Consider the following 576,716-nt stretch of genomic DNA (forward strand, 5'->3'; position numbering starts at 1 on the left):
TATGAAACACTATGCTCTGGGTAGATATGAACGGCTGGGTACCGCTTTCATACATGAAGTCTGGTCCCTCCCCTTTACGTATAGATGTACAAGGGACGGTACTGAGGTTTACCTGAAGGGTGAAGAATGTACAACGTCACCTGATCATTCTGTTGTGTGTAGGCACATTCAATTGCACGGTGCTTGTAATGTACACGCTCCGAACTTGGCCTGCGTCCTCAAAGGTATCCCGGTACCAGTGATTACGCCATCTTTCACGCTGCTTGCAAACGGTAGTTATTTAATTTTGAATAATGAAGCTTGCTGCGGGATGTTAGTAGGGATCCCGTATATAGTAACTGTAACACAGAGGGTTGTCTGCTGCAATAACGTCCTGTTTCCACCCCCGCATGGGAGGCTGGATGCTTCTATCTGGCCTTCAATTCCAACCTTGAAAGCAGAGTTCGACAAAATGAGCAGAATAAGAGCGCTATTGTCCCAAAAGGAGGTGCCATTGACTTCCTCCCGGGAAACATTTGTCCTTCACGTAGCAAATACGCGCACCGAGGTACAGGCGCTTTTGAATACTGACCTCCCCCTGCATTTTGGTGCTTTGATCCAAACAATTTTCAATGCCTCGTCTACGACTGGCCTGGCTCATTTTTTTAAACTTGTGGGCTCGGGCCTCGTGACCTCTTTCCAAACTATTTTTGGTGTGATTCCGGCATTTTTTCATTCTATTTTCTCCAGCGACTTTGGAGGTGTCCCGTTAATTCTGGCTCTAGTGGCAGGTGTGCTACTTTTACTTTTCATCTTGCGGAATGGCTGCTCTTTCTGTGCCACACGTCAGCCTGTCCCGTCTGCAGCTTCTTCGTGACAGGATGCTTGATTACTATGGTGTCCTGCCGTTGGCGACTTTGAGCCTGGCATATGGATTATCCTTCCGGTATTCCTACTTCACCTGCGTGCAACCTGTCTTCCACTGCCTAGATTGTCCCTTTGAATGGCCTATGGATTTGTGTTTAACCAACATGGTGTCTCCGGACCCGGATTTTGATCGACTGATGAGGCCCTTAGTGTCTCACGAGTCTGCCTGTTCTGGTGTTCGGATTATGGCCTGCGGTGCGGCACATGGTATCCTGGGTAATTGGGACATCGTGAGAGCGGCATATGACTTCTTGGATATGAGTTATTTGGAAGTACACGCTGGTTGCCCTCTGATGGTGCTAGAGGCTCCGCTGATAGAAGAACACGTATGTTCCTTTTCTTTACTTAACTGGATGGCTGAAACCTTCAGTGGCCGTGCCAATGATTTTCTGCTGGAAGCAGTGGCCACATATGCTGCATATACTTTTATGGATTAAGTGAACTTGGTCCACAGTGTTTTCCTCACTTGTCTTGGACTGGCCCTGTACGTCTGCACTTCTGCCCGGTGAGGCGTTTTTTCATTTTTTTCACCTCCCCGATTCCAGGTTGAATTTTTTTTTGTTTTTGTTTTTCCTCTCTATTTTTGAGGTTTTTTCCTGTTCGAACTTTGCCTGAACTGACCAGTTCCTTTTTCAATTGGATACGCCTTGTTCTGCTCTGTCGCGCTTGAACTCTGCGTTCTCTCTCTTTTCTTGCATACTAAGTAGTGCTTCGATCAAGGGGGCATGTAGTAAGGACTCCCTTAATACGTACATACATTGTTAAGTTAGCATAACCACGTTAGAAGTTGGAAAGCCATCTTGCTGCTTTTGCACACGACACTGCATTTACATGTTATTGCTTAAACGAACTGCTGACTCGAGTTTTGCCTCACACGAGAGCAATCTGTTGTTACCATCCCGAGCTCTGCGAAGCGACCTTGGTCTGCACACGATGTGACAAACAGTCTGAGTTGTTAGACAATGCATGTTTTCCACTCTAGGTTGATCGACCCACTATTTAGCCATAACACACGAGCAGCTGCACATACCTGAAAGTTGGTGCTTTTAATATCACGGACATCATGTTTATTATTCAGACCGAAGACGAGCCTTCCTGCGAGAAGTCTCCTGATGCTCCTGTGATGTGATTTCACTAAGCTGATCTTTGAGGTATGGGGTCCCCTATTCAAGCCTGAGAGACCTTCTGTTAGTCTAATAATAATATTAGCCTCTTAGTAAAGGGAAAGTGGTAGTATCCACTGTCATTATAACATGATCACCCCTTTTATATTCTATGGAATTGTAACTATGTTGATGGTTTTGATTTTAATCATTTGTCTGCTTGTATTAGCCAAAGTACTGCATATTAGGACACGTGGTCTATAAAAATAAACTCTTTTTATTTTCACCGTGTCTCTGTTGATTCTTGTTGTGGACTGATGTGAGAATAATATACGAACAGGTATTTCCGATTCCCACCATTCCTGAGTATGTACTGAGTCGCGTGTTCTGGGTTGTCTTTTCATTGGGACCGCCGAGCTAAATCTCGGATAACGAATGGGACACTTATGCTAGCCGGATACTGGGTTCTGGGTTCTGAGGTGAGTTTCTGGTACACCACAACTCACTGAGGTCCTGGGGTTCTACGCATAGTTCTGTGTATAAGCAGAATCCCTGCAACACTCCCATCACTGTAAACGGTGAGCAAGAGTTTGAAGTCAGACGCATTGTTGATTCTCGTAGACTTCAAGGAAAGTTACAATACCTAATAGATTGGGTGGGGTATGCTCCCGAAGATAGAACATGGGAACCCGCAGAGAATGTACATGCCCCAATTTTAGTTAGGAGATTTCACGTCTTGCATCCCGACAAACCCCGACCTGTGATTAGACCGTTAGGGGGGAGAACTGTTAGAGGTTGTGATTCCTGTACACTTTTTGTAGGTAAAATACAGGAAAACTCCAAGTCCCAGAATGCTTAGCCAGAGGGAGTACCTTGTATGCCTTCCCATGCTGCCTTGCACTAGATCATGTGACTACTGCCGGCATATAGGCTGCCTGCTCCTTACCAACAATGCTTGGCCTCACTTCCTGTATTGGGACCACGCCCCTGTTTCCCGTTTGGAGCTTCCCTGGACCAGATCCTTGTTTGCCGATTGTTCACCCGAGTTTGTGGAATCAATACCGGAGGACTTAGACAGCGCGAGACTGAAGAATCGTGAGTGCGCTGCATATTGAATTACATCCTGCTCCACTTCTGTTATTTACGAGCTTTCATAACGTGCTTGTGGGGAGCTTCTCGTCAACTGGCTCCGTGAAACACTGTTGGGACCTTTTTGTTGCCATTTACACTACCTATGCCGTCAGTGCTGGCTTCGCGCTGAATTGCCCATTGCCCTGTAGCGGGAAGAAGCGCTAGTGTGGAATCTTGCCTGTTTTGTTTATGCCGTGAGCGCTGGGTTCGCGCTAATCACAGTGCCCTTTGACCCCCAGCGCAGGGAAGTGCTGTTGCACTCTCGGGGATCTTCACAGCGGGTTGGCATTATTTGTGGAGAACAAACAACATTCTTTTTTGTTTACGAAGGGATTAAAAGGCTCGAAGCCTTTGGGAAGGACAGTCCTGTTTCTTTATCTTCCCAGAGATTCACAAAGAGAAAGGACTATAGTGTAATAGAGACTTCTCATGTTAATGGACTCGCAACACAGCGCATTGTAAGACGCTGTAGGTATTCTTTATTTTGTGAGCGTGATACAGCCAACGTCATCCATTCTGTTCTCCCCCTGCCCTCATTACCTTGGTGAACCCAAAAAAGGAGCAGGGGCTTCTTATTTTGAACCTTCCGTCATTATCCCAAGTCTAAGTGTGTGAGTATGAAGAGGCATACAATGTAATGAATACAGCTTGGAGGGAGGAGGGTCACACGGGGAGCCATCTTATACCTGTCTTGTTGTTTTTGTCTTTTTGTAGGAATCCTGACACCCTTACCTGACATCCCTGTAGAAGACCTGGTGGTCCTTTCCGGTCTCTTCGCCCTCTAGGGGGTCTAGGTCTTCCTGTAGTGTGTTTCATACCTATAGGAGACTGGACCCTGTGAGAGCGAAAAGACTCTCTCTTCGCTCCTGTGGATCTCGGACTCTCTGTCGTTGGACACAGAACCGGACAATATGATAGCTGCCTTGTTTAGTATCCTAAGCCTCTTCATTGTTTTATTTTGAGTCTCTGTTAAGCTGGCCCAAGGATGACGAGTGCTGCAGTGCACCACAATCCTAAAGTCATGTTCTCCACCTTCCTCCTCTTCACTGCAGTTGCCTAATATAATCTACTAAAAATCTTGCCTGCAAGTGGTGCCTGCTGATTTCAACTTTAAAGTACAAGCAGTATGAATTTCTCTGGCAGACACATTTTTTCATGCACTTTACGCGTGGAATAGGAGGGTCTGATTTAAAAACTATATGTGGGCCCTCGTGGATTGTTTTGGTTTCAGCCTCTTTCTCAACCCTTCTTGGTGTGCTTGGTGTTCTAGGCTGCCAGCAGAAAGATTCTTGTGCAGTCTTCAGCCAGTCTATTTAAGTGCAACTCGCCCATCTCATTGCTCATAAGGATGGCACACCATGCACCTTAGCTTCACAGTATAGGGTAGAGAGAGTATTTGTACTTTGTGCAATGTGTGCTGTTAAACGTCCCCAGGGTGACTGAACGATGAGCAACTGAGGTTAATAATGCGTAAAAGCATGTTGCATGTGTTTTGTGCTGGAGGTCACACTGCTTGCACTGATCATTGCACAGTCTTCCATCCAGGTTCTTTTGATGCACTATTTTGCCCAGACACTTTTGTATCGTAAATTCGCCTTCTGTGCTGGATCTGGGTGCTTACCCAAATTGGGATAATCACACAGATCTGTCCCTTCCTGCTTTGCAGTTATTGGTTTCCAATTCGTCCTTCAACATTTCGAAATTTAATAGTGAGGGATGGTTAATTTGGCAAAGCAGTTCTGATACCTGTCAACGTCGTTTTCTAGGACTGAAACCGGGTTATACTCAAGATCGAGTGGACCCCCGGTTTGAGTCGTCACATACAGTAACTACTTACTCTGTAGGCAAATTATGTCAGTCCTGGCTGCGACATTCCACCTTGGCATCTGTCAAAGTTCATTTATCAAAGTTACATGACAAAATAGATTTGAATGATTTTGTTAAAGGTCCTGTGGGTGGCAGATCCAAGAGATGGGCGTATGCTATTTACAACGAAGTATGGAAACTGTCGCAAATTGAGGCAGCTTCAAGATTGAAAGCTATTGATCAGGCTAATATGGAAAAAGTATTAGCAGTTATTGATAAAAGCATTAACACTCTTTCTTCTCGCATTTATACATTAGATAATATTGTGTCTTCAATTGTTGATATTGTGCAGGATGATATGTCTGTGTTGTATCATGGTCAAAATCAGTTGCGTTCTGTTATGCAGTTTGCTTGGACATTACAAACATTGAAGGCAGGGAAGGTCCCTTGGGACTATCTGAATACAACATCGTTATTTCTTCCTTTTAACCTTACTGACAAACAGCAGTTCATGTCCATGAAAGATGCTACATATTCCCTGCTCCATATTGAGAAATTGGAGCCGTTACCTTTTTCTGTTGCGGAAGTCGAATCCGCTGTGTGGCTCTTACACGGATTGATAAGTCTACCGTTTGCGCTTTTTAAGTTTACCTCTTGTATGAAACACTATGCTCTGGGTAGATATGAACGGCTGGGTACCGCTTTCATACATGAAGTCTGGTCCCTCCCCTTTACGTATAGATGTACAAGGGACGGTACTGAGGTTTACCTGAAGGGTGAAGAATGTACAACGTCACCTGATCATTCTGTTGTGTGTAGGCACATTCAATTGCACGGTGCTTGTAATGTACACGCTCCGAACTTGGCCTGCGTCCTCAAAGGTATCCCGGTACCAGTGATTACGCCATCTTTCACGCTGCTTGCAAACGGTAGTTATTTAATTTTGAATAATGAAGCTTGCTGCGGGATGTTAGTAGGGATCCCGTATATAGTAACTGTAACACAGAGGGTTGTCTGCTGCAATAACGTCCTGTTTCCACCCCCGCATGGGAGGCTGGATGCTTCTATCTGGCCTTCAATTCCAACCTTGAAAGCAGAGTTCGACAAAATGAGCAGAATAAGAGCGCTATTGTCCCAAAAGGAGGTGCCATTGACTTCCTCCCGGGAAACATTTGTCCTTCACGTAGCAAATACGCGCACCGAGGTACAGGCGCTTTTGAATACTGACCTCCCCCTGCATTTTGGTGCTTTGATCCAAACAATTTTCAATGCCTCGTCTACGACTGGCCTGGCTCATTTTTTTAAACTTGTGGGCTCGGGCCTCGTGACCTCTTTCCAAACTATTTTTGGTGTGATTCCGGCATTTTTTCATTCTATTTTCTCCAGCGACTTTGGAGGTGTCCCGTTAATTCTGGCTCTAGTGGCAGGTGTGCTACTTTTACTTTTCATCTTGCGGAATGGCTGCTCTTTCTGTGCCACACGTCAGCCTGTCCCGTCTGCAGCTTCTTCGTGACAGGATGCTTGATTACTATGGTGTCCTGCCGTTGGCGACTTTGAGCCTGGCATATGGATTATCCTTCCGGTATTCCTACTTCACCTGCGTGCAACCTGTCTTCCACTGCCTAGATTGTCCCTTTGAATGGCCTATGGATTTGTGTTTAACCAACATGGTGTCTCCGGACCCGGATTTTGATCGACTGATGAGGCCCTTAGTGTCTCACGAGTCTGCCTGTTCTGGTGTTCGGATTATGGCCTGCGGTGCGGCACATGGTATCCTGGGTAATTGGGACATCGTGAGAGCGGCATATGACTTCTTGGATATGAGTTATTTGGAAGTACACGCTGGTTGCCCTCTGATGGTGCTAGAGGCTCCGCTGATAGAAGAACACGTATGTTCCTTTTCTTTACTTAACTGGATGGCTGAAACCTTCAGTGGCCGTGCCAATGATTTTCTGCTGGAAGCAGTGGCCACATATGCTGCATATACTTTTATGGATTAAGTGAACTTGGTCCACAGTGTTTTCCTCACTTGTCTTGGACTGGCCCTGTACGTCTGCACTTCTGCCCGGTGAGGCGTTTTTTCATTTTTTTCACCTCCCCGATTCCAGGTTGAATTTTTTTTTGTTTTTGTTTTTCCTCTCTATTTTTGAGGTTTTTTCCTGTTCGAACTTTGCCTGAACTGACCAGTTCCTTTTTCAATTGGATACGCCTTGTTCTGCTCTGTCGCGCTTGAACTCTGCGTTCTCTCTCTTTTCTTGCATACTAAGTAGTGCTTCGATCAAGGGGGCATGTAGTAAGGACTCCCTTAATACGTACATACATTGTTAAGTTAGCATAACCACGTTAGAAGTTGGAAAGCCATCTTGCTGCTTTTGCACACGACACTGCATTTACATGTTATTGCTTAAACGAACTGCTGACTCGAGTTTTGCCTCACACGAGAGCAATCTGTTGTTACCATCCCGAGCTCTGCGAAGCGACCTTGGTCTGCACACGATGTGACAAACAGTCTGAGTTGTTAGACAATGCATGTTTTCCACTCTAGGTTGATCGACCCACTATTTAGCCATAACACACGAGCAGCTGCACATACCTGAAAGTTGGTGCTTTTAATATCACGGACATCATGTTTATTATTCAGACCGAAGACGAGCCTTCCTGCGAGAAGTCTCCTGATGCTCCTGTGATGTGATTTCACTAAGCTGATCTTTGAGGTATGGGGTCCCCTATTCAAGCCTGAGAGACCTTCTGTTAGTCTAATAATAATATTAGCCTCTTAGTAAAGGGAAAGTGGTAGTATCCACTGTCATTATAACATGATCACCCCTTTTATATTCTATGGAATTGTAACTATGTTGATGGTTTTGATTTTAATCATTTGTCTGCTTGTATTAGCCAAAGTACTGCATATTAGGACACGTGGTCTATAAAAATAAACTCTTTTTATTTTCACCGTGTCTCTGTTGATTCTTGTTGTGGACTGATGTGAGAATAATATACGAACAGGTATTTCCGATTCCCACCATTCCTGAGTATGTACTGAGTCGCGTGTTCTGGGTTGTCTTTTCATTGGGACCGCCGAGCTAAATCTCGGATAACGAATGGGACACTTATGCTAGCCGGATACTGGGTTCTGGGTTCTGAGGTGAGTTTCTGGTACACCACAACTCACTGAGGTCCTGGGGTTCTACGCATAGTTCTGTGTATAAGCAGAATCCCTGCAACACTCCCATCACTGTAAACGGTGAGCAAGAGTTTGAAGTCAGACGCATTGTTGATTCTCGTAGACTTCAAGGAAAGTTACAATACCTAATAGATTGGGTGGGGTATGCTCCCGAAGATAGAACATGGGAACCCGCAGAGAATGTACATGCCCCAATTTTAGTTAGGAGATTTCACGTCTTGCATCCCGACAAACCCCGACCTGTGATTAGACCGTTAGGGGGGAGAACTGTTAGAGGTTGTGATTCCTGTACACTTTTTGTAGGTAAAATACAGGAAAACTCCAAGTCCCAGAATGCTTAGCCAGAGGGAGTACCTTGTATGCCTTCCCATGCTGCCTTGCACTAGATCATGTGACTACTGCCGGCATATAGGCTGCCTGCTCCTTACCAACAATGCTTGGCCTCACTTCCTGTATTGGGACCACGCCCCTGTTTCCCGTTTGGAGCTTCCCTGGACCAGATCCTTGTTTGCCGATTGTTCACCCGAGTTTGTGGAATCAATACCGGAGGACTTAGACAGCGCGAGACTGAAGAATCGTGAGTGCGCTGCATATTGAATTACATCCTGCTCCACTTCTGTTATTTACGAGCTTTCATAACGTGCTTGTGGGGAGCTTCTCGTCAACTGGCTCCGTGAAACACTGTTGGGACCTTTTTGTTGCCATTTACACTACCTATGCCGTCAGTGCTGGCTTCGCGCTGAATTGCCCATTGCCCTGTAGCGGGAAGAAGCGCTAGTGTGGAATCTTGCCTGTTTTGTTTATGCCGTGAGCGCTGGGTTCGCGCTAATCACAGTGCCCTTTGACCCCCAGCGCAGGGAAGTGCTGTTGCACTCTCGGGGATCTTCACAGCGGGTTGGCATTATTTGTGGAGAACAAACAACATTCTTTTTTGTTTACGAAGGGATTAAAAGGCTCGAAGCCTTTGGGAAGGACAGTCCTGTTTCTTTATCTTCCCAGAGATTCACAAAGAGAAAGGACTATAGTGTAATAGAGACTTCTCATGTTAATGGACTCGCAACACAGCGCATTGTAAGACGCTGTAGGTATTCTTTATTTTGTGAGCGTGATACAGCCAACGTCATCCATTCTGTTCTCCCCCTGCCCTCATTACCTTGGTGAACCCAAAAAAGGAGCAGGGGCTTCTTATTTTGAACCTTCCGTCATTATCCCAAGTCTAAGTGTGTGAGTATGAAGAGGCATACAATGTAATGAATACAGCTTGGAGGGAGGAGGGTCACACGGGGAGCCATCTTATACCTGTCTTGTTGTTTTTGTCTTTTTGTAGGAATCCTGACACCCTTACCTGACATCCCTGTAGAAGACCTGGTGGTCCTTTCCGGTCTCTTCGCCCTCTAGGGGGTCTAGGTCTTCCTGTAGTGTGTTTCATACCTATAGGAGACTGGACCCTGTGAGAGCGAAAAGACTCTCTCTTCGCTCCTGTGGATCTCGGACTCTCTGTCGTTGGACACAGAACCGGACAATATGATAGCTGCCTTGTTTAGTATCCTAAGCCTCTTCATTGTTTTATTTTGAGTCTCTGTTAAGCTGGCCCAAGGATGACGAGTGCTGCAGTGCACCACAATCCTAAAGTCATGTTCTCCACCTTCCTCCTCTTCACTGCAGTTGCCTAATATAATCTACTAAAAATCTTGCCTGCAAGTGGTGCCTGCTGATTTCAACTTTAAAGTACAAGCAGTATGAATTTCTCTGGCAGACACATTTTTTCATGCACTTTACGCGTGGAATAGGAGGGTCTGATTTAAAAACTATATGTGGGCCCTCGTGGATTGTTTTGGTTTCAGCCTCTTTCTCAACCCTTCTTGGTGTGCTTGGTGTTCTAGGCTGCCAGCAGAAAGATTCTTGTGCAGTCTTCAGCCAGTCTATTTAAGTGCAACTCGCCCATCTCATTGCTCATAAGGATGGCACACCATGCACCTTAGCTTCACAGTATAGGGTAGAGAGAGTATTTGTACTTTGTGCAATGTGTGCTGTTAAACGTCCCCAGGGTGACTGAACGATGAGCAACTGAGGTTAATAATGCGTAAAAGCATGTTGCATGTGTTTTGTGCTGGAGGTCACACTGCTTGCACTGATCATTGCACAGTCTTCCATCCAGGTTCTTTTGATGCACTATTTTGCCCAGACACTTTTGTATCGTAAATAGTAGGTAGGTTTTTCCTGCGTCTGTAATGCATTACTTAATGAGTGCTGAATAAGACTAGGTCACCCGAGGATTCCTTCCGGAAACTGTGCCTAATGAAAGGCCTGCTTCCAGACGATACGGAGACTGAGCTCTTTTTGTACCTGTAGTAAGCTTAAGAGTATATTCTAGAGTGTCGTTTTGTTTAATTCGGTGTGATCCAGCCCCCTGTGTACAAAGCAACCATTATTCATGGGAAAAGTAGCACTGCATTCAACTTGGTCATCAAGAGAATTGGAAATGGCCCTTGATGGACATTCAAAACCACCACCTTGTCAGCGGGGAGATTAGGCACTTGAGCAGTGCAGTAAGTTGTGAGTGCCAAGCATTGTTGGCATGTGTGTTGTTGTTTTTCTTTCTCATCAGTCACAGCCATGCCATCCCATTCTATTACCCCTCTCAAAGAAATGTTGCAAGTGTATATAATGTATGTCTTGCACATCTATTTGATCTTTATGTTCCAGAAGGAGGAAAATCTCTTCTTTTCTTTAGTCTAATTTATAATGGACAAGCCAGAGTGTGTCAGAGTTAATGATGAATATTGACGACCGTACAAAAATATGTCCAGGATAGCGCTTAAGTAGTAAAAGTAAATAATTGATTGGGTAGCTATTGATGGCTTTTATGTCCTCTTTCCAGCTCCTGGGATACAGAGCACATGGACACATTATACACTCTGCCTTGAATTTCTCATTAAATATTTGCAGGAAGCGCTGGTCAAGTAAAGCAACAAGCATTTGCAATGCAATAGGTCTCACATTTACGTGAATTTGAGCTATTGACATTGCAAATGACAATGCCTTTTATTTTTGTTTCCGTTTTTAGAAAATAAATAAAAGGCATTGTTATTTACAATGCTAATAACTTACACTTGCGTAAATGCGAGACCTATTGCATCGCAGATGCTTGTTTCCTCTTGATCTGATCCTTCTGTACCAGGCCGTTCACCCTGCTCTGGCTCTACGTTCACTTCTGCAATCTCGTCTATGTCAGGTTCTGAACTCAACTCTGGAACGGCTTGATCTCTTTTTTCTTGCTCAGTTGGTTGTTCAGCCTCATCACCGATGCTTAAGACCTGACCAGTTTCTGCACTGTCTGTTGTGTTTTCAATAGCTCGTCTCGGAACAAGCGGAGTTGTTTCCTCCACAGGCTCTGGAACTCGACGAGTATGCGAAGCGTGAATCCAATTTGGTAGTCCTCCACACTTCACAGCCGTACTTGTGACCAGAATCACCTGGTAGGGTCCTTGCCAGCAAGCATCAAGGCAACTCTTCCTCACATGCTTTCGGACAAGCACCCAGTCACCAGGGTTGAGATCATGCAGCAGGTCTCTCGAGGTGGATGCAGTCGCAGCCTCGACCTGGTGGGACACAGAATTAACCACATCAGCCAGTCCCCTACAATAATCCAATACCAAATCATCTGTGATGTTTATCAATGCTGTAGCTGGCACCGTAGGCAATCGCATTGCTCTTCCCATCAGTATCTCGTGGGGAGAGAGCCCTGTCCTCCTATCAGGAGTACTACGCAAACTCATTAATACCAAAGGCAGCCCATCTGGCCATTTCAGTGAAGTTGACGAACAAACATTTGACACCCTCATCTTGATTGTGACGTTTATCTGCTCTACAAGACTAGAAGCCTCAGGCCTGTAACTGCAGTGCAATCTCTGACAAATATTCAAAGATGTACACAACAACTTCATGATTTCATTATGGAAGTGTGTTCCTCTATCTGTCTCCACCGAGGTCGGAAATCTGAAACGCGGTATCAGTTCTCTTAAAAGCAATTTTGCCACTGTGAGACTGTCACATCGTCTAGTTGGATATGCCTCAACCCAACGTGAAAAGACACACACCACCACCAAAACATATCTCAAACTATTGCACCTTGGCATCTCAACAAAGTCCAATTGTATCCTATTGAAAGGACCTCCTGATCTTCCAATGTGACTCATCGCAACCACAGTTCTCTTTCCAACATTCATCTGTTGACTCGTAACACATCTGTGACACACTGCTTCAGCACTCATGCAAAAATGTGGGTTAAACCACGTTTGCCTAAACACTCGCACCATAGCATCTCTCCCAAGATGAACTGCTCCATGAATTTGCCGTGCCATTGGGCTCAGTAAACAATTGGGTAGTACCGCTCTGTCATCTGTTGATACCCAAATGTCATCTTCTCTCTGTTCACAGCCTGCTCTAACCCATGATGCAGCTTCCTCCTTTGAGACCTCATCCTGCAGCGTCTTCACATCATCCCAAGTATCGGCTACAGCTAACATCATGCTGAGCTTGGTCTGTTCTGTGCTCTCTCCTACATATTCTCCATTGAAAACCCAAACATGTATAGCACAAAAACGAGCCACTTCGTCAGCGTAGTTATTCCCTTTTGTTACAAAGTCCTCTCCTCTCCCATGGGCTGCACATTTAACAACTGCAATCTCTTTAGGTTTCTGCAAAGCCAATAATAGTTGTCATACAAATTCTCCATTACGGATTGGGGATCCTGAGGACATCAAAAATCCCCTCTGTGACCACAATTGCCCAAAGTCATGAACTACTCCAAACCCATATTGGCTGTCCGTATAGAAAGTCACTCGGACACCATTCGAGTTTGTATAAGCACGTATCGGAGCAATAATTTCAGCCACCTGAGCAGAGTATACTCTTTTCAAACAAGCAGCTTCCACCACCCCCAGGATGGTGCACATAGCAAATGCTGAGCTCAAACACCCTTCATTGTCTCTTAAGCATGAACCATCGACAAAAAGGATCAAATCAGATTCAGGCAGAGGTTCATCAACAATGTCAGGTCTGGGTTGGGTAGATAGTTCAGTCACATCCAAGCAATCATGCTCTTCACAATCCTCGTCTTCCTCTTGCGGAACAGGTAACGATGTGGCAGGATTCAAGGTAGTACAGCGTCTCAATGTAACATTTTCAGAAGCCAATATAACCTGCTCATACTTTGTAAATCTGTTATTTGTTAGATACTGTGTTTTAGTTCTTGACATTAACAGTTCTACTGAATGTGGTACATAAACAATAAGCAAATGACCCATCACTATACTTTCACATCTCTCAATGCTGGCACCTGTTGCAGCAACGGATTTGAGACATCCGAGCAACGGAGAAGCTACTGCATCTAATGTAGCTGAAAAGTATGCCACTGGTCTACGGGCACCTCCATGTGTCTGTACAAGGACTGCTAAAGCACATCCCTCCTTCTCACAACAGAAGAGCAAAAACGCTTTGTTATAATCCGGCATTCTCGAGCTGGAGCGCAATATAGACTCTCCCTCAGCTCATGGAAGGCTCTCAAGCAATCGTTATCCCATGGTACCGGATCACTAATGTCCTTTCGAGTCAATCTCAATAGTGGCTTTGCTTTCAAGGAAAAATGTGGGATACACTGTCGACAATAGCCGACCATTCCCAAAAACATGCAGACTACTTTTGGTGTTTTCGGAGTTCCCATTTGCAGAATTGCCTCAATGCGATCTGGCGACACTCTTCGTTTTCCCTTCTCAATCCGGTGATCAAGATACTGAACTTCAGTCAAACAATACTGAAGTTTGTTTGGAGACACTTTGTGTCCATTCTCTGCCAGATGATTCAGCAAAGCCACAGTATCGATCCTGCAAGCATCTTCAGTCTCAGAGGCGACCTGAAGGTTGTCAATGTACTGCACTAGGACTGACCTCTGAGGCATCACCAGCCCTTCAAGATTCTTTTTCAGGCACTGATTAAAGATAGAGGGGCTTTCTGTATACCCTTGAGGGATATAACACCATGTTAACACACGATCGTCCATCCTAAATGAAAAAAGAAACTGGCTGTCTACATGCAATGGTATGGAGAAAAATGCCTGACATAAATCTATGACTGTAAAACATTCTGCCTCACATGCTATCTGAAATAATATAACAGCTGGATTTGGGTACCATAGGACAACATGGGATCACGAATTCATTGACCCTGCGCAAATCCTGCACTATTCTGTACTTGCCACTAGGCTTCTGCAGTCCCATACTAGGTGAGTTACAGGGACCTCCTCTTATCTCTTTAAGGATGCCTTGTGCAATCATAGACTCAATCACAGGTCTTATTAAAGCCACAGTTTCTGGAGACAATTTATACTGCGGAGTTCGTGGAAATTCAGCATTTGGTTTAATCTGTCTCTTGACAGGTTCAACCCCTTGGATCAATCCTATTTCCTCTCCTGTGAAATACCACACCTTCGGAGAGACCGAGTCTCTCAATTCATGTGGCAACTCCTCTGCCATGAGTACCATGAATATTTCTGCACTCAAGTTCATATTGGCCATTTTTAAATCTGCATCGTCATCACAGGTTTGCAACTCCACACCACTCGGAGTGCAAGATATAGTACAATTTAGCTTACACAAACGATCTCGCCCCAAGAGGCAGACTGGGCTTGAATTGCACACTTTGAATTGGTGTCTATCTTGGAATGGTCCTATTCTCACAGGTAACTTGTTTGTCAATGGGTTAGTCATTCTCTAGTTAGAAACTCCTACCACTTGGATCGATTCTCCTGAAAGAGATACATTTGGAACCACTTCTGTTCTTACTGTGGAGCGCCCAGCTCCAGTGTCTAATAAAAAGGTAACAGGATGTCCATTCATTTCTGCATCTATAAACGGTCCACTCTGATCTACTTCTAAGGCCGCCCCCAAAGTGCAATCTCCCTGCACCCCCCTCTGATACTTCTGAGGATCTTGAGTTCGATCAAATCTGTCTTGAATTTCAAAGTAGGGCAACTGATGATACACCTGATTAGTCGTAGGTACTCTTGGAGGCTGAGGTACTTGCATTTGTGGCTCAAATCCTCTCTCATACATGGACCTAGTTCTGGTCACAATGTTCAAAGTCTCGGGCATCTGTCCCTCTCCCTCATTCTGTATTTGATTTGCTGGATTCAATCAACAGTCGTGCTTCCAATGCCCGATTTTGTGACAAAAGTGGCAGGCAGTGACCCACTTTTGGTTTGCTACCCAATCACCTCCTGTACCTGCGTCCATTCCCCTTCCTCTTCCCTGTCCAGGTTGGGGTACCATCTGTTGACCCAAACCTCTATCACTTCTTCTACCTCGACCCTCGAATTTCATCAATCGTTTTTTTTTGCCAACAAATCAAGTGGGTGTGTATCATCAAGCTAATATCAGATTTCAATCCCAGCACAAACTTTGAGACGAACTGTCCCATGTCTTTCTGCTCAATTGCGTCCAATCCACTATGCTGTTTAAAAGCCACTTACAGTCACGTATAATAGTCATGCAGCGACCCTTTAGAATCTTGAGTAGTACGATCGATTTTTAAGCCAATCAACAGTTTGGGGAGCTACCTTGGATTGTAACCAGGTAATCACTTGCTCATATTTCTTCACTACCTCGGGTGAAGGACCATGATTCGCAGGATCTCTAGCTGGTTCTGCAGTAGGCCATTCAATGGCAACTTTACATGCCATCCGTAAATCACCTGGAACCACTATATCAAACAATGTATTCAAGTCAATCCATAACACTTTGGAAATCTTAACAAACCGATCCAATTGTTTGTACCAATCAGCAGGTTTTCCCCTCAGCCGAGAAAAATCATTAGTGAAAGCTGCCAAATCACCACTACTCCATGGCACGTGTACATATCCTCTATTTTGTACTTTTCTCAAAGGGAAATTCCCTGTCGTCCCCATCCCTCCACCCGGAGGTGGAGTATTCCCTATACCATTCCTGGCGCTCTTCTTTTTGGCCCACCTTTCTTCCAATCTGTTTAATTCTTTCCAAGCTCGCATCCCTAACCCCAGTTCCCTGATGTGTACCTTTAATCCTACCATTCGCTTTTCTTCCAAGTCCTTATCTGTGTAATTCAATCGGCAGGTTCCCTGCATCATTTTAGTCTTTGTCAAATCCACCTCATGCCTTCGTGCCAATTGTGATAAAGCATCATGAGCTCTCGTTGCCTTTCTGGTAATGTCCTTAGCTATGAATAGCAATTCGCTTGGGTCATAAGTATCAGTTCTTTCCAATGGCAGATTCCCTACAATCACCTTATCGATTTCTGCTTTTAATCTCACCACATCTAACAACGGTGCCTTCAATGCAACATGTATCATCTTCTGGTCTCTTTCACTTCCCAATTCCTCCCTGTCGTAACTTTGTGTTCTCTTTGGACCTTTCTCTCTCCCAGCTTCGGCTTCTCCAATGGTTCCCTGCACACACAACATGTGGACCCAACGGTGCTACTCTAGGTGCTTCTCGTCTCATCTCTCTTTCTTCACTCTATATCATAGACTCCCTCACTGGTGCAACCCACATTCTGATGTCTGATCTAGAATTTGCCAAAGCTCCTGTTCGCCTTTGTTCTGACCCACTATCCATCCTTGATGGATCCGCTGTAGCTGGCAGTGGGGTACTAGCTTCCACTGGTATCTAGGCCGTACCTATTCCACTCATCGTAAGGCTTCCCCCTGATATAGTTTCTTCCCCTGCTCTTGTTTGCTGTTGATGTCCACTTGTTCTCCCTCTAGGGTTATATATCAAAACCACAGGTCCAGTAGTAACTGGTACTGAAAGGGCCTCAGGTAACTGCATATTACACGCAGGTTCATTTGACTCATGATCTCCGTACCCTATCCCTCCGGACCCTCCTGGAATTCGTGTTCCCACTAAAAGCCTCCCTCTTATCCCGATGGTCTGATCCTCTGAACCCGTTCGTCCCACTACTGACACTTCCTCTATTTGTTGTGTTTGTGCCGGCTCTGACCTAGATTCACAAGGAGGAGGACATCCTGCTAACAGTCTATCAAGAAAACTGTCATCTCTATCACTGTCTTCTTCTGTCTTACTTTTTCCTCCAGACCCTCCTTCTAACAGCCTGAATGGATACAATCGTTCTCCCTCTATGGTGTCTACTCTCCATCTCTTTAACTGTGCATCCCATCTGGCATCATGATATGCCTTCATTGTCTTCGTCATTCTTCCCTGCGAAGCTTCTCTTTTTTTCGCTATTGATGCTCTCATCCATGCATCTAATGCTTGTGTTGGTCTAGGCGGAGGTTTCAGAAAAGACATCACTCCCCTTAGCTGATACAGCACCACCATTCGGAATGACCCATAGTGAGGGAAAGCCAATTCACACTCTTTCTCTGTAATTTTGTGCCAATTTTGCAACCACACTATAGTATGTAATCCTACATTTGTTGCCATACAATGTGCCGGAGCGTCCTCTGGCAGTGCTTCTTCTCCTACTCGAGTCACCACCCCTGTGTCACCTCTACACAAATCTCTCAACACCTTAAAACATCTCATCATGAAAATCAGTTTTTTGCAACCCAAATGTCAATATTCAACTTCGGACGAACTTCGACCAATCCCAGTGCGGCGTTACACCAACCGATCAATCCCAATGCGGCGAGCACTGACGTCACTGTTCACTCTTTGCAGCGGCTCACCCTCCTTTACAATTTCAGCTCGTACACTCGCTCGCACATTCACACTACCAGTAACTGTATATCCAACAGTTATTAAACCAAGTAACTGTTCCTACACAGCCACAATAACTTGCAGTTACATAAACAAACAATTGTCTGTCTACTAAAAGAGCAATAGAACACTCTTACAAGAACATTCGCCCATTGTGACCCTTGACCTGCGCTGTTCACTCAATCGCCATAGTCCACCCCGGGTACCTGAGGTTTTCTACCGCGACTTACTCCTGCATGCACACAAAGTTCCCTATCACAAATGGATCGTCGATAGCGCTTCACGACTCCCACACTTCTGATAAGACAATTACAAATACAAACCTATCCCGGGATCTTGAACTTCTCTTGAGTCCGCTAACCAAACTTACTGATCCGCACGTGTCCAGACCAGTAAACCAATAAACCCACAATCACTCAACTAGCATTCCATCTTTGCAAGACATCACACAATTAATTCATCACCGCAATCTAACACACCAAACAGATTCATATTCATGCTACCACTGTTTCCGCCGCACCGTCAATGTCCACCAACCTCCATCACCTTCGCTGTCTTCTGTTCGGTCCAAGCTCTATGTTCTTCCGATCCTTCTCCTAAATTCTCTTTTCTCCCCTCTCTTTTAGAATTAAACCATCCTCTGTTACCATTTGATTACGCCAAATTGTCTTCCCTAATTATTCTACTAAGTTACGACTGATGGTCTTTTATTTGCTTGCTAAAAGTGGTAGAGGGGAGTAAAAAAAGTCAAGGTTATACTTTCAAATGTAGTCATTCTCTAAAGGACCACAGACTCCGAATTCCAATTGTGTAGATTTATAATAAGGCCAAAAATAATTGAATATAAACACACCTCTGTATCAGCGTATATAGATACATGAAAACCAATCCAGAGTCAAGTTTACGAATATAGTTCATTCGGCACAAAAGGCATAGCATGATGAACTCCAAAATCAAAACACAGCAAAGAATGGAAGCTGAGTCGAGTTCTCTTTTCATCTGGAAGGAAAACAAAACAAAGAAAAATATATTTTCCTATACTGCTCTAAATGAGGGTCCTACCTATTTCTCTTATATCATTTCCTAAAGGTGTCAGCATGTGTTGACTTCCTAAGAAGAACTCACGTCAAATGGGTTTCCTAGCTTAAGACTATGGAGCTTTCTCTAAGATGCTCCTTCTCCTCGGAGAATCAGCAGAAGTCTCTAAACTCTGTCCCTGCGCATCATACCAAAAGGAGTGTTCAGCCCTCAATACGTCATGTATTAAAACTTTCCATTGCAGCATTTCTTCCATAGTAGCTTTAATTAATTTCTTCTTAGTTTTCCAATGGCCTTGGTTCACAGGCAGGCCAGACATGAAAGGCGTCCTCCCTTGTCACCTTCCAGTCTTCTTCAAAGACATTCCGGGTATCTCCTTAAATCTAAGAATAACTGGGCTGAATTCCTGCACCTGCAGTAGGATGAGAACACGCTACTTTCAAGTACAAAAGAGATTCATTTAATTAATATTGCTGAGCAGCCAAGGAGAAACGAAACTAACAACATTCTTACGGATTGGGCCTATAATTCAGGCAATTTAAACTAAACAGGGTTACATTGCATGAATATGATTTCATCCTGTTCATTACATATACAGGAATTATGAATGTTTCTAATACATGTAAAATCCTACTTGAATGTGCACACTACATTTCAATGTGGAGATAACGTTGGTTAAATGCATCTTAATACTCGTAAAACACTGCAAATGATGAAAACACATGTGAGTGTATTTGAACCATGAGTATAGTGCACCATATAATTTAGAGTGCTGTAAGCGCTCTATCACCACTCACTGGTATGAGTCAAATGTGTGGAGTGCCAACTCAAGATTAGGTTAGAGCTCCATCCATGCTACTTACATGGAAGTATAAGGTGCCAACTCGTGATTATATAAAGAGTAACCCTGGTCATGGTTTGCGTAGTCGTGCTACGAGAAGTTATGCGAAGATGTTAAAGCGCTACGCAAGCTACGTGTAGCTACGCGAGTGGGCGTAGTTGCTTGTCGCGCCCATCCGTGATGCGTTTTTCTTGTTCGGGAACGGGTTTTGCGTGTTCGGGACCGCTGTTTGCGTTTTCGGGGGATAGTATCTCGCGAACTTGCCCATGCGGTCGCCTATGGGCGCGGCCATCTTGTTTTTCAATTGTCCCGCCCATTCCTTATTTCCTGTCCCAGGTCACGTATGGTGTGTTCGCGATGCGCATTTCATGTTCGGGAATGCGTTTTACTTGTTCGCGATGCTTTTTGCGTGCTTGGGGGAAAATATCGTGCTAACTTACCCACGCGGTCGCGATGGGCGCGGCCATCTTGTTTTTCACTCTTTGCTATGGTTCTGGGCCTGCATTTCTATCCTCCCTCAATCTTTGCAATCCTTAGTTTTTTACACTGTTTTTCAGATTTTTTTTATTTATTATCTATCTCTCTCTGTCCCTAAGTCCTATTTTTACTGTGTTTTTCTTACTTTTCTACTGTTTAAATATTACTTCCTTCCTTAAGCTCCTACTTCTTCACCTAACTTTATTTTTTCCTTCTAACTTTTCTTTTCCGCCTCCCACACACCCCATAACCATGGCGAAGGGTAGCACTACCGGCTCCAATGGCAAGGCGCCTGCGCCCAAGAGACGCCTGCATTGCGGGAGACTGCGCCCTGCAGGGGTGCAGGCCCAGCAGCTTTTTTGCGAGGCAGAGGTGACCGCCCTTGTTTTTTTGTGCAGCGCCACCCCCCCTTGACCTTGGCAGCAGGCGGCAGGCCAGGCTCCGGGTACCCTACCCAGGAGCGTCACCGCCGGTGGGTGAAGGTGCACCGGGCAGTGTTTCGCCGCTCATGGGTCCGGCGCACCCATAACCAGCCGGCCCACCAGTGGTCAGACATCCTGGAATGGGAGCAGATCCTGTTGGACCTGCTAGGTGTCGAGGTCATGGGGCTTGGTGAGTAGCTAATATATAGTAGTATAAGTATTGTGTATATTTTTTTTTATGAATAACAAGAATACTGCTGCTTACATTGCAGGTAAATTACGTTTCAAAATCTTCTGTGATTGTAGGACACAGGTGCTCGGCGCTACTCTTACTTGTTTGCAACTTTGCGCTCGCTTGGGGTGATTATTATGTAAGAGTTTACTTTAGAGAACTTAAGTTAGGTAATGCTATTACTAGAGAGACTCTAGTTCTTCCTTTGTCCTCCTGTCAAATAGTGGTGGATGGATTGATACTAGGTTTAGTTAGTATTAGTTGATAATTTTTTTGCGGTCTGCGTGACACATCCTCTGTCACTGAGTGCTGCTTACCCCAGTCCTTAGTAGAACCTTTTGTAGTTTATTTAGTGAGTGGTAGGCTTAGCAGTGTCAGCCAGTAGCAGAACATCAGACGCAACCAACCAACAATTTGGTGTATGCACAAATTTATGCATGTGTCCTCCATCTCCTCTATGCAGTTATGAGGGCTAAAAAAAATGGAAATGCAGACTTAGTGAACATTTGGCCTGTCTGGAATAGGTGGGCTAGGTCAGGTGGTTCTTAGGCTTAGTTAGTATTCTGGAATCAGTGTTCATAAATAAGTTGACAGTCCGTGAATCCCGCAAGCCAGTAGTCGATCTGATTAGATAGGTCAATTTTATTGCAATTGTTGTGCCCTAAAATGTTTTTTGAGCGTTTTTTAAATAATTTATTTGTTTCACAAAAGAGATTCATTTAATTAATATTGCTGAGCAGCCAAGGAGAAACGAAACTAACAACATTCTTACGGATTGGGCCTATAATTCAGGCAATTTAAACTAAACAGGGTTACATTGCATGAATATGATTTCATCCTGTTCATTACATATACAGGAATTATGAATGTTTCTAATACATGTAAAATCCTACTTGAATGTGCACACTACATTTCAATGTGGAGATAACGTTGGTTAAATGCATCTTAATACTCGTAAAACACTGCAAATGATGAAAACACATGTGAGTGTATTTGAACCATGAGTATAGTGCACCATATAATTTAGAGTGCTGTAAGCGCTCTATCACCACTCACTGGTATGAGTCAAATGTGTGGAGTGCCAACTCAAGATTAGGTTAGAGCTCCATCCATGCTACTTACATGGAAGTATAAGGTGCCAACTCGTGATTATATAAAGAGTAACCCTGGTCATGGTTTGCGTAGTCGTGCTACGAGAAGTTATGCGAAGATGTTAAAGCGCTACGCAAGCTACGTGTAGCTACGCGAGTGGGCGTAGTTGCTTGTCGCGCCCATCCGTGATGCGTTTTTCTTGTTCGGGAACGGGTTTTGCGTGTTCGGGACCGCTGTTTGCGTTTTCGGGGGATAGTATCTCGCGAACTTGCCCATGCGGTCGCCTATGGGCGCGGCCATCTTGTTTTTCAATTGTCCCGCCCATTCCTTATTTCCTGTCCCAGGTCACGTATGGCGTGTTCGCGATGCGCATTTCATGTTCGGGAATGCGTTTTACTTGTTCGCGATGCTTTTTGCGTGCTTGGGGGAAAATATCGTGCTAACTTACCCACGCGGTCGCGATGGGCGCGGCCATCTTGTTTTTCACTCTTTGCTATGGTTCTGGGCCTGCATTTCTATCCTCCCTCAATCTTTGCAATCCTTAGTTTTTTACACTGTTTTTCAGATTTTTTTAATTTATTATCTATCTCTCTCTGTCCCTAAGTCCTATTTTTACTGTGTTTTTCTTACTTTTCTACTGTTTAAATATTACTTCCTTCCTTAAGCTCCTACTTCTTCACCTAACTTTATTTTTTCCTTCTAACTTTTCTTTTCCGCCTCCCACACACCCCATAACCATGGCGAAGGGTAGCACTACCGGCTCCAATGGCAAGGCGCCTGCGCCCAAGAGACGCCTGCATTGCGGGAGACTGCGCCCTGCAGGGGTGCAGGCCCAGCAGCTTTTTTGCGAGGCAGAGGTGACCGCCCTTGTTTTTTTGTGCAGCGCCACCCCCCCTTGACCTTGGCAGCAGGCGGCAGGCCAGGCTCCGGGTACCCTACCCAGGAGCGTCACCGCCGGTGGGTGAAGGTGCACCGGGCAGTGTTTCGCCGCTCATGGGTCCGGCGCACCCATAACCAGCCGGCCCACCAGTGGTCAGACATCCTGGAATGGGAGCAGATCCTGTTGGACCTGCTAGGTGTCGAGGTCATGGGGCTTGGTGAGTAGCTAATATATAGTAGTATAAGTATTGTGTATATTTTTTTTTATGAATAACAAGAATACTGCTGCTTACATTGCAGGTAAATTACGTTTCAAAATCTTCTGTGATTGTAGGACACAGGTGCTCGGCGCTACTCTTACTTGTTTGCAACTTTGCGCTCGCTTGGGGTGATTATTATGTAAGAGTTTACTTTAGAGAACTTAAGTTAGGTAATGCTATTACTAGAGAGACTCTAGTTCTTCCTTTGTCCTCCTGTCAAATAGTGGTGGATGGATTGATACTAGGTTTAGTTAGTATTAGTTGATAATTTTTTTGCGGTCTGCGTGACACATCCTCTGTCACTGAGTGCTGCTTACCCCAGTCCTTAGTAGAACCTTTTGTAGTTTATTTAGTGAGTGGTAGGCTTAGCAGTGTCAGCCAGTAGCAGAACATCAGACGCAACCAACCAACAATTTGGTGTATGCACAAATTTATGCATGTGTCCTCCATCTCCTCTATGCAGTTATGAGGGCTAAAAAAAATGGAAATGCAGACTTAGTGAACATTTGGCCTGTCTGGAATAGGTGGGCTAGGTCAGGTGGTTCTTAGGCTTAGTTAGTATTCTGGAATCAGTGTTCATAAATAAGTTGACAGTCCGTGAATCCCGCAAGCCAGTAGTCGATCTGATTAGATAGGTCAATTTTATTGCAATTGTTGTGCCCTAAAATGTTTTTTGAGCGTTTTTTAAATAATTTATTTGTTTCACAATCACAGCAATCATTAATGTTTGTCTCTTTCTTTATTATATCTTACATGAGCAGCACCCAGGGGCAAGAAGACGGGGTCCGAGTCGGTGGGACAACCAGAGTACCGCTCCTCTACCGAGGGCCCTGCTGCTGGCTCCAGTAAGTCCTCCAGTGGTTAATATTAACAATTATATTTCCCTAACTTTTACTGCACCTTATTTTTTTCAAACTATTAATTCTGGTTCCACTTCCTAATAATATTTTTTACAAAAGCTTCTTTGATCTTGACTATCTGTTTCTAAATTCTGGTTATCCCTGCCTCTAAGTTCTAACTGCCTCTGCTATGCCTCTGTACTACTACTATTAGTCTGTCTGTAGCTAATCTTGCCAAGTTGGCCACTCTTTATTTAAGGTTTTGAATAAAACTCAGATTGACCAATAGCTCTAGCCACTGAGTCCAGTCCTTTGGGTTGTCCTCTTCTAGTCTTCTTAAGCTTGAGGCTTTGACAATTCTCACCAACAAAATGCCCAACCAGATATTTGACTATTTTTGATAGGATATAGTACATACTACTACTGTTGTGGGGATTCTGCACAGCCACATACAGAACTATGCACAAGAAAATAGGATGTTGGTGATGGGAGACTGGACCTTCCGCACACCTCAGTCAGAACCCACAATCCCCTGACCGACTAGCTATAGTGTCTCTTTAGGTCCCCGAGCCCCCACCGAAGATACCCAATGATTACACAACCCAGATCATAACACCCTTTCGCTCACTCACTCGTGTAAGTCCACCACTACACCAAATACCACAGAGTCTATTTGTAAGTTCAAAAGGTTTATTTTCAACTATCAAGCTCTGTACGTTGTTCTATAAAATTCAGTGTACTACAGCCAGCTCCAACAGCAAAATGCATAAGATTAAAACAATAAACATTGTTACAAGTGCATGATAGAAGACAAAAGATCTGTGCGAATTCTGGGAGACCCCTCACCGTAGAACGTAGAAGTACTGGTTACATGCATCATAAGCTCTGCAAATCTCTGGTTCGTAGAAGGGAATCTTCTGCCTGTTATGAGAAAAATGGTGTGCGTTAGATAGTATAATGCAAGCGTTTCTCAGTCATGCCAAAAAGTGTAACATGTTATGGCTAAGCAATACGGACTAACCGAACTCCATAACAAAGTGGCTTGTTTTTTTTACCTCTGGTACGCAACGCTTAGACAGTAGCTGTATGAGCTCATGTGGGCTCAAAGGTGTCTACTGCACAACACGTTGCAAGGTAACATGCGCAAAACATGAAGCTAAAATGGTTGCATGGCCCAGCCTCAGAGTAGAGTAGACTATAATGACCCTAGGGACCATAACACTACTAGTGTCTACTGACTCTACTCTAGTACCCGATTTGGACTAGTGATGTATGTTGAATATGTATGTATTAACTTTTTTTTCAATCTTGCTAGTGAAAACGTATAAATAGGGGGAGGTGTACAGGCATCTAAAAATGTGTCATGTTGTTTCTAGGCTTACTACCGACCACCAGTGCCGGTGGGGCCATCGGCGATGGCGATGTGGCCATTCCGGAGGGGGCAGGAGATGCAGCACCTGCATGAGCTACAGAGGGTGAGCCAGCAGCAGTGGCAGGCGGTGGTAAGTTATATTCATTACTTATTGACATTACACTAGCTGGAAGGGTGTTCACTTCACTCACTGTACTGTTGAGACTTATTAAGTATGAAGTTGTAGTAAACATTATACAACGGTTGAAGAAGACACCTTTTACTTAGCATTAGCAATGCAATAGCAATAGCATTAGCAGCGTGAGTTGAGTAACCAATGGCCTCTTCTATCTGACTCCAACTCAGCTGTGAAAGTTTTATGGAGAAGACTAAAAGTCAGATCAGATGACCTTGATGGATGTGTTGAACAAAAAGGGAAAGAAGGGTGGAAGGAGGAAGGACGGGCGAAATGTAATATGACTGGCAGAGAAGGATACGTTGGAAGCATGCATAGGTGGCTGATAGGAATCAGATGCATGGGTTGTTGAAGGATGGGTGGAAGGTGAAAGAAGATGCCTGCCTGGGTGGGCGACACATTATGGGTGGATACTGGATAGCAAGAATCATCAGCGGTGTTTGGGTCAAACTCATAGCCAAGGCAAGCAAGGAAGGAGTGGACGCATTGGTGGTTGTTGGTGAAACAAACTAAGGTTTGTTGAGAGATTAAGAAGAATGATAGACATTTACTTTGAATGGATGGATGCCTGAATGTATTAATCATAGACATCATAGGTGGAGACTGTCACTGGAAGCAGAGTCTTAGTTTGAAGAGAATGTAAAAGAAACCGCGCCAGTGTAGCAAAGCCGAGGGGATTTTCAGAATACTGTTGACTCACAGTAGTTTGCAAGCACATCGTATATATATATATATATATATATATATATATTGTGTATAGTTGTCAAGCGCCTTCCTCCGACTCCGAGGACTACTCCCTACCTATGTTAATTTATTTTCAACAATGTCAGCCAGCCTGTAAAGGGTGGCCAATCTGTCGGTTACACAATCAATCAAAATAAAGTACCTTATGCAGTAGCGGTCGGTGGTGGGAGTGCTGCCGGGCGGTGATGTGGGGAGGGGGAGGGGCAGGGTGGGGGGTAGTAAACTATGGATTACGGCCAAATACAGGTAAGTAAACAGAAAAATAAATAAAACGAATTTCATTGTGCGCACTGCACCACCAAATGCGATGCAGTGCGCGCAACAAAATTCGTTTTATTCATTTATATGTTTACTTACCTGTAATCAGCCGTAATCCATAGTTTACTACCCCTCACCCTGCCCCTCCCCCTCCCCACTTCACTGCCCGGCAGCACTCCCACCACCGACCGCTACTGACCTTATGTCGTCATCCCATATATAAGCAATGATCATTGGATCAGATATATAATCTGCCTTTTTGTAGTAGCTAGGGCAAGGTGAAAGTGAAATTGAGCAATTGCCCTTCCTGTAACAGAAAGAGTATGGCCAGTGCCACCCGTAATAGAAAGATATAAGCTTCCCCACCTGCAGACAGTAGTAAATAAAACTATCGTGAGTCTGCGTCATGACTCGTATGTTTGTCTTGGGTGCAAGCTTAGCTGACTGAGCTGGCATGCTGGCTACAACAAGGTTATGTAATTTCGCTAAACTTGAGATAAGAAGAAGACTGGTGTACTGTAGTCCATAGTGCTAGTATAATGTCTGAAACTCCCACAAATGTTAGAGGCCGAGGAAGTGGGAGGATAGATACTTACCACAAATGTTATGTACTGTGCTTGTTAGTGATACTGTGCCACTATGTGCTGAATTCATTTTGTCTTACTAATTTGCTAAGAGTATTGGTTACAATATTATTTTTCTTTCTTGATATAGATCCTCCTTCCCAAGAAAGACCAACACGGAAGGAGTTGGCAGCCAGGGCCTGGCGCCGGAAACTGGAGGCCATTTGCAAAGAGTACCCGTGGCTGGTGGCTCAGGCGGAGGAGGAGGAGGCGGCAGCAGCCTCCTCCAATGCCCTGGGCCCCAGCCAGGCCCCGCCTCCAGTGGTACAGCCCCGAGGAAAGGCAGCCGCCCGCCGCCGCACTTCTTTAACATCCAGCACTGCTGCCCCCCACCCTGGATGCAATTGCAGGGCATTTCGCCGTCAGATGCTCCTCCGGATGGCACGCCTAGAGGAGTGGGTCAAGATCCTCGTGGACAAACACTTTAAAGCCCGCCGAACCTTAGAACTATCTAGGACCCCGTTGGATTGCCCCTTTTTTATTCCTTTTGTTGGTGGGTGGGAATTGGGATTTGGGGTTTATGGACATTGTTTGGACTTTTTCGTTTTGGATATTGGTTGGGGTTAGGGAGAGGGGTGGGTCAGGTGTCTGATACTTTATTTTTGATAGGGTAATAAATTATATTTATACTTAAACATACAACGTTAATGTTTTGTGGGGGGTTACTGTTTTACGAATTTACGTCACATGGTTTCCTTGCTGCTGCAGGGCCGCAGCCAGTGTTTGATTTAAATAATCTGCCGATTTTGTAACACACATACAGCTGGATGCGGTACCCCTCACTGAGTTATTTGTCCTACTAGTACTGTCAGTCTCTCCTCCTAGTCCATTATACCTCCCACCAAACTTATCTTACCTGTGATTGATGATGATTAAGTTCAGCACAGAGATGGCTGCATGGTTTCCCAAGAGAATGGAGAAGATGCCATGGTTGTGGTGGTAGTAGTAGACACTGGCAGTAGGGGAACAACCTTTACAACGCAACTATTACAACGCACTACACTTACAACGCAATTTTTACAACGCAACATCCACTACAACGCATTCCATTACATCGCATGACACTACAACGCATTTTTAAAAACTACCTTCACAACGCATTCCATTACATGGCATACTACCTTTACAACGCATACCATTACAACGCATAATATTACATTAAAACCCCTACACTATCCAACACTTACCCTACTGTTGCACCCCCTGGAGTTAGAATAGTAATTTTTACCCCCATACTATCCAACACTTACCCTACTGTTGCACCCCCTGGAGTTAGAATAGTAATTTTTACCCCTATACTATCCAACACTTACCCTACTGTTGCATCCCCTGGAGTTAGAATAGTAATTTTTACCCCTATACTATCCAACACTTACCCTACTGTTGCACCCCCTGGAGTTAGAATAGTAATTTTTACCCCTATACTATCCAACACTTACCCGACTGTTGCACCCCCTGGAGTAAGAATAGTAATTTTTACCCCTATACTATCCAATACTTACCTTAAATGCAATGTAATATTATGCATTGTAATGGTATGCGTTGTAAAGGTAGTATGCGATGTAATGGAATGCGTTGTAAAGGTAGTTTTTAAAAATGCGTCGAAGTGTCATGCGATGTAATGGAATGCGTTGTAGTGGATGTTGCGTTGTAAAAAATGCGTTGTAAGTGCATGCGTTGTAAAAGTATTCGTTGTAACGACATACATCCCTGGCAGTAGCATTTGCAAAGAAAAAAAGAGACAGTCACTTGCCTGAGAGAGACCATGGGAGGAGTAGTAGACTGAAGTAAAGTACAGTACAGAAGAAGACTGCCAAACAAACAATATTGCAACTGCTAAAGTAAAATAAAACATAATGGTGGCGGTGACAGCCTAGTACAAGAAATTACAAACTGTAGTTGTGTCGCGTGAGTCACTTAATACAATCGTAATTTGTAACCTTTACTGCTGTGTGGTAGGATGTTGATGATGAATACAATCAATGCCGGCAATTAATTATGATGTAATGGGTCCCTTTGGAAAAAATATTGGCTTGCACATAGACTGAGCATGGGTGGGCAAGCAGAAGAAGATCCTCGCCCTGCCTTGAAATTGAATTAGTTTTGCTTTCACCACATCTGCCCCAGCAAGCGTGTGATCAATTGTTGGTGTACATTTAATGTAGTCACATCACACCTCAATGTAAATCACACACCCGGGGGAAGAGGGTTAGGGTTTGATGAATGGATCGGAAGGGGGGTTTTGGGAAAGGTTTGACAAAGAAAAACAGTACGCATGGACACAACAAAAGCAAAAAACAATCTTGGCAGACGACCATGATCTTATCCAATAAATCTATAAAGAGAGAAAAAGGAAATGCATGCATGATGATGAAGATAACTTGATGGTTAATGAGTAGTACTTACTAACTACTACTAGACAATTAGACAGTACAGGGCAGCAGTATATTAATATGCAATTTGCCTTGCCTGTGTGCCCTCAGAGAGACCCAAATTACATGTTGTACCTGGCTTACTTTTAAGGATAGCAAAGAAAATTAAAAAATAATTGTAGGGATCAATTAGCAAACAAACAACAACACAACACACAGTTGTAATGATTGAGGAGAAAAAAGGAATCAAATTACTTAAAAGATGAATGAAGAATGATACTAAAGTTACTGTATTGTCCTGGTCAAATTGTGGTGTTGCATCTCGTCATTCCTCTTGGTCGTCCCTTCCATGGACGCTCCACACATCAATCTTGGGTGCCACTGCCTGCCTGATGCAGATTGGTAAGGTAAGTGTGAGTTGTTTCTCCAAGTATAGCACAGGGTAAAGGCCAGCCTGTAAGTGTAGATGGAAAAACAAAAGGGGTATTGAAAAATCAATGAATAAAAAAAGCATCAATTATGGTGGAGTGCAAGAAGAGAAGAGAGAGAACACTTTCAGACCTTCGGCGGCTTGGATACATCGATCGTGTCTACTCTGTTTACAGCATTAAGCTACAACAACAACAGGAGTCAGGAAAGAACAGGTCCACGGCACCGGGCGTGACCCAACCTCCATTTACCTTAAATTTTGACAGAGCCAGACAAAAGGCATATACAGCAACCTAGCATTTTCAAAATTAAGTGACTAAATCAATGTGCCGCTGTCAGTGATACCACTACACTCGACTCCACCACTACACGTACATGTAGGTCTGCTGTGGTTCTTGTTGAATTGTTGTGTTTACCTTTTATGCCACTTCATGAAACGCAGTTATTCCCTCAATCATCTCCGATCCAACTGACCGATGGTCATCATCATGGTGTGGTACGTGTTGTCACACTCCAACTCAGTCTGTAGTGACTCCGATTAAGTCCATATTCCATATTAAAAAATTGCAACGGATATTGGCCTGCACCTGCAGTAGTAGGAGTACAATTGGTTATTAAACAACAAGTAGGGAAACATTGACTGTCACTTGAGTCACTTTTACTTTGTAGATTAACTAGTAGAGTTCGACTTCATGCACAACATCAACACAACAAACAACAGCAATCGCTCAGAGTCAGCAAGCATCCAATGCATGCCATCATTACCTGTCTTGCTCTTCTCTTTGGCTGTCAGATCAGATGCCTAGTTCTGACAAGTATTTGTCTTTTTTTGAACGAGGCAGTGGCCTCATTATAACTCCACAGTTATTTTGAGTGTTGTTAGTCGCTGTTTCGGTTTACTTCTTATTCATCTGTGGCACTTTGTCACAGTTGAAGTTGGTTCACATGGTCAGCGCTGTGATGGGCCTGCGGCCTGGGTGGCAGTCATTGGTCAATTGAGTTTGCAGAAATGTCAGCAAGTTTGTTTCTTCGAAGAGTCTCGTCTTTCTCTGCCAAGTACCTTCTGCCCTGACAGTGATGAGCTTTGGATGCGGGCCAAGGCTGTAGCCTTCTGACAGTGATGAGTTTACTTATGTATGCCGGCCCAAGTTCTGACAGTGAAGAGTTGTGGATAGCTATAATCACGTTTCACTTCTTATGGAGGGACTGTTAGAGGCAACATTTCTTGTACTATTCTCCAACCAATGTCTGGCTTGATGGAAATGTATTCAGGGCGAGTCAGGAAGATGGAGCAGGACTCTGAGGAGTGGACAGTTAAATGCACAGACGTGCAACTCCAAATAAAAAGAGAAGACGTGGTGATGGTGTTGTTGTGATTTGATTTGAACCAGAAAGACAGATACACACACAAATAAAGGAAGGTAGAAAGTAACAATTTGAAAGCCTAGTTGTCAGGGAAGAGGCGCTCGTCCTCAAACTCTGGTGGTTCAGGTCATGTAACCCACTACTTACATCTTCGAAGTCACTCTCCTCTTCCTGCTGTAATTCACGTATTTTGTACTCTGGTGGTATAAAGTGCTGATTCATTTTGATCATGGTTAACCTCTTCACGCAATTGGGTGAGAGACTGGTCCTTTTCAAAGTTACAATGACACCAGCAGCACTGAAAACATGCTCAGAATAGACACTTGCAACAGGGGAAGCTAGATACTTTATCGCCAGCCTGCTGAGCACTGTCCATTCGCTTCTTTTCCCATACCAATACACCAATGGGTTTCGATCCATGAAGACCTCTGATGGGTCATCCAGATAGGTCTGGACCATCCGCTCAATGCTCAGGGGTGCTCCGATGAGCTCGGCCTCCTTTGCCTTTGCATCAGCACTGGACTTACTATACCCCTGCCGTAGAAACCAATCAGTTGCCGATTGTACTGTGGATTATCCTGTTCTTCCTGCTGTTGATGTTATTGGTAGTGTTGGTGTCAGTGACTGCTGGGAGTCAAACGCACTGCCCTCAGGCTCTGAAGTAGAACTTGACTCTGGATGCCCTGTAGTACTTGTTCTGGCCTGGGGCGGGGGCCTCTAATTACCAGCCGTTCGTTTTCAAAGTCAATGGCTTGCTCAGCTATCAAAGTTTTGTACTTGGCAACATCCACTTCTGAAAAAGAAATTACAGCCTTACTGTTCAGAAATACTTTGTACCGTGGATCCAACATTGTGGCAGTAATGTAATGTGGATGTGACACAATGTTATTTTGAATCCTTGCATTTTCAGATAAGCGAACGGCTAAGGAGTCCGCCAAATAATATGCGTCTTGTTTGTCAACCAAACCTGCGTACGTTTCAGAAACCTCCCTCATTCTGTTGCTCTAGCATGTGGAATAATGGGATAGCTTGGCCCATAGTACAGTCCTCCCTGCTGACTTCACGTGTGAAAACCTCAAAATGAAGTAGCATCTCTGTCAGGCATTTAACGAGGTCCCATTGGCCCATCTCAATGGTCATGGCTCTCACAGTAAGATCCCCTAATCTTTGCATGACATAAGCATTGAGTGGTATGTACTGCTCAAACAGACGATCAAGCATGTAATAAGTTGAATTCCAACGTGTTGGCACCTCCTGGATGAGTGCTTTGACTGGCATATTATGCTCACGTTGAATGACCCTCAGCTGCTTCCGGGCTTTAAAAGAATGGCTGAAATGTGTGCATATTCTTCTGCAGGTGGCCAATAAATTGCTGACTTTATATTCATTTTTCAGAAAGTCTTGAACAACAATGTTAATGCAGTGTGCCAAACACGGGACCCTGAAATAGCCACCATCTTTCATGGCCCTAACTACATTACTGCCATTGTCCATGGCAACAAAACCAATGTTAAGCCCTCTTGGTCGCAGCCACTCAAAAAGACCTTGCTGTTAATCTCATCCAAAATGTTTGCAACAGTATGAGATTTCTCCATGGCAAACATGGCTACAGTTGCATGTTTGTGAGTGGCATGAAAAATCTCAGCAGCGTCAACACCACCAGATATCTGTTCTCTAACCCCCACAAAAGAGATCCAGTGTGCAGTGATGCACATTGAATCAGTGGCTTGGCAACTGGTCCACATGTCTCTTCTCAGGTGGATACTCTGAACAGCACTCTGCTTCAAGGCTTTTCAAAGAATTCCAGCACGTCGTGATGTAGTGCTGGAACAGCAACTCTGGCAAAATAGTAGCGGCTGGGAACCTGCCATTTTGGGCAGATGGCTGTCACAAATTCCAGAAAACCCACCCCTTCAACAAAAGAAAAAGGGAGAAGGTCCAGTGCTAACATTTTTAGCCAGCTTCGCATTGTACAAACGTGCTATTGGGTGGTTGCGTTCGTACTGCCCCTCCCCCCTAAACATGCTGATAAAGGTAGGCTGCATGCTTTTCCTTTCTCTTAGGTTCAACGACGCACCTTTTTTCATTGCGGTACTCCTTGCTGTCTCAGACTGACTATTACTCTTGTGCCACTGAGATGTTGCTGAAGATGTGGGCGACGATAACTCTGCACTGCTGGGGACAGGGCTCCATTGTGTACCACTACCCGAGAGAATGTCTCCCTGTCCTTCTTCTTCCACCGTGATCGGATCTTCTGCTCGTTTATCCCCACCAACACCAATGGTTGCAGTTTTTATGCCGCGAAGGTGGTCCTCCCAGTCGATCAAGTGATGTTTTCCAGATGGGTTATTGGCCTCCAGTACCATAGTTTGTACCCAGCTTACCCCGACTAACAGAGGTATTACAAATGGAGCATATAGCAATGTTCTCCTTTTTGCTAACCGTAAAGAAATCCCAAACTGGGGAGCTTAACTTTTGCCTCCTGCTGGTGGTGCCACTTCCAATGACGGATGAACTGGAGGGTGTGTGTTGAATTTGACTCTGTGTTGTACCATTACCTACTTCTACTGAGGTGGTGGTTGTGCTAGATGTAGGTCGCTGCCAGGCCTTTGCTAATGCAAATATGGAAGCTGTAGGTCGTGTTGGTGTTACCTTTGTTGGAGGTGTGTGTGCTACATCCTTCGCAGCGATTTTGGATAGGGTAATAATGTTGGTCTTCATCTCCTCGGGACCAGGAGTGATGTTCGTGATGACTGGCTCATCATCATCATCCTGCTGTTCTACATCGACCTCCATAGTGTAAGGCTTTCTGGAACCTTCCTTTTCCCTAACCTGGTCTTGGGACGTGTCTCACTCTCAGACTCAGTTTATGGCTTCCAAGTGGCATCTAGATCATCAGAAGGGGTGCTTGGCGAAGAACTTGATGTGGACTAACCCTCCTTTTCCTTGCTGGGGATTTGGAAGACAATGGATCTTCTCAATGAGTGGCTTCCTCTGCATGAGGCCCAATTTCCTGAACTGCCCCTACTTCGGGAGGAACAACAACTACTATTGCGGACAGTGGTTGTGGCTGTTGTTGTTGACCACTTATTTGCTGTGCTTCCTCCTGCGTTGATTGGGTACTACTTTGAGTTAGCGATAAGTTTATCTCAGGCTCAGCATCACTGGTTTTCACCATTAGGCTGGTTACCTCTTCCACAGTCATGTGCTTGAGCCTGGGTTGGTGGGTTGGGCCCACTGATGCAGAGGTGCTGCCCCCAGCTGGCTCCCCAGACACCGCTGCTGCAGGCGTCATTTTTGGTTTCCCAAAAAAGGTTTTGAACGGCACACCAGACTTAAGTGTCACTTCCTTCTTCTGTTCCTTCTTCTCAATAGCAACTTTCTTGGTACCGGAGGACCTGGTACCTGCTTTCTTTGGGGGCATCTTCTTCAGATGGCAGCAGCACTCAGTTGCACAAGTTGCAGAGATGTCTGGTCAGGTCACTCACACGTCACGTCGTGCACAGCAGCAGGACGTCTGTCTGGCAGCACAATGGGCGATGATGATACACCTCCTCCTCAGTCTTTTGTGCACCTAAAAGCAAAAAAGCCAGAAGAACATCAGTCAAACGATAGTACAATCAAACTAATATAATATATAACTTAGTGTGTGGTGCTCACGATTATTACATTTTAGTAACTCAGTGAACAACAACAGTGTAGCCATTTATGAGACTTTGACAAAAATGCCAGGGCTTTCCTGGTGTACTATGTACACTCAGAAAGAATAAGAATAGCAAAGAATAAAAAAAAAATGTAGTGGAGCCTGTTTGGCCTAAATTTGTGCATCACGTGGGATGGATGCAGCATCAGGGAGCTGCAGCTGGCAATGGGGATGGATTTGGAAGCAGTAAGACAAGAGGAACAATGGAAAGACACGCAGGCCTATGTGGCAAAAACAGCACACTACTAACTTTTTAATTTTATTTTATTTATTTATTTTATTTGAAAAGTTTTATATAGCGCTTCAAGACCCGGGGGTAGCAGAGCGCTTTACATGAGTATTAAGATTCCTGTCGGCACAGTAGATTCAGCTGGATCGAAGAAAGTATACAGACATTGCACATTTAACAAAAACACTTCTTAAATAAGTTAAATAAACTAACAGATATGGCCATGAGTAGAACGAAAATGTCACTGCAGACAATGAACACAGAAACAATAAAAAAGGCAAGGGAGCTAAAGGATGGTAGTTTACCCGGGACAAGGCTTTCGTTTATGCAGTTAAATGGCATAGGGATGGTCAGATGTACAATTAGGAAATGGGGAGAGGGAGAGATCGGGTCCGTTAAGTGAGGAAGAGAAGAAGAAACAAGTGAAATAGGGTTGGAAGGAGCAAAAGAGAGGGGAAGGGAGCAACGAGTTTGGGGGTGAATTGAGGAGGAGCTCGAGGTAAGTGTTAAATGGAGTGAGGGTAGCATTAGAGTGGAGAAAAAAAAAGTCAAGGAGGGAGAGAGAGGGGAGAGGAGTCAGACAGAAAATGACTATCAGGGAGGAATGAATACCGGGGGATGAATAAAGGGTAGAATGCAGCGATTACGGACCCCAGTATTTGCAAAGAAGGTGGGATTTAACTACCACCACAAAATGGCCCCCAGCCACATGGTCACTCACAGGCACAAGGCAAGGCAAACAATGAACTCAAGTAAGCCTATATGGCCAGACAAAGGATGCCTGATAAACAACACAGCTTTAATGCAAAAACAAAGATCCACATGGCTAAAAACAGATTGGAAAGTTACACAACAACCACAACAACAACACATACACATGCAAAAAAGGCATTTATTTAACACACCCCAAAAGTGAAATACACCACACAAAAAAACACATTTTGCAATTCAATCCAATGCCATCCATGCCCTAAATGAAATGCAACAGACACCACAGAAACAGTTGTTTCATGCACCCATGAGCACCTCTGGCCCTACTGGCTGAAAAGGCCTAACACACACCCAAAAAGTGAACCCCCCCAAAAAACCACGTTTTACAATTCAATCCAATGCCATCCATGCCCTAAATGATGTTTAAATTCAACAGACAACACAAACACAGTTGTTTCAATCACCCATGATGATTGATGAGTACCTCTGGGCCTACTGGCAGACTAGGCCACAAACTTGGAGGCCTATGACAAAAGCACAGTGGCTGGTCCCACATAATGGCCGCCACCACATGGCCAGGCCACCTACAACAACAAGAAAAGGAAGACAAGACAGACAATGCAGGCCTATGGCAAAAGCACAATGCCTGGCTTCATAATATGGCCACCACCCACATGGGCAGGCCACCCACAATAACAAGAAAGTGAAGAGAAAGGACAGGACAAGGAAGTTGGAGACTCTGGGGAACTTCCTTCCGCTTTAAAAAAATTGTAAAAAATGAAAAATTACTCCTTGCTCAAAAAACTATAGTCAAATGACAACGTGAGGAGTTTTTTGAGCAAAATGAACAAAATCATCATTTTCGGGAAGGTTTGATGCTGCTCGAAAGATATTCTTCGCCAGGTTGCAAATTCTGCGTGTTCAGCATCGCGATCTTCACAAAAAGTCATTATCGCGTAGAAAAAAAGTGTAAGTCCGCGTTGTCGTGCAGTGCGGAGTTGCCAAAACTACGCGAGCTGAACGCCCAGGGTTACCTACTGGCTGAAAAGGCCTATTTATTTAACACACACCAAAAAACTGAAATTCCACCCCAAAACAACATTTTGCGATTCAATCCAATGCCATCCATGCCATAAATGATGTTAAAATTCAACAGACAACACAGAAATAGTTTTTCTGCACCCATGAGGACTACCTCTGGGCCTACTAGCAGACTAGGCCACAAGCTTGGAAGCCTATGGCAAAAGCAAGCATACAGCCTTACTCCACAAAATGGCCGCCACCCACATGGCCAGGCCACCCACAATAACAAGAAAGTGATGACAGACAATGAATGCAGGCCTATGGCAAAAGCAGTGCACACCGCCTGGATGGCTCCACAAAATGGCCGCTAGCCACCCACAACAAAAAGAAATGGAAGACAGACAATGCAAGCCTATGGCAAAAGCATACTACCTTACTCTACAAAATGGCCGCCACCCACATGGCCAGGCCACCCACAATAACAAGAAAGTGAAGACAGACAATGACTGCAGGCTTATGACACTGCCTGCCTTCACAAAATGGCCGCCACCCACATGGCAAGGCCACAACAACAACAAGCATAAGCCAAGGGGAACAAAGAAAGGACATGCAGGCCTATATGGCAAAAGCAGCACACTACTAAACTACCACCACAAAATGGCCCCAAGCCACATGGTCACTCACACAGTCACAACAGGCCATGGAAAACAATGAACTCAAGCAGGCTTATATATGACCAGACATAGGAGGCCTGCTCAACAACACAGCTTTAATACAAAAATGCAAAAACGAAAATCAACAGGGCTACGAAAGGTTGGAAAGTTACACAGCAAGCACACACACACATTCAACAAAAGTCTTTATTTATTAACACACACCCAAAAAGTGAAATACACCCCAAAAACCACATTTAGCAATTCAATCCAATGCCATCCATGCCCTACATGATATTTTTAATTCAACAGACACCACAGAAACATGCACCCATGGTTACCTCTGGGCCTACTGGCTGAAATTTCAAAGAAAAACAACTAGGCCCCTACTGAAACTACAGGCCACCCACAACAATAAATGTTAAAAATGATGAAAATCCCCCAAAAATGAAGGTACAAACAAGCCCCAATCAAATAAAAAAGTACACCAATTCTCTAACTTGTAAAATCTCCAATCCAAATTCCAAAAGTCCTCAAATCCAATCCAATGATATGATGCAGCAGACAGACACAAAAAGTGATCCTTCCAGCTCCAAATCCAAATGAAAGTGAACAGCACATGGACAAAGCACTGAGAGGAGCCTGCTGGACAGGAACAGGAAGTTGGAGACTCTGGGGCACTTCCTTCCTCCTGAAATAAAAAGTAAAAAAGGAAAAAGGACTCCTTGCACAAAAAGTAAAATAAGAAAAAGGACTCCTTGCACAAAAAACTACAGCCAAATCATAATCTGAGGAGTTTTTTTTTTTTAGCAAAATGATCATTTTAGAGAAGGTTTTATGATGCTCGAGAGATGTTCTTCGCCAGATTGTAGTTTCTGCGTGTTCGGGATCACGATCTTACCAACACTGCCGCCGGAAGTCAGATCGCTCCGAATGACGTGTTCGCGTTCGCACACTCTCATGGGATCGTGCGGCCGGATTCCAAATCTCGTGGCTCACGTGAAACGGATAGGTAATGTCGTCGGGGAACGCAGAATCACGGTAAGTCATAACCGCGCGCGCAAAAACGTATATTGAGCGTGCGAAGAAGAAAAACAGCTACGCTACATTGCAGATTGCGTAGTATTCAGTAACTACGCGTTCTACGCGAACTGCGAAGTTACCGAAACGGCGCAAACTCCGCGAGCATAGTGTAGATCACCGCCCAGGGTTAACTCCAACACATATACTGCATAGTCAGTTTTACATGTTAAGAATTTTTGGATGTTTGTTGGTTGATCTTTAAAGGTGTTGAAAAGGATGTTTTATTTATACCAAATCTACATGCGGAACATGTGGTGCATTTTACAAAACCATTCCTTTGTGTCAGCCAATTAGACTTTGTTTTAGTTTGTTTGCTTTGCTCATAGAAGTTGCTTTTCTGAAGGTAAGAGCTGGTCTTTTAGGTAGTGTGTCCCCTATTACTGAATCACGTAGAACAATTGGCCAATTCTTCGTGATTATATTACATAAACAATTATTTTGTTTGTTATAAGTTAGAATTAGCCTTGTACTTTGTTCTTCCTGTGCTTTTTGATTTGTTATTGAGGGACCTACCTCACTGTCTGATGTTTTAAACAGCAAATCTGACCAACCTAACGCTAGGGTTTTTCTGATTGCTGTGTCAATGGTGTTCTCTGAGTATCCTCTTGCTAAAAAACTGTTTTTGCTGTCTCTTTGGGCTATAATCAAATCGATGTTACTACTACAAAGTCTTCTAATTCTAAGCATTTCTCCACATGGAATGCTATGTATTGTGGTGTTTCCAGCTGTTTGTTTGCTGTGTAATTTTGTTTAAATTTTCTTATTTAAAATAAACACCTCTATATCCAAAAAACAAACTGATTCCCGACAAATTGATATAGTTAACATTAATCTAAGATAGAAAGTTCATTGCACTCTCTTTAGCGCCACGCCAAATTATAAATAAATCATCAATATATCTTAGTTATATAACGACATGCTTATCAAGTACTTCCTTATAGACTGTCCTGAGGATCAGCTTTTCCCATCATCCCATGTGTAGACAGGCATAGCTCTGGGAGAAACTGGCCACCATTGCGACACCTTTGATCTGCTGAAAAATTTGGTTCTGGTACATACAGAAATTGTTTTCTAGGCAAACTGTAGTCATATTCACCAGCATCTTATTGTGTTGGCATAAGCAGATTGATCTGGTGCCTAACAAATGTTACAGGGCTCTTATGCCATTCTTGTGGTGAATGCTTGTATGTAGCCTGGTGACATCCAAAGTCATTATAAAATAGTCCTCTTCTCATGGACAATTATGAATGTGTCTGAGAAAGTCACTGGTATCCTGTATGTAGGATGGCAAAGAACACACATGTTCCTGTAGGAAGAAATCAATGTAATGTGATGTGTTCTCAAAGAGACTTTTTTGCACTGAGATAATTGGTCTCCTCGGTGGTGTGGCCGCATTCTTATGTATTTTTGGGATTAAATAAATTACAAGCATCGCTGGATGATCATTTTTCAAATACTTATATTCTGGAATGAGGAGTCCTGCACTTTTCCAGGCAAGTAACTTAGAATAAAATTCATTCCCAGTAGCATGAGTTATTTGGCTGGTACTTCTTTTGTGACAGTCACAATCATTCAGTTGTTTCATTACCTCCTCCATGTAATCTGCTTTAGGCAAAATTACTATATTTCCCCCTTTGTTGGAGTTTCTGATGACAATTTGATCATTGCCTTGTAATTTCTTCATTAGTTGGCAATACTTGTGATTTTGTGGGCTCGCGTTCTTTGTATATGATGGTTCAGTTTTGTTACTTGAGCTGTTCTTTGTTCCTTAAAAATATCAATTGCGTCTCGTGGCATGATAGGCTGGAATGTAGATTTTGGTTTAAATCCTGTGCACACAGTACCACAGGTGTTCAGTTGTTGTTGCTCCTCAACAATTGGTTGGTTGGGTATACATAAATATTACCTACTGGTGGTCACCAGTAGGAAGTTATAGATAGAGGACCTTGTTACTATTCAAAAAGCCTTTTTTCTTTTGCCAATATCTTTGGCCCCATTTGACATGTCCGTGAAATTTTCAAAATGAATGGCCCACTCACTTTAGCTGCTGTCTTGAAAAGTTCGGGGTGATCCTTCAAGCAGGGGCCGAGAAAAGGGGTGGCCCCAAAACACTTTTTCTCCATGTTGATTTCCATAGAAAAGTGTTGGCGCAGCTACAGCCCGACCTGCTGAACGGAATTACACCAAATTTGGCAGTAAGGTAGCTCTTGGTCCAGAGTGCACTCTTTTTGTTAATTGGTGTAAATCCATTCAGTAGTTCCAGAGAAATTAAAACATTTCTCAGACATGCAAATATGGCCGCAGAGGTTCCGCGAACCCTCCCGATCTTGTTCCTGAGATCTGATTGGCTGTTAACACTTCAAACCAGGAAATATTGGCAGCCATCTTGTGACTCGGTTGAACCGAGTCACAAGAAAAAAAGGTCACAAAAGGGTAAAAATCAAGAAAAGGAGGCAGCCTGACCCCCTAGGCCTGTTCAGTGTCAAAAAAGCATTTATTTTTACTTAAATCAGCAGGATTCGCTTAATTAGGCCCCAGGTGGGACAAGTCCCTGGGTCTATATTAAAAGATTAAGGGCCATATGTAGGTAAATTACATTTACCGATTCTTAAATACCGAATTTTACCGATTCGGTATTTATGAATCGGTAAATGAAATGTAGGTAAAAAAATACCGATTCGGTAAGTGTCGGTATTTTAGAATCGGTATTTACCGATTCGGTAATGGCAACTGGATTCCCATTCATTCCTATGGGCCTGGAGGCCCATAGGAATGAATGGGAAGCCAGTTGCCATTACCGAATCGGTAAATACCGAATCGGTAATGGGGGAGGCAGTATCATGGGTGGCAGGGTGTCACATTGACACCCTGTTGCACCCCTGAATAGTCCATGTGTGCACATGTGGCGCACATACATGCCCTAAGGGCATGTATGTCTGCCACATTGCACACTTCAAAGTGCACAAAAATGCATTTTTACACCTATTCGTCATTTACCACCAACTTTTAGTTGGTGGTAAATAACGAATCCCCACACCCACGACACACTCCCCCTACATCTCATTTCTGGATTCGGTATTTACCGAATCGGTAAAATTACAGAATAGGTAATTTTACCGATTCGGTAAATTACCGAATCCAGAAATGATCCCCCTACATAGCAAAAGCCTAAATACCGGTCGGTAACGGTATATTTACCAAAAAATCGGCCGTTACCGACCGGTATTGGGCTTCCTACATATGGCCCCAAGTGTGGGGAATGTATTTAGATTCCAACTGCCTCAGACTATGTGTGCGGTTGTCCCCTCAAACAGAAATTGGCACCTTATCAATGGCAAATAATCTCAGCAGGTCAATTTTTCCATTGTGTCAACATTTGTGTATGTCTTATAAGAACTTCCCACTCTCTATTAAAAGTAAATAGAAGCTAATTAGGTCTGGTACCATGTTTACGACAATCGGTGGATTGTGGGTTTAGATGAACTAATTTTGAGTCATGTATTATACTAAAAGCATTGAAATAATATTTCTTCTAAAATATCATGTGAAAATCACATATGAACATATTTGAATTACACATCATAAAAAAACATTTTAATACAATGTTGCATTCTTTATGAAAACATTTTAGAGGGGTATGAACAAATTTATAAAAGCATGACATAAAATATGCATGTTGATAAAAAGCAAACCCAGCCATATATTTGATTTCAAATTAATGAGGCAAGGTACAAAAGATAAACCTATGGTAAGATCAAACTGTTCATTCCATGATCTAATCACATTCCCCCATTTTCATTGGTACTCCTTGTCATCCATACCCCTACATTTCATCTGTGTCCGTTACCTGTGATGTTTTGGCAGTTACTTTGAAGCCAGCATCTGCATAAGATGTGTAAGGGGCTTGTTGGAATAAAATCACTTAATGTCACTACTCCAAGGAGTTGATCTTGCCCCCTGCGACATCGATAAGAATCTCAAGAAGAATTTTGGGGTGAAATACAGAAAATGTTGGTCGGCTGAATCGATGTCCTGACAGCTTCATCTGGAGAATATCCTTTGTGTGTGGTTAACCTCAGACATCATCTTTTGCAGTGAGATATTTGCAATCGCACTGTTTTTGGAAGCCACTGCTGCGCGGAGCGTATGTGACCTGCGAGATCAAGGGAGATGTTTGCATGGCGAAAGCTTGAGAGAAAGGATGACGTGAAGGGCACATCATCAACGGAAGTTTGAGCACACATCCTCTAGCAGTGTGTGCCCTTCGCCTGTGGAATCATCACATTAAACGATGTCAGCGGCCATTTTGATTCACTCATTGTGTACGTAGCACCCGCGGAGTTTGCATCTCGCCTGAGGGAAAAAAACTCTTTATTAAGTCGGTGAGCTATGGAATCTTAAAGCATCCTTAATTCAATTTATTTTTCATCTAGTCGAGGAAACATTTCTTTCTCAACATTATACTGCGATCAATCCTGAAGCAGTGTCAACAAAGTGATTTCAGTAAAAAATTTGGATAATAGTTAAGGCAGCTCACTACCTGAACCTTTAATCTCATGCCATTTAAAAGAATTTAAGGGATACTTTTATTTTGCGGGATACCTAGAGGATATTCAAACTATGTTCTCAGACATCTTGTTTGTTTGCAAGGATTTTACATTTAGCAGTGCACAATTGATACATATAGATTTTATCTCAATAGTTGTGTAATTTCTGGTTTTTAGTTTGTGCTTCCACGGATTTAAAACATTTAAAGGGTGAACCTTTCATGCCATGGAAGGAATGGAAAGAATACTTTTGCAATTATATAGAAACCTTTGATGAGGAGGATTTCACCCACTGAAAATAAGAAAAAAGTTAAACTGTATTGCTTAGGTCCCGTTGGTTTAAAAACTTACAACCAAATTGAGAAAAAAGAACGTGAAGGAGATGATGTATTTAACCATGCGATGGAGGATCTAGATGCACATTTTTCACCAATTGTTATTGTAGCTGTAGACAGATTTACATTTTTTCAACGCAAACAAGGTATAATAGAAAATATTGATGAATATGTGTCTGTCTAAAGTACTTTGGAGCTAACTTGCAGATTTGGTAGTCTACAGTAAGAATTTATTTGTGATCAAATCATTATGCACATTAGCAATCCTAACATTCAGGATAAACCATGGTTCAACGGTGAGTCTCTGCTCAAAGAGGTTGTTGCTTTGGTCAAGAAGGCGGTGTTCACAGGGAGATGTGCTACAGCTGTGCTAGATGATTCAAACGAAAGTAAACTTATTAACAAGTCTTACACTACCAAATACAATAGGCACAGCAACAAGAACAATTGTAGTTCTGAAGTAAAACATAAAAAAAATCCAAATGATGAAAAGAAGAGTACGGGAAAACCAGTTGGTGACTATAAATCAAATTTTAAATGCTATTGTTGTGGTTCTAGTAAACATTTGGCCAATTTTAAAAATGTACAGCCAAATACCAGAAATGTGCATCATGTAGTATATTGGGACATTTTGCCAAGGTTTGCAGATAGAAAAATACAAAACGGAGGAGATTAGTTCAGCATGTTCATGACAATGATCCTGTAAACTGAGATGAATCAGAGGACTCCGATTCCTCAGATGTCAAGTGTGTATTTTGCATAGACTTTGATATTTTGGATGTAAATCTTAAAAAAGCTAAGAAACCTACGTGTGAGGTTAACATGGGTGGTGTAATGATGAATGTTGTTGCCGATTCAGGGTCACCCTTCAGCATTGTTAATGAGGAAATATGGATTCAACATTTTGCTGAAAAACTAGGCACAGTTTTCGACAAATCCAATGTTATCACAAAAAGCTACACTGGTGACAGCATTGACTTCATTGGAACGCGGACTCTCAAATTCAAATCCAAAAACAGGACGGTAATGTGTAAACTATTTGTGGCAAAGAAAGGACCTTCTCTCATTGGTTGGAGTGATCAGGCTGAACAAGTTATTCTTGACCCTAATTGTGCTGACCCAGTTCTTTCAAATAATGATCTAGACAAGAATAACTCGAACATCCATGAGGAATACTCTGAGGTATTTTCTAGCACAGTGGGTTTATTAAACAATTTTGAACACCGATTAGAAATTAAACTCAAGGCTACACCTTGCATACACCAATTTCAATTAGAGAAGAAGTACATAATTAACTTAAAAAAGTAGCCACTGATGGCATCATTGAGAAGGTGGAGTCTAGTGAATGGGTGTCGCCATTGGTGGTTGTTAAGCACCCTAAAGGTAAATTTAGACTCTGTGTTGACCTCAGTGATCTCAATAGAAATATACTCGATCACTTTCCCCTACCTTGCATTACCAAGATTTTTAGTGTCACCAAAGGCATGAGTTGATTCTCTACCATCAATTTAAGATTGGCATACAGCCAAGTACCTTTGCATGAGGATAGCAAGAAATATACCACTTGTAGGAAAGTAGTGTCTGCTTCTTATGGTTACCCCAACCTTTTGCATGATGTCTCACTGTTTTTAACTAGTCTGACTGTGATCCTGCTAATCAGGACCCCAGTCTATCTTCTTTCTCCCTTAAATTGACATACATGTACAGATTGGATACTGGGGTACCCTTATCAGCCCCTAGTATATGGTACACATGTATCCAGGGCATACGTACCCCAGAGGTCTCTCATGGGCTGAAGCATGTATTATGCCACCCACTACAGGTTGAAGCGGTGGATCCTACTGAACACACTTAAACTCTGATATAGTATATGCCACCTTCTTCTTTTTTCTTTTTTACTTTCACTTGTTGCAATAGCTGTTATTTCTTTGGATCCTGACGAAGGCCTAGATACTTTTAGAGTTCACCAATGGCCGAAACATGTTGATCACTTTGATGTAGCTGTCTTGAATCTTGACATTCTCATCATTCAGCTCATTGTTGTTTTTAATCCTGTCTTAGGGTAGCTAAATAAACAACCTTCCATTGAGAACGACAAGGGTTTCCGACGCCACTTCCGACCTATGCACCCGGCTCCGCAAAGATAGGTAACTCTGGTATCACGGTATCCATGGGTGGGGTGGCTCTTCAAACTCTTAAGTTCTAAAGGGTTCTCTCGAAGTCCTCCTAGAAGGGTCCTTAAACCTTAAAAGTGTAACCGCGACTTTCCCATAGAATTGTACAGAGCCCGCAGTCGCGTTACCACACTGCACCTGGCCTCAATGGGGTCCCTGTCTAGTCACCTTGGGTGGTTCCTTGGGGTCCTAGTGATTCTAGGTGCTCTAGACCTTGTCTTGATCCCAGTTGTGACTGTTATACCACTATTTTAGTATATGGTTCCGTCTCTCCCTGGAGCCCGCTGTGTATTGTGCTACTTGCAACTGTTCTATTGATCCAGTATTGTGTGCTTTGTGTTCTATCCTCGTGTAGAGGATAGTAGAGAGTGTTATATTAATAAATACATATTATTATAACTACTGTGTGGTTCTCCTTTAGTCATTCAGGAGGTGATGTTCTGGTAAAACAAGCTGCTTTACATTCCTTCAAGATTAAGCCTGAAAGTTGCTCTCCATAGCTACCACTAGGATAGCTTTCATAAAGGTTATCTTTGACCTCATACATCATAAGGGTCGTGTGGACTGGTACAGGGTGCCCACTTTAATTAGTGGACAGCATATACCGGGCCACCTTCTCACACCACTTTCATAACACCCTTTGGTTGTTACCACCACACCGAGTACTATTTGGCTTGGTGTCTGCCGCTGCTCTCTTTCAAAGAGTAATGTCCAATATTTTTTAAGGTGTGGTCAGCGTAAACATTTTCCAAGATGATATTTTGGTCATGGGTATTAAGAAAGCGGAACATGATGCATGATTAAGAAAGGTTTTTGATATCCTAAAATCAAATAGGTTAACAGTTGAACTAAATAAATGTAAATTTGCTCAAAATAGGTTGTGTATCTGGGTCACAGCATCAGTAGAGATGGTGTTAAACCCAAACAAGGCTTAGTTGAAGCAATTGCTAATGCACCCTGTCCAACCAGCAGATGATGTGAGAACGTTTTTTGGTTTAACTGAATACTATTCAATGCTTATTCGTAATTTTTCAGAGAAACATACCACATAAGGCAGCTTCTTAAAAACAGGGTAAAATTCCAATGGTCCTTCACCCCTTCGCCTGCGGTGCGGGGGGGGCGGCGGCGCTGTGCTCGTGACAAGCCCAGCTCGTCATGAGGCACAGTGGAGCTGTGCTCATGACGAGCTGAGCTCGTCACGACCCCGCCCACTGATTGATTCTCCCGCACAGGCGGGGAATCAATCGCGCGTGGGCGGGCCTCGACCGTTATGACGAGCCCAGCTCGTCATGAGCACAGCTCCACTGTGCCTCATGATGAGCTGGGCTCGTCAGGAGCACCAAAGCGGTTAACATGCCAGATTGCTTTTTAAAAATATCAAAAATAACATATCCAATGCACCCTCCCTTAAAGGTTTTGATCCATCAGCACACATAATTATTACCACTGATGCTAGTAATAAAGGATTAGGGGCAGTCTTATCGCAGAGAGACGATGAAAATAGATTCATGATCTCTCACAACAGCAGAAAAGTATTCTGTTATTGAGCACGAAGCGCTACTATGTGTGTGGGCACTCAACCATTTTCGTTTGTACATTTGGGGTTACCATGAACCATAAACCGCCTATCAAAATTATATCCACAACAGGTCTTCAGAATGCATCTCCTAAATTAAGTAAAATGTCTGTTAAACTACTAAATTACACATATGAAGTAGAATACTGGCCTGGTATTAAGAACAGAGTCGCAGATATTATGAGCAAATTGCCGTTGCCCTATGTTGACAGAGAAAACCATCTGAATGATGAAGAGGAAGTATCTTTACTCTTCTGTGAAGGGTTGGGTGAAATTCATTTATCTGAATGGAAAGAGCATATGTACAGAGATAGTACTTTACAGGGCATTTGTGAATTCATTAACAGCAAATGGCCAGAGAAAAAAAATCTTAATTTGAATGAAAGAGTCCATTGGGAACTCAGGACTGAGTTCAGTGTTCTATTTCAGAAGGGAAAAGTGGTTCCCCCAGTCAGTTTAAGGAAAAGGTTACTCAAACTCTGCCATGAAGGTCATCTCCATACTTCCAAAACTAAACAGAGGATAAAAAGTAATTACTAGTGGCCTGGCCTTGACAAACACATTGAAATCTTTGTCAGAGAATGCATAGCTTGCTGTGACTCTGACAAGTCTTAAAACATTTAAAGTTCCTTTAAACACTATCGAATATCCAAGCATGTCCTGGGAAAGGGTTGGTCTTGACATTTTGGGATCTGTAGAAGGTCATGATGGCACAATTAAATATATTTTGGTTCTGATGGATCATTTCTCTAAATGGCCAGAAATTAAAATAGTTCCCAATGCTGATAGTGCCAGTATAATCAAGTTCCTTGACAAACTCTTTAAGAGTGAAGGATTACCGAAATGCATTTTAATTGAAAGCAGACCACAATTCATGTCCACATCTTTCAAAGGTTTTCTGGAGAGAAATTGTTTCAAGCACACCACCACTTCATTGTGTCACCCGGAAGCAAATGGTCTTGTCGATCATTTCAACCGAGTACTTAAAAGGTGCATACAATTGTCTAGGAACAGTAATTTGAGTCGGGAAGATGAGATCTTCCAGTTAATGTAGGCTTACAGAATAATACCTAGTGTCATCACAAGCAAAATTCCATTCGTTTTGGTGAGAAGTAGACAGGCTGTAAGCAAAGATCTTGGTTGGATGCCTGTTTTGAAACAAGTGAAATGATCACCAGAATCAGTGAGGAAAAAATAGCTCTAGCTCAAACGTATTACAAAGAAGGGTATGATAAAAAACATAGTGTCAAATGTAATTCATTAAAATCTGGGGATTTGGTAAGAGTACGTTTAGAAAAAAAGAACAGGAAAGGTGAGAGTAGGTTCACTTGTCCCCTATGGATTTGCAAGCTTTTTCGCAATTCTGCTGAAATCAGTGATGGCAAGGTCTGGCACACGAGCAGGCTTGCTAAATATATAGCAAGCCTGCTCATGTGCCAAATATAAAATATAATTCCCGGGCAAATGAAATTGTAAAAGTGATTTGTGGTTGGATTTTGAAGATTCTGTCGCCAAGTCTCAATTTTAACATAACAATGAAATTGTAAATATTAGAAGTACTGTTGTTAATGAATTTCCATCATCTACTGAACCTTCCTGCAGTCTTGTGCCACACCATGGAGATGAGCATGTCTCACCTTCGCAATTAGATGACATTACAGCCTACAAAGGCGCCACAGGAAGATTTGGCAGAGCTATTATCAAACCCTATAAGTTTAATGATTATGTAATTTTGCGATAGCTACAATTTCATCCTAAGATTTAACCTATTTACTTTCTTGTTGTTTTGTTTTACGAGAGGAAGATGTGTTGTAATGAGGTACGTCAGCACATGGCACAAAGTGGCACGCGACATACCCTTTCCTGTAGCGCGTGGCACTAGGTGGCACGAGACAACTCTATGATGTAATCGCATTCCCCCATTTTCCATTGGTACTCCCTGTCACCCCATACCCCTACATTCCATCTGTGTCTTTTACCTGTGATGTGTTGGCAGTTACTTTGAAGTGAGCATCTGCATAAGACGTGTAAGGGTCTTGTTGGAATAAACTCACTTAATTTCACCATTCCACACATCTCTTCATCTTTCCTACACAGGTGTGTATATATCATTCCTGGGGTCTTGGCAGTTAGTTGGAGGACCATGTTTTGGAAAGATATTGATTGATGCAACGCACATATCTGTATTAATAGGGCTAAATTCTCAGGATGTAATTTATTTAAGCTATATGTACAATTTTAAATCTCATCATTTAATTCAGCATCTGTGATATTTTCTTTCTTCTAGCAATTTTTCAATTGAGTCGAATTAAGTTTTGGAATAGAGGATGTTTTTACATCCCTTGTGGAATCTAATCCCAGACAAGTGGTCTGCTGAATTCTTTTTTCAGGTAAATGATTTTTCTGGGTATGAAGCATACTCTGTATAGGGCCGCTGTACCTTGCCTTTGCCAAAACTTTGCTCCCCAAATACATTTTTCATCCACATTTTCATTCAAATACTCATAGTCTTGTATAGCAAGATTTCTAATTAAGTCACAGGAGTAAATTCATTTGTAATTGGTAGCAAGGTACCTTTGATACAGCTGAAGGATCTGTCCTGTCAGCAATGCTGAAATAAGGGAATTTCTTCAAGAAATTCGGGTGACTATTTAAAAGTGGTGCCTGGCAGTGCATAATATATATCCCTTTGGGATAACTAGTTCTGTGTATGTAGTAATGGCCAAAATGATGGTGGCAATACCTTTCTTTATAATTATCAGCATTTAAATAAGCATCCTCATTATCGAAGGCTGTGTGGGCCTGAGGTTTAACATCATACGTTAAACTATTTTAATGCCCCATTCACCTGAAAAGGAACCAGGTCTTATCATAACATCTATTCAAATGTTTAAAATGTAGGGGATCTGTGACATCTCAGTGGGCCCTTTTGTTTGATTAGGAACAATTTCCCAAAACATGCCCTCTGGTACAGGATACGTGGTGATATTCACAGCATGATGATCTTGTCGTACTCTATTTGAAGAAGAAAGTGGTTGTAGTTCTTGAACCACAGGTAAAGGCACAATTTTAGCAGGAACGTAATGTGCATTTAGTAACAGTAAAACAATGATCAGCATAATGAGCTACATTAGAAATAGGAACCCTCCAGTAGCAATCCAGAAGTAGGACCATAGTGGTAATAGATTGCTTTCACATAAACAATAGTAAGCAGAAAACAATTGGTGTTGTTGGGTGACTGTGGAGTGAATCAGCAAATTATCTATTTCAAATTTGGAGTAATCTTCATAAAGAGTTATATCTTGCAAAGGCATCGTTACAATTGATGTTGGCTCAATCGGCGTTCATAATAAACCAATGCAGCAGTTGCAACTGTTGGAATTGTCAAAATTGCAGCATCAGGTTTTTCCATGGAATCTGTCTATTGCTGGAGACATAGCAGTCTTGATGGTACCTGATTTGAGACTTAATTTATCAGCATTGCTGTACTCTTCTTTGGGTAGCTATTTCAGAGTAGGGAAAGGTTGTGAAGTTCTATTCCGGATGCTGCTTGGTGTCAGAGGTGGTCTGCTGAACAGAATTGGCCACATAATACTTGCTGTTTTTCTTTGAACCAGTTAACGGTAACAAAATTACAATTTGTGTGCCTACTAGCGCAAGACCTAGTCTGGTGGTCAGTAGGATGGCCCAAACACTTGTTTATCAGTCATCTTTTCTTGAACTAGATCACTTACTTTTGGGATCCACCCATCAGAAGCTTCAAAGGCCTTCTCTTTGCCAGTGGCGTAGCCAAAGGATTTCACACTAGACAGCTTGCACTGAGCTCTTGGACATTTGGGGGTTCAATCACAAAGAGAAGCTTACACTTTTTTTTTTTTTTTTTTTTTTTTTTTGAAACCGTTTATTGCAGTTTATAGAAGTTACAGGTATGGGCCTACAACCACCCGGCCGGCCGCTAGAGCATCAACAACATATTACATACATACAGCAAAAAAAAATTTCTCAGCGGTGCACAGTAGGAAAACAGGAGTGATCAATGGTGCAGGTCTCCAAGCTCCATGCCCACAGTACGGTTCCATTTTCGTAATACAAAACAACATATACAAACCACAACCGCAAGGCAACCCTCGATCCAAAGTGACAACACGTGCTCCATAAGTGGGGGATCCACACCAGCAGCAAAATTCTGAAGAGGGGGATGGGAGTAGATCAGGGATTGGGGGACCGCGCGCCCGCGGCCAAGGGAGGGGCGCCATCTAGGGAGACGGAGCCGGTGAGGCCGCCGGTAGCAGCGGCGGCTCACAAATACCCCCGCGGTAAGCGTTCCAGGGGCCCCAGAGTTTCATCCACGCCCCAGGCTTACCCCTCGCCACATACACCACCTTTTCACGAAACATACACCAATCCATATGTTCTTTCCAGGCCGACACCGCAGGGGGCCTCTGGGATCCCCACAATTGGGCAATATCCCGCTTGGCTATCATGTATCCCAGAGTCACCCACCGCGCCTGCGGGACCGAGTAGTCATTTGGTTCCCAGACATTCAGCAAGCATCTCCTCGCTTCAGGCAGCAGCGTGACACGCGTAACCATTCGTAGAACCTCATGCACACCACGCCAGAATCGCTCCACCTTCGGGCACTCCCACAGTATATGCATGAAAGTCGCCAACGCACCACAGCCACGCTTACACAGTCCATCACCGGCGAAACCCATACGTAAAAGCCTTGGCCCCGTCACGTAGACCCGGTGAAGGATCTTGAGCTGGACGAAACGAAGGCGAGCCGGGATGGCCACCTCTTTCGGAGAGGCCACCGCGGAAATCCAATCCTCGTCGTCCAGCTCCAGCCCATCGGCAACCCAAGCCTCGCGGAGACTAGTCAGCAGACACGATCTATCGTTAATCAATTTTTTGTATATGAGGGAGATCGTGCTGTCCGGGACATGGCCGTCTAGCACTCTGTCCTCCAGGGGGGAAGACTCCGGAATGGATGCAACATCCGGGAAGACGGAGCCCAGCGCATGGCGGACCTGTAGGTACCGAAAGTACTCACTGCCCTGCAGCTGAAACTCCGCCTGCAGCGTCTCAAAAGTTTTGAATCCCCCCCTCGTCCAGAGATCTCCCACCGTGCTGATTCCGATCGTGTCCCACTTTTCGAAGCCCTTAGACGTCCACAGGGAGCCCAACCTCTCAGATGCATACAGCGGAGACGCTCGGGTCAAACGGTCCTTCCACCCCATAGCTGCATTAGCCGCGTGCCAGACACGCACCATGACACGCGTCGGTCCCGTCAAACGGGAGTCGGGCGCGCCAGAGTAGAGCGCTCGATTATAATCGCCACCGGGCAGAAGCGTCCTGTCCATCTCGAATGCCGGGTTCAAGGCGGGCCCGTAAAGGCCATGATTAATTGCAGCTAGTTGGGAGGCCCAGTAATACCGTTTGATGTCCGGGAGGGCGACCCCTCCGTCGTACCACGGGAGCGTCAATTTAGCCAGAGCAATACGCGGCCTCCCGTCCCAGAACAGGCGCCGCTGGAGGCCCTCCACCTCGCGAAAGTAGCGTGCCGGGACCAAGTCCATGGTATTCTGGAGGGCGTAGAGGAAGCGCGGCAGGGACATCATTTTAAATAAGGCCGCTCGGCCGAGCGGCGAGAGCGGCAGACGCCGCCAGCGCACCACGTCCTCCCTCAGACGCTGGAGGGGGGGCAGCAAGTTCCGCTCATAGCGGGCCTCCGGGTCAAGAGTGATATATATACCCAGGTACCGGAAACCCTGGGAGGCAATCTGGATCGGACAGTCCCGTGGCAGGACCGGGGCCTCCCCGGAGAGCACATAGACACAGGATTTCGCCCAGTTGATGACCAGGCCTGAGTTGCGACCGAAGGAGCGCAAAACATCAACCAGGACGATCAGCGACTTGCGCGGGGAGGCGAGATACAAAAGGATATCGTCAGCATAGAGAGACACGCGGTCCTCATGCTCGGGGGTCCAACGGAGACCACGGATAGAAGGGTGCCACCGCAGCCACTCCGCCAGGGGCTCCATGGCCAGGGCGAACAGGAGAGGCGACAGGGGACAACCCTGTCGCGTGCCCCGCCCCAGCGCGAACGGGGCAGATACTCGCCCATTCACCACCACCTGCGCCAACGGGCCCGAATATAGCAATTTGACCCAGCTGACGAAACCCGGGCCGAACCCAAACTTCGCCAGCATCGCCCAAATATATGGCCATTCGAGCGTATCAAACGCCATGGTGGCGTCCAAGGACGCCAAGATGGCCGGCTCCCGCACAAATGGGACACGCGCGAGCACCCCGTGCAAGCGCCGCAGATTAAGCGCCGTGTTGCGGTGTGGTATAAAGCCCGATTGGTCTTGGTGGACCAAATCGCCCACCACGCCAACCAGCCGGTTGGCCAACACCTTGGCGAGGATTTTGGGCTCCGCGTTCAAAAGCGAAATCGGCCTATAGGATGTGACCCGTTCACGGGGCTTCCCCTCCTTGTGGATCACCACAATTGTAGCCAGACGCTGGTCCGGCGGGAGGGAGCCCCGCGAGTGGGCCGCGAGGAACATCGCGCGCAGGTGGGGCGCCAACACATCCGGGCGCAACTTGTATAGCTCAATGGGAATACCATTGGGGCCCATGGCCTTGCCGGATGCAACCGAGCGAATAGCCGAGGCAATTTCGTCCGAGGTGGGAGGGGCGTCCAGCGAATCCCTGTCCTCCACCGTAAGGGAGGGCAGTGCGATGTCTCGAAGCAAGGCATGGGAATCTTCCTCCGAGCAGGGAGAAACCGGGGAGTAGACTTCGCGGAAATAATCCGCGAAGCAGGAGACAATGGCTTCCGGCTCAGTGACGCACACACCATCCACGCTCTCAATCAAAGGCACCACGCGGCTCGCTCTCTCCCTCTTGTCCAACCACGCAATCAATTTGCCAGCCTTGTCACCCACATCATACAATCGCCCCTGCTGCTCTCTACTGAGGCCCCTGGCCGCCTCCGTGACGAGGGCCCGATAGGCCGCCTGCTTCAAATGCAAAACGTGCAACTTGGCGTCTGTCACCCCGCTCCCCAGGTCACCCTCCAGTTCTGCAATCTCGGCCTCAACCCGGGTCACCTCCTCCCGCTCGCGCCGCCGGGCATTGGAAATAAAGGAGAGGGCCTCCCCTCTAAGAACCACCTTGAAAGCCTCCCACAGGGAGATGGCAGACGGGACCGACCCCACATTCTCATCGAAATAGCGCTGTAAGGATTTGATCAAGTCGGCACGAATGGTGGGGTCGCGCAAATACCATGCATTGATCGGGGCCACTCTGCCATCCCCCCTCGGGAAGACATCGAAATGCAACAACAATGGGGAGTGGTCTGAAATACCCCGTGCCAAATGGCGCACCTCCCCCACCCTCCCCGCATGGGCCGCCGGGACAAGGATGTAATCAAGCCGCGAGAGGCTACCATGGGCCCCCGAGTGGAAGGTGTACTGTTGCAATACGGGATGCTTTAAACGCCAGCAATCCACCAGGCCCAGCGTGTCTAAAAGGCCGGGCAGCCACGCCTGTGCCCGGGGGAGGTCCCTAGGGGGATGGCGATCCATAGACCCAGAGGCAACCGCGTTAAAGTCCCCTCCAACCACCAACAGGCCACCCGGAAGGTCCAAAAGGAGGCGCCCCAGGTCCGCAAATGTAGTGGCTTGTAACCCAGGCGGGACGTACACTGATACAAAGATAAACACTCTACCCTCCATTCGTCCCACCAGAACAGTGTAACGTCCCCTCTCATCATGGCGCACCTCGTCAATCTCCAACGGGAGCGAGTTCTTGACCATAATACCCACCCCCCGCGAGCCCGAAGTGAAGCCGGAGTGGGCCGCCAAACGATATCCCCGCCGATTCATTGCATGAAAGGTGTTACCTATAAGGTGTGTCTCCTGCAGGAAGACAACATCTGGTGAAATACGTTTTAAATACTGCAGGACCACACCACGTTTAATCCTATCCCCCAGGCCGTTAACATTCCATGACAACACAATCAAATCCCTACCCCCCATGATACGTCAAAACAATCGGTCGCCCCCCACCGAGCATCTTAAAAACAACAAAACAGTTGCGGGTTTGCCTTGCGGTGTTAACAAACAACACACCCCCCCCACCCCCCGGTCCCAACAGAACTCCCCCCTCCCTGCACCCCTGCATGAGCCCAGACAGCCCCCCCAAAGTGCAGTGTGCCTGTCGCCCCATAGCTAAGTACTAACTAGTCCCCCAGAGGAGGAGGGAAGCCCCCAGCAGACCCCACCCGACCTCCATGGGAGGGGAACATACGAAAGCAATATATGGTAAAGGAGTAATATCCCGAGCAAGGCCTATACAGTCACCCCTCAATTCTGATCCGGCGGGCCCTCCCCGCCAGCCGCGCCCCCCCCACCCCGATCTCCAGGCAAAGTATCTAACCAGTCCCCAGCCGCCTCGGGCCGGTCGAAGAAGTGCGTACGGCCATCCACCTCCACCCTCAGCTTAGCCGGAAAGAGCATTGAGTACTTGAGGTTTAGGTCCCTTAGGCGACGTTTAATACCGAGAAAGCTCTGTCGCTGCTTCTGGACCGCCGGAGTAAAGTCTGGGTAGAAGTGTACATCCATGTTGTCCAGCCTGACCGGTCCCTGTTGCCTGGAGGTCTGGAGGATGGCGTCTCTGTCCCGGAAATTAAAAATCCGGGCAATAATAGGCCGCGGCGGGGCACCGGTCTTAGGGCGGCCCCCAGGGACCCGGTGGGCACGCTCCACCGCAAAAAGCTTACTCAGCCCCCGGGGCTGGAGATGAGTCAGGATCAATTCTTCCACAAAGAGATCTGCCGCCTCCGCCTCTTGGCCCTCCGGCACACCAATAATGCGAACATTGTTCCTCCGGGCCCGACCCTCGGAGTCCTCCAGTCGCCGGTCCATCAGGGCGCTCGCCTGACCAAGCCGGCGCACCTCCTTCTGGAGGGCCACCACGTCCGTCGTGAGGCTCGTTGTGGTGTGGGCCAGGGAGTCAACTCGGTCGTTAGTTTTTGACAAGTCTGCCCTCACAAGGCCCACATCCACCAGGACCGAGTCAATTTTTTGCGCCAGGGTATCGAAACGCTGGTCCACCGAGGCCTTCATCTCTGCGATGGCGCCCATGACGTCCCGGAGGGTCAGATCCACCGGTTGGGCAGGTGCCTCCGTCGGGCCCACCAGGGGCGACCGCGCTGTCTCCGGAGAACCCTTCTGGAGCGTATACCGATCCATACTATTGGCCTGGTGCGCCGTGCCACGGCGGGTTGTCTTCATCTTCGCCCGGTCGCCATCTTGTTTGGTGGACATGCTGGCCCTTATGCCGTCGTGCCAAGATCTCCAAACGGGCCGCCACACCAAATCACGGGTGTCAGGGGGGGGGACGGGGGCGACCACCGGGCAGCGGGTCAACCCACCGCCGGCGGGTCAGCCGGGCACCTGGACAAGGCAACACCACCGCACCCCGCTCCGCAGCCCGACCCCGCCTGAGGCAAGGAGGGCGCAAAAGCGAAAGTGAAAGTGCGGGGTATGCGAGTCGCTCAGCCCCGCTCGCCGTTGTTATTCACTTCGTCCCCGGATCGCCCCACTACTCCAATCCGGGGGGCCGGCGAGGAGAAGGCCGCAACCTTCAATCGATGCTCCCACCGGTGTTCGGGGTCCGATTTGAGCCCAAAGAACGGGCGGCGCCTCAGCTCGGGTTCACCGACACAGTCCCCTCAACAAGGACAGGATATCGCCAGGATTAATTCAGGAGGTCGCGGAGGTCCTCGGGAGCCTCGCACCTACGCGGCCATCTTGATTGCGCGCTAGGCTCCTCCTCCGAAGCTTACACTTTTGTTTAAGTTTAATACTTTTGGTATTCACAAACTACTCATGGAGTTTTATGACTCCACACTGCCTAAAGCATGTGTGTGGAGTTTTCCACCCCCACTGTGGAATCTCTGGGTGTGGAGAACTCTACACACATAAGTATAGAGAGGGGGGATAGTAAAACTCTGCACATAGTATGTGAATACCACAAATTAATACATTTAGAGAAAGATTACCTTTGTGAATCAGGCCCTGCGTAAGACAGAAAAAGCTGGTTGAGGTCAAACTTTTGTTCTTTCGCAACCATTCTGATTATCTATGTCAGCTGCATACTTGGATAATATAAAGAGCATCTCATATGGAGTGCGACCACCTACTACTCATTTAGCAGATTATTTATTGTACTTTAGAACCCGTACAGCCAACTCAGTCCTGTGCTTAACACCCTAAAGGTCAAGATTATTTTAATCATACCATTGGCACTCTCTATTAACCCACTGAAACCTGCGCAAAAGGATTGTGAGTAATACAGACATATTTCCAAAGCAGACATAGTGTCCCTGAATACCTTTGCAGAGAATGCAGGATCACTGTCTGAATGAGAGGTATGAACTCCACCAATGGCTACTAGTCTCTGCAAGTCTTTTATGACCATTCAAGTATCAGCAATTCTTTGTAGCCAAACCCATAGGAATTGGGAGCATAAATCAATTGCAACCAATATATCTTTATATGGATTAGCTGCTATGATTAGACTAATGTGATCGAGATAAATTACACCAAATAGCCAACCGGAGAGTTAAGTGAATCAGTGCTGGTTTTGAAACGGAGACTTTTCCCCTGTAGTAGTTGCTTGTGTCACTCCCAAGCTCGTGCCAATCTTCGTTTGCGATCTAGTTACCGCTGCTACTTTAAAAGCCTAAACCACTGCCTTTGTGGCCAAGTCAGCTGCACAGTTCCCTTAAGCGTGAATTCCTTTTTTAGGTCGAGCCTATAGAGGCAGCGCGCATATGCTGCTCGCTCTCCGAGGCATGCAGTAATGGAGTACGCAGTGGAAGCTCCGCCCATTCTCTGCCCATGTTTTAATTGGCTCATGTCATTGTCTGTTATTTAGAATGTGAGCACTACTTTGTACGGGCCTTCTCGCACCCTCCCCCCTCCCATTGTCCTAGATGCAATGCAATAGGTCTCGCGTAAATGCGAGTCCTATTCCATTGCAAATGCTTGTTTTTTACTTACTGCGCGGTCGAGCATTCGAAAACTTGACCCCAATATATTTAACGATCATTTTATTTTTAAATTTACATTACTATGTTGATTAAGCTATTTGATTTTAAGCCAATGCCAAGGCTCGAACAGTGATCCCCAGCTCCTGAGCCGGTAGTGCAAGCTGCTGTGCCATAGCCCCTCCCGCTGGGGCCGATTATGTTCCTCATTGAGAATGGTAAGAAAACACATCAGTCCCAGTGATACTCGCGTTCAGGATTCCTTATTTTTTGCTTACAGCGCGCGTGCGAGCATTTGAGAACTCGACCCCAAAACATTTTTTTTAAATTTACATTAGTATATTGATTAAGCTACTTGATGTTGAGCCATTGCCAAAGCTCGAACACTGAACCCCAGCTCCTGTGTCGGTAGCGCAGCCTCTGGGGGCCGATTATGATCCTCATTGTGAATGGTGATAAAACACAGCAGTCCCAGTGATCCTGGGGTTTGGAATTCTCTCAGTAGTTGTTCACTTGGGAATAGGGAATAACTGCAGAAAGCGGAGTATGTACTCTCATTCCGAAAGGTCTATCTCCCTTTCCAAGATTTGTTTTATAAATCTTTCTGCTGTAGTTTTAACAAATGAATATATGGCCAAGCAAACACACAGGCTTTGCCTTTGGCTTTGCAAGTGCAGTACATCTATGACAACTTAACCATGTATTTTTTTCGTCACAATTACAGCTGAGCAAGGGAACATCAGGTTGACATCATGCCTGATAACATTACCAAAGCTCCTCTACCTCGAGGAGCAGTTCCACTATTGGCTCAAAATCGTTGTGTGTTTTCATGCTGCTCCGCAGGCTTATTATACCCGGCATGGTCTTTAGTGCAAGTACGTTAGCATAAATGTCCATGACTCTAGTCCATTCACATAGCAGTGGGGCCTCTGCACCTCGCTACATGCTTCTTGGCAACCAGTAAACAAACTGCAATAAGCATGCGAGCATGACGCGGGCCACGCAAGTTATCCATCACTCCATTAGGATTATATTAGGGTCGGGATCTATTTCATGTCCAATTATATTCACTAGGACAACCATTCCAAGATTTTTTTAGAGGTGTCTTCTGTCAAAATTTACACAGGCTATATTCTAAAGGTGTGTTATTCCCCAACACTTGTAGCACAGGTTAGGGTGAATTAGAAGTACAATGGCACCCATAAACATAGATGTCAATTATCCCAAGTCCATGAGTGATGTGCTGCTCCAGGCCAGGTTTTAACTTTGAAGTCTGGGACTTGTATTCCTGTATTATAATGGTATAAACAAGACTATAAGACCCAGAATTCAGGAGCAGCACATCACGAATGGGTTGAGAAAACTTGGCAGGGCTGTATAAGAAGGGCCTACATGGCATAGCAGTGCTGTTTTGTCGGATATTCTATCTAATGTGTACTACAATGTATTTAAGTGTAAAATGCCATAGTGGCAAATGGGGGGAATTGGGGGTGGCATTCAAAGAATGTCCACCCCCGGGCAGCTTCAGGCAGTTGGTGTCGCCCAGAGCGAGCGTGTGCAGGTTGAGGCGTCTGCTTTAGAACACAGCGTTTTCAAACGCCGCGTTCTAATGATTGCCAGTTGGGGGCCCTGAAGAGAGGTAGGCAGGCAGCGCGCTCATTTTGTGCCGCTCCTGTGTGATTTAAATTAGCTTTGGGAGGCTTTCTTGTATATTTAAGCATGTCAGAAGCAGCTGATAAGGTGAGGGAGGCTCTGAGAGTGTTGTGCCAGGTTGGGAGGGAAGATTTATTAGCCCCTGGTGTGTTAGGTCAAGCTTGGACCGGTTCATCTATTAAGAAGAGGGCTTCCTCAGAAGGGGTGTCTGCTGCAGTGATTGCCTGCACATTGTCAGACAGTTCCCCTGAGGTTGTGCCTGAAAAGGTTAGTAATTCCCTGTGCAAAATGTCTAGAGAGGCTCCCCTACTTCTATCCAGCAGCCAGCTCTTCCTGTTGTGGTGAAGTGTAGAGGGAGGGCTTGCACACGCTCAGTCGAGGCAAGTTGGCTAAGAAGCCAACCTCTCTTCAAGGGATATCTAAGATTTCTGAGGGAGTTGTCTTGACTAACAGTGAGACGTTGGCACCATCTATTAGCAAATTTCAGTTAAACAGTTTTGGTGAGGTTATGGATGAATTCTCTGGAAATGTGTCTACTAGTTGTGACATTCCTATTTTTGGTACAAAATTGCTATTATCTAAGGTTGGGGTCTCCGCTTCTTGCGAGAGGCCACTTTCGCCTGTCATTTCTTCTGATACTAGTAATTTCTCTGCGAATGGTTCAGTTTTACCAAATGTTGTCTCTTCAAAGGTTGGTACAAGTAGTGTTCCTGTGGTATCTTCTGGTTTAAGCTGCTTGCATTTGCATGTTAATGTAACAGATAGGGCTAGTTGTTCAGCCACTGATATTGGTGGCACAGATGTTAGTTCTGTCAGAGCAGCTAGTGAGCCTCCTGGAGAGGGTAGGTGGGTGTGGGCTGAAGCGAAGGATAGAGGCAGTTCTGCAGTGCCTGGCAAATTTTAAGAAACCCACATATCTGCAAGTAGTGGCGACTTGCAGGCCAACGCTATGTCAGGGCTGCAGAAGGGCATCAGGTGCAGTGCACCGCCATTCAGCAGGTTTCCAGTGTCTTGCTCACCTTTTCACAATTAAGAAAAAAATGCTGAAGCAATTTTCCCAACTCCGTTACCTGATCATAGGCTCCCCCCGTTCAAAAAAGCAGTGAACTGGAGGCAATTTGATGGTGGTGCGGGGGATGGAGCTCAGCTTTCATGTAGTGGGGCTACACAGAGGTTGCATGCTAACGATGAGGATGACTTATCCAAATTAGAGGAGGGTGAGATTGCTAGTCAGGAGGACCTGTCTAACAACCGTTTTCTTTCCAAACAGGGGGGTTTGTTAATCGGATTTCTCGAGCTAATGTTTTGCAGATGCAAGAATCTGAGGGAAGTTGGAAGCAGCTAGAGTGGTTTTCCAAGGCATCTGACGGAGTAAATACAGGAAGACGTGCAATGCTGGACAAGCCCCATCAAACAGGTGAGCAAGTCACTGATAGTCATTCTCAATCCAATATTATAAAACGTAAAGCGGTAACAGTTGCCGGTAAAGCCACGGATGCTAAGGTTTGTTGCCATTGTGAATCTCCAAAGTTACAGGAGTTGATGTCCCCTAAGACAGATCAGATACAGTTCCAGACAAGGGGTTGGCACCTAGCTCAGTGTCTCAAGGGAAAAGGACGTCAAGGACAAAACCACAGGTTTAAAACGGTTGCCCTATATTGGATTGTCCATGCCATTTGGTTCACATCTAAATAAACATACTAAAGAAAAAATTTGGAACAGGGAATTTGTGGATGTTTTTAAGTTACTTCATAGAGAGCTCCAATCCAAGGAAGGTTCTAGGGAGGAGGCTTGGAAGCTAGCGAAGAGACCCAGGGTTCCCTCTAAGATTGATTCCGGAACCTCAGCCTTTCTGATTTTTGCAAGCGTTTACTGTGAAAAGTTTCCGGATCGTTCGGTCTCAATTTTCAAATACTTGGATACAATTAGAAAGGCTCAGGCAGAATTTGGAGGTTTTGCATGGCTACATTACGACGAAGAGTTCAGAGCTCGTCTGGTGCTTGTTCCAGAAAAACGTTGGGGCGAGGTGGATAATGAGTTATGGGTACAATGGATGTATCCCCAGAGGCCTCCTACATTGCATACCGCCAGCAGGCTTGCTGTTACCCTTTGGCCCTTTCTTAACAGACCCACTCCAGGAGGGGTGGGCTCATGGGCTAAACCCTCAGCGTTTGCCACAGGAGCCTGTTGGAATTTTAAAAAGGAATTTCTGTCAGAAGTATCCATGTAAATACAGGCACGAATGTTCAAAATGTGGTGGTAAACACGCCATTTTGCAATGTTTTAGTGAACAGACCTCCGACTTCCCTACCGGCCAGGGCAGAGGAAGAGACATCCCTTTCCAGCCTCCTTTCAAAAGCGGTTACACCAATTAATATTCCCAACCTTTGTCATTGGCTTAGATTTTACCCTCTCTGGGAGAAAGCTTTAACATTGGAGTGGGGGTTTAAGGAGGGTTTCAAACTCGGTTATCAAGGTCCCAGGCAACGCAGGTTTGCGCAAAATTTTAAATCTGCAAAGCAATTCCCACAAGTAATTGCTAACAAATTACACTCTGAAATTGCCGAAGGTAGGATAGCCGGCCCCTTCCTTTCTTGGCCCTTTCCCAATCTTAATATTTCCCTTTTAGGAGTGGTTCCCAAAAAGACGCAAGGAGAATTCCGTATGATTCAACATTTGTCCTGGCCTCAAGGATTGTCTGTGAAGGATTTCATAGCCAAGGAAGATACTGTAGTGCAATTCGCCTCAGTAGACATAGCTCTTGGTCTGGTTAAAAAGGCCGGCTCAGGAGCGGAGTTGGCCAAATGTGATATAAAATCAGCTTTTAGGTTGCTTCCTGTCCATCCCCAAGTCTTCAAATTACTGGGCATACATTTTCAAGGGCATTTCTTTGTTGACAAAGTGTTACCTATGGGGTGTGCAGTCGCCTGTAAACTGTTTGAAGATTTTGGCTCTTTCTTACAATGGCTTTTCTCATTCAGGTCAGGTTACATACAAGTGTCTCATTATTTGGATGATTTTCTTTTTGTTGGTCAAGAGGGCTCACAGCAGTGCAGCAAGGCATTCCAATTTTTCCAAACAGTGATGCAAGAATTAGGTGTGCCGTTGGCAACAGAGAAGACAGTGGGGCCAGAGACATGTCTCATATTTCTAGGTATAGAAATTGATACAGTTAAAATGGAAGCCAGGTTACCAATTGTTAAAGTGCAGAAAATTGCACAGTTGCAGGATCATGCTAAGGCATCACAAAAACTCACTCTATTTGAGATACAATGTTTATTAGGGCACCTGAACTTTGCTTGCAGAGTAGTAAAGGCCGGGAGATCTTTTTGCCGGAGGTTGGGTTTTGCTATGGCTGGTGTTTCATTGCCGTATCACAGGGTCAGCGTATCTCTTTACATGAGATCAGATTTTGAGGTCTGGTTGATGTTCCTGAAAAGCTTCAATGGTGTCCCTATCAGGTCTGTTGACGAACATACATTTTGTGTGTTCCATACAGTTTTTTTCCGATGCATCAGGAGTTAAGGGTTTTGGACTTTTCTGGGATGGAAAATGGTGCGCTAAACCGAGGCCTCGGAAGTGGGTCATTGAAAAACGCAGTATTGCATTCTTTGAATTCTTTCCCTTGATAGTAGCACTGTCAGTTTGGGGCAAGTTCTTGGCTAATAGATCTGTGCTTTTTCATGTTGATAACAGAACTGTAGTTGATCTGGTCAGTGGTCAGAGGCCAAAAAAACACGCCTGCTTCAGTTGTTGCATTGGTTTATGCTGAGTTGCTTAATGTTGAATATAACTTTTAAAGTGAAGCATATTCCTGGTCTGGACAATAATATAGCAGATGCGTTATCTCGTTCTCAGTGGCAGAGATTACATGGTTTGGTGCTCACAGCAGATCCAGTAAAGACTTCAATTCCTCAGGGGCTATGGTTGCTAGCGGTCTGAAGATAAAGATGTTGGTGGAACATTCTCTTGCTATCAGCACACGCTTAGCTTACAGAAGGGCATGGGCGTAATTTCTACAGTCAGGTGCGGCTTGTCGTAACAATGATCACACAGGCTCTTTGCTACGTAATGATGACATACTGCGTTTTGTTCTGACCAACATTGATAAAAATACTGCTGCTACCACTATTGCGGGGAAGCTTTCAGGCATCTCTTTCTATGGAAAATATTTTTGGGGTTATGACCCCTCTTTAGGTGAGTTAGGAAGAAGAATTTCACTAGGTTGGTCTAAGGTAAAGAAACGCGGAACAATACTGCGCAAACCTATACCTTTTGACCTATTGGAAGGGATTATACCAACGTTGCCCAAACTTTGTTATTCCAAGTTTGAAGTCACACTTTTTCAACTTTGTATGTTATGGTTATTCTTTGGGGCTTTTAGGGTATCTGAACTTCTAGGAAAGTCGTTTATTCAAGGTTTAAAATATTCCAATGTCTCAACCTTGTCCGATTCACTACGGATCCATTTAGAGTCATCCAAAACAGACCAGAGATGTAAAGGGGCTACTGTAGTGTTGCTGAAACTTAGCGGTCCACTCTGCCCATGATTTGCTTGGTTACAATTTCAAGAATTTACATGTTACCCTAATAAGCTTTTAGAGGTACTGAGAAAATCTTTGCTTGTATTGGGACTGAACCCCTTAGATTTTGGTACCCATTCCTTTCGCATAGGAGAAGCTTCAGAAGCTGCCAGAAGGGGTTTCTCCTTACAGCAGCTGCATCGATTAGGCCGTTGGTCATCAAATTATTGTTTAAAACATGTTAGAGATTTTAATGAATTTTAAGAATCAATTTCGTTCTTGCTAACATTTATCTCTTTCTATGTCCCCACATATCTTCACCGGCATCCATGGCGGACGGATGGATTGTCGGACACTCTTTCGTGAGATGGGCAACCAAACAAGCTGACAGAAGCCACTATGGTTCGAATTTGGGTTTTAGTTTTGAGGACATGGACATTTTATGGTTTGGAAAGAGTGGTATGAGGTGAGGTCAGTTGTTGCCCAGTTTAAATGAATTGGCTTCCTCTAAGCCTCTACCTAAGGTGTTATTGCTTCATCTAGGGGAAAATGACAGTTGTCAGGCCTGGGCCTCCTTCTAGATGTCAAAGTCGACTTGGCCAAAACAGTACTTTCTTGTCCCAACACGAAAATCATATTTACCGCACTTGTGCCAAGGCACGTTTGGAGGGGCGCTGAAACGTTTTCTGCCATCGACAGGGCCCGGCGGGAATTTAACAAAGAGCTACACCAGGTTTGCATCATCAATGATATTAGCTGGCTGTCGCATGTTGACATTGGAAAAGACGATTTCAAATTTTTCAGACCGGATGGGATCCATTTGTCTTTCATTGCAAATGAGTTGTATATTGTACATATCAAGGATAAATTGTCTTACATTTTGGGCCTGCATCCGTGGGGTTGAAGGATTGCATAAGCGGCTTTCTTTATTTTTTTTATTTTTCTTGTTTCAGCTTTGAGATTTATGGGGAAGTTTATGATATTAAAAAATGTTGTTTCTTTCACAAGATGATTTACGGATTTTAATTATGATTACTATTTGCACAATGTTGGTTATTATTAATCTCCTAGCACAACACTGAGGAGTGTGGTGGGGGGGGGGGGGGGGCAGACAGGAAAAATTCTTTTACGGGGTTTTTTCCTGGTGGCAGATTGGGGCAGGATTGAGGCAGGCAGGAAGGGTTGGGGCAGGCACAATAGCTTAGGACAGAAGGGAAACAGAGATAAGGGATGGGGTCGAGGTTCCAGGTGGGGGAGAATTGGGGATCTATTTGGGGGAAAAATTCATGGGAGATTCGATATGGGGGAAATCTCTTGGGGGTCGATATGGGGGAAATTTCATTGGGGGATCGATATGGGGATTTTTCATGGGGGATCTAGGAGGGGTGGTGGGGCGAGGTTACTTGAAAGTCATTGATTACATTATGATACTGTTTTGTTGTTGCTGAAATAAAAGCGACCTTTAACCCCCATCGGTCGGCGATGTGATTCATTGCCCGATGTTTTGGATTTTCTATTGAATGTACCTACAGAACGCAAACCTAGCTCGAAGGACGCGTAGCACTGAAGGTGTTTACAGTAAATTACATAATCACAGTGGGCCAGGCCCAGTGATTCAGAGACAAAAGCAGGACCTATGCCTAACTATAAAATTCTAGATATTGCGAACTGCTACGCAAACGTAGCAAATGAGCAAAATAAAAAGAAACAACAATCATGGTGATTTGGCACAATATATGCAACAATGTAAAGATTTTGTCCACTCCACCTGGGTATATGGACATCAATTTACCAAAATGCCAGGGGTAAAGGAAGTGAAATCACACACCCTATGACCCTACACACATCAAAAGAAGTGATATCATATACCTTTGACCCTCAATCTCCCTAGGAAATGATGTCACTTGATCCTAACCAGATGATATTAAAATAGTAGAGTGATTAGGATATTTGATGTTGAGCTGATGTAGAGGCTCAAACACTGATCCCCAGCTCCTGAGTCAGTAACGCAGACTGCTAAGCCATATCCCCAGCACTGCAAGACTGCAAGCAGTTGTTTGTATAGCTATCTCGTGTGCACTTACCGGTACTCAATGGTACTACTACAAGCACCCGTGCAAAAAAAGTGCCTTTTGAATTGCACCATTTCTTCAGCTTATGTCCTTTGTAATAGCGTAAACACTATTTGTTTCAAACTGAAATTGTACACCAGAAAAAGACAGAGTGTGATTTCTAATCATAGTTTACTTGTCACAACTTTTCTTCTAAAACCATTTCCTGTAAACTGAGCACATCATTTGGAGGGCACAAAAGGCAGCAGGCGGGGGCAGCGCTAATGACACCCAGTGCTGCACTCCAACTTATCAGAGACCATGTCCCAGAGGCCTCTGGGATCAGATCAGTGCAGAGGCTGCTGTCACTAATAGCGCAGAACAGAGTGGAATTAGACTTCGTGGGGCGCCTTCTACAGGCACATGTTAGTGCTGAGGATCCAGAACCAGATGGCAGGGACCCAAATGTGATGTTTTAGTAATAGTAGCATTTACACAACTAAATTGAATTGGTGTTTATTCTCATAGCATCTGCTTAAATTGAAGGTTGGGAGCCTGCCTCGAAAGTAAGACAGCTTTAGTTATGCACCACCTTATGAATAGCACCACTATCTAAATGATGGGCTTGTAGGAGCTGTGAAGTTTAAACAGCTGTTTTACTTTCTGCGATGCCTGTAACCCAAAAGATAGCTCTGCTGCCCAAACCATTAAGGTGCCAATTCCGATCCGGTAAAAAAATTCCCCGTCCGACTCGTATCCGGATTTTTTTCCGTCCGAATCGTCAAAGTAGCGTACAAACTGCCAAGTACGATTCGAACGGAAAAAAGTCCATACGAATCGCATTGGGAAGATTTCCCCACACGTCCTCGGGTCGGGAAAAGTCACCGACACGTCCCCGGGCGAGAAACCCACCGTGCGGAAAAATAAAGTCCGACTGCGCAAGTACGATCCCTCCCGTCCTCCCCATTTCACAACCGTACGCAAAAAACACCGTCCGAACCGAACTCCCATAGCAACCATGGAGACATGTGCCCGCATACGCGCCGAACACCCCACCACCCCCCGCCCGCGTATGTACGCCCCGAACCCCCACCCGTGTATGTACGCACCAAACACCCACCCGTGTATGTACGCCCCCGAACCCCCCCCAGCCGTGTATGTACGCACCGAACCACCAGCCGTGTATGTACGCCCCCGAACCCCCCCCAGCCGTGTATGTACGCACCGAACCACCAGCCGTGTATGTACGCACCAAACCCCCCCCCCAGCCCTGTATGTACGCACCGAACCACCAGCCGTGTATGTACGCCCCCGAACCCCCCCAGCCGTGTATGTACGGACCGAACCACCAGCCGTGTATGTACGCACCAAACACCCACCCGTGTATGTACGCCCCCGAACCCCCCCCAGCCGTGTATGTACGCACCGAACCACCAGCCGTGTATGTACGCACCAAACACCCACCCGTGTATGTACGCCCCCGAACCCCCCCCAGCCGTGTATGTACGCACCGAACCACCAGCCGTGTATGTACGCACCAAACACCCACCCGTGTATGTACGCCCCCGAACCCCCCCCCAGCCGTGTATGTACGCACCGAACCACCAGCCGTGTATGTACGCCCCCGAACCCCCCCCCAGCCGTGTATGTACGCACCGAACCACCAGCCGTGTATGTACGCACCAAACCCCCACCCCAGCCGTGTATGTACGCACCGAACCACCAGCCGTGTATGTACGCACCAAACACCCACCCGTGTATGTACGCCCCCGAATCCCCCCCCCAGCCGTGTATGTACGCACCGAACCACCAGCCGTGTATGTACGCACCAAACACCCACCCGTGTATGTACGCCCCCGAACCCCCCCCAGCCGTGTATGTACGCACCGAACCACCAGCCGTGTATGTACGCCCCCGAACCCCCCCCAGCCGTGTATGTACGCACCGAACCACCAGCCGTGTATGTACGCACCAAACCCCCACCCCAGCCGTGTATGTACGCACCGAACCACCAGCCGTGTATGTACGCACCAAACACCCACCCATGTATGTACGCCCCCGAACCCCCCCCCCAGCCGTGTATGTACGCACCGAACCACCAGCCGTGTATGTACGCCCCCGAACCCCCCCCCAGCCGTGTATGTACGCACCGAACCACCAGCCGTGTATGTACGCACCAAACACCCACCCGTGTATGTACGCCCCCGAACCCCCCCCCAGCCGTGTATGTACGCACCGAACCACCAGCCGTGTATGTACGCCCCCGAACCCCCCCCAGCCGTGTATGTACGCACCGAACCACCAGCCGTGTATGTACGCACCAAACCCCCACCCCAGCCGTGTATGTACGGACCGAACCACCAGCCGTGTATGTACGCACCAAACACCCACCCGTGTATGTACGCCCCCGAACCCCCCCCAGCCGTGTATGTACGCACCGAACCACCAGCCGTGTATGTACGCACCAAACACCCACCCGTGTATGTACGCCCCCGAACCCCCCCCCAGCCGTGTATGTACGCACCGAACCACCAGCCGTGTATGTACGCCCCCGAACCCCCCCCCAGCCGTGTATGTACGCACCGAACCACCAGCCGTGTATGTACGCACCAAACCCCCACCCCAGCCGTGTATGTACGCACCGAACCACCAGCCGTGTATGTACGCACCAAACACCCACCCGTGTATGTACGCCCCCGAATCCCCCCCCCAGCCGTGTATGTACGCACCGAACCACCAGCCGTGTATGTACGCACCAAACACCCACCCGTGTATGTACGCCCCCGAACCCCCCCCAGCCGTGTATGTACGCACCGAACCACCAGCCGTGTATGTACGCCCCCGAACCCCCCCCAGCCGTGTATGTACGCACCGAACCACCAGCCGTGTATGTACGCACCAAACCCCCACCCCAGCCGTGTATGTACGCACCGAACCACCAGCCGTGTATGTACGCACCAAACACCCACCCATGTATGTACGCCCCCGAACCCCCCCCCCAGCCGTGTATGTACGCACCGAACCACCAGCCGTGTATGTACGCCCCCGAACCCCCCCCCAGCCGTGTATGTACGCACCGAACCACCAGCCGTGTATGTACGCACCAAACACCCACCCGTGTATGTACGCCCCCGAACCCCCCCCCAGCCGTGTATGTACGCACCGAACCACCAGCCGTGTATGTACGCCCCCGAACCCCCCCCAGCCGTGTATGTACGCACCGAACCACCAGCCGTGTATGTACGCACCAAAGCCCCACCCCAGCCGTGTATGTACGCACCGAACCACCAGCCGTGTATGTACGCACCAAACACCCACCCGTGTATGTACGCCCCCGAACCCCCCCCCAGCCGTGTATGTACGCACCGAACCACCAGCCGTGTATGTACGCACCAAACACCCACCCGTGTATGTACGCCCCCGAACCCCCCCCCAGCCGTGTATGTACGCACCGAACCACCAGCCGTGTATGTACGCCCCCGAACCCCCCCCAGCCGTGTATGTACGCACCGAACCACCAGCCGTGTATGTACGCACCAAACCCCCACCCCAGCCGTGTATGTACGCACCTAACCACCACCCCACCAGGGAATGTACGGACCGCACCCCCACCAGTGCATGTACGGACCGTACTGACGCCAAAAAAACACGTACTGAACCCGGACAAACCATATTTACACAAGGAGAGTCAAGTAGAGTTTCCCCACACCACCAAACAGGCCCAACAACCCCACAAACATCACATACACTCACCTGCAACTGCCAAACTGCCAAACAGAGGCCCAAAACTCAATCACTCCTCATAACACACCCACACAAATTTCAAACACAGCCACACCCACAAATGGACCAATAAAAATGGACCACACACACAAACCATGAGCCTTTGCAACAGACCCACTGCTGCCAGAGCCCACAGACGACCCACACCACCATACTTGAACCTCACACTTGCATACCTTCACACAACCACCTACACAAACACCCCCTCATCACATTCACACACACACCTCCACTACCACACCCACACACCCACAGCCATCCACACCCACACCCCCACAACCACACCCCACGCCATGTCCACCACCAAGAATCCAAAGTTCACAAAGGAGGAGCTGGAGATCCTTGTCGACGAAATCCTCAGAGTCGAGCCACAGCTCTTTTGGACATTGGTCAGACAGACCAGCATATCCGAAAAAACCGCCATGTGGCAGAGGATCGTCGATTCTGTGAATGCTGTTGGGACAACCAGAAGGACCAGGCACGAGTGCCAATCCAGGTGGTACGATCTGCGGAGGACGGTCAAGAGGAAGATGACTGACAATCACAACCAGGGGAACATCACTGGAGGAGGGCCGCCCCCCAGACCGGTACAATACCATCCCTGGGAGGAGAAGGTGATGTCCACGCTGGCGGTGGAGGGACTACACGGACTGCCAGGACTCCCAGACCCTGGTGAGTACACAAACAACTCACCTCACATGGGGGGGATGCCATACACAATCAATCATGCATGCCACCCCCCCCAAGCCACCACCGGACACAACAACACTCCACAAACACACACATGCCACTGGCACCTCCATGCCCCATGCATCAATCAGGGCCATGCCAAGTCACAGGCCACACAAAACACCAACACAACACAGGATGTGGTCGATGCTGGGAGTGGGGGCAGCAAAACTAACATTGAGCAACTCACAAGCACACAACAATGCCCTCAGCCCATATGGCCCAGGGCACAGCCATACAAACTGTGTGTACCCACACAGTACTGTCTTGCCTGCAAATGATGGCTGCCATGCAGGATGCCATGGGTCTGAAGGCACAATTTGCACATAACAGCAGACAATGAAGATGCATCGCTCTGATAGAGTCTCAGCACACACCGCCACAGCAGCAGCCTACACTCAGACACACTGCCCAATGGGTGCCCGGAGAACAGGGACTAACTCACATGAACAAGCCAATGGCCATTCAAAGACCGGCTAACTGTGTGTGCCCAGGAAGCTGGCCTGAGGTGACAGAGAGTGACAAAGAGAGGGAGGGAGAGGGGGAATGAGAGGGAAGGAGACAGAGGGGGGACACAGGGAGACAGACAGAGGGAGGGAGTAGGGTGACAGAGGGAGACCGACAGAGGGAGGGAGGAGGGTGACAGAGGGAGGGAGGAAGGGAGACACAGGGAGACTAAATCACCCTTGGGTGGTGTGGCCATGTCCACTCGTCAGCCGGTGGACTGTGTGCATGCAGACCAGGTCTGGCAGTGCCTCAACCCCCCCTTCCGTAGATGAAGACCGGTCCATGTGTCAATCTGTGCACGAGTCCATCCGTGCTGCAGGCACAGACCTAACCACACACCCAGTATACCCACCCACCGTGTCGGTAAGAACCCTGTCACAAATGCTTCAGTCCCCTACCTGCAACATCAAATTGCCTTGCCAAAACACCATTTGGCCACGTACAGTGCAACACGTAAGGCGCCTCTGCATGGCTCGCTACGCCCGCACACCACACTGCTGACTGTGTACCCAAATAGATGCATCAACTAAGATTGTGTCTCACACATGCGTAAAGCCCTGACAGCTGTGGCCAAGGGACATAGCCATGCACAAGTGCACTGTGAGAGGAATGCAGGACAGATCCAACTACCCAGAGGAAGAGTGCCAAATCAGAAATGCATGCAACATGGATGCCACATGTGACACTGTTAACATTGTCTCTCTCACACACAGGTCAACGTCGACGAACACCCCCCAACACTGGGGGGGAAGTCACACAGGACCAGGCTCCGCGGGATGATGACCCCACCGCCAGCGATGACTCTCACCACTCCGTGGATGACCCAGACCAACCTGGCCCCTCTGGTGTCCAACCACCTGCAGCACCTGCGTCAGGTACAACTGTGCCAACCACCACCCCCATTCCTGCCACATCCCAGGAGACGTCCAGGAGCCCTGCCCGCACACGACCACCCAGCCAGTCTGCCCAGGAGGGACACGGTCCTCCGGGCACCCAGGAGGAGGCAGGCGGCAACGCAGATGCCATCCCTCAGGGGTCCCGGAGACCCGATGCACCCACAACGGCAGGCCAGGTGCACGTGGGCAGGGGTGGCGGGAGTGGAGGACGGCGGAGGCGCGAACCTGACCAGGCAGCTCAGGACCCGGTAGTGTCCCAGGTCAGCAACATCCTGGATACATACCGGCGTGACACCAGGGGCATGGACCAGATTGCGTCCACCCTCAATGACATCAAGGGGACCCTCCAGGAGATGAAGACCCTGCAGTCCCAGCAACATGCCTGTCAACTGCAACACCAAGGAAGGATGGAGGATAGACAGGCTGAGCTCGTGGCGGTGCAAACCCAAATGACCGGTGTACTCCGTCGGATTGCCGACAACATGGGCAACCCTCCCTGTGGCACCAGGCGAAGGCCATTACCAGACACAGGGAGGGATCAGGAGGAGGAGGATTCATCCGACGGAGCGTCACAGACATCGTCACGGACTGCTTCCGAGGGTCCCCGCAGGAAGGTGGGTCGTCCACGAAAAAGACTGTGAGAGTCAGCAGAACATCACCATCTCCCAGGTCACCTGGCCTGGCACCTGGCCCTCTGGCCCAATAGCAGCACATGACATTCTCTGCCACATGGACTTGCTGGTCACTGTCTGACCTATGTTGACGAAGACTGTGGCATGGACTCTGACATTTTGCTACGACAAGGATACCAACTCCCCCAGTGAACTTTGGATTCTACACTCCCGCTGTGCACCTCTTGTCATCCCCACAAACCCGTACCCCACCACAAATAAATTAATCACACTTACAAGATGATGCCGTGATTCTACATTATTACAATACATGTGTGTGTCGTACAGTCAAAGCATGCCTGATCTCAGAATTAACTCCAACCATCCAAACCGTGGGGTCGCAGTCTTGCCCAGGACACACATGGGTCCCAATGTCTCATCTGATACAGACATGGAGTACCAAACTCACCTGTGCTGGGCCCAACCAGCTGAGTGGTTCCCGCACAACTGTGGCTACAGACACATTCAGGGGAGCAACAGTCATGCGCAGAGGTCAGGGATCATGTGGAGTGACCTGGCTTGCCGCTCCCAGGTATGTCTAGACATGTGTCCCTACAATGTGCAGCATGCTTGCGTCAGGCGGATGTTGAGAATGGTGGCTAGGCCAAGGTTGGATGCATGGAGATGCCAGAATGCAGTTTAGGATCACTGTGCCACATGGTTGTGTTGGGGTTGTGGGCTGCATCATGAGTGTGGGCGTGGATCTAGAAGGTCATCCTGCAGCTGGCTGTGAAACATTCCCCCCATCCCGTTAGGACGTTGATGTGGCCTGGTTGCCCGACGCAGTAGCAGAGCTGTGCAGATGCACTCCGGATATGGACAAGTACCATGGGAGTCGTGAGGCACATGTCCGTAGACTGCAGGGTAGGATTCTACACAGATGTTGTAGTTTCCCTGGGGGATGGTCTCTCTTGCCTTGAGGTGGATGGAACTGTGCATCTTGTGCATAATACAGTTCCCACTCCCTGACAAACCCCTAGCATCTTGTCACTCTACACATAGACACATATGCACCACCTATGAAAACTATGCCAGACCTGCGGCACGCACAGTGGCAACAGGGCACCATTGACAGGGAAGAGGCACCTTGGAGACAGAGGGACAAATTTATTAGTCATGTGTGTTGGAATGACAATGATACTCTGTCAACACATACACAGGTCATGTGGATGTACATGTGGGAGCAACACTGGCACCCCCCATTGCAACACAGATGCTGGCATCCCATTGACCTGGCACACAAGTGACGGATAACAGCTAAACACCCCCTGCTGCCACGGAGAGGCCGCTATACACCATTGAGGCCCTGATGGGGCAATCACACACCATGTCAACCCGGTGCAACCTGTATGTTTCCGAGGCCAGTGTTACACACAATGATGGCCTCATCACAATCCCCAATCCCCTGCCACATGACAGTCACCAAGTCTGAGCATGGCTCCAGGTGAAGCCTGCCCCATGTCATGTTCCCCATGTAGGATCACCATGTATGCAAATGGAACACACATGAACCGGAGAAGTGCACACAGACTACAAACAATTCACACACCCAAAACGACGTGAGGCATCCCTTACCCTGAGGAGATTTCAACACTTGCCCGTGCATGTGACGCTGAATCAGCACATGTCGCTGTGTTCATGAGGAGTAGCAGGAGCACAACAATGCCACCAGCAGACAGCATGCACATGGACCTGTGGAAGAGAGACACACAAGGATTCAGCACAAAGGAGCACATCCGCAAGCATGTACTTAACACGTATCATGTTGTTAACATGACAGGTGACAATGATGACCCTCAGACAACATCCTTCCATTGCGCCATCACTTGAGTGACACTTCAATACACACCACTGACTCACTTGGCAGACATGCAGATGGACACACACATTGCAACACATGCCACACACGGCCCAATGCGTGCACACTCAGACACTGGAACTCACCACTAAGCAAAGAAGTTGCGTATGAGCCGACTCCGCATGTCCTCCACAGCCTCCTCCTCCTCCACATCACTTGCCCCGTCACCAAGCCCTTCATCCTCCACGGGTGGATGGTCCTGGTCATCTTGATCCAGTATGAGTGGAACAGCTTCCTCCACTGCCATGTTGTGCAGCATGCAGCAGACGATGATGATCTTGCACACCTTCACCGGGGCATATGGGAGTGCTCCGCCGGTCTTGTGGAGGCACCGGAATCGGCTCTTCAGAAGTCCAAACGTCCTCTCAATGACTCTCCTGGTCCGCCCATGTGCGTTGTTGTAGAGGTGCTCGGCAGCCGTGCTGGGGTTGCGGACAGGCGTCATCAGCCATGGCATGTTGGGATAGCCAGCGTCCCCTACAAGGAAACATCATGGACAGAAGTGTGTCAGCACAGGCAGTGAGATTGGAAGATGACGCCAAACACTGAACTGCCAGAGTCTACCCACCAACAATACATGCTCGCTCGTTCCGCAGCTGCAGCATCATTTCTGGCACCCTGCTACGCCTCATGATGAAGGCATCGTGTGCTGATCCTGGAAAGCGAACACAGACATGTGAAATCACCATGTTGGACAGACACACCACAAGGGCATTAATGGAGTGATAATGTTAGCGATTCCTATACACCACCTCCTGTGCCTGTGGTGGTACCAACGCAACATGTGTCCCATCTATGGACCCAATGACATGGGGCATCCCTCCCAGGGCATAGAACTCACGCTTGACATCTGTCAACTGCTCACGATTTGGGAATTTAATGTACTCATCCAGGTGAACCAACATGGCCTCTAAGAAATCATGCAGAACACGGCTGAACATCGTCTGGGACATGCCCCCGACATCAGCAATGGTATGTTGGAACGTACCCGTGGCAAGGAAATGTAGGGCTGCCATCACCTTCAACTTGGGTGTCAGTGCACTTGGATACCTGTGGCGCGGGAGGAGTTGTGCTTCCAGCCGGCCAGTCAACTCATCAATCAACCGTTGGCTGAATCTGTAGCGGCGTATACAGTCCCGTTCATGCAGGGCAGCAATGTCTGGCATACGTCGAGGGAGAGGCGGAGCCCTGCAGTGAAATGGAAGGAACACCTAAGAGTGAGCACTGTACAACAACATCGTCAATGCACTGAGCACATGTTACACAGCCAATACACATATGCCACGTTGTGAGTCAGGTCTGTGCCACAGTTCCTGGACACGAACGCCAGTCAGGTTACACTCCTACCAAGGGACAGCCACTAACGGAGGGGGGCAAGATCACGATGACATGGCATGAGACTAGCTGTGGGCCAGTGTAAGTGAACATGCACACGCATCACAGGATTCACAGACATCCACACATGTGCAGAGGTAGTATGCGTATGGTACAGACAGGTAGTTGGATGCGATATGCACTGGTCACATGTCATAGGAATAGGACAGGCCACACACATTGCCTTTGAGGAGTACATGTCGAGACAGAACATACATAGGGAGCATGTGGATATGTACTTGTGTTGATACTCCGTGTAGTTGGATACATACACACCTCATGGCAAATCACATATGTGGGCTGGTGTGCGGAACAGTGTGCCATGCCCATCGACACACAGACACATGTTGGCAGCAGCAACTGCTGACACATTGAATCACACACCTACAGCAAAATCATGGAAAGACATGCCACACACATGACATGGTTGCAGCATGCAACGCAGCCATACACGTGTCATATGTAATATTCCGTGTACCTGGCATCAGGGGACAGGTGCGGGTGTCCGTGACTGGGACATGCAAGTGACTCATGGCTCCACTAGTGTGTACGACATGCACACATGTCAAAGGAGTGCAGGGGATGTGTGGTACAATGCGCACCATCACACACGACATGTGTACACAGCTCATCGTACATGTGCTTTGCCCACACCTCAGGGGTAAAGTGCCACATCACATCCTGACACACCTGTGTCACACACAGGTGGTATTGCACAGACAATGCATTGGTGTCCACCCTTGGCAATACCTGTCCGCTCCATTCCTGTCTGTGTGCCGCCTGTCACCACTGACAGTTGTTATACGCACCGTACATACGCTCGGAGCGCGTGTATAGGGTCCCTGGGCCAATATTGCCGCTGGCGTATGCGTACGCCACAGTAGTACGGACTGTACACGCGCTTGTGCGGTCCGGATCACAATATGGGCGCTGGCGTATGCGTACGCCACAGTAGTACGGACTGTACACGCGCTTGTACGGTCCGGATCACAATATGGGCGCTGGCGTATGCGTACGCCACAGTAGTACGGACTGTACACGCGCTTGTACGGTCCGGATCACAATATGGGCGCTGGCGTATGCGTACGCCACAGTAGTACGGACTGTACACGCGCTTGTACGGTCCGGATCACAATATGGGCGCTGGCGTATGCGTACGCCACAGTAGTACGGACTGTACACGCGCTTGTACGGTCCGGATCACAATATGGGCGCTGGCGTATGCGTACGCCACAGTAGTACGGACTGTACACGCGCTTGTACGGTCCGTACTACTGTGGCGTACGCATACGCCAGCGCCCATATTGTGATCCGGACCGTACAAGCGCGTGTACAGTCCGTACTACTGTGGCGTACGCATACGCCAGCGCCCATATTGTGATCCGGACCGTACAAGCGCGTGTACAGTCCGTACTACTGTGGCGTACGCATACGCCAGCGCCCATATTGTGATCCGGACCGTACAAGCGCATGTACGGTCGGTATCACTGCTTGTGGGGTGCCCTAGGGCGTGGAACGCACCGTACCTGTGTGTAAATGTATGAAAACACATAGGGGACACATGAGGGACAAGTATAAGGGCCTAAATGCCTGATGGTTGCCATGGAGACTGAGTTAAATTTTTGAATTTGAGCACCAGGTGCACAGCAGAAGTCAGTTTGAAAGAATCTACATTGTTGCAATGTGGATGTTGACTTGACATCATTATCAAAACTGAAACCATGCAAAGCCACACACTGGGGTAGGTTTGAAGGGATTGGATGAAACGTAGGATGCTAATGTGACTGACCAATCAATCTGTACTCCTATACATGAACAGGCCAGCCAGGCATATATAAGGCAGCCAGGTCCCATGAGAGAGCACTTGCCTGCACATCCATTCATCCATGACCACTGCTGCTGATAGTGATTCCTCTGGCACCATGTCCAGGACTGTGGAGAGGTCACAGCCATTCACCCAGGAGGAGAACCTTGCCCTGATAGATGTGATCCTCCCACAGTTCCAGAGCCTGTATGGTCGACCAGGGGTTCAGGTGAGTGCAGACTCCACTAGCTTAGACTGTGCCCCTTTTGTGTGACAGTGACTTCTGGCATTGTGTCCATGTGTGACAGACATGCACTGTTGTTTGGAGTGGGTCCCAGGGTGTGGAAGGCCTCATGTCACCCATGCAGAGCATGCTGTGTTTCCTGTGTGCACTCCTCACTTGCATAGTGCCTACTGTGACAATGAATGCAAGGTGCATGCCACATTCTGCCTGCATACTCCTCCTGGGGATGTTGTTTCCACAGTCCTGATGTGATCCTGTGTTCCCCCCAGTGTGACAGGTGTCAGTACCCATGGATGTGTGTTTGTTCAGTGTACCTGTGCTGTGAGTGTCCAAAGGCCGTGTTCGTCCCCTGCACATTGGTGTGTGTGTTAGTCCCCTGTCATGTGGGTGAGTGCATATGGGGAGTGTTGCACACAAGCAGCATGAGGGATGGATATGGCCTGGCCATCGGATGTGAGCAGGGAGCAGTGCTGTGTGCATGCCGTGCTGAGCCAGCCCCACACCTGTGACACCCCCGTCTACTGGCACATGGGCAGAGTGAGGTGTGTACCCGCAGTTGGCAATGCCATGTGATTGTCCTGTACCTGTGTGTGTCTGTGTACTCTGCTGAGGTAGCATCAGTGTGCTGGGGCAGGTGACTGCTGTGAGGTGCTGTACATAATCCTGGTGTAGCCTGTGAGGCACAGTGTGATCCCTGGTCAGTGAGTGTGTGGTACCCCTCATGCCACCCGTGTGCTTCCACTGGCACGTAGTGCATTTGGCCTTCCACAGTGGATAATGTCCCTATGACAAAGGTGCAATTAGTTGCATGCATACCATGGCCTGTTCATAATGAGGATTGTTCTATATGTGTGTCTCTGTGTCTTTGCTCATGTGGATTAATGTATTCTCTCTTTTGCATCCTCACAGGTAGGCGCCATTGCCAAGGGGGAGATCTGGAGGGAAGCCGTCAGTGCCGTGAGGGGTACAGAGGGTCGGAGGCGGAGCCTGTCTCAGGTGAGGAAACGCTGGCAGGACATCCGGTGCTGGACGAGGAGGATTGCACGGCTCCTGCTGGGGGACTCACCTGAGAGCCGTAAGAACCGTGGCCGCCGTCGTCTGACCCACATCCAGAAGCGTGTGCTGGCGGTGGTCTTCCCCGATATGGACAGGCGCCTACAGGAGAGGCAGCAGCAGGAAGGGGGTAGGTACATGTGTGTCAGTTGTGTGTCCCCAGCCAATGTAAGTGTGCAGTTGCATGGATACACTGCCAGGGTTTGATTGTGCAGTGCGTCAACTTCTCCACAAAGTAGCACAGTGCTGTTCTCACTCCCTCCCTTCCCCTCCTTGAAATGTGTTCCCTGGTCTGTCGCCACTCTTGCACAAGGTTATTTATGCAGGCAGTTCATGCAGGTGCCCTATGCTATCAGCATCATGTGTGGGGGTGATGTGCCACAGGTATGGGGACCTTGCGTGTGCCATGGCCAATTTCAGTCATTGTGGTGTCCATGTCACTTGGCACTGATTGTGAATCACGACATAGGGGTGTGTCTCCAAAATGTACAGCCTTCCAGCATGCATGTCCAATTGTGTGCCCTCTGACATGATGTGCCTGAGTGGGAGGCCTGCTAAGTGCAGGGACGGTTGCTTAATTTGCAGTCATGTCCATCCTGGACCATGGAGGAGTGTGGGCACTACTGTGCCCTGGGGCACCTCTTCCTAGGTATCATGTGCGTCATCCAACAATATGGCCATTCACTGTGTCTTTGCCATGGGTTGCGTAGGGTGGCATTGTACCCTGGGCTCAACTGTTAGGACCTACAGGTTGCTACATGTGTCCACTGTACAGGGGGACCCATTTTGCTTGTGCATACTCACAGTGGGCATTACCTGTGTGTGTTGTTGAGACAATCTGATGATGTTTGCCTGTCAATGATGTGTGGACATGGCCACCAGGGGCTGTGTGTTTACAGTCATGAATTAGTGGAGGCCATGTGTTTCCATCCCAGAGTAAGAGGTGTACATACTTTCTCCGTCTCAATGAGATTGTCTCAGGTGTGGGTGGTTTGTGCGTACAAGGCCTACATGTCAGAAGCTTCATCCTGCTTGCTGGGTTTAGCCTGTGTGTGATGTTTGACTGGACATACGCTCAAGGTGCAGTGACCCTGTCATGTGTGGCCTGGTTTCATGTATTGCCTTTGCAGCATGCGGCAAGAGTAAATGGATATGATTCATGCTCATCCCTTTTTGACGACGCAGTGTGGTGCAGGTGCTGTGCACATTTGTCCCCAGAGGCTGACTCCTCTCTAAAATTTCAGGTGCAGTGATTTGCTGTTGTGTCATGATCTCCATTGTGTCTCAGTGGCATGGTGGGTAGAAAAACTGTGTGTTCCATGGCCTACATGTGTACATTGTTTTGTAGGTGTTACTCCTGTTGCTTTTCAGGCTATGCAATGTGACCTATGTATATTTGACTCATGTGACATAAGTGTACAGGTGTCTGATTTTCTCCTGTCTCTTCACCTTGCCCACAGCATCGCCGGGGGACACGGAAGGAGACACTAGCACGGACCGGGAGGAGAGATTGAGCACCAGTACCAGCAGTGCTGTCCTGTCTGGCACATGGAGTGGCACGGAGGCCGAAGGGAGTGAGGCGGAGGACCTGTTGACTGCCAACACAGACTATGACGCAGACGGGTCCGAGGCTGAGCTCCCAGAGGTGGCGGAGTCTGCCCCCCCAGCTGATGGCAGCCCTCCACATCCCCCCGCCACCTCAGGTTCCATCACCGGCCTCCCACATGCTCGTGGCCCTTCCCTCCGTGCTCGGTCCCCACATGTCTCCTTCCTGCCAGGCACCGCACCCCCTGCCCCTGTCACCACTGCTGCGGTGAGTGCGGAGTCTGTGGACATCCTGAGGCAGTTGCAGGTTGGTCAGACTGCGATGCTAAATGTCCTCCATGCCCACACCCAGGTGCTGACCCAGATGGAGGCATACATGGAGGGCATGTCGGCTGCGCAGTCTGACCAACGGCAGTTGCTGAGGTCCATAGACTCCACACTGACTGCAGCACTGGATCTCCTGCAGCGCTGCGTAACACCCCCTACCCCTGCCCCATCCACAATTCCCACTCCCGTGCCTGTCCCACGCACATCCAGACGTCAGCGTGCACGCACCCCAACAGACACAGGCACCACACCACCAGGGAAGTCGAAGCGCACACCTCCTGTCACGCACACACAGGGTGAGGAAGGCACACCCACTGGGTCGGGGGGGAAACGTAGAACACGCAGCCACAGTGGGAGTCCGCATTCCACACAACCCACTCCCTCCAAATCCACTCCCCTTAGCTCTCCTGGCCAACAGTCAGTGACAGCATCATCCACTGCGAGTGTGCCCCCCAGCCCCAGGATGACACCACCCCGCAAGCGGTGGAGGCGGGACCCGGCCAGGGGAGTTGAGTCCCCCACCCTGTCCACACCCTCCCCCAGTGGCGCTGCGACCCATCCCTTTGCCCCCCCCCCCTCCTTGGGGCCTGTGGTTGGATTGGGTACGGGGGAGTCGCTGGGGGAACTTGCCGACGTGTGCAGCGCCATTCTGTCCTCCACCTTTGGCGCTGGCACCCCCCCTGTGGCAGATTCATCCCTCCCTGCACCCACAACACCTACCCTTTCCCCTCCTGTCCCTGCGGTGCCTGTTTCCACCCTCCCCCCTGATGCCCCCTCTTCTGTGGATGAAATGGACTTGTGAACTGTGCAGGCAAGCTAGGGGACACACGTCCCGATGTGTACCCCCCCCCCGGACATTGCTGCTGGGCTGGCCCATGGCCCTTGTACATAGTGGACATTTTCTCTGATATATTTTCCTGCTGAATAAAGCCTTTTCTTTTTGTTTTGCACACTGATGCTTTCCTGGACTTGCTGTTGGTGCTGGTGCTCCCTGCGTTGGGGTGGTGATAATGTGTTAGGGGTCTGTGAAATGTTGGAGTGTGCTGCTCATGGGGTGTACCCTGCCATCTGCGTGCCATCACAAAGGTCTCTGCAAATGGTATTTGGTCATGTTTGCTCTCACTGTATGGTGACATTGTCCCAAGGTGTGTTCCGTCCTCTGTGGCCCAGGCCATTTTTCCTGCAGGGTGTCTCCCAAATGCTGTGCTGTGCTGTGTCTACATTTCCTGGATGTGTGAGGGTTGCCTTTCAATATAGCCATGCTGGCTCAGCGATGGCTCCGCCTGCATCTGGGGTATCACCCTTGTAGGTCACTGAACTTGTTGATGGGGTATATTGTCCGATGTCTGGGCACTGCTGGGAGTGATAGGTACACACCCCTCCTGTGTCTGGGCACTGCTGGGAGTGATAGGCACACACCCCTCCTGTGTCTGGGCACTGCTGGGAGGACCCTGCACCCACCCCTCCTGTGTCTGGGCACTGCTGGGGGTGTTTTGCACACCCCATTCTTATAGCAGGTTCGGTGCGTACATGCACGGGTGGGGGTTTGGTGCGTACATACACGGGTGGGGGTTCGGTCCGTACATACACGGGTGGGGGTTCGGGGCGTACATACTCTGCTGGGGTGGGGGTTCGGTGCGTACATACACGGGTGGTGGTTCGGTGCGTACATACACGGCTGGGGTGGGGGTTTGGTGCGTACATACACGGCTGGTGTGGTGGTTTGGTGCGTACATACACGGGTGGGGGTTCGGTCCGTACATACACGGGTGGGGGTTCGGGGCGTACATACTCTGCTGGGGTGGGGGTTCGGTGCGTACATACACGGGTGGTGGTTCGGTGCGTACATACACGGCTGGGGTGGGGGTTTGGTGCGTACATACACGGCTGGTGTGGTGGTTTGGTGCGTACATACACGGGTGGGCGTTTGGTGCGTACATACACGGGTGGTGGTTTGGTGCGTACATACACGGCTGGGGTGGTGGTTTGGTGCGTACATACACGGGTGGGGGTTTGGTGCGTACATACACGGCTGGTGGTTCGGTGCGTACATACACGGCTGGGGGGGGGTTCGGGGGCGTACATACACGGGTGGTGGTTTGGTGCGTACATACACGGCTGGGGTGGGGGTTCGGTCCGTACATACACGGGTGGGGGTTCGGGGCGTACATACTCTGCTGGGGTGGGGGTTCGGTCCGTACATACACGGGTGGGGGTTCGGGGCGTACATACTCTGCTGGGGTGGGTGTTAGGTGCGTACATACACGGGTGGGGGTTTGGTGCGTACATACACGGCTGGTGGTTCGGTGCGTACATACACGGCTGGGGGGGGTTAGGGGGCGTACATACACGGGTGGTGGTTTGGTGCGTACATACACGGCTGGGGTGGGGGTTCGGTCCGTACATACACGGGTGGGGGTTCGGGGCGTACATACTCTGCTGGGGTGGGGGTTCGGGGGCGTACATACACGGGTGGTGGTTCGGTGCGTACATACACGGGTGGTGGTTCGGTGCGTACATACACGGCTGGGGTGGGTGTTAGGTGCGTACATACACGGGTGGGGGTTTGGTGCGTACATACACGGCTGGTGGTTCGGTGCGTACATACACGGCTGGGGGGGGGTTCGGTGCGTACATACACGGGTGGTGGTTCGGTGCGTACATACACGGCTGGGGTGGGGGTTTGGTGCGTACATACACGGCTGGTGTGGTGGTTTGGTGCGTACATACACGGGTGGGCGTTTGGTGCGTACATACACGGGTGGTGGTTTGGTGCGTACATACACGGCTGGGGTGGTGGTTTGGTGCGTACATACACGGGTGGTGGTTTGGTGCGTACATACACGGCTGGGGTGGGGGTTCGGTCCGTACATACACGGGTGGGGGTTCGGGGCGTACATACTCTGCTGGGGTGGGGGTTCGGTCCGTACATACACGGGTGGTGGTTCGGTGCGTACATACACGGCTGGGGTGGGTGTTAGGTGCGTACATACACGGGTGGGGGTTTGGTGCGTACATACACGGCTGGGGGGGGTTCGGGGGCGTACATACACGGGTGGTGGTTCGGTGCGTACATACACGGGTGGTGGTTCGGTGCGTACATACACGGCTGGGGTGGGGGTTTGGTGCGTACATACACGGCTGGTGGTTCGGTGCGTACATACACGGCTGGGGTGGGGGTTTGGTGCGTACATACACGGCTGGTGGTTCGGTGCGTACATACACGGCTGGGGGGGGGTTCGGGGGCGTACATACACGGGTGGTGGTTTGGTGCGTACATACACGGCTGGGGTGGGGGTTCGGTCCGTACATACACGGGTGGGGGTTCGGGGCGTACATACTCTGCTGGGGTGGGGGTTCGGTCCGTACATACACGGGTGGGGGTTCGGGGCGTACATACTCTGCTGGGGTGGGTGTTAGGTGCGTACATACACGGGTGGGGGTTTGGTGCGTACATACACGGCTGGTGGTTCGGTGCGTACATACACGGCTGGGGGGGGTTAGGGGGCGTACATACACGGGTGGTGGTTTGGTGCGTACATACACGGCTGGGGTGGGGGTTCGGTCCGTACATACACGGGTGGGGGTTCGGGGCGTACATACTCTGCTGGGGTGGGGGTTCGGGGGCGTACATACACGGGTGGTGGTTCGGTGCGTACATACACGGGTGGTGGTTCGGTGCGTACATACACGGCTGGGGTGGGGGTTTGGTGCGTACATACACGGCTGGTGTGGTGGTTTGGTGCGTACATACACGGGTGGGGGTTTGGTGCGTACATACACGGCTGGGGGTTCGGGGCGTACATACCAGGGTGGGGTGGGGGTTCGGGGCGTACATGCACGGGTGGCGCTTGGGTGCGTACATACACGGGTGGGGGTTCGGGGCGTACATACCAGGGTGGGGTGGGGGTTCGGGGCGTACATACACGGGTGGCGCTTGGGTGCGTACATACACGGGTGGCGGTTCGGGGCGTACATACACGGGTGGGGGTTCGGGGCGTACATACACGAGTGGGGGTTCGGGGCGTACATGCACGGGTGGGGGTACGGGCCGTACTTCCACGGGTGGGGGTACGGTCCGTACATACCCCTGCCCACGCTCTGCGTGCCTGGGTACGGGCCGTACCCATGCCTTTGGTGTGTGGGTACGGTGCGTCCCACCATTGTTGCGGGCCGTGGGGTCCGCACCGTACACAGGCCTTGGGGGCGTGGCTACGGGTCGTACCACGCGTACCCCTACATGACCCCAGCAATGCTGGTACGAGCTGTACCAAGGCCTTTCTGACGTGGGTACGGGCCGTACCGCTATTGTTGGAGTGACGTAGGGGGACGCGTGGTACGTTCCGTACCCACGCTCTTGCGGCCTGGGTAGGGTACGTACCGGTTCGCGTGACCATCCACTTCCGTTGTGGCGGACGCTTGCGTTGCTGGCCTTGCCCCCACCCCCTGGAAGTGACCAGGCCCTGATGGTCAGGTATGTCCAGGCCATGTGTGATTTGGTACCATGTGTTGGTGTTGTGTGTCCTGCCCCTGCCCCCCCCTTTGCCCCTGGTTGTTGTGCTGACCTTCTGCGGCGTCTGCGTCGGTTCCTGTACGCCAGGTGGACTGCTAGGAGGGCAGGGATGGCACGTAGGTTCGGGTCCATGTCTGTTCGTCGCGTCCAGCTGCTCCTTGCGTGTGTCGTCCTGATTTCCCGGCAGTTTTTGGCAGCCGGTAAATATTTTCCGTGCGGGATGACGTCGGTTCGATTCGTACTTCCTGGTTCGTGAAACGTAGGCTGGATGCGTACCGACGTCACGTCGGCTCCTTTCAGGATCGGAATTGTGTTTAGTTTCTGTTCGGTCGGTGTTTTGTTCGAATCGTACGGAAATGGTGTTTCCGTATGAATCGTACTTGCATTTTCGGATGGATTTCGCACCGGGTACGAGTCGGACGGAGAAAAGGCTCCGTCCGACGGTTCGTACCCGGTTTTTACCGGATCGGAATTGGCACCTAAATTGTCAAATTTTGTTTACGCAACGTTGGCTTCTGCTGTCAAAGACAACGCAACTGTAGCACCCCTAGCATTAGCCTAACCTGTGCTCCGCGGTCGATGCTCAGGTACTGAGTCTCACCTATAAAGCCTCCCAGAGAGAATGTCTATAGTGTGTCATCATGTGTGCAGCCGAAGGCCAGCTCTGAACTCGCGAGCCTGAGAAACGTGTAGTAAGACGGCATCCCTGTCCCCTGCCACGCGATGACTGATATTGGTGAAGCTGTGCACTTAGCGAGGTGCTCTGCTGTCTCATGCAAAGATAGGCGATGTCTGCAAGTGGCTTAAATGCAATGATGCCCAAACAATCGTACGTGTGTACTGGTGATGGAGCGGGTTACCAGCTCGAGTTACACACACATACCAAATACTCACCTGGGTCCATAACATTCAAACAGATAAGATAGTAAAACCCCACTGTCATCAATTTTGAGATTTTACCTGTAATTTGATATCCACTTTTACCAAGTCTTACCAACTCGATTTTCCTGTCAACAAATTTCCTTTACTCAATGCATCAGGTTGCTGAGTTAGTTTAAGGTAGAAATTATATTTACCTTCCTTCGAAATGACCACAAGCTCAAAAAGTTTTAAAATCTTTATCTAATCAATAATTGTGTGAGTCATAATCAATTACAGTCAACACCTTCTTCCTTCAAGAAAAAATTAAATTCAATAAAAACTAGTCACAATAAAAGATCAATGATGTCAGTACCTGTAAAAGGAAGGAAAAGAGAGCAGTATAAAGAAAGGTTTCACAGAATTATATTTACCTTGGGTGATAGATGAACCCAACTCCTTGAAGATGGGCCAGAATGGAGTCCACCGTGACAGGTGGCAGACTGAGGTTCAGGACAGGTTCAGATCTGGGAAGGTGACCTCTTCTAAGTGCAACGCTAGCGGCACACCCCTCTCTGGCACCACCCGCCTCGATCTTCTCTCCCGAAATTCCCCTTCTAGATGATTGGATTATCGATCAGTATCTTGGTCTCTCGAGCAGGGTCTCTGGCATCTGCAGGGTCTGAGATAGCGTCTCGGACAGAGTCTGTGGCAGCATGCGTGTCGGGACGGTGACGAGTCGGAATGACAGGTCTGACTCAAAAGAGAGAGCGAGCCCGCTAACTAACTAACTTTACCTCAATTATACTATTCTGTGTTCGTGTACCACCCCCAAAAGTTTCAATATTCGTGTTTTCCCCTATTCTGATTGGAATGGGCAAGGAGGTGAGTTCATCACACCATACTAAAAGTAATAGTTTCTCTTTTGACCATTGTTCTATGTTTGCGCCCCTTAATTTACTTTCCCAAAGCTTTATTCCCACCTGCATTTCACGTTATAATCAATACATCTTGAAACATTTTTCGAATTTTCTTCTTTTGTCCAGGTCAATAGGTTGAGTTCTCAGGCGTCTCTGTCCAGTGTGGCCTTGGCTGTGTTCCAAGTTATGCCATCATAGTTTCCGGCAAGTTTCTGTGCGCCTGCGCGCTGGACAGGTGGGTAGGGATTTCAGTCACCCTCCGAGGCCCAAATATGAACTAATAATAAAGTCAGAAAAAGACACGTTAGAATGCAAAAATAAATGATTTCACTGTATACCACTTATCTCTACTCTATCCCCATTTACTTATTTTAATCTTTCCCATTTGTTTTTAGTAGAACTTATAAGGTTTAGTTTAAGCAATAGCATGTGCATTATCACGTGAGTTTCAAGCGGCCATATTGAAGCTACTGCGCAGCTGCAAAGTTTACCCCCAAGCATAGAAGGAGTCATACTACGTAGATGTAGTAGACGCATGCGCAAGGAAGTTCCCGCATTTTTGGCGGCTATTTTAAGACACTCGGGTTACTTGTTAGTAATACACATAGGAAAGCTTCCCCTAGATACAGTATGTCGTGTATAATGCAATATTAGTATTTACAAAACATATTGGTTATGTGGTTACATGTTATTTGAGAGGATTGCATACAAGCAAGTTTCTTTAATACGAAACCTTTCTCCATCACTGGCAGGAAACACAAAGATACCCTGAGGTGTGAGTATGCAATATGTGGCAGTGCAAATAACCACTTCCGCCAACTCCAATATATGCTCGTCCTGGCACAACAGCGTGCTATGATTTCAAGAAATGCTTCGTACATTGAAATAAAACACCCCAGGACCAAGGAATAATTATTTTTGTATGTTTTATCATGTGTTTTGTATGAATAGGTAATAACACCTTAACCGCTTTATATACCAACAAATTATAGTATGGCTTTAATAAAACACTTTGGATATTAAAATTAAACAAAATTGTCAATTTTAATACAACTATACTGTCTGGAGTTTTAACATCGAAAATTATTTCCTAATGCAATACATCGTGCCTTTTTGACTGCCATTTCGCACTCGTTAACTTAGAAAATATTTTATTGAAATTCTTATAACAATAAGACATTGTTATAATACTTTTCCTGAGAAATTAGAAAACCAGGGCAACATGTTGCACTTTGAATACACTTTCGTTCATGTTTATTGCCCTAGAGATATGTTTAAAAGGCATATGTGCGCATGACCAAGTTTAACAGCCAACCATTTGTGGCTACCTGTGCTTTTTTATAGTAAAAACTACAAATGATTTTCTAGTAAAGACAGCAGAGGCTGAATATTTTGTCACTGAGTCCTGCACTAAACGAAACTGTTTTGTGTACGCCTAATACCCTTATTAGCTCCAAGTCAGTGAGTAAATTTTGGAAAGGTATTATGCGTACAAAAAACGGTTTTGTTTACTGCAGGACTCAGTGAAGAAATAATCAGCCTCTGCTTTCTTTACACAGTTACACAAAACGCTACATGCATCCAATTCAAACCACTGAATACCACATCATGCCGCACAATTCAACATCATACAACATACTTAAAAGCAACAAGATACCACTCCACCACATAAAATGCCATTCCGCATAATTACACTGTGACACAGAATCCCACTCCACATAATTCCAATACACTCAATGCCACTTAAATACTATCCACATATTTCCATAATGCACCATGCCATATAATTCAACTACACAGATGCACCACACATAATTCCACAACTAACAATTTCAAACTAAATAATTCCACTCCACAACACATACATACACACTCCAATCCAAAACACAATAGTAAAACACATTCTCCTTTCCAGCGCCAATACCTCCAACTCTCACAAATGCAAGGCCAATTTGCATTGCAAATGCTGGTCTTAGTGGGCTATGGTATGTTGAACATGGATCGCTGGAAGCTGGTCTTGAAAGACAGCCTCCTTTCCTCAGAGCTGTCTATTTTTCATTAGTTTTCCTTTTGAATCTGTTCAGGCACCATTATGCTAAATCAACTTTGCAACCTTGCACACCTAAGGATGAATCAGAACCTATAAGTGTGGGAACTGCTGGATCTGCCTTCTGTGGGGCAAAAAACAGGGCACAGATTTCTGTTTGTTGTGCAGGCCAATCAACAAAAATTTGAGTATGTGTGTGTGTGTAAAGCGACTTGAATTCACCATCATTAACAATTCTTTGGACTGTAGTTTAAGCTGCAGATCATTTCTGTTTAGTACAAACCATAGGCTGTGCAGGGCCATCTGTGCAAAATATGCTTTGATAGTTCTCAATAGGTAAGCCATGAGGAGTCGGTGGTGTGTTTTCTGTATATTGGAGGAATTCTTGCACGCAGAGAGTAAGGCCATATTCAAATTTACATTAACTGTCCTTAAAGATGCGGCCCATTGTATCCAAAGCAGATATAGACCACAAGTGTTAATAAACCTTGCTGTTGTCACTGGTTCTAATTAAAGAATAAGAGAAACTATATTTATACATTTATCCAGTGGCAAAGAACACTGTTTTAAAATGAAAGTCTGCACTTAAGCAATCATTTTTCTCTATGGGAGCGAACTGTGCCTCACCTGTGGAGTACAAATGTGATTTGTAAGCAATAGGAACAGTCTGCCCCTCATTGTAGACTATATAAGTGTCACCTGAAGTTCAAGGAACAATTCTAATAACTAGGTTAGTCTTGTGATCACTAGTCTGCAAATATTTGATCTCCAAGAGGTCTGCTTGGAGTCCACGTAAGATGGATGTGCGTTTTTCATTCCATTGTTTTTTAGAATGCGTGGCAAAAATCAAAGTATAAAAGGGCTTTACTGGCGATAGAGCATGGGTCGGCTACAAGAACCAAGTAGGTCCAGCTGAATAGAATACCTTAAATCCTGGTTTGCGAATCATTGCGTGGATTTACATTGAAGATGTGTTGCACAGCTGCAGCGATGCACTTGTTCTGATATGCGGCGAGGTAGGAAAGCAAGGTCCTGTTGCATCGACATTGAAAATCCCATCAGCGGGACTTGCGATGTGAAGTCCCACTTTGAGGATGCAACGCACAGCCTGATCAATGCATTAATTGGGAAGAGCTGCAAGGCAGCGATGCGGAGTGCAGCATCATCATCTAAGCTGCCGTCGCTGAGAGATGCAAGGATGAATCGTGCAGTGTCGGTTCTGAAAATGATGCGGGCTGTGGTGGTGATGCAAGTCTTTGCAACGAGTCCAATCAATGCAGCGGCTGAGATGTGTCAGTTTTGTTCAGGGTTGCACCGTGCAGTAGAGGAGATGCATCAGTTCCACTGGATCCAGAGAGTCTGGAATAGCACCTTTCACCTACTTTCAAGGGTCCAGGCCTGGGTTGGCACCAGTTGGCAGTTAGACTCACAGATGGCAGAATCCAGGTGCAGATGCAAGGTGGTTGGAAGCCTGTTATGTCCCTGAGGCTTCAGATCAGGAGGCCAGACAACTAGCTCTTGGAGTCACTCTGGGTTCTGGCTTCAGGAGTTGCAGGTCCAGTCCTTCTCACCCAGGCAAGAGGTCAGCAGGCTCTAGGTCACCAGAGTAGGGCAGCAGTTCTTCCAGAGCAGCAGTCCAGTGGAATGGCAGGCCTTGTAGAAGCACAAAAGTACTTCTTCCTGGCAGAGTATCCACAGGTCTAGAAGTGTGTACTGACGAGTGGATATGTAGGTCCTATTTCTATACCCGGGTGCCCTTCTTCTGGAAGGTGGGAGAGGTTGCTGGAAAGGTTCTCTGAAGTGCATGGAATTTCTGGACTCCTCTGCCCTGGCTCAAGGCTGGCTGCAGTGCCAATACAGGTTTGTTAAGCCCTTTGTATGGAGACAGGACACATCCTATTAAAGGGTAAGTGGGGCTGTGCTGAGCTCTCTTGCTCCATCCTGTCACTTGATGCACATTAAGGCACACGTAATCCCTCTATTGTGTAACTGTCTGACAGGAATTCACAAAGTCTAACTGTCAGTTACACCCAGTCATGTGACCCAAGAAAGGCTACAGATACAAAAGGGCAGGAAAATACCAACTTGTGAACATGCCAAAATGTGACCAAGAAAGACTACACACACAAAAGGGCTAAGGGCAGGAAAAAATACAAAATTTCTAAAAGTGCAATTTTCAAAACTTAAATGAAAAAGTTGACTTTACCATTAAAGAAGGTTTATCATTATAATTTCATAGACACCAAACAAGAAATAGCCACTAGCTCCCAATTAGAAATTTAAATTTAGTAATGAAAATGAACTTTAGGTGTTTTTCACTTCCATGATATGTAAAACTCAAAAGTACATGTCCAACCTTTAGATTTCACAGCACCCTGTCCTCTGGGCTACCCAGGGCCTACTTTAGGGGTGACGCATATGTAATAAAAGGGTGGGTTTAGGCTTGACAAGGGGGGGTCAACATGGAAGTTTACAATTGCATTAAGGCTGTAATGGCAGGCCTGGGTCATGTTTTATTGTGCTACTTAAGTGGGTGGCACAATAGGTGCTGCAGTCCCATCAGTAGCATTTAATTTACAGGTCCTGGGTAAATATAGTACCATTTTACCAGGAACTTATAAGTAAATTAAATATGCCAATTGGGTAGAAGACAATATAACAATGTTTTGTGGAGACAGCACAAGCACTATTGCACTAGTTAGCAGCGGTGAGGTGCACAGAGTCCTAAGGCCAACAAAAGCAAATTCAGCAACAAATAGAAGGAGGAAGGCCAAAGGTTTGAGGGTGACCCTGCATAAAGGGCCCAGTCAAACAGATTGCCCCACGGCATCCCCCTAGAATTTTGTAAACAATACTCATCGCTTTTGATCAACTAACTGAAGGATTTATTTGAAAAGGCTCATGGGGATGCCCTGCTACTGCATGGAGTCTAAATAGCCACTATTTCAGGTATATTGAAACCAAATAGACCACCAGAAGAATGTGGAGCTTATCGCTCCATATTCCTCTTAAGTATAGAAACCAACATTTTGGCCATAACCCTTACAACCAGGTTATCTGGAGTGATCCGTACACTGGTGCGAGATGATTAAAGCAGCTCTATGCACTACAGGAGCATCAGGGCCTCTTTGAGGCACCTTAATGCTATACTTGCTCTCACAGAGAATTTAGAGAAGCTGTAGCCTCATACTGTTGGATATAGAGAAGACTTTTGACACAGTGCACTGATCCTTTATTTTCTGAGTACTACTGATCCAGCAGGTTACCAGCCTCAGGTACTCAAACACCATATACTCACCTGGGCCCATAAACACACAATCACATAGGCTAGTAAATACCGCTGGGGATCAATTTTGTGTAAATACTTTTTATGAGATTAGTTACCTGTCAAATTTTAACTAATCTTTCACTGATCAAAAAGTTCTTTCCTCTGGTGAATGGACCTATTAGTTGGAACTAGTTGATGGTGAAATGACATAGAATTATATTTCTTACTATTTTGAAATAACCACAGAATCGGGAAAAGTTTAAATGTTTTATCTAGCTAAATTCATGTGAGCCAAAATCAAAAATACAGTACGAACTCCGTTTCTCCAAGGAAGGAAAAAGTCAATTCATTCAATAATCAGTCATCTACATTAAAGCGAAGTTTCACAATGACAGTACTCAGAAAGGAGAGGATAGAGAGAGCAGTACAATGACATACTACACAGATGTATATTTATCTAGAATGGTGTGGAAACTAACCCCTTGGCCAAGGAGCTGGAAGGGTACCCTGGGAAAAAACTGGTGACCATGGCTTTAGGACAGGATTCAGGACAGGATAGATTACCTCTTCTAGATCTGGCGCCTGCGTCGCACCCCTCTCTGACACTATCTTCCTCCTCGATTCTTCCGCGATCTTCTAATTATTTGCCTTATTTCCCTCCTCGATTCTTCCGCGATCTTCTTCTAATTAATTGGCTTAAATTTTAAGTCTGCAAATCGATTCTTCTTCAGCATTCGTTCATCTCTCGGACAGCATCCCGGTCTCTCAGCATTCTGGTCTTGCTGCGATCAACTAATTAACTAAACTATATATTGGGAGCCTTCAATCTTGGTCATTGTTGTTTCTGTGGGGAATACCCCTCTGGTCTCTTTTGCTAATGTGTAGACAGGACATGTAGAATGCTGGTCAGGTATTGGCAAATGTTGAATTGTGATTTGGGGTCTCCAACCTTATCTATCTCGATAAGTGACTGGTTGCATGAGGGTAGACATGACTCAGCATTTAGACTGGAAATAGATACACTGGTACAGTACGATGCAATGACTCTACTTTGTAACAGGAGGGCCTCATGCCCTGCCTTCTGTCACTGGGATCATGATCATTTGCTTGAATGAGGCATTGTAATATGTTAAATTATTATTATTATTATTATTATTAAATGTCATGGTATCTTAACAGGGTCAACTCCACTTTGGAAGGGCACATGGTTGGCCCATGTGGCATGACTCACTGGGTTTCGCTCATGAGATTTGACAGGCCTATCCACTGTAAAGAACGTATGGTCACAGGATCACATGAAAACATATACTGAGTTAACAAAAGAATTTCAACCACATGGGTTCCAGTTCTTTTGTTATCTATAATTGAAACATACCCTAGAACATTACCTGTCAATCTTGTAGACATCTACGAACATATTCCACTGAAGTTTAACTTGTAATTGAGGTAGTGGAGACAAGGGCATCAAACTACTTTACTGCTCATTATTGACTGGGCCATTGCATCTGAGGAGGATCAAATTATGCTGCAGGTTTAACTAAATTGTACAACAAGAAAAGGAAAATGATGCAGTGTAAGAGTCGTCACCAGACCTGGGTACAATACGGGAATACAAAAGAATGGTCAGCGACGCATTCTTGGAGAACTTTATTCTAATCTAAACTGTATAATCTGTGCTGTATATACATATCAACACTGGCATTTAATCCCTTGTGGATGCCACTAGGTTTATATGTAATCAACAAATATTTCATAAATGCATACAATCAATGGGATAGCAAAAACAAGAAAGCGAAAAAGACACAAATTTCATCTGAAATGCATTTAATTTACATTTTATACTCAAATCAAAATACTATACATTTGATAATAGGTTGCAAAAAAGGGGAAAAGGAGGAGGAATATAGGCGTGCTCGTGTAGGGCAAGTGATAGTAAAAAGCACAGATTTAGGAATAGACAATTCAAATAATTTTCAAAAACGAACTGGTAAGGAAGACCAGTGTAGGGAGACCTGTCCAAATGAGAATTTTTTGTAAAATCATGTATTCAAATTACACATGCAAGACAAAACCATTATTTACATTGCTTGTAACATTTTATTTCACCAGACTGGAAAACCATGGTAAATCTCGGCAGTGAAATCTGCCGGCATAGACTAGACTGGGTCCGGCTCATATAAAATTGTAACCAATCAAAACAACAGGCAGCACAGTTTAATATCAAAAATCAAAAAATGTTGTTCAGCATTGAGAAAATTATTCCTTAGAACAAGTAGCCTGCTAGCAGCTGTGCTAGACCACTAACACAATCGCATTAATTCAATTCTCACAATTTTCTGTGTCTCCTGTGCATCCCAGCCACAACTCCCAGTTCACAGCACCATGACTGGAGTGCATCTCAGATCCTCATGTACCGCACAGAACACCTCCCACATAGACAAATCTACAATCCTCCCAGACCCCTCCATCAACCATGTGCTGTGAAATCGCCACTGGGAACCAAAGCCAAATCGGAGTGCTTCGCAGCCTCGTCAGGAATACGAAGCACTATATAGATTAAACATTGCAAAAGATGCAATGAATCAATCATTTGTGTATTATAAATGCAATAGCCTATGGGGGTTTTAAATACTTAACGGAGTCTTCCATTAAAAGCACAAGAATATAGAAAACATGGATTTCTGCCAGTGCTTACCCGCTGAAAAGCAGGTACAACTTGTGCAAGTTGTTTATCCACCAAAAACAAATGTCTGTCCAATAGTATTGCTGAAGTTCTTTGACAGCAGCATCTCTTCCTGTGCAGACCTCTCAGGTCGTCCTGGGAAGGCGGGAGTCGGTTGCAACCACCAACGACTGTCTCCGTCTCCAATCGCACAACAAGCATTGGCATAGCCAATAGGTCTCGCCTTTGGGACCTTATAAGTGTTTAGCCATGCAACAATTGCATAACTAAATACTTATAAGGTCCCAAAAGCGAGACCTATTGGCTATGCCAAGCGGGCGTGGAACCGCGAAAGTGATCGCTATCGTGATCAAACATCAAAGCGGCCGTGTGGCCGCGAAAGTGAAAGTAATCGCGGCGCGCGCGCCCGCGCACATGCTCTGTAGCTCTAGGCTGGCCTGGTAGCACTTTTTGGAGCCCTCTCAATAAGTCTCGCCAGACCAGCGCATGCGCTGGGTCAGGCGAGACCTAAAAATGAGGGACAGACAGCCTTCTGCAACCCCCATCGTCTCACTCTCTAAGCTTAGCCAATCCTAGCGCTGCTCGTGCTGTTACAGCAGAGCCGGGATTGGCTGGGGTAGGGGACCTCACCGCTCATTTCTGAGACGGGGGGATGCAGCTTTGAGTCACCCCCGGACTTACTCACGGGTATTTAGAGGCACCTCTAATGCGGATGTCGGGCTGACCAGAGAAAGGCAGCCGTCCAACCCGGCATGCACACTTGGGCACAGATGGACGCTCGCTAATATCACTCCCAGAGTCTGTCTGTCAATATAAGCCCCACCCCGTCAGGCCTCTTCAACATACTGCCAGTGCCGCGGCTGGTTTTTCACCTTTTGTGAAATACAAATAATACTTGGATGTAACTGGGGGGCCAGGGTGCAAAATATGAGTGGGGCAACACCCATACACCCTAATGGATGCACCGTCCCTGTCTGAGGCCTCATACATCCAGGAGCGACTGGTGACATTTGAAAGTGGTGGGGGCGTAAAATAATTGGCATACTGTACCGTTACGAATGAGAGTAGCGAGCGAGCCCGAACCCCCATAAGGGGGGTTCGTTGCAATTCTCTTCCCGTGAAAATTTTGAAAAAAGAGAAGAAAAATTATGCATTTTCAAGCAAATTTGAGAAAGCAGGAAGGTTAATTAAGCAATTGTGAAAGTGCCTCTGCGAACTGTCACTTTTCTCTTTACCTATCTCTCTCCCAAGTGGCTGCGAGCTGCTCTATCGGCGTCACTCTCTTCCAGGGACACTCTCACTTTCCCATCATCTAAGTATCCCTTCCTACCTTATCTCTTTCGCTATCTCAGCCTTTCCCCTCCTCTGTCACTGGCTGGGTGCTGCTGACACTGCCCGGTGTCTGTCTCTTGCTGCCCCTTCCATTGTCTCGCAACCCCCCATGCTCTCCTCTCTTCCTATCCTGCTTCCTCTTTCTATCTTGCTATCTCTTCCTATCTTCTTGCTGTCACATCCATCTTGCTTGCTATCCCTCCCTACATCTCAGTATCCCTTCCTCCCTCGTCTCTTTCTCTGTCTCCGCACCTCCATTCCCCCGTCATAGCAAATGACAAGTAGTTACGACAGAGCACATCTCACACAAGAATCGGATGAACTATCTCTAGACTCTACTTTAGCGCCTAATATGTACCGGTGATTCAGGTGGTGGGTGCTTAGCGCTGCCACTCTTTTAAGGTCCGGCGTCCGGTCCGGGGCGTATTTCTCATCATCGGCCTTCACCCCCAGAGCAAGAGAGAAAAGTCAGTTAACCAGGGAATAGAAAGAGATGGAAACAGTGACACAAGGGAAAGAGGGTGCAGAAAGGAACGTGTGAGAGCAACGGAGCTGACCTAATGCCCATTGCTTATATCATTACAAAACGAAAGCAGAATGGTTTAAAAAGGCTACGTTTGTGAATACAGAGCCGCAGTATGCATTTTGTTTTCCAATGCACGCACCCAACAAGCAGTTATTTCAGTACCTCCAGGAATAGTGTGCTTTCCCACCCAGGGAAAACATGGTTGTTCAAAGAGCGAGGAGGCAACAAAAGTAGGGCTTCACTGGCGAACACTGTAATGTGGCGCTAATGTGTTTAGGTGTGAATAAATCAATATGGCTACCTTGCTTCAGTTAGTTAGTTTTCATATTTTTAATGTTTTATTTCTCTCTACCCTGAGGATGCACTTAGAAATTGAAAAATGTCAGCAAAAGACTACGTTTCCAGCAAGTGTTTTTCTTTTTTGGATCCATTTCACAAAGGAGAAAATAAACGAAAGGAGGAAAGAGAAGGTAATACCTGTTTCTTGAAGTCTCGGACCGGTTTTTAGGTCTCGCCTGACCCAGCGCATGCGCTGGTCTGGCGAGACTTTTTGTGAGGGCTCAAAAAGTGCTACCACTGCAGCCTAGAGCTACAGTGCATGTGCACGGGCGCGCATGCCTCACTTTCGCGGCCGCTTTGATGTTCTCCGTGAGCCAGGTTTTTTTTTCCTCTTTATTACTTCTATGTAGTAATGGTGGCACACATGGCTAAACACTTATAAGGTCCCAAAAGCCAGACCTATTGGCTATGCCAATGCTTGTTACTACATGAAGAGGAGCGAGACAGAGAGGGAAGAGGGGGAACAAAGGAGGGGAGAAGGGGGGGCAGCTGCCAGCAGCGGGAGAACTGGACACTGTCCTTGTCTTCTTTGGGCACGAAGGAAAGGACAGAGTTCTTTTCCTTCTCTGCCCGTTTTGCCCGTCCCCAAAGGCCGAGCCTTAACCATCGGCCTTGCCCCTTGGTGAATTCCACCGTCGAGGAGGCATGTTTAAGAAAGTAGGGGAACGGACTCAAGCAGTGACTTACGACAGAGCACATCTCACACAAGAATCGGTTGAACATCATGAACTATCTATCTATAGCGCCTAGTGAGAGTAACGTACCTGACCTAATGCCCATATCATTACAAAACGAAAGCAGAATGTTTTAAAAAGACCACGTTTGTGAATACAGAGCCGCGCACGCAGTATGCATTTTGTTTTTCAATGCACGCAAAAACATTCTTCAAAGAGCAAGGAGGCAGTCGCGAGGGGGTGGTCGCACGGGAGAACGAAATTAAGACGAAAACGTACCTGACCGCCTCTGCTCCGCGTTGGCAATGGCGCCTCTTGACCCCTAAGTAAAGAAGAAACAACCACAAGTAGCACATTTTATTATTTTTAGGTTAAAAACATATAGAATCACTACATAATACATTATAATTTAAATATCCTAACAAAGCAGTTGCAATGATTAATCAGGCAATCGAATAAACCTTAATCTATAGTATTGAACACACTAGCAGAATGCAGCAGCGGCTAGTGAAAGTAAGTGCGGTGAGCTGGGGCGCTGTGGGATGTTGACAGACGATGGAATAGGGCAAATTAAATAAATAACTCTTATTCTGTCGTCTGTCGACATCCCCTCGCAGCTCCCCTCCCCAGCCCACCGGCCCACTGAGCTTACCTGCACCAGCTGCTACTGGCAGAATGCATCTTCATATTGAAAGGTTGATTTTCACAGCCTAAGACAACTAAGTAATGTGTACAAGAATACCATGGCCGTATTTATGGCCACCTCACACAGCGCAGCGAGTCACCTTGTTGCCTTGCAGTGAGTGACAGGGAAGGGCAAGCATGCCCTTTTGAATGCCTAGCGCCAACACAGGCACCCTTACACCATGGTGCAAGGGTGCCTGTGTTGTAAGGAGGATTGTTTTTCTGCAGTAAGGGCCACCTTCCTGCACAAAAACAATCCAGCAATGCATTTTCCTTTATGTGTACCGAGGAAAAAACTAAAAGAAATAAACATATTTCTCCTAATTACGCCTCACATTGCATGGTGCCTCAAATTGCATGGAGCCTGATAGACTAATAGAGAATTACAGAGAATTCAATGCCAGCTGTCACAATCTATGACTGAGAAACACTTGTTTTTTTAATGCCTCAAGATAAGCAACTAGGGTCACTTGGGATTTTCCCAGGCAGGAGGAGAAATAACTGAAAGGTCACATACCCAGCGTGCATGAGAACCCGATAGACTGCGCATGCGCTTTAGTAAGAGCCCCAAGGGAAATTCTGCGCTGGGGAATAGGCAATGAGTGGAGCAAGCACTGCAGGGCTGCCTCGGGCCCACGAAGGGGGCCCTCATAAGAGAGCAGCACCCGTTAGTGCCACACGATGGCACACAAGTCAGCTGCAGTATTTTGGGACCCTCAAGGGTCCATATGCCCATGTTACTTTCGGGCAGGAGGGGGGCGGGGGGTGAGGTACTTATACCTCTCCCAACCATTGGTCGCCCTCTTTGTTCTGCTGCCCTGACGCCGTTTATATGGGTCTCATTGCGGTGAGTCGGAGAACTCCGTCCCCCCCACTTAATTAAATAGGCATGGCATCCAGCTCTCAGCCATCGCCGCGGCTGCGGATCGCCACGGGAGGGGGTTGGTACAGCTCCACGGGTCCATGTGTGGTGTCCCTGGGTATGGGTTGTGGCTCGGGAGGTATCTCACGGGGCTACGAGGTCACCTTTGTCCGGTACTGCTTGAAGGGTTTTAAAAACCGTTTGACGGGCTAGGGAGCTCTAGCGACCAATCTGGTTTATCTTTGCTTGCGGTCCCTGGTTTGGCATCGTTTTGTTCGCTGGCCCCCGGCTTCAGGAGCAGGAGGAACGACTGAGCGCCATGTGGGTGACCCGCCAACCCTCTCGGGTTTTTTGCGAAATCTTAAGGGATACTGCGCGATTAATAGACACTTTGTGAGCCACCTCGTGTCTCGTCCTGGCTCAGTGCGAATGCGGTTGTGGTATCGAGGCCTCGCCCAAGACACACTTCAGGGCAGAGGCATGCAGGTGTATGCAGATGTGAACTACGGTGTGAGGGTCGACTGGAAGGCCCATGAGCCGGGAGCTGGTCTCCGCGTCTGCAACACCCTGTGATCCTGGGTAGGTGTGCCTGGCTTGGCGCTGGTGTGAATGGGTGGGCCGACATGCATGTGGCCTCAATTGAACTGCAGGCTATGTCGAATGGTGTCCACTACCAGAAGCCTATATCGAGTCCCAGATTAAACTTTGCTGCAGGATCATGCCCACCCTTGCTATGCCAGTTTCCAGTGCGGCTCGTGCTGGGCCCGTCTAGCGGAGGGGAATTTTTAAAAGAGGTTAGGGTGCCTATTTTGTGGAACCTTTGTAAGTGAACTGAGCCGCGGCTCGGGGTTGGTTTGAGACGCTCGGTCTAGTCCTGGACACGGCCTGGCTTGTTTTGTCGCCTGGGGGTGAGGACGTTGGTGGCATGCGCTCCGAGCAGTTTTGTATTAAGAAATGCAGGTCGGGGGCCCGCCCCTGCAGCAATACTAGTGATACTCGCTTTCCTCTAACAGTCGGCTTACAGTGGTAGCCGGGCTAGCAAGGATTGTTGCGGGCACATATTACAGTTGCATGCGAACCCGATGACTGAAGATTGCGAGTTCGGACCCCTTCCAACCTTAGTGGGTCACCCCCAAGGGCAAAACTGGTGCACACGGTAAGATGAAGTAGACACTTCTTAGGATAGTTATCTGATTTGCAGATTCTAGGCACCCTGTGTTGTGTCGTGCAGTCTCCTGCGACCCGGACAATATCAGTGGTAGTGACCCAGTCCCCAAACAGCGTGGTCTGAAGGGGTTACTTTCCCCAACCTCATGAGCTGCAGCAGGCGGTCAGTTCAGACGGGGGGGGGGCGCTATCTTCATTAAGGGGTAATGTGAAAACGGCAGCCATCTGGGGGTAGGTGTCCACCACCACAGCAGACTACCCTTTGGGCCCGAGTCGGACGATCACACAAGCTGAGGGGTCCGTTTTGGTCGGGTCCGTCAATGTCTCTTGGCCAGGAAGGAGGGGTGATTTCTTGGTTATTGCCTGCGCTGGGCCAGGCAGGCTGACCTATTGTGTGATTTCTTTGTGTGGCCATAGGACGCTGCCTTGCGGCCTATCGGGTCACCGGCTGGGCCCTTGGTCGCAGTGAATGGAATGCCGCTGCCCGCGTCCCAAGCAGTGGGACATCAGCAGGGCAGCATTCTAGTGGCCGCCCGTCGGAGCCTTCCCCCTTGCTGCCTCGCGCGCGAGGCTACGCCCGCTAGGGTTATGTCCTCCAATAGTGTGGAGCTGGAGGCAGGCCGTTGGGGGCGGGGGGGGGCGCGGCTTGCCCCCCCCCTACTTAGGAGGCCCCCTCGCCCAGTTCCTCCTCTGTTCCCTGCGCGCCGCTCCAGCCTGGACACGCGTTCTCCCACCCTTTCCACTTACCTCACGTGTCAGGCACAGCGCGTTATTGGAATGTTTAATGTGTTCTTTTTGCGTTGCAGGCGGAGTTACAGGGCGATCTGGATGCAGACGGGTACAGTAAGGGTACCTCTGCGACAGGCGGTACAGTAAGGGTACCCCTGTCCGGCACAGTAAGGGTGCCCGAGCCAAGGTCCAGGAGCCGAAGGGGGTTCTGGGAAGACCGCGACGGCGCCCCGTTAGTCCTTCGGGCGGTTGGGGGCCTGACCAACCGGGGGTGTGCCACAACACGCTCCGCCCCTGTCGGAAGGGGCGGGAGTAGGAGACAGATCACGTGACCCAGTGGATGATCTGTAAATAATTATGTGCCACACTGCCGGGCATCGACCCACCGTGTGTGCTGGCTCACCATGCGGGCGGAGCAGCAAGGGGCTGCCTGCCCTGGATCGCCCGTAAGATAACCCAATTTTATTATCATACTGTGTTGTATGAAATAAACCTGCAGCAGTTCTTCACCCACAAATAAAGTGTCAGTGTAATCATTGGGTGACGTCTGTGTATGCGTGTTGACTGAAGCGGATGACGGTGTGGTCACTAGTTGCTTTGTTTAAGGGACATGCGGTGCTCCTAGTGCCCTGGGATGTAGTTTGCTTGTTTTCCGACTACTTAGCTGCAATCAGAAATGTCTCGTGATTCACAGGCCGGGGAAGAAACCTGTTTGGCGGCATCCTGGCAACCTCTGTGTAAATCTAAAAGAAGCGGTTATATTTAAAAACACAATCCTCCTTTTCACTGTCACATTTGTTTAATTTGTTATTAAGGTGATTGAGTGCACACACCTTTCACATAATTTTTTTAAAATGTCTGCAATATATTTCAGGGCACCTTTTTACCGCGTCACAGCGTTGCTCTTTAAAACGGATACTTTTCAGTCTTAAACCAGTCCCAGTACACGTTTGAAACATCAACACCATGGCAAATGGGGCTGGGTGATGACTAGAAGGAGGTTGTTCTACGACCTAAAAGCCCGATCGTGGCCTTTTGTGCCTATCCAGTCCAAACGGGCAAGAAACTTAATACAAGGTATTACCAGCCCAACATATGTATATTTACATTCACGTGTCTGTGCTGAGGCCGGTACTGTACAAAATCAGACACCTTGGAATTAGTGCGAGGTGGAAGCTATTTACTACAGCACAGATAACTTACCCCAGGACTTTAGGCGGGCCCGGTCCTGCCTGTCCCGTTCCTGCCGGTGCTGAGACGGGTCGCTATCGGGCTCCCCAATGTTGCCCTCACCCAAAAAAAAAGAAAACACTCTGCCTTTGAGGGAACTTAAAAGAGACTCGTTTAGTTCGGCCAGTATCATCTTTTCAGAACTGAAGCATTTGCAATATTATATACAAGCCAGGATAAGCGTTATTGCATTATCTGTGATTAAATGCAACCCGAGATCAGAAGCGAAAATGAATTTACAGCGTTTTTCAGTTAGGATTTTATTAGACTATTTGGAGTGAGAGTAGGGGGTGCGGTAGCCAGCGTTTTGTACGTGCTCATGAGCCTCCCAGTTTGTTGTTAAGGACGACGGACTGCTGTTTTGAGCGGTTGTGAGGGGTGGGGAGGCGCGTTTACACCGCCGTAGGTCCACCCGCTGGACATGTCAGTGTGATTAGCAGGTTTGTCCGTTTGTCACGTCTCACCTGGGCAACTGGAGGTCATCGCTCTCTCTGGTACTTGCGGGGGGTTAGGAGGACCCCCCCAACTCACAGGGGAGGTTGTGCCAATGTGGCAGAGAGAAGGGCAATTTGTTTGGAGTTGCTTGGTGTGATGGGCGTTTGAGGGCCAATTTGGTGGTTCGATGCATTAGGTTGCCCAGATTGCAGAAGACTTGGCCATGGGCAGGGTAAGAGCCATTCTGGTGTAATGGGTCCCCAGCAGGCAAAGGGGTACATGACAGCCGGGCACGGTAACATCAGCTGGTACAGTGATTTGGCCCAACACTGCTGCACCCCCTCTTTCCTCTCAGGGGGATACTGGTGGGAGGCCTGAAGCTTGCACCACACATTGCCCCTGCCACTGATAGTAACAACACAACTACTTACTCTCACGCTCCCACAAGTGACAAGCCGGCCTATTTCAGCCTCCCTAAGCTATAAGAATGGAGTTGGAGACAGGTAACAGGAATCTAATTTACATAATATTAATGATTAACTGTTGTCATAGTCATCTACAATTTAGCTGGGCAGCGCCACCTTGTGGAGGCCGTTACAAGCTCCAGTGCCGAGCACCGGAATCCACCGACTCAAATTAAGCGCTACTTTCTCCCCTCCATGAAGGGGGGCAACCCATTGCACTTAGCCGGTGCGCGCCATAAACACATGGGGAGAGCCTCACACCTTGATAACACTAGCACAGTCACCCCAAGAGCAACCAGATACGGTAGAAGGACTCTGGGTGGAGGTGTCAGGTGTACCAAGATATTGTGGTTTTAAGGCACATTGGCAGTGAACAAACTCACTGCCCGACCCGATAGCTATGTTATCGGACCTCTCGGTCTTAAAACTTTAGTTTTAACGGCACAGTGGGATTTCCTTTCGGGAATAATGGTCATATGATCAACCGAACAGACCCACCTTCAGGAAGGCAAGGTGGTCTATCATTCTTTGTCAAGTTGACCACTGACAGACTTGTAGTGGCTGGCGGGAAATTACATTCCACCAATACCACTATGGCTTACACCTCTGACTTTAGTTGGCTGCTGTTGAATGTAAGGGATACCCATTCACAATAAATGTGATCTTTCTGGGGGATGATTTGGTGTCATTTAAGTCTAGATTGATGGGCCCTTTCACATGTCCTTTTGCCTCCGATTTAGATATACACTCATGGGCAGGGCCCATTGCGGTAGTCAGCATGGGAATTAGAGGCATGCCTAGGGAAAACAAACTCCTCTTGGGCCTGCAAAATACAGCCCAACCTCTAGCCTTGCTGGAAGGGTAAGACAAGGGGCGGATTATATCCATGGAGGCAATGACAGAAGAGGGTGACCTATGTAGCACCCTTTTCACGGGGTGGGCTCAGCTTTGCAGGCTTATACTTTATTTAATCTATACTTCGTTTAATTTTGAAGGGACGATTGGCCATTTTCTGACATGCCCTTGTCCAATATTTGTTCCCGCTCCCTCAGAGCCGGGTGTAACAGCTTGTACCCTTCCCTAGAAGCACTGCGCCAAGCTGTCATGTTCTGCTGCAAAGCACTGTGCTTAAGCAATTTGTCACAGATTTGAATACTAGTACATTTCCTAATGTGTTCTTGCATTTGGCATAGAGATCGAGCTATATTCCTCAGGTCAAAGATCCTTTCCTAACCAAGATAGCTCCCTGACGCATGTGCCTGCTACAAACCCCACCTGTAATGTTCAGTGCATAAGTAGCCTGCTCATTCTTTCACTCTTTGAGTGTGATAAAATTAGTACCAGGAAGTTGCATTACAATTAACAGCTTTTATTAAGCAACAAGAAAAAACTAAGATTGTACTGGGTGTACTATGCACAGTTATTAGTGTTATGATCCCACTAGACCTGCACAACATCACATTTATTGTGCATTCAGGACGCATGCTATATGTTCCACTTACTGGGTTGAGAGGCAACTACAAATCTTTAGCAATTTGAAACATCACTGGTCAAGAGTGGCGAGTAGTGGTTGCAACAAGACATCTGCAGCAGTGATTGCCGCTATGCGGCAAGGAGATGAAGGTAAAAAGGACTGGCAGGTCCCGCTGGGTGCCTGCCACATGGCCACTTGCAGGTTGTTTATGGTGATTCCTAAGGGCATAGGAGGGGTCATGGCAAAGTAAACATGGACCGATTCACCTGATGGTGGTGGTGGTCCCTACCTCTTTTCACAGGATCACTCCCTGTCGGGTCTATCTAACGATCATCCCAATTAGCATGTAGGACTGCAAGAATTTGACCAGGGTCAAACAGGCAGGGGACTGACCTGGGAAGGCACAAAAGACAATTCCCCTAGGTTACTGGGCCATGCAGCAATATTGTTTCATCACAGTTGTATCAACAATCCGGGGGAGGGGCCAACCTGTGGCCAGTTAACGGGATCGTCCCTCAGCAGAACCAGGGTGGGTGCACGGGTCAGCTACGCATCATCAGTCATAACCCTTAGTAGGATGGGGATTGGAGTCTGTTCAGCCTTCCCCCCCCTGTTCTCAGCACCCCCTTGCCAGCTGCCTGGTATATACTAAAAGAGGTTTGGCATAGGGCCACTCACACCAGGGTTGGGTCAGAAGGAGGGTGACGCATCAGCGATTGATCATGGTCAGAAGGGGAGGAACCTGCAGGCACTTGGAATATTAAAGGGCAGGCTAGTTGTGCGTATTATTTTCTCCAGGGTCCCACTAGCCAAAGCATGGCCCCTGTTTGACACACCGGGATACCTCTAACAACAGCTGGCTTATGGGCTCCATAGCTAGTTTTTTAAGACAGCCTGGCGGGTTGCGCTATATTGTCATGCTTATGAAGCAGAACACGGGGGTCAGGTGCGATGCCATGGCATTAGTAGGCCATGCAAGGGCAGATGGGTACAGTGCCAGGAACCGCGTGATCTCCGAAGCTAGCTATGGGCAATCAGTAGCGGAGCGCATCAGGCAGGGGGGACGATGGGAATCCAAAGGTTTTAAAAGGTACAGCCGTCCGCAGCCACCCTGGGGAGTAGCCGGAAGACAGGTTAAGGTATCATGTGCAGGCAAACTTGGAGTATTCCAAAGACACACTGGGAGGCAGTGTTATAGTGCAACTATGTGCCAGCTGGAGTAGTTGTTTATACTGGTGTGCAGTTTTCAAAAAAGGGTGTTAGCAACCTAGCATTCATTTATTTTGCCAGGATCAAAGGTCTTGGTGAAGGGATGTCCGTGCGTCCTGTGATTGACGTGATGGGCGGAATTCTAGAAATGGAGGCATGGGTTTCCACCACTGACTTATTTGGTTGGGGGTCCCAGGCATGTGCTACAACTACTTGCTGGAGAAACTGTGGCACTCCACTGAGATCATTTGGTTGGGGGTCCCAGGCATGCGCTGGAACAGCTTGCTGTAGAAGATGCGGCACGAACTGGGTGTCTCCCCTCCCAACAGTTTTGTCATACACCGGGGAGGCATGATCCTACTTTCCCGGGTAGGAAGGCACTGCGGCCAGTAATTAAATCCTCCTGGTGTAAGTTAGGTAACCTCTGGTGGGCATGGGTTGGTGATTCACCTGGGAGGGAATAATCTGGCTTCTCTGGGTAGAAGGGCACTGTGGCAAGAAATGAGGGCCACATTGTGTGAGTTGAGCAACAAACTGGGGACCTGTGAATTATGGTGGTCTGAAATAATCCCCCGGCAGGTGTAGCAGGGGGCGCGTTCAGGGGAAACCATGGTGACCTCATGCAGGAGGGTTAACAGTGCCATGCATAAATTCACCGAACAAAGGGGTTTTGGTTTCATCCGGCATGGTTTACTGCACGCCAAGGCCACAGGGTGTTTGGATGTAGATGGGATACACCTGTCCAGAGTGGGAATGGACCTGTTCTTGCTTGATCTGGGGGAGGCCTTGGAATCAGCAGGGTGTAGGTAACTAGGCCTATCGTGTGGGGGGCCCTGGGGTGACAGTGGCCACACCCAGTGCTGTGGCGGAGTTACAGGGCGATCCAGAGGCTGTAAGGTACAGAGGGGTACCCTCTGCATGAGCACCACAAGAGTGCAAAGGCCAAATATCCCCAGGGAGGTCCTCTCGTTGGACCCTGGAGGAGCGACGGCGCCCCGTTAGTCCTACAGGTGGTTGTGAACCTGAGCAACCGGGGGTAGCCGGCAACGCTCCGCCCCCTTTCTGGGGGCGTGAGTAAGGGGGTGGACTGGCGGTCCACCTGAGGGAGGGGCTATCCCCTCCCCCAAATCTGGCAAACACTGGTTGGCTAGGGCCACGGTGTAATTCGGCTCAAATCAGGTGGGAAGATGGCAAGGGGCTGCCTGCCCTGGTATCGCCCGCAAGATAACCCACCGTGTTGGCATATTTGTTATGCAAATAAACCTACAGCAATTTTCTCCACATAAAAGGTGTCTTGTCTGTTTATTTCTCCAAGATATTGCTGTGGGAGGGATGGGGAGTGTTGCCGATATTGGCACTAACGTCTGTGTTTCTCTAACTACAGACAAAGGCTCTGACTTGCATCTTTATGGTGTGTTTACAGTGGCAGATGAGGTGTTATTATAATGTAGCACACATTATCAAATAGGGAAGCGTGTTTGCATAAAACGAGATGCACCTGAATTTTAGTGTCGGTGACCCATGTTTACAACTGAAGTATTGGATGCACATGAAGCAGGGAACACAAATTCAGGGGTAACATCCGAGATGGATTAAACGTGAAAGCTGCTTAAAAAACAGGAGTACACAGGAATCTGAGGACCGAGCAGGGGATGGGGACATTAGAGGCAATGATACGCGTGGAGCAGGGTACAAGGTTACCCTGAGGAGCCAAGCACAAAGCCTGGATACAGAGAAGGGAGAGATCACCTGGGGTTGTGTTATGCATGAAACACAGGAGTAAAGGTAGCAAGGGTGCACGTAGGGCAGTGCTACGGCGAAAGCACGCCTGCATGTCAGCAACGCAGAGAGACGGGAAGCACAAGGCTGGGGCAACATTACACATGAAGCATGTAGCATGGGATGCAAGGTAACCGTGGAGTAGTGGTACACGCGGGGCAGATTTACACGTAAGACACAGCACATGTAGAGGAGGGCTGCGCCCGAGGTAGAACGCCACAAAAAGCATCAAGTACGGGATTTGGGTACTTGTGAAGAAGGGCAGAATAACAAGTGATGCACAGACATATGGGAAGTAGGGCACATGTGGAGGAGGGTTACACCTGAGGCAGAGCTCTACGACTCCACCTAAAGCATCTGTCACGGGGGAATGGGTACTTGTGCAGAAGGGGTAAACGCGGGGCAAAATAGCAAGTGAAGCACAGACACACGGAAAGCACAGACACACGGGAAGCAGGGCACATGTGGAGGAGGGTTACACCGGAGGCACAGCAGTACATCCGTCAGGGGGAATGGGTACTAGTGGGGATACAGAGTACACGCGGGACAGAATAACGAGCAAAGAATGAACACACAGTAAGCACAGCACGTGTGGAGGAAGGTTATACTTGAAGCAGAACTCCAAGTAAAGCATCAGGCACGGAAAACAGGTTACTTGTGGAGAAGGGGTAAACGCGGGGCAGAATAACCAGAGAAGCACGGACACACAGGAAGCACAGCACATGTGGAGGAGAGTTACACCTGAGGCAGAACTCCCCGTAAAGCATCTGTCAAAGAAACAGAGTACTTGTGGGGAGAAGGGGTACACGAGGGCAGAATTACGCGGGAAGCACAGAGCCACGGGAAGCACGGCACATGTAGAGGATGGTTACACTTGGGGTAAAAGCGCATGTAAAGCATCAGGCACTTGTGGACCAGTGGTACACGTGTGAAAGAGTTACAAGAGAAGCACTGAGTCAAGAGAAGCACTGCACGTGTGGGGACATACCTTGGGCAATATTATAGGTAAAAAATCATGGGCATGGAAGCAGAGTAAGCGTGAGGGATGGGTGCCGGCTGCGGAAGATCACACGTGAAGCATGCTGACACTGAAAGCAAAGCTTCAAAGTGGAGAAGAAAAACTAACATGTGCATCGCACACACAGGCACACGGGTAAAGACACTTACACTTCCGTGGCACAGACACACAAGCAAAAAGGCACATGCATTTCTGTGGCATGTAAATCTTAGCTCTTTCCTGTTTTGCATGACAATTCGTATTGGAATGGTCACTGCCTAGCAGAAAATATAACATAGTAACAAATAAATAAACAAAAGAGATTCTAACACACACAACAGGATCCCTTGATCACACGGAAAACATAAAAGACGCTGACGACAGGAAAAGAAAACAAGCGAAAGAGAAAGCACGGTAACCTGACTTACGAGGAATGCAGCTGCATCCCTGCGTGCCGCTGCTTGCTCCCGAGAGCAAAACGGCGTGGGAGTAAACATTTAAAAAGAAGGTGGGAAATGCACCCGCCTTTAGCCATTTGGGTGCTTTCATTAGTGAAAGACACACGCAAAAGCCAATCCTATGTGTGGGAGGAGTCAGACCCACACGGAGTAGTTTAGAGTACTTACAAGAAGCCTCGCAGTGCAGCGCATGCATGCTGGCTCAGGCGCGACCTAAAAATTGCATATAGAGAGGCCAGCAGACAGTTGCATAACGAAATTTGAGGGGGCCCCTCTGCAAGATGCATGGAGGGGCCCCCGCTACAAAATTTGTCAAGAACTCTTGGGCAAAAGAACTATGCTGTGGGGGCCCGCCACACCGCGGGTGATGCTGGTGCCGGTGTTACGCCACTGCCAGCAGAGGACTATAATCAGTGGCAGTGGTGACCGTAAAAAACATATAATTCAGGAAGAGTGCCATTTGTATTTTATGTTGATCGCTCAGTAAGTAACTTGTAACAGAGATTGTTTTACTTGCAGTTCGTAAATTACCACCCTTGGACTATAGCTATGAACTGTCACTAAAGAGCTGTATGCAAACTGCAAGGCATGTGTTTAGAACTTTATTTTTTCGTAGTCTTTTATTATTTTAAGTTTGCTAAAAAAGTGTTCCTTTCGTAGTAAAAGATTCCTATTGGTAAAGACAACAACCCCACCAACTGTGTTTTATATTCTGAGTTTGTGCTTCTCCAGACCCAGCTCTCTTAGCATATAATGCCTATCAACATGGATAATGTGATTATGGCACCTTGCATCTTGCAGTATCTTATGTAACATTTCCTAAACATTGATTGCGTATTGTATGGTTCATTGTCTCTGTGTACTGAGTGTGTGATAAAAAGAGTGCTTTGACATGATATGCTGGGCTAATGGAGAGGGGAGGGGCACTGATGGAGGGTGGTGGAAAAGGAATCTGTGGAGAAGGAGGTTATGTTATGTTAATTTAATTTGATATCATGCATGAATCACTCCAGGAGGGGTATTTCAGCTTTATTTCGGTGGTAGGAGAGGTCGCAGGCATAAATGTATATTTATATATATATAACACCATATTCCTTTTACAAAGAAAAACGGGACGCACTCCTGGGGTTGTGCACAGCTTTCGTTTTTTAATTTCCACAGGTCAAAAGCGTCAAGATCTACGCGTTTCGGTATCACAGATACCTTGTTCACGATCAGGTGACCGCTCCCTCCCCCGCGTTTAAAAAACATTACAAACATGGAGATACGTCATCTCCTGTCAGGTGATGGGAGCATCGCAATGTACTATGGGTGCTGTAGTTTTTTGTTAAAAATACATGAAACTTATATGTAATTTAATCAAATAATAATATCATTCATTATAATCTTTAAAGGAAGACAGTTCTCATTTAATTTCCATCCTGTGACGAAGGCTTTTAATTAATTTCCTTTTCTTTTTCTTTTTTCCTTTACTTTCCTTTCTGCTCTAGCTTTTCGTCCATTTTCACCCCTCCAGTGGGGTTCCATTATTATTATTTATCTTTAAAGCCTCCATTTCATTAGAGTCTTTGCCCCTCCAGTGGGGATTGATCATGAGCATTGTCCTATATTAATATCTGTGCCATCTTTAAATGATATTCCTTGTACTTCCCATTGATTTATTATTTGTTTTCTCTCTTTTTTTTCTTTTTCCATATTTATTTCTTGTACTAGAAACTTTTTCTTTTATAAATGAATATATAACTCCTCAGATTGATCTAGGCCATGTGGACTTAGAGTTCGAAGTTTTAATATGTATCGGGATTCTTTCTGTCTTAAAAGTTTCTCCCTGTCCCCACCGCGGTCTTTCTTTGGGACTGTCTCAATACCATAAAACTTCAGACATTTCCAATTGCTCTCATGATGTTGTTCCATATGTTTCGCAATCGCATTTGATCTATCCTTGTGGATAGTTGCTCTTACATGTTCCATTGTTCGTTTTTTAAATTCACAGATGGTACTTCCTACATACAATAATGGGCAAGGACATTCTACCACATACACGGTGTATTGTGTCTTACACGTGATTATTTGACGAATCTCCCACATTTTGTTGTTTGCCACTTTGATCTCTTTTGTTTGTTTGTTTGGAGGGGCAAAGACTCCAAGACTCTATAAGAAAATATTTGGAAGTACAGAGGGTACCAAGAGGTTTGAGAATAATGCTAATGCCGAGCCATCAAGACAGCTCAAATGAATTACTGCAGGAATGGGGTGACTTTATACTGAAGTCTTCACTTGGATTCATTGAAATACTAGTAACACATATAGGAATTGGATTGGAGAAAATTAAAGAACAACTGAATGAGACAGAAAAAGAAATATCACAACTCAAAATGACCAATGAAATGACAAAGTTTAAAGAGGAGCTAGAACTCCAAATTGAGAAACATGAAGATATTGTGCGAGAGCGCAAACATAATAAATTCATTTGAGACTCAGTAGATTATGCTGAGGGACGCATATTCACTTTCTCGAGAAAATATGATTTACTAAAACAACAAACACCGGCTAGCAATGCAGGAAATCTCAAGTAGTGTCTCATCTTTATTATCAACTGAGGCAAGTGAAGAAGAATCTGGGATATTACCAGACCAAGCAAAACTCAGATTTTTAGGGGATATGCGACTCGTTTTGCAGCAGAGACAGTGGGAACAAAACCAAACCACACAATACCAACAAAAAGGAAGAGGAAGAGGGCACCAGTGGACCCCAAGAAACCCAAGTGAAGGGGAAAGAGGTGCAAACGAGAGCGCAGAGAAAATCGGAACAGAGACACGAAGCATGCGCCAGAGGAGGAACACATGATGGATGAACTACAGGTAGTCAATCTATCAAAAAGACACATAACGGAAATGGAAACCTTATTATTAAAGAGAGGCATACATTTCTGCCCAACAAAGAAAATGGACTTGGCTCAAGTGAGAATTGATTTATATCTATATATACGGAAAATCAAGTTAGCAAAATTCTTTGAGGAAAATCAAAAAAAAGAGAAAGCAGATAAATTGGAAGACACAACATCAGTCTTAACAGCAAAAGATTCGGACAATTTCTTGACATTATTAAATTTGGATACAAATGAGGGGGAGGAAATGTCACTAAGTCAAGCAACCATACAATCTGGAGCAGGGTTGAGTGGCAAAAAATCTAAATCGAAGTTCTACCCCCAATTACCACCGGGAAATAAAGTAGACCTCTTCCAAGAAGCGGTAATTCAAGATCGGTATAAAATCAAGGGCTCAAATTATGAGGATAACTTAACAAAACAAGAAAGAGAAGCATTGGCACATTTGGCCTTAGATGACCAGATTGAAATAAAAATGGCAGACAAGGGTGGCAACATAGTGATTTGGGACAAGGGAGCATATATCGCTGAGGCACATCGTCAACTAAGAGATACCAAATACTATGTGAAATTAAAAATTAATCCGACAGCAGAAATGAAAAGAGCTCTGGATGAAAAACTTATTAAATGGAGAACGAACAATTTAATTGATGAAGAAGAATACAAATATCTAGGAGTACCCCACCCAGTGACGGCCACAATTTACTTCCTGCCGAAGTTACATAAAGATCAGAAAAAAACACCGGGGAGACCAATCCTATCGGCAAATGGATCAGTATTAGAACCAATTGCAAACTACATTGACTACTTTTTAAGACCATATGTTGAACAACTAAGTTCCTACATACAAGGTACTAGTGACCTGTTGCGAAGACTCGAAAATACACCTTGGCAAGAAACCTATCAGTTCATTACAATGGACGTCATATCCCTATATACTAATATAGGGAATGATATGGGCCTACAGGAATGCAATCGAAACACACAATACAAAAATCACAATCAAATGCTATTAGACATGATCTCAATATGCCTAACAAAAAATATTTTCTTATTTGGCGAGCAGGTGTATCGCCAAAATAACGGGACTGCCATGGGATTTTCATTCAGTCCCAGCTACGCCTGTTTGGCAATGGGATGGTGGGAGAAGGAAGTGGCATGGAATACAGGAAATGATCAGATGACAAACAAAATTATTAGTTGGATACGGTTTATTGATGATCTACTCATCATTTGGGATGGGTCAACTCTGGAATTCCAAGAATATTCTGAAATTATAAATAACAGCACGCTAGGCTTGAAATTCACCTATGAAATAAGTGACCAACGAGTCACTTTCTTGGACACAGAGATTTACATAAAAAAATAATCAGATCCAAACCACATTACATAGGAAAAGCACTGCAACAAATGCCACTTTAGAAGCAACAATCTTTCAACAACGTACACTTATCTCCAGCATCCCGTATGGTGAATTTCTTCGTATTCGAAGAATTTGTAGCGAAGAGACAGAATGGCAGAAACACAGTGAGGCAACAATGACAAGATTCAACAAAAGAAAATACAATAGAGGCAATGTTGAAAAATGTGGGACTAAGGCAAATGAAAAGACCAGAGAGGAATGTCTAATTCGGCGCAACAAAGAAAAAGGCAGTGACCCTGAACCGATAAGGTTAATAATGGATTACTCACAAGAAAGTAAAGAAATTGCCCAAATTCTAAGACAAAAATGGAAAATTTTACATTTGGCTGAAACAGTGAGTAAAATAGCAGGCAAACATCCAACAATAACGTATCGGAGAGCCAAAAACTTAAAAGATCATCTAATTCACAGCCATTTGAAAATAAAGAAAAAAGAGGAAACATGGCTAAAAACGAAAGGATTTCTAAAATGTCATGCATGCAAGGTGCGTCAGATTGCCAAACAAACAAAAGAGATCAAAATGGCTAACAACAAAATGTGGGAGATTCGTCAACTAATCACGTGTAAAACACAATACACCGTGTATGTGGTAGAATGTCCTTGCCCATTATTGTATGTAGGAAGTACCATCTTTGAATTAAAAAAACGAATAATGGAACATGTAAGAGCAACTATCCACAAGGATAGATCAAGTGCGATTGCAAAACATATGGAACAACATCATGAGAGCAATTGGAAATGTCTGAAGTTTTATGGTATTGAGACAGTCCCAAAGAAAGACCGCGGTGGGGACAGGGAGAAACTTTTAAGACAGAAAGAATCCCGATACATATTAAAACTTCGAACTCTAAGTCCACATGGCCTAAATCAATCTGAGGAGTTATATATTCATTTATAAAAGAAAAAGTTACTAGTACAAGAAATAAATATGGAAAAAGAAAAAAAAGAGTGAAAACAAATAATAAATCAATGGGAAGTACAAGGAATATCATTTAAAGATGGCACAGATATTAATATAGGACAATGCTCATTATCAATCCCCACTGGAGGGGCAAAAACTCTAATGAAATGGAGGCTTTAAAGATAAATAATAATAATGGAACCCCACTGGAGGGGTGAAAAGGGACGAAAAGCTAGAGCAGAAAGGAAAGTAAAGGAAAAACGAAAAAGAAAAAGAAATGAATTAAAAGCCGTCATCACAGGATGGAAATTAAATGAGAACTGTCTTCCTTTAAAGATTATAATGAATGATATTATTATTTGATTAAATTACATATAAGTTTCATGTATTTTTAACAAAAAACTACAGCACCCATAGTACATTGCGATGCTCCCATCACCTGACAGGAAATGACGTATCTCCATGTTTGTAATGTTTTTTAAACGCGGGGGAGGGAGCGGTCACCTGATCGTGAACAAGGTATCTGTGATACCGAAACGCGTAGATCTTGACGCTTTTGACCTGTGGAAATTAAAAAACGAAAGCTGTGCACAACCCCAGGAGTGCGTCCCGTTTTTCTTTGTAAAAGGAATATGGTGTTATCTGGAAGCGGCGTGGTTCTGCCGCAGGGAGCCGCACCCGTGGTGAGCGCTGAGGAATCCTGGTGAAACGGAACCGTTGTGGGGAGATGTATATATATATATATATATATATATATATATATATATATATAACAGCACTGTCTTGAGCAGGTTCCTAAATTTGATATGGTCTGTGCACGTTCAGATGGGTATGGCAGATCATTCCAGTAGGAGGAAGCCAGGTAATAGAAAGAGCTACCTCCAGATCCTGACTGTCTCATCTTCAGGACGGTGAGTAAGGTTTTATCAGTGGATCTCATAATGCCTAACTGGGCGATATTGTTTGAGCTTCTGGTGTAGATAGATGGGGCCTTTCCCCATTAAAGATTTGTGTGTGAGACAGCAGATTTTAAAGATTCTTATTTTCCTTACAAGCAACCAGTGAAAGGTTCTCAGCACAGGTGTGGAAGCGGAACCAGAAGGGAGATTGCAAATGAGACGGGCTGCTGTGTTTTAAACAACTTGTGGTTAGGACAATAAAGTCTCATTTTCTGAAGCTAGTAATGCATTGCCATAATCTGCTGATAATGAGTGCCTCAACCAAGATTTTCCTTGCTGTAAGACGATGGAAAGGAAGAGCTTTCCTTAGCGGGTGCATCACAATGGAAGCAAGCGCCAGTATTAGACAGAACCTGCTGTTTCATAGTTAGGGCTTGGTCGTGGTCTAATCTGACCCCAAGGTTTTTGACTATCTGTCTGGGTGTGGAAGCAACGCCAAGTTCTAAAGGCCAACAGTTGGAAAATCCAAGCTGAAAACCAAAGCTGTTGTGCCTTAATAAACTACCCTAGTTTTTCACAATAATATTATCTTTCCTAGGTCTGTTCTACACTTGTAGGAAACTATGTGTCCCCTAAGGATATATGTGGGAACACAATGTTTTGTTAAAATAACCCTCACCCACCAAAAGGTCCCTTGTTGGCATGCTTCATCATCGGGTTCTTCCCGTCCCGCTGTGAGACAGGGCTTGCTACAACTGACGGTTCATCTGCAGCCACGGAGAGGTATTTACTAGGGTGAGAGAGCAGCTTTGACAAATGTGTGACTACAAGCGCTCTTCCCCTCCCGTGATAATAGCTAATGGGGCTACAGTATGGTAAATATAGTATTAACAATTAAGACTATAGCAACTGGGAACAGTATACTGTGCATGCTAATAAGGTGCACAAAATGTCTGCTACATTGATTAGGCAAACCACATTGCTGTTTTCAGTCTAGAGTGATGAAGGGATCATTCTTGTTGGTCCTGATGAGAAACCAGGGGGATAGCTTTGAAACATGTAGACTAACGAGGTAGTAGCCCATCACAGCATACATTCTCCACTTCCCATTTTTAACAATTCCAGATAGTGGAAGTATTAAACTTTAGTTTCCACATTAGCCAGGTATTTTTTAATCACTTTTCATTTCACTGTGACCCCTCCACTCTCACATTACACATAGTATCACTCACTTCTAAGTGCTCCCACGTCTCCATCGGTTGTAACATTCCCCGTCCCACAGCGGGGTAGGAAGAACCCAATGATGAAGCATGCCAACAAGGGACCTTTTGGTGGGTGAGGGTTATTTTAACAAAACATTGTGTTCCCCCATTTATCCTTAAAGGTCACATAGTTTCCTACAGGTGTAGAACAGACCTAGGAAGGATAATATTATTCTGAAAAACTAGGGTGGATTCTTTTTGGTTTCCTATGATACACAGAGGAGGGTGAGTCCACCACTTTTCCGACCTCTTCACTCCCTCTCTTGTTGATAATTAGTGCCTTAATAAACAACATAATCTCGGTTTTTCTGAATTTAGCTGTAGGCAGTTGTTGGTCATCCAGATAGCGATTGCTTTCATCCCTTCTGAGAAACAAAATTTTACTTTAACCAGACCTTTGTCAAAGGAGATGATCACCTGAGTGTCGTCAGCATAGGGCAGTATTTCAAATCCAAAGGGGGGGTCCCATATATATGAAAAGAGTGGGGCTCAAACATGAGCCCTGAGGGACCCACTTGTCTATCATCATGGTTCGAGACTTGAATTCACCCAGAGAGATGGTTTGAGCTCTGTTATTTAGAAAATCAAGGAACCACTGTGGAGCTGTCCCATGGATTCAAATCTCATGCAGCCTTTGGAGCAGCCTAGAGTGGGACACAGTATAAAATGCTGTGGATAAATCCAACAGCACAAGCAAAGATGGTATGCTAGCACCAAGAGAGAGTCTTATAGAATCTATGCCCACCACCAAGGTAGTCTCTGTGCTATGAGAAGATCTGAACTCTGATTGTGATGGGTCCAGGATCTTATTGTCCTCTAAATAGACTATAAGTTGTTTATTTTTAAGTGGAAGTACTGAGATGGGCAGATAGTTCCTGCGGTTAGTAGATGAAATATTGGCCTTCTTTTGTATAGGCATAACCTGAGCAGCTTTCTAAGCCAGGGGAATTGTACCAGTGTTAACTGATAAGTAAAACAGATAACTTATTGTGGGGGCAATCAGATTGGAGAGTAGTTCTGAAATCCTTGGGGGACATAGACCCCTGGATCATACCACCGAAACTCTTGATAGTAATCTGATAATTAACAAGACAACCATCACGAACGTACCTGTGAATCCACTAAACAAAGAGAGTCTGGCTAAAACCACACAAGAGGCCGATATTAATATAAGGCCCATAAACTACACTGAGGGTAACAGCGAGGTGTTAAATCTACCCCCTGAGGCGTGTCCATACGTCGTAATTTTAGCAGGCGTTCCTCCCCTAAGAGAAGATCAGACTGAGTCCTGGGAGCAATTACGCTGCAAGTGCGTCGATTGGCTCACAAAACACAGGAGATTTAGGCCCTCATTGATTGGGAACATCATCATGGTACGAAGAGTAGGCTGGTTGGGTACAACCCCCAAAGTCATCAATGGGGATTGTATTATTATTAATTTTCGGAGACAATCGGTGGCCAAAACTATTCTAACACCTCAGATGGAACAGAATGACTATAATACAAACATTTGGGCTCTACCCCTAGGCTACTTCTACAAACCTGTATTTGAAACATTATCTCGCAATACTTATAATCATATTCCAACATCTAATAGATTCACTTCGCTGTCGGGTTTGGATTGTCAAGATTGACTGCCCAGCCAGGCAGCGAATGAAGCCAGGACTGATGTCACAACCTTAGTCCCAATTCAAGTCAGCCCCCGAGTACCTAAACAGGACATACCAACTACAAGGAAGGACAATCAGACACTTAAAATATTGAGTTGGAATATAGCTGGCCTGGCTTCCAAGTTAAATTTAGTAGATTGGCAAGATTTAATTAGCCAACAGGATATTATTATGTTTCAGGAGACCTGGTCAACACAGGAGTTGCACATGGAGGGGTTTGAATGTTTTAATACTCTGTCCCCCATTCCCATATCAGGTAGACCTGCTGGTGGTCTTTCAATCTGGATTAATATTAAGGCAGGTGGCCGCTTTAGAATCTTGCCCACGAATAGTGACAAATTCCAAGTAATTGTTTACACTAGGGGGGATTCAATTTATCTGATTAATTTTTAAAATGATGATTTTAATACTGTGCCCAATATGAACTTTTCCTTGTTGTTTAATTTTATTTTAAAATTACAGTTTGATAATCGTGGCGCTCAAATTAAGGGTATATGTTTGGGTGGCGACTTTAATGTTAAGATCCCAATGGACACCTCTTCTGCTATTCGACTCGTTACTCAAGTATCATTGAGTCAAAGAGAGGAACAATTAGTGAACCTTTTAAGTTCCCACAATTTTCTGAATGTTATGCAGATTGCAGCCACCCTCCCTTCTGATGGTACTATAATCCCGACCTACAGAAGTAGAGGTTCTACTTCCATTATTGACTATATCTATGTAACTGCCTCCCTAGAAAGCCACGTTTTGAGGGCTGAGGTAATTCCTACAGTACAAAGTGACCATAACCCTGTCAGTACCACCTTAAGTTTTTCTCAACGCCCAGCGCACGAGTGTACGCTTGGTGCACGCGATTTGGTGGTTTCAAATGATAAACTTAGAATTGTTTGGCGTAATATTGATAATAATATAATATTTGAAAAAATGATAATGCACCACTCAAACTTGGTCAATATTTGTTTAACGTTTTACCTAAGTAATACAAAGGTGGTTGACGCCTTTTCAGGGCTATGTTCTGGTATTAAAGAATTACTGTCTAAACCGACAAGGGTGTTAAATTCTGAGCCTGGCTGGTTTAATGCGGATTGTTCTGCGGCTAATAGAGTGCTAAGAAAGGCCCTTGTAAGCAAACCTAGAGCGACGTCCCATATATCATCACTTAGGGCAAATTATAAAAAAGTTATTAAATGCAGAAAGGAAGAGCTTACTAATAACTATTGGGCAAACCTTATGCAGGAAAATACGTTAAAAAACAGTAAGAATTTTTGGAAGGCAGTTAAGGATATGAAATCCATGGGTAATACTTCTTCACCAATTGCCTGTAATATCTTGAGCGAATCTTGGGAGGCCCACTTTAGTAAAATTTACGCTGCCCCAATCTCTAATGACCTTAAAAAAGAATACACATATACTGGTGGGATACAGATTGAATTATCTGAGGTTGAAGAAGCAATAACCCAAAGCCTGGGGGGTAAAGCCCCCGGACCAGATGGTCTGCCTATCGACCTCATTAAAAGTAAACCCGATTTTTGGGCGCCACTTCTTACGAATGTTTTTAATAACCTCACTAACTCATCCATCCCAGAAACATGGTCACTTAGTACAATAGTCCCAATTTTTAAGAAGGGGGATCGATCTAATCCGAGTTGTTATAGGCCAATTTCATTGATTGACAATACCTTAAAAATTCTGGGCAGGGTGATATTCAACAGAATTAAACTGTGGGCCGAGGATAATAAGGTCTTGCACTCGTCTCAACTGGGTTTTAGGAGTAAGGTGGGCACAGTGGAACAGTGCCTAAATCTCCATCTGATTGTTAGTAAATATACTATAGCCAAGAAAACACCAATGTACTTGGCATTTATGGACCTTACGTCAGCTTTTGACTTTGTAAACAGATCACGGCTGTGGCAAACCCTTTTAAATCTTGGTCTTGACGACTCATTAGTTTCTTTCCTGGCATATTTGCACAGAGACTTGAGAGCCAGGGTGCGTATAGGTAGGAACGGTGAGATTTCTAAGCCTATTGAGATTGGCAGTGGGGTCAGACAGGGTTGTGTCTTGGCCCCCCTCCTATTCATACTATATATCAATGACTTATCTAAATCTCTAGTGTCATTAACTGATGACGTCCCAAACATTTGCGGCAATAAGATCCCCGCGCTGCTTTACGCTGATGACGCCGTGCTAATGGGGCGTACTCCTACCGCCTTACGTGCCCTGGTTCATGGTTTCGTAGAATTTATGGCAACATTGGATTTATGTACTAATTTTAAGAAATCTTTTTTAATGACATGTGGGTCCAAGAAGCATTTTAATCTTTCAATTGTATCTAATTCCATTCGATCGTCAAGCACTCGCACTTTCCCGTATCTTGGCCTGGTATTTGCATCCAATGGTATATGGAACGATCACATTGTTCACTGCAAAAGGAAATTTGTTAATTCTATTAATACAATTCTTAGGTTACCAAAACCTAAAAAAATAGAGGCAGTGCCTTCTATTATTAAAATTTATAGAATACAATGTATTCCAACTGTTACATATTGTGCAGAGGTATGGGGGAACATTACCAGCACACCCATCCAACAAGAAGAAAACAGGTTCTGTCGCAAAACTCTGGGTGCCCCATTTTTCTCCTCTACATATGCTTGTCATAGCGAGCTTCATTTACCTTATGTAGAGGATTTTATTAAGGCTCGCCCGATATTGTTTTGGCTAAGAATCTGGAAGAACTCGGCTGCGCAATTGACCAGGGAAATTATTCTGGATTGTTTAAAATGTGACAGAGGAATGGTTATACCATGGTTGGCTGGTGTCGACAAAAGTCTGAATAGTTTGAACCTGGAACATCTTTTTTCAAATCCTCTAGTTCCCAGCCCCATTAGTATTAAAACTCTGGAAAAATTACTCTATGCATTGTATAAAGAAACAAGGCTAGTTGCTGAACGTAATAAAACCTCAGTTGCTAGATACATGCAAATTGAGTTTGTAACCTCAGTTATGCCCATATATCTCTTAAAACCTGTTGGCTGCTGGGAAAGGGGCTTATTCTTCAGGCTAAGGACAGACACCATGAAATATTTGTTGTCATTCCCGATTGGTTATTCTGCGAACCTTGATCTCACCCCCTGTCCATGTAATCACAACCTAAAACAATCAATGTTACATTTCTTATTCTTTTGCTCCTTCTATTTACCTCTCACAAAACATTTTTTGATTCCGTATTTTAAATCACGATGTGTTACCGACTATAAAATAGCTTACAAGTTGGTGCTAGCAATTGATAATGATGAATTATGCTTTCGAGTTGGATCCTTTTTAAAAATGGCTGTTCGTTTTCGTAAATCTATGTATCCGGATTAATCTTTTTACGTGACATGTGTATATTTTTGTATTTTCTACTGTACTTTTATGGATATGTTGTTTTTATCCGAATAAAGTTCATATTGATAGATTGATTGATATCCCAGGATGAGCCAGATTTGCCTTTTTTTTTTAGCAATTTCTGAATTAGCTCAAGTGAAAAAGAGTAAACTTTTTTAGGCTACAAACACGGTTAAGGGGAGAAGACTTGGAGTTAAGCTCCTCATGTGCTGGGTCGGGCGAGTTGGGAAAAGTCTGGTAAATTTGCTTGATTTTATTCTCAACAAAGTCAGCAAGAGTGTCACATAATTCTTGCAAGGTCTGAATTTGTTTAGAGCAGGTGTAAGGACTGATAAAATCATTGATAGCTTTAAGTAGCTCTTTGGATGAAATACCAGACTAGTCGATTCGGTTGGTAATGGGAGTTTTATGTGCTAATTTGATGTTCCGATGGTACATAGTAGGAGATGCTTCAAAAGCCTCTTTGTCATTTTGATTATTGGTCAAACGCCAGCGTCTCTCTAGTTTTTTCCAAGAGGATTTCTCTTGTTGTAATTCCATGGCATACCTGAGCGTATGAGCTTTGTGCTTGATGTTCATGCAAGGTTGAGAATGGGCAGTGTTATCAAAAGCAGACTTAAAAGCTTTATGATAGTCTGCTAAAGCTTGATTGACTTATAAGTTCTCAGCGGCCAATGTGAACTCAAAGGCTTTAGAAAAGGAGTTCGGTGAAGCTTGCTTCCATTGTCTTGATTCTCTATTATTGATAATTGTTTTCTTTCCCATTTCATCCTAATAAGGGATCTAGAAGTGGATCGAGGAGTGATTCATCCAAAGAAAAGGTCGAGGGAACTAAGAGTAAAAAACTTAGAGTTTGTAAAAATGAAATCCAACATGTGTCCTGCAACGTGGGTAGGACCGTTGATTTTCTGGTGGAGGTCAAGGGCATTGGGGCAAGGCACCAACAAAGATTGCCATGAAGGGTGCCACTAATGTGAGAGCCAGCCACTGGTGATTGTGTGGTCTGCCCCAGACTCAGAAAGTGAGATACAGTGCCAGTGGCCCATCCTCAACTCATGTTCCATGGTGCAGAGTCATCTGACTTACCTCTTTACCCAGATCACTAAGAATGCCCCAAGCCAAGCTTTTTATTGTTCATTTAAATGGACTGAATTGGTGAAAAAATAATATACATCTACCAAAACATTTCTTAGTGAACGGAAACACAGGATTGCACCATAATGTGAATTGGAACTATTAGTAAAATACACATAAATGATCTGTAAAAAGCATATTCGATCGTGCAGATATCCCAAAAACATATATATTATAACTTTCAAAGCATGGCTACGAGATTAAAAAATGATTCATAAATGCATAACTCACAGGCACGTGATAGCACACTGAGGGGCAGATTTACAATGAAAGTGACTCAGTGCATTCCGCAGGCCATTTGGCTGCTCCGCACTGAGTCACTTTCAAAGCACAGGGATGCGATAAAAGTCAGTGGTGCTGACTTTTGTGCACTTTTGCGTCAGTGTTAGAAGATTTTAAAAGTAACAAACATGATCTCTTTCATTCAACGCTGAGATCTTCAAACTGCTCGCTCAAAGATAGGGACTCTACAGAAAAATTCATAACTTAAAGAATAAAAGTGACCCATTTCAGAATGCGGTATAACGTGTGATGACACTGAAAATAAAGGGGTGACATGCATATTCGAAGAATTGAGTCATCTCGGATTGAGGCATAACATGCGGTAGCTCTGAAAATAAAGGGTTGGCATGCACATTGAAAGAAGTGACTTGTCTCAGAATGAGATATAACATTTAGAGGTACTGCTAACAAAGAGGTTGACATGACATTTCCCAAAACGGAGCCATCTCAGAATAAGGTATAACGCGTGGCAGAAATGCAAGGGGTGACATGTACATTCCAAGAAGTAGCCATCTCAGAATGAGGTATAACATGCAGTAGAATTGGTACCAAAGGGGGTGACATACACATTCCAAGAAGTTAGCTAGCTCAGAATGAGGTACAACGTTATAGTACAGAAAATAAAGGGGTGACATGCACATTCCGAGAAGTTAACCATCTCAGAATACGGTACAACATGCGGTCACACTGTAAACAAGCACTTGCAATGCAATCGGTCTCGCATTACTGAAAGTTAGGGGTATTGGGGCCGTAAATTACAATTTTTCTTAGTTATGTATTTTTGTAAAAAGTATCCCAGCATGAGCATAAAAAAAATCCACGAAGCAAGGAAAGGGTGCAGTACCAAAGGCTCCTGTTTTCTTATAGCTCATTAGACGGCAGTTTCTGGGTATTAAAACGTACAGGCTGTCTGTAAATACAGGGCATGCGCGAAACAAAACTGTGCTTAAAGGTGTTCATTTTAGTTTTTGACCTAACTAAATAAGGAAGTAATCCCATTGCAAAAATGTGCCGCATTATGCTGCATAATTAGCCTTTTCTTGCAGCATAATTTACTCAATCCTGCCGCATAATTTGGTCCTCTTCTGATGCATAATTCCAGTGGCCCTACCTAAAGGGCAATTAGGCAGTGCCAGATGGTCGGGTCTAAAAAGGTCAATGAACTGGAAAAAAAAATTGAAAGGACCAGTGTTTAAAATGTTTGTGTGCCTGTTTAATGGTCTGGTGGGACAACAAGCCAACTGTTTTCAGAAAGGTTGTATTGGTATATGTACTGGTTGAGAAGCCTGCGCCTAGCTGGCCTGCTAAAGGGATCTGTGCGCACACCGGAAATCATAGCCTGCTATAGAGAAACAGCTCACATTGTTAGTGTACCTGCTGCTCAGATTTGGATGCAACCGACAAACATAAGTTGGAATCCCAACAGGACTATGCCACCCTTCCATCATTCTATCGTTGGTAAAAAGAGCACCTTTGAATGTGGGGAAAAGCTACTATTATAACTATAATGGCTTATTAACTTCTAAGAAACGGAGAAGCAGAATTTAGAGGGTATTCACATTACTCCTGGTTCATTGCATGTCTCTGTTGTTGGTATACCAAAGTGCAGATTGCCAGAAAGCCAGAGAAACATGAACTCTTCATGCTCCAAGCAAGAAAACAAGCAGGCAACAAACGGAGAGCAACTACTGTAGGCCTACCATCACTTATGGGTGTGGCAGGTTTGAGTGTGAGTCCTATGCTCCGGTGGTGGGTGAGGTCTCCTAAGTCACAGTAACTTGCCATGAATTTTTTTTTTTTTAAACAGACTGCAAAAACGACCCTGAATACGTTGAAATCCTTTCTGTAGGTTTAATCAGATATACATGACAAGGACCATCAGCTCAGTTCCACTCCAACTGCCAGTGCCAGAATATCTTAACATTCTGTCCATGTCATGACCCATGGAATGTAAAGACACATTCCTCAACAAGAGAAGAAAGAAAAGAAGGACAGAAAGGGAAAAGGAGGTATAAGAGAAAAGGATAAGGTAGCCCACAACATATCTCCCTCTCATAAAATGAAAGTTGAAACTACAAATATTTTCTTTTAAGTCATAATTGAAATTGCAAAGGAACAAAATTTGCAGTCTAAGACATATGATAACCATTATGCCAGCTCAGTTTGCATCAAAATCTCCTGAGAGTGCTTGAACCAGGAACAGAGGAGGAAACATCATTGTAGACAGAGCTGGAATCAGACTCACCCATTTGGTTAGAATGATGTGTATAGTTAGAATCATGTGTATTGAACCCAGGTTGCATTTAACTAACCTGGACATGCTCCATACCTCCCCAGAATCCAAAACAACCACATTTTTCTTGACTACCTTGATAATGAAAGGCCCCATAAACCGTGACTGACCCTTCCTCAGCAGACCAGGATTTTTAATCAACACCTCCTCCCCTACACACCAATGTTTAAGGAGAGAAGAATTTTTCTGATCAAACCTGCGTTTGTACTCTTCTTGATAGTGTCTCCGTCTAAAACAGGCTTGCTCATTCAACCTCAGATCATTCACATCCAACTTCAACTTGTCATGAGGTTTCCTACCTCTAAGAATTGAAACAGAAGTCAACCAATTAGGAGTATTGCGGTGAGCCCACCATGTTTCCCTGAGCATTTTCTTAAGAGAGGATCTAGTTTGCGAAGCCCTTTGAGCACAACACTTAACCAACTTGTTCATGCTTTCAGCAAGACCATTGGCTTGCGGTGAGTACAAAGCTGTTTTAAGATGGATGATGGATAACTCCTTCAAGAATGTATTCATCTCATGAGAGACAAATTGCACACCATTGTCAGTGATGAGGTATTTTGGAATGCCCTCTCTAGAAAACTCTTCAGAAAGAAATTCAATGACCGTCCTAGAATTAACAACAGGCACACACTTAGCGACCACCCACTTGGAGGTGTAGTCCACCAACAGTAACACATAGCGTTCATCACGACAAAACAATTCAAAAGGCCCAGCAATGTCTAAACCAAGTTTGGACCACGGCTCAGAAGGTACTTCCACAGGTGAAAGAGGTGCAACACGAGTCTTTTTTGCTTTTATCACTGTTGGCACACTCCCAGCAGTCCTTAACAACCTCCTCCACCTGTCGATCCATGGTCGGCCACCAGTACCATTCACGTACTCTGGCCTTGGTCAAATTCCTTCCCAAATGGCCTTCGTGAGCCAATTTGATAATTTTATCCCTAAGACCTTAAGGAGGTATTACACGATTACCTCTCAATAGTTTTTCATCAAAAACACACAGCTCATCCTTAACACAGAGAAAAGGTTTCAAAGATTCAGATATCTCCTTGTCTGCAGGCCAACCTTTAACAGAATATTCCTTGAGTATTTCAAGATCATTATCTTCGTGAGAAGTAAAAGACCAGTCATCAGAGTTAACAGCAGACTCATGGACCCATGCTACTGGGGAGTTTTCCACTTCAACACCCGAATGTTGTAAAGGTAACCTCGAGAGACAGTCAGCAATTGTATAAAATTGAATTCAGTTAATCCTTCTATCCAGCGTTTTATCCTGGGAGAAATGTTATCAATCTCCCTGCAGGTGAAAATCTGACACAAAGGGCGATGATCAGTTCTGACAACTATAGGTATACCCCAAAGGTAGAACTTAAAGTGGCGAATAGCCCAGAAAACCGCCAACGCCTCTCGTTCAATTACAGAATAACGCTCTTCAGCACCTTTGAGCGAACGAGAGGCAAAGGCAACAACCCTGGACTCTCCATCCACAATTTGTGAGAGAACTGCCCCCAAGCCAAGCATACTAGCATCAGTGGATAGAACAGTCTTTCTGCAAGCATCAAAATGTCCTGAAGTGGGCATACAACCAATCATGTTTTTTAATAGAATTGAAAGCAAGGGAACATTCATCGGACCATGAAAACTCTGCTCCCTTCTTAAGTAGTAACCTGAGAGAAGAAGAAACACCAGCAAAAGTCGGAACAAACTTAGAGCAAAACTCCGCAAGCCCTAGAAATTATCGCACTTGATCTTTGTTGACAGGTACGGGAGCCTTCATAATGCCACTCAGCAAGATCCAGTTTGGGACTGATCCCATCAGCAGAAATAGTATGTCCCAAATAACTTACAGAAGACACACAAAATTTGCACTTTTCTTTCTTGATAACCAGCCCTGCTTCCTGGAGCCGCAACAATACCTTCCACAAATGTTTGTCATGTTCTTGTTGATCTTTTCCGTAGACAAGAATATCATCCTGAAAAATAAGAACCTTGGTTAACCCCTCAAGGATCTTATTCATAACCCTCTGAAAACAAGCTGCCGCGGAAGCCAGGCCAAAAGGCCTACGAATAAATCTGAAAGCCCCCAGAGGTGTCACAAATGATGTTAAATGCCTAGAGTCTGGATGAAGTTGAATCTGATGGTATGCGGAAGATAGATCCATGACACTAAAGCATTTAGCATCCTTAATGAGAGGAAGAGTTTCCGAGATGTTTGGTAGAGGCTGCCTATCAACCCAAATATGTTTGTTTAGACCGCATAGATCAACACACATGCAAATGCCTTTACCACCATCCTTAGGTGCCAAAACGATGGGGGCCAACCACTCAGAGCACTCAATTTCTTCGATGACCCCCGTACTTAACAATTTCTTGAGCTCCAGATTCAAGGGCTCCATCATCATGTGGGGGACTTTCCTGACCCTAGAAACAAAAGGTTGGGCATTCTGTTTCAAAATGATCCTATGTTCAAAAATTTTAAGTAATCCTAACTCATCACTGAAAACCTTAGGAAAACAAGAACTCACATCATTGGATAACATCCCAGGAGATAAAAGCAATACTTTCTCAGGAGAATTGAGATTCAAGGTGATCCCCATATCCCTCTGGTGTCTCCAGCCGAGAAGATTATCACCCCTCTTCGCCACATACACCTTCCCCACAGTTTCCCTGTCCTTGAACTGAATTTTCCTGACAACATATCCTAAAACTTCAATTTTGACACCACCCTAACCAATTGGGTTGATGTCTGGAGGAATTGGCACAACTCTGTCCAGACCAATGGCAGCATCCCAATTAACATCACCAACCATTGTGTAGGGTGAACCAGAATCAGTCAAAACAGGAAACTGCAACCCACCAATCAACACCTCACATACAGGCATGTCCAAGTCATCACCGTCTACAATTCCATCCCCTTTGACACTGCAGACAATTTTCTTTTCTTCTTCCACATAACGCACCATCTGGTTACTATTAAAGCGACATACTCGTGCGTAATGACCTCTCTTCCCACACTTATTACAAATCACAGACCTTGCAAAACAATTGGAGGTGTTGGGTAAATGTTTCTCGCTCCCACACCTGAAACATTTAAAGCCAGGTCTGATATACTTGAACCCACTCTGCTCAGAATCAGTGACCTTGTATTTATAATTAAATTGTTCTGAATCGTGAAACTTTTTATCCTTCTCACTAAAGACTCCCTCAGACATTTCTTTACCCTCCTTGAAATCGTCTTTTTTTAAATCATTTTTTTAAACTTCATGAACTGCTTTCTCATCAACAGAAACATCACTGCCTTTTTCAGGCATCATTTCTCGTACCCACATGTTGGTATTCTCCATACCTTCTACAATTGCAAGGGTTTCTTTGAGATCAGGATTTTTGGCAAGAAGTTTCTGCTGCACCTTCGCGTCATTCGTACATCTGACTATTTGATCTCGCACCAAGGAGTCAGTAAGTTGCTCAAACTCGCAAGTACGAGTTAAAGTCTTCAAAGTAGCCACATAACTGCTAACCTTTTCTTGTTTGCCCTGTACCCTACTGAAGAATTTATGGCGTTCCAAAACTACAATAATTTCAGAGCCAAAGAGTTTCTCAAGCATCATAATAGACATATCATAAACGTTTTCAGGCTCACCTTTACCACGCCCTAGAACAATCTCGTCAAGACTATCATCTACATGTCTGCCCTCAAAACCCAAATTATGCAATAATGTCGCTTGTTTCCGTACTGCTGAAAACTTTTCCCCCCCAATGGCTAGTAAATAGGAATCAAACAAAGGCTTCCATCTCTTCCACGGTAAGATGGGATCACCTGAGTCAGCGAGAAACTGTGGTGGTTGCTACATGCTAGTAGAAGCCATGTTAATGTAAGCACACATTGAGTAATTACAACTTGGAATAATTCTTATACAGTGAAGGACACAGCATTGAAAGTGAAATTATTAGAATGGGAGAGAAAGCAAGAAAGAAAAAAAAATGTACAATAAATAATTAATTCCAGTCTCTTCAGATTAATTATCGTGAAAATGAAGCAAGTGAGCGTATCACTGACACACTCTCAGGAAACAGTACCTTGAAAAGGTGAACACTGGACAGGTTCATACCACAGAAGTAGTTAAAAGTGGGAGTATCCTTGGCGTTTGTTCTGTAAATCACTGATTCACCGCGTATGGACAGGTCTCAGGAGAATTATGCACACCATTGCGCATGCGCTTGAAGTATAATATAGACAAGTAACTGCCTTAGGTGTACTTCAAACCATCAAGGATGTTAGCGCTGCGTAAATCAAGAAGATTTCCAGGTAAGGAGTTCTCTTTTAGTGGCGAAAACACTTTTCGTAGCAAAATATGACACGCAATACTTACTGCTGTGCGTGTCAGCGAAGTGAACAGTAAATAATTTCAGACGAAAGCCCAATCCAAGATGGATGCCGAAAATGCACGAGTAAACGCACTGACGTTCAGCAGAGAGTCTTAGACACTGTAGCGCGCACCATACGAATCTTGTTACGTTCTCCCGATCGCCGAGTCTGGTTGAGAATTCTAATGCGTCATCATTCTGAAGGAGAGACGGAAGGGTGAACACCTCTTGCTCCAATAATTCCAACGGTGCCAAGACACAGGCAGAAAGGAGGTAAGGTGTTTTTGAATGAATTTCACTCACTTTTGAGACGCATAAATGGACAACGAGGTTGAGACACGACAAGATACAGTAAAACAGCGCAATATCTCTTTTCTTCGCAAATGTAAGAAAATGATCCACAGGTTGAAAGTCACAATTTCAAACACACTTAAAAAAAATAAGTTTACAGACCAGTAATAGGTTTCCAAGGTACTTCAGAGTTTGTAAAGCGAAGAACCATAAATGTAGTCCAAAAATTATATAGTAAATCCAAATTTGGGTTCAATGGGGAAACTGATGGTCCAGGACTCCTGTCCCCACGCAGGCACAACTCGTCGCCAGTGCAAAAACGACCTGAATACGTTGAAATCCTTTTTGTAGATTTGATCAGATATACATGACAAGGACCATCAGCTCAAACAACAGTTCCACTCCAACTGCCAGTGCCAGAATATCTTAACATTCTGCTTCTGTCCATGTCATGACCCATGGAATGTAAAGACACATTCCACAACAAGAGAAGAAAGAAAAGAAGGACAGAAAGGGAAAAGGAGGTATAAGAGAAAAAGGATAAGGTAGCCCACAACACAGACTTTTATTGGTTTTCGAAAAGCATAAATACAGCCCCGTGGGCATCATGAAAAACTAGCAGTACACTTGTAACCATTAACAGTCTTATGGTCCTCCCAGGGTTGGCAATAATCTAAAGAGCTCTACCAGGTATCCCAGGAGCACACCACTGATTCCCACCCAGCCCCCCACCGGTAACCCGATATACAGCTCCATTCGTCCCTATGCATAGTCCAGTCCAATATTGTAAATCGACACAAAGAACTCCCGAACCCCAACCCTCCCTCCCGAACCTTAAACACCCCAACAAAGTCCCCCCACCCCAACCACCCTCCCAAGCATGCCGACGGTCCCTAAAATACTGAGGGAGTCAATCAGAGTTCCCCCACCACGTATCAGAATCCCTGCCTCACATGTCGCAGTCTATGATGGATCGGGAACACTGGGGGAAAGTCCCTATCAGGTTCTTATTGGTCTCAACATGCTCTTCCTCTCTCAAGCGGGGCACATTAACTTACCATGATGTGTACCAGGTTCCACTAACAGTGAATCACACAAAATATTGGGTATTGCTGGGACACATGTAATAATGTGGGAGGGGAAATTAGAAATCCCTTTCACTGACTCTTAGACTGAGCCCGCCTCAACATTATTGCCAAGGCTTAAAAAGATGCGATAACCACCAAGGTTTCATATGGAGTATAAAAGTAGTCAGTCTCGAGGTCATTCAGTTTACACAGGATATGGCTCTCATTCATGTTAGTTCATGACAGTTAGGGCACTCTATCTTGGATGAATGTGGATTGTGAAATGCGTTCTCATAGGTGAATGTTGAGATCCCAGCTCAGCTATCTGGATGACGGTGGTGCTCAGATTCTGTATCATCCTTGCAGCCAGCAAGATACTATCCTCTCTATCAGAAAATATGTGGTCCTATGGTAAAATGGTTAACTGCCATACAGGGTCCAGAACATCTGCATCTCAAACACAAAATATCACTCACCAGTAGGCTCTCCAGTAATCTTCCAACAGCCAACACTTTAAATGGTGCAATAAAGTCAGGCTCTACCCCATCTCTGAGCACACCACTCTGGCATCCCCTAAGGACCTGCACGCACTCGCTGTGAGAAGGTGGCCTGGTATATGCTGTCCACTAATTAAAGTGGGCACCCTGTACCAGTCACATGACCCTTATGATGTATGAGGTCTAAGATAACCTTATTGAAAGCTATCCTAGTGGTAGCTATGGAGATCAGCCTTCAGGCCTAATCTTGAAGGAACGTAAAGCAGCTTGTTTTACCAGAATATCACCTCCTAAATGACTAAATGAAAGGAGAACCACACAGTGTTTATATAAAAATATGTATTTCTTATTTTAACACTCTCTACTAGTCCCCATACGAGACTAGGGCACAAAGTACACAATTCTGAATCAATAGAACATTCGTAAATAGCACAATACACAGCAGGCTCCAGGGAGAGACCGAACAATATACTAAAATAATGGTATAACAACCACGACTTGACAAAACACAGTGCCTAGAGCACGTAAAATCGCTGGGACCCCAAGGAACCACCCAGAGAAGTGACACAAGGAGCCCACAGAGGACGGGTGCAGTGAGGAAACACGGACACGTGCTCCGTACAACTCTATGGGAAAGTCGCGTTGCAAATTTACAAGTTAGGGACACTTCTAGGAGGACTTTGAGCAAACCCTTTGGAACATAGGAGTTTCTAAGGCCAACCCACCAGTGAGTACCAAAATACCCGTGTTACCTATCCCAGGTGAGCCGGGTGCATAGAAGTCAAGTGGTGTCGGAAACCTTCATCGTTTTCAATGGAGAGCTGCATAGAAGTACTGCTGCCAGGAGGGCGAAGAGTGTCTGGTGAAATCTAAGCCTGGATTCGAGGTGAGAGGAACCTGAAAGCAGAGGGGACAGAGTCTGGGTCACTTCAGGTGACCAGGGGCTCGGTAGTCGAATGCCCACCGATGTCGGATGCTTCAGGAGTGAAGAAGGGTTGCTTGATTCTGCAGCCACTGGGACTAGGAGACGTCGAGGACAACCAGGATCCGGAGGTGAGCTGTCCCATGAAGGATGTCGAGTGCTGCAAAGTCGATGTCCGGCTGGAGCATCAACAAGCCTTGGCAAATACAACCCACACGGTCAGAGGAAACAGGTTACGCTGTGGACCAGCAAGGTCCAGGGGACTCCCAATGTAATGGGGAGTAAGGGCACATCTGGAGCAACCAGGTAAGCCCAAGAACAAAGAAGGTGACCCACGCCACGATCCACAGGCCAATGGAACAGGGATAGCGAGGATACCTCAAGCAAGTTTTCAAAGTACCAGCCCACAGGGCACTCGAGGAGTGGAGGCCAGAAATCTTTGGTGCAAATACTGCTTAGACTCAGGACTACATGTAGTCTAATGCACATGCTCAGGAATGATCACTAAGCATATGCAGCTGCAAATGTACATGGTGCACAGGGTTTGGGTTGCACGGTCCCCACGAGGGATGCTGGTCTCAGAATTGCTGAGAGGGCAGATCAACCTCAGGGACTATCAGAAACCCACCTCTTGTGTTGCTGAAATCTTTGGAGTCCTCAGGAGCTTGGGAGAAGCAAACCAATCAGATGTGTTTAGGTGCCCGATTTGCAGGGGAGTAACTCCTTTACTCCATGGGAGATTCTTCAGTCGCCCAGCGTCGTGCAGACAGTCAAAGTACTTGGTTTCTTCTTAGCAGAATCTTGTCCAGGTAAAATCTAAAGTCCTGTAGTCAGGAAACCCACTTTATACCCAAGGGAAGGGATTGGACGTATTCTGTGGACCCTCCTAGGGGCGGGGCAGGACAGAGGCGTGGGTACACCCATGTCCTTTGTCCAGTTTCGCACCAGAGCAAGAGCCAATGGCTCCAATAACTGGTTTGAGTTGGACTATGCACAGGGACACCAAATGGGCCCCCAGCACAAACTTTCTGGCACTCTCAGAGTGCACCCATCCAGCCGTAATACACTAAACTCTGTCTGGGAGGTGGTCACACCTCCCTTTGACAGGATGCCTGTTGTCATGCCTTCCTCTGCTCAAGCTTGGCTCAGCAGCAGGAGAGCAGAATTGTGTCTGTGGCTGGCAGCATCCATTTTGTGCTGCCCAGTTCGTGAAAGATGGTACCTGGTAGACCGGTGAGCCACAGTAATGGTTCTAGAAGGGTGGAATCATACCTCTCACACCAGTTACTGGTGTGAAGGTATGATTCCAAGGTGTTTAACACCAAACACAACATGTTTCTAAGCAGCCGTTTTAAAGTTAGCATTTATGATGCACTTAAACAGACATGTCTGGCTGCATCACAGACAACCCCGGCGAATGGTCTCCGAAGGCTGCAGAGGGACTCTGCTCATGGAGGGGTACCCTCTCATGTAAAACCCAGCACCCTGCCTTCAGGATTGTTAAGGCCTGCCATAGGGGTGACTGATGGGTTTTTAGGTGCAGTGATTTATATAGATATAGTGAACCTATATCTTTTTTTTTGTAAAACTTTTTATTAACATTAAATCTGCAGCAGTTACAGCAGTCGTGACCATAAAGCAGTCTGTAATCATACAGGGTACAAATGAGGGTACCAGACAAGATCAACTTCACATCAAGGGCTGTGCCGATCACAGACCAACCCAACAGCACGCGCCACACAGGCCTCCCACCAACCCGCCCGAGTCCCGGGAGTGACAATCCACTACATTCGTTTTTAGGAGTTGCCCAAGGCTCCGGACCCTCCCTCCGGCACTAAGTTGTCCAATAGGGCCTGCCTCTCTCAACGGCGTGAACCTATATCTTAAGTAAGTGGTGCAAGCACGAGCGATGATCCCCTCGGGAGAAGCCATTAACATGGAAGACGGGCAGCTCTCCAGGCCCCGTCTGCTACCGATCCTGGGCTCACATGAAGCCGGAAGCCATGCTTGAAAGGGAGAATTTCAAAACTGTCCAGCGAGCGTACTACAAAGGAACGATGCATTAATTATCATGATATGAGAAATGGTCCGGATAGTTTTTAATGTCCAAATGAACATATTCAAAACTTCTGCTGTAGCAGGCTGGTCATGTCAATTTGAATGGCCTCTCAGGGGTGGCATAATACATGCTTCAGCCCATGGGAGGCCTCTGGAGTACCTATGCCCTGGGTACATGGTGAACCATATACTAGGAACTAATAAGGGTAACCCAGTAGCCAATCTGGAGTGTACCTAAAGTATATACAAGCAATTTAAGGAAGAAAGCAGATAGACTGGGGTCCTGGATAGCAGGATCCCAGTCGGACAACAGTGTGAAATCAGTAAAAAGTGGGGGTAACCATAAGAAGCAGATACTACTTTCCTACACTCGCCATAGACACTCACTCTGCTGTGGATGCAGCTACGGCATAACTGACCTATATAAACTTAAGAATTAGAAAGAGCCCCATCACCCATAAAAGCAAAGGTGAGTAAATGAGGCTGGTTGTCAGCTGAAAGTGCAACTACTACTCAACCAGCGAAGCATCTATCCTTCAGTGAAATATGTTTATGTTAACTTCACAACAGATGTATTCAAATGCTGAACGGCCCTGTACAACCTAGGAAAAAATGAAGGGGCAAGACTGGACTATTTCTTGGAGTCATCATACTTGTTTCTCAAATGATCAATGTTTGTGGCATTGTGCAATAGATACTATACTTTTAATACTAGAGAATTGACTTACCCCGATATACATTGATACTTGATAGAAGTATTACATACCTATTGCCTTTAGATCATCTCAAAGTTACCGCTCACAACACTAGAGCAATATTTCACACCGTATTAATAATCTTCACTTTATTAACTTTTCTTATTTTATACTTTCACCGGAGTAGAGTGCACATTTCCGTGTGTGACACCCAACCACGTTTTGCGTAACTATGCACTATTCTTTTCATATAATTGGATTGATTCTCAAGTGCACTGCATTGAGTTTCTCTAAATTGAACACTCGCGCACTGATTGTTCTGACTGTTATATTTATGTTCCTCTATACACACAGGTCAATCCACACCCAGGTGTGTCTCAGCAACTCGGCTCCAACTGCAATAAGCCTTCTGACACGTATTTCACAATTCAGTGTTTTTGTGGGGTTTGGCACTTTATGATCTTTTCTTTTAAAACGTTAAGAACATTTCAAGGACAGACATTTATTCGAATTGTGAATGCGGATCACGAGCGTGAGTTGCTGCAAAATCAAGATTGAAAACGGTAGAACTTGCACACGGCAATCGTAACTAGATATATATATATGCCAGATATAGAAGCCAAAAAGCACTTAAACAATGTGTGCATATCATCCTTGACAAACTCAAGTATTCATCAAAGACACGGTAACCGGAGGCTGCAAAATATCAGTCCAGCAGCCTCCATGTTCTCATTAATCGGAATAGGGCCTCGGTGTTGTGTCCGGTATGCGATTATGCTGCAGTACCGTATGGAAAATGAATCCCTCAGGATCTGTTACTATACCCCGTGTACCACACCTTATTAGCACCTGGTGTTCACCCCTTGCTATTACTGTGATGTGTTAATCCTCTACCCTGTGTCCATTGTCCTACCCCGTTTGCTTCCGTTCTCACTGTACGTAGTGATGTGGCGCGTGTGTGCCACACATATTTGTGTCATTCACCTGCGATGCTTGGAGGGCTCGCTGTTTACTCCGCGCATGCATGTTGTATCCTATGTATTTTAAAGGTTTTTTTACACGTTTTTCTGTACCAGTGTCCCTTTCACCCTCTACACATGGCAGCATCTGATGCAAACGCGGTGTCCCCGTCTTTGTACCTACAGCAGTGTTTCACCAGACTCATGCTGTTGAAGCTGCCATTCCGTCTCAGGAGTCTACCTATCAGGTGATCTTTCAGCTGAGCCAGAGTACCTCGTCTAGCAGGCCCCTCGCGCTCCGCGCCTCTTCCTCAGCCAGACTCTCCGAGGCCGAGCTTCATATATAATGCAGAAGAAACCCCACGTGCCTTTCCTCTCCTGGAGCCCAGCCTGATTTTCCAAACTTCTGGTAGGATAGACAGCCAAGGACAGGCTCTAATAGGTCACATGATTAAACAAGTTACAGGCAAGAGGATGTGAAATCAAAAGCTGTGTGTAGCCACTAGCGAAATGTAACCAGCGGAGGAATAAAAGGCAAAATAAAAGAATCACACTGAGGCTGTGCTGAGGCTGTGCCGATGTCGGACGAATGGGCTACATTCCAAAACAAGGCACGCAAGCAGCGTGCGCGCTGCTGCTAGTTCCTGGGGCAATACTGCATGGGAGTTAACTTTTGAAAAAAGCATTGGTATAGCCAATAGGTCTCGCCTTTAGGACCTTAGAAGTGTTTTGCCAGATCTATTGGCTTTGCCAATGTGTTTAAGCTGTGTTTTAGAGCAGAGTTCCTGCTGTGCAGCATGTTGAAAAGTTATAATAAAGTGTAATAAGCATCTTTGTTACCTTATATATAACCAAGTAAACATTATGTACAAACGAACGGCCCTATTAAAAAAAATGACATGTATAATGTCTTCCAGTTTGTCTATCCTGCTGCTGAGGTAATGCTGTGCTGATGCTCAGGTGATACGGAGTCACACTGACATGGTGCTGAGGTGGTTGTGTGCTTGTGCAGAGGTGGTGCTCAGGTGGTGCTGAGTGATGCAGAGGTGGTGCTGAGTGATGCTGAGTTGGTGCTGTGCTGATGTTGCGCTAATGCTGAAGAGATGCTGCATTGGTGCTGAGGTGGTGGTGCTGCTCTGATGCTGTGATGGGGCTAAGCTGGTGCTTTGCTGGTGGTGGTGCACTGCTGTGGTGGTGGTGCTGTGCTGATACGGAGGTGTTGTGGTGGCGTTGAGTGATGCTGAGGAGATTCTGCGCTGGTGCTGATGTGATGCTGAGTGATGCTGTGGCGGCGCTGAGTGATGCTGTGCTGGTGCTACGCTGATGCACAGGTGGCGGTGCTGCACTGTTGCTGACATAGTGTTCCATTGGGAGTGAGGGGGTGCTGCACTGGTGCTGTGCTGATACGGAGGTGGTGTTGTGGTGGTGTTGAGTGATGCTGAGGAGATTCTGCGCTGGTGGTGATGCGGCGCTGAGTGATGCTGTGCTGGTGCTACGCTGATGCAGAGGTAGCGGTGCTGCACTGTTGCTGACGTAGTGTTCCATTGGCAGTGAGGGGGTGCTGCGCTGGTGCTGTGCTGGTGCTGAGGTGGGAAGAGATTAGAGCAGAATGGAAGAAAGAGAGAGCTGGGGTGAGTGTCATTGCAAAGATCCCTGGTGGGAAAGAGGACCCTTATCTCACAGAACAAGTCTTTGTTCAGGAACCAGAGACAGAAGAATAGATGTGAGTTGTGTATATACATACAACACTGATAAACTGGCCCTGAAGCAACATTACATACTTTACAAATACTTTACCTTCACGATCTGCCTGTAGGCTCGACCTAATAAAAATATCAACAGCTGTACAGTGCGCTCATCACATTATGCACTGTGTTCTCATCCGGGGTAGACAGACACATTATGGTGTAGCTACACAACGGTTCATGCAGGCTGGTTAAGTTCACAATAGGATTTTTGCAACCAGCAAGCTTTGACTCAAAAACCATAAATAAGCTATTGCTATTTGATAGAGGCCTTGAAGTCATTGCTGAAGGCAAGTCGATAGTAATAACAAGGCATGCTCAACACAAAATTCATGCAATTCAGGATCTCTAACCAAACGAAATGCAAGAGCCAAACTGTCCCCGAAATAGATGGAAACTTGGAGAAAGAGCTATGCACTCTGGAACTTTGTAAGTGAAAGACAGCTAAGCGCCGGTTGCAGGAATCTGTATTGAATCTGCATGAAGCCGGACCTTACTGGGGGTGGGAGGTTAGGTGCGTGCGTTTCTTTATGTTTTCTAAGCTAACAGCCCTGCGAATACGGACACATGTGAGTCATTCATTCATTTTAGCCACAAAATTACAAATTCACTAGTTCAACGTGCACTTCGCCTACTGTATCAAGTGTATATGGGGCCATGTGCCAGCATCTGTCACACATTCAAAAGTTGGCAGGGATAATTCAGGCGTTCATCTTCCCTGTTCTGCTAAATTGTGTAATATCAACGAAGCACCGCCAACAGACATTTCTGTGCACTACAGAAGTTCAATATTATATCTCTCCTGTGTGTTATACACAAGAATATGGAAAAAATAGCCTGTTTCATAGTTAGAGCGCACCTTGCTTTGCTGTCCACTTGCAGGGACCGAGAAAGAGAGTCAACTGCACAAATAGTGGTACGTTGATCCCCTCGGGAGAAGCCATTAACATGGAAGACGGGCAGCTCTCCAGGCCCCGTCTGCTACCGATCCTGGGCTCACATGAAGCCGGAAGCCATGCTTGAAAGGGAGAATTTCAAAACTGTCCAGCGAGCGTACTACAAAGGAACGATGCATTAATTATCATGATATGAGAAATGGTCCGGATAGTTTTTAATGTCCAAATGAAAATATTCAAAACTTCTCTACATACAGTTTAGAAACATGTCTGGCATTTAATGTTATTAAAAGAAATGAAACGTGGACAAAAAATGTGGGTAGTTGAACGTTGCTCTGTTAGCACAGTCTTCCGAAACAAAAAAATTCAGTTTTCATGAAACCTAAAATCGGACCACTTTAAGAAATATGGTGAAAATGCACAATGTGTACATTGCACAGAACCCAAACACTTGAGTAAAGAAAGCACCTTATCTGCACCGCACCAGGCTGTGCCGAGAAGGGGAGCTGTCACCGGGCCCTTAACTCCACATACAGGGGCCATCGGTGTAGGGTGGGTTGTGCTTCATGGCAGGCGCGGGGGAGAGAGTTAGAAAGGGACAGCCTCCGCTGCAGCTGCAGCCCAGGCTACGGCCTCGTCCAGCACCCCAGCTATCACAAACAAGTGGCACTAATGAGAGAACGGCAAGGGAAGTGGGTGATAGTGGAGGAGGGGTGGGGAGATGAGGCTGGAACAGGAGAGAGTTAAATGCGGATAAAATAAAAAGAAGTGTGCTTCCGAAGCATTTTACAAAACTATGGTTAAAGACTGTGCGGCTCCGGGCAGAGACAATATCACGTAATCTCCCTGTGCCTACCAAAAATGTCACGTAATCTGCCCGTGCCTACCAAAAATGTCACGTAATCTCCCCGTGCCTACCAAAAATGTCATGTAATCTGCACGTGCCTACCAAAAATATCACGTAATCTCCCTGTGCCTACCAAAAATGTCTCGTAATCTCCCCGTGCCTACCAAAAATGTCTCGTAATCTCCCCGTGCCTACCAAAAATGTCACGTAATCTGCCCGTGCCTACCAAAAATATCACGTAATCTCCCTGTGCCTACCAAAAATGTCTCGTAATCTCCCCGTTGTTGTAACTTGAAACAGCAATGTGATTAAGCATTTACCAAAGACATTAATGCTTCCCTTCAGATCATGTTTTCTCCGTTATGTTGACCGAAGTTTGGACTCCATTTTGTGTTGTCATGCTGCCACGTGTTCGCCACGAGGAGAGTCCGACCTCTGTGTTAGTTGCCCTTGTAATCTGCCCAGTAACAGTCTATAAATAGCCCTTCTGTCCATCTGGCGCATGCCCAGACTTGACCACATCTGTTATTAGTTAGCCTTGCTTGACCATGTGTTCGCAGACTCAAGGAGTGTGTTGGCTCCGCCCATGTATTGATTCAGTATCGAGAATGACCATAAATGGTAATGTTCTTCGGCCTCATGTTGTATCCACCCACTTATGAGCCCCTCTAATGTGTATAAAAGGGGACCATGTACGCAGGTTCTTTGTGCTACTCTATGCAATACTGAAGAGTGTTGTGTGGATTGTAGGACCACCCTTAAGGGTTAATAAATGCTGTTTTTGTACTTTGCAGTTTCCGTGCCAACTTCCTTATAGATTTCCGTTACAGGAGAGCGAACCCTTGTGTCTTGCGGGCCTAGCTGGGGCTTGAATTCATCAATTGGCGCCCGTCACGTGGGGCTCATCGGCGACTCGGATGCTCGAAGGACTGGTCGCGACGAAGGTGAGGAGTTTGGCCGGGGACGTGATCACTGCCAGCGGCGTCTTAGCCCTGGCATCCCGAGGTTTTTCTTCCTTCCCTTCCGAGCTGACCGTCTGGGTGGCGCCGGTCATCGACTGAGACCTCTTCTGTCGGTCCTGCCGTGAGAGCCGTTTGGGCGATTGTGGAGCTTGGCAGTTGGAATCTGGACTCTTGATTGGTAAGAACCGTTGTACGGTACTTGCTCCGAGTTTTTGAAGCCTGGTTTGGCTATTTGAGTTTGATTTGTGATGACTAGTCATATTTTGTATTTGTCTTTGTGAAAATATATGCGTTGCAACACATATAGGCAGGTAATGTGGAGAGATTTCTCCGGAACTGTGTAAACTTTGAACGGCGCAACGATTAAGTGCCATTTTCTTTATAATATTGCATATTTTGCATTATTCCTGAGCATGCCTGCTTTCAGCGCACTTCGTAAGTGGTGCTGCTGTTTCGGAAACCGGTTGAACCTCGAGGAATCTGCTCCGGCTCCCCCAGAGGGGACTCCTAATAGGGATATGTACGTGAAGCATGGTCTTTCTTCCATAATGTACAGCACAGTATGGAGGAAATACACAAAGAAGGATCCTGAGTTGCGATGGCCTTTGTATGGATCGTTTGATATACGTAAGATTGAGTATGTGGAACAGTGTATGTGTAAGCGACGTGCTCGTCAGGATATGTTTGAGTGTGTGCGATTATGGGTGAAGGAAGTGCGTGAGCGAGAGAAGCGTGAGAAAGCGCTGTTTGATAAAGAACAGCGGAAGAATGATCATGTGCGAGCGCAGGAAGCGAAGCGTCGGGAGGACAGAGAGCAGACGGACAGACAAGAGAAAGAGCGTAGGCTACAAGTTTCGGGTCAATATGTTGTTCGGCAGCCACTTTATCCTGTCCTTAATAATGCTGATGATGATTTTTATTTGCTAGATCGCTCTCCGCCCCCTTATGTTGGCGCATCTGCTCCGAGGCCGCAAGATTCTGGCCCGGGTCCGGGTAAGGTAGATACGCGGTCCATGCTATCAGCCGACCAAATGGCTGAGCTTCGGCAAATTTCCTTCCGTGCACTTAACGGCAAGATATCTATAGAGGAATTATTTCATACTTGGGGGTCGTGGCAGGAGAGAGAGAAATTGTATTTTCTGGGTCATTTCGCGGATGAAGTGATTGATGCTTTCCGGAAACGTTCTGGTGTTTTTGAGCCCGACGAAGTATCATCGGATGCTAAAGCATTGCGTAATGGTGTTTTCTCTTTTTCTAAGGCTCCAGATACGATTCGGCGGCTGTTCGCCTTGCGGGACGAGGTGCTGGCCTATAAAGAGAAAGCGCGCCAGCGAGCAGGGAAGGAGAAGCAGTCGGATTCGTGCACAGCAGAGGGCCACTCATCCACCTCCCAGTCAGATAAGGATGACGTAGTGCATGTTAAACCAATGCGAGAGGCGGCGCCTTTGTATGTTCCTCCTAAAGGAGCGGGGACTAGCTCGGACATTAACTCCGCCGATGCTAAGGGATATTTCGTGTATAATTGGGTTTATACTCCGTGGCATAGGGCTGATGTTATGGCATTAAAGAATGCATTGCCTGACCCCCGCAAGAATCCAGCGGCCTTCTACGAAGAAGTCGAGGGGGCCCTGAATTCTTGCATCATGACCTTAGCGGATATAGACCTGTTCTTTGGCCTTATCCTACCGCCGGATACGTGGCGATCTGTCCGAAGGGTAGATGATACAGTTGCCTTCAAAGCCCGGTGGTCTGAGCTTGAGGATGAGGACAGGGAGAGGAAGCCCGCACAGAAACCACCCCAGAGTATTTTAGATCTCCCTGCTGCTATTGTGGCTAAGTTGAAAACAATTATCCCCCCTAAAAAGATTGACTGGAATATGTTAACTGCATGTAAACAGACAGCTGACGAGTCAGTTGCAGATTTTTTCACGCGCTTCGAAGAAACGTTTCATGACTTTAGTGGCCAGTCGCTTACTGACGAAACGGGCCGCCACCTTTTCGCGGACAAATATGTGGCCAATCTGCTACCGGCAGTTGCGGCCCGTCTAAAAGCGAGCGAGAGTTCTTGGTCCTCCGCGACCCCGACGGCCCTCCTGACTATCGCTCAGTATTATGAGCGTCAGGAGCACGAAGCGAAGGGCCAGGAGGAGAAGAAATCAAAGGATCTAAAAACCAAGGTGATGTTGGCGCAAGTATATGGCCCGCCCCGACGGGGTAATAATAGAGGAAGGGGAGGATCTTATGGTCCCCCCTCGGGCCGATCTGATTTGAATAGGAACCAGTGTGCGTATTGTAAGCAATCGGGCCATTGGGCCAGGGATTGCCCAGTGTTGCGTGCTTCGCGTCAGGGGCATACTCCGGGTGGCCCGAGAGGTAGAGGGGGTTTCTCGAGTTCTAGAGGGAATTCTAACGATAATGTCCGTTTTGACACTGCTGGGCAGCACCGAGATAGATCAAATGTTTTCGATCGCCGGCATCAGTATCACGTGTCGGAGATTGACCGATCGGGATATCATGATTCTCAGCATGCATAGGAATGCGTTGGATGGGGGTACGAATCAGTTGAGGTGCCGGTCGATCAGACGGGTCCTTATGTATCGGCTGAGGTTTTAGGCTCTACTGATCAGTTCCTAGTGGACACAGGAGCGACACGTAGTGCATTGTCTAGGCACTTGGTTCCGGGGGCTCCCCCATCCGGCTTAATGGTTACATCGGTAGGGTTTGACGGTACACTCTCCCGAAGCCCTCTTTCACAGCCCCTTACATTTAAGGTTGATTCTTTTTCTGCGCCCTGTCCGTTTCTGCTTGCTCCGTATACACCGGATAACATTATGGGCCTTGAAATGTTAAAGCATTTTAGGGCTACGATCCGCTGCTCCCCTGAGGGTGTGAGGGTGATCTTAAATGACAACTACCCCCGGTCTGAGCGGATGTGTGCGATATCAGAGGATGCGTTGTTAGCTACCCTCCCTCGCGCTTTATGGGCGACTTCGGACACAGATGTGGGACAAATGGTGATTCCTCCGGTCCACATTAGTGTCCAGGAGGGGGCGGTGTTACCACGCCTCCCGCAGTATCGTATTTCCCAGGAGGGCGAGGAGGCTCTCATACAGATTGTGCAAGATTTGATCGCGGTAGGGGTAGTGGAGGAAGTCCCCTACAATATTTGTAACAGTCCGATTCTTCCCATACTGAAAAAGGATACGGATGCCAGAGTTTATCGGTTTATAATTGATTTAAGAGAAGTGAACAAGATCGTGATACCTCAATACCCAGTGGTTTCCGATATCACGACGTTGCTTACCTTGGTCCCGCCAACGGCGACCATGTTCTCAGTGATTGATTTGAAAAATGCCTTCTTTTCCATTCCCATTCACCCTGATAGCCGATATCTTTTTGGGTTTACATTGAATAATAGATCTTATCGTTTTTGTAGGATTCCCCAGGGCTATACAGAAAGCCCTAGCATTTACAGTCAGGCTTTGAAACGACAATTGGATTCCTTTGTTCTGCTCGAGGGGGTCGCCCTCATTCAATATGTCGATGACATCTTGCTGGCGGCTGACACCCTGGAGTTGTGTGAAAAAAGTACGTTATCCTTACTTTCCTTTTTAGCATCCCACAATCATAAGGTATCTAGGAAGAAATTGCAATTCTGTAGACCAAAGGTGACGTATTTGGGTCACCTTTTGTCTAAGGAGGGGCGTGCACTCACACCGGATCGTATTCAAGTAATTTTGGACACACCGAGACCATCCACGCAGAAGGATGTGCGTGCATTTTTGGGTCTTGTTTCTTTTTGTAGACAGTGGATATTGGGGTTTTCTCACATAGCTAAGCCATTGCTAGCTCTCTTGACAAAAGACACGCCTATCCCAATCCCTTGGTCAGATGAGTGTGATGCTGCTTTTCAGCAACTGCGACAGGCCCTTTGTTCAGCACCAGTGTTAGGGACCCCTGATTATGCAAAACCCTTTTCGCTGTATGTGCATGAGAAAGATGGATGTGCATTATCAGTTTTAGTGCAGATGCATGGCGATAAGCAACGCCCTTGTGCATACTTTTCGGCCGTACTTGATCCTGTCGCCCGAGCATTACCAGGGTGTTTTCGCTCGGTTGCGGCGACAGCTGTGTCAATACGCCAAAGCGAGGGAATTGTGTTATCCCATAAGCTGTTGGTGTTAGTTCCCCATGCTGTTGATGCCCTGCTTAATCAAACAATGACACAGCATTTGACCAGTGCCCGTTTAACGGGATATGAGTTGACGCTCTTGGCTCCTCATATTACGTTGAAAAGGTGCGTAACGTTAAACCCGGCCACATTATTGCCATACCCCGAGACCCAGCCTGAGGCGCGGAAAGCGCATGATTGTATTCTTGTGACTGAGGAACAAACAAAGGGTCGTATTGATCTCCAGGATACGCCCTTTCTAGATGTAGATGGAGAACTGTGGGTAGACGGATCATGCCTGAAGCTACCAGATGGTACGACTTCAGCAGCGTATGCAATTACCACGTTGCAAACGATAGTGGAGACAGCACGCATACCACAGAAGTCAGCTCAAGCAGCGGAACTGATAGCATTAACACGAGCATGTGAGCTCAGTACAGGATTGTGTGTGAATGTTTACACAGATAGCCGCTATGCCTTCGGAGTAGCGCACGACTTCGGCCTACTCTGGAAGGAGAGAGGGTTTTTAACGTCACATGGGGTACAGATAATGCATGGAGAGTTAGTTCACAATCTTTTAACCGCATTGACATACCCAAAGAAAATTGCCATTGTTAAGTGTAGCGCCCATAGGAAAGTGGTTGATAAAGTTGGAGAAGGGAATGCGTTAGCGGATCGAGTAGCACGGGAGACTGCGATGCAGCCCGGTACTACTGCCATGTATGTAGTGAAGTCACAGGTGGAGAGATGGCATGATGCGAAGGAGGAAGTGCGAGAAATGCAAAGGACCGCTTCTGACAAAGAGCGGGAACAATGGGCTAGCGAGGGAGAACTGGATGACGAGGGTTGCTGGAGAAATAAGCAGATGGATAGATGGAAATTACCCACGGCCTTTGTACAACCTATGGTTCAGATGGCACATGGGCTAGCACATGTTGGAGCTTCCGCAATTGTGAAATTGCTTACCCAAGTCTGGGAGCATCCAGAGATTGCTAGCACGGCAAAGAGGGTGGTGCAGACCTGTATGATCTGCCTGAGGTATAACCCAGGAAAGGGTACTCGAACTCCAGCAGGAGGATTTGCGACACCCACTGCACCCTTTGAGGTTCTGCAGATGGATTACATCCAGCTTGAGCGCTGTAACAATTTGAAGTATGTTCTGGTAGTGGTTTGCGCCTTCAGTAAAAATGGGTTGAGGCGTACCCTACGAAAGACAATACTGCAATGACTACAGCGAAGCTGCTGCTGAAAGAGTTTTTCCCTCGATACGGCGTCTGTAGACTTCTGTGGAGTGATAATGGGCCTCACTTTGTAGCGGATGTTATAAAGTATGTCTTGAAGGGCCTAGGCATCACTCAGAAGTTCCACGCCGTGTTTCACCCTCAGTCTGCAGGACTAGTCGAGAAGTATAATGGTACACTGAAGCTTAAGATCGCTAAAATTCAAGCTTCAACGTCTTTGACTTGGCCAGACGCCCTGCCACTGGCGTTACTGTCAATTAGATCAGTACCGCACTCCCGAACTGGCCTTACGCCATACGAAATCGTATTCGGACGCCCAATGAACATTTGGGGTCCGCCAAGGCCTAAGGCTGTGTATGATGTACCTTGTGTAATGATGAGCGATTATCTGGCACAGTTAACGGATAACTTGGTTTCTATTCATCAACAGGTCCGGGAGGCGCTCCCTGATCGGTCTACCGGCGAAGGACATGGTCTCCGGCCTGGTGACCATGTCATGGTGAAAGTCTTCGACAGAACGAACAGTTTGGAGCCGAGATGGGTGGGCCCTGAGCAGGTCCTCCTCGCGACGAGGACGGCTGTGCGAGTCTCGAACAGGAAGAATTGGATCCATTCCTTGCACTGTCGAAAGGTACCGCCCGGATTGGTGGAGCCTGCCGTGCTGACCGATCAACGAGAAATCCTGGCAGCAGAGACAGGCCGTGCTGCGGAGCCGAACGTCACTGAGGAGCTCTTTCCGGACCACGCGACTCCTGGAGGAAGGCGATATCATCTTCGACCAAGGAAGTGAGTTTTCCAGTACCGGGACATACTGTCAGAACGGCCCTTGGGTTAGTGAAACGGAGAGCCGATGAGGCAAGGGGGGGGGGATCAGCCCTGCATTAGTGTAGTGACACCCGTCTTGGCCCGCTGGTGAAGAAATCAACCGCTGCCCAAGGGGAAGAGTTCTGACAGACCTATTAGTTTCAGGAAGATATCAGGGTATTGTTCTTTTTGACATGGAGAAGAAGAAAATCCTTTGTGCATCGGGGTTCATGCTGACAGTAGCTATTGTTGGGATAGCCACATGGTTTGTGGAGGAGGTAACTTCTGCTCGGAAAACACTTGTGTTGACGACTCCAGTGCCTGCGGAGCACTACTTTTATACATTACCATATCAAGAGTTGAAGCATCGACAGTCCTATTTGAATAACACTTTCATTCAGATGCTGCATCATACCCACGTTGCTACGAACGCTACGAACTGTTGGATATGTGGGATGATGCCAGCCCATCAGAAGAAAGGAGGTACGCCATTCATACCACTTCCTTTCTCTCATAATGGCTCTTGTAGAGCATGGTACACTTTGCTTTTTGCTACTCGGAAACCGACAGTGGGACGATTGCTTTTTAGACTCAATAAAGAATGCCATCAAGACAAGAATGGGTATCCACAAGCGAATGGGACAATTTGGGAATGGGAAGAGTACCGACCAGACAATGAATCCATTCCCTACATCTTTACGAACACAAGAGACACTGTGGGAAAAGATAAATTTGTAATTCAAGTAGCACAAGCTCAAGCGGACCTGTGTGTCCAGAGTGTGGGCTTTATCCCTGTTGGTGTCAGTGATTGTATCACTGTCTTGAACATTGATGGATTGAATAATAGTACCTTCCTAGCGTCCCATAATACCTACTTTGTGTGTGGAAATAAAGGTTATTACCGTTTGCCGGCTGGGTGGTCTGGGGTATGCTATGTATCATTCCTATTACCTCCTGTATTCCTAGCACCCGCATCTTATCATAAAGATTTGAAATTGTTGAATAATGTGACTGTAAATAGGTATAAACGTACTCTATCGATTGATGATGTGGATCAGACTGATACCAGCTTGCAGCAGTATATTGATTTTAACTTAGGACTGTTTTTCTTTGTTGGAGCCGCTTTGAATAGTAGGAAGATCCGAAGATTAACAAGAGTGGTAGAAGCTGTAACAAATCAGACTGCTGCTGCTCTTGGGAATCTTACGGAAGAGTTACAAATCACTAGGATTATTGCATTGCAGAATCGTATGGTATTAGATGTAATGTTAGCTGATCGAGGTGGAGCTTGTAAAATTATTGGAAGTAGCTGCTGTGTGTTCATCCCTGATCATACGCCATCAGTTTATAACGCCATTAATAAGCTGCATAAAATAGCAGCTGAAATCCACACAGAAAACGGCACTTGGTCCTTTTCTGGATGGTTTTGGGCATTGGTTACTGCCTGGGGATGGAAGGTCTTAACTGGTCTCTGTATTATTATAGCAGTTCTGTTCCTTTTTTGTATGTGTGTTCAATGTGGACCATTGTTCTGTTCTGTATGCATTTCATTCTGCATCCCAGATAAGAAAGCTATTGCCGAAGTTGCTCACCAGAAGCGTCTAGCTAAAGAGGTTGAAGGAATGATGACCATTGACATATATGATGATTATTCTGGTAAACCGGATGTCTTCAGTAAATGCTGAAAGGGTCGTCTGTTGTAACTTGAAACAGCAATGTGATTAAGCATTTACCAAAGACATTAATGCTTCCCTTCAGATCATGTTTTCTCCGTTATGTTGACCGAAGTTTGGACTCCATTTTGTGTTGTCATGCTGCCACGTGTTCGCCACGAGGAGAGTCCGACCTCTGTGTTAGTTGCCCTTGTAATCTGCCCAGTAACAGTCTATAAATAGCCCTTCTGTCCATCTGGCGCATGCCCAGACTTGACCACATCTGTTATTAGTTAGCCTTGCTTGACCATGTGTTCGCAGACTCAAGGAGTGTGTTGGCTCCGCCCATGTATTGATTCAGTATCGAGAATGACCATAAATGGTAATGTTCTTCGGCCTCATGTTGTATCCACCCACTTATGAGCCCCTCTAATGTGTATAAAAGGGGACCATGTACGCAGGTTCTTTGTGCTACTCTATGCAATACTGAAGAGTGTTGTGTGGATTGTAGGACCACCCTTAAGGGTTAATAAATGCTGTTTTTGTACTTTGCAGTTTCCGTGCCAACTTCCTTATAGATTTCCGTTACAGGAGAGCGAACCCTTGTGTCTTGCGGGCCTAGCTGGGGCTTGAATTCATCACCGTGCCTACCAAAAATGTCACGTAATCTGCCCGTGCCTACCAAAAATATCACGTAATCTCCCCGTGCCTACCAAAAATGAATGTGTCCGTCTGTAACGTAACTGGTGCACTTGTAAAGCGCTCCAATAAATTGGGGGGAGGGAAACGCTGTGTTTGTGGTCAGAGGGTGAGGGCAGTAATCCACGAGCACTGCAGCTGCCGCCCTGCTCGCCACGGCTTGCTCCCGAGGCAAAACGCCGTGGAGTGAACATTTAAAACAAGCATTTGCAATGCAATAGGTCTCGCGTTACTGAATGTTTGAGCTATTGGTGTTGCATTATTATTACCAATGCCAGTAGCTCAAACTTTAATAATGCGAGACCTATTGCATTGCAAATGCTTGTTATATATTTAAGTTGTGAAATATTCCTATACAGTTTAGTATAAATAAACCATGCTGTTTCTGCTTCCTGACAGAGGTTTCACAACAATAAGGCCACAGCCCCGTTGTGAATGAGAAGTCCAGAGGAGTTCACACACGTTCCCTGAAAACGCCCAATCTGCAAAGGCGTGTGTGTCAAGCGAGAGGGGCGCGCGCCAAGTGGCCTGATTCCTGGCAGGTTTCACGCGGCCTCTTTCTGCCGCTGCTTGCCCGTCATGTCCATTAACTCTTTCTGTCCATGAGCATCGTGCTTTCTGCTTTTTTTGCCTTTCCAGGGTGAATTGTTCTTGCCCTTGTACGTGCCATTCTTTTGCTATTAGGTTTTCCCCTTTTTTGAGCGCCACGAAGAATGCCCGGTGTAGTGTGCCATGTCGTGTGTGGAGCTACAGGTATTACATCGGAAAATTGACAAACCTGTAAACCTCGGAGGCTGAGAGAAGAGTTATAAATCATCAATTAGCGTTCAACATTCCAAAGTAGTGGTGTTCACAACTAATGCTCTGCCGGTTGAAGCTTCTTGAATGGGATGGGTTAGATTAATTGAAGCTTAACTGTGGTGCAGGAGCACTTGGAACACATTAAACATATATTCTGTGATAAATTATCTTTTTTTTTAGCACCTACCTTTCTTTATTTAATGATGGGGCGAATTAAACTGGGCTCCCCTGCAATGCAATGAATTGCATATTTAGATAAACAATTATCTAAAGCAAGCTGCAGAAACATGTTGATCATGAGATGAAGAGGCAGGGTTAACTGACTGCTGTCTAGCTTATTCACCTATTTCAACCCTAAACAAACAATAATAAAGCTCAATGTCTGTTTTAGAGTTAGTTGTAACCACGTCACTTACAGTATTGTCGTTTGCACTTTATACACTCTGCTAGCCTTAACACCCGGCTGACTCAATAGGGATTATCACAACATACTAAAACATCCGAAGAGCTCCTGCCGATTAGAGAGGGAGTTGTCGCCCGCACTGTGATCTGCTATCATGGTGTGAGGTGAATCCCTTTGATGAAGCATGCCACCTCTGGTGGGTGAGGGATTTTGTCCTATTAAAGGAATACTTCTCTGCTTTTATAGGTTCCAAGTTTTCTTTTTGTTACATGTCCAGGTATTTCGTTATGTATACCTCTTTGTGTTCAGCACTAATAGACTTCCCACCTAAGCCAATGCAAACCATTAAAAAACAAAAGGAAGCTGATGGCAGAAGTGGTCTAACTAACCTAAGTTCCTCATCTCTGTGTCATTTTCTAAACTAACATGAAGTCTCCTAGTCAGACAAAACAAAACTATCTGTAGTGACACCTAAAAAGCCTACTCAGTGATGGTTTGTTACACTTGTACTTTGTGTTGTTTCTTTTAGTCCTGAATGTTGCAAAATGTCCTGCTGGACAGGTCTAATGTCAACAGCTTAATTCCTGCTTGTGTAACATTTATTACCAGACACTCTTCATAGGCCAAGCCATTTCTGGTTAACATGCAAGTAAAACAATGGCTAAGAAGTCTGTAGGCACAAGGGAAGAACTGAAAAAACATAGCAGAGCTTAGTCCAACTGTGAATGGGCCTTGTGCAGCCAAACAGGCCTACCTGACCAGCCATCTAGAAGCTAGATGACTGTCTATAAAAATTCCCCTATAAAAGTTAGGGGCATATTATCAAGACAGGCGATAAAGGGCTTGATAATATGCTCTATGTAATTCCATTTGAAGCCCATGTTAGATGTGAAGATATTCAGATACAGAATAACAAATGCCATTAATTATTCAATGTGTCCCCTACTTTATACTAGAGGCATTGTAAGCTGTAGGTGTGCATTCACGCTCCCCAGCTGAAGGCACTGAGAATATGAAGAAGATGACTGGCTCCAAAATATCTGTATATATCAATATACAGACAGGGTCAGATTGACATGTTACCACTCTAGCATTTTTATTTTGGGTTTTTAGAGAAGGATGGACACCATTACAAAAGAATGCTCGATGGCCTTCATCATAGTGACAGCTTCTCTGCGTGTTCGGTTGGTCTGAACATTTTTGCCAGGGCTTATTTCAGTTTCCAGTCCATTCCTTTTCAGAGGCACAGGTTTTTTTTTTACAGTGTTCTGTTCAATTCTTCGGTGGCTAAGGCATGCCGTGTAATCAACAACACTGTGAAAGGAATGATCTGTCTTAGCTACATTTGGCATGAAGCAACTCCCACTCTCACCTCCTCAAACATAGGCCATTTTGTCCCACTGAATGGAGCTCTATATCAAACTGAGTAAGCAATAGGACATTAGGGACATAAGAAATCTGCCTGGAAGGATGATGAAGACAACTTGGATGCTTACAACTCTGGGCTGCTTGAAAAATGTAGAATGAACACACACACATTGATTTATAAAACATCAGTATAAATATTAATTGGTATAAGCTATTAAGCTCGTATGAAGTGGGAAGTTATGGAATCCAGGAGGGGTGACAAAAACCAAATGGCCTGGACTAGTGCCTGACCAGATGACCCTGGTTAGCCACCAATCAGATGGCCTTGGACAGACACCAACCAGATGACCTGTGTCACCCTCGAGCCAGTCCAATCGGGTCACCCTGGCTGCCACTTTCCAACTTGGTAGCCTTGCCCTCCACTGACCATAGAGCCGAGGTGAACCTATGATCAAATATTTTAATCACATTGGATCAGAATGTCCCAGAATGCTCTGGCACCATAGAACTGCCAACCAGATAGCCCAAGTCAGCCCCTGACCAAATAGGCAAGGAACACTGGAAACACCAAACAGATTACCAACGCACATTGGAGCCACAAGCCAGAAGTCACAGGGCTCTAGAGTCATCAAATGGTTTGCCGCTGGCAACACTATTATTCCCACCTTGAGCCACCTGGTCATCATGCTGATCTGTGAGGGAATGTGCACTCAAGTTCTACTTGCTTTGGCAGTGAGTTTCTGCACATTCTTTAGCAGAATCTGACTTTTGTGCTCATTGTTTCGCTGTCTATAATGAACCAACAACTTCTCTGGGATCTGACGAGTGTTGGCGTTGTGTGCCTTAGCCCAACATTCAAGTCATCCTGCAGTGCTGGTTCTGCTTACCAAAAGATGCCCACTAGGCATCCACATTCAATGCCTGACTCCACGCCATCAAACTGGCATTCATCCCATTTAAAATCTAAAAATAGATTGGGAGTGTTTTGGCCGAAATTATTTGCTTTACCAGAAAACAACTACAAAAACTTTGGAAGGAATGAGCTACCAAATGCCTTGATTAGTCTTTATCCTCTTTACATATGTTGATAGACTGATTTGCATGTTACAACCATTACATACCCTCACCAAAGTGTTCACTGTGTTTGCCCTGCCCAGACACAGTTTACCATCTTCCAAGTCGTATTTCACATGCTCATGATCCACCTCCATGACATATCAGGTGAGATGGGCAAGTAGGCTCAGTGGAAGGCCCTAAAGGAACATCCTTAAGTCAAACCATTGCATGTTAGGTGGAAGTCCTTTGCTTGAAACAACAATTGAGACTTGCCAAGCAGTCCATATCTGAAGAGACTAAGTATGCCCCATGGATCAGAGTACCGATCTGGGGACACCATCCTCAAGCAGGATACCCTGACAGGATGTCAGGATATCTGCTTTGTCTCCCAGCCTGCACTCCAGGAAAGCAGATCATGGAAGGGCCTGTAGCCTATGAACAGGGATGGCAGGTGGCAGAAGACCCAGGTCTATGTATGACCACCTTGCGTAGGACATCTGCTTCACCCACCTGTTTGTCCACCAGGAGGACATGCTCTCAGAAGGGTCAATGGACATGGCCATAAAGTGGCTGAAGAGCCAGGCCTATGGGACCCCATGATGGGCCAGAAAAGGTCCTCTAAATGCAGAGAGAGGACAATTGGACAACAAACCAGTCCCACGCCTCTTGCCGCTACTAATCTGCAGGAACATAACTAAGTTTCTGGATCCTGTGTATAATTGGTAACAGGGGGGAACATTTAAGTTGATGCATTTACCTACTGGAGCCCTGGCTGGGTAAAAAGCTTAAAATGAGCACTCTTTAGGACATCCAGAGGCATCTCAGCATTCTAATAATACCATTCATTTCCTATGGCACGCAGGAATATACCTCTTTACTAAACATGCGAAACATCACATGCCATTACAACGCAGTCGTTACAACCGCATTGTTACATCGCAAACCATAGTATAATTTACTATAATTTACTATTCCTACTCCAGTTGGTTCAACAGCAGGGAAGGTGTTGGATTGGTTCACAATGTAACAACGCGGTTGTTGTAACAACCGTGATGTAATGGCATGTGATGTATCGCATGCGATCTGAACGGTGTCCCCAGCACGCAGCCACATGTATGACCTGGGAATAAGGAAATATGGATGTACTAAGCATTTTAAAGGGAGATGGCCATGACTCTCTGCTTGTCTCCAGGGTACAGGCAAGCATGGAGGAGCACCCCAGGCGAGTGGTAGTGGCATGGGAGCAGAAACCCAGAACTCAGTGACCAGCTCATGCTGTGGCTAGTGTCTGGTAAGAGCAGCAATGTGCCCACGGTTTGCTGCCAGGATTCTAAGATGTAATATTCAAACTGCCCATTCTGGCCTATGGGGAACAGGTAGCCTTGCAATAGTGAAAAACTAAAATGGCTGTAATTCACTATTAGGACATGCCACACACACCAGGGCATGTCCTACCTTATACGTATAATGCACCCTGACCTTGGGATAACCTTAGGTGTGTCTGATATGAAAATAAGGGAAGGTTTAGGGACTGGCAAGTGGGTGCACTTGCCAAGTCGACATGGCAGTCAGAGACTGCACATAGGCTCTGCAGTGGCAGACCTTAGACACACTTTACAAGCTGCTTCTGTGGGTGGCACAACCAGTGCTGCAAGCCCACCAGCAGCATTTGATTTACAAGCCCTGGTCACACATGGTGTACTGTACTAGGGTCTGACACGTAAATCAAATAACCCAATCATGGAGTCACTAATCAATACATCAATTTACACAAGAGAGCATATGCACTTTAGCACTGATCAGCAGTGGTAAATTGCCATAAAACCAACAAAAACAGGTCAGAGAAAATATAGGCGGAAGGCAAAAAGTTCAGGGATGACCCTGCAAAAAGGGCCAAGTCCAACATTATTCATAAATAGTTTAAAAATCATCATAATACCATCAATGTTTCCAGTCAATCGAAGCCTTATGTCAATATCTCATACAATTGGGTTTCCTAAAAAGTGATTCCATAGTATTAATATTTCCAGTGCCTTCCTAAGAGTAAACTAACATTTAAAATGATTCCAGTATATAAAAAAAACAACAAAAAAAAACCTCCGTAGATAAAAGTCATGGTTTACTTTGCTATAGGGCTGGTTCAATTCATAGCTTAATTCACAGAGTCATTTTTCATAAAACATCTTTTCACCGCCTGCATATATCTACCAATAGCAATACCAACATCAATATTAGGCATACCGGTAAGAAGCTCTATAGCTTGAGCCTGCGTTTTAATACCATACTTTAAGAATATAGGCCTCAGCCAGAGTTTCCGCTGGGCTGAGACCATCCTACAGTCAACCAATATATGCACAGTATCACATTTATTTCTTAGCATACATCTACAACTGCCATCGGGCTGCATCGTTACTGACCATATTTTATCATTTATTCTCTAAGGATTAATACCTATTCTTAGTCTTAAAATTTTGCACCTGAGCCAGTGGTTAGGTAACGTATCAAGGTACGGGTACCATGCATCATTCCGCCATGTTTTACTCATAAAAGGTGCTGTTTTCTTCTTGTTCTTCTAGCTGCTACCTGCCCTTGGGTCCTTAGTGTCCTTTTGTCTGTTTCTACCTACAATGAATTTGGGCAGATACTCACATTCAAATAGTGACAATATTGCATGCTCAATGGAGTTCAGGGTCATGGTAATGACACCCTGTACACCTTCTGGAGCTCTGATTGTGAGCTTATCAGAGCTTTTAAACTTTCAGGCATACGGAACCCTCTCTGGGCCTGCAGAAACCCACCTTGGGTATTTTGTGACATCACAGACTGGTGAATGGAAATCAGGATCTGGAGCTAGCACCTTGAGCACTGGCCACTTACACTCTACCTTAGACTCAATCAAAGCTTTTAACCCTGCGAGGTCTAGGAGTCTTCTCCAGGCATGCAGAACCCCATGCTGGGCAGTCGTTGACATCACAAGCCCACACCCTGGAACTGCCACAGCTATGACTGGGATCTAGGTAGTGTTTTTCATCCAGTTGCAGCAGGGGAGCCCTTTATGTGCCATGACAACCATATCTGTTGCAACTTGACACACCACAAGCTGTTGAATGAAGCCAGGGTCTGTGCCCATGCCCACCAGACCTCCGAATGGGACATGTTAGAGCTTTCAATCTGGCAGGAGCATGGGAGGCCTCAGCAGGCCTGCAGAGCCCTGTCATGGGTGTGTAAGGAAGGATGGCTAAGGGCAGAGCATAAAGTTAGCCTTATCATGCTTTCTTAACTGGGAGAGGAATCTGGTCTGTGCGGCAGTCCCTTTCTTATGAACAATTACTATCAGGGGGAAAGTGACTGGGGTTCCGTATAACCAGGGTACTTCAGTAACAAACAGGATTCAGAGTGGAGGCATCTGACTTCATGGTGCCCAAGAGCACTGGTCTGGATTTCCTCAGTGCATGGAATTCTGAGCTGTGAGTCACCCTCCCCCAAAACTAATTGTGTGTTTTATGCATAAACATCACCAGTGAAGTTGGTGTGGAAACTTTCACACACCACTATGCATGCAAAATATAGCACAGGTGTAATTCAGTTTCTGTGACACCCTGGAGGGAAATGAGCTGGATAGACCATGTATTGCTTCAGAATACTGATGATGAAGTGTGGCACTTCACCTACTACGTTTAACTCACCTGACTTAAAACAGTATGGTAAAGACTTCTGACAATCCTCTGGTTTGCAAGCATCTTCCAAGACATACAGGTGCCCTGTCAGTTTGGAGCCTATGAGACACAAAGCCATTGAATCTCGGCTGGGATGGGAGGCTGTTCTTTGGAGATAAATTACATAGTCCATCACAAGGCAGACTATGGGGCATATTTACCATCCCTGTGAGCCGCTGTAACGTCACTTTTTTGACGTTCTATTGGCACAGAGCCACAACTACTTGGCCATGAAAAGGCAACCTGCATGGGTGGCTTTTCATGGCCTCGTATATATGGTGTAAGGCAAAGCAGCGCAAGTTGCTGTGTATCCTCATACTGCATTGGGGAACATGCCATGGCCTTTGCGGTGCATGTTTACACTCAACATCCATGGTATGTGACACATACCCAGATTAACAACACAGCGTCAATCTGGGTATGCATCAAAACCATATGCCTCCCCAGGATGTCCCTTCCTGCACAAAAAAGAATGGTGTCAACAATGCAGAGACCCTTGAACCATGGTGGAAGGGTGTCTGCGTTGGCACAAGGCTCCAATTTTTGTGCTGACACAGGCAGAAAGGACAGGAATGCATCACATTTCATTAATACAGCACATTCATGCCCTTTTGATTTGGTTTAGGGCAGTGCCAAATCTTTGTAAATCAGGACCCAAGCTCTGACTAGGTGCCATTGCCCCTCTGTGGGAGAGGACAGGACAAACACAGCTGAATCACCTGCAGAGGCCATAAATCTTATCTCAGTGCTCAATAAAGCCTGTTTATCTTCTAATTTTGACTCCTCTGTAAGGACTAAATCACACCTAAAACCTTCCTCCTGTGGTTCAACGTCAACTATTGCTTCAGTGAGACCTTACGTCTGCCATATTAGATATAGTATTTTCATACGGTTTCCTTTATGGAGTGCAAGAAAACTGTCAATCTTAGTGGAACTACATGAACTATACTTTAACTTTTGTCTCATGGCAATCCCTTAAAAAATGCTTTAACTGTAACGATCTGTTTTTATTTTTAAAGTAAGGAATCAATATGCCCTCTTGCACCCTCAGGTATAACCAATTCTGTAAAGCCTCAAGTAAATAAAATAAATAAACATGAATTGTAGTCCTTGATCAGGAGGTTATTATTCAGTATGCAAATGACATGATGAGATGACGAGCGTTACATCAGTCTCTGTTGGATCAATGTGTAACCTTCTCTTAATATCCAAGCCAAAAAACGAAAACCCGAGTACAGCCCTCGATTTCGTAATTCTTAATAATTCTTGTGTAGGAAATGTTCTTTGTAAAGACACTCAATAGTGATGCATATTGATCTGGAAGTGACTCGCAGTAAGCAGTATTTGAGATTCCAGCCTCATATAGCATCATTAAGAAAATTCGGCCGTCAAACTCAAGAATGTTCAAGGCAAAGACACACCAGGGACCGAAAGCAAACAACCATGTCAATGAACGGATGAGCAAACACCTCGGGTCTATTATTCTAGTGCCAGGCAGAGATACAAATAGCAACACAAAAATATGAGACAACACGTTGAGTTTCTGCGGCTGTAAAGCTGGCGTACTCAACGAAGCTGCGAAAAACGTCTGCATGAATTCTGCTCGCATTGAGCTTTACAGTCTCAGTGATTGTGAGGTTAAATTAGGTAGAACCATTTAATGTATTGAAACTGACCCGGCTCTGGGGGAATTGCACAACGTGAATGCCAGCAATTTAGTAATGCGGCAGCCAGACGCTTGGAATTACTGTTGTTTTCATTTCTGAAAATCGCCTTATCTTCTTTGGAACGAGTGATTAAACTGAAGGCGCTGGGGCCACCCAGAGAAGTCCGCAGAGAGGCAGAGTCTGGATGCCTGAGGGGAACCAGAGACAAAGTAAACAAGCAAGAAGGGGGTGGCAAATGGTGTGCACTTTGATGTCCTCAGTGGCCGCTCGGCTCACTGAGGACATCAAAGCAAGTGATCAGGCAGTGCTTTTCAGACTGCCAAATGGTGCGCGCGCCCGGGGCACATGCACTGTATTTGGCGGCCTGAAAAGCACTGTTTGCACTTCCAAAACTCGCTTAGTATAAGTCTCGCCAGAGCAGCGCTAAAAGCGCTGTCTCAGACGAGACCTAAAAAGGTGGGACATGCACCCACCTTTAGCCATTTGCATGCTTTCATTCTTGAAAGACACACGCAAAGGCCAATCTAATGTGTGGTAGGAGTCAGACCCACACAGAGAAGTGACAAGAAGCCTCGCAGCAGCGCATGTGCGCTGCTGGGCTTGACCTAAAAAGGTGGGGCATGTGCCAACCTTAGCCATTTGCAGGCTATGATTTTTAAATGACACAGACAAAAGCCAATCCAAAGACGTGGGAATAGTCAGACCGCACAAAGTCCATACAGCAGATCTCCTGACAGCGCAAGCGCTGTAGGCTCGGCCTAAAAAGGGGAGGACATACACATTCCAAGAAGTGAGCCATCTTAGAATGAAGTAGAACAAGCGGTAGCACTGGTAACAAAAGGGTTGACATGCAGATTCCAAGAAGTGAGCCATCTCTAAATTAGGTACGACATGCAGTTGCACTGAAAATAAAGAGGAAGACAAATATTTCAAGACATGAGATATTTCGGAATGAGGTATGACATGCAGTGGCACTGAATAAGGGGGTGGAATAAATTCTATGATTTTCAAGGGGTGCACCTCAGCTAGATTGATGAGGGTAAAACAGAAGTCGCGACTAAGTGCATCGCCTGGAGACATCTTTAACTACTAGGTCAGCCTTGTGTTTTTTTATATTTTAAAAACATAAATTAAACATACATACAACATGCAGGTGCTTTGGGTCTGCTTTCTTCTTCCGCTGGGCATTTTCGGTGACACAAATTTTGCTTCCGTTCACCACAGCATAGGGCAATCATTCGACCCATTTCATCCACTGGCTGTCTTGCACTGTGAGTGATGACATTTTTATCATGATCACATCTCCTCTGCACATTGAAAAGAAGTGCACTATTGGGCCAGGATTTGGGTGCCTGGGATTTTGGGCTACTCCATTTTTTTATCTGTCTGTAAATAAATACATAATGCATTCCATGCTCGCCAAGGTTAGAACTGTTTGTTTTGCCCATGATTGTTGGACTTGTGTTTTATTTACACTTTTACACGTTTTATGACAGGGTATTTTATTCCTTTTTCTATATGTGATTGACTTTACCATTGTATTGTATGGCTTTTCCTGATATCAATAAATGTATTAGGGGCGTTGGTCCTTTCTTGTCACAGAGGTGTGTGTTTTGAAGCAAGGGGCCTTGGGTGGATGAAGAGAAGAGTTAGAGGTAATTGACTGTCGGAGTGGACCAGGTTGTCTTTTTCTGCTGCCACTTTGTTTATGATTCGTATAATGCAGGGTTACTCATATTACCCGGCAAGCCTTCCTCGGCGGCCCGCGGACCTTGCAGACATCCTACATGTGTTTAAAAAAAAAAAAAAATAGTGTTAGCAGCCCAGACTCTGCTCTGTAGGGGCCGGGGGATTCCAGTGATTGTGGAAGTGGAGATGCAGGGGCCTAAGAGATGAAATACAACAAAGCTTTATTAACATGTAAATGGTCTTTTAAAGACCTGTGAAGTACTCGGGTGAGGGCTGTTTGTGAGTGCCGGAAAGCTGTCTCAGTGCGGGCTGAGGGCTGACACACAAGGGGTGAGATGACAGAGGGTGACGGAGGGAGGGCGACAGAGAGGCGTAGTCTGGGGGAGACAGAGGGAGGGAGAGGAAGGGAGACAGAGAGAGGCAGAGAGGGAGACGGAGGGAGGGAGATAGAGGGAGGGAGACGGAGGGTGACAGAGGGAGGGAGGGGGAGACAGACCGAGGGAGAGAGACAGAGGGAGAGAGACAGAGGGAGAGAAACAGAGGGAGAGGGAGGGAGACAGAGGGAGGGAGGGAGAGAGACAGGGAGAGATAGAGGGAGAGATAGAGGGAGGGAGACAGAGAGAGAGAGAGGGAGGGAGGGAGACAGAGGGAGGGAGACGGAGGGAGGGAGACGGAGGGAGGGAGAGGGAGGGAGGGAGACGGAGGGAGGGAGAGGGAGAGGGAGGGAGGGAGGGGGAGACGGAGGGAGAGGGAGGGAGACGGAGGGAGACAGAGGGAGGGAGGGAGACGGAGGGAGACAGAGGGAGGGAGGGAGACGGAGGGAGACAGAGGGAGGGAGGGATACGGAGGGAGACAGAGGGAGGGAGGAGTCGGAGGAAGACAGAGGGAAGGAGGGAGAGGGAGGGAGGGAGACGGAGGGAGGGAGACGGAGGGAGGGAGACGGAGGGAGACAGGGAGACAGGGAGACGGAGGGAGGGAGGGAGACAGAGGGAGGAGGGAGACAGAGAGAGGAGGGAGACAGAGAGAGGAGGGAGACAGAAGGAGGAGGGAGACGGAGGGAGGGCGATGGAGGGAGGGCGATGGAGGGAAGGAGACAGGGAGAGAGACAGGGGGAGAGAGACAGTGGGAGAGAGACGGGGAGAGAGACAGGGGGAGAGACAGGGGGAGAGAGGGATGGAGGGGGAGGGCGGGAGAGGGATGGGGAGAGAGGGAAAGAGAGGGAGGGGGAGAGAGGGAAAGAGAGGGAGGGGGAGAGAGGGAAAGAGAGGGAGGGGGAGAGAGGGAGGGGGAGGGAGGGAGGGGGAGAGAGAGAGAGAGAGGGAGATCTGTGTATGCTGGGTCTGGTGACTCAGTGGACAAAGGCGTCTGCTGCAAGGACCTGTGTTCAACCTCATGGTCACAATTTTTTTTGCTTTAGCCCCGCCCCTCCCCCTCTGACCCCACCCCCACCGGTGCGGCCCTCGGCCACAAACCACACTGTAAATTTGGCCCCCGAGAGAAAGTTTGTGAGTACCACTGGTATAATGCATACCTCGGCAGCAGGTGCCTTGACCCACAGATCTGCTTGCTAAACTTCCCATCGCTCCCTGTGAACAATGGCGCTTTGTCCTTTTTCTGAATACCTTCAATGCCCCCTAACGGGTTCCACTGATCAGATATAAAATTCTGCTTGCACGTCCCAGGGAGTTCCGGGCCAGGTGCACGCCCACAGCGTGCCATGCAGGGTTTGCACGTGTGCCCCCTCGGACAGACTGCAGTCCAAGGTTCAAGCGCGTAGGTGAAAGCTCGCCGTGGAATGCCAGCAATTTACCCTAGAGCAAAGCACAGGCCATGTCTGAAAGTCACATAACTGGCATAATAAATAGCGGCACAGCGGCTTTCAGGCCGGGGTAGGCCGCCGTTCTCGGGTTTGTTTTCATAATCTGTCCCTGCCAGGAATAACCAAAGGCCATGGGGGGGCGCAGGCACCAGGTCATGACAGGTGAGAGGCCAGCCCTGCAGTGAGTACCGCCACAGCCCACTTGCGTTACCCGTGATGTAATTGGGCAAAATGGAATGCAGCTTCCAGGTGGTTCTAGATATCGATATATGAACCAAAAGATAAAATATTCACCGGGGCAAACCTCACCTTGTATCTCAACATGGGAGAGGGTGTGGCTTAACGGCTAGTGCGGCCGACAATGCAGCTGCGCTTCGAGTCCGGCGGAGGCTCTCAAACATCATGTGATACTGGGCAAGTCACTTAATGTCCTGGTGCCTAAAAATGGAGGTGTCCTTCTGCAATGTAACTAGTGCTTCTGTAAAGTGCTCTAAAACCTTCGGGTTGAGATTGTGCTATATAAAATGTCAACAACAACAAACAAGCATTTGCAATGCAACAGGACTCATATTTACGTGAGACCTATTGCATTGGAAATGGGAGTGCGGGCGGGCAAGAAGGCATGAACGGGAGTGGAGGGGTCGAGAAGTCAAGGACTGCGGGAGGAAGACAGGGAAGAAAATAGTGTTGGGAGTAAAGTGTTACACGCCCACCTTCCTGCACGTAGTAGTAGGCTCACAAACCCTTACACTACTAGTACCATCATGCACTTGGGTAGGTGAATAGATTGTGTGTGATTCCACACTGCTTCAGGAGGTATCAGCTGACCTTCAGTTTAAAAGGAGACCCGCCCCTAACACTAATTGCTTGGCTTCTTACTACCGTTGGAACCTGCCTGTTCTGAATCCTCGTGACTCCCTGAAACTCTTACTCGTCTATGCTGACTGCAAGCCCGAGGGGGATCTCGTATTTGTCCACCTGGAGCATCTCCCTATTACGCGCTGTGAAACGCCAACTCAAAACATCCTCGTCAGCGCATACTGAAAACTGTTGTTTAAGGACTTCCTCATTCCCGGCTAAAAGACGTGCCACCCGGTACGGAGAAAAACCAACCCTCCTCGTTTGGAACGTTTGCCTTCCTTGCGTTAGAAACGCGCCACCCGGAGTGGTGAGAAAACAGTTAAATTGTTTGCCTGAGCGCGTTCCCCCAGACCTCTGAAAGCTTCTGCCCTGCGGAGATAAATGCTTCACTGCCGGTTCCAATTATCATCGCTTCCTGAATAAAGCTCATGAACTTCGACACGCACGGCAAGAAAAGACTTCGTTTATTTTTCCTTTCCCTTAGTCAGCGCTTGGATGCTCTGACTACATTTAAAACAAAGCAACAGTAATCCTTATGATCTAGAAATAAGGAGAATACTTATTTGATTGCAACACCTCTACTGCAACCGGAACCCGAACAGATATTCTGCTAAATGATGTTGAAAAGAACATTTTATTTTCAGAGACTGATGCTACTTCTTGGCTACCTTTTTTTCCCGTACTGAGAACGAGTGATTCCAGCCCGGGTGTTTACTCTCTCCTATTGTTTTAGAACGACAACTACTCATATGAGACAACCCTCCTTATTATCACTAGGTAAGTGTGAGACCACACACAATCAGACTCAGGGGGAGTTAGTGAATAGAGTGCACACGTTAAATGCTATTTTGTTGCATTCTAGTTCTCCTTCTAATCCTCTTCTTTCTACCCTGCAGTCTATTCACCTGGGTTCCTTTCCTGTGACCGAACCACGTTGTATCTTCTCCCTGGAGGTTCTGAGTTGTCTCATCGCTCCCTAGGGGTACACTTAAGCATCCTGTTGCTCTATGTGTGGTAGCTGAATGTACCCTAGGGGAGAGGTGGGATCCTGTCTTCGCTCCTGAGGATTGGCGTTGGTGGAGACACCCCCTGGTCCTGACATAAAGGGGCCAGTAGCCATGGAAGGATATAAATGACGACATGGCCGTCATGAGGAGGGACTAACAAGTCTAAAACCATCTAGGACCTAAGCCAATTAAAAAGATGGGCGGAGAGTGGGCGGAGCTTGCACGAAGCTTCCTCGCTATACTGAATACTGCAAGCCTCGCAAAGCGAGCAGCGCATGCGCTGCAACGCTAGGCTTGACCTAAAAAAGGGGTTGACATACAAATTCCAAGAAGTGAGCCATCTCGTAATAATGTATGCCATGGGGTAGCATTCAAAACAAAGGGGTGGCATGCATGTTCCAAGAAGTAAGCCATCTGGCAATAATGCATTACATGCGGTGGCACTGAAAACAAAGGGGTTGGCATGCACATTCCCAGAGATAAAGCATCTAAGAATAAAGTATTACATGCAGTGTATCCTAGTGCCCGAGGTTCACAGCCAAGGTTTGACAGGACTTGGATTGAGTGAAAGTAAGGGGTCCTTTGCAACAGGTGCGACAGGCATCAGGACCCGACTGGCACTGCCAGGCCATGACCCGACTATAGAAGTAGTTGGGGGGTGTTGTGTTCCACCTCTTACACCGCCCTCTCCCCCTCCACGCCCCGGACACCTATGCATGCTATGAACTGCTGAAAGAACATTCGCCTAATTTGGTTGTGGTTTCAAAGCAAATGATCCATAGTGGCCTCTCTGTCTAAGGTGAGGTGCTACGAAAATTTGGAAACAGCGCTAACTGATCATGAGAGGAAGCCTGCCTCCTCCCTGACCATGAATCTTGTCCAGCTTGAGACAGAAGCAAATTCGATCCAAATACGTCCAGTGGCCCAGGCCCAAAAACTTCAGGATGCCCCCTGGCTAATAATACCTCCCTGCAAAGTGTCCTACCATGTCTGGAAGCACTCCTGCATAGTCCTCAAAATTATAAATGCTTCTCTCAAAGCTCAACAATTGTACATAGTTTTCGCATATACTTCTCACCTATCCACTGTGTAAAACTATATATTTTTTGAAGTTATTATTTAGACATAGTGTAATTTGTATCTATGCTACTGTTATTGTAAACTGCTCTTACGACGAGGTATATGTACGTATTATATTGTTTACACCCACATTGCCAACATAGCGCTTTGACGTGCTTTTAGAATGTGGTCTGTTGCCCGAGCTGTATAAAGTTCTCATGCTAGCCAGCAAACGTTCACTGTGGATACCCCAAACGAATGTTCCAGATGCCCTGTTTGGTGACTCGTTTACAGGACTGGTAAGCAGCAGGCCTCTGATTTTGGCAGGAATTGTCAAATACTGTTTCTGATATTTTCTGGGAGTGGTGACCGTCTCTCCTAGGATTGGTTTGTTCAGCTTACTTGCACTGGCTAATAACGGATTTGTGAGAGTGGCCAAGCTGATGGGAAGAAGGAAAGATCAGTTCGTTGGTGTACAGCACCATAGCTACGTCACAAGTACTGACTAAAGCCCTATTATGAGTGGGTCGTTTTTTTCCGGTTTTCCGTGTCTTGCGATCACTCTGCAAACCCCTTGTTTGCAGAGATTGGAATTCCGAGTTGGGTGTTATTTACCCCACTTTTCACGGGTGTGTTAAATACCTCACTCTTTGTTAACATTCGACAGGTCAAGGCGGTCAAAATGTCCTTGTACAGTACTTACCGTACTGTGCAGACTTTGGTGCACTGAGCAGCAACATCCTCGTGTTATTCCAGAACAAACCGGAATCGGTGCGACGTATCACGCGATAAAACAAGGTACGCTGAGTTATCATTCTTTATGAAGTGGGATAAACAGCATCTTGCCTCCGACTGTAGTGTCTGGCGGGCGCAAGGCGTTCTAGCCTTCCGCGCTGCCGGGGTGCGCTAGCGCTGACGCGTGACGTCAGACGCTAGCTAGTTTAAATAAAGGGGCGTGGCCTCGACGCGTTAGTCGGAGCCGCGTGTGCAACGAAAGAATACCGGCTCCTGTGTCTCCTTTAGCGCTGTTGCGTAGCTATGTGATTTAGAGCGTTTAAAACGCTACACTGGCGACGAGGGGTGTAATGAGCCCTGATGTGCTGTTTTTGTGCCCCACAGTGCATATTTTAGCCACCCATGTATCCTGAGCCTGAGTGTGCAGCCCCTCCCCATGGTGACCCGGCTGTGCCTGCTGTTGGGCCTGGTGGGGGACACTGCAAGTGCCCTGGAGGCCCATCCAGCCATCGGTAGGGACGCTGTGTGCGCCCTGGTGCCCCATTCCACAGCCTGTAAGGGGTATGTCTCGCCCAGGCGGTGCCGCGCCTGCTCCACGAGGTGCCTGACGACGACCGTGCCCTCCACCGGATCAGGCCTACGCCGGGTGAGATCGCCTAAGCCCATGAGCGCCTGAGGAGTCCCGTGGATGACGTTTGGAGGTAGGCGCGCCCACCGGTTGGTGTAGAAGCGCGAGGGAAGTCAACGCCCAACGCCCAGAGGGGGTGCACGCCTGTTGGCGTCGACGCAGAGGAGAGGGAGCCAGCTTCCACCGCGTGCTGCGCACGTGCCAAGATGGCGTCGATTCCCGCCATTGAGCCGTTTGCCGTTGACGGTGCCCCGTCGTCCCTAGCCCCGCGCTGGAGGGATTGGACAGACCGTCTACAAATTTACTTCGAAGGGGCTGGCATCGCGAGGGAGCTGCGCAGAGCGCTGCTGCTCCACCTAGGAGGCAAAGACATCCACCGCATCTACAAAACTCTCGTGGAAGCCACGCCGAAAACGTACCACACACTGCTGAACGCGCTCAACGCCCATTTCGAGCCCATGGCGAACAGAGACTATGAAAGGTTCATCTTTCGTCAAGCCAAACAGGCGGTGGACGAGTTCCTGGATGCGTTCCATGGCAGGCTGAAGGAGTTAGCCAGCACGTGTGGGTTCCGTGACGAACAGGAAGAGATCCGAGGGCAGATCATACAGGGGTGTTACTCGTCCAAGCTTCGTGTCACGGTCCTCCAGGAAGACGGAAAGCCCGTGGCGGACATCCTTACTCTCGGACGGTCGAAGGAGCTATCGCAAGCGAGGGCCTCGCATATGGAAGCAGCCCTACATCGCCCTGTGAAGACGGAGCAAGTGCAAGTGGCGGAAGCGGTGAACGTAGTGCGGCCTAAAGGAAGGCAAACCGGAGGGAAACGGCAACCGGAGGCAAAGAAGAAGGACTGTGGGTACTATGGCGGCCAACCCCACCGCATGCAAGACTGCCCGGCCAGAGGGAAAAAGTGCGGCTGCCTGTGGGTGGATGAACCACTTCGCGGCGGTGTGCCGGTCCACCAGAGTCAAGAAGGAGGCGGCCCATGCGGTACAGGAAGAGGCAGACCATGAAGACATGGACGACGACACCGAAGAGTACCCAGTCCATTATGGGTTTGCGATCCACCAGCCACAAAAGAAGAAGCGCAGACTTCCCAAATGTCGCATCCTAGTCCAACAACAAGAGGTAAAGGCGACAATTGACACTGGGGCCTCCATCGAGTTGATGCCCGCCAATGTCTACCACCAACTGCGGGTCAAACCCCCGCTGCGGGAGGCGAAGATTCGGGTGTTCGCGTACGGCCAGAAGACACCTATTCCCCTCATCGGGTGCTTCAAAACAGAGCTACAACATGGTGAGAGGAGCATCAACACCACCGTTTATGTCACGGAAGAGGGCAGCGGGATGCTGCTGAGCGGGCAATCGGCCGAAGAATTGAGACTGATCTCGTTTGCCATGGCAGTCCTGGAGGAAGAACTGGATACCATCATGGAAGAGTTTGGAGAAGTTTTAACGGCATCGGGTGCCTGAAAGGAAAGGAAGTATCCTTACACATCGACCCGTCGGTCCAACCAGTGGCGCTGAGGCACCGGCGAATCGCTTTCCACCTGAGGCAAAAGGTCGAGGAGGAGCTGGAGGCCCTGGAGAGACAAGGCATCATCGAAAAGGTCAGTGGCCAACCCCGTGGGTATACCCGATCGTCATCGCCAGGAAGCCGAAGCAGCCAGGACAAGTCCGCATCTGTGTGGACATGCGCCTCCCTAACGCCGCGGTCAAGAGAGAGCGACACCTGACGCCCACCATTGATGACATCCTGCGAGAGCTGAATGGGGCCAGGTGGTTTTCGAAGATGGACCTACGGTCAGGCTATCACCAGCTACCACTTCATCCGGACTCGAGGTACATGACCACATTTTCCACACATGTGGGCCTCAGACGGTATCGGCGCCTGAACTTCGGCATCTCGAGTGCCGCCGAGGTATTCCAAAATACCATCAGAGAAGTACTCAGTGGGCTCCCCGGCGTGCTTAATGTGAGCGACGACCTGCTCATATACGCGTCAACCGTAGAGGAACACCACCAGCGGTTGAGAGGGGTCCTCAAAAGGATTCAGGAGTCAGGCTTGACCCTGCACCAGGAGAAGTGTCAGTTCCTGCAGAACAAGATCAGTTTCTTCGGGTACACCTTCTCGGACCAAGGGGTGGCCCCAGACCCAGACAAGGTGAAGGATGTCCAAGATGCCCCAGCTCCGACGAACATCTCGGAGGCCCGGAGTTTCCTGGGCATGGTCAACTTCTGCGGCCGCTGCATTCCTGACCTATCCAACCTCACCAAACCCCTCAGGGAGCTGACCAAGTCGTCCACCACGTGGCAGTGGGGCCCGGAACAGGAGCAAGCGTTCCAAGCAACGAAGACGGTCCTGTCCGCGGACACTACCCTCTCGTACTTCGACCTGGCAAAGCCCACCAACGTGGCGGTCGACGCGAGCCCGTTTGGGTTGGGAGCGGTTCTGACACAACTCCAGAACAACGAGGAGTGGGCCCCCATTGCCTACGCCAGCCGGTCCCTGACCGAAACGGAGCAGCGTTACTCGCAAATCGAGCGAGAAGCCATCGCCATCCACTGGGCATGCCGGCATTTTCACGTGTATGTGTATGGACATCATTTCACGGTAACAACCGATCACAAGCCACTCATACCTCTATTCCAAGGGTCGTCCTCGAAGCCGCCACCACGGATTGAAAAGTGGATACTCCAACTACAAGGGTACGACTACCGGGTGGAGTACAAACAAGGGGCCACGAACCCGGCGGACTATCTGTCACGGCACCCGAGGAAAGCCATAACAGAAGAGAAGGAGGAGGCCGAGGATACAGAGGAGTACGTCCGGTATGTAACGGAGCGGTCACGACCCCTCCCATAGAAGCCTCAGAAGGTGATGAATGCGTGAGAACAGCGGCGGAGGCTGTCAGGTCGGGAGATTGGAGGACAATCCAAGACTCGCTCAACAGAAGGACGCCCCAAGCCAAGATGACACTGGAATCATTCTTGAAAGTAAAAAGTGAGCTGTCCGTTGACGCCCAAGGATGTCTTCTGCGGGGCCCGAGGCTAGTCATGCCGGCCAGCCTCGCTTAACAGGCGGTGGACCTCGTCCACAGGGGACATCAAGGAATGGTAAAGACGAAGGACAGGCTCCGAGCCAAAGTATGGTTCCCAGGCATGGATGCGATGGTTGAGCAAACGGTGAGAATCTGCACGTGGTGCCAAGCCGCAGGACAGCCGGAACGCCCTCACCCGGTGGCGACCGAAGATAATCCCCTGAGACCGTGGGAGTGTGTGAGTGCCAACTTCGGACATCTCCCCGATGGACGGTATGCGCTGGTCATCATCGATGATTTCACCAAATACCCAGAGGTCGAAATTGTGGGAAGCCAGACAGCCACTGAAGTAATATCGAAATTCGAGAAAACCATCGCCACTCATGGCATATTCGGGGTGGTCAAGACCGACAATGGACCGCCTTTCCAGGGGCAGGAGTTTGCAGAGTACCTCAAGAGCTAGGGGATCCATCACCGCAAAGTAACACCACGGTGGCCCCAAGCCAATGGAGAGGTGGAGAGGTTTATGAGGACACTCAACAAAACCATTCGCATCGCCATGGCTGATGAATCTCCACTGGAGAGAGCGATATACAGTTTCCTGCGGGAATACCGGATGACCCCCCATGTCACAACCGAGGCAGCGCCAGGAACAGCCACCATGGGAAGAATCGTAAGTGACACGATCCCACACCACCCTACTTGGGTTTCGGCACAAGCCTCAAATGAAAAGACCCTAGCCAATCGGATGCGCTCGAATGACCACGCCAGCTAGCGAAGGGGAGCTAAGGAGTACACGATACAACGGTAGGATCGAGTGTACGTGAAGGACCGCTACCCAGGCAGCAAGTTCAGACTTCCTTTTGAACCACAACCATGGGTTGTCACCCGCCGGACAGGCACGATGGTGACCGCTCAAAGAGGTGCTGAAACGGTCACGCGAGATGTATCATTCTTCAAAAAAGTCCACCCAGGAACACCTTCACGTCCCGGGGCCGAGCCAGAGGGGCCGGACCCCGACCAGCCGAGCGGAGATCAGGAGGGGGAGGACGGTCGGAGTGAGGATGGTGGTTCCCAGTCCATCCCAGCCACCCCGGGGGGTAACCCGCCTGGCGGCTCCCCAGCCCGGGTAGAGCCTAACACCCCAAGGCACAGAACCCCCAATGTGGCCCTTTCCAGAGGCGGCCCATCCCGCTACAACCTGAGGAAGAACCCGGCAGCGTCATCCCAGCTGGCGGACTATATGGTGTAACCTGTAAGGACTGGCAGACTGGTAACAGACTCATCGTTGATTTTTCTGGTTTTATGTTTTGCTAATGTTTTATGAAGGTTGGAAGGAGTGTAGTGTCCGGCGTGCGCGAGGCGTTCTAGCCTTCCGCGCTGCCGGGGTGCGCTGGCGCTGACGCGTGACGTCAGATGCTAGCTAGTTTAAATAAAGGGGCGTGGCCTCGACGCGTTAGTCGGAGCCGCGTGTGCAACGAAAGAATACCGGCTCCTGTGTCTCCTTTAGCGCTGTTGCGTAGCTATGTGATTTAGAGCGTTTAAAACGCTACACCGACCATCTCGGAATCAGCGGCTTACGGCTCTTAAACAGGCTTTACGAATCATGAGGCAAACATGTCATCCAAGAGCAGCTCTATCAGTGAACGGGAGGAGCATCGTCCTCTTGCAGCTAAACCGCGTTAGTTAGGGCAAGCATTGAGTTGAGTTAAAACACAAAAAAAGCCTTTTCGCAGCAGTGGACATGACGTGAGTTACTAGGTTGGCGGAGTCTTTGCAGCAGATATCACCATGACCTTCGTTGTTTTGTGGGTTTTTCTTAACAGTCATGAATTGTGCGCCAGAGTTAAGAATTGAAATGTATTGTTTCAAAACATTAAAGGGGTTATTAGAGCTGATTGGATGGCGGACATCCGACAAAAACTGACAGATGCCCAGCACGCCCTATTTGGAGTGCTTATCCATATTCAGTATAAATAGGGCGGGCTGGAATCGGGCGGACTGGACATTTGCTAATTTGTGGCACATGTCAGTCCATCCCCAAATTCTAACTGACCCCTAAGTAAAGAAGAACCAACCACAAGTAGCACATTTGCTTATTTTCGGGTTAAAAACATATAGAATCATTTCATAATACATGATAATTTAAATATCCTAATAAAGTAGTTGCAATGATTAATCGGACAATCGAATAAAATTTAATCTACAGTATTGAACACACTAGCAGAATGCAGCAGCGGCTGGTGGAGGTAAGTGCGGTGAGCCGGAGCGCTGTGGGATGTCGACAGGCGATGGAATAGGGCAAATTAAATAAATAAATAACTCCTATTCTGCCATCTGTCGACATCCCCCCGCAGCACCCCTCCCCACCCCACCGGCCCACCGAGCTTACTTGCACCAGCTGCTACTGGCAGAATGCATCTTCACAGCCTAACACAACTAAGTAATGTGTACAAGAATACCATGGCCGTATTTATTGCCACCTCACACAGCGCAGCGAGTCACCTTGTTGCCTTGCAGTGAGTGACAGGGACGGGCAGGAATTCGCCAACATGGGCACCCTTACACCATGGAGCAAGGGTGCCTGTGTTGTAAGGAGGATATTTTAAGTGCAGTAAGGGCCCCCTTCCTGCACAAAAACAATCCAGCAATGCATTTTCCTTTATGTGTACCGAGGAAAAAACTAGAAGAAATAAACATATTTCTCCTAATTACGCCTCACATTGCATGGTGCCTCACGTTGCATGGTGCCTCGCATTGCATGGTGCCTCGCATTGCATGGTGCCTCGCATTGCATGGTGCCTCGCATTGCATGGTGCCTCGCATTGCATGGTGCCTCACATTGCATGGTGCCTCACATTGCATGGAGCCTCGCATTGCATGTTGCATGGAGCCTCACATTGCATGGTGCCTCACATTGCATGGTGCCTCGCATTGCATGGTGCCTCGCATTGCATGGTGCCTCGCATTGCATGGTGCCTCGCATTGCATGGTGCCTCGCGTTGCATGGTGCCTCGCGTTGCATGGAGCCTCACGTTGCATGGAGCCTCACATTGCATGGAGCCTCACATTGCATGGAGCCTCACATTGCATGGAGCCTCACATTGCATGGAGCCTCACATTGCATGGAGCCTCACATTGCATGGAGCCTCACATTGCATGGAGCCTTGCATTGCATGGAGCCTCGCATTGCATGGAGCCTCGCATTGCATGGTGTCTCGCATTGTATGGTGCCTCGCATTGCATGGTGCCTCGCATTGCATGGTGCCTCGCATTGCATGGTGCCTCGCATTGCATGGTGCCTCGCATTGCATGGTGCCTCGCATTGCATGGTGCCTCGTATTGCATGGTGCCTCACATTGCGTGGAGCCTTACATCGCATGGTGCCTCATATTGCATGGAGCCTTGCATTGCATGGAGCCTCGCTTTGCATGGTGCCTCGCTTTGCATGGTGCCTCGCTTTGCATGGTGTCTCGCATTGCATGGTGCCTCGCATTGCATGGTGCCTCGCATTGCATGGTGCCTCGCATTGCATGGTGCCTCGCATTGCATGGAGCCTCACATTGCATGGAGCCTCACATTGCATGGAGCCTCACATTGCATGGAGCCTCACATTGCATGGTGCCTCACATTGCATGGTGCCTCACATTGCATGGTGCCTCACATTGCATGGTGCCTCACATTGCATGGTGCCTCGCATTGCATGGTGCCTCGCATTGCACGGTGCCTCGCATTGCATGGAGCCTCACATTGCATGGTGCCTTGCATTGTATGGTGCCTCGCATTGCATGGTGCCTCGCATTGCGCCTCACATTGCATGGTGCCTCGCATTGCATGGTGCCTCGTATTGCATGGAGCCTCGCATTGCATGGAGCCTCGCATTGCATGGAGCCTCGCATTGTATGGTGCCTCACATTGCATGGTGCCTCGCATTGCATGGTGCCTCGCATTGCATGGTGCCTCACATTGCATGGTGCCTCGCATTGCATGGTGCCTCGCATTGCATGGTGCCTCGTATTGCATGGTGCCTCGTATTGCATGGTGCCTCGCATTGCATGGAGCCTCTCATTGCATGGTGTCTCGCATTGTATGGTGCCTCACATTGCATGGTGCCTCGCATTGCATGGAGCCTCGCATTGCATGGTGTCTCGCTTTGGGTGAGCAGCCAAAATATCGAAACTAAAATATCTACCTACACAAATATCGAGTTTTAAATATCGAAGGGACAGAATATCGATGTCAATAATATCTATGGACAGAATATCGATCCTAAGGTAAGTATTTTAATATCGATGTTAGTAATATCGAAGTTAGTAATATCGACATCAAATATATCGATTTTACTAATATTGATGTTACTAATATCGATATTTATATTATTGTTATGTATTTTATTATGTATTTAATATGTATGTGTTATATGTTTTTAGTTAAGTGTTCTACTGGTTTTAACATATATGTATACAATTTTTATATGTTAACAATGGTTTTTTAGGTCAATTTTGTGTTTTAGTACCGTAGCGGGTTGTGGGTTTATAGGGGAATAGGGTGGGAAGTAATTTAATTATATGGAATTAATTATACATTTTTAGGAATTATAAATTAATTTTAATTAATTTTTGCGTTTAAGTTCTGTAGTGGGTTGTGGGTTTATAGGGGAATAGGGTGGGAAGTAATTTAATTGTAATTAATTAATAATTTATTTTCATTTATTGGTATTGATAATTATATTGTTAATTAAGTACTAATTGGTAATTAATTTTTATTAATTGGCAATTAGTTTTAATTAGTTGATTAATTGATAATTATGTTAAGTGTATTATTTTATTAGTGGAGTGTGTCGTGCGTTTATAGGGGAATAGTGTTGGAAGTAATTGGAATCTAATTAAGTAATTATTAAATTAGTTGTTGGGTATTGATAATTAATTAACTGGACAGTAATTATTAATTGGTAAATAATTTAAATTATAATATTTTGGTTATGAAAAATAATTAATTGTTGATTAATCATTAATTGTGAATTAAATATAATTATATATGCATTGATATTTCTAATTAATATATTAATAAGTAATTATTAATTGGTAATTAATGTGTAATATTTATTATTTTTGCATATGAAAAATATTTAATAGTTCAATATTTTTTAATTGGTAATGAATGTTTCATAATTATTATTTTGCGGTATATATTTTTTTAAATGGTTAAATATATTTTAATTGGTATTTACTTTTTAATAATTCATATGTTTTTGGTTATGAAAAATATTGTATCGTTTAATATTTATTATTTGGTAATTAATATTTATTAATTATTATTTATTGGTATTTATTATTAATGTATTGTTAATTAATTATTCTTTGGTAGTTATGTTTGTAATAATTATTTATTGGTATTTGTAAACAATTTTGAGTTATTTAATTGTTAAATCACTAATTATTTTAAATAATTATTTTATTTATAACTATGTTATTTTTAACTTCTACGCTATCCAACACTTTCCCTACTGTTGCACCCTCTGGAGTTGGAATAGTAAATGTTATCCCTACGCTATCCAAGACTTTCCGTACTGTTGCATTCTCTGGAGTTGGAATAGTAATTTTTACCCCTACGCTATCCAACACTTTCCCTACTGTTGCACTCTCTGGAGTGGGAATAGTAATTTTTACCCCTACGCTATCCAACACTTTCCCTTCTGTTGCACTCTTTGGAGTTGGAATAGTAATTTTTACCCCTTCGCTATCCAACACTTTCCCTACTGTTGCACTCTGTGGAGTTGGAATAGTAATTTTTACCCCTACACTATCCAACACTTTCCCTACTGTTGCACTCTCTGGAGTGGGAATAGTAATTTTTACCCCTACGCTATCCAACACTTTCCCTACTGTGGCACACTCTGGAGTTGGAATAGTAATTTTTACCCTTACGCTATCCAACACTTTCCCTACTGTTGCACTCTCTGGAGTTGGAATAGTAATTTGTACCCCTACGCTATCCAACACTTTCCCTACTGTTGCACTCTCTGGAGTTGGAATAGTAATTTGTACCCCTACGCTATCCAATACTTTCCCTACTGTTGCACTCTCTGGAGTGGGAATAGTAATTTTTTCCCCTTCGCTATCCAACATTTTCCCTACTGTTGCACTCTCTGGAGTTGGAATAGTAATTTTTACCCCTACACTATCCAACACTTTCCCTACTGTTGCACTCTCTGGAGTGGGAATAGTAATTTTTACCCCTACGCTATCCAACACTTTCCCTACTGTTCCACTCTGTGGAGTTGGAATAGTAATTTTTACCCCTACGCTATCCAACACTTTCCCTACTGTTGCACTCTCTGGAGTGGGAATAGTAATTTTTACCCCTACGCTATCCAACACTTTCCCTACTGTTGCACTCTCTGGAGTGGGAATAGTAATTTTTACCCCTACGCTATCCAACACTTTCCCTACTGTTGCACTCTGTGGAGTGGGAATAGTAATTTTTACCCCTACGCTATCCAACACTTTCCCTACTGTTGCACTCTCTGGAGTTGGAATAGTATTTTTTACCCCTCCGCTATCCAACACTTTTCCTACTGTTGCACTCTCTGGAGTGGGAATAGTAATTTTTACCCCTACGCTATCCAACACTTTCCCTATTGTTACACTCCCTGGAGTGGAAATAGTAATTTTTAGCTCTACGCTATCCAACATTGTCTTTACTGTTTTTTTTTGGAGCTGGAGTAGTAGTTTTATTGTCGGTGCTATTTAATATTTTTTGGATTATTTTAGTTAATGTAATATATAATTAATTTTAACAATATTCAAATTAAATATAATTTTTTAAATGTGTTATATATAATTATTTAATTTTTATTCATGTTATTGTTTTATGTGTATGATGTATTTGTAATTTATAATAATTTCTAACAAGTTATAAGTTATTAAAATAATTATTACAATTTATTATTAAGTATATATATTATATATTATATGTATATGTTTAATTAATGTTTTATTACATTATATATATTAATTATTAATTGTAAACATTATAACATATATTTAATTATGTTTATTTTATTTATAAGTATTATTTGGTTTATTTTACATATTTTTTTTTAACTAAAAAATACAATATATTTTTAATAACGATATTTTTGACATTCTATATTTTATTTTCGATATTTTTGTACTTACCATGTTGTAGATAGGTTCTCGATATTCTTGTCATCGATATTTTTGTGTCGATATTTTTGTAGGTCGATTTTCTGTCCGTCGATATTCTGTCAGACATTCCTCGCATTGTATGGTGCCTCGCATTGCATGGTGCCTCGCATTGCATGGTGCCTCGCATTGCATGGTGCCTCGCATTGCATGGTGCCTCGCATTGCATGGTGCCTCGCATTGCATGGTGCCTCGCATTGCATGGTGCCTCGCATTGCATGGTGCCTCGCATTGCATGGTGCCTCGCATTGCATGGTGCCTCGCATTGCATGGTGCCTCGCATTGCATGGTGCCTCGCATTGCATGGTGCCTCGCATTGCATGGTGCCTCGCATTGCATGGTGCCTCGCATTGCATGGTGTCTCGCATTGCATGGAGCCTCGCATTGCATGGTGCCTCGCATTGCATGGTGCCTCGCATTGCATGGTGCCTCGCATTGCATGGTGCCTCGCATTGCATGGTGCCTCGCATTGCATGGTGCCTCGTATTGCATGGTGCCTCGTATTGCATGGTGCCTCGTATTGCATGGTGCCTCGTATTGCATGGTGCCTCGTATTGCATGGTGCCTCGCATTGCATGGTGCCTCGCATTGCATGGAGCCTCGCATTGCATGGTGCCTCACATTGCATGGTGCAAGAGCGACACAAAGGGGCTCATGAATAGGCCCCATATGTTCAAGCCCCTCTACAGGGCTGTAGCATACCTGACAATACTCACCAGAGGCCTGTGGACGGGCGTGCCACCATTACAGAGGAATGTAGTACACAAGGGAGGAACACAGGAGAACAGGAAAGAGAAGAAACAGCTTCTTGAGTAGTCTCCCCATCGCGACAGTCGGAAGATGAACGAGCGATTGGCAACACTCTTCTGCAAACCGAAAAACACAGCCGTGTCAATCTGAAGATTTCATTATTTCACAGCGATGTGACGCTAATGGAAATTTCTACATTTTGCTGATAGAATAATAGAGAATAACAGAGAATTCAATGCCAGCTGTCACAATCTATGACTCAGAGACACTTTTGTTTTTCTTTTTAATGCCTCAAGATAAGCAACTTGCGTCACTTGGGATTTTTCCGGGCGGGAGGAGAAATAACTGAAAGGTCACATACCCAGCTTGAATGAGAACCCGATAGGCTGCGCATGCGCTTTAGTAAGAGCCCCAAGGGAAATTCTGCGCTGGGGAGTAGGCAATGAGTGGGGCACGTCTGTGTTTTTCTAACTACAGATATAGGCTCTGACTTGCACCTAGAATATCACCCAGGCTCCCGCAGCCTCGCCTCTGTAAATAATTTATGACAACACATCTTAAAAAAAATGTGCATAAAGAGAGGCCAGCAGAGGACTTTAGTCAGTGACAGTGGTGACTGTAAAAAACATATAATTCAGGAATAGTGCCCTTTGCATTCTACATTGATAGCTCAGTAAGTAACTTGTCACAGAGATTGTTTTACTTGCAGTTCGTAAATTACAGCCCTTGGACTATATATAGCTATGAACTTTCACCAAAGAGCTGTATGCAAACTACAAGGCATGTGTATAAAACCTTATTTTTTCTCAGTCTTTTATTATTCCAAGGTTGCTAAAAGGTGTTCCTTTCGTAGTAAAAAATTCTTATTGATAAAAACAACCCCAGCCACTGTGTTTTAAATTCTGAGTTTGTGCTTCTCCAGACCAATCTCTCTTAACATATAATGCCTATCAACATGGATAATGTGATTATGGCACCTTGCATCTTGCACTATCTTATGTAATATTTCCTAAACAATGATTTACGCATTGTGTGATTCATTGTCTATGTGTACTGAGTGTGTGATAAAAAGAGTGCTTTGACATGATATGCTGGGCTAATGGAGAGGCGAGGGGCACCGATGGAGGGTGGTGGAAAAGGAATCCGTAGAGAAGGAGGTTATGCTATGTTAATTTGATTTGATAATGTGCACTAGTCACCCCAGGAGGGGTATTTTGGTGGTGTTTCGGCGGTAGGGCAAGTCGCAGTCATAAATGTTAGACTAGGGGCCAGATGTACGATGTGATTTTGCATGCGCAAACGGGTTTGCGAACCCTTTTGCGCATGCAAAATCACTGTTGGCATGTACAATTCCTAAATAGCGAGTCGCAATTTGTTTACGACTCGCTCTTTAGGAATTGCGAGGCGCAATTAGGAAGGGGCGTTCCCTTCCTAATTGTGTCCCCAAATCAATGTACAAATGTTTTGTGATCGCAATTGCGGTCGCAAGACACTCACAAATTACCATCCTCTTCAATAGGGTGGTAATGGGGTTGCAAAAGGGAAGGGGTTCCCAGGGGCCCCCTTCCCCTTTGCAAACGCAGGTGAAAATATATTAAAATGAAACGAAAATGTTTAATTTTTTTCTTTTTTAAATGCATCCCATTTTCCTTTAAGGAAAACGGGCTGCATTGAAAAAAGAACAGCTTTATTTAAAAGTAGTCCCAGACATGGTGGTCTACTGAGCCCAGCTGGCCACCATACCTGGGAGGGCCTGCCATTCCCAATGGTGTCGCAAATTGCAAGAGGCTCATTGATATTCATGAGCCTCTCTATTTGCGACCCCATTGGGAATTGCAAAACAGTGTAATAACACTGTTGTGCATGCAAAATTGTGAGCCACAAAAGACTCAAAGTTAGCGAGGCGCTATTTTGTGCGTCGTACATCTGCCCCTAAGTTAAAACAGCACTGTCTTGAGCAGGTTCCTCAATTTGATATGGTCTGTACACGTTCGGATGTGGTATGGCAAATCATTCCAGTAGGAGGAAGCCAGGTAATAGAAAGGCCTACCTTCAGTTCTTGACTGTCTCATCTTCAGGACGGTGAGTAAGGTTTTATCAGTGGATCTCAAACTGCCTAACTGGGCAATACTATTTGAGCTTCTGGTTTAGATAGATGGGGCCTTTCCACATTAAAGATTTGTGTGTTAGACAGCATATTTGAAAGATTATTCTTTTCCTTACCAGTGTTAGGTTCTCAGTACTGGTGTGGAAGCGGAACCAGAAGGGAGATTGCAAATGAGACGGGCTGCTGTGTTTTGAACAACTTGTAGTTAGGACAATAAAGTCTCATTTTCTGAAGCTAGTAATGCATTTAATCTGCTGATAATGAGTGCCTCAACCAAGATTTCCTTGCTGTAAGAGGAAGGAAAGGAAGGGCTTTCCTTAGCAGGTGCACCACAATGGAAGCAGGCACCAGTATTAGACAGAACCTGCTCTTTCAAAGTTAGGGCTTGGACTAATCTGACCCCAAGGTTTCTGACTATCTGCCTGGATGTGGAAGCAACGCCAAGTTGTAAGGCCACCAGTTGGAAAACCAAAGCTGTTGTGCCTTAATAAACAACATAATCTCGATTTTTCTGCAGTCGGCTGTAGGCAGTTGTTGGTCATCCAGACAGTGATTGCTTTCATCTCTTCTGAGAAACGTTATTTTACTTTGACCAGACCTTTGTCAAAGGAGATGATCAGCTGAGTGTCGTCAGCATAGGGCAGTATTTCAAATCCATATATATGAAAAGAGTGGGGCTCAAACATGAGCCCTGAGGGACCCACTTGTCTATTATCATGGTTCGAGACTTAAATTCACCCAGAGGGATGGTTTGAGTTCTGTTATTTAGAAAATCAAGGAACCACTGTGGAGCTGTCCCATGGATTCAAATCTCACACAGCCTTTGGAGCTGCCTAGAGTGGGACACAGTGTCAAATGCTGTGGATAAATCCAACAGCACAAGCAAAGATGGTATGCTAGCACCAAGAGAGAGTCTTATAGAATCTATGCCCACCACCAAGGCCGTCTCTGTGCTAAGAGAGGATCTGAACTCTGAATGTGATGGGTTCAGGATGTTATTGTCCTCTAAATAGACTATAGGTTGTTTATTTATCCACCAACTTGCCTAAAAGTGGAAGCAATGAGATGGGCCGACAGTTCCTCAGGTTAGTAGATTAGTAGATGAAATATTGGGCTTTTTTTGTATAGGCGTAACTTGAGTAGGTTTCCAAGAATTAGCTCAGGAGAAAAAGAGTAAACTTTTTTAGGCTACAAACACGGTTAAGGGGAGAAGACTTGGAGTTAAGCTCCTCATGTGCTGGGTCGGGCGAGTTGGGAAAAGTCTGGTAAATTTGCTTGATTTTATTCTCAACAAAGTCAGCAAGAGCGTCACATAATTCTTGCAAGGTCTGAATTTGTTTACAGCAGGTGTAAGGATTGATAAAATCGTTAGCTTTAAATAGCTCTTTGGATGAAATACCAGACTAGTCGATTCGGTTGGTAATGGGAGTTTTATGTGCTATTTTGATGTTCCGATTGTACATACAAGGAGATGCTTTAAAAGCCTTTTTGTCATTTTGATTATTGGTCAAACGCCAGCGTCTCTCTAGTTTTTTCCAGGAGGATTTCTCTTGTTGTAATTCCATGGCATACCTGAGCGTATGAGCTTTGTGCTTGATGTTCATGCAAGGTTGAGAAGGGGCAATGTTATCAAAAGCAGAGTTAAAAGCTTTATGATAGTCTGCTAAAGTATGATTGACTTATAAGTTGTCAGCGGCCAATATGAACTCAAAGGCTTTAGAAAAGGAGCTCGGTGAAGCTTGTTTCCATAGTCTTGATGCTCTATTATTGGTAATTGTTTTCTTTCGTATTTCGTCCTAATAAGGGATCTGGAAGTGGATCGAGGAGTGATTTTCCAAAGAAAAGGTGGAGGGAACTACGGGGCATATTCTCAAGGAGTTATCGCCGCATTAGCAGTACTTTTCTGCCGCTAATGTAGTGATAATTTTATCGCCCTATTACCAAGCTGTCGCTAACAGCCGTTAGCGACAGTTTTTTTTGCAAAAACATCTGTTGTAATGATAGCCACTTCTGTTAGCGATAATTATATGCAGGAGAGGCGTTCCCGTGCTAAAACGGACTCAAACACCACTACTCCATATTCACAAGGGGATCCTTGAACTTCTAATTTCCCCAAAAACTGGCTGTAACTGCAGTTAGAGCCAGTTACTTAAAACCAGAAAGTAGCTGATCTTAAAAATGGGTATAACACTTGGGGCCACATCTCAGCAGGTTTTGGTGCTGGACAGCGCTGCAAGCAATGTTGCAGTGCTGCTCTGCGACAAAACTACAGTGCAGGAATGCGCACCATCAATACGATAGTGGCCATTCCTGGGCCCCAGTCATGAAAAGTGTTGCAGCGCTGCGACAAGACAGCATGGATGCACTGTATTCACTGGAAAGCGCTCCATGGCGCAAGTAATGACAGATACATCACAAATCCTGACGTATCTGTCTGCTCTATAGTCACGCATTGCTGCAGTCGTGTCACAACCATGACGCAACTCCATCAATGCATGGGGCCAGCTTATCCCTGTAGCACTGCGTCACCCTCACGCCTGCCATCAGTGCCGTACAGGAGGAATGCTCAAATTTTGGCACTGTTGGAGATCCATCGGTGGTGGTTGCGCGCTGCGGTGTCATAGTTTGAAAGCATTGGTGGAGTGTTGGTGCAGAGGGAGTTGATGAGGCGTTTTTCAGGGGCCTTGATCCAGCTGCAAGGGTGTGCGATGATGGCGATGGCGTCTGGCAAGCAAGGTGAAGACGTGATGTTATCAATGATGTTCGGTCCAGGAGAGTCCGGTGTTGTGCCTCTAGTTGAAGCCCCCACTGGCGGAGGTGACGTACTCGAATGTGTGTTCTGCAATGTGGCTTGTTGAGGTGATTTGCTGCTTGCGTCTGATGTAGGGGACCTTCCCCAGGAGGGGGTGGTGTTCTGGTCACTGGGGTTGTCCAGGTAGAACTTGAGTTCACCCAGTAGGATGTCGTTGGTGAATGGGAGACCCTGGGGTGTAATGAGGTCTACATTGGTATTGGAGAATGGGGGGCTGTGGCCCGGGGGGCCTGCACATGAGGGTGCTGCAGAGGATGTACTTGGGCTTTGTCCGGATCTGGGAGTTGAGGTGGTCCATGCTCACCCTTCGGTCATTAGAGTGCGTGGTCAGTCGGAGTGTGCTTCTGTAGGTGATGGCAATGCCTCCTCCATGACGGTCGGGGTGCTGCTTGCGGGTGATACTGCAGCCGTCAGTGAGGGCGATGTCCAGTTCGGAGCAGAGGCTGGTCCTGGCAGGCAAGGTGGCGTCCAGGTTTGATGGCGAGGAGGGTGCTGGTGTCGTAGCGGTGGAGTGTCCAAGAGGAATGCTCCTTGGTGCTGAGCGCGGTCCAGGGGCAGACGCACGCAAATGGCGCAGCCTATGGGTTGCCTTTGGCACGGGAGATGACCATTACAACGGCACCGTTAACAATGCAACTCCGACAACGCAGGTGCCTTTACATCGCATTTGATTACAACGCATTGTGAGGTCAGTAATGGGGTAATTAACAGTTTTTTGGGTGGGTATGGGTTTCGGATGTCTGATCAGGAAATTGGGGTGTGTTTTGGGGTCAAATATGAATATTGGGGTGTGTTCTGGGGGATCAAGAAGGAATTCCAGGGTTCACAGTCGGGTTTGGGGTGCAAAGGTTAGTTTTGGGGTGCACTCACTGAAGTGCGAATAGTGATATTTATGTCTCCACTATGCAACACCTACTATTAGTATACATTGGAATGGAATGCGATGTTATGGCATGCGTTGCAAATACGTATGTGCCTTTGGCACACAAGTGGTACGCCCGCTGTGCATGGGCGCACAGCGGCTGCCATTGAGAAGTGCTGGGGGGGCTGGACAGCGGTGAGGGCAGCCACGTGGTAGGGCATTGGGTGACTAGGGGGTTAGTCTGGGTGATGGGCGACAGGTGCTGGTGAGTGTCCTCCAGTGTTGGGTCGCCCATCCATAAAGGGGGTGTGCCACTGGGTCCGTCAGGGCTAACCATGAGGGGTAGGGACGGAAAGCTTTGATAAGGGAAGGTGGGGGAGTGGCCTGTGAGAACAGCTTGATGTCAGGCAACCTTGAGCGTGGAGGGGCATAGAGTGCCCTTATGAGGAAGCACCAGCCAGCATGAAAGGGGCAAGCCTGTCCAGAGGGGCACGAAGGCAAGCAGTAAGAGCATGTGCACAGTGCATCCTGGAAGGAAACCCCTAGAAAGGGGGGGGGGGTGAACAAACACCAGTCATCTGGAAGGGAGCTCATAAGGGCCATCTGGGTGCCTAGGCAGGGTGACCCTTCAGGGGTGGAGGGGTAATCTTGGGTGGGGAGAGGATCAGGTGCCTTGCAGTGTCATCCATGAGAGGGCAAAGAGCACACTGGAAAGAAGGTCCATGAGAGAGCACCGGGCAACCTGGGAGGGTAACTTTAGACCTTGGAGGTCAGCCCATCTGACCACCTGGGTGGTGAGCCCACGAGAGACCACCGGGCATCCTACAAGGACGGCCTTTCACAGGGCCCTGAAACCTGGGAAGGCAGTCCATGACGAGGGCATCCTGGGAGGTCAGCCCATGAAGCAGGCACCAAGCATCCAGGGAGGGCAGCCCTTCACGGAGCACCTAGAAACCTGGGAGGTCCGTCCATGAGGAGGGCACCCTTAGGGACAGCCTTTATGGGTGGCACCTAGGTGCATGAAGGGAATCACACAAGGGTAAAACTGGGCATCCTGAAGCCCACGAGGGGCACACTTTGAAGCCTGGGCAGCCGGACCAAGAGAGGAGCTCCTGGGGAGGTGCAGACTTCGAGGTCGGCCCTGGCCTGGCAGGTAAAGTAACCCCCAAGAAGGGCACTGCAGAGCCTCGGTGTGCAGTCCTCCGCGGGGCACAGATCATCCTGGTTAGGTATCCCATGAGGGGGCATCATGCAGCTTGGTAGGGTGCACTGCGCTTGATGCGCATCTGTGGGCTGGGGGGAAGGCGAGGCTGGCGTAGATCATGAATAATGCATCCAGCCTCTGTAGTTCCTGCTGAGAGGCAGGTATGTGCACTGGCGCAGTGTACTATGTCCACGTCAGAAACCGAGGAACGGCACCTACTACCGGAGAATCCACCCTCATTTCTTCCCCACACAGGAAGCGGCACGCAGCTTCTATTCGGCTTCTCCAAAGGGATAAACACAGCAAAAAAACAAACAAAAAAAACACCACACGAACATCAGCCCTGGGGTGGTTTCTTTTTCCACCGTAAATTAATGTAGTGAATGAGCTGAGCTTCCCGGGGGGGTGTGAGTGACAAGGGCCACACAAGAATGCAATGCACCAAAGGTAGCCCAAAGGATGGCATGCAGGGTACCTCTCTGGTTTGCTTGTGTTTGTTCGGTGCATGTGTGTATTTGCCTCTGTGACTGTATAAATTGCACGTGCTGGCTAGTTTTTAAATGTGTGTTCCCACCTTCAGTATACACCTTAGTCTGTGCTGTTGTGTGCACCTGTGCATTTTGTGAGCCCTTGTGGTGCAGTGCCGGTGTGCAATCATGTATTGTGTGTATGCGTATCTATCTGCCCTGGATGTTAGAGTGAGGTAATGACTGCAAGTGCCTGTGCACGCGTTTGTATGTAGATGCCTAATTTTTATATAATTACCTGTGTGTGTTTACCATGCTTCTGTCAATGTTAGGGTTTGCTTGTTCCTGTGCTCTGTATTATACATGCTTATGTCTTCTATGAGTGTGTGTGTGTGGTTGTGTTTCGGTGTGTGTATAGTATTGCACTTTGGTTTTGCGAGTATGCCTACTTCTGTCTTGAATATGTGTGTCAGTGTGCGTTTATGTGTGTGTGTGTGTTCTCTTTTGCAGCGTGTGTGGTGTGCAAGTATGCGTGCTGCTTGTTGTGTCCTACGAGACACATTCTAGTGTCTCAGCAGACACAGTTGTTAACCCCTCCCTTGGGGGAGTGGGCACACTTGCACCCCACACGCATCCATTAAAGGCGTCACGAGTGACGTGAACCTGTTAATAAAAGGGCCCGGGTGCATGTGCTTGTGGTCAGTTAACTCAGTATACACCCATAGCACCAGCAGGAGGCATCACTCCCCACCCCCCCACAATAGCATGCATGTTCTACGCATAAACAAAACACACCACACAAATTTTGTTTGGGTAAAAAACTGCTGCAGGTTTATTACATTCACCGTTATGTAGTATGGTGGGTTATCTTACTGCGATCCAAGGGCAGGCAGCCATCTGGGCCGCCTGCCCGCCTGATGAGCCAAGCAGCACTGGGGCGAACCCCATCTGTGCTGCCCCTTCGATGATCCTCTTCCCGGATCACGGTCCCTTATTACTCAGGCCCCTTTCAGGGTGGAGCGTAGCAAGGCAAGCCCCCAGTTGTTCAGGCCCACAACCGCCCAAAGGACTAACGGGGTGCCGAAACGGTTTTCCAGGACCTTCCTATGAGGCTCCTGGGCTCTGGCACCCCCTATGGTGCTGCGCAGAGGTACCCTTCAGTACCCATTTGTTTCTAGATCGCCCTATATCTCCGCCACAGCTCTGCCGGCGGCCACCGTCGCCGCCAGAGCCCCCCACCAAAATAGCTATAGTCTTGCCCGCTAACTCTCCTGTCTAGAGCCTCCTGCAAATCTAAATGAAAGGGAACATCCCTACTGGTTATCGATGCCCCATCTATATCCCAATAGCCCTAGACGTTAGCTTGGATCAGCTAGTGTCTGATTAAACAAAAATGCCCTTTATGCCTCTGAAGTTGTGCCAAGCACTATACACCTCACGCCGCAAAGTTCCACTGCGTAACAAGGCTCATCCCCGGCACAGTTTCAGACACCCTGGCTCACGATGCCCCACCTATTCGCTGATCACACTGGCTGCCGCCCTTCTAGCACCGTGTGTGACTGGACACATGTGTCTCCCATCTCTGGGACAGCAGCTCCCTTGTTAGGAGACCGTTCCCACCCCCACTTGCCAACTAGATAATTAGGGTGAGAGGGATTATACTTAACCTTGGCACCCACCCTTTACTTGCTAAATCGCTGCGCACAGGGATGTCTATAACCGGCGTATGAACACTGAGCACGGCTGCACCCCAGCACTTGCCCTGCATCCCATATTCGTTATGGGAACTTTGACCACTCAGCTCCCTCTGGTGAAGCCCCCTAGGCATACCTGCTTAGAGAATCTGTCTGATTCGATACAGGGCACACTGTCTGTAGTCTAGTGCCTAACATTTGATGTGGGAGATGCCACACACCGCCTAGGTCATGGGAACCTAAAGGAGCACATCATTTTCGCCGGGGCGTACCTCTAAGTGGGACTGGCTCCCCCCAGCTGTAACGTCAGAGACACACCTCCTAAACCTCTTTACTGGTTATGTCACTTGGCACCCTTCTGGTTGCAGATTTGTGTATTTGTAAAGCGCGCATGCCCCCGGGGCACGATGTCGCTGACTACCCAGTGTCTGTTACCTACTCGCTGATACTTCTCTATCGCTACCTGCCCTTACTTGGATTGAAGGGTTGCTGGATGCTACCCTAGGACTGAAGACTTAATGCTCCAACCCAGTTTGACCCCAGAACTTGGGGACAACCCCAGTGGTGACCATGCCTTTCATGTTACATCTACCCCAGCGCTTGGCTATCAATGTGTTAGGGACCCCAGTCCTAAAAGTTACCCCTTCTATTGTCTGGTTCTAGCCCGCAGCTGGATAACCCAGGGGGCGGGCAGACAAGTCTGTGTAACCAGAGGGGAAAGTTGTGTGAAAATACCTGCCCATTCCTGAATTTTGGGACGCCAAACGGTCGAAAATACCCTGTCGCCATATGGCACTAACGCAGTGTTTACCAAACTTTTCCACACCACAGCACACTTGTTAGCTGACAACTACCACCACCCGCCTGCTGCCCTGGTTAAAGCGCGGGTGAATATGTCTTAACTGAAGCTACCTGATACCGGCCCTGGGCTGCAGGGGAATGCCCACTTAATGTACATAGTACCTGATTCTATATGGTGCCCGCAGGTGTTCCCCATAAAGGCTCTCGTAGCCAATTGCACAATGTAGTCTCAGTATTTTGCAGTGCCTCTCTTTGCGTTGAAATTTCTTGAGTAAGTGTAAAATTATACATTCCCACCAGTGGGCTGTTAACCGGTGGCAAAGGCAGACTGTTATTTTGCGGCTTCTGACATTGCCTCCGGATATATACTACAAAACCACAGTACCTACTACACGCCAGTACCCTTGGCTTTAACAATGCTTGTTAGTTGTAAGATAACTGAAGCCACAATTCAGGCTTCCCTGCGTAGCATATTGAGAATGCTTCCATTCTGAACTGGTGGGACTGTCACATTAACGTGTTGAACATTCATTAAATGCCTCCCTCCGGTGAATAGCAAGCTCAACCGCAAATGGGACCATTACACTAATCAACTTCCGCAACAGCCAGACAGGTCACCTGCACATAATCAAGGTGCCGAAAGCGGAAAGCGGGAGCCCTTTGGAAACGGATTAGTGGAGCACAATCCCCGCGTTGGAGACAAAATTGACCTCGTTGTACTGCGAAAGAGGCACATGCGGAGACAAAATAACTATTCTTTGCAAAACAGAGCCTGTCCGTAACGTTTGTCTATATTGGGACAAAGGATGAACCATGATAATATCACTTATCTAGTCTGAGATGTCATATATGCTACCTCTGGCATATTTCTCATAATTCGCTATATATGACTAACACCGCACACTCATCCTGTGCTTTGTGTGATCTTGGCCCACTTTGGTGTGAGCAGAGCCCCGTGAAGTATACTTGGCATCTAGGCCGATAATGCACAGGTGTTAGGTGAGAAAGATGAAACCATACTTGCCATGCCCCGGCCAAAACCGACAACCATTTTACCATTTGTCATCAGTAGCACATACATCAATAAGGCATTGATAAGGGCCACATGCATAACTCCTGGTGGCCAAAGGACCTTGTTGGCCAAGCAGCGACATTTTCGCTCAATGCCATAATACGAAACAGACTTCTCACGGCGCACGCCACCCAGGCGCCAAACAGGACACCGAGGTTAACACCGAACATCCCAACTCCAAAGGAAAGGCACCACAAACCCAACCCCGTGCGCAAGTCACTCACCAAGGCACCGCTGAAGGATCAACCCCTGAACAATGCCTTCAATGAATAGCAAGCTCAACCGCAAATGGGACCATTACACTAAGCAACACCACCAATCCACGGAAATCAACCATACCCCCCTGTAGAACAGGTAAAGTGTGTGTGAAACCCAGCCATAGCCAGACGAAACCATAGAAGCAGTATATCTGGGGCATTGTAGAGACGTAACCGATACTAGACAGCCTGTCCCTTCCATCTGAAACTCGATAATCATTACCAGAATGCCAAGTGACTTAAAAGGAGGCATATCAACTGTAACAGCTCCCTGCGGAGGAAAGGCTCTTGCTGTAAGAGGGAACATCAAATAAGGTGCTTCCTTACCTGCCTTCGCATAATCTGCGGTCATGTGACCTTGGCTGGTGGCGTGCTATACCTGAACCTAACGGAAAATGAAAACTCTGGAACTGCAGCAATGAAAGCTAATTAAATAAAGACCAGTGAACCGAGGCAACTCCTCAGGAGTTTATACTCGCAAAGCTGAAGTCATAAGACAATCAACACCTTTAGGGGTACCAGAGCATGTTGAAAATGATCCCTTAATAGCCTTCTTGAATGCTTTAACCTATGCTGCATAAGGATGCTTCGACCACCTTTGGAATTGCCCACATTTATGAATGGTCCATTGACTATCTGTTAGGCACCCACCTGTTAGCCAACTCCATGTGCTTGCAAAGAACACAGACCCTTACCAAACTGGCGCCAACCAAGAACTAGTTTCTTTTTATTCTTCTCAACCTGTGGGAGCAAAACTAACATCAACGGTCGCACTACCGACCCACAGCGCTCCGATTACCGACCCCGGTATGCCTACCTGCAAAGCTTCACCATGCGCTGCTTGGGCCATGTGTTCCACACTTACAACATCACTAAAGGGGTTTCTTTTTGATCAAAACAGAACCTCCTATATGCTAAGTGGTAGAGTGAACTATTATTTTCAGTGAGTTACCGTGTTGAAAACGCGTCACCATCCCTGAAAATTGAATGCAAACTCATTTAGAAATTGGAAGAGTGTGTCTGTGCACTGTCAGTAACTTTCCCAAAGTGGGCATAAAAAATCTGGACGGTATCAATTACAACGCTGTTCTAAACAGGGGTCCCCAAATAAGTTTCTACCCAGGACAGCTGCTACTACTACTGCATGTGCTGTTGTGCACGAGTAGGCGCTCCTGACCTCAAATCTACAAAATGCCGTCTTAACGTGCCAGAGCCGCCCACGCATCCTGAAGAAGGCTGTGCATTGCCAACAGAGAGAAGGTGTCAATCAATGTGCCCCCCGGCAACCTCAGGCACGTCTGTTTCCCCAGCCGCCCATCACATTTGCTGTGATACGATAACTAAACATCAAAAGCCCCTCGGAGGCAGTAACCACAAAAACTTTCTCTCCTCCATACGAGGGTAAAGGGTATGGCTAACCCATGCAAGCAAAATTCTTTGCATAGCAGTTGTGTAGCCCGACAAGTATGTTGCTGTTTCTGCCCTTGCATTCCAGGTATATTGATAAAGCAAGAACAGCAACCTGCAACATGTCAGGGTTCTTGGCTTTGTCCCAGGTAGTTGGTTGCCTAAGGTTAATACGCAGCACAGAGGCTTGTGTATAATATTGAAAAGCTTTCACTTAACGCCGCCGATACCATGACAATGTTGCTGCACTGTCCTAAACATCATTCTTGACAGACAATGCAACGAAGGACTCGATGTTCCTCCCTTGAAATGTGCGCACTTCCAATTTCCAAAGTACAAAGCTCTGTATTTACCGTTTTCATAACCACCACAATGACACAAAGCAGCGGGGAGATAGAAGCCACCAGGGACCCGCAGCCCCTCCCGTTCTCACATTGAAGAGCACACGCGCCAGGGAAGCACAATTTATCCATTATGAATTTCACGGCAGCGCCTGTGCCCCGCAGCCGTAAGGGGGGTAGGACATATCTGGGGCAGGCGCGCGGGTAAACAGTGCAGCTAGCCAGTTGTGTTTCCTAAACATATTTGGAAGCACTTTACCTCCTCGATAAACCTGTTTGGTAAATAACAAATTGCAGCACCTGGTATTCCCAGGCGGTCTCCCATCCAAGTACTAACCAGGACTGGCCCTGCTTAGCTTCTGAGATCGGACGAGATCGGGCGCATTCAGGGTGGCATGGCTTAAATATCCTAGTTTAACTGGTAGCAGGTTAACCAGGACTGTGTATATAACAAGCACCCGTAGCCATTGCACCAAGGACTGACCGCAAACAAAAAGTGCTTGCGATCATCGATGCTTCGGCCATTCACACTCTGCCAACAACCACCCGCAGTTACACCTCCTGCGAGTGGTGGCCGCCATTGAAGAATCAAGCAGACCCGACGCTGCGGACAACCTCGGGAAACGCCGCCAACGCTGACTGTACCACAACAAGAACCGTCATACACCCATATACAAATGGCAAAACATTTAAAATGTGCGTAGGGATACCGCAGCAAGCCTCCACACTTTGCAACCGAGTGAGGCTGCGACCCTTGCTTCTGCCGAGTGCAGCAAGCAGCAAGCACAGTAGTACCTATACCCAGGTGCTACTGCTAGTGACCATTGCATCTGCCGACCGCAGCATGTTCGGTTGTACCTTAAACCTGACACTCCTGTTAGCCATCGGGACGCCGCAAGGATATGTTGTTCTGTACCCCACCAACCAAGCGCCGTGCCTCAATTGTGCGGCATACAACAGACTCTACAATCCATCCACAATAGCCACTGCTCACAGGATGTCCATTGATTTTCCCGCACTTCAGGCACACGGGAAAGATAGCTTATAACGGACCCGGCTTCCTTGATGTCCCTACAACATTGAGTGCACTTGGCCCTACTGCCACCATCGTGGTAAAGTAGTACCCGCAACCTTCGCCCAGCGACCTTCCCATTGACTATTCAAGATCCAGGTCCGCTGGCCATGACTGTGCATGAATTCCGGTACCCTGTCGGCCCCAGCCAGTCACCTATGGAATGCGTGCACAGCGGCCGCCATCTTTGATCCACAACTTACACTTAATTCCCTGCACCTTCGTAACCGTCACGGACCCCTGTCCACGTCCCGCAACCAGGTCCCTGCACATAATACGAACCGTCATACAAATGAGCACCAGTGGTGAAATATATAAGGGGAGCACCCGCAGACCTATGCACTCGCTGGCCGCAGCAGCCCGTGACCCCTGTTTCTGCCGGCTGCTGCCCACTTCGAGGAAACTATGAGGCAGTGCCCACCATTACTCCTTAAGACTCGACCAGCCCTGCTGCTCTGTATCCCCCAACCACGCTCCCTTATTCGATCGAACGGACTACAGCAGAGAAATCCCTTCGTACCTCCCGGCACCGCGGAGCGCATCGCTGAATTCGAAACATTAACACATACTGTTTGCAGCACTTACGCGGTCCGTGACTTAAAAGCCCATACCGATATTTATGGCCAAATCGCCACTCCCCCTTGCCTGTTAATTTAATTTACTATAATTATATCCAGCGCCACAAATTATACTATTTCGATGGGTTGGTGATGGTCCACCATTCATGCAAATGCTCTCTCTGATGCACTTCCTGAGCTAGGAAGCAGTCCGAGACCACCCCGGACCACCAATGTCGCTGCACACGGTCCTGGCCGAATCCTCCACTGGAGGCTCGGAGGAGGAGCCCTTAATGGCTTAGCCTACCCTCACCCCGCCAACCCAACCGGAAAGAGACGTGCACGCAGCTCCACCCGTCCGCTCAGGCCACCTGACGAACCGACGCCCAGGACACGGCGCCTAGGACCTCGCAGAGGAAGGACAGAGGGGTGGGGGAGGCCTATATACCCCCCCATTCCTCGTGCCCCGGAAATGACGCATCCCACACACCGCAGCTCCTGGCTGCCAGAGTAGGGGGACTCCTCCCCGAGGGGTCCCCATACTTGGAAGAAGGGGGTGGGCTGGTACCTTTCTGGTACTAGAGGCCCGCCCTTCTAGGGCACCCTGCGGGCGCCCTTTTTGACCGGCCCTATGGTGGGAGAGAAGAGACTGTTCGTTTCCAGTCTAAAGCCCAGCTGCCGTCCGCCTACTGTGAGGGTGAGAGAGAGAACTAGTGAGCAGTACAAAGAAGCTCATATAGTACTGTTGGCAGGAGGGTGATAGCGAATGCGCCTGGGACCTCAAGTGAGGCAAAATCCTGAATTAAGCCCAGCATAATGTGGCTGTCATACCCATAGCAGCAGTCCAGCAGTTCTCTAGATGTGAGCAGCACAGCACACCAACTATTGGAGAATGCCCTGCCTGTAGTGAGAGGAGTGCTGATCAGCCTTGCCGCATCTGGCAAGCATGCCACTCCGTGAAGGCACAGACTGCAAGGAGGTCATGGCCTGCAGCGACAAGAAGACTGTTGTGAGCTACCTTGTCATCCAAGCGCTGCAAAGTACAATAGCTCTGCACCCGATACCAGCGACATGCCTGTAGTGCCCTGCGTCATTGCCTCTGCCTCACCCACACAGCAAGAGCCCTCAGACTTGCAGGAGCAGCTCTGTAGTCCACAACGTCGGTAGGACAAAAACAATGCAGTGGGCGCATCCGGCTAGCAACACACTCCTGCAGCAAGTTAAGGTGGCCCGATGCGAAAGACGCGGCCGGCCAGCTGTGAGGAACACTGTCATGGTCTCCGTAGCTGACATGGCAACCCCACTTACCACGTGTGGTGGCCCTAACCAGAATGCGGCTGCCCTGGCGCCCGCAGGGTGTCCTAGAAGGGCGGACCTCTAGTATCAGCAAGGCACCAGCCCACCCCCCTTCTACCAAGTATGGGGACCCCTCGGGGAGGAGTCCCCCCTTCCTCGGGCAGCCAGGGGCTGCGGCGTGCAGGGTGCGTCACTTCCGTGGCACGAGGAAGAGGGGGGGTATATAGGCCTCCCCCACCCTCTGCCCTTCCTCATTTGCACCCTGGACACGCCGTTTCCCACTACCCTGACGCCGTTTGGTCGTGTAGAGAGACCACGAGGTTAGTCTCTCTCTCGCCCCCTACCCCACCCCTCATCTGGGTCCCACCATATGTGCCATGCCCTTGAGGGACCCCGTCCCAAGCAAGTTCTCCAGTTCGGGTCCAATGTAGATATGAGCCTGCCAGCAGTGTGGGTACCCGGGGCTTGGGAGGGGGTCGGGGAGGTGGTCTCACCCGCAGTCGGGTCTCTCTATAATCACTTCAGGCGAGCGGGTAGGCTGAGGGCAATTAGGCCTTTCTGGAGGTCCGTCAAGGGCCCTCTCCTCCTGCTTTTAAATTGCGCTAGGGCGAGCGAGGGGCTGTAGGGCTCACAGGCCTTCCGGGATTTTGCCGGTCCCTCCCCCCTCCAGGTGGGGTTCAGCATCCGGGGTCCGAGTGATTGGAGGGAGAGATAAGGTAGCTTTCCCGGGCCTTACCGGAAGGTTCGGGGGGGAGGCCCGAAACAAGTAGCCGGCATCCCGCGATGGGTTTGTAGGGCGGGCCAGATGCCTTCATAACGGGTTGGGTCACAACGGCGGGCACGTGTGTTATATCCGGCACCAGGCTATATGGGTAGATCGGCGGGTGCATCTAGCACTTTTCGCGCTGTTTCCCCGCGCGCAGCGTGAGTGTCCACGGGAGTCTAGTGAGGCCCAGGTCAGTGCGAGTGCAATTTGGCAGCAGGGGGTAGAAGGGTGGTGGGTCTACAGGCGGACCCCCACCCCTCCAGGGTTTGCCGTTCGAGTCCTGCCCGATGGCCCTCGAGCCTGGCCAGGGTACTGCGGTGCAAGTGCGGGCCCATCGTCCAGTCCCTGTGATTTAGGATGGGGGGTGGGGCCCAGGCCCAGAGGGGGGCCGCGTGCCGGACCCCCCCTTCCCCTCCTTAGGACTCAAGATTGGATGCTTGCACTCTGCAGGAGTTGTGTGGCAGCAGGCTCTCCGTTAGCGGGGCATGTATTCGGCCGGTGGGCATTCAAAGTGGGGCAGAGTTCACCGGGCTGTATACAGGCACTCACCTCAGGTCCTCGCGGTCTCGCCCGCAGAAGCCGGTTTCTGCGGGGGGGAGGTCGGGGGACAGCGGGCAGCACCCTCAACTTCTTCTTGCTGAACAGGGTGGTCAGCGCCGACCTTCCCAGTGTTGAGGCAGGCTCCGCCCACTACGTCCCCGGGGCGAGCTGGATGTTCGCGGAGGGGGGCCCCGGGCAGCCTGCATTTGCTCCACAAGTAACTTCACACATCAGACTGCACTAGGTGTTGGTGTAGCCTGTCACTGGCTAAAGTGCACCACTTTGTGAGTATCTCGCTCCCTAAATACAATATATGGGCTCCTGGCAAGAACGTCGCAGGGGGAGTTCCAGCTCAGACATCGAATTATGGCAAGGGGATATAGCGCGAACCTTATCCGAAGTTCGAATGTCAGCCGCGCCACATTCGCAGTTTCAGCTGTATTATGTTCCATACGCCGCATTGTATGTCTGGTCATTTTATTGGATTTGCAAGGGGGCTTGGATCTCTGGTGATCCAAGGGCAGCCGGGGAAGCATAAGTCCTACCAGGCTCCCGGAATTATTTTCCTTCTTAGTTGAAGGGGGACCGTTGAGAAGAAGCCGTGGGTACAGAGCTGGGCGGCCACTGGGTCCCTCACCACCCACCCGGTCTGCTTGCGTTCCCGGCGTGTGTCCCAGCCCTAGTCTGCTCCAGCTTGAGTAAGGATTGTGGCCCACCGCGAGGCTCTCCACATTCTTGCAATTACAACCTTTCACAGCGAGGGGCTGGGTCCAAGCAGCCGGTACAGGCACCATTCCCTCCGAGGGGATACCGCAGGGTAAGCCCTGCATTTCCGGATTGGGCAGGAGGAGGCAGCGAGGTAATTTTCCACCATGGCTGTATCTCTGATCGGCAGACAGCATGTCTTCAAGGATCATTGACATTGTAGGTGTCCCCACAGGCTCTGTTCTCGCACCGAATTGCATATTGTTTAATTTTGCATTTTGCACAGCGTGTCAACTGATTTTCGCCGGAGTGTCAGGTTTAAGGTACAACCGAACATGCTGCGGTCAGCAGATGCAATGGTCGCTAGCAGGAGCACCTGGGTATAGGTACCACTGTGCATGCTGCACTCGGCAGAAGCAAGGGTGGCAGCTTCACTCAGTTGCAAAGTGTGGAGGCTTGCTGCGGTGTCCCTGCGCACATTTTAAATGTTTTGCCATTTGTATATAGGCGTACGACGATCCTTGTTGTGGTACAGTCAGCGTTGGCAGCGTTTCCCGAGGTTGTCCGCAGCGTCGGGTCTGCTTGATTCTTCAATAGCGGCCGCCCCTCGCGGGAGGTGTAACTGCGGGTGGTTGTTGGCAGCACTGAGTGTGAATGGCCGATGCATCGATGATCGCAAGCACTTTCTGTTTGCGGTCAGCCCTTGGTGCAATCGCTGCGGGTGCTTGTTATATACACAGTCCTGGTTAACCAGCTACCAGTTAAACTAGGATATTTAAGCCATACCACCCTGTATGTGCCCGATCTCGCCAATCTCAGAAGCTAAGCAGGGTCAGGCCTGGTTAGTACTTGGATGGGAGACTGCCTGAGAATACCAGGTGCTGCAATTTGGTATTTACTAAACAGGTTTATCGAGGAGGTCAAGTGTTCCAAATATGTTTAGGAATTACAACTGGCTAGCTGCACTGTTTACCCGCGTGCCTGCACCAGATATGTCCTACCCCCCTCACGGCTGCGGGGCACAAGAGGTGCCGTAAAATTTATAATGGATAAAATGTGCTTCCCTGGCATGTATGCTCTTCAATGTGAGGACGGGAGGGGCTGCGGGTCTCTGGTGTCTTCTACCTCCCCGCTGCTTTGTGTTATTGTGGTGGTTAGGAAAACGGCAAAGACAGAGCTTTGTACTTTTCGAGTCCTTCGCTGCATTGTTCTGTTGAGAATGTTGGTTAGGGCAGTGCAGCAACATTGGCATGGTGTTGGTGGCGTTAAGTGAAAGCTTTTCAGTATTATACACAAGCCTCAGTGCTGCTTTTTTACCTTAGGCAACCAACAACCTGTGACAAAGCCAAGAACCCTGACGTGTTGCAGGCAGGATGTTCTTGCTTTATCGATGTTCTTGCTTTATCATATACCTGGTATGCAAGGGCAGAAACAGCAACATACTAGTCGGACAACACAACTACTATGCAAGGAATTTTGCTTGCAAGGGTTAGCCATACCCCTTTACCCTCGTTACAGAGGAGAGAAGGTTTTGCGGTTACTGCCTCCGAGGGACTTTTGATGTTTAGTTATCGTATCACAGCAAATGTTGATGGTCGGCTGGGGATACACAAACGGGCCGAATGTTGCCGGGGGGGCACATTGATTGTTTAAACACCTTCTCTCTGTGGGCAATGCGCAGCCTACTTCAGGATGCGTGGGGGGCTCTGGCGCTTCCAACACAGATTTTTGAAGGTTAGAGGTCAGGAGTGCCTACTCGTGCACAACAGCACATGCCGTAGTATTAGCAGCTCCCCTTGGTAGAAACTTATTTGGGGGCCCCTGTTTGAACAGCGTTGAAGTTGATACAGTCCAGCTCTCTTATGCCCACTTTGGGAAAGTTACGGAAAGTGCACGGACACACTCTTTCAATTTCTAAATGAGTTTGCATACAATATTCAGGGATGGTGACTGCCATGTTTTCGACACGGTAACACAGCAGGAGCTCACTAGTATTACTGATAATAATAGGTGACTCTACCACTTAGCATATAGGAGGTTCTGGTTTGATCTAAAAGAAACCTTTTAGTGATGTTGTGGAACACATGGCCCAAGCAGCGCACGGTGAAGCTTTGCAGGTAGGCATACCGGGGTCAGTAATCGGAGCGCTGTGGGTCGGTAGGGCGACCGTTGATGTTAGTTTTGCTCCCACAGGTTGAGAAGAATAAAAAGAAACTAGTCTTGGTTGGCGCCAATTGATTAGGGACGGTGTTCTTTACAAGCACATGGAGTTGACTAACCGGTGGGTGGCTAATAGATAATCAAGGGACCATTCATAAATGTGGGTAATTCCAAAGGTGGTCTAAGCATCCTTATGCATCATAGGTTTAAAGCATTCAAGAAGGCCATTAAGGGATCATTTACAAGAAGGCTATTAAGGGATCATTTTCAACATGCTCTGGTACCCCTATAGGTGTCAATTGTCTCATGATTTTAGCTTCGCGAGTATAAACTCCTGAGGAGTTGCCTCGGTTTACAGGTCTTCATTTAATTAGCTTTCATGGCTTCATTTCCAGAGTTTTCATTTTCCGTTAGGTTCAGGTATAGCACGCCACCAGCCAAGGTCACATGAATGCAGATTATGCGAAGGCAGGTAAAGAAAGCACCTTAATTTGAGGTTCCCTCTGTTAGCAAGAGCCTTTGTACCGTGGGGAGCTGTTACAGTTGATATGCCTCCTTTTAAGTCACTTGGAATTCTGTTCATGACTATCGAGTTTCAGATAGAAGGGACAGGTTGTCTAGTACGGGTTACGTCTCGACAGTGCCCCAGATAAACTGCTTCTATGGTTTCGTCTGGCCACGGCTGGGTTTCACACACACTTCACCTGTCCTACAGGGGTGTATGGTTGATTTCCGTTGATTGGTGGTGCTGCTTAGTGTAATGGTCCCATTTGCGGTTGAGCTATTCATTGAAGGCGTTGTTCATGGGTGGACCCTCCAGCGGTGCCTTGGTGAGTGACTTGCGCAGGGGGTTGGGTTTGTCGTGCCTTTCCTTTGAAGTTGGGTTGTTCTGTGTAAACCTCGGTGTCCTGTTTGGCGCCGGGGTGGCGTGCACCGTGAGAAGTCTGTTCGTATTATTGCATTGAGCGAAGATTTCGCTGCTTGGCCAACAAGGTCCTTTGGCCACCAGGAGTTATGCATGTGGCCCTTATCAATGCCTTATTGATGTAAGTGCTACTGATGACGAATGGTAAAATGGTTGACGGTTTTGGCTCGGGCTCGGCATTATGGTTTCATCTTTCTCACCTAACACTTGTGCATTACCGGCCTAGAAGCCAAGTATACTTCACGGGGCTCTGCTCACACCAAAGTGGGCCAAGATCACACAAAGCACAGGATGAGTGTGTGGTGTCAGTCATACATGGCGAATTATGAGAAACATGCCAGAGGTAGCGTATATGACATCTGAGACTAGATCAGTGATATTATCATGGTTCATCCTTTGTCCCAATATAGACAAAAGTCACAGACAGGCTCTGTTTTACAAAGAATAGTTATTTTGTCTCCGCATGTGCCTCTCTCGCAGTACAACCAGGTCAATTTTGTCTCCAACGCGGGGATTGTGCGCCACTATTCCGTTTCCAAAGGGCTCCCGCTTTCCGCTTTCAGCACCTTGATTACGTGCAGGTGACCTGTCTGGTTGTTGCGGAAGTTGATTAGTGTAATGGTCCCATTTGCGGTTGAGCTTGCTATTCATCGAAGGGAGTTAATGAATGTTCAACACGTAAGGCGTGTAGTAGGTACTGTGGTTTTGTAGTATATATCCGGAGGCAATGTCAGAAGCCGCAAAATAACAGTCTGCCTTTGCCACCAGTTAACAGGCCAATGGTGGGAAAGAATAATTTGACACTTAACCAAGAAATTTCAACGCAAAGAGAGGCACTGCGAAATACTGAGACTTCATTGTGCAATTGGCTACGAGGGCCTTCTTGGGGAACACCTGTGGGCACCATATAGAATCAGGTACCATGTACACTGGGTGGGCATTCCCCTGCAGCCAAGGGCCGGTATCAGGTAGCTTCAGTTAAGACATTTCACCCGCGCTTTAACCAGGGCAGCAGGCGGGTGGTGGTAGTTGTCAGCTAACAAGTGTGCTGTGGTGTGGAAAAGTTTGGTAAACACTGCGTTAGTGCCATATGGCGACAGGGTATTTTCGACCGTTTGGCGTCCCAAAATTCAGGAAAGGGCAGGTATTTGCACACAACTTTCCCCTCTGGTTCTACAGAGTTGTCTGCACCCCCGGGTTATCCTTCTGCGGGCTAGAACCAGGCAATAGAAGGGGCATCTTTTTGGACTGGGGTCCCTAACACATTGATAGTCAAGTGCTGGGGTAGATGTACCATGAAAGGCATGGCCACTACTGGGGTTGTCCCCTAGATCTGGGGTAAGTCTTCAGTCCTTGGGTAGCATCCAGCAACCCTTCAATCCAAGTAAGGGCAGTTAGCGATAGATAAGTATCAGCGAGTGGGTAACATACACTGGCTAGTCAGCGACATCGTGCCCCGGGGGCAGGCGTGCTTTACAATTACTCAAGCTGCTACCAGAAGGGTGCCAAGTGGCATAACCAGCAAAGAGGTTTAAGAGGTGTGTCTCTGGCGTTACAGCTGGGTGGAGCCAGATTCATTTAGAGGTACGCCCGGGGTAAAATGGTGTGCTCCTTTAGGTTCCCATGACCTAGGCGGTGTGTGGCATCTCCCACATCAAAGGTTAGGCACTAGATTTCAGACAGTGCGCCCTGTACGGAACCAGACAGATTCTCTAAGCGGGTATGCCTAAGGGGCTTTACCAGAGGGAGCTGAGCGGTCGAAATTCCCATAAAGAATATGGTATGCAGGGCAAGTGCTGGGGTTCAGCCATGCTCAGTGTTCATACGCCTGTTAGGGACATCCCTGTGCAAATTGATTTAGCAAGTAAAAGGTGGGTGCCAAGGTTAAGTATAATCCCTCTCGCCCTAATTGCCTAGTTGGCAAGCGGGGGTAGGAACGGTCTCCTATCAAGGGAGCTGCTGTCCCAGAGATGGGAGACACATGTGTCCAGCCACACACGGTGCTAGAAGGGCGGCAGCCAGTGTGATCAGCTAATTGGTGGGGCATCGTGAGCCAGGGTGTCTGAAACTGTCCCGCCCTGAGTCAGGTGGCGCAGTGGAACTTTGTGGCGTGAGGTGTATAGTGCTTGGCACAACTTCACTGGCATAAAGGGCGTTTTTGTTTCATCAGACACTAGCTGATCCAAGCTAACGTCTAGGGCTATTGGGATATTGATGGGGCATTGTTAACCAGTAGGGGTGTTCCCTTTCATCTACATTTGCAAGAGGCTCTAGACAGGAGAGTTAGCGGTCAAGGCTATAGCTATGTTGGTGGGGAGCTCTGGCGGCCGCCTCCAGAGCTGTGGCGGAGTTACAGGGCGATCTGGAAGCAAATGGGTACCGAAGAGTACCTCTGCACGGCACCATAGGGGGTGTCAGAGCCAAAGCCCAGGAGCTTCATGGGAGGTTCCTGGAAAACCGTGTTGGCGCCCCATTAGTCCTTCGGGCGGTTGTGGGCCTGAACAACCGGGGGCTTGCCTTGCTACGCTCCGCCCTGAAAGGGGCGTGAATAATAAGGGACCGTGATCCGGGAAGAGGATCACCAAAGGGGCAGCACAGATGGGGTTCGCCCCGGTGCTGCTTGGCTCATCAGGCGTGCAGGCGGCCCAGATGGTTGCCTGCCCTTGGATCGCCCGTAAGATAACCCACCATATTACATAACGGTGTATGTAATAAACCTGCAAAATATGAACAATGGTTCCAAAAGGGAAGCAATTATTTACACTTGAAAGGAATCAAACTTCACAAAACACAGCATTAGTAGATCAAAAAGATTAATCAATATTAGACAATGAATAGTATTTGCAAAAAACCAAATAATTTATTTTTTGAGATTCATTTGAATGTCAACTCATTTATCAATTCATTGGAATATGGACGAAAAATGAAGAAGGCTGTATATACAAAAATATTAGCAAAGAAGCGACGCAGTGACAAAGTGAATAAGGTGACTAAGTGTAGTGGTGAAGATGCAAGTATTTACAATATATATACGTGATTATCATTAAAACACTCAAACAATTTTTTTGCAGAGATTCACAAAAAACGTCCTCAGCTTAATTATGGATAAAGAATAAACCTTGTAAGACACATGTCCTAATTGTTTTATAGTATATACAAGGAATTCCAATTGATACGGGACTGTAGAACCGTCAACGTTTCGACCCTATAGTAACCAGTCGTTGTACATAGTCATATCGGGTCTTCTTCAGGACACAGGAAGTGTATAACAGCCTAAAATTCAGGTGACGAGACAGATGTTTCCCAAATTGCAGTTATTGCCACTCGATTTCAATCAGAAGGGACTGCCAGAATCGTAGAGGGTCTTGATTCGTCTTGGTCTAATTTTTAGGTTTTTCTCTCTTTATACTCTGATTACCAGGACCTGACTTCAGGGTAGAAATTTGGCTTATAGTGCTGTAGACATCAGGACACAAGTTCAGCTGATGTCTTCCGTATTCATCTTCTAGTTAAAGGGAGTCCGTCTGCTGCATGTAGCCGGTAGCGAGCCGAGCGTGCAGCAGCTGCAATAACTGCAATTTGGGAAACATCTGTCTCGTCACCTGAATTTTAGGCTGTTATACACTTCCTGTGTCCTGAAGAAGACCCGATATGACTATGTACAACGACTGGTTACTATAGGGTCGAAACGTTGACGGTTCTACAGTCCCGTATCAATTGGAATTCCTTGTATATACTATAAAACAATTAGGACATGTGTCTTACAAGGTTTATTCTTTATCCATAATTAAGCTGAGGACGTTTTTTGTGAATCTCTGCAAAAAAATTGTTTGAGTGTTTTAATGATAATCACGTATATATATTGTAAATACTTGCATCTTCACCACTACACTTAGTCACCTTATTCACTTTGTCACTGCGTCGCTTCTTTGCTAATATTTTTGTATATACAGCCTTCTTCATTTTTCGTCCATATTCCAATGAATTGATAAATGAGTTGACATTCAAATGAATCTCAAAAAATAAATTATTTGGTTTTTTGCAAATACTATTCATTGTCTAATATTGATTAATCTTTTTGATCTACTAATGCTGTGTTTTGTGAAGTTTGATTCCTTTCAAGTGTAAATAATTGCTTCCCTTTTGGAACCATTGTTCATATTTTGTTGATAAAGCCCAGGTTCCTTGGGTTATAGGGTTACCCCTGTTTGTTTAACTGTTGTAATAAACCTGCAGCAGTTTTTTACCCAAACAAGATTTGTGTGGTGTGTTTTATTTATGCGTAGAACATGCATGCTATTGTGGGGGGTGGGGAGTGTTGCCTCCTGCTGGTGCTATGTTATTCAGTGAAGACTGGGGCTGTGCCGGTGCTGCACACAGCCCTGCCGCACCAACACTGAAGGAGGCCACCACCGGCCTGGTGTGCCCCCCCCACCCCTGCAAATCCAGCTCTGCGTGACCAGAGGCTGCAGTAAGGCTTGTCGCGGCATCACAGCCTCAGGCAGTAGTGCTATCAATCGGTCTCTGCGGTGAACTGCATCTAGCAACGCAGATGGGAAGCAGCTCGGAACGGACTAAGAATTTAAAAGAAACATGACGCCCGGCTTTTGTCATGGACCGCAATAGCCCCACTCACCTGAGGACCGCACGGTGTATGAAAAGAGATGCAGCTGCTTCGTGAGATGTGCCCAGCCATCTATAATGACTGCCGTCTACCATTGGAGACTGTGGCTCACCTGCTCTAGGTGACACCATTTCGGCTCACGATCCAGCAACACAGCCGCAGCTGAGGAAATTTGCCAGGCATTTAGAAATGTGGCTGCCATGTCACCCAGTTGCCGTTCCCCTGCACTGCTCCCAGCACATTCTGTCACCCAAAGAGAGACTGTTACCTCTACCACAAGGTTCCCAAGTAAAGCAGGACTCCAGAACAAGACCCAGCAGGTGAGAGCAGCCCGTTTGTGAAACTCCAGTTAATCTCCCCATACAACAGATTGCAAGACAAGAGCATGAACAGCGAAACCGAGACTGACTCAGTGAAAGCTGCAACTCAACACACACCCCAGAGTCTGCCTGTTTGCCACAAGAAGTGACAAGAGTCTAAACCCTTGCAGAGAGACCCGCAAAAACGCCCAAAGCTGCCCAAGCCAAGAAAGCAGCCAAGAGGCTAGCTGAAGCCAAGCCCAAAAGCAGCAAAATCCACAAGAGACACAAGGTTCACGCGCATCCACAGTGGCTCACTGACACCACAGAAAGAGGAAACCGGCACACAAGGTGCCAGCAGAGAGCGCCCGCAAAGTGACTGTCCACCAGTCCAACTGCTGCCAGAGCAGAGGAAATGCCAAGAGGGTAAAAAAAACAATGTACAGCTGCACGCAAGGAGCTGCAACCCAGCCGGCTGACCCAGCACTAAATGGACACAGTTGGCCCGCCAAGGAGGCATAACCCAGGGCCTTCAATGGTGCAGCCTTGAGGTGCAAACACTACGCCGTCAAGCGAAGAAGTGAAGGAGTGTCCTCTCCGCACTGCGGTAAGACTGCATCGCACATCGGCCCACTACAGGCAGGAGGAGAGCAGCAAGTCTCCAAGTGGCAAGTTGCCACCACCGCAACACGGAGAAGAGAATGTGGCACAACGCCACATCATGAAAGAAGACACAAGTGTCCTCCCCACCCTGCCTCAAGATGGAGTCGCCAGTGGCCCAATACAGGCAAGAGAAGAGTCGCACACTCCAAGTGGCCAGCCACTACCACAGCTCCCTACTGCCTGTGGAACTCATTCCCAGAAGAGGGAACACCCGGGGTAGGAGCTTCAAGAAGCTGCCTGAAGAGGGAGCACACAAAACAAGTGGCTGTCCGCCACCCAGCAGAGAAGAGCGACGGAAGTCTCACCCGCATGGTCCAGAGACCATTGAAGTTGAAAGGCCCTGTTGGCTTTTTTGGAACAAGGTGCATGCGACTGCACCTGGAAGAAGAATCAAAAAGAAGAGTGACACTCCTGTCACCAGGAAGAGCTGGACAGACACAGGTGCACCAAGGGAACCAAGAGGAGAAGCACGAGGACTTGTAGCTCCACAAGCCAAGAGCACACCCAGAGACACCAGACAGCCATCAAGGCGGACTGACATCCCTGGAGACAGCCCCATGGGAGAACCAAACAGAAGCCACAGCAAGCGTGAACCGTGTCTCTCCCAAACGCTTCCTAGTGTGACCGTCCATCCCCGAGTGTTGGCTGTCAAAGTCAGACGGCATCCCTGCTCCTGACCGCAGATGCCATGGGAGAAGGAACAGGCTCAGCAAAACAAAGACACAAGTCTGCGAAGTCCCTCCAGAAATCTCATCTCACTACACCATCAGTGCCATGTGCATGACACCGCACTCAGCAAGAAAAGTGGAAGTGTGACCGGAAGGTCTACACTAAGAATCGGATAACTGACCAAGCTCAGAAGGGGAAGGTGTGAGTGGCTGGACCAGACGATGAAGAGAACCCGAGCTGCTAAAGGAGCACATCCCAACTCACCAACAGCAAGTGAAGGGGGTGACAACCTGAGAATGAACTGGCGACCGCCCAGCGAGAGACCGAGAGTAAGCCGTAAGCCTGCACGAACAGTGTCTCATGCCTCGCTTTTATTCGAGTGTCCATCACGTCTCTGTCACCAACGTCCTAGTAGCCCAAGGAGTCCAAGTGCACGGATGTAACTGTCTCCCCAAAGGAAATGGAAGCACCTGGCCACCCCCACTCTCTATGATCGACTCTAGAACGAAGGCCTGCATCCATCATGGCAAGTCATCACCAACTGTTTTCCAGATTCACCACAAGGCTGGCATGCCATCACGCCAGTCCTTGTCAAAATGTGTCAAAGACTACCATTTTGAGTACCAATGGACTGGAGTCCTACACCGTTGCTCAACCATCCGACAAGCAAAACCAGAGGCCACCTGCTGACCTGGCTGACACCTGAACTGCGACAGCAAGAGCATGTCCTGACCAAGACTCATCCACCCCTGAGGTTTGTGCGAGCGACTGAGTACTGGCTCCTCGGTGGTCTTTCAGCTGCCCCCAGTCTGCACACACGCAGCCCCAGTGCAGCTCACAAGCAGTCCCGTGGTTAACCCGACAAAGGGCCTCCCCAGGCGGGAGGGTTGGACTTGATATTGCCCCACTGATGGGTTACAGGATACAGCAACGTAGTCTAGCAGAGGCATCAGGTGATCAAGCAAAACCATTGTGAATCTTCACCTTGGACTCCAACCATGCTCTTGATGCACCCAGTTGAATTAACTGTTATTGCCCACCAGATACCATCCTCAACGTCAGCGAAGGAAAGCCACCTCGGACCAAAGGACATGTTTCCACCGGCATGTTACAAAAGTGCAGCTGACGTCTCCAAGCCAGCGTTCATGTCCTGAACCACTCAGGTTAAATTACGAGTGCCCACAGAGATTGTCCTGCTGTCAGAGTCACAGGCACTTGTCTGCTGTCTTCCTGATGCCTGACACGAGAAGCTGATGGACCCTGTGGTGTATATTTAGTTGTTGTTTATCCCTACAGGTTTGACTAGTGAGTGTCTGGTCTTCGTTAAAATTTGGGAGGAATGTTGTGTCCTGCGAGACACGTTCTAGTGTCTCAGCAGACAGAGTTGTTAACCACTCCCTTGGGGGAGTGGGCACACATGCACCCCACACGCATCCATCACAGGCATCATGAGTGACATGAGCCTGTTAATAAAAAGGCTTGGGTGCACGTGCTCGTGGCCAGTTAACTCAGTATACACCCAGGGGCATATTCTCAACGACTTATCACCGAGCTATCGGCACTTTATCGCAGCCAAAGTTGCGATAAACTTAGCACCCCATTCACAAGCTGGTGTCAACAGCCCATAACACCAGTTTATCTGCGAAGCAGCCGCAAAAAATATCGCCACAGATGACCCCGGCAACTATCGCTAATGAGATGCAGAGCAGGCGTTCTCGTGCCAAAAGCCGCGACAACACCACTCCACAACTTTCTCAACGACCAGCCACATCGGCGATACGACCACAAAACATGAGATAAGCCGCGTTAGCAGGAAATTAACACCTGCTCTGACCTGGTGTAAAGTCGGATGGCAGCCGGCACCACAAAAGGGAGCTCAGCCCAGACCCACACCTGAAGAACAACAGATTCCATGGAGCTACTCATCATGCAGCTCGGAGCCCCAACAGGCCCACAACACCCACCGCCACCAACCCATGGACCCCCTCCGCACAACCTGCCCGGACCACCACAGAGGCAGCGCAGACGCAGAACATGGACCTTCGAAAACGCACCAACCTCACAGACATGACACCAGAGTATGTTATTGCCCACTACAGGCTCAAAAGGACAACCATCCTCCGCATCCTGAACATCATTGCCCACAGGCTGACGGTACCAACACAGTGGATAACCAACATCCCACCTCAGGCAAAGCTGCTGGCTGTGCTGCACCTGTTGGCCTCTAGTACCCTCCAACCAACAACCGCCAGACTCGGAGGGGTCTCACAGCCAGCCCTATCAAAGTTCCTCAAACCAGTCCTGGATGCCATCATCAGCTTGGTACCCGAGTACCTATACTTCCCCCACACTGCGCAGGAACAGCTGGAGACCAAGCAAGGCTTCTACGCCATAGCTGCATTCTCGCACGTGTTGAGGGCAATTGACTGCACACATGTCCTACTTGTGCCCATTGGCGACACTGCACACAACTACCGTAACAGAAAGCACACGCATTCCATCAATGTGCAGGCAATAGTGGACCACCGGGGACTGTTCACCAATGTCGTCGCCAACTACCCAGGCAACGTGCATGATTCCTACATCTTCCGACAGTCCATCATCAACCGGCGCTTCCAGGATGGCACCTACGGAAATGCTCTTCTCGTTGGTAAGTACTAAATGAACACACCACACACCTAAACTCCACAATTGTGCAACTCTGGGAATGCACACGTTATAATCTCACATACTTAGAAAAGGTGCCCTTCACCCGGGAAGAGCCAGACCTATAGCACTCAAAAGCAAGCTTGCCGCTTTTTACAAATTGCTTGACCCAATTCTTGAATTTCAAAAATGCTTTTATTCTGTTGTGGTTCAAATCATAAAGTATTCAATTTTTTCAATGTAACTTCATTATGATGTATTCGTATCATCAGTACATCTTTGTAAATTTATGAGGCATATATGTAAACTGTTGTTGCTTCACAGAAATTTTATATAGCCTCAGTGCATTTCGTGACCAGCCCTTTGTCAGGGGGTAATCCCTGGAAAAGAAACGAAATGGGTATAAATCCAAGAACAGTTACGAATGCGAAAAAAGTCAAAGTGCTCTGTGCTTGATAATAGGTCGGGTGAAAGAAGAAACGGGTGAAAGGAAAATCGTGTTCTCAACACCACGAGTGTCTGTTAAAAAACGTGCTTGTGAGGTTGTGAAAACGTACTAAGCCATAGGGTGAAACGGAGTATCGACGAGTCCAGTTATTAAAAGCGGTTCTATGCTGGTGATACGGACAATGTGCCTTCTGTGAGCGACAATGCAATATGCCACGCCTGTCAAACTGTAACGAGCCGTAATGAAAACTATGCAGCAACATACAAAATAACATACAAAAGAATACCAATAGGTTTCGCGTACCTGTGAAGCCAGTCGATAGTGATGCCGTGTGCGGGTAACTTCATTGAAATTAGGCTGGAAAATGCCCCGTAACTATAAGAGGCTATGGCCCGGAAGTGAACACATGGTAAAGAGGATTAAGGCCGTTGTCAGGGTAAGTAAGGATGCTGCACAGCGTACGTGATGTTCGTAGTGTGGAATGGTAGACCGGGTGAAAAGACTATGAACGTATCTGGGGCAACTAGAGACGCTAGATGAGCGCTCGGTCCCGTGCAGATTGTAAGAAATTGTTGGGTGTGGCGTGCGGGATGCTGGGGAGCAGACAATGTGTGACTCATGAAATAAAAAAATAAAATAGGCGAGTTAAATAAGGAAAATCCTAAAGAAAAGTAGTGCAAACGTGTACATCGTGCAAGAGTATCACAGTAAACATAGGAAACAGTAATGCAAACAAACTCACATACAACATGCCAAACAACATGCACACCCACCATACACAACAGCACAACTTACTGTGGGAACCTGGGCTAGCCATGTACACAAGACATCAAGGGCATGGCACCTCAGCCACACAATAGCAGATTGTGGGGAGAGGTGGGAACCAGGCATGTGCGAACGAGGCAACTGACCCATGAATGAGAATGTACACAATTACAAGTGTGTTGTGGATGTGCTGGCCAGACTGCATCATGCAGACTACACACATATCCATATCGACACACACCGCTGGTGTATGGAGTGTAGTGGACAGTGGACGCAACCATCTCCCCCCAGCCAGTGGAGAAGATCCCGTAAATGTAGCTTGTTACATCCCCCCTGTAAGCGTGAGCGGAGTGGGCTGGCCCGGCGTACAACAGTACTGCGTAGGGGTGTGGCTCCTCCACACGTGGATCTGGGTGTGGTTCAGTATGGGCCTTGCCAAGGATGTGGCTGATGCGTGTGTCTCTGTTGTAGTGTCTGTGCCACCCGTCCCGCAATTGACAATGTTGCTATGTGGCATGTCCCTGGTGTGCATTGTCGGCCGATGAGGTACATGGGGAGGTCATGCCTGCTCTGGATCAGGGATCACACATGCCAACTGTTGTGTGTGTCGCTATTAGCACAGCATGAGCCAAAGATGTAGCCTCAACTGCATGTCGATTTCAGCCATGCATGTACTTCACATCTGTGCCCGCACTGTCCTTGCAATGTGCCTACACACACGTGGCCGGCCACTTTCTGCGCAGCATCATCACTGCGTCGTACTCTGGCTTGTAGACATGCGAAGACAGGCATGTCAATAGTGTGCCGTAGGGGTTCATGTGATGTAATCGCGCTGAACACAACAGTGAATGTGCTCACGGGGGAGGTGCAGCAGCGAGGCTACGTAGTACACAGTGATGCAGCTCATTTGCAACACGCAGTACATGTCATACAGGAATCACTAAGTTACACATATCACACACCAATGAACCATGAGCCTGCCAACACATCATGCAGTATGTAGTCGTGACTCATGTCACTCTGCACTGTCACAGGTGACCAAGGATATGCACTCTGCGCTTGGATGATGACACCCCTCCAAACCCTGAGCACACAGGCCCAGGGGCAGTACAATTTGGCCCACAAACGCACCAGAGGCATCGTGGAACGCACATTTGGCGTGTTGAAGTCACGTTTCAGGTGCCTGGACGTCACCGGTGGTAAGCTCCTGTACAGCCCAGACCTTGTGTGCAAGATGATCGTTGCATGTTGTGTGTTGCACAACATATGTGGACGCAGCAAAGCCCAATGGATACGAGTGCCAGATGCACAGGACGATGATGATGAAGATGAGGCAGGTGGACCACACCCCACTGCAGCAGGAATAGCCCATAGGGACTACATAATTGTCATTTTCTTCTCTGGTTGACGTCACATTGGGTGGGTCCTTCGCAGTAATGGCACAGTACGTTGACTGCCACAGGAACTGCATGTGATAATAAAAGCATTCCGATACACATTCCCTGCGTGCATGTCACTCATCTGTACAGGCACTTCACTCAGACAAGTGTGGGTGTGACATGTTGTGCTGTCAATTGAGGGATTTGTTGATGGATGGTTGGTGTGTCACCTCTGTGCAGTGAGGCTGTTTATGGTGTCACGTATTCGAACTGCCAGTTCTGTGTGTCACAGTTGTTAGGGTATCCCACTCTTCGGGGTTTCACAGGTGGCTGTCATTTGTGGCCTACAGGTGACAATATGGATCCTTTTGTGCTCTGATATGTGCCGCCATGATGCAGGGATGCACCCTGTGACTCAAGGCCCACGGCATGGGCAACATGTGCGTAAGGGGGAGTCAAGGTCCCTGCATTTGTCCGTGCTTTCATTCTTGCTTGGTCATGCACATGGCACGTCGCTGTGCAGGGGGTGTTATTGGTCCCTCTGCAATGTGAGGGGGAGATGAGGTTTCACAGTGTGTACCATGTTTGTTTCCGCATTGGCGCAGGTTACATACTGAATGCATGTCTATGTGCATTGTGGCTGTTTGTGGGGAAATGCCTATCTGATTTGGACAATGGTCATTTGTTCTTCCTCACAGCTGTGGGGTTGTGCTCGCAGGTTTTCATCTCACCGTTTGTTTACTCTGCTTTTATGTTGCATTTTCCTGTCAGACGCGTTGGATTTTCAGGCCGGCTGCTGGTTTTCGGGGAATTTTGTATCGCGATTGGCCTCCTCGCAGGATTTATTGCGTTCGCGGCCAGTTGACGCGTTATCTGGTGACTATCGCATGGTACCGTCGTGTTGTGAATACCTGGTTAACACGGTGTAAGTTTCCGGAGATAGACTGCGATGTTGAGGGTTGTGTTAAGTTACTTTTGCGATGCTTATCACACGTTCTTGAGAATATACCCCCCAGTGTCCATGTCGTGACTTTAGTAGCATGAGGGCCCAGGGCCCACAACAGTGCTGTCTTGTATGTGTATGTGTTTATGTGTGTGCTCTTGTGCTGCACGTGTGCAAGTAGGCATACTTCTGTGTTATATGAGTGCATGTGTGTGTGCGGTTATGTGTGTGTGCTCTTGTGCCATATGTGTGCATAAGGGTGCGTGTTGTGGATGTTTGTGTATGCTTGTATATGAATATCTCTTAATCGGTTTGGGGGCCTGTTAACGTCACCAGAAGTAGTCCACGTCAGTAGGCACGGCAGTGCTGTCTGGGCATGCTGTTAGGGGAAACTGCACCGACGCGCTTTTGGAAAGCAGAGATGCTACCCAAAATTAAAACAAACAAAAATAAAATAATATTGAACGAGTTAATAAGTTGAGTTTTATAACGCTACTCCATGGATTGATCGCATCAAGGTACTTTCTGGCTAAAGATAATTATCTAGTTTGATTTTCAATGTGCTACTAGAGTGATTGGTATTTCATATTCTTACATCTGGTGTAAATCTCTCAGTACAGCACTGAGCACAGCGGAGTTCTGTGTCACGCTTCCTGATGTCACGCTGCTCAGTTTGCACAATTCTGGTGATATCCCAGTTCTCTCACTTTTACATGGTCCTTCCCGTGCACTGGTTGGCTGTGTAAACTGTGGAGCTGATAGACTGCGCTGGGCTTCATTCAAAAAGATGCAAAGGGCTCTACACCTATCGAGCACACCCCCCCCCCCCCACTGCAAAGTAATAAAGTTCGCATACCGTGAGAGTGCGGGGGCGCTCACTGCCCAGGGACCCGGTGCTACTGCACCTGATGAACTCCCGACAGCAACACCCCTGGTCTGCAGCTTGCCCCGCACACTGATTGTGGTATAAAAGGATAGGCAAATGGGAAGTGGGGCTAAATTTAAACCGGCTGCTCCTCGTATTTGTATAACACTCCTGACACCATAGGTTACAGTACAGTCATAAGTCGTTTATCTCCCACGTAGTACATAATACAGGGGCATATTATCAAGGACGGCGTTAAAAATTATCACCGGTTTAGCGGCAGAAAACTGCCTCTAAAGCGGAGATAATGGGCTTGAGAATGTGCCCTGGAGAATTCCAATAGAAGCCCATGTTCTGGTGTCAACATGGGCTTCTATTGGAATTCTCCAGGGCATATTATCAAGCCCATTATCACCCCCTTAGCGGCAATTTTCTGCCGCTAAACCGGCGATAATTTTAACGCCTTGCTTGATAATATGCCCCGTAGTAGGTGCACATTGAGGTACGTGGCGTCAAAATCTGCAGTGCTTGGAAACAAGCAAAATACTGTGGGCCATATTATCAAGGAACGGCGATAACATTATCGCCGCTTTAGCGGCAGGAAACTGCCGCTAAAGCGGCAATAATGGGCTTGATAATATGCCCCAGGTTCTGGTGTGAACCTTGGCTTCTATGGGAATTCTCAAGAGCATATTATCAAGCCCTTTATCGCCGCTTTAGCGGCAGTTTCCTGCTGCTTAAGCGGTGATAATGTTATCGCCGTCCCTTGATAATATGGCCCTTACTGTCATTATAGGGTACCATTATTCTGTGCTTTTGCTTCTACCTATATATTATAACTTTCAAAGCTACAAGATTAAAAAATGCTTCATAAATGCATAACTCAAATGCACTTGATAGCACACTGAGGATGTATATTGCATCACATTTTATGATCCATGCCTGGCATATCTGATACAGTGGCGTGTACGTTTTCACACACACTCACACCCTCCCACCATCATATGAGATACCTCGAGCTTGTTCTAGTTTATATCCAACATCACTGTGCATTCTGGAACATGTAGTTTTGTGTTTAGATATTTAAAGTAGGATGAGGAATCCCTGTTTGCACAGTGTTTTTGGATAAATTGCCAGGAATGACTGAAGGTGCCACATGTAACATGTTGGCAGCTGTGCACATCTATATTTTCATATTGCATCACCTGTTTTGACACCTAGGCTTGTTCTGCTAACATGGTGTTTTACCTGTTTGGGTGAGAGGTACTTGCACAGCTACTGCCTCTACTGTACATCTCTTCTTGTTTCCCATGGTGTCTCGCACCTGTGCTGTTTCCTGCTCTGTATCTGTTTTATGATGAGACCTCTAGAGCTGCTGCTCATTCTTTTTTCATGTTTAGTGGGAGGGAAGATTGCACAGCTCCTGCACATGCTGGACCTATTGCTAAGGAGGCTTGCCCCTCTGCTCACTATAACGCACTGATGTGAGAGTGATTTTGATACTGATGTCCATCCTGTGCCTAATTTGTGTGAGGATAGTTTGCAGTTCTGTTGCTCGTGGTGTGCCTCTTATTTCTGTAAAGGAAGTTTGCGCAGAAGCTGCCTCTGCTATGCCTGTTTTGCATCAGAGTAGCTTTAGTGTAGCTCTGTGTGTCATTTCTCTTCTGCATGAAGATAAATCACACTGGTGCTGCCTCTACATAACCTGCATCAGGAAATCTCACCCTCCTTTGCAATGCTGCTACCTGGATAATATCTGATGTGGGTGTGTGAGTGAAGGTTGCACTGCTGCTACCTATGAACAGCTCCTTGTGAGAGTGAGAAACCTGAACTGCCCCTGTCGGTGCTGTACCTGTCCTTTGAGTGAGAATCTTTCTCTATTGCTGCTTTGGCTATTGCATTCTATTGAAAGTTTTAAAAAGAATCTTATGGATTTAGGCAGAGGGTCATGTATAATCCAGTGAGGAGAAGGGTGTGACAGAACTGAGGGTGTACGAGTTAGGACTCAGCATGGTGATGGAGAAAGACTAAGAGAATAAGAGTTAAAAATAAGGGAGAGAGAAGCAAAGGCATTGTGAAGGGGAAGGACCAATGAAGTGGTGACAAACGGAGAGACAACAAATGGGGAAAGAAAACAATGACCGGTGGAGGAATGAAAAGCTTGAAAAACACCAAGGGAGAGAATGAAATAAATGGGGATAACACGAGAAAGAAAGGAGGTGATAAACATGGAAAAGCAAAAGAAATATACAAAAGTGCGTAATAACCAAGAATTGAAACATGAGGAAGAAATAAGAAAGGAAAATAACATGGAAAGGAAAATACACATATGGAAAGGAACTGACTGGAAACAACAAAGGAGATGGAAAACAAGAAGTAAGGGGCAGAAATAATAAAGAAAGTAAGACTAAAGGATGAACACTGGCAAGCGAAGAGCATGAGCCAGGAGGACAATCAGTCACTCCCGCGTTCACAGGGCACCGTCCCCACTGTTGCAGAGGAGCGTGCGTGGGTAGTTTATTTATTTATTGTATTTTGGTGATTTTATGGAACTCGGCTCGCTGGCATCAGAGCGCTTTACAATACCGCCTAAACAACCGAATAACAAACAGATATTATACAGATCCACCCCCGGAGCAGCGAGCGCCAAGAGAGCCTTCTTGGGCTCCAGTGCGCTTTACACCCACTCTTAAGATAACAGAGCTTTGAACCGCGGTGGGAGTGAGCCCGTCCCACGGCTGCTGTAAAGTTCAAGGAAACACTCTTGAGACGCATCGCTAGCGGATTTTGCCGGTCACTTGTTTGCCAGCCTGATTGTGAGCATGGACTCCAAGCCCCAGGACTCTGCGGGGCACAAGCTTCAGTTGCGGCCACTCCCCCAAATCAGCAGGGGCTATATCCACTGCTCGCGCCTCCCGCTTCGCGGGAGACGCATCGCTAGCGGATTTTGCCGGTCACTTGTTTGCCAGCCTGATTGTGAGCACGGACTCCAAGCCCCAGGACTCTGCGGGGCACAAGCTTCAGTTGCGGCCACTCCCCCAAATCAGCAGGGGCTATATCCACTGCTCGCGCCTCCCGCTTCGCGGGAGACGCATCGCTAGCGGATTTTGCCGGTTACTTGTTTGCCAGCCTGATTGTGAGCACGGACTCCAAGCCCCAGGACTCTGCGGGGCACAAGCTTCAGTTGCGGCCACTCCCCTGAATCACGAGCAGTATATCTTTAAGCCTGGAATCCCGCCTCGCGGGACGCGCGAGGGCGGTGCCGGGCTAAGCCCGGGCAAAGGGAGGGCCGCCTGTGGCCGTCAGGGGTCGAAGGAGGCCAGGCCGGGCTACCCCTCTAAGATCTGCACTCTTTTATTGGACTACAGACTATTTACTAAAGGTACTGTGGGATGCAAAGGGCAGAAGGACGTTCTTATAGTTTATACATTGTTATAGTATAATTGCCTTTAGCCCAATACTACATATTTGGACCGATAAATGTTCCCAACATTGTAGGTATTGAGGGGATTTTTTGCTGACCGACATTTGCCTGATCTGAAAAGCATCTCTGTATTAACGGCTGCAATGGGAAAAACTAGCAACAAACCTCACCCAATGACTAGGCAGCATGCTGCCGCGACCCAATCCCTCCCGAGTCTAACAGCAATTGACAAAATGCTCCAGAAAACGATTGGGGTGGTTGCGACAGCAATAGAAAATACAGAGAGGCGACTTTCGATCACTCGAGTCTGCCCTCCACCACAGCAAGAGGGGGATCATTCTATAGCCTCAGCTAATCCGCTTGACTGTAGTTTCCTTCGTACATCATCTTTTTCTGAGTTACCCTGCGCCCAGCCCGTTATTACTATTGTCACTAGTCCAACATCGCCCAACTGTGCCCCGCAAGTTTTGGTGGATAAGGTAGTCAACTCCCGACCAAAAAGTAAGAAAAGTAAAACCCAAAAGAAACAAAGTAAAAAAACTACATCTCTGACTGTACCTGTACAGGTTGCCTATGATCCATCTACAGTCCCAGTAGGAACTCCTACCTGGGTCACTTATCTATTACTAGAGTTCCAGTCCCATATTGAACAGATTATCGACTCCCTTATTAAACCACTGGTATGTAAAGTGGATAGATTGGTCTCTACGCTTAATAATATAGACCAAGGGAAGCCGAACATTGTGACCCAAATAACAAAAGAAGTTCATGGAATGAACCCGAGTATTACCAACCCTATTACACGAGCTGTCGATGGTGCAGAGGGGCAGTTTGCTGCTGGGCTAACTCCGGACAACCTAGAATTAACAGGTGGTGCCCGAGTATTGCCTAGCAGCAACATTAGCAACATTAGCAGCACAGTTCCAGCAGTCCAACGGGCAGTAGGTAATCGACCCCCGGGCCCATCTTTGTTATTGCCTAATGATAGGAAAGTAATGGGTGGCTCCAGTACAGTGTCAAGGGGTGGAATTAGTACTGGGACACGAAACCGGGACCGACAAGTCCTGGGAAATATAGATATAAATAGTCCAGCAAGGGGTCATTCCATCAAATTGCCCATTATTAACCTACCCCCGGGGTCCTTGCCTTATGTCTTGGTACTCACTGGGGTTCCCCCCTTGGCCCATGGGAAATGTGAGGACCACAGTGATCTTAAAAATAAATGTATACATTGGCTAAGGACTAATAGACCCTCACCACCCAGTCATTCTGGAGAAATTCTGACAATTAGGAGAGTTGATTGGATCGGGCCCAGTCCTAAAACCCTTACAGGAAACTGTGTGAATATACATTTTAGACACAGAAGTGCTGTGGAATTTATATGTAACGGGCTGCCTGTCTGGTCGAATACTCAAATATTCCCCCTGCCCCTCATACTTTTACCCAAATATCCAGAGGAGACTAGGTTGGGACACGAATTACCGACAACGGGGGGCTTATGATAATTCTCCCAATAGTATCCACCAGGGGACAGCAGCCGGGGAGGATATAAGTTCATACTCTCCCTTGCTTTCTCTATTCCCCCCAAAAAATAGGTTTAGCTCCCTTGAACTGGTCGATTGACGCCTAGTTCTGTTCAAAGAGTAGAATCCCTGAAACAAGACATTTTTCCTCGAATATTCTTCTAAGTTTGAACTTAAACCAAGACCAGGCCCAATCCACTTTTGGCATGTGAACCGTGCTCCATTGTGGTTGGTTATAACTTTCAACTTTGTCCCAGTCTCAAATGACTAGATGCCCTCGATTGGCGCTTTGATCTTTTAAGCGAAAAAAAACTTTAAAAAATGTATAACTCCAGTTGTACTAATTGGAATTTTGTAGTTCTGGTGTCAAATTATTTAATAAATATTTCTCTGTATTTCTAACTTAGTGTGTAATTTTTCATGTGCTGTGTTGTCACTTTATTTCTATTTGTGTGCTGAATTTATACCTTACACATTGCCCCAAACTTAGCCTGGCCGCTTTTGTGCCAAGTTACCAGTGGATTAAGCACAAGTTAATTTACTGAATTTTGTGGTTCACCCTGATTGTGGTTGTTGCATGAGAAGGGTTTTCACCCCCTTCAACCAATAACCCAATTCCCTACAATTACCTTCTAGATTTGTGAAAGACATTTCTTCCTCTCAAGTAGACAACCCTGCCTCAGTTACCCCAGAGAGAAATGCTGCTTTCAGGTCACTCATTTTCGGGGACCAGCACTTATTTTTCCTCAACAGACTTTGATCCAGAGGAAGAAAGAGAAAAACACAAAAAGGGGTAGGAGGGAGGAATAGGAAGACATAAAAACAATAACAAATGGAGAAAGCAGGGAGAAAGAGGTCTGCAGAGGCAGGGGCAGAGAGTGTCTTGTGGTGGATGAGAGAAACAGGAGGTGAAATCAATACTATGCAGTCTTGGCATTCGGCACCCTGACCTTCAATAGAACTGGCCACGGTCTTCTGAGCAAAACTTTGGTTCCTCAGCATACCATCATTCATACATAACTCGATATGCACATAACAATTAACATTGATGATGGAGCTTTCTAACAGTCTTGAATAAAACACACCGTGAAGTCAACTAACCCAAGGGTGCCTCTAGTTCCAGACCACACTGAACCTTAGTCTCTTTCCTCCCTTGACTTCCTTTTTTTAACTGATGCTCCTTCCCTTACTCTTCTGGTGCTCAGCTTATCCTGTCCTTCCCCACACATCTTGCTGTGTCCCGCTGTAGCCGTGGTGCTCTGTGTCCTGCTGGCACCCATCTTTAATGTGGACTTGCTGCCCTCGATGCTCCCCAACCCAATCGCAGTGCTTGCCTACTATATGGAGTCTCCAGTAAAAAGTCTTGATTAGATAATCATTGAACTTGGCATACCTTATGTTGTCCTTCCACATTCCGCATGAAAACAGCAGAGGACGACTGTTGTATATATAAATGCCACCAGAAAGATGTGCAAAGTATTTTGCCCATCCACAGAAAGTGTTCACATCATTATCAAAACAATGGTTCTTATTTTACAGACCTTGAAAGTATAAAATGTTTAGAAAATCTTCCAGAGTTCGCACTGTGGTTCCTCGTGAAATATGGAGCTAATCACAATAATGACAGTCTGCAAAACAATCAACAAAGCTTTACCATTGTCAGAGCTAAATCATGCAGCAAAAAAGGCACAATAGGTGACACATTCTCTGGCAGTGTTATTTTCCTTCATTTGAGCTAGAAACATGTTTTTAAACTTGTAAAGTGGCAAATGCTGTAAATCCATAGTTTTGCAGTAAGCACTGTAGTGGATTTATGTCACTACTGTCCAACATTTTATCAAGCATTTATTCATGAAACATAAACTTTGGCGCCGTTTGATGAATCGTCGTGAAAATTTCAAAACTAATGGGGTGGTCACATCAGCTGCTGTCTTGAAAATTTCGGAGTGACCCATCAAGTGGGTGCCAAGAATAAGGGGGGTCCCAAAAAGCTTTTACTCCATAAACTTTAAACATGGCTACAACCGAACTGCTGAACGGAATGACACCAAATTTGGCAAAAAAGTAGCTCTTGGTTCGGAAAGCTCTCTTTTTGTTAAATTGTGTAAATCCAGTCAGTATTTCCTGAGGAATGTAAAGATTTCTCAGATATACAACTGTGGCCGAGGTGGATCTGCAAACCCTCCATATCTCATGCTCGAGATCTGATTGGCTAGCAACACTTCAAACCAGGAGGTGTTTCGCAGCCATCTTGTGACTCGGTTGAACCAAGTCACAATTAAAAAGGTTAAAAACAAGAAAAGCAGGCAGGGTAGAAATACCCTGACCCCTAGGCCTGTTCAAAGGGTCACACAGGGACACCCAGGGCCAAAAGCATTTTTTTGGGTAATTTTAAGCTGGATTCGCCATGGATCCGCGAATCCGGCAGAACATTTTTTTTTAAACAAAGCACAGGCTTCTGCGCTTCGTTTCCTTTAGGCCCCCGGGTGGGCCAGGTCCTGGGGGCAATAACTAATAAAGATGTAGGGGCCCATGTGTGGCCCCGCAGCCCCAGGGAACACCACATCCCCGGGGCAAATATTTTATAAGAGCGGGGGCCACGTGGCTCCCCCACAGCCCTGGAGACCGCCACTTCCCCACAGCTTATAGTTACAAAGATGCATGGAGGACCCTGCCACCCCATGGAGCACCGGGGACCGCCACCTCCCCGGCTATATTTAAAAATAAAGTGCGCGGGCTCCAGCCCCTCCACACAGCCTCTGGAACCACCACCTCCCAGAGCTTAAATACTGTTGGAGGGGGCCCCCACGTGGAGCCGTAAATGACCATGGGAACTGCCACACCCAGGCCAGCTCCAGCAAAGTTCCGGGTTGCCCACCTGGGGGTATTGCAGTTAGCTATGGGATGGTGGTAGCACTGCTCCCACCATCCCATAGCAAACAAGTCCTTCACTTTGAGCAAGTTTTGTTCTCACTTGTTCAAAGTGGAGCACTTTGCTTTTTACCCCCAGTGAGCTGCAGCTTAGCAGTTCCCTGGGGTAAAAAGCAATGCCAGGTCCCGTAGGAGGCAGGAGCTGGCTGGGACTGCGGAGGCTTCAGGCTCCCCCGTGGTCCCAAAGGAGATGGCCATGGCCAGGGGGATGGGGTCCCTGGGATCGAAAATGGTCCAGGAGGGGGGCCAAGTGGTCCCCCTCCCTTGAAACTATTTTTTTTCAAAATGGCTGGGCCTTGAGTCACGTTTGCAGAGTGGTGGAGAAAGGAAGTGTGGTGACAATCTCTCAGCAGTCCAGCTGTGTGGGGCTTACTAGGAGTTGGGGTATAAAGTCCCCTTGGCTCCAGAGGGATCTTGGGGGCCAAGAAACCCTCCTGGTACATCCTGTGAGCCCTACACAGTGGAATTCCTAACAGCTGGTCGGAGGCCCAGCCCCCTTTCTCCACCGCTCTGCAAACGCGACGGATAATTAAAAAACCTTAGAAATTAACTTAAAAAAACAAAGGTTTCCGGGATGTTATAGATAGGAATTAACATTTTAAAAAAGCTTAGAAATTCACTGAACAAAACAAAGGTTTCAGGAACGTTATGGATAGGCTGACATTTCACTCTTACAAAACCAGAGTAATTCAGCCGTTACAATTACCTCAGTTAACTATAACTCTCGCCCCCGCAATGCACTGCCTATGACATCAATATTGCATCACTCATGACATGGTCAGTGACAATACTCATGTCATCACTGCTGACATCTGAAATGACATCACTGATGACATCATCCGGTGACTATGAGTGTTTCTAAAAAGTTTAAGAGTGTTAAATATACATACCAAGGTGTATTGGTGAATCAGTTGGTGTATGAGTGCCTGATTGGATGATTCAGTGGGTGCATCAGTAACTCTATTAGTGAATAATTCAGCATCTCAGTGAATGTATGTTTTTTCAGTGAAAATAAAATTATATATATACACATATATATATCAAGGCTCGTTGGGGTGACCACAAGGCAAGCAGCACTCGAACACGACACTCTTTTCCCCAGTAAAAGCATTTATTTGGTATGCACAGCTTCGCTTCTCAGTCTATTAGCATACGACTGCCACCTGACGCGTTTCGTAGTTCACTTCCTCAGAGGCACCGCAGTCGAAGGAAGCAAGCCGGGCCACATCCTCCTTTTTAATCCAATCGTCCGCTGATATGCAGCTGCTCTGGATGAGACAAAACGCAGACATCCAGAGCAGCTGCATATCAGCGGACGATTGGATTAAAAAGGAGGATGTGGCCCGGCTTGCTTCCTTCGACTGCGGTGCCTCTGAGGAAGTGAACTACGAAACGCGTCAGGTGGCAGTCGTATGCTAATAGACTGAGAAGCGAAGCTGTGCATACCAAATAAATGCTTTTACTGGGGAAAAGAGTGTCGTGTTCGAGTGCTGCTTGCCTTGTGGTCACCCCAACGAGCCTTGATATATATATATATATATATATATAAATATTTATCTATATATCTATGTATCCATCTATATATATATATATATATATATATATATATCCTTACAGCTTACAGCATTGGAGTTGAACAGCTATTTATTTTGGATGCCTTCCTTACATTTTGTGACTGTTGAAAATCATGCTGCACCAATAATGCACTGTGCTATGAATTTCGTGCTATTAAGCAGAATACTTACGCTTTGAATTTATTCACAATTATGGTGCATCATGGATGATGTATGCTGACAACTGAGGTCACATGTGCAGGGTACTTAAGGCCAATGATATCAAGCACTATGTTTCAACTCACCTGTGAACAAGGCAATCATTTGTCGAAACGCGTCAGGGAAAGAGTGGAATGCTGCCTCTGTGTTACTGAAATAAAGTTTGCAATTCACGGACTTGAAGCCTCGACATTTCTTCTTGTGTGCACTCACAGCAGTATATTTTGGCTCCGTCATCCACACTTACCGGGACAATGCCTGCTGGGAATTGAAGTTTAGTGTACAACTAACGACAGCTGAAGGCAATAAATAACGGAGCCAGCCACACTCCAACTAATGGGAGCGCCGCAGAACACCAAGGGAGGAAGCGAGTGAAACCCAAAGCAACTGGGCGTCTGACGAAGGCATTAGCCGAAATGCATTATGCCTGTGTTGTTTGGTGAATTAAAGGCTGCCAAGAAATTCCCCGCTGTGTCTTCTGGTCCTTCTACACGGAGGGAGTTGTTTGTATATATATATATATATATATATATATATATATATATATATATATATATATATATATATATATGTGTGTATATATATATATATATATATATATATATATATATATATATATATATATATATATATATACAAAAAACAAAGATAACGCACTCTCAGAGGTCAACTCTTATTTCCTTCAAAAACCGCGACGCGTTTCGACACCAAATGTGTCTTGCTCACACAATATTTTTTTACTTTACAAAAACGTGCATATATACATTATAAACATAGAAGAAGCACTTTGGTTTAACCATTCTCCTACAGTCAATGTTTACATGGCAGCTATTTTGGAACGGATACAGAGATATACAATTCAAAGGTTGTGATACATTAATGATCTCAATAGCCACAACAATATTCAGCTTGCGCTCCTTAATTTTCATTACAAAAGTATAAATAATGGCGTTGAAAATAATTCCACACATAATTTGCCAGGTTATCCAACTGGACTACATCTTGATTACTCATAGGCACATGCCTAGCTATAGCCGAAACCAGATATTGTTCTATGTGCGTAAACCTTATATGAAGGCACTAGAGAACACGTATTAAATGCGGATATGTGCTCAACAATAGCATTTCAGTAATTGCTTAGCTGATTGCAAACATAAATTTACAAGCGGACTAGTGCCTTTTTGTCTCTCTTGCTATGTAAATGTAAGAGAATATCTATATATATCAAGTTTTTGGTTATTGAAATTCCAAGTGTACTTCTATAAAAAGTGACAACACAAGAAGAGGATTTTACTACAACAGATTCTCAATCCAGTGATTGTGTATTTTTTTCTCTCTATAGAGTTTTTTTTATATATTAAGAAAAAGTGAAAAGAAAAGGTGCAGTTCTTATCTTATTGAAAGTGCAGCTGGCAATCCTGGTGAAGAAAAGGGTAGGGAACCCGTGCAGTGTCTTGAAAAGTGATGGGTCCCTTCCTTTCCTCCTAGACAATAAGAAAAGAAAGCAATTAAAATCAACAGACAACTCAAACAGTAATCAACATTACAATATTGTTGATAAATACCGAGAAGTCTACATTATTATGCAAAACAACATGATGGAGAAAAAACACATTTTCGAGAAACAGCACTTAATCATCGTGTAAATGAGTTGCTAGTTCTTCGTCGAGGTTGTGTCCCCCTGGAAATCTAGTTTCCAACTCTATTATCCATTTGGATTCTCTTTTTCTTAGGGTTAATTCCCGATTGCCTCCTCTCTTACCCAGATTAATCTGCTTAATGGCAAAAAGACTTAGGAGGGAGTTGTTGGACTGATGTTTCTCCTGAAAGTGTCGTGCGATGGGATAATGCAAATCTACATTCGTAATGGCTCTCAAATGTTCTTGAATACGTTTCTTGACCATACAAGTTGTGCTACCTACATACCTGAGTTTACATGGACATTCAAGTACATAGATCACAAAGTTAGTATTGCACGTTAGGAACTGTGTTATGGTCTTATTCTCTGTTGACCCCACAACCTCAAATTCCTTAACCATGTGACTAGATTTGCATGCTCTGCAATGTCCGCAAGGATAGAAACCTTTAAGGTTATGTAGGTTTCTATTAGGGATTTAAATGATATCACCCTTGACCAAAATGTCTTTCAGATTTCTGCCTTTCCTGTATGTAATCAACGGTCTATCACTTATGCTGCCACCTATGATAGAATCCGATGTCAAGATTTTCCAATTATCAGCCAAGATCTTATTTATTTATTTATTTATTTATATAAAGTTTTATATAGCGCGAACAAGATCCCAAGGGATATCAGAGCGCTTAACAATAACAATAATACTGGAAGGCAAATAAAGTGGACATGACAATCACAAATAAAATACACAAAAGAATCATAAAGTGCACGCAAAATAACATAGATGATATGATAAGCACAGTACAGTGTAACGCTAAGGAAGAAAGAATAATGTCAAAGGGCCCCGGGGTTAGCCCAATTACTGAAGGAGTTTATTCAACAGGAATCTTTTGACTTCCAGCTTGAACACCATTGTTCTGGTGATTCTGCGTATTTCTGGAGGAAGAGAGTTCCATATCCTAGGAGCCGCGCCAGAGAAGGCTCTGTTAGAGGTTCTTTTTTTGTTAAGGATGGGTGGTTTCAAAAGTAAGGTAGTAGCGCTTCTAGAGTCTCTTACACCACAAGATAGTTCAAGTTTTTGCGCCAGATACCTGGGCGTCTTGAAGTGGATAGCTTTGTGTGTCATCATGGCAATTTTTAGCTGGATTCGTGATTCGTAGGGGAGCCAATTTAGAGATTTTAGGACTGGCGAGATGCGCTCATTGCATTTGGTGCCTGTAACCAATCTCGCAGCAGCATTCAGTGAGGCCCTAAGTGGAGCCAGAGTGTATTTGGGCAGGCCACAGAGGGTAGCACTGCCGTAATCTAGCCTCGGTAGGACAAGCGCTTGGACCACCTGTTTGAACTCTTTAAGTGGAAGGAAAGGTTTGATGCTTCTTAGTGTCCTTATCAAGTGGTTTGCTCCTTTACATGTGTTGCTGATATGATTTTTCATATTCAGGTTCTTGTCTAATGTAACTCCTAGAGATTTGGCAGAATTTACGATGAGCGGAGTGCAGTTGAACGCAGTAAGGTGACTCATCCAGAGGTCAAGGTTGAGGGTGTAGTTCGGAGGGGAGACGAGCAAGAATTCCGTTTTTGAGGTGTTGAGCAGGAGATGGTTCTCGGTTAGCCAGTTTTGAGTAAACGTTAGGATGGAGTTAAGTGATCTTAGGTTTTCAGGGGATGAGATTTTCAAGTAGAGTTGTGTGTCATCGGCATACATGTGGAAATGAATATCCATGGAGTGCAGTGCGTTAGCTAATGGTTCCAAGAAAAGGTTGAAGAGGATAGGGGATAAAGCGGATCCTTGGGGGACCCCCATGAGAACAGGCGAGGGCTTGGAGAGAGAGTGATTTGCCTTGACTCTTTGCGATCTGTGATGGAGGAAGGACGAGAACCACTGTAACACCTGATTGCCAAAACCCATCCTGTTTTGCAGGATGGTTAAGAGGTTGTCATGGTTTACCGTGTCGAAGGCAGAGGAGAGGTCGAGGAGGATCAGGAGGCAGGATTCATTTTGATCGAGAATCTTTAGAATGTCATGAACCTGCTTAGACCTATGATTGAATGTCGTTATTACTCTGGTCTGTGTTTCATCAATGTTGTCCTTTACCGTGTAGTCCAGAGCCCTGGACCTGCTAATATCCTTGATTTTGTCTATGGCTTTCTTGAGTACCCATTCCGGGTAACCACGCTCCCTGAATCTAATTAGCATGGTTTTTTGCTCTTGCATATAGGACTCCTCTGTGCTGCAGTTCCTTCGTGCCCTCAGTAACTCCCCTAATGGAATACTCCATTTAAGAGTCAAAGGTTGAGCACTGAGGGCATGCAGTAAACTGTTTCCTGCAGTTTCCTTCCGATGTAGGTTTGATACCATGATGCCATTCTGTACTATAATAAGGGTATCAAGGAATTCAATTCTGGTTCTACTCATGTTAGATGTTAACTGTATGTTGTACCTATTGTTATTCAGTTTTTTGATAAACTCTGTTGCTTCATTTTCGCTACCCTTCCATATAATGAATAGGTCATCGATATACCTCATCCATACTCTGACTTTATTAAAGTCAGAGTCAAGATCTTTGTCTTTGCGAAGTTCCTCCTCCCACTTCCCTAAGAAGAGGTTCGCAAAGCTAGGTGCGAAGCATGTGCCCATCGCGGTGCCGCGCACCTGCTTATGAAGCTCGCCATTAAACATAAAGATATTGTTGGTGAGGCATATCCTCATCATGTCAGCCAACATGTTTGTATGTTCCGGGTAACATATGTTTCTTTCCTTAAGAAAGTGTATACAGGCTTCTATACCCTGGCTGTGATCGATGATAGTATACAACGAATTCACATCCAGGGTAATCAGAATGAATTCGTCCTCCCATATGATGTCTGCTATTTTATTAAGGAAATCTTTGGTGTCTCTAATATGTGATGGTAGTCGGACAACATATTCTCTAAGAAAAAAATCGACATATTTAGATATGTTTTCATTGACATTCCCTAATGATGAGACTATAGGTCTCCCTGGAGGTTTCTCAGAGTTCTTATGTATTTTTTGGGAGTAAATACAATATAGGTAATTTCGGAAAATCTCTTTTGAGAAAACAAGATTCCTGCCAAGGGATAAGCCCTTCTGTCTGCCAATTAGATCGTCTCTCCCATGTTGTGGTTATACTACAATTGTAAACAGTGGTGGTACATTTACAATAAAAATTAGCATCGTTCAATTGTTTATGGGCTTCTTCTATGTACATTCGTTTATCCCACAGGACAATGTTACCTCCTTTATCAGAAGGTCTTATTACAATATCCTTGTCCTGTGCTAATGCTAGGATAAAATCTCTTTGTTTCTTAGACAAATTCAATTTAGCATTATTTTGTGTACATATCTTGTGCTTGTATTTGATCAATTCGTTTGTAACCACTTCATGGAATGTGTCGATTGAATCATGAGGGAGAGCTGGATAGAAGATGGACTTAGGTTCAAAAGTAGTACATGCAGCTCTATTAGTAGTGACATAACTTAGATCTTCCAAAAGTATGTTTGTATCCTTGTCTAAGATGGGGTCTCCTAATAAATACATCGCTTGTAATGTATTCACATCACTCACAGTCAACTTTGGTTGAGACAAGTTTCCACAGACAGAGTGATATTTTCTGGGGGTCTATCGTCCTTCAAAGTATGCCATTTCCTTAGTTTAAGTTTCCTTATAAACTTAAAAATATCAACTCTAGTATTGGCATGGTTATACAATTCAGTGGGGCAAAATGTCAATCCCAAGCATAATGTAGATTTTTCCATTTCAGTTAGAGATTTTGAAGAAAGGTTAATGATAGTTCTATTTACCATTGTGATATCCATGGTTAGTACATTTTCTTTTGTCCCCCTCTTCTGGTTCCCACAGGTACTTTGTTTGTTTCTCCTTTGTCTGTGCTTGAGTCGTTTCTGTTTTGAGCGCCCCTGCCTCTTCCTCTTCCTTGTCCGCGGCCGAGACCCCGTCCTCTCTGGGGTGTGGTCAGTGGTGCTTCTCTTTTTTGTCGTCGTGTCCTCATAACCCGGAATTAGTCTAAAAAAGACGCGGGTTTAGTTGTAATTACTACCTCCGAGGAAGTGCTGGCTGTATGGACCGAGATGTCTGTATCAGAGTCGCTGGTTGGTATTGTTTCTTGCAACTCTTCTGCGAGTCTAGATTTTTCAGATCCTCCATCTTGGGTACTTTGTTGTTTATAAAGATGATCATATTTTTGACTGTAGGTTAAGATACGCCTGCTCTCATAGTCTGTGCAGTCCCTATGTAGTTTCCTTTGTTTGCGTAATTTGATATCTTCTTCATACCTTTTGAGTCTGTCTTTAAGGTCCTCCTTGAATCTTTTGATGTTATCCTGTTCACTACTACTAAGTAAGACATTCACAGCCTAGTGGCTTATTCAATCAGCACTGCGTGTGAGTCTATAAACAGGTGCCTTGTCTCTTCGCTTCTACTTATCATAGTGTTCATAGCCCAGTGGCCAAATCGGCTAACATATTTTTTAGTTCTGGTCAGTAATACCAACCCCGAATTCAATCAAGCAAATCTAAACACGAATAATAATAAATTAATAAAATAATAAAGAAAAATTAAGCTAATCTCCCCGCCATCGTGGGAACATGTGAAATCCCTACTGTGAATTTTATGTTGCTTGTGTTTTATAGTGATTAGGCCCTCTGATAAGGGGGGGAATGTAAGTCTATGGGACATCAATCACTACTCCAAGGAGGCTTTTAGGCAGCTAGACACTCAAGGAAACTATAAGAAAACCACCCTAGAAACATCTGAACAGGCCGCACTGAAATACCAGACACTTTTACCAGCATGGAGGGACAGGGGATTGATTACCACAGAGGAATTTTTATTCCTATGGGTCAAATAACTAAGCCTGGGCAAAGCACTACACTACGCTCGCGTAGTTTGCGAAGTTTGCGCTACTTCCCACTACGCGAATTGCATGTAGCACAGTGCAAACATGTGTAGCGTAGTGTTGTGTAGTGCAGTGGTCATTTTTTGCTTGCTCGCGGTCCTCAACGTCAAGTTGGCGACCGCGAGCAAGCAAAATGACATCCCGGCGAGACATTTTCCTCGTTCGCGATCAGCAACATCAAGTTGGCGATCGCGGAAAATAAACCTCCTGGCGAGATTCTCAACGCGAGGAGATCAGCTTTCTCATTGCGAGTGGTCGCGTATGCTCGCGACCGCTCGCGATGAGAAACTACCAGTCCGCGTTGAGAAAGCTGCCGCTCGAGTAAAAATCTATTTGAGCAGCAAAAAACTACAGCTCGCACTGTGCAAGATGCCGTTTTCAATGATTGCACAGTGTCGGTTGCTTGTCCGCACTGTGCAATCATTGAAAACGACATCTTGCACAGTGCGAACAGGGTACTACGCAGTTCACGAAGTGCTACGCGTAGCTCGCGTAGTGCGAAGTGCACTTTGCGTAGCTTTGCGTAGTGCTACTTCGCGAACTACGCCCAGGGTTACAAATAACCTGTGGCTCCGGTTTTTTATATGCTCCTTAGGATTCACAAAGGCAGGAACAATCCTTCGGGGAGACTTATTATCTCCACAAATGGTAGTTTACTTGAACTGACATCTATGTTCCTTTATTTTTTGCTTTTTCCATATGTTCTGGCGACTCCTTTGTACTGTAGAGACAGCACTGACTTCTTAACCAAACAGGCTATCCCTTGGCATGATCATTACCTACTGGTCACTCTAGATGTTGTTTCATTGTACACGTGTATCAACCATTATTTAGGCATTCAGGCTTGTAGACACTTCTTTAGGGACTTCTTTAAGTTAATATAGCCACTCTAACATGCTACTTGATATGTTGTACTTTTGTCTGAACAATAATTTATTTTTGCTCAATGAAATCTGGTTCTGCCAATTGTCTGGGACAGCAATGGGAAGTTGCTTCTCACCAAGCTATGAGGGGATATTTTTGGGTTGGTGGGAGGCTAACGATGTGTGGGTGGATGAGAACAAAAAATGGACAAGGTATATCACTTTTTGGACAAAGTACATAGACAACATTTTTGTGCTCTGGGAAAGAACTAGAAATATCCTGGATGAATTCTTGTTACATATAAACAACAATGATTTGAATTTATCTTTCACTTCTAAAGTACATGAAACTGAGATGGATTTCTTAGATGTAAGTGTGACCATCAAGGGGAACAAAATCACTACTAGCTTACATCGTAAAGAAACTGCAGGTAACAGCATTTTACACACAGGTAGTCACCATCCGCATAACCTCAAGTGGAGTATCCCATATGGAGAGCTACTACATGCTTAGCGCAACTGCAGCTCAGAAGAGATGTATGTGAATGAAAGAAACAAAATGTTTGGTAGATATAGGACTAGAGGGTACCCTAGAAAGGTCCTAGAGACAGCTAGAATAAAAGCTGAGAGAACCACACGTGATTCCCTCTTAACTCTAAGAGATTGAAGAAAAAGGAGAATGTGGTAAATCTCATTACAGCATTTAACAGTGAGAGTCATGTGGTGAGCCAGATGATTGTAAAGCATTGGCAATTAGTTAAGATTGACCCTGTCATTGGTAAGTATATGTCTATGTCTCTGCAAATTACATACCGTCCACCTAGATCCCGGAGGGACTCCTTGGTACACGGTCATACTGCTGCACCAGACAAGAAGGGAAGTTAGTTACATGAGCAAAAGGAATTTTTCAAGTGTGGCATGTGCAAGGCCTGCACGAAGAGCAAAAATGTCAAAACTTACCATGCAGACAATGGTAGAGAGCGTAAGATCAACAGGTTCATAACATGCAGCATTGACGTTTGTGTCTATGTTCTGGAATGTCCGTGTGGACTGAGATATGTGAGGAGCACCATAGGTCAAGTGAAGAAGAGGATACTGGAACACTATAGAGCAATACAAAACCTGAATCTTGCTTACCCTTCAGCTAGACATTGGGACAAAGAACATGGGCAAGATGCTAACCAACTTGTGCTTTTTGGCATAGACAGGATTGAGAAGAATGCGAGAGGAGGTGACAGGGAGAGATTGCTGAGGCAGAGAGCGTCAGAGTTTATTATCTTGCTTGGAACTCCGTTCCCTGGAGTACTGAATGAAAGTGAAGAACTCCATATTCATATCGGCTGATGTGAATGGCAACAAGATCTCTTCTGTGTATCTTATCCTGTCTTAATCTCTCTCCCTTTATTCATTTTCTGTTCTCTGTTTTTTCTGTCTCTCTGTGTAAAGGGGGTCTCCCCCCTGCTGTCTTGGTTATTTGGTTAATTCATTTTATTGATTTCATCCATCTGATACCCGACATGACTCTAAAGCCCTGGGAAAGCCATAGATACCTGAGCCTGAAGTGATACAACTGGAATGTGCAATTTTCATTGTTTAGTCTTTTCACAATAGGGATGTCACATGCTCCCACGACGCTGGGGAGCTTTTGCTTAATTTTTTCCTTATTATTTGGCTTATGTCTTTCGGGTTTAGATGTCCTTGATTGAATTCGGGGTTGGTATTACTGACCAGAACAAAAAACCTGTTAGCTGTTTCGGCTACTGGGCTATGAACACTATGATAAGTAGAAGTGAAGGGACAAGGCACCTGTTTTAGACTCACCCTCGGTTCTGACTGAAAAAGCCACAAGGCTGTGAATGTCTTACTTCTGATTTTGTGTTGAAGCCACATGGCCCATATAACTGTCTTTACGTGAAAGAATTTTATTTGAAATGTTATCATTAGCTTTGTCCCTCACAACACTTAAATATGATTAAAAAAGAAAATTGGTGTACTATGACAAACCTTTCCCAGAGCATGCTATTGATACATTCTTTAAGTATGTCTTTTATGTTTATCACAGTATGACTTTTGAGGGGATGTTGTGCGCATTTTTTTGTAATGAGGCCGTGACGAAGACCTGGCTGGGTTGAAATGCATTGCCAATAAAGCTATTTTGAAATTGACATGCTGTGTGCAGGCTGCTAATCTTTGGATTCTACGAGATTCGCCTTCTTCTGTATTTTAAGTGGGGGTCCACACCTGCTGTCCTCGTATGGTGGAAGTTGGCAGTTTTTCATGGAGGATTCGTATATATATATATATATATATATATATATATATATATATATATATATATATATATATATATATATATATATATACACACACACATTACCCACTGGCGGTCTGTGGTAAATAATTTAATTACCGGGACTTAATTTGATACAGAAACATAATAAAATAGCTCAGTAAATAAGAGGCAGAATCCGTGGTATTAGAGGTTCGGAATGGGCTTTATTCCAATGGTCGATTATAATCGGTTGCTCCAGGTTCCATCACCACGAAGGTTCAGGAAGTGAAGTACATACATTATTGATAATTATTCACTTTTATACAATAGGCATTACAGTGAGGCCAATGCAAGAGGCGTAACAATTGATAGCAAAGATAACATTTCACATGCGTAGCTGAAGGAGGCGTAATTGGGTGTAACAAGGGAAACGTCATTGGTTATGATGTCACATATGGGTGGACCTATGAAATAATTTCGCAATGTCAGCAGAAATACTTGGCAGAGATGCGCGCGCAGCAGTAGGACGTGTGATTGACGTGCGACTAGGGGGTGAAGGGGACTTGACATTTAGCTCTACATGTGGCGACAGAAGTCTGGAGGGTCAAGTCAACCTAATCCACAAATCATATCTAACATCCTATGTTTAAAGAACCATGTTATCCAAAAGAGAGGTCTCTTAGAGTAGAATCTTATTCTATACTGACTATACTGACTGTTAGTGCGTGTACAAGCGTCTAAGTGTCTACACTAGATGCGAGGGCAGGAATCTTCCATAGTAACAGGGCTATGAATTACTTGCATGAAGACAGAGAAACCGGGCCTTTGCTCGGTAGCTGGAAGAATGTTTACTTAAACTACTAGACAGGAATGCATCGGGCAGGGAACGGAGCAGATAATTTCGAAGGTAAAATACAGTTTCTTGGCAGGCAACAGGCTGATGTCAGGCTTCGTGAGCCGCGCAGGGAATGAGACAAAGTTCATGGTCACAGATGCAGGCTCAGACTGGAGCTTCAGAGGCAGAAAGCAAGAAAAGCTTGATGACAGAATCCGGGCCTACTTGCCTGGACTGAAAAATGGCATAAGTGAACCATATAAAGCCGGTGGCCTTTCATACTTAGGAATGGAATATCCGGCCTATTCATGGCGGATCTGAAAGAGGACATGTTGACGGTGGACGCACATGGGTTTGCGTCTTCATAACTGGAACTGGAGGGAGCATACATGTACTTGTGATTCATACATGAAACCGTTGGGGTCCAAGATAGGGGACATAACTGATCAGAAAAATCCATATTTCCACATTCCCTCCTTGTCCCCTACTTGCCCGTCAAGAGATATCAATCTTCATCAATCCATTGATCTGTTCATATAGCATCATTTGTTCTTCTTTTTTCTTCTGGGACGAATGAAATCTTGGTGATGGGACACACGATGTGGCACACAGACCACAAATCGCTGGTCCACATTGTAGGCATAGACAGCAACTGAATAGTATGAGAAAGCCAATACCTAGGAAGGATAGGACCTTCCATCCAAAGGTAGATAATACATTCCAAAACCAACCGGACCAAGTCCAGGTGCCTGGATTCTGGTGTATCTGGCTTACAATCTTATGAAGGCGAGTTATGGCTTTATATACAGATGGCGAATTTTCTGGTATGAAAATGCAACAACTTGATCCGATGACCCTACAAGCTCCGCCCCTATCGGCCAGGATGACGTCAAGGACAAGACGATTTTGAAGCACAACAATCCGCATAGCAGACTGCTCTTCTGTTAAATTGCCTAAGGCGGAAATAGTTTCGTTCACTACTGCTTCAAGGGTTCTGGTTAATCTACGTATCAGCTTACTATTAGTAACTGTACCTATATAGGGAAAGAGACCTTTATTGAAATCTGTGTATTTTTCCCATGCTGTTTCAGTGTAATCGACTATCGGGAGATCTCTCCTTACTCTAGTATATACTAAATGAGTATTTCTGTGATAATCAGGAGGAGCTAGAAAAACAGGCGGCAAAAGAAATCCAATGTAGCAGGTACCATCCCAATCTAGAGGCAAACGTACATATGCCGTCTGACCACATATGAAATAGGAATGGCGGGAAGCTCTAAATGTAGACTTGCCTTGATCACTAAATTCTACTACAGTGGTGCATCTACTATGGCCCATATGTATGGAACCATTCTTTCTTACACATAATTCACTTTTTACTGGAAATATTGACATAGCGGGCAAAATTGGAGTAGCTTCGGATTCGACATTTAGGATCATAAGATTAAGCGTAAAATTACCTAATCCATACACTTCATTTTCGAGATCAGTTCCTGTTCTCTGGGGAAATCCCTCCTTGTTAGGATAGCAGACCTTAAGTAAAACTAAATTCAAATTTCCCCATACCCAGTTATCTTGATAAACTGCAGAATTCGAATCTAGGGAATTGATTAAGCTAAACCATGCTCCACAGGAGCCGTTGTGTGTGAACGGGTATGGAAAGAGAGGTAGAATTCCTTTATAATTCTGATAGGGAGGGAGTCGGCCACATATCCAACAATTTGTAGCATTGCTAACCTGATGGGAATGATGTAACATATTAATAAACGTGTTATTGCGCAGCGCAAATCTATAAGACAACTCAAGCGGAGGTAATTCACTAAAAGAATGTTCAGCAGTAACATTATAAACGTGTCTAAAAATAGGATAATATATATGCAACAATATACTTGCAGTAATTATTAAAAGACTTAAGGAAAACAAAATTAATAACGTCACTGTACAATGACTACGCAGTGATTTACAGTACGCCTGTCGTTTCAACATTTTTCGGGTGCATTCTCTATTCAGGTCCAAGGGATACATGTCAGAGACAATTCAACCGCTTCACCTCGGAGAGGACTTAAACAATCAAATTGCTTGACTGATTGGACCTGAGTTTTAGTTTATAAAGTTCGGAATTTCTCTTTTCAACAAAAGGAAGTTTTGAGTCAATGGGTGAAGACACACAAGGTGTGGTGTTTACGTCCGATGGTAGTCCATGAAATTTCTTGATATGACTTGAATGTATCCAGCCTTTTCTGCCCTCGATCTTCACGGCTGTCCTTGTGGTGAGCAAGACCAATTTCGGTGACTTCCACCTAGGATCCAGCTGAGTCTTTCGATCAAAGTTCCTCACTAAAACGAGATCCCCCGGAATTACGTCATGGGGTTTCACCTCAGTGTTGTCAGGAAAAGCTGCAGCTACCTGTGAACGACAAGATTGTAGTGCAGACATCAAGGAAGCCAAATAATCTGTCAGCATATTACAGTCAATATCAGTTATTTTGCGTGGTATAGGTGTCCCCCACATATTTGGTGGTCTGCCGAAGATCACTTCATACGGGGATAGCCCTGTTCGAGAGTGTGCTACCATTCTTGTGAAAAGAGTGCAACTGGTAACGCTACTACCCAGTCGACACCTTTCTCTCTGCATATTTTGGACAATCTAATTTTCAGGGTCTGATTATGTCTTTCTACGAGACCTGCTGCTTCGGGGTGTCGGACACAGTGGAATTTCCACTGATAGCCTAACAAAAGTGAAACGTGTTTCATTAATTCGGATGAGAACGGCTGGCCGTTATCTGAGTGAACAACACGTGGTAAACCGTATCGTGGGAAGAATTCTCGAACTAACTGTTTGGCAGTAGTCGGGGCCGTGTAATCTGAAACCGGGTATGCCTCCGTCCAACGGGAAAGAGCACAAACAACTACGAGAACATATTTGAATCCTCGACATCGTTCCATCTGGATATAATCGATCTGGAGGACTTCAAAAGGGTGATCAGGAGGCTGAAATCCACCCTGTTCTACGGGAACGCTTTTTCCTGGGTTGAACTGACAACAGATCATACAGGTACGAACTTTTTGTTTGGCTGCAGCTCGTAAATGTTTATTGAACCAAATGTGTTGAATGCTGTCTAGCATAGCTTTTTCTCCTAGATGTGCTGGACTATGTACAGTGTTAATTATAACCTGGACCATTGAATCAGGAAGGAACCACACAGACTTATCCTTCATCAACCATCCTTGATCCGTTTGGATCCCTCCTAATTCAGTCCATTTCTTTATTTCTTCTGGTGTAGCATGTGTCTGTATATCAATTACGTCAAGAGTAGGATCTTTAACCGTCATACAATGTGTTGGCGTCGGGACTATGGTCTTTGTCATGTCGGATGTTTGAGTTTGAGCAGTCTGTTTAGCTGTTCTGTCAGCTAAATCATTGCCTTGAGAAATGATATCAGTAACTTTCGTATGAGCTTTACATTTCATAATTGATATTGCAGTGGGTAGATGTATTGCATCTAATAAAGCATGAATGAGGGGTCCGTGCTGAATGTGGGCACCGTGAGAAGTTAAATAACCTCTCTCTCGCCACAGCACGCCGAAGTCATGTACAACTCCGAATGCATAACGTGAATCAGTGTATATGTTGACTTTTTTATTTGTGGCTTGAATACAGGCTTGTGTCAGAGCGACGAGCTCTGCTGCTTGAGCGGACAAGGTATTTATGCAATTTGTTTCAATGATTTCAGTGTCTGTTGTGACTGCGTAAGCGGCCACTAGTTCTCCTGTACCTTTTCTCATACATGAACCATCTACATACAACGTCAGGTCTGGGTCTGACAATGGGACATCTGTCAAGTCTTGTCTGGGTTTCGTCGTGATTGTAATAACATCAATACAGTCATGAGCTAGTGGGTCTGTTCCATTTACAGGTAAAAGTGTGGCAGGATTCAATGTGTTACAACGTCTGATTTCTATATGTGGCTGAAACAGTGTTAGTTCGTACCCTGTAAGTCTTGCTATAGTCAAATGTTGTGTTTGCGTTCGATTCACAAGAACCTCCACTGCATGTGGTACTTGTACTGTCAATGGATGTCCTAACACTATGGCATCGCTTTGTCTGATTGCTAAAGCTGTCGCTGCCACTGATTTCAGGCACGCAGGCAGAGCCTGAGCTATGGGATCTAATGTACTAGAAAAATAAGCACACGGTTTGTGTGATCCTGCTTGTTCCTGTGTGAGTACTGACAAAGCAGTACCTTCTCGTTCTGTAACAAAGAGTGTAAAATGTTTTCTGTAACATGGTGTTGCTAAAACAGGTGCTTGGCATAGAGCTTTCTTTAAGCTTTCAAAAGCTTGTGTATGTTCCTGAGTCCAAGGGAGAACAGTCGATGTGGCTGCCTCCTGTGTTGTCAACTGAATGAGTGGTTTTGCTAGAAATGCATACTGAGGGATCCACTGCCTACAATATGAAGTGAGGCCTATAAAAGCCCGCACCTCCTTTTGTGTCTTGGGTATTGGCATGTTAGCTATTAACTGAATGCGGTCGGGTGTAAGCTGCCTTCCCTCCTTGGACAGCGAGTGTCCAAGATAAACAACTCGCTGGACACAGAATTGCAGCTTAGAAGGGGACACCTTGTGCCCCTTTTCGGCTAGAAATCGTAAAACTGTCAGTGATGCTTTCTCACATTCGGGTTCGCTTCTAGCGGTGATCAGCAGATCATCGACATATTGAAGCAAGGCAGTGTTAACTGGCATGTGGATACTGTCGAGTTCTCGTTTCAGTGCTTGGCTATAGATGCTGGGGCTTTCTGTAAATCCTTGAGGTGCGCGTGAGAATTTGAAGCTACGTCCATTTAAACTAAATCCGAACAAATATTGGCTTTCCGGATCTATTGGGACGCTGAAAAAGGCATTTTTGAGATCAATTACAGTAAAGAATGTTGCTTCGGAATCAATAGCTGTCAGTAATGACGAGATATCTGGGACCACAGGGAATTGTGGCACAATGCATTTGTTCAATTCGCGCAAATCAATAACCAATCGATATACTGGCGAGGCCTTCGGATCTGTTCGTTTAAGAATCGGAATTATCGGTGAATTACATACATTGGAGTCTGTTTCTACAACCACTCCTTGGGCAATGAGCTCGTCAATGATTTGTAGTAAAGCCACTACAGCATCTGGTGGTAACTTGTATTGTCGCATTCGTGGTAGTACCACTCCTGCCTTTAGTGTAACTCGATATGGTGTAATATTCATGCAACCAACATCAGTAGGGCCTTGTGCCCATAGATGTGTAGGTAAAGTCTGCAGTCGGGGATCCATGTCTCTAGACACATAGTGACCTTTGAAATCACGTAAAAACAATCTTACTCCTTCCGGAGAACAACATATTATAGCTCCTAGAGCTTTCAGTGTTTTTATACCTAACAAGTTTTCTGGACAGGATTTAGTGAGCAATAAATCTGTAGTTCGGGTCAAAGGTCATATCGTAAGTGGAAGAGGCTGTGATACTTCATTAACAATAGGTTTTCCTGAAAAACCAAGGGAAATATTCTGTGAGCCTGAGAGGGGTGCCCCTGGAACTTCACTACGTTTTATGGTTGTTCGACTTGCCCCTGTATCAAGTAAAAATTTTCTATCTTGACCTAATAATTCACTATGTACATAAGGTCCTTCTTGGTCTACAGGGACCTCGATAAGGGGTAAGTCAACTTCCTTCTCTAGGCTGTTTCATGCATATCGTTGGTAATCAGGATAGTCATACTGTGCGGTCTGGTACAGCTGTCGTGTCGTGGTTTGCGTGGCAGCAACAGGCAGCGCAGGTGCAGCTGGCACAAACTGTATAGACTGTTGTGGAGCTGGCATGGACTGTGCATGCTGCAAGGCTCCTTGTTCATTCTGATCCTGTCTAAGTGGCCGTGGTCTTTCTTTTGTAATACCTGTGGCGATATTACGCTTCAGGACTGGACAATCGTGTACATAATGACCTGGTTGTTTACAATAGTTGCATGTCCCTTTTACAGGTCCTGCTGAATCACCGGAATGTGTCGTACCCTTTTTATGTCCTTCAGCTGGAACTGTCTGGGAGACTAGCATTTTCATTTTCGTGTCTTTCATGCGTCTTTGTTCATGATCTTGTTCCTCTCTAATTCTATTGTGATGATACTGTAACATTTGTAACATTTGTGATGGGGTGTTACCTTGCCAGGTACTCTCGAATTTTAATACTCTATTCTTCACTTGGGGCAAGGAATTTTCAACTAATTTTGTCACAAACAGATGTGGGTATGATTCGCTACTTGCTTTTATGCCACTATTTATACCAAAACATTTTTCAAATCGTGCATAGAAATCACTAGTGTCTTCATCTTGCTTTTGTTTACAGGCTGAAATTGCACCCCAGTCTTCCTTTTTCGTGGTTAATAAACGTGGCAGTACCTGTACTAGTAAACCTGGTAGTGCTTTAGTTTTGTCCCCAAGCCCCGAACCTGGACCTCGGGCCTTTTCTTCATTTTCTAATGCTGTCCAGTCTATCTTTTGGTCTCCCACCTCCCACTCTTTTTCCTTGAGTTTTTCATAAATGCCAGCAGGCATCAATACCTTTAATATGGTCATAATGTCGGGATAGGTATACTCTCCCATGAGTAACATGTCTTTAATTTCTCGGTGGAAACCCGCTGGGTCTTTGTCATGACTGGGTACCACTTTCTTCATTTCTAACAATTCTATTTTCGATATGGGCGTATATACAAATACACGTTTAAACTCATTGTCCTCGCCTTTTATTGGGTGTACTTCTCGTAAGGGATTCTGTCTGTCCATGTAATACGTGGTTCTTTCCTTAATGGGCAGTGAGACATGTTCTGGGCATATAAAAAGAATGTACTGCTTTCTTGATTCTAGTATTTCTTTAATTAGCTTAGTACCTGAACCTCTCCATCTATTCGTGAGTAATTCAGTCAATATATCAGGTAAGGGACCAGGATCTGAATGTTGGCTTTTATATAGTATAAGAAGTTGTTGAATCATATAAATCCCAGCTAAACGCTGTTCATCTGGGGTGAGATTCAAAAATGTGTGTGCTACTGTATCATCATCATACTTTCCGGGACTGTCAACCCAACGAACGGCTGACCTGGCTAATTCTTGTTCATCCATAGAATCGAGAAAATGATAACCCCTTCGTTCTCGCAGTAATTTGTCAGCGGCTTGGAACGAATGCTCGGGGGACCTTATATTTATTATAGGTGTTTGAAAATTCCTGTTATTTTCTAGACATATCGGACGTATCAGGTCAGTAAGACATCTAGTACTATTACAAGATCTTCCTCTACCTACATAGGCTATAGTTTCTGACTGTCCTGTGGGCAGTCCTGATCCTTCCTCCTCCTCATTTTGTTCAAACTGGTCTACCGCTAATCTTTCTTCGTGTAGGCGTTCTATTTCTTTACGGATCTTTCGGCACATGGCTATTATACAGTTTTGCTTATCATGTCTCCCTTCTGATATATTCTGGCTCCATCTGGTAAGAATTTGCATTGCTTCCGGGTCTACCCCCGGTCGGTCTTGATTTCTGATCACACAATTTATGAGGAAACGTAACAGTTCCCCCTGTATTTCCACTTTCTGGTATTCCATAGCTCTGTTAATACATTCAGAATCTCGCCCTGTTTGGACAAAATGGTATATATTATCTAGATGCATAGTCATTCCTGGTAACTTCCCTAAATACACCGCGGCTCGTCTGATACGTAATGATGCCAGGGTCATTTCGTCCTCTTTTCCGGGCACAGGGTCATATCTACAATCTATAAGAAGTTCCTTAAGCGTACGGGCATTTATGAGTTTGGGGGTACGTGAATGTGCAGATTCTTGAAAAGTAAGTTTATTTATTCTGGGTGGCGTAGAAAAAATGTTGGTAGCACCTCCCGTAGCCCCATCTGGGGTATCGGGCGTGAAAGGATTCGTTGAACGCGATACAGCAACTATAGGTGTGGACACAGCTATGGAAGTAGCTGTAGGAACAGATGTGGAAACAGATGTGCTTGCCGGAACTTGTGTCAGGATTTGGTGCTGTAGAGATACAGATACAGGATCTTGGCGTTGAACCTCCCCGGCCAACGGTCTATGTGGGGCGGGGTTAGCATACTCGGGAGCTGCGTCATCTAAATATGAGGAAAGAAAAACATCTTCTGCGGTTCTAGGATGCCCCTTGGGATGTATCTTTATTGGAAATAATGGGGGTGGCAAGTCTTTTGGTATCCCCGGAGTAGCCTTAGGTAATCCTTCGGCCAGAAGGGGATACATACCCTTCATAAGGGCATGTCTTTGTCTGTCTACTTGTTCTGATTTCACTCGTGCACCTTCTTCAATTAATAGATTTTCTCGGACTTCATTTGAATTCTCTTTACTCTTCTCTTCCTGTCTACGTGCTTTTTCTGTACGTCTATACGATTCTTTACGCCATAATTCAATGGCGTCTTTCTGTGATTGTCTAGCTTTCTTTTTCCATAATTCTTCCTCTACTTTCACGATGCACTCTGCATCCCAGGTCCCAGCCGCGGGCCACCTCTGACTTTCTGGTAATTCCTTAGTGTAGTCTACCCATAAATCAAGAAATAATATAGCGTCTAAGCCGTGTTTATGATACATGAAGTACCCTGGAGTGTCCCTAGGAGGAATAGGAACAGCTTCTTCGAGTACCCCTTTTCTAGTTGTGATCTGTCTTAATTTCGAAAAGAGCGGCATATTGAGAACTGATCTTATACTTGATCTTGAACAAACTTAATACAGTAATCACAATAATGAACAGTCATTCATACCACAATATGCAGAACGTACTAAAAACATTTAACATTTAACATTTAACTGAGCAACAATGATGATGACGATCTAAGGAAAACTTAATCACTAAACATAATACTCGACTTGAACTGAATTATTCTGAATTTATATACTTGATATACTAGATATACTGCTAAACAGTACAGATACACTGCTGAAACAGTGCAGACCGGATTTGTGTACCCAAACCCGTCTGGACCGGCACAACTTATGTGCACGCCAGAACGCCTCCCCAGTAATGGTACTCACCGGGTAGCCCGGAACGGAAGGCCTCGGAAACTGAACTGAACTTGAACCGGACTGGACTCGACTCGAACACTTCGGAAACTGGACTCGACTCGGGACTTCGGAAACTGGTGGGCCTCTGTATACCTCGGATCTTGCTCTCTCAGCTAGGCTCTGGTCGGGATACTTCGCACTTCTCACCGCCTCGTCTGGGTGTTGATCGCAGCCTCAGTCGCCCCCGCTTGACCGGAGGGAGATACAGGAAATCCTGCTGGTACGCGTTGTTGTCCGTCCAGCTGTGGCAGGAGACCGGGCCTGCAACGCACCACCGGCGCGTGAGATGAGAAAGAGTCCCTGTTCGGGCGCCATTCATGTGGTAAATAATTTAATTACCGGGACTTAATTTGATACAGAAACATAATAAAATAGCTCAGTAAATAAGAGGCAGAATCCGTGGTATTAGAGGTTCGGAATGGGCTTTATTCCAATGGTCGATTATAATCGGTTGCTCCAGGTTCCATCACCACGAAGGTTCAGGAAGTGAAGTACATACATTATTGATAATTATTCACTTTTATACAATAGGCATTACAGTGAGGCCAATGCAAGAGGCGTAACAATTGATAGCAAAGATAACATTTCACATGCGTAGCTGAAGGAGGCGTAATTGGGTGTAACAAGGGAAACGTCATTGGTTATGATGTCACATATGGGTGGACCTATGAAATAATTTCGCAATGTCAGCAGAAATACTTGGCAGAGATGCGCGCGCAGCAGTAGGACGTGTGATTGACGTGCGACTAGGGGGTGAAGGGGACTTGACATTTAGCTCTACATGTGGCGACAGAAGTCTGGAGGGTCAAGTCAACCTAATCCACAAATCATATCTAACATCCTATGTTTAAAGAACCATGTTATCCAAAAGAGAGGTCTCTTAGAGTAGAATCTTATTCTATACTGACTATACTGACTGTTAGTGCGTGTACAAGCGTCTAAGTGTCTACACTAGATGCGAGGGCAGGAATCTTCCATAGTAACAGGGTTATGAATTACTTGCATGAAGACAGAGAAACCGGGCCTTTGCTCGGTAGCTGGAAGAATGTTTACTTAAACTACTAGACAGGAATGCATCGGGCAGGGAACGGAGCAGATAATTTCGAAGGTAAAATACAGTTTCTTGGCAGGCAACAGGCTGATGTCAGGCTTCGTGAGCCGCGCAGGGAATGAGACAAAGTTCATGGTCACAGATGCAGGCTCAGACTGGAGCTTCAGAGGCAGAAAGCAAGAAAAGCTTGATGACAGAATCCGGGCCTACTTGCCTGGACTGAAAAATGGCATAAGTGAACCATATAAAGCCGGTGGCCTTTCATACTTAGGAATGGAATATCCGGCCTATTCATGGCGGATCTGAAAGAGGACATGTTAACGGTGGACGCACATGGGTTTGCGTCTTCATAACTGGAACTGGAGGGAGCATACATGTACTTGTGATTCATACATGAAACCGTTGGGGTCCAAGATAGGGGACATAACTGATCAGAAAAATCCATATTTCCACAGGTCGCCAGTAGGTAGTTATAGTTGGGACCAAGTTTTCATAGGAAGAGCATTTTTTGTTTTGCTTATAACTTTAGCGTCGTTTGGTCAATCTTCATGAAATTTTCCAAACTAATTCTTTGTTCATATCAGCTCCTATGTGGCAAGTGTGGGGGTGATTCATCAAGGGGGGCCGAGAAAAAAGAGGGGTCCCAAAACGTGTTTTCTCCATGTTGATTTCCATTGGAAACTTTAGACAAGGCTACAGGTCGAACGGGTGAACAGAATTGCCCCAAATTTGGCAGGGAGAATGGTCTTGGTCTAGAAAGCATGCTTTTGTTTATTTGGTGTAAATCCGTTCGGTAGTTTTGTAGAAATATTGAAATTTACAGATATCGATATTTGGGAATTCTGCTATCTGATTGGCTGAGGCGTTACGAGCACGAGCTTGCTGCTTATTGGTTGTGAGCGCTGCGAGTGGTTGCAACTAAGAAGTGTTGGCCGCCATTTTTTGATTCCATTGAAGCGAGTAAGGGGGAAAAAGGGCGAAAAGAGTAGGAAACAGGAGGATAGGAGCACTGTAACCTCTGTGGGGGAGTGCGAAGCGAAGTAGTCACACCTACCGGTCTGAAAGTGCTGTGTTGCTCAGAGTGACATGGTGCTGAGATCAGATGCTGCTACAGTCGGTATGAAACCTAGAGCCTAAACCGGGAGGTCATTGCTGTAAAGTGATGTGCCCTGTTGTTTGTAGGATACCTGTGGAAGTAGTGTTAGTAGGCGTTTATACCATACAGGGAGTGGGAAGCAAACTACTGAGCTCTACTGTGCATTTACACTATACCGAAAGTGGGAAGCAAAGTACTACGCCTACCGGTGTGAAGACTCGGGGATCAAACCGAACTGATTGTTGTAAAGCGATGGGCTGTGGGCGCTGTAGCATACTGGCCTCTGTAGTATAACTGTAAGTAGTGTTAGTATGCGTTTATACTATACAGGGAATGGGAAGCGAACTACTCACCCCTACTGGTCTGAAGACTTGGGGATTAAACCGTGACCTCATTGCTGTACAGTGATGTGCTCTGTGTACTATTTCAATGTAAGTCATAGTACAATGTTAGTATGTAATGATACTATAATGTGTATGTAATGTTAGAATGTAGGGCTGTCAGGAGGGGAATCTTGGGGAGTTTGTACACGGTGCTGGAGAAGACGGATGCCTTGGTGTCTGGTCCTGTTGGTGGCTGTTTAAGCTGTCTTCTTTTCCTGCAATAAATTTACTTATTGGATCCACTGCTGTCTTCCTGTTCACTACATAAATTGAGAAGGTGAAAAGAAGGCAGCAATCACCAAGATTTTGCGCTTGCTTGCGTTGGGCTGAAGACCCGTTTTCTTGGTGAATCTGTTTCTACTCGTTCCAGGGTCTTGTACTGAAGACCCATTTTCTTGGTGCATCTGGTTCTACTCATCCCAGGGTCGCCGGCTGATCGAACTATGTGATACTACCTCTGGTAGGATTTATATTTTTTGATTTTGGGCTTCCTCTGCCTCTTCACTAGACTCTGGTTGCTGTACCACACGTGTGTAAGTAGTGTTAGTATGCGTTTATACTAATTCTGTAGTTATGCATTAAACAAAGCATCATGGTCCCATGGAGAGCCACCTCCCAGGCGCAGGTCATACAATGTCCAGGGGTGTGCAAGCGCTGGACATTTATGTTTGCTATTACAGCGCGGGAGCATTGCTCGCACCCTGTGATAGTAAATTCTCATTTGCCTTGCTGAAGCGAGAGGAGGAAAACCTCGTATCGTTCAATAAAGCGGAACCGGGTGGTAAAAATGGAGAAAAAAAAAAATGGAGCGGGGTCTAACCCGTTCATTTAAATGAGCCCACTGGTGGGTAATGTTCAGGGGCTAATCCTATTAAAATATTGTGGGGTCTCTGCAGCACTGGGGATCTTAATCTCACATGTAAATTAGGCGTGGGAGGGCACAGAGATGTTTCGCAGACCAGGGGATCGACACCTCCCCGGGTATTGTTTCCGAATTGTTCGGGGGCTTCGAGGCCAACTCAAGACCGGGGATCGGCAACCTCCAGAGCTTTATTTAAATATGCAGGGTGGGCCTCGCCAGTCCTTGAAGCCTCGGTGGCCCTAGACAGTCAGTGCCTTATTGGTTCTGAAATCACACTGGCAGTACTCATGGTGTTATAAAGTGATACACTCATAGAACTCTTGCCGTTGTACAATTACCCAGGCTTCATTTATGTAATAGTCTGTTGGTTTATATTTGGTAGGTGCACCGGAAAATTAAACAAAATTTCCCTTACAACCTACTATCAACCGCCGATTTTCGCAATAAACTACAGACAAGTGTTGTCAGAAAAAGAAGACCCATACACTCAGTTATTTATTGGTAAAAAAAATAACTTCTATCATCAGTGATGTCACTGACCATGTCATGAGTGATGTAATATGTGACATCATCAGCAGTGCATTGCGGGCGCGCGAGTTATAGTTAGCTCAACTAACTATAACAGGCGAATTTCTCTGGTTTTATATGAGTCAAATGTCCAATTAACTATAACGTCCCTGAAACGTATGGTTTTTTTAGTGAATTTCAAAGGTTTTTTAAATGCTAATTCCTAACTATAACGTCTCTAAAACCTATGGTTTTTTCAGCGAATATATATATATATATATATTATCTACAGGCGGTCGCCAGTAGATAGTTATAGTTACAACCTAGTTTCCATAGGAAATCTAAAAATTCTATTTTGAATAACTTTGGCGCCGGTTGACGAATCCTCGCGAAATTTTCAAAACTAATGGGGCGCTCCGTTCAGCTCCTACCCTGAAAGTCTCGGGGTGATTCGTCAAGCGGGGGCCGAGAAAAAGGGGGGTCCCAAACGCGTTTTCCCCATGCATTTTTCCATAGGACCTTTAGTCGCAGATACAGCCCGAACGGCTGAACAGAATTACGTGAAATTTGGCAGAGAGGTAGCCATAAGGTCAAGGAAGTGCCTTTTGCAGGTCTGGTGTAAATCCTTTCAGTATTTCCTGAGAAAATAGCATTTAAAAGCATATCAATATCTATACGCGCGCACCCTGCCGTGCGCGAGCGCAATTCTGATTGGTTGTTAGATGTCGGTAAACATTTGAATCGGTCGAAACCAGGAAGTGTCGGCCGCCATTTTGTCTCTCGCAGTCTGAGGGGTAAAAAAAAAAGGTGGAGAACGTGAAAAGGGGGCAGAGTGGACAGTTCCTGACCCCCTAGCCTTGGTCAGGGGGTCACAGAAGGCCCACAAGGGCGAAAAAAATTTTTTTTATTTTTTTAAAAAATCACGAGGTGCGCGCACGGCGAACCGTGGGTGCTCGGTGCGCGAAAACCTGGAAAAAAAAAAATTAATAAATACATAACTTAGCATTTAAAAAAACATACAAATTCACTGAAAAAACCATAGGTTTCACGCACGTTATAGTTAGCTGGACATTTCTCTCGTAAAAAGCCAATGAAATTCCCCCGTTATAGTTAGTGCAGGCAACTATAACTCACGCGACCGCAATCCTCTGCTGATGACGTCAGATATTACATCACTGATGACTTATGTGTCTTTATGAAAAATAAATATTTGTAATATCTGTATAGCTAAAGATTAATGGAAGAAGACATGGGTAAATAAGTGTCTAAATACAGTGATGTAATATCTGACGTCATCAGCAGAGGATTGCGGTCGCGTGAGTTATAGTTGCCTGCACTAACTATAACGGGGGAATTTCATTGGTTTTTTACGAGTGAAATGTCCAGCTAACTATAACATGTGTGAAACCTATGGTTTTTTAAGTGAATATATACATATATATAAATATCTATATATATATTCCTTGAAAAAACCACAACTATAACTTGCGCCCCCCGCAATGCACTGCTGATTATGACATCACTGATGACCTCACTGATAACATCATCCTGTGACTGTGTGTGTTACAGGTGCATTGTCCCATGCACGTCTCCTTCCCTGTCCACCTTGATTTGAACACATATCAGCAGAAACAGAGGAAATGGTAATATAACTCTGGTGTCTTGTAGAAGGCATCCTGTTAATGTATGGAATTCTTCCATTTCAAATCATGGAATACCATCCTGTTCATATATGTGTTTACTGTAAATTATGTTCATGTATTATGTCATGTTCTTAAACTGTGGCTCTATCTATAAGTAATAGAATAATGTGTAGATATTCTGTGCAAACCTTGGGCCTGAAAGACAGTTGGGCCACACCCAGGACCACACCCAGCACCTGCTTAGGAGCCTATTTAATCCACTCCTCTTCACTATTCAGTGCTTGGCCTCGTTGCTTCAACACACTTACCTGGCTCCAGCTTTTCCGATCGGCATCTCCTGCTTGACAGCCTTGCATCAGCAATTTCCTGGCTTCCTGGTTCCGGGCTGAGTCTCCGGTCCGACGTCTTCTTCCGTGTCGTGTTCCCTGAAAAGAAGCGCACAGAGAAAACATGCTTTAAGGTATTTTTTGGAAGACAACTATCCCACGGTGAGTCTGCTTACATTAGAACTTGGAACATTGTTTTTAGAACTTGGAACATTGCTCTTTGAACTGCTCATATTATCCAAACTATATTTCTTGGACAGAAGGAAAACACTTCATCTCAAGTGTTACGGCGAGTTTTCCCGTAGTACCCAGAAACTATTGACATTTATAAAACAAAGAAGATTTTGCCTTTTTAAAAGTGTGAAAATAGTTATCGCAAAGCAAAGTTAGCCTTAAGAATCACAACAGCACAGATGTGGTTTTGACTACTATTATTTTGTATGCAGTATTTTGTTCCTTTATGGCAGAAGGTTGTTTTGGCAGCATTTGAACTTCTGTGCACTCAAGGCATCTGATCCTAAGCTGGGCATATAAGGATTCAGGTAACTATGCTGATGAACATAACTAAATGCTATCATGATTGTTAAACTTATTTGACAGTATGTTAATGATTGTATTGTTTATTGCAGATTGCATAAATCGACAAGTAGATTGTTAGATCAACCCAAAATTCTGTTGAAACCTACGTAGTCTGTAGGTAAGAATTAGTGGAGACTTTTGGTTACAAGTTTATGATAACTGTAAGAAGATACTGCCTCACAGATATACACATTGTTTATCTTCTGTGTCTTGTACTTAGGAGTCTAGTAGAAAACTCAAGCCACTATCCAGTTACATTCCTGTTTATTGTATCCTGTGAATACTCAAGCCCCCTGAAGCCCTGGTCCCCCTAAAAGAAGACCGCTGGAATCTTCGTGTTTCTCTTCTCTTGTCATCCCAACCCCTCTTCCCCCCTGAGACTACCGGACTGATCCTAAGTTATATCTTGGTATCACGCTGCTAGTTTCTAGAGGGATTGGGGACCTGTCCTCACATCGTCATCAAGGTGAAACAATCTGGAGCACAGGTGAGTGCCTCGTAACAGTGTGTTTCTGTAAAGTTCAAATACGTTATATATATATATATATATATATATATATATATATATATATATATATATATATTATTCAATGCGGCTTGGATACGGATCGCTCAGCAGCGGGTGCAAGTGTTGGGCCAAGCCAGCGGCCAAAAATCAATTTTAAAGCAAATGACACTCGCACTCAGGAACCTTGCAAATATTTATTCTTAACAGAGTACCCTTCTGTTACACCGACGAGTTTCAGCCCCGTCGGCCTTGTTCACGGTAGGTGACACCATTTCCTGTTACATTTTAAAGCATTTCCTATGCAACGTAGTGAGCCCCATAGAATTCTGGGAACTGAAGTTTTTTTCAAATGTTGAAAATAAATTTAGGTAATCACCTCGTAACAGTGAGAAGCAAATTAATTGGGTTTCCCAAAACAACAAAAGGCATTTGGACAGTTGTCAGTAACTACAACAGTATTGATTAATGGAAATTAATTTCACAATACATTTTTTAGATGAACGATACTGCTCAAAGAATATGTTTTTCAATGTATGAATGCTAAATGTTCCAGTTCTATAAGTAGCCTGGTTACAGAACATTTGAAATGGCAATGTATAGCAATTTGAAAAAGGTATTTCGTAAACTGGCATTAGTGGCCAGTTTAATGTTCCAGAGAGTATCTAAAATTTTATGAGTAATCAGAGAATCTGGAAAAACAATCAGTAGCTATTTTCAAACAGATAGGGAAAGGGAGTTGCAAAGATGGATACGTATGCAAAGAATCCTTATATGGCACAGTCCAGCTAGAGGTGTACATAAAGTTCCTCGTCCAAGTTCATCCCTCTCGGGTGTTTGGTCCGAAGTCGGATTATGTATTTCGATTCGAGTGGTCTCAGTTTTTTCTGGCGGTCGCCCAGCCTCTCATTGGTTTCAATAGAGTCGATTGCAAAGAATGACATGTTCATCCAGTTTCCCTCCTGGCATGCTATCAAGTGTTTTGCGGTAGCATAGGAGAGATCTTTGTTTTTTACCGCTCTGACATGTTCCAAGATACGTTTCTTTAACATGCATATGGTACTACCTATGTAGAGCATACCACAGTCACATTGGATTGCATAAATGACAAATTTTGTTGTGCATGTTATTTTATGTTTGATGTGAATGGTTTTGCCTTCTGGATCGGTAAGTGTTCTCATGTTTTTCCCAATTTTGCATGCTTTGCAATTGTTGCATTTTCTAAAGCCTATTTGTTGTTGCATGAGCCAGTTAGATTGTACAGTTTTGATGTCTTGAAAATGGCTCTTAGTAGTAAGGTCTCTGATAGATTGGACCTTTTTGTATGCAATGGACGGTTGTGTTCCAATAATTGGCATCAGATCTTGGTCCTGTTGTAGTATCGACCAGTACTTTTGGATGATTTGTCGGATTTTGTACGATTCTTTGCTGTATGTAAGTATCAGCCGAGGAGCAGACTGGTGTTCAATGGTTGATTGGATGTTCGATTCTGAGTGTTTTTTGACCAGAATGTCTGTTCTACTCTTTATTTGTACTCGTTTCATGCATTTGTTAAGGTCTCTTATTCTGTAACCACGTTTTTGAAGTCTCCTTGTGCATTCTAGAATTTGTTCATTCGCATCTGCATCTTTTGAACAGTTTCTTTTCATGCGGATGAACTCGCCATATGGAATGCTTCTGAGTAGAGCCTTAGGATGAAAGCTATCTGCATGCAGGATGCTATTGGTGGCTGTTTTCTTCCTGAATAGAGTTGTCTCAATTTGGTCATTTTCAATATAAACAGATATATCCAGGAAGTCAATTTTATGGCGGCTAGTATTGCACGTAAAAGAAAGGCCAATATTGTTGTTATTAAGACTGTTGAAATATGACATGAAATCTTTTTTGTCTCCATTCCAAATTAAAAACAGATCGTCAATATATCTTGTCCACAAAACGATTTTCTCAAGTGCTGTGTTATTTTGGGGGCCCCATGCTATTTCCTTCTCCCACCATCCCATTGTAAGGTTAGCGTAATTGGGCGAGAAGGAAATGCCCATGGCACAGCCACACAGTTGATGGTACAGTTGATGGTTAAACAAGAATATATTGTTCTTTAGACATATTTCAATCATGGTCAATAGCATGGCTGAATGTTCTAGTTCATGTATGCTCTTTTGACGTAAAAAGTAGGCACAAGCATTCAGGCCAATTGTGTGTTCTATAGAAGTATACAGTGATACTACGTCTATGGTCACCATAAGATAGTTGGGGTTCCACGAAGTGTTGTCCAAAATCCATAAAAAATCACTCGTGTCTTGAATGTATGAGGACAGATTTCTTACTAGGGGTGCAAGATATCGATCAATGTACATGGAGATGTTCTCATATATTGAGTCACAAGAGGATACGATTGGTCTCCCCGGTGGTTTGATCAATGTTTTGTGTATTTTCGGCAGAAAATATATCGTTGGGATCGTTGGATTTTCTTTGAATAGAAATTTCTTTTCCTCGATGTTAAGTAGGTTGTGTTCATGCCACTCATTTAAGTTTTTTTCAATCTCCTGAAGCATTTTAAACATGGGATTGTTGGTGAGTTTAGCATATTTCTCGGTGTCGTTTAATTGACGATAAGCTTCTTCTACGTAGTCCCTGGTGTTGAGAATTACGATGTTACCGCCCTTATCAGCCGGTTTTATAATTATGTTGGAATTGTTTGCCAGGTTTTGAATAGCTTGACTTTCTTTTTTTGATACATTTCCCCTGATTTTGTTATTCCTTGTTTTCTGCATTTTATCGATTTCGTTCATGATTATTTCAGAGAAAGAGTCAATTTTGTTACCTGGTGACAGCTGGGGGCTGTATTTGGATTTTTGTTTGAAACCACTGGGTTCATGTTGTTTGGTATCAATTTCAAGTAGTTTGAGAGTCTCTAAATTGGTAGTTTGTTCGCTTTCCGTATCGTTGGCTAAATCGTATAGGCTCAATAGATGTGGAATTTCCTCAATTGTGAGTCGGTCTTCCTCAATCAGTTCGGTGCTTGCATCCCCCAAGTGCGAGATATTTGATTTTCTTGATGCATGTATTTTTGCTAGTTTTAATTTCCGCACATATTTGTATATGTCGATTTTGGTGGTAGTGTAGTCAAAATGTTTTTCAGGGCAGAACGATAGGCCTTTGTTGAGGATTTTTTGTTCAGTGTACGTTAATGTGTAGTCTGATAAGTTCACTATTAGATTTTCAATGACTAGTTCTTCTTTGTGCGATTTCTGAGACCATACGTTCTTTTTTCGTTTGGATCTCCGGGTTTTCCTGAGGCTTCTGAAGACTTTGAATTGCCTCTTCCATACCCTCTGCCTCGTCCTCTGCCCCTGCCTCTCCCCCGAGTCCGGAACAAGTTCTGGTCCAGGTTGACGAGGCGCATTTCCTCTAAAAAAGTAGTGTTGGTAGGTTTAATAGTGCTGGAGGTTTTTTCACTTTCACTACCACTGACATCTGATTCTGTTTCTACATCGCTTGAAGGTTTTGTAAGTAGTGTTGTTCGATTCAATTTCAATGTATCAAATCTTTTGGCAAACGTAAGAATTCTACCAGGTTTGTAATCGGCTTCATCACGAGCAAACTTTCTCTTTTTTCGTTGTTCTATTTCGTCTTCATACTTCTCTAGACGTTCTTCCATTTCTTTCCTGAGTTTTTCAGTGTCCTCTTTGTTGTTAGCACCGATTTTGGCGATTTATATATATATGCCGAGGTATATTGAAGAATGAGTGGGTGTATAAGTGTCTGAATGGAGGCTTTAGTAGGTGTGTGACTGACTGTATAAGTGAGTGATTAAACATGTCTTACTGAATGTATGGGTTAGTGACTAATCTGTGTGAATGTCTGTATCAGTCTGTCAGTTGGTGTATAAGCGGGTGCGTGGGTTGGTGAGTAGCTAAATTAGTGTTTATATGGGTTATTGATTGGTTGTCTGAGTATCTGTATGGGTGCCTGTGTGTCTGTGTAGGTGGGTGGGTGGTGTGTGACTCTGTGCATAGATGTTTGAGTGGGTGATTTACTTGGTGTATAGGGTTCAAGAGTGTATCTGTGAAGTGCTGTATGGGTGGGCGAGTGTGTGTATGGGTGTGTTGGTTAGTGAATGGATGCCTCAGTGGTACAAGTATGAGTTTATACATAAGTAAAACGTAGTATATGTCAGTGTTGGAGTATATAAATGACTATATGTGAGAGTGCGTGAATGTGAGAGTGGCTGTATGGATGAGTGTGTGCTGGATCAATGATTGTATAAGAGAGTAAGTATGTGTTAGTATATGTATGAATAAGTGAGGTGGTGTGTGTATAACTGTCTAGGTGAGTAAATGGGAGTGTGATTGATTCTTTGCATGACTGACTAGGTGTGTGAGTAACTCTATGGGCTAGTGGTGGTATGTGAGTGTCTGCATAGGTGTATGAGTGCACATGATAGTGCTATATTGATGAGTGACTGTATGTATGAGTGACTGTATGGGTGAATGAGTGGATGTGTGTGTAGACCTAGGAATCAGTGAGTGGGTATGTAGTAGCTGGTATTGGTGTGTCTATGGTTTCATAAATGGTAGTCTGTATTTTAGAGTGGGTGTATCACAGTTTATATTAGGAGGTGCATCAGATTATCACGTGGATGATGTCATCAGTGATGTCATTTGAGATGTCATCAGTGATGTCACTGACCATGTCATGAATGATGCATTGCGGGGGCGCGAGTTATAGTTAGCTCAGATAACTATAACGGCCGAATTTCTCTGGTTTTGTACAAGTAAAATGTCCAACTAACTAGAACTTCCCTGAAACCTGTGGTTTTATTCAGGGAATTCCTAAGGTTTGTTTTAAATGCTAATTTCTAACTATGCCGTACCTGAAACCTATGGTTTTTTCAGTGAATTCTCTGGTTTTGTACAAGTAAAATGTCCAACTAACTATAACTTCCCTGAAACCTGTGGTTTTATTCAGTGAATTTCAAAGGTTTTTTAAATACTAATTTCTAACTTTAACGCCCCAGAAACCTTTGTTTGTTTAGTGAATTTCTAAGGATTTTTAAATGCTAATTGCTAACTATGCCTACATAGGTAGGACATGTGCAGAGAGAGGAAGAACGGTCGCAGAAAAAAGCAAGAGAAATGCAGAAAGAGGCAACAGAAGTCCAGAAAGAGCAAGAGATATGCAGAAAAAAACCAACAGAGGTGCAGAAAAAGGCCTTTTGGCAAAGTCATCCTGTGCCCCCAACTTTTTGCTGACTGGTACTGGCGGTAACTGACTGTCTAACCAGGCCCGGAGCCAGTGCTATGCTGAAAAACACTTAGAATACAGTGAAAATACCTACATACATTATGGTACACTATGGGTTGGGGGTACCCCTGTGATTGCCATGCCCTCTCCTGTAAGGCCCTAGTACATAATAGGGCAGGCGGATTAAAACTACCTCTAAGTCAGAGGTGCAGAAAGAGGCAACAGATGTGCAGAAAGAGGCAGGAGGGTTGCAGAAAGAAGTAAGAGAAGTACAGAAAGAGGCAAGTGAAGTGCAAAAAGAGGCAACAGAGGTTCACACAGAGGCAACAGAGGTGCAGAAAGAGGCAACAGATGTGCAGAAAGAGGCAGGAGGGTTGCAGAAAGAAGTAAGAAGTACAGAAAGAGGCAAGCAAATTGCTGAAAGAAGCAATAGAGGTGTAGGAAGAAACAAGAGAAGTGCAAAAAGAGGCAAGTGAGGTATAGAAAGAAGCAAAAGCAGTGCAGAAAGAACCAACAGAGGTGCAAAAAGAGGCTAAAGGGGTGCAGAAAAAGGTAGGAGAGGTGCACAAAGAGGCAAGAGAGGTACAGAAAGAGGCAGAAGGGGTATAGACAGAGGAAGAGAAGTGCAGAAGGAACTAACAGAGGTGCATAAAGAGGCACGAGAGGTGCAGAATGAGAAAATAGGGGTGCAGAAAGAAGCAGGAGGGGTGCAGAAAGGTAGCAAGAGCAGTGCAGAATGAACCAACAGAGGTGCAAAAAGAGGCAAGAGGAGTGCAGAAAGAGGTAGGAGAGGTGAACAAGGAGGCAAGAGAGGTACAGAAAGAGGTAGGAGGGGTGCAGAAAGAAGGAAGAGAAGTGCAGAAAGAGGCAAGAGGGGTGCAGAAAAGGATAGGAGAGGTGCACAAAGAGGCAAGAGGGGTACAGAAAGAGGCAGGAGGGGTGCAGAAAGAAAGAGGAGAACTGCAGAAAGAGGTAAAAGAATTGCTGAAAGAAGCAACAGAGGTATAGAAAGAAGCAACAGAAGTGAAGAAAGAGGCAAGTGAGGTGCAGAAAGAAGCAAGAGCAGTGCAGAAAGAACCAACAGAGGTGCAAAAAGAAGCTAGAGTGGTACAGAAAAAGGTAGAAGAGGTGCACAAAGAGGCAAGAGGGGTACAGAAAGAGGCAGGAGGGGTACAGAAAGAAGGAAGAAAAGTGCAGAAAGAAGCAACAGAGGTGCTGAAAGAGGCGCAAAGAGGTCCAGAAGAAGGCAGGAAAGGTGCAGAAAGAGGGAACATAAGGGCAGAAAGAGACAAGAGAGGTGCAGAAAGAGAAAAGAGGGTTGTAGAAAGAGGCAAGAGGGGTGCGGAAAGAAGCATGTAAGGTGTAGAAACAGGCAACAGAGGTATATAAAAATGCAAGAGAGGTGCAGAAATAAGCAAGAGAAGTGCTGAAAGAAGCAACAGAAGTGTTAAAGAAGCAAGAGAAGTGCAGAAAAAGGCAAGTGAGGTGCAGAAAGAGGCAAGAGAGGTGCAGAAAATGGCAAGAGAACAACAGAAAGAGGCAAGAGGGATGCAAACAAGGGAAGAAGGGTACAGAAAGAAGCAAGAGAAGTACAGAAAGAGGCAAGAGAGGTTAAGAAAGAGGCAAGGGAAGTGCAGAAACAGGCAAGAGAAATGCACAAAGAGGCAAGAGAGGAGCAGTAAGAGGCAAGAAAGGTATAGAAAGAAGCAAGAGAAGTGCAGAAAGAGGCAGTAGGGGTGCAAAAAGAAGCAAGTGAGGTGCAGAAAGAGAAAGAACTGCTGAAAGAAGCAACAGAGGTATAGAAAGAACCAAGAAAAGTGCAGAGAGAGGCGAGCAATGTGCAGAAAGAAGCAAAAGCAGAGGTCCAAAAAGAGGCAAGAGTGGTGCAGAAAGAGGTAGAAGAGGTGCAAAAAGAGGCAAGAGAGGTACAGAAAGAGGCAGGAGGTGTGTAGAAAGAAGGCACAGAAGTGCAGAAAGAGGCAAGAGAATTGCTGAAAGAAGCAACAGAGGTGTACAAAGAAGCAATAGAAATACAGAAAGATGCAAGTGAGGTGCAGAAAGAAGCAAGAGCTTTGCAGAAAGAACTAACAGAAGTGCAAAAAGAGGCAAGCGGGGTGCAGAAAAAGGTAGGAGAGGTCCACAAAGAGGCAATAGAGCTACAGAAAGAGGCAGTAGAGGTGCAGAAAGAAGGAAGAGTAGTGCAGAAAGAAGCAACAGAAGTGCAGAAAAAAGCAACAGAGGTACAGAAACAGGTAAGAGAAGTGCAGAAACTGGCAGGAAAGATGCAGAAAGAGGCAAGAGGGGTGCAGAAAGAAGTAGGTAAGGTGTAGAAAAAGGCAACAGAGGTATATAAAGACGCAAGAGAGGTGCAGAAATAAGCAAAAGAAGTGCAGAAACAGGCAAGAGAATTGCTGAAAGAAGCAACAGCAGTGTTAAAGAAGCAAGAGAAGTGCAGAAAAAGGCAAGTGAGGCGCAGAAAGAGGCAAGAGAGGTGCAGAAAATGGCAAGAGAACAACAGAAAGAGGCAAGAGGGATGCAAAAAGGGAAGAAGGGTACAGAAAGAAGCAAGAGAAGTACAGAAAGAGGCAAGAGAGGTTAAGAAAGAGGCAAGGGAAGTGCAGAAACAGGCAAGAGAAATGCACAAAGAGGCAAGAGAGGAGCAGTAAGAGGCAAGAGAGGTGTAGAAAGAAGCAAGAGAGGTGTAGAAAGAAGCAAGAGAAGTGCAGAAAGAGGCAGTAGGGGTGCAAAAGGAAGCAAGTGAGGTGCAGAAAGAGAAAGAGAACTGCTGAAAGAAGCAACAGAGGTATAGAAAGAACCAAGAAAAGTGCAGAAAGAGGCAAGCAATGTGCAGAAAGAAGCAAAAGCAGTGCAGAAATATCAACAGAGGTGCAAAAAGAGGCAAGAGTGGTGCAGAAAGAGGTAGAAGAGGTGCACAAAGAGGCAAGAGAGGTACAGAAAGAGGCAGGAGGTGTGCAGAAAGAAGGAACATAAGTGCAGAAAGAGGCAAGAGAATTGCTGAAAGAAGCAACAGAGGTGTACAAAGAAGCAATAGAAATACAGAAAGAGGCAAGTGAGGTGCAGAAAGAAGCAAGAGCATTGCAGAAAGAACAGAAGTGCAAAAAGAGGCAAGTGGGGTGCGAAAAAGGTAGGAGAGGTGCACAAAGAGGCAATCGAGCTACAGAAAGAGGCAGTAGGGGTGCAGAAAGAAGGAAATGTAATGCAGAAAGAAGCAACAGAAGTGCAGAAAAAAGCAACAGAGGTACAGAAACAGGTAAGAGAAGTGCAGAAACTGGCAGGAAAGATGCAGAAAGAGGGAACGGGGCAGAAAGAGGCAAGAGGGGTACAGAAAGAAGCAAGTGACATGCAGAAAGAGGCAAGAGAGGTGCAGAAAGAGGCACGAGAAGTTCAGAAAGAAGCACGAGAATTGCTAAAAGAAGCAACTGAGGTGTAGAAGGAAGCAAGAGAAGTGCCGAAAGAGGCAAGTGAGATGCAGAAAGAAGCAAGAGCAGTACAGAAAAAGGTAGAAGAGGTGCACAAAGAGGCAATAGAGGTACAGAAAGAGGCAGGAGGGGTGCTGGAAGAAGGAAGAGAAGTGCAGAAAGAAGCAACAGAGGTGCTGAAAGAAGTGAAGGGTGCAGAAAGAGCAAGAGAAGTACAAAATGAACCAACAGAGGTAAGAAAGAGGCAAGACAGGTGCAGAAACAGGCAGGAAAGGTACAGAAAGAAGGAACAGAGGTACAGAAAGAGGCAAGAGAGGTGCAGAAAGAGAAAAGAGGGATGTAGAAAGAGGCAAGAGAGGTGCAGGATGAAGCAAGAGAAGTGTAGAATAAACCAATAGAGCTGTAAAAAGAGGCAAGAGGAGTGCAGAAAGAGGTAGGAGAAGTGCACAAAGAGGCAAGAGAGGTACAGAAAGAAGCAGCAGGGGTGCAGAAAGAAGCAAGAAAAGTGCAGAAAGAGGCAAGTGAGGTTCAGAAAGAGGCAGCAGGGGTGCAGAAAGAGACAAAAGAATTGCTGAAAGAACAACAGAGGTGCAGAAAGAGGCCTTTTTGCAAAGTCATCCTGTGCCCTGGGCACCCCACAACCTTTTGCTGACTGGTACTGGTGGTAACTGACTCTGACTGAAGAGGTGCACAAAGAGGCAAGAGAGGTACAGAAAGAGGCAGGAGGTGTGCCGAAAGAAGGAACATAAGTGCAGAAAGAGACAAAAGAATTGCTGAAAGAACAACAGAGGTGCAGAAAGAGGCCTTTTTGCAAAGTCCTCCTGTGCCCTGGGCACCCCACAACCTTTTGCTGACTGGTACTGGTGGTAACTGACTCGGACTGACCCTAGGCTCTGCCTAACCAGGCCCAGAGCCAGTGCTATGCTGAAAGACACTTAGAACACAGTGAATACACCTACATACACTAGGGTACACTATGGGTTGGAGTACCACTGTGATTGGCATTACCTCCCCTGTTAGGCCCTAGTACATAATAGGGCAGGGGGACTAAAACTACCTCTATGTCCCTAGCATATATTAGGGCATGGTAGTTTAGATGCCAGCAGCACTTTTCTGCACTTGCATGTGTGCACTGCTGAGCCTGATGTCAGTTTAAAAGTAGCCCTGTGTGTGCAGAAAGGGGCAAGAGACATGCAGAAAAAAGCAAGAGAGGTACAGAAAGAGGTGCAGAAAGAGGGAAGAGAAGTGCATAAAGAGGCAAGAGAAGTGCAGAAAGAAGCAACAGAGGTGCAGAAAGAGGCAAGAGAAGTTCAGAAGGAGGCAGCAGGGGTGCAGAAAGAGACAAGAAAAGTGTAGAAAGAGGCAAGAGATTTGCAGAAACAGGCAAAAGAGGTGCACAAAGAGGGAACAGGGGTACACACAGAGGCAAGAGAAAGAAGGGGTGCAGAAAGAAGCAATAGAAGTGTAGAAAGAAGGAACAGAGGTGCAGAAAGAGGCAAGAAGGGTGCATAAAGAGGGAAGAGGGGTGCAGAAAGAAGGAAGAGAAGTGCAGAAAGAGACAAAAGAATTGCTGAAAGAACAACAGAGGTGCAGAAAGAGGCCTTTTTGCAAAGTCATCCTGTGCCCTGGGCATCCCACAACCTTTTGATGACTGGTACTGGTGGTAACTGACTCTGACTGACCCTAGGCTCTGCCTAACCAGGCCCAGAGCCAGTGCTATGCTTAAAGACACTTAGAACACAGTGAATACACCTACATACACTAGGGGAGACTTTGGGTTGAGGTATCCCTGTGATTGGCATGACCTCCCCTGTTAGGCCCTAGTACATAATAGGGCAGAGGGATTAAAACTACCTCTATGTCCCTAGCATATAATAGGGCATGGCAGTTTGGAGGCCAGCAGCACTTGCATGTGTGCACTGCTGAGCCTGATGTCGGTTTAAAGTAGCCCTGTGTGTGCAGAAAAAGGCAAGAGACATGCAGACAAAAGCAAGAGAGGTACAGAAAGAAGCAAGAGAAGTACAGAAAGAGGTGCAGAAAGAGGGAAGAGGGGTGCAGAAAGAGGCATGAGAAGTGCAGAAAGAAGCAACAGAGGTGCAGAAAGAGGCAAGAGAAGTTCAGAAGGAGGCAGCAGGGGTGCAGAAAGAGACAAGAAAAGTGTAGAAAGAGGCAAGAGAGTTGCAGGAACAGGCAAAAGAGGTGCACAAAGAGGGAACAGGGGTACACACAGAGGCAAGAGAAAGAAGGGGTGCAGAAAGAAGCAATAGAAGTGTAGAAAGAAGGAACAGAGGTACAGAAAGACGCAAGAAGGGTGCAGACAGAGGCAAGAGAGGTGCATAAAGAGGGAAGAGGGGTACGGAAAGAGGCAAGAGGGGTGCATAAATTTGCAAGACAGGTACAGAAAGAAACAAAAGCAGTACAGAAACTACCAAGAGAGGTGCAGAAACAGGTAAGAGGTGTGCAGAAAGAGGCAAGAGGGGTACAGAAATTTGCAAGAGAGGTGCAGAAAGAAGCAAGAGCAGTGCAAAAGAACCAAAAGAGGTGCAAAAATAGGCAAGTGAGGTACAGAAGGAGGCAATGGAACTGCAGAAAGAGGCAAGAGAGTTGCATAAACAGGCAAAAGGGGTATAAAAAGAGGGAACAGGTGGGCAGACTGAGGCATGAGAGGTGCAGAAGGAGGCAAGAGAGGTGCAGAAAATGACAAAAGAACTGCAGAAAGAGGAAAGAGGGATGCAAAAAAGGGAAAAAGGGTGCAGACAGAAACAAAAGAACTACAGAAAGAGGGAATAGAGGTGCAAAAAGAGGGAAGAAGGGTGCAGAAAGAGGCATGAGGGGTGTTGAAAGAAGCAAGGGATGTGCAGAAAGAAACATAAAAGTGCAGAAAAAAGGAACAGAGGTGCAGAAAGAGGGAAGAGGGGTGGAGAAAGAGGCAAAGCATGTAGAAAGAAGAAAGAGAGCTGTAGAAAGAAACATAAGAGGTGCAGAAAGGAGGGACAGAGGTGCAGAGAGAGGCAAGAAAGGTGCAGACAGAGGGGAAAGGGGTACATAAAGAGGCACAGGGGTGCAGAAAGAAGCAAGAAAAGTGCAGAAAGAAGCCACAGAGGTGTAGAGGGAAGAGGGGTAAAGAAAGGGGCAAGAGAGGTGCAGGAAGAAGCAACAGGGGTGCAGAAAGAGGGAAGAGGGGTAGAGAAAGAAGGAAGAGGGGTGCAGAAAGAAGCAAGAAAGTTGCAGAAAGAAACAAAAGAAGTACAGCAAGAAGGAACAGCGGTGCAGAAAGAGGCAAGAGGGGAGCAGAAAGAGGGAAGAAAGGTGCAGAAAGACGCACAAGGGTTGCAGAAAGAAGGCACAGAGGAGCAGAAAGAAGTAAGAGAAGTGCATTAAAGCAACTGAGGTGCAGAAAGAGGGATGAGGGGTTGAAAAAGATGCAAGAGAGGTGTAAAAAGAAGCAACAGAGATGCAAAAAGGGGGAACAGGGGTTTAGAAAGTGGTGAGAAGGGTGCAAAAAGAGGCAAGAGGGGTGCAGAAAGAAGCACGAGTGGTTCAGAAAGAAGCAAGAGAGGCACAGAAAGAAGCAAGAGTAGTGTGGAAAGATGCAACAGAGGTGCAGAAAGAGGCAAGAGGGGTGCAAAAAGAGGGAAGAGGGGTGCAGAAAGAGGCATGAGGGGTGCACAAAGAAGTGAGAGGTACAGAAAGAAGCAACAGAGTTGCAGAAAGAGGAAAGAATGGTGGAGAAAGAGACAACAGATGTGCAGAAAGAAGCAACAGAAGTGCAGACAGAGGGATGAGGGATGGAGAAAGAGGCAAAAGGGGTGCATAAAGAAACAAGAGTGGTGCAGAAAGTAACTAAAGAAGTGCAGAAAGAAGGAACAGAGGTGCAGAAAGCGGCAAGAGGAGTGCAGAAAGAGAAAAGGGGTGCAGAAGGAAGCAAGAGAGGTACAGAAAGACGCAAGGTAAGTGCATAAAGAAGCAACAGAGATGCAGAAAGAGGGAAGAGGGGTGGAAAAAGAGGCAAGGGAAGTGCAGAAAGAAGCAACAAACATGCAGAAAGGGGAAGAGGGATGGAGAAAGAGGCAGGAGGGGTGCATAAAGAGGGAAGAGGGGTGCAGAAAGAGGCAAGAGAGGTGTAGAAAGAGGCAAGAGGGGTGCACAACAAAGCAAGTGAGGTACAGAAAGAGGCAACAGATTGCAGAAAGTGGCAAAAGAGGTGCAGAAGGATTCAACAGAAATGCAGAAAGAGGCAAAGAGAGGCACAGAAAGAAGCAAGAGTGGCTTGCACACCATTAGTACCAATTTAACACCCACATTTAGCAATAAGTAACAGGTGACCATTCTAGGTTTACAAAGGACCTTCCACCACGCTGTAACACTTGTCGCTGCATTTCTGGTAACGTTTGAGCTGTTTAAGCTAGAAACAAGGCTTTTTTTTTTCAAATCTGCAGATTAGGCAGCACAGGATGGATTATGTGGAAAATGTATCATTGTGCAAAAGTTGGTGCAGCCAAACAGTCGCATAATTCCAGTGGCCCTGCTCATACCTCTATGTCGAAAAGTGCTCCTCAGTGATTCCTTCTTTTTTTTCTCATTGAGTTCATAGTTTAGCTTCTATGGAAATGAGGAAGACTAAACCTGAGGTGACAACTCCACAACACAGACTACCATACCACATAATTGCTCTCCATAACACATAATCCCACTCTACATAATTCCTATACACTAAATACCACATACTTTCTATCCACATAATTTCACTGCACAACATACCACATAATTGCACTACACACAACGTACATCCACTCCACTCCAAATAACATCAGTAAAAAACGTTTACATTTACAACGCCAATAGCTCTAACTCTTGCAAATGCGTGACCTATTAATTACAAATACTTCTTTAACTGGTAGTCACGTTTGCAGAGTTGTAGAGAAAGGGGGCAGGGCCTCCAACCAGCGCTCAGGAATTCCGCTGCGTAGGACTTACAGGAGGTACCAGGAGGGCTTCTTGGCCCCCAAAGTCCCTCAGGAGTAAAGTGGACTTCATCCCCCAACCAGTACTGTGCTAGGAGGCGCGTTTACAGAGTGGTGGAGAAAGGGGGGTGACCTCTGAAGACCTCTTAGCAATCCCACTGTGTTGGACTTAGTTGAAGTAACATGAGGGATAGTTGGCCCCCAAGGACAACCTTGGGGGCCAACTACCCCTCCTATTACCTCCTGTAAGTCCCACACAGCAGCATTGCTAAGTTCTCATAGCAGGCCATGGTCCCTTTCCTCACCACACTGCAAACACGCTCCCTGGCGCGCTCTTGGATGGGAATTAAAGTCCCCTTCACTGCTGGGGGTCCTTAGGGGCCAACTAGCCTACCTGTTACCTCCAGTAAGCCCCACACAGTGGGATTGCTCAGAGGTGGTAGCAGGCCACGCCCCCTTTCTCCACCACTCTGAATGCGCCTCCTAGCGTGTTTTGGGTTGAGGGATTAAGTCCCCTTGAATCCTAAGGGTCCCTGGGAGCCAACTAGCCCACCAGGAACCTCCAGTAAACCCCACACAGCAGGGTTGCTGAGAGTGGTCGGAGGCCACGACCCCTTTTTACACCACTGTGCAAACGTGCCTCCTGGTGCACTGCTGCTCGAGGGATGAAGTCCACTTTAGTCCTGAGATCCGCAGAACACAAGACCCCATCCCCTAGGGCCCCCTCCCTTGGTCAATTTCAGCCCCGGGGACCCCATCCCTTGGGGCATGGCCTCCTTTATTTTATAAATACTTATAGGGAAGGGGGTTCCCTCAAGGTCCTATTCTATATCCATTCTGCAGCACACATAGAAAGAGGAAAACACCACCATTGATTATTTTTGTTCAGGAAGGTGTCCTTTCTCACACAAAAACAATTATTCCTACAAAGTGGAAACCCTTGCATGGCGCAAGGGTGCCTGTGTTGGCGCAAGGCAGTCATTTATGTGCCGGCGCACTGAAAATAGACAGGAATGCGCTGTATCTCCTAGATGCAGTGCATTCCTGCCCTTTCCTTTTGATGCAGGGCGACGCAGCGCGAAGCCTTGCTGCACTACCCTGCACCAAAATGTTGTAAATGAGGGCCTTAATCTCAAGAAAACAGAGGTTCTCTTTGTCGCAGCTTGATGGTCCTTTGTCACTCCACCTATCATTCTTTCCTCTGACTGTACTGTTTCTTACCCTTACTTGCACATTGTGATTAATCCATCTCTGGATTTTGTACTACAGATTGTGTCAGTCCTAAAATCATGTTAATTTTATTTGTTCGATATGTGAAAACGAGGCCAAATTTCTGGCATATCATGTTATGATTGTTACACAAATTCATTAGATTACGCTATTATGCCAAATCGAGTAATTGAAACTTTGTTGGGATAAAAATCCTATTTCAGGAATATGGGAAGGAGGAGAGCAAACCAAAGGCGAGCATTTGTTGTTCACATCATTTGGAATTTGCACAATTTTTCAGTGGAAAATGCGTTCACCCACCACGAAGGGACACAAAAACACATTTCGCTTTAAAATATAATGCAAAGTGCCACTACTTTTATGAGCATTTTGCGTCATTGCAGCAAAGGACATTATGCAGATTTTGCCCAGGCCTACAGTCCACTGATTATTTTGGTCCCTAATGCTCTCCTGCCGAGGCCAGACAAAGCAGGGGCATAGCCCCGCGCTGTGGGGGGGGCCCCAGTCTTCAGAACATGAAGGGGGTCCCCCCAGCTCATCTGTTCAGAGCTGTGTTTGTCTTGCTCTAAAGCAGCTGCAGTGTGCAGACTGCTCTGAGCTGCTCGCGCTGACTCAGGACTGAAGAGAAACAAAGTAACAACTTACATTGTTTCTCTTCAGTCAGAATTAGGCCCCTGACAAGAGTGAGGGCCCTCAGAGAGAGCATTCTCCGTAGCGCACAGCTCATCTGAGAAGGGACGAGACAGCACAGTGATGACTGGGGCAGGAGAATGTTTGCAGCTCCAGGAGCAGGACTCTGCTGGGACACATTGGAAGGTACAAAATCAGGGGCAGAGCTATCAGTGGTGCAGCTGGAGGCACCGAGGTTGAGGAGCAGGGGGCCCACCATGCCTCTGGAGACTGCATTTCTTTCACTCGTTGGCTGCTCAGATCTGTGTTTTTCCTCGTATCTGCTCTGCACCAACCTCTCTGTTTCCACTCACTGGAGGGAACGAAACTCGACGGACAGGTAGAAAAAAACAGACCGGCCGCAGATTGGCATCAGAGATGAGCAGTGGTTTAATTTGTAGATTTTTTCTGAGAGGCTGTATTTCGATGGTACTCTGGCTGCTAGTCAACAGTTGTTGTGATTTATAACTGAGTAGTTAAGCATCAGCCATCCAATAACAGAGCAGTTCATAATCCAGACACTTTAGAGGATGTGCTGAGAAGGCAGGGTAAGCACTTTAGGCACATGCAATACTTTCAGTTTGTCACTCACCACAAGGGCCGGTTTTAGCTCTGGTGGCGAATGGTTGGTTTTTTGGCACCCCTCCTCCAATGACCTCCTCCTCGTAATCTCTTACCACCATTTGGCAAAAGTGCCCCTCATCTCTCCATAGCCTCTCTCTCACATGCATTTCATTTGTTTTAAAGCACTGGTAAAGGCTGGTTTTACTAATCCACTCACCTAGCCTCATAAAATACAGATCTGTTCTTTCCCATAGGCATATTACCCTGCTGCGCTACTTTATGGCAAGGCAAAACTGCCACTAGACACAACTCTGATCTCTTTCTCTAGCAGGAACATTAATTACAAGAGTTAACTTGTATCATCAGTGATGTCACTGACCATGTCATGAGTGATGTAATATGTGACATCATCAGCAGTGCATTGCGGGCGCGTGAGTTATAGTTAGCTCAACTAACTATAACAGGCGAATTTCTATGGTTTTATATGAGTCAAATGTCCAATTAACTATAACGTCCCTGAAACGTACGGTTTTTTAGTGAATTTCAAAGGTTTTTTAAATGCTAATTCCTAAATATATATATATATATATATATATATATATATATATATATATATATATATATATATATATATATATATATATATATATATATATATATATATATATATATATATATATATATATATATATTACCTACTGGCGGTCGCCAGTAGGTAGTTATAGTTAGGACCACGTTTCCATAGGAAAACCTCAACATTCTATTTTGAATAACTTTGGCGCCGGTCGACGAATCCTCGCGAATTTCTCAAAATAGGTGGGGCGCTACGCTCCGCTCCTACCCTGAAAGTCTCGGGGGGATTCGTCAAGCGGGGGCTGAGATAAAAGGGGGGTCCCAAAACGCGTTTTTCCCATGCATTTTTCCATAGGACCTTTAGAACGAGCTACAGCCCGAACGGCTGAACAGAATTACTAGAAATTTGGCAGAGAGGTAGTCCCTAGGTCAAGGAAGTGCCTTTTGTAGGTTTGGTGTAAATCTGTTCAGTAGATTCTGAGAAAATAGCCTTTAAATCAATATATATATCTGAGCCCGCTTACGGTACGCTTACCGTACGCTTACCGTACGCTTACCGTATGCTTACGGTGACGTGCGCGAGCGCGATTCTGATTGGCTCTTAGATCTTAGTAAACATTCGAATCGGCCGAAACCAGGAAGCGGCGTCCGCCATTTTGTCTCTCGCACTGAGTGTTGTTTATCAAACATGATGGCCAAAAACATGTTACGGGGCTGTTTTGACAACTCCCTCCCACATAGTCATATTGAGGGAGTCCCCAAACATCCCCCAAGAGCAAAAACGGTTTTATTTTTTTTTCGGCAATTTCGCGGGGTACGCTTACCGTACGCTTACCGTACGCTTACCGTAAGCTTACCGTACGCTTACGGTAAAAAAATAAAAATAAAAAAAACACTATCCACACTTACCCCACCCCCTGTGCTTTTGGTGGCCGCAGGCCACCAAATGTGCAGGGCTTATTAAAAGAGAAAAAAAACGTAATTTTGGCAACATGAAATTATAAAATCGAAATAAAAAAAACACTATCCACATTGACCTCACCCCCTGTGCTTTTGGTGGCCGAAGGCCACCAAATGTACAGGGCTTATTAAAGTTGATAAAAACCGTGCACGGAACGAACTGCGTTAAGTGGGCGCGCACGCCACAAATGGCGTAAAGTAACTTAGCATTTAAAAAAACGTACAAATTCACTGAAAAAACCATAGGTTTCACACACGTTATAGTTAGGAAATAGCATTTAAAAAACCTTGCTAATTCACTGAAAAAACCATAGGTTTCACACATGTTATAGTTAGCTGGACATTTTACTGATAAAAAACCAATGAAATTCCCCCGTTATAGTTACTGTAGGCAACTATAACTCACGCGACCGTAATCCTCTGCTGATGACATATGTGTCTTTATGAAAAAAAAATATTTGTAATATATGTATAGCTAAAATTTAATGGAAGAAGATATGGGCAAATAAGTGTCTAAATACAGTATTAGCATCAGCAGAGGATTGCGGTCGCGTGAGTTATAGTTGCCTACAGTAACTATAACGGGGGAATTTCATTGGTTTTTTATCAGTAAAATGTCCAGCTAACTATAACATGTGTGAAACCTATGGTTTTTTCAGTGAATATATATATATATATATATATATATATATATATATATATATATATATATATATATATATATATATATATATATATATATATTTTATCTACTGGGGGTCGCCAGTAGATAGTTATAGTTACAACCTAGTTTCCATAGGAAATCTCAAAATTCTATTTTGAATAACTTTGGCGCCGGTTGACGAATCCTCGCGAAATTTTCAAAACTAATGGGGCGCTCAGTTCAGCTCCTACCCTGAAAGTCTCGGGGTGATTCGTCAAGTGGGGGCCGAGAAAAATGGGGGGTCCTAAAACGCGTTTTCCCCATGCATTTTTCCGTAGGACCTTTAGTCGCAGCTACAGCCCGAACGGCTGAACAGAATTACGTGAAATTTGGCAGAGAGGTAGCCATAAGGTCAAGGAAGTGCCTTTTGCAGGTCTGGTGTAAATCTGTTCAGTATTTCCTGAGAAAATAGCATTTAAAAGCATATCAATATCTATACGCGCGCACCCTGCCGTGCGCGAGCGCAATTCTGATTGGTTGTTAGATGTCGGTAAACATTCGAATCGGTCGAAACCAGGAAGTGTCGGCCGCCATTTTGTCTCTCGCAGTCTGAGGGGGTGAAAAAAAAAGGTGGAGAACGTGAAAAGGGGGCAGAGTGGACAGTTCCTGACCCCCTAGCCTTGGTCAGGGGGTCACAGAAGGACCCCCAAGGGCGAAAAAAACAATTTTTATTTTTTTTAAAAATCACGAGGTGCGCGCACGGCGAACCGTGGGTGCTCGGTGCGCGAAAACCTGGAAAAAAAAAAATAAATACATAACTTAGCATTTAAAAAAACATACAAATTCACTGAAAAAAACATAGGTTTCACGCACGTTATAGTTACGAATTAGCATTTAAAAAACCTTGCAAATTCACTTAAAAAACCTTAGGTTTCACACATGTTATAGTTAGCTGGACATTTCACTCGTAAAAAGCCAATGAAATTCCCCCGTTATAGTTGGTGCAGGCAACTATAACTCACGCGACCGCAATCCTCTGCTGATCACGTCAGATATTACATCACTGATGACATATGTGTCTTTATGAAAAATGAATATTTGTAATATCTGTATAGCTAAAGATTAATGGAAGAAGACATGGGTAAATAAGTGTCTAAATACAGTGATGTAATATCTGACGTCATCAGCAGAGGATTGCGGTCGCGTGAGTTATAGTTGCCTGCACTAACTATAACGGGGGAATTTCATTGGTTTTTTACGAGTGAAATGTCCAGCTAACTATAAAACATGTGTGAAACCTATGGTTTTTTAAGAGAATATATACATATATATAAATATCTATATATATATTCCTTGAAAAAACCACAACTATAACTTGCGCCCCCCGCAATGCACTGATGATTATGACATCACTGATGACCTCACTGATAACATCATCCTGTGACTGTGTGTGTTACAGGTGCATTGTCCCATGCACGTCTCCTTCCCTGTCCACCTTGATTTGAACACATATCAGCAGAAACAGAGGAAATGGTAATATAACTCTGGTGTCTTGTAGAAGGCATCCTGTTAATGTATGGAATTCTTCCATTTCAAATCATGGAATACCATCCTGTTCATATATGTGTTTACTGTAAATTATGTTCATGTATTATGTCATGTTCTTAAACCGTGGCTCTATCATGCCATAAGTAATAGAATAATGTGTAGATATTCTGTGCAAACCTTGGGCCTGAAAGACAGTTGGGCCACACCCAGGACCACACCCAGCACCTGCTTAGGAGCCTATTTAATCCACTCCTCTTCACTATTCAGTGCTTGGCCTCGTTGCTTCAACACACTTACCTGGCTTTAGCTTTTCCGATCGGCATCTCCTGCTTGACAGCCTTGCATCAGCAATTTCCTGGCTTCCTGGTTCCGGGCTGAGTCTTCGGTCCGACGTCTTCTTCCGTGTCGTGTTCCCTGAAAAGAAGCGCACAGAGAAAACATGCTTTAAGGTATTTTTTGGAAGACAACTATCCCACGGTGAGTCTGCTTACATTAGAACTTGGAACATTGCTCTTTGAACTGCGCAAATTATCCGAACTATATTTCTTGGACAGAAGGAAAACACTTCATCTCAAGTGTTACGGCGAGTTTTCCCGTAGTACCCAGAAACTATTGACATTTATAAAACAAAGAAGATTTTGCCTTTTTAAAAGTGTGAAAATAGTTATCGCAAAGCAAAGTTAGCCTTAAGAATCACAACAGCACAGATGTGGTTTTGACTACTATTATTTTGTATGCAGTATTTTGTTCCTTTATGGCAGAAGGTTGTTTTGGCAGCATTTGAACTTCTGTGCACTCAAGGCATCTGATCCTAAGCTGGGCATATAAGGATTCAGGTAACTATGCTGATGAACATAACTAAATGCTATCATGATTGTTAAACTTATTTGACAGTATGTTAATGATTGTATTGTTTATTGCAGATTGCATAAATCGACAAGTAGATTGTTAGATCAACCCAAAATTCTGTTGAAACCTACGTAGTCTGTAGGTAAGAATTAGTGGAGACTTTTGGTTACAAGTTTATGATAACTGTAAGAAGATACTGCCTCACAGATATACACATTGTTTATCTTCTGTGTTTTGTACTTAGGAGTCTAGTAGAAAACTCAAGCCACTATCCAGTTACATTCCTGTTTATTGTATCCTGTGAATACTCAAGCCCCCTGAAGCCCTGGTCCCCCTAAAAGAAGACCGCTGGAATCTTCGTGTTTCTCTTCTCTTGTCATCCCAACCCCTTTTCCCCCCTGAGACTACCGGACTGATCCTAAGTTATATCTTGGTATCACGCTGCTAGTTTCTAGAGGGATTGGGGACCTGTCCTCACATCGTCATCAAGGTGAAACAATCTGGAGCACAGGTGAGTGCCTCGTAACAGTGTGTTTCTGTAAAGTTTAAATATGTTTTATATATGTATATATATATATATATATATATATATATATGCCAAGGTATATTGAAGAATGAGTGGGTGTATAAGTGTCTGAATGGAGGCTTTAGTAGGTGCGTGACTGACTGTATAAGTGAGTGATTAAACATGTCTTACTGAATGCATGGGTTAGTGACTAATCTGAGCAGAACGGAGGAAAAATAATCATTGGCTGCCCCCCTGCACAATATGGAATGGACTCCTTTGAAGCACGAAGGTGGGCAAGCTATGACCTTTGAATTGAAATTTAACTTTAAATAAGAAGGATGCAATGCTGTTATTATGGTGCATGCTGGTCACTGCAGTCAACTAGCGAGTAACACTGGGACTGAAACCTTTAAAATTTTGAACACTGTTTGAAAAGCAATGTACTAAACAAAGATAACAATCTGAATATTATGTTACAATGGTACCATGTAGTCCCAAAGTGAAAAAGAAGAAAAAACGAAAAACAAACCAGCGCTTTGAATTGTGCATACTAGAATCCCTCTTCACTGTTTACCAACAGAGTGTATTTAAACTCCGAGTCACTTGTTCCCCCCAGCTGCATATGATTAAGACACCATTGTGTTGAAACGCGTTATGCTTTTACTTTCACGCTGTCTGCTGAATAAAATCTCATTTAACTGACCTCTCGACTGGATGGGCTTGTATTTCATGCTGGATGGTTGCGTGAATCTTCGTGTGGAATATATATATATATATATATATATGCCAAGGTATATTTAAGAATGAGTGGGTGTATAAGTGTCTGAATGGAGGCTTTAGTAGGTGCGTGACTGACTGTATAAGTGAGTGATTAAACATGTCTTACTGAATGCATGGGTTAGTGACTAATCTGTGTGAATGTCTGTATCAGTCTGTCAGTTGGTGTATAAGCGGGTGCGTGGGTTGGTGAGTAGCTAAATGAGTGTTTATATGGGTTATTGATTGGTTGTCTGAGTATCTGTATGGGTGCCTGTGTGTCTGTGTAGGTGGGTGGGTGGTGTGTGACTCTGTGCATAGATGTTTGAGTGGGTGATTTACTTGGTGTATAGGGTTCAAGAGTGTATCTGTGAAGTGCTGTATGGGTAGGCGAGTGTGTATATGGGTGTGTTGGTTAGTGAATGGGTGCCTCAGTGGTACAAGTATGAGTTTATACATAAGTAAAAGGTAGTATATGTCAGTGTTGGAGTATATAAATGACTATATGTGAGAGTGCGTGAATGTGAGAGTGGCTGTATGGATGAGTGTGTGCTGGATCAATGATTGTATAAGAGAGTAAGTATGTGTTAGTATATGTATGAATAAGTGAGGTGGTGTGTGTATAACTGTCTAGGTGAGTAAATGGGAGTGTGATTGATTCTTTGCATGACTGACTAGGTGTGTGAGTAACTCTATGGGCTAGTGGTGGTATGTGAGTGTCTGCATAGGTGTATGAGTGCACATGATAGTGCTATATTGATGAGTGACTGTATGTATGAGTGACTGTATGGGTGAATGAGTGGATGTGTGTGTAGACCTAGGAATCAGTGAGTGGGTATGTAGTAGCTGGTATTGGTGTGTCTATGGTTTCATAAATGGTAGTCTGTATTTTAGAGTGGGTGTATCACAGTTTATATTAGGAGGTGCATCAGATTATCACGTGGATGATGTCATCAGTGATGTCATTTGAGATGTCATCAGTGATGTCACTGACCATGTCATGAATGATGCATTGCGGGGGCGCGAGTTATAGTTAGCTCAGATAACTATAACGGCCGAATTTCTCTGGTTTTGTACAAGTAAAATGTCCAACTAACTATAACTTCCCTGAAACCTGTGGTTTTATTCAGTGAATTCCTAAGGTTTGTTTTAAATGCTAATTTCTAACTATGCCGTACCTGAAACCTATGGTTTTTTCAGTGAATTCTCTGGTTTTGTACAAGTAAAATGTCCAACTAACTATAACTTCCCTGAAACCTGTGGTTTTATTCAGTGAATTTCAAAGGTTTTTTAAATACTAATTTCTAAATTTAACGCCCCAGAAACCTTTGTTTGTTTAGTGAATTTCTAAGGATTTTTAAATGCTAATTGCTAACTATGCCTACATAGGTAGGACATGTGCAGAGAGAGGAAGAACGGTCGCAGAAAAAAGCAAGAGAAATGCAGAAAGAGGCAACAGAAGTCCAGAAAGAGGAAGAAAGGTACAGAAAGAAGCAAGAGATATGCAGAAAAAAACCAACAGAGGTGCAGAAAAAGGCCTTTTGGCAAAGTCATCCTGTGCCCCCAACTTTTTGCTGACTGGTACTGGCGGTAACTGACTGTCTAACCAGGCCCGGAGCCAGTGCTATGCTGAAAAACACTTAGAATACAGTGAAAATACCTACATACATTAGGGTACACTATGGGTTGGGGGTACCCCTGTGATTGCCATGCCCTCTCCTGTAAGGCTAGTACATAATAGGGCAGGGGGATTAAAACTACCTCTAAGTCAGAGGTGCAGAAAGAGGCAAGGGAAGTGCAGAAAGAAGCAACAGAGGTGCCAAAACAGGTAAGAGAGGTACAGAAAGAAGCAAGTGAAGTGCAAAAAGAGGCAACAGAGGTTCACACAGAGGCAACAGAGGTGCAGAAAGAGGCAACAGATGTGCAGAAAGAGGCAGGAGGGTTGCAGAAAGAAGTAAGAGAAGAACAGAAAGAGGCAAGCAAATTGCTGAAAGAAGCAATAGAGGTGTAGGAAGAAACAAGAGAAGTGCAAAAAGAGGCAAGTGAGGTATAGAAAGAAGCAAAAGCAGTGCAGAAAGAACCAACAGAGGTGCAAAAAGAGGCTAAAGGGGTGCAGAAAAAGGTAGGAGAGGTGCAGAAAGAGGCAAGAGAGGTACAGAAAGAGGCAGAAGGGGTATAGACAGAGGAAGAGAAGTACAGAAAGAAACAACAGAGGTGCTGAAAGAGGCGTGACGTGTGCAGAAAGAGCAAGAGAAGTGCAGAAGGAACTAACAGAGGTGCATAAAGAGGCACGAGACGTGCAGAATGAGAAAATAGGGGTGCAGAAAGAAGCAGGAGGGGTGCAGAAAGGTAGCAAGAGCAGTGCAGAATGAACCAACAGAGGTGCAAAAAGAGGCAAGAGGAGTGCAGAAAGAGGTAGGAGAGGTGAACAAGGAGGCAAGAGAGGTACAGAAAGAGGTAGGAGCGGTGCAGAAAGAAGGAAGAGAAGTGCAGAAAGAGGCAAGAGGGGTGCAGAAAAGGATAGGAGAGGTGCACAAAGAGGCAAGAGGGGTACAGAAAGAGGCAGGAGGGGTGCAGAAAGAAAGAGGAGAACTGCAGAAAGAGGTAAAAGAATTGCTGAAAGAAGCAACAGAGGTATAGAAAGAAGCAACAGAAGTGAAGAAAGAGGCAAGTGAGGTACAGAAAGAAGCAAGAGCAGTGCAGAAAGAACCAACAGAGGTGCAAAAAGAAGCTAGAGTGGTACAGAAAAAGGTAGAAGAGGTGCACAAAGAGGCAAGAGGGGTACAGAAAGAGGCAGGAGGGGTACAGAAAGATGGAAGAAAAGTGCAGAAAGAAGCAACAGAGGTGCTGAAAGAGGCGCAAAGAGGTCCAGAAGAAGGCAGGAAAGGTGCAGAAAGAGGGAACATAAGGGCAGAAAGAGACAAGAGAGGTGCAGAAAGAGAAAAGAGGGTTGTAGAAAGAGGCAAGAGGGGTGCGGAAAGAAGCATGTAAGGTGTAGAAACAGGCAACAGAGGTATATAAAAATGCAAGAGAGGTGCAGAAATAAGCAAGAGAATTGCTGAAAGAAGCAACAGAAGTGTTAAAGAAGCAAGCGAAGTGCAGAAAAAGGCAAGTGAGGTGCAGAAAGAGGCAAGAGAGGTGCAGAAAATGGCAAGAGAACAACAGAAAGAGGCAAGAGGGATGCAAACAAGGGAAGAAGGGTACAGAAAGAAGCAAGAGAAGTACAGAAAGAGGCAAGAGAGGTTAAGAAAGAGGCAAGGGAAGTGCAGAAACAGCCAAGAGAAATGCACAAAGAGGCAAGAGAGGAGCAGTAAGAGGCAAGAGAGGTATAGAAAGAAGCAAGAGAAGTGCAGAAAGAGGCAGTAGGGGTGCAAAAAGAAGCAAGTGAGGTGCAGAAAGAGAAAGAGAACTGCTGAAAGAAGCAACAGAGGTATAGAAAGAACCAAGAAAAGTGCAGAGAGAGGCAAGCAATGTGCAGAAAGAAGCAAAAGCAGAGGTCCAAAAAGAGGCAAGAGTGGTGCAGAAAGAGGTAGAAGAGGTGCAAAAAGAGGCAAGAGAGGTACAGAAAGAGGCAGGAGGTGTGTAGAAAGAAGGCACAGAAGTGCAGAAAGAGGCAAGAGAATTGCTGAAAGAAGCGACTGAGGTGTAGAAGGAAGCAAGAGAAGTGCCGAAAGAGGCAAGTGAGATGCAGAAAGAAGCAAGAGCAGTACAGAAAAAGGTAGGAGAGGTGCACAAAGAGGCAATAGAGGTACAGAAAGAGGCAGGAGGGGTGCTGGAAGAAGGAAGAGAAGTGCAGAAAGAAGCAACAGAGGTGCTGAAAGAAGTGAAGGGTGCAGAAAGAGCAAGAGAAGTACAAAATGAACCAACAGAGGTAAGAAAGAGGCAAGACAGGTGCAGAAACAGGCAGGAAAGGTACAGAAAGAAGGAACAGAGGTACAGAAAGAGGCAAGAGAGGTGCAGAAAGAGAAAAGAGGGATGTAGAAAGAGGCAAGAGAGGTGCAGGATGAAGCAAGAGAAGTGTAGAATAAACCAATAGAGCTGTAAAAAGAGGCAAGAGGCGTGCAGAAAGAGGTAGGAGAAGTGCACGAAGAGGCAAGAGAGGTACAGAAAGAAGCAGCAGGGGTGCAGAAAGAAGCAAGAAAAGTGCAGAAAGAGGCAAGTGAGGTACAGAAAGAGGCAGCAGGGGTGCAGAAAGAAGGAAGCGAAGTGCAGAAAGAGACAAAAGAATTGCTGAAAGAACAACAGAGGTGCAGAAAGAGGCCTTTTTGCAAAGTCCTCCTGTGCCCTGGGCACCCCACAACCTTTTGCTGACTGGTACTGGTGGTAACTGACTCTGACTGACCCTAGGCTCTGCCTAACCAGGCCCAGAGCCAGTGCTATGCTGAAAGACACTTAGAAAACAGTGAATACACCTACATACACTAGGGTACACTATGGGTTGGAGTACCACTGCGATTGGCATTACCTCCCCTGTTAGGCCCTAGTACATAATAGGGCAGGGGGACTAAAACTACCTCTATGTCCCTAGCATATATTAGGGCATGGTAGTTTAGATGCCAGCAGCACTTTTCTGCACTTGCATGTGTGCACTGCTGAGCCTGATGTCAGTTTAAAAGTAGCCCTGTGTGTGCAGAAAGGGGCAAGAGACATGCAGAAAAAAGCAAGAGAGGTACAGAAAGAGGGAAGAGAAGTGCATAAAGAGGCAAGAGAAGTGCAGAAAGAAGCAACAGAGGTGCAGAAAGAGGCAAGAGAAGTTCAGAAGGAGGCAGCAGGGGTGCAGAAAGAGACAAGAAAAGTGTAGAAAGAGGCAAGAGATTTGCAGAAACAGGCAATAGAGGTGCACAAAGAGGGAACAGGGGTACACACAGAGGCAAGAGAAAGAAGGGGTGCAGAAAGAAGCAATAGAAGTGTAGAAAGAAGGAACAGAGGTGCAGAAAGAGGCAAGAAGGGTGCATAAAGAGGGAAGAGGGGTGCAGAAAGAAGGAAGAGAAGTGCAGAAAGAGACAAAAGAATTGCTGAAAGAACAACAGAGGTGCAGAAAGAGGCCTTTTTGCAAAGTCATCCTGTGCCCTGGGCATCCCACAACCTTTTGATGACTGGTACTGGTGGTAACTGACTCTGACTGACCCTAGGCTCTGCCTAACCAGGCCCAGAGCCAGTGCTATGCTGAAAGACACTTAGAACACAGTGAATACACCTACATACACTAGGGGAGACTTTGGGTTGGGGTATCCCTGTGATTGGCATGACCTCCCCTGTTAGGCCCTAGTACATAATAGGGCAGAGGGATTAAAACTACCTCTATGTCCCTAGCATATAATAGGGCATGGCAGTTTGGAGGCCAGCAGCACTTGCATGTGTGCACTGCTGAGCCTGATGTCAGTTTAAAAGTAGCCCTGTGTGTGCAGAAAAAGGCAAGAGCATGCAGACAAAAGCAAGAGAGGTACAGAAAGAAGCAAGAGAAGTACAGAAAGAGGTGCAGAAAGAGGGAAGAGGGGTGCAGAAAGAGGCAATAGAAGTGCAGAAAGAAGCAACAGAGGTGCAGAAAGAGGCAAGAGAAGTTCAGAAGGAGGCAGCAGGGGTGCAGAAAGAGACAAGAAAAGTGTAGAAAGAGGCAAGAGAGTTGCAGGAACAGGCAAAAGAAGTGCACAAAGAGGGAACAGGGGTACACACAGAGGCAAGAGAAAGAAGGGGTGCAGAAAGAAGCAATAGAAGTGTAGAAAGAAGGAACAGAGGTACAGAAAAAAGCAAGAAGGGTGCAGACAGAGGCAAGAGAGGTGCATAAAGAGGGAAGAGGGGTACGGAAAGAGGCAAGAGGGGTGCATAAATTTGCAAGACAGGTACAGAAAGAAACAAAAGCAGTACAGAAACTACCAAGAGAGGTGCAGAAACAGGTAAGAGGTGTGCAGAAAGAGGCAAGAGGGGTACAGAAATTTGTAAGAGAGGTGCAGAAAGAAGCAAGAGCAGTGCAAAAGAACCAAAAGAGGTGCAAAAATAGGCAAGTGAGGTACAGAAGGAGGCAATGGAACTGCAGAAAGAGGCAAGAGAGTTGCATAAACAGGCAAAAGGGGTATAAAATGAGGGAACAGGTGGGCAGACTGAGGCATGAGAGGTGCAGAAGGAGGCAAGAGAGGTGCAGAAAATGACAAAAGAACTGCAGAAAGAGGAAAGAGGGATGCAAAAAAGGGTGCAGACAAAAACAAAAGAACTACAGAAAGATGGAATAGAGGTGCAAAAAGATGGAAGAAAAGTGCAGAAAGAAGCAACAGAGGTGCTGAAAGAGGCGCAAAGAGGTCCAGAAGAAGGCAGGAAAGGTGCAGAAAGAGGGAACATAAGGGCAGAAAGAGACAAGAGAGGTGCAGAAAGAGAAAAGAGGGTTGTAGAAAGAGGCAAGAGGGGTGCGGAAAGAAGCATGTAAGGTGTAGAAACAGGCAACAGAGGTATATAAAAATGCAAGAGAGGTGCAGAAATAAGCAAGAGAATTGCTGAAAGAAGCAACAGAAGTGTTAAAGAAGCAAGAGAAGTGCAGAAAAAGGCAAGTGAGGTGCAGAAAGAGGCAAGAGAGGTGCAGAAAATGGCAAGAGAACAACAGAAAGAGGCAAGAGGGATGCAAACAAGGGAAGAAGGGTACAGAAAGAAGCAAGAGAAGTACAGAAAGAGGCAAGAGGTTAAGAAAGAGGCAAGGGAAGTGCAGAAACAGGCAAGAGAAATGCACAAAGAGGCAAGAGAGGAGCAGTAAGAGGCAAGAGAGGTATAGAAAGAAGCAAGAGAAGTGCAGAAAGAGGCAGTAGGGGTGCAAAAAGAAGCAAGTGAGGTGCAGAAAGAGAAAGAGAACTGCTGAAAGAAGCAACAGAGGTATAGAAAGAACCAAGAAAAGTGCAGAGAGAGGCAAGCAATGTGCAGAAAGAAGCAAAAGCAGAGGTCCAAAAAGAGGCAAGAGTGGTGCAGAAAGAGGTAGAAGAGGTGCAAAAAGAGGCAAGAGAGGTACAGAAAGAGGCAGGAGGTGTGTAGAAAGAAGGCACAGAAGTGCAGAAAGAGGCAAGAGAATTGCTGAAAGAAGCAACAGAGGTGTACAAAGAAGCAATAGAAATACAGAAAGATGCAAGTTAGGTGCAGAAAGAAGCAAGAGCATTGCAGAAAGAACTAACAGAAGTGCAAAAAGAGGCAAGCGGGGTGCAGAAAAAGGTAGGAGAGGTGCACAAAGAGGCAATAGAGCTACAGAAAGAGGCAGTAGAGGTGCAGAAAGAAGGAAGAGTAGTGCAGAAAGAAGCAACAGAAGTGCAGAAAAAAGCAACAGAGGTACAGAAACAGGTAAGAGAAGTGCAGAAACTGGCAGGAAAGATGCAGAAAGAGGGAACAGGGGCAGAAAGAGGCAAGAGGGGTGCAGAAAGAAGTAGGTAAGGTGTAGAAAAAGGCAACAGAGGTATATAAAGACGCAAGAGAGGTGCAGAAATAAGCAAAAGAAGTGCAGAAACAGGCAAGAGAATTGCTGAAAGAAGCAACAGCAGTGTTAAAGAAGCAAGAGAAGTGCAGAAAAAGGCAAGTGAGGCGCAGAAAGAGGCAAGAGAGGTGCAGAAAATGGCAAGAGAACAACAGAAAGAGGCAAGAGGGATGCAAAAAGGGAAGAAGGGTACAGAAAGAAGCAAGAGAAGTACAGAAAGAGGCAAGAGAGGTTAAGAAAGAGGCAAGGGAAGTGCAGAAACAGGCAAGAGAAATGCACAAAGAGGCAAGAGAGGAGCAGTAAGAGGCAAGAGAGGTGTAGAAAGAAGCAAGAGAAGTGCAGAAAGAGGCAGTAGTGTGTGCAAAAGGAAGCAAGTGAGGTGCAGAAAGAGAAAGAACTGCTGAAAGAAGCAACAGAGGTATAGAAAGAACCAAGAAAAGTGCAGAAAGAGGCAAGCAATGTGCAGAAAGAAGCAAAAGCAGTGCAGAAATATCAACAGAGGTGCACAAAGAGGCAAGAGAGGTACAGAAAGAGGCAGGAGGTGTGCAGAAAGAAGGAACATAAGTGCAGAAAGAGGCAAGAGAATTGCTGAAAGAAGCAACAGAGGTGTACAAAGAAGCAATAGAAATACAGAAAGAGGCAAGTGAGGTGCAGAAAGAAGCAAGAGCATTGCAGAAAGAACAGAAGTGCAAAAAGAGGCAAGTGGGGTGCGAAAAAGGTAGGAGAGGTGCACAAAGAGGCAATAGAGCTACAGAAAGAGGCAGTAGGGGTGCAGAACGAAGGAAATGTAATGCAGAAAGAAGCAACAGAAGTGCAGAAAAAAGCAACAGAGGTACAGAAACAGGTAAGAGAAGTGCAGAAACTGGCAGGAAAGATGCAGAAAGAGGGAACGGGGCAGAAAGAGGCAAGAGGGGTACAGAAAGAAGCAAGTGACATGCAGAAAGGGGCAAGAGAGGTGCAGAAAGAGGCACGAGAAGTTCAGAAAGAAGCACGAGAATTGTTGAAAGAAGCGACTGAGGTGTAGAAGGAAGCAAGAGAAGTGCCGAAGAGGCAAGTGAGATGCAGAAAGAAGCAAGAGCAGTACAGAAAAAGGTAGGAGAGGTGCACAAAGAGGCAATAGAGGTACAGAAAGAGGTAGGAGGGGTGCTGGAAGAAGGAAGAGAAGTGCAGAAAGAAGCAACAGAGGTGCTGAAAGAAGAGAAGTACAAAATGAACCAACAGAGGTAAGAAAGAGGCAAGACAGGTGCAGAAACAGGCAGGAAAGGTACAGAAAGAAGGAACAGAGGTACAGAAAGAGGCAAGAGAGGTGCAGAAAGAGAAAAGAGGGATGTAGAAAGAGGCAAGAGAGGTGCAGGATGAAGCAAGAGAAGTGTAGAATAAACCAATAGAGCTGTAAAAAGAGGTAAGAGGAGTGCAGAAAGAGGTAGGAGAAGTGCACGAAGAGGCAAGAGAGGTACAGAAAGAAGCAGCAGGGGTGCAGAAAGAAGCAAGAAAAGTGCAGAAAGAGGCAAGTGAGGTACAGAAAGAGGCAGCAGGGGTGCAGAAAGAAGGAAGCGAAGTGCAGAAAGAGACAAAAGAATTGCTGAAAGAACAACAGAGGTGCAGAAAGAGGCCTTTTTGCAAAGTCATCCTGTGCCCTGGGCATCCCACAACCTTTTGAGGACTGGTACTGGTGGTAACTGACTCTGACTGACCCTAGGCTCTGCCTAACCAGGCCCAGAGCCAGTGCTATGCTGAAAGACACTTAGAACACAGTGAATACACCTACATACACTAGGGGAGACTTTGGGTTGGGGTATCCCTGTGATTGGCATGACCTCCCCTGTTAGGCCCTAGTACATAATAGGGCAGAGGGATTAAAACTACCTCTATGTCCCTAGCATATAATAGGGCATGGCAGTTTGGAGGCCAGCAGCACTTGCATGTGTGCACTGCTGAGCCTGATGTCAGTTTAAAAGTAGCCCTGTGTGTGCAGAAAAAGGCAAGAGCATGCAGACAAAAGCAAGAGAGGTACAGAAAGAAGCAAGAGAAGTACAGAAAGAGGTGCAGAAAGAGGGAAGAGGGGTGCAGAAAGAGGCAATAGAAGTGCAGAAAGAAGCAACAGAGGTGCAGAAAGAGGCAAGAGAAGTTCAGAAGGAGGCAGCAGGGGTGCAGAAAGAGACAAGAAAAGTGTAGAAAGAGGCAAGAGAGTTGCAGGAACAGGCAAAAGAAGTGCACAAAGAGGGAACAGGGGTACACACAGAGGCAAGAGAAAGAAGGGGTGCAGAAAGAAGCAATAGAAGTGTAGAAAGAAGGAACAGAGGTACAGAAAAAAGCAAGAAGGGTGCAGACAGAGGCAAGAGAGGTGCATAAAGAGGGAAGAGGGGTACGGAAAGAGGCAAGAGGGGTGCATAAATTTGCAAGACAGGTACAGAAAGAAACAAAAGCAGTACAGAAACTACCAAGAGAGGTGCAGAAACAGGTAAGAGGTGTGCAGAAAGAGGCAAGAGGGGTACAGAAATTTGCAAGAGAGGTGCAGAAAGAAGCAAGAGCAGTGCAAAAGAACCAAAAGAGGTGCAAAAATAGGCAAGTGAGGTACAGAAGGAGGCAATGGAACTGCAGAAAGAGGCAAGAGAGTTGCATAAACAGGCAAAAGGGGTATAAAAAGAGGGAACAGGTGGGCAGACTGAGGCATGAGAGGTGCAGAAGGAGGCAAGAGAGGTGCAGAAAATGACAAAAGAACTGCAGAAAGAGGAAAGAGGGATGCAAAAAAGGGTGCAGACAGAAACAAAAGAACTACAGAAAGATGGAATAGAGGTGCAAAAAGAGGGAAGAAGGGTGCAGAAAGAGGCATGAGGGGTGTTGAAAGAAGCAAGAGATGTGCAGAAAGAAACAGAAAAGTGCAGAAAAAAGGAACGGAGGTGCAGAAAGAGGGAAGAGGGGTGGAGAAAGAGGCAACGCGTGTAGAAAGAAGAAAGAGAGCTGTAGAAAGAAACATAAGAGGTGCAGAAAGGAGGGACAGAGGTGCAGAGAGAGGCAAGAAAGGTGCAGACAGAGAGGAAGGGGGTACATAAAGAGGCACAGGGGGGCAGAAAGAAGCAAGAAAAGTGCAGAAAGAAGCCACAGAGGTGTAGAGGGAAGAGGGGTAAAGAAAGGGGCAAGAGAGGTGCAGGAAGAAGCAACAGGGGTGCAGAAAGAGGGAAGAGGGGTAGAGAAAGAAGGAAGAGGGGTGCAGAAAGAAGCAAGAAAGTTGCAGAAAGAAACAAAAGAAGTACAGCAAGAAGGAACAGCGGTGCAGAAAGAGGCAAGAGGGGAGCAGAAAGAGGGAAGAAAGGTGCAGAAAGACGCACAAGGGTTGCAGAAAGAAGGCACAGAGGAGCAGAAAGAAGTAAGAGAAGTGCATTAAAAAGCAACTGAGGTGCAGAAAGAGGGATGAGGGGTTGAAAAAGATGCAAGAGAGGTGTAAAAAGAAGCAACAGAGATGCAAAAAGGGGGAACAGGGGTTTAGAAAGTGGTGAGAAGGGTGCAAAAAGAGGCAAGAGGGGTGCAGAAAGAAGCACGAGTGGTTCAGAAAGAAGCAAGAGAGGTACAGAAAGAAGCAAGAGTAGTGTGGAAAGATGCAACAGAGGTGCAGAAAGAGGCAAGAGGGGTGCAAAAAGAGGGAAGAGGGGTGCAGAAAGAGGCATGAGGGGTGCACAAAGAAGTGAGAGGTACAGAAAGAAGCAACAGAGTTGCAGAAAGAGGAAAGAATGGTGGAGAAAGAGACAACAGATGTGCATAAAGAAACAAGAGTGGTGCAGAAAGTAACTAAAGAAGTGCAGAAAGAAGGAACAGAGGTGCAGAAAGCAGCAAGAGGAGTGCAGAAAGAGAAAAGGGGTGCAGAAGGAAGCAAGATAGGTACAGAAAGACGCAAGGTAAGTGCATAAAGAAGCAACAGAGATGCAGAAAGAGGGAAGAGGGGTGGAAAAAGAGGCAAGGGAAGTGCAGAAAGAAGCAACAAACATGCAGAAAGGGGAAGAGGGATGGAGAAAGAGGCAGGAGGGGTGCATAAAGAGGGAAGAGGGGTGCAGAAAGAGGCAAGAGAGGTGTAGAAAGAGGCAAGAGGGGTGCACAACAAAGCAAGTGAGGTACAGAAAGAGGCAACAGATTGCAGAAAGTGGCAAAAGAGGTGCAGAAAGATTCAACAGAAATGCAGAAAGAGGCAAAGAGAGGCACAGAAAGAAGCAAGAGTGGCTTGCACACCATTAGTACCAATTTAACACCCACATTTAGCAATAAGTAACAGGTGACCATTCTAGGTTTACAAAGGACCTTCCACCACGCTGTAACACTTGTCGCTGCATTTCTGGTAACGTTTGAGCTGTTTAAGCTAGAAACAAGGCTTTTTTTTCAAATCTGCAGATTAGGCAGCACAGGATGGATTATGTGGAAAATGTATCATTGTGCAAAAGTTGGTGCAGCCAAACAGTCGCATAATTCCAGTGGCCCTGCTCATACCTCTATGTCCAAAAGTGCTCCTCAGTGAATCCTTCTTTTTTTTCTCATTGAGATCATAGTTTAGCTTCTATGGAAATGAGGAAGACTAAACCTGAGGCGACAACTCCACAACACAGACTACCATACCACATAATTGCTCTCCATAACACATAATCCCACTCTACATAATTCCTATACACTAAATACCACATACTTTCTATCCACATAATTTCACTGCACAACATACCACATAATTGCACTACACACAACGTACATCCACTCCACTCCAAATAACATCAGTAAAAAACTTTTACATTTACAACGCCAATAGCTCTAACTCTTGCAAATGCGTGACCTATTAATTACAAATACTTCTTTAACTGGTAGTCACGTTTGCAGAGTTGTAGAGAAAGGGGGCAGGGCCTCCAACCAGCGCTCAGGAATTCCACTGCGTAGGACTTACAGGAGGTACCAGGAGGGCTTCTTGGCCCCCAAAGTCCCTCAGGAGTAAAGTGGACTTCATCCCCCAACCAGTACTGTGCTAGGAGGCGCGTTTACAGAGTGGTGGAGAAAGGGGGGGGTGACCTCTGAAGACCTCTTAGCAATCCCACTGTGTTGGACTTAGTTGAAGTAACATGAGGGATAGTTGGCCCCCAAGGACAACCTTGGGGGCCAACTACCCCTCCTATTACCTCCTGTAAGTCCCACACAGCAGCATTGCTAAGTTCTCATAGCAGGCCATGGTCCCTTTCCTCACCACTCTGCAAACACGCTCCCTGGCGCGCTCTTGGATGGGAATTAAAGTCCCCTTCACTGCTGGGGGTCCTTAGGGGCCAACTAGCCTACCTGTTACCTCCAGTAAGCCCCACACAGTGGGATTGCTCAGAGGTGGTAGCAGGCCACGCCCCCTTTCTCCACCACTCTGAATGCGCCTCCTAGCGTGTTTTGGGTTGAGGGATTAAGTCCCCTTGAATCCTAAGGGTCCCTGGGAGCCAACTAGCCCACCAGGAACCTCCAGTAAACCCCACACAGCAGGGTTGCTGAGAGTGGTCGGAGGCCACGACCCCTTTTTACACCACTGTGCAAACGTGCCTCCTGGTGCACTGCTGCTCGAGGGATGAAGTCCACTTTAGTCCTGAGATCCGCAGAACACAAGACCCCATCCCCTAGGGCCCCCTCCCTTGGTCAATTTCAGCCCCGGGGACCCCATCCCTTGGGGCATGGCCTCCTTTATTTTATAAATACTTATAGGGAAGGGGGTTCCCTCAAGGTCCTATTCTATATCCATTCTGCAGCACACATAGAAAGAGGAAAACACCACCATTGATTATTTTTGTTCAGGAAGGTGTCCTTTCTCGCACAAAAACAATTATTCCTACAAAGTGGAAACCCTTGCATGGCGCAAGGGTGCCTGTGTTGGCGCAAGGCAGTCATTTATGTGCCGGCGCACTGAAAATAGACAGGAATGCGCTGTATCTCCTAGATGCAGTGCATTCCTGCCCTTTTCTTTTGATGCAGGGCGACGCAGCGCGAAGCCTTGCTGCACTACCCTGCACCAAAATGTTGTAAATGAGGGCCTTAATCTCAAGAAAACAGAGGTTCTCTTTGTCGCAGCTTGATGGTCCTTTGTCACTCCACCTATCATTCTTTCCTCTGACTGTACTGTTTCTTACCCTTACTTGCACATTGTGATTAATCCATCTCTGGATTTTGTACTACAGATTGTGTCAGTCCTAAAATCATGTTAATTTTATTCGTTCGATATGTGAAAACGAGGCCAAATTTCTGGCATATCATGTTATGATTGTTACACAAATTCATTAGATTACGCTATTATGCCAAATCGAGTAATTGAAACTTTGTTGGGATAAAAATCCTATTTCAGGAATATGGGAAGGAGGAGAGCAAACCAAAGGCGAGCATTTGTTGTTCACATCATTTGGAATTTGCACAATTTTTCAGTGGAAAATGCGTTCACCCACCACGAAGGGACACAAAAACACATTTCGCTTTAAAATATAATGCAAAGTGCCACTACTTTTATGAGCATTTTGCGTCATTGCAGCAAAGGACATTATGCAGATTTTGCCCAGGCCTACAGTCCACTGATTATTTTGGTCCCTAATGCTCTCCTGCCGAGGCCAGACAAAGCAGGGGCATAGCCCCGCGCTGTGGGGGGGCCCCAGTCTTCAGAACATGAAGGGGGTCCCCTCAGCTCATCTGTTCAGAGCTGTGTTTGTCTTGCTCTAAAGCAGCTGCAGTGTGCAGACTGCTCTGAGCTGCTCGCGCTGACTCAGGACTGAAGAGAAACAAAGTAACAACTTGCATTGTTTCTCTTCAGTCAGAATTAGGCCCCTGACAAGAGTGAGGGCCCTCAGAGAGAGCATTCTCCATAGCGCACAGCTCATCTGAGAAGGGACGAGACAGCACAGTGATGGCTGGGGCAGGAGAATGTTTGCAGCTCCAGGAGCAGGACTCTGCTGGGACACATTGGAAGGTACAATATCAGGGGCAGAGCTATCAGTGGTGCAGCTGGAGGCACCGAGGTTGAGGAGCAGGGGGCCCACCATGCCTCTGGAGACTGCATTTCTTTCACTCGTTGGCTGCTCAGATCTGTGTTTTTCCTCGTATCTGCTCTGCACCAACCTCTCTGTTTCCACTCACTGGAGGGAACGAAACTCGACGGACAGGTAGAAAAAAACAGACCGGCCGCAGATTGGCATCAGAGATGAGCAGTGGTCTAATTTGTAGATTTTTTCTGTGAGGCTGTATTTTGATGGTACTCTGGCTGCTAGTCAACAGTTGTTGTGATTTATAACTGAGTGGTTAAGCATCAGCCATCCAATAACAGAGCAGTTCATAATCCAGACACTTTAGAGGATGTGCTGAGAAGGCAGGGTAAGCACTTTTGGCACATGCAATACTTTCAGTTTGTCACTCACCACAAGGGCCGGTTTTAGCTCTGGTGGTGAATGGTTGGTTTTTTGGCACCCCTCCTCCAATGACCTCCTCCTCGTAATCTCTTACCACCATTTGGCAAAAGTGCCCCTCATCTCTCCATAGCCTCTCTTTCACATGCATTTCATTTGTTTTAAAGCACTGGTAAAGGCTGGTTTTACTAATCCACTCACCTAGCCTCATAAAATACAGATCTGTTCTTTCCCATAGGCATATTACCCTGCTGCGCTACTTTATGGCAAGGCGAAACTGCCACTAGACACAACTCTGATCTCTTTCTCTAGCAGGAACATTAATTACAAGAGTTATATTGACATTTTTATTGCTGCCCAAAAGCTGGATGCACAAGGAACTCCGCAGCAGGCGTTTTTAAATCGTAAGAAGTTGGTAAACACAGCTCCCCTCCTAAGTAAAGTGCCCCTCTCCAGGTCAGCGACCAGTGCAGGTGCACCACTCGCACTGCCCTAAAGCCCGCCCTGCTCACCACTCTCAAGCTCAATTGCTATATACATATTCACACCTAAAAGCTAAAAGAACTTATAAAACGAACCAGTAGTAGAAAGTTGAAATAAACACATCTAAGGTAGATAAAGTGATTTTCCAGGGTGAACGAAGGTTGGCGTTTCTGTTCTTGTTCTAGAAACTTAGCCACTTGGCATTAAACTAAAGTTTGTTTTCTGTACATCCAGTTCCTCCCCGGGTGGAAAGTCTTTTCCGTTTTTTGAGGGGTTGCCAGCGCTCATTAACACAATGTTATAATTGTGCATAGATTCAGAGCAGTCCATTTTGGTGCAGCACTTGTGCTGGAGAACAAGGTGCCTTGATCTGAACTCCACGGTGGACACTGCAGAGACCCCAAGCACAAAAAGCACCAGCCAATGCATATTTGAACATAGTGGCAAAAATGCTGCTATTTGTATTTCTCAGATGACATTATGGTGCCGATCACGATCCTGTAAAAACCGGGTACGAACCATCGGACGGAGCATATTCTCCGTCCGACGCGTACCCGGTCGTCAAAACTTACAAACATGGAATTACGAATCGCACGGAAACTCCATTTCCGTACGATTCGTACAAAACCCCGACCGACGAAAATAAATATACAAATGCGATCCGGGAAAGCGCCGACGTGACGTCGGGACGCACGCAGCCTGCCATTCACGAACCAGGAATTACGATTCGCACCCGACGTCATCCCGCACGGTGAATATTTTCCGGCTGCCAAAAACTGCCGGGAAATCAGGACGACGCGAACAAGGAGTACCTGCACGCGACGGACAGACATGGACCCGAACCTACGTGCCATCCCGGCCCTCATAGCAGTCGACCTCCTCTACAGGTTCGGACGCAGACACCGCAAAAGGTCAGAACAACAAAGGGAGGGGGAGAGGGGGGGGGGGCAGGACCAGGGGCAGGCCACACAACCCCCACCAAAGTCACACAGCACACATGCCCTGGACATACCTGACCCCCAGGCCCTGGTCACTACGAGGGGGTGGGGGCGTGTCCAGCAAAGCCAGCGTCCGCCACAACGGAAGTGCTGGACGACGCGAACCGGCAACACAACAATACAGGTACGTCCCGTACCCACGCCTTAAGAGCGTGGGTACGAGTCGTACCCCGCCCACACCTACGTCACCCCAACAATGGCGGGAAGGCTGTACCCACGTGGCAAAGGCCTGGGTACGGCCCGCACAAGCATCACATAGCGTGGGGACGGATATGTACGGACCCTACCCCCACCCCCCCTATGCATGGAGCGTACCCCCACCCCAACAGTGTAAGTACGACCCGTACCCTCACCCGCGTACGTATGGTGCGTACCCCCACCCCAACAGTGTAAGTACAACCCGTACCCTCACCCGCGGATGTATGGAGCGTACCCCCACCCCAACAGTAAGTACGACCCGTACCCTCACCCGCGGACGTATGGAGCGTACCCCCACCTCAACAGTGTAAGTACAACCCGTACCCTCACCCGCGGACGTATGGAGCGTACCCCCCACCCCAACAGTGTAAGTACGACCCGTACCCTCACCCGCGTATGCATGGAGCGTACCCCCACCCCAACAGTAAGTACGACCCGTACCCTCACCCGCGGACGTATGGAGCGTACCCCCACCTCAACAGTGTAAGTACAACCCGTACCCTCACCCGCGGACGTATGGAGCGTACCCCCCACCCCAACAGTGTAAGTACGACCCGTACCCTCACCCGCGGACGTATGGAGCGTACCCCCACCCCAACAGTGTAAGTACGACCCGTACCCTCACCCGCGGATGTATGGAGCGTACCCCCCACCCCAACAGTGTAAGTACGACCCGTACCCTCACCCGCGGACGTATGGAGCGTACCCCCCACCCCAACAGTGTAAGTACGACCCGTACCCTCACCCGCGGACGTATGGAGCGTACCCCCCATGCCAATAGTGTACGTACGGACCGTACTCCCACCCCGTATGCATGGAGCGTACCCCCCACCCAATAGTGTACGTACGGACCGTACCCCCACCCCGTATGCATGGAGCATACCCCCCACCCCAATAGTGTACGTACTGACCGTACACCCACCCCGTATGCATGGAGCGTACCCCCCACCCCAACAGTGTAAGTACGACCCGTACCCCCACCTCGTATGCATGGAGCAAACCCACACACGTGTATGTTCTAAGCGTACATATTGTTAAATAGGAGGGGTGTGTGCAGAGTCCTCCCAGCAGTGCCCAGACACAGGAGGGGTGTGTGCAGAGTCCTCCCAGCAGTGCCCAGAGACAGGAGGGGTGTGTGCAGAGTCCTCCCAGCAGTGCCCAGACACAGGAGGGGTGTGTGCCCATCACTCCCAGCAGTGCCCAGAGACAGGAGGGGTGTGTGCCTATCACTCCCAGCAGTGCCCAGAGACAGGAGGGGTGTGTACCTATCACTCCCAGCAGTGCCCAGAGACAGGAGGGGTGTGTGCAGAGTCCTCCCAGCAGTGCCCAGACACAGGAGGGGTGTGTGCCCATCACTCCCAGCAGTGCCCAGAGACAGGAGGGGTGTGTGCAGAGTCCTCCCAGCAGTGCCCAGAGACAGGAGGGGTGTGTGCCTAACACTCCCAGCAGTGCCCATGGAACGCAAAGGGTGGAGTAGCCACAGATACCATGCCCACAAATGTCAGTCAGGTGCACAAAGACCCTGCAGTACATGTACCACATGTGTGCGAGGCTGGGAGTATACGCATGCATAGCGCCGAAAAGAAAACATGTCCACATGAAGTCATGTCAATAGTCCACATACACAAGTACAATGACTACCAAGGATGCCACGAATGATGCAGGTGGAGACATCGCTCAGCATGCATGTGCAAAGTTGAAGGAGTCCGTCACACACCCAGCTAATGTACACACAGCTCAGCGCTCTATATATTGGGAACACCCTGCAGGGAAGAGGTCAGGGTACACAGAGGAAGGAATACACCTTGGGACAATTTCACCATGCAGTAACTGCTTACATGAACAGAGAAACCTAGCCAACACCGTGTGATTGCGCACAGATACCAGGGTCCCCCCTATGACCAGCACACTACTACATTTCCCACACACCCAACACATGATTAACACTCAAAATCATGTAGCAGCCCCACCAACAGCAACATCATAAAAGCAGTGGTGTTCAAAGGAAACAAAAATGGCTTTAATCAGCATGATCTTAAATAGTGTGTTCGTAGAAAGTTCAATATTTACAAAGCCCATAGGGCAGTCCATGAGTCACAGCTGGATGGGGGACACAGTGGGACGCGTGTCCCCTTGCCTGCACAGTCAGACTCCTTCGTCTTCTACAGCGGGGAGGGCATCATGTTGGGGGGGGAAGGACCAGGCACCGCAGGGACAGGAGGGCGAAGGGTAGGCGTCGTGGGTGCAGGGATGGAGGACTCCACCACAGGGGGTGGGGCAGGGCCAAAGGCGGAGGCCAGGATCTCGCTGCACACCTTAGCAAGGTCCTCCAGCGTCTCCCCTGCACCCGAAGGAACCACAGGCCCCAAGGAGGGTGGGGGCGGAGGGATGGGTTGCAGCGCCACTGGGGGAGGGTGTGGACAGGGGGGCGGGGGACTCAACCACCCTGACCGGGGACTCCCTTGACCGCTTGCGGGGTGGTGTCACAGTGGGGCTCAGGGACAGAGCGGCCATGAAGGAGTCCTTGCCTGATATGTGGCCAGGAGAGCTGAGGGGAGGGGATTTGGAGGGAGTGGATTGGGTGGAATGTGGACTCCCACTCTGGCTGCGTGTCTTACGTTTGCCCCCCGACCCAGTGGGTGTGCCTACCTCACCCTGTGTGTGCGTGCCAGGAGGTGTGCGTATGACCTTCCCTGCTGGTGTGGTGCCTGTGTCTGTTGTGGTGTGTGCATGCGTACGTCTGGGTGTACGTGGGACAGGCATGGGAGTGGGAAGTGTGGATGTGGATGGGGCAGGGGTAGGGGGTGGGACGTAGCGCTGCAGGAGACCCACTGCTGCAGTCAGTGTCGAGTCTATGGACCTCAGCAACTGGCGTTGGTCAGCCTGCGACGAAAAAATGCCCTCCAAGTATGCCTCCATGTTGTGCAGCACTTGGCTGTGGCCATGGAGGACATTAAGGACCGCAGCCTGACCAACCTGCAACTGCCGCTGAATGTCCACAGACTCGGCATTGGCGGCAGCAGTGGAGACAGGGGCAGGGGGTGCGGTGCCTGGCAGGAAGGAGACATGTGGTGACCGTGGACGTTGGGAAGGGACACGAGCAAGTGGGAGGCGGCTGATGGCAATGGAGGGGGCGGGGTGCAATGTTGTTCCGCTGTCAGCTGCTGGTGCAGCCTCCGCCCACTCGGAGAGATCATCCTCGGACCCGTCGGCTTCATATTCGGTGGTGCCAGTGGACAGGTCCTCGGCCTCACTCTCCTCCGCCTCTGTACCACTCAATGTGCCAGCCACGATGTCAATGCTGGCACTGGTGCTCGGTCCCTCCGCTCTGTCTGTGCTCATGTCTCCCTCCGTGTTCCCCGACGATGCTGTGGGCAAGGTGAACAGACAGGAATTAAATCACACACCTGTATACATATGTCACATGAGTCCAATCTACATAGGTCACAGTGCATAGCCTGCAAAGAAAGATCAGTAACATCTACAAAACAAGGTACAGATGTAGGGCATGCAACACACAGTTGGTTGACCCACCATGCCACAGAAAATCCATGGAGAGCATGACACAATAGCAAATGACATGAAATGGAGTTTGCCATAGGAGCCAGGCCCTGGTGACAATCCAGCACTGCATCTGCACCACACAGCGTTGCCGACAATAGGGATGAGGAGGGACCAAATCCATGAGCTTGAGGCACATGCTGCATAGGTAATACTGAAAACATGCCCAACATGACTGGCTCACTGCACCTTGAGTGTATGTCCAGACAAACATCACACACTGGCCAGACCTAGCAAGGAGAATTCTGGTTTTGACATGTAGGCTTGGCCCGCACCAACCACCCCCTACATGAGACAATTTGTTGAGACACAGGTGGCACTTACATCTCTTAGTCTGGGTGAAATACACAGGGGATGCATAAATGCAAGATTGGACGCCAAATACCCAAGGTGCGCCTGTCCAAATAATCATGTACAAATGGCCATCATCAGATGATTGTAACAAGACACACAGGCACTGGCCACTGTGACTATGAACAAGGAAAATCAGGTCAGGCCGTACAGTGGACACTTGTACTACATTTCACGTCAATATACATGGTGCCAGGGGACAATGGCACAGAGCACAACCTATGCTGTAGACACTGAGAGTGTCCACGTTTTGTGATGACACACATGACACCTATGAAAATATGCCCCAGGGGACAGTAGTGGCAACACAACTCCATGGTCCTGAATGGGAATGACTGCAACACACGCCACCATCCCTGCACTATGCGTATCGCACACTCATGCACATCATGTCACAGGCCACAACATAGGACATGCGTGCTGTAAGGCATGACACTTGAGAGACTAACTCCCATGTCTGGACTCAGCATCAGTGCCAACTGACATGGAACCCACAAGTACTGAACTGGACAGGGCACAGGCAAGGTCCCAAAACCTGTTACACACCACCCCCACACATGATGCTACAGGCATAGTTCACGTGGAGAAAGCGCCAGCCTACATTACCTTGGGAAGGAGTGAATACACACAGACCAGGGAACACATTGCAAGGAGGGGAAGGGAGGCAGGAGAGCACAGCTATACTGTGGGTAACTGGATCTGCACAGCACCTTTAAACCCTGGCAGTGTATCCATGCAACTGTGCACTTACAAATGCTGGTGAAACACAACAAGCACACATGTACCTACCCCCTTCCTGCTGCTGCTTCTCCTGTAAGCGACTCTCCAAGTCTGGAAATACCACCGGCAGCACACGCTTGTGGATGTGGGTCAGTCGGTGGCGCCCGCGGTTCTTATGGCTCTCAGGTGAGTCCCCCAGCAGGACCCGTGCGATCCTCCGCGTCCAGCACCGGATATCCTGCCAGCGTTTCCTCACCTGGAACAGGCGCCGCTTCCGACCATCCGCACTCCTCACGGCGCTGACGGCGGTCAGCCATATCTGCTCCTTGGCAGAGGCGCCTACCTGTGAGGATGAACAAGTGACACTACATCAATACACCTGGCACATGTCACAGGGACACATATTAGAACACATCTGCTGTTTACAACAAGGCATAGTATGCATCCAACGCATTGCACCTTTGTCATAGGGACATGATCCTCTGGGGTAGGGCAAAAGCAGTACGTGCCATTGAAAGTACACAGGTGGAATGAGGGCAACTACACAATCAATGATCCAGGCTCACACTGTGCATCACAAGCTACACCAGGATAATGTGCAGCACCTCTAAGCAGTCACATGCCACAGGCCACTGACGCTACCGCAGCAGAGTACACAGACACACACAGGCACAGGACATTCACCTGCCATTGCCAAATGCAGCGACATACCTCACTCTGCACATGTGCCACTAGACTGGGGGGGGGCTCACAGGTGTGGGGCTGGCTCTGCACATCAGACACACAGCACTGCTCCCTGCTCACATCACATGGCCAGGGTATATCCATCCCTCATGCAGCTGGGGTGCTCCACTCCACATATGCACCCACCCACATGACAGGGGACTTACACACACACCGATGTCCAGGGTACGAACACATCATGTGGACACTCTCAGCACAGGTACACATAACTAACACACATCTGTGGGTACAGTCACCTGTCACACTGGTGTGAGCACAGAGTCACATGAGGACTGTAGAGGCTACATTCCCAGGAGGACAAGACAGGCAGAATGTGGCATGCACCATGCAGTGATTGTCACAGTAAACACAATGCAAGTGAGGACGGCAGACATGCACCACAGCATGCACTGGCTGGGAGACATCAGGCATTCCTCCCCCGGGACCCCCCCTACAGTACATAGCAGGTGTGCCACACCTGGACACAATGCCAGAAGTCACACTCACAAAAAAGGGACACAGTCTGTGCTGGTAGACTCTGCACTCACCGGATACCCTGGTCGCCCATACAGCATGGGGTACTGTGGGAGGATCACATCCAGCAAAGCCAGGTTCTCCTCCAGGGTGAAGGGCTGTGACCTCTCCACAGACCTTGACATGGTTCCAGGGAATCAGTAGAAGCAGCTGGGTCGTGGAATACAAAGATGTGCAGGCAAGTGCTCCCTCATGGGACCTGGCTGCCTTATATCTGCCTTGCTGGCCTGTTTCATGCACAGGAGTACAGAGTGATTGGTCACTCACATTTGCATCCTATGTTTCCTCCAATCCCTTCAAACCTAGCACAGTCAGTGGGTTCTTATTGTGTTTTTTACTTCAGCATGATGTCAACCCCACAAACACATTGCAACAAAGTAGATTCATTCCAACTGACTTCTGCTGTGCACCTTCCAGAACAAATTCAAACTTGGTCTCCATGACAACCAGCATGCATGTAGGCCTTCATACTTGTCCCTCATGTGTCCCCTATGTAATTTGGAGCTTCACACACAGGTACGGTGCGTTCCGGGGCCCTGGGGCACCCCAAATGCATAGCAACGGCCCGTACAGGCGTGTGTACGCTCCGTACCACTATGGGTGTGCTCGCGTATGCGTACCCATAGTGATAGTGAGCGTACAGGCATGTGTACGGTCCGTACCACCATGAGTACGCATACGCGAGAACACCCATAGTGATCGTGAACGTACGCACGCGTGTACGCTCCGTACCACTATGGGTGTTCTCGCGTATGCGTACTCATGGTGGTACGGACCGTACACACGCCTGTACGCTCACCATCACTATGGGTACGCATACGGCAGCACTCCCATAGTGATAGTGAACGTACGCACGTGTGTACGCTCCGTACCACTATGGGTGTTCTCGCGTATGCGTACTCATGGTGGTACGGACCGTACACACGCCTGTACGCTCACCATCACTATGGGTACACATACGGCAGCACTCCCATAGTGATACGGGAACGTACACAGGCCCTCTTAGCGAAAGTACGGTGGTTTTCACACATCACAGTGGTGACAGGCAGCACACAGGAAGGAATAGGGCTGACATACTTGTCCATGGATGGACATCAAGGCATTGTCTGGTCAGTACTACATGTGTGGGGCACAGGTGTGAAAGGCTGTGATGTGGCACATTACTCCTGAGTCGAGAAGGCACCAGATGTATGATGAGATGTGTACACATGTAATGTGTGACGGTGCAATGTGTGCCAGGCATGCCCTTGACTCCTTTGACATGTGTGCATGTCGTACTGCACACTTGGGATGAGCGTCACTGGCATGGCACAGACAACAACACACGCAAGTGTCCCCTGAGGCCCGGTACAGGGGTTACTACACCTGACATGTCACTACCCACGGTGCACGATGTGACTATGTCATGTATGTGTTGGGGATTCCCATTAGCTTGATGTTGGAGCTCCCTCAAAAGCTGCAGCTGTTGCAGCAACCAACATGTGTCTGTGTGTAGATTGACATTGCACACTGTTCCGCACACCATGCCACATGTGGTATCGGATGTGAGGTGCGTATGTATGCATGGGACACGGAGTAGCGTAGCAAGGACATGTCTGCATCCTCTCTATGAATGTGTGGTGAGTCATCACATGTACACCTTCATGGCAAGGTGTGAGGGCTGTCCTAGTGTAATGTCATGTGACCTGTGGCTCTAGTGTTCCGCTACCAGTCTCTGCAATCGACATCCTACTTCTGCTGATGTGTGGATGTATGTCACTCCTGTCTTGCGTCTGGCTGTTCACTTACACTGGGACACAGCTAATCCCATGCCATGGCATGTGGAGGTTCACAATCTCCGTGTGTAGCTGGGTCTTGGTAGAAGTGTCACCTGGAAGCCATACATGTCCAGGGCATGTGGCACATACCTGACTCCGTATGTAGCATATGTGTATTGACAGATTAACATGTGCTCAGTACAAATAAATTGTTGTTGTGGTGCACTCACTCTTCCTTGTCACTTCCAAATTACTGCAGAACGCCGCCTCTTCCCCGACCAATTCCGGACTTGGCTGCCATGCAGGAGAATGACTGTATCCGGTGCTACCGCTTCCCCAACGGTTGATTCTGGAGTTGACGGCGAGACTGGCACCACACCTGCAACCGCTGCACAGGTATCCTACGGCACTGACACCCAAGCTGAAGGTAATGGCAGCCCTACATTTTCTTGCCACGGGTACCTTTCAAAATACCATAGCTCATGTTGGTGGCATGTCCCAGAGCATGTTCTGCCGTGTGCTGCATGATTTCTTAGAGGCCATGTTGATTCACCTGGATGACTTCATCCATTTCCCAACCCCTGAAATGTTGACTGGGGTCAAGCATGGATTCTATGCCCTGGGAGGGATGCCCCATGTCATTGGGTCCATAGATGGGACACATGTGGCTTTGGTACCACCACAGGCACAGGAGGTAGCGTACAGGAATCGCAAGCACTACCACTCCATCAATGCCCTTGTGGTGTGTCTGTCCAACATGGTGATTTCACATGTCTGTGCTCGTTTTCCAGGATCAGCACACGATGCCTACATCATGAGGCGTAGCAGGGTGCATGAAATGATGACGCAGCTGCGCAACGAACGAGCATGTGTTGTTGGTGGGTACAGTCTGTCTGTCCTGTATTTTGCGTAGACTTCCAGGACGACCGCTTCTCCTGTCCTACTTATGTCCATGTGCTTTCCATGTAGGGGACGCTGGCTATCCCAACATGCCATGGCTGATCACACCTCTCCGCAACCCCATCACGCCGGCCCAGCTCCGCTACAACACCGCCCATGGCCGGACAAGGCGAGTGATAGAGAGGACGTTTGGCCTCCTGAAGAGCCGATTCCGATGCCTCCACAAGACCGGCGGCGCCCTCCCATATGCCCCGGCGAAGGTCTGCAAAATCATCATGGTCTGCTGCATGCTGCACAGCATGGCAGTTGAGAAAGCTGTGCCACTCATCCTGGATCAAGATGATTAGGACCATCCACCCGTGGAGGACGAAGGGCTTGGCAATGGGGCTAGTGATGTGGAGGATGTGGAGCTGCAAGAGGACATCCGGACTCGGCTCATACGCAACTTCTTTGCTTAGTGGTGAGTACCAGTGTCTGAGTGTGCACGCATTGGTCCCCGTGTGGCATGTGTTGCGATGTGTGTGTCCATCTGCATGTATGCCACATGAGTCAGAGGTGTGTGTGGATGTGTCACTGGAGTGATGGTGCCAGTGATGAGTGTATTTCCCCAGTCATAATTGTGACCTGGCATGTTGTCATCCATACATGTGTCGAGTACATGCACATGCAAGTGGCTGTGCTTTTTGTGGCTGACTTCTTGTGTGTCTCTCTTCCCCAGGTACTTGCGCATGCCGTCTGCTGCTTGCATTGTTGTGGCACTGCTATTCCTCATGGACACGTCATCGTGTGCTGACTCAGCGTTACACGCACGGACAAGTTTGGAAGTCTCCTTAGGGTAAGGGATGCATCAGGGGTGTATTGGGTGTGGCAGTTGTTCACGATGTATGCACACTGCCCCCGTCGATGTTTGGTTCCTCAGCAGACATGTTGCATCACCATGGTACACATGACATGCAGCTGGGTACACCTGAATAGATGGTCAGACTTGTTGACAGTCATCAGTGATGGGATTGTGGAATGTGATGATGGCATCAATGTGTGTTACACTGCCCTTGGACACATACGGTTTGCATTGGCTTGACATGGTGTGGGACTTCCACATCAGCGGTTCAATGGTGTATGGCAGGCTCTCCGTGAGCAGCAGGGGGTGTTTAGCTGTTAGCCGACACTTGTGTGCCAGTTCCATGGATATCACGCAATTGTGCTGCAGAAGGGGGGGTGCCAGTATTGGACCCACATGTTACTCCACATGACCCGTTCATGTGTACTCCGACTTGCCTCTGCAATCCCAAATACATGACTAATAAAGGTGTCCCTATGCCTCCAAGGTGCCTCTTCTCTGTCAATGCTGGTGTGTTGCCACGGTGCATCCGGCATGTCTGGCATGGTTTTCCGTGATAGTGGCTATGTGTCTATGTGTAGAGTAGCAAGATGCAAGCTGTTTGTGTGGGATTAGACTGTGTATTGTGCATGATGTCCATGACTGTGTGGGTATTGTGACATGTGCCATCCCCATGGATCCAACGTTGGCCAGGCCACCATTCTCTGCATCCACCTGACTCAAGCTTGCAGGACATGGTTCGGCCACCTGTCTACACATACCTGGGTGCCCCCCAGGACACTCGACATGATCCCTGACCTCTGCGCATGACTGTTGCTGTACTCAATATGTCTGTCGGCACGGTTGTGCAGCCACCCCCTCAGCTGGTTGGGCCCATCACGGGTGTGTATGGTGCTCCATGTCTGTCTTGCCTAATACACTGTGACCCGTGTGTCCTGTGCCAGACTCAGGCCCCAGGGTGTGGATGGTTGAAGTCAAATGAGAACTCAGGCATGTTTAGACTTTACAAGACACATGTAAGGTAGTAATGCAACCAGCAGGCATCTTCTCTTCATGGTGTGACTTTTTATTTTCGGGGGGGGGGCGGGGGGGGGGGGGGGGGGGGGGTTTGACATGAGGGGCTTTCCGGGTGTGTGGAATCCAAAGTTCACTAGGGGAGTTGGTGTCCTTGCCATTTGAAATCCTCAGAGTCCATGCCACAGTCTTTGTCAACATTGGTCAGACAGTGACCAGCAAGGCCATGTGGCAGAGAATGTCTTTTGATGCTGTGCTGCTGTTGCTCCAGTGGGCCAGGTGCCAGGCCAGGTGTCCTGGGAGATGGTGCTGTAGCGCCGACCCTCACGGTCTTTTACGTGGACGACCCGCCCTCCTGCGGGGACCCTCAGAAGCAGGCCGTGACGATGTTTGGGATGCTCCATCGGATGTTACCTCCTCCTCCTCCTCCTCCTGATCCCTCCCTGTGGGTGGTGATGTTCTACGCCTGCTGGCACAGGGAGGGTTGCCCATGTTGTCGGCCATCTGACGGAGTGTACTGTGAATTCCCGTGAACACCGTCACGAGCTCAGCCTGTCTGGCCTCCATCCGCCGTTGGTGTTGCTGTAGACAGGCATGTTGCTCCGCATGTTGCTGGGCCTGCTGGGTCTTGATCTCATCGAGGGTCCCCTTCATCTCATTGAGGGTGGACACAACCGGGCCATGCCCGTGGTGTCCTGCCGGTATGTGTCCAGGATGTTTCGGACATGGCAATATACCGGTTCCCCAGCCAACTGGTCAGGCTGGCGCCTCGGCCGTCCTCCACTCCCACCACCCCTGCCCACTTGCACCTGGCCTGCCCTTGTGGGCACATCGGGTCTCCGGGACCCCTGAGGTGTGGCATTGGCGTTGTCGCCTGCCTCCTCCTGGGTGCCCGGGACACCGTGTCCCTCCTGGCCAGCCTGGCTGCTTTGTGGTGGTGGGGCAGGGATCCTGGGTGTCTCCTGGGATGTGGCAGGAGTGGGGGTGGTGGTTGGCCCCGTTGTACCTGACGCAGGTGCTGCAGGTCGTTGGACACCAGAGGGGCCAGGTTGGTCGGGGTCGGGTTGGTCCACAGAGTGGTGAGAGTCGTCGCTGCCGGTGGCTCCTTCATCCCGCCGAGCCGGGTCCTGTGAGTCTTCCCCCCCAGTGTTGGGGGATGATCCACGACGTTGACCTGTGTGTGAGAGAGACAATGTTAATTTTGTTCCATGCAACATCCATGTTTCATTCGTTTCAAAGTTGGAACATTTCCTCTGGGAATTTGGATATGTCTTGCATTCCACTCACAGTGCACTTGTGCATGGGTATGTCCCTTGGGCACAGCTTTGGCGACTTTACCTATGTGTGGCACAGTCTTACTTGCTGCGTCAAGTGTGACTGCAGTCAGCAGTGGAGTGGGCAGGTGTGGCGAGCCGTGCATTGGCGCCTTCCGTGTAGCACTGTACGTGGGCACATGAAGTTGTTCCACACACTTATATGATGCAGGTAGCTGTCGTTGTGCTCGTGCACTGGTTGTGACATGGCCCTGTGTTTTGCCATGGAGGAGAGGGGGGGTGCTGGCACTGGCCACCCTTGTCTACATGCACCCAGTCCACCTGCTGACGAGCAGAAAATCCCACACACCACAAGGCTGATTTGCTCTCCCTGTGTCTCCCTCCCTCTCTGTCCCCCTCTCCCTCCCTCTGTGTGTCGGCCTCCTCCCTCTGTCCATCTCCCTGTGTCTCCCTCCCGCTCTGTCCCCCTTTCCCTCCCTCTGTGTGTCAGCCTCCTCCCTCTGTCCGTCTTCCTGTGTCTCCCTCCCTCTCTGTCCCCATCTCCCTCCCTCTGTGTGTCAGCCTCCTCCCTCTGTCCGTCTCCCTGTGTCTCCCTCCCTCTCTGTCCCCCTCTCCCTCCCTCTGTGTGTCACCCTCTGTCACCTCAGCACAGCTTACTGTGCACACACTGTTAGCAGATCTTTGAATGGCCCTTGGATTGTTGATGTGAGTTTGTTTCTGATCTCCAGGCACCCATTGGGTGTAGTGTGTCTGCACTGCGGCTGTGGTGGTGTGTGCTGCCACTCTTTCACACTGTTGGCTGTTCATTAGCTGCTGTCATGTGCAAGAACGTGCCGTCACCCCCATGTGTTGATGCAAGGCGTCCGCCATTTGCTGGCAAGTCATTCCTGTGTTGGGACACACTGTTTGTCTGGCTGTGACCTAGGCCATATGGGCAGGGGGCATTGTTGTCTGCTTCGGAGTTGCACTATGTGATTTTTGGGGCCCACCCTCCCGCCATCCGGCTTACCGTGTCATATGTTGGTGTCTTCTGTGGCCTGTGACTTGACATTGTCCAGCTGGGTGCATGGGGCATGGTGGCACCAGTGGCATGTGCGTGTTCATGGAGTGTGGTTGAGTCATGCGATAGCTTGGGGTGGTTGCGTGCCTGTTTGTGAGTTTGGTTGTGGATGACGTTCCCCCATGTGAGGTGAGTTGTTTGTGTACTCACCCGGGTCTCGGAGTCCTTCTAATCCGTCCACTGCCTCCACCGGCAGTATGGCCATCACCCTCTCCTCCCAGGGATGGTAGTGTACGGGTCTGCGGGACGGCCCTCCTCCAGTGACGTTGGCCTGGTTGTGTTTATCGGTCATCTTGGCTCGGACCCTCCTCCGCAGATCGTACCACCTGGCTTGGCATTCCTGCTTGTTCCTTCTGGTGTCCGCAACAGCATTCACAGCATCGACGATGGTCTGCCACATGGCTGTTTTTGCTGAAGTGCTGGTCTGTCTGACCAATGTTCCAAAGAGGTGTGGCTCGACTTTGAGGATTTCATCGACAAGGACCTCCAACTCTCGGCTAGTGAACTTTGGATTCTTGTTAGTGGGCATGGTGAGGGGTGTGGGTGTGGATGGTGGGGGGGTGTGGATGGTTGTGGGTGTGTGGGTGTGGTTGTGCAGGTGTGTGTGTGAATGTGATGAGGGGGGTGTTTGTGAAGGTGTGTGTGTGAAGGTGTGCAAGTGTAAGGTGTGGTAAAGCTTCTAGTATGGTGCTGTAGGTTGTCTGTGGGGTCTGGCAGCAGTGAGTCTGTTGCAAAGGCTCATGGTTTGTGTGTGTGGGCCCGTTTTATTGGTCCATTGGTGGGTGTGGCTGTGTTTGAACTTTGGGTGGGTGTGTTATAAGGAGTGGTTGTGTTTTGGGCCTCTGTTTGTTTTTGGCAGTTGCAGGTCAGTGAATGTGTTGTTTTAGTGGTTGTTGGACATGTTTTGTGGCTTTGTGCCATTCGAATGGTGTATTCTTGTGTCGTTTTGGTTTGTCCTGGTTGTGTATGTGCGTTTTTTGCGTGTGTACGGTGTGTACATGGGCCATTTTGTTGTACAGTGCTGTCCTTGTGTGTGGCTTGGTACGACTCGTACATGCGGTGGTGATGTTGGGGCCTGGGGTGCGCTCCGTACTTAGAATGTTGTGGTGGAGGTACGCTCCATGCATACGCGGGTGGGGGTACGACTCTAATGTACATGGGTGTAGATACACGGGGGTACGACACGAACGTACAGGGGGTGGGGTACGACACGTACACGGGTGTACATACACGGGAGGTACGACACGTACACGGGTGTACATACACGGGGGTACGACACGTACACGGGTGTACATACACGGGGGTACGACACGTACACGGGTGTACATACAGGGGGTATGACACGAACGTACACGGGGGGGTACGACACGTACACGGGTGTACATACACGGGGGGGTACGACACGTACACGGGTGTACATACATGGGGGGGTACGACACGTACACGGGTGTACATACACGGGGGGGTACGACACGTACACGGGTGTACATACACGGGGGGTACGACACGTACACGGGTGTACATACACAGGGGGTACGACACGTACACGGGTGTACATACACAGGGGGTACGACACGTACACGGGTGTACATACACGGGGGTACGACACGTACACGGGTGTACATACAGGGGGGTACGACACGTACACGGGTGTACATACACGGAGGTACGACACGTACACCGGTGTACATGCACGGGGGGTACGACACGTACACGGCTGTACATACCCGGGTTACGACACCAACGTACACGGGTGTAAATAGGGGGGGGTACGACACGAACGTACACGGGGGGTACGACACGTACACGGGTGTACATACACGGGGGTACGACACGTACACGGGTGTACATACACGGGGGTACGACACGTACACGGGTGTACATACACGGGTGGGGGTGTACATACACGGGGGGGTACGACTAACATACACGGGTGTACATGCACGGGGGGTACGACACGTACACGGCTGTACATACCCGGGGGTACGACACCGAACGTACACGGATGTAAATACGGGGGGGGGGTACGACACGTACACGGGTGTACATACACGGGTGTGGGTGTACATACACGGGGGGGTACGACTCGAACGTACGGGGGCTGGGGGGAGTGTTGGGCGCGTATGCGGGCACATGTCTCCATGGTTGCTATGGGAGTTCGGTGCGGACGGTGTTTTTTTCCATACGGTTGTAACATCGGACGCACAGGATGGATCGTGATTCCGCGGTCGGACTTCACTTTTCACATTTGTACGGTAAATCGTCCAAGGACGTGTCGGACACATTTTCCGACCCGAGGACGTGTGGGGAATAATTCCCAATGCAATTCGTATGGTCTTTTTCCCATGCGAATCGTAATTGGCAGTTTGTACGGCACTTGTACGATTCGTACGGTAAAAAGACCAGATATGAGTCGTACGGGGAAAATGTACCGGATCGTAATCGGCACCTTAGTTGTTAAAACCTATATGCAGTGTTATATTAGAATGTGGCCTATCCATGAGGTGATGTAGCCCTTGCAGTTATTTGAAATATTACTCTGGTACGGGATACAAACCTTATTTTATGGTTTCATTCTCAAGTGCAAAGTGAGACCTCTACACATAAAGAAATATAAGGGACACAGTGGAAGATGAAATTAGAGCTGCAAGGAGATGTATTTGGGGTAAATCGTTTTTATTAGCATTTCCTAGTACAGTACAGTACATACAAACAGTGATCTTATAAAGAAACATCATGCTACTTATACACCATGACACGCACTATTGTCTGGTCATATCAATAACCTATCCATCCATGCATTGGGCAGCTTCACTGATGTGAGAAGGTACATGGGTATAGAGCATGTGTCCACGGGAGATAGTCAGTGGCCTGTATTGAAGCCCGGGCATAGGCTCTCAACGTTAGCCCAGCAGGCGATCTGAATCTATAGTTGAAAATGACGATCTGAACTCTTTGAAACTGGGGTACACTCTGTCTATATTGGCATCGCCTAATATGAGCCAGCGGAGTAAGACCTCAGAATTGAGAATCTGGTTTGAGCTGCAAGTAGATAGCCTACCTATGCTTATAATGGAACCATTTAGGCCTGGATAGAACATGAACTGCATTAGATGTGCACAGAGAGTTCAGAGAAGATTTTTGCTTCGTCAGATACTGGAGTAGTTAAGGAGATGAATGATTGTTTTAGTGACAGTTCAGAGCTGCAGTGGATCACAGCATTTGAACCTGATTAGGTTTCTCATTTTTGTTACTGCAGATGATTCAGTTAAAACTTATACCCGTTGATTGTTTCTGAAAAGTGTATCAGCCTGGATGGATGTGCAGCAGACCTTCATGGGCCTATTTGCAAGCCCCTTGCGACACCTGTGCGTCTCATTTTACGTGATACAACGTGACGCATGGGGCTTGTAAATAAATAAATCCCTTGGTTTGTGGGCATGTGAGAGGCACTGTACGATGAGCCCCCCTGTCATGATATACAACATCAGGCCCTCTCATCATTCAGTTTTGTCAAAAGTGCATCCATTGCTCCTTCTCTTTCACACCTCCTTCCTCCCTCTTGCTTCTTATCTCTTCCTTTCCATTATTTTTGACCACCCTATCTTTTCGTTATTCTCATCCCAGCCTTTTTCTTTCTATTCTCTGTCACTTTTATCTTCTACTTCTTCTCTCCCATCCCGTCGAAATCTTTCCACTATGCTTTTTTAATCTCCTGTGCAGTATTTCTCTCCCTTTCTCTACTCTTTTTATGCTATCTCCTTTGTATTTCCTGCATCCATGGTCTCACCCTCTCCATTCCCTACCTCTCTTTTATCTCTTCCTCTTTTATACTACACCCTCTCTTCCTTATAAGCTTTCTAGCTGACCTTGTGTGGTATCCTGCTCTTCTTGATATTTAGTCCTTCCTTTGTATTCTGTGCCCTGCTGCTCAGCCAGTTTGAGTGATGTCATAGAATGTTGATGTGTGTCGAGTTGAGTGAAATGTCAGTTGGAGTGTGTGGGCTGAGCAGCTGGGATGCTGCTCCCGGTGGGGCTACAATTACCTTATTCACTACTATTCCTGTAACCTAAGATGACTACTTTTATCTAAAGAATAAACCACCTTTAGTATTCACCATCATCTCTGCTTACCCTCTTTCTTACTTTATTACGCCTTGTCCTTATAGCACCTTGTGATTTCTTTCATGCATACTTTCTCAATGTGTCCCTTGATTAGCGCTTCCAGTGCTTTCTTATCTATCACTATGCTCTTCATCAAACTTGTACAGACCTGGAGCCTGGATCTAGTGTCTTGAGCTCTCATTGTCCTTCTTCGTCCTCAGATGCTCCCAGAACCCTTAGCCTCAAAGGTTGTATTTATTTACTCCAGAGTCTTCGCTGGTGTCTCTAGAGAGTCTAGTTGGTGCCAGTTCCCCAGTGCTATTTGTCCTGAATCCCCTGGTGCCCACCACCACAGCTGCTTAATGTATTGGGTGACGAAACAGAAAAAACAGACCAGGCACCTTGCCACACACATTAAATTGTCCAACTACCTTTTGTAGCAAATCGGTGTTGTTTGATTAAAATCTTTGATTCTCTCTCTCTCTCCATCAACAGACACACACACACACACACACACATACAAAAAGGCCACGGATGGAGGAGAGGATTTTGTTGGAGTTGGGGACACTTCCTTACACCTGACCCACCACAAGCACTTTTTGTTTTGGACCATGTATAATCGCCTTGTTCAATCACCCCTTCACTTCCCTTAACACTCATACAGTATTCTAGTTGTATTCTGTACAGTGACATAGCAATGCTGTTGTGGGCTCTTATGCAAACAAGAAAACAAAACACTAGGTCAATACCTCATACACAGAGACCTCCACATTGTCACAACTCTCAAAACCACACATGTTTATTCCAAAATAGGTAAACGTCAAAAAGAGATTAATGCAGGAGGTGCTTAATTTAGGTCAGCACAGTGGCTTGAAGAGGATGTACCCTTTTCTTGCAGTCAGAGTAAGTTTATCAACATTTTCAATCAGCTGTAACTTTAGTAAACCTGGTCTTGGAAACTCTCCCTTCTGCCTTTTAGTTTTGCTAATTCATTGGTGTCCACACTCTTATAATAAATTTTAGAGACGAGACAGTACTAAGGTTTTTAATACATGCAGCTGTCTGTTACCATTCTTGACCACAGTATTTGTCAAAGACAGATGTATTTGTACATTGTTGTGTTTCCTGGATGCGAACAACTTGCTATTGCTTCTTTTGCAAGCTCCACCCCACTACCTCAAAAAGCCATTTACTGATAAGCATCACTATCCATCAAGGACAAAATAATCCCCCAAAATAAGCTGATCCAACCCCACATCGTCTTCTCAGTAACTCCCAGTAAATCACTTTAAAATACTCAGCAGGGGGCTGATCCATTTAATGTTTGACAATGGCCAATGAAATAGATTTCCTGTAGCGCATTACAATCCATTCAACCTGCTACTGTTCAGAGAACAACTCAAGGATCTCCTGCCAACACCCAACCTACCAACATGTGATGCCGCTACTCAAGACTCGCTCATTTCCCCAACTCCTGACTTATTGATCATCAGCCCAAAAGTAGGACCTACCACTTTCTCCAACCTGTTGCCCTGCAGATACAATCCAAGGTGTCTTCCCCAAATTTCTCCAAATCGATAAAGACAAAGCCAACTAGTCACAAACATGACCTTCCACACTGTGCAGCTTTCTCTTTCAGGGTGTCTGAGAGACTGACAGACAGATATACATTCACTGTAGAGTGAGTCCAAGCACTTCTCTTGTCAATTGACAGAGACAAGGCATTTGATTGAGCGCACTGTCCTTTTTCTGCGAGAGATACTTATAAGGCAGGGCTGGGTACACTATTTAAAAGATGGGAATTGTGCAACTATTCTAGCCCCGCTGCTCGGAAGCTGAGCTGAACTTTCACTTCATCCAAAAGAAATGGACTGACATACTCCACTAAATTAACACCTCCGCATTCTGTACCTCAGTAAAAGAAGCAGTGCTTAACCCCTTCGATGCGCATGATGGAGCGGTTCCCTCATGCGCTTCGGTTGCGCTGTGTTGTAACTTAACAAGGGTACCCCTAAAAAACATTTCCTATTCTAGGGTTTTAAAGCAAAAATTTTTTTGAGCAGAACTTAATAGGAAACAATTCACCATCTATATTGCACAGACATCTGAACTTTTTGCTTATGATTATCCATTGATTAAGTATGACAACTCTTGCATATATCATTAATTCATTTTATTTCTTGTTTTTTGCAATTCTGTTTATATATATATATACACATGTACAAAACCTTACTTTATGTACGTTTTATAGCATAATTATCATGTCATACTTCAATGTAAACATTTGCATTCGCATTGTACATTAGATAATCAATAAGAGACTAGAGTTAATAGGAAAACCAAACGGAAGAAATAACAAAAACAGAAAATAATAATGTGTTATGGCTAATATTTTTTTGTTTCTACGCGCGTTTCGGCGATCAGCCTTCTTCAGGTAGCCATAATCCTGATACCTCCTATGGTAAAAGAAAATAAACTATAATAGTCTGTGCAAACCATGACATCCTAATAGTGCATAATCATAATTATAAAGAATATATGTACACATTTATTTACAAATTATTACATACAAATATCTATTTACAATTTCATACCTATTCATTACATATTAGATTATATTCATTTCCAAATCATTATAGCTGCCTATACTTTTCAAAGTAGTTAATTTTTATGCAGGAGCTCAGTTTTGGGGAATCTCAAAGCATTCAGTTTGAAATAATGTTGTTGGTGGCTCTTCACTTTTTTATATAATACGGTATTTTGAATCTATCGTATTTTGCACTGTGATAAGACTCTTCAACTCCTCCCCTTGTTTTGAGACTGATAGTGTATATCTATACAATCGACACGACCTTATTCTATAATATATGAGGTTATCATTATATTTGAAATATAGACGAGTTTCATTAGGGTTCTATTCCTTTTCTCTTTACGCGCTCTACATATTATATATCGTTTCATTTCATTACCTTAGGGCGTCTGATCACTCGTATCTATTCTATTGAATACAGGTCCGTAGATGTTAACTTATTTTTTCATTTTTTCACCGCCAAAGGGTTGTGGTCAGAGTTCTACAACAGGGAAAAAGTACGATTTTAGGGCTGATGCTATCGCACATTCGGGTCCATTATACTTGCATAATTTCGACTAACTTACTTTATGAGATATTTTCTCTGACACTGAGCAGGGCAAAATGATAGTGACGTGCATCTGAAACGGCTCAAGGCTGGATTGGTATGGTTTCTATGGGAGACATAACATTTTGGTATCCTAGTATTGATATGTTTATTTTTATTTTTATTTTTAAGGGCAAAACATTCATGACTGACCTTTTTAGTTCATATTAATTTTCTTAGATACTTACTCGAGCACAGTGTCAATGTATGGTCACCGGATTGTTCCGTCCTAAATCTGGCGTGTCTATCAACTTGTTGACATATTAACGGTTAGGTGAAGAGTAATGACGTAGTCTGGGGGAGAGAGAAGTCAACTTAAATCTAGTCGGATCATAAGACTTACTATGGTGTTAATCGGTGGAAAGAGCTACTTTTAATCTCTTTATAAGTGTAATCGCAAAATTGCACTCACCAGAACAGTAACGTTATTTGCTTTAGTGAGTCACAGCATATATAATGATTGCTCGTTGTTCGTGTATTATCCCAAAACGGTTCGCGGTGACGTCGTCTGTAAATAAGTGTATTTAAATTGAATTAATGGTTATAGTCTGTCTTATATTATGCGAACTTGTTCGCGTTATCTTCTCTGTTGATGCTAGTTGTTAAGAAGCTTGATTCTCACTCACCAGAGGTTCGTCATATTCTTATTCAGAGTTTTCCGTTCCCCGCTTCATCGCTCTCCTGTGGACGTGTCAGCCTGCATTCGCTATCCGGCAATCTCGTTATATTGTGCAAGCCTTTCTGTCATTGGCTGCTTTGTATTCCGTGTTAGCCTATCACGCGCCATTTTGCAATCCTTTCCACTTGGTAAGGTTATATTAACATAATCGATTGGACACAGATATAATTGGGTTTTTAAAAAGCCGCCAATCATACGTGGCCCGATTACCGCGTGTACAGAAGATCTTAAAGGTGTAGGTTTCTTACGGTGAAAATCCACTTGGGGCAATCGTAATGCCTTATATTTAGATACAAAAAAAGTTATGTATTTAGGTTGAGATGCTGCATTATTTATATTTTCGCAACTTGCCTCTGTGCCTTACTCACAAGTTTGTCAAAAAAATGTCAGAATGTCTATTCAGTATATTAAACTCATTCCGAGTTTCTACATGGTTCTTTATGATGTTTCTTATCATTTTGTACATGCATCATATCAGTTGTTGTAACGAATGGCTTGACTCCACGGTATCTCATTATTTAACCCTTGCTTATATGTGTCCAGGGAGAAAATCCAGAAGACTTCCCTTCTTTTCCGTATCTCCATGCCCTTCGCTCCACTGGTATTAATCTTTTCCAGTATTAACCATTTTAATTGTTCTGTGGTGTGATTGAGATCAATGAAATGTTGCACTAGTGGTGCTTGAAGTTTTTTTGTTTTGATTGCAGACCTGTGTTCTGTTAGGCGGGTTGCCATAGACCTTGATGTTTCCCCTATGTATGTTTTCTTACAGGGACATTGGATTGCATATATTATGTTAGTCGTTTTGCAATTTGTTAGGTTCTGCAAATGTATTTCAACTCCATTAATGGAGTATTGTTTCACCTCTAGTGCAGATTTACAGGCTAGGCAGGACATACATCGATAGTTTCCTTTTACTGTGTGTAAACCTTCAATACTAGATTGTGTGATAGTAGTTATCGGTTTCTGCATACGGGATCTTGTCACCAGATCCTTCAAGTTTTTGTTTTTTCGGTACGCAAACATTGGTTTGGGTAGGCAGTTTGAATCACTCCTTGTGGCATTTAAGATGTGCCAGTTGGAGTTTACAATTTGTCGTACGGATTCATTCATGGTTGAGTATTTCATAACCATCACCAAACGTTTTTGTTCTTTTGGAGGTTTCTTATTCAGTAAGCATTGGCGATCGAAATACCGGGCCCTTTTAAAGGAGTCACGTACTAGTCTCCTTGGATAGCCCCTAGCTATAAATTTCGCCTTCATGATGACCGATTGCTTATCATAGTCCTCTATGTTGGTGCAGTTCCTCCGAAGTCGGAGGAATTGCCCAAAAGGGATAGTTGACTTCTGTACTGATGGGTGATAGCTGGAGAAGTGCAGGAGCGTGTTCCTTGCTGTGGGCTTTGTAAATAAATCAACCACTAGCTGTTGTCCGGTGGATTTGATTATTACATCTAAAAATTCAACTTTATGTCTATCACTCACTGCCACAAAACGGATATTTGGATCGCAAAGATTTAACCAGGAAATAAATTCCGTTAGATCTTCTTCTGTCCCATTCCAGATGTAGAAGACATCATCTATGAATCTAGACCAGTTAGTGATGGATTCACTAAATGGTGCAACTTCATTGTATACAAACTGATCTTCATAGTACGCCATAAAGATGTTTGCTACCGTGGGTGCACAGGAAGCACCCATGCTTACTCCTTGCGTTTGTTGGTACAGTGCACCATTAAATTCAAAGGTGTTCTCTTGAAGGATGATTTGAAGACATTCCAGTAAAAATTGTGCAGGGCAGTCTATTTCATAGGTTTCAATGAACCATTCTACTGCTGTTAATGCTGCTGCTTGTGGCACATTACTATATAATGCCTCAATATCCATGGTAACCAACAATTGTGAAGATTGGTTGAAGCTGATTTGTTCAATCTTGTTGATAATGTCAACTGTGTCCCTTATATATGATTTTGTTTTGGGGATATAGGGACGTAGTATGGCATCGACGTATTTAGATAACGTCTCTGTTGCCGACCCAATAGTGGTCACAATGGGCCTGTACGGTGGATTGGTGACATTCTTATGGATTTTCGGTATACCATATATTGCAGCCGTTTTTGGTTTCGGTACATTTAGGAAAAGCGATTCTTGCTCACAGATGGCCCCTTCTTCTAAGCCTTTTGTTGTTAGGTCTCTTATTAATTTGGACACTCGTTTGGTTGGGTCAACACTGATGGGGGTATAGTGCTTTCTATCAGACAACATCGTGGTCATATTGGTGACATATCGGTCTGTATCTATTACTACTATTCCCCCACCTTTGTCGCAGCTTTTGATAGTAATGCCCGTATTGTTTTTGAGTTTCATAAGGGCTTGGTATTCCTCACGAGGTATGTTGTATCTGGGTGCTGGAATAAATTTTGTGGCTGTTGTTATTTTGTTAAATACCACATGTTCGAAGATAGCCACCTCAGGTCCTACCTGTTCCAGAGTGGGAGTGAACGTGGATGGAGGTGCTAGCCCTGATCTGTTAGGGGTACCTGTTATTTGAGGGGGCCTATCCTCAAAGAAGGCCCGCAATCTGATCTTGCGAAAAAATGAGATAAGGTCTTGGAATAGTTCAAACTTGTTCGCTTTGGTGTGTGGGATGAAAGATAATCCCTTTGTTAAGATTGATTCAGTCTGGCTGTCAATATCGATGGTACTTAAATTGAAAATTGGAATTTGATTTATTCGCGCCAATAGTGGGCATGTCTGGTCGTCAGAACTTGTGGGTCGTCCTGGTAGAAACTCTGTGTTTGGGGGTAGTTGTATCCCTGCTGATAAGCGCCCCGTTGACGTCGTTGGTACCGGGGTCGCCATCTGGTTCTTTGGGTTCCTCGCCGGGCTAAAAAACCTGGTCGATCACCCCTATTATCCCCTTGGCCCTGACGATTTCCTATGTTGGCTTGATATTGATTGAAACCTTCTCCTTCTGAATCCGTGGTGTCCGAGAAGGTTACTATTTTCTTAGTGGGCCTATCATTCCTAGACTGAAACTGATCCTCCTCTACTGGTAGCTGTTGGTAAAAGTTGTCTGCCAGGTATGGATAGATTTTTTCTTGGGTGGTATATCTTACATCTTTTTTTAGTTTATCTGTTTTTCGTTTCATCAGGTATTCCTGGTAAGATACCATCTCAGCTTCTACCTCTTCTAGTTTCTTTTTCGCCTCCTCGATTGCTTGGTCATTTTTGATTTTATTTTCTAATTCCTGGATTTCTTCCATTAGTGTTTGTATCATCTCTTTAGATGTTTCTACTATAAGGATCATTAGATCCCGAGAGCATCTATTTGCTATATGTGACCAGCGTTCTAGGAATTTGCGAATTTTAACAAATAGACTTGGGATGTTTCTTACCCTTAGCCCTTGCGGAATAACTCCTACCTTAAGGTACTCCAACATGAAATGACCATGCATTTCAATGCGTTTGGCTTTCTTCTTTAATGCTGTCAATTTATTGAGGTCAATTGAGTAATTACTGTAAGGCACTGTTCCAGGGTCGGTCTGATTGAAAATCAACCCAGACCGTACCTCAACAGAGAGAAAGTAAAGAGAAGGATCTATATGATAGAGGTCTAGGGTGGGGTACTTAGGAAGGGGGGAGACAGCATGAGTGTCTCATGTTGCCCTCACACATCCCGAGGGATGTCATGCTTCATCATCGGGCGGTGCTCCTCGTCGGGCCGGCGGTGCAATGCCCTACGGGTCCCCCGAAGGGTCTCTTTAGCGGAGATCTTTTAAGAGCGCTGCCGTTTGGTGCATGCGGGTATGTGGAGGGGAAGTACCAAGGTCAGTGGTGCTAGTGGTGTGTGCAGGAATAAAAATACCTAAGGGTTACCAGGGAAGCTAGTTTAATAAGAAGGTACCCTTGGTACATTAAAATACGTGGCAAAAGTGTTACTAATTAAAACGTGATGTGTTTAGTAGTAACTAAAGGTACAGGTCAAATGGTCGACATGTTTCGCGCCTAGTGGTGGTCAAAAAGATCCGGGGCGCTTCATCAGGACCAGTAGAGGTGAATAGTGTGGGGAGAGGTGCCCAGACTATGTGTAGTGGCGGGGGGTAAAATATCGCCCTCCCACTCGGCAATAAAGGGGGGGGGTTTAGTGTCTCCTAAACAGGTGGTGTCTGCAGGGAGAGGTATGTTATGCCCCCTTTGACTTAGACCTAGATCAAAGGGAAGATAAAAGAAGGAGAAATGCAGAAGTTAAAAACATATGCGGACTGGCCTTGTCGGTCCGCATAAGTACATAGTGATCCTGAGAGATCACACTTTTACAATGAGACAGTCATAATGTCGTGCACCCTGAAGCCCAGGCTATTCTCAGATTTCTATAGGAGCGAGGAGGCGTGGGTGTGGTCCCATGCTAGTCAAGATGTGGTTGGTCCCGGGCCCCGGTGGCGGTCACAGAACCCAGCTAGAGGTTCGATAGGTAAACTGCTGTACCCCGCGGGGCCCAGACACCTCCAACCTGGCTGTGCAACGGGCTCACCCGGCGTGTCATCCACTGGGAGAGTCAAGTAGGCACGTGTGTTGTATGTCCAACTCGAATCGTAGTTACAACACAGAAAGGTGCATTTAGAGTAATCTTACCTAAAGTAGGAGCTGGAGTTGCTCCTTGAGTTTAAAAAGCGGCGTAGGAGGCCCACACCATCTAGGGCTGTAAGTTGGAAAGAAAGCATAACAGTAGGAAATACCCAAAGGGTAAAAAGAACAAAAGTGAGGCGTTAGATTTAACTTACATCATAGCCGTTTGTAGAGCAGGAGATTTTGCTTACGTAGTGATCTGGGTAGCCTCGAATCATACTCACGGGTTGCTCAGGTGACGGCACTGGAAACCTGCCCGGTCCTGACGCCTGCTCGAAGGTGAATGTTGTTTGCCTTCCCCATTGTATTTAAAGACTGAGCCCCGTGATTGAAGGAGGTACCTGTTTCCGGTTCTGACGGCACGGAAGGTCATGAGAGGCCGGAGCTGCGCATGCGCGGTGAACTAAGATGTTTCCAGTGTTCTCTTGAGCATGCGTGAGGAGGTGCTTTTGGCGCATGCGTGGTGTGTGTTAGTTACTAGCGCATGCGGGCCTTGTTTACAAAATGTAAAGCCAGGAGCCAAAGATCAGATCACAAAAAAGTGGCAAAACATGGGTGTGACATTGTCTGCCCATCCTGTAAGATTGCCCGGGTCGAGGAGGTGATGGTATGTGGGCGGGGGCATATGTGAACTTGCTCACGGGTGTAAAAGGTGTGAAAGTTCACATCCGTTGCAGGCTAATGTTTTCAATTGAGCAGTGCACCTAAACGCTAATGTGACACACTAATTATTCAGTTATGTTGCTTCAGGCTGGTGTAGAGCGGTTTACACATAGTACATGCACACAACAGTGTCAATGTCAGAGCTCAGTCCATGGGATATCGTCATTAAGCCCCTGGGTGTCTGTGTGCAGACGGTGCACCCAGCGTTGTTCACGCCTAAAGAGCGACTCACTACTCCAGTTATTGTTGGATTCCAGAATGGTCCATTGGATCGCTTCGCACGGGTGTCCTTTTTCCAGAAAGTGGTTTGTCAGTTTTGTGGCTGCGCGCGCTCGTCTGATGGTACTTTTGTGTTCGCTGATCCTAGTTTTGATAGGTCTGGTGGTCATGCCTACATAGTAAAGTTCGCAGGGACACGAGATCAAGTATACACAATTTGTGGTGTTACAATTCGTGTGCTTCCTTTGTTCCCACTTCAGCTCGCCAATTTCTAAGACTTTCGTGTGTCGTGTCGTGGTGCAAGCACTGCATGAGCCACACGGGTAGTGCCCCTTGACTGCTGGCAAATCCCAGAGAGTGTTCTCTATTCTCGCTGGTTTCTGGCGTGGCCGTGTATTGATCAGTTGGTCTCTCAAATTGCTGGTTCTTTTGAAGGCAAACCGAGGTGCTGGGATGTTAAGTGTATCACTATTGATGATTTTCCAGTTGCGGTTGATGATTTTTTTAATTTTGTTGGAGAGGGGGGTAAAGGTTGTGACGCAGGTGATCACGTTGTTGGTCTCGGGCTCTCTTGTTTCCAGGAGGCCCTCACGAGTGTTGTTTCTAGCCCGTTTTTTGGCTTGGTTAATTACTTTTACTGGATAGTGCCTCTTCGCCAGATTGTCAGATAGGGTGTAGGCTTGTCTCTCAAAATCCTGTAGTTTGCTGCAATTTCGCCTGATCCTGAGAAATTGGCCATAGGGTAGGTTCTCCCGTAGAGCTTTAGGGTGGTGGCTCTTAAAGCTCAGGAGGCTGTTGCAGTCAGTCTCTTTTTTGTACGTGCTGGTGTGAAGTATCCCATTTTCTAGTTGGATCAATAAGTCCAGGAAGGGGATTTTCTCGTCACTGGAAGTCATGGTGAAGCGTAAATGGGGGTCCAGATTGTTGATCCACTCAAAGAATTTTATTGTCTTAGATGCCTGTCCTCTCCATAGGATCAGCACATCGTCTATATACCGTTTCCAGGTGACCATATGTCGATGAAATGGGTTGGCGTCTGTGAAGATGTGGTTGGCCTCAAAGTGTGACATGTACAGTCCCGCCAAGCTCGGCGCAAAAGTGCTCCCCATGCTGGTCCCTTGTACCTGGTGGTAGATGGTGGTTTTGTACATAAAATAGTTGTTAGTGAGAGCAAGGGTAATGAGGGCCGAGATGAAGCTTGCCGGTGTCGAAGTTGGAAGTTCTGAGTTATGTAACAGACTGCTTACCACTTCGATGGTTGCTTCCTGCGGGATATTTGTATACAGTGCTTCCACATCCAATGTGAGCAGTAAGTTGATTTCCTCAGTGTTTTCATCATTGATGGTTTGGATGAGGTTGAGCACATCTCTGGTGTCTTTGAGGTAAGCTGGAGTGGCCTGGACCAAAGGGCGCAAAAAGAAGTCACTGAACTGACTCAAGGGTTCCAGAAGGGAGCCTATCCCTGACACGATCGGACGGCCGGGGCAAGGGGTAACCCCCTTATGAATTTTAGGTAGAAGGTAGAAGTAGGGCATCCTAGGAGACGAATTCACCAGAAAGGCTGCTTCTTTTGAGGTGATCCATCCCTCTGTGGCTGCTTCGTTGACCATGGTCCTGATCTGATTCAGTAGCCTTGAAGTAGGATCGGTCTCTAGAATCTCGTAGTACTCAGTGTTGTTGAGTTGGCGCAAGCACTCCTTCTCATAATCCTGTATGTCGAGGATCACAGTGGCTCCCCCTTTGTCCGCAGGTTTTATTATGATGGAGTCATCATTCTGAAGGGTGGTCACCGCCCTCCGTAGTTTTTTGGGGAAGTTGTTGTAGGCGTTAGGAGGTTCTAGTCGGTTAACCTCCTTGAGGACAGCTTTTTCGAAAGTGAGGACCTCGTGTGGGACCATACCAGCGCTGGGGGTGAATTTCGACGGAGGTCTCAGGCCAGTGTCGTCCTCAGTCTGTGTTTGGTTGTCTTTGAAAAAGGCCCTCAGTCTCACTTTGCGAAACAGTTGATGCAGTTCCTCGTTGGTTCTGAAGTTATCCTCCTGTGGGGTGGGCACAAACCCAAGTCCTAGTTCCAAGGCTGTGGTCTCGTCGGTGCTCAGAGGTCTCGAAGACAGGTTGACGATCAGTTTTTTTGTTGGTGTTGTGCCATGCTTCTCGTTGTTCTCTGTTGGTTGTCCGGATCTTGCCAATGTACCTGTTTGTTCCCTCAAACAGGTACATTGGCAAGATCCGGACAACCAACAGAGAACAACGAGAAGCATGGCACAACACCAACAAAAAAACTGATCGTCAACCTGTCTTCGAGACCTCTGAGCACCGACGAGACCACAGCCTTGGAACTAGGACTTGGGTTTGTGCCCACCCCACAGGAGGATAACTTCAGAACCAACGAGGAACTGCATCAACTGTTTCGCAAAGTGAGACTGAGGGCCTTTTTCAAAGACAACCAAACACAGACTGAGGACGACACTGGCCTGAGACCTCCGTCGAAATTCACCCCCAGCGCTGGTATGGTCCCACACGAGGTCCTCACTTTCGAAAAAGCTGTCCTCAAGGAGGTTAACCGACTAGAACCTCCTAACGCCTACAACAACTTCCCCAAAAAACTACGGAGGGCGGTGACCACCCTTCAGAATGATGACTCCATCATAATAAAACCTGCGGACAAAGGGGGAGCCACTGTGATCCTCGACATACAGGATTATGAGAAGGAGTGCTTGCGCCAACTCAACAACACTGAGTACTACGAGATTCTAGAGACCGATCCTACTTCAAGGCTACTGAATCAGATCAGGACCATGGTCAACGAAGCAGCCACAGAGGGATGGATCACCTCAAAAGAAGCAGCCTTTCTGGTGAATTCGTCTCCTAGGATGCCCTACTTCTACCTTCTACCTAAAATTCATAAGGGGGTTACCCCTTGCCCCGGCCGTCCGATCGTGTCAGGGATAGGCTCCCTTCTGGAACCCTTGAGTCAGTTCAGTGACTTCTTTTTGCGCCCTTTGGTCCAGGCCACTCCAGCTTACCTCAAAGACACCAGAGATGTGCTCAACCTCATCCAAACCATCAATGATGAAAACACTGAGGAAATCAACTTACTGCTCACATTGGATGTGGAAGCACTGTATACAAATATCCCGCAGGAAGCAACCATCGAAGTGGTAAGCAGTCTGTTACATAACTCAGAACTTCCAACTTCGACACCGGCAAGCTTCATCTCGGCCCTCATTACCCTTGCTCTCACTAACAACTATTTTATGTACAAAACCACCATCTACCACCAGGTACAAGGGACCAGCATGGGGAGCACTTTTGCGTCGAGCTTGGCGGGACTGTACATGTCACACTTTGAGGCCAACCACATCTTCACAGACGCCAACCCATTTCATCGACATATGGTCACCTGGAAACGGTATATAGACGATGTGCTGATCCTATGGAGAGGACAGGCATCTAAGACAATAAAATTCTTTGAGTGGATCAACAATCTGGACCCCCATTTACGCTTCACCATGACTTCCAGTGACGAGAAAATCCCCTTCCTGGACTTATTGATCCAACTAGAAAATGGGATACTTCACACCAGCACGTACAAAAAAGAGACTGACTGCAACAGCCTCCTGAGCTTTAAGAGCCACCACCCTAAAGCTCTACGGGAGAACCTACCCTATGGCCAATTTCTCAGGATCAGGCGAAATTGCAGCAAACTACAGGATTTTGAGAGACAAGCCTACACCCTATCTGACAATCTGGCGAAGAGGCACTATCCAGTAAAAGTAATTAACCAAGCCAAAAAACGGGCTAGAAACAACACTCGTGAGGGCCTCCTGGAAACAAGAGAGCCCGAGACCAACAACGTGATCACCTGCGTCACAACCTTTACCCCCCTCTCCAACAAAATTAAAAAAATCATCAACCGCAACTGGAAAATCATCAATAGTGATACACTTAACATCCCAGCACCTCGGTTTGCCTTCAAAAGAACCAGCAATTTGAGAGACCAACTGATCAATACACGGCCACGCCAGAAACCAGCGAGAATAGAGAACACTCTCTGGGATTTGCCAGCAGTCAAGGGGCACTACCCGTGTGGCTCATGCAGTGCTTGCACCACGACACGACACACGAAAGTCTTAGAAATTGGCGAGCTGAAGTGGGAACAAAGGAAGCACACGAATTGTAACACCACAAATTGTGTATACTTGATCTCGTGTCCCTGCGAACTTTACTATGTAGGCATGACCACCAGACCTATCAAAACTAGGATCAGCGAACACAAAAGTACCATCAGACGAGCGCGCGCAGCCACAAAACTGACAAACCACTTTCTGGAAAAAGGACACCCGTGCGAAGCGATCCAATGGACCATTCTGGAATCCAACAATAACTGGAGTAGTGAGTCGCTCTTTAGGCGTGAACAACGCTGGGTGCACCGTCTGCACACAGACACCCAGGGGCTTAATGACGATATCCCATGGACTGAGCTCTGACATTGACACTGTTGTGTGCATGTACTATGTGTAAACCGCTCTACACCAGCCTGAAGCAACATAACTGAATAATTAGTGTGTCACATTAGCGTTTAGGTGCACTGCTCAATTGAAAACATTAGCCTGCAACGGATGTGAACTTTCACACCTTTTACACCCGTGAGCAAGTTCACATATGCCCCCGCCCACATACCATCACCTCCTCGACCCGGGCAATCTTACAGGATGGGCAGACAATGTCACACCCATGTTTTGCCACTTTTTTGTGATCTGATCTTTGGCTCCTGGCTTTACATTTTGTAAACAAGGCCCGCATGCGCTAGTAACTAACACACACCACGCATGCGCCAAAAGCACCTCCTCACGCATGCTCAAGAGAACACTGGAAACATCTTAGTTCACCGCGCATGCGCAGCTCCGGCCTCTCATGACCTTCCGTGCCGTCAGAACCGGAAACAGGTACCTCCTTCAATCACGGGGCTCAGTCTTTAAATACAATGGGGAAGGCAAACAACATTCACCTTCGAGCAGGCGTCAGGACCGGGCAGGTTTCCAGTGCCGTCACCTGAGCAACCCGTGAGTATGATTCGAGGCTACCCAGATCACTACGTAAGCAAAATCTCCTGCTCTACAAACGGCTATGATGTAAGTTAAATCTAACGCCTCACTTTTGTTCTTTTTACCCTTTGGGTATTTCCTACTGTTATGCTTTCTTTCCAACTTACAGCCCTAGATGGTGTGGGCCTCCTACGCCGCTTTTTAAACTCAAGGAGCAACTCCAGCTCCTACTTTAGGTAAGATTACTCTAAATGCACCTTTCTGTGTTGTAACTACGATTCGAGTTGGACATACAACACACGTGCCTACTTGACTCTCCCAGTGGATGACACGCCGGGTGAGCCCGTTGCACAGCCAGGTTGGAGGTGTCTGGGCCCCGCGGGGTACAGCAGTTTACCTATCGAACCTCTAGCTGGGTTCTGTGACCGCCACCGGGGCCCGGGACCAACCACATCTTGACTAGCATGGGACCACACCCACGCCTCCTCGCTCCTATAGAAATCTGAGAATAGCCTGGGCTTCAGGGTGCACGACATTATGACTGTCTCATTGTAAAAGTGTGATCTCTCAGGATCACTATGTACTTATGCGGACCGACAAGGCCAGTCCGCATATGTTTTTAACTTCTGCATTTCTCCTTCTTTTATCTTCCCTTTGATCTAGGTCTAAGTCAAAGGGGGCATAACATACCTCTCCCTGCAGACACCACCTGTTTAGGAGACACTAAACCCCCCCCCTTTATTGCCGAGTGGGAGGGCGATATTTTACCCCCCGCCACTACACATAGTCTGGGCACCTCTCCCCACACTATTCACCTCTACTGGTCCTGATGAAGCGCCCCGGATCTTTTTGACCACCACTAGGCGCGAAACATGTCGACCATTTGACCTGTACCTTTAGTTACTACTAAACACATCACGTTTTAATTAGTAACACTTTTGCCACGTATTTTAATGTACCAAGGGTACCTTCTTATTAAACTAGCTTCCCTGGTAACCCTTAGGTATTTTTATTCCTGCACACACCACTAGCACCACTGACCTTGGTACTTCCCCTCCACATACCCGCATGCACCAAACGGCAGCGCTCTTAAAAGATCTCCGCTAAAGAGACCCTTCGGGGGACCCGTAGGGCATTGCACCGCCGGCCCGACGAGGAGCACCGCCCGATGATGAAGCATGACATCCCTCGGGATGTGTGAGGGCAACATGAGACACTCATGCTGTCTCCCCCCTTCCTAAGTACCCCACCCTAGACCTCTATCATATAGATCCTTCTCTTTACTTTCTCTCTGTTGAGGTACGGTCTGGGTTGATTTTCAATCAGACCGACCCTGGAACAGTGCCTTACAGTAATTACTCAATTGACTTTACGGAGCACAGGCACTGGACCACTAACTTGCTCCTGGTCCCCCCCCTCCCTCCTTTTTTGGATACAACAATTTATTGAGGTCTTCATTACCTATAGTGCTGGCTCGGAGCCCCATTTGGCCACTTACGGTGAAATCGCCTAATAAGGACACTAGGTCCTCATCTGAAAAACCGAATGTTTGGAGTTTCTCCATTTTCTTAAGAAATAAATGCAAGGAAGTACTGCTTGTTGTATTATCCTGCTACCGTATTAGAGGATCTCCACCATAAAGATCGGTAACCCCAGTATATCAGGCGCATGACGGAACCGCTCTGTCATGGCCCCGCCCGCGCACAGACCCTTCAGCACAGCGCGGAAATCCGCGGCGCGCTGAAGGGGTTAAGATAACACACTATTGATACTACACCACAGCCAAAAGGTGAAATCGAAACTCAACAGTCCCAATTGCTGTTAACGCAACTTCGGCCACCCAGACACACTGACTCATCTCCTCTGGCTCAATCCCAAACTCAAACGCTACTGATAGGCAGCGCTGAAAGATATCAATGAAAAGCTTGCAACAGATATACCCTGTCTGCCTAGCCATGTCCTACTGAGACTCCCCAATGCCCCGACACACCGTCTACACTCTATGAAAGGGAGGGCAATAATAATGGCTTTGGCTTTGTGTCGTGCTAAACATGTAATCAAAGCCAAAAGGGGCCCAGATACTTTTTCGTCTCACTTTGACAGGCAACATAAACTGTGGAACCTTTCATGGATGAAAAACGTACTGCTTCCCTGGAGAACAAATTGCTACAGTTTGACAAAATGAGGGGTCTATGCATCCAATATCTGGCACAGGACTTTTGGGAACTTACTTGTCCTCTTTATTTAGGAGTACACCAGCTTACAAGATGAGGGGGCACACCTGACCAGCAAGACAATGACTGACCGCAGGTGTACGACACACTAAAAGGCCCAACCTGCTCACACTGAAAACATTGTAATAGGGCTAATTCTGGTGAGAGAGGCTATGCTCCCTGGGTGACAACCCTTGATATTTTATCCCTCACCTCCTGCCGTTCCCAGCCCCCCCAGAATCCTCCCTTCCTTGCCTTCTATATATTTCTTCTGTTCTCCCACTGTTACGTCCCACTGTTCTACCTCATCGGCCTTTGGATGTAGGTAAGAGATTTTTTTTCTCGGATAAATTAATAAAAATATCTGTACCATAAAAGATCAATGGCTCTGCAAAATATTTACATTGTTAAAACAATATTCCATCAACACAAGTAACGTTCAAAGTGGTGTACACCAATAAGAAGCCCTATTTACAAGGAGAATAAACTGAATTAAAATGTTTTAGGAAAAAGCCAAGACCTCATTATATCAAGCAGAATAGAATATGCAACCAAATCCTTATATATTTTATAAACAAAGATATTCTAATTGAACCAAGATTGAAGAAAAGTACATTCACGTTGATTAGTGTGATCTTAAATGTGAGCCTTAAAAGTCAAATCAATGTATTAAGTTTTATCAGCTTTGAAAGTTTAATCCCTGACACAGAGTTGGATTTTAATTATGGAATATGCAGAAGTGGTTCATGAGCCTTAATGAATGAGCCTAGATACTGCTGAGCAGTCTGAGAAGTCAGCACTGTTGGGGCAGTGGCTGATCAGACCAGTGTGAGCTATTTACACTTAACTAGAGAACCTCAAACTCTGTGCTCCATCCAGCACATCACACATGCACTGCACACTGACAACCAACTCATGTAAAGGGAATACTGATCGACTCTTCCTCAGTGTTTCCTTTATATAATTTTCTTCCTGTGTCTCCTTTACCCATTGTTTTAGTGGATTTTCCCTTCAGCATTATTTCTCTCTCTTTTGCAAAGTCTTAATATTTTTCAGAAGCCTTCTCCCTTTTCCTTTGTCTTTAACTGGCTCTCTCTTTTACCTTTTCACTCTCTTTGTGGGTTTCAGGTTTCCTCCACCCATTTTTCTATTTGGGATCTTTTTACTCTACATTTCTGAAGCTCTTTCTTTCTTTCTCTTTTTCAAAATGTTTTATCCCCTCTTTCTTGGCTTAACCCTTTCTGCCTCCTTGGGGACAATACTATTGCTTCCTGCAGCCCTGCTTAATCCATCATCTCTCGATCTCTCGATCTATTCGAAGGGATCTCTTTCACTCTCAACTAGGTTGTCTAACCTTACATTTCACTCTTTGCTCATCCGTCTCCCCGTCTTTCTCTTTATCTATCCCTTCACACCGTCCCACCCAACGCAATCTACCATTCCTGGCTTCTTTAATTTTCTCTGCACAACATATGTTAATGATGTTCATCAGACAGCAAACGTACTGTTTTTCAGTTATCCTTACAAAACTCAAAATTCATATGCTCACTCTCTTGCTGCCTTTCTCTCTCATTCTCAAGGGGACCTTGTTTGCTCTTGTGGGTCTCTTTCATTCTTTATATGGCTCTCTGGGTTTCTCAGACTCCTTTACTTTCTCTTTGGAACTCTCTTTCACCTTTTGATCTTGTATTATTTCATACACCACCGTTTTTTTTTCTTTTGACCATAGCTCTAACCCTGTTCTCTTTCTCAAATGCACTCATGTGTGCTCTTCAAAGATGACTTTTTCCTTCTCTGTTTATATATATTCACATATGGGGTGCTTTAAGGTTTCTCAGATTTGTGGTATTATATTTTTGCTGCTACTCTCAAACACTGGATACTTATTTCACTCTCTTTTAGTCTTCATAACACTCTGATAGCCTTCTTCCCCTCAAGGCATCTCTTATAATACAGGATTTCTTTGTTCTTTATTTCTACAGTCTCAAAGGTATTACTGTACAAATCTACCAACCGCAAAAAGATGAAACTATGACTTGGCCTAGTTGAGATTCGAATTCATGAACAGCAGATCACAAAACGTGTCTTCTCTTTTCATCTCACTGTATCTTCTCTGTCACTCTTTCCCTCTCTCAAAGTCTTATTCTTCGCTTTTTAGTTCTCTCACCCTTTGTCTCTCTTTCTCTCTCTCTCTCTCTCCATCCCTCTCTCTCTCTCTTACTCTCATTCTTTCCATTTATCTCCTTCTCATTATCTTGCTCCTCCTCTGGTTTACTTTCTGTTTTTCCTCCATCTCGGTGTTTTCACCCCTTATGCTCTGCTTTTTGTGACACCTAATTTTTTCCTCTAGCTTCTCACATTTGTTTCCCCTCACATTGTTACATTTCCCAATCACATTTTTATCCTCTCTCTTTTCTTGCTCTGACTGACACGCTCTAAGCTCTAATTTCATCTTCCACTTTGTCCCTTATATTTCTTTATGTGTAGAGGTCTCACTTTGCAGTTGACAATGAAACTATAAAATAAGGTTGGAATGCCATACCAGAGTAATATTTCAAATAACTGCAAGGGCTGCATTACCTCATAGATAGGCAGCATTCTAGTATGACACTGCATATAGGTTTTAACAACATAATCTCAACTGAGAAATACAAATAGCAGCATTTTTGCCCCTATGTTCAAATATGCATTGGCTGGTGCTTTTTGTGCTTGCGGTCTCTGCAGTGTCTACCATGGAGCTCAGATCAAGGCACCTTTCTCCAGCTCAAGTGCTGCACCCAAATGAACTGCTGTGAATCTAGGCACATTGATCTCATTGTGTTAATGACCTCTGGCATTCCCTCAAAAAACGGAAACGACTTTGCACCCCAGGAGGGACAGTGTGTACAGATAACAAACTTTAGTTGAATGCCAAGTAGGTGTCTATGTTTCTAGAACAAGAACAGAAGCACCAACCTTTGTCCACACTGGAAAATCACTTGTCTTCCTTAGATGTGTTTATTTCAACTTCTGGTTCACTTTTCTAAGTTATTTTAGCTTTTAGGGTAAAATATGTATATAGCAATTGAGCTTGGGAGTGGTGAGCAGGGCAGGCTTTAGGGCAGTAAGAGTGGTGGATCCGCACTGGGCGCTGACCTGGAGAGGGGCACGGTATCAGTAGGTTGAGCTGTGCTTAGCAACTTCATACGATTTAAAAATGCCTGCTGCAGGCTTCCATGTGCATCCATCTTTTGGGCAGGAATAAAAATGGCAAGATAATTCTTGTAATTAATGTTCCTGCTAGAGAAAGAGATCAGAGTTGTGTCTAGTGTCAGTTTTGCCTTGCCATAAAGTAGCGCAGCAGGTTAATATGCCTATGGGAAAGAACAGATCTGTATTTTATGAGGCTAGGTGAGTGGATTAGTAAAACCAGCCTTTACCAGTGCTTTAAAACAAATGAAATGCATGTGAGAAAGAGGCTATGGAGAGATGAGGGTCACTTTTGCCAAATGGTGGTAAGAGATTACGAGGAGAAGGTAATTGGAGGAGGGGCGCCAAAAAAACCAACCAGTCACCACCAGAGCTAAAACCGGCCCTTGTGGTGAGTGACAAAATGAAAGTATTGCATGTGCAGAAAGTGCTTACCCTACCTTCTCAGCACATCCTCTAAAGTGTCTGGATTATGAACTGTTCTGTCATTGGATGGCCGATGCTGCACCACTCATAAATCACAACTGTTGACTAGCAGCCAGAGCACCATTGAAATACAGCCACTCAGAAAAAATCTACAAATTAAACCACTGCTCATCTCTGATGCCTATCTGCGGCTAGTCTGTTTTTTTTCTACCTGCCCTTCGAGTTTCTTTCCCTCCAGAGAGTGGAAACAGAGAGGTTGGTGCAGGGCAGATACAAGGAAAAACACAGATCTGAGCAGCCAATGAGTGAAATAAATGCAGCCTTCACAGGGAAGGTGGACTCCCGCGCTCCTGCCCCAGTGTCACTGCACCAGCTGCACCACTGATAGCTCTGCCCGTGATTTTGTACCTTCTAATGCGTCCCAGCAGAGTCCTGTTCCTGGAGCTGCAAACATTCTCCTGCCCCAGTCAGCACTGTGCTGTTTCGTCCCTTCTCAGATGAGCAGTGCCCTATGGAGAATGCTCTCTCTGAGGGCCCCTACTCTTTAAGGGGCCTGGCTCTGACTGAAGAGAAACAATATAAGTTGTTACTTTGTTTCTCTTCAGTCCTCCTGAGTCAGCGGGAGCAGCTCAGAGCAGGCTGTGCACTGCAGCTGCTTTAGAGCAAAACACACGCAGCTCTGAACAGAAGAGCTTAGGGGGGGCCCCTTAACGTACAGAAGACTGGGGCCCCCCTCGCCTCAGGGGCTGCGGGGGTGTCTGTTACGCCCCTGCACGGATTCATCTTTACTATATGCAGAGTGTAAGATAAAAGTGATGCAACAATTAAATTGTATTCATTTGTGCCTGTATGAGAGTGGAGCATCCATGACTTGTGCACAGCTATAGCACCAGCATTAATCTTACATCTGGCATCCTAATTCCACTTCTCATTCCAGCTGGGCTTTTGATGGAGTATCCGGTATACTCACTAACAATTTGATGCTTAAAAAGGAAGTGGATTTGGCTGAGTTGGTATGAAGTATTTGTTTGGTGAGCAGCTTCAGTTCGAAAAGTGGCCTTGGGAAGTCTATGAATACATGCTTTACTGAAGATCGTAGTCGATAATAATAGAGATTTGCAAGCGATGTACTACCTCCCCTAATTTAAAATTCTTGCACTTATACTCTCCAACAGGGAAGAGATCTCCTAAGGTGCTTATTTTTGCCCTCTTTAGGACCAGCACAACGCCTCTGTTGAGCAGCGCATTATTGATCACTGACAGACAAGGAGATAAGGCAACCCAAGCCCAAAGGAATGACATATTCCCCACCATGCCATCCAAATCACATCTGTATCATCTGGTTGGACTGAAGACTTTTAACAGATCATAGCTAAAATGGGTTTTGGATGCATCATTGTCGGTCCAATTTTAGTTTGTATCAGTATGGTGAGCTCAGGGAAGTAATATTTGATATAATGTGCCTGTGCCATCAAGCTATATATGGAAGTCCGGCACCGATGGACAACAACTGTGCATTGGTCCTGTGAGGATTGGCCACTGCACACAGTGTTGTGCATCACCCCATATTAACCTAGCCAACGTTTGCCCCAGTTAGTTGAAGAATTCTCCCAGTGATACGTGTAGGGATATAGGCAAAAAGATATAAGAACTTCATTTTATTGTCCTATTCTGTAAGATGCGGGTTAACATAGAGGGCGGAAGCTATATCCAGTATTCAACAGGCATTCTAGGAGAATCTATGGCAACACCGAAGTTGCGATGAGGAAGTGCTGAAGATTCTTGCTCAGCCTGAATGCCCAAATATGTTGCACCATCTATGGTTAATTTTAGGGGGTACTCTACAGGGAATGGTTCAGTGACATCTGTCTGTCATGACCTGCTGCATTTACAGTCATCCCACATTGACACCTGCTTCCACTGCCTGCGTAGTAGCCCGGGCATCTACCTTCACTGCCTATAGGACTCAAGGGTAGTGAATGAGAAGCAAACTTCATGTTCGAGGAGATCTCAGATGGTGGTCTTGTTGGCGACCATTGAGGGCTGCCATGCTCTTCTCATGCCTCTTACCTGTGTGAAGACGGTCGCCATCCATGAGCCGTTGCACTGTTCCAAGATGGCCCCCATTACTGAATCTATCACGAGACTTGGGTAGCCTCGCAAGATTGCACAAAAGCCTGTGGCCATCTTGAATTTGGCTCTTTGTCTGGCATCCTGTGCCTGCTATTCTGAGACTTCTGGGACATCGGAGGAGGCGGGGCAGCAAGTAGGACCCTTAGAGGAGAGGTGGTTGCTGGAATCCCTAGCCTCTATCCTAGTGAGCAGTGCACAAAGCTGGCCATGGTAAGGAAAGCCACCTTTGGTGGATTATTTCCTTATATAGTGAGAGCATTCACATTAGAATTGCTACTGAGTGCTGGAACTCGGGAACTCATTTGCAAGTAACCAAGGCTGTGAACTTAACAGCAACCACTTCCTGCTATTCAGACACAAACTCAAGGGACGATTCAAAGGCAAAAAGCCTGATGCGAGTTAATGTGTGACAATAACACTGATATATGCTTGGTGCAAACCAACCAATGGACATTCATATGAAAACTAACTTAATGTTTGCGTGTGTGCGGTTAACACTAGCAAGTTAAAATAGAACATTGCAACCCTGAGCCTTGATTATTCTATTAGTGCTGCTCTTTGTTTATTAGTGTTAAGATCATTCTTGAGATAGCACAGGAAATCCAAGATTCTGGTAGACTGAATTACTATTATTATTATTAGGAGCTTATAAAGCGCACTTATACCCGAGGGTGTCCTGGTGCTATAATACTGAGCATCCCTGGAGAACGATTGCCTATTCCCTAAATAACCAGGTCTTCAGCCCCCTCCTGAAAGAGAGGAGCTCCTCCGCTTTGCTAATATGCGCTGGCAGGCTATTCCATGCAGTGGCCGCACCATAGGAAAACATCTTTCCTCCCCAGCTGGCCTTTTTTATTCAGGGCACAGCTACTAGATTGCTTTCAGCGGAGCGCAGTGCTTTCCCTGGCACATACCACTTGAAGCACTCCCTCGGAAACTCTGGGCCACTGCCTTTCAGTGCTTTGAATACCGTGCACAGCGCCTTAAATTGAGATCGTCTGTGTATCGGCAGCCAGTATAGTTTCCTTATTCCTTCTCGAACTGAGGCATACCTAGGAGTGCCTGTCAGAAGTCTCGCTGCCGCGTTTTGTACCATCTGTAGTCTGTACAGATTTTTTTTTTTCAAATTAAGGTACAGACTATTACAGTAGTTCAAACGCGACAGAATAAGTGCTGAGACTGCTAACCGGAAGCCATCCGTGTGAAGAAATATTTTTACTTTCCTCAATATCCTGAGGATGTGGAAACACGATGAGACCACTCCACTGACCTGTACCCCAAAATCCAATTTCTGGTCCATAATAACAGCCAGATTCCTTGCTTCTGCCATAGGCACTGGTGACTTCCCAAGAGCATCGGTCCACATATCTAGAGTCCAGATGTTCGGATTGTTCCCGAATATCATGACCTCGGTCTTCCCTGCATTTAGTTTTAGGCAGTTTGAGGCCATCCAGCTCGTAATGTCTTTCAGACAATCATGACACCTCGCCGACATATCCATTTGGGACCCTCTCTGTATGGATAGCACGATTTGCGTGTCATCTGCATACGAGGTGAGTTGCAGGCCAAGAGATCTGATCAAGGCTGCTAGTGGGCTAACATAAATGTTAAAGAGAGTGGGGCTCAGGGATGAACCCTGAGGAACCCCACAGGGGAGGGCAAAAGGTTTGGACCTATCAGATCCCAGATCAACTGTCTGGATTCTGTCGGCCAGAAAAGATTTCAGGAGGCTCCAGGCAGTGCCTTCCACCCCTGCCCTTGACAACCGGTCCATCATCATCCCATAATGGACCGTGGCAAAGGCTGCTGACAGATCTAGTAGAATAAGAACCGCCTCACCCCCTTAGTCCACCGCCACTATAATCTCCTCCGTAGCCTTAATCAGGGCCAGTTCCGTGCTATGTCAGGCACGAAACCCAAACTGTGTAGGATCGAAGGCCTCAGATCTCACCAAAAAGGAACTGAATTGAAAATCAAGGTACCACTCCTAGAATTGTTGGTGTTATTATCAGAACAACTAGAACTGAACGTCTGTAAGAATTAGAACTATTACCACTGTGCAATTGTGATTACTTTCTTTTACAGGTCACCATCCCTGCAGTATCCTCCCTAATTTCCTTTCCTCATCGGGCCACTCTGATCCTCTATGCTCTTATAGTCAAAGTCAGAAGGTATCTAAGAGGTACTGTATCCAAAGATTCAAGTCCCTGACAGAATAACAGACCCATAAATTGCAAGAGTCTCCTAAACAGTGCCTACCAGAATGGCCTCCTTGGACGACCTAAGTGCCATGATAGCGGATCTAAAGGGAGAAATTACTGCCCCATGGGCAGAAACAGCTGCCTTAACTAGTAGAGTGAACCAATTTCAGTCCAGGCTAGAAACACCAACATCACCCTATGGTGGACCTGCCGTGATCCGATCAATCCAACCCCCAGTCTCACTAACAATACCTGCTACCATACCACTAGCACCTCTGAAACGGTTTTCAGGAGATCTAGCTAAGATCTAAATTTCCTTATGCAGCGACAGCTACATTTTATGGTGTGCCCTCAATCTTTCCCCAATGCACAGTCCCGCATGGCATTCTTGGGCCACTCCACTAGTTAATGAAGATGATCCTTTGTTGTACAACTGGCCTAGGTTTAAGGCTGAATTTGAAAAGGTTTTTGATAGAAGGACCACCACTGTGTCAGTTGACTGCAAATTACTGGAACTTCGACAAGGCAACTGATATCGTATTGCGTGCCTGACTCAATTTAATATATTACTAGCCGAAACAAGTTGGTCAGAAGAAAAATGAGCGGCCCTCTATTATCAAGGATTAAAAGACGATGTAAAGAATGTATTGGCCCAAATCGACCCCAACCTATGGCCTGTACCAACCTCATTAATCTAATGTTAAGACTAGACATTCACCTTCCTGAAAGCCAAGGGGAAAAGAGGAAGGTAGAAACCAAGACCTTCTTCATATCGAAACCAGCACCTGTAACGGAATCTCCTGAACTAATGGAAGTTGGAGGGGTCCGAGGTCCCTTAACCGAAGATGAACAAGACACTCACAGCAAGAATGGGCTATGACTGTACTGCAGCAAGAAAGGTCATTTTATCAAGGACTGTCCCACTAGCCCTAAATCTAACAAATTGCAATCACCTGAAAAATGTGTGGCCAATACCTTACAGAGTCTAGTCCCCCATTTAGTAATAAAGGCCAGTATTAAGACCCCAGATTCTGTTGTTAAACCATGATTAACTTAGGGCCAAAGTTAATTTTATTGACACCAAGTATTTAGATCAGTTACAACTGGGAACACAAGGAAAGGATAGACCAGAAAAAGTCGTGGATAGTACCATGTTGACCTCAGGGCCTCTCACTAGACACACCACCTTAGTAACGCTCCAGTGTAACAGTAATTTAGTAGATCACCAAGAACAAATTCAGTTTGAAGTCATTGACGCTCCCCAATTTATATTAATCCTTGGTATGCAATGGTTGACCCTTCACACCCGGTCATTGATTGGAATGAAAGGAGTATAGAGTATTCTTCAACCTTTTGTCAGGAAGTGTGCAACCACGGGACTGACTCAAAACCGACAGATACCTCTCTGCACCATACCATTGTCACTGCTGCCGAAAAAGATATCACATTGCCAATGCAATGGCAAGAATACTTTAATGTCCTAAGCCAATCCAGTGCCAGGACCTTACCCCCACATCTACCCCATGATTGTCAGCTTGATTTAGTCCTGGGTGAAAAGATTCCCACAGCCACATCTACAGACTCACATAAAAAGCAACACCCATAGAAATATTTCGAAAATGGCTTCAAGCATCACTCCAGGTTACCCACAGCTTCTGCCTTGTTTTTTATACTTGAGGCAAACAGTGGGTTGCATACCTGCATCCATTACAGGGTGTTGAATAATGTCACCATTAAGAAGAGCGAGCCCCTTCCCTTCATTCCAGTGATTTTAAATCAGGTGCATACTTCAAACATGTATTTCAAACTTGATTTAAGAAGGGCTAACCACGTGGTCCACATTAGAGCATGGGATGAGTGGAAGATCACTTTTTGTATCCAATTCGGGCTGTATGAATATTGTGTAATGCCCTTTGGTCTATGCAATGCCCTGTGGCATTTCAAATCTTCCTTAATTATTCATTACTGGCATACTTGGACTTATTTGTGATCGTCTACATAGATGATATTCTTATCTATTCTCAAACTGAGAGTGAGCATGTATAACATGTCAAAACTATCTAGGAGACATTACGGCAGCATGGCCTTTATTGCAAGTTATCGAAATAGCATAAGTGCAGTTCCTGGGATTCATCCTAACCCTTCAAGGTTTGACCATGTTGGAAAGGAAAGTTCAGGCAGTGAAGGAATGGCCACAACACCAAAATGTTAGGGAAGTACAGCATTGTTTAGGGTTTGCAAACTTCTATAGTCTTTTTATGCCCAACTTCTCTATCATTGTGGCTCTCATCACCAGACTATTGTGTAAGAACATGGACTTTAATTGGTCCTCAGAGAATGACCAGTCCTTCATTACCCTTAAGGAGGCTTTTATATCAGCCCCTGTTTTGTGACATCCAGATGTAGAAGTGACAGTTGTAAAACATTCTCAGAGGCTTCACAAATGGCCCAACTCTACCCAATAGCGTATTTGTTAAACAAATTCAACTCAGCACAACTATATTACACTATAGCGGAAAAATAATTCCTAGCTATTATATTTTGGGCTACTGGTTGACTGGGGTATGAGTCCTGGTCAAGCAGCAACCACAATCCTAGTCTGAATAAGAGGCAAGTAAACCCTAAATTAACCTGTGCTCACCCTCACCTTGGCACACAGCAGTCAGATTATACTTAGAGGCAATTTGTAAAGTATTTTGTGCAACACTTCAAATAGTGAAAACGCCACATAAAAAGATTCCACAATATGTTTAGAAACATGGAGTATATTTTACATAAATAAAAAAAGACCAAAATGCCAAAAATCCAACCAGGGAAATTAGTGATATTGAAGTTTAAAAGTTTAGATGAAACTAGTGCCCAAAAACACAAAGTGGCACCATTTGGTCAAGGCCAGCAGAGACAAATTCCCAAATTCAAGCCGATAAGATGCAGCACAGTCTAGCTACAGGCACTAGGTTAGGCCCACAGAACAAAGTAGCTTAAACTCTGGTTGCAGAGCATTTCGTAGATCCACGGTGAAGAAGCAGAAGCAATGAGTCGGTTCTGAGATGCGGCGAAGCTGATAAGCACCTTAGGCAAAACATAACTATTACCTACCGTTTGCATTGCAGATGTCACCACATATGAAATCACTGATAACATCATAAGGTACAACATTCATTGTTGTTAATTTAAGGAAGAGAGGCACTGGGGGTGGAGCCTAGCCGAGCAGCGAAATGGTCACTCCATAGAGAGGCTCGGATGGCTGAGTGAATAAACCTAACTAATCCTTGGCCCATCTGATCCCACTCAGGGTGCGATCGGCTGTCTGTGGCGGTGAGGAGAGAAAGATCCTCGAACGTGCGTGCTGTGGATGCCCTGGGCCCGACAAGAACTGTAGTGGTGGCTGCGAGCCAAGGCCCGGTGGTGCCGTGATGTGATTGTGTGCACCCCACGGAGTAGCGGCTACCTGGCGATAGGTGCCTTCATCTGCTGCAACCAGAGCCTGTTCGACCTACAGGGAAAGGAGAGCGCCCGAGAGCTGCACCCATGGTGCAGACAGTGAGGGGTATGCTGGCGGGCCCAAGCAGGTGGCGGACGCTTCTCCAACAAGTGGGGCTCCCCAAGGCTGGCTGTGAGGGTGGACCCCTGAACAGAGCCTCGCCACCTGCAGACCCTTTAAGAGGTGCTGGCTACACTCCAACAACGGTGCACCGGAACCCTGAATGCTGGGAGTAAGGTGCCTGCAACTGATGCAGACAGAGACCGGATCACCCTGATGTGAGAGGGGAGGGCCAGAGTACCGCAGCCACACGGAAGGAGGTGAGCAGTGTACAGGTGAGGTGAAGACGTCTCTCTAGCAGGTGGGGCTTCCCAGAGCTGGACCCAAGGGAGGACCTCTGAAAATAACTGTGCCCAAAAACAGGACACACTGGGGTAACGCAGGGTTAATGGATCCATTGCCTCCAAACAAAATAGAAGGCAAAAGAACTTGCTGCCACAAGTGCCAACAAATGAGCAAATTCAAGCCCACAGCCCCGGGAACAATATCTTGGCCTACAGGCTGAGGGAGAGGTAGAGTCCTCCATCAATTTCCTCATAGCTGATTAAACGTGAATCCTCCTTAGGTGACCACCTCTACACATGTACCGCGCCCTGCTGAACCTGTGCCAGCTGTGATATAGATCAAATAAGAAGGAGCTGAAGGAATGTGTAGAACCACACCTGAGCCCATAGAAACAAACCCGCCAGTGAGACCGGCTGGGAGCTCCACTGCTGTTTGCCAGCCACATAAGCACTCCAGAGTACCGAGATGGGGAAACACGACACACGGCAATCAAAACTCCTATTTGAAAGCAAGAGTACACCGGGCCGGACGAAGATGGAGCAGGGGTGGGAATCGGACGCGGCCTCTCCTGCAGCGGAAGTAGGCCGCAAAGGGGAGCAAAAAGAAATCCTGGTCGATGTCAAAACCAGCCTTAAAGCAATTGACGCCATGCTTGACCTCATAGCACATCGTCTCGACAAGATGAATGATAGAGTTAATAAACATGAAGACCGCCTGGATCACCTCGAAACCAGAGTCTCAGACATCAATGACACCAAAGCTACGGCAAGCGAGTAGCTGCTAAAAATGGATAAAATCCTAGCGGTCATAACATCCAAGAACGAAGACTTGGAATCCCGATCAAGGTACAATAATATAAGGATTATCGGTCTGCCAGAGTCTACAGCCATTGATAATATTAAGGACTACATCACAACAATGCTGAAAGACCTCTTCAGAGAGGCCCTGTCACTGAAGATTATAGTGGAGCAGGCACATAGATCCTTACAACCGAGGCCCCCCCTGTGAGCCTCCGTGCTCGATAACTGCTCGTATACTGAACTATAAAAACAGAGACTCTGTTCTGTGCCTCTCCAGACACAACACAATTTTACGGCAATACAATCGCCTCCTACCCTGATTTCACAGTCTCAGTACAGGCCGCCCAAAAGGAATTCCTTCCTACCAAAAAACTCCTCCAAAAAGCAGAGATCAAGTATGCCCTCCTCTACCCCCCTAAATTACGCATCACCTATGAGGGGAAAACACACAACTTTTACCAACACTAAGATAGCCCTCAAATTCGCAAAAAGCATCAAACCAAGCGCACTAAGAGAACTCTCAAGTGCAATGGACGAAACGCACTTGGACGAAAATGACTAATGCAAACTCTATCTCAAACCTGTACTGTGATGTACTTGTTCCCGTAAAAAGATAAAGGAACGAACTACGCAAACTAGCACAGTAAACTCATAGAAAAGGACGTGAAAGAGAATACACCGAACAAATCTGCACAAGTGGACAATACCCATTAACTCAGCCGCCAAGTCTAAGCCTGGATGGGGCGTTAGTCAGGCTCACCTTCGCCGCTGGGGTGAGTCTCATACAAGAAGTTCTCTTTGGATGGTGGGAGGGTTACTGGGTGGGTTGGGGTCTCTCAACCAAGTTCGGGGGTTGGAGTGGGTAGGGTTGGGTTTCAGTTACATGATTCTCGCTCACATTTATTATCTGTTTGTGTGCACAATTTCCTGACATTTCTCCCCTCCCTCATTTCTGACATTAATCCACAGCGCAAATTCTATACCAACTGCATCTCACTCACAAACTGGACATCCGACCATCATCACTTACTTTCAGCACACGATATATACCCCTCTACCCGAGATTGTCTCAGATGAAGCATAATTCCAAGCCTACCCTATGACTCAGAATATCAAATATTTGACCTGGAATATTAGAGGGCTTAATGACTCGAGAAAAGCCCGGCTAGTACATACTTACCTCACCAGACATCAGATTGATATATGCTTCCTACAGGAACTCCACCTAGCCCATCAACTGCATCTCCCCTACATGCGCAAAGGTGTTCACAAGTGTATGCATCTTACTATTCAAACTATGCACGCGGGACAGCCAGATTAATCCATTAATGCACTCCTTGGAAACTCACACAGATCATAAATAATTGACACAGAAGGACGCTTCGTCCTCTTAGCTGGAACTCTACACCAACACCCTATTGTACTTGCATGCATATATGGACCAAACACAGACTGTCCGGAATTGTATGCAGATGTATTCAGACACATTGCTAATTTCGGGCCAGGAGCTCTGATATGGGGAGATTTTAATGTAATTTTAGACCCAAATCTGGACAGATCAAGTACCTCCCATCAGCCCACACCCTAATGCCACCCACCAACTATACACTTTAATTCAGGACCAGGGCCTAATTGACACTTGGCGAACATTAAATGGCACCCGCAAGGAAGGCACATGCATTACATCAGCACCTGCAGTCTGGTCACAAATTGACTATTGGTTAACCTCCCGGGAGGTATTAATGTGGACCACTGGGGCAATGACACTCCCCCGCACCCTCTCAGATCATGAACTGGTACTGTTGGAACTGTCCATGCCATTGGCGACCTCCGGCACCTTTACTTGGCATTTACCAATGGTAGCCTTCAGAGATCAGGCGTTTCATTCTGAAATCAGGACTGCCATCATAGACTACTTCACTCTCAATGAGGGCTGAGTCAAATCCCCACAAACACTCTGGGAAACATTTAAACTAATAAAAAGGGGAGCATGTATTGCCAAACAGGCGGAGGTTCTTAAGGCGATATGTTCTAGGCTCGCTACGCTTGAAAACGACCTGCGGACATTAGAATTAGAATACTTCAGCTCTCGCGCTCCAGCCACTATGGTGCTGATAAGGGAAAAACTGGTGGAATTCCATGAAGAAGCAGATCGGGAGCTGAGCTACCTCTCTTGAGCATGCACTGCTCACAGATATGGGGAGGGAGACAACCTCCAACTACATAAAGCGCATGACTATATAGTAGAACTTCTAGATGATCATACAGAACATCAAAGCACCCCTACCACAATACTTAATGTGATGACGGCCTGCTATTCAAAACTCTATCAAACTACCTCTCAGATGAACAATGACCAAATCAAGGCATACCTGGACACCAGCCGCGGTCCATGCAGGTAACAGCGGTGAGGCCGGGTGGTGAGGCCGGGTGGATGAAATCTGACGGACGATGCTGATGGAAAATTAAATCATTAATTAATTTTCCCTCTGCATAGTCCATCGGAATCTCCCCCACCCGGCCCACCACCACACCGCTGTTACCTGCACGGACTGCGGCTGCAGGACACTGTTCAACTCCTATAGCTGGACCATACACATCGCCAATATCTGGACTCCCCATTTACTGAGGAAGAGGTACTACAGCTAATATGAAGTCTTCCCAATGATAAGGCACATGGCCTAGATGGACACACGACTTCCTTTTATAAGGAATATGCAACTATATTAACCCCTCATCTTGTTGCCATGTTCCAAGCTTCTGTAGAGACAAAAGTACTACCCCGTCACTTCGCGAGGCAGTGGACTTTACTATACTTAAGCCAGGTAAACCTGCAAATCACTGCGATTGATACAGACCTTTATCGATGATAATACAACACTAGCTAAACTCATTACAAACTGCCTAGCCCCACTCCTTCCAGATATAGTTCGACCAGATCAGTTGGGTTTCGTACCCGACCGCTCCACTGCACACAACATCCACACCCTGTCTACGGTCATGCAAAGAGTAGGCCTGCATCTAGCAGTGATTGCCACTCTCCTAGACATTACAAAGGCATTCAACTCTTTAGAATGGCCCTATATGTTTACCCTACTCATACGTCTGGGAATGAGTCATAGTTTTGTAAATCTTATTTGATTGCTGTATACCGCACCCACAGCTAGATCACGAGTAAAGTGGATGCTATCCAATCTATTCCCCATCACATGAGCCATACGCCAGGGGAGCCCTCTATTCCCGCCCCTAATTGCCATAGCTATGGAACCCCAGGCTACCTGGCTACGTCAGCACCATGTCCACAGAGGACTCAGCTTCTGAGAGAGAGGAATACTAATATCCATGTATGCGGACAATGTCATTAGTCATTAGAGTCACATTACACATTAGGGACCCACAGGAGAACCTAGGCCAAACTACACGTGAGGTTGTTAAGTTTGAAGGGTTATCTGGCATAACCATATGCTGGACGAAATCGGTCATATTTCCCTTTACAGATGCTACCACACGATTTTACTCAGAATTCTCACTAGAGTGGGCGGAGAAGCCAGTGCGGTATCTGGGGATTTGGCTCAGCCGAAACATGAGCTCACTGTGGCAAGCCAATTACGGGAGTGCAATGTCCTGGCTGGAAGAATGAATTCCGGCCTGGAGCCGTCTACCTCTCTCGTTGACTGGACGATTAGCGATTGCTAAGATGGTGGTGCTGCCCACATTTTTATTTCTTTTTTAAAAGCTCCCCCTGCCGCTCACCCATCAGTTTTTTAAACATCTAAGATCAAATATGATATCATTGACATGGGCTGTCAGACAACCCAGGCTTGCAAGGGAAACTATGACCCTCCACCTACGACAGGGCGGACTAACACCTCTGGTATGCAGCTATATGCATGGTGCGCCCAGGCCCAACATCTACATTTTTGGTTATATGCAGTCAAGTTTCAATCACTCGTAGCAGTGGATGCCAACTCAATTTTCCCGAATCCGCTCTCCACTACACTATACCAAACCTACAAGGCCACACGAAACATGACGGACACTGTGGACTATAGTAGATGGGCATGGGATGGACTATGATGCTGTACAGCTCTAAACTGTATGTATGCCCCCTCTATCCCCATTGCACGTAACGCTTTGGTGCCCGCACTAAAGGATGAAGGAAAGAGCCTTCGAGCGCATAACAGACACCTATTTACATTTACAATCTATACCCAGGCAGACTTCCTAGCACCACCTACACTTGCTGACAACCCATGTTCCTCTCTTATGGATATGCTTCTATTTGATCACATCACCTCGGTGCCACCTGTCGAGCATGCCACAATACCTTTCCTGCGCCCCCTCCAACATTGCATGCCCTAGAACATATTCTGATGAACACATCACATCGTAAATTAGTCACCAAACTCTACACGGTGATGCAGGACAAAGCTCCGGTGTGCATCCCTGGAGCGCAAGCCCAATGGACGCTGAACACAGACCCACCTATATCCGCCGAGCAAGGGGCACACTATTGCACACAAACTGCAGCTCTCTCATCTAGTTACAGACTGTGCCTCATACATTTCAAGTTCCTACACCAACTATACCAAACACCCCTCCAACTCCATCACATGGGGCTGAGAGAAGAGGCACAATGTGAGAGATGTTCAGCACCCAAGGACTCATTCTAACACTTAACCTTAATGCCCCCAAATTGCAGATTTATGGCATTCCACACTTCAACAAATCACAGGTCATCAGATCCCACTAACACCAACACTCAGCCTTCTTGGCTATGTTAAAGATATGCCACAGACATCTCACCATTTGATTGAAATGCTGTTATTTCTAGCTAAACGACAATTGTCTAAACATTGTGGGTGAAGAGCAGTTGCAGTATGCAACTTACTGTCAAGAACAACTAGCCACCTATTGGGATCTCATGCCTGCTGTAACCCACCGAAAGACATTTGGGAACCCATTTTAAGTTATCTGAGATCACGGGATATACCTTCTCCCTGATGCGCTGTGAGGGAACATAGGTCAACACATATAAAAGCCAAATAAACATAGTTCCAACCCAAGCCCACAACAATACTCTCAATGTTCCTGAGTCTATGGAGGGCTTGGATATTAAGGTCTTTGTCATCTCACTGTTGCATGGCACAGTCCTGAAAAACAGACTGGATATCGATCTTGCCTCCGAGATTAAACATATGCATCGTCCCTTTAAAAGTAATCCCTAGAGGCAGAAACCGTGGAAAATCCTAATTAGCTTTCTATCGTATTTAGTTAAGGAGGTGATTTTGACTATGGCTTTAATAAGGGTTGGCTCTTATTCTACTGGTACTTACTCGTTTTCTATAAGCTCAGATGTGTGCCATGCCACTGCCCAGAAGCACTGGAAGTTGGAGGAGCTGAACAAGCTCAGTTCTAAAGCATAGATGAAATTCCCCGCTTCGCTCCGCATAATGTGGAATAATCACATGTCTAATTATCGATCGGTGGAGGAAGTAGATGGTTTGATTGATATAATTAGGAAGGGAGCAGGACCTTGACTCAATTTGGGTGGAGGGGAGGTTTTGGTAGGCTTTGATCGGGAGAGTTAGGGCCCGTTATAGTTCTTATCTCATAATGCCTAAAAATCATAAAAGAGGGTTCCCCAGGGTGGGGGGGAAGGGGGAGGGCACGGTGATGGGTTTGAGGATTGGATTGGATTGGGATTGGGCACAAGGTGGGAAGCAGCGGGAAAAAATCTTTAAAAATAAGTCCCAATATCACCTTTGTAAATGAGCATAGCACTGCAGGTAGCTCTGGGTAGTATTAATCTCAAACCAATTAGATGAGGGGGTCTAATGTGCTAACCTTTTTGTCCTGGAATGTAAATGTTCTTAGAGCTAAGCGTAGGCAGGGGTTAGTTATGAGATATCTAGAAGAAAGACAAGCCCATGTCATTCTTCCGCAGGAAACTCACTTAGTTGCTAGTGAGGGTAGGGCCCTCGTTTCCAAATATAGTTGGATAGAACATTTTCTGGTTTCTGATCAGACTGAGTACTGTAAGGGTGTAGCAATTGTGATCAGGAGGGGGGCAAGGGTGTGTCATAAAATCCTCAAATACCGACAACTCTGGGTGGTGGATCATTGCAACTCTGGGTTACGAGGTGTAGAGCTAGCATGTGCCATTTTTTATGGGCACAACATTGATGACCCTCGACATTATCTAATCTGGAGTGGAATATAATGGAAGTTACAACCTCAATAGTAATCGTGGGACTTTAATGTCCTCCTCGATCCAACTTTGAATAGGTCCACCCCAAAGAGTTATGACCATGCCCCCGTGTGCGGCAGGCCCTTAAAAACATGCTGTACAACTTGGCGTTGCTCGATGTGTGTAGACGTGATGGGAACCAGTGTAGGCTTTACGTTCCATAGCAAAAAATATGGTCACTTTTCTAGGTAAGACTATTTCTTTGCGGATAGAATCTTGGCAGACAATATAGCGGCAGTTAGTATTCTACCAGGCTAGATCTCCAACCATGCCGGAGTCACTATGTCGTTAAAAGACAATATTGCCCTGCCTAGTCCGAGATGGACGTTAAAAAGGGCTATCCTCTCCGATTTAGATGTTGGCGGGGTATTAAAGCAAGCAAGCATGGCCTATTTTCTTGATAATGTGGGGTCTACTTCCCCAGATGTAGTTTGGGATGCCCTTAAAGCATATATTAGAGGGGTACTGCAAAATCTGGCTAATTTTAAAATGAAGACTGAGAGATTAGGCATGAAAAGAATGGAAGATAGAGTGGGGTCTTTGGATGCTGAACTTTTGCAGCTTGGACCGCAGTCAAATGTAGACAAGAAGCAGCTACAAAGACTATTGGAAGAGGCGAGGCAGAACTACAGGATTAAAATAGATCAGAAGTGTAGGGAGCAATGGCAAGCTGCCTATATGAAGAATTTTGAGTATGGAGAGAATGCGGGGGCACTACTAGCATTGAAAGCTAGGGCAGATAGATCAAAGATTTTATTAGACAGTTAGTGGTTTCTGATAAGATGGAAGAAATGCAAGCTTTCCGTATATCTTTATTCTCTGAGTTATATACAGAGGAGGTTCGCCCTGACCAAGACTTACCTAAGGCCTGGCTGAGGAAAGTGCAATCGCCAAGATTGACAGCGGAGGACAGAGATGGGTTTGATGGCCCCATTATGAAGGAAGAGATCCGTTCATTTCTATGTTAGAGTAGGAACGGAAGGCTGACAGTCCAGATGCCCTGCCGGTTGAAGTATACAATCTGCTAATAGAAGTACTGTTTCCCGCTTTGGGGAGCCTGTTTAACTCAATTTATCAGCGGGGGTGGATCCCTAAAACATGGAAGGAGGCCACAATTCTTCTGGTCCTAAAAACTTCTAAAGATCCTAGCAGAGCCGATTCCTATCGCCCAATCTCCATGCTGAATTTACGATTATAAAATCTTGGTGAGCATTTTGGCGGGGAGATTGGCAAAGATTACTGCACAGCTGATTCATTCAGATCAGAAGGGGTTTATCCCCAAGAGACAGATTCAGGAGCTGACACAGCAACTCATTGGTACAATAGATGCGGCCAAAGCTTTTGCTAGGGTGTGGTGGTTATACCTTTGGGAGGTTCTGAGAGACATGGGATTTGGCCTGGGTTTTATAAATGTCCTTCAGCTGTTGTACGAGGACGCGTCGGCCAAGATCCTCCTTAATTGTATACTGACTCTTGGTGTATCAATAGGTACTTGACAGGGATGCCCCCTGTTGCCCCTCTTGTTTGATATTTACATCGAGCCTCTAGCGCAACTCTTAAGAGCAGATGGAGATGTTGTGCTCCTTAGTTCCCCATCTTATAGTAGCAAGGTTGCGCTATATGCAGATCTGCTGATTTATACATCAGATCCCACTACAAATATCCTGAGAGTAGAGCAGCTGGGAGCAGAATTTGGAGTAGCTAAGGAGATAGATCAACTACTAGTCAGGTGGAAAAAATTGCAGTTAACAATTTATGGCTGAGTGAATTTAATAAAGATGGTAATTCTCCCTAAATTGACTTATCTCTTCAACCGTATCCCTCTAGCATTTCCAAAATCTAGCATCAATAAAATTCAGGGAAAATTGTTAGTTTCATTTTGGCTGATAAGGGGGCCAGGTTAGCCTGGAAAAAGATTAGACGTAGACTGGAGAGGGGAGGCCTGGCCCTCCCTGATCTTAACCTGTACTGCACAGCGTTCCAGTTTAAAACTGTGCGGATGTTGCTAGAGAAACCTGATCATTCGAATTGGGGGAAGCTACTGGGAGAAATGGTGAGAGAATTGAGCGATGAGGAATTCTTGTATAAGTTTGGTGCCTCCAGATTTTTTAAGAACGTTTGTCTAAAAGACCGGAGGTCAGCATTGAATTTATGGTATAGGATCAGGAAAATGCTTAGTTTAGGTTACTATTCTGATTTTTCCCCAGTATGGAGTTCCTCTGGTTTGAAAGATGGCCTAAGTCTCCAATTAAGGCAGGCTGGTATTACTATCTGGGCTGATCTGACGACAACTGAAGGGCTGCTCCCCTGGGAAGCTTTGGAAGCGAAGGTTGGAGATCGCCTCTCCAGTTTCAAATTTGTGCAACTGTCCTCCTGGTTTGTGGCCTCGAAGCAGAAGATAGGGGGTGATTGGGAATTAGAACTCTCCCTCCAGGATGTTACACCTAAAAGTAAGGAGGTTGCATCTTGGTATTGAGACATTTGACCACCGACGAGAAGAACCTATTCCCCCTGCATTCAGTGTGGACAGGAGTCTTTCAAGAGATGGCTTTTATACCAGTTTGGAGTAGCGCGTTGGAGCTCTCGTATTCAGTTGTTAAACCAGCAAACCTAAATCAGAATAATTTCTTCACCATTAATCGGCTCTATTGGACACCATCCAAAATTGCTAAGTTTGCCCTCTAGCCCCTCTCCCAAGTGTAGATGATGTGACTGTGTGGAATCGAATGATGACCATGTTTTCTTCCTGTGTCCCAGGTTCAAGGAATTTTGGTGTGGAATAGAGCTTATCCTGAGAGATATCTTTGGGTTAGAGATGGTTATGAACTCAATGCTTGTTCTCTTGGCAAGATAACGGGCAACCTCCTGCTGTGGCAGCAGAGTGGGTTATTATTTTATCTGATACTCATCACACAGAGGGAAGTTTGTAAGAAGTGGGTTGATCCATTACCCCCGAAGGTGGAGGACTGGGTTTGGTGCTCAGATTTGGGATGTAAAATGGGCCACCCTTCTGCACTATGGGCTGATCTCTCGAAATGATGCATGGATCAAGGAATTGGTCAAATAGTCCTATGATTATACTGAGGCACCGTCAGCGGTGTGGATAGATTGAGTGGTTTGCGATTTGCAGACGCTCTTGATGATATGAGGATTATTAAAAAAAAAAGAAAAATGTTTAAAACCTCAGTCCCCTAAAGCATATGTTCTGGGCTCCTACTTCAGAGGGTATGTCTGGAACTTCAGTAAGTTGAATATGTGTGTGCTACAAATGTATCATTCACGCTATATAGTCTGAAATGGTGTTCTTTGTTTGCGCCAACCTATGCTGTATTATGCTTTACCTCCCTCTTCCTTTTTATTCTTCCCTATCCCTCCCTTCCTCCCTGTCTTCCGGATATTGACAAATTATGATACACTTCGTAAATGTTGCTATAAATGCCAATAAATAAAACAATGCAAAAAAGGAAGAGAGATACTCCATTTCAGCATATATTGTTCAAAATTGCATTTTAAACAAATCCTTATTCTATGTGTGCAAAAAATATCTTTAAAAAACATGCTAATTATGGAGCAGGTAAAGCAAAATTTTGAACCTATTTATTATTAGTTTACTAACGGTTTGCAGTGTTGTACTAAACCAACCATTTGCATACACCAATTACACGTGGGATATTGCTATTTGCATGGCAAAATAATTATAATTACTCTAATATGTACGCATATTAATAGTAGTATATGTGGTAATAAGATACTGCATGATTTATGTTGCTTATGTGACGTTTGCGTTCCTGCTTGGATCCTAAAGGTGAGTATTATCGCTTTAAATGTCGCTAAATGCTAGGGAAATACTAATACAAAAAGGGATTAGTGAGAGTTTAACATTAGAATCTTAATTTCTTTGTATTAATAATTCTTTTGTGTTTGTTTCGCTTAAGTTGACATGCGGGCCAACCTAAAAATGGCGTCCGAAATGGAGTTCAGAAGTGGGCACTGTCTCGTGAGCGCGATGCCTTCCTGAACTTCCTGATGACCTCATTTTACCGTGTTCCTGGTCAAGGATAGGAACTTGGTGAACTGCCAAACTTCAGTCAGTAAAAACTGGTCTAAATGAACAATTGGGACATGCAAGCAAACCTTAAACATTGTTGCATATGGGTAACATGAACTACGGAAATGAACCAGCAAAATCCATGAGAACATCCACTGATTGTAAAATCGGACGTTTCCAATCAGCCAATCACCGTCTTTCGTCGTCTAAAAATGTTTCATGTTATCCCGAAATTGATTATAAAAAGAGTAGTAGAATAGGGAGGGGCGTTCCATTTTCCCCATTTTCCTTGATATGCTGGCATTCGGCGGTTTGGATGACTGCACACCCCTATCGACCCCACAGGCAATGACAGATGCTTGCACGATTTCTGGTCCTTTGGAGATCTTTGGGACTGTAACGTGCTGAGCAAAGAACTTTCAGACTTTGAGCTTTGGCCTGCTTTATCAGGACAATTAACGGCTAAATTTGTTTAAGCAGAGCCAAATGAATTAGAGAAAATCCAGATAGCAAGAATAGGTAAATATAATGTCATGCAAATTGAGCTAAACTCTAAACTTTTGATTAAGTGAAAAATGCTAATATTAATTGCAAATAATATTTAGATAAACAATTATGATTAACAGGAATGACGAGTTTGTGGTTATTCAATGAAAAGAGTAAAGGATTCTGAGTCTTAAATGTGTTTTAGCTGGTTCTAAATCACCATCAACCAATCCAACTAATTGGTCCATCGACCAAGTGGTGCAGTGCCTTGATGTTTAGGATTAGGAATCTATAGTTGGCGAATGCGAATGTATATTCTGTAAAATAACTTTTCTTCCCTATAGGTAATAAGGTACCCCCCACATGTCCAGCGCTTGAATTATTCATCCCTCCTGTGTGCAGACTCATGAGTGGAGAGGTGTGAGTGTTGGTGTTATGGGCCCCACCAATTACTGCGTGTGTGAATGATCTGGTGTAACATCTGGTCTGCGACTCAGGAAGGATAGTTGTATATACTTGTCCTTCTTCTCCGGTCTCGTGCTGGATCAGTTTTTCTGGTAGCAGAATGATGGTTTTATTGCATTGGTTTGGTGACTATTGCTTATAGATTTGATTATTGCTTATTGATTTCCGATTTTTTGAATATTGATTATTGATTGCGGATGTTTGGATGAGTATTGGTTTATGTACTAACACTTTATGTTGAGTCGCGTTGCGTTCTATGTTGTTTTTGAAGACTTCTGGGATGTAGGAAGTCGGATGCCTTGTGGCAAGTGAAGTCACATGGTGAATTGTTTTTTGCCCTGTAGGTACACGGGGAAAACGTGGGACGATTGAAGTTGCAGGACGCATTGTCTGGGTTCGAATTGGTAACATCGCTGTGTGTTACTGTTAGGGACATTTCTGTGTGAAAAAGGTGTATGGGTAGCAAAGGCCAGCTGTGAAATTTTGGTCTTAAGTACCAGGAGTCCACGTGAACTCTGAATTCGCTTATCACTGGAAAGGTAATAGTTGATCCCTAAGCTTGATAGAAGGATAAAGTAGATGCTACTTTATTAACGAATATAATAATTCTGTAGTAGGGCACATTGAAGCACCGCTCTCGGGAAAGACAGGATTCTGTGTGAATGAACTACATTTTTCCGTATGTATGTGCGTAAATGAAATAGCATTCGACTCAATTGTGAAACTCTGGTTTTATTTCTCAGGAGCAGGACGTCTCCAACTAGGTGTCTTATTTCCAGAGAAACGGTTAGTTAATGCTTGCTAGAAGGGTGAGGTAGAGGGAAGTGCTACTTTATCAACGGAAGTAACGATTCCGTAGTAGGGAAGATTGAAGCACTGTTCTCGGGAAAGACGGAATTCTTGTGAAAAAGGTCAAGACTATCTCTTTTGTTAGCGAAACAGATAATGGTGGCGTTTTTATGTTGTTACTAACAGAATTTGAGTAAAAGAACGTAAAAAAGTTTGCCGATAAATTTTGTAAAGGAGGAGTCAGCAGGAATAGCGAGAAAAGCTGACGTCAGAAAAGACCGCGCTGGGATTGGCCAGTCAGTGAGGGACGTAGACGCTCCGGATTGGCGCGTTGGTGTGAGTCGCGCTGGGATTGGAAAATTACAGAAGTGACAGACGCTCTGGATTGGTGCGTTAGTGTGAGTCGCGCTACGATTGGATAAGATAACAGAATAGTCGTAGGAGAAATCTAGCGATATTAAGAAGAGAAAATGATGTATTACGATCCACCAGAAAAAGAGAAAAAGTCCTGGTTCGGAAAGATCAAGAACTTATTTAAAAAGGACAAACCGATTGTGACTAGAGAGGTTGCTTCCTCCACCAAAATCGCCTGGTTGCGAAATATGGCTATCATACATGTATTTGGTTAGATAATTGGGCAAAGTATACAAAAGATGATGGAGTTTTAGTGTTTCCAGAACATGGTTCATTCAATTTAGCGGTATTAAGGAATTTGAGAGAAAGAATGATGAAACTAGAACCTAGACCTACTCAGTTTGAAGCATTGACAGAATGGGAAGATGAGATGTATATAGTATCACACGAGAGGGTCCAAGGAAGAATTACGCTACTAGATAGAAAATTCTGTCCTATATCTCTTCCTACGTTTATACTACTCACACTAAATATAGGGTAGCGCTGTTCAAACGTGTAGAAAACAGTACACTAATAAGGGTTGGGCATAATAAATGTTATGGACGAAAAACCTCACTCACCCGAGGGTGACATGCTTCATCATTGGGTTCCTCCAACACACGGGGACCGCAAGGTACCCCGTGTGGGCTACGACTTTACCCAGAGAGGGAAGGAGCAGGAGTGCAAAGCACGTGTTGGTACTACCAACTCAGTATGGTAAGGAGGGGCAGAGTGCAATAAAACAAACCAGAAAAGTGTGACTAAAAAACTATCTACTCAGGGGCAACATCTTTATTCTTCCTGCCTAAGTAGTAGTAGTGTTGTTTTAAAATGCAAGTGAATGTAGGGTTGAAAAAGAATACCCTATCTAATGATCAACATGTTTCTGCCCAGGTGACAGGATTGTTCGAGGCATTCATCAGGATCATAGAGAAAGTCACTCTGCTAATACGGTGCTTAAAATATAGTACAATACTTAGGCTTTCATCTCTTGACCATCAATCGCAGTAACAATCTATGCAATGGATCTGGAGGCTCTGTAAAAACAATAGAACCATATCTTAAAGGGATTAGCCGTAGACCCAAGTGCACCACAACCCAAATTCAGTGACCAAATAAAAATTCTTACCTATAGCATATAGTTTATGTGTCTACTCAACCATCTGCCGAGTCTCACACCACGTCAAATATGCTATTAGGAGATGTAAATGTTTGTTAAAAACATAACTGGTAAAGCAGACACCAAAGCATTTGGTACATAGACAGATCTAGAATGGATCATAATTACACATATTCTAACTAATAGTATATTGCAATGTCACCCAGTAGTAATCTCATTACAATATGCCAACTCAAATCATGAACCTTCTGTGTTACTATGTATGTGTTCGTAATATGTTCATAATTACATGGGGAACTAGAATACATAGCAGTGGTCCCGTTGGCTTTCAATCTATATGTATAACGTTTATAACTTGCAATGTTATTTCACCCAATTGATGTTCACATTATAGATTCTACTCTTAGTGTGTCGTCAATCTTAAATTGTATGGTCCGCTATTTTAACTTGGTTCCAATAATGAGAGCAAAACACTTGATACTCGGGTTACTGTTATGTTATGTTAGGGTTATTTATATTGCGCACAGCTGCCCCAGCTAAGGGGCGTCCTGGCGCATGACAAGGTAGACATGACCACACCTAACAAAACAAGGAGAGCATAACATAACTTAATATAAGCTAATAACAAACCAAACAAAGGTCTCATACGGAAGAGCGTATTAGCGTTGAAACCGCTTCAGTTTCAACAAAGTCAACCAAAGGCTATATGTGGTTTGCTCACCTTCATGACGTTAGGCTTGACTTTGGGAACTCGGAGGGGAGAAACGAACTCAGCGTTCACTCCGTCTATTTATCCGGAAGTCAGTCCGGTGTACACGCCGACGTGCGTATTACGTCACACGCGGCGCGTATGCGTCTTGTAGTCATGGTAACGGAGTAAACAACCTCCCTATACTGGTAGCAAATGTAATGTGCGAATAAAAAAAGCTGTTTATTAGTCTGTGCATGTGTGGTATATATCGGTCTCTAATTCCTTGATTCCTGTGAGAGTGTGTATTGATTATTGACCAACATACCAGTACGTACTGATCATTACTATATTCAGGAGCGGCAGTTGGCATAAGAGAGCCTACTCCCTACATAGGGATATTATAAACTCGGGTCGTTATTAAGAATACTCTAACGTTACGCAATCCATATTAGTATATGGTATTAGATACAAACATACTAATAATGAAGGTGTATTACGATCACGTGACATAAGAACCTATGTAAATATAGATGTATTTATATTAGCAAGAAGCCAATGCGCACCCGGGAATATCATCGTTCAAGCCATTTAAATGGCTGTCCAATCTAAAGACCCAACTCTGTTCTCTATGGAACAATATAGTCTCTACAGGTCCCATATTCTTGTGATGGTGTGGTTTATCCAATATCACCCAACGTAGATCGTGATCAGTGTGGCCAGCATCCAGGAAGTGTCTAGTTAATTTGGTGTTAGATTTCTTACACTTTATCGAACTCTTATGTTCGATAATCCTGGTTTTAGCTTTGCGAGTAGTCATGCCCACGTAATACAAATTGCAGGGGCATGTTATAAGATATATAACTGCCTCAGAATTGCAATTCGTATGACTGGTAAGTACCCAAGGTGTCTTCAGTCCTAGATCTAATTGTGTTCTACGTGCAGTCAAAGGGCAGACTTCACATGAGCCACATGGAAAATGTCCTTGGACTGGTGTACCTGTGTTTATAGTTCGTAGTTGATTAGTACCATATGCAATTCTCGGCCGAGAGTGCACTAAAATGTTGCCAAGGTTCCTACTATGTTTGAAGGCAAACAATGGTTTTTCACAGGACTTTTTGCCTTTGTTTAAAATATGCCAGTTGGAATTGATTGCTTTCTTAATTGTAGTGCTTAGATGGCTGAAAGTACTAACACACACCAGGCGATTGGAAATAGGTTTCACATATGTTTCAAGAAGTGCCTCCCTATTGTTGTTGATCGCTCTCTTATTTGCTTTGCGTATCAACCGTGTGGGGTATTGGCATGTCTGAAGATGTGCACTGATATTGGTTGCATGTTTATGATATGTTTTCAATTCAGTGCAATTTCTTCTAAGTCGTAAAAACTGCCCAATAGGGAGGTTATCACGAAGGGCCCGTGGATGGAAGCTATTATAGTTTAATAGCGCATTGCAAGCCATTGGCTTTTGATAGAGTTCTGTACAAATGTTCCCATCACGAGGATACAATCGTAGGTCAAGAAAAGGTAAAGACTCATTACTTGCTTCCCATGTGAAGTTAAGGTGGATGTTGCGAGAATTAAGCCAGTCAGCAAACTCCAAAAGCGAAGTGTGATTACCTTACCAAATAACAACAAGCATTTGCAATGCAATAGGTCTCGCATTTACGCAAGTTTAAGCTATTGGCATTATAAATGACAATGCCTTTTATTTGTTTTAAAACGAAAACAAAAATAAACGGCATTGTCATTTACAATGCCAATAGCTCAAACTCGTGTAAGACCTATTGAATTGCAAATGCTTGTTGAAGTTTGTTCTGGCAGACGCTACAGTCAATGTACTGTATTGCATTCATGATGTTTGGTTGATGTTTCTGCCTCAAATCCCTCGTTGGCAATGGCTAATGGATATAGTGAGAAAGGGCGCCATCTACATTTAGAGAAGCTTCTCTAGCCTACTATTTTGTATGTAGTCCATTCAAGATTAAACAACAGGATTGAATGAACGTTTTTAGGGCACTAGGCTTGGTATGTAAACAAACAAGCATCGGCATAGCCAATAGGTCGCGCATTTGGGACCTTATAAGTGTTTAACCATGCAACACTTGATGTTGTTGCACCAAGGATATTGTGCTGGATAACTAAACACTTATAAGTATTTAGCTATGCATCAGGTCCCAAAGGCTATGCCAATGCTTGTTTCGCTTATGGAGGGTGGTGACAGCACAGACAATTGGAAGGTGATGGGTGGTGTGGAAGACGTAGGAGGGTCAACAGAAGGATGGGGGTGGAAGGGAAGGAGTAACACGGACAAGGGGGGGTGGTGGAAGGGTAAGAAGCATCACTGACAAGCAGGGGCTGGAGGGGAGGAAGAAATCAAGACAATTGGGGAGTGGGAGGGGAAGAAGCGACAAAGTGGGGGGTGGGGTGGTTGGGAGGGGAAGAAGAAATCAAGACCATTGGGGGAGAAGGGGGGGAAGAAGCAACAGGTACAGGGGTACCCCGTCCTCTGTTACTTCACTTAGGTAGACTGTAGTGTAGAGCTCATATTCCTGCACAACGTACCCAAGTGAAAATATAAATTACACATTCTCTGCTTACTTTCTAAAGAGAAAGCTGCAATGTGCACATTGTGTTCTTGAGTTGTTATAAAAGTAAAACTGTAATGTACATATCATATCACTCCCCTTACCTTCCACTAGTAAAACTGTGATGTACACACCTTTTACCGGCTTACTCGACAATAGTGACATTTTGTTCATACATGTTACACCAGCTTTCTTGCCATGACTTCTGCTTGCTCTATAAAAGTACAATTTTAATGTGGACATCTCCTGCTCTCTTTCCACAAGTACACCTGTAATGTACACATCATTCCCAGCTGAGCTTCCTTACAAAAATAAACTGTGTAATGCACACATCATGTCATTGCTTCCTATATGAAAGTAAATAGGTCATAATATATACATACTCAGCTTAGTTTACACATGTATAAATGTAATGTACGCATTCACAGAAGTGAGGCGGTAATGCACACATCTACTCTACCTCACTTACACGTCACTGGCAGAAAAGCTGCGCAGAGACTCGTAAAAGCCTTTGTTCAATTCAAGAGATGCTCGTTCAGAAAACAGAACAGCTTCAAACATGCGCTTTCTTTTCCGCCTTTCTCTCTCTTGCTCGGGGCCAGAGTAAGAGGCTGAGGTGGTGCATTTCCCAGGGCATAGCTTTGTATGTCTATCAAGCTACATCACTGTTTCATTTCTCATTTTCCCAATCCCTCCTAAGTCACATGAATACCATACATTGTAATGAGGGAGCCGGACAGGGCGATAAATATTTCCGGCCTGCATTTAGTTTGATGTATTGCATATCCCTAGCTGGCTGTGTAATAAAGTTTACAAGAGGTGGTCAGGGACTGCAGCCTTTTTGATCACAGTTGAGCGTGTGGCTGTGGTGGTTTGAGGATCAGGGGGAGGGGAGGGAATGGCGGTTTAGGAGGAGAGGAGATGAAGCCTGGGTAGAAATCGATACAGATACAGTTCAGACCAGCTATAGATCAGCCTCAGAATGCACTGTGAAGCCGCTGCTATATAACCCAATCACATACATCAACACCCAGCTGCTGCTCCGGGCCTGTGAGGCAGCTCTGACGCCTCAAACCACACATAATCACACATGTGCAACAGACACACAATGAACAAGCACGCACAGACACACGGATCACCTACACATGCACAAAGGAACATACGCACTCCCACGCATACAGACGCGCACAGATCACTGATGTAGAAAATCAGAGACGCCCATATGTACAACCACAAACACAGAAAACGGACCCCACACAAACGGGTACAAACACACACACTCCACGCGATAATCTCGTAAGTGTGTTAATGTGCTGCCGGGTTGAAGGGTCTATCTGCAGCATAAATTGACACGATCGCTTTCGGCACAAAGGGGGGGATATGCAGACAGCTTCAAGAGGACAGGGAAGAGAAGGATCAAATCACGGACACCGAAAGAGATGGCGCACACAGGAGGGATGGGGTAACAATGAGTGACAGGGGGTGCGTGCCTATACAGAGTAAGTGAGGCAGACGGCGAGAAAGAGGATGAAGGGGTGGGCCACGGACAGAGAAGTGCCAATGGAAGTGGATTGATGTGCAGTGATAGCGATCAGCAGAAAAGAGATGCAGTCCTCAGGGAAAATAAAGGCACAGATTGCGGCAACAGCAGAACCGTGAGGAGGCGGAGAACAAGCTGCAGGGATGTACCTGAGGAAGATGGGTGAACAGAAACAAGTACAGGGAAGGATTAGAATAGTGAGCGTGGCGCTTATTATGAATGGACGTCAGGTCTACTAAAGGGAATCCAAATGCACTGCGTAAGCGCTTATGGCAGGGAAATGCACACACAGCATTTTGTATTCCTGGAGGGGAATGCTTTTACATGTTACTTGTTTATCAGTAAGTACGAGCAGGGCGGAAGTGGGCGGGTGCAGCCAGGGACAAATGCATGTCGGACAACAATCGCAATTAAAAAAAAAACGAGAAGGGAGGGGGGAATGCCAGCAAACAGAGGAGCCCGCGAAAGTGAAAGTGATCGTGATTACGATCACTACGGAGTTAAGACACATGGCGCTGCGCGCGTGCACGTTCACGTGCACTGTAGCTTTAGGCCACGGCAGCACTTTGAAAAGCCCAGATATAAAATGTCTCTTCGAGCCTTTGGCTCGCGAGACCTAAAAATATCATCAATATACCGCTTCCAAAGCAACAATTTGCTATGGAATGGATTTTCTTCTGGGTATATATGTGTTACCTCGAACCAGTGCATGAACAAATTGGCCATACTGGGAGCACAGGTACTGCCCATAGAAGTGCCCATAACTTGCCAATATAATTGGTCTTCAAAAGAAAAAAAGTTCTCTCTCATAGCAAGATTGGCACACTTCATTACAAAGGCCGTAGGAGTTTGATCACTACGAGGATGATCTTCCAATCAATCATTAATGGTCCGTAAAGATACTTTTAAGATTGACGACACACTAACAGTAGAATCTATAATGTGAACATCAATTGAGTGAAATACCATTGCAAGTTATAAACGTTATACATATATATTGAGAGCCAACGGGACCACTGCTATGTATTCTAGTTCCCCATGTAATTATGAACATATTACGAACACATACATAGTAACACAGAAGGTTCATGATTTGAGTTGGCATATTGTAATGAGATTACTACCGGGTGACATTGCAATATACTATTAGTTAGAATATGTGTAATAATGATCCATTCTAGATCTGTCTATGTACCAAATGCATTGGTGTCTGCTTTAACAGTTATGTGTTTAAAAAACATTTACATCTCCTAATTGCATATTTGACGTGGTGTGAGACTCGGCAGATGGTTGAGTAGACACAAACTATATGCTATAGGTAAGAATTTTTACTTGGTCACTGAATTTGGGTTGTGGTGCACTTGGGTGTACGGCTAATCCCTTTAAGATATGGTTCTATTGTTTTTACAGAGCCTCCAGATCCATCGCATAGATTGTTACTGCGATAGATGGTCAAGAGATGAAGGCCTAAGTATTATACTATATTTTAAGCACCGTATTAGCAGAGTGACTTTCTCTATGATCCTGATGAATGCCTCGAACAATCCTGTCACCTGGGCAGAAACATGTTGATCATTAGATAGGGTATTCTTTATCAACCCTACATTCACTTGCATTTTAAAACACTACTACTTATGCAGGAAGAATAAAGATGTTGCCCCTGAGTAGATAATTTTTAGTCACACTTTTCTGGTTTGTTTTATTGCACTCTGCCCCTCCTTACCATACTGAGTTTGTAGTATCAACATGTGCTTTGCACTCCTGCTCCTTCCCTCTCTGGGTAAAGTTGTAGACCACACGGGGTACCTTGCGGTCCCCGTGTGTTGGAGGAACCCAATGATGAAGCATGTCACCCTCGGGTGAGTGAGGGTTTTCGTCCATAACATTTGTTATGCCCGACCCTTATTAGTGTACTGTTTTCTACACGTTTGAACAGCACTACCCTATATTTAGTGTGAGTAGTATAAGATGAGATGTATGACAGAGAACGACAGCGGAGTGGTGAAAGGTACAAATATATGTTTGGTAGATCGTATAGACAGGAGAATCATGATGACAGAATGAGGAGGTAGCGAAGTGCAAATATGACTGATGGTATGTTCCCAATGAGAAGTGCCGAAGAGACTAGTAGTAGAAAATGTACAGAGAAGAGAAATAATATAGGACCAGAAGGTTATAAGCATGGTGTGCATGAGTCGGAGGATGATATTCTTGAGGCCATGTTTTATAAAAATCCACCCCGTACCAACAAAGTTCCACATTATTGACACCAAGTGCCCCAGTAAAAGAATCACCACAGAATATAAAATTTGACACAATACCACATGAGGTAGGAAGAAATAATCCCTTTAGAGAAACAGAAAATACACAACCTGGTAAAATGTCTAATGAAAGTTCAGCTGAATTAGCAAGGACTACTTTAGAATTAACTGAAAAGATTAGGGAATGGACTAAAAACATGGAAGCTGTAACTGTTCCTGTAACAATAGGATCTGTAATGCCTATTTTTGATAAACAAAATGATAGTGAGCATTGTCTGACAATTCCTTACAACAGTAATAAAGAAAATGAAATGCAAAGAAGAGGTTCAAGAGAAAATCCATGGGAACAAGCGGTAAGAATTTCTGAACAAAGTACTCCTAAGAATTTGACAGTAAATCAGAGTCTAGCGAATAGAGCAATAATGACGACAGAATCAGTACCAGGGTCACCAAAAAGTTTAGAACAAACACGAAATGAAATGATTCTTGTAGGTCCTACTTCTGATGAACAAAGTGAATGGTTAAGGAGTTTACAGCAAAAAGATGCTGAACCTCGACCTTTAGATGTGTCCAAATTAAAAATAGTTTTAGAAGAATTAATAGTAGGAACCATTCCCACAGAAAAGTTAAAAGCCTATCAGGAGGAAGAATTAATGTTTCTATGCAAAAGTATAACATGGAGAGCAAGAAATTTACACGAAAGACTAGAAGAAGTAGCAAGTGAAATGGGTATCGCCTTTGAAAAGGTAAATTAAAAGGAAAAGCCATGTGGGCTCAAGTAAAAGTGGCAGAGAGACAGGAAGCTCAATTGATTGAACAGGCAAATGGTACGAGCATGAGACAAAACCCCAACATTGGATAAGGGAAAGGACAGATTAGTTTAAAAGAAGCTAAAAAGAAATGGCCATGTCATAATTGCGGAAGAATAGGGCATTGGAGAACCGAGTGTAAATTTCCCCCAAGTGCTAATGGTGATAATGCATCATTGAATCCACAGGTGCAGAATGAGGTGAGTTGTCAACCGCAGCGACAGCAGCAGGTTGTTGCCCAACAGTGTCAGGTGCCAGAACCGCCTTTTCCACAGAGCGTAAATCCTCAGAAATACAGTAATGAGACAGGATTCTACAACGAAGAACGGGTAACTAAGCTGCAGCGCGCTAGTGCTGTTTCGCAATATTGGCTACAACGTGATGAGAGTGAGTCAGAAGAAAGCTATTGACTGTGCCGAGGGGAGGAAGAAGAGTGCGTACTTGGCGCAACTCTAGAAGTAGACCAGACAGGCCTTTTTGTGGATGGAAAGGTAAATGACGAAGACATTACTTTCCTAGTAGATACTGGTGCTACTCGTTCAAATGTTAGGTCAGATGATGTCAAAAATCTTCCTCTCTCGGATGAAACGATCCAAGTAGTTGGAGTATCCAACAGGCAGATAAAAACGTATCTCACTGATCCAGTTAAAGTTAACATAGGGAAATTTTCTGAAATGCACCGTTTTGTCATGTGTGATTCAAGCCCTGTAAATTTATTAGGGAGAGATTTGCTATGCAAAATGAACTGCACAATATTCTGTACCCCTGATGGTATAGCTTTTGAGACTCCTGATAAAGACGTATTGTATAAAAGGACTATAGCTAATATGGAACCTGAAATTACTGAGACATTTGCTGTATTTGACACCGAGGAATTGCCCCATGAATTAAAAAAGACAGTAAAGATGGAGGAATGGGATTTCACAGGAGAAGATGTGGGATTAATGAAAAATGCAGATCCCGTAAAAATTGCTGTAAAGGAAGGAGTAAGTTACCCAAATATTCCGCAGTACAAATTGACACCCAAGATAATTGCAGGAGTCACTCCTATAATAGACAGAATGATTAAACAACGTATTTTGAGAGAAATAATGAGCAGTCCATGTAATTCACCAATTATGGGTTTGAAAAAGCCTAACGGAACTTTTAGAATAGTACAAGACCTGAGAAAAATAAATAAAATTGTTGTATAATGTTGTCCCAGTGTACCAAATCCATCTGTGATTTTATATCAGATTCCTCATGATGCAGAATGGTATACAGTGATTGATTTGTGTCATGCTTTCTTTTCCATTCCTTTGCACCCTGACAGCCAACAGATTTTTGCGTTCCGGTTTGGCGAACGTATTTTGGCATGGTGCCCAATCCCACAGGGGTATACAGAGAGTCCCTCAATATTTAATCAGTCAAAGTCTTTAGAAGATTTAAAGATGCCCGAAAGTTCAGTATTGGTCCAATATATCGATGACCTACTTGTGGCATTGATAACTCAAGAAGCTTGTGTAGTGGATACCTTTGCATTGTTGAATCATATTTTGGCAGATGGAGGACTTAAAGTATCCCCATCGAAATTACAATTCTGTCAGAAAGAAGTGCAATATTTAGGCCATAAAATTGAAAAAGGACTAAGGGAAGTAACTGCAGATAGAATCAGAATAATAAAAGGAATGAGAGCCCCAATGACTCAAAGAGAAGTGAGAATGTTTCTTGGAATGGTTGGATATTGTCGTCAGTGGATTAGTAATTTTTCCTTGATTGCAAAACCTTTGGTACGTTTGACAAGGAGTGATGTAAAAGATCCCATTGAATTAAATAAAGAAGAGTTGAAGGCTTTTAAACAATTGAGAGATGGGTTGTGTGAAGCACCAGCTCTTGGCATGCCTGACTATGAGAAAGAATTTGAGTTCTATTGCAGCGAAAGAAATGAATGTACACTTTCTGTGTTAATACAGAAACACGGAAAATTGAGAAGACCAATTGCATATTTTTCAGCTATGGTAGACCCTGTAGCTGTAGCATTGCCTGGTTGTTTGAAAGCTGTAGCAGCTACTTGTAAGAGTTTGGAACAGAGTGAAGGAATTGTGATGGGATATCATGTGAGAGTGTTTGTGCCCCATGACGTGGCAATCCTTTTAATAAGGAGCCGCACTCAGTTTATGACGCATAGTCATCTGACTAAATACGAGAAAGTAATCTTAGGTGCAACGAATGTGAGTCTTATGAGATGTCTGAATGTGAACCCTTCAACACTGTTACCTGATGCTGAGAATGTGGAAGTCAGAGATGATGTGGATCATGACTGTTTGGAAGTACTTGATTTCTGTACCAAACCACGTCCTGATATAAAAGATGAACCTTTGACAGAAAGTGACTATGTGATGTTCGTAGATGGATCATGCTTGAGAACAGATGAGGGAATTCTGAGTGCAGCGTATGCAGTATGTACAGTAGCAGCTGTATTGGAAGCATCTTGCCTGAAAGGAGTAAAATCAGCCCAGGTTGCTGAACTTTTTGCTTCAACAAGAGCATGCAAGTTGGGAAAGAATGTGAGAGTGACTGTGATAACCGATAGTCAATATTGCTTCAGTGTAGTGCATGACTTTGGGCAAATCTGGTCCCAAAGAGGGTTTTTGACATCGAGTGGAACTTCAATAAGGAATGCTGAAGTGGCTGGAAAATTGCTTGAGGCGATACAGCTGCCTAAGCAGTTAGCAGTAGTGAAATGTGCTGCGCATTCCAGGACCGCCGATTATATTTCAGCGGGCAACCGGTTTGCCAACGATATGGCTCAGTATTGTGCACGCAATCAGAACTCTGTGAATCGAGGGAGAGAAAAAGAAATAAATTAACGTCCCTTGTTGTTTACTAACACCGTGAATACATGGGAAGAAGTGAGGAAGTTGCAGGAAGAAGCAGGAGATGAGGAAATGAGACAGTGGGTAAAAGCAGGATGTGCACCACGAGAAACAGATCATGTGTGAGTTTATCGGGATGGAAGACCAGTCATGCCTGATAGCATGGTTTCTGCCATGGCACGGATGTATCATGGACAAGCACATGTAGGAAGAGATCCTATGATCAGACTTTTCAAACTGACATGGTATGATGCTAAATTTAGACTTGTAGCTGAAAGCCTTTGTCAAAGATGTCTTATATGTCAGCAATTCAATCCTGGAAGAAAAACAGTGGTAAGTCTGGGAACGATAGGACGAGAAGTAGGGCCTTTAACAAGAATGCAGATTGACTTCATTGAAATGCCCCCCTGCAACTGGTTGAGGTATGTTCTAGTGATGGTTTGTCTGTTCTCTCGATGGGTGGAAGCATACCCAACTAGAAGGAGTGATGGAATTACAGTAGCCAAGCTACTATTGAGAGAGTTCATTCCTAGATTTGGTTTTCCAGTCACGATTGAGTCAGATAGAGGAAAACATTTCCATAATGAAATCATGAAATTTGTGAAGCATTGAATGTACAACCGAAACTACATTGTGCCTATCGCCCAGATGCTTCTGGTGTGGTGGAACAAGTAAATGGCACCATTAAAAACCGATTAGGGAAAATGTGTTTTGCCACAGGTTTGAAATGGCCTGATGTCTTGCCTCTGGTACTCATGACTATAAGCTCCATTCCAGATAGGAATACAGGTTTGAGTCCTCATGAAATTGTGATCGGGAGAGCAATGCAACATGTTTTTTACCAGTCAACAAACTATTGCCTGTATCTGATGACTTGGTGTTGGACTATTGCAAGAGGTTGGCTGATTCCGTTCATTCTGTGTTTCATCAGGTTGGATCGGATGCCAACACTCTTGAAATGAAGCCAGCTCATGATCTGAGCCCAGGTGACTGGGTGAGAATAAAAGTGCATAGAAGAAGAAATTGTTTGGTCCCAAGGTGGGGTAAACCACGTCAAGTGATTTTGACCACGACGACAGCTGTAAAATGTGCAGGAGTGAGGAACTGGATGCATGCTAGTCACACCTTGCGAATTCCAAATCCAGTGGATAACAAAGAAGGAGAATACTTTGAGGAATCCGATGCAATTTCCGAATCAGATACTGAAGAAATAAGAGCAAGACAAACTCCTGAAAGGGGGAGTTAGAACCAAGTCCAGCTATAGCACCAGAGAATCTTCCATTAAGAAGAAAATTGCAGATTTCTGACACCAGCTCAGAATCAGACACTGAACCAGTACAAGCACAAAAGAGCGAAAATAAAACTAGTGAAAAGACTGTCAAAGAGATCATTAATAATGAAATTCTGTGTGATAAATCAAGAGAAATTCCGCCTGAAATAATAGAAATAGATGGTAAGGTACCAGATATAGAGAGTGAGCGAAAGATTGTTGAGGAAGACCCCCGAGGAGATGTAGGGAAACCACACAACCAGGTAGAAGAAGGGATAGTTAGTCAGCAGGAAGATTGTGTGGAAGAACCACGAGGAGGGACAGAAGTAGATAAGAAAAAGAAATTGGTGGAAAGAAAGACTACTGAAAGTAAAAGTCAAGTTGGAACCGAATCCGAGGACAGTGACGAAGAAGTACCAGAAGGTCGAGTCCTGAGGAAAAGAGCATGGAGGACTGAGAGATATTTATTGTCTTACGAATTATTGATTGTAATTATTAGTTGTAAATTTTAGTTGTAACATCTTTTAAAATGTATTGTTGTTTTTGTTGTCCGTGCTTTTATGGTCATTTATATGTGCCGAATAAAGCTTATAAGAAGACTGAGAGAAATGAAAAAGGAAGTAAGCAAAAAAGGCCAGCAAAGGATGAGATTTGGCCAAACAAGATTAAGAGATTGAGATACAGATTGACACGAGTAAATTCATCTAGAGCTGAACAAGTGAATGAGGTATCTAGCCAAGAGAAAACAAAAGACATTGAAAAGACACAATCAGAAGAAAACAAGCGAACGAGAAGACCTAACCAGAAGTATAAGTCACCAGAATGGTCGTATCTGGCACTTCCTGAAGCACGAGAAGAGGCAGATAGCCAAGGAGATCTAAAGGTGACTATACCGGAAGTGGTTGAGGATGATGAAGGATCGGAAATCCTGAGAGTTATCTTGTCCGACATCAGGGAAGAGACGGATGTTCAGGAAATTCTGAATCAAGATTGTGAAAGAAAAGTGAAAGACGATCAAATGCCAAACTGAAGAGGACAAAAGTGCTCTAGAAGGAGAAACTTGAAAGAATTACTAAATAAAAGAAATAACAGAAAAAAGAACCAAGTAGGTGCTTAGAACCTTGGGTTTAGACAAACTAGTTGTGAAGTAGACGAGTCAAAAGACACTGATCATTTTGCGAAATGGCAAACACAGAAAGTAGAAAATCAACATGTGTGTTCCTTAGAAGATGGTGCAAAATGTGTTGTTGTTGTACAGGATTATTAATGCTTTTGTGGAGTGCGTTAGCTTTCATTGTCTCATTTAAGGTTACATTAGAAACAATAGAAGGTCATAGTGAGAATAAGACTAATGAAGAAAAGATTCAGAAGATTTATCCGACTAAAATAGATAAAAATTACTTACATAAAGATAGGTCCATAACTGATTTTTCTAACAATGTTTTCTCAAAATTATTGTATGAATAATTTAAAACAATGGATGCGAGAGACTGCTACGTTTGTATGCAGTTGCCTGCATCAGTGTCTGAGGGAGTGACTTACCATCACCTTCCAGTGACATATGGAATAACATGTAGTGTATTAGCAAGTTTGTTTTACTAAATAGGGAAACTAGAATATTATTTTTCAGATGTAGATAACATATTTTCACAAATACCTGTAGTCAATAAATTGAATAAAGTAAAACCTGCTAAAGTGTTAGGTGAATTTTTCTTAGAAACTAAAGTATTAACATGAGGTTCACAATTCAGAAATAATCTAACCTGTAGTCTGAAAAGAGAGGAGAAGACTTTCTTAGATATGGTAGAAGAAAGGAGACAAAAAATGCAAAAGAAGGTACCCGAGGGAAAAGAAGAAAGGACAGTCTGGGATGTTGAAAGAGAAAAACATTTGAAAGGAGAAGCTAGTCCAACAATGGCTCTAGATTGGTCTCAGAAAGGGAAGTTGTGTATAAGAAGAAATCAAACAGCATATGATAACTATTTTGTAGGCACAAGTGATTGCCATGATACTTATAGAATCATGGGCGGATGGGGATTTAAAGAAGGAAATGATCCAGTTTTCCATGGATTATATTTTATCTGCGGGAACAAAACTTACTATTGATTACCCGACCCTTGGTATGACACATGTTATCTAGGCCTGGTTTTCCCAAAGATATTTCATGTGGGAAGAGGAAAAGATGGTGCACATGAGATAGGTAGACAACTAACACGTAGAAGAAGAGAATCTTGGTCAGAAATTGTAGGAGAAATTTTTGGAGCACTGATACCAGCAGTTGGAATATCTCTGAATGCACATAAAATTAGAAAATTATCGACAGTAGTGGATCGCTTGTCAACAAGCACTGCTGGAGGATTTTTATTGGTAAATACCGAAACGGTTGCCATGCAAGCTATGGTAATGCAAAATCGACTTACCCTTGATATAATTTTGGCAAAAGAAGATGAAGTCTGTGGAATGCTGAAGGTTCAACATTGTAGTACCTATATTCCTGACGAAAGTAAAGATTTAAAGACATATATAAAGAATATAACTGAGGAGATTGCTCCACTGGAGGTTGAAGGTATTTGGGAAAAATTGGAAAAAGGTTTTCTACTATTAAAGACTTTTTACTAAAACTAGGTAGTACCTTTATCGGTACAATATTATTTCCAGTAACATGTGTGATTATTCTAGTATTAATTCTGAGATTAGGATGTCTATGTAGTAAAAGAAGGAAACTACGAAATAACATAAAAATAGAGAAACTGTACAGAAAAGAGAAAAAGAAAGAAAAGAAAGAGAGGTAGAATTAGAAGAGTGGAAAGAAAATATGTATAAAAAGACAAGAGAAGAAGAGACAGGGGAAACAGTCATGTGATCTAACAAAATATTAAGAGAACTGAATTAATTTCTATCTACAAATTTTATAAAATTTAAGGTAGTGTGGTGATGTTAAAAATCACCAAAGGGGGGATTGATGGAGCAGGTAAACCAAAATTTTGTATACCTCCTATATTTTGCATGAAAATACTAATTATATAACCTACTTATTATTAACTTACTAATGGTTTGCAGTGTTGTACTAAACCAACCATTTGCATACACCAATTACACGTGGGATATTGCTATTTGCATGGCAAAATAATTTTAATGACTAAAATATGTACGCATATTAATAGTAGTATATGTGGTAATAAGATACCGCATGATTTATGTTGCTTATGTGACGTTTGCGTTCCTGTTTGGATCCTAAAGGTGAGTATTATTGCTTTAAATGTCGCTAAATGCTAGGAAAATACTAATACAAAAAGGGATTAGCGAGGGTTTAACATTAGAATCTTCATTTCTTTGTATTAATTATTCTTTTGTGTTTGTTTCACTTAAGTTGACATTTGGGCCTACCTAAAAATGGCGTCCGAAATGGAGTTCAGAAGTGGCTACCGTCTCGTGAGCGCGATGCCTACTGCGCAGACTCGGGTGGCTCCGTGAACTTCCTGATGACCTCATTTTACCGTGTTCCTGGTCAAGGATAGGAACTTGGTGGACTGCCAAACTTCAGTCAGTAAAAACTAGTCTAAATGAACAATTGGGACATGCAAGCAAACCTTAAACATTGTTGCATATGGGTAACATGAACTACGGAAATGAACCAGCAAAATCCATGAGAACATCCACTGGTGTAAAATCTGACGTTTCCAATCAGCCAATTCCCGTCTTTCGTTATCTAAAAATGTTTCATGTTATCCCGAAATTGATTATAAAAATAGTAGAATAGGGAGGGGCGTTCCATTTTCCCCATTTTTCCTGATATGCTGGCATTCGGCGGTTTGGATGACTGCACACCCCTATCGACCCCACAGGCGATGAGAGATGCTTGCACGATTTCTGGTCCTTTGAAAATCTTTGGGACTGTAACGTGCTGAGCAAAGAACTTTCGGACTTTGAGCTTTTGCCTGCTTTTTCAGGACAATTAACGGCTACATTCGGTTAGGCAGAGCCAAATGAATTAGAGAAAATCCAGATAGCAAGAATAGGTAAATATAATGTCATGCAAATTGAGCTAAACTCTAAACTTTTGATTAAGCGAAAAATGCTAATATTAATTGCAAATAATATTTAGATAAAAAATTATGATTAACAGGAATGACGAGTTTGTGGTTATTCAATGAAAAGAGTAAAGGATTCTGAGTCTTAAATGTGTTTTAGCTGGTTCTAAATCACCATCAACCAATCCAACTAATTGGTCCGTCGACCAAGTGGTGGAGTGCCTTGATGTTTAGGATTAGGAATCTATTGGTGGCGAATGCTAATGTATATTCTGTAAAATAACTTTTCTCCCCTATAGGTAATAAGGTACCCCCCACATGTCCAGCGCTTGAATTATTCATCCCTCCTGTGTGCAGACTCGTGAGTGGAGATGTGTGAGTGTTTGTGTTATGGGCCCCACCAATGACTGCGTGTGTGAATGAGCTAGTGTAACATCGGGTCTGCGACTCAGGAAGGATAGTTGTATATACTTGCCCTTCTTCTCCGGTCTCGCGCTGGATCACCAACATGCAAGAGCAATTGATAGATCAGAAAAATCACAAGGCCTGATCTTAAACGTATGTTTCTATTTTTTTGCTATTCACAAAATTCAATTTAATAGTAAGTTTATAACTGCTGAGACATTAAATCCTAAGCATGTCCTTATTTTTTATGTGCGTAGCTTTCCACTCTGACTGCGATTCTCTGTAGTCATAAAATTACTATTAATAGAAATTAAACTGATAGTTTGTGAATACCAAAAACAATTGTAAGTTAACCTTTGTGAATCACAGCATGATGATAGCCTGAATTTCAGAGAACCCTGCTTTGAATTTCAGAGAACCCTGCTTTGATTTTTGTAAGCACGATTTGATCGGCAGTGGTATCATTATTATTTTCCTCAACCATCATTTGCGTTTCCAATTTGACCAGATCACTTTTTAGTACTTTTGCCATTTAAATATTGATTTAAGGAGTTTGGTATAAAGCTAAAAACCTATTGCAATGGGGATGGTTCAAATAGTATTCCTGGAACAAATATTAGAGCTACTGGATCCTAGAGTGTTTCTGTTGGTGAGAAGGACACATTATTTGGGGAGAGGGTTATCACAATCAGTACCTGGTGAGCTAAAGGAATTTTTAAACAGATAGGGCCTGATTCACAAAGGTAAACTGAGATGAAAGTCTAAGTGATGACTTTTGGTATTCACAAACGGCATTTATGAGTAATAGAGTTAGACGTATGTCTCAGTTAAACTTAAGTTTTGGTCAGAAGTTTAACTGAGACCAAATGTCGACTTTTGGTCTCAGTTAAACTTAAGACCAAAACTTAAGTTTAACTGAGACAAACATCTAACTTTACTACTCATAAATGTCCTTTGTAAATACCGAAAGAGTAAAGTTAGACTTTCGTCACAGTTTACTTATGTGAATCGGGCCCCTTGATGTTAGAGTCTTTCCTGAGCTCAATGTAATTAAGTTGATCTCTAAAGGCAAGTCACGACCACCCTTGCTACCTACCTAAAGAAATATCCCTGCAATTCATCATGTATGTGGTTCAAAAAGCTGGGGTAATGTGGCATATATCGCTCTACAAAGACCCCAGAACAAAGGATATGTGGATTTTTCTTCTCCTCTATCCTCTGTCAAACAATCCATAATTTTGTGAACATAGCAAAATTTGACAACAACTTTTACCAATTGTCACAGGCCATGGATTCAGGGTCGAACTGGCCTAAAGGGCAATCTGACAAGTCAGTGTGTGGGTAGTTGTTTTGGCTGTTTTTGGATTTGTTTTATGGTCTGGTGGGCAGTTTTTTACTGTTGATTTTCTTTATATTACCACAAACATTGCCTGCAGCAAACACAAAGAAATGGAAGTCTCCCATACCTTAGAAAACTCCTACACAGCTTGTCTTTCAAGTTCAAAACTGCACCTGTTTGTAGAATGCCGGCTACATTTTTATGGCTACCTGATTCGCTAATGGGGCCAATGTGCTACCTTTTATTCTAGCGTCCGGATCTCTTTCCTGTCCTAGTCTGGCCCTGGCGGAGATATCACTCCCTTTAATGATCTCCGATTTGCATTTTAAACAAAAGCTACACATTGCCACATACACACACACGGCTCCACCGTGTGCTATCTTTTATGTATCTTCTGAACACAGAGAGAACAGCAACAGATGTTCACCAACGCTGCAGGAAACGTATGTCAAACTAACTTTGTAGTAAACATTTTACAACATGTAAGTCTTTGAAACTCCGTTGACAACTTGACATCGTAAATGACTTTGGTCGTCATTCTGACCGGAAACGGGGGAATTTTTTATTTTTTTTTAATCAACAAAATATAATGTATAACTTTATTTGACACGTGAGTTTAGGGTTTTCTCCGATAGTGCCTACGTAAACAGGGTGAACCGTGATGGCCAAGCGTAGAGTAAACTGCAAATGGCCATAGATAGCAGCAAATCGATACGTTAATTAGCGAGGCTAGCCCCAATGACGTGGGAGGTGCTGCACCACAACCGCATAGCTTCGAGGCGCTTTTCATTCTAAACCCAATCAATAAACATAATGTTCTTTTCTCATGAGACAGGATCAGTGTTAAACACCTTCTCTCGTGCCATATTACAGCATCAGTGACTAGATAAAACGCCACAGCACACACCACAACTCTGTCTTTTTAAGATTCTACCCACATAAAATAAAAAACAGGGCTCTATGGAATGCACAGAAACAAATGTGCAAGAGGAGACACTGTTATAACAGGTCTTACCTCATTTTTACCCAGAACACCACCAACCAGGATCAGGATGTAGTACCCTGCAGAAGCATTAATTCCACTTTCTGGATATCAATTCCAGTTTATAACTGTCTTTTGAATGAGCACCACTCTGCTCTTTTAACCTAGGTGCATTACATGTCAGCCTGTGAGAAATTTAAATTGCAGCAACAGAATTCAGAATGGAGTAATATTGGGAATTTTGCGTAATGCTGTTTACTCGAAATTCCTAAAATTATGCCATCAGGCCTCCTCACGTAATTATAACGCCATCTCCCGCAAAGTTATAGCACCGGAGCGCTGGAACAGGCACACAACCAGAACACAAGTAGGTGTTGTTCACTGCAGGTCTGTCTTTTGCGCTATTTCGTTGGTGCAAAATTCATCCTCATGTCAAAATCTGACGTCATGACTCATTTTACCATTTCGTGCTAAAATACAGCACCAAGGGCCAGATGTACGACCATTCTGTTTTGTGGGTCCCAAATTGCGATTTTTTGCAACTCACAATTTGCAACTCAACTTTGTCCTGGACACTCTCATTGTCCAGATGCCATTGTGCAAATTCAGTTTTTTTAGCCAAACACATTGCAATCTGGGGCTTGTGTGTTTACCACTATATGTAGAGGCAAACGTATGCATCCAAACATTTAGAACTGGCTGAAGGTGTCACAAATAACATGGTGCACTGAGGCAGTTTAGATCGAGACTCATCCTTTCTGTCACTCATTCCCCTCCACGTGTTCCTCATTCTTCTCGGCTCATTGACCACCCACCACGCCGCCCTCCCATATTTGCCCTCAGATTGCCCCCTCCTGTAATTTGTTTTATTTATTTTGCACTTTATCAGGAAGCCTTTCCAGTTTGATGTATGGCACGCCTGGCCCATTTAAACATTTGCCTGTGTCACCACAAGTTTATTGTACGACCATGATACATATACCCTAGGTATCACATCCTTTTTGCATCCTGTTTTTTTAAACTTACTCAGTTACTCATTGCCATTTTGATTGTTTTTAAGCAATAACACTGCACCTTCAAACAATCACATTTACCAGGGTGTATGATACAAACAAAATAAACACAAACACAACACCAGGCCTCCTGTAGCTTTAAAAGTGGGCACTCGTGCTTGGGTGCCCTAATGTTGGTTGACAGCTCTGCACACGTTTCCTTTCCTGTTGCCTGTGTATAATGGTGCTAGTGCTAAAAATGCATTTTAAATATAGTATTTACCAATTAACAGTGTGTTCCCCTCCAAACAAATCAATGAAATAAATTAGAAAGACAGGCTGGGCATGCACTTCGTTCAGAGCTCACCTGGTCCCAATCATTGTGTCTTTCAGTTCTGGTACTTGTAGTCCGTCATCTATAATAGTAACGAATAATTCAATTACTACTATTCATAGGAAAAAGCAAGACTCGGTGACTTAATGATGCGTAATGAGACATCTTTAAACGCTCTCTCATCCTGTTCACAACTACTGCACACCAGCTTATGCGCCTATTGGACATTGCAATGTGCTCCCTGCTGCAGAACCCCCCTGTGTCTCCATTACACACCTCCATGTGATCCTGAACGTGGATCAGCCGGTGCCTGCGTTTGCACTGAACCCTGACGAGGCACTTATCCTGGTATGTGTGTCTGTGTGGCTTTGTGAAATTACTATCTTTACAAAGCCCAACAGACACACAGACACTCATAAGATGGCTGAAGGGGTGCCAGTCTGTGTGATCCGTGCGTCCGTGTCAGCCAGCAGGCTCTGTCGGACTGTTGTCATGCAGTATAGAAAGGCCAAACCTCTTGGCTTTGTCAATGCACTCTGAGAGCTGCTCGTGTTGGACAGGTCTCTCGATAGTACCAGAGAGCCACGCGACGTATATACTCTGCAAAAGCACTAATAACATAACAAACACGCACTTCACGGCGCCCATATGTTCTGCACACTGATACCACCAAAGGAGATTACACATGTACACGTTAACGCCCTGCACGGGTGGTTCCTACTTTTCGGTTCAGAGGGCACGCGCAGACACTCGTGCCTTGGAGAGAAATGAACTTTAATTGTCCATATCAGGATATGAGTGAAGCAGCCCTATAAAACCCTCTGCCAGCAACTGGAAATAAAGAACAAAGACCCACTCTCCCTTCACTGCTGCATCCTACAGGTCATAGCAGCTCCTCGGTAAAGGACAGCGTTTCCAGGCGCTCAGAACAACATGCAGGTGGGCTCCTCCTTTTAACAGTTTCCAGGCTAATCTCAGGAAATAAAGGAGCGAAAGCATCTGTCTGACCATTAAAAAAAACAGGAGCCCCTTCAAGTCTCCCACTTTGTGCAACAGGTAAGTGTTAAATTATTACTTTTTCTTAACAAGACAGGATGTCACCTCATTTTTACAAGTGGAATTGTCCAGTACAGATAAAATGTTACATCTGCAATCTTTAGATGTGACGAACCTCTTAGCAGACATTGGATTTTCTTTCACATCACGAAACAATTTTAAGTATGACTCATAAGGAAGGAGAAGTTCGTAGTTTTATACCTGTGCACCAGCACCGATGTTGAAACTGAATACCTTCGAATGGCAATATTTTCATAAACATATTATTGTAGGAGCGGTTTATGTGCTATGTGGCCCAATCCACATCAGGTTTCATAAATGTGAGAACTTTGTGTAAAAATGGAAAGCCAGTCAAAGCTATCCCAAGATTAGTTCAAAAGGAAATTATACCACATGCATGCACAGTGGTGGCATTCCCCAGATGTTCACTAACTATTTTTTTAGAGCTTCTTTCACAACATGACTTGTTACCATGTCTTTTTCCCTGCTGAGCAAGAAGGAATAGATCAAGCAGGTTTGTTGTGGTTTATAGCATAAACATTTTTTCAACATGATGAATAAAGGAAAATATTGTGAAACAAATGCACAAACTGTAGATCATTTTTGTGAAACAGATGGAGATATATGCAGCAATCATGTTGCCTTCAAATCCTTGTCAGAGTGAGGTGTGGGTTTTTAACTATGAAATACGTGATCTAAGAGTAATATTTGTTAAAAAATAAATGAACGAATTAGGCATTAGTTAGGCTGCATTTGTAATAGGAAAATAGCAATTTTATTTTGGATCAAACTCGGATTCATCTTTTCTATTTCAAAAATGTTTAGAGCAAATTCCTATTTCTCATTTCCTCCCCGAATACAATCACCTTTGAAACATAAGTACCCGAGCATGGACTGCTTGCTCCATTCCCTGATGCACAAGCAGCAACACACGACAAAAGAGCATTTGTGCATTTTTTCCACCAGACTGAAGTTGTAATTAGGAAAGTTACCACAATAATAAAAAATTACTCGCTTTTACCCAATTATAACACCGGATCACGTCCTGAAAAAACGTGTGACTAGATTAACAAAAAATATAGTGCTGTGTTAGAAGCGTGAAAAAAGTATGAAAAAGAATGAAATTAATAAGGATACTGTACGGTATTCTAATGCTCGCAGATTCTCGAAACATGCAATTGGGTACTTCTTAGCTGATCGTAAATAAACCAATAAGAGTAAGCACAAGCATTTCAATAAACTGATGGAATACGTAGTCGATAAGGCAAACAAAAAATAAGGCTTCCCCAAAAATTAAAGAGATCATGATGTTAGTAGTGAACAGAAAACGTGTAGATCAGAGTGCTTAGAGAGACGTACCTGTTACTGTGAATTATTCGGCATGCATTCGAAGAATGGTTTCTTGCGTACCGAGACCCGGAAGTTAAATACTTTAAACCGGAATTCAACCCGGTCCGTGCTTGATCTCTTAATTATCGAAAAAATTATAAACAAACATTGTGATTTAAGGTGCTCAGTGCTATTAAGTGAAAACGTGAGTGAAAAACCGTAGAACCTAAAAAAACAGGACATTTCAGATTTTAAAATAAGAACAGCAGTGCTCAAGAAAGACGTGCATGCGTGTTTCCGCTTACACAGGTGTTAATATGGGAACGCGCGTACACAAGCTTAGTATTCACAAAGCATGATCAATAATAAAGCCAAATTGTTTAAAGTACATGATGACTCTGAAAAAACGATCATCCACTGGTAAGCGTGAGCTAAATCCTTCTGAGGCTAAAATGTCATAATGAAACAAAAACGGACAAAGTGGAAATATGAAACTCAAAATAACAGTGTGTGAAAATTTACCATGTTACAAGTAACAACTAAATTCAAGACGTTGGTTTAACCCTTTAGGGTACACGGAATAAAGTTGATTAATCCGGAACAGTTCTCGTTGAAGTAAGAAATTATGATAAGTTCAAGTACCATGTATCTCAATTGATTAATATTGTGTCTAGCTTCAAAAAAATGTGCTGCTACTGCAGATTTGGTATTTTTAGTGTGGATATTACTTTTATGTTCAATCAATCAATCAAGAAAGCTTAATTCGATTTTCAAAATGAAATCATAAAAGCATACAATAAAAGGTATACATTAAAAAAGTACATGCATATATATACAAGTAAAATTGCTAAAAGGGTTTTGTTTTTATACAATCAAAGTCAATCAGAACAATCCCCTGTTAATGAAAAATTTGTCAATTGCATAAGGTGCATATTAAAATAATTACATAGAGTTCCGAAACTTAACAGCCAGCTTTAAAAAACTCATCACTGCAGTGATAGTACATTCATTTTCCAGTTGTAATAGCCTAAACATGGCCGGTCTACAAGTGCGAATTCCCCAGGACTTTAAAAGTGGTTTCAAAAAAGCCCCCCTGGGCAACTGATAAAATTTACAAAAAAGAACACAATGAATGTTAGATTGAGCAGAGGTGTCGTCACAAGGGCATAGTGGGAGTTTATTTGACCAAGAATTGCAGACAGGGAAAGCAATCATACGAAAAAAGTTTCCAAATCTGAGACGAGTCAGAAGCATTCGGGCATAACAAGTAGGCTGAGTTAACAAATAGTTTTGGAGCCCTTCATGCATGGTTATTTTTTGGAAGTTACTAACTGTATTTTTTGTTTTTTCCAGGTTCCATCTGTTAGTTATTAAGTGGTTTAAGGCCAACTCTCTTAGGGTCTTCCTGGAAACCATTTCCATGCTAGAAGGCCTCGTAAAAAACTCAGGGTGGCCGAGATCAGTCATCATGTTTCTTACGTAGGTGAGCCATTTGATGTTAGTTAATCCATCGAGTTTGAGACAATCTGTGATCAAGTCTCTGTTTAGTTGAGTCTCAGGAGTAACACAAATCTTATGCCACAACAGTATAGGCGCAATTTTAATAATGTCTGAAATATACAGCATACCCAGTTCGATATGTATAAAGTAAGTCGATGTTGATTTAGAAACTCCTAGTAGATAACACAAAAACTGGTTTTCAGTTTTTTGAAGTAGTTGTGAATTTTCAATGCCCCAAAGACCAGCTCCATAGGTGGCAGTAGAAATACATTTAGCCTTATAAAGTACAATCAGCTCTTTCACTGGTCTGCCACCTAATTTAGCTGAAAACTGTTTGAGGGCGCCAATTGCTCGGGTGAAGGCCAAGTTTCTGGCATTTACAGCTGTATGCCAGTTTCCCCTCCTATCAAAGTGTATTCCAAGGTAGGAGAAATGGTCTGTGGTCTCAATCCTCTTGCTGTCTAAGAAGATTGAGCAAGGCACTTTCTTTGTTCCAGGACCACAGGCCATCGTGTATGTTTTTGAAATATTAATTTTTAACCCTCGTTCTTTCATATAAGTTGCAAACTTCAAGACAGCCCTCTGGAGACCTATCTTATTCCGAGACATAATGGCAGCATCATCAGCATAAAGGAGTATTGGGGTCGGAGCTCCCAGAATCTTTGGGTAATCATGCTGTGATTCCATTAAATATTGGCCAATGGAGTTTATGTATAGGGTAAAGAGGAGGGGGGCTAAAATGCACCCCTGACGTATCCCTCTCTTGATAGGAAATTTGTCAGAACACTCGCCTTTATTTCCATAACGTACCCTAGCGCCTGCGTCACTATACAGTGTTTTTATAAATTGAAGGATGTTAAAGTCTAAACCCATTTCAGATAGTATGGACCATAGTATCTCATGGTTCACACAGTCAAATGCGGAACTCAGGTCCACAAATGTAACAAAAAGAGTTCCCTTTTTTGCCTGCGTGTATTTTGATAAGACTAAGGCCAGATTTAAACTCTGTTCTATAGTCCCTTTGCCTGAACTAAAACCATACTGCAAATGGGATAAAACATTTTTTCCTCTGCCCAAAGTTGTATTCTATTTAAAATTGCCCGTGCTGCTACCTTCATTAGGGCATCTAAGAGTGAAATTGGCCGGTAGCAGGTGGGGTCATTCCTGTCTCCTTTTTTAAAGAATTGGGACGACTATGGCTTCGGACCAAGATGGTAAGAAGCCATGTCGATTAAAATTATTTAAAACATTTGTTAACAGGGGAGCCCAAAGGTCAGTTTCTGCTTTGTAGACATCGATCGGGACTCCATCGGGGCCAGGGGCTTTGCCTGAAGGACTATCTTTGATTGCTTTTGTAATCTCCATACAATTAAAAGAAATGCCTATCGGGAATGTATTCAGTAGAATTATAGGTGGTTGAATGATTACCCCGTCAATCAAGGGGTTGCCATAGTCAAGGTTTTCTACTTTATCGTATAAGTTTTTAAAGTGATTTACCCAAGTTTCACCATTAATGGCCATATCCATAATATCTGTCTGATTTTTCTGTAGATAAGGGGCATTGACCACTTTCCAGAAGGCTAAGTTGTCCTTAGATTTGGAGGCTTCAATTAAGGCCGACCAAGCTTCTTTCTTTAAAGTCTGTTTCCTTGTTTTTATTGCCAAATTGTACAGTTTTCTGGCTTTACTGATCTCAGCAGATGATTTGGTAGTTTCATGCAGTGCCCTTTTGAGAGCTTGAAGTGCTTTGGTGCAGTTTTTATCAAACCAACCGTGACCAATTTTAGAGTTAGGTTGGTGCTCTCTAGTTAGTAATTTTTTAAGTTCAAATTGAATTTTTAAGAAGGGAGTCAAGAGTACTGATGACTCCTCTGTTTCTGTCAGACAGGCAAGTATATCAGGTTGGCAGGATCCCATTAGAGTATGTAAAAAAACGGCGGGATTAATCCTGTCCCATTTTATGGAATAGCCGTTTTTTGTAGCTAAATTTATGCTGGGATGGTATTTAAACTTGTCTCCTGAGATCTCATGTGTCTTTCTAATTTTAAGATTAAAGGAAATTGGGTAGTGATCACTGAAGAGAACATTGAGGGTTTCCCAGGTGGTAACTAGTCCTTCATTGGATGGAGATATAAGGGTAAAATCTATAGTCGAATTGCATCCCCGCCCATGAAAAGTTGGTTTAAAGGGAATATTTGGGGTGCAGAGTTCGTTAATAAAACACAAGTTAAAATGAAAAAGCATATAGTTGAGAGTATCGCCCAGTTTTGAGTGAACGAAATGAGTTGGGTTGTCATCCTTATGTTTACCAAGGCCGCAAATGCCATTGGAAGCATGTGGTCAAATAGTGCAATTGAAATCGCCCAACCAGATCAGCACCAACTCATCTTTTTCCTGGGTCTTAATAGTATTAGCACTCAGCATAAGATTATCGATCTGGCTTTCTAGATTGTTAAAGGGAATATTATTATAAAAATTTATGAGGGTCAGGAATTTTACCTGCCCCCAACTAATATTTAAAATCTGATAGTACTCAGTAAATATATATCTCAGTACCTTTATGCCCTGCGTTATCGAGACATATGTAGTCAGACCTCCTTTATTTCTCCCCTGTAAGCTTATTTGTGCAGGGGCATGGAAGGTCTGATATCCTGGAATATGGAGTTCATCTACGGCCCATGTTTCCTGGAGACAGATAATACTATAACAGGTAACTATATCTAGCCAGGGTTGGTGCGATATTTTATTTGACAGGCCTGCAACGTTCCATGAGATGATGGTTTGAGCATCCCATGTTTCCCTTATTACAGGATCATTTTTATTTTTAGCTCTAGTTGTAATAGTTTGGGGAAGAGGGAAGCTAGGATAAATTGGGCAATCAGAATTAGAGGTGGTCCCAGCGTATAATTTTCGCTAATAGTTTGTGGCTGATCAATAGGTGCCTCACAATTTAGAGTTCCCATATTACAAATATTAGCAATATCCGTTCCAGGATAAGAAATAGTAACATGGGCGTTGAGTGGCATAGTGGGGGCTCCACATAGGTGAGCTTCCAAGCTAGGTTCCATCTGTCAATCAGGGTCTTCTAAGTCTGTCAGTGCCTCAAAACGATTTGTGACTGGAACAGTCCAAGTTGGGTACTGAGGAAAAATGTGATTGTGCTGCTGTTGGTAAAGGTGAGGCCTATCTGGAAAGGGTGAAAAGGAGGAAGAAGCAGTCCAGCGACTAGGGTTTCTAGATTGTTGAAACAATGGGACAGATCTAATAGTTCTTGGGTGTTGGGACGCTGGGACTGTTCTAGTATTACTGAATGGCTTACAGGTGGAAATGATACCATGGGGGGTGAGAAGGGATTGGGGGTAGAAGTAACTCAGAACACGAGTTGATATTCCGTCCACTCCTCTTTCTGAGAACCAATCCGCTATGTGAGTAACTACTTTCTGATCTTTAAAATTTATAGTTACAATATCACCCTCTATGTCTTTAGGCCTACACCCAAGCCAGGTCAGCCTTCGCACAAATAAGATCTCGCCGTTAAGGTTTGGGGGTAGAGGTCTGTTCTTACTTAACCAGTGTATTACTTTATTTTTAAGTTCTACAAACCCCTCTTTCTTTCCTGGACTTAATTTTGGTACACCCGTGAGTATAGTAACGTAGGGGGCAGACTCAGGTGGTAAATCAATATGCTCATCCATTCTTTGGGTAGACTTGTGTAAAATTGGCGCCCTGGTGATACTAATATTTTGCCCTCCTAATGTGTTTTGCGCGACTAATTTTTTCCCGTCTCCTGAAGAGGTCAGCACATTTTCAGAATTAGCTGAAATAGCCGGGGGCTGTATATTTGCTTTGATAGGCAATGAGGCATCTCTTATAAGAGTCATATCTAATGGTTTCCTCTGGCCATCGGTTGTTTGAAAAATAACCAAATCTTTCAATAAAGAGCTGTTCGAGGAAGATATGGCTGCTAAGGTGTCTAGTTGTTCATTTAGCCTTTTTATTCTCTCAGAGAACGGTAGTAAAAGTGATTTCACAAGATGTTCGAGTCTCTGGATTAGTCCATCATTAGGATCAGGCACAATAGGTAATGTGGTGTCTTTACATTGTAAGGGACTGTGGAGTAATCTCGGTGCTTTTGAGCGGCTACCTTTCCCTCCATCACCGCCCCTCTTTCTTTTCAGAGTTGCCACAATTCTGGGATTTTTAGGGGGATTCATTTTTCTGTTAGACCTTGATTTTGCTTTTAAAGGCATATTTGGTAGAACCCCTTCCAAAGTAGAGTGTGGGGAGGGGTTCACGTTGGTGTTAATAACGATTAAATCCCTTGAGGAGTCTGCTGTCGGCGGCAGATCTTGAAGAAGTAGAGGAATACCCGGGTCATTAATTGCAGCGGAGATATTGACCATATTATGTGGTGAAGGTGTAGGAGAAGGAATCGTTTGAATAGTGCCCAGAGAGGAGCGTTTATTTGGGGGTAAACCATGAGACAAACGGCGTTCCGTATCCGCTATTTCGTTGTCTAACTTAGAGACAGCTTTAGCCAAAAAATGATCTAGTGTCCCTTTCCGTAAACCTCCCACTAGTGTTGTCTTGCCTTTTGATGGTTGTATAGGCGGTGTTACAGACATGCTTTAATTTTGGGCACAACAAATAAAGGGCACAGATATACGAGTACTATACACAAGGGAAGTTACAGGTTAAAAATGGAGTTTACCAGACAGTACGTTACAGATCTTACGGTAAGTCTTACATGCAGGAACCAGGGGGAGTGGCCCTGCCCGGCCTCCTGCGGCCCCGGACGGCCACAGACGGTCCCGCCCTTGTCCCGGGCTTCTCCCGGCGCCGACCCACGCGCGATCCCGCGACGCGGAGGGAGCCTCTCGATTTTAAGCGCCTCCGGGCGCGCTGGTGGGCGGAAGTAGGAAGTGCCTCCAAGGACTCTGGGGGCTGTAGTCCCCCCTCACAGCGGCCAGCGTGGAAATGGCGGCGGAGGAGACCACAGCATCAGCAGCCCAGAGAAGAAAATGCCAGGAGGTGAAGAGAGCGTCAGGTAAGTTTTGCCGATTCTGCCAAATGCCCCCGCTCCACCGAGGGAGCCTCTCGATTTTAAGCGCCTCCGGGCGCGCTGGTGGGCGGAAGTAGGAAGTGCCTCCAAGGACTCTGGGGGCTGTAGTCCCCCCTCACAGTGGCCAGCGTGGAAATGGCGGCGGAGGAGACCACAGCATCAGCAGCCCAGAGAAGAAAATGCCGGGAGGTGAAGAGAGCGTCAGGTAAGTTTCGCCGATTCTGCCAAATGCCCCCGCTCCACCGAGGGAGCCTCTCGATTTTAAGCGCCTCCGGGCGCGCTGGTGGGCGGAAGTAGGAAGTGCCTCCAAGGACTCTGGGGGCTGTAGCCCCCCTCACAGCGGCCAGCGTGGAAATGGCGGCGGAGGAGACCACAGCATCAGCAGCCCAGAGAAGAAAATGCCAGGAGGTGAAGAGAGCATCAGGTAAGTTTCGCCGATTCTGCCAAATGCCCCCGCTCCACCGAGGGAGCCTCTCGATTTTAAGCGCCTCCGGGCGCGCTGGTGGGCGGAAGTAGGAAGTGCCTCCAAGGACTCTGGGGGCTGTAGTCCCCCCTCACAGCGGCCAGCGTGGAAATGGCGGCGGAGGAGACCACAGCATCAGCAGTCCAGAGAAGAAAATGCCAGGAGGTGAAGAGAGCGTCAGGTAAGTTTCGCCGATTCTGCCAAATGCCCCCACTTTTATGTTCATTGAGACGAACCTTGATTTTGAAAATAGTGCACTATTGATCAACAAATTTAGACAACGTTCTTATCCTGAGTCTATTCTACAGGATGCCATAAATTGTGCACAAGTGAAAAGCAGGATTGATCTTCTTCAACTCAAAGCCAAACCTGATCTGAAGGAAACTAAAATAGTTTTTGGATCTAAGTATTCTTCAAGCAGTGTGAAGATCAAGTCAATTATCAAAAAATATTGGCCATTGTTACAGTCAGAGACGGATTTTAAAGGAATTTTTCAATCATCACCTATTTTTGCTTACCAGCGAACTAATAATCTTCTTCAACTACTCAATAAAAGTCAACCAGAACAAGCATCGATTTTCAAAGGGACTATTCCTTGTTACCATTGTGGTAACTCCAATAACATCATAAGGGGAGCTAGCATCACACACCCTTCAAAAGGATCACCAATCAAATTGTGTGTAAATGCTACTTGCGATTCAAGATTTTTTGTATATTTGTTGAAATGCCCATGTGGTTTACCGTACGTGGGTAAAACTGAACACAAAATCAAGGTTCGTCTCAATGAACATAAAAGTAATATCCGCACTAAAAATACCAAATCTACAGTAGCAGCACATTTTTTGGAAGCTAGACACAATATTAATCAATTGAGATACATGGTACTTGAACTTATCATTGAAAAGGATGGAAGAGACAATCGTCATTTCTTACTTCAACGAGAACTGTTCTGGATTAATCAACTTGATTCCGTGTACCCTAAAGGGTTAAACGAACGTCTTGAATTTAGTTGTTACTTGAAACATGGTAAATTGTCATACACTGTTACTTTGAGCTTCATGTTTCCACTTTGTCTGTTTTTGTTTCATTATGACATTTTAGCCACAGAAGGATTTAGCTCACGCTTACCAGTGGATGGTAGTTTTTTCAGAGTGATCATGTACTTTAAACAATTTTGCTTTATTATTGTTCATGCTTTGTGAATACTAAGCTTGTGTACGCGCGTTCCCATAGTAACACCTGTGTAAGCGGAAACACGCATGCACGTCTTTCTTGAGCACTGCTGTTCTTATTTTAAAATCTGAAATGTCCTGTTTTTTTAGGTTCTACGGTTTTTCACTCAAGTTTACACTTAATAGCACTGAGCACCTTAAATCACATCATTTGTTTATAATTTTTTCGATATTTATGCGATCAGGCACGGACCGGGTTGACTTCCAGTTTAAAGTATTTAACTTTCGGGTCTCGGTACGCGAGAAACCATTCTTCGAATGCATGCCGAATAATTCACGGTAACCGGTACGTCTCTCTAAGCACTCTGATCTACACGTTTTCTGTTCACTACTAACATCATGCTCTCTTTAATTTTTGGGGAAGCCTTATTTTTTGTTTGCCTTATCGACTACGCATTCCAACAGTTTATTGAAATGCTCGTGCTTACTCTTATTGGTTTATTTACGATCAGCTAATTAGTACCCAATTGCATGTTTCGAGAATCCGCGAGCATTAGAATACCGTACAGTATCCTTATTAATTTCATTCTTTTTCATACTTTTTTCACGCTTGTAACACAGCACTATATTTTTTGTTAATCTAGTCACACGTTTTTCAGGACGTGATCCGTTGTTATAATTGGGCAAAAGCGAGTAATTTTTTATTATTGTGGAAACTTTCCTAATTAGGAGCTTGTTTACAGTCACCATCACCATGGTTTTTCTTGGTACTTATTGTTGCATTAAAGTGACTTTGTCACTATGTGTTGCATTGTTTGTGCTCCTGGGTACAGCAATTTCTTTTTATATTTGTAGGAAATTCCCCCTGACGATGAGCTAGACCCGAAATGCATCGGGGAGTTAATGTTACTGGAAGTTATATACGTTACTTCAAAGTTGTTTGCTCAACATGAGATTGATTATGTGAAGGAGCAACAGTTTTCTGAAGAACTTTATTAAAATTGCTAACATAAGCAAAATGACAAAAGAGCTATTGATTTTCTTTTGACTTCGTTGAGACACTTCAAAGCGCCTAGAGCGCCCACCCAGACTACTGGAAGCTGCCATGATTCTAAAATAAATTTGGGTTAACACTAGATGCTGGGTTAAAATTGAACTTCAAGTTTGCTATACCTTGCGGCAACATCGGGGCCTGGGTCATCTGCATCATTGGAGCTGGGAAGCACTGGGATTCTGAAGTCTCTTCATCTGCACATTTTGCACTGACATCGTATTCATGTTTTGCATTTGACCATCACCTGATACTCTGTTGGGATTAAGCCAATATTCACTTTTCCTTTGGCCTAATTTGTTACAATTATGACATGGATTAGACCTCTTGAAGAGTCGCTGAATTTATGCCAGTATTCAGATCAATCGGCACATCATGACCTCTACCTTGCGGAACTTCATTCCCATTGTGCATCATTTGCCCTCCACCTTGAAACCAGACTCCCTGCATTCTGCCACCAAAACTATAATTGTTGCCTGCATTTATATTGGCCATTTTAAAATCCCTTCTGTGCCAGCTTGGTCTGTGTCAATGTGTGCTCCTTAATCCTTTTCTGCTTCATTTTCAATTCATCACTGCAATATTTCACATGGTAAAGTATTTGATCTAAAGGTTTGCCAAGAACAAACTAGTACACAAAATTACTCAGAATTCCTCTCTCGAGGTTCTCGACACCACTGTACTGTTGGAACACCTGTATGAGGCTTCCATAGCAGGCGTGCACTGACTCTTTAGCTTCTTGCTTGGTTTGACTCATCTTTAACCAATCAATCTCCTTCTGCCAGAGCTCAGTTTAAAAAAAATGTATTACTTGATCATACATCAACTAGGCCTGGGCGGAAATATAATTCTGCTCACAAAATTGGTGGAATTCAGGAACTCCATGCTACGTGTGTAAAATAAATTTCCACACGAAAATCTGCCATCCTATGTGTGGCGGAATTATTTTTCCGTTAGTGCTTTGGCGCGCACTGGCGAGCGCGACGAGATATGCCGGGCTCTAGTGAGCACATGCAAGATTTGCTTCCTGCTAGGGTAGCTCCAGTTCGCCACAGAGCCTTCTGGTGCCATTTTCGTGATGCTGGCAAGCATGAACAGCCGCAGTTGCATTTCATGCAGATTCTCTACTTGAGTAGCAGCTAAACCTACTCAAAAAGGTGCTCTCAAGTTAATATTCTACTCCAACAGACCGTTTAAGTAGTTTCTTAGTGCAAGAAGCATTTTATTTAACTTTTTTCAACAAGAAGGAAGTGCCCCAGAGACTCCAACTTCTTCTTCCTGTCCAGTAGGCTCCTCCCAGTGCTGTCTCCTTCCCCTGACCTCTTTTAATTTGGATTTTGAGGTGGAAAGGTCACTCTCTTTGTCTGCTGCATATATACCTTCGGGTTTATGGCCTTTGGTTTTTGTGACATCACAAGTAAGTTGAAAAACGTTTGTATAAGGATGTTGTTTGTCTGATGGAGGGCATGCACCAATATTTATTTGTACTTTTATTTGATTATTAAATTTGATTGTGGTGGGTGCGCTGGAGTATCAGTAGGGACCTAGTTATTTTATTGCATTAATTTTTTTATTTTTTGTAAGGGAAAAATGTTGCACAGTTCAGTAAATTTTCTCCATGTTTGTTAAATTTGCACTATTGATCTATTTTACTGTGTAGCCTAGTCTGACCATGGGTCAACTAGCCAGTAGGCCCAGTACTGGTCATGAGAACATGAAGTAACTGTTTCTTTGGTATATGCTGTTTTGAAACATCATTTTGTGCAGGGGTGTCATTGGATTAAATAAAAATATGGGTCTTTTGGTATTTCACTTTTTTTTCTGCAAAAAGTATATTTTGGTGGGGTAATAGTTGATGCCTTTGGAGGAGGTGAGTTGTTGTAAAATTTGTATAGCCCACTTAATTTTCATTTTTGCAATTGCTGAATTAATGGTAGTGTTTAGTGTTTTCTTAAGTGTTACCAGTCTGGACAGTGTGTCTGTTTGTTTGCCATAGGCCACCATTTGTCTTTGTTCTTCATGCCTTGTACCCAGGGGCCGTTGCATAGAGAGTGTGTACAGAGGCCTACATCGGATCTTTGATGTCCATACCTCCTTGCTTGTTGTCTGACCATGTGGCTGGTGACCATTTTGTGTAGCCAGCCAGTGCACTTTTGCCATAGGCCTGCATGGGTTCTTTGTTGAGTCCATGCCTCCGTGCCTGTTGCTGTTTTTTGACCATGTTTCCTGTGGCCGGTTTGTGTAGCCAGCCAGTGTGCCTTTGCCATAGGCCTGCATGCCTTTTTTGTTATCCATGCCTCCTTGCTTGTTGTTGTTGCTTGACCATGTGGCCTGTAGCCATTTTGTGTAGCCAGCAACTGTGCTTTTGCCATAGGCCTGAATTTGTTCTTTGTTGTGGTGGGCATGCCTTCTTGCTTGCTGTTTTTGCTTGAGCCTTAGGCCAATGACCATTTTGTGAAGCCAGCCAGTGTGCCCCTTGCTGTAGGCTTGCATGTGTTCTTTGTTGTCCATGCTTCCTCACTTGTTGATGGTGTTTGACCTTGTGGCCGGTGGCCATTTTAGGTAGCCAGCCAGTGTGCTTTTGCCATAGGCTTGCATTTGTTCTTTGTTGTGGTTACCATTCCACCCTGCTTGTTGTTGGTGTTTGACCATGTGACCAGTGGCTATTTTGTGTAGGCAGCCAGTGTGCTTTTGCCATTGGCTTGTATGTGGTGTTTGTTGTCCATGCCTCCTTGTTGTTGTTGGTTAAGTATTTGCCCAGCAGCCATGTGTGAATCATTTTTTTCTCCATTTTTCAAAGCAATTTTCTTGTGAGATTGATAGGAGAGGGCTATACATTTTTGTTTTTGTTAATTTCTTTTGACTTGTCCCTGATAGTAGTTTAATATTATGCTTGAGGATCATTGTAGTAATTATTATGAGTATATATGAACAGTGTTTAATATTATTAATGCAATTAATTTTTTAAATTTGTTTTTCAGTTTCTTTGTTTATTTAAAAAGAAAAAAAAATTGTATTATTGTTTTCACATTTCCCCTCCATTCACTCCTTGCCTGCCATAAGTATTAGCCGCACACCAGCATTAATGTTTTAAAGAATATTCTATTTTCCCATGGAACCCCCTGCATGCCATAGGCACAAATCAGCATTCATTTTTAAGGATTATGCCAATTTCCCCTGCACCTCCTTGACTGCCACAGGTGTCTGCACTTAGATGCTCATAAAGCAAACAGTTACATCTGTATGTTGTTATCCTGATTGAAAATGAAATAGTATGTTATGGTCGTATGGTTTGACTTTTGAATGGATACAGTATTGTTGTTATTTAGGATTATAAGTAACCACACTAAATGATATTGATTGTACTATGGATAATTCAACCTGCATAAATGCCACGTTTCACTAAATGTTTGTCTTGCTTGTTTGCTTTTAGGTTCTGCTGCTTTGTTTTCAAAAAACCTTTCTTATTTAATACCCACCGGTGGGGGATTTGCATTTAATGAAATAGAAACCAAATTAATTCTCCAGACTCATCACCTAAAACAAACCACTCCCAAACGATGAAATGTGAATAATTCGTATGTATTAAATTTTGCAAGGCATGACATATAAACACAGAAGAGACTATTCATAGGTTATTGCACATAAAAACACAATAAAATTGCAATACGTGGACACAAACAATTATATACGTGAACCACAATATACTTGAATCAACAAAAAATGGTTTACATATAACACAATTGATTACATCAACGTCATCATCTTGCGAGACCGTCCTAGCTTAAACATAAGAACTTAGTCAATAACTTTCAAGTTTAGTTGGACTATGACGTTTGATTTTTATACATGTTGACGTTTCGACCCCTTAAAGAAGTGTAAAAATGGTAACCATCACTACAGGGTCTTCATCAGGACTAAGGACCAGATTGTGTGATGCCTGCATAAAAAGAATAAAGTCTTTTTTAGGGAATGATGTGGGAGAATTGGGTGTGTTAAATTAATCATTTTCAAAAATGAGACGCAAGACTGGTTAAAGCTCACCATGTTCCTCAAACTGAGCAGCCTCGCTTGACTGGTCTTCTTTAAGAAAAATGTGAAGGGGAGGGGCACAGTGTGCTCCCTGCGAATTCTGCAAACCGTAAAAAGAGAACCCCTGTCATTAATTGGGTACTTTATTAGTTACCTCATTAGAAGATTAAAGGCGGTACAAGGACTCACCGACAGCGGCAGGTGTTGTGTAGTCAAACGAATACATAAAGTGACATTGTGTCAACAAACGAGGACATCGCCTCCATTATCAAAATATGCCTATTGGTGGCCAGACATGAAAGCATGACATTAATGAAGAATCCCTCATGAGGTGAGCGATTCAAAACAAAAAACGTTGGCAGCACTTACCTCCGGCTGCTATGCTCGGAGATGAAATCCCTGATTGGATTTTGGACAGAGTAGAATAGTGTCCAATCGGCACCGATCTCTCCCGTGTGCCCAACTGAATCAGGCGCAGAATTGCTGCCTTTACCGCTGCAGGAAATACAAAATAAAATTAAACATTGGGGCGTCATTGCACCCGCGTTGGCTCAAAAATGTAATCCTAGCACGGGCTCTATTTAAATCTTATCTCCGGCATCACCGTTCAGAGTCAACAGTAGAAGCATCCTTTCTCCAAAGAGGGTGCGTTCATACTGAGGTAAAGTTAAAGGTTACGGTGCAGACGGCGTCGGCATGCACGTCAAGCACGTTTGAAATGCGGAGCAGAAGCGTCACCATGGTAACCAGCGCGCGCAGAGGCAGCGCGTCAGGAGACGACACCGTGGCAAATCAGGAGAGCGCGATCCCGTGCTCACTAGTTGGATATTATTCCGCATGTGCCTGCAGTGCTACAAAGTGAAACCTCACCCAGTAGTTGGAAAAATGGGCAAACTGGCTCATCGTGTAGAAAGGGGAAAAGCTCTGTGGCACCATGATTGTCTAATTTTCCTTGAAGAAAATAGTGCCAAAGTAAAATAAAACCTGTGGCCCCGATGGTGCTGCTTGTAGGGTTCTAATAAAGTTTTGTGACACTGATCAAAATGGTTTAATTTTGCAAAACACATTAGGAATGAACATCGATCAATGCGTGTGTTGCAATATTAATATCACATTTGCAAAAATACAATCTTTTAGATAAATTTGTGATAATTTAACAAGCTCACATGAAATTAAATACTGTACAGTCAAACCCATATTTCAACAACTATAGGTGGCAATAGACTGTGTGAAGGTCATCGGTCTCGGTGAGGCACCATAAAAAACACAGTTTATAATTGTCCAAAACTATATCAACTGTAAGCCAACTATATACATATGTAAATGTATGTGTCTTGTAAAGCGCACTGCTGCCTTGAGGCGTCGTGGCGCTGTAGACCGCTGGGGAACCCGTCCTGGCTATCCCTGTGAGATGGTCCCTCCTGGGTATCTCCAAGGTGAAACCAGGCATCCCCGGCGAATGTGGGGGGCCGTTGTGGAGATGAGGCAAGCTAATGCCCAGAGTTGCTGAGTGTGTTCCTGGTTAGAGTAGGTACCGAGGCGAGAATTATCGAGTCCGTTTTGACCCTGGTCCACAACCCTGCCGCGTCGGGAATTGAACCCTGGTCCCTGGCCGATTCTCTGCTTGCGGATCTGCCGCCTCTAACCAGTGAGCCACACCTCACCACAAATGCAAAGAGCTCTAGCTTTATACAATACCACGTTAAACAATGATCCCATCATTTTGGCGTATTTCAGAGTTACAACTGATTTTTATGAAATATCAATCCTAATCACAGCCTGTGTTTAGAAATGAAATTTGTCTTGAGATCTCCTCCAGTTCGTTAAGACCTCCCTGTGCTGAATCCAGGAGGTGTATTCACCTCTTGGGTTAGGCACAATATTTTCTAACACCCATCAACTAAGACTGTCGTATGGGTGATTCTTAGCTTCAAGATACTCTACTAAAAGAGCCCCTTGAACTTTGCATCGAATGCGAGAGCAGTGTTGAAGTATTTGGGCCTTGATTTTCTGTCCGGTCTGGCCTACGTATACCATATTGCAAGGACAGCTGATGATATAAACAACATCCTTGGAGTTGCAATTGGTATGATGTCTGAGTTGAAAACATCTCTCTCTCTGCGTAAACTCCTTTTGTTCTACTGTCAGCTCACAAGATTTGCATTTACCACACTTATGGTGTCCTTGTAAAAGTGGTAACCCAGGCTGAGTCTGTAAGTTGGATGGTGATGCTTCTCTGAAAATGAACTAACCACCTGGTCCTGCAGTGCTGAATTGAATCATGCTGCAGTTAGGTCATGGGTGGTGAAATGCCTTGGGCAGGGGAGTGATGAATGATGATAGGTGGGCTATCTGCCTCACTTAACAAATACAGTGAGTATACTTAATTTGTCAATAAGCAAGCAATGCGACTTACCACCAACCGTCTGTACCACCACTGGGGCTCCCCCTCCAACTGCCTCCTCTGACACGACTGAAGCACTGACGCTGCCTCTGGCCTCGGCACAGATGGTCTGTTCGGCTAGAAAAGAAAATACAAATTTCAGATGCCAGATATAACTCCCCTTATTATTTTAACAAAATACAACTGCAATATCTCACTACAGTTCTGTTATTAGATCTAACTATCAAAACACTCACTTTGAGCGTTTTTTTGGTTGACATTGATAAAAAAGCCAGGTAGTCAAGTCAACCAAAGACTTTTTGTAATGGAGGGGCAGAGCTATGATGACTCTGAGTCTTTGAAGCGCAATGAAGGGGTGGAATAATGGTCAATGAAAGACATATGGTATTGGTTGGCAAATTCACTGGGACCTCATACTTTCCTGCCATGCTGCACTGTCATGGATACTGCCAGTATACTGTATAAATGAATGATAGCACAACATTGATGGGGTCCACCATGACCATGGTTACTCTCTCATTTTAATTGTTTTAGAATGAGCAAGAAAAAGAAAGCCTTCTCATCAAACATGCGTGGTGAATAATAGCTTACTTGGGCCTGCAATCTTCACAGTAAAGTACCAAAAATTTGTTCTCTTAGTCATACTGTACCACAAAATATATAAGGGGAGAGGAAAAGCTTACTAACAAAACAGAAGGAAGCTAGAAGCTACAGGCTAGTACAGACAGGAGCAAGATAGATACTGAAACATGAAATATAGGAAAAAAGGATAACGCAGGGATGGCAAGAATTTAACAAACATTAGATAGAGGAGTTGAAAAAAAGGAGACAGAACGAATTGAGTAAACAAGGAAAAATCATTCTAATAGCAGGGAGAGACAAAAGGTAGGGAAATAATGATAGGACTCACTGGGGCCAGCAGAACCATCGGCCCCGGCGCTGGTAGGGGTGTTGGTAGTTCCAATTGCTGCGGCACAGGTGGTGGCAGCCCCTTCATCTGCCTTAGATGCCGTCTTGCCCTTGGTTGCTGATGTAAGAAATAAAGAAGATTAAAAAATAGATTAGTGGTACAGTTAATCTCCCAGAAAACATTTTGACAGGCAAACATAGTGGCATTGCACTTTTCTAAATCAGATAGCCTATGGTAAGGGTATTGAGGTACTCCTAATTTCCTAAAACTAAGCCCTATTCCTAATTTCCTATACCTAAGCTACATTTAGAACTGCTAATGAATCACAAAGAATGATGTTTTCATCTCAATCCCCTTTGATGGGCAAACTCAGTCTCCCTTTTCAATGCATAGATGCATACTACGCATCACTGGGAGATTGGGACTGTGTGAGCTAGATAAAGAAAGGCATAAAGAAAGGCATAGAGAACGCTAACTCACTGATATTATTACCACTAACTTAGTGACAGGACAGAGGAGTCTGAATGACTTAAATAACTTAAATAACTAATCAGCCCAAGCGAATGGTGCTGAGTACGATTAGGTAGCACTGAGCATCTGGCTAGCTCAAGCTAGATCATACATTATTCGTAATGTAAACTTAACTTACCTCTGAGTGTGAGCAGCATGCTATTTGAAAGAAAAATATTAGTATTATATAACACAAAAAAAATTATTACTCACCAAACCCTCAAACCTTGATGCCCAGCAGGAGGTCCTATTCCCTGTCCAGGAGGTTGGCCCGGAGGTGCGTCAGCTTCTGCATGGTGTGCTGAATCCCAGTACTTTGATGCACACACGAGAACACTCTCCCCCACAGCAGCCGATGCTCCCGCAGGCAGTTCCCCTTCCCAGGCCTACAGCCTACTGCCGACATGGAGGGGAGGGAGCGCTGCACAAAAAAAAGCAAGTGCTGCTTCCCACCATAATGTATCATTGTTTGAGCTTTGACCTGGTGATTTGCTTGTATGTATCTTCAGCTTTGTAATGACTAATGAGCCGGTTCAATAAAAATATATATATTTAAGTGCAGCCACCTCCGCCTTGGAAAAAATGGGGCGGGACTGCAACCGTTAGTGGTGCCTGCAACTGGAAGGTGTGTGATTTGTAGCAGGAAGGAAAAGAAGCAAGCATCTCGTCGCAGCTCCCCCTCCTTCACAATTAACTTTGCACAAGCAATATTTCGCAAACACAAAATGAAGAACAAATAAATCTTGTCTGTTCCAATAAAGAAATTAAAGCTATCACTGACTAAAGGGGATAAGAGCAGGATAACACTTCCTAGATTTTATCATACACACAAGTGAAATCTCGATCAGTGGGAAATCACCCTGACGAGTGTAGTTTCTCCTCTGCACAATAGGATTTACCAACACCAATCTCGATAAGTACAGTTTCACACCAGTAATTTAATAAGTCCCTATTTCAATGTGCAGCCGATGGTACCTCAGGGACAGACACCATAAACCTTAACAGACATGTTAAACCACAATAAACTTAGGCCTATATTTATAAAAGTTTTGCTTCACTCTTGCACCACACAAAACCTAAGTGAGATTTATCAGACCACGCAAGGCCTCCTTGTGTGGCCCTGCATGGCTTGATAAATCTATAGTAACTCAGCGCATATCGCTGCCTTGCATTACTCTGATCCAGAGAGGCATACCATGGGTGGAGCATGGATGTTCCCACACATCCACGCATGGTTTTTGGCACATCCACAGATTTACCATTAGATTTGGGAATGTGTCAAAAAGCTACGCCTCTGCCAGTGAGTCATAACAAGGAGAAATATCTTTATTTCTCCTTGTTCTTCCCTCTTTCTGTGTGTGCTGCATTCTGTGGCACACATAAAAAGGGGAAAATGCCTCTCAGGATTGTTTCTGTTCAGAAAGGTGTCCCTTCTGTGCAGGAAGGTGTTTCTTCCGACACACAAACTATCCTGCCTACAATTCTGGCACCCTTGCACCATGACGCAAGGGTGCCTGTATTTGCGCTGGCAGGTAAAAGTGCCCCAGCGCTGGGAAATGGACAGGAGGACGCCACATAATGGTAATACAATGCCCTTTCATGCAGCGCAGCAAGGTGGCTTGCTCTGTTGTGCTGCGTGAAAGATTGATAAATCTGCCCCTAAATATCTATTCTAGGATCTTATACTATGATGATTCTGAAAACCAATTTCAACTTCTTAGCAAGAAGCACCTACTCATTTAAATGAACAAGCAATATACACAGAGAGGTACATTAATTCTTCACAGCCTTCTCAGACCCTCAGTGAACACTACACCGCAAGAAACACAATGTCAGCACAAACACTGTAAATCTTGACAACACACAATTAGCTACGTGTAGCCCTAATAATACTCAATCTTAGGTCACCACAACTGCTTTCGGAAACACCGTAACACCATCGATACACAGAACTGTACCAGGGAAATCAGGAACATGGGATGGCCTCGGGCAAGTTCTAATTGTTTTTGTATTGTTGTTAGATCCCTGTATGTTGGACCTGGCCCTCTCTGCAGGGTCACCCCCAAACCTTTGTCTTCACCCTCCTGTTTTGTGAATTAGTTTTTGTTGGCTTTAGAACTCTGCACACTTTACTACTGCTACCCAGTTCTACAGTGCTTGCGCTCTCTCCACTAGAAAACAACCAATTGGCACATTTAGTTTACTTATAAGTTACAACTAAAGTGGTACTACTGGTACACCAGGGCCCGTAACATAAATGCTACTAGAGGGTCTGCAGCACTTATTGTGTCACCTATTAAAGTACCCCTTGAAATCATGTCTCAGGCCTGCCATGGCAGCCTATGTGTGCAGTTCTAAACTTTCCTTTATTGATACACATACATCACCCCTAGGGTAGGCCCTAACCAGTGCATAGGGTAGGGTGCATTGGATTTAAAAGGTTTGTCCTGTAGTTTTAAGTTTTACGGTTCGCTGATTAAGGTGCCGATTCCGATCCTGGTAAAACCGGGTACGAACCGTCGGTCGGAGCGTTTTCTCCGTCCGACTCGTACCCGGGAAAAAAACCCTACAAACTTGCAAGTACGATTCGTACGGAAACACCATTTCCGTACGAGTCGAACAAAACACCGACCGACAGTAAAATACATACGAATGTGATCCGGGACACTGCGGACGTGACGTCCGGACGGAGTTAGGCATGTTTTTACGTACCAGCAAGTACGATTCGTACCGACAGCAGTCCGGACGGCAATATTTTTACGGCACCCAAAAAGTGCCGGAAAAGGTAAGTACGCCGCGATGCGAGTGGTATAGGGGGCCCGGTACACGCCGCCCCCTCCCAGCCCCCGTATGTACGCGCCGTCCCCCCCAGCCCCCTGTGTATGTATGAGACGTACCCCCACCCGTGTATGTACACCCGTGTATGTACACCCGTGTATGTACGAGACGTACCCCCACCCGTGTATGTACACCCGTGTATGTACACCCGTGTATGTACGAGACGTACCCCACCCGTGTATGTACACCCGTGTATGTACACCCATATGTACGAGACATACCCCCACCCGTGAATGTACACCCGTGTATGTACACCCGTGTATGTACACCCGTGTATGTACGAGACGTACCCCCACCTGGCTTGATGAACTACTGTTAAAACAGGAATATTAAAGAGAAACCACAAGAAAGAAGCAAAGACTAACTTATTTTGTTTCATGCGGAAATGACCTTGCATTTATGCTAATTGATACTCTACGTGTGCTTGGGTATACCTTTTGATGTCTATTCCCACTTCAGTGAGTGCAATTCCCACTCCAGTAAGTACATTAGTAAAGAAAATGTTGGATAGCGGAGGGCTAAAAATTACTATTCCCACTCCAGTGATTGCAACAGTAGGGAAAGTGTTGGATAGCGGAGGAGTAAAACTAATTAGTGGGTGCAACAGTAGGGAAAGTGTTGGATAGCAGAGGGGTAAACATTACTATTCCCACCCCAGTGAGTGCGACAGTAGGGAAAGTGTTGGATAGCAGAGGGGTCAAAATTAATACTTCCAGTGGAGTCAGTTCAAAATTAAAAACAAACAAATTAACAACAACACAAAAGATTTTATAAAAACAAAAAATAAAACATATATAAACGTTTTAAATATTACAAAAGATAGAAACAGGTTAGAATGTGAAAAAGATCTAACAAATACCTAGAAAGATTATTAAAAAAATTCAAAAATAATTTAAAAACAAAAAACTATTTTTTAATAGAAATGTTTCATAAACAAAAACATTATTTATTACATAAATGTAATCTTTTTTATTTCCTACCCTATAACACCACACAATTCACAACCCACGTTTACATTTTTTCCAAAATGTACCTCCATTATTAACATAATTAATTATCAATTAAACAAATATTATTAATTTTTTTAAACAAATAAAAATGTATGTACTCCCCAAACTTTACCTCCATACAAACAAAACACACACACACAAAATAACAATAAACACTTACCGTAAATATTTATCAATTGATAAATTACTAATAATGATCAACTAATTAATAAATTACTTCCCATCCTCTACCCCAATAAACATTAATAAAGTAATATCAATTAACAACAACTCATTAATTAATTTAAAAGAATTTACTTCCCACCCTTTACCACTATGAACCCCACAATGTACATCAAAAATTAATTACACAATTGCCATATTTTAATTTTTATTAAATATTTATAAATAAATTACTTCCCATCCTATTCTCCTACAAACCCCACCACCCACTCCTAAATAAAATTCACAATTAACATAATTAATTACAAATTAATTAATTAATAATAATTAACAACCAGTTAAAACATATTTAATAATAAAATAACTCCCACAATTAACAGAATAAAATACATATTAAATACATTTAATAAATTAAAAATATTAATACATGTATTATAATTAAATTACTTCCCACCCTATTCCCCTATAAACCCACAACCCACTTTTATAAAAGACACAATTAACACAATTGCTAATTAATTAATTAATAATAATTAGCAGCCAATTAATTAATAATTAATAATAAAATAATTCCCACAATTAACACTATAAAATCTAAATTAAATAAATACTAATACATAAAAAATGATAATTAATTCAAAGTGGGCACCCAGTATAAAAAGAGGACCCTCAGTCCCACTCATCAGTGCACTCCTGGACCTGTGGATACTAAGGAAGAAGGACTACCCTGCTGTTAGAGGTCTGCCCTGCTGCTGGAGGCCTACTCTGCGATCTGAGAAGTAAGACTGGACCTGCTCCCTTTATCCCAGCCTCCTTGAAGTTAATCCAAGGGTCATCTGACTAACCTCCTGTTCAGAGCCACATGGACATAACAAGCTTCAGAGGCCTCCATGCAAATGCCCAACTAACCTGCTGCACTGGACCAGCAACTTAACCTGCCTGAACCCTGCTGACCTCTGCTGGAGTTAGTAGCTGATTCGGAAGAGGAATCTCCATGGTCCTTGGCTGGCAGCAGTTGAGCTCATCCTGGAAGAAAGAGGAGAAAACTTGAAGTTTGGGGCTCTTTGGGAATGCAAACTTGACCGTCTGCACCAAGATCAAACTCCCAGCAGTGACCACAAATATGAATCTTTGATGAACCAGACTTTCTTCATGCTACAGTGACGAGCGACAATGCAAGATCTGCACTCCACCCTAAAACAGCAACAGCAACAGCCAGCCAGCGGTGACGACCAGCGCAAACCTCCAGTGACAACCATCTGCAACGCCCAACTGGATATTCGTGCTACAGCGACGACCTTCCATCATGCCTAGCCTGCTCTTCATGCCACAGTGACAACCACTGGAGATGCCCTCCCTGTTTCTCGTAGCTGCCTCCACCCGCAAATAGAATTCTTCACATCAGACTTTGGAAAGTAACCTTTTCAACGGGACTAAACTGGTCCCTGTATCCAGCCTGCCGTCCATCGCTGTCAGTCTACCATGACCCAATGACTGCAAGGGGCAATTGGTGCTCTAAGGTGCTATACTTACCTAGATCTTTGAAATTGTATATCTTCAGTTCAACTGATTAGATGTTTGTCGTTTTGGTGTCAAATTATTTAATAAAGTCATTCTATTTATCTAAGTTAGTGTGTGATTTTTCTTGGGTTGTGTTTGACTTTATTACTGTTACTGTTTGTGTGCTGCATTCATACCTTGTAAATTGCCGAAAAGACAACCCAATTTCTCACACTATATTTCAGTTGTAAACCAGCCTTTTTCACTACCAATTGATGCAGCACAAATTTCTATACCTTCAGCCTCTGGTGTAGTCATCAAACAGATTGCGCAACTGGTCGTATGGACCTTTAGATTTCAACTAACTGTGTAGTCTGGTGTAAAATATCGAAATGCACTGAATCTCATTTGGCTCCACAAGAACAACAAAGAGGATTGTTTTCAAATCATAAAGGTTTATTAATAGTTAAGGGATTTATTCAATTAAGAGTTTGTCAGATAAGCATAAAATGAATTAGATTTAATCAACCCAACAGCGTATTTTCAGGAAACTGTAGCATAAATTATTTGCATTGTATAAGATGCAAAAGAGAGGAAGTATCTGTTCCATAAAGTAACTTCCCTAAACTAAATAAATAATCTAAGGGTTACAGGAGGAAATCCCTAACAGAAGGTGTCAGTCTAAAGTGAACCAAATAAAGGCACAGAGTACAGGAAGGCATCTGCAGCAAGAGTTTAACTCAAGAACTAGGAGCATGAAATCTCAGGTAGGAGAGATCAGCAGATGTAGGGAAAGGTCTCCACTCTGCAAAGTCAGGACAGAATCTCCTTACCATTCCAAGACACACAGTTTCATCTATAGATTCTTCCCACCAACTCCTCTAAGCTGGGTCAAATTAGGTTGTGCAGTCTCCTTGAAACAGGTAAACCCCTCTTGTTTCCACAATCAAACAAAAGCACACACAGCTGCACAACTTTGGATGTATCATCAGTCCGGACTGCATGGTACAGGAGGCACTTTCTCATCCACAGGCAAGAAGTAAATCACAACTGGCTGTCAATTAAAGTTACCTACTCTAACCTACTCTAAAAGAAACAATTATCTCCTCTTCTAACTAAGCTTGTTATCTTACTCCTACAGCGAGAAAAAAAACCTGAAAGCATACTTTAAAATCCAAATTACGTTTAACAGTGAAAGGGCTTTGAGCAGCTGAGGCCTTCTCAGAGTTAGGCCTACATCTAGAATGTGCATTTGGTTAGACATAAATATACTATTAGTTGATGATTAATCTCCTGTTCTACATATGCAGTCAGACAATAACACACAGAATAACACATAACTTGTCAAAATTATAAAGCATAAATGTTTCACTGCACCATTCAGGATCTTTCACTTTGAAGAGTTTATTAGCTTCAGCATGGAACAGTTCTATGCTGTATCAAGTTTGCTCTAACCCAGCCATCCTCACCCAACAAGTGCAATGTGAATCTCCACTCTTCCCTGAACTCACTGCCAACCATACAAAGGATATGGTGATGGTTAACAATAGACACATGGTAAGGGAAATGGGGCATAAGGGAGAACAGAGAAATAGGAACCTTCCAGTGCTTAATTTGAGCCTGTGGTTTCTGGTGCTCAGCACCAGCACTTAATTGTCAACACCGGCACTTATGACAGACTGCCACATGGTGGCGCTGCTGGTCTAATTTTGACACTAGCATAACAACTGTTGTTTATTAATTCAATATACATTAAAATGACTAATACCTGCCGCAAAGTCATTCTTAAAGCTTTGTGAGACTGGACTAGTCAGAATTGTTACACTTGTAGGAGTGTGATGGTTAGTAGTTGTGTTGTTACTGTAATACTGACAGCAGCAATGGGTGGAGCAAGCTGAAATGGCAAGGGCCCTGAGATTTATCTTTTTACAATGAAGAACGGATTCCTTCCCTCTGCCTGTTAGTACAGCTGGGCTCAATCTGCACTGCAAAAACACTGATATCTAAAGACCAGAAATAGTTCTTTCGAACTTGAAAAGTCTAACTTCATGTCACTGTTCCTAATATGACATAGGTAATACCTTGTGAAAGTCTCTATATATCTATAGTTGAATGAAACTGTGTCTTGCTAGATGCGTAATATAAATCAGACTTCTATGATATGTGCTAAAAATAACCTGAATGGTAAAACATTCCAATGTAGATGACTACCTGTATTCAAAAATTGGTAAATGCTGTCTGAATAAATCTTAATAAAATACAATTATAAATTGCAACATAATATATGCATATTTGAATCAAAAGTTGCTGGCTGATAATAAACAATCACATCCCGAAATATATCAATACCCGTAATAACAAACAGGAATAATAAGGAAAACAAATTCTATTCAAGATTAGGATCCTTTTCATTCCTTTCATCGACAATAAGTGAATGTAACAATTCACAATCCTTGGGAGAATGACTCCAGAAACAGTGTATAAATATCAAGACTACGTTATTGGTCTCACATGTCATCTAGAATACTTCTCTGTATGCAGAAAGTCTTTGTTAACTCCAGCAAATAGTTCTTTTAGCTCTGGTAATAAGGGTCTGTCTGCGGCAGTGTCCTAATTGCAGGGCAAAGAATGCTCTCAAGTACAAACAACTTATTCTGCATGACTCCAAGATGGCCATGACCACTGCAAGTTTAGGGAGAGTTCCATGAAATTCTGGGACAGTACGTTTTGTCTCCACTTTAGTGTTTTAAGTAATGTGAGTTTCACAGGCACAAAGCCTCACTCCAAGCTGTGCCACAATCTGCAACCACTGCTGACTTCTTCTGCTGTAAAAGACTTGTACCCCAAGAAGTTCGAAGTAGGATGTCTCCATGCCAACCTAGCGTATGTATGAGCCACAGGTACTGACAGTGTCTTGGGAGTAGCATTAAATAAATCATGTAGGGGTTTCTAAGGTGATGCAGCTTTCTGAGAGACAAACGATACATACCATCACTGTCTGGATTTGGATCTCAGAGCAGACTAGCTTTCTGAGGAGAATCTAGTTATAGATTGAAATTAGAGATGTCAGAGAATAGATGATGAATAAACAGCATGTGTTATTCTCTACATGTAGAATTTTGGTTTCCGCTACCAATTTCTTTTTTAAGTTTGAGACGAGATCAGGAGTAGCAGCAGTGCATGTCTTTTTGCTGGATTGGACAGTGAAAAAGCATTTGCTTTCCTCCCACTTGGTATGTTGTGTGTTATGTTATGTTAATAGTGTATATTTACCCAGCCACCAGCCAAATAGCACAATACCTCTGCTATTTACCCAGAGGCCGGTAAATTGTACAAAACCTCTGCTGTGTAGCCAGCCATAGACTAAATATTAGCGATGATGTACAATTTGAACAGAAGCTGGATACATACAGAGAAAGCGTGCTTTATTTAGCCGGCCATAAAAAAAAAAAGCTGGGCATATGTACTTAGAATGGTCAAGACAACAGGAATAGATAGAGCTTAGTGGAGAGTCAAGTAGTTCAAGCTAACGGCTTACCTCAAATGCTAAAAGTGTTATATTCCTGGGTAAGGCCCATGTAGCGAAGCAGCTTATTTCTTACAGTGCCCTCACGAATAACATTTTCCAAGCTGTGACCTTTTGCATAGATTTGCACGCACAACAATGCTGGATTCGTTTCTCTGAAACAAAACTTGTTCTACATCTAGCTTTGCGCAACGTTATCACAACACTCTGAACATCATGTACAAGGTCTTGTTCCGTATTACGTATCTATATCTCCACAACATTACTAATCTATGCACTCATCGCAAGGCTGCTTTCTATTATAAAAGATGAGCATCCCGATAGATTAGTAGAGGAGGTACTTCCGCTGACAACCAGGGTATTTGCATGCTGAGAAATCACCATGCAGCGGTCTGACATCTCATGAGGAGTGTCCAGTTTGTGACCAGGACGGGGTCCTTACCTCTTTCCCATCAGGTAATGGGGTTGGAACGTCCCTTGGGGGGATTATTGGCTCTACACCTACATACACTCTAGGTACACTTAGAGTAGGGTTTGCATTTTTGGAGCACGCCAGATTATTGGCTTGTTTATATGCTTGCATATATACATTGGTTTAGCAATATAAACTTCAGAGGGTCCCTGTACTACAGAAGAGGGGTAAGTAAGCAGGGATTAAACAGTTCAAAATACAAAAAATGAACCCCTATTAAAAGGATAACATCTCTATTACCACAGAAAAAATCAGAAGAAAAATGTTTTTATATAGCTTTTTCTTGCATTTTTTTATTATTATAAAAATATAGAATTATTAATCAGTTTTTTGTTTACACGTACATAATTTAAAAAAAATTTTTTGTGTTTCAAAGATGTTCATTAATAGCCAGCTATTCGTCAGGCTACAATCAACGAGGCAATACAATTTACAGACAAATAAACAACCAAACATCAAAATGACAATCAGTGCAAAAAATCAAACAAAATACCATGTGAATGTTTAGACCATACAAAAAATGCACAAAAGAGAAAAAGACAAACAGACAATTTAGCCTATCAACAGGTACGCCGACGCGCGTTTCGGAGCCTTCCTTCTTCAGGGCGTTGATGGCATTTCAAAGGACAAAGAAAAATCAACTAATCATAACACATAAACAATCATTCGTAATTAACAAAAAAGAGAAATAACTTTCTGTGCCTCGAAAATGTAATCTGTGGAGGAAGAGATATCTACGTTATCCTTTTATTCACTACATTATACAAAATACACAATAACAAAATAATTTAGTGGAGCCAATACACCAGGGAGAGTTGACACGCAAATTAATAGGAAAAATGAAAAAAAGAAAGCGATTAGATACACATTTTCAAAAAAAAGGAAGTCTTAAAGAAAGTAAATTAAGTACTCTAGAACCATAAAAGAGTGACAAGAAAGAATGTAGATACACCAAATCGTGTGACCCTAAGAGAAAAGGTGAATAATAAAAACAATACACACTTCTGAATATCAAGAAAAGTTCACGGTCAAATAGGCCAGAGAATATGGTAAACGCTGGGAAGTTCGGAACCTCGGTCAGTTCGACAGTGTATATATCTGTGACTAAAAAGGAAAATGTGTCAGAATTAGTCTCAGGGGGCTTTTATAGCGATTAGATATATAAAGGATATGGCAAATGGAAACTCGCCACAACATGTGGATCCTAAAATGGGGGCTTCACAACCAATGAGTAGAACTTACAGAGAACAATATAGAAGTTCAAGGAGCAATGAAAGCCTCAGCTCATCGGGATCAAATATGGCAGACAGAGAAAAGGGGCCGTCTTGCTCAGGAGGAAATCGCGATAGCGCCTTGAATCAAGGTATTCTATAAGGTAACAACACGGAGCCCTGTTAAATAAACACTACGGTCATATGGCAGAAAATAAGTACGAATAAACCCGCTGTGCGGTGCATAAAGCATACCAATGGAAAACTTTCTTAAATTGTTAATCAAAAGAATAAAGTGGAACTAGAACTTACATTCAGCAGAAAAATAATTCTGGCGAAGATAAGCACTTTAGGAGATAAGGTCCAGTATTAACTAACAAAGAATGAAGCCGTCTTACTCTTGTGAGGATCACGGGTCAGCCATAAATCAGGGTAATCTATGAAGGAAAAAAGGCAGGCCCTGATAAGTAAGCACTAAAATAATATAAAGAAAAAGAGATGAAATAAAAATAAGAATAAGAATAAGCCCGCTATGCGGCGCATCGCATAAACTCCAGAAAAGCTTACTTGGCATATATTTTAAAGGAAAAAGATCGTGTGATGCGGATCCACGGGCGGCACCTAGTCCATATCGGCAGCGACGGATCTACCGAGTCAGTAGTGGAAAGACCTCTTAAATAGTAGAAAAAAATAAAAGGCGGGAAAGACAGAATGATTCTCACCTGATGGCAATTTGGCAAGTTCCGGAGTAGCAAAGGAGAAGAATATAATACCACGTAGAGCTAGTTTTCTACGGCCGCCATCTTAAAGCGGAACCTGTGACTAAATACCATCATAAACAAATAATTATAGAATTCAAAGGCTCTAATAAAAGAAAACCTAATAATCACGAATCCTTTGTAGAGTGGAAGGTAATTGCGCAAAAGCGAAATCCCAATGTAGTCGCTAATTAATGTTTAGAAATACAAACTGACATCAATCGCCATCTTGGAACGGGCACTCCGCAGAGCGATGTGGATAATAACTAAAAACGAAAAACAATGAAGGGAATAAAAAAAACAATAACAGACATAAAAAAGGTCTTATCACAATACCCACGACGAATGGAACAGTACCAAAAAAGATTTTTAAATCATCTGGTAGGTTCGTGTATAGCAAGGATAGTTATCTGATAACAACTAAAGATGGTCAAGGTTAGAAAAATCCACGCGGAGGATAGAGTCAATCAAGAATAAAGTTTAACTAAAATTACAAGAAAACACTACAAGTAATAAGATGAATGAACACCATACTAGAAAAGGATGGTAATGAAAAAATCTAGCGCATAAATAAAGGTCACCGCTGGACAAGGATAACGAGATACATCTCAGAAGATAGCGTTTTCCCAGGGGAGGCATTCATTAAGACCATCATCAAAAGTCCGGAGGGTGAAAATCCAAAAGACTTCTCGTTTTTTTCTATATGCTTCAATATTGTTGTCCCTGGGAATTTTGACGCATTCCAAAATAAGCCATTGGAGATCTTTAATCACATGCTGTTTCTCAAGCCAATGTTTGACAAGAGGAGCTCCTGACCGTTTGGTATTAATAGAGGATTTGTGTTCGCCAAAGCGGACACGCATCTCTCTGCCGGTCTCTGCCGGTCTCCCCCACGTAGCCTTTACCACAGGGGCACATGATTAAATAAATCACGTTGGTAGTCCTACAATTAGTCATTTCGGTGAAGGTGAAGTTCTTTTTACCCCATTTTAAAATAGGGATGGTTTTAACAAATGGGCATGCCTGGCATCCACCACACTTATGGGTACCCTGGACAGCTCGGGAACCTGTAATGGAACGTTGGATCATAGGGTTTTCATTAGGCATAATAGATTTAACCAAGATGTTTCTAAGGTTCATATTCCTTCGGAATGCAAAGATCGGTTTGGGGAGATCTGTCTGTAGATTGCCCGAGTTGAGGATGTGCCAAGATGAGTTGATAGCTTGGCGCAATTTGTTGTTAAAAGTAGAGTGCTTAGTGACACAGACCAGTTTCTCTTGTGGATTTTTACTTTTGGGCATCAAAAGTGAATCGCGGTTGTAGTATTTCGCCCTTTTATTGGAATCCTTAATTATCCTATATGGATATCCTCTGTTCTTCAATTTAGTTTTAAGGGTATCTGCATGGTCCTCAAAGGATCGCATACTAGTACAGTTTCTGCGAAGACGCAGGAACTGACTAAAAGGGATACTATCTTTTTGGCTATGCGGATGGAAGCTGTGGTATTGTAAAATGGTGTTACGGGCCATTGGTTTGGTGTATAAAGATACTTCAATGTGATTATTGGCGGCCTCTATCCAAATATCTAAAAATTCAATTCTTTCATTACTCGTTTTGGAGGTAAACTTCAAATGTGGATCACAAAGGTTAATCCAAAGGATGAATTCAGAAAGCTGCTCTTCCATCCCTCTCCAAATAAAAAAGATGTCATCAATGAATCTACAGTAATGGGTGATATTCTCGGAGAAAGGTGCCACTTCGTTGTAAATAAACCTTTTCTCAAATACCCCCATGTAGAGATTGGCCACATTTGGAGCACAAGCTGCTCCCATGCTGATGCCTAGTGTCTGTTTATATGTAGTTCCGTCAAATTCAAAGTAGTTCTCATTGAGAACTATAGCAAGGCACTCAAGAATAAAAAGGGTATCAAGATTACTAGTCCCCTCATTTAGGACACTGCTAACAGCTTCCAATGCCCCAATAAGGGGTATATTGGAATAGAGAGCCTCGATGTCCATCGAAACCAAGAAATCAGTAAGGGGGTTGAATTCAATACCCTCTATTTTAGAAATAAGATCTCCCGTATCTCTAACAAAAGCTGGCAGGTTACTAACTAAAGGAGCCAGAAACACATCAACAAATTTTGAGAGAGGTTCGGTCAATGAGCCAATAGTAGAGACAATAGGTCTAAATGGGGGCCTATCCAGGCTTTTATGTATTTTGGGGAGGCCATATAAAATGGGTTTAGCACCATGGTAGAACTCTACAGACTATGTACGCTTTTGGTGCTTCTCGTTTATCTGCTTTTGTCTCCTAATCATTGCAGCCCACGTATTTTATGTAAGAATAACGTTGGTTCAATAAATATTATTGAAAACGTCCTACTGTGTATTTTCTGTGTATTTCTCTGAGAATAAGTGAGCACAAGTGACTGAGCAAAAGGTTCTGTACAGTTTCCACAATCACTGAGGGGACAGGGTTGTCATGTTCAGTGGTTGCCAGAATATGATACCCCTTCAATAGCAGTTCTACCAGAGGTACTGAAACAAATTCAGAATGAGTACGGGGCAGAGCCTGCCTTAGATCTGGGAATGAAACTTGTGGGCAACTTTGCCCAAGTATCAACAATTATGTTCAGTAACATAAACGGTGAGGCAGCAGCCGTAGCTATATGCCAACGCCCGGGGGAATTCACTCCTTCACAGCAGGAGCGAGAATTGCCTAAGATTATCGAAGAAATATTTGCCTTCTTAGGCAGAGATAATCTGGGAGCCAAACCTGGGAAACCAATAGTTAAGAGTAGTTCTGAAAAAAATAACTCAAAGCAAGCACCCAATTCTTCAAAAAAAGAAATAGGATAATAAGCAAAAACTGAAACAGAACAAAACACAGTCACAGGGTGAGTCTCCTCAACAAGAACACACGAAACGAAAATATAATCTGCAAAACCATGACAAAATTAGGAATCCGAACAGGTACCAAGATACTGATACCCGTTCCTCTTGTTCCTTTCAGGAGATATCTGAAAAGCGTTCAGAGAGAGACCGACAGTCAGAGGACAGATCGGAAAAGCGAGTCAAGCTGAAAAGCAAGACACATTGCACTTCAGACTACATCATTAAGCGAGAAGACAAACAAAAGACTTCAAAACCTTGATTTAAAAAGAAGAAGGTAGCCGGGAATAAAATTAGAAATGCCCAGGCTACTGAGGACTCTGCTTCTGAATGGGAATGGACAGGGACGGTGCTGGACATAGCGTCAGAAGTACCCAAAGCTCACCAGAACCTGATGGACTTTCTGGGGGTAGTAGTACTGAGTGAGCATATCATGGGGGAAACACCTGATACCAGGGTAAGTGTCCCACGTCGTTTATACAAAATAACAATCCAAATGGAAGGGGACATACCTAGGAAGGTAAAGGGCCTATTTTGGGAGAACCTGACCTATGGTTACGACATTCCGCAGAGTCAAAACATGACTGTACTGTTTCCACAATCCCTGAGGGGACAAAGTTGTCATGTTCAGTGGTTGCCAGGAACCAATTGCTTCCTGGTAAGTTAGAGGGGCTTACGGTGGCACTGTGAGCTAGCTGGTCTATAGGCCAACATATCCTGCGGGTTGTTTCCAGAAACAGTCTAGACACCCAGCCCTTAGTTTATGTTGTCCGAACAATGCACATATCCTACAGATTGGTAGGAACTACACAACAAAAGGGCACAGTTCCTGGCTCTCAGCTTGGTCGAAATGCAGAGGAGCGAACATCCTGCCATAAATAGTGAAGGAGAGGCCTGCACATTAAATTGGCAGACGAAGACTAGAGCTAGCAGTTCACAAGATGGTGGCCGGACTGTGGGGCAACCAGGAAGGAAATAAAAAGTAGACCAGAGACTTTTGAAGTGCAGAATATAATGTATGATGCTTTCAATAATAAATATTCTTGTTCACAGAAGAAGAGGGTCTCATAAATCCTTTTTGGATGTTTCCTGTATGGTTTCCAGGAATAATGCAAGTGGCAAAGAAGGGGTCTTTTCTGCTGCCAGCGAGTCCAAAGTCCTAGTATGACTGGATGGGGAATATCATCTACAAGTACATCATGAGAACCTAAATCTTCTTATTTGAAGGAATCAGTGTACAGAGATATTTCACGGCAATGCAGTGGACTTCATAGTGAATCTGGGGAACTAGGTAAAAGGAACAGGTATCAAGGATCTTATGATATTTAGGTAAAGAGGTGTATTGAACAAGGGTTTCACATTCTGTTGTGGCTTTTTACAAAGGTTTTTAGCTACAGAAGTTTGAATTAAAATAGAGCACTGAAAGCTATAATAACCAAAACTACTTAATTTGTTTTTATCATTTTCATCACTTATCCTGAATTATGTGTGGTGAGGTATTAATAGAGGTTAGAGTTAAATGTTTTTGAGATTCGTCCACATGAAGAAAATAACCTGTTGATTTCTTCGAAATATTTCAAAATGTCTTTTCATCAGCATTAGTCAGATAGGTGAAATATTTATGAGTGAAGCTGTGTCGATATGAGTACATTTTCAACTCATATTCATGCACAATGGTATTTATGTTGGGAGGAAGGATGGAAGGCATAATGAATACTGCTGACTGTCTTTAATGCAGTAACATGTTCAGGTTTTTATTTCAATCCAAGTGAACATGTTTCTGCGGTGGCTTTCTAAGAGAAGAGGACATACATAATGCTAAACTTTGGCCTTGAAGTAAAATATTGATTCCCCATAAGAGTGTTAGGAGAATCAGGATTTTATGTAAGATAAAACAGCCAGCAATAACCATCCCTGTTACAGATGAGTAGTACACATTTGCTTAAAAAACAAAAGGAGAAATAATAATCAAGGAAAAGCTGAAATATGAAAATATATATATTGTTTTGCTTTTGGTTCCTTCTTTGATTAATTTGTTTCTGATGAGTTTATTATATTTCAGAGATATATTAAATCACCTGGTGGGTTTCCTAGAAAGATATCTGTAGAGAAAGATTTGAAGGTTGGTGTCTTTTATAGATACACATGGAGAAAGAATTTATTGTTATCTTTGGAACATTTAATCAAATTTCTTTGGCTTTATAGCAGTATGAACATTCTTTGCTACTTATAATGTCAAAGGTCTTTGAAAATTGTGGAATTAAAGATTCTAATGCAATTTAAAGAACTTCTTACCCCTCACTTAATAACACTCTTTGAGGAGATAGCTGAGAGCGGCTCCATGCCCCCTACGATGCGGGAGGCCCTCCTGGTCGTCATTCTGAAACCTGGGAAATCCCCGCATCATTGCTCCTCTTACCTCCCACTTTCTCTTTTGAACGTGGACACAAACATTTTTGCTAAAGTACTAGCGAACCGCCTGGGCCGGAACAGGCTGCTTTTTTACCAGGGTGCACACATACGCACAATCTGCGTACTGTATTTGGGGCAATCCAACATACCAAGCAAGACACCAAGGTTGCTGCGATTTTTTTAGATGCTGAAAAAGCTTTTGACTCGGTGGAGTGGAACTTCATGTTGCTAGTCCTGGAGCGCATGGGGTTGGGAAACTTCTTTCTACGCTTAGTCAACACTTTGTACACGGCCCCCGCAGCCTGTGTGAGGGTGGGTAATACAGTTACCACTCCTCTGGTGATATCTAGAGGTACTCTGCAAGGCTGCCCACTTTCCTTGCTCCTTTACGCCCTGGTGGCGGAGCCACAGGCCTGCGCATTGCGAGAATATCAGTCATAGGTGAATTCTATTCCCTGGTTACAATCTCATAATTTACTCTTATGCAGATGATACTCTCCTATACGTTTGCGACCCGGCCCAAAACGTGTCCCCAGTGCTATGAAAAATAGTACAATTTGGAGAATTTTCAGGATTGAAAATTAACTGCCCGAAATCTATTATATTCCCTCTCACCCCTGTGATGCTCCCAGTAGACTTAGACTTCCCCTTGACGTGGTCTACTGATCCGGTACGCTATCTGGGAATTCAAATACATACAGACTCTGATCTAGTGTTCAAAGAAAATTATGGCCTAGGCATTACCAAATTAGAGGAAGACATCACGAGATGGATTTTTCTCCCCCTTTCCCTCTTGGGCAGAATCTCCATCATGAAAATGGTGGTCCTCCCCAGATTTCTCTTCCTGTTTACTAATATCCCAATGGTTCTACCGGCACATTTCTTCAAACACCTTAGAAATCAAATTGGCCTGGGCCGACAAAGAACCACGTGCGAGTTGGGAACTCCTCACTCTCCCATACTCCATGGGGGGTTGGGAGCCCCAGACCTCGATCTCTACTACCGGGCTGCCCAGGCCTCCCACGCATATCACTGGCTACACCAACAGACCCCCCCCTCATCTACATATAGAGCGCCTTGCACTGTCTCCTGCCCATTTAGCGACAGCGCTGTTCCGTGCGCCACGTCGCGTCACTGGGATCCTTGATTCGATTAATGCTACCACACATGCCTGGCACAAACTCCTTAATCGGCAAGCACTCTCCATATTATATTCCCCCCTCACCTCCACTGCATGGTGTGCGTGGCTCCCGCTCCTCACCACACCAGAAATGATAGTGGCTCTACACTCCCTGGGAATTGACACTATAGGCTCTTTGTTTAGTGATGACAAAGGTAAAGATTGGAATGACCTGTTGTAGACCAAACCACTACCGCCCCCTCTAATAACGTTCCACTATTTTAGAGCTAGAAGTGCACTGCAGAATTTACTTGGGGATGAGTTACTGGAACCCCCGGAAGTACTTTCTTTTTCCACCATACTTCGCACAGATTCCCGAGTAGGCTAGCCTCACACCTGTATTCGAAGACGCAGGAGTTACGCCGTAACTACTATGTCAAAGCTAGACTAGAATGGCAGCCTGATCTGGAACTCACTATAGATTACGGCATGTGGAATTATTGCTGTGCGGCAACTAAGCGCATTTCACTTAACGGTAAGCACCGCCTTATACAGTTTAAATTTCTTAACCGAATTTATCATACACCTGTCCGGTTACACAGATTTGAGTTGCGTTGACTCATCAAACTATGAGAGATGTGGTGGGATTGAGGCTGACTTCATACACCTAGAATGGCTTTGTCCCACTATCGATAGTTTTTGGCTACAAGTGTTTTCTGCATTAAGGGCTATTACACAAGAAGCGATTAGCCCTGATTCGCTGCTAGCCCTGCTTGGCTACTCCAAGAAATTAAAGAAACCCGTCAGAAGCCTAGTAGATATGGGTCTCATGAATGCTAAACGTGTGATACCAATGCACTGGTCACATGGTCCCTCCCCCTCTTTATCACAATGGTCTAGGGATATGGTATTTTGCAACACACAAACTGAAGCATATAGTGAACTATTCCCCCCCCCAGAAGCCGCCCGAAGAACTTCTGGAGTCTGTACAATAACTACGTCGAAACTCAGACTCTGGAGCTTCCCACATCGCCTGCCTCCACAGACCCCGCCTGTATCAGGTTACACCTGCTTCCTGCTGCCCCATATATAAGTTACTGTGTAATGCTACCTCCAAATCACTGTGATCGTCATTATTCTTTCTGTTGAACATTATTTGATATTAGAATGTGTTTGCTTTTTGATTTCTAACTTTTGGACAATTTTATGAGGACAATTTCATTAGTACATTTTTCTTTATGATTTATCATTTTTACCTGTATGTAATTTGATTTTGGACTTTTGCTTGATTTGTATTGATAAAATGGAAAAATAAAATAACAATAAAAAAAAAGATTCTAATGCAACATGATGTGCTAAAATACAGATTCTCACATTCTTTAATAATCAGTATTAATTTTCTAGTAATATCAAAAATTAAACACCAATGTTGAGTTTTAGAAAGGTGGTCAACATGACTTCCTTTATCCCAAAAAGTTACTTATCTGCTTTACACACTTTGGGGCCGATTCCGATCCTGTATTTTTCTTTCCCGTACAGCTCGATCCGTACGAATTAGATCGGGAAAAGTTGTGCAAGACGGACCCGGACACTTTTCCGTACGGAGCCTAAAAATACAGTCCGACCGTACAAGTACGATCCGGACCGGCTTTCCGATTTAGGATTCGTACGGAAAACGTCCCGTACACGGGGTATGACTTTACCCGCTACAAAGCAAACTTTGTACGACTCGTATCCCGGGAAAAGTAGTTCCTGGGGTGCGAGTCTTACAGGCCCCCCCCTTGCATATGTACACACCTTACAACAACATCATCGCATATGTACGGTGCGTACCCCAACATCGCGTATGTACGCACCCCACAACAACATCCTCACGTATGTACGCACCTCACAACAACATCATCGCATATGTACGGCGCGTACCCCAACATCGCACATGTACGCACCCCACAACAACATCCTCACGTATGTACGCACCTCACAACAACATCATCGCGTATGTACGGTGCGTACCCCAACATCGCGTATGTACACACCCCACAACAACATCCTCACGTATGTACGCACCTCACGACAACATCAGCGTGTATGTACGCACCATACATAGTGGAGAGGTGTGGCTCAATGATTAGAGCGGCAGACCCTGATGCAGAGGTCTAGCCCAGGACCAGGGTTCAATTCCCCGCCTCTGCGGGTCTTGGGCTCAAAAATTCCACAGACCTGATAATTCTCGCCTCGGTGCCTATTCCAATCATGGAGTCCAACTCTGGGCAATAGCTTGATTAATCTCCACAACGGCCCAGGAGTGGACGCCTCACAGGGAAAGCCAGGATGGGTTCCACAGCAGTATTCGTACAAGCGCCTTGAGACCCTTGCGGGTGAGTAGTGCGCTATACAGGTATTAAATTTACATTTACCTTTTACATTTACATTTATACATAGGCAATGTAAAACAGCACAAGGAGGGTCTATTCGACTCACACAACACCACAAAACATGTCTACAGTGCACAAAACATGGAAATGACTGACCTGGCTACATCCAAACAAGCAAACAGAGGGGCAAACTCACAATCACCCCTTATAACACACCCACCAAAAATTCAAACTGAGGCCCACCCACAAATGGACCAATAAAAAGGGCCCACACACACAAACCATGAGCCTTTGCAACAGACTCACTGCATCTAGAGAGCACACACCAACAGCTGCACCCATCCACCTTAACACATACACCTTCACACAACCTCCTTCACACATACCCCCTCTTCATATTCAGACCCACAACTTCACATTCACACCCACACACCCACAACCATCCACACCCTCACCCCACACCATGCCCACAGACAAGAATTCAAAGTTCACAAGGGAGGAGCTGGAGATCCTTGTCAATGAAGTCATCAGAGTCGAGCCACAGCTGTTTGGAACATTGGTCAGACAGACCAGCATAGCCGAAAAATCACGCCTGTGGCAGAGGATCATCGATAGGGTGAATACTGTTGCACCCATCAGAAGGACCAGGAATGAATGCCAAGCCAGGTGGTACGATCTGCGGAGGGCGGTCAAGCGAAAAATGAACGACGACTACGCCCAGAGCCACATCACTGGAGGGGGTGGGCCCCGCAGACCAGTACATTTCCATCCCTGCGAGGAGAAGGTGATGGCGCTGCATTCACCGGTGGGAGTACATGGACTTCAAGGACTTCCAGAGCCTGGTGAGTACACAAACAACTTACGTAACATGGGGGTAATAGCATCCACACCCCAACTACACAAAATGCACGCAACTACGTCCAAGCCCTCACCGGCCACAACCACAGTCAAAAACAACTCTAATGCCAATAACATGTATATGCCCCATTGAGAAAGCAAGGCCATGCTATGTCCCATGCTACACGAAGCACCAACCCAAGAATGGATGCCCCGTATGCTGGGAGGGTGGGTGTCACTAAATGCATTGTTGAACTCCAAATCAGACACAATTGCCCTCATCCCATATGACCCAGGTACATACCCATGCACCATGCGCAATGCACAGGGATTGGGAAAGTACTGACAAGATAGCTGACACTTGGCTCGGGTGTAGGCAGCACAAGGCCCTCCTGTGACCAGTGCAAACACAAACACCAAGACAACAAGGTCAGATATCTAGGACAGGAACTCACACTCACTGTCATGGCAGCATGTTCCAGCGGGGGACAGCTACATCACCTGGAAGCCCCACTGCCAAATCACACTACACCCACCAGCAGGCCCTGTCACACACACCCCTTACACAAGCAGACACCCCCGGGACACGCAATGGATTTACCCACTGTCACAATGGACATGTAACACAACAACACCAATACATAGCCGAAGAAGCATCCAAGCCAAAAATCTACATGTCAAAGACTCAGGAGAACATATCAATCTGTCCCCCGCAACATACCCATCCACAAGTGAACATTGAGGAGAATGCTAGGATCATACAACTACCTGGAGGAACAGTGCCAACTTGAATGTGTATGAAACATGGATGTTGCATGAAACAGCATTAACATTGTCTGTCTCACACACACAGGGCAATGTGATGATTCTCCCCTAACAATGGGGGTGAAGAATCACAGTCCCAGGCTCGGGAGGAACCTGATCCCACCGGCAGTGAAGCCTCTCAACACTTCGCGGATGACCCTGACTGACCTGGACCCTCTGGTGTCCCAGCCCCTGCAGCACCTGGTTCAGGAACATCTGTGCCAACCACCACCCCCATTCCTGCCACATCCCAGGAGACACCGAGGATCCCTGCCCGCAGTGAATACCTGAGCCAGTCTGACCAGGAGGGACAAGGTGCGCCGGGCACCCAGGAGGAGGCAGACAACACTGCCACTGCCGTCCCTCAGGGGTCCCGTAGACCCGATGTGCCCACAACGGCAGCCCAGGCTCATGTGGGCAGGGGTGGTGGGAGTGGAGGCAGGCGGAGGTGAGAACCTGACCAGCCAGCTGAAGGGACTGGTATGTCACACATAGCCAACATCATGGATGCATACCGCGTGACACCAGGGAGTTCAGCCAGGTAGTGGTGACCCTCACAGAGATTAAGAACCAGCAGGCCGAGCAACACACCAGTCAACAAGAATACCAAGGACGGATGGAGGCAAGACTGGCTGAGCTCCTGGCGGTGCAACGGGACATAAGCCATTCACTCCGTCGGATCGCCAACAACATGTGCAACCCTCCCTGTGCCACCAGGCGAAGACCACCACCAGCCACAGGGAGGGAGGAGGAGGAGGATTCGTCAGACGGAGCGTCCCAAACATCGTCAAGGCAGGCCTGCATCTGAGGGTCCCCGGAGGAAGGTGGGTCGTCCACGGAAAAGACCGTGAGAGGCAGCGGACTATCCACATCTCCCAGGTCACCTGGTGTGGCAACTGGCCTCCATGTGCGACAGCATCACCTCATTGACTGACATCATCTGCCACATGGACTTGCTGGTCACAGTCTGACCAATTATGCCAAACACTGTGGCCTGGACTCTGATGACTCCAAATGCCAAGGATCCCATCTCCCCCTGTGAACTTTGGATTCTATGGTCCCTGTATTGCCCCTTTTTCTGTACACAAATCATGCCCCAGACCTATAATAAATACATTTATAATTGTAATTTTATGTTGCAGTCATTTAGCATGAGTCCACAACATACGTGTGGGGATATGTCAAAGTATGCCTGAGTGTGGAACTAACACCAGCCATCCAGACACTTGGATCTGAGTCCGGTCGAGGACACACATGGGTCACAATGTATCACCAAATACAGACATGGAGCCCAATACTCACCCGTGATGGCCTCAAGCTGCTGAGGGGGGGCTTGCAATACTACTCAGACAGACCAATTTGCCAGAGTATCATGAAGGTGTAGAGGTCATGGGTCATGTTGAGGTGCCCGGGGAGGGAGGCCCAGGTCTGTTTTGCGAGGTGGGAGAACTATCTCCTGCATGCAGTTGTTCTGTGGATGTGATGAATGGTGGCCAGGGCAAGGTGGGCTGCACGAAGTTGGGCCAACGGGGTATTGGAAGACAGACGTCCAAGGTCAGTTTTGGGTCTGGGGTTGTGGACTGCCTCCTGAGTGTGGTTCAGGAGTCTGAAGGTGATCCTGCAGCAGACAGTGAGCCATTCTAGCTATCTCAGATGGATGGTGATGTGGCTGGGGCGGGGCATGTTGAAGATGAGGTGTGCGGATGCACCCTGGATGTGGACAACTTCTGCAGTTTTGCTGTTGTTCCTCCGTAGAGGGCGTTGCTGTAGTTGACCCGGCTGGTATCGTGGACCTGGGGGTCGGTCTGTCTTGCCTTGGAGTGGATCTATCTATGGATCATTTGCAGCATGCGGAGGGTGTTGCAGCATGAGGTACAAATGGTGTTGAGTTGCATGGTAAGTGTGAGATATGAGTCCATGATGAACACCAGCTTGCGTGCGTGGCCACTGGGTGCTGGTGCGGTGCCCAGGCCGGTGGGACACAAGGAGTTGACCCAGCCGTAAGGGGACAATCCTCAGATGATGACCTCAGTCCTGTCCAAGTCCAGCCTCAGGTGGCTGATGGTCAGCCATTCGTCAACGGATCTCATGCCTTCTTGAAGGTTGGATCTGGCAATGGCTGGGTCTTTGGTGAGGTTGAGGAGCAGCTGGGTGTCAATGGCATACGAGATGATGATGAGGTTGTGTGTGCATGTGATGGTGGAGAGGGGGGTCATGGAGACATTGAAGATCGTCACACTGAGAGATTAGCCCTGGGGCATGGGCAACATGACCCCAGTGTACTACATACTGCAGGGTGGAGGCCGACTCCCTGGGCCTTGCTGGTGAGCTACTTGGTGATTTAATCCTGGGCCCTCCTCTGGATACCAGTGTTGGAGATGTGTGAGCTGACAGTGTGGTAGCACATGGTGTACAATGCCATTGAGAGGTCAAGGGGGGTGGTCTCACCATTGTTTAGTAGGGCTAAGTTGTCGTTGGTGGTGGCAATGATGACAGTTGCAGTGGTGTGATTACTGTGGAAGATGTTCTGGTGCCGGTTGCCTGGAGCTGTTTGCGTGGAGGAAGTTTGTCAGTCGCTCGTTGAGTGTCTTCCTGATAACATTTGCTGGATAGGGAAGCAGGGTGATGTTCCAGGAGATCCTGCGGCACTGCCATCCATTGTTGAAGAAGGGCCTGGGTCTCGGAATGCCTCCAGCTCCCATGGAATGTGGCAAACTCAAATGAGACATTCAGGACGCCCTGGACATGGGCTTCAAGGATGGGTAATGATGTGGTTGAGATGTTGTGTGGGAATGGGCCTGAAGGAGAGCCAGAGTGGATGGTGCACATGAGCCAGGTGGTGTATTTGTTGCTGACGGGAGTCCAGAACCTGAGGGGCTTTGTCACACGGATAATAGTGCTGTCTGCCACTGTGTGCCAAGGCTGTCATGTATGGCCATGAGCTTGCAGTGGTAGAAAGTTGCAAGGGATGTGATCTGCCTTGCAAGGGTGGGGTGTCTTTTGGATGGAGATCTGCTGTCAGTTCACTCACAATGCTGATGAGCTCCTTGATGTCGTGCGTTTTGGTGCCTCGGCCCTATCTGAAAGATCTCCACTTGTCCTTGCTGATGATATGGTGATGGCTGTCTGTGGCGTTTTCCAGGGCTGCAAGGTAAATGAAGGTACTTTGTGTTGCAAGGTTTGCACAAGAGTCCGGCTCGATCTGTATGAGTCCAGTAGGTCTGCCTTGTCCCAGGTGGCTTATTTGTTGTTGTGCTTCACAGGAAAGTCCGTCAATGTGGCAAGATTGTTGGATCAGTAGCTGATCCAGTGTGTGAGGTTGCAGGGTGTGGCGGTGTTGTTGGTTCGAGTGTCCCACACAGCTTGTCTGTGGTGACTTACATCAACCATCTTTGGGGGATCGGTAGCGGGGTGTGGGCCAGTGTGTTACTTGTCGGAGACGTGGATGCAAATGTGGATGGACCAATGTTGGATGGTGGTGTGGTTCTCCTCCAGCAAGAAGTTACTGGCCCCCAGCCACATGTAACCTGTGGAGGTGAGGGTGTGCGTGCAGATGTACGTGTTGATGGCTTTGCGGAATTGTGCATGTAGGCCTGGAGATCTGTAGATGAGTATTACTCTGAGGGTTGCCAGGTGGTTGGAGCAAAACCGGATTTGTGACTCAGAGGGTGTACTTGGGAATAAATTGCAATTCATCCTCCGGGATTGTTGTTGCCGTCCCTGTGGGTGATCTTGCATCCGTCTGAGATGGCAATGAAGAAGTTGTGTGCTGAGGATGCTTTTGACCAGGTTACTGTCATGAAGGTGATGTGTGGGGCCGTTGTGTTGAGGAGGTAACAGAGTCCAATGGCGTGCTTGTGGACGGAGCGGGTGTGGAGTAGGAGGCACATGACCTGATTGTTCTGACAGGGTCTGGTAGGCAGGGCAGCGCTGTGCAGGCAGTTGGAGTTGCACACTCAGCATTCAAAGGTGTCGTGTGTGCGCTTAGGGGTTGCCTGATAGCAGGCGGTTGATTGTCTGGAGGACATTGCTTGGAGGGTGGCTGCAGCATGAGCCTGTTGTGTGACGTGGGTCATGCAAGGACCAGAGGGTTGTGCACTGTGCACGTTGCAGGCGCAGACGGTCCTGCCTTTGGCACGGCGTTGGTGCAACAGTGGCACAGACAAGCTGCTGGCTGCATTTAGAATGGGTGGAGGGGGAAGGGAGGAGCATTTTGTAGGCGTGTGGGTTGCCGAATCAGGGCACTCGGTGGGGGGTGCCGCAGGTGAGGCAGCAGCAGGCAGAAGGGGTGAGAAACTAGGCAAAAAGTAGCACACAAAGACAAGGAGGTCAGAAAGGCACAGTGCAACAGGTGTATATAAAGGAAGGAGTGTCAGGTTACTCATGGGTCACTCCGAGAAAATGTATGAAGAATCAACAAAAATGACGGCCACAGGATCAGGCAACAAAATGCGGAGCTGCGCACAGGAGACACACCGTCAGCAGGCGTTGAAGTCCCGTCGTGGGGAGCAACCTGCACAAATACATACACAACCAGGTACTTCATGCACAATAGAGATTATTATCCATGAAGAAATGCATGCATGTTGCCGAAGTACACATACACTCATATGCTCAATCTTTGACAATTATGCCATAGATGATGCATGCAAACTGGCAAGAGATATGCAGTGACAGAGATGAGGCACTTTGGATTGTGCAGAACACCTTTATTGCACAAACTCACACAAAGGGAAATGCATCCATATGAACAGACTCACAGGTCAGTTGACAGAACATGTGGGACATACGCTGGACCCCGCCTTCACTACACGGATGTTGTAAATCCCAATGAACTGGCACACAATTCAAGGTGATGAACCAAACACATCCGGCTGCACACGGAGATGCTGCAAATCACCATAGAGCCAGTTGTTGTGATGTCCCACACTATGTCCACCCGTAGCATCAGCAATGTTTCAGAGGCAAGGTTTACGCACATTGATGCCTTCATCAGACTCCACACTCCACTACAGATGACTGTCAAGAAGGGTGACTATCATGTCATGGGAGTGATGCTACATGTTATATGCTCCATGGTGAGAAGCCATGTATGCATGGTACCACAACATGCACAGAAGCAGTCCCCACATATTCCCAACCCGTACCACCACCAAAAAGCCTTGCTGCAATCCTTACCCAAACTGACATTTCCACATGTCTGTGCATGGAACGCTGATTCAGCACACATTGCAATCCTCATGAGGAATAGCAGGAGGACAAAGATGACACAAGCAGACAACAGGCGCAAAAACCTGGGAATGACAGACACACAAGAAGTCACCTACAACAAATCTCGCCGCACACATGGTCAGTTACGAAACATGAACAATGTTGGACACGTGCAAATTTCAAAGAAAGTCTCTCCGCAAAACTGTGTGGCATGACATCATCACTTGAGTGACACATCAGTACACACATCAAAGTCACTTTGCATTCAGTCAGCTGGACACACACATTGCAACACATGCCACTCAATGCTACAAGCTTGCACACTCATACCCAGTGACTCACCATTATGAGAAGAAGTTGCGTATGAGCTGACTCCGGATATCATCCTCCTCATCACTTGCCTCGTGACCAAGCCCTGGATCCTCCACGGGTGGGTGTTGCTCCTCATCAGGATCAAGGATGAGTGGCACTGCCTTCTCAACGGCCATGTTGTGCAGCATGCAGCACACAATGAAGATTTTGCACACCTTCTCCGGTGCATATGGGAGGGACCCGCCTGTCTTGTCAAGGCACCGGAATCGGCTCTTCAGGAGGCCAAACGACCTCTCAATCACTCGCCTGGTCTGCCCGTGTGCATTGTTGTACCTGTGATCTGCAGCTGTTCTTGGGTTGCGGAGAGGTGTCATTAGCCATGGCATGTTGAGATATCCAGAGTCCCCTACATGGAAATATCATGTAAATAAGTGGGTCAGGAGATGCTGTAAGAGCCAAAGATACCGCAACACACAGGACCAACAGAGTATACCCACCAACAAGACATGCTCGTTCGTTGTGCAGCCGCAGCATCATTTGTGGCACCCTGCTACGTCTCATGATGTAGGCATCGTGTGCTGATCCTGGAAAACGTGCACAGACATGGGAAATCAGCATGTTAGCAAGACACACCACAATGGCATTTATTGAGTGGTAATATTTAAGGTTGCGATAGGCTTGCTCCTGTGCCTGTGGTGGTACGAAAGCCACATGTGTCCCATCAATGGACCCAATGACATGGGGCATCCCTCCCAGGGCATAGAAATCACCCTTGACATCTGTCAAATCCCCAGGAGTAGGAAATTGGATGAATTCATCAAGGTGCTCCAACAAGGCTGACAAAACATCACGCAGGACACGACTGAACATTGTCTGCGACATCCCACCAACATCAGCTATGGTCAATTGAAACGTACCTGTGGCAAAAAAATGTAGGGCTGCCATCACCTTCATCTTTGGGGTCAGCGCAGTAGGATACCTGTGTCGCAGTTGGAGGTGTGGTGCCAGCCTGTCGGTCAAGTCCTCAATCAACTGTTGAGTGAATCTGTAACATCGGATGCAGGCACGTTCCCTCATGGCAGCCAAGTCTGGCATTGTTCTTGGGACAGGCGGTGCCCTGCAAGACATTGTTAGGAATCATGAAGATTGAGAGTCTGCCAACATCAATGTCAATGAACATAGCACATGCTAAACTGCTACTACACATCAGGTAACTATGGAGTCTGGTGTGTGCAATACATCCAGGACACATATGCCACCTTGCTGGCACTCCTACGAAAAGCCAGATACACCTGTTGATTGTCAAGTCTACATGACAGGCCCTGAAATGAGCTGGGCGCAAGTCTGAGGGAACAGCCAGATATATCACCGGAGTGACACACATCCACATAGCTGCATTGGAAGGATGTCATCTCATCCAGACAGTTGACTGCAAGGCACATGCACAGGTCACATGGAATGTCAAATGTACATATGACACACATTGCGATGAAGGGGTACACGTGACAACAATTAAACACAGCCATTGAGACGACGCAGACATGTATGCCTGGGAAAATATGATGTCCGATGCACACAGACACTACAGCCGTGGGAATCCACATGTGGCATGGTGTGCGTAGAAGTGTGCCATGCCCATCTCCACACAGACCCATGTTGGATGCACCAACAGCAGATGCAGTTGACGGAACACTAACAGCAAGCTCATGGGAACACATGACACACACCTGACATAGTCACATAGGGGCACGCTGATTGTGACATGTCAGTTGAGAGAGTGTCCCTGTCCCTGGCATCAGGAGACAGGTGCGGGTGGTGATGACTGTGCCATCCCACTGCTATTGTGCATGACACAGTTGGACTACAGACACACATGTGGCAAGTGGCAAGGTGATGTGTGCCACATAGTGCCCCATCACACATGACATGTGTACACAGGTCATCACACATCAATTGTGCAACTAGATGAGATGATGTTAGAAATGAGATTTCTGGTTGGCTAGGTCTTGCGCCAAAGCCAGGCAGAAACCACCACTCTAAGTCAGGGCTGGGGAATTACACACCAAAGATAACCCCTGCTCACCCCCTTGGTAGCTTGGCACGAGCAGTCAGGCTATTCCCAGAGGCAATGTGTAAAGTGTTTGCGCGCGCACACAGCAACAACACCCTAGGCCCACCACAAAAGAAACTCCACACAAGGTTATATATAAAAAATAGTCTTTGTATTATAATAAACACATTAGATGATAATCACATAATTTACACTGTGCCAACAGTCACTGGGCAGAATTTTACAGGGGACTATTTACACAAGACAGGACCACATGGACCACTGTCAGAATTAGCACAAATCACAAATTGTAAATGTAGGACATATACCAACTGTAACACAAATTATAACTGTAGAGCACAACCAGTAACTACTGGCGCAATAATGACCTCAGCATTATCATAATAGAATCAGGTATAAAACCTATCCTGTATACATTACCAGGGCATAAATACATTATGCAATCTCTCATAAGTCTAACGCATTAGATCTTACCTCCTAGGTATAATTACACTAGGGGCGTATATCACACAGGAAAGTATAATCTCCCTAACATAAACCTAAACAGGTAAAACAACCTCCTATGCAGAAATCATATCTAGAGGCATAAAACACAGGGTGCGCAAAACATACTACACACAGTACATTTCCTAACACCCAACGCATTAGTACATAAATCACAATAACACCTAAATCACATTAGGGTCCAGGTTGCGCCAGAACCTAAACGTAGCAGCTGCCCACTACTTGCTGGGCAGCTGGGGACAAGAACAGGGCCTAAACGCTGCAGCTGGCACTAAGTGCTGCGCAGCTGTGGAAGTCAAATGAGGCCTGGGCTCTCAATGGCCCTTGAAATAATGTCAAAACGTTGGAGCCACCTAGGCTCTATAAACAACATGTCCCGCAGTACTGTGGAGCCACACGGGGCTCCTGAAATTCATATGCGGCAACAAGCCTGGGGCCTCTGGGCCCATCTAAATTATGTGCGCCTATCGTTGGAGCCACGTAGGTTCCGAAACGAACATGCCACAACTGGGGCAACCACAGGGCTCTGAAGATAAGTAGTGCTCCCAAGCGTTGGTGCCACTTAGGCTCGTAGAATAATGATGCCCAACGTTGGAGCGGCCCGCTGCCAGACGGGGCCGCTCTGACTCCGTACGGCCGTCAGGGTAAGGTACGGGCACCACTGGGGCCCTTTAAACAAATATGCTCCCGTTGGAGCGGCCCGCTGTCAGGTGGGGCCGCTCAGAAGATAGGCACCGATCTCACCTCCCCTCAGCCATCGCACTCACTGGGCTCTCTCTTGCAGTCGGACTCTTCACCCGGTCCCCTCTTCCGGGACCGGGGCTTCTACTCGCGCTGCTCGTAGTCTGGCAACGCCCGGTCCCCATCTCGGGACCGGGCCTCTCACTGCGGGGTGGGCTCTTGCCAGCGACACTCCTCTCTTCACCCAGGCCCCCTCCTGGGACCCGGGACTCCTCTCTGCTTTTGTGCTACCGCAGGGATCCCTCAAGCATCGGAGCCCCGCATTTCTCTTTCACGCCGGCCTCTTCCGGTTCGGATGCAGGCCCCGCCCATGTCACGGCGGGCCTGCCTGACTTCCGGGCTTCTCCTCCTCCGGCGGCCATGAGGGGTGGGCTCCCTCGGATACCAATAACTGTAGGAGCGGGGTGGACACCCGTTTCGTTTATAAATCGAAAAGAAGGGCACAATGAGGGGTAGGCTCCCTCCAAATTTAGCATATAAAGCAGGGTGGGCTACTGCTATTTAAAGCAAAAATAGCGGGCTAAGCGGGGTGGGCACCCGCAACAGGACACAATGCGAGGGAATTCCCTCAGAAGATCGCAGCCCAGCGCTGCAAGGACAAGGCACAGGCTCCCTCTCGAATCAAAGGGGGCCAATTAAGATAAAGCGCTCCCAGGCACTAGAAGACTGCAAAGGTCCTGGGGCAAGGAAAATAACTCCAAAAAGGTCCCAGAAGTCCATCAGGCATCCAGGGGCTGGGCAGGGCCCAGGGAGGCAAGCCTTCCCCTGGGCCCCAGCAGCAGCACGCCCCTGGTAGATTCAAGTCAGAGCAAGAACAAGAACATTTTCATGGCGTCACAGCCCCTCTTTTATACACAGAATCCTTTGTCTCCAAAGGTGCAGGGAAGGGGCGAACCAGATGCAACTGGTTCCTGAGCACTTTGTTTTGCTCAGCCCCTCTCCCTATTCACAGGACAGGCCAGGGACATCAGATGCACCGCAGGGGGTGGAGCCAGCATTGTGTAGGGAAAGCCCAGCTCTATTCAGGTCCCAGGTGTACTCCTCCCTGCCATCAACATGCAGATCTCTCCACTCACCACCGGGGCAGACCCATCCTGACTCCTGGTGAAAGACACATCAGCCAATCACAAACCAGACAGTCACTGCACATTTATTACATAGACAGGCCAGCTTCTAGAAGTGGCACTTCTACACGAGACACCGTAACGCTGCACATATCATTGCGCAGCATTCACTCTCACGAGTTCGCACATACCAAACTCCTCTCACAACAGGACTTAACACGGTCACTCAAATCCCCCATGCATTCCTATGGGAGGGCAGGTCAGTCTCACTAAAACATACACAGAGCGCACGCACTTTCCACTGGGACACAGTGTGAAAGCGCCTAGAGGCCTAAAACCACTAGTACAACATAGGAAAAAGGCTAGGATAATGCAGAAAGTTCTAGGGGTGAACTTGCCAGAAGGGCCAAGTCCAACAGATGACATGTGCACTATCACTGGCTGACACACCTAGGGCCTGCACATGAAAGTATGCAATGACAAGTACTTGATAGACATCCTTGTGTGACTCGTAGCCCTCCATTCCTGGCATGTGTACGCCTGTATTACCATTGTTAGCGTGTGAAACGCACCGTACACCCGCAATCATCGCGTGTGTATGCTTCGTTTCTCCATTGTACTTGTGCCGTAGGGGTACATGTGAAACGCACCGTACACCCGCTATCATCGCGTGTGTACGCTTCATTTCACCATTGTACTTGTGCCGTAGGGGACGTGTGAAACGCACCATACACCCGTTATCATCGCGTTTGTACGCTTCATTTTACCATTGTACTTGTGCCGTAGGGGTACGTGTGAAACGCACCGTACACCCGCTATCATCGCGTGTGTATGCTTCGTTTCACCATTGTACTTGTGCCGTAGGGGTACGTGTGAAACGCACCGTACACCCACTATCATCGCATGTGTACGCTTCGTTTCACCATTGTACCTGTGCCGTAGGGGTACGTGTGAAACGCACCGTACCTGTGCGTGGATTTCAAAATTACATAGGGGACACATAAGGGACAAGTATTAGGCCCTAAATGCATGCTGGTTGTCATGGATACTGAGTTTTCAGTTGAAATGTGTCCATCAGGTGTCCTGGACCAGTCAGTTGGCCAAAAAATACAATGTTGCAAAGTGGTTGTTGACTTGACATGATGCTCAAAATTTGAACAATGCAAATGCGTGTCATAGGTGTATGTTTAAAGGGATTGGAGTAAACGTACGATGCAAATGTGTCTGACCAATCAATATGTACTCCTCACAATGAATGCCCCTCAGCAAGACGGATATAAGGCAGCCAGAACCCATGAAAGGGCACTTGCCTGCACAACTTTTCAGTCGACCACACTGCTGCTGTCTATGCTTCCTCTGGACCATGTCACGTACTGTGGAGAGGGCCCAGCCATTCACCCTGGAGGAGAATGGGGCCTTGCTGGACGTCCTCCTCCCACAGTATCCCAAGCTGTATGGGAGACCAGGGGAGCAGGTGAGTGCTGACTCCACTACCTTTCCCTATGCACCTGTTGTGTGACTGTCACTTCTGGCATTGTGTCCAGGTGTGACAGACATGCAATGTTGTTTAGAGTGCTTATGTCTCTCATGCAGAACATGAGGTAGTTCCTATGTGCACTCCTCACTTGCATTGTGCTTACTGTGACATTCACTGCATAGTGCATGACACATTCAGCCTGGCAAATCCTTGGTGGCTTTTTTCCCTATTGTCCTGAGGTGATTCAGTGGTCCCCCCGGTGTGACAGGTGACTGTACCCACAGATGTTATGTTATGTTATGTTAATCTGTTTTATATAGCGCGGCTAATACCCGTAGGGGTCCTGGCGCTCGTGTATGAGTTGAGTGGACCTGTGGTGAGAGTGTCCAAATAATGTGTACGACCTCATGGGCATTGATGTGTGTGAATGTTCCTTGTCATGTGGGTGGGTGTCTATGTGAAATGTTGCACCACAGCTGCATGGAGGAGGCAACAGCTCTACCCATCTGATGTGACAAGTAAGCCGTGCTGTGTGTCTGACTTGCAGAGCTGGCACGACGCCTGTGACACCCCACTGGCAAGTGGCACATGTGCAGAGTGAGGGTTGTATCCGCTGTTGTGACTGACAGGCGAGTGATCTGTGCCTGGGTGTGTCTGTCTAGTCTGCTGAGGGTGCGTCAGTGGAGTGCGTCATGTGACTGCTTGAAACGTGCTGGCCATGAGCCTGCTGTTGCATGTGCTGCACAGTGTGTGCCATGATCAGTGAGTGTGTCGCACCCCTCATGCCACCTGTTGACTTTCAATGCCATGTAGTGCATTGGGGCTTGCACACAGGCCAATATCTTATTGTGAAGGATGCCATTCCTGTCAGCATCCTATGCCCTGTTCAACATTTTAAAGATGTTCAAATGTGTGTCTCTGGGACATGGAGCAGGTGTATTGATGTTGTGTCACTTTGTCATCCTGACAGGTAACTGCCTACAAGAAGGGGGTGATCTGGAGGGACATCGTCAGGGCCGTGAGATCTGCGGGGGAACGTAGTCGGAGCCTGCTCCAGGTCCGCAAAAGGTGGCAGGACATCCGGTGCTGGACCTGGCGGATCGCCCGGGTCCAGCTGGGGATCGACTCTCCTCACCCCCACGGCGGGCCCCACATGAGCCGTGTCCTGGTGGTGGTATTCCCTGACCTTGATAGCCAGTTACAGGAGAGACTGCAGTAACGAGGGGGTAGGTACATGGCTGTTTGTTGTGTTATGTGTCACCAGCTTTTTGAAGTGCTCTGTAGCCTGGATACACTCCCAGAGTTTATATGTTCAGTGCATTTTCTGTTCCCCAATGTCACCTGGTGCTCTTTTTCATCCCTTCCCTTCCTTGACATGTGTCCCCTGGTCTGTGTGTAATCACATTTGCACATGGTCATCTAAGGTTCCATTAAATCCTTGCCTGTGCCATGACCTGTTCACTATGTTGGGGGTACATTTTTGTTGGCACTGATGATGATTCTCAACATAGGAGTGTGAGGTTTCAACTGAACACCCTTGCAGCATGCATGACCAATGTGGTGGCCTCAGACATGATGTGCATGAATGTGAGATATGCATAGTACCATGACGGTTGCTCATGGTACAGTCAGCTCATTCCAGCAACACAGAGCAGTGTGACCACTATAGTCCCCTGAGACACCCTAGCCTCCTAATCATGTGTGTCATCCAACACTGTGCACATTCTCTGTGGGTCCAGCATAGGTCTGCCTCTGTGGTATTGGTCCCTGGCCTAGTTTATATTTTTCTAATGTGTGCTACATGTGTCCACTGGACAGGGATACACCATTTGGCTTGTGCATACTCACACTGGGCAGTGCCTGTGTGGCTATTCACAAAAATCTGTTGCTGGTTGTTTGTCACAAATATGTGTTGCCAGCCCCAGGAAGTGATGTTGTGTAAATCTAGCAATTTTTGCTGCACAGTTTTTGTTACCCTGAATAAGAGGTGTCACTTCTTGATCTGTATCAATCACGTTGACTAAGGTATGGGTGGTTGTGCGGGAGAGGCCTACATGGGCACCCCTGATTTTTCCTTGCCAGGTCTGACCTGTGTGTGAGAATTGGCTGTACATAGGATCACCGTGCAGTGTCCCTGTGATGCTGGCCAGTGCTTAATGTTCGTGCTTTGCAGCCTGTGTCATTTTTCCTAAAACATGATTCCTGCTCATACATTTTTTGCACCTGTGTGTGGTTCAGATGCAACGTAGTTTGGACTTTGTGTGCTGACTTCTGTGTGGACATTCTGGCTTGCCATGAGGGTGTCTCCGCAATACAGCTATGCTTTTTAACAACCCAATTGCAGGCCCAATAGCTTATGCATTGTCCTGGGTGTGGACATTGGTGCCACTCCAGATGACAGCCAATAGGTCATATGTGTAGCCAACTGTGTAATCAGGTGACAGATGGCCATGTGACAACTGACATAATTCAAGTTGTTACTCAAAACAAATTGTACCTTGGCACTCACAGCACTTGTCAACAGTTCTTCATGTTTAAATGTGGTAATTTGATGATTTGTGTTGAGAATACTGATATGCCTTTATGAAAGATGTCTCCCAAGGAAGTGCACACCAAACGACATTTCCACTTTCATGGAACATGCTGGCACCTTTGCAAAGTAGCCACTGTTAGAATTAAATGATGTTGCAGATACTCCATATACATGTTCCCACAGTGGTCTGGATTTTGTGAGACTCCTTTGTTGTTGGTGATAAAAACTAACAAGTCTCAAGACATCCAGACCTCCGTGGGCCCATGTATATGTACTTTCTGCAACACCATTCATTTCTAACAGTGGCTTCTTAGAAAAGGTGCCAGCTTCTTCAATGACAGTGTAAATGTAGTTTTGTGTGCACTGCCTTGTGAGACATATTTCATGCAGGTACATGAGTGTTCTTTTTGCAAAATGGTGAATTGGCACATTCCAAATATGTCGATTGTGTAAAGTATGGTGAGTCCCAAGGTACCAACATTTTTTCATTTTGTGTTCAAAAGTACTTATAGGTCTCTGAGTGTGGTGACACCTTGAGTATTGAGGTGTGTCAGTTTACGTTGGGTGCACCACTACTGCTTCTTTCAGGGTAAACAAGAGGTGGCATGACTTCATTATATTGCTGTGCTCACCGGTTCACAGAAACTAGCTTCTCAGTGTATTTCTCATTCAAGTAGTGGCCTGGTGTGTTCTTTTTTTCCTTGTGTCCAAGTGGCATAGTGGGTCTACCAACTGGGCAGTACCGGGCTTACATATGTGCGGAGTAATCTAACTGTTACTCATGATGCATTGCCTGATATGCACTGTGACCAATTGCTTTTTGTGCTCATGTGTCAGATGTATAGAGGTGACTGATGCATTTTGGTTTCTTCTCCTTGCCCACAGCATCATCATCCGCAATGGAGGGAGACACCTGCACGGACCTGGAGGAGGGACCCAGCGACAGTGCCACCAGTGCTGTGGAGTCAGGAGGAGCCAGTGGCACGGAGGGCGAGGGGAGTCAGTCAGAGCACCTGTCTGGACACGATACCAGCTATGACGCCGACGGGTCCGACGCTGACCTCCTGGGGGAGGCGGAGGCTGCAACACCACCTGGCAGCATCCCCACATCTGTCCCTGCCTCCTCCGTTACCATCTCCGCCCTCCCAGTTGCTCCCGTCCCTTCTGTCCGTGCAGAGGCCCACCATGTCTACTTCGGCCCAGGCACCGCACCCCCTGCCCCGTCACCCCTACTGCCCTCAGTGAAGAGTCTGTGGACATACTGCGGAAGTTGCAGGTTGGGCAGGCATCGGTGCTGAATGTCCTCCATGGACCCACTCAACTGCTCACACAGATGGTGTCGTTCATGGAGGGCATGTCAGCAACGATGTCTGACCAACGCAGGATTCTGCGGTCCATGGACTCTTCCCTGACGGCAGCAGTTAGTCTCCTGCAGCGCTCCGTCCCCCCCCACCCCAGACCCATCCACACTTCCCTCTCCCATGCCTGTCCAACGCACACCCAGACAGTCACGGGCACGCACCCCACCAGACACAGCCAGCACACCCCCAAGTAAGGCAAAGCGCACACCTCCTGGCATGCACACTCAGGGGGATGTAGGCACACCCACAGGGTCTGGGGACAGACGACATACACGCAGCCACAGTCGCAGTCCGCAGTCCTCACAACCCTGTTCCTCCAAAACCACTCCCCTTCGCTCCCCTGCCAAACTCTCACCCAAGGAGATCTTTATGGGTGAGCTGGACCTCGCCCCCACTGAGCGACCACCCCACAAGCGGGTGAGGAAGTCCCCAGGGCACGGGAATTGAGTCCCCCACCATGTCGACCCCCTCCCCCAAGAGCGCTGCACCCCATCCCTTACCCAGCACACCCTCTGTTGACCCTGGGGAATCCTCAGGTTCAGGGGTTCGGATGGAGGCACTGGCAGCGGTGTGCAGCGCCTAGCTCGCCTTCACCTTCGGCGCTGCCCCACCCCCTGTGGTGGAGACATCCTCCCTGCACCCGCAACACCTACCCTTCCCCCTCCTGTCCCTGCGGTGCCTGGTCCTGCCACAGATGATGCCCCCCCGGTCGGCAAACCTTGAGGTTCCTTTGTGCAGGCAAGCTAGGGGTAGACACGGTCCCCTACGTCCCCCCTTGGACTTGAATTATGGACTGGCCATTGGCCTCTGTAGGTAGTCTTATTTTGCAAATCTTTTTTTGTGCTGAATAAAGCCTTTATTTTTACTTTCAACACTATTGCATTTCAGGTACTTGATGTTGGTGCTGAGGCTCCTGGAGTTGGTGTTCTGGTAATGTGTTAGGGTTCTGAGAAATGTTTTTGTATGATGGTCATGAGGTGTACCATGGTATCTGTGTGCCATCACAATGTCTCTGCAAAGAATCATTGGTAGTGTGTGTTAATTTGGTTTAGAGACATTGTCCCAAGGAGTGTTCCTTCCTCTGTGGCACCTGACATCTTCCCTGCAAACAGTTGCACAATTGTTGTGCTGACCTGTGTCAACATTTGCTTTGTTGGTGACGCATCCCTTCAACAATGGCCATGCCTGCTCACCGATGTCTCCTGCTGTATCGTCTGTGCCATCCTTGCTAGTCACTGTACTTGTGTTTTGAGTATGTCGAAATGCCTTCATGGACAAATTCCCCCTTTTCAGCACTATGCATGTGTGTAATCACGGCCTACCACACAAATGGTACTTGTTATGCAGGGTTTATGGGCACCTGACTGACAATTGTGGGCATTGTATCTAGGGGACTTCCACCCTATTCCTTCCATGAGAGACAACATCTTGGTGGCTGGACCAGCACCTGGACATTCCTATCAGTCCTGGGATGTGCGTGACAGTGTGTGTTCCCTTTGGCTATCTTAGTTTTGTAGGCAGTTACATTACTATACAGTCTTGTGGCATGATATCAGGGTGTGTATTGTGCTGCATCTGCCATGGGTGGGTATGCATGTGTTATATGTCCTCACACCCACATGTGGTGTGTCATGCAGTGTGTGAAAGACATCCATCCTCCTGGGAGTGGGACACTGCTGTCAGTGATGTGTTGTCATAGCACTATCATCATAGTCCAAAGTTAGGGATGCATCCTTACCACCATGTAGGTGTGGTCATCTGATAATGATGTACACCCCCCATATCTCTGTCCACTGCTGGGAGTCCTGTGCACCCACCCCCATATGTCTGGACACTGCTGGTATTCATCTGCACACACCCCTCATATTGCAGGCCACTGCTGGGAGTCCTGTGCACCCACCCCCATATATCTGGCCACTGCTGGTATTCATCTGCACACACCCCTCATATTGCAGGCCACTGCTGGGAGTCCTGTGCACCCACCCCCATATGTCTGGACACTGCTGGTATTCATCTGCACACACCCCTCATATTGCAGGCCACTGCTGGGAGTCCTGTGCACCCACCCCCATATGTTTGGACACTGCTGGTATTCATCTGCACACACCCCTCATATTGCAGGCCACTGCTGGGAGTCCTGTGCACCCACCCCCATATGTCTGGACAGTGCTGGTATTCATCTGCACACTCCCCTCATATTGCAGGCCACTTCTGGGAGTCCTGTGCACCCACCCCCATATGTCTGGACACTGCTGGTATTCATCTGCACACACCCCTCATATTGCAGGCCACTGCTGGGAGTCCTGTGCACCCACCCCCATATGTCTGGACACTGCTGGTATTCATCTGCACACACCCCTCATATTGCAGGTCACTGCTGGTAGTCCTGTGCACCCACCCCCATATGTCTGGACACTGCTGGTATTCATCTGCACCCACCCCCATGTCTCTGTCCACTGCTGGGAGTCCTCTGCACCCACCCCCATGTCTCTGTCCACTGCTGGGAGTCGTCTGCACCCACCCCCATGTCTCTGTCCACTGCTGGGAGTCCTGTGCACCTACCCCCATATGTCTGGACACTGCTGGTATTCATCTGCACACACCCCTCATATTGCATGCCACTGCTGGGAGTCCTGTGCACCCACCCCCATATGGCAGGACACTGATGGTATTCATCTGCACCCACCCCCATGTTTCTGTCCACTACTGGGAGTCGTCTGCACCCACCCCCATGTCTCTGTCCACTGCTGGGAGTCCTGTGCACCCACCCCCATATGTCTGGACACTGCTGGTATTCATCTGCACACACCCCTCATGTTGCAGGCCACTGCTAGGTGTCCTGTGCACCCACCCCCATATGTCTGGACACTGCTGGTATTCATCTGCACACACACCCCATGTCTCTGTCCACTGCTGGGAGTCCTGTGCACCCACCCCCATATGTCTGGACACTGCTGGTATTCATCTGCACACACCCCTCATATTGCAGGAAACTGCTGGGAGTCCTGTGCACCCACCCCCATATGTCTGGACACTGCTGGTATTCATCTGCACACAGATCTCATATTGCAGGCCACTGCTGGGAGTCCTGTGCACCCACCCCCATATGTCTGGACACTGCTGGTATTCATCCGCATACACCCCTCATATTGCAGGCCACTGCTGGGAGTCCTGTGCACCCACCCCATATGTCTGGACACTGCTGGTATTCATCTGCACACACCCCTCATATTGCAGGCCACTGCTGGGAGTCCTGTGCACCCACCCCCATATGTCTGGACACTGCTGGTATTTATCTGCACCCACCCCTATATGTGTGGCCACTACTGGGAATCCTCTGCACCTACCCACCCACCGACCCACCCACCCCCTTGGAGCAGTACACTGCTGGCCTGGACCTACACACACACCAATATGAAGGTAACATGCAGGGCCTGTCCGTAAGCCCACATTCGTGGCGTGTGTACGCCTCGTATCCCAAATGTAAAGGTGCCTTAGGGGTACGTGTGGAACGCACCGTACCCACGCATTCATTGCATGTGTACGGTCCGTATGACTGTTCTACTGGTGCCGTAGGGGTACGTGTGGAACGCACCGTACCCACGCATACATTGCGTGTGTACGGTCCGTATGACTGTTCTACTGGTGCCGTAGGGGTATGTGTGGAACGCACCGTACCCACGCATTCATTGCGTGTGTACGGTCCATGTGACTATTCTACTGGTGCCATAGGGGTACGTGTGCAACGCACCGTACACGTCCACTTACGTTGTTGCGGTACGCAGGTGTTGCTGGCCACGCCGCCCCAAGTGACCAGACCCTGGTGGTAATGTATGGACTCCATATTATAGGTTTTGCTTGGGTATGGGGTATTCCTGCCCCTCACCCCCCCCCCGGCCCCTGGGTGTTGTTCTCACCTTCTGCGGCGTGTGCGTCGGGTCCGGTGCACCAGGTCGTAGGCTAGGAGGACCGGGATGACACATACGATGGGGTTCATGGCGTGTACGTCGTGTACCGGGGCTCCGTTGCGTAGCGGTTCGTGTCGGACTCTGCTTTTCCGGCTGTGTTTGGCTCCCGTAAAAAGAGAGACGTACGGAGTGACGTAGGGACGAATCGTACTTGCTGGGCCGGAAACCGCTGCTTGAATGCGTCTGGACGTCGCGTACAAGCTGTTCCGGATCAGAATCGTTGTTTTTTTTTACCCGTACGGTGTTTTGTACGAAACGTACGGAAATAGGCTTTCTGTACGAATCGTACTTCCTAGGTTGTACGGACAGTTTACCGGGTACGAGTCGTACGGAGAAAACGCTCCGTACAACGATTCGTACAGCCTTTTCCCAGGATTGGATTCGGCCCCTTTATCTGTCTCAGTCACTGTAGAGGATGTATATAACATAGTTTATGATGTTTTACTACAGGGATTCATATCCGATGTGATTTGACATCTAGAAACATGTTTGTAGAGTACACCTTTTAAAAAAAAGTTCAAATAGGATACATTTATAGGTTTTATGTTCCTAGTTCTGTCTAATATCAAATTTCACAGCATTTTTGGTGAATTCATTGTATTTTATTTACCGTATTGTAATATCCCAAATGCATGTTTTATTTTCGTTCTATAAATTGTATTAACTAATATATTGCAAATGTGTATGTCCACTGGTACTGTGTATAGAGTTGGAAACTCATCAGCTAAAATATGTCCCTTGCACTGCATTTTTTTGGCCCGAATGCTTAATAACGTTTCTCCAACAAAATAAAAAGATTTAAATACACTGACAATCCAAACAAAATTTCAATAATTAATCTTAGATTAACATACTTTAGAGTGAATGATATGTTTGCTTGTTAGCTCTCTGAAAATCCTACTTTGGGAATGGAAATTATGTACTCTTGGAATTTTTTGTACAACCTTGCAATTTGTCTGGGAAACCATTACCCCTGACGCTTCTATGCTGCTACTACCACAACAGAGAAAGTACCCAGGAAGATTCTCATTACTCATTTGCATATTAGATCTCTTTGGAAATTCTTGTTTGGGAATTAAAATGATGAATTGATGTAATCTTTGTTGACTGGGCTGGTTTTCTTCACTTTGCAGAACCCTGTAATTTGTCTTGAAAATTATCACGCCTGACTCCTCTATGCTGCTACTACAATGATGGAGAAAGTACCCAGGAAGCTGTTCATCACTTTTCTTTCTCTACTATGTTTTGTCCTTGCATTCTACCTCTCTCTGCAGCCCAGCCATCTAAGGATCTTAGGTAAGTAATTTCTTTAAGGTGAAACCTTGGGGAACACTGGGGAACCGGGTTCGAGGTTCTGCAATTACGCTCAGCATCCTGTGATTGTGGGCAAATCAATGTATCTCCCCTTGCCTAACAAAAAAATGAATGTGTCCTTGTGGAACGCTCTGATACCTCCATGTGAAGTTCACGCTATATAAAACTCAGAAAACAAAATAAAGAATGCAATGGGTGTCATGTTATACAAATCATAAGATTTACACACCTGACACATCTTTCCAAGTATATTGACTGGGTTACTTTTTGAGTACAGCTTATAAACCACATTTTACAAGGTGGGCTAGGAGTTATCCTCACAAAACACATAGCCAAATTGGCCTATTGGTTTTAAAGTAGATTACAGGCTGTAAAGGCATAGAATGTTTACCTGGGACACTCAAGAAAAGTATACTGTGCTTGAAAGTTTGACATTCTACCCTGAAGCAGTGTTCCTCTGTAGTTGAAAAAAATATTTTGTACCCATCATAGCTGTTGAGGACCATATTCACTAAACCTCTGTCAATTAAGCATGTGCAACATTGTGTGTTACACCTGTTTACCTTCTCCACAAATACATTTGGGGAAGGCATGCATGACAAACGCATTCCGATAAAGTAAACCAGTGCCAGAATTCAGATAAATCACACATTCATGCTTGACTTCATGTCCGTACTTACACGTAATCTACTAAGGCCTTCCTTTGCTTCATCGGACCCTGGAGCCCCAATGCACAAAGACTCATGACCAAACCTGGATGTACAATTAACACATCAGCAAGTGTGCGAAGGGCAAGGCAAATTGTAAAGCGACCTCTCTACTAATAAGTTGCAATTACATTTTTTTACATTACCCGTGGTCACAAAACGATGTGCCATTTAAAGATCAGTTAAATTGGTTGCAATTTACAATCCCATGTGAATGTGTGGTCTGCAAGGGTGAGCAGGCTACAATCCTTGCATTTGCTTTTCCAAATAGAAACATTTTATTTTAAAAGGAACCCATGTTCATGAAAGGGACAGATTTTGCTTTTATATTTTTTTTCCCCTTTTGAGAACAGATTGAGGTAGCAAGCAGTGGACCACTTATCCCACAGATGCTGGTCAACTCAATTCCTAAAGTGGAAAGTTTTCCACATGGACAACTTTCCCTGTGCAAATCAGATTCTACACAGTTCAAGCTATCAGTATATGATCATTAGTTTGATTCCACAGCTGAGGCGGCAAAACATTGATACATTTGAATACAACTCTCAAATCAGAGGGAGATGCTCCTTTCATGTCCACCCAAATTTGCAATTTGTAATGGGTCGTGAAACCCCTTTTACGAAATAGAGATGAAGAGTACAATACACTTCAAAGCACCAGTCATCAGGCTCTGATGTTTCCATCCAATGTTTGCATTTGCCCATTTATTTAAAACGTGTTTCTCTAATTTCAGCCACTACAAATTGATAAGTAATAAATTAATATATGTGTACATTAAGTTGCTATGAGAATGGATGAGTTATGCTCATTGTACAGTACTTGTATATTATATTATAATCTGGTGGTATTGTCAACCAAATGTATGTATAGAAGAACAACTTTTAAAACTGGAATGTTTAGGGAGACAAGTCCATGAAGAGTATCTAGCTAGGGATTCGATAAACGATCAGAGCAAAGAGTTCATACTTGCTCCAACACATGGTATGAAGCTGCACTAAAACTGAGGAGCCTATTCACAAATTGTATTTTTAGTAGAACTACAATAATACGACTAAACCTGCTAATACTAAACAAAATGCTACTTACATACCTATACGTGGTGGTCTCTGCCTCCGACTTGCCTATCATTTATGTACGGAGATCCCCACCCCAGCTGTGATCTCAGCACACGTAATGATTTGTTTTAGGGAGTAAGTGTGGTCAGACAAAGGAGAGTGGTTGGAAAAATGGGGAACACTTACTACTAAAGAGTAAGGATTAAGGAGGAGTTTGGAGTAAGAAGGAGTAAGGAGGGATTCAGGAGGATTAGGGAGGAGTTTAGAGAGAGAGACAACATACCCACAAAAAGGTAAGCCCATTGCTATTGACAAACTGGCATTCTACAGTAATTACAACCAAAAGGACCCAAAACAGTAGTAAATGCACTTCAGCTCAGAGCTGGTATACGCCTAGAACCACAAATGGCCAGCCACTGATACTGCAACGCCTTCCCATAAAACTAAAACTCATAGCAACTCATGCTAAAATAAATGTAAATATTTAAATTATTGATTTATTTAAAAATATTTAAACCATAATTAATAGAAAAAGGTATGAAATATTAATTGTTATTAAACATAATTAAAATACTTTCAATTAATTTTATGCATTGAGTTTAATAAGTATTATATATATATCTCATGGCGGACGAAACGGTTGAATAAAGAAATTTTGCACAGCAGCAGGGTCCACACTCGTAATTTTTAGCAGAAGGAGCATTTTCACTTACGAGGGATCAAATATATATATATATATATATTTATACACACACATGGGTTCTTAACGTTCCAGGTGGGAATATGTGTTAATTTAAACTAAAAAAAGGTCCTAAAAAAAGGACAGCACCGGCACTACAGAAGTCTCCATGGCTGTCTGCATATCAACCCAACTACACCCCAGAAAGGGGTGGGAGCACACTGCTTCACCTCCCAGCACAGTTCGACCCTTTGCATTATGGTAAATGCAGTTCATGGTACATGCTCACTTGAATAGTTACTGGAGAATTCCACCAATGTTTGCACAGGTCAGTGCTGTAAATCTCTAGACACGTTTTCTGGATATCATCCGTCATCAGTAGAGATAAAAACGAATTTAATCTGGGGTTGCTGAGCAGGCTGCTACAATCCTTTCAGGTCTCAGTACCTCTCACAGGCAAACAGGTGCATCTCCACAAGCTTGTCAGCTCAATGGCTCAAGGAAGCCTTTTCAAACAGAAAGGGGTGGGAGCACTCTGCTTCACCTCCCAGCACAGTTTGCCCCTTTGCATTATGGTAAATGCAGTTCATGGTACCTGCTTACTTGAATATTTACTGGAGAATTCCACCAAAGTTGGTGCGGGTTAGTGCTGTAAATCTCTAGACACGTGTTTCTGGATATCATCCGTCATCAGTAGAGATAAAAACAAATATAATCTGGGGTTGCTGAGCAGGCTGCCACAATCCTTTCAGGTCGGTCTCAGTAGCTCTCACAGGCGCACAGGTGCATATCCACAAGCTTGGCAGCTCAATTGCTCAAGGGAGTCTTTTCAAAAAGAAAGGGGTGGGAGCACTCTGCTTCACCTCCCAGCACAGTTTGCCCCTTTGCATTATGGTAAATGCAGTTCATGGTACACCGGTACACCGGTGCCACCGCGGTGCTGGCGGTGCGGAAAAATGCCTTTTTCCGCCCGCGAGCAGCGGTCCTCACCTCCGCCATATTAGTATGGCCAAACATAGCCCATTTCTCGACCGCCGCGGTGCGATGCGCACTGCCATCAAAGTGCGCCCGCCACCGCGGCGGTGGGAGCCAAAGGAGACTCTCTGCCGTGCAGAATGATGTCCGCCCGCAAATTAGGATGACCCAAACAAGCAAACGCACCGCAGCAGAGATACCACCCAACCAGAGACGGGGGAAGCTCGACAGCGGAGCACAAAACCAGAGTCCCGGACCACACAACCCGGTCACGACCGCCATGGATCCAGCGCTACACGTCTTTCCGGTACTGGACCGCCGTGGACGCAGCCGCAGGTATGCAAAAACACAAACACAACCCACAACACATGAGCTGACACAGGGTCCAAATCCACATCAGACACCCTGGTGGGGACAGGAACACATCCACAAGGGCACCCACACATCACCCACCTGCCACCAAGTCACCCCTCTGCATCCTGGACACACATCTTCCGCGATCATGCAGCAATGTCCCGGTCATGTCACCGCAGCGGTGAACACAAGGGAATACATGCGCACAATGCAGAAGGCAGGCCCAGTGCCAGGCATGGTCAGGGAACAAAGACCACAGGACCACACCCCCTCCCAACACACACTAGCACCGCCCATGAAGGCACATGCCATGTGCCCCTCCTGTGTACACCATGCACAACAACAAGCCAGGTCAATACACATCCTGCACCACACAACAAACAATCATGGAAACAGACACTGCAGGAGTGGCTGCACAGGAACACACAACACACAGCACAGTTGCACGGGGCCAGGGAAACACACACACCACCACAACACCACACTCAGGGAAACAAAAATGAGGACAAGCACCAAATGAACACATACAAGGAGCTAACATCCAAATGGACACACAGCCTGCATAGTCACCCACACATACACACTCCACATGCCAACAGCAATGGAGCACAACAAATAGGAAAACCAAAGGAGGCTGTACACAAATGGAAGGTCATGGAGACACACAACGAGCATGTGTACATCACATGCAAGACAAAGAACAAAGAACAACACCCTCAGACCATCAAAGCACACATGGCTGGTACAGTCAGTGAGGAAAAACCACAGACATCACACTGCAACAAGACAGGGAGACAGCAAGGCAAACCATGTAGAGGCACAAGGATGAAAGGAAGGCCCTGAAGTCAAACTGTGAACAGCCACACATATGTATACAATTACTTCACAGGAGTACACCAGCAGCACTACAAACAGAGCCAGTTGACATACTCCATGACTGACAAACACCAGTAGGAATCTACACACATACCCCCCTCACACCAGCAGCACACAACACCAGTGTCAAACACACTGAAGGCTGGCAATACTTGCCAAGCAACACACACACAAACAATAACACACTCTGGGGGTAGCCAAAAACATCGCATACACACAGGGATGCCACAACAAATGTCTGCACAAAAACAACACACAAACACATAACCCAACCTAAACACACACAAACTGCAACAAGACCACAAATGCCCTGTGCAGCTAAACTGTGGAAAGGCAATGGGAGCACAGACACAACAGGAGGGCACAACATCATCACTCAGGAACAATGCACAGACAACATACCACAACACACACAAGAAGTGCACCATCACAGAACAACACAGCCACATCAAACAAACAACAGATGCAAAGGCAAAAAAATCACATAGCAAACACAGCAGGACATCAGGGGATGCACACCAGGCAATGACAAGGCAACAGACACACACAGCACTGCATGCACAACAAGCAGTGTGTGCACACCAAGCATACCAGCCACACACAGACATCAGTGACAGAACAGCAACCCACACAACACCATACAGCACAGCACAAAGACAACAGCACACCCAGGAAGTGAAGCAATAACACAGACAACACACATACATCCAATACAACACCAACAGATGCACAAATCTGGGACACAAAGGTGGAACCAACTTGACCAGAAGACTGGGCAGCACACACAGTTGGACTACATAGGAGCAACCATGACTGCCAAACAGCACCAGGACATCACATACAACCCATTGGGGAAATGCCTTGAGTGACACATTGACCCTGGACAAAGAACTGCACCACAAAGCACAGTGTCACAAATGAAGTGATGGGGAGGCACACACACATGTAAACCAAGGGGACAGCTGACACCAAAGTGAAGTGTACTGCATGTCAGTAGGGGACATGGCAGGAGTGTACCATACACAAAGAGAGGGAGTGCAGACCCACAATGGGCAGGCATCTGTAGCACAGATAGGGAATGGTATGACAACACACACAGCATGCTACCCTGGAGGCAAGAAGGCACCATGTGATAGCAATGCATGAGAAAACACAACCACAATTCCACTCTGGAACAGCCGGTCTGCACAGTCCCCACAAACAGCCACAAGACACATGGATGTGCAGCAAAACACAACACTGACTTGCCAGTGACACACTCTGCATACTCACAAGTGACAAGAACAACAAGTAGGAGTCAGACAGAACTGCAAAGACACACCAACACACTGCACAGTGCACAACATACAACTCACACATGTGCATACAACCACATCCACAGGGCTGAACAATCAAAACAACAGGCAAACAACTCCTGGGTGACACATGTGTGTAGTTGACAATGCAGGGGCATGCACACATCAACACTCCCCACAAACTCACCCCCTTCACACTACACACTGCCTGACCATCCAATAGTACACATGGAAAGTAAGCCATGGGACTTGGATGACTGGCCATCACAAGATGACCACACACATACACCACTGGGCACACATAAAGGAAGAATACACATACATGATGACCCTGGACAGCCTGCCTGCAATACTGTGTGCAGAAACCCACTCTGTGCCGGCAGTGACCCCCAACCTGACATGTGTACAATATAGCCAATATGAACTAATTAAGTAAATTACAACTGCTTACCATTGTAAAATTACACCATTGCCCCCACAAGTATCTGGGTCAGGAACAACTGAAGACCCTGTCACCCCAGAAAACTGATTCGTAAGTGAGCCCAAACATTGACCATGTTGAAGTGGCACACAGAGCATGTGGCACAGTAAACCATATACACACAGCAAAATAACTTTATTCAGTAAGGACACTGACAAAATAGACAACAGAAGCAACTGTCTTTATTCACATATTGCACAGATAGGCACCATGAGAAGAGAAGAGCAAGGCACAAAATACAGAGCATGTCCATGAGAAGCTGCACAGGCAAGGCCAAAACAGCAGTGAACAACAAGGCCAGTGGCCAGGGCAGGGTGCAGAGTAGGTCCATGATAAGCTGCACAGGTAAGGACAAAACAGCAGTGAACAACAAGGCCAGTGGCCAGGGCAGAGGGCAGAGTAGGTCCATGAGAAGCTGCACAGGCAAGGGCACAACAGCAAGTTCAGTGGCCAGGGCAGAGTGCAGAGTAGGTCCATGAGACGCTGCACAGGTAAGGGCATAACAGCAGTAAACAACAAGGCCAGTGGCCAGGGCATAGTGCAGAGTAGGTCCATGAGAAGCTGCACAGGCAAGGGCAAAACAGCAGTGAACAACAAGGCCAGTGGCCAGGGCAGAGTGCAGAGTAGGTCCATGAGGAGCGGCATAGGCAAGGGCAAAACAGCAAGGCCAGTGGACAGGGCAGAGTGCAGAGTAGGTCCATGAGAAGCTGCACAGGTAAGGGCAAAAAAGCAGTGAACAACAAGGCCAGTGGCCAGGGCAGAGTGCAGAGTAGGTCCATGAGAAGCTGCACAGGCAAGGGCAAAACAGCAAGTCCAGTGGCCAGGGCAAAGTGCAGAGTATGTCCATGAGAAGCTGCACAGGTAAGGGCAAAACAGTAGTGAACAACAAGGCCAGTGGCCAGGGCAGGGTATGTCCATGAGAAGCTGCACAGGCAAGGGCAAAACAGCAGTGAACAACAAGGCCAGTGGCCAGGGCAGGGTGCAGAGTAGTTCCATGAGAAGCTGCACAGGTAAGGGCAAAACAGCAGTGAACAACAATGCCAATGGCAAGGGCAGAGTGCAGAGTAGGTCCATGAGAAGCTGCACAGGCAAGGGCAAAACAGCAAGGCCAGTGGACAGGGCAGAGTGCAGAGTAGGTCCATGAGAAGCTGCACAGGTAAGGGCAAAGCAGCAGTGAACAACAAGGCCAGTGGCCAGGGCAGAGTGCAGAGTAGGTCCATGATAAGCTGCACAGGGAATGTCTGTGACTGTACCTTTCCATGGTCAGCAACACAGTCAGGGGGTAACAATGTGCAGAACAGGCCCACCTGTGTGAGAGACAGGTGTGTGAGTGTGGCTAACACTCAGACTTGGCTGTCAGGCAGACTGGGAGCTGGCTGTGTCTCTGGGACTGTCGGGGCACTTGAACAGGGAGAGAGCGGAACAGCTGAGGTAGAGCTATCAGTGGTTTGGCAAGCAGGAGGGCTCCTTGGACCAGGTGGTGTAGTGGCACGTGAAGGTGGAGTCATGCAGACAGGAGACACGGTGTGGCTGGGAGATTGTGGAGGGGTGCCCTTCCACTTCTTAGGGATCCTAAATGGCCTGCCTGACTTTGGATCAATGGGAAGTGGTGTGGGCACAACAGGAACACTCACCACCAAAGCTGCATCAGGTGCAGACGCTGGCACCCCCTCTGGTGATGTGCTGGATCCAGCGGTATGCTTTGCCTGGCTTCGCCTCTGCCCCCCCTTCCCCTGTTTACTAGGTGTCAGCCCTACAGTGCCCTCCTTCCCCTGCTTCACTGGGCTTGGAATGGGAGTTGAGGTGGTGGGTGAATCTGCCTTGGAACCCTTCCTAGGTGTACCCTTGGCATGCACCACCTCCTTGGTGGGCACAGAAACTGTATGCTTCTCTTTGCGAGATGCTTTAGGGACAGGAGAGTCCTTGGATGGGGATGCCTCTGAGGCATGTGTGCCTGAAGTCTGCTGCTTTGCTTTTAGTCCCCTAGTGTCGCCTGACAGGCTTTTCTCTCTGTGCTCTGGGGTGGCTTTGGACTTCTGTGGGGATAGTGTCTGCGCCCGGGACTGCTTGGGTGGCTGCTGCTGTGTGCTTCGTGTGCCATATCATGACTTTGATGTATGTGGACCATGGTCACTATCATCAGACATGGCCACAGCCATGGGGGTGGACAAAAGGACCGGAGCTGGACTGTGAGTATGTGCCTGTTGAAGGGCAGACATCACTGTGAAGGAAAAAGCCTGGACAGTCCGGTGCAGCCCACCCACGTCTGATTGTATGCCCTCCATGAAAGCAACTATCTGGGCCAATTTTTTGTCATGGTCAATGAAGGCATTGAGGAGAGCTGTCTGGCCTACACACAGCTGGCGCAAAAGGTCAACAGACTCAGCACTGATGGCAGCAGGGGGGGCAGGGGCATCGGTGCCAGGGGTGAAGGACACTCTTCCCCTCTTACTAAGGTGGACACGGGCAGCACCAGAGGAAGTGGCTGGGAGGGTGGGCACTGGCCGCTGTGTGGTGGAAGACGATGCAGAGTCCTCGGTCCCTGTGCCCGCCAACATGGATGCATCCCCGCTGTCATCAGATGATGTGGTGCTTTGCGTCTCAGGCTGGGATTCCTGCAGCAGACTCCTGTCCCCCTCTGAGGCGCTGGTGATGTCTGTGTCACTGGGCTCCTGTGCAGCTGTTGTGCTAGTTTCACCCCCACTGGTGTCCCTCTCCTGTCCGTCCGTGACCACAGGAGATGCTGCATGAGAGAGAGAGATGTAGGGTCAGGTCAGTGGCATCAACAGAACAAACATATGCAAGCAATACATAACAAAAGATGACCAAATCTCCATGTTGCACACCACACTGTGCAATCACATTGTGCCAACTCACTATATAGACTCAAACAGAGCGTGGAAACTGGAAATTCAGGCATGAGTGAGCCATGTGATGACCACACAGCACAACACCCTGCTTGTGGCTCTGTTCAACCAGACGCACAACTAGCTCTGAGCACACCTAGGTACATGATGGGGGCACACTACTTGTTGCCACTGACAGATCGGGATGGAACAGAAGGGGACAACACAGACACAGACCACAACATGACAGTCCACAATGGCCATTAGCCCATGACACCTACCATGTCGCACTTCGGGGCCCAAAGACTGGTGCACATTGTTTTCAGATGTCTAGGCCTCCCCAATCTGGGTTCATGCAATGGACGCATTGATGAAGGCAGAGTCAGATCGGGCACACTGCTGTTCCCTCCCATGGGATTCCCAAGACTACCCCAATGCAGAAGAAACCTGTAGAGCACAACTCAGAATGCAATGGGAATGCACAGCATTCAAATCACCTTTGTAAGTACAGGTTTGGTAAATGCATGACACTGGCACCCAGCCCAGCAGCCACTTACATGCCACAGCATCACACTACCAACATCACATAGGCCAGCGCTGGCACTGGCTCTGTACACATGCAGCCACTCCCAGCCAAAGTCACCCTCCCCAAATGCTCACCCCTGCCTTGCTGCTGATGCTCCTTCAAACGTGCATCCAGCTCAGACTGTGTTACCACCAAGATGCGCCCCATTAGTGGTGTCATGCTGCGCCGTGCCAAACGCCCAGTGAGAGGAAGTAGCCCCAAGGTCATCTCCGCCACGTTCTTTGCCAGCCGGCTGATGACGTCCATTGTTGGGTTGTGGAACACATACATCACATATCAACCTGCGTTTGGGAGTAGACTCACTGTGTCAAAGACTGCACAGCCCCCAATGTCCCTGCCCTGTGAATAGATAACTGTGTCATGGATGTTACATTGAGGGTCATGATCTCACAAATCCAAAATCCCCTTCACAAGGCCGGTCGTGTGCAATCTACAGTGCTGAGATGGCCCATAGCTGGAGTGCAATGTGAAAAGACTGATGTCATACTCTGTAAGTGAAGTGATGTGTCCTTGTCCTTGTAGGCGGGGACTGTGCTGGCTAGCTGGGCTCACACTGAGATGGACTACAGGGGCACATACAGCCATTGAGCCAAACAATCACTGTCCTGACTACAGCATGAACAACCTTCTGTATCACTGTATGGCTGACAACACAACACAGGTCACTCATCCATACATGTGCGGGGAGGCAAACCTGTGGCATTGGGTACACACACCCTCCCCCTGGAGACAGCATGTCAGGCAGTGCATGACACTACCCCACACTCCCAGGGACATACTGCATCAGTCCAACTACATGTGTGGCCCCCCTGCCCTACCCCTCCACTGTTGAAAACTTACCACGACATTTGGTGCACCATATAGCATTGGGTACTGTGTGAGCACCTCGTCCACCAGGACCTCCAGCTCCTCGCTCGTGAAGGGACTGGCACGGATCTTCTCTCTCCTTGCCATCACTGTGGACATGAGACAACAGCGGCGGATTTGGGTGGTGAGGGGTCTCAGGCAGCAGTCCCTGGAGGCAGCAGCAGGTGAGGGGTCTCAGGCAGCAGTCCCTGGAGGCAGCAGCAGGTGAGGGGTCTCTGGCAGCAGTCCCTGGAGTCAGCAGCAGGTGAGGGGTCTCAGGCAGCAGTCCCTGGAGGCAGCAGCAGGTGAGGGGTCTTAAGCAGCAGTCCCTGGAGGTAGCAGCAGGTGAGGGGTGTCTGGCAGCAGGCTCTGGGAGCAGTGGAATTGTGAGGCTCACTCCCACACACATATAGCCCCCTGGGCTCGTTGCAAAGGTGCCAAGCTGCCAAGCTGCAGCAATTGGTGGTCCAGGTCTGCCTCTTTCAAATGCATCCAATGACCGCCTCTGCGGTGGCGGAGCACGCCTACCACGATCTTCAAAATTGCATCATGCCACCGCTATCGAGGTTCCCATTGGCTCCAGGGCAAGCTCCATGGCGGTGACACACCGCAGGGGCCCGGTGTGCGCTAGCGCGATGGTGCATCTTTCAAATGCATCCAATGACCACACGCCTACCGCGATCTTCAAAATTGCATCATGGCACCTCTATCAAGGTTCCCATTGGCTCTAGGGCAAGCTCCATGGCGGTGACAAACCGCAGGGGCCCGGTGTGCGCTACAGCGATTTTGGCGGCCAACCGCCATTTCCCCATGTGGCCATGCCTATCACTAGCGCACTTGTGTGAATGGGGGTGCTGGTGACACACCGCCGGAGCCAGGAGGTAGCTACCGTGATATGGGTGCCATACATTGACACGAGGCACCGCAATTCAGGTGGCGGAGCATGCCATCCTCCATTTCCCCATGTGTCCATGCCTATCACTACAGCACATGTGTGAATGGGGGTGCTGGTGACACACCGCCGGGGCCAGGCGGTAACTACCGCGATATGGGTGCCATACATTGACACGAGGCACCACCATTCAGGCGGCGGAGCATGCCAACTGCCATTTCCCCATGTGTCCATGCTCATCACTACTGCACATGTGTGAATGGGGGTGCTGGTGACACATCGCCAGGGCCAGGCGGTAGCTACCGCGACATGGGTGCCATACAATGGCAATGGCCATCTGGCAAACATCAACAGTGCACAGTACCCACATGGTCAATGGCACATCATTGTGCACACGATGCCAATGTTCCATTTACTCCACTGGTGACTACACATGCCATGTTTGTGTGTGTGATTTTGTAGATTGGCCTGTACTCACTCACATGTCACTTAGGGATTTGATGCTCGTGTAGGCAGGACAGTGTTGTTCTGGACTCTACAATGTGGACACATGTCAATGGTTCGAGGTGCAGTGACAATCACAGTGATGCTCGTCTCAATGAATGATGATCTATTTTGCATTGCTTCCCATGTCTGCTCATGCACACATTCGTCACTCCTGCGCCGACTGTGGTCATTGTGTGGTGGATGTGTGCCGGGTTGAAATGACGCATTAAGGTGTGACAGGTACAGCAGCTAGGTAGGAGACAGTGGGGTTGATTTGTTACACATATGCTGCTTGCTATACTCCCAGGCGTGCCCATGTGAAATGTGGCCATATCCCTATGTGCATTCACATTGACCAAGGTGGTGTTTGAGGTACTTGTCTTGTGTAAGTTGACAGGTGTGCCCTTTGTGTAGCTGAAGGTGTCCCTACATGTAAGCTGGTCTGTTACTCAGTATCGATGTCAGTCATTGTTGTGGTTGTGTCATCCAGAATGTGCTATGCTGTGCACATCTCATGATGTATTGCATTGACATGTGTCCACTTTCATCTCAAATAGGAGGAGGCCAAATGTGATTCATCACTTGACGGTGCTGGAGGACATGGAGGATGTGGCGATCATCCGTAAATGCCGTCTGGATAGGGCCACCCTGAAAACCCTTAGTGATCTGTTGGAGCCCCACCTGCAGCCTCGCCGGACATATCCAACAGCTTTCACCCCTACTTATAAGGTGATGGCAGCCCTGCATTTTTTTGCCACTGGATCATTCCGAGAGACAGTGGCCAGAGCTGGTCGAATGTCACAACCGATGTTCAACATGATGCTGCGTGATGTACTATCCGCCATGATGATATACAAGGACAGATACATCCATTTCCCCAGGGGTGCTGAATTGCCAGCTGTGAAGGGAGACTTCTATCCCCTTGGGCACATCTCCAATGTTGTTGGTGCCATTGATTGCCCCCATGTCGGGCTTGTGCCACCACAGGCAAGTGAGCACATTTACAGGAATCGCAAGCATTACCGTTCCATAAATGTGCAAGTGGTGTGCCTGGCAGATATGATCATCTCCCACGTGTGTGTTACGAAGTCATCCACCTGAGCTCTGGTTTGTTCCTTCTTCAATGCTGCTGGTTCTCCAATCCCCCCGAAACCAGCCAGAGCCACAAGATTAGTTAAACCTGCGATTCTGTCTGACTCCCAGGGGAAGGGGGAACATGGAATGAAAGAAAAAGAGAGAAACACTGGAACCTGGAGCCTGTTTTCTGGAATGACGCCAATCTTTTCTCTCTCAGGGATGGGAAACTCAAGCTGCCGGAAATCTGGACTTTTCTAGAATTGCAAGCATTAAGACCATTAACTTTCTGTGTTATTTTTCGTGCTTCTGTCAATTAACTTCTATGCAATGAACATACCATTAAGACAAGAGTCCAACTCTTTCCAATAGTGCTTAAGTAACATCAATTATTGGATGAGGCTTGTATTGACCTTCATAAAACATAAACAGGTAAGTTGTGTTACTTTCAAAACATTCGACTAGATATAACCATCTAATGAAAAAGAAGTAACATTGCATACCTGGCTTGCTTTGAGTTGTGGCTTCTAAAAGGGATTCATAAAGAAAAGAAACAAAACAAATAAAAAGATAAAACAGAAATATACTCTAAATTACACAACAACACTTGTGTACTTGGGTTTCTTGATCTTTTCAACAAAGTTCTTTTGACGATTGTCAGGCAGTCTTTAAATGCAGCAAATAGTCTTAGTTTTTTGTGTCCTTTGGCTTTTAAATGAGTCAAATCACTTAGAAAGTATGTTTTGGCCAAAAAGAAGTAAAAGAAATATCTTACCGTCCATTAGCGGTACTGTTTTGCATTACCGTGTCTTTTCTATGAAGGTTGCCAAGCAACGAGGTGTTGATCGTGTGGGGATGTCCTTGCGCCGGAAAAACTGCCAAAATCTTCCCTCGATACACCGGAAGAAATGTTTGAGAGACCGGATGGGAAACGCCGAGCGAACTGAAGAAGCCAGCTGGAAATCTTCCACCGGAATCAGCATCGGAGCCGGGGGAGAAGGGAATCCGGATGAGAGATTCCTGGCGGACGTTAAAGCCGGCCGGGAACCTTCAAACCGGGACGTGGAGATCAGGAAAGGAAATCTTGAAGGGGAAGCCGGAAAAGAAATCCTGGAACGGAGCGGAGTCTGGTAGGCACTTCTCTTGGGAAGCGAATCGCTGGAAGTGTGACGGGTGGGGTTTAAATACATGCTGGTCTTGGCTCACACAGGGCTGTTCTCACGTTGTGGTAAATTTAAATTACCTAGACTTAATTTATGCGGTAAAATTCAATAAGAATAACTCAGTAAAAATAAGAGGCAGAATCCGTGGTATTTGAGGTTATAAAAGGGAATTTATTCCTTACAAAGGAATTATGGTTCGAACCAGGCAATCGGGTTCCGTCACCACGAAGGTTCAGGAAGGGATCGGCAATACATTATTGACAGGTTATAATATATATAGTAAATGCATTACAGTAAAGACAGATGCAGGAGGCGTAACAGCTGATAGGAAAGATAAGAATACACATACGTAATAAAAAAGGCGTTACAATAGGCGTGCATAAAGGCGTATACTAGAAACGTCATTAAGAGGATGTCACAGGTGGGTGGATCCATAAGAGAATCCTGCAATGTCAGCAGAAATACATGGCAGAGATGCGCGCGCAGCCGCATGACGTGTGATTGACGTGTAACTAGAGGGTGAAGGGGACTTGACATTTAGCCCTACATGAGGAGACAGAAGTCTGGGATGTCAGAACAACCTAATCCCAAATCGTATCTAATATCTTGTGTTTAAGGAACTATATTATCTGGAAGGAAAGGTCTCTCGGACAGAGTCTATTCTATACTGACTGCTAGTGCGTGTACAAGCGTCTAAGTGTCTACATGAGATGCGAGGGGGCATGGGCCTACCATGGAAACGAAAGCTATGAATTACTTGCACGGAGACAGTAAGGCCGGGCCCTTTGCTCTGCAGCTGGAAGAATGTTTACCTAAACTACTAGACAGGAATGTATTGGATGAGGAGCGGAGCAGATAACTTGAAGGCGAAATACAGTCTTGGCAGGCAACAGGCCGGGCCAGGCACCGTTAGCCGCGCAGGAAGTAAGACAAAGGTCATGGATACAGATGCAGGTCCAGGCTGGAGCATTCAGAGGCAGAAGCAGGAAAAGCTCGATGGCAGAATTCAGGGCCTACTCGCCTGAGCTGTAAAACGTGAAAAGTACACCATATAAAGACGGTGGCAAAGCATACTTAGGAACGGAATATTCGACCCATTCAGGGCGGATCTGAAAGAGGACATGTTAACGTTGGACACAATTGTATTAGCGTCTTCATAGCTTGAAGTGGAGGGAACATACATGTACTTGTAGCATGTACATGGAGCCGTTGGGGTCTAAGATAGGGGACACAATTGATCATAAAAATTCGTATTTCCTCATTCCCTCCTTGTCCCCTACGGACCCTTCATGAAATATCGATCTTCAGGAATCCATCAATCTGTTCATGTAACATCATTTGCTCTTCTTTCTTCTTCCGGGATTTTGAATGAGAACTTGAACGTGGAATACATGATGTGGCACACAGGCCGCAAATCGCTGGTCCACATTGTAGACACAGGCAGCAACTGAATACTATGAGAAGGCCAATACCTAGGAAGGATAGGACTTTCCATCCCCAGGCTGACAACACGCTCCAGAACCAACCGGACCAAGTCCAGGTGCCTGGATTCTGGTGTATCTGGCTTACAATCTTATGAAGACGAGTTATGGCTTTGTATACTGATGGCGCGTTTTCTGGAATGAAAACACAGCAACTCGATCCGATGACCCTACAGGCTCCGCCCCTATCGGCTAGGATGACGTCAAGGACAAGACGATTTTGAAGAGCAACAATCCGCATCGCAGACTGCTCCTCTGTTAAGTTGCCTAGGGCAGAGGTAGTTTCATTCACTACTGCTTCAAGGGTTCTGGTTAATCTACGTATCAGTTTACTATTAGTGACAACACCTATGTAGGGAAAGAGACCTTTATTGAAATCCGTGTATTGCTCCCATGCTGTTTCAGTGTAGTCGACAATCGGGATATCTCTCTGGGGTCTATTGTGTACTAAATGGGTATTCCTATGATAATCAGGAGGGGCTAGGAAAACAGGTGGCAGAAGGAATGCAATGTAACAGGTACCATCCCAATCTAGAGGTAAACGTATATATGCGGTATGACCACATATGAAGTAGGAATGACGGGAAGCTCTAAATGTAGACTTGCCTTGATCACGGAATTCGATCACAGTGGTACATTTACTATGGCCCATGTGTACCGAACCATTCTTTCTTACACATAATTCACCTTTAACTGGAAAGACTGACATAGCGGGCAAGACTGGAGTAGCTTCGGATTCAACATTCAGAATCATGAGGTTAAGTGTAAAATTACCTAATCCATATACTTCATTTTCTAGATCAGTTCCTGTTCTTTGGGGAAGTCCCTCCTTGTTGGGGTAGCAGACTTTAAGCAAGACTAAGTTCAGGTTTCCCCATACCCAGTTGCTCTGGTAAACTACAGTGTTTGAATCTAAAGAATTAATCAAACTAAACCATGCTCCACAGGAGCCATTGTGTGTGAACGGGTACGGAAAGAGGGGCAGAACTCCTTTGTATTTCTGATAGGGAGGGAGTCGGCCACATATCCAACAATTTGTAGCATTGCTGGCCTGATGGGAGTGATGTAACATACTAATGAATGTGTTGTTGCGCAGCGCAAATCTGTAGGACAACTCATGTGGAGGTAATTCACTAAAAGAATGTTCGGCAGTAACATTGTAAGCAGAATGAGCACGCTTGAAAATAGGATAGTACATGTGCAACAGTATACTTGCAGCAATAATCAAAAGACTTAGAAAAAACATAATTAATAATGTCACTACACAGTGACTACGAAGTGATTTACAGTATGCATGTTTCTTGAGCTGTTTCTGTCTATTTCTCTCTCGATTTCGGTCTAGAGGATACATGTCAGAGACTAATTCAACCGATTCACCTTGGAGAGGACTTAAACAATCAAATTGTCTGACTTGTTAGACCTTAGTTTCAGTTTATAGTTTTGTGATTCGGTTTTCTCAACCAGGGGGAGTTTTGAGTCAGTCTGTGGAAGGGGGCAGGGCTGAGAGTTCAGATCAGACGGTAGTCCATGAAATTTCTTGATATGGCTCGAGTGTAGCCAACCCTTGCGACCCTCGACCTTCACTGCTGTCCTCGTGGTCAGAAGTACCAGTTTTGGCGTTTGCCAGCGAGGCTCCAACGGGCTCCTCCTGTCGAAATTTCTTATGAAGACAAAGTCTCCAGGAACCACTTCATGGGGCTTCACCTCCGTGTTGTCGGGAAAGGCTGCAGCTACCTGTGAACGGCAAGATTGTAGTGCAGACATCAAGGAAGCAAGGTAATCTGTCAGCATATTACAATCGACATCAGTTATTTTTCGAGGTATAGGCGTCCCCCACATATTTGGTGGCCTACCGAAGACCACCTCGTACGGGGATAGCCCTGTGCGAGAATGTGCTACCATTCTCATGTAAAAGAGTGCAACTGGTAAGGCTACTATCCAGTCGACACCTTTCTCTCTGCAGATTTTAGAAAGTCGAATTTTCAGAGTCTGATTATGACGCTCCACGAGACCTGCTGCCTCGGGATGTCGGACACAGTGGAATTTCCATTGATAGCCTAACAAGAGTGAAATGTGTTTCATTAGCTCGGATGAGAACGGTTGGCCGTTATCTGAGTACACGATACGGGGCAAACCATACCGTGGGAAGAATTCACGAACTAACTGTTTGGCAGTAGTCGGGGCAGTGTAATCTGAGACGGGATATGCCTCTGTCCAACGGGAAAGAGCACATACAACTACGAGGACATATTTGAATCCTCGACAACGTTCCATCTGGATATAATCCATCTGGAGGACTTCAAAAGGGTGATCGGGAGGTTGAAATCCACCTTGCTCTACAGGAATGCTTTTACCTGGATTGAACTGACAACAAATCATACAAGTTCGGACTTTCTGTTTGGCTGCAGCTCGTAAGTGTTTGTTGAACCAAATGTGTTGAATACTATCTAGCATAGCTTTTTTCTCCCAGGTGCGCTGGACTATGTATTGTGTTAATGATAACTTGAACCATGGAGTCGGGGAGAAACCATATAGATTTTCCCTTCGTCATCCATCCCTGATCTGTTTGGATCCCTCCTAATTCAGTCCATTTCTTTATTTCCTCTGGTGTAGCATGTGTCTGTATGTCAATTACATCAAGGGCGGGATCCCTAACTGTCATGCAGTGTGTCGATGTCGGAACTATTGTTTTTGTCACGTCCGTTGCGTGATTCCGATTCTGAGCTGTCTGTTTAGCTGTTCGGTCTGCTAGATCGTTACCCTGGGAAATAATATCGGTGACTTTTGTATGGGCCTTACACTTCATGATAGATATCGCAATAGGTAGATGTATTGCATCTAATAGAGCTTGAATGAGGGGACCGTGTTGAATGTTGGCACCATGAGAAGTTATATAACCTCTCTCTCGCCAAAGAACTCCGAAGTCATGGACAACTCCGAATGCATAACGTGAATCTGTATATATGTTAACTTTTTTATTTTTGGCTTGAATACAGGCTTGTGTCAGAGCGATGAGCTCTGCTGCTTGAGCTGACAAAGTGTTAATACAATTCGTTTCAATGACTTCAGTGTCTGTTGTGACTGCATAAGCGGCCACTAACTCTCCTGTACTTGTTCTCATACATGAACCATCCACATAAAGTGTCAGGTCTGGGTCTGGTAATGGGACATCTGTCAAGTCTTGTCTGGGTTTTGTCGTAATAGTAATGACTTCAATACAATCATGTGCCAATGGGTCTGTTTCACTTAATGGCAAAAGTGTGGCAGGATTTAATGTACTACAACGTCTGATTTCTATGTGTGTCTGGAACAATGTTAGTTCATAACCCGTCAGTCGTGCTATAGTCAAGTGTTGTGTTTGTGTCCGGTTCAAGAGAACCTCTACTGCGTGTGGTACTTGTACTGTCAATTGATGTCCTAATACTATGGAATCGCTTTGTCTGATCGCTAAAGCTGTCGCTGCGACTGATTTCAGGCACGCAGGAAGAGCCTGAGCTACGGGATCTAACGTGCTAGAAAAGTAAGCACATGGTTTGTGTGATCCTGCTTGTTCCTGAGTGAGTACTGACAAGGCAGTACCTTCACGTTCTGTAACAAAAAGTGTAAAAGGCTTACTGTAACATGGTGTCGCTAAAACAGGTGCTTGGCATAAGGCTTTCTTTAAGTTTTCAAAAGCTTGTGTATGTTCTGGAGTCCAAGGGAGGACAGTCGATGTCGCTGCCTCCTGGGTTGTCAACTGAATGAGTGATTTTGCTAGAAATGCGTATTGGGGGATCCACTGCCTACAGTACGAAGTGAGGCCTATGAAGGCCCGTACCTCCTTTTGTGTCTTGGGTGGTGGCATGTTTATAATTAACTGGATGCGGTCAGGTGTGAGCTGTCTTCCCCCCTTGGACAGCAAGTGCCCAAGATACACAACTTGCTGGGCACAGAATTGTAGCTTCGAAGGGGACACCTTGTGTCCCTTGTCGGCCAGAAAATGTAAAACTGTCAGTGATGCTTTTTCACATTCGGGTTCGCTTCGGGCGGTGATCAGCAGATCATCGACATACTGAAGCAGTGCAGTGTTAACAGGCATGTGGATACTGTCAAGTTGTCTTTTCAGTGCTTGGCTATAGATGCTAGGGCTTTCTGTGAATCCTTGAGGTGCGCGTGCGAATTTAAAGCTTCGTCCATTTAAACAGAATCCAAACAAATATTGGCTTTCCGGATCGATTGGGACGCTAAAGAAGGCGTTCTTGAGGTCAATTACAGTAAAGAACGTTGCTTCTGAATCAATAGCTGTCAGTAATGAAGAGATATCTGGGACCACGGGATATTGTGGTACAATGCATTTATTCAATTCGCGCAGATCAATAACTAATCGATATACTGGGGGTGCTTTTGGATCAGTTCGTTTAAGAATCGGAATTATCGGAGAATTACATACATTGGAGTCGGTTTCCACAACCACTCCTTGTGCAATGAGCTCGTCAATGATTTGCAGCAAAGCCACTACAGCATCCGGAGGTAACTTATATTGTCGAATTCGTGGTAATACCACTCCTGCTTTGAGTGTGACTCGATATGGTGTAATGTGCATAGAACCTACATCAGTGGGGCCTTGTGCCCATAAATGTGCAGGTAGATTCTGTAACCGGTGATCCATGTCTCTTGACACGTAGTGACCTTTAAAGTCACGTAAAAATAGTCGTACTCCGTCCGGAGAACAACATATTATAGCTCCTAGAGCTTTCAATGTCTTTATACCTAACAAGTTTTCTGGACATGATTTAGTAAGCAATAAATCTGTAGTCCGTGTCAATGGACCAACTGTAAGAGGCAGAGGTTGCGATACTTCATTAACAATAGGTTGTCCTGAAAATCCAAGGGGAACATTTTGTGAGCCTGAGAGGGGTGCCCCTGGAACCTCGTCGTGACTTATAGTTGTTCTGCTTGCCCCTGTATCAAGTAAAAACTTTCTGTCTTTCCCTAATACTTGACTCTGTACATAAGGACCCTCTTGATCTACAGGAACCTCAATAAGGGGTAAGCGAACTTCCCTCTCTAGGCTATTTCATGTGTATCGCTGATAATCTGGATAGTCATTTTGTGCATACTGGTACATCTGTTGTGTCGTGTTTTGTGTTGCGGCAATAGGCTGTGGCTGTGGTACCGCTACGGTCTGTTGTGGAACCGGCATAGGCTGTACATGCTGAGGTGCTTGTTGTTGGATCTGATCCTGTCTAGGCGGACGTGGTCTCTCCTTGGTTTTACCCGTAGAGATATTATGTTTCAGAACTGCACAATCGTTTATATAATGACCTGGCTGTTTACAATAGTTGCATGTCCCTTTAACGGGAACCGCTGAATTACTGGACTGTGTCGCACCCTTTTTATGACCGTCAGCTGGAACTGACTGGGCGACGAGCATTTTCATTTTCGTGTCTTTCATACGTCTTTGTTCGTGGTCTTGTTCTTCTCTAATTCTATTCTGGTGATACTGTAACATTTGTAACATTTGTGACGGAGTGTTAGCTTGCCAAGTGCTCTCAACTTTCAATACTCTGTTTTTAACCTGGGGCAGGGAATTCTCGACTAGTTTTGTTACAAAGAGATGTGGATATGACTCGCTATTTGCTTTTAGGCCGCTATTAATACCAAAACATTTTTCAAATCGGGAATAGAAATCACTAGTGTCTTCATCGGGTTTCTGTTTACAGGCTGAGATTGCTCCCCAGTCTTCCTTTTTTGTAGTTAATAAACGTGGCAATACTTGTACTAATAATCCTGGTAATGCTTTAATTTTGTCCCCAAGCCCTCGTCCTGCAGTTCGGGCCTTTTCTTCGTTTTCTAAGGCTGTCCAATCAATCTTTTGGTCTCCCACCTCCCATTCCTTTTCTTTGAGTTTCTCGTAAATACCGGCAGGTAATAATACTTTTAATATTTTCATAATGTCAGGATAGGTATAATCACCCATGAGTAACATGTCCTTTAGTTCACGGTGAAAACCTGCTGGATCTTTGTCATGGCTGGGCACTAATTTTTTCATTTCCAATAGTTCTATTTTAGTTATGGGCGTGTACACAAACACGCGCGAAAAAGAATCATCCACATTTTTAACTGGGTGCACTTCGCGTAAGGGATTCTGTCTGTCTATGTAGTACATTTTTCTTTCCATGGAGGGAGCTAAATCATGCTCTGGACATAGGAAGGCACTGTATCGATGCCGATGTTCTAGAATTTCTTTAATTAGATCGGTACCCATACCTCTCCATTTATTCGTGAGTAATTCTATCAGTATATCAGGTAGGGGACCAGGATCGGAGTGTTCGTTTTTATACAATATAAGGAGGTGTTGTATCATGTATATACCAGCTAAACGCTGTTCGTCTGGTGTGAGATTCAGAAACGTGTGTGCTAGCGCATCATCACTGTATTTTTCAGAACTGTCAGCCCATTGTACTGCTGACCTGGCTAATTCTTGTTCATCCATAGAATTGAGCACATGGTACCCCCTTCGTTCTCGAAGTAATTTATCAGTAGCCTGGAATAAGTGTTCAGGGGTCCTTGGATTTGACATAGCTGTTTGAAAAATTCTGTTACATTCTGGACGTATCGGACGCATTGTATTATTAAAGGATCTTCCTTTTCCTACATAAGCTATCCTTTCTCTAGCTGGTAATTCTAATTGTCCTGTGGTCATTTCTGTCTGTTCCTCCTCCTCTCCCTCTGATTCAGTTTTATCTGCTTCTAATCTTCTTTCATGTATTCGTTCTACTTCTTTTCTGATCTTTCGGTGCATAACTTCTATACTCTTCTGTTTATCATGTTTTCCGTCTGCTATATTCTGACCCCATCTGGTAAGTACTTGCATTTCCTCCGGATCTACCTCAGGCCTATCCCTGTTTCTGATCAGGCAGTTTATGAAGAAGCGTAACAATAATTTTTGCATGTCCACTTTCTGGTATTCCATGGCCTCGCCAATACTTTCAGGACCTTCCCCTGTTTGGATAAAGTGATATATTTTGTCTAGATGACCAATCATTCCTGGTAGCGTCATTAGATAGGTCGAAACTCGTCGTAAACGTACTGATGATAGCAACATTCTGTCGTGTTTACCGGGCACTGGATCATATCTACAATCTGTAAGAGGCTCATTAAATATTTTGTCATTAGCTGTTTGGGGTGTACGTTGGTGTGCTAAATCCCTATAAGTCAACCTAAGTGCTGGCGGTGGCGTGGAAAAACCTCCTGTCGCACCTCCTGTCGCACCTCCTGAGGTGCCAAGTCCAAAAGGATTTGTTGGATGTAAGGTAGAGAGTGTAGATGCAGGAAGGACTGTAGAAACAGGTGGAACGTTTAGAACGTGAGGAGGAGTTTGTTGCTGCGGAGGTGGGGGCAGATGATCTTGGGGTTGAGCGTCGTCAACAGGTCGTGCGCGTGGCTGCGCACCATTAGCATATTCAGGGGCTGCATCATCTAAATAGGAAGAAAGGAAAATGTCCTTTGCGGTCTTGGGATGTACTTTAATCGGGAGTAATGGAGGTGGCAGATCTTTTGGTACCTCCAGGGTGGCCTTAGGCAAACCCTCGGCCAGAAGAGGATACATACCATTCATAAGAGTGTTTCGTTGTCTGTCTACTTGTTCTGTTTTTACTCGGATACCTTCGTCAATTAATATGTTTTCTCGGGCTCTTTCTGAATCTTCCCTACTTTTCTCTTCTTTTCTGAACGCTTTCTCTGCGCGTCTATGCGATTCTTTACGCCATAATTCAATGGCATCTTTCTGTGACTGTCTGGCTTTCTTTTTCCATAATACTTCTTCTACTCTCATGATGCAATCTGCATCCCATGTCCCAGCAGCGGGCCATCTCTGACTCTCTGCTAAATCCTTGGTGTAGTCCACCCATAAATCAAGATATAATACGGCATCTAGGCCATGTTTATGGTACATAAAGTACCCTGGAGTGTCCCTAGGTGGAATGGGAACAGCTTCCTCGAGTATCCCTTTTCTAGTTTTTATCTGTCTTAATTTCGAGAATAGCGGCATCTTGAACCTTGCTACTTGATTCTTACTTGAATTTTAACACTTGGACTTGAACACAATTAATACAATAAACACAGTAATGAAGATCGAACAATCACTCATACCACGACATTTAAAACATATCAAAACATTTTAGAACGAACAATAATAATTAGAATAAAACTAGTCACTGACATAATACTAGATATACTGGATGTACTGCTAAACAGCACAGATACACTGCTGAAACAGTGCAGACCGGATCTGTGTACCCAAACCCGTCTTGACCGGCACAAACTAATGTGCACGTCTAAATGCGTCCCCAGCAACGGTACTCACCGGGAAGCACGGAACGGAAGGCCTCGGAAACTGGACTGGACTGGAGCGGACTGGACTCGGCTCGACTCATGACATAGATACTTCGGAACTTCGGAATCTGGTGGGCCTCTGTATACCTCGGATCTTGCTCTCTCAGCTAGGCTCTGGTCGGGATTCTCCGCACTCCTCACCGCCTCGTCTGGGTGTTGATCGCAGCCTCAGTCGCCCCCGTTGGCCTGAGGGAGATACAGGAAATCCTGCGGGTACGCGTAGTTGTCCGTCCGGCTGTGGCAGGAGACCGGGTCTGCAACGCACCTCCGGCGCGTGGGGTGTGAGAGATGTCCCTTTTCGGGCGCCAATTATGTGGTAAATTTAAATTACCTAGACTTAATTTATGCGGTAAAATTCAATAAGAATAACTCAGTAAAAATAAGAGGCAGAATCCGTGGTATTTGAGGTTATAAAAGGGAATTTATTCCTTACAAAGGAATTATGGTTCGAACCAGGCAATCGGGTTCCGTCACCACGAAGGTTCAGGAAGGGATCGGCAATACATTATTGACAGGTTATAATATATATAGTAAATGCATTACAGTAAAGACAGATGCAGGAGGCGTAACAGCTGATAGGAAAGATAAGAATACACATACGTAATAAAAAAGGCGTTACAATAGGCGTGCATAAAGGCGTATACTAGAAACGTCATTAAGAGGATGTCACAGGTGGGTGGATCCATAAGAGAATCCTGCAATGTCAGCAGAAATACATGGCAGAGATGCGCGCGCAGCCGCATGACGTGTGATTGACGTGTAACTAGAGGGTGAAGGGAACTTGACATTTAACCCTACATGAGGAGACAGAAGTCTGGGATGTCAGAACAACCTAATCCCAAATCGTATCTAATATCTTGTGTTTAAGGAACTATATTATCTGGAAGGAAAGGTCTCTCGGACAGAGTCTATTCTATACTGACTGCTAGTGCGTGTACAAGCGTCTAAGTGTCTACATGAGATGCGAGGGGGCATGGGCCTACCATGGAAACGAAAGCTATGAATTACTTGCACGGAGACAGTAAGGCCGGGCCCTTTGCTCTGCAGCTGGAAGAATGTTTACCTAAACTACTAGACAGGAATGTATTGGATGAGGAGCGGAGCAGATAACTTGAAGGCGAAATACAGTCTTGGCAGGCAACAGGCCGGGCCAGGCACCGTTAGCCGTGCAGGAAGTAAGACAAAGGTCATGGATACAGATGCAGGTCCAGGCTGGAGCATTCAGAGGCAGAAGCAGGAAAAGCTCGATGGCAGAATTCAGGGCCTACTCGCCTGAGCTGTAAAACGTGAAAAGTACACCATATAAAGACGGTGGCAAAGCATACTTAGGAACGGAATATTCGACCCATTCAGGGCGGATCTGAAAGAGGACATGTTAACGTTGGACACAATTGTATTTGCGTCTTCATAGCTTGAAGTGGAGGGAACATACATGTACTTGTAGCATGTACATGGAGCCGTTGGGGTCTAAGATAGGGAACACAATTGATCATAAAAATTCGTATTTCCTCAACGTGTTCAGGTTTCTCAATGAAACGGTTTGCATGTGTTTCTTTACTACACGTGAAAGTAGCTGTTCTCACGTGTTCACGTTTCTCCAACTAAATAGTCTTTTCACGAAGCCTCCAAGAAGCATTGGTAAAGAAACAAAATAACTGCCAGGGTTTTAACAACATTACTAGACACAAAAGAGTCGAACATTTTTTTTGCACATTATGTTTTTTCCAGTGAATACATGACTTCCACAATAAACAGTTAGACATGAAGTACGCTGAAGCCATCGGGAATAATTCGATTAATTTCTTGCTACAACATTTAGGTTTTTTGCAACAGTGTGTGCCAAATTCTCAGGCTTGGCCCATGACTCCTACATCCTGCGGAACAGCATTGTGCCCCAGCTGATGGCTAATCTGCTTCCCAAGCGTGCATGGATTGTGGCTGAGTATGCCTAGTCGTATGGCGTGCTGGGTGTGTGACCTGCTGCCCTCTGCCTCAGCGACATTGCAATGTCTATTTGTGTTTGTCATACCAAGGTGACTGCATATCCCAACCGTCCCTGGTTGCTGAGCCCACTGAGGAATCCCAGGACCCCGGATGACGTCTGCTACAATGAGGCACATGGTAGGACACGGCATGTGATGGAGCGTACTTTTGGTCTGCTCAAGTCACGTTTCCGCTGCCTGGACAAGACCGGAGGTGCACTGGCATACTCGCCCGGGAAGGTGTGTCAGATTGTAGTGGCATGCTGCATGCTCCACAACCTAGCCATTCGCAAGGCGATTCCCCTGTTCCTGGATGATGGTGAGGACCCAAGGCCCCAGCCTGCAAACCAACCCGTGTCCAGTGATGAGGACAGTGGAGAGGAGGAAGGTGTTGACCTGCATGAACAACTCATCACACGCTACTTCACTTGAAGGTGGGTGACAATGTACAATATACCCATTGTCTGCTGATATTGCTGTTGTTGTGAAGGGGCATGTGAGAATTGTAACAGCAGCCAGTTGTAGACTCAGCAGTGGTTGGCAATGTTTCTGGGACAGGTCATTTGGGAACATCTACAGGACGTGTATGTTGACACTTGTTGCCCATTGTGACGTGTGCATGTTGGGTTATCCTGATGGTAGGTGTTGTGTGATGTTTGAGATGCACACCCAGACCAGTGAATGTTGTTCTGTTGTGTTTCCCTAGGTGCCTTCAATTTCCCCTTGCCTACATACAGCCCATACTCCTGGTACATTGTGATCATGTTGAAGACTGTACATCCTGCAATAAAGACGGAGCAGACACGACAACATGTGTGTAAGGATATTTGTTTTGCAATGGTGAGATGTGAGGGGGTATACATTTCCATTGGGGTTGTGGTGGAGCAGTGAGTTGACAGTTATGGTAAATTAGATAATCAAGTAGTCACCACATTGATGTGGTGACCCAGTCCAACAGACAGATGCCATTCACAAGGCAGTGTGGGGAAGGACAGTCCAAAACGTCAATGCAGTGGTGAAGAAGGTTCCCATCATGGCTGGCTCCGTGACTGGCGTCTGGCAGGTGCTTTGCCTCCAGATACTCCCAGGGTCTTCTTAGGATGGCCCCTTCGTCGTTTGGCAGGGGAGGCTCTGCTGCAGGGCCAGTGGGGTCTGAGGACTCACCCCTCTCTGTAGGTGCAGGGGAAGATGGTGAACTGTCATCCTACGGCCCACCAGAGAAAGGTGGAGGTGTTGTTTGTGGCGCAGGCCTGTCCCTCAGTACCACCACTTGCTGGCCCAAGAGGCTCACGATTTGTCCCATGTAGGTGTTGATGGACCTCATCAGCAGGATGAGCTCGTGCAACAGTTCGTCCGACCGGCCCATTCGTCCCTGGGCCTGTTCGTATGCGCCAAGGACTCTGGTGATGTGTTCCAGGGATTGGGTCCCAGCCTCCTGGTGTCTGTGGGTGACCTTGTCCCTCCCACCTACCCTGGTGCTACGGACCTGTTGCCTCACCACTGTGGGCACCCGCATCCTCTCCCTGCCCTCCTCCATCGTTGGTGTGGGGTGGTCATCCTCTGGGACAGGGAGGGTGTTGCAGGCAGCACTGGTGGTGGTGGTGGTGGCAGTGGCCGCACAGGCCGTGACAGCAGGGGTCTGCTGTGAAGTTGTTATTGCCGCAGATGTGGTGGGGGGACGATGGGGTCCTGGGACCTGTTGCTCCCTGGCACACCAGATGGGCCGGCTTCGAGCTCATCGTCCATGGAATCCTGGGAGTCGACATCCGAGAGTCCATGTACCGGGGGGAGACTGGCTCTGCAGGTTGCTGGTGTTGTCCTCTGCAGTGAGTTCTTGGTCACCTGTGGGTCAGATGGGAAATGGTCATTGCACCCGGCAAGCCTTGTGTCAGCTGTGTGTCATTCACTTTTTGTACACTGCACAATTGACTGATCATCACATTGTGTACTATGTGCACTACTGTGCTTCCTGACTTGATGCAGTGGTACATGCATTACGTATCCATGGTGTGAGGTGTCAAGGCATACCATGCGACCTGTGCATAATGAATTATTACAGGGACCTGTTGCCATTTAGGGACTGGCACAACATGTTTTTCATTGAGGACTCATTGTTGATTTGTTTGACCTGGCAGGCGTCACATCTGGCCATGGACTGGCCCTTGTCATCTCCTGCATACCTTTGTCCCGTCATGTGCATATCTTGATTTGTACCACCAAACATGCTTTTGGATTTTTCGAATGGTTCTTGTTGCACTTGCCCCATGGCGATGCACATGTAAATAGGTGCTGTGCATGATTGTGCCCTGACTTTCTTCTACATGTGCATTGGTGTGTCACACTTTGGTAGCTGTGACAGTTTCCTTAGCTTACGTGTGTGCACACTGTGCTTGGCAATGGGGTAGGTGTGCCTCTGTGCAATGAGAGCGTTACAACAAACAAATGATGGACGGAATGCTGACAATGCATACATTCTCCCCCAGTCAAGAGATCTGGGTTAAATCCATCGTTCTTTTGCCCACTACACCACCCCAGTTTCGACATGGCCATATGCAAATCAGTCTTGACCCTGTGCCTCATGGGAACAGTCCAGCCCGAACTGCCAAGCCATGTCTTCCCTGGACCGGAATCAAGCATCCTAGGACCGGTTTCTGGCTATCAGCCGTCATCAGCCAAGATAGCTTGACTCCAGTGGCATAGTGAGCACGGGTCCCACGTCTGGGAATACCCATCCCACTTCGGGCGAAAAGCGTTACAACAAACAAATGATGGACGGAATGCTGACAATGCATACATTCTCCCCCAGTCAAGAGATCTGGGTTAAATCCATCGTTCTTTTTCCCACTACACCACCCCAGTTTAGACATGGCCATATGCAAATCAGTCTTGACCCTGTGCCTCATGGGAACAGTCCAGCCCGAACTGCCAAGCCATGTCTTCCCTGGACCGGAATCAAGCATCCTAGGACCGGTTTCTGGCTATCAGCCGTCATCAGCCAGGATAGCTTGACTCCAGTGGCATAGTGAGCACGGGTCTCACGTCTGGGAATACCCATCCCACTTCGGGCGAAAAGCGTTACAACAAACAAATGATGGACGGAATGCTGACAATGCATACATTCTCCCCCAGTCAAGAGATCTGGGTTAAATCCATCGTTCTTTTGCCCACTACACCACCCCAGTTTAGACATGGCCATATGCAAATCAGTCTTGACCCTGTGCCTCATGGGAACAGTCCAGCCCGAACTGCCAAGCCATTGTCAGCATTCCGTCCATCAATTGTTTGTTGTAACGCTTTTCGCCCTAAGTGGCATGGGTATTCCCAGACGTGGGACCCGTGCTCACTACGCCACTGGAGTCAAGCTATCCTGGCTGATGACGGCTGATAGCCAGAAACCGGTCCTAGGATGCTTGATTCCGGTCCAGGAAAGACATGGCTTGGCAGTTCGGGCTGGACTGTTCCCATGAGGCACAGGGTCAAGGCTGATTTGCATATGGCCATGTCTAAACTGGGGTGGCGTAGTGGGCAAAAGAACGATGGATTTAACCCAGATCTGTTGACTGGGGGAGAATGTCTGCATTGTCAGCATTCCGTCCATCAATTGTTTGTTGTAACGCTCTGTGCAATGAGAGGGCTGGTGTTGTCAAATGGCACCATTTATTTTGTGACGAATGTGTGGGTGCACGTACTGGCTACTTACTTGTAATGTGCCCACATTTGGGTTTGTTATGTGACACATCTGTGTGTGCGTGGTGGAGGCTTACATTCTGCTCAGTGGGGTCACAGGACAGAATAATATGTCTACCTACCTGTAAGTTTGTTTGGTGTACTGCAATGACTTCCGACTGCTTCTGGGTGGGGTGGGGTGGGGTGGGGTGGGGGAGGGCTCCATCCTGCTGAGGTGGGGGCAGGGGGCATGGTGGGAGTGGTAGTGCAGGCCTCCCACCCACACACACCCTCACAGGGAAGATGGCTACCTACCTGTAAGTTTAATGAGGGTAATGTAATGGCTGACACATGCTTCTGGGTGGGTGGGGAAGAGCTCCATCCTGCTGAGGTGGGGGAAGGGGGCATGGTGGGAGTAGTGGTACAGGTCTCCCACCCACCCACACCCTCCCAGGGAAGACGGCTACCTACCTGTAAGTTTGTTTGGTGTACTGCAATGGCTTCCAACTGCTTCTGGGTGGGGTGGGGGAGGGCTCCATCCTGCTGAGGTGGGAGGCATGGGGCATGGTAGGAGCGGTAGTGCAGGCCTCCCACCCACACACACCCTCCCAGGGAAGATGGGTACCTACATGTAAGTTTGATGAGGGTAATGTAATGGCTGACACATGCTTCTGAGTGGGGTGGGGGAGGGCTCCATCCTGCTGAGGTGGGGGGCAGGGGGTATGGTGGAAGTTGTGGTACAGGCATCCCACCCACACACACCCTCCCAGGGAAGATGGCTACCTACCTGTAAGTTTGTTTGGTGTACTCAAATGGCTTCCAACAGCTTCTGGGTGGGGTGGGGAGGGCTCCATCCTGCTGAGGTGGGAGGCAGGGGGCATGGTGGGAGTGGTCGTGCAGGCCTCCCACCCACACACACCCTCCCAGGGAAGATGGCTACCTACCTGTAAGTTTGATGAGGGTAATGTAATGGCTGACACATGCTTCTGGGTGGGGTGGGGGTAGGGCTCCATCCTGCTAAGGTGGGGGCCAGGGGGCATGGTGGGAGTAGTGGTACAGGCCTCCTACCCACTGATCCAGCACAAAAGACAACATTTACATATTCTCCTTATGTCACAGATCCTTAATCACAACAGCTCACTCATGCACTCATTCATTGGTGGGGTCCATAACACCAACACACATTACCTTCACACGAACACACCCGAATCTGTACCCAGGAGAAAGGCTGCTGGACATGTGGGTACCTTATTACCTATCAGGATTAATTTGCTTTTACATTATATACACATTCTATATACATCTCAGAATCCTGACTTTAACATCAAGGCACTCCACTATTTGGTCGATGGACCAACTAGTTGGACTGGTTGATGGTGAATTAGAACCAGCTAAGACAGAATCAAAACATAGGAAACATTTGATATTTTCTGCAATTAATTTAAGAACCACAAACTAATTTCTTATTATTTTAATTTTGTTTATTTTAGCGTAAATTAAACTCTTAAATTGTCATTTATTTTCTAGAGCTTGTTATTGGATCATTAAATTTATTAAAGAGAAAAATATGAACATTCAGAAATTACTTTAGACATAGATTTTCAGAAAAGTACATTGAATCATTACCAATTGAGAGATGATGAAAAGTTCAGGTCAAACAGGGAGTTATCTGCATTCTCAAATGAAGACTCCCTCAAACAGGCAGTCCAATTCTCACCAAAAGATCAAACCGGCATGCGAAATACAGGATACAGCGTAGTAAAGTTCAGAATTTCAGCAAAGTCCGAACATCAATCCGGAGCATGGACCAATTCCACACTCAGACTGATAGCATAGAATTTAGGAAACGCAAAGAAATAACCCAAAGATATATGCAGCCACAACCGAAACCCAACGAACGAACCGACGAACAAACGCAGCTGCAACCAACCCTTCCAACTCCAACTGCCAAACACTTAATGATTGATGAGAGGGTTTTTATACCCTTTTCTGCCTTACTTCATTTTAGATATAGTAACTTTAGGGGCAGACCAAATGTTTTGATTGGACAGTTTGGGGTTATCAGTATTATATTGAACTTTTCCCAGTGCAAACTGATTCTTCATAGTGACTTTTAACAAAGTTTTCAAATCGATATTGTCTGTTCCATTCCCATGCGGGGAAACAGTAGCTTTATCTTTTCCCAAGGTAAAAGGGTCCTACTGATAGGTCCTCTCTTTGTCTCTTCCTTGACTCCCATTTGGTCATCCTTTGGCTGGCGGACAAGTTCCCGACTTTCGTCCTTGGCAGGGAACATGATGTCAGGAGTTCAAGCTACCTCGTGATTTCAAGAACCATCTGGGCATGCGCAGAAGTCATCACGTGCACATGGTAGCATCTGCTTCAGAGAACGCCATCTTGGGTACTGCGGCCTAATAGGCCCGAATGCCAACTTAAGCAAAAATAGACATAACAGCAATTAAAATATAGAAATGAAAGTTCTGATGTTCAAACCCATACTAATCCCAATTTATATTAGTATTTTCCTAGCTGCAGCAACATTTAAAGCAATCATACTTACCACTTGATAACTTTTAAAGCACAAACGATCACAAAGCAACATAAATCATGCAATTTTACTATTTCACCACAATCTAAGGTTAGTTTGCGTACCATAGTTAATTAATTAATTGTTCTGCCATGCAATTAGCAATTTAGTCCCACGTGTATTTGTGTTTATCAAGAGGTAATGGTTGATTAATAACACTTTCACTGCAAACAGGTTATTTTAATTAATTTTAGAATGATTAAGTAATTAATTTCATGCAAATTAGAGGAGGTATGCAAAATGTTGTTTTACCTGCTCCATCAATCCCACCCACACCCTCATTGTGAAGATGGCTACCTACCTGTAAGTTTGTTTAGTGTACTGCAATGGCTTCCAAATGCTTCTGGGTGGGGTGGGGGAGGGCTCCATCCTGCTGAGGTGGGGGGCAGGGGGCATGATGGGAGTGGTAGTGCAGGCCTCCCACCCACAAACACCTTCCCAGGGAAGATGGCTACCTACCTGTAAGTTTGATGAGGGTAATGTAATGGCTTCCAACTGCTTCTGGGTGGGATGGGGGAGGGCTCTATCCTGCTGAGGTGGGGGGCAGGTGGCATGGTGGAAGTAGTGGTACAGGCCTACCACCCACCCACACCCTCATTGTGAAGATGGCTACCTACCTGTGAGTTTGATGAGGGTAATGTAATGGCTGACACATGTTTCTGGGTGGGGTGGGTGGAGGGCTCCATCTTGCTGATGCTGTGGGACAAAGGAGTTGTAGTGCTGTCTGCCTGTACAAATGCCCCCATGGTAATGTTGGTAGCTACGTTTGGGGTGAATGGGAGTGGGTGAATGTTGGATCTCTGAGACATGTTTTTGTGAGTGTGTGGTGCAGTTGGATGGAATTTGTCCTAGGTGGTGTAGCTTTGTAGTTGTGCGAGACAGTCCATAGCAGTGTGGTGGTAGTAATGTTTTGTACTTACCAGCCTCCACTCCCCCGGCTACTCCTGTGAGACTCTCTGGATGCAGTATGGCAAGCACCTTCTCCTCCCATGGTGTGAATGGTTTTTGTGGAATGGAAGGGCCACCGCCAATCCTCTGAGCCAGCTCACGGTTCTTGCTTCTCCTCTCCTTGAGAACCCTCTTCAGTTCATGCCACCGCTTCATGATGTCCTTTTTTGATCTTGGGGTGGTCCCTACTGTATTGACCCTTTGGACTATCCTAGCCCACATTTGTGTCCTTGTGTCTAATAGTGTCTGTTGGACCAGGCTACCAAACAGCTGTGGTTCCACTCTGACTATCTCATCTACCATGACTGTCAACTCACTCTCTGTGAATTTGGGCATTTTCTGTGTGGCCATGGTGTGTGGTGTGCAAAGTGGTTGTGGGTGCAGGAGTGTGAGTGGTGGGTGTGGTTGTAATGTGTATGGTGTGGGATGTGCAGGGGGGTTAGTTGTGCAGGTGTGGAAGTGGTGGTGGTGCTGTGTGTGGTGTAGCTAGTGATGTTGTGTGTTTTGCCTCTCCTTTAAGCTGGGGTGTGTGTCCCTTCTCTCCTGGAGTATTGCAAAGGATTGTGGTCAGGGAAGGGGCTGGTTTCATACTCAGCTATGTGGGTGTGTCCAAATGGGGTATTGCTGTCAGGTGTGTTGTCCTGCGAATTGTATTTTACTTTTTGCCATGTGGTTGTGTCATTGGGGTGTGTTTTGTGTATTTGGGGGCCAAGGCTAGTTTTCTGTGTGCACTTTTTTGCCTTATTGTGGGTTTTTTGCTTCGTCCGCCATATTTTTCATGGATCGTCCGCAGTGGTGGCTATGCTGCAGCTCTTCCGCCGGCTCTCCCATTCATCCCATTGTGCGGTCGGAAACAGCGGTACCTACCGCGGGAATGTTGGGGATAAACTAGTTCCCGTGCGGTGTCTCCGCTGTACTTGCGGCAGGTTGGTGTTTTTCCACTGCGTATCCGACCACCGCAGACGGATTTTGGCCATCTCCACCGGCTACGGGCGGTTTTTCTTGGCCTCGTTCAGCCACGGTCTGTGTTTTTTGGCGGATAATCCTAATTTGGCCGCCGGTTTTTCCACGGTGCTGGCGGGCGGTTGTTTTCCGCTTCCATGGCAGTCGGGGTACTTTTCTGACCGCCATCCTAATAGGCCCCTATGTGTCTAGAGATTGACAACACTAACCTGCACCAACTTTGGTGAAACACTTCAGCAAAAACTCAAGTAAGCATTTAAAATGAACTGCATTTACCATAGTGCTTAGGGGCGATATGTGCTGGGAGGTGAAGCAGTGTGCTCCCATCCCCCTTCTGTTTGAAAAGGCTCCCTGGAGCCATTGAGCTGATGAGCTTTTGGAGATGCACCTGTGCGCCTGTGAGAGGTAGCGGGACCTGATAGGATTGTGGCAGCTTGCTCAGTAGCCCCAGATAAAATTATGAAGGATAATATCCAGAAACACGTGTCTAGAGATTGACAGCACTAACCTGCACCAACCTTGGTGAAACACTTCAGCAAAAACTCAAGTGAGCATTTAAAATGAACAGCAGTTACCATAATGCTAAGGGGTGAACTTTGCTGGGAGGTGAAGCAGTGGGTTCCTATCCCCCTCCCACTACACCCCAAGTTAAGAACAGCCTGAGGCCGTTAGCAGTGGAAGTTTGGGGGTGTATTCCCATTTCTTCCTGCCCAGAGCACTTCATGGCAATGCTACAGTGCTGCCCAGGACTTTTGTAGCCTCCCCTGTTCCTAAAAGACCCCGAGACCCACAGGCCTACTGCTCACATACTCTGCTTGCTCCCAGAGGTTGAAAATGTCAGCAGATTTGTAGCTTGAATTGGGTAAAACTGCACAGAAAAGGACCTTATTCTCAACTCTGCCTGGTTATTTACCAGTCTGGGGACAGTTTGAATTGTTGTGTGGGTTTACCAGCCAGGGTCATAGATTCTGGCCTCTTTCTATCCCCACACCACGTTTTGTCAAACGTGTGAAGAGGGACTTTGTGGAACTTATCTATTTTACTCCTGGGTACTGGCAGTATGGTCAGTGTGTATGGTGTGTGTGTTCAAAGGTGTTTATTGAGTTTTGAAATGTGTTCTATTTTGACGCCAGTTTCAGGGCCGATTAAGGTGAACTTGGCTGTTCTTGTCATAGTAGGTGTCTGTACATAGACATGTTGTAAATCGAGGAAGAGGTCTGTGTGAGAGAGAGAGAGAGAGAGAGAGAGATGGGGGAGCAAGTACTTGCATTACATTACATTGATTCTGCCTACCAATATCCAACTGTGGTGGTCTTTACACTCATGGACGAGAGAGAAGCAGTCCACAGTATGTGCTGGAAACAGACAGTCATGGGAGAAGTCTAGCTAATCTCCGAGCAGGTGAGGAGTTCAAATCCCATCTGTGCAGAAAACACAGCCAAGTGTGGTTGTCCACGAGTATCAGTTTATAGCCCGTAATTGTTATAGGGCCCATGCAATCCCATGGAGCAGGAGAATAAAGACCTTTAGGCCCAGATTGGCACAGGACAGGCAGGCCTGGGTTACATAAGGTTCCCAGACAGGCATAGAAGAGGTGCATCAATAACAGGTGCTCTTTAAAGGCTATTCCAGAACATCATAGATTCAAGATAAACAAGTGTATTTGGTTGCATAAAGCCCAGGTAATTTTGTGGTGTCCCCCAGGAATGAGATGAGAGAGACTTGTGGCCAAGTACTTTGTTTCTAGAAGCCTGTATAAATTACCAGTAGAAAATACCTAGATGCAATGCAAGAGAAGCATGTGACCAAGGAATTAAGGCATTAATAAAATCAGGAGTGTAAAGAGTAGATACTGTTTATCATCTATCTAGAGAGTAATCCAATTATATGTGTAGGTAACATGGAGTTAGAGTCCCTTGGCTGCACACAAGGACAAACAAGACCTCGAACACTCAGGACAAACAAGGCAAACAGATCTGGAAGATCCAAAGCCACACGGCTGTGCCCAAATGTCTGAAATGTGCAATGCCATTTCACGCATTGCCATAGATGCTGCAGTGCCAGGGACATTTCAAATGCTGCATGCTAGAGTTGCAGGAACAGACAGACTTTGCTTGCTGTGCCTGCCCAGGAGAAGCTGAGGAGCAGCCTTGGGTATGTCTCATAGGTGTGTGTGTGTGTGTGTGTGTGTGCGTGCGTGCGTGCGTGTGTGTGTGTGTGTGTGTGTGCGTGTGTGTGTACATATGCGCAATTGTATAGTGCAAACCTAGCCAAAAGGTAGTGGAGCACGTGTCCTGGTTACAAGCAGCCTTGATAAGTGCTCTATATTGTCAACACAAAAGAAAGAGTGCAGGTGCTGTATTGACTTCACTAGTCGGTACTTTGTATGGACCTATCAGGTCTGACAGACCATGTATTCTGAAGATGGGAGAAGAGGAGGCCATGGGTGAGGAATGATTTTATTTTCTGGCTGGCAGCAGTGTCAGTGTTGGCTGACTTAAAAGCAGCTCTTGGTTATCCATTGGTGTCTGCTGTTCTGCACACATGCTCCCTGAAGTGAATTTGAGGTTAGTATTCTATGAATCGATGGAATGATCAGTTTTAGGGAAAGGATAGATGTGGATGATCGTCAAAGTGCAGAGCGTAGCGCCCAAGACAATGTTCAGCATCTATCATCCAGCATCTAGGGAAGGTTGGAAAGCACAAGAAGGTTGTGTGGGCAATGTTCCATGGTACCCTCAGTCCAGATTAGCTTTGCGGATGGTCCTTCCAGCATCTAATAATCCTGAGACAGAGTCAGTCACAAATAAGATACCCCTTTCAAATGGCTTTCATTGCTTCAGCCCTAGGACCTGTTCTGTGCCACTTTATTGTGGACAAAAAAAGCATGATGCGTCTTCTGACATCTGTATTTCACCTGCCATGCTGATGCCCGAAGGCTCACAAGGGCAAATCCATAAAAATGATAGCAGTACTGATGAGAAGTGTTGAGGCCTCCCATAAAGAAACCAAGGCAGCCCTACCTATAAACGCTAATATTGTCAATTAAAGGTCATCCCACCCTTGGAAATGTGCTGGTACACAGCCCACACACTTGCCCTTTCAAACAGACCCCTCTGGCATTACCAGAGTGCCAGACGGCCTGAAATTCTAATCCAACAAGGACTACTCCCCCTGAATCCTTTACAAAAATTCACAAATGGGAAGGGGTGATTAGGGGGTGTAGAGGGACGCTCTTTCCCTTTTCAAATGTGTTACCAGCCCATCTTGGGAGTCAGTAACTTATCAATGATTTCCAATTCTTGGCAACCGGGGTTACAGTTGAAAAACATTGAAAGATTCAAATTCGAGTTCTTATTTGGACAGGACGCCAAGACCACGCCCCTTCCAAATATCAAATTGGTATCCAGTCACAATCACATTGGGAATTGTCCACTGGCGAATGCATTTTTGCAGACACAAACTCCACTCCAGAGTGTTTGCAACTGAAACAATTGCAAATGCAAGGAGATGATGGACAGAGCGCTGAAACTTTTCAGACACTCACCCCCAGTCACAGGAGCAATTGAACGGCCTGCCACTCTATCCCTGTTGTCCTTTTCCCTGTCTTTGTTTATCTTTTTGCTACTCCTCCACACTTGTAGGTCCCTTGTCACATGGATGTTGGGAACTGCACCTCTGGGGTTAGAGCTCATTAAGCTATCTCCTCTGCTGCCATGGCGAGATAATCTAGGAAGAACAGAATGATAAGTTGAAATAAAGCAACAGAATCTGCAGTAAGTCACTATCAGTGGTGAAATAAGTCTGATTCAGGGACTTTTACAGCTTCCTGTTGTAAGGGCAGACACACCTATGAATGAAGAGCAGGTGTTGTCCTCTACTTGCAAGTACATTTATTAGGCGGTCAATGCAGTTCATTTAAAACTAAAGTGTTTACCATCCACCCCTGGTCACTGCCAGGCTCACTTAGAGAAAGGGGACATCAACATTGGCTGACCAGGCACCTAAAGGAATTGCCTAGCCACAGAGAAAGCTATTAGTCATTAAAGGCAGGGTGTGGCCAAGGGTCATGTCTTCTGCCGCCAAATGAACACCATGTGGTCTGTGCCCATGGGCAGTGATGTGTGGCCACAGTCCACACCCTTCACCTCTCACCCTGAACAGACAGTCTCTGGCCACTGGGTGAAGTGTGTGATCTCCAGATGCACACTGCATTCCATCGCTATGGCCACGAACAATCAGTGGTAGCCTTAGACTGTGCTCAGCTTGTGTTGGCCCTTCTGCATGGTTTATAAATCCTGCAGGTAATTTTTTTCTGACTTCCTGAAATGTGCACAAAATATTCATTCTCATGGTAGAAGTAGAAAAAAAAGAAGGGACAGATTTTCATCACAACTTTTGAGGCAGCATTCAAAAGGGCTGCGGTTAGGGGCTAGGAAAGGATTAGAGATTGATAAAGGGTGAAGAAGAGTAACATTTACTAGAATTCACAGTTTTTTAGTTGTACATTCTCGTTTCTCTAGGGTGAACATATGAAATATATTTTTTGGTCCCGTATGTGCAAAATTATGTCATGTTCTCAATTTCACCTTCTCTACAGTGGCAGCTCATCCATAAGGGCGGTTGGGTCTGTGTGCATTGCCCTTTCACCTGGGAGCTTCCACATAAAGTCTGATAACTGCACTATTTTCTTTAATTTGTATTTCTCCTCAGTCATTTGAAAACAATCATAAAACATTATGCAGACTGTGCCACAAATTTGCCGCACAGGTGCTTACTGCAGGAGGTGTGGTCATCCTCTTATAAAACCTAGGTAGGTGTCAGGGCTACCATGAATTAAAGTGTGCATGACTGTCAGGACAAAAGCTGTGGTCAGCCCAAGCTAACATGCACTTTGAAAGGCTTCTGAATAAGCTCTGTATTAAATAGCGTGGGGTTCAGAAATAGCAGGTGCCTGGGTCCCAAAAGAACGCTGGGTTGACCTGCCCAAGCCAGTCTCAACACTGCTCTCATACACTTTACGAATAGTTTGATACTCTGATTTTTTTAAGAGCAGTGTTGGGATTAGTTGGGCTGAGTTGAAAGTGATTCAAACTCTGCTGACATGCAGCATAGGAGCCATGTTATTTAAGGTTCTGAGAAGGGGCAGCTCCTGAGTATGGTAGGGTGAGAATAGCACTGAGAGGTCATTGCAGGAGTACCTGGAGGACAGATCATGCATGGAGTCCTTCTCAAATATTAACTAACAAGGATTATCAACCGCAGTGGAGTCACTGTTCCAGAAACCAATAATTTAGTTGACTGTGATTCATTGTACTGTGTTTGTATTCATCAGTCTTCAAGCATCGGTCTATATGTGCATTAAGAACAGCTGGGTATTTGTAGCCAGAAGGCCTTGCTTAACACCGATGGTGTTCAGATTTGTGCAGGGTACTTGTTGTGTTGGAAATACATCTACATCTATCTAGCACAAAAAGTACCAGAATGCTAATTAGATGAGCTGCTCTCCCTCTGTCTCTCCACACACAATGGCGCTGGAATCGGTAGGCCATTGCAGCGGTGCGGAATGAGGACGGTGCATCCTGTAACTTATGAGCGGTGTTCTCAAACCAAGGTGCAAGCAGCGGCGTCAATGTTGGCATGGAGCAGCGGCATCAGGGATACCAAGGTGTCATCGTGAAGCAAGGAGGTGGAAAGTGCAGTGCTCACAGGTCATGGTGCAAGTAGCGGCTCGGTGGCCTCGTCGGGTGGCATCGTTGGTGAGACCAGGGTTGTGGTGCGGCATGCAGCGGTGCCCTCTGGGGGGCCTTCAAGACATGGAGTCGGCAGTAGCGTCGTAGGCAGCGTCCTAGACAGCGTCGGGTAGCTTTTTCTTCTGTTGCAGCACAAAACACACAGTCCCCAGTGATGATAGCAGAAGAACTTGAAGTCTTTGCTGTTCCTGAGAAATCTTGAACAGGGGGCAAGCTCTAGCTCAGGCCCTTGGAGAAACTCGATAAAGAAGTTGTAGAAATTTCAGTCCAGTCCTATCACTGTAGGCCAACACAGCAAAGCACTCAGTGGTAGTTTCTCCTCCAAGCTTCTCCGGCTCTTCTTCTTGGCAGTCGTCTTGGTCCAAAGGAGTTCTAAAGTTCTGGGGTCTGGACCCCAATATTTATACTTCAAATTCCTTTGTCCTCTCAGGCAGAGAGCGTCTGTGCTTAGTCCAAACCAGCTTGGTCCTCTCTGGCCCATCTTCCCAGCAAGAGTTGGATTCAGCATTGTCCAAGGCAGACCGGGCCTATTCAGGTGCAAGGGAAATCTCCTCCCACCACTCTAAATGAAGACCGGGCCTTTTCAGGTGCTAGTGAAAACTTCTCCCACTATTCTGAATGCAGCCCAGGTCTATGCAGCCCAGCCCTGACTCATACAGACTCTCTGGAGCCACTGTGCATTCCCAGGTCCTGTCACTCCAAAGCCGCACAGTCAATACACATCCTAGCAGAGGCACACTGGATGGCTAATTAGGAAAAGATCTACTTTCTAAAGGTGGTATTTTCAAACACAGAATGTAAAAATCATCTTTACTAAAATATGCATCTTTAGATTCTCAGTTCAGGCATACTAAACTTATTTTCCTATCTGGTCCCAATGGAAATTTATATTTATAAGATGTTATAAATTAACTCCCATGCTTTCCTATGGGCCAGGTAGCCTTTGAAATAGTGAAAAACTAAATTGGCAGAATTTCACTATCTGGACATGCCACACACATTAGGGCATGTCCTACCTTTCACATACACTGCACCCTGCCCACAGGGGCACTTTGGGCCTCCTTTAGAGGTGACTCATATGTAAGAAAAGGAAAGGTTAGGGCTTGGCAAGTGGGTGCACTTGCCAAGTGGACATGGCAGTACTAGACTGCACATATACACTGCAGTGGCAGGTCTGAGTTACCTTTTCAGGGCTCCTCATGTGCGTGGCACAATCAGTGCTGCAGGCCCACTAGCAGCATTTAATTTACAGGCCCTGGCACACTAAGTGCACTTTAATAGGGGCTTACCAGTAAATCAAATATGCCAATCATGGAGACACCAATCCATAATACAAATTTCACAGAGAGCATATGCATTTTAGCACTGAATAGCAGTGGTAAGGTGCCCAGAGTCCTAAAACCAACAACAGCAGGTCAGGACAAAATAGGAGGAAGAAGCTAGAAGTTTGGGAATAACACTGAAAAAAGGGCCATCTCCAACACCATGTTTATATAAAAATCCCTAAAAACCTCTTATGCTTGGTACTTGGGCAATGTCTGAATCCAGAATGTCACTAATTACAAATATCTTGGCATACTCATTGACAACAGGGGACAATTTTCCACTCAGCTTGAGTCAATAGAAGGAAAGGCTTGGGCTTATCAATATTTTTAAAACAGCTAAAAACTAAGCTGATAGGTCCCAGGATCTCTCCCTTACTTCACGTCATCCAAGCAAAAATACTACTGACCATCTCGTATGGAAGCGTCGCTTTAAGGGAGAGTATCTTGATCGTACCATCATGGGAGCTTACAGGATCCTCTTAAACATACCTATTTACGCGTTCGCGGCTCAGATCAGACTGGAATTTGGGCTCACCAATCAATAGCTTGCAAGACAAGGGGCTTACCTACCGAGCTGGCATAAAATCATGGATGCCCCTGAGAGCGCCCTAAACCATCTACTATGGAATGATATACAGCTTAGGCCTGGAATTACTTAAAAAGTAGTTTAGCAACTACGGGCTCACCATGCTCTTGGAGACACCGATCTCGCATACACTTTACACTTTTTAATAAAGCAGTATGAAGGACAATCAGGACCCTTTCGCTAGTTGAGGATAAAGCCGCATTTGCCATGTATGGATAACTATCAACAGCTAAAAAAACACTCACCCCTCAAACATACTTCGGTCTGGAGTATGCAAGGTGTGTAAAAGGAAGATTTCTCAAACACCTGCTAGGGAAGCTGCCATCTATCTTGCACCTTCCACCATGGCAGAGGGGGCACGCTTCAACTGACTGTCGTCTATGCAGGAATGGAAAGGAGGACATGGCCCACCTGATCTGCACCTGCTTGCATCTAAAGCAAGAAAGGGCTAGGCTATTTAAATCAGAATTTAACATCTACAGGATTCGTACACGACAGCAAGCAGTGATTGCGTGTTTCAATGCCAACGACCTGCAGTTAAACTGTATATTAGTGAAGTTCTTAACCATAGTAGACATCAAAATGGCAGAAACAAGTGTATCGAGGACTCTTACGGCCAGTTGAAAAGAAAGACCAATACATTTTAAAGTTAAACAGTTAAAGACAAAACTACACATTTTAAACCCCAATTCTCAAAATTTTATGCACCACCTATTTATACAAATTAGATTTGATGAAACATGAATTTTATACATGTATTTTTGTAAACGGTTTTTATTAACCATATACAATAACAAGTATTATATTGTAAAAAAATAAAAACCATTGACACATACCTTTGCAACTTACAAAAATCTCAGAACTTCTCTTTTATGCGCCCTTATATTTGCAACGTTCTAAGGGCCTGATTACGACTTTTGTCAGTGCGGGGGAGGGCAGCATGCCACTGCCGCTCCCCCGTACCACCAAGAGTTGCTGCCGCCCGCCAGATTACATCTTAAAAGTGGTATAGCGGGAGCGCAGCGTGACATTTCCGTGGCAGTGCCTCTTTTAAAGGCGGTGGGCACTGTAATGGGAATGTCACACAATATTTGGGCATGGCCCTATATTGTAATGTCCAAACCATGCGAGAACTGTGGTGCATGCACACAGGGGGGCACAGTTTGGGGGGCACAGTTTGTGCCCCCCTGTGTGCATCCACATGGCATGAGGAACCTTTGTTTCTTCTCTGCCACAGTTTTCTGCTGGTGGAACCTCTTAATGGCGGAGGAAACTCATAATATGCTTGGCAGGACCTTAGCTGTCCTGCTAAGCATATTGCGGCCTCAGGACTGCTCTTCCACTGCCGGGTAACTGTGGTTCCCTAGCGACGTCGGCAGTACCATGGTGGTCTGACCACCCTATTCATAGTTGAGCGGTCGGACCGTCGGTGGAGCTGTGGTTGGACCGTCACCCCCGCACCAGCACGATTTTGGCGGTCTTCGGACAACCAAACTCGTAATTAGGCCCAAATTGTCACAAAATTCCTTTTACAAGTGGGAAGGAGTTTTGTGACCCATACAAAGGCCATTGTAGATTGTAAAATGGTATTTATTGGTTGCAAACCCTGTGATTTGGGGAATCAGAAGACTTGCTACCATGAAATACCTGTGTACATCAGACCCATGGTTCAGAAACTTTACAATTGTAGGTTAGCTGTTGAAGATGCTGGACTGCTTTAGCAAATGCTACTTTACAAAGCCCTTAGACACCTGGGGCCTAATGTATGAAGTTTGGGCCTGATTTATGCATATTTTGTGAGTTACAATCAATTTCCAAAATGGTTTGTGACTGTTCATTGATCCTACAGTGATGCGTTGATAAACGAAGGTTTGGTAAAACTGAATAATTACAAATTTCTTAGTTTGCGAATAAGTTTTGCAAAGTCCATGTAACAATTCTCTTTTACTGATTTGCAAATTGACTTTACAAAATATTCGCAAATTGTTAATATTGCAAAATCATCAAACAGCGCGTGCAAAGTACCATAAATTACTAGAAACTTGGAAAATGTGATAACTAGTCACAAGCTATAACAATTAACCCAAGATGCATAGAGCTCTTTAATGGTAAGGAGCATGTGCATTCTAGGAGCAGAGGAGAGGAGAAGAAGAGAGTGAACAGATGGTCACATTGTTAAAATAAACAGACGAGGAGGTTCAAAGTAGGCACAGATTTGGTAAGGAGGTGATTTTAATTTTGAATAATGACTTGGAGTCTGTTTTAGATAGATCCTCCCAGCACAGTATGGCTATCCCTACAAATATGAACGTTGTATGTAGTTTTCACTGTTTGCATTTGGGAGTTACCAGCACACAGTAGCAGTTGCTGGGGCCATATCACTGAGTGGTCTGTCTAGGATAATCCGTGACTTTCTAGATTCCATGCTCCAAAAATGACATGCCCATATTTGTTTTCCTAATACCCCGTACATTCACAAAGGTAGCATTGCATTCTAAATCACATTTGCCTAATGTAGTTGGATGTTTAGATAGATCACATATGGTCTTTTCACAGACAAGCTCACCATCTCTGGTGGTTATCTGCACTGCAGCAGCCAGGACACCATCAGAATACAGACTAGAAAATATAAGAAAACACAAGGCAAGAGGGATTTTCCATCTATGCACCCAGGATTTGGAACAGCATCCTGATATGAATTAGGACTCCCAAAACACTGCTCCAATTTAGGAAAGAGTTGAAGACTCCCCTCTTTAAATAACACTAAATTACAATGTATTAACCTTTCACAACCCTATCCTGTCACTCATTGAATTTATGCTTGTCTTTGATCCTTTTCAGCTCTCCACTGCATTTTGGCTAGGGTCGTGATATAGAAATACCACATACATACACACATACATGCAGGCATACATTTGTCTATCATTAGAGACAGAGTACATTTAAAGAAGTAGGGATAAATCACTGCTTTCTAAAATACCAGGTGGTTTGCAATGCATCATACCTTACCACAAACATTTACACTTTACAGAAAGCACACATGATTCATACATTTTAGACATTGTGCTTTATAGAACAGGCTGTCTTAAGGTAAGATTGGAGATGATGGTTTCTTTGAAAGGCTGTAAGTTTAATAAAATATATAACTATTTGAATTGAAGTATGTTAGTACAGAATAATAAGTATATGTATATTCATACACGTAACAATACATATTCCTTACGCCTGTAAACATTAACAATTTACTTCAATTCAATAAATGCAAGAGAGAGGATATATCACCATGCGCACAAACAATCCCAGTCATCTGTGTTTTGATTTCAGTACTGAGACCCTCAGAGTATTCCTAAAAATGCATTAGGCACAACTCAGTCCAGTAGGGTGCTGAAGCAAGCCTCTGTATATGGCAGGATAGTTCTGGGGTTAGCAGATCTGCAGCAGATATTGCCTCAACGTGCAGGTTCACAGTTTTTAATCCCAAGTGACAGATGAGATGATCATCCTTCAGAGAATTATATCATTGGTTGATTATGACAGAGGGTAATAATAACACCTGCCAAACACCTCCAGAAAATCCACTTATAATGTGCTATACAAATGCTGTCTGTTTCCTCCATGTACTAAAAGAACTAATATTGACCAGATTAGAATTTGGCTTTAAGGTGGTTAAAACGCTTTACGATGTATACAATCATTGCACTATCTCTATCTAATACAAAAGACTTGAGGGTAGGCTAGTCATGCGTCAATGGGATGAGAATATGACACAAAATGTAGCCATTTGCAGGTTATACATTTCAACCTCATTTACATAGCTCAAAGCACTGAGCCTGTGCTGGACAAAATAGTGTCAGTAACCTCAAGGCCACTGCCAGTTAAGTTGTTTGTTTGGTTAATGCACCATCGGCAGAGGTGTCGAACCTGAAGGTGACATGCTCCAATCCCGGTATGATGGCATTCCGTGACCAGCAATTAACAGACCCCAGGAAACGTCCCTTTGCATCCTCTCCTAGAATATCAATGGTGCAAAGCACAAACTCTCAAATTGGCACTCTATTAAAGGACAGGAGAAGATATGATATCATAGGCTTACAAGAGACCAGGCTGATTGACCCTCTCCAACTGGAGGGTTATGTCCGTCATCATATTGATGCAATTATAAGCCGCAGATTTGGTTGGCCAAGAGCGTGTCTTGCAGTTCATGTCTCCATGGCATTGAAAGTTGACTCAGAGCAACTACCAACCTCTACTCCAGATCTTCAGGTAATCAAACTTAGCCTCTGCCATGACCATTGGAAAACCCGAGTAATATTATTCAGCATCTTATCTTTGCACACCCCAACCTCAAAGAAAGTCCAACCTATTCAAGAAATTTATCATGAGATATCGAAAATAAGATTCACATACATAAACTTAATCTATTCCCCAGAGAAGGATGAGCATCTGGCAGCAGAAAACGCAATCTGGGCAGTGTTTGCACAAGCAACTCATCCTCAAAAAAGATCAGATCACTCTGGAAATGAACTGGTCACCTCACTCGAACATCTGGGCTTGAGAGTAATCAATGGCAGGACTGAAGACAACATTTCTCCCCGGTTTACACTTATGGAGTAACCTCTGCATCAATAATTGACTAAAAAGTCCTCTCCCCGCCACTATTGAAACATATAAGGAAGTTTAACATCAAAACCAGAACGGAAAGTGACCACTCACATCAACATCTGGAGCTATTGCTAAATCAAGTTAAACATCAGCAGGGACCGATGGAAATTGGAAGCTTATAACCAGTTAGTCTGAAGTGTTTAATCTGCACCCATAATTCCTTCCCGATGCTGGCCAAAAAGGCAAAAGCAATAATGGAAGCCAGAATAATGCCTCATGTCAACCCAAATAAAGCATAGTGCACATTTTCAACAAAGCCGCTAAAACAAGACCCAGTTTCGACACTCAAAAGAAGGAAACCCACACAAAGTTCAGTAGGTATGCTAGCAAAAGCCCTAACTCTAAGAAAAGAACTAAGGCACAAAATCAAGAAAGTGGGGAAATTCAGCATAAATGCACAAGTGTGGTAAGAAATAAAAACCTTGAAAAAGCAGTACAAAAAACAACTCTGGGAAGAATGGAAAATAACATCTGAAGAGTTCTTGGAGAGGTTTCTATTCAATTCAAAACGTACAAACTCTAGAGACTTTTGAGCAACCATCAACGGCATTGGAAGAGATATAAAAACGATAAACAGCTTAAGCATTCAGAAAAAGGCCTGAGTAGCTCACCTGCCTGAGATTTTTGATAACCAAAAATGCCTGTCCGTGCCAGACAAAAACACCAATGTAGAGACAAGCAAGATAGTTACAAAGAGGGCGTCTGATGCTCCGCCTCAACTAGTGGAACGGTACTGCACCTCTCCAAAAGTGGTAATGATAATTATGGCAAGTCGCTGAGACGGGGCTCCAGGCCCAAATGGCATTCCACAGGCAATTTACAAGCTCGACCCAGAGTACTGGGCCAGCATACTGTTGGCTTTGTACAATGAGGTGAGATTAACTGGACTTATCTCCAGCAGCTGGAGAAGTTCAATAATAAGCCCAATCTTCAAGGGGGGAATCAATCAAATTCATCAAACTATAGGTTACATACCCTTATAGACACGGAGTCCAAATATTATGCCTCACTAATCTAGGAAGACTTGGTGGAGTGGTCCGACTCTAATAACAAGATTCCGCTTAACCAGACTGGGTTGCAAAAAGGTTAAGGAACCACCATTAACCCACTAGAAGTAGTTTCAGTAGCTGACAAATACAAGCAAATGAAGGAAAATCTGTTTCCATGCTTTATAGACCTGAAAGCCTCCTTCAATCAAGTTGATAGGCCACTTCTGTGGAGAAAACGAAGGCGTTGGGGCCTTCAAGAGAGAACTCTTCAGGCAATAGAACAACTGTACACCAACACCTGGATTTAAATCAAGTTGGCAGATGGGACACCGCTGTCCAGGCATATACACACAACCATCAGCCTAAAACAAGGCAGCGTCCTGTCACCTTACCTCTTCAATCTATTCATAGCCGACCTATCATCGGGTCTTGATGAAGTAAACTCACACCAACACTGTCACACTTGTTATATGCGGATGATATTGTGCTGCTGAGCCAACAAGAGTGGGACTACAAAGGTGAATGGAGGAACTCTATGCATTTGCCATGACATTAAATCTAGAAACCAACACAATTAAGACAAAAGAGATGACTATGGAAACACCCTATCGACACCCCACTAAGGATTAAGTCAAATGACATAATCCTAAGGGAAGACAGCAGCTAGAAATGCCTGGGCTATATCATAGATAAAAATCTAAATTTCATGATGCATAAACAATACTTGGTGAAAAAAAGCAAGGCACTGGCCTACGCCTTTTGTGAGCTAGCCAAAAAGCTGACACCCCTTCTTGAAATCATTATTAGCCATTATCACATCGAAATGACTGCCATCAGTGTCTTTTGCAAGTGCAGTCATGCAGGGGAAAGATTCCTCTACCTTGGAGAAAATACAGACAAATACTTACAAGCGAGTATTTGGCAACCCTCACAGAGCCTCTCCCGTGCAAGTATGACTGGGATTCAGTCCAATGAAACAAAGCATTGTACAAAGATATACTACCATCAACATATGGCACAAAATACAGAGTAACCAAAACAGCGCATTAGTTAGTGCCTTATGGCAGTCATTGGATAATGATAATGATTCAACATACAGTAAATACCTGTGGTCCTCACTATTGGAAACAAATACCGTCAACCTATGGGACCTTCATTTACAATATTCCACATCCTGCCGAGCCATCAACAAAGTAGCTCAATTGCACTCCCCCATGGAAGGTAAGTATACATTAACCTCCCGGTCACATGCTTGGATGGTGGTCCAATCCTACATTAGTTTAAAACCAGCAGAATACCTCAGTAGGACATATCCAGCATATCTAAAAAGAAAGCTCTCGGCTCTTGGATTCGGAATCTGCCATCCTTGGCTGACCGACCCGTCTGGAGATACAAAGGTTCAAGATCCGCAGACTTTGAGATGCTCCGAAGGAAGACAGAGCCCACCTGGCTTGCCTTTGTCCGGCCTTAAAGCACCTCAAACTCTATGACTGAAACCTGCATTCAATGAACGGGGGATCCTCACATGCTGGATGAAGAGCCCAGCCCCCACTGATAATCCAAGATCAATTGCAACAAATCTGAAATTCCTGCTACTGCATGAGAAACAAATCAACCCTGCTTGATTGCCTAGAATATAACTCCTGAGACACCTAGGCTGTTCAGCCATAGAAACCCTACCTCTCAAACATAAAAACAGTAGTGGTAAGACTAGGTTATTTTAGTCAAAGGAACACCATGCGAAAAATAGCAACAGATTTAAACAAATTATAGGGTATAATGTGATCACTTATATTCACGTATGTATGGCATTACTCACTTGACAACCGATGGTTCATCTTTTTAACCCATACATTAGGCAGCCTGGAAACAGCCTGGGAACTATGATACTACTATAAATAGAAGCCCAGAGAATATTACTAGAGACAGCGGGGAAGCTAGGATGCCTTAGCAGCATGAACAATGCAAAGTATAAACAGCTAGCACAATGGCACTTCACTTATTCTAATTATGATTGATTTTAGAACACTTGGCACCTTATAGTGAATTTTAAATAGTAAATACAGTGTCAATTTTATTCATCACGTTTTGCATGTTTCATGACATTTTTGTATGTAATATTATTGTGTTGGTTTTTATTAACTTATAACAATAAAAAAGATTGAATTGCATTGTATGCCAGATTATTACAATCGCTGCATATTTTCACATGTAATATTTGGACTGCACTTTCGTAAGATTCCTCAGTGGGTTATTTGGTGGCAGCAGACAGATGTGTGTCATGTTAACCCTGGGCGTAGTTCGCGAAGTAGCGCTACGCGTAGCTACGCAAAGTGCACTTCGCACTACGCGTAGCACTTCACGAACTGCGTAGTACCCTGTTCGCACTGTGCAAGATGTCGTTTTCAATGATTGCACAGTGCGGACAAGCAACCGGCACTGTGCAATCATTGAAAACGGCATCTTGCACAGTGCAAGCTGTAGTTTTCTGCTGCTCGAGTAGATTTTTACTCGAGCGGCAGCTTTCTCAACGCGGACTGGTAGTTTCTCATCGCGAGCGGTCGCGAGCATTCGCGACTACTCGCAATGAGAAACCTGACCTCCTCGCGTTGAGAATCTCGCCAGGAGGTTTATTTTCCACTCTCGCGATCGCCATCTTGATGTTGCAGATCGCGAACGAGGAAAAAGTCTCGCCGGGATGTCATCTTGCTTGCTCGCGGTCGCCAACTTGACGTTGAGGACCGCGAGCAAGCAAAAAATGACCGCTGCACTACGCAACACTACGCTACGCGTGTTTGCACTGTGCTACGTGCAATTCGCGTAGTGCGAAGTAGCTCAAACTTCGCAAACTACGCGAGCGTAGCGTAGTGGTTTGCCCAGACTTAGTAACAATCACAGTAAAATAGAGCAAGTTGTCAATGTGCATAAAGCGGGATCTACTTTACTCTGCAAGTCAGGTAATGTGGCTACTTCACACATTTACTTGTAACATGCAACATAGTATAGTTTTGTATTGAGCTTGTTGCACAGATCTGTGCGTAACATGAACATCACTGATTTTAATTCCTGCAGAATCAGCCTAGCCTTTCACCATTCTGAAGTCAAGAGTCAACCAAATTATAACATATCTAGGACTGGCATCCCAATTACTGGAAATGTAGTGTAGGAGGTCAGACATAAAATAGTCCTGTCCTGCTTCACTACCTTCTAGCTTTACATTTTTCTTCTTCTATGGGTTCTGACCAGTGTATTTAGAAAATCAGAAAATAAATATGTGCTAAAACGATCCATTTCTAAATGTCTACTTCCTGTCACTCTATTTTTGGTCCTTGATCCCTCCTCTGTCTTTTAACACATTTTTCTCCCTAACCCCTGATCCCTTTCTCTGAAAGATGTCAAAGGTAATTCCAGCCATATGCTCTACAATTACATTTTAATTTTCCCCAGAAGAAAATACAATTTTCAAATATGTGTGTAGTTATCTCTGCTGCATTAGGTTAACTTGAAGAATGCTTTCGATTTTTATTTAATACATTTTGTAGCTGTAGCTGTATATGCTTAAGCCACCTTGGTCCTAATTTAGAGGTAGGTAGTAATGGGAAAATCTCCTTTTTGTGGAGGAAGTGGTACATAAGCTTTTGGAGGGTTTACCATGAGTAGTGCATCCTCTGGCGGAATTAGCCCCACTGCAGTATGGCGGGGTCCTTCTGCCAGTGCATTCTCCATGGAAAATCATTCACAAAGAATTTACCACTCCCTCCACAAGATGGAAGATTATCCAATCCCAACTCTAAATCAAACTCTCTTTCTAATGGGGTATCTGTTTGCTTTTTACAAATGTGACAACGTATTTAATAACAGTGCATTTAATTGTTTTCTATTTTTTTCTTATAAATCGAACTCTTTCAGACCTTGAACAAAATTGGCATGATGTTCAACAGCAACGTAGAGCCATTATAAATTATACATGCACAAAGTTCAGACTCTACCGCCATAATGGCACTCTGGATCCAAGTGTTGCCAGGATGCTGTATGTGGAACACACACATAAATTTATATACTGTGAGGTGCCTAAAGTAGGCTGCACCAGCTGGAAACGGATCCTTCTTCTCCTCAAGATGAATTTGAGTAGGGATTTCTCTGAGTTGTCACAGGACGCTGTGCATTCAGCAAGACTGTACACAAAACTGAGCTCTTACTCTCCAGACAAGCAGAAGCAACTGCTCAACAATTACACCAAGGTGATGTTCAGTCGGCAACCCTTCGAGAGATTAGTTTCCGCATATCGTGATAAGTTCCTTCGCAATCGGACAGATCAATACTACATAAAGTCGATTGCCGGCTTCATTAAATCAAAATTCAGACAATCCAATGACTCTGAGCGACCTCCGACCTTCATTGAATTTGTCCGCTTTATATTGCAAGAGGATCCAAAGCACAGCGACATTCATTGGAGGCCAATGTCGCTCCTCTGTGACCCCTGCAATATTCCTTATGATATCATAGGAAAATTTGAGAAGTTGAAACAAGAGTCTAATCGTGCACTTATGGACATTGGGGCTCCTAAAGATTTGTATTACCCTCATATTATAGAACATGCAACAGACACTAGTGATGAGGCCACAAAGACATATTTCAGAAACCTGACCAGCGACCACCTGCAAGGCCTTGTGAATAGATATTACCTGGACTTCAAACTGTTTGGCTACCCTGTCTTCTAAAACAAAAGAAGCTTGTAAACAGCAATGGCAGATATTGTTTGTGTACAAAGTCACTGAGCTCAGAATTTTGCATGGTTAATGGATATGCATATTATTTACCTCTTCAGTTTGCAAGTGCTGAAATTAAATGTTTTTCTGTAGAATCTGCATATTCAATTTGGATAGCTGTACTGTTTCCTGTGTGTAGTGTTTTGATAGGCAAGTATTGCATGTTCTAGTGTTCTGCTCTGGTATATGATGGGCGAGTCCTGGGCTTGACAATTTCTAACTCTACCTAAACCTGAAATGTCATGGCAGAGTTTGTTTCCTGGAATAATGTTACTATGTGCACTTAATGCTAAGGTGTTAACAAAGAACAAAACAAATAACTTTCTCAAATTGCTGAAAAATGAAAGGTTTAATTAGTTATGTAGAGAGGTTCTGCAGGACTTCCATTATCTAAAGTAGTTTGTTATAGGTGTGGGTCTGTTGTTCATATATACTACTTTAAGTATGCATAAAAGATGGAGGAATTCTAACAAGTTTACATTAAAGTGCCACAAAACAGATTTGGCCCTTATTGCGCTAATTCCCAAACATGTAAACGTGCTTTATTTGTGTTTCAGTTATAGACATATCTGCATATTTAATGAAGATTTTGAGATTCTCACCCACATTTTAACATTAATTATGCGAAAGATTGTTTCTACACTAGTGCATCACAGCCAGTAAGTAAAGGGAAGGTTCAATAAACAAACATACATTCCTACGAGATATATAGGATTTGCATAATAACATACATACACACACATACATACCTACAAGATATATTTGATTTGCATAATAACTCAATAGTTGCAGTAAGCCTCAAATGTGAAAAGGCATTCAACAGGGAATGGTGGTCCTTGTTTAAAGATTACTACACAATTACGAGAAACGTCCTTGACGATAATATTATACGTTTCCTGTAAATGCATCTTTTAAACCTATTTGTATAGTGTTGCTGGCATAATGATCTTTTCATATATAATTTGTCTTTTACCACATATTTGTCACTACCCAAATGTTGTTTTGAGTACAGAACCCCCAAACTTGTTTGTAGATTTGTATTTCAATTCAATAAAGTTTATGTCATTGTTATTGTCCTAATGTACTTCATACTTGACTATAGGACAACAAATGTTCCAGAAATGCATGTGGGGAGGGGGTATGTACCCTGTAGAGAACTCTTCAATTCCATCCAACTTGGAGCAGACTTTGTGGCCCAATATCCTTTAAGATTCACAATTTCACATAATTCCAAAAATCCTTGAGTGGAACCCATGACAGTTGTAAATTAGTCTTTAAATTAAATTGTGAACACTATTAGTGCACTACATTGCACCTCAACACTCAGGTTATGACTAAATTGTCACACGGAGTATGTTAGATAACTGCTAATATTCATTATATATGGACATTATTCTCATTACAACACTAAATCATGCATCACTTATTTTACCAATATATCTATGTGATTAATTTCCACTGTATTTTATATGACACTCATCCCTGTGATTGGCACACAAATGTTTCTCATTGCTTTCAAAATATTGGGGATCCCCTCCCTATTTATACATTTTAGTAATGATCTAGCCCTGGAAGGGATATATCCGGATAATTTAAAGTACTAACCAATGCTGATGATGTGCTGCTTATTCTCTCAACGCATTATTGAGACATATACCCAGTGTTCAGGCTACAAAGTCAGTCTGTCCCAATCTCTAAAACTTACCCGAAGGGGAATGTGGAAAGCTTAGGCATTAAGGTGCACATGCATCAACAAAAGCAAAAGCGATTCCTTAATAGCGAGAAATAGGGAATTGGTATTAAGGAATCGCTTTTGTGAATGCATCAACAGATTCGGTAAAAAATAGCGATTCCTTAAAAATCGCTATTTTTTACCGATTATCCAATAGCGGGGAATGCAAACACCGAAGAGCTAATTGCAAAATCGGTATTACCGAATTAGCTAATAGCGATTTCGGTATTAGCTAAATCGCTATTAGCGATTACGGAAAAGATCGGGTCGCTCCGGGAACGTGTCTATGACATCACCAACCATGAAATACTGCAGCCCCACCCTCATTGCCTCGCCAGAGGAGCAAACAGGAGCTGGGACTGGAGACTGGCTGAGCACATTGAAGCCACACAAACTGATCTACCCTCCAAAACAACCAGGATGGATAAGGAAGCACCATCTAGCGCAGAGGCTGCACGCAAGCGGAAACGCAAGTTTTCCGACCGGGAGCTGGAGCACCTGATAGAGGGAGTCAGCAGCAAGCACGATCGCCTTTTTGGTAAGCTGTCCCTAAAAGTGCCAGAGGGTGAGAAGCGGCGCATATGGCAGCGCATCCGGGAGAGGGTAAATGCAGTTGGAGTGACGCCCGCAGCATTGACGACCTCAAAAAACAGATGGTATGACCTGAGGAAGCGGGCAAAGGAGAGGATTGCGGAGAGGCTCCGGGAGGCATCCAGGACGGGAGGCGGACCTTCTACAGTGTAAGCCAACACTGCCCTGGAGGAGCTGGTGGAAGGGACGATCGAGCATGAGGCCGTCGTGGGAGTAACCCAGATGGATACCTCCGGCGCAGCCACAAGTGCCCAAGGTAAGATGCATGCCTGTGCCCATTCCCAGCATAGCGTTAATCCATTCCCATGCCCCCAGCAGGATCAGAGTGTGCATGCAGCTTTGGCCCACACAACTTTACTCTTAACACTAGTGCATCATGGGAGTTGTAGTCAAGTCAGCCCGGTGTGCATGTACAGGATAAAATATAATTACAATTCACCACATCAGTTGAACCTGGATATAGACAGTTTATTTAGTGGATCACAGAGGGACATGTATGTTTACAATACTACGTAGGTGTAACTATCCCACTAACCATGCACTGTTTCACACACAGATGCATCTCCTGGGGATTCGGACGACAGCGGCCGGCTGATTATTTCCGAGACTCCTGCCGATTCCGACATGGATACAGCGCAGGATACGCACTCACCACCTCCACCTGCAACACCACCACCACCACCACCAGCACCACCAGCACCAGCTACACCTGCTCCTGCTCCAACTTCTACTAAAGCGCCGAGACGCAGGTCCCAAGTTCCGCCCATGCAGGTGATGGAAACACCCGCTACACCATCGGGTCAAAGTCTGCGCAGCATCACACCGCCTGCTGCACCACCTGCACGTGCCAGACTCCCACAGCGGCGCAGGTCTCGGCGCAGTTCACTCTCCTCAGGCGACGTTGCTATCACCCCAAATGCTGGCATAGAGGAAAGGATGCTGCGTGTCCAGCGCCTGCAGGGAAGACACATGGCGACAATCAGCTCCAACATAGCGCGCCTTGCAAAGGAAATGCGTGCCATGACTGCGGCGATGAGGGACATGACCACTGTGGTGGCAGAGGGCAATGGGTACCTGAGGGAGGACATCCATGAGCTCACCCGTGCCATGAGGGAAGGCCATGAGAGCGAGAGGAGGAGGCACCGTCATAACTTGGTGAGGTCCGCGGCCTCTAAAAAGGCCATCACAAGGCTGAGCAATAGCACCGCAGTGTTGGCACGCCGCTCGGTGTCACTGCAGGTGGACCTTGGACACTTTTGCGGGGATGTTGCCAAGGCTCTGGGGCAGGTCACCGCTGCAGTAGAACACCTGCAGAGCGGCATTTTCAGTGCTGGCGCTTTGGGAGGGGAAGACGGCAGTGAGGCTGCCTCGAGTGTGAGCAGTGTGTCTGTGGCAGAGGCCAGCACCAGGCGCCGCAGTTCGCGGTGCTCCACGGGGACAGGCCGTGGTGAGGCGTCGGAGACACCTGAGAGGAGGCTTAGCGTACGTGGCAAGCGCCACTAGACTGAATGACAGTCATACTTGACCGTGGTGGGGCAACCATGGTCCTCCCCTTCCTGACGCTGCACAGCCGTGACTGAAACGGACATTTGTTGTTACATTTTTCCTGGGGAGCATTCATTTCATTGCTTGTTTGGTCGCACATACCTCAGTGCTCCTGTGCATTAAACAGTTGCACCACCAATGAAATTGTAATGTTTCATTCTTACCTGCTTCAGAAATGATGTTGCATGATGTATGTCCGCCTCCTATGGCCCTCTGCTGTGTTAGGGACGTGTGCCTGTCGGTGTTGGGCGGGTGGTTGGTCATCCCGGTGGTTGTCATTCCTGTCAACCTCTATGGGTATCCCCCTTCTGGTCGCAATGTTGTGCAGCATAGCACATACAGCTACAATCCTGCAGCAGGTATCAGGTTTGTATAGCAAGGCGCCGCCAGTCTTATGTAGGATTCTAAAGCGACTTCAGAATCCCAAAGGTCCTCTCTATGACATTCCTTGTGCTTATGTGGGCGGCGTTGTAAAGTTGCTCCTGTGGTGTTGCTGGATTGATGTAGGGGGTGAGTATATATTCACGCAGGGCGTATGCACTGTCGCCTAGAAGATAGAAGCAAAGACTTAGCAATGGTGATGTACAGACATGTGTGGTGCTCATGTGTGGAAGAGGTATGTGTACGTACCAAGCAGGAGTCCCTCTCCAAATTCTCCGTTGAGTAGACGCCTGTGGATGCCACTGTGTCGGAATATGTAGGAGTCGTGTGTGCTCCCCGGGAATTGTGCCACTAGGTCCGTGATGATGTGCTTAGCATCGCACACAACCTGCACGTTGATTGAGTGGTATGACTTGCGGTTACGGAATATGTACTCATTTGCAGAGGGTGGACAGATGGGGATATGCGTACAGTCGATGCATCCAATTACATGGGGAAATTGTGCCACCTGGTAGAATGCCTGTTTGGTGCGGTCCAACTGCTGTGGGGTTGTGGGGAAGCTGATTTGGGTGTGGATCATTGTCAGCATGGCGTCTAAGAATTTCTGGAAGAAGCGTGAGAGTGCGCTTTGCGATACGCCTCCGGCTACGTCGATGACCCCCTGGAAACTTCCTGAGGCCAGTAGGTGCAGGCTGCATAGGACCTGGACGTGCGCAGGGATTGCATTGGTCCGATGTGTCTGGTGCTGCAGTAGTGGTTCCAGGTCTGCAATGAGGCGCATGATCATGGCACGATTCAGTCGATACTTCTCGTACACCTCGTCCTCATTCTGTCCGAGCAAGGTGATGCGCAGTCTGAATACTCTCTCCTGGACCCTTCTCCTGCGCTGTCCTGCGGCATTGATTCGCATCCTCCTTGCAAGCACGTAGAGGGCTGCCATTTTGTGCTAGCCAACAGGGTCTCCTGGGCCACATTTAAGGGTTTGCTGATTAGCACAATCATTTGCACATGTGTACATTTTTTTTTCTCTTTAACAACATTTTTTTTTTTACTTTACCTCCAGGTTCTGATTCCCCTTATTTTGCTCATGCTAAATAGCGATTTTTGGGATTTTCGGTATTTGCGAGTGGTGTTGCATTGGGTGGAGATTGGTTATTAGCCATTGGCACTTTCCGGGAGCTATTTGTGAGTTCCGGTAATTGCGACTTCGGTATTTAGCGATTCGGTAATTTTGAGGATTGGTTAATTGCGATTAGTTATTTTTCCGGTATTTATTTAGCGATTCTTTATTTGCTCACATTTTAGGTTGATGCATTGGAAATCGGTTTTTCACACTCGCTAACGGGTGATTTTAGCGATTCGGTATTTTACCGACTGGATTTTTGCTTGATGCATGTGCCAGTAAGTCGTGTTGTACAGGGATCAGGTAGTTGGTTATACACAGTCTGTTAGAACCTTTAAGGATCTTAGGGCCCGATGTAGGTAACTTCAATTTAGCGAGTCCTTAATAGCGATTTTGACCGAATCGCTATTAAGGACTCGCTAAATGGAATGTAGGTAGGAATCGCTAAAATATTAGCCATTCCTTAACATTCCTTAATAACGAATCGGTAATTGAGATTCGTTATTAAGGAATACCTACCCATTCATTCCTATGGGCTAGGAGGCCCATAGGAATGAATGGGAAGATAGTCACTATTAGCGATTCGGTATTACCGAATCGCTAATTGCGGGAGCTATTTCAAGGGTGCCAGGGTGTCCAAAGGACACCCTGTTGCACCCCTGAAATGTGCATGTGTGCACATTTGGTGCACATACATGCCCTAAGGGCATGGATGTGTGCCACATGGCACATTTAAAAAAGCAAAAAAGTGCTTTTGCAAAGGAAATCGCTACTTACCACCAACTTGAAGTTGGTGGTAATTAGCGATTCCTTAAGGCTGAAGTGCACTATTTTTAGTGCTACATACATTGCATTTAAGGAATCGGTATTTCCGATTCCTTAAATGCAAGAGCTAAATAAGGAATCGCTATTTTGCAAGTAGGTTTCAACTCACCTACATTGCACTCAGCCAAATAACGATCGGTAACACAGAAATTCTGTGAATTTCTGTGTTACCGCTCGGTATTTGGCCACCTACATCTGGCCCTTAGTGTTTAGTTTTTAATCTACGGTTATTATAAAACGTAAATACAGAGTGTGATAGATTGGCTAACCAAAATCCCAAATAATTGCAAGATATGTTCTCGAAATGCATTTACAGCCCAGATTTTCATATGATGTTGGTTGCACAGCACATTCAATTAAGAAAGAAGGGGCATGTGGAAAGCTTAGGTATTAAGTGGTGTAATATAGGTATCAGGCATGTGGGTATACACTTATAACTATATATCCCGTAGGATATAATGGGAATTATATTTTGGCGGCAGGATATCTGTCAACGTTGTGACGGAGTAACCCGTCCACCAAAATCTAAATCTAAGGGCCTCATTAGGATTGCGGAGGGACTGCCACCGACAGGGTGTCGGTCCTTCCGCCATCCGTAATGTCCGACACACCAGATGCATTAAAATGGCAAATGTGTAGCGGTTGGAAAGACCAACCGACACAGATACAACGGGCTCAAGGAGCCCGTCAGTCCATCAAAGGCGGAGGAATGCCTACAATGGAGGCGGTGCCTGCCAGGTATCGCCCTAGGCATTACGATGTTCCTTTCTGTCGGCCCTTTCTTGGAGGTGAACCCACCATGACAAGGCAGGCAGAGAGGGACATTGGGGATCCGTAGCAGGCCCCCCTTCCCCTCTTGGCCTCAGTTTTGGGTTTGGGTATCCCTGCACCATGTGGTATGCACCCCATGGTGCCTGCCATGTAGTGCAGGGATATATTTCAGGTATATTTTATGCACTGCAGCAGATGCTGCAGCCAGCAGCACCCACCATAATACATAAAATAGACATTGAGGCCACCGTTGTGGCAGTCGCATGCTTATTAGGACTGCGGGTCCAACCACCATCCTAATGAGGCCATTAGTCTTGCCAGTATCTATTTGGTAGGCTGACCCTCTCTATGGATAAGCTAATGTTCCACAGTACTGAAACGTTGAGCTAGTGACTGATGATTTTAAGAAACTGTGAACACAACCTAGCAGTTCACATCATGCACCCTCAGGTTATTTTATCTGCCTACAGTGGTTGCCCCATCTATATCAGGCCCTTAGCTTTTAGTTTTTTTCTACATCACAATATAAAAAAGTAAGGATAGAGTATGATAGACTGGCTAACCCAAATCTCAATTAGTTATAACGAATGTTATTAAAATGCATGTACAGCCCAGCTTTTGATATCATTTTGGTTGCATAGCACATTTAATTAAGAAGGGACACGTGTAAAACTGAAGCATTAAGTGGTGTAATATAGGTAGCAGCCATGTGGGTATACGCCTATAAATATATCCCCCATAGGAAATAATTGGAGTTATATTTTGGTGGACAAGATATCCATCACCGTTGTGACGGAGTAACCGGTCCACCGAATTCTAAATTTAAGGACCTCATTATGATGGCGGTGAGACCTTCACCGACAGCTGTCAGTGGTGGTCCTTCCGCCATCCACAATGTCCGACCTGCCCGCCGCATTATAATGGCGGGTAAATGTGTGGCAGTCAGAAAGACCGACCAGCACGGAACCGACAGGCTCAAGAAGCCCGTCAGTCCATCGGAGGCCGAGTAATGCCTTCCAAGCACCACCATAGGCATTACTATTAGGCCTGGGTGGTAAATTCCACTCCGGTCGCGGAATTTGTGAAATTTTGGCTATCCTCGTTCCCGGGGGAACGGGGAATTGCCAAAAATTCCGCGATCCGCGGGGGAGCGGAATTTGTGAGCATGGTCGAGGGGCTAAGCAGGAGGTAGCACTTACTGATTGGCCAGTAGAAAGTACTCCAGTTGAGTAGAGGTATTGCACAAAACGGTGGCATCTTCTTGGATAAATATGCAGGGCAGGATTCATTCTGGCACGATGCTCCTGTCACAAAAGTTAAACCTGTTGGAAGCACTTACAGATATAAATAAAGCAGGTGCCCGAGTTGAAGCTCAAATTCGGTAATGCCCTAATCAGCCCAAAAAATGTGTGAGATCGGTCGAGGCTGGGCAGGTGTGCTTTCTCCCTGTATCTACCGTCCAAAATTAGCTGTGATGCTTGATGGAGGTCTTTGCATCCATGACTTTCTCGAGCGTAATACCCATGTAGTTCCTGTGACCAGGAGGTTCTCTCTCCTCATCTGCTGCTCTGATCGGTCTTTGACCTTTTATAAACAAGAGGCATGTGAACTCGCATAGAAACCCTGCCCCACACACACACTAGCGGTATGCAATGTCTTCCCGCCCTTTATCCACTATGATGGACAGCTCACTAAAGGGACCCCGGCGCCTTTCGGCGCGGTGGCAAAGTTACAGACGCACATGGTCACTGGAGACAACTCTTCTGGCCCTTACGCAGCTGCAGTGTAGGAAAGGTACTATACATTTACCCAACAAGGTAGCACTTACTGATTTGCCAGTAGAAAGTATTCCAGTTGAGTTGAGGTAGTGCACAAAACGGTGGCATCTTCTTGGATGAATATGCTGGGCAGGATTCATTCTAGCACGATGCTCCTGTCCAAAAATTAGTCGTGATGCTTGATGGAGGTCTTTGCATCCATGACTTTCTCGAGCGCAATCCCCGTGTAGTTCCTGAGACCAGGAGGTTCTCTCTCCTCATCTGCTGCTCTGATCGGTCTCTGACCATTTATAAACAAGAGGCATGTGAACTCGCATAGAAGCCCCGCCCCACACAGACTAGCGGTATGCAACGTATTCCCGCCCTTTACCCACTATAATGGACAGCTCACTCAAGGGACCCCGGCGCCTTTCGGCGCGGTGGCAAAGTTACAGACACACATGGTCACTGGAGACAATCCTTCTGGTGTTTTTTTAGTTACGCAACTGTAGTGTAACGGGCGGCACAAGCAATTCCGCGAGCTCGTGGAATTCTGCGAGCTTGTGGAGTTTTTTTGCCGTTTCGCAGAACTTTGCGTTATGTGACTACACAAATTCTGGCCACCCCTAATTACGATGTTCCTTTCCGCCGGCTCTTTCATGGCGGTGAACCAGCCATGAAAAGGCAGGCCAAAAGGGACATTAGTGGCCCATTGCGGGCCACTCTTGCAACCCTGCGGTTCAGCTTTGGGTATCCCTGCACCATGTGGCAAGCACCTCATGGTGCCTGCTATGTAGTGCAGGGATATGTTTCAAGTATATCTTATGCACTGTGGCGGGTGCTGCAGCCCGCAGCACCCACCACAATACATCAAATAGACATTGCGACTGCCGTGGTGGGGGTCGCATCCTTGCAATTGGGCGGTCCCTTTTCTGAATGGATGGCGGCCAGACATAAGTCCAACCGCCATCCTAATGAGGCCCTTAATCTTGCCAGTATCTGTTTGAGAGGCTGGCCATCTCAATGGGTAAGCTAACCTTCCACAGTACTGAAACGCAGAGCTAGAGATGGAAGCTTTTAAGAAATAGTGAACACAATCTTGCAGTTCACATCATGCACCTTCAGGTTATGTAACTGCGTACAGTGGGTGCCCCATCTACATCAGGCCCTTAGATTGTAGTTTTTAGTCTACAGGACAATGTAAAAAGTAAGGACAGAGTATGATAGACTGGCTAACCAAAATCTCATTTAATTATAAGGAATGTTATTTAAATGCATGTACAGCCCAGCTTTTGATATCATTTTGGTTGCATAGCACATTTAATTAAGAAAGGTGATTTAAAGGCAGCACATAAATTGCTCTGGATGTTTCTGTGAGGTCAGAGAACAAAACTACATTTTCATGGGAAATAATAAAAGCGGAAAAAAGGCTGGTTTTGGATTCCCTGACTTATATAAATAACTACTAGTTTTCTTTCACTTTGGTACAGTTGTCTAGAGCTCTTTAGCTGGGAACAAAATTCTTGTAATTGGGTGTCAGTTAGAATGAAGTACCTTGAAACCATTGAATGTAAATGCAGTTTTATCATCAGGCAGAATACACACCGAAGTCAGACTGACCAATTCTATTGTTGCATGTATTTACCTGTATGAACAAGCATTGGTAATTGTTAAAGGAGAAAGTATATCTTCATAAGGAGTGTACAATCTGGTGACACCCAGCCTTTAAACATAAATGATGTATTATCTTTTGGTCCATTTTAGATTTCTTTTGGTATAATACGTTAGAATAATGAATATATGTTAAATTATGACTATTTACATTTCATAAACAAGCTGCAATCCTTGGAAGAAAGAACATTTAATAATTTGAAAGGAGCAATTGAAAACATTACTGACACGCAAATATTTGGCTCCTCATCCTTACGTTTTTTATATACTAAAAAATAAGAAATTATCAGCTTCAGCTATTCACGAGCGTCTGTAAATCTCTTAAGGATAAACCTTAGGGAGCTTTATAACGCATAGGATTTGGATATTGAGGAACAAAGAAGAGACATGTTTTATTCTGAGATGCTGAATACCAGCTACTGCATCACTGATGATTTAAGGATAACCTTTATACAGCAAAACAAATCCTTCTGAGAAAATATTGGGAGCCACCAAAACGTTTCTGATTGGTGCTTTTGTGATATTGAGAGGTGTTAGGCATGTAGTGCCCTTGGTGATGGTCTAATACATCTGATAGATGCATGCAAAAGAGTAAAGCAAATTTGTAGAGTGAGATACAACAGGATCCCATCACATCTGGGGGTCCAAGTAACAATCTCTAAAACGTTGATTACACTGCGTTATGATGATTAAAAGGATATACTAAAGAACCCTTAGAAATATATCCTATATGGAAGAGCAGTAAGCTCCATTATGAAGATAAATGAATTTTTGACGTGTTCCTATGTATCACTTGCATACATCGCTTTAAATACAAAGGGTGCAGGCTGCATATTTGAGAACATATGTGAACAGCTTATTGAACAGTATAAATTGTGAGCTACAGATTATGGAAGGCTTGCAGGCATCCCTTGTGTCTTCTACTCCCTCTCACATTTTCCTTGTGTGCTTGCCTACATTCACCTTCTGCCCTTTTTTGACGAGTTGATAATGAGAGGTCTACATATAAGAGCATATATACCATGATGATGAGAGGTCTACATTTAGGAGCATATATAGCATCAATCAATCAGTCGCTTGTTAAGCGCGACTAATCACCCGTAAGGGTCTCAAGGCGCTGGGGGGGGGGAGGGGGGGGGGGGGAGTTAGCAGGCTCCAGTCCATCAAGGTGGGGTCTGTCGAAGAGCAAGGTTTTGAGGTTTCTTGCGAAGATGGGGAGCGATGTTGTCTGTCTGAAGGGCGTTCCAGGCTCCGGCCACGAGGAAGGAGAAGGAGCGGCCTCCCAATCTGGTCTTTCTGGTGTGGGAAACCACGGCGTAGGAGAACTGGGATGATCGTAGGGTCCTCTGGGGTGCGTGGAATTTGAGTCAGCTTTCAGGTATGCTGGTCCGGTGTCGTGGAGGGCCTTGTGGGCATGGGTGAGCATCTTAAAGGTGACTCTAGCTTCGATGTGGAGCCAGTGGAGTGTTCACAAGTGCTGGGAGATGTGACAGTGTCTTAGCAGGTCGAGAACCAGTCTTGTGGCGGCGTTCTGGGTGTTCTGTAGCTTGCGGGTGAGGTTTTTGTTTATTCCGGCGTAGAGTGCATTGCCATAGACGAGTCTGCTGCTGACCAGGGCGTGAGTGACGGTCTTTCTGTGTTCGAGGGGGATCCATTTGAAGGTCTTATGTAGGAGGGGGAAGGTGTGGAAGCAGGAGTACGAGACGGAGTTGATCTGGCGGTCCATTTTGAGCTCGGAGTCCAGGATGATTCTTAGGTTGTGTGCGTGGTCCGTGGGGTTGGGCAGGCTTCCGAGGGCGGGGGGCCACCAGGTGTCGTTCCAGGCGTTGGGGTTTGGGCCCATGATGAGTACCTCTGTTTTGTTGGTGTTTAGTCGTAGGCAGTTGTTTTTCATCCATTTGGCGACGGCTTCCATGCCTTCTCGAAAATTGTGTTTGTTGGATAGGGAGAGGATGAGTTGGGTGTCGTTTGCGTATGACACAATGTTGAGTCCATAGGTTCTGACGATAGGGGTGAGCGGAGCCATGTAGACGTTGAAGAGTGTAGGGCTGAGGGAGAACCCCTGGGGGACTCCGTAGGTGGTAGGTGTAGGGTCCGAGAGGAAAGGGGGGAGTCTGACCCATTGCGTTCTGCTGGAGAGGAAGGAGTGGATCCATTTGAGGGCGTTGTCTTGGATCCCTTCATTGTGGAGTCTGCGTATTAGGATGCGGTGGGAGACTGTGTCGAATGTCACTGAGACGTCGAGAAGGATGAGGGCTGCTGTTTCTCCTTTGTCCAGGTGGGTGCGGATGTCGTCTGTTGCAGCGAGGAGGGCAGTTTCCGTACTGTGTTTTTTTCTGAAGCCGGATTGGGAGGAGTCGAGGATGTTGTGCTCTTCGATGAATGTGGCAAGTTGGCTGTTGATGGCTTTCTCGATGACTTTCGCTGGGAACTGGAGCAGGGAGATGGGTCTGTAGTTTTTGAGGTCGGTGGAGTCCGCCGAGGGTTTCTTCAGGAGGGAGTTTACCTCGGTATGTTTCCAGTCGTCGGGGAACGTGGCGGTTGTCAGGGAGCAGTTAATGGTGTGGCAGAGCATGGGTGCGATGGTGTCGGCGGCTCTGTTGAAAATGTGGTGGGGGCAGGGGTCGGTGGGGGCCCCGGAGTGGATTGACTTCATCGTCTTCAGTGTGTCTTTGGCGGTGAGGGCTGTCCAGTTGTTGATCGCTGGCTTCAGGGTGTCAGGGGTGGTTGGTGAGGGTTCAGTGTGTTGGTTGTCTTCGTCGAAGTTGTTGTAGATGCTCTTGATTTTGTGGTGAAAAAAGGTGCTGAGTTTGTCGCAGAGGTCTTGTGACGGAGGGATGTTGGTGGACTCGCTGGTGGGCTGGTCGAACTCCTTGATGATGTTGAACAGTTCTTTGCTGTTGAGTGCGTGAGGGGAGATTCTGTCTTCCATCGCTTTTTTCCTTGTTTTTCTGATGAGTTGGTGGTGGGTGTTGGTGGCAGCTCTGAAGTTGTTGTGGGCTTCTGTGGATTTGGTGTTCCTCCAGACCTTTTCGAGGCGGTGGCAAGTGCGTCTGGACTCTCAAAGTTCAGTGGTAAACCAACTGGCTTTCTTGGCGTGGGTTTTGTTGTTTTTCTTGAGGAAGACTATGGTGTTGGCACTGTCGGAGATCTATCTGTGCAGGGTTCGGGCTGCGGTGTTGGGGTCGTCGTTTTCCACGATGGTTGGGGTGGAGTTGCTGAGTGATGAGCTTTGCTGGTGGTCGGTGATTCTGGTCCAGTTTCTTCATGGGAACAGGTGCAGGTGTCTGTGGATGGTGGGTGTTCTGAAGGTGAAGTGGACGCATCGATGGTCAGTCCATGGGAGTTTGGTGGTGTGGCTGAAGGTGATGGAGTTACCTGTTGTGAAGAGGGGGTCAAGGGTGTGTCCTGCTGAGTGCGTGGGTTCGGTCACAATCTGGTGGAGTCCAATGTTGTAGAGGTTGTCCAGGAGGGATGTGGTGCTGGGGTCCAGTTGGTTGTCGAGGTGGAAGTTGTGGTCTCCCAGCAGGGTGTAGTTGGTGGACGCGATAGCATGCAGGGAGATGATGTCCGCGATGGAGTTAGAGAAAAGTCCATGGGGGCCAGGGGGTCAGTAGATGAGGGTTCCTCGGAGGGTGGTGGTAGGGCTGGCCAGTATCTTGAAGTGAAGGTGTTCCATCAGGTCTGTGGGCTCGTCAGGGAGTGTGGTCAGGTGGAGGGTGGATTTGCAGTCCTTCCTGGAGATCTTGTATCCTTGGGGAATGGCGATGGCAATGTCCAGTCCCGAGATGGTGTTGGTCCATGTTTCGGTGAGGAACGCTACGTCCGGGGTGGTGCTGTCGAGGAGGTCCCAGATTTCGGTGGCGTGTTTGTGGAGGGATCGGACGTTGAGAAGGATGCATTGCAGGGTCTTCGGTTGGGTTTTGGTCTTGCGGGCGAGTTGCGCCAGGTCCGTGGCCTTGGCGGTGCTACAGGTTTGCCAGCAGCGGTGACAGCTGAAGGGTCCGTGAGTGTCGGCTGGTGATGCTAGCTTGCAGTTGTTGTTGCGTCCTGGGTTGAGAACGTGGAGTGCCGCTGGGTCGTAGTGTTGGTGTTGCGTAGGTCCAGGGTTCCTGGCACTGGTCGCGGTCGGATCGCAAATGGGTTCACCTTTGGCACGTCTTTGGTGCGCCAGCGGTGCGCCCGCTACCCGCGTCCGCCATTAAGTAGGGGTCGGGGAGGGCTGGACAGCTGGGAGGAGGGATCGGGAGGGGAGCTGGATTGGGCCGGTCGTGGTGGTCGTGCTGGGAGGGAGGGGCCGTGGGGGCAGAAGCAGCAGGGAAAATAGGCAGAAAAAGGCAAAAAGAGAGGCAAGAGTCAGTGAAAGGTGCAAGAAAAGTGGGGGAAAGACACAGAAGGAGAGTGAGAGGGGGAGATTAAATCAGTGAAAAACGAGTGAAAACGGAGGAAAGACACAGAGGGGGAGTGAACGGGGGAGATTGAAATCAGTAAAAAACGAGTGAAAACGGAGGAAAGACACAGAGGGGGAGTGAAAGGGGGAGATTGAAATCAGTAAAAAAGGAGTGAAAATGGAGGAAAGACACAGAAGGAGAGTAAAAGGGATAGATTGAAATCAGTGGAAAACGAGCGAAAACAGAGGGAAAGAGAGGAGTGAGCGAAGGGAGACAGGTCCACTGGATGAGGTGCAGGTAAAACCTGCGGGTGGAGGAGGGCCTCGAACACCAGCACTTGAGAGTGCAGTGGCTCGGGGGAAGGCCTCACTTGATGGTGGAGCTGCGAGGGTGGAGAGCAATTTCACTGACAATATAGCATGGGTGATAGCCAATGGATTTACTTTGTGCTCCTGCATACTGTAGTCAAGCAGTTTGATGTAATACTATAGTACTATAGTGTAATACCTTTTATAATTTTGATTTAAGCTTGAATTTATTTTCTGTAAATCAATTTAGAACTTGTGTACATATTTTCGGGAAAATATAAATATCAAGTTTTCAAAAAGGATATAGGCATTGTGCAGTGACTACCTTTTTCAAATGCAGAAACGTGACCAGAGGAAGGCCATGTTGTAAACTAAGAGACAGGTTTGTACTGTATGCAGAGAATAATTATTAGAATAAATTCATTGGTAAAAATATTTTCCAGAGTACGTGAGTTCAATAGTTACTCTTGCTGGAGGGTTGGGGTGGGAGGCCTCAAGATATGTAATTTGTAAGGCACTTAAAACTAAATTCGATCTGTGTATTTATCACCAGGTCATCTTTGTGGCCATTGGTGACAAGTGCATAATATTTTAAAGTGGCAGGAAGTTGTATTGGTTATGTTTGAATATCAACATTTCAGAGCCAACAACGCCATAAATGTCTTACCCTATATAATGTGATTCTCATGTATATTTTTCTATTTCAATCCCAGACATATTATATTATGTAATTAAGACATTCTGATCGGCTATATTTGATAATATTATAATGTACAGTAAAATATGCAGAACACAACTGTAGACCTGCCTGTCCCTGCTTTCCTCTTGTGGGATGTCTGCATGGAGTTTAGTGTTTCTAACATCTGAACTGTCCCTGCTTTCCTCTTGTGGGATGTCTGCATGGAGTTTAGTGTTGCTAACATCTGAAAATCATGCTCCCATGTGCCTTAACCTAGCATTCCCAGAAATTGTTAACAATCCAGTTTCTCAGTCATGGCCATGGCTATACATTCAGACAGTTAGATCTGCTTGTAAATCAATTTAGGATCTTCGTTGAATTAAAGTCCTCATATTCAATTCCCAAGAAACGCTTGTCAACAATGTTGCTCTTCTGAAAGATCAGATATCTACATACGTTTACCTGGGGATTATGTCACTTAACAATTATTATGCATTGCTGGAATTTGTGGTGACTTCCAGTATCAATAAATGGTTACATGATCGGGGTTCAGAAATAATGCTTTAAATACGACTGGGGTACTCGTATTCAATTCAAATCTTAGACACTGTCAACTTCATTTGCAGCAATTTTATACCCTGTTTCAGACGTCTAGCTCTTTAGGAATTTAGTAAATCTGAGTACTTCGATAAGGCCATGTGGCCAAAGTGTAGGGCTGCTATTCAAATGCACAAGCATGTGCAACTTGTCCCTTTTTTATCAGTTTCTTGAAAGTTGTATTGGAAAAATGGTTCAAATATATAAGCAAGTGTTAAATCCTTTTAACTTGGCTGTAATACTTGGTCTCAACAAACAGGGTAAGTAAGACTTAATTTATTTGGGCGGGTGATAACTGTTCCACTGTGTTAATGGTATTATCGTTGGGAAGTAAATGGAAGTAATTGATGATTCCTGATCATTCCAGTGGGCAAAGACCAGAGTGATATCATCATCTCCATGTTGCTATGCTACAGAAGAGGAGAGCATTTTGCTCTGGATTCTGTTGAGCCTATGGACTTCCAGCAGTTCAGTGAAGAGACGTGTTAAGTGCAGGTGATAGAGTATTATTAAAGTTTAAGAATTGTTTATCCAACTGTCTGACAGGAAAATGTGAGTACCCACAGAAAAGAAGTACAAACTGTGAATGACTGTATACAACTCCAGAGAAGCTTATTTCATATGTTCACTTTTTTCAAGTCTTCGGAACACACAGTGGAAATTCTCTTTTGAATAATTAACTCCCTTTATTACTTTACTTGGTGGTCTCCTGTTGTTGCCAAAATCTCTATGGTTATCTAAATTATTATCATCAAGCATGCACTTCAGGCTCCTCATCCAAAGTACTTATGTTCGATAAGATTCCATCACTCCTTTCAGTAACTTTGAAACCAACTCTTTCCACTTGCTGCAGACTTGAATATCTTGATAATCTTTTTACCACCTTTGTTGTCAACGTTAACCTGACACAGTGATTCAAAACAAACTCCATTTAAGTTTTAGAAAGCTCCATGATCCAAATTCCATCCACTCTTTTTCTCAGTTTTGTTTCTGGAAGCATCCACCTTTGTTTCAAAACTGTGCACTCTAATTTCTCCTCAGCATGTCATATGGATTTCTAGAATCTGCTTCATGGGTGGTGGTATGATATGCCCACATTTTATTTCTCACTGCCTCTCTTCAATCACTTCCTTCCAACAAAGTTAATTGAATATATTCATCAAGCACAGATTCCTATTAACAAACCAAGCAATGATTTGCAGATACTATACTGATGACCGAATGTGTTTCACACCCTCTTTTTTAGGAATTAAGGGGCTCATTACGATGGTGGAAAAATAGCCACCGCCGTGCCGGCGGTGGCGATCGTTCCGCCATTGTCATGAGATTTACCCCGCACCACATTATGATGGCGGTGGGTATCGCGGCAGACGGGAAGTCTGTCCACCACTTTTCCGCCGGTAGCAATCATCACGATTGCCTGGCAGAGCAGTCTGCATGCTCACAATGGCGGCAGAGCCTAGCAGGCTCCGCCGGCACAATTATGATGCCGGCGGAAGCCAGCCTTTCTGTGGCGGTTGAACTGGCATTGAAAGGCTGGCGGAGAATGTCTTCAGGGGCCCGTTGCAGGCCCCCCTTGTGTTGGGGGGAGGTGTGGGTGCACTGGGGGGGGGGGTACCATGGTACCCCCTACATTTCACTGCACCAAGTGGCAGGCACAGTGTAGTGCCTGCCACGTAGTGCAGTGAAATGTACAACATGCCCTTTTTAACATCTCGTCGGTGCTGCTGTCAGGTATAGAAAGAGGCAAGAGAGTTGCACAAAGAGGAAAGAGTGGTGCAGAAAGAGGCAGGAGGGGTGCAGAAAGGAGCAACAGAGGTGCCAAAAGAGGCAAGAGAGGTGCAGAAAGAAGCAAGTGAAGTGCAGAAAGAGGCAACAGAGGTGCAGAAAGACGCAAGAGAGGTGCAGAAACAAGCAAGAGAAGTGTTGAAAGAGGCAAGAGAATTGCAGAAAAAGCAAGAGCAGTGCAACAAGAACCAACAGAGGTGCAAAAAGAGGCAAGAGGGGTGCAGAAAGAGGTAGGAGAGGTGCACAAAGATGCAAGAGAGGTACAGAAACAGGCAGGAGGAGTGCAGAAAGAAGCAAGTGAGGTACAGAAAGAGGCAAGAGAGGTGCAGAAATAGGCAGGAGAGGTACAGTAAGAGGCAAGAGAAGTACAGAAAGAGGCAAGAGAATTGCTGAAAGAACAACAGAGGTGTAGAAAGAAGCAAGAAAAGTGCAGAAAGAGGCAAGTGAGATGCAGAATCAGGCCAGAAAGTTACAGAAAGAGGGAAGACGAGTGCAGAAAGAGACAACAGGGGTGCAGACAGAAGCAAGACAGGTGCAGAAAAAAGCATGAAAAGTGCAGAATGAAGCAACAGGGGTGCAGAAAGGGGCATGAGAAGTGCAGAAAGAAGCAACAGAGGTGCAGAAACAGGCAAAATAGGCACAGAAAGAGGGAACAGAGGTACAGACAGAGGCAAGAGACATGCAGAAACAGGTAAAAGGGGTGTAGAAGGAGGCAAGAGGGGTGTAGACTTTTGCAAGAGAGGTGCAGGAAGAAGCAAGAGCAGTGCAAAAGAACTAACAGACATGCAAAAAGAGGCAAGTGTGGTGCAGAAGGAGGCAAGAGAACTGCAGAAAGAGGCAAGAGAGTTGCAGAAACAGGAAAAAGGGGTATATGAAAGAGGGAACAGGTGGGAAGTCTGAGGCAAGGGAGGTGCAGTAAGAGGGAAGAGGAATGCTGAAATTTGGAACAGAGGGGCAGGAAGAAGTCAGAGCAGTGCAGAAAGAACCAACAGAGGTGCAGAAAGAGGCAAGAGGGGTACAAAAAGAGGCAAGTGTAGTGCAGAACAAAGTAAATGAGGTGCAGAAGAACCAACAGAGGTGGAAAAAGAGGCAAGAGGGGTGCAGAAAGGGGTAGGAGAGGTGCATCAGGAGGCAAGAGGGGTATAGAAAGAGACAGAAGGGGTACAGAAAGAGGAAGAGAACTGCAGAAAGAAGCAACAGAGGTGCTGAAAGAGGCACAAAGGGTGCAGAAAGAGACAAGACAGGTGAAGAAAGAAGGAACAGGGATACAGAAAGAGGCAAGAGTGGTGCAGAAAGAGGAAAGAGAGGTGTAGAAAGAGGCAAGAGAGTTGCACAAAGAGGGAAGAGGGGTGCGGAATCAGGCAAAAGGGGTACAGAAAGAAGCAAGTGAGGTGCAAAAAGGGGCAAGAGAGATGCAGAAAGAAGCAAGAGGGTTACAGAAAGAGGCAAGTGAAGTGCAGAAGGAGGCAAGAGAACTGCAGAAAGAGGTAGTAGAGGTGCAGAAAGAGGGAAGAGGGGTGGAGAGAGAGGCAAGAGGGGTGTGGAAAGAAGCAAGACAGGTTCAGAAAGAAACAAAAGAAGTGCAAATAGAACAGAGGTACAGAAAGAGGCAAAAAGGGTGCAGAAAGACGTAAAAGGGATACAGAAAAGGGAAGATAGGTGCAGAAAGAGTGAAGAAGGTTGCAGAAAGATGCAGGAGGGGTACAGAAATAAGCAAATGAGGTGCAGAAAAAGGCAACAGATGTGCAGAAAGAGGGAAGAGAGGTGCAGAAAGTAGAAGAGATTTTCAGAAAGAGGCAAGTGTCGTGTTCCCGCTGAATTCCTCTCCTCAGGATGACGCTGATGCTCAATGGGGTCCACCTCCCATCTGCCCCTAGTCCGGAAGATGTGTAACACACTCGGACGGAGGAGGCAGGTGAGCGAGGGAAGGGAGGATAGGGACGGCTGGGAGGGAGATCTGAAATGAGACAAACACACTATGAGCGATGACCTGCTCTACCAATCCCCCTGGTTCCCATGTGTGGGTGGTTCGCTTACCTGACGTCTCCTCCCGCCTTGTTGTGGGGAATCGCGGAGGGGATCTATCTTTCTATCGGCAGCGACGGAAGATCGGTGGTGAAAAATGAAGGGCGTTGCGCCTGGCTAGGTACCTCCTCTCGGGGAGTCCGGAATGTACCGCCTAGGGGGGCAACCCCATCGGGGAAATGCTTGGGAGTAGTATACTCCGCGTATTTTCTGAGAGGTCCGTAGGAAGTCCCCCAGTACCGTTGCCTCACGGAACTGTGGTGTTCCCACTGGGTATTGTCGCCTCTAGTACGAGGTGGTCCCGGTCGGGTATCACATTGGCGCTGCTACTCAAGGCTCCATCGCATCTCGAGCCGAGGAGCGCGATACCCCGGGAGAGCGGAGGCCCGGAAATCCTTGGGCGGAGCGGGTACGCTGCGACTCGATGCTCCAAGGTGGAGCCAGGAGCAGAGGAGCGAAACCCCTAGAAGTGTAGCCCGGAAATCCTTGGGCGATGGTAGTCACGTCGCGCTGCTACTCACTACTCGCGGTGGAGCCGGGAGCGGAGGAGCGCGACCACAGGAGGAGCTGCCCGGAAATCCGAGGGCGGAGTTGAACGCGTCGCGCTGCACTCTCCACTCGCGGTGGAGCCGGGAGCGGAGGGGCGCGACCGCAGGAGGAGAAGCCCGGAAATCCGTGGGCGGAGATGAAAGCATTGCGCTGCTACTCTCTACTCGCGGAGGAGCCGGGAGCGGAGGAGCGCGTCAGCGAAGCCGGAACAGCAGTTGCTTCTTCACTGGGCTCTGGACGGGTGCGGCTGTAGGGAAAGCCGGGGCTGAGAGACTCAGGTAGTCTGGGGACGTAGGTTCTTGCCGAAGAGTACGCCGACACGTACTTACACAAACGGGATACATCCGGGAATATTCTGCGCCCTCTTGAGGGTGTGTCCGGCTTATATGCATATCGGCCATGTGACCAATCACGTGGAGCGGGGACAGCCGGGGGAGCTGGGAAACGTAGTCCGTGTTCGGGATAGGTGGTTCTGTGTTCATCCCGGGGGTCGAAAGACACGGCACTCAGCGCCTTACCGAGTGCGAATCTTGACAGCAAGAGAAGTGCAGAAAAAGAAGGAAATATGCAGAAAGAAGCAACAGAAATTCAGAAAGAGGCAAGAGAGGTGCAGAAGGAAGGATGAATGGCTCACACACCATTAGTACCAATTTAACACCCACATTTAGCAATAAGTAACAGGTGACCATTCTAGGTTTGCAAAGGGTCTTCCACCATGCAGTAACACTTGTCGCTGCATTTTTGGTAACGTTTGAGCCGTTTGAGCTAGAAACAAGGCTTTTTTTGTTCAAATCTGCAGATTAGGGAGCAGATGATGAATTATGTGGCCAATGCAGAAAATGTATAATTGTGCGAAAGTCGATGCAGCCAAACAGTCGCATAATTCCAGTGGCCCTGCTCATACCTCTGACTAGGTCCATAAATCCTCCTCAGTGATTCCTTCTTTTTTTGTCTCACTGAATTCATAGTTGAGCTTCTATGGAAACAAGGAAGACTAAATCTGACATTACCTCTCCACAACACAGACTACCATACCACATAATTACTCTCCATAACACATAATCCCACTCTACATAATTCCTATACACTAAATACCAAATACTTTCTATCCACATAATTTCACTGCACAACATACCACATAATTCCACTACACACAACCTACATCCACTCCACTCGAAAAAACATTAGTAAAAAACGTTTGCATTTACAACGCCAATAGCTCTAATTCTCGCAAATGTGAAATCTATTACATTGCAAACACTTCTTTAACTAGACATCCTTGGGGGCCAACTACCCCTCCTATTACCTCCAGTAAGTCCCACACAGCAGGATTGCTAAGTTCTCATAGCAGGCCATGCCCCCTTTGCCCACCACTCTCCAAATGTGCTCCCTGGTTGGGGATTGAAGTCCCCTTCACTGCTGGGGGTCCTTAGGGGCCAACTAGCCTACCTCTTACCTCCAGTAAACCCCACACAGTGGGATTGCTGAGAGGTGGACACAGGCCACGCCCCCTTTCCCCAAGTTGGAGTATTAAGTACCCTTCATTCCTGAGGGTCTCTGAGGGCCAACTAGCTCACCAGGTACCTCCAGTAAGCGCCACACACCTGGATTGCTGAGAGTGATCTGAGGCCATGCCTGCTTTTTACACCACTCTGCAAACGCAGCTCCTGGCACACTGCTGCTCAGGGGATGAAGTCCACTTGGGTCCTGAGGTCCTCGGGGTGATTCGTCAAGCAGAACAAAGGGGGGTCCCACAACGCGTTTTCCCCATGTTATTTTCCATAGGAAACTTTAGACAAAGCTACAGCCCGAAAAGCTGATCGGAATTTCTTCAAATTTGGCAAAAAGTTAGCCCTTGGTTCAGAAAGAGTCCTTTTTGTTAAATGGTGTAAATCCGTTCAGTAGCTCCTGAGAAATTTGAAAAAGAAAATGTTTCAATATCTAGGGCAGCGGTGGGTTCGCGAATCCTCCAGAGCACGAGCTTCACTCTGATTGGCTGCCAACACTCCAAACCAGGAACTGTTGGCAGCCATCTTGTGGCTCAATAGAACCGAGTCACAATAAAACAGTAGAAAAAATATAAAAAAACAAGAAAAGGGGGCAGGGTAGAAACACCCTGACCCCCTAGGCATGCTCAGGGGGTCCCACAAGGACGGAAAGCACGATGGGGTCACAAATCCCGTCGAAATTATATAAAAAGACTCCAGGTGGGCCAGGTCCTGGGGGCACTATAAATTCATTAGCAGGGGCCTGCGGTGTCCCCCACAGCCCCGGGAACCACCACCTCCCCGGGGATTTTACAAATAAGTGCAGGGGGCATGCGGCCCCCCATAGCCCCGGGGACCGGCAGGTCCCCGGGGCTGTTAAAAAAGCATTGGGGTCCCAATCCCCCCAACGCTGCCCTGGCGACCGCCACCTCCCCGGGGGCACTATTTTTAATAAAATAACCTGAGTGGGGGGCTCGAGCCCCCCCACACGCCCCGGGGACTACCACCTCCCCGGGGCACTAAAAATTTAAATGCGAGGGTCCGTTACGGACCCCGGAGCCCTGGGGACCACCACCTCCCTGGGGCTTTGCAATGGTTGGGAGAGGGGCTGACCGGCCCCTCCTCCTGGATCCCTTGATGGCCCTGGGGACCGCCAGGGCTGGCTCCTGCAGTGTCCTGGGGTGCCCACCCCCGGGACACTGCTGTTTGCTATGGCAGGGCAGGAGCCGTGCAGCTCCCGTCCTGTCATAGCAAACACTGGTTTGGATTTTGGAAGCGAGAGCAGGTTTCCTGCTCTCACTTCCAAAATCCAAAGCAGATTGCTTTTCCACAAGGAGAGCTGCATGTCAGCAGCTCCCCTTGTGGAAAAGCAATGCCGGCTCCTGCAGGAAGCGGGGAGCCGACAGGACAGTGGGGTCATTGGGACTCCCCCCACGGTCCCCAACCATGAGGCCAGGTCTCGGGGATGGGGCCCCCGGGGCCCAAAATGGCATGGGAGGGGGTGGGGGTCAAGCGGTCCCCCCTCCTCTGTTTTAATTTTTTTTTTCAAACTGGATTTGGGCATGCCCCGGGGGATGGGGTCCCCGGGGAGAATGTAAATTAATGGAAGTGGACAGTATTTTTTTCAACAAAATTTGGAGTCGCGACCCTAGCACGGCGCTCAGTGTGGCCCCCTAGTGTGAACGCGAGGGTTACGCGGCGTTCAGCGCAGCCCACTGATGTGAACGTGAGGGGTGTGCAGCTCCCTGCACGGCCCCGTGGTGTGAACGTGAGGGGTGCGCGGCGCTCAGCGCGGCCCCTTTGTGTGAACGCGATGGGTGTGCGGCTCTAAGAAAAAATAATTAAGATTTTTTTAATATAAACCCAGGTTATATGTTGTGCTATTGATTGGCTCTAAAAAGAGCCCTTGTTCTCATTGGGAGATTGTTGTAGCTACATGTAAGTGGGGATGCAGAACTTCAGGTTGTTGAGAAACACTCTATTGCCTTCATCAGTGAAGTGTACTCCGTCACTCCTGTAAATGCCACCCATATGGAAATGTAGATTGTTGTTATAGATGGAGCACATTCTATGGTCTATGAAATAAGCAGAAACAGCTTTATTGACATTTTTTCTAGCTTTCTCAATCTGAGGACAAAATTGATTGGACCACTTCCATTTCTGTCTTTGCCATATGTTAGAGTATACAAAGACAGTTTGGGGTAAAAGCAACATCATTTCTGCAAAGGTGTCCTTCATTAGCAATTCCAGACCTACCCCAGTCAATGTGCCTAGGTCATTGCCACCACAGTGCACAACCATGAGGTCAGGGGCTTGGAGATGCAAAGAGGTCTTTACCAAAGGCATCAATTGCTGCCACTTTAATCCTCTCTGTCCATTCCATTTTATGTCTACATTTTGCAATGCTAGGTCTTTGTCAATATCTCTGTGTTCAGCATACCTTTTGCACCAGAATACATAGCTATGCCAAACAATCCACACAGAAAGCATTTTGAGGGATGTCTGTAGGTAATCAAAAGATGTCTGTAGCTGAGATAGTCAGTTGGAAGAATGAGAGGTATCTAAAATGGTGGAGAAGTGGCTGTTTTTAGGAAAGAAGAGAATTGATTGGTTGTTTAAGAACATTTTATATCCAAACATAAGGTGCATTTTACTTTGTTTAAAAAGCAAGTTTCTTATTGGTTAATAAAAAATGTTTGAAAGGTACAGTAGAAAGGATAAGGTCATGTTTTGCAAAGCCAACTACACCTGCTGTTTTTTTTTGCAACATTGTGTGGTGAACTTGAAAAAATTGTGAAATTGTGACCTGTCAGTTAAGTTGAATGTCGCATGACCTGCTGCTATGGAATCTGGCATTAAGCAGAAGGGGTTAAGAAGTCAGTTGAAAAGGGTTATTATCTGTGACCAATAGAAATGTGTTTTACAATTTGAAAATCTCTGGGAAGCAATGCCATTTGTTGCTTATATGTATTTGTATGGAAAAAGAGAGGGAAACCTTGCCATTACTGGTTTCACCTTGCAGAGTCTGGTGATTTATATTGACTGTGTGTAAAAGAAAATCCTGTCTGAATGTGTGAGGCACTAGCTCATGCAATTCTACAATCCCTTGAGCACTATCTATGCAGTTCAGTAATCTCCCTGTTACTACCTATGCACTCCTCCAATCATCCAGCCAGTCCCATGTCCTTATCCAATCACTGTGCCAAAACCAAAGCACTTATAAATTCACCATGCACTCTCCTTGCAGTACTCTAATCATCCAGTCACTACTCTTGTACTCATGCAATGACCCAGGCACTAACTCATGCACTTCTACAATCCCTTGAGCATTACCTATACAGTTCAGTAATCTCCCTGTTACTACTTATGCACTCCTCCAATCACCCAGCCAGTCCCATGTCCTTATCCAATCACTGCGCCAAAACCCAATCACTTATAAATTCACCATGCACTCTCCTTGCAGTAGTCTAATCATCCAGTCACTACCCATGTACTGAAGCAATGACCCAGGTTACTAACTCATGCACCTCTACAATCCCTTGTGCACTGCCTATACAGTTGAGTAATCTCCCTGTTACTACCTATGCACTCCTCTAATCACCCAGCCAGTCACATGTCCTTATCCAATCACTGTGCCAAAACCCAAGCACTTATAAATTCACCATGCACTCTCCTTGCAGTGCTGTAATCATCCAGTCACTATCCTTGTACTCATGCAATGACCCAGGCACTAACTCATGCACTTCTACAATACCTTGAGCACTACCTATACAGTTCAGTAATCTCCTTGTTACTACCTATGCACTCCTCCAATCACCCAGCCAGTCCCATGTCCTTATCTAATCACAGCACCAAAACACAAGTACTTATAAATTCACCAGGCACTCTCCTTGCAGTACTGTAATCATCCAGTCACTACCACTGTAGTCATGCAATGACTCAGGCACTAACTCATGCACTTCTACAATCCCTTGAGCACTACCTATACAGTTCAGTAATCTCCCTGTTCTACGTATGCACTCCTCCAATCACCCAGCCACTCCCATGTCCTTATCCAATCACTGCGCCAAAAACCAAGCACTTATAAATTTGCCATGCACTCTCCTTGCAGTACTCTAATTATCCAGTCACTACCCATGTACTCATGCAATGATCCAGGCACTAACTCATGCACTTCTACAATCCCTTGAGCACTACCTATACAGTTGAGGAATCTCCCTGTTACTACCGATGCAGTCCTCCAATCACCCAGCCTGTCCCTTGTCCTAATCCAATCACTGCGCCAAAACCCAAGCACTTATAAATTCACCATGCACTCTCCTTGCAGTTCTCTAATCATCCAGTCACTACCCATGTACTTATGCAATAACCCAGGCAGCAACCATACAGTGCTAGAATCCCGTGTCCACTAACCATGCAGTCCTCTAAACACCTAAACACTACTCATTCACTCCTCCAATAATTCAGGTAGTACCCGTATAGTGCAGCAAACCCAATGTGATTTAAAAACAAATCATTTAATTATTTGTTTTAGAACGTGTTTGTTTAGTAATAGAATACTATATTTGTATATAGTTATATTAATAAAATTATATATTTTTTTATTTTTTCCAGATATTCTTCGTCATCATTAAAAAAGACTTACCGCGCCCAAAAAAGCAACAAAGAGAAAACAAGAAAATAAAAGAATATTACTTAAAGAAAAGATAACAGCAAGAATTAGATGAAGTACAACATGTGGGAAAAAAGAAAAAATCTTGCGGTAAGAGAACAAAATAATTAATTAAAAGACTTTCAAGGACTAGAAACAGTTTGCACAATGTAGAAAGTAGAAAGAATATCTCAAGAATAAAGAATAATGAAATGAGAAAAGGAGAAAATAATGGCAAATCACGTTCTGAAAAAACTGTCTATGGTAAAAGAAGAAAGAATCAATTTTATGAAATAAGAAAACGGATGTTTCACAATAGAGTTGTACAAAATTTATTAAAAGATGTTAAGAAATATAAAAAAAGATCAGCATTTTATAAAAAGAAAAAACAGATTGAAAATATTGTTGAAAAGGCTTTTTAATTAAAAAGGAAATTATTCATTTTAGTTTTAAACAGAATGTGATCATTAGATAAGCCAATACGTTTTATGAAGGACAAAAGTAAAAAGAAGAGAATGATTAACGGAACTAACTTTTGTGATATTTTTTTGGGTGAATGGAAGCACACTTCAAGTTCAGAGCCTTTTTTTAATGAAGAGAGCTATTTTCAAACCAATACATTGGTTCATGCAGTTGATACCAGTGGCCGTGCTTATGAAGTGAAGAACGGTTTGCAATTGACAAAGAAAAGATGGTTCCTAGAAATGTAGAAGAAGTGATAGCTGATGAAGTTTTAGGGAGATGTACTAAAGCCCCAGTGTATACTCGGGATTGTGGTAGTATTTGCAGTATACGACAGGAGTCTATTGATATTTTACGAAATTTCTTACGAGAGTATACTAAAAAAAGTGTTAAACAAAAGATTAAGATGCTGCAGGGACTAGATCCTTGTAAAGTAAGAAAAAATACTGGTTTGCAAGGTCATTCTCTGGCTTGTCTTTCTAGAAAAGTGAGTAAAAGTGTTTTTCATCACTTGAGAATGTTAGCAGTACATTACTCTCAAATGCGGAAGTTAGTAAGAAGATTGTACTATGCAAAAGTCCAGTAATAATTTTAAGTGACTTAAACAGTGCTCTTTTGCATGGGTCAGTATCAGATGTAAAAAAAGTTTGTGATGAAATTGAGTTTCGTTACTTTGGTCCTGAACAAGAGTGTAGAGAAAGTGAGAGTTTGATTGAAGTAGGTTTTGAAGAAGACATGGAAGATAATAGTACTGTGAAGTTTGAAGGAGAAATTACAAAGTTTAAGGTAATTTGTTGTGAAAGACTATGTTTGTATTTGTTGTCGACTAACTCACTATAGAAATCAAACTAGGAATGTTGATCTGTATTTAAAAAGTGAAAAAGAAAACAATGATAAGTGGAAGGAATTTGCAACTTATTTGTTCGTAGAAGATTGCTTTGATTTGGGTAGTGATCAACGTATTTGTAAATTGTTATATCAAATTAGAGGATAACAAAATTCCAGCTAGAGCTGTACATAATAACCTAGAGTTGGTAGGTATTCCTCCAGAGCTGGTAGATTTAAATTCTTATGAGTCCATTCTGATTCAATCTGTGCACCCGTTTCAGGCTGCTGTTCGTATAGAGCCTAAAACAGGTAAGTTGCCTCCCACAGATTTGCAGAGAGGATTAAAAGGAAGAGTTGTGTATCTACCTTTAGATTTAAAGAAAAATATTGAAACTATTGGTGTAGAGAAAGAGGAAACTGAACCTGTATTTATTCTAGTTAATGGTGTTCCTACAAAGAGTCGGAAAATATGGCAAGAATTAGTTGATGTGAGCAAAGTGCAAAAGGCTACATTATATCTCACAAAAAACAATGATTACTGCAAAAATGTGTAAAAGAAGAAAAAGTAGTTTTAGATGGTAGCAAAATTTCAAGTGGCCAAATTGAAAAAGTGGACATGTCCAAAAGTGAAGAAATTTATGAACATTATAGTGCACATCCTTTACATTCCACAGAAGTGATAGGAAATACTATTGTATTATTCCAAATGAAGAAAGCAAAGGGGACTCCCATGAGTGTTTGGGAAAAAACGTTTGGAAGCTCGTTGTTTTCCACAGCTCTTCCCTACTGGAAAAGGTAGACGATATGACGAACGACCAGTACAGATTCCTGCATCAGAATATCGGACAACAAGATTGTACTCAGAAAATCGAAGATTTTGACAATGTATTCCATATATATTTCATCTTTTGTTTGAAAGTAACTTGTCAGGACTTTCATATGCAGTCAACCACATATTAAAAACAGTAGTTCATCTTCATAATGTTTCTGCAAAAGAACTCATGGACAAAGTACATCAGAGAGATGATCATTGAGAATCCCAATTGATTAATTTGATGGCATGTCAATGTGGTACTAATGAGTATTGGTATCGTCATAATGGAGAACTTAAATGTATGTTAAGGAACTTAGGAACTCCTACGTGGTTTGTTACACTAAGCTGTGCTGAATACGCATGAGACGATTTACTTGAATTTTTTTGAGAAGCAAATTCAAATATTAAAAACATTGAATTCAAGACACCTGGAGAACTGTGTTCCTTGGATCCTGTAAATGTGTGCAGATATTCTAATCATAGGTTTCAAGCTATAATGTCTTTTATCTGCAATAAAAACAACCCACCTCTTGGAGAAGTTATTGATTTATTTTGGAGAAAGGAGTACCAAGCTAGAGGTGCTCCTCATATACATATGCTTTTATGGATCAAGGTTGCACCCAAATTTGGAACTGATTCGGATGAGACTGATTTATCTTTTATTGAAGACTATGAGGTCCATTAGGATGTAGGGCGGAAAAACACCCCGACCCCCATGGAAGCGGAACACAACCGCCCGATGACCCCGTGGGAAAGCCGGTGGACAAATTTGCATTACCTGTAAAAAAAAAAACGACCGCGGCGGTACTTGTCCCAGAATAACTGCCCCTAGCGGGCGGAGATGGCCCAAATCCGTCTGCGGTGGTCAGAATCGCGGCACAAAAACAGCAACCCGCCGCAAGTATAGCGGAGACACCGCCCCGGAAATTAGTATATCCCCGACGGTCCCGCGGTACGTACCGCCGTCTCAGACCGCCGCAGTCGCACAATGGAATGAATGGGAGAGCCAGCGGAAGAGCTGAAGCACAGCCACTGCGGCGGACGAACCGTCAAAAATATGGCAGACGAAGCCAAAACCCCACAAGAAGGCCAAAAAGTGCACACAGAAAACTAGACATGCCTCCCAAATACACAAAACTCACCCCAACGACACAACCACATGGCAAAACGAAAAATACAAATCCCAGGACTACACACCTGTCAGCAACACCCCAATTGGACACACCCACATAGCTGTGTATAAAACCAGCCCCTTCACTGACCACAATCCCTTGCAAAACTCCAGGAGAGAAGGGACACATACCCCAGCTGACAGGAGAGGCAAAGGACACAACATCACCAGCCACACCACACACAGCACCACCACCACCTCCAAACCAGCACAATTAACCCCCCTGCACAACACACACCATACACAGCACAACCACAACCACCACTCACACTCCTGCACCCACAATCAATTTGCACACCACACACCATGGCCACACAGAAAATGCCCAAATTCACTGAGAGTGAGTTGAAGGTCATGGTAGATGAGATAGTCAGAGTTGAACCACAGCTTTTTGGAACCCTGGTCCAACAGACACCATTAGCCACAAGGACACAAATGTGGGCTAGGATAGTCCAATGGGTCAATGCAGTAGGGACCACCCCAAGATCAAAAAAGGAGATCATGAAGCGGTGGCATGACCTGAAGAGGGTGGTCAAGGAGAGGAGGAGCAAGAACCGTGAGCTGGCTCAGAGGACTGGCGGTGGCCCTCCCATTCCACTAAAAACATTCACACAATGGGAGGAGAAGGTGCTTGCCATACTGCATCCAGAGAGTCTCACAGGAGTAGCCGGGGGAGTGGAGGCTGGTAAGTACAAACAAATGACTACCGCCACTCTGCTATGTACTGCCTTGCACAACTACAAAGCTACACCACCTAGGACACACACCATCCATCTGCACCCCACACTCACAAAAACATGGCTCACAGATCCAACATTCACCCACTCCCATTCACCACAAACATAGCTAACAACATAACCATGGAGGCATGTGTACAGGCAGACAGCACTACAACAACCACCAGGCCCCCTGGCCCACACCTGAGCAGGATGGATCCCTCCCCCACCCAGGAGCAGTTGGAAGCCATTGCAGTACAACAAACAAGCTTACAGGTAGGTAGCCATCTTCACAATGAGGGTGTCTGGGGGTGGGGGACCTGAACTACTACTTCCACCATGCCCCCTGTCCCACACCTCAGCAGGATGTATCCCTCCCCCACCCCACCCAGGAGCAGTTGGAAGCCATTGCAGTACACCAAACAAACTTACAGGTAGGTAGCCATCTTCACAATGAGGGTGTTTGTGTCAGGGAGGGCTGCACTACTACAACCCACCATGCCCCCTGTCCCACACCTCAGCAGGATGGATCCCTACCCCACCCCACCCAGGAGCAGTTGGAAGCCATTGCAGTACAACAAACAAACTTACAAGTAGGTAGCCATCTTCACAATGAGGGTGTCTGGGGGTGGGGGGCCTGCACCACTACTCCCGCTATGCCCCCTGTCCCACAGCCTAGCAAGATGTATCCGTCCCCCACCCCACCCAGGAGCAGATGGAAGCCATTGTAGTACAACAAACTAACTTACAGGTAGGTAGCCATCCTCACAATGAGGGTGTTTGTGGCTGGGAGCGCTGCACTACTACTCCCACCATGCCCCCTGTCCCACACCTCAGCAGGATGTCTCCCTCCCCAACCCACCCAGGAGCAGTTGAAAGCCATTGCAGTACAACAAACAAACTCACAGGTAGGTAGCCAGTACGTGCACCCACACATTCTCCCCAAATTAAATGGTGCCATATGACCACACCAGCCCTCACATTGCACAAAGAGCCATACCTACCCCATTGCCAAGCAGTGTGCACACAGGTAAGCCAAGGAAACTGTCACAACAACCAGAGTGTGACACACCAATGCACAAGTAGAAGAAAGCCTGGGCACATTCATGCACAGCAACTAGTTACATGTGCATCACCATGGGGCAAGCGCAACAAGGACCATTCTCAAAATCTGAAAGCATGTGTGGTGCCACAAATCAAGATATGCACATGACAGGACAAAGGGATGCAGGAGATTACAATGACCAGTCCATGACCACATGTGACGTCTGCTAGGTCAGACAACTAAACCATGAGTCCACAATTAAACACATGTTGTGCCAGGACCTAGATGGCAACAAGTCCCAGTAAACCTCAATTGGACACGGTTCGCATGGTATGCCCTGACACCTTGCACCATGGACAAGTAATGCTTGTTCCACTGCATCATGTCAGGGAGCACAGTACTGCACACAGTCAACAATGTGATGATATGTCAATTGTGCAGTGTACAAAATGTGAATGACACACAGCTAACCCAGAGCTTGCCGGGTACACTGCAATGACCATTTCCCATCTGACCCACAGGTGACCAAGAACTCACTGCAGAGGACAACACCAGCAACCTGCAGAGCCAGTCTCAACCCCCGGTACAAGGACTCCCGGATGTTGACTCCCAGGATTCCGTGGAGGATGAGTTCGAGGCCGGCCCATCTGGTGTGCCAGGGAACAACAGGTCCCAGGACCCCAGTGTCCCCCCGCCCACATCTGCGGAAACAACAACTCCACAGCAGACCCCTGCTGTCACGGCCTGTGCAGCCACAGACACCACCACCAGTGCTGTCGGCAACACCCTCCCTGTCCCAGAGGATGCCCCCGCACACACCACCCATGGAGGAGGGCAGGGAGAGGATGCGGATGCCCACAGTGGTGAGGCAACAGGTCAACACCTTCCTCCTCTCCACTGTCCTCCTCACTGGACACAGCTTGGTTTGCAGGCTGGGGCCTTGGGTCCTCACCATCATCCAGGAGCAGGGGAATCTCCCTGCGAATGGCTAGTTTGTGGAGCATGCAACAACAATCTGACACACCTTCACGGGCGAGTATGCCAGTGCACCTCCGGTCTTGTCCAGGCACCGGAAACGTGACTTGAGCAGGCCAAAAGTGCGCTCCACCACACTACGTGTCTTCCCATGGGCCTCATTGTAGCGGACTTCAGCCGGGGACCTGGGATTCCGCAGTGGGCTTAGCAACCAGGGACGGTTGGGATATGCAGAGTCACCTAGGTATGACAAACACAAATAGACATTGCAATGTCGCAGAGTCTCAGGGGAGCAGGTCACACACACAGCACGCCACATGACTAGGTATACTCACCCACAATCCATGCATGCTCTGGAAGAAGATTAGCCTTCAGCTGGGGCACTATGCTGTTCCTCAGAATGTAGGAGTCATGGGCCGAGCCTGGGAATTTGGCACACACCTGCGAGATGGTCATATCTGCCAGGCACACCACCTGCACATTGATGGAGTGGTAATGTTTGCGATTGCGGTAAATGTGCTCACTTGCCTGTGGTGGCACAAGAGCGACATGGGTGCAATCAATGGCCCCAACAACATTGGGGATGTGTCCAAGGGGATAGAAGTCTTCACAGCTGGAAATTCAGCACCCCTGGGGAAATGGATGTATCTGTCCTTGTATAGCATCATGGCGGACAGTACATCACGCAGCACCATGCTGAGCATCGGTTGTGACATCCCACCAGCGCTGGCCAGTCTCCTGGAACGATCCTGTGGCAAAAAAATGCAGGGCTGCCTTCACCTTATAGGTAGGGGTAAAAGCTGTTGGATATGTCCTGCGTGGCTGCAGGTGGGGATCAAACAGATCACAAAGGGTTTTCAGGGTGTCTCTGTCCAGGAGGCATTTGCATATGATAACAACATCATCCATGTCCTCCAGCACCGTCAAGTGACGAATCAAATTTGGCCTCCTCGTAATGGAGATGATAGTGGACACATGTCAATACAATATACCAAGAGATGTGCACAGCATATCACGTTCAGGATGACACAACGAAAACAATGACTGACATCTAGAGTGACTAACAGACCAGCTTACATGGAGGGACACCTTCAGCTACACAAGGGGCACATGTGTCAATTTACACAAGACAAGTACCTCAAACACCACCTTTGGCTATGTGAATGCACATAGGGATATGGCCACAGTACACATGGCACGCCTGGGAGTCTAGCATCCAGCATATGTGTAACTAATCAAAACCACTGTCTCATACCTAGCTGCTGTACCGGTCACACCTTGATGCGTCATTACAACCTGGCACACATCCACCACACAATGACCACAGTTGGCGCTGGAATGATGAATGTGTTCATGAGCAGAGGCAATGCTAATTAGACCAACGAGCATTGCTGTGATTGACACTGGACCTCAACACATTGACATGTGTACACATTGTACAGTCCAGGACTACACTGTCCTGCCTACACCAACATCAAATCCTCAAGTGACATGTGAGTGGGTACAGACAAATGTACGTTACACACACACAAACATGGCATGTGTAGCCATCAGTGGAGTAAATTGAACATTGGCATTGTGTGCACAATGATGCGCCATTGAACATGTTGGCACAATGCACAGTTAATGTGTGACAGATGGACATCGCCATTGCATGGCACCCATGTCGCTGTAGCTACCGCCTGGCACCGGCGGTGTGTCACCAGCACCCCCATTCGCACCAGTGCAGTACTCATAGGCATGGAGACATGTGGAAATGGCGTTTGGCATGCTACGCCGCCAGAATGGCGGTGCCTCGTGTCAATGCATGGCACCCATATCGCGGTAGCTACTGCCTGGCACCGGCGGTGTGTCACCAGCACCCCCATTCACACCAGTGCAGTACTCATGGGCATGGAGACATGTGGAAATGGTGGTTGGCATGCTCCGGCGCCAGAATGGTGCTTCCTCGTGTCAATGCATGGCACCAATATCGCGGTACCTACCGCCTGACACCGGCGGTGTGTCACCAGCACCCCCATTCACACCAGTGCAGTACTCATGGGCATGGAGACATGTGGAAATGGCGGTTGGCATGCTCTGCCGCCAGAATGGTGGTGCCTCTTGTCAATGCATGGCACTCATATCATGGTAGCTACCGCCTGGCACCGGCGGTGTGTCACCAGCACCCCCATTCACACCAGTGCAGCACTCATGGGCATGGAGACATGTGGAAATGGCGGTTGGCATGCTCCGCCACCAGAATGGTGGTGCCTCGTGTCAATGCATGGCACCCATATCGTGGTAGCTACCGCCTGGCACTGGCGGTGTGTCACCAGCACCCCCATTCACACCAGTGCAGTACTCATGGGCATGGAGATATGTGGAAATGGCGGTTGGCATGCTCCGCCGCCAGAATGGCGGTGCTTCGTGTCAATGCATGGCACGCACATCGCGATAGCTACCGCCTGGCAGCGGCGGTGTGTCACCAGCACCCCCATTCACACCAGTGCAGTACTCATAGGCATGGAGATATGTGGAAATGGCGGTTGGCATGCTCCGCCACTAAAATCGCGGTAGCGCACCCCGGGCCCCAGCGGTGTTACACCGCCATGGAACTCACCCTAGAGCCAATGGGAAGCTCGATAGCAGTGGCATGATGCAATTTTGAAGATCGCGGTAGGCGTGCTCCGCCACCGCGGAGGCGGTCATTGGATGCATTTGAAAGAGGCAGACATGGACCACCACTTGCTGCAGCTTGGCACCTTTGAAACGACCCCAGGGGGCTATATATGTGGGAGTGAGCCTCACATTGCCACTGCTCAAAGAGCCTGCTGCCTGAGACCCATCACCTGTTGCTGCCTCCAGGGATTGCTGCCTGAGACCCATCACCTGCTGCTGCCTCCAGGGACTGCTGCCTGACACCCCTCACCTGCTGCTGCCTCCAGGGACTGCTGCATGACACCCCTCACCTGCTGCTGCCTCCATGGACTGCTGTCTGACACCCCTCACCTGCTGCTGCCTCCAGGGACTGCTGCCTGGGGCCCTCGCCACCAAAATCCCCTGCTGTTGTCTCACGTCCACAGTGATGGCAAGGACAGAGAAGATCCGTGCCAGTCCCTTCACGTGCGAGGAGCTGGAGGTCCTGGTGGACGAGGTGCTCACACAGTACCCAAGGTTATATGGTGCCCCAAATGTCGTGGTGAGTCTTACACAGTGTTGTGGTAGGGCAGGGGGGCCACACATGTTGTGGACTGATGTAGTATGTGCCTGTGAGTGTGGGGTAGTGTAATGCACTGCCTGACATGCTGTCTCCAGTGGGAGGGTGTGTGTACCCAATGCCACAGCTGTCCCTCCCTGCACATGTAAGTATGAGTGACCTGTGTTGTGTTGTCAGCCATACAGTGACACCGAAGGTTGTTCATGCTGTAGTCAGGAGAGTGATTGCTTGGCTGGATGGCTGTGTGTGCCCCTGTAGTCCATCTCAGTGTGAGCCCAGCTGGCCTGCACAGTCCCCGACTACTAAGACAAGGACACATCATTTCACTTACAGAGTATGACATCAGTCTTTTCACATTGCACTCCAGCTGTGGCCCATCTCAGCACTGTAGATTGCACACAACCGCCCTTGTGAAGGGCATTTTGTATTTGTGATATCATGTCCCTCAATGTGACATCCATGACACAGTTATCTATTCACAGGGCAGGGACATTGAGGGCTGCGCAGTCGTGGACACAGTTCGTCACCCCCCAACACAGGTTGATATGTGATGTATGTGTTGCTCAACCCAACAATTGACTGGAGATGTGGGCAGGCAGGTTTCAGTGCTGGCATCCTGCATGTGTGTGAGATGTGCAGGGACTGTGTTCCCCCTCACACCTGCATGCTGTAACATCAGCTTTTCCCATGCAGGGGTCACATGTGGGCTGTACTATAGTCTCTGATTAATCTACCATTGGATACATGATTTGGTTGTATCTTGCTGCTATACTGACAGATGTCTTACATGGCACTGTATACCTGATCATTTCTCCCTCTTGTCTCCCATGCCTGCAGCTCAAGGTACACCAGCGTAAGGCCGTGTGGAGGACCATTGCAGCGAAGGTGCGAGCCCGGGGGATCTCAAACCGACGGCGCACCCACTGTCACAAGAGATGGGATGACATCAGCCAGCTGGCAAAGAATGTGGCAGAGATGACCCTGGGGCTGCTTCCTCGCACTGGGCGTCTGGCACGGAGCAGCATGACACCACTGATGGGGCGCATCTTGGCGGTGACACAGCCTGAGCTGGATGCACGTTTGAAGGAGCATCAGCAGCAAGCCAGGGGTGAGCATTTGGGGAGTCTGACTGTGGATGGGAGTGACTGCATGTGTACAGAGCCTGTGCCAGTGCTGGCCTCTGTGATGTTGGTAGTGTGATGCTGTGGCATGTAAGTGGCTGCTGGCCTGGGTGCCTGTGGCATGCACTTGCCCTACCTGTACTTACAAAGTTGATTTGGAAGCTGTGCCTTCACATTACATTTTGAGTTGTGCTCTTCAAGTTTCTTCTGCATTGGTGTAGTCTTGGGAATCCCATGAGAAGGAACGGCAGTGTGCCCAATCTGACTGTGCGTACATCAATGCGTCCATTGCATGCACCCATATTGGAGAGGGCTAAATATCTTACAGCAATGTGCAGCGTTCTATTATTCCCATGGTACGACATGGTGGGTGGCATGGGCTAATGTCCATTGTGGACTGTCATGTTGTAGTCTGGTCTGTGTTGTCCCCTCCTGTTACATCCAGTTTTGTCATTGGCAACAAGTTGTGTGCCCCCATCATGTCCCTAGATGTGCTCAGAACTAGTTGTGTGTCTGTTTGAACAGAGCCACAAGCAGGGTGTTGTGCTGTGTGGTCATCACATGGCTCACTCATGCCTGAGTTTCCAGTTTCCATGCACTGCTTGAGTCTATGTAGTGAGTTGGCACAATGTGATTGCACAGGTTGGTGTGCAACATGTAGATTTGCTCAACTTTTGTCATGCATTGCTTGCATATGTTTGTTCTGTTTTTGCCACTGACCTGACCCTACATCTCTCTCTCCCATGCAGCATCACCTGTGGTTACGGAGGGACAGGAGACGGAAACCAGTGGGGGTGAAACTAGCACCACAGCTGCCCAGGAGCCCAGTGACACAGATGTCACCAGCGCATCAGAGGGGGACAGGAGTCTGCTGGAGGAGTCCCAGCCTGATCCGATGCCGGCGGGGATGCATCCATGTTGGAGGGCACAGGGAAGGAGGACTCTGCATCGACTTCCACCACACAGCGGCCATTGCACACCCTCCCAGCCACTTCCTCTGGTGCTGCCTGTGTCTGCCTCAGTAAGAGGGGAAGAGTGGAAGAGTGTCCTTCACCCCTGGCACTGCTGCCTCTGCCCCTGTCCCCCCTGCTGCCATCAGTGCTGAGTCTGGGGACCTTTTGCGCCAGCTGTGTGTAGGCCAGACAGCTCTCCTAAATGCCTTCATTGACCACGACAAGAAATTGGCCCAGGTGGTTGCCTTCATGGAGGGCATACATTCTGACGTGGGTGGGCTGCACCGGACAGTCCAGGCTTTGTCATCAACAGTGACGTCTGCGCTGCAACAGGCACATTCTCACAGTCCAGCTCCGGTCCCTTTGTCCACCCCCCTGGTAGTGGCCACGTCTGAAGATAGTGACCATGGTCCACATACATCAAAGTCACGATACAGCACACGGAGCACACAGCAGCAACAACCCAAGCAGTCCCGTGCGCAGACACCATCCCCACAGAGGACCAAAGGTACCCCAGAGCGCAGGGAGAAAAGCCCGTCAGGCGACACCACGGGACAATTAGCAAAGCAGCATACCTAAGGCACACATGCCTCAGTGGCATCCCCATCCAAGGACTCTCCTGCCCCTAAGGCATCACGCAAAGATAACCGTACAGTGTCTGTGCCCACCAAGGAGGTGGTGCATGCCAAAGGTACACCTGGGAAGGGCTCAAAGGCATTATCAATAACCACCTCGACTCCCATTCCAAGACCAGTGAAGCAGGGGCCGGAGGGGACTGTAGGGGTGACACCTAGTAAACAGGGGAAGGGGAGGCAGAGGCGAAGCAAGGCAAAGCATTCCGCTGGGTTCAGCACATCACCAGAGGGGCTACCAGCACCTGCACCTGCTGCAGCAGTGGTGGTGAGTGTGCCTGTTGTGCCCACACCACTTCCCATTGATCCACAGTCAGTCAAGCCATTTAGGATCCCCAAAAAGTGGAAGGGCACCCCTCCGCAATCTCCCAGCCACACCGTGACTCCCGTCTGCATGACTCCACCTCCACGTGCCACTACAGCACCTGGTCCAAGCAGCCCTCCAGCCTGCCAAGACACTGATCGCTCTACCTCAGCTGTTCCACTCTCTCCCCCTTTAAGTGCCCGGACAGCGCCTGACAACAAACAAAAGATGGACGGAATGCTGACAATGCAGACATTCTCCCCCAGTCAAGATATCTGGGTTAAATCCATCGTTATTTTGCCCACTACACCACCCCAGTTTAGACATGGCCATATGCAAATCAGTCTTGACCCTGTGCCTCATGGGAACAGTCCAGCCCGAACTGCCAAGCCATGTCTTCCCTGGACCGAAATCAAGCATCCTAGGACCGGTTTCTGGCTATCAGCCGTCATCAGCCAGGATAGCTTGACTCCAGTGGCGTAGTGAGCACGGGTCCCACGTCTGGGAATACCCATCCCACTTAGGGCGAAAAGCGTTACAACAAACAAAAGATGGACGGAATGCTGACAATGCAGACATTCTCCCCCAGTCAAGAGATCTGGGTTAAATCCATCGTTCTTTTGCCCACTACACCACCCCAGTTTAGACATGGCCATATGCAAATCAGTCTTGACCCTGTGCCTCATGGGAACAGTCCAGCCCGAACTGCCAAGCCATGTCTTCCCTGGACCGGAATCAAGCATCCTAGGACCGGTTTCTGGCTATCAGCCATCATCAGCCAGGATAGCTTGACTCCAGTGGCGTAGTGAGCACGGGTCCCACGTCTGGGAATACCCATCCCACTTAGGGTGAAAAGCGTTACAACAAACAAAAGATGGACGGAATGCTGACAATGCAGACATTCTCCCCCAGTCAAGAGATCTGGGTTAAATCCATCGTTCTTTTGCCCACTACACCACCCCAGTTTAGACATGGCCCTATGCAAATTAGTCTTGACCCTGTGCCTCATGGGAACAGTCCAGCCCGAACTGCCAAGCCATGTCTTCCCTGGACTGGAATCAAGCATCCTAGGACCGGTTTCTGGCTATCAGCCGTCATCAGCCAGGATAGCTTGACTCCAGTGGCGTAGTGAGCACGGGTCCCACGTCTGGGAATACCCATCCCACTTAGGGCGAAAAGCTTTACAACAAACAAAAGATGGACGGAATGCTGACAATGCAGACATTCTCCCACAGTCAATAGATCTGGGTTCAATCCATCGTTCTTTTGCCCACTACACCACCCCAGTTTAGACATGGCCATATGCAAATCAGTCTTGTCCCTGTGCCTCTTGGGAACAGTCCAGCCCGAACTGCCAAGCCATGTCTTCCCTGGACCGGAATCAAGCATCCTAGGACCGGTTTCTGGCTATCAGCCGTCATCAGCCAGGATAGCTTGACTCCAGTGGCATAGTGAGCACGGGTCCCACGTCTGGGAATACCCATCCCACTTAGGGCGAAAAGCGTTACAACAAACAAAAGATGGACGGAATGCTGACAATGCAGACATTCTCCCCCAGTCAAGAGATCTGGGTTAAATCCATTGTTCTTTTGCCCACTACACCACCCCAGTTTAGACATGGCCATATGCAAATCAGTCTTGACCCTGTGCCTCATGGGAACAGTCCAGCCCGAACTGCCAAGCCATGTCTTCCCTGGACCGGAATCAAGCATCCTAGGACCGGTTTCTGGCTATCAGCCGTCATCAGCCAGGATAGCTTGACTCCAGTGGCGTAGTGAGCACGGGTCCCACGTCTGGGAATACCCATCCCACTTAGGGCGAAAAGCGTTACAACAAACAAAAGATGGACGGAATGCTGACAATGCAGACATTCTCCCCCAGTCAAAAGATCTGGGTTAAATCCATCGTTCTTTGGCCCACTACACCACCCCAGTTTAGACATGTTATGTTATTAAAATATTTCTAAAGCGCACTATCACCGATTGGTTGCTTGGCGCTAAGATCAGCAGTAACATGAACATAGAGGGGAGAGTGTTTATGAGAATGGCACATGGCCATATGCAAATCAGTCTTGACCCTGTGCCTCATGGGAACAGTCCAGCCCGAACTGCCAAGCCATGCCTTCCCTGGACCGGAATCAAGCATCCTAGGACCGGTTTCTGGCTATCAGCCGTCATCAGCCAGGATAGCTTGACTCCAGTGGCGTAGTGAGCACGGGTCCCACGTCTAGGAATACCCATCCCACTTAGGGCGAAAAGCGTTACAACAAACAAAAGATGGATGGAATGCTGACAATGCAGACATTCTCCCCCAGTCAAGAGATCTGGGTTAAATCCATCGTTCTTTTGACCACTACACCACCCCAGTTTGGACATGGCCATATGCAAATCAGTCTTGACCCTGTGCCTCATGGGAACAGTCCAGCCCGAACTGCCAAGCCATGTCTTCCCTGGACCGGAATCAAGCATCCTAGGACCGGTTTCTGGCTATCAGCCGTCATCAGCCAGGATAGCTTGACTCCAGTGGCGTAGTGAGCACAGGTCCCACGTCTGGGAATACCCATCCCACTTAGGGCGAAAAGCGTTACAACAAACAAAAGATGGACGGAATGCTGACAATGCAGACATTCTCCCCCAGTCAAAAGATCTGGGTTAAATCCTTCGTTCTTTTGCCCACTACACCACCCCAGTTTAGACATGTTATGTTATTAAAATATTTCTAAAGCGCACTATCACCGATTGGTTGCTTGGCGCTAAGATCAGCAGTAACATGAACATAGAGGGGAGAGTGTTTATGAGAATGGCACATGGCCATATGCAAATCAGTCTTGACCCTGTGCCTCATGGGAACAGTCCAGCCCGAACTGCCAAGCCATGTCTTCCCTGGACCGGAATCAAGCATCCGAGGACCGGTTTCTGGCTATCAGCCGTCATCAGCCAGGATAGCTTGACTCCAGTGGCGTAGTGAGCACGGGTCCCACGTCTAGGAATACCCATCCCACTTAGGGCGAAAAGCGTTACAACAAACAAAAGATGGATGGAATGCTGACAATGCAGACATTCTCCCCCAGTCAAGAGATCTGTGTTAAATCCATCGTTCTTTTGACCACTACACCACCCCAGTTTAGACATGGCCATATGCAAATCAGTCTTGACCCTGTGCCTCATGGGAACAGTCCAGCCCGAACTGCCAAGCCATGTCTTCCCTGGACCGGAATCAAGCATCCTAGGACCGGTTTCTGGCTATCAGCCGTCATCAGCGAGGATAGCTTGACTCCAGTGGCGTAGTGAGCACAGGTCCCACGTCTGGGAATACCCATCCCACTTAGGGCGAAAAGCGTTACAACAAACAAAAGATGGACGGAATGCTGACAATGCAGACATTCTCCCCCAGTCAAGAGATCTGGGTTAAATCCATCGTTCTTTTGCCCACTACACCACCCCAGTTTAGACATGGCCATATGCAAATCAGTCTTGACCCTGTGCCTCATGGGAACAGTCCAGCCCGAACTGCCAAGCCATGTCTTCCCTGGACCGGAATCAAGCATCCTAGGACCGGTTTCTGGCTATCAGCCGTCATCAGCCAGGATAGCTTGACTCCAGTGGCGTAGAGAGCACGGGTCCCACGTCTGGGAATACCCATCCCACTTAGGGCGAAAAGCGTTACAACAAACAAAAGATGGACGGAATGCTGACAATGCAGACATTCTTCCCCAGTCAAGAGATCTGGGTTAAATCCATCGTTCTTTTGCCCACTACACCACCCCAGTTTAGACATGGCCATATGCAAATCAGTCTTGACCCTGTGCCTCATGGGAACAGTCCAGCCCGAACTGCCAAGCCATGTCTTCCCTGGACCGGAATCAAGCATCCTAGGACCGGTTTCTGGCTATCAGCCGTCATCAGCCAGGATAGCTTGACTCCAGTGGCGTAGTGAGCACGGGTCCCACGTCTGGGAATACCCATCCCACTTAGGGCAAAAAGCGTTACAACAAACAAAAGATGGACGGAATGCTGACAATGCAGACATTCTCCCCCAGTCAAGAGATCTGGGTTAAATCCATCGTTCTTTTGCCCACTACACCACCCCAGTTTAGACATGGCCATATGCAAATCAGTCTTGACCCTGTGCCTCATGGGAACAGTCCAGCCCGAACTGCCAAGCCATGTCTTCCCTGGACCGGAATCAAGCATCCTAGGACCGGTTTCTGGCTATCAGCCGTCATCAGCCAGGATAGCTTGACTCCAGTGGTGTAGTGAGCACGGGTCCCACGTCTGGGAATACCCATCCCACTTAGGGCGAAAAGCGTTACAACAAACAAAAGATGGACGGAATGCTGACAATGCAGACATTCTCCCCCAGTCAAGAGATCTAAGTGGGATGGGTATTCCCAGACGTGGGACCCGTGCTCACTACGCCACTGGAGTCAAGCTATCCTGGCTGATGACGTCTGATAGCCAGAAACCGGTCCTAGGATGCTTGATTCCGGTCCAGGGAAGACATGGCTTGGCAGTTCGGGCTGGACTGTTCCCATGAGGCACAGGGTCAAGACTGATTTGCATATGGCCACGTCTAAACTGGGGTGGCGTAGTGGGCAAAAGAACGATGGATTTAACCCAGATCTCTTGACTGGGGGAGAATGTCTGCATTGTCAGCATTCCGTCCATCATTTGTTTGTTGTAACGCTTTTCGCCCTAAGTGGGATGGGTATTCCCAGACGTGGGACCCGTGCTCACTACGCCACTGGAGTCAAGCTTTCCTGGCTGATGACGGCTGATAGCCAGAAACCGGTCCTAGGATGCTTGATTCCGGTCCAGGGAAGACATGAGTTGGCAGTTCGGGCTGGACTGTTCCCATGAGGCACAGGGTCAAGACTGATTTGCATATGGCCATGTCTAAACTGGGGTGGCGTAGTGGGTAAAAGAACGATGGATTTAACCCAGATCTCTTGACTGGGGGAGAATGTCTGCATTGTCAGCATTCCGTCCATCATTTGTTTGTTGTAACGCTTTTCGCCCTAAGTGGGATGGGTATTCCTAGACGTGGGACCCGTGCTCACTACGCCACTGGAGTCAAGCTATCCTGGCTGATGACGGCTGATAGCCAGAAACCGGTCCAGGGAAGACATGGCTTGGCAGTTCGGGCTGGACTGATCCCATGAGGCACAGGGTCAAGACTGATTTGCATATGGCCATGTCTAAACTGGGGTGGCGTAGTGGGCAAAAGAACGAAGGATTTAACCCAGATCTCTTGACTGGGGGAGAATGTCTGCATTGTCAGCATTCCATCCATCATTTGTTTGTTGTAACGCTTTTCACCCTAAGTGGGATGGGTATTCCCAGACGTGGGACCCGTGCTCACTACGCCACTGGAGTCAAGCTATCCTGGCTGATGACGGCTGATAGCCAGAAACCGGTCCTAGGATGCTTGATTCCGGTCCAGGGAAGACATGGCTTGGCAGTTCGGGCTGGACTGTTCCCATGAGGCACAGGGTCAAGACTGATTTGCATATGGCCATGTCTAAACTGGGGTGGCGTAGTGGGCAAAAGAACGATGGATTTAACCCAGATCTCTTGTCTGGGGGAGAATGTCTGCATTGTCAGCATTCCGTCCATCATTTGTTTGTTGTAACGCTCTTCGCCCTAAGTGGGATGGGTATTCCCAGACGTGGGACCCGTGCTCACTACGCCACTGGAGTCAAGCTATCCTGGCTGATGACGGCTGATAGCCAGAAACCGGTCCTAGGATGCTTGATTCCGGTCCAGGGAAGACATGGCTTGGCAGTTCGGGCTGGACTGTTCCCATGAGGCACAGGGTCAAGACTGATTTGCATATGGCCATGTCTAAACTGGGGTGGTGTAGTGGGCAAAAGAACGATGGATTTAACCCAGATCTCTTGACTGGGGGAGAATGTCTGCTTTGTCAGCATTCCGTCCATCATTTGTTTGTTGTAACGCTTTTCGCCCTAAGTCGGATGGGTATTCCCATACGTGGGACCCGTGCTCGCTACGCCACTGGAGTCAAGCTATCCTGGCTGATGACGGCTGATAGCCAGAAACGGGTCCTAGGATGCTTGATTCTGGTCAAGGGAAGACATGGCTTGGCAGTTCGGGCTGGACTGTTCCCATGAGGCACAGGGTCAAGACTGATTTGCATATGGCCATATCTAAACTGGGGTGGCGTAGTGGGCAAAAGAACGATGGATTTAACCCAGATCTCTTGACTGGGGGAGAATGTCTGCATTGTCAGCATTCCGTCCATCATTTGTTTGTTGTAACGCTTTTCGCCCTAAGTGCGATGGGTATTCCCAGACGTGGGACCCGTGCTCACTACGCCACTGGAGTCAAGCTATCCTGGCTGATGACGGCTGATAGCCAGAAACCGGTCCTAGGATGCTTGATTCCGGTCCAGGGAAGACATGGCTTGGCAGTTCGGGCTGGACTGTTCCCATGAGGCACAGGGTCAAGACTGATTTGCATATGGCCTTGTCTAAACTGGGGTGGCGTAGTGGGCAAAAGAACGATGGATTTAACCCAGATCTCTTGACTGGGGGAGAATGTCTGCATTGTCAGCATTCCGTCCATCATTTGTTTGTTGTAACGCTTTTCGCCCTAAGTGGGATGGGTATTCCCAGACATGGGACCCGTGCTCACTACGCCACTGGAGTCAAGCTATCCTGGCTGATGACGGCTGATAGCCAGAAACCGGTCCTAGGATGCTTGATTCCGGTCCAGGGAAGACATGGCTTGGCAGTTCGGACTGGACTGTTCCCATGAGGCACAGGGTCAAGACTGATTTGCATATGGCCATGTCTAAACTGGGGTGGCGTAGTGGGCAAAAGAACGATGGATTTAACCCAGATCTCTTGACTGGGGGAGAATGTCTGCATTGTCAGCATTCCATCCATCATTTGTTTGTTGTAACGCTTTTCGCCCTAAGTGGGATGGGTATTCCCAGACGTGGGACCCGTGCTCACTACGCCACTGGAGTCAAGCTATCCTGGCTGATGACGGCTGATAGCCAGAAACCGGTCCTAGGATGCTTGATTCCGGTCCAGGGAAGACATGGCTTGGCAGTTCGGGCTGGACTGTTCCCATGAGGCACAGGGTCAAGACTGATTTGCATATGGCCATGTCTAAACTGGGGTGGCGTAGTGGGCAAAAGAACGATGGATTTAACCCAGATCTCTTGACTGGGGGAGAATGTCTGCATTGTCAGCATTCCGTCCATCATTTGTTTGTTGTAACGCTTTTCGCCCTAAGTGGGATGGGTATTCCCAGACATGGGACCCGTGCTCACTACGCCACTGGAGTCAAGCTATCCTGGCTGATGACGGCTGATAGCCAGAAACCGGTCCTAGGATGCTTGATTCCGGTCCAGGGAAGACATGGCTTGGCAGTTCGGACTGGACTGTTCCCATGAGGCACAGGGTCAAGACTGATTTGCATATGGCCATGTCTAAACTGGGGTGGCGTAGTGGGCAAAAGAACAATGGATTTAACCCAGATCTCTTGACTGGGGGAGAATGTCTGCATTGTCAGCATTCCGTCCATCATTTGTTTGTTGTAACGCTTTTCGCCCTAAGTGGGATGGGTATTCCCAGACGTGGGACCCGTGCTCACTACGCCACTGGAGTCAAGCTATCCTGGCTGATGACGGCTGATAGCCAGAAACCGGTCCTAGGATGCTTGATTCCGGTCCAGGGAAGGCATGGCTTGGCAGTTCGGGCTGGACTATTCCCATGAGGCACAGGGTCAAGACTGATTTGCATATGGCCATGTCTAAACTGGGGTGGCGTAGTGGGAAAAAGAACGATGGATTTAACCCAGATCTCTTGACTGGGGGAGAATGTCTGCATTGTCAGCATTCCCTCCATCATTTGTTTGTTGTAACGCTTTTCGCCCTAAGTGGGATGGGTATTCCCAGACATGGGACCCGTGCTCACTACGCCACTGGAGTCAAGCTATCCTGGCTGATGACGGCTGATAGCCAGAAACCGGTCCCAGGATGCTTGATTCCGGTCCAGGGAAGACATGGCTTGGCAGTTCGGGCTGGACTGTTCCCATGAGGCACAGGGTCAAGACTGATTTGCATATGGCCATGTCTAAACTGGGGTGGCGTAGTGGGCAAAAGAACGATGGATTTAACCCAGGTCTCTTGACTGGGGGAGAATGTCTGCAGTGTCAGCATTCCGTCCATCATTTGTTTGTTGTAACGCTTTTCGCCCTAAGTGGGATGGGTATTCCCAGACGTGGGACCCGTGCTCACTACGCCACTGGAGTCAAGCTATCCTGGCTGATGACGGCTGATAGCCAGAAACCGGTCCTAGGATGCTTGATTCCGGTCCAGGGAAGACATGGCTTGGCAGTTCGGGCTGGACTGTTCCCATGAGGCACAGGGTCAAGACTGATTTGCATATGGCCATGTCTAAACTGGGGTGGCGTAGTGGGCAAAAGAACAATGGATTTAACCCAGATCTCTTGACTGGGGGAGAATGTCTGCATTGTCAGCATTCCGTCCATCATTTGTTTGTTGTAACGCTTTTCGCCCTAAGTGGGATGGGTATTCCCAGACGTGGGACCCGTGCTCACTACGCCACTGGAGTCAAGCTATCCTGGCTGATGACGGCTGATAGCCAGAAACCGGTCCCAGGATGCTTGATTCCGGTCCAGGGAAGACATGGCTTGGCAGTTCGGGCTGGACTGTTCCCATGAGGCACAGGGTCAAGACTGATTTGCATATGGCCATGTCTAAACTGGGGTGGCGTAGTGGGCAAAAGAACGATGGATTTAACCCAGATCTCTTGACTGGGGGAGAATGTCTGCAGTGTCAGCATTCCGTCCATCATTTGTTTGTTGTAACGCTTTTCGCCCTAAGTGGGATGGGTATTCCCAGACGTGGGACCCGTGCTCACTACGCCACTGGAGTCAAGCTATCCTGGCTGATGACGGCTGATAGCCAGAAACCGGTCCTAGGATGCTTGATTCCGGTCCAGGGAAGACATGGCTTGGCAGTTCGGGCTGGACTGTTCCCATGAGGCACAGGGTCAAGACTGATTTGCATATGGCCATGTCTAAACTGGGGTGGCGTAGTGGGCAAAAGAACGATGGATTTAACCCAGATCTCTTGACTGGGGGAGAATGTCTGCATTGTCAGCATTCCGTCCATCATTTGTTTGTTGTAACGCTTTTCGCCCTAAGTGGGATGGGTATTCCCAGACGTGGGACCCGTGCTCACTACACCACTGGAGTCAAGCTATCCTGGCTGATGACGGCTGATAGCCAGAAACCGGTCCTAGGATGCTTGATTCCGGTCCAGGGAAGACATGGCTTGGCAGTTCGGGCTTGACTGTTCCCATGAGGCACAGGGTCAAGACTGATTTGAATATGGCCATGTCTAAACAGGGGTGGCGTAGTGGGCAAAAGAACGATGGATTTAACCCAGATCTCTTGACTGGGGGAGAATGTCTGCATTGTCAGCATTCCGTCCATCATTTGTTTGTCGTAACGGACAGTGCCTGAGGCACAGCCAGCTCCCAGTCTGCCTGACAGCCAAGTCTGAGTGGTAGTCACCCTCACACACCTGTGTCTCACACAGGAGGGTCTATACTGCACATTGTTGCCCGCTGACTGTGTTGCTGGCCATGGAAAGGTACAGTCGCACACATTCCCTGTGCAGCTTCTCATGGACATGCTCTGCACTCTGCCCTGCCCACTGGCCTTGTTGTTCACTGCTGTGTTGGACCATTGCCTGTGCAGCTTCTCATGGACATACTCTGCACCCTGCCCTGGCCACTGGCCTTGTTGTTCACTGCTGTGTTGGACCCTTGCCTGTGCAGCTTCTCATGGACATGCTCTGCACTCTGCCCTGGCCAATGGCCTTGTTGTTCACTGCTGTTTTGCCCTTGCCTGTGCAGCTTCTCATGGACATGCTCTGCACTCTGCCCTGGCCACTGGCCTTGTTGTTCACTGCTGTTTTGCCCTTGCCTGTGCAGCTTCTCATGGACATGCGCTGCACTCTGCCCTGGCCACTGGCCTTGTTATTCACTGCTATTTTGCCCTTGCCTGTGCAGCTTCTCATGGACATGCTCTGCACTCTGCCCTGGCCACTGGCCTTCTTGTTCACTGCTGTTTTGCACTTGCCTGTGCAGCTTCTCCTGGACATGCTCTGCACTCTGCCCTGGCCACTGGCCTTGTTGTTCACTGCTGTTTTGCCCTTGCCTGTGCAGCTTCTCATGGACATGCTCTGCACTCTGCCCTGGCCACTGGCCTTGTTGTTCACTGCTGTTTTGCCCTTGCCTGTGCAGCTTCTCATGGACATGCTCTGCATTTTGCGCCTTACTCTTCTCTTCTCATGGTGCCTATCTGTGCAATTTGTGAATAAAAACAGTTGCTCCTGTTGTCTATTTTGTCAGTGTCCTTACTGAATAAAGTTCTTTTGCTGTGTGTAAATGGTTTACTGTGCCACATGGTATGGTCAATGTTTGGGCTCACTTGCTCTCTTTTTTTCAGGGGTGACAGGGGCTTCAGTTCTTCTTGGCCCAGATACTTGTGGTGGCAATTGTGTCAATTTCAAATGTTTAGCAGTAGTCATTTACTTGATTAGTTCATGTTGGCTCTATTGTACACATGTCAGGTTGGGGGCACTGCCAGCACAGGGTGGGTTTCTGCACACAGTATTTCAGGCAGGCTGCCCAGGGTCATCATGTGTGTGTTCTTCCTATATGTGTGCCCAGTGGTGTATGTGTGTGGTCATCTTGTGATGGCCAGTAATCCTAGTCCCATGGCTTATTTTCAATGTGTGCTCTTGTATGCCTAGGTATTGTGTAGTGTGAAGGGGGTGAGTTTGTGGGGAGTGTTGATGTGTGCATGCCTCTGCAATCTCAACTACACACATGTGTCACCCAGGAGTTGTGTGCCTGTTGTTTTGATTGTTCATCCCTGTGGATGTGGTTTTATGCCCATGTGTGAGTTGTATGTTGTGCACTGTGCAGTGTGTTGGTGTGTCCTTGCAGTTCTATCTGACTCCTACTTGTTGTTTTTGTCACTTGTGAGTATGCAGAGGGTGTTAGTGGCAATTCAGTGTTGTGTTTTGTTGTACATCCCTGTGTCTGGTGGCTGTTTGTGGGGTCTGTGCAGACCTGCTGCTCCCCACTGCCATTGTGGTTGTGTTTTCTCATGCCTTGCTGTCCCATGGTGCCTTCTTGCCTCCAGTGTGGCATGTTGTGTGTGTTGTCATGCCATCCCCTATCTGTGCTTCAGCTGCCTACCCATTGTGGGTCTGCACTCCCTCTCTTTGTGTATGGTACACTCCTGCCATGTCCCCTACTGACATACAGTACACTTCACTTTGGTCTGAGCTGTCCGCTTGGTTTGTATGTGTGTGTGCCTCCCCATGACTTCATTTGTGCCACTGTGCTTTGTGGTGCAGTTCTTTGTCCAGGGTCAATGTGTCCCTCAGTGCATTTCCCCAATGGGTCATGTGTAATTTACTGGTGCTGTTTGTCAGTCATGGTTGCTGCTATGCAGTTCAACTGTGTGTGCTGCCCAGTCCTGTGGTCCAGTTGTTTCCACCTTTGTGTCCCAGACTTGTGCACCTATTGGGTGTTGTGTTGGATATATGTGTGTTGTTTGTGTTATTGCTTCACTTCCTAGGTGTGCTGTTGTCTTTGTGCTGTGCTGTATGGTGTTGTGTGGGTTGCTGTTCTGTCACTGATGTCTGTGTGTGTCTGGTATGCTTGGTGTGCACACACAGCTTGTTGTGCTTGCTGTGCTGTGTGTATGTTGCCTTGTGATTGCCTGTTGTGCATCCCCTGATGTCCTGCTATGTTTGCTATGTGATTGTTTCCGCCTGTGCATCTGTTGTTTGTTTGCTGTGGCTGTGTTGTTCTGTGATGGTGGACTTCCTGAGTGTGTTGTGGAATGTTGTCTGTGCATTGTTCCTGAGTGATGAGGTTGTGTACTCCTGTTGTGTCTGTGCTCCCATTGCCTTTCCCCAGTTTAGCTGCACAGGGCATGTCTGTTGTTGTTGTTGTGGCTCTGTGTGTGTTTCAGTTGGGTGATGTGTTTGTCTGTTGTATTTGTTTCCACATTTGTGGGGGTATCCCTGTGTGTGTGTGTGATGTTTGTGGCTGAGCCCAGGGTGTGTGGTTGTTTGTGTGTGTATTGCCTGTCAAGTATTGGCAGCCTTCAGTGTGTTTGGCACTGGTGTTGTGTGTTGCTGGTGTGAGGGGGTATGTGTGTAGATTCTTACTGGTGTTTGTCAGTCCTGAGGTGTGTAGATGGGCCGTGTGTGTAGTGCTGCTTGTGTAGTCCTGTGAAGTAGTTGTATGTATGTGTGGCTGTTCCCAGATTGAGTTCAGGGCCTTCCTTTCATCCTTTCATCCTTGTGCCTATACATGGTTTGCCTTGCTGTCTCCCTGTGTGGTTGCACTGAGCTGTCTGTGGTTTGATTTCAGTGACTGTGCCAGCCATGTGTGATTTGATGGTGTGAGGGTGTTGTGCTCTGTTCCTTGTGTTGATGTGATGTACACATGCTTGTTGTGTGTCTCCATGGCCTTCCATTTGTGTGCAGCTCACTTTGGTTTCCCTATTTGTTGTGCTCCATTGCTGTTGGCATGTGGGGTGTGTATGTGTGTGTGTGTCAGTCTGTGATATGTATGTGTGACTGTGAAGGCTGTGTGTCCATTTGGATATTGCTTCCTTGCGTGTGTCCATTTGTTGCTTGTCCTCATTGCTTTTTCCCTGAGTGTGGTGTAGTGTGTGTTTCCCTGGCCCTGTGCTACTGTGCTGTGTGTTGTGTGTTCCTGTGCAGCCACTCCTGCATTGTGTGTCTCCATGATTGTTGGTTGTGTGGTGCAGGGTATGTATTGCCCTGGCTTGTTGTTGTGCATGGGGTACACAGGGGGGGCACATGGCATGTGCCTTCATGGGGTGTGCTTGTGTGTGGGTGTGTCCCTGTGGTATTTGTGCACTGCCCATGCCTGGCACTGGCCCTGCCTTCTGCATTGCGCATGTATTTGCTTGTGTTCGCCGCTGCGGTGACGTGACCGGGAGATTGCTGCATGGTGGCAGTAGCTGTGTGTCCAGGATGCAGCGGGGTGAATTTGTGGCAGGTGGATGATGTGTGGGATGTGTCCCTAACCCACCTAGGGTGTCTGATGTGGATTTGGACCCTGTGTCAGGCCGTGGGTTGTGTGTTGTGTGTTGTGTTATTGCGTACCTGCGGCGGCGTCCGCGGCGGTCCATGAGTTCCTGGTGATGTAGCAGGTACAGCACCGGAAAGACGTGTAGAGCTGGGTCCATTGCGGTCGTGTCCGGGTGGTGCAGACCGGGACTCTGGTTTCGCGCTCCTCTGTCGAGTTTCCGCCGTCTCTGGTTTGGTGGTGTCTCCGCTGCGGTGCGTCTGCTTGCTTGAGCCATCCTGATTTGTGGACCGGGACGGACGTCATTCCGCACGGCAGAGGGTCTCCATTGGCTCCCACCGCCGCGGTGGCGGGTACACTTTGATGGCGGTGCGCGTCCTGGTGGTCGGGAATTGGCCTATGTTTGACCATACTAATATGGCGGACGTGATGTCCGCTGCTAGTGGGCGGAAAAAGGCATTTTTCCGCACCGCCAGCGCAGCGGTGGTCCCACCGCCCTACATCCTAATGGACCCCTATGTTTCATGTGCTATACCAAAAACAAGAGAAGAAAACAGCTTAAGACAACAAGTTTTACGGTTTCAAACTCATCGATGTGGGAAATACTGTTGACGGAAATACAAGTCAAAGGAAAACTTTTATACCAAATGTCGTTTTGGATTTCCACGTCCAGTAATATCCAAAGGAAGAATCAATGGTTTCATGTCAGCAGTGAGGCATACTATCACTAGAAAATCTCCAAAAAACACTTACAATTTAAAAAGAAGTGAACAATCAAAGTATATTAATGATTATAATACAGATATTTTGTCAATGTGGAATGCTAATATGAATATCCAATATGTTGCAGGCAATTCCATTGCTGTTGCTCGGTATGTAACATCATACATAACAAAATCTGAAAAGACAGAGCTGAAAGAAATGTGGGAAGAAATTTCCCTGAGAAGACTCTTAGTAAGAAATTGTACAGCTTTAGTTTGAAGATGCTGTCCCATCGAGAGATTGGATCTTACGAATGTTCGGATCGGTTGTCTCCGCAAGTTTGTATTCAAAGTCAAGAGGAATCATTTCAGTTAGTCTAGGTCTTTCTGCAACACAAAATCGAGTACTTAAATCAATACAAGAAATCGAATATTTAGCATTACATGAACCGGAAAGCACAGATATTGTTAAAACAAACATGTTGGATACATACTATCCAAATAGAAGTTCCCATCTTGAAAACTTATGTCTCTATGAAGTACTGCAATATTACAGTTTCAAGAGAAATATTACAGAGAACATAAATGAAGAAAAATATGCAGTGATTGGTTCGGAAGGATGTTTGGTGAAACATAGTAAAGGAAATCTGATTAATCACAGGAAATTGAGTTGCGATACTCCTGATAAAAGAGAATTTTACTATTTAGCACTTCTGCAACTCTTTAAGCCTTGGCGTATTGAAATGGAATTACTTGGAGATTTTCAGTTCTATGAAGATTCTTTTAATGCATGTAAAGATGGCATTGAATGCACAGTTTTTCCAAATTATCTCCAAATGTTGAATGAAGAAATTGAACAGGAACCTAGTATTGCAGTTGAGATTAGTAGAGACAGTTCTCAAGATAGCCAAAGTTCTGCACCACTGAGTCAAAATCCACTAGGACAACCAATTCTTGAAAATGAAGCCGAAATAGTCATGAGTGAAGTGGAAAGAGCAATGCATCAAGCTCAACACAATATTATGGACTTAAGAAACTTGGAACAACAACTAAATATTGAACGAAAAGAAATATATCAGCAAGTGACACAACAGATCGACAATGGTTTACTTCATGAAAAAGAGAATGCAATTGCTCATCGTTTAAACCTATTCAAATGTATATCAGTGGCCAAGCTGGTATAGGAAAAAGTTTCTTAATTAAAGTTTTGACCAGTTATTTACAGAAAACCACTGAATCACATTTATCTTGTGTTGTAACCGCACCAACTGGGTTAGCAGCACACAACATTAAAGAGATTACATTACATTGTTTACTAATGCTACCTGTTGAACATGAAAACAAGTTGGAATATCACAAGCTCTCTTGAGAAGCTTGTTTGGAAGTGTCAAGAGTACTAAAGAAAATGAAACTTCTGATCATTGATGAGGTGAGCATGGTCTCAAACTGAATGCTTGCCTTTGTGCATTTAAGAATGCAGCAAATTGTAAAAACAGAATACGATGTGTTATTTGAAGGAAAACATGTGATAGTTTTCGGTGATCTACTGCCACTTACTCCTGTAAAAGGGCAACCAGTTTTTAAAACACTTGTGCATGGAGACACCAGAAAATCTTTGGGTAGTATTGGAAATGTCAACATTTGGATACAAAGAACTTATTAAAAATATGCGACAGGCAAGTGATGAAGATTATGGAAGCATTCTCCAAGATATAAGAATTGGTGTATTGACAGAACATGAAACATGAAAATATTGCTCCAGAAATAATATACTAAAAATTTGGAGAGAAGAATTCTATAATCTGCCTAATGCCAACATTGCGAGAGTGTTCTACATTCAAAGAAGAACTTTTGAAGCTAGAAAAACAACAAATAATAAAAATGGAAGCCATTGATAAAATAGAGCACAAAGGAATTACTATTACTTTGACAAAAAAACTTAAAAACAAAATTGGATTCATTTGAAAAATCTATATCTAAGACTGCTGGTTTAGAAAAGAATTGATATGTCTGTGAAAACTGTCGGGTGATTTTAGGGCGTAATGTTTTACCAAATTCATACCTAATATTTTTAATGCCAAAGTTCTGTGAACATCATTCGGCCTATTGGGAAGATGTCAATATGAATTAATGAGATTATTTTGGATATTTTAAATACAAAGGATTTCAGGAACATCATTTAGACTATAGGGAAGATATCAAGAATTGCTGATTCAATTATCGTTTGTGTTCTTTGATATTGTATTTAGAAAATTGCCTTAGAAAGAACCTTTTCATATATTTGATATTTGTATTATATGCAATGTTATTGAGGATGTTTATTTTAGGAAAAGTGAACACATAGTTGAGTTTGTTGTAAGTATTTTGAACACAGATGTGTTTTCTTTTAACAATCTTATTGATTGTATTTTTTTGCCCGCTGTTACATGATGACCAACATTGAAATCATTGTCTATGGTGAAATTCAATAGATTCTGAGAACTGCAAAAAAGGCAAACTGAATATGTTATATAATGGTAAAATTATGTTGTGTTCTTAAAATTATAATATTATATGGTATAACTGTATTTTGTCTTCTCTTTTACAGGCCCAAATTCTAAAGTTTGAAACTTTTATAAATTTGAATTATAAAAAAAGAGATCTGAAAAAATTGTTTCAATGACTTTCATATCTACTATAAAAAAGGGAATATTAAGTAACCCAAGCACTACCCATGCAGTACTAAATTCACCTGTGTACTTCCCATACTATCCTATAACCGCCTAGACACTGCTCATTCACACCTTCAATTCCCCAGGTAGTACCCATGCAGTCCAGCAATCACACTGTTACTCCCCATACACTCCTCCAGTCACCCAGCCAGTACCATGTACTAATCCAATCACTCTGTCAATACCCAAGCACGTATAAATTCACCATACACTCTCCTTGCAGTACTCTAATCATCCAGTCACTACCCATGTACTTATGCAATGACCCAGACACTAACACATGCTGTGCTACATTCACATGTGCACTACCCATACGGTCCTCTAACCACCTACACACTGCTCATTCACACCTTCATTTTCCCAGGTACAAACCATGCACTCCAGCAATCACACTGTCACTGCCCGTGCACTCCTCCAGTTACCCAGCCAGTACCATGCACTAATCCAATCACTTCGTCAATACCCAAGCACTTATACATTCACCATACACTCTCCTTGCAGTACTCTAATCATCCAGTCACTAGCCATGTACTCATGCAATGACCCAGACACTAACACATGCAGTGCTACAATCACATGTGCACTACCCATGCAGTCCTCTAACCACCTACATACTGCTCATTCACACCTTCGTTTTCCCAGGTACTAACCATGTACTCCAGCAATCACACTGGCATTGCCTGTGCACTCCTCCAGTAACCCAACCAGTACAATGTACTAATCCAATCACTCCGTCAATACCCAAGCACTTATAAATTCACCATACACTCTCCTTGCAGTACTCTAATCATCCAGTCAGTACCCATGTACTCATGCAATGACCCAGGCATTAACACATGCACAGCTACAATCACATGTGCACTACCCATGCAGTCCCATAACCACCTAGACACTGCTCATTCACACTCTTCCAATCACTCAACCACCACTTATATACTAATGCAATCACCCATGCATTATCCATCCACTCATGCAATAACTCAGAGTTTACAAATACACTTGTGCAATCATGGAGGCAGTACTCATGCACTCATACAATCATCATGCACTACCCATGCACTCTTTGAATCAATCATGCTCTACGCATATACTCCAGCAATCATCCTGACATTAGCATTGAGGAAGTGGATCTTTTCCTACCTCGCCCAGGTACGCTTACAACAAGGAAGACCAGCGGTCGGAGGTAACTGAAATATAAAAAGATGTATTGCGCTCAAGCGGGTACACCACCTCACAGCTCCATGTGGCTATGAGAGAAGTGGACAACCTACACAGTCACAGGAGGCCTTATATATATGGTTGTGCTGGAACAAGAGTAGGTGGGAGTAGGTAGGAAAAGATTAGCAACTGCCAAAGATGATTGATGATCTCCAGACAATATCATGAACTGGTCAGGACCAGTTCCTCTGCAGATGTGTATACGTGGCATATAGAACACAAATATAAGATTACTCACTAAATTCCATCAATCATCAGTAATTCTGTGGTCAAAAGAAATAAAGCAGAACTGGGTATAACTTGTGCCAGAAATATAAACATAGACACGCCTGTGGTTACAAAGTCAGGCGCTCACTTCATTAATCATCTGGATATGAACAAAAGGTCGCATCTCTTGTGTCAACAATAATTTGTTACCATCAGCAGTCTTTTGTTAGCTGTAATACATGTGATATCAGTCACTAGGAAAGTTAAACAAATGAGTCATTGACCTTATGTCAATGCCCTGCTCTACTTGCACGCTATCATACGAAAGAACAAACATGTGCTCTGGGGTCGTTTAATATACCAGTATTTCTTTGTGCAGATGGTGCAGATTTATATGTGCTGAGGTGGCAGCCTAGAAAAAGGCTAACACAAAATGGTGCCTGAGAAACACAAAATGGAGGAGCTTTCATCCATTAATAAACCGTATTTCCACAATCGACCCTTTGGACGCAAGGTCCAACATTTTGGTGCGTGGCTAGCGCACATGCTCATAAATAGGCCGGCTGTTACTATAGTGGGCCTCATTGCGCTCATTCACATAATCAACTGTATTTGCGCTTGATGGGGAGTTATTCGAGTTACCACATCCCTCATGATAAGAGCGTTAGTTAGTGTCACAGGGGGCATTGGGGGTGGTTTCAACAGGCGCCCCAGACACTGACAACACATGGGTAGGCAATTAATGAAAATACAGCACCCAACCACTATAAGGAAGATAGTCACTAGGAACATACCTATTTTCCATCCCCAGGCAGATAAAGTGTTCCAAAAGGAACCTGCAGGATCCCATGAGCCAACATCACTATGGACCTGTGTTCCTATTACATACAGTCTCTTGACAGCTTCCCTAACTGACGTGGAGGAGTCAGGTATATACGTGCAGCAGGAGGCCCCGATCACCCTACAGACTCCACCCCGTTCTGCCAACATCATGTCTAGAATCATCCTGTTCTGAAGGGAAACTAATCTGACGGCTTTGAGCTCCACTGTGATGTTCTCAATAATCCCTGCAGTCTCCTCTATTGTGGCTTCCAAGAGACGGGATAATCTGAGGATATTCCTGGAATTTATGGCAGGGCCATACCATGGAACAAACGCTGTTAGCACATCACCAGCTATCTCAGACACCGTATCCCCTTGATCAACACTCCGCCTACCCCTTATAGTCTTAGAGGCTCTATTTACTTCCTGTGTACTTTTGACAGACACAGCTGGTGTTACAAGTCCTAGATGACAACAGCCACCCCAATTCACTGGTAGCCAAGTATAGGCCCTGGAACCACAAATGAAATAAACTGAATCACCGACATAAAGTGGAACAGATATTTCCTGAGAAGTCACCTCAAAAGTCATATTGCAATTTGTACTATTCCCCATATTGGCAGTACCATTACTTTTAATGCATATACTCCCAAGCACACCACGCTGCCTAATTTTCAGAAAGGGTATTCTCATGGTGTCTCTATCAAGTGGAGGTATACTGGCATTGTTTACCAAAAACAGTGGGGTGAATATTTTTTGAAAAGGGGAACGTTGCCTTAGGCAGGATGACTTCAGTGCAATTCCCTGGCTGGAGGATGTCTTTTTCATAACGGTTGTACAGGGAGACCGTTGATGTCCTAGTGGTAGAACGGGAGGTGACCAGTTTGCTGAGTATCCCTATTAGCTCTATTTTCAGCACTACAATGTGTAATGCATAGCAAGATGCTTCAAATGGCAGGGGTACTTGGAGAAGGGGTATTCCTTCATCTAGATAGGCTGGAAACTGCATGCATATCCAGCAATTATTTGTATCTATTACTTTATGGGTCTGAAGAAGTAGGGTAAGAAAGGAGTTATGACGCATTTCCTCCCTGTGATCCATATCCTCGGGTGCTACTGTAACTGAGGGGACAATGTCAGAGGGAAGCTCAGAGGGAAGTGGGGCTGATTTTGCTATAGGATGGTAGAGCTCCAAAAGATATAGCAAGCCGATGACCAAAGACATTACACAGAATAGCCGACATAATATTCCTAATCTGGAGTACCAACGCCCTTTCTTCAATTTAAGGGTGGAATATGTATCCTCCATGTCTAGCAAAGGAATGTGTTTAGTTGTTCTTCCAAATAGCAATACCATTCGTAATATACAATCTCACATGTGCGGCAGTTCAACAGTGTTCGTTATAGGCCTCACTGTTACAGGCTCTACCGTTGGTATTAGTTTGACAAAATTCAACCTCGCGCCCTCTCCTCCTATGAGTCTTTGGGCTTGAGAGGTATTCCTTTCTTCTCCTGTCAAATCTTTATCAGCAGTGTCCTTATTTTACTAACCTAACTGCACAAGTTAGTCCTTTAAAGATGGCACTGTTCAGTGCGCGGCAGTTGGTGCTTGCTCCGTCCTAAGCACTCTTCAATTTCCTTGGGCGCAGATTGTATTCTGATACAGTTCCTTTATTGTCAATCCTTGCAGGAGGGCAGTCACCAGTCCTTCGGTCAGAATGTTCCTCTTCCGAGGGCAATTTTGGCCAGAACGGTGGTGCTCTCTTTACGTTTGACAAATGATCCAATTTTTGTGTCCATCACATCGAACTGCTGTTTGTGTAACTAACAACACTTGGGAAGGCTCCTTCCATCTGGGCTGTAGGCTGTTCTTCCTCACAAAGTTTTTGGTCAGGACCCAGTCCCCCGGCTTGATGTCATGTACTTCTCCTTCCAGAGGCGGGGACCAAGTGTCTCTGACCTGTTGGCGAATGGTAGACAGGGCAGAAGTTAGTTCTTTACTGAATCCAATAAAGCAGAATGCGTCAATTCCTGCAACTTCAAGATGGCGACCGGAGCAGACGCTTGAGCGCCCGGCTCCGTCGGCCCTTGGCCCCGGACTATTATCCTGATTCCTATCCTTGCCGATTCTCGAGGTGAAACGTGTACGACGACGCGCTGTCCACGCCGCCACTTCCCCGAAGTCTCAGCCCGCCCGGATGCCGGAGTTTTTGGTGTTTTTGTTCTCCGCCCTGGACCCCTGCTCCATTGTGGCCTTTGCCGGCCCCCAGGAAGCTCCGCAGTCCCCGGACCCGCTAGCGCAAATCCGAGCTTCGCGGTCCCGACCTCACCTAACACCACGGACTGTCGCCAGATGAGCCTGGGGAGGGACGGCCAGACGCCTCCTGCACCCTGCGTCTGAAGGGCTGAGGCAGTAAGGTAAGCCCCGGTGAGGCGGGTCTCCTGCCACGATCGGTGGACCGCGCTGTGGGAGGCTGCCGACCCCCTTCTTCTATTGCCTAGTTGGCTGCAAAGAGAACCCGAGGGAAGAGAGGCGACTGTTGGCTTTCCCAGTTGCGGCGCAGACCTGAGGGGAACTGACTCCTTGCTACGACCCCCCCCCCTGGCCATTGTACCGTCCGGCGGTAAAACATGGCGTTGTTTGCCTGCTCGCGGCTGGGGGGTGATACTCCGGTCTTGCCCGCTGCCCGCTTCGCCCTCCCTCCACCAGCCACCAGCTCCACAGTGCCGTCCCGGATTGCTGCCGATGTGGGGGTGCAGCTTCCGCTGACATGCGGCTCCGTACTGGCCGTCCTGCGGGACTTTCGTTTACAAATGTTTGCTCGCTTTCAGGCGCTAAGTGAGCAGTTTGACTCCCTGTTGTCGGCTGCGGGCCGTGAGCGCTCCGTCTGTCATCAACACGGCGTGGGTCTGCCAGTGCTTTTGTCCTCTTGCGGGGATGCAACGGCTGTGTGTGATCGTGCTACACTGGTGCCGGCATCTGGCTTTCCCGGCACCCAGGATCAATTGCTCTCCAGCTTAACAGCGGATACTTTGTTTCCCCGTTCATTGCTGCCTGCTTCATTGTTGCCTGCCTCACCGCGTCCGTAGGAGTATCCAGCTGAGCAACACCTAACATCCTCGAGGAATCGTTCACGGTGGCCTACTGCTTCTTTTCTGTGGAACTCCTGTACTCTACATGCCATGTCTGGACTTTATGTGGTGCACAAAGGGACCTCTACAGATGGTCGGCGGCCATTTTGGGATTCTACTTCACCATCTTCTCCCAAACGGCCATATTGTCTTTGTCTGCACGGGATGCGGGGCCTTCATGTAGGGGCTGGCTTAATCTCAAGCCCGCGATCGGGCCAGGGCTAGACTGATTAATATCGCCATGGTTTCACGGAGGGGCTGGACTGGGACTGGAACTGTATGTGTACTTTGTGCGCATTCGTCGCGATTTGTCTTCCTTCATCTAAATTGTTGTGACAATTCATTTTCACACGACCGCTTTTGGGGTAGTGGGTTCTCAGTGTGTGGAAGCCAAAGATGGCCGATGGTTTAGGGCGCTCTGATGATACGTAGGCTCCTCCCCGCCTTCTTCTTTTTGGGAGTTTAGATTAGAATAGTCCTATTCTTTTCTCACCCCCTTTAACATAGGTGTATTGTTTTCTTATCTTTCTTTACTTTATTCTTACTCTCTTTCTTGTCTATATTTCGGGTTTATTGGGCGACAGGCACTATGCTGGGGGGGGGGAAGGCCGTAGCCTCCGCATTGGTGTAGGGTGGGGGGGTAACTTACTGTTTCTAATTAGTTCTATGGGCCTTTTTTCTCTTTATGTTTCTGCGCTATACTTGTTTCGATTCTGGGTCCGGGTGGGGGGTTGACTGAGTGGGGGCGGCACTGGAGGGGTGCGTAATTGCTTATGTGACTATCCTGTTATATAACTGCATTGCCTCACTGCCTGCGATTTTACTTCCATTGCTGTTTTAATGATGCTGCTGCTCTCCCGTGTGGTGAAGATATCGTGCGGACTCGAATCTCCTTGGTTCTTATTCTTCACTGACTATTTCCCTGATAAACTTATTTTGAAAACTTTAAAATTAACCTTCACTTCTCCTTTCCCTGGGGTCAAGGATCTCTCCAGTGTATGTTTCATAAATCGTTGCTAACCTTGACCGTTGAAGCACAGGGGCCGTAATGTTTGTATCAGTGCTTAACCGTATCGTGGCCGGCCTGAAGGTTGTGGGCCCGTATTTGTTCTTTTAATATGCACGAATAAAGGTTTTAAAAAAAAAAAAAAAAAAAAAAAAAAAAAATTCCTGCAACTTCGGTGGAGAGGCAAACCCATATATATTTGCTGGCTTCCCCATAACAAGCTCGTAGGGAGAGAGCCTATTTTTCGACGTAACAGTTGTCCTCATGGAGAACAAGGCTAAGGGTAAAGCATCTACCCAACTGAGAGTGCTTGATGCACATATTTTTTGCAGTTTATTTTTTAATGTAGCGTTGCAGCGCTCTACAAGCCCTGCCGCTTTTGGGTGATAAACTGAATGAAATTTTTGTTTGAGACCCAGTCCTTGGCAGACCAGGTCCATTATTTTATTGGAAAAATGTACCCCGTTATCACTCCACAGACTTCTGGGCAAACCATAGCGGGGGAAATACTCTTTTAACAACATCTTGGCTGTGCTTAATGCAGTGTTATCTTTCAAAGGGAATGCCTCCACCCAATTACTAAAACTACATATAATAACCAAAACATTTTTTTGCCATTAGAAGGGGGCATTTCGATGTAATCCATCTGAAGGCATTCAAAGGGGTATTCTGGCAATCTGAAATGACCAGGTGGTACTTGTATCCCTTTCCCCACATTATGAAGAGCACAGGTCATACAATTCTTAGAAAGTTTCACAGCTGTCTTTCTTATATTTTTGTTTTCCCATATCTTTTCAATTGTATTTGTCATTCCATCAGCCCCCAGGTGTGCCGGACCATGAACCATCTGAAGCATTGGTAGGAGGAAACTATCGGGCAAGATCCATTTTGTTCCAAGTGTATTCATCCAACCCCCAAGGTGTGTGTTAAAGTAATATCCTTCCTTTACCCATTGCTTTCTTTCATCTTCACTTGCCAACCCCTGTATCTCCTTTATCTCTTTGTAAGGATCAATTTCATTTTTCTCCTCATCTGCACTTGACACTACATAGGTTTTGTTTTCCCATATCTTTTCAATTGTATTTGTCATTCCATCAGCCCCCAGGTGTGCCGGACCATGAACCATCTGAAGCATTGGTAGGAGGAAACTATCGGGCAAGATCCATTTTGTTCCAAGTGTATTCATCCAACCCCCAAGGTGTGTGTTAAAGTAATATCCTTCCTTTACCCATTGCTTTCTTTCATCTTCACTTGCCAACCCCTGTATCTCCTTTATCTCTTTGTAAGGATCAATTCCATTTTTCTCCTCATCTGCACATGACACTACATAGGTTAAGGTGTACTCATTTAACGCAGTATGTCTGGCTGTTTCGTCGGCAAAGGCATTTCCCTGACCTACATGGTCTGTGATTTTCTTGTGTGCACTACACTTCATAATAGCTAACTTTTTTGGTAACGCAAGAGAATTTAATAATCTTGTAATCAAGATGCCATGCTGTATTTTGGCACCGCCAGATGTAATGAACCCTCTCTCGGCCCATAGTCTTCCGAAGTTGTGAGCCACCCCCCAGGCGTACTGGCTGTTGGTGTAGATGTTTACTACTAACTTTTCTGAAAGCTCACATGCTCTAGTTAGAGCAATTAGCTTGGCTGCCTGAGCAGACATCTGTTGTATTTTACACGTCTCAACCACTGTTTTGTTGGTTGTGATTGCATAGGCTGCGGAGGTGGTTCCATCTGGTCTCTTTAGACAAGAGCCATCCACAAATAGTGTACCATCAACTGTAGGCATAGGTACATCTACCAAATCTACTCGACCTTTCGTTTCAGTTTCAGTAACAATCACGCAATCATGTTGTACTTCATCCTGCTCCGAAGGGAGAGGCATCAGAGTAGCTGGGTTTATTGTGTTACATCGTTGTAAGGTCACGTTGGTGGCCATTAGTATCAGCTCATAATGAGTCAACCTAGCATTAGTTAAATGCTGAGTTTTGGTTTTGTTTAATAGTATGTCCACTGAATGAGGTACATAAACCATAACTGGATGTCCAAGGACAATAGAATCTGCCTGTTTTACTGCAGCAGCCACAGCAGCAATATTTCTGAGGCAGTTTGGTAGGCCTCTTGCTACCGGATCCAATGTTGAGGAAAAATAGGCACATGGTCTATTCTTCTCTCCACTCTTCTGAGTTAGTACAGCCATTGCGCACCCTTCTCTTTCATATACGAACAATGCAAAGTCTTTAGTGTAGTCTGGTGTGCCCAAAGCAGGTGCGTTGCATAAAGCAGTTTTTAAAGCCATAAAGCTATCGTGATGCTCTTTCTCCCAAGGGACGGGATCTTTCACATCTTTGTGAGTTAAGGACAGTAATGGTTTGGCCAGGTAAGAGAAATTTGGTACCCATTGCCTACAAAAGGAGACCATTCCCAGAAATGCACGCACATCTCTTTGAGTTCGAGGTCTGGGAATGTTCTGCACTGTTTGTATTCTGTCAGATGATAATCTTCTCCCTCCTTTCGACAGGAGATGACCTAAATACGTCACTTCCTGTCGACAATACTGTAGTTTAGCTGGCGAAACCTTATGTCCATGCAAAGCGAGAAATGTTAAAACAGCATGCGTAGCCTGCTTACAGATGTCCTCCGTCTCAGCTGTTATCAGCAAATCGTCTACATATTGTAATAATACTGTACCAGGTGGCATAACACAGTTATCTAGTTGTCTTTTTAATGCTTGGCTATAGATGCTAGGACTTTCCGTATAGCCTTGGGGAGCTCTACAAAATTGGTACGATCTTCCTTGGAAACTGAAACTGAACAAATATTGGCTATCTGGGTGTATTGGAATACTGAAAAAAGCGTTCTTGAGATCAATTACCGTGAACCACTGGGCTGAAGGTGGTACAGATGAAAACATAGCAGTAATATCGGGTACAACAGGGTATTGGGGTTCCACTATTTTATTAATGGCTCGTAAATCAACCACCATCCTATATTTGACCCGCCCTGTTCCATCATCACGTTTAATCACAGGTAGAATGGGGCTATTACATAGGCTACTTGTGACTTCTTTTATTATCTGTCGTTGTAGCAAGTCTGATATGACAATTCTCAGTCCCTCCTCACCTTCTTTTGATGTCTTATATTGGGGAATACGAGGCAATCGAGCATTTTCTTTCACTTTAAAATGTACTGGGTCAATATCCATTTTCCCTACATCATTTGGTCCATGTGCCCATAATTTTGAATCTATATCATGAAGTTCAGGTGGAATGTTATTTTTGTCTGAAACCATGTATTGTCTAGATAGGCATTGTTGCTTAGGAAGTGCTATTTTCTTGCAAGTCAGGTAGACACCATCTGGTGTACAATATATAGTAGCATGCATCATTCTCAAAGCCTTGAGACCTAGTAAATTAAGTGAACATTTTTCTGTTAATACAAATGGCATACTCCCTGTTATGGGACCAATTGTGAAGTCCAATGGTTGTGAAATAGGGCTTGTGACAACAGCATTAGAAAAACCCACCGACTTATCTAATTTTCCCGAGAGAGGAGCATGGGGGAGCAGGCGGTGGGAAATGGATGTATTAGTGGCACCAGTATCTAGAAGAAATACCCTCTCTTCACCTTCAACTACCATTTTTACATATGGCCCTGAAGGATCCACTGGTATCTGCACTCGCTCCCTGTCCTCTCCTGGGCATCCCTATTGTGTCCAATCTTGAAGGTCATCATCCTGTGCGTAATCCTGTGTAAAATACGCATTATTTCTTTGATCAAAATAATTTGTCTGTTCGGCATTGGTATAATTTCTTTGTTGTCCCCTACCTCTCCCTCTGTCTGCATGAGGGGTTGTATTCCCTCTGTAAGTATTTGCATTATTTCTCATATTCTGACCCTGGCCCTGTAACAAAGGGCACTCGTTCTTCCAATGACCCTCCTGATAGCAATTGGCACATGTATTGTACCCTAACCCTGCTCTCTGCTGCGTCGGAGCTGAAGCAGCTCGACCAGCCCCTCTTCTACGTCCACCTCTCCTCTGAAAATTTGTACGTCCTCTTGACATTCCTCTGTCAGGAAAAGCTTGCTGCATTAATGCCTTTGTTTTTAACTCCTTCATTTGCTTATCCTTTTTCCCTTTTTCTGCATTTCTCTTATTCTCATAATAACAGGCCATAATAATTCAGCTGGATCCTTAGCAGTCCAGGTACTTTCGTAGGTCTTTATACTGTCTGACTATGCACGAACTGATTAGCAAAAATGCGCTTTCCTTGTACAGTCTGTATATCTTGCCCACTATATCCTTTGAAAACCTCTTCTATTCTACTAAAAAAATCAGTCACTTCCTCGCCCTCCTTCTGTCGACATGCAGTCAATTTATCCCAATCCACCTTTTCCCGGGGCAATATTTCCTGCATTCGTGTTATAATATGCCCTGGTAGATCCTTTACTGTTTGTGGCACAGCCCCTCCCGCTGGTCTTCCTGCGTCGTCATTTGTTATGTTTTGCCAGTTAATGGTCGCGCAATTGTTGTCCCTAACTTGACGCCATAGGTCTTGAGGTACCAAAAAATCAAACAAAAAATCAATGTCCTTTAGTATCATAGGTGTTAAATTAATGGCGGACTCAAATTGTTCGTAAAAGACCTTCTGATTTTTTCTAGGATCAGGCAACTCCTTTTTCATGGCCAACAAATCAGCTCTAGTCCAAGGAGTATGAACATATTGGGAAATAGCTGGACGATTTCCACCTCTAGGATCTGCAATTGGATGTATTTCTCTCATAGGAAAAGCTGGGGTATCATAATCACCTTCTGGGCCATAATGTTGGTGGATATTTTTTGTGTGGCTTGCAATACCAGGATGTTTAGCTCTTTTTGGAGATGATAACATTCATCAAAGGCATTTCTACATTGTGCAATTGTTAATATTGAATTGTCGCTATCTTTCCATAATTTAGTCAACCTACCTGGTATGTTGAAACGAATGTTACTGTCCCCTAGTAAGATATTACAGTGTTCATACAGTCGTTCTGCCATACTATTGATGACAAAATGTTTAGCTCGTAATTCTTGCATTCCTTTGAACGTATCCCAGGCTTCTCTTTTAGTTATGTTATGTCTCCTAGATCCATCCATTTTCTTGTCATTTGTTTTATGGTATTATGGTATCTTTTTCTGTGGTGCCTAGTCGTGATTGTCTGACATACTCATCTGGTGGCGAACTGTCCTCAGTTGGCGACCAAGAGTGAGGGGCATCCATCCAGTTATGCTTTCTTTTGATGTTTATTACTGGAGAATCACTTTGCGTGGCACATGGTGTCATTGTACTTAAAGATACTGGTGTTGGAATGGAAGGTGTTGTCATGATATAACCCACCGTTCCAGAGGCACCCTGTATATTAGACAGCGTGCTAAATGGGGTCATTAACACAGAAGGCGTTGTGCTAGAGGATGCTGGAGCGGATGGTAGGGTTGGGGTATTTCCTACTGGGCCATGTGCACCCTGAAAATTATTAACAGGAGGGACCATCTGTTGATTTTGTACACCAAGGGTGGCCACCTGTTGCGTCTGTACAACAGGAGTGACTTGTTGAGCCTGCACAACAGGGGGGATCACCTGCTGAGCTTACTGAGCAACAACATTAGCTTGTTGACCCGCAGGCCCTGGACCTGGGGGTACAGGTATTTGGACAATATTATATGGGGGTGGTTTGTCTAACAAATCCTCCAATACTTCATCGACTGGGGGACACTCTCTTTTCTCTTTTGCAATGAAGCATTTTTCTGTTTTCATTCTAAATTCTCTGTCATGCTGTTCGATATTTTCATTTATCTTCATTTTATTATATTCTGCTACCTTGGCCACAGGTGTTTTATTCTGTTCTCTTTCCCTATCTTTTTTCTGTTTCATATTCCGTGTTCTGGCAGATTTTTCCCATGTTTGAAATACCTCAAACATAGCAGGTCGAACCTTTTGTTTCATCATACATTGTTGTAAATACTGTAATTTAGCTAAATCAAAGGTACCATCAATAGGAAACTGTAATTCCTTATCCTTTTTTGTGTACTCATGCCATATTTTGTTATATAGGTTCACATTCACTCCTTTCTTTATCATTAATATCCAACCAGGACTATCTTCAACAGGAGTGGGGACACTTTCGTCCAACCGATAACCTGAACGTATACAACAGAACGTTTTAGAAATGCATTTCTTCATTGTTCCTATTATATTAGTTATAACTATTCCTTTACCACAGTCCTCAACGGACTTAATTGACCCAAAACTTTTAACAAAAACATGCAACAGAACACTCTCACCAATCTGTGGTGTTCCTTGCGGTCCTTGGATCGTCCGACTGTTGGTCTTCGGACAACACGTCTGTTTCAGAAGGGATCAGCTCGTGGACCTCTGCCGGGGAATCCTGTGTCAAAAGGCCTGTCTGGACTTCAGATGGCAGCTGCTGCGGAGAAACGCTGTCTCCTTCGCGCAGGGGCCCCCACGATCATTCGGTCCTCGGTCGCACCTTCCAACCACGGACTCAACTAGCCGTTGGATGTCCCACGGAGAGGTCCCACCAGAGTCGCCAATTTGAGGAAGTGGATCTTTTCCTACCTCGCCCAGGTACGCTTACAACAAGGAAGACCAGCAGTCGGAGGTAACTGAAATATAAAAAGATTTATTGCGCTCAAGCGGGTACACCACCTCACAGCTCCATGTGGCTATGAGAGAAGTGGACAACTTACACAGCCACAGGAGGCCTTATATATATGGTTGTGCTGGAACAAGAGTAGGTGGGAGTAGGTAGGAAAAGATTAGCAACTGCCAAAGAGGATTAATGATCTCCAGACAATATCATGAACTGGTCAGGACCAGTTCCTCTGCAGATGTGTATACGTGGCATACAGAACACAAATATAAGATTACTCACTAAATTCCATCAATCATCAGTAATTCCGTGGTCAAAAGAAATAAAGCAGAACTGGGTATAACTTGTGCCAGAAATATAAACATAGACACGCCTGTGGTTACAAAGTCAGGCGCTCACTTCATTAATCATCTGGATATGAACAAAAGGTCGCATCTCTTGTGTCAACAATAATTTGTTACCATCAGCAGTCTTTTGTTAGCTGTAATACATGTGATATCAGTCACTAGGAAAGTTAAACAAATTGACCTTATGTCAATGCCCTGCTCTACTTGCACGCTATCATACGAAAGAACAAACATGTGCTCTGGGGTCGTTTAATATACCAGTATTTCTTTGTGCAGATGGTGCAGATTTATATGTGCTGAGGTGTCAGGCTACAAAAAGGCTAACACAAAATGGTGACTGAGAAACACAAAATGGAGGAGCTTTCGTCCATTAATAAACCGTATTTCCACAGCATGCAGTTATTTCTCTTTTTAAACCAGATAAGGTAGTTCTGTAAAAGAACTCTTTTTTTCTTCTTTTTTGTTTTTAATTTTTTTTGTGTTTTTTAAAACTATTTTGTAATTTTTTTGGGTGTTTTTGGAAAGCCGAAAAAGGCAACAGGCGAATGTCTTAACTTTTGGAATTGTAAAGTCATTCCAAAAAAAAATAGCAGCAATGGTTCCTTGCTGCGGAACAAACAGCATCCACTGATTGTTCAACACAACATAGTATGGCGTTGCATTTTATGCATTGCTGTTTTAAGTTTGCAAATTCTGAGCGTATGTCCGGCCCTCGAGATGACATAGTTGACGCTCCTGAAGTGCTGGGACCAGCTCCCTGGTCACTTTGCTGCATATTTTGTTGTGTACGTCGCATCTGCAAAATGTCTTGGATGGATTGTCTGCAGGTGCTTTTACATACTCGAGGTCCCACAAGAGTATTTTTTGTCACTTCCTCCAGACAAAATCCGTAGACAGAGAGTACAGCTGACCTTTCTAGCATTGACTTTCTTTTCACCATCTGGGATGGTGAACAACTTTCAGACGATGGATTCTGGTCTCTTTTTCGGAGGTGGTTCTTCAATCTCTTCATCAGAAGTATGTTGTTGATCAGGATTGGAAGAAGCCATTTCTAAAAATTTCCAAGAAACACGCAAAACATTTACAGACTAGCTGGAAAAACACAACAGGTGTCTCTCCAGTGAAGCTGCAGAGAGAATTACAAAAATGAGTGCGGTCCTTGAACTGCTAGAATGGAAAACATTATGAACCAATGAAATGCTTTCTTTTAAAGTCACATGAGAGTCGGGCACCCGGCGTGCAATCAGTGCGCACCTGACGCGACTTCGCGAAAATATATTTAACAATAATATACGTTTATTACAAGTAGAAATATCTGATTTTTATAAATAGATTAGATAATCTCTTGCTCTCATATACACATTAAAGTTATATACATATAGTTTTAAAATTGTTAAAAAAATTAAGGGAGTCGCGCACCTGGCGTGTCCCCATACGTATATGACGTTACGTGGGAATGGGCACCGCGTACCCGTCGCATAACAAATGCGCACACGATGCGATCCCATACGATATGACGAGATGCGGGACCCGGCACCTCGCTCCCGTTGCCCACCAAATGCGCATCCTTCACGACTTTAGCAATATGGCGGCTTGAATCCGCGCACCCACCGAGATGGGTACACAATGAGCAGGTGATTCCACTTTTTCCTAAAAAAAAATATATATATTTTAGAACACACAAGACATTACATAATTTAAAAAAAATAATAATAATAATAATTAAAGGACATTACTGTTCCAAAATATCACAATTTGTTTTTTCAATTTACAGGTTTTATAAATATCATAATCTAAAATTACCATTCACATAGGTTTCAGGGACATTATAGTTAGAAATTTTCATTTAAAAAACCTTAGAAATTCACTGAAAAAACCATTAGTTTCAGGGACGTTATAGTTAGCTGGATATTTTACTTGTACAAAACCAGAGAAATTCAGCCGTTAACATTAGTAGAGCTAACTATAACTCGCGCCCCCGCAATGCACTGCTGTTGACGTCACATATTACATCACTCATGACACCTCGCGATTTAAAAAAAAAAATAATAATTCACGGTGCGCGCACGGTGAAAAACCTGAAAAATTAATAAATACATAACTTAGCATTTAAAAAACCGTACAAATTCACTGAAAAAAACATAGGTTTCACACACGTTATAGTTACGAATTAGCATTTAAAAAACCTTGCAAATTCACTTAAAAAACCATAGGTTTCACACATGTTATAGTTAGCTGGACATTTCACTCGTAAAAAACCAATGAAATTCCCCCGTTATAGTTATTGCAGGCAACTATAACTCACGCGACCGCAATCCTCTGCTGATGACGTCAGATATTACTTCACTGATGACATATGTGTCTTTATGAAAAATAAATATTTGTAATATATGTATAGCTAAAGATTAATGGAAGAAGACATGGGTAAATAAGTGTGTTTGCATCCTCGTGCTGAAACCTGAGGCGGTGCTTTCGGGGTCTGATGTGCAGTGCTGTGGCACTTTTAATAATTATTTAGAGCATTTTTAATCACTTGCATATCACGCTGTGTGCTAGCGTGTTGTGTTATTTTTTAATTTTTTTATCCTTGCGCTAACTGCCAGCGCGCGTCACCACTTTTACCTGGTGCTGCTCTCTGAACCATCGCGCTGATTGCTAGCGCTTACACCGCTCATTGTGTGTGTATTTTCAACTGAGATTGGCTGTGTTCCTTGCTCACCTTACTCTGTTATTTTCCGACTGACCCCTCTTCTGTTTCTGCACTTGAGGCGGAAAGCCGGGTGCATTCTCCACGCTATCTTGGCTCTTTTTCTTATGGTCTTCTGCGTGTGCGCTGGGTGGCAACAGCGCCACGGGGGGACTTGCCTTTCTCTCTCTTTCCCTTTCTAGTCCGGCATACGAGGTGTCTCTGGGTACTTGGGGATAGAAATAGTGGCCATCTTGGGAGGAGTTTCAGCACACCGGTCGGCGGACCAGCAGTGCGACTCTCCTTCCACCCCCCCCTGCACGACTATAAGTTTAGAGGCGCTTTTTCTCCGCGCAGCGGACACGCGTGGTGGGCGCGCCTATTCCGCGCCGAAGGAGCGCCTAAGGAAAGCCCGTCTGCGCCCGTCAGGGTCCCGGACTGCGGCCGGCGCGGACGTAGGCCTTTTCTCCTTGGGTGCTCCGTTTTTCGGTCACTATGCACCTCTACTCCTCTGCTGAACTTTTCTCTTTACGAGGTAAGGCGGCTAACTGCCGCTGAGTCTTTCCTGCTAGGCGGGCACTGAAGAAGAGCTGTCCCGGCTGTGGCTGGCGTTTGACCGGACCCAATGCAGTATCTCCCACGATTCTGCCCACTCACCACTCTTGCTTTCTCCTTAATACCAGATCTCTTAGCAGGCATTCTTTGGATATTTATAACCTGTTGTCGGAGTCTAAGCCGCTCTGCCTTTTTCTAACAGAGACCTGGCTGGGAGAGAGCTCTGGCCCTGATCTAGCTAATGCTATTCCCGCAGAATATATCATCATCAGGATAGACAGGGCCGCAGGTAGAGGCGGCGGGGTGGCTATGGTGGTTGACAAGCGCTTCTCCTGTTCGACTTTTCCGACTGATAATATCGCGGGATGTGAATCCCTCGGTTTCACCCTTTCTCTGTCCCCTCACCAAGCCTGTGTCGGGCTCTTAATATATAGAGCACCGGGACCGTTGGGTCTTTTTTTTGAGGAATTGCAGGCTGCGCTTTCCGTACTCTGCTTAAAATCTGAGCATTGCATATTGTTGGGAGATTTTAATCTCCACATGGATATGGGCAGCAACACAGATGTTGTTAAATTGTGGGATATCACAGCTCCTTTGGGTTTGTCTCCGTACATTTCTGCCCCCACACACAACAAAGGTCATATTCTTGACCAAGTTTTCTCTACCACGTCGATTAATATGCTTCCCCCGGCCCCGGTACTGTGGTCTGACCACTATCTAATAAATTTTCATATCCCCTCTACCAATGTGACTTCCATAAGACCGTTGGAATGCTCTAGAGGGATGGCACAGGCCATTCATCGGGTGTCCTCTGAAATGCTGACACACGCTCTCTCTCTCCACCCCTGTCAGCTATCTGGCGTTTTAGAGGAGGATCTGGATTTGCTACAGAGGTGGCTTGTAGATAGATTTGAGGAGCTGGCTCCCGGGAAAACGTCCAGCAAAGTCTGTCGGCGCGCTTCTGCCCCATGGTTTACTCCCTCTCTCGGTGTGATGCGACGTGAGCGTAAGAAAGCCGAAAGGGCATGGCGTCGCCTTTATGATCCCAGGGATAAAACTAAATATAGGGAAGCTATTAGGCTTTATCACAGCCATATTATGGCTGAAAAAAAGCCTATTTTGAAAGAAGGATTGACGATGCTGAGAATACAAGTAAAGAAGTCTTTCGCATCGTAAAGGAGTTTGTCTCCCCTACCTCGATCTTGCCCTCACACTCCCATACCGAATCATGGGTTGGCCAGCTCGCAATCTTTTTTACCACTAAAATCAAATCTATTCAAGATACTTTTCCCCCTATGAGTCTTGCATCTGCACCTGAGACCAGGCCGGCCCTGTTTCCATCTTGGGTGGTGGAAGGTCCTTCTTTATCTGAATTTCCCCCTCTATCTTCCTCAGCCTCACTCGATCTCCTCACCCAGCTGAAATCTGGCTCCCCGCAGGATCCCTGCCCTGCAAAATGTCTTGGGCGAGTAGCGCCAGCCTTGAACTCCTTGCTTAACCCGGTGCTCAATATATCCCTGAGCACTGGAGCTGTCCCCCAAGCCTGGAAGCATGCCTTGATCCTGCCACTGGTTAAGAAGACCAATCTGGACCCACTAATCCACTCCAATTACAGGCCTATCTCCTTCCTCCCTGCTCTGGCAAAAGTGGTTGAGAAGCATGTGCATGCCTCCCTTTCTACCTTTATTGAGAGTAACAATATCTTGCATGACACTCAATCGGGTTTTCGTGCGAATATGAGCACGGAGACCGCTCTTCTTGAAATCACCGATGCCATCAGGGAGGTATTAGACACTGGAGGAAAGGCCATCTTGGTAATGCTGGATTTGTCGGCGGCTTTTGACACCGTTCCCGATGACGGTCTCCTTTCAAGACTCTGGGAGATCGGACTCCGGGGAACGGTGTTGAATTGGTTTAAGTCATTTCTGACCGGCCGACGGCAAACGGTCGGGGCTCCTCCTTTTTCCGCCGAGATGCCGCCTCTGGAGGTTGGGGTGCCTCAGGGTTCCATCTTAAGCCCCACCCTTTTTAATATCTATATGGCTCCTCTGGCGGCAGTGGCGGAATCGTTTGGTGCCCAGATCATATCCCACGCTGACGACACCCAGCTCCTCTTTACCTGTGCTAAGTGTTCGGACTTTGACGGCCTGCGGATCAGAGACTGTCTGGGGGCTGTTTTTGACTGGTTTCAACAGCACAGTCTGAAATGTAATTCCGATAAATCGGAATTGCTTTTCTTTGGGTGTTCCCCTGACCCCAGATGGAAGTCTTGGTGGGCTTCCAATATGTTTCCACCGGCAGATGCTTCGTCTAAGTCTAAAAATCTTGGTTTTCGGATCGACGATGGTCTCTCCTTCAGACCTCAGATCCTTCGGCTTGCGGGTAAATGTTTTGGCATCCTGAAGATGTTGCGCAAGTTTCTTCCGCTGTTGTCTCTGCACCATAGAAAGATCACTGTGCAGGCCCTGATAGGCTCTCGCCTCGACTATGCGAATGTGCTCTACCTGGGGCTGCCTAAATTTCTTCTTTCGCGTCTGCAGATTGTGCAGAATTCCGCCGCAAGAGCCATTTATGGTCTTCAGCGGAGAACGAGGGCATCTGAGCTACTAAAAAGCCTGCATTGGCTCCCGATGTCTAAAAGGATCACATTTAAGGCATTAACCCTTGCCTTTAAGGCACTCCATCTGGTAGGGCCCAAATACATCAGGAAGCGCTTGGCCTTCTATGTTCCTAGCAGAACTTTGAGATCTACATCTATGTCCATGGCCTCTGTCCCTTCCATTAGACGGGCTAGAATTGGAGGTCGCTCCTTCCGTCATCTGGCTCCTCAATGTTGGAATTCTTTGCCCGTCTCTTTGAGGAAAGTCAATAACTTACTGACTTTCAGGAAGGAGCTGAAGACATGGCTTTTTTCTCAGTAACCCTTCTGTCTGCTCTCATCTGCCCTGGTCTCACCTCTCGGGTTTTTGTCAAAGCGCCGGGACACTCTTTGGAGTAGCCGTGCTCTATAAAAGATCCGAATTAACATAACATAACATAACATAACATAACATAACATAACATAACATAAATACAGTGATGTAATATCTGACGTCATCAGCAGAGGATTGCGGTCGCGTGAGTTATAGTTGCCTGCACTAACTATAACGGGGGAATTTCATTGGTTTTTTACGAGTGAAATGTCCAGCTAACTATAACATGTGTGAAACCTATGGTTTTTTAAGTGAATTTGCAAGGTTTTTTAAATGCTAATTCGTAACTATAACGTGTGTGAAACCTATGGTTTTTTCAGTGAATATATATATATATATACATATTATCTACTGGCGGTCGCCAGTAGATAGTTATAGTTAGGATCGTGTTTCCATAGGAAATCCGCAACATTCTATTTGGAATAACTTTGGCGCCGATTGACGAATCCTCGCGAAATTTTCAAAATAGGTGGGGCGCTCCGCTCCGCTCCTTCCCTGAAAGTCTCGGGGGGATTCGTCAAGCGGGGGCTGAGAAAAACGGGGGGTCCCAAAACACATTTTCCCCATGCATTTTTCCATAGGACCTTTAGTCCAAGCTACAGCCCGAACGGCTGAACAGAATTACTTGAAATTTGGCAGAGAGGTAGTCCTCAGGTCAGGGATGTGCCTTTTGCAGGTCTGGTGTAAATCTGTTCAGTATTTCCTGAGAAAATAGCATTTAAAAGCATATATATATATCTATAAGCGCGCACCGTGCGCGTACGGTAAAACTTACCGTACGCGCACGCTGCCGTGCGCGAGCGCGATTCTGATTGGTTGCTAGATCTTAGTAAACATTCGAATCGGTCGAAACCAGGAAGTGTCGGCCGCCATTTTGTCTCTCGCAGTCTGAGGGGGTGAAAAACAAAGGTGGAGAATGTGAAAAGGGGGCAGGGTGGACAGTTCCTGACCCCTTAGCCTTTGTCAGGGGCTCCCTGAAGGACCCCCAAGGGCCAAAATGTATTTTAATTTTTTTAAGAAAAATCGCGGAGTACGTGTAGCGTGCGCGTACGGTAGAAACGGAAAAATTCCGCGAACTGCGTAACGTGGGCGTGCGGTGCGCGAAGCGCACTGCCCGCCCACAGCGCGCGCACGGTGCGCGTACGGTGCGCGTACGGTGAAAAACCTTAAAAATAAATAAATAAATAAATACATAACTTAGCATTTAAAAAACCGAACAAATTCACTGAAAAAACCATAGGTTTCACACACGTTATAGTTAGGAATTAGCATTTAAAAAACCTTGCAAATTCACTTAAAAAACCATAGGTTTCACACATGTCATAGTTAGCTGGACATTTCACTCGTGAAAAACCATTGAAATTCCCCCGTTATAGTTAGTGCAGGCAACTATAACTCACGAGACCGCAATCCTCTGCTGATGATGTCAGATATTACATCACTGATGAAATATGTGTCTTTCTGAAAAAAAAATATTTGTAATATATGTGTAGCTAAAAATTAATGGAAGACGACATGGGTAAATAAGTGTCTAAATACAGTGATGTAATATCTGACGTCATCAGCAGAGGATTGCGGTCGCGTGAGTTATAGTTGCCTGCACTAACTATAACGGGGGAATTTCAATGGTTTTTCACGAGTGAAATGTCCAGATAACTATAACATGTGTGAAACCTATGGTTTTTTAAGTGAATTTGCAAGGTTTTTTAAATGCTAATTCCTAACTATAACGTGTGTGAAACCTATGGTTTTTTCAGTGAATATATATATATATACATACAGTCCAACGCTGTTAAATTCAAGAAAACAGCATGCTGTGGACCATAGATGCTTTGCAAAAGGTGATATATTCACAGAGGTGGCACATAGCAAACAGACTTCCGAGTTAAAATCACTCGGAGCATTACAACTTTTTTCTGTTCAGTCTACAAAATTGCTACTTTGTTACATTTCAAGTGAAAGTATAAAAAATGAACTAACTGCAGTGCGGTAAGAAAGAAAGAAATAAAATTAATTAAATTAAAATCTCATTAGGGTATGTTCAAGTGTCAACCACAAATTCAGTGTTTCGAAAATTTATCGATCACAGACTCAGTCTGTTAATTACCATTGCAATTCATATATTGTCTGTGGTGCGATACACATGCAAACACCTCTTCATCCCATAACATTGTGCGACGATTTTTTCACTTAATGCACTAATAGGTGTCTTGAATTTATCCAGCGCGTATTGCCTCAGTGGGCAATAATCCACTACTGTTCAATTATTCTAATCAAAAAGTTATAGCCCAGTGGACACAACAATCAAAATTGATTATATTAATGCCTAGCGCATATTCATAGTCAGATCCTAGGAACTAGCAGTTATCACCAGACAGGGTTGGACATGAAAAGGAAAAAAAGAAATATATATAGTTTTACATTTTTGGCAGGAGACTCCCCAAACACTCCCACAATTTTCTTTTATAAATAAATAGATTTAGGTGCCGATTCTGATCCTGGAAAAACCGGGTACGAACCGTCGGTCAGAGCGTTTTCTCCGTCCGACTCGTACCCGGGAAAAAAACATTACAAACATGGAAGTACGATTCTCACGGAAACACCATTTCCGTACGAGTCGTACAAAACACCGACCGACGAAAATATACATACAAATGTGATCTGGAGAAAGCCCGGTACGTACCGTACCCACGCCTTAAGAGCGTGGGTACGAGTCGTACCACGCCCACCCCTACGTCACCCCAATAATGGCGGTACGGCCCGTACCCATGTTCCAAAGGCCTGGGTACGGGCCGCACCCCCACCCGTGTATGTACGGCGCGTACCAACACCCCAACAGTGCATGTACGGACAGTACCCCCACCTGTGTATGTAGGGACCGTACCCACACCCGCGTACGTATGGAGCATATCCCCACCCCAACAGTGTATGTACGACCGTACCCCCACCTGTGTATGCATGGAGCGTACCCAGACCCGCGTATGTTCGGAGCGTACCCCCACCCGTGTAAGTACGGACCGTACCCACACCCGCATACGTATGGAGCGTACCCCCCCCAACAGTGTATGTACAGACCGTACCCCCACCTGTGTATGCATGGAGCGTACCCAGACCCGCATATGTTCGGAGCGTACCCCCACCCGTGTATGTACAGACTGTACCCACACCCGCGTACGTATGGAGCGTCCCCCACCCCAACAGTGTATGTATGGACCGTACCCCCACCCGTGTATGCATGGAGCATACCCAGACCCGCGTATGTTCGGAGCGTACCCCCACCCGTGTATGTACGGACCGTACCCATACCCGCATACGTATGGAGCATACCCCCACCCCAACAGTGTATGTATGGAGCGTACCCCCACCCCAACAGTGTATGTACGGACCGTACCCCCACCCGTGTATGTATGGAGCGTACATGGCCAGACACAGGAGGGGTGGGTGCAGAGTCCTCCCAGCAGTGCCCAGACACAGGAGGGGTGTGTGCCTATCATTCCCAGCAGTGCCCAGACACAGGAGGGGTGTGTGCAGAGTCCTCCCAGCAGTGCCCAGACACAGGAGGGGTGTGTGCCTATCATTCCCAGCAGTGCCCAGACACAGGAGGGGTGTGTGCAGAGTCCTCCCAGCAGGGCCCAGACACAGGAGGGGTGTGTGCCTATCATTCCCAGCAGTGCCCAGACACAGGAGGGGTGTGTGCCTATCATTCCCAGCAGTGCCCAGACGCAGGAGGGGTGGGTGCAGAGTCCTCCCAGCAGTGCCCAGACATAGGTGGGGTGTGTGCAGAGTCCTCCCAGCAGTGCCCAGATGCAGGAGGGGTGTGTGCAAAGTCCTCCCAGCAGTGCCCAGACACAGGAGGGGTGTGTGCCTATCATTCCCAGCAGTGCCCAGACACAGGAGGGGTGTGTGCCTATCATTCCCAGCAGTGCCCAGACACAGGAGGGGTGTGTGCCTATCATTCCCAGCAGTGCCCAGACACAGGAGGGGTGTGTGCAGAGTCCTCCCAGCAGTGCCCAGACGCAGGAGGGGTGTGTGCAGAGTCCCCCCAGCAGTGCCCAGACACAGGAGGGGTGTGTGCCTATCATTCCCAGCAGTGCCCAGATGCAGGAGGGGTGTGTGCAGAGTCCTCCCAGCAGTGCCCAGACACAGGAGGGGTGTGTGCAGAGTCCTCCCAGCAGTGCCCAGACACAGGAGGGGTGTGTGCCTATCATTCCCAGCAGTGCCCAAACGCAGGAGGGGTGGGTGCAGAGTCCTCCCAGCAGTGCCCAGACATAGGAGGGGTGTGTGCAGAGTCCTCCCAGCAGTGCCCAGACACAGGAGGGGTGTGTGCCTATCATTCCCAGCAGTGCCCAGACACAGGAGGGGTGTGTGCAGAGTCCTCCCAGCAGTGCCCAGACACAGGAGGGGTGTGTGCCTATCATTCCCAGCAGTGCCCAGACGCAGGAGGGGTGGGTGCAGAGTCCTCCCAGCAGTGCCCAGACATAGGAGGGGTGTGTGCAGAGTCCTCCCAGCAGTGCCCAGACATAGGAGGGGTGTGTGCCTATCATTCCCAGCAGTGCCCAGACGCAGGAGGGGTGTGTGCAGAGTCCTCCCAGCAGTGCCCAGACACAGGAGGGGTGTGTGCAGAGTCCTCCCAGCAGTGCCCAGACACAGGAGGGGTGTGTGCCTATCATTCCCAGCAGTGCCCAGACGCAGGAGGGGTGTGTGCAGAGTCCTCCCAGCAGTGCCCAGACGCTGGAGGGGTGGGTGCAGAGGCCCCCAGCAGTGCCCATGGAAAGAAAAAGGGTGGAGTACCCACAGATCCAATTTCCACAATTGTCAGTCAGGTGCACAAAGACCCTGCAGTACATGTAACACATGTGTGCGAGGCTGGGAGTACACATATGCATACTGCCTAAAAGGGAACATGTCCACATGAAGTCATGTCAACAGACTACATACACAAGTACAGTGATCACCAAGGATGCCACGAATGATGCAGGTGGAGACATCGCTCTGCATGCATGGCCAAAGTTGAAGGGGTCCGTCACACACCCAGCTAATGTAGACACAGCTCAGCACAACATATTGGAAACACTCTGCAGGGAAGATGTCAGGTTACACAGAGGAAGGGACACACCGTGGGACAATTTCACCATGCAGTAACTTCTTACATGAACAAAGAAACTTAGCTAACACCTTGTGATGGCACACAGATACCAGGGTCCCCCCTATGACCAGCACACCACTACATTTCCCACACACCCAACACATGATCACCACCCAAAATCATGGAGCAGCCCCACCAACAGCCAGCAATAACACAAAAGCAGTAGTGTTCTAAGGAAAAAAAATGGCTTTATTCAGCAGTATCAAAAAATGTTTGTGTGGATAAAGTTCAATATTTACAAAGCCCATAGGGCAGTCCATTAGTCACAGCTGGATGGGGGACACAGTGGGACGCGTGTCCCCTAGCTTGCCTGCACAGTTCAGACCACCCTGTCTTCCACAGGGGGGGGCATCATGTGGGGGGGAAGGACCAGGCACCGCAGGGACAGGAGGGGCAAGGGCAGGCGTTGTGGGTGCTTGGACGGAGGACTCCAACACAGGGGGTGGGGCAGCGCCAAACGAGGTGGTGAGGATGGCGCTGCACACGTCAGCAAGGTCCCCCAGCGTATCCCCTGCACCCGAAGGAACCACAGGCCCCAAGGGGGGGGGGGGCGTAGGAATGGGTTGCAGCGCCACTGGGGGAGGGTGTGGACAGGGGGGGGCACTCAACTTCCCTGGTCGGGGATTCCTTTGCCCGCTTGCTGGGTGGTGTCACTGTTGGGCTCAGGGACAGAGCGGCCATGAAGGAATCTTTGCTGGATTCGTGGCCAGGAGAGCTGAGGGGAGTGGATTTGGAGGGAGTGGATTTTGCGGAATGCGGACTCCCACTCTGGCTGCGTGACTTACGTTTGCCCCCCGACCCAGTGGGTGTGCCTACCTCACCCTGTATGGGTGTGCCAGGAGGTGTGCGCTTGGCCTGCCCTGCTGGTGTGGTGCCTGTGTCTGGTGGGGTGCGTGCATGCTGACGTCTGGGTGTACGTGGGACAGGCATGGGAGTGGGAAGTGTGGATGGGGCAGGGGTAGGGGTGGGACGTAGCACTGCAGGAGACCCACTGCTGCAGTCAGTGTCGAGTCTATGGACCTCAGCAAGTTGCGTTGGTCAGACTGCGCGGCTGAAATGCCCTCCAAGTATGCCTCCATCTGGTTCAGCACTTGGCTGTGACCATGGAGGACATTAAGCGTCGCAGTCTGACCAACCCGCAACTGCCGTAGGATGTCTACAGACTCGGCATTGGTGGCAGCAGTGGAGACAGGGGCAGGGGGTGCGGTGCCTGGCAAGAAGGAGACACGTGCTGACTGAGCACGGCGGGAAGGGACACGAGCAAGTGGGAGGCCGGTGATCGGAATGGAGGGGGCGGGTAGTGATGGAGTGCTGGTGTCAGCTGTGGGACCAGCCACCGCCCCCTGGGAGTGCTCAGCCTCGGACCCGTCTGCGTCATAGTCGGTGGTGGATTGACTGGACAGGTCCTCCGCTGCACTCCCGTCGGCCTCCGTGCCACTCGATGTGCCAGACATCTCTGCACTGCTGGCACTGGTGCTCGCTCCCTCCTCACGGTCCGTGCCAGTGTCTCCCTCGGTGTCCCCCGACGATGCTGTGAGCAAGGTGAAGAGACAGGAAATAATCAGACACCTGTATACATATGTCACATGAGTCAAATCCACATAGGTCACAGTGCATAGCCTGAAAAGCAACATGAGTAACATCTACAATACAAGGCACATATGTAGGCCCTGCAACACATAGTTGGTTGACCCACCATGCCACTGACCAACTATGGAGAGCATGACACAATAGCAAATAACATGATATGGATTTGGACAGAGGAGCCAGGCACTGGGGAGAATCCAGCACAGCATCTGCAGCACACAGCGTTGGCGTAAAAAGGGATGAGCAGGAACCATGTCTATTAACTGTAGGCACATGCTGCAAAGGCAATACATAAAAACATGTCCAACATTAATGGGTCACTGCACCTGTCCAGACAAACATCACACACTGGCCAGACCTAGCAAGGAGACTTCAGGTCTAGACATGTAGGCCTTGCCCGCACCAACCACCCCCTACATGAGACAATTTATTGAGACACAGGAAGCACTTACATCTCTTAGTCTGGAATAAAAACACATGGCCTGCAAGAAATCCTGATTGGACACCAAATACCCCTGGTGCGCCGGTACAAATACATCATCTACAAATGGCCATCATCAGATCATTTTACCAAGACACACAGGCACTGGCCCCCGTGAGTATGAACAAGGGACATTTGGTCAGCCTCTACAGTGGACACATGTAGCAGAGTTTACGTAGACACAAATGGTGCCAGGGTACAATGGCACAGAGCACAACCTATGCTGTAGACACAGAGATTGTCGACATTTTTGGATTACACACATGATACCTAGGAAAAGATGCCCCAGGGGACAGTAGTGGCCACACTACTCCATGGTCCTGAATGGTAATGACTGCAACACAAGCCACCATCCCTGCACTCTGCATATCTCACACTCATGCACATCATGTCACAGGCCACAAAATAGGACATGCATGCTGTAAAGCAATACACTTTAGAGACACACTCCTATGTCTGGACTCAGCATCAGTGACAACTGACATGGACCCCACAAGTACTGAACTGGACAGGGCACAGGCAAGGTCCCAAAACCTGTTACACACCACCCCCACACATGAAGCTGCAAGCATTGGGCACATCGATAAACTGGCAGCCTAGATAACCTTGTGCAAGTGTGACTACACACAGACCAGGGTACACATGCCAAGAAGGGGAAGGGAGGAAGGACAGCACCGCTACACTTTGGGGACCAGGATCTGCACTGCACATGTAAACCATGCCAGTGTATCCATGCAACTGTGCACTTACAAATGCTGGTGACACACAACAAACACACATGTACCTACCCCCTTCCTGCTGCTGCTTTTCCCGTAAGCGCCTGTCTATGTCAGGGAAGACGACCGCCAGCACACGCTTGTGGATGTGGGTCAGACGGCGGCGCCCATGGTTCTTTTGGCTCACAGGTGAGTCCCCCAGCAGGACCCGTGCGATCCTCCACGTCCAGCACCGGATATCCTGCCAGCGTTTCCTCACCTGGGCTAGGCGCCGCTTCCGACCATCCGTCTGTCTCACGGCACTGACGGCGTCCTTCCAGATCTGCTCCTTGGCACAGGCGCCTACCTGTGAGGATGAAAAAGTGAGACAACATCAATACACCTGCGACATGTCACAGAGACACACATTAGAACAATTTGGCTGGTTGTAACAGGGCATAGAATGCATCAAACTCATTACACCTGTGCCATAGGGACACTCTCCTCTGTGGAAGGCAAAAAGCACTAGGTGGCATTGTAGAGTATGATCAAACAAAATGGACAAGTTTCATGACTCAGAGCAAACTTTTTTCGCTGTCATTGTTGAAAACAACGTGAAAGGAGGGAGAGCACAACTGCTGTGAAAGAAACCCCTCACCCACCTACCTAGTAGGTGGCATGCTTCATCATCGGGGCCCAACTGGATTGTCTAGCACAATCCAGTTGTGCTACAACGCCTGAGATACAGCGGAGCAGGGTTTTGAGCAGTAAGTGGCGTGCTATGTGTGAAGTGTTTAAGAGTTAAAAAAGTCTCTGGGAGATGCCCTATGAAAAAACTTTCATTATAAGGGTCCCAGGACTAATGTAAAAAAATGTTTTGCGGGATACGTAATTAGGAATGTTATTTTCCTTATATCCCTAGTAACTAAGGTCAACTAGTTTCAGCCTTCTCGATGGTTCTAGAGGCTTTCGTCAGGACCAGCCAAAATTAATAATAATAATAATTTTGATAAATGGCCGTAAAAACAAGGTACAGGCCACGTGTAAATATCAGCACACACCCTAAAGTGTGCTGTGAGTGTAGTGATAAGGTACTCACAGTAACTCCGTTTGAGATTACTTGAGTAGAGAAGTTGTTATGCCTCTGTAATTAGAACGCCGTATGTTTCTCCGCTTGCCAGTTTGTAAGGGAGGACAGGTCCGAAGTACCTAGGGCGGCGATCGGTTCAAGCGGACTGGGGGGACCACAGATTCACATAAGGACTGTAGTAACAACATTCCCAGGAGGATTAGACAGGCAGAATGTGTAATGCCACATGCAGTGATTGTCACAGTACACACAATGCAAGTGAGGAGAGCAGACATACACCACAGCATGCTCTGGCTGGGCGACATTAGGCATTCCCCCACCCGGGACCCACCCTACAGTACATTGCATGTGTGTTACACCTGGACACAATGGCAGAAGTCACAGTTACAAAAAAGGGGCACAGTCTTTGCTAGTGGACTCAGCACTCACCTGAACCCCTGGTCGACCATACAGCATGGGGTACTGTGGGAGGATCACATCCAGCAGGGCTTGGTTCTCCTCCTGGGTGAAAGGCTGGGCCCTCTCCACAGACCTGGACATGGTGCCAGAGGATTCACGAGCAGCAGCAGTGTAGTTGAATCAAAGGATGTGCAGGCAAGTGCTCTCTCATGGGACCTGGCTGCCTTTTATCTACCTTGCTGCCCTGTTTCATTCACAGGAGTACAGAGTGATTGGTCACTCACATTTGCATCCTATGTTTCCTCCAATCCCTTTAAACCTACCACAGTCAGTGGCTTTGCTCTTTTTTTTTATTGAGCATGATGTCAACTCAACAACCACTTTGCAACAATGTAGATTCTTTCAAACCGACTTTAGCTGGGCACCTGATGAAAAAAATTCAAACTTTAAACTCGGTCTCCATGACAACCAGCATGCATGTAGGGCTTTATACTTGTCACTCATGTGTCCCCTATGTAATTTGGACATTCACACACAGGTACGGTGAGTTCCAGGGCCCTAGGGCACCCCAAATGCATAGAAACGGCCCGTACACGCGCGTGTACGGGGCGTATCACTATGGGTACGCATACGCGAGCAAAGCCATAGTGAAACGGCCCGTACACGCGCGTGTACGGGGCGTATCACTATGGCTTTGCTCGCGTATGCGTACCCATAGTGATACGCCCCGTACACACGCGTGTACGGGCCGTGTTACTATGGCTTTGCTCGCGTATGCGTACCCATAGTGATACGCCCCGTACACGCACGTGTACGGGCCGTTTCACTATGGCTTTGCTCGCGTATGCGTACCCATAGTGATACGCCCCGTACACACGCGTGTACGGGCCGTTTCTCTATGGGTAGGCCTACGGCAGCACTCCCATAGTGATGGGGAACGTACACACGCCCTCCGAGCGCATGTACGGTGCATTCCACACCTGACAGTGGTGACAGGCAGCACACAGAAAGGAATAGAGCTGACATACTTGTCCAAGGCTGGACATCAAGGCATTGTCTGTGCAGTACTACATGTGTGGGGCACAGGTGTGTCAGGCTGTAATGTGGCACATTACTCCTGAGTTGTGAAGGCAATAGATGTATGATGAGATGTGTACAGATGTCATGTGTGATGGTGGACTATGTGCCAGACATCCCCTTCACTCCTTTGACATGTGTGCATGTAGTACAGAACACTTGTGAAAAGCGTAACTGCCATGGCACAGTCAACAACACACGCAACTGTCCCCTGATGCCAGCTACAGGGTTTTTCACACCTGACTTGTGACTACCCGCGTTGCACGATGTGACTATGTCATGTATATGTTGTGTGTTCCCATTAGCTTGCTGTAGGTGTTTGGTCAAATGCATCTGCAGTTGCGGCAACCAACATGTGTCTGTGTGTAGATGGCCATGGCACAGTGTTACGCATACCACGCCACATGTGGAATCCGGCGTAAGGTGTGTGGGTATGCATCGACACGGAGTTTCAAAACAAGGACATATCTGCATACTCTCAATGTATGTGGGATCATTATTGAAATGTAATCCTTCATGGCAAGGTGTGTGGTCTGTCCTTTTTCCATTACATGTGACCTGTGCCTCTAGTGTTCCGCAACCTGTCTGTACAATAAACATCCTTCCTCTGCACATATTTGGTTGTCTGTAACTCCTGTAATGCGTCTGCCTGCTCACTTACACTGGCCCACAGCTAGTTTCATGGCATGGCATTATGAGGTTGAGAAAAAAACGTTTGGAGCTGTCTCTTGGTAGGAGTGTCACATGGCTGCCATACGTGTCCAGGGCATATTGCACAGACCTGACTCTGTATGTAGCATATGTGTATTGCCTGTTGACAATGTGCTGAGTACATTGACATTGGTGGTGTACTGTACTCACTCTTCGTTGTCCCTTCCAATTCACTGCAGGGCTCCGCCTCTCCCTCGAGCAATTCCGGACTTGGCTGACATGCGGGGACACGGCTGGCAGCACACCTCCAACCGCTACACAGGTATCCTGGTTCACTGACACCCAAGGTGAAGGTGATGGCAGCCCTACATTCCTTGGCCACGGGTACCTTTCAACATACCACTGCCCATGTGGGTGGGATGTCCCAAACCATGTTAAGCCGTGTTCTGCATGATTTTTTAGAGGCCATGTTGGAGCACCTTGATGAGTTCATAAAATTCCCAACTCCTGAGCAGTTGACAGCTGTCAAGCGTGAGTTCTATGCCCTGGGAGGGATGCCCCATGTCATTGGGTCCATAGATGGAACACATGTGGCTTTGGTACCACCACAGGCACAGGAGGTAGCCTTCTGTAACCGCAAGCATTACCACTCCATTAATGCCCTTGCGGTGTGTCTTGCCAACATGGTGATTTCAAATGTCTGTGCTCGTTTTCCAGGATCAGCACATGATGCGTACATCATGAGGCGTAGCAGGGTGCCTGAAATGATGCTGCAGCTGCGCAACGAACGAGCATGCATTGTTGGTGGGTATACTCTGCCAGTCCTGTATTTAACGTCATCCTCCTGTCTTACTGCTTCTCCTGACCCACTCTTGTCCATGATGTTTCCATGTAGGGGACGCTGGCTATCCCAATATGCCATGGCTGATCACGCCTCTCCGCAACCCCAGCACGGCTGCCGATCACCGCTACAACAACGCCCATGGGCGGACCCGGCGAGTGATAGAGAGGACGTTTGGCCTCCTGAAGAGCCGATTCCGTTGCCTCCACAAGACCGGTGGCGCACTCCCATATGCACCGGTGAAGGTCTGCAAGATATTCCTCGTGTGCTGCATGCTGCACAACATGGCAGTGGAGAAAGCTGTGCCACTCATCCTGGATCCAGATGAGCAGGACCATCCACCCGTGGAGGATGAAGGGCTTGGGCACGAGGCAAGTGATGTGGAGGAGGAGGAGGCGGTGGAGGACATGCGGGGTCGGCTCATACGCGACTTCTTTGCTTAGTGGTGAGTTCCAGTGTCTGAGTGTGCACGCATTGGGCTGTGTGTGGCATGTGTTGCAATGTGTGTGTCCATCTGCATGTCTTCCAAGTGAGTCTGAGGTGTGTTTGGATGTGTCACTCGAGTGATGGTGCAATAGAAGAATGTTTTTCCAGAGTCATCATTGTCACCTAGCATGTTGACAACCTAATACATGTCGAGTACATGCACATGCATGCGGATGTACTTCTTTTGGCTGACTTCTGGTGTGTCTCCCATCCACAGGTACTTGCGCATGCTGTCTGCTGGTGGCATTGTTGTGCTCCTGCTATTCCTCATGATCACAGCAACATGTGCTGAATCAGCGTTACATGCACGGACAAGTTTGAAAATCTCCTTCGGGTAAGGGATGCAGCACGGCTTTTTGGGAGTGGTATTTGTTTTGAATGTGTGTGCACTGCTCCTGTTCATGTTTGGTTACTTTGCATACATGTAGAATCACCATGGGGCACATGACCTGGAGCAGAATTCACCTGAATTGATGGTCAGACTTGGTGACAGTCATCTGTAATGGGATTGTGATGGAGCCATCAATGTGTGTGACACTGGCCTCGGAATCATACGGGTTGCACCGGGTTGACATGGTGTGTGAATTCCCCATTAGGGGCTCAATGGTGTATAGCAGGCTCTCCGTGAGCAGCAGGGGGTGTTTAGCTGTCACCCGTCACTTGTGTGCCAGTGCCATGGATTTCCAGCATCTGTGGTGCTAAGGGGGGTGCCAGTGTTGGTCCCATGTCTTCATCCACATGACCTGTGTATGTGTAGACAGAGTTGCATTAGCATTCCGACACACATGACTAATAAAGGTGTCCCTCTGCCTCCAAGGTGCCTCATCTCTGTCAATGGTGGTCTGCTGCCAATGTGCATGCGGCATGTCTGGCATTGTTCTCAGAGATGGTGCATATGAGTCTATGTGTAGAGTAGCAAGATGCAAGCTGTTTGTCAGGGATTAGATTCTGTATTGTGCATGATGTCCATGGCTGTGTAGGTTTTGTGGCCTGTCAGTCTCCACGACGGCCACTGTGCCGCATGTGAATCCATTGTGTGTGTGTGTGCCATGTTGAACCAGACATTCCTTCCTTGACATGCACCTTTTGCATGGTTCCTTCCTGAGATCCTTGTCTTTGTGTGCTACTTGTGGCATTGTTTCCTTGACATGGCGCATGCTGCTGCAGTCCCTACTGCAAGGGCACCCAGTGTCCAAGCAAACGAGCTGGTGTCCATCATGGATTGCTTGCTGACATGTGCTATGCTGATCAGCAGCATCTGTGCCTCATGCGGCAGCACACTCTGCATTATGCACAAGATCCCCAGTTCCATCCACCTCAAGGCAAGAGGGAGACCATCCCCCAGGTCAACTATGACATCCGTGTCTACTCCTACCGTGCACTCTACGGACATGTTCGTTAGAAATCCCATGATACTTGTCCACATCCAGGGTGCATCTGCACAGCTCTGCTACTACATCTGGCGACCAGGCCACATCAACGTCAAACAGAGATGGGGGGAGTGGATCACTGCCAGCTGCAGGATGACCTTCTCAATCCACGCACACCCTCAGGATGCAGCCCACACCCACAACACAACCTTGTGGCACTGTGATCCAACACCAAATTGTGCCATCTCCATGCATCCAACCTTGGCTGGCCCACCATTCGCCACATCCACCTGACTCAAGCATGCAGGACATGGTTCTGCCACGTGTCTACACATACCTGGGACTCCCACCCCAGGACACTCCACATGATCCCTGACCTCTGCGCATGACTGTTGCTCTTCTAAATAGGTCTGTGGGCACAGTTGTGCGGGCACCCCCTCAGCTGGTTGGGCCCATCACGGCTGAGTATGGTGCTCCATGTCTGTCTTGGATGGTACGTTGTGACCCATGTGTGTCCTGTGCCAGACTCAGACCCCAGGGTATGGTGGTTCGGAGTTAATTCAGAAATCAGGCATGGTTTGACTTTACAACACACACATGTAGTGGAATAATGCAAAATGAAGGCATCATCTTGTGATTGTGATGAATTTTATTAGTGCTGGGGTACGTGTTTGGGGGGGTGACAAGAGGTGCTTGGCGGGAGTGTAGAATCCAAAGTTCACAGGGGGAGTTGGTGTCCTTGCCATTGACAGTCATCAGAGTCTGTGCCACAGTCTTTGTCAACATTGGTCAGACAGTGACCAGCAAGGCCATGTGGCAGAGAATGTCCTTTGCTGCTGTGCTGCTGTTGGGTTATAGGGCCAGGTGCCAGGCCAGGTGACCTGGGAGATGGTGATGTTCCGCTGACTCTCACGGTCTTTTGCGTGGATGACCCACCTTCCTGCGGGGACCCTCAGATGCCTGGCTTGATGGTGCAAGGGACGCTCCGTCAGATGATTCCTTCTCCTCCTCCCTCCCTGGGGCTGGTGCTGCTCTACGCCTGCTGGCACAGGGAGGGTTTGCCAGGCTTTGGGCGATCTGACGGAGGGATTGGCTCATGTCCCTGTGCACCGCCAAGTGCTCTGCATGTCTTGCCTCCATCCTGGCATGATGCTCAACCTGCAGGGCCTTCATCTCATTGAGGGTCTCCACTACCTGGGCGATGCCTCTGGAGTCACGCCGGTATGCGTCCAGGATTGTTCTGACGTGTGCCAGAGCCGGGTCCTGAGCCAACTGGGCAGGTTCGGGCCTCCGCCGTCCTCCACTCCCACCACCCCTGCCCACTTGCGCCTGGCCTGCCGTTGTGGGCACATCGAGTCTCCGGGACCCCTGAGGGATGGCATTTGCGGGGTCGCCTGCCTCCTCCTGGGTGCCCGAAGAACCTTGTCCCTCCTGGACAGACTGGCTGCGTTGTTGTGTGAGGGCAGGGCTCCTAGGTGTCTCCTGGGATGTGGCAGGAATGGGGGTGGTGGTTGGCACAGTTGTACCTGACGCAGGTGCTGCAGGTGGTTGGACACCAGAGGGGCCAGGTTGGTCTGGGTCATCCACGGAGTGGTGAGAGTCGTCGCTGGCGTTGGGGTCCTCTTCACGCAGAGCCTGGTCCTGTGAGTCTTCCCCCCCAGTGTTGGGGGGAGATCGACGACGTTGACCTGTGTGTGAGAGAGACAGTGTTAATTGTGTTACATGCAACATCCATGTTTCATTCTTTTTTGATTTGGCACAGTTCCTCTGGGTGGTTGGATTTGGCTGGCATTCCTCACACAGTGCATGGGTATGTCCCTTGGCCACAGCTTTCGACACTTTACCTATGTGTGACACAATCTTAGTTGATGCATATTTTGTGAACGCAGTCAGCAGTGTAGTGAGCGGGCGTAGCAAGCCATGCAGAGCCGCCTTACGTGTTGCACTGTACGTGGCCAAATGGTGTTTTTTCCATGCTATGTGAGAATGCAGATAGGTAACTTAACAATTTGTGACAGGGTTCTGACGAGCACAGTGGGTAGGTATACTGGGTGTACGGTTCTGTTTGTGCCTGCAGCACGGATGTACTCGTGCACAGATTGACACATGGCCTAGTGTTTATCAAAGGTTGAAGGGGGGGTTAAGGCACTGCCAAACCTTGTCTACATGCACACAGTCCACCTGCTGACGAGCGGACATGGCCACACCACCCAAGGGTGATTTGGTCTCCCTCTGTCTCCCTTACTCCCTCCCTCTGTCAGCCTCCTCCCACTGTCCGTCTCCCTCTATCTCCCTTTCTCCCTCCCTCTATCAGCCTCCTCCCTCTGTCCGTCTCCCTTTACTCCCTCCCTCTGTCAGCCTCCTCCCTCTGTCCCTCTCCCTTTCTCCCTCCCTCTGTCAGCCTCCTCCCTCTGTCCGTCTCCCTTTCTCCCTCCCTCTGTCAGCCTCCTCCCTCCCTCTGTCTGTCTCCCTGTGTCCACCTCTGTCTGTGTCCCTCTCTCTGCCCCTCTCCCTCCCTCTGTGTGTCACCCTCTGTCACCTCAGCCCAGCTTCCTGGGCACACAGAGTTTGCAGGTCTTGCAAAGGCCATTGGCTTGTTCATGTGGGTTTGTTTCTTCTCTGCGGGCACCCATTGGGCGGAGTGTGTGAGTCTGCGCTGCTGCTGTGGCGGTGTGTGCTGACACTCTTTCAGTGTGCTGCGTCTTCATTGGCTGCTGTTATGTGCAAATTGTGCCTTCATACCCATGTCGTCCTGCAACGCGGCCACCATTAGCAGGCAAAACAGTACTGTGTGGGGACACACTGTTGGTATGGCTGTGCCCTAAGCTATATGGGCTGAGGGCATTGTTGTGTGCTTCAGAGTTGCTCTATGTTAGTTTTGAGGCCCACCCTCCTGGCATCGGGGACATCCTGTCTTGTGTTTGTGTTTTGTGTGGCCTGTGACTTGGCCTGGCCTTGCTTGGGGCATGGTGCATGGAGGCGCTAGTGGCATGTGTGTGTTTTTGGAGTGTGGTTGTGTCTGGTTCTGGCTTTGTGGGGATTGCGTGCATGATTGGTATTTGGGTTGTATATGGCGTTCCCCCCATGTGAGGTGAGTTGTTTGTGTACTCACCAGGCTCTCGGACTCCTTCTAGTCCGTCTACTCCCAACGGCTCCAGCGTGGTCATCACCTTCTCCTCCCAGGGATGGTAGTGTACCGGTCTGCGGGATGGCCCTCCTCCAGTGATGTTGGCCTGGTTGTGCTCATCCGTCATTTTGCGGCGGACCGTCCTCCGCAGATCTACCACCTGGCTTGGCACTCATGCCTGGTCCTTCTGGTGGACCCAACAGCATTCACGGAATTGACTATCCTCTCCCACATGGCAGTTTTTTCTGATATGCTGGTCCGTCTGACCAATGTTCCAAAGAGCTGTGGCTCGACTCTGATGATTTCGTCGACAAGGGACTCCAGCTCGACATTTGTGAACTTTGGATTCTTGTTGGTGGGCATGGTGTGGGGTGTGGGTGTGGATGGTTGTGGGGGTGTGGGTGTGGATGGTTGTGGGGGTGGGGGTGTGGATGGGTGTGGGTGTGGATGGTTGTGGGTGTGCAGGTGTGTGTGTGTGAATGTGATGAGGGTGTGTTTGTGATGGTGGTTGTGTGAAGGAGTGCAAGTGTAAGGTGTATTGATGGTTGAAGTATGGTGCAGTGCGTTGTCTCTGGGGTCTGGCAGCAGTGGATCTGTTGCAAAGGATCATGGTTTGTGTGTGTTGGGCCTTTTTATTGGTCCATTTGTGGGTGTGGCTGTGTTTGAACTTTCGGTGGGTGTGTCATAAGGAGTGGTAGTGGTTTGGGCCTCTGTTTATCTGTTTGTCAGTTGCAGGTCAGTGTATAGGATGTATTTGGCCTTGTTGGATATGTTTTGTGGTGTTGTGTGCCTCGGATTGACTGTCCTTGTGTTTTTTTGGTTAGTTCTGGTTCAGTAGGAGTGTTTTTAGCGTCTGTACGGTGTGTACATGGGCCATGTTGTTGTACAGTGCTGTCCTTTGCTATGGCTTAGTACGACTCGTACATGCCCGATGTTGGGTGAGGGTGCTGGTGTGTGGGCCTGGGGTAGGGTGCGTACGAACACGGGCAGGGTGTTGGTCCGCACCGTCCATCTGTGGTGGTGTTTCGCACGGTACATACAGGGGGGGCTGGGTGTAGGGTCCGTACATACACGGGTGGGGGTACGGTTCGTACATACACTGGTGGGGTGGGGGTACGGTCCGTACATACACTGGTGGGGTGGGGGTTCGGTCCGTACATACACGGGTGGGGTGGGGATACGGTCCGTACATACACTGGTGGGGTGGGGGTACGGTCCGTACATACACTGGTGGGGTGGGGGTTCGGTCCGTACATACACTGGTGGGGTGTTGGTACGCTCCATTCATACACGGGTGGGGGTTCGGTCCGTACATACACAGGTGGGGTGTTGGTACGCTCCATTCATACACGGGTGGGGGTACGGTCCGTACATACACTGGTGGGGTGGGGGTACGGTCCGTACATACACTGGTGGGGTGGGGGTTCGGTCCGTACATACACGGGTGGGGTGTTGGTACGCTCCATTCATACACGGGTGGGGGTACGGTCCGTACATACACTGGTGGGGTGGGGGTAAGGTCCGTACATACACTGGTGGGGTGGGGGTTCGGTCCGTACATACACGGGTGGGGTGTTGGCACGCTCCATTCATACATGGGTGGGGGTTCGGTCCGTACATACACGGGTGGGGTGTTGGTACGCTCCATTCATACACGGGTGGGGGTACGGTCCGTACATACACTGGTGGGGTGGGGGTACGGTCCGTACATACACTGGTGGGGTGGGGGTACGGTCCGTACATACACTGGTGGGGTGGGGGTACGGTCCGTACATACACTGGTGGGGTGGGGGTACGGTCCGTACATACACGGGTGGGGTGGGGGTACGGTCCGTACATACACGGGTGGGGTGGGGGTTCGGTCCGTACATACACGGGTGGGGTGGGGATATGGTCCGTACATACACTGGTGGGGTGGGGTTACGGTCCGTACATACACTGGTGGGGTGGGGGTACGGTCCGTACATACACAGGTGGGGTGGGGGTACGGTCCGTACATACATGGGTGGGGTGGGGGTACGGTCCGTACATACACGGGTGGGGGTACGGTCCGTAGTTACACTGGTGGGGTGGGGGTACGGTCTGTACATACACTGGTGGGGTGGGGGTTCGGTCCGTACATACACGGGTGGGGTGTTGGTACGCTCCATTCATACACGGGTGGGGGTTCGGTCCGTACATACACGGGTGGGGTGTTGGTACGCTCCATTCATACACGGGTGGGGGTATGGTCCGTACATACACTGGTGGGGTGGGGGTACGGTCCGTACATACACTGGTGGGGTGGAGGTACGGTCCGTACATACACGGGTGGGGTGGGGGTACGGTCCGTACATACACGGGTGGGGTGGGGGTACGGTCCGTACATACACTGGTGTGGTGGGGGTACGGTCCGTACATACACAGGTGGGGGTACGGTCCGTAGTTACACTGGTGGGGAGGTGGTACGGTCCGTACATACACGGGTGGGGTGGGGGTTCGGCGCGTACATCCGCGTCCGGGGGGCATTTTGCGCGTACATGCGGGGTCTGTGGCGGGGTGTTCGGCGCGTTTGCGGACACGTGTATCCATGCTTGCTGTGGGAGTTCGGTCCGTACGGTGTTTTTTGCATACAGTTGTGAAATCGAAAGGACGGGAGTGATCGTACTAGCGCGGTCGGACTTCATTTTTCCGATTCGTACGGTAAATCGTCCGGGGATGTGTCGGACACATTTTCCGACCCGAGGACGTGTGGGGAAATGTTCTGGATGTGATTCGTATGGAGTTTTTCCCATGCGAATCGTCCTTGGCAGTTTGTACGCTACTTGTACGATTCGTACGGTAAAAAATCCAGATTCAATTCGGCCGGGGGAAATTTTTCCAGGATCCGAATCGGCACCTTAATTTTTATTTTTATTGGGGACAAAGGGGAAAATCCCCAAACCTCCCTTTAAAACAACTCCATTAGTTGCCAGCTAAGCAGAGTATACATTTTAAAATCTGTGTATTATCTTTAAAGCAATTAAGGACATGGTTCCTTGGTTTTTAGCAAAGAAAACCATGTAATACACGCCTTCAGGCCCCTTAGCATCCCCAGGATCAACTTTCTAAGGATGCCAAGATATTATAAGAAATACATGGGTGGTCAGAGGTTTCAATGCAGGCACTCATTTTGTGGAATTCTTCCAGACTATCTGCTATCAGAAAGAGAGCTCAAAATCTTCAAGAAAAATCTCAAAACATGGCGGTTTAGACTGGCTTTCTATTGCTAGGCAAGTGTCCCTACTGACTTCCTTTCGTATTCTTTGGCTTTATAGCACCAAGAAGCTGCTGGTGAACGTGTGCCCTTTTAAGTACTGTTAACATGCCCTACCTTAATATAACATAATATAGCATAACATAACATGTAAAGGATGCCTTCAGTACGGCTCTTGGAATCAAATCTTAGAACGAGAGCAGGGGACTCCATAATCTGTCATGATCTCTGACAATAGATAGCTCTGGTGAAAAGACCTCTTCTAATCAATGGTCAATCCTGGAATAAGCT

At 46.2% G+C, this 576,716-nt stretch overlaps 1 protein-coding gene, 2 long non-coding RNA genes and 1 pseudogene across 3 annotated transcripts; 1 reads left to right on the forward strand and 3 right to left on the reverse strand.

The window, feature by feature from the left end:
• Positions 1-42,277: 42,277 nt before the first annotated feature.
• LOC146799537 (uncharacterized) lies at positions 42,278-179,116 on the reverse strand. The gene is made up of 3 exons (XR_014968938.1): positions 177,852-179,116; positions 98,857-98,899; positions 42,278-43,055 (listed from the first exon to the last, which is right to left on the reverse strand). It is a non-coding gene; the product is annotated as an uncharacterized LOC146799537 (long non-coding RNA).
• Positions 179,117-191,197: 12,081 nt separating this feature from the next.
• LOC146799538 (5S ribosomal RNA) lies at positions 191,198-191,316 on the reverse strand (annotated as a pseudogene).
• Positions 191,317-222,594: 31,278 nt separating this feature from the next.
• Positions 222,595-369,111, reverse strand: LOC146799539 (uncharacterized). The gene is made up of 5 exons (XR_014968939.1): positions 369,043-369,111; positions 366,661-366,709; positions 268,618-268,734; positions 247,384-247,500; positions 222,595-223,365 (listed from the first exon to the last, which is right to left on the reverse strand). It is a non-coding gene; the product is annotated as an uncharacterized LOC146799539 (long non-coding RNA).
• Positions 367,373-482,065, forward strand: LOC146799540 (carbohydrate sulfotransferase 9-like). Its single transcript, XM_085627111.1, has 3 exons — positions 367,373-367,683; positions 428,412-428,574; positions 480,135-482,065. Exons 2-3 carry the CDS (start codon positions 428,469-428,471, stop codon positions 480,944-480,946), a joined length of 918 nt encoding a protein of 305 aa, XP_085483237.1. The 5' UTR covers positions 367,373-367,683; positions 428,412-428,468; the 3' UTR covers positions 480,947-482,065.
• Positions 482,066-576,716: the final 94,651 nt, after the last annotated feature.

This window comes from Triturus cristatus, chromosome 9 (genome assembly GCF_964204655.1).
Source record: "Triturus cristatus chromosome 9, aTriCri1.1, whole genome shotgun sequence".
Lineage (NCBI taxonomy): Eukaryota > Metazoa > Chordata > Amphibia > Caudata > Salamandridae > Triturus > Triturus cristatus.

Excerpts from the sequence above, each read along its gene's own strand:
- LOC146799540 (XM_085627111.1), top strand. The coding sequence starts at position 428,469 with ATGATGGAGAAAGTACCCAGGAAGCTGTTCATCACTTTTCTTTCTCTA. Across the intron at positions 428,575-480,134 it reads CAGCCATCTAAGGATCTTAG|ACCTTGAACAAAATTGGCAT; the intron begins GTAAGTAATTTC and ends GAACTCTTTCAG.